At 40.0% G+C, this 576,716-nt stretch overlaps 3 protein-coding genes across 11 annotated transcripts; 2 read left to right on the top strand and 1 right to left on the bottom strand.

The window, feature by feature from the left end:
• The first annotated feature begins 30,154 nt into the window (after positions 1–30,154).
• On the top strand, positions 30,155–32,852 carry OTUD1 (OTU deubiquitinase 1). Its single transcript, XM_054273878.1, has one exon. The coding sequence runs from the start codon at positions 30,353–30,355 to the stop codon at positions 31,655–31,657; it is 1,305 nt and encodes a 434-aa protein (XP_054129853.1). The 5' UTR covers positions 30,155–30,352; the 3' UTR covers positions 31,658–32,852.
• A 75,195-nt stretch (positions 32,853–108,047) lies between these two features.
• KIAA1217 (KIAA1217 ortholog) lies at positions 108,048–459,141 on the top strand. Of its 6 annotated transcripts, XM_054273559.1 has the most exons (21): positions 230,249–230,613; positions 289,066–289,352; positions 364,796–364,991; positions 380,993–381,191; positions 385,932–386,025; positions 409,208–410,031; positions 417,992–418,096; positions 418,519–418,568; positions 426,287–426,447; positions 432,802–432,977; positions 439,364–439,494; positions 439,728–439,875; positions 441,479–441,974; positions 442,780–442,960; positions 447,309–447,463; positions 448,066–448,212; positions 451,419–451,538; positions 454,402–454,479; positions 454,587–456,257; positions 456,712–456,834; positions 457,532–459,141. In XM_054273559.1, the coding sequence occupies exons 1-21, from the start codon at positions 230,394–230,396 to the stop codon at positions 458,024–458,026; spliced, it is 6,057 nt and encodes a 2,018-aa protein (XP_054129534.1). In that variant the 5' UTR covers positions 230,249–230,393; the 3' UTR covers positions 458,027–459,141. The 6 variants fall into 6 exon arrangements, with proteins under 6 accessions (XP_054129532.1, XP_054129534.1, XP_054129529.1 ...); XM_054273557.1 differs by lacking the exons at positions 230,249–230,613; positions 454,402–454,479; positions 454,587–456,257 and adding exons at positions 108,048–108,107; positions 128,970–129,067; XM_054273554.1 differs by lacking the exons at positions 454,402–454,479; positions 454,587–456,257.
• Positions 459,142–463,766: 4,625 nt separating this feature from the next.
• On the bottom strand, positions 463,767–573,844 carry ARHGAP21 (Rho GTPase activating protein 21). Of its 4 annotated transcripts, XM_054273262.1 has the most exons (26): positions 573,557–573,844; positions 573,145–573,464; positions 528,544–528,726; positions 524,641–524,665; positions 513,541–513,633; positions 510,359–510,437; positions 504,859–504,913; positions 496,904–496,933; positions 493,395–495,348; positions 478,655–478,813; positions 478,398–478,500; positions 478,272–478,308; positions 477,656–477,781; positions 476,594–476,878; positions 475,427–475,491; positions 475,197–475,345; positions 473,533–473,672; positions 473,290–473,445; positions 473,104–473,182; positions 472,584–472,657; positions 472,409–472,498; positions 470,326–470,451; positions 470,093–470,134; positions 469,660–469,765; positions 467,878–467,909; positions 463,767–466,340 (listed from the first exon to the last, which is right to left on the bottom strand). In XM_054273262.1, the coding sequence occupies exons 2-26, from the start codon at positions 573,229–573,231 to the stop codon at positions 464,607–464,609; spliced, it is 6,009 nt and encodes a 2,002-aa protein (XP_054129237.1). In that variant the 5' UTR covers positions 573,232–573,464; positions 573,557–573,844; the 3' UTR covers positions 463,767–464,606. The 4 variants fall into 4 exon arrangements, with proteins under 4 accessions (XP_054129237.1, XP_054129236.1, XP_054129238.1 ...); XM_054273261.1 differs by having other exon boundaries at positions 573,145–573,844; XM_054273263.1 differs by lacking the exons at positions 573,145–573,464; positions 573,557–573,844 and adding an exon at positions 544,082–544,149.
• Positions 573,845–576,716: the final 2,872 nt, after the last annotated feature.

The raw sequence follows: 576,716 nt of genomic DNA, 5'->3' as shown, positions 1-576,716 counted from the left end.
AGGCTGTTTAAGAAAGTATAGTTGTTAAGAAAGTAGACTGGTTTTTTTCATGTAAGGAAAGAATTGAATTACTTACATAATACTCAGACATACTAATAAAATGCAAACACAGGCTTAAGAGAAACTTGTGGAAAAAGAAAAACTAGAGTAAGACAAATTAAATCGAGGTATAACACAGGCAGAGCACTTTGCAATATTAAGTAATAAAATCTGTATTTTCCTTATGAGTTAAAGTTAATGGCATTCTTTTTGGGCCACATCCAGGACACTTTGCACTTTTCTCTTCTCATCTCTCTTCTCCCTCTGCTGCTAAAAGAAACCACCGAGAAATATGAACAAAGCTATGTCCAGAAACCTTTGCAAAAAGTCTAATCTTAACCAGCATTATGGTTTATTTGAAAATTATATTGAGTAACAGAGGATTCATCTGTGAATAAGTGTATTCAAGAGGGGTAGGACTTTTTTTCAGATATAAAGCTGATTGTATTAGCAGTTTGATCTATGCCAGTGGAAAACTGTTTTTCAGCTCACCATCTGGGGACATCATAATAACTAGAGGGAAAATATGCATTCTTTTTTTTTGAAAATGCTGCTGAATATGAGCTGGGACTGTCAACAACATTAGAAAGTGACAGCAGCTCCTGGCTTGTACTGAGCTGTAACAAAGCCAGATATTTCCGTGCAGTGCTCAGCACTGCCCATGGATTTGTACTACTCAGATGATGGGAAACTAACAATATTGTCTATAGGCAATTAAATGAAACAGAATATTGATAGAATCATTAAAGACAACGAAAGGGGAACATATAATCAATTGATATTTTTCCCCATAGGATTTTTCCAGGATTTTACTATTGATTGAATATTAAGTACTTTGTTCCTGATTCTGTTTTGTAATTGTTAATTTTAAAATGTTAGTCTAACACTGTTGCATTTTCCAGGATTTAAGCGATTAGGAAATGTAGTTTTCTATCACCAACATTTTTTGTTTATTGATATAAAGTAAAAATATTCAGAATCATATAGTAATACAGAAAATGTTACATTAATGTAATAATCTTGATGAAATTGCTTTAAGAACTTTTTAAAACAGAGAAGATCTTTTGAGAGCACAAATGTTTTATTCCAATCACACATTCTAGGATTTATATTTTCAGATTCAGTCTTATTGACATATTAATTTTTATGTTCTAACTTCATCCTTCACAAGCACGGTGTCCACTGAGAGTGTTTTTATTCCTGTGCTTGTCCATCTTTCATTTACACATTTGTATGCACTCAGAGTACCAACAAGAAGCCTCAGAGAGCAAAGCTTGTAAGTTCTCACTGTCTCTTCTCCTTCTTGCTGTTTTCCAGGGGAGCAGTTCAATAATATTTATCCACTGTTCAATAATATTTATCCACTCTGAAAATTACTGCTCAAACTTGATTTGGCTGCATTACTGCTGTATTTCTTTTGTGCTTGATACTGACCTGTTTGATAATATGCAATGAAAAGATAAGGTCCCAAACATTTAATGCTAAATAAGATCAGGGGTTGCAATCAGCCAAGGTATCTTCGTCACCTTTCACTATCAGTTGTGAACACTCTCCCTGTTTTGGGGACCTCAGAGGCAGACTCCAAAATATGCCCTAGATGTTTGACAACCATGTGACTGATTTTAGAATTAGGAGGAGAGAAAAGAGTGAGAGCAAAGCTCACTCAGCTGCCTTTGCAAAGGCTGGACCCCTGTGCACTCAGACTATTACTACAGCTGAGCAGAGAGAGGTTTGCCCAATTCACCCAAGAACAACCCCTTGGAAGAAGAATTTCTAGATAAAATTTTGAACTAACTCTGGATTAATAATAAACTGGAAGTGGAGGTGCCTAATAATAAATATGTGTTTTAAAAAACATTTTTATCCTGAGAACTTTTCTCCTCAATTAATAAAAGCTTCCTAATATCTAGATTACATCAAACCTGACTGCTTAAGCTTTGATGTTAAAGATCCCACTGGGATTTCTAGAATTATCCCACCTCAATTTGTGATCTCAAATTATTTTTCTAGGTACCTCAGAGATGATGCAGAAATGTGTCTGAGCTGTTTTCATGTCACATATCACTTCAGAAACAGATGATGAAGGTAAATCAACTCTCAGTTGCAGCACCTTACACTTTCAAATGCTTTTGGTAAATATACCAGTCAGACTGTAATTTTTAGAGCTGACTAGGATTCTATGCTGGCAGAGATTTATCCCAAAAGATTTTCCCTGAAAAAGCAAAGTCTATACTCTGGCCTGACTTTAAACAAACTAGTTTTAAAATATTTTATTTATCATTTCCTATTTAATGCAGTCCTGCTTTCACCTTCAAAGAAATTTTCTTAAAATGTGATGAGAATTATAAACTATTTTCATTGCGAAGGTGCATACTAGAATTCATTTAATATGCAACTTACTTTGTAGGATTTTTTAACCTTCACAACCTGTTTTGAAACATCTACTCTACAGCATTATACTTTGTTTTTTTCCCCTTAATTTAACAAAAAATGCGGTCCTACAGTACTTACCCAGACTCACTGAAACTGAAAACTGAGTAAGTACTGTAGGATTGGTCCTCTATTAAAAAAGCCCAAGACACATGGTGCTGAGATTAACAAAACAAAGTAAAGCAGCTATGACTTGGCACAAAGTTTGACAAGCTGCAGAAAAGCAAATGTTTAAATAACTGAAGTGGTACTGTTTTTCTATTCACAACCTTTTCTCTTCTGAACAGTATCATATTCTTTTCCAGCACATTTAGATTGCAAGTCAAGCTGTGTTTTATTTTTTATTATAATAAACCCAGTCAGTTTACTGTAACAAAGACGTACTAGCAGTGATCAGTGTGAAAGCCAGTACGAAATCAGGCTGGGGAGAAAAAAAAAGTCAAATGGCAAAATAAAGGACCAGCCGTCTGGAAAGTTCCTGGATCATGTAAAAAGAAAATAAAAGGCAGTGTTCTTATGAGACTAATGCAGAATACAAAAATATTTTAAGACAAAACTCTGTATCATTGCCTACAACATTTGCAAACAGCAGCAGCAAATCCTTTCAAATAATTTTGCATTTATTAAATATTTTTCAAATCCTCCTATATTAAAATAGTAGAGTTTAAAAAAAATTTCTAGTCATAATGTTTACCTCTGTTCTTTTCAAAATATGGTAAGAATAAAATAAAACTGTATAGTATTTTTGCTGTCTTTTTTTACATGTAAAATAGCTTTCCTACTTTTAAAATAAATTTATTGAATCTATGAGAAATCACAAGACTTCGGCATTTTTTTTAGACTTGCAATAATAAATGATGGTTACAAACAAAAATTTATACATCAGTATCTTACTAGATTTTTAGCTGATGGTCTTTCATTTCCAAGTTCTGACTTGAATTTCAATCAACTAAAACACATACATGTGAGATCTAGTTTTTGGATTTCATACTACAAACAGGCATAAATTTCTACAAACCCTTTCAAAGGCCAGTCTCCCTGAAAAAGAGACTACAGGCTCTTAGCTTCTCCCTGGGATTAACAAACAAACATTTGTGTGATAACTGCTAGCACATAGATGTCTTCACTTAGAGCTACATACTTTATTGGAGTTTAATAATGCCACAGGAGTCACACAGATAAAGCAGAGTGTGATGTTACAGGAGGTAGGAAAATGATGAAATCATAAGAAACAGAGACTTCAGTGGCCTAAACCCTCAGAAAAGGGGTTACTTGTGGAAACCTGTTCCAGCCAGACAGCAGTGGCAGTTTGGAGCTGCAGGAGCAATTCTGCTGTAGTGCTGTACGTGGTACAAAGATCAGCAGATGTCTGTATCATCTGCAGCAAGTTCTAACATGCCCCTGTGAGACAAACATTGTCAGGCAAATTACACATCTCTTCTCACCCAGGACAAAGGATTGTGCCTAAAGAGCAATTTACCCAAAATTCTTTATGAATTCTTTAGAAGTTCCAGAATCAAGCTCCTTTAAACAGTTACACTGCATGGCAAAGCTCCCTCGGTTCTGCTGGGCTGGAGCTGTCTGTCAAAGCGACTGTCACTGGGGACTCACAAGTTAAACATCTATATTGCCCAGTGTCACCAGGAGCAGTTTGCTACTTACTGAATTTGCATTTTGAACATCTTTAAAACCAGACAATGTTGAGTACAACACTGACATTCATTTTCTTTCATAAAAACGGAGAAATGCTCCCCTTCAGCACAATAACCCAGAAGCTAGAATGCCCAGCCACAAATCAGGGCAGCCGACATTGTATGCTGCTGTGAGTTTTATGGGGCTTGATTACAATATCCCAAGTCATGGAAAAGTAGCCTAAGTACCCCTCCATGATGAGAATAAGCCACCAGTTCTGTTCAAGCTGTGCCATTAGACACAAAGAATATGAAATTCATGAGATTAGATAGAGAATACCATGCATGAGCTCGATGACATACCAAAGCTGTGACTGCATGAGAAAGGGACAACCCTGGGTTTTGGTTCCGTAGATTATTTATGCATTTTATGTTAAACTATGAATTACAAGAAAACAATATATAAAATATGCTCCCTTCCCCCACACTGCACTCAAACCAAGGAAAAATACTCAGCAAAAACACAAAGAAAGAAAAACCAGATCTACAGAAAAGTGTCTTCCTTTATGCCAAGTATCCTAACATGCATCCTAGGGAGATTATGGCCCTTCTGTGCTTGCTCTCCCTGTATTATCCCACTTTGAAGAGGAACATGGTGTAAACTGGAGTTAGTTCATTGGCATATGGAGCTGCAGCTTCAAAGGTCTTCAAGTCCAATGATCAGCCCTGGACAAATGCTCCAGTCCTTGTGAGAAACTCAGTCCTTTCCATCTCTTATGATGCTCTTATGATGAGAGAGATAATGCTCTCAGACAGTGCACAGCTTGGCTGCCTGGGCACAGGAGGAAGGCCAAGACTCCAAGTCCCACCTGTAAGAAATCAATCAGTAATTTCTAGCTAGTCCAAGTGTTTCCAACACATTTCGTTGCCACTTATGAGCAGCCGTGTCTGCTTTGAATCTCATTTTTAAGTGTTATCTTTCCTCATACTGTGAATACTGTATCAACTTTGTGATTTCCCTTTCTGGAATAAAATGTCCAGCTGCTGGGTACTGCAGCAGCGTGTGCCTTCTCGCGCAGCTCCTCTTTTTTAAAATCAAAACTTTTTCACCAAAGAAGAATTTATGCACATTCTGGCTATCTGGAGGATATCATTCAAAGGATATGTAGTTAATCTTTAACAATTGTAGTTTTCTTTTGAGACTTGAAACATAACTAGATTCATGATCAGAATTATGAGGACTGCCCCAAAGATTTCTCCCAGCACATCACCTACCCTGACAGACTGTGCCTTGACTCTGAAGGGCCTCCTGTGCAGGCAGCTGTGCTGGAGCCCATAGGGAGGAAGGTGTGTGGTCTGAATTCACACAGATATGTGCTTGCAGATCACAGGAGCGACCCAGAGAAAAGAGTACCTGTGATGCTGCTCAAAACCACAGACTGAGGTGGCATCTGTGGGAAGATACTAAATATTAGACAATGCCCTCCAGTGTATGGAGATTAAGAGATGGGAAAGAAAACAGACAGTAAGTTTCAGGAAAAATTTCCTGTGAGTGAAAGGGTGAAAAAATGTACTTTGAAAATACTCTTTGAACTTTAGAAATGAAGTAAGAAGGAACATTTGGTTTAGGAACAGATGAGTGGTCTTTTCTTTTGAGCATGAGTCTTCAAACCTAAGCAGGATTCCTGAGCACTGCCACAGAAAGAAGATAAAAGCTTACAGAAGACACATTCCTCCTTTGACAGACTAGTGCATTAGATCAACCAATTACTATTCCAGTTTTGATTTTGTATTTCATGTACAAAATCCTAATGAATTTACCCTTTCAATGCTCCTGTAAAGATAAAGAGGTATCACTATTTTAGGAGTGGGAAATGTGGTCACAGGGATATTTATCCAAGGTAGAATAAAAGGCAACAAAAGGGATGATTTCAGAAATCCAGTGCCTCAGCCACCACAACAATATATCTATACTTGAAAAATATGAATTTGCATGAGAACTTAGTAATAGTGGAATTCAAATATAGAAGTACCACTATTTCCCTTACGTTTCATCACGGAGAAGTGAATTATCTACAAAACATTTTGGAAATGTATCACAGAAGAAATGTTTGTTATAGGAAGAAGTCCTAATTTCTGGTGTCTATTTCCTAATTTTCAGAATGAGAACTATACACTGTACAAAAGAGTCCTTTGAGAGCTATCATAAGAAAGGAAGTCCACTGGGTAGATATCTAGATGTTATACCAGAAAAACGCTTGAGTGCTGTCAACCTTTTACTGAGATGAATTGTTGATTAATAAATATTGGCATTGTAAGTTTTCTTTAAAAGTTGGCTTTTACGCCTTGTTCAGATAGTGTTTTGCTCAGATAGCATATAAATAATAATTCAGATAGACTAACAGCTCTGTTCAGGAATAGTGGAATATTTAACAACTCATAGGTTACAAAAACTATAAATATTCTTTTTTGAAGTTTCTAGCTATTCACCAATACAAATCTTCTTTTCTTGCCTTCAAAACCTTGCTGATTATGTTAGTTTTGAAATTAAAGTGTTCAATCCTTTTACTGTAGCTTATTGAGGTTTAGAATATTCAGGTTTTTAAAGTAATTTTTTTTCAAGGAATACCAACTTATTATCACTCTGCAATGAGTACCATGACCCAAAATGTAACATAAGTCAAGTTAAAGTCAGCTTTCTAACACCATTTGGACTATACACTGCCCACACTCCTGGGCTGTTACTGTTCTGCCAAGAGTGTCCCTTGCAGAAGTTAAAATTACTTTGAACTCTTTGAAGCACTTGCTCATCTCTTTCATTTTTAATTGCATTGTTTGAACTTGCTCATCTGAAAACAAGAGGGGAAAGAGGAAGCCCCTGGAATCACGTGCCTACATTAATGCATTCAAAATGTTTGCTTCAGGTCAGTGTCCAGAGCCACAGAGTGCGCTGGGATGGGGGTCCTGGCAGAGCTGTGACCTTCCCTGCTGCCCTTGACACTCACAGCTCCTCCCTGCTGCTCTGCTGCCTGGGCATGGAGATATGGAGAAGTTCAAGTGTGACTGCGCGGCCACAGCTTTCCATTAATTCTGGTTCTGGACACCCTTGCTGCTCCTCACACCCAGTACAAAGTGTTTTAGCAGGTGGTTCTTTGTGTCTCATATAAAACTACCACAAGGTAAGAGTCCCCATGGGATCTGATGATAAAGAGGAATGAGGAGTGCTGCCTGTATCAAATCAACCTCACTACTATTGAAGGTGATGCTGAGTCCAACCTGGGGAAACGACAAAACTGAACAGCCAAATTTGATTCTGTTGCCAGGGGTTCTAGTCCTCCATTAAATGTTTCACTCTGGCAATATATGAGAAGTATCCTGCATGTAAGGACTGTACATTGCATCTGGAAAAACTCCTTCTTTTGAAACTATAATAAAGCACAGGTATCAAAAGTAATGCTAGCTTATTTGAGAGAAGCTGATTCTGTTATAAACATTACCAGGAACACAAAACTAACTATATCAAGAAATGTATATTTTTCAGAAGTTCAAAAACTACTCTAGAGACAGAATAGATTTTAATATTTTAAAGATAAAATAGTAGACCATAATTTAAAAACATAACTATCTACATTTGGCACTTTTCTGTATCAGTAACTTTACACTATATATCTGTCACAAAATAAGCAGTCTAGTCACACTGCTAGGCAATATTAGAAGTCTCAAAAGCCACAGCAAATATTCCTTTGTCATAATCTAAAAATATGTAAATATATGCATTAGAATTAGAATAAGTATGTATGAATTTTGCTATGAATACATACAAAATTACTAATTGATACCAAAAAAAGGCAACAGTCTAGAAACAAGTCCTGAAGGGCAAACAATTCCAACTTTAATAACACTTCTTATATTCTTTTAAAGTAATCATCTTGATCTGATACCAGTTTAAAATTTTACCGAATAACTGTTTTTCTTTTTCAGCATGTTCAGAGTATTTTCAAGATGAGAAGTCTCATTGTGCAATTTAAAAGACTCATTATCTTTTTCAAGCTTTTTTTTTTTTTTTTTTTTTGCATGGCCATTGTCTTCAAAGGCAACCTGAAAGATTGTGCTGCCTTGAATTTATAAGGAAGGAATCAGGGATTTAAATATGCTGCACTGGTGTAATATTATACATCACAGTATCATATAATTTCTGAATTCTATTACAGAGTCATAATATGAATAGAAAAAAAAGTCGAGACTCTAAATAGGTCCCCGCTAGAAGAAAGGCTGCAGTACATTATATACAAAGCCCATAACACATGGGGACATTTTATTGACAGGAATAATGCATATCATACTGTTTGTGTGCCCTCATCATTCAGGTCAATTTATTATGGAGGCTGTGTCCAGGAAGGCAGCTGGGGCCCATCCACCCACACGTCCCCCCGTGCGCGCGGAGCGCTGTCCGTAACCAGGCAGGCGGGAGGGACCGCGGACAGGCAGCACCAGGGGGTTGCAAAGTGCACGGCTAAGGAGGGGGGCTTGTTGCCTTTGTGTCATTCCTCAGTGACAGTGCTGCCAGTGTCATGAGGAGCACATCACATGTCAAGGCGGTGAAGTTTTCAGGCTGGGAGCCGCATGGAGTCCATCAGGCCTTCTGATATCAACACAGTTGGTTTTCCACTTGGTGTCGGAGCCACCCAGAGGCAATTCATATTCTGAACATTAACATGGCTTTGCATGCCTGTCACACATAGACCGTGCAGGGGTTTAATGCTATTGAAGACTACGGTTTAAATCTCTATGCAAACAGTGATTACCTTGTAAGAAGGTTCCAGGATAACATGCAACAAAAGACTTTAAAGTTATAGTTTTAGTAAAGCAAACTCATTTACATTTTTATTATGCGTGGCCTTTGTTTAAATCTTGCCACGTCCATTATGGAAAAGACTTCTTATGCAACTGAAGCTTATTGGGACAGCTACTCTTTTTTTCTTGTTGGTTTCAAAGCTATTGAAAACATTTGAATATATTGTCTTATGGCTGTCTAGATTTTACTGCCACATATTTCTTTTAAAATTATAGAAAAGCTTTCAGAGCTGGCACAGATCTTTATAGTAATACCAGAATATTAACTAACTCCTGAAACCATTTAAAATATTAACACAAAAGAGGAGACTCAGACAACAGTTCCTTTGCTTACTAAGGAAAATTCATGATATTATTTGAATTGCTTGGTAAAAATATGAACTTTAAAAAGAATTACTCCAAGTAAAAATCTTAAAGAACTTTAAAAATTAAATTTTAAGTTTTTGAAATGGCACATAAACTTAAACTATAGTGTAATGATGGATAAAATATAGTTTATAACTATTTGTTTTTCTTTGAAAAATACATTTTTGGTCTCCAATTGACCAGAAGAAACTACCAGTGTACATAAAGTTTTGAGCGCAGTTTTCATTGATTTTGTAGGAAATTGTGTAAATAAAATGTCAAGTGCTTTACAAATTAATTCATATCAGTTTGTGGTTTCCCTTCCTGTACTGAAGAAACAGTAGCAGCTTACTTAAAGTCCAAGCGTGAGTAAGAAGAATGTTATTTTTTAATAACGTGGTATTTTAAATAAATTCCAGTGAAATACTTTATCATATGTCATTTTAAACAGGGTTTCTGCAGTATCAGATTTAAAATTATTCCTCTGAGATAACTGTGAGAGTGCATGCTTTCACTGGAAACTTTTACCAGATCCTGCAGACAGCCGAACACCCTGCAGGGAAAGCAGCAGCGTTAAGGAAACAGCACATGCGACATTTAGGTAATTAGCTGACACTACTCTGGCAGTGGCCAGCTCTAAACCACCGCAAAACATCCTCAGAATTTCAAAAGACCATTTAAAGTAACTGTTATAACTGTTTAGGTAACTGTTATAGCTCCTAAAAGGGTTAAGTATTCGGCTCTGGCTGTGTTTGAGCATCAACAGCAGATGCTCGAAGAAGAGCCTGTACATAAAATACACAACAAATTAATTAAATTCACTTAAATGAGTGCTGTGGGTGGCTGTGAGCCGGCCCTGAGCGGATCCGGGTCCCGTTCCAGGGACAGGACACGGGAGGGTCACAAAGCGCCCCCGGCCCGCGCCCCCCGCACCGCCTGAGCTGCAGCGCCACCGCCCGGCAAGGACCGGAACTGCAGCTCATTAACTATTCCGGCTCCCGCTGCAATGAGGACACTCATTAGCAAAATGAACAAAGGGACAATTTTCTGTAGCTACAGTCATCTGTTACACTTTGAGTGGCAGGTTTTGTAGCAATGTTCTCCCTACCATCTGCCCACAGCGGTAGCGTTTGGCTTGCCTTAAACTGGGGAACTTTTAAGTTGTAAAAAAAAAGGGCTAGAGGTTGGACGGGTTACACAGCACGGTTTACACTGGAGACTTCAAGATTTCTCACCTTTTCTGATGTATTGCCTTCATTCCAACACTTTTATAACTTCTAGGAAAAAAAAAACCAAAAAACCAAAAAATTAAAAGCAGCACATTTAAGCCTCAATAATTCTACTCTATATACTGTAAACTTACAATAGCTTTTCTGATAGCACAAGACAGGTATGCACACATAGTTTTGGAGCACAATGAGCTTCAACTGGATTCATTCACCTATACTCATAGTATTTTAGCCAAACAGGTAAAGGTGAAACAACATAGCTATTCCCTATGCAATTGAGAAATCTGCACTTCTGTTTTGGTGCACTGCAGTATTTAACGTACACTCAAAATAATAATTCGGCCTTTAGAGTAACTGCTATGACTTTTGCACTCTTACTGCATAGAAATATGATGTGAATTACTGGTGTTATCCTATGACATGAAAGAAGAACATATTTGAGAATATTCCAGTTAAAATTATAAAGTGAAGTTGTTACTTTTATAGACACATTGGTAATTTTCCTTGAAAACAAATCCATTCTCAAGAATCTGTCACCCGAATAATCACGTACCTCTGTTTCAAACTCGACTTTAGGTATTTACAGGCCATGCTGTGTGCTCACCAGAGGGTGCCATTGCCCAGGCTGTCATTAAAAACACTCATTTACAAACACACCCAGTTCTGAGTGGCAAGGGTAATGATAATTTCAATATTTATTTATTTTTATTATCCATAACATCTTGCATTCCCATATTTATAATATTAAATCTTTCACAGTTGGTAACTGTCTATTTCAAAGAAATGTGATTTAACACAGGAACCCGCAGTATGGGCACTGGGTGGATACAAGCCTTTACCTTGCAATCATCCGCCCTGTTATTAAACACATATCTTCGGTTAATGGATTCATTTTATTAGGGCTTCCAAGGTCTTGAAGGAGATCAAGATGTCATCATTCCTTTGACAACATGCTCTAATCAGCAACCATTCCCATAATGGTGTCATCTTGTAGCCGCTGTATTCTATTTTGTCATTTATGGAGGCCTTTTAAATGAAACAAAATGTAGACACTGCCCAGGGAGGGACTAACAAGTGGCTACTGGCCCAGATAGCTCCATTTACCTTCTAAGGTCATGCCAAAGCTGGAAATAGTAAAGACAGCGTAGCTTTGAAGGGAAAATAGCCTTTTCATTGCAAATTCTTTGACAGAAGAAAACAGTGAACTTTTCTTGTTCCTGTTTTGTATGAGAATGCAGAATTCTCAGAGAAGCTGGTGATCACAACTTTTGCTATATGGATTAGACAAAGATTGCATTAGATAAAGATCCTGAAGTAATTCCTGCAGTGCAGGCTATGGCCAGCCAATTTGACACAAAATGTTTATTGTAATCAGCTGTTTCTGTCCACTCAGAAGCTTGTCTGGGATGAAAACCAATAGTTAAGTTTTGTAAACTGTTGCTAGAATGTTGCTCCTTGTGACTTGGACAGAGATTAAGCATTCTCTTAACAGAGAGATTCCAAACACTATGCAAATATCCCCAAATCTTCTCTTTGGCAAGGTATTCAGATTCTGTAATCAATTAATATCAAACTTTATGATAAACAGATTTAAGCTGAGTTTTTCAATTTAGGGCATTTTCTCTGGCTCTTAAAAATATTTTGACTTTTTCTTTTCACTTCCCTATCTGTGCAGGCTAGAACTAGTACTAGTACTCAAAAGACTCCACAGATCTAGTACCACTTTACACTTATCTGGAGCCTGTTCCAGTACCCAACCAACCTCTGAGTGAAGAACCTTTCTCCAATATCCAACCAAAGCCTTCCCTGGCACAGCTGCAGGCCATTCCCTGTCACTCACTGGTCACCAGAGAGAAGAAATCAGTCCCTGCCACTCTGTTTTCCCTCACAAGGAAACTGCAGATTTCCCCTCAGCATCCTCCTCTCCAGGCTGAGCAGACCAAGTGACCTCAGTTGCTCCTCACACAGCTCCCCTCCAGTCCCGGCACCATTCTCACAGCCCTCCTTTGGGCACTCTCCCATAGCTTTATATCTTTATTATATTGTGACACCCAAAACTGCATACAGGACTCGAGGTGAGGCCACACCAGCACAGAATAGAGCAGGACAATCTCCTCCCTGGCCAGCTAGTTGTGCTGTGCTTGTCCCAAGGATTTTCACTATTTTGTGAAAAATAATTGTTTCTACTATTTTTACTTAAGAGTAAAGTAATGCAATAGCATTCACTTCCCTTGCTTCCAATAAATTGGTTATTTTGTCCTTAATGGTGCCATTTATAGCTCTTTCACTGATACATTGTCCATTTTATGGACAAGTCTTTAGCAATAGCTGTTCTGATCTTCACTTATGTGGCCTTTCTAGCCACATAACACTTATTTTCTTAGAAATATCAGCTTTTTTGTTCATGTTATTGTTTTCAGCTTTTAACTGTTGGTCAGTTTTTCTCACCAATACATATCAAGCTTTGGAAGTATTGCATGTATGTGCACCAAAACCCACTTGCATAAACAAATGCATTAATGTATTTCTGGCATAACTTATGAGCTTCTCATTAACCTTGGCCTCCCCTTGAGCCTTGTGTGCCTTTCTGGGCCCCACCATTTCAGAAGGATGTGAAGGTCCTTGAACATGTCCAGAGGACCTGATGAGAGGGCTGGGAGGGATGTCCTGTGAGGAGCAGTGAAGACTTTGGGCCTGTCTAGTTTGGAGAGAAGGAGTATGGGGGGTGACCCCATTGGTCTCTAGAGCTTCCCAGGGAGGGAAAGGGGACAGGCAGGTGCTGATCTCTTCTCCCTGGTGTCCAGTGATGGTGGGGATGGTTCAAGGTTGTGCCAGGGAGGTTTAGACTGGACATCAGGAAGCATTTCTTTAGTCAGAGTGCAGTCACAAACTTCAAGAGGTTTCCTGGACAGCAATGCCCCCAGCCTGTGTCTTCACAGTGAGTTCATAGTCATGAAGTGGTAATACAAGTGCCCTTGGGTAAGAGGCTGAGACCAAAAATTGTATCAAAATCCCTGATGATCCACTAAATAATTCAGCATTACAGCACTAAAATCTACAACTAACTGACTTTGTACTGCTAAAAGCTGTGAGGCAGTTTAAGTATTGCTGCCAAACTATTTTGAACCCTAACACCAATGAAAGCTTTAAAATCTGAATTCCAGTGAAGCTACAAACGTCTCTACAGGCTTTCTGATCCAGCTGGGTGTTCTAAAAGTACTCCCACCAACTCAGAACTTTTAAAAGATAGCGAGGAGATGATTTTGTAGTTCTAGAATTTCACATACCCACTGCCTTAGGTGGCTGCCAGCACAGTTAGATGGCATTTTTAGATCTCAGTACTACACATCTCATTGATACATAGAGAGCAGGGAAGAAAAAGCAATAGAGTGCCAGCTTAGCTGGCACTCTGGGAACTCTTTAGAGCCTGAGACTGCTTTTATCAGCCTAAAGCATATGTGGAGTTTTGAAAAAGTGTTCCAGATTTGTCACATTTCAGTGAACTCCAGACAAGGACAGTCAATTTGGGTAGAAGGACAAGTTTATGTTGCAGAAGGGATACAAAGCAGATGTATGGGCAAATGAGACTGAATCATGTCTCCTATTTGAAGACTAGAGACTGAATAAGCAGGAGAGCTCCTTACCACTGTAACTAGCTATTTATGTCTGCATTTGCATGGGAGGTAAGATTCATAATTGAAAAGAGCTTCTCATATCTATTAATGGGTGTACCCAAGTAGCTGTTATACTTCACGAACTTCTACTGCAGGTGTTAAGAAAACTCAAATGGGGGATTTTGTATTACATTTTTATATTTCAAATGAAGTTACACCTTCATTGTATATTTTAAATGCTGATTTAAATGATTAACAACCCAATTCTGAAAAAAAAAAAAGATTTTAAAATTCCCAGAAGCAGTGATTCATTACCTAATTGTAAAAAGGAACACAGACTATCCTTCAAATAGACTCTATAGTCTGCAGTTCTCTTTTAAATTATCTCTGCATTTGAAGCAATTGCAAGAAGATTCCTCAACACTCAAAAAAATCCCCTATTTTAAACTTGGTTTTGGAGCAGAATTTCTTTCTTCAACTAATGGTGCTACCATCAGACCACTATCCAGGAACGAAGAACAAAAGTAAAATGAACATCTTTGCTCTCTGTGAAGTTTTAAAAAAACTTGCAGTTTCTTTCTTGACACAATCTTCCATTTCTTTCTAAAAAGCTAAACCCTTGATTTTGCTTTATAATCACTTACTTTAAGCTATGCAACATTCTTGAACTGCATATCACCTTCTGTCACTTGGTCAGTGCTTTCTGCATTCTGATTTCCTCTCACATCTCTTTAAAATTCCTCAGCCTCACAGCTCCTTGTATCTTTTTTGTGAACTTTTCTCCTTTGCTTCCCATTTCTCTATCCCATTCTGTGAAACATCCACATGATTAATGCTGGTTTAAACCCATTCAGAAGTGCACCTGTTCTCCTGTCCCTGCACATGTCTAGGAGATCATTCATGCTGTAAGAACACATTCTTTTCTCCTTCCAGGATTCTCTACAATTTTTTTTATACACTGTATTACACAGAAGATGCTGTTAATATACCGGACACATTTCCCACTATATATCTCCACTTGACTGTGCTATGTATAAACAGGAGGATAATTTTGCTAAATATTTTACCCACCACCTTCCCCAACTACCCAAATAAGTGAAGTAACTTAATAGTCCTTTTTATTTTTTTTTTAATAGTGACTTTGTTTTGCCAAGAAGTACAACCATGTATGCTCTGTTTGCATGTAGGGGAAGAAAGATGAAATTTAGATTCCATACTTCCTAATGTGGATTCTTTTTGCTGTTTCAATTACATGCTGAAATTGGTTACCATGAAGATTTGTGGCACAGGCCCTAAATGGCACCAGGAAGCCACCTGGAGTGCCCATGATTGGCCATCACCACCTACTTGGGAGCCTAAGAGCTCAACTACCAAACTCATCAAAACATTTCTTTTTTTAAAATTGAACCAGTCTCCATTTTATGTGATTACAATGTTTCTGCCTCCTAACAGACAATGAAGCAGGTTCCCTTAACTTGCTGTGAATTCAAGTATGCTCATCCTGTCATGGTTTTCCTGTCCTGAGTAACATGGCACTAACTGCATATTTGGGTCTAATCCTACACTGCTTGAATATTTTGTGGTCAATCTCCATGAGTCAAGAAATTGAAAACTGCACTTTTTGCATTCTTTCACTGGTATCTACATTCCTCATTCGTGTTGTATTAATTCTGATGTTACTTACCTAAAACTATATTCAAGAATGCTAAACTGCCTAAGAAAAAACCGTATTTGTAAAAAAAAAACCAAACTACTTTGTGTGTTGATTTATTTCTATTAAATATAGTTTAAATGCCTAGTCCTCACAAAAAATTCAAATACCTTCTCCAGGTTTTGAAGTGCAAAGCTATACTCTGTAACCACTTCATGACACATTAATACTCAGAGCAGCAGTCTATATCACACACATGATGAAAACCTCCCTCAAAGTTGGCCCTGAGAACAGCCAAGAAAGCTGCTGTTGTTGCTTTGTTGAATTTGGACCTCATTCTGTAATTCAATTTGTAATACATTACTGATAATTTTGATGTACAGTAAAAGAACAATTACAAAATTGGACCAAACTACTTTTACTTGTTCTTCTTTTTTAAGAAAATTAAATCAGAGCTCTTCTAAACAATAAGCTCATATTCCTCTTCTGTATTTTTTCTGCAATATTAAAATATTTTTTATTAATGTTCAAATAAGAAACTTGAATCTGAGGATTTATGTATATTTCTCTCTAGCAGTGAGGGCTCATTGATTGCAACATGATTGTCAAGGAGTGTTAATGGTGGCATGGGCTATGATTGGCTGCCCAATACTCACTGACTGTCTTTTATCAAATAAATAAGTGGGAAAAGAACTGTAAATAAATGATACACATAGGGAGTGGGCTACTTTTCTTGCCTATTAAAATACTGTTATAACGTATTTTACCAGAAGCATCACAAGACAATTTAAGAATATTTTTCTAGATATGGTTGTTAATATGCCGAGCACATAGTAATTCATGCTCTGTTCAATTGTAGATTTGCAAAAGGCACTTTATTCAGTAAATTTTGAATCTGTATTAGTACTCTTCTTTACTTCCTTATTTCCAGTACTTCCATGGATTAGTTTTTGTAAAGTAAAATATTGTTTTAATCAGCACAAAAGGGATATATGAATGAAACTCAGTATCTAATGAAGACTAACGTGTAAGTGAAAAAGAATTTTTTCTTTACCCATTTTTGTTAAAAGTCAATGTCTGTCAGTGGGTTATTTGTGTATTTACAAAGGTTTGGAGCCAGCTCTTCAAAATTTTCTTCATATTGTGCTTGACTGATGCTTTTGCAGATGAACAAATTTGGCTAGAGGGAGCAAATGAGCTAAAAATCAAAATCTTAGAATTTTTTATTTTCATACAGAAAGCAAGCTGGTCAAAAGAAAAGTATGGCTATTCCATTACTCTGTTCAATATGCCTGTGACTAGATTGAATCACCTAAACACATTTCTATGCCCTACTGTTCACTTGGGCAGAGCTCACAGCTTTGTACCTACACTTTGGACATCTCAGGCTGCCAGCAGGAATGTCATCTGCACAGCAAAGACCTAAATTGAAGTGTCTGCCTAAGAACTCGGAGAGTAAGTTTCTGCCACAGGCAAGGCAAATGAAACTCGACTCAGTTGCTCATGAACACATGGTTTAGTGTCAGAAATGAGGTATGAAACACCTCTCACACAGGGCTGAAGGAAACCTGTCCCTTTCTGCAACCAGAGCGGGGGCCAGCTCGAATATCTTCAGACATCTCCACCAAACAGAAGATGGATCTGTATTACTGTTAGGGAAGATCCTCCCATGAGATACCTAAATGTATGTTTTCTTCATCTGTGAGATGATTCTCAACCCAAAACAACAAATTTGACTGTTAAATAAAGTATCAGGGACCCTTCTGTAAAGAAAATACGAAATATTGCACTACAATGTTGTTTGATAAAAATTGAAAAGTAATTACATGAAGAAAACTGTAACTTGCTTTTGCAGAATAAATGATAAAAATGAGCCCAAATTAACATATATTGCCAAGTCAGTTGTATCAATGACATCTTTTTAATGCTTGTGGTAAGCATTGCTCTATTGTATCACTCTGGGGGATGACAAAAATTTAAAACCAATGCTAACATTAACACTAAGAAAACTGTAACTCATGAAATGGAAGATCTGAATATACAAAATGGAACACATATCTCTTTAGTCTCATGCAAGGAAAGCATGAGACCTGACCCTCAATATAAATACAAATACAAATATATACTGGTGTACAAAGTGTTCTCTGTTAAACTAAAGACTCCCCCTCCAAACCTTCAGTACTGCATATTTAGAAGATACTTGGACTCACTATTTGACAGGCAGAGAATGTTTATGCAGGAAGAATATTTCAGCTTCCTCAAAAAATAACTAACTTAGGAACACTCAAGTATCTGCCAGATGGTAACTAGTCAGAATCTGCAAATGAGACCCACACATATGTATTAATACAGACATCAAAATGTAAGCTCAGTAAGTGGCCAAAGCTTGTTTAAAAATCCTAATTCAACACCCTGCAAAGCGTTTTTTGATGAAAAGAATTGAAATATCACCATTTTATCAAAAAACATATGAAGGGTTAAAGGAAATAGATTCTGCTTGCCCCTGGCTCAGATGAGCAAAATGCACTGGAGTCTTTCAGGGATTAGAGGTAGAATGAGACACTGCTTCTAAAAATAAGCATTTAATTTTAGTTTGTATCTCTGTATACCATTGAGAACTAAAAAGAAAAGCTTATTCTTTCTAGGAATTTTGAGTGCAAAATTATTTTATAGCCCTAGACAACTTCCTATGAAATTTCTTACACAGCAAAGGGACAGCTAGAAACCCCTCGTTTCGGAGGCACACATCTCCCTCTGCAGGTCTGCAGAGGCACCGTCATCCTGCACAAACTCCGAAGGCACTCAGGCTGAGCAGACGGCACTGTGCCTCCTTCAGCACTGCAACCTCCCTACCAAGTCTAAGCTTTGCATTTCAGAGACACACTGCTTAGGATATACACATAACTGCACAAGGCAAGGATAGATTGTATTATTTGGATCTTCTTTCCAATCTGCTTTTGTATGTGATTTGCCAAAGCACTGCACTGTTTCATTTATTCTCCTTACATGTTTGAGATCAGCGAAGTCAAACTTGTAGCTCACACTGGGCAAGTGTCAATGGAACTGCCAGGCCTGTGTTTATTTCCATGCTTTTAGCCACTACTCCAAACTTTCAGAATTTTTACTCATCTTTTTTGTACCTAAAGTCTTGTTAGTTCCTGTGTAATTTGCTCTGATTCAGATGGCCAAGCAATCCAGTCTCTAATAAAGGTACTAACACTTGCATATTAACCTATTTTGAAAACACAAATCTATGTGATTTAGCTGAAATAGGTATATTAAACAGAAAAGAAGCCAAAACAGATGACTTAAGGGTTACAGAGATGACAGTGACAGAAGTATTTTTCATAGTATAAGAAAAACTCTGTTATGATACTTTCCTAATTTATCTTGACAAAGTTTGCATAGCAATAGGTAGCTCCTTTATTCTGGTATTTCTTTGATTTCTTTGTTTATGTAGCATGATCAGTGCTGTACTATCCTATTTTTAAGTCACCTGAATGCAAGGGATACAAAACCTAAAAGATTCAAAAAAACCATTTGCAATATTAGAGTAATTGCATTATTAATCGATCTTCTGTTAGTAATGGAAATTCAGAGGCAGTGCCTGTATTTCTCTTATAACTTCATTTTAATTACTTTTGTAGGATAGACAGGGGTATTGGGTTTGCATGGCCAGGTTTTGGTAGCAGGGGGCTACAGGGGAGCTGCTGTGGGGAATTGCCAGAGGCTGCTTCCTTGTCCCATGGAGCCAATTCCAGCTGGCTTCAGGACATACCCAATGCTGGCCAGGGCTGAGCCCATTAGAAATGGTGGCAGCACCTCTCTTACCTGGGAAGAGAAAGAAAAAAAGAGGTTTATTGTGCAAATGTGATTGTGCTCGGAGAAGAGTGAGAATATGTGAGAGAAACATCTCTGCAGACACCAAGGGCAGTGAAGATGGAGGGGGATGAGGTGCTCCAGCCTGAGTGGAGATCCCCTGCAGCCCGTGGAGGCACACAGGGGTACAGAGATCCCTCAGCAGCCCATGGAGGCACACAGGGATGCAGAGATTCCCTGCAGCCCGTGGAGGCACACAGGGATACAGAGATCCCTCAGCCGCCCATGGAGGCACACAGGGATGCAGAGATCCACCTGCAGCCCATGGAGGCACACAGGGATGCAGAGATTCCCTGCAGCCCGTGGAGGCACACAGGGATGCAGAGATCCCTCAGCAGCCCATGGAGGCACACAGGGATGCAGAGATTCCTTGCAGCCCGTGGAGGCACACAGGGATGCAGAGATCCACCTGCAGCCTATGGAGGAGCCCCTGCCGGAGCAGGCGGATGCCTGAGAGAAGGCTGTGACCAGAGCCAGGAAAAGAGGGCCGGGTCCCGTGACCGGTCTCAGCCGTGTCACGGGAGAGCCGCCCCGGCCCCAGGGCTGTAGATCCGGGCGGGCCAGCCCCGGAGCGCGGCCGAGCCCTCACCGGCAGCCGGAAGTGACGCGGGCCCGCTGCGGGCGGCGCTGCGCTCGGGCCCGGCCCCGCCGCTTCCCGGTGCCGCCGCCCTGCCCCGGTCCGCGGGCTCCGCGCTGCGCCGGGGCCCGGCTGCCATGGGCGGCCGCGGGCAGAGCCTGCCCGGGCTGGTGCAGCCCGCAAAGCGTCCCCGAGCGGAGAAAACGGGCCCGCCCAAGGCCCCCGTCTCCCGAGAGCAGAACGCGCTTGTCCTGTTTGCTACCCCTGTGCTCCGCAAACGCCCTCACTCCCTTCTAGATGATGTTCTCATTTGCTCCGTGTTAATCTCATGTCGTAGCTTCTTCCCCCACTTCATCCAGCCTACACCTTGTTGTAGCATCTGTCCAACTGGACACTTCCTATTGAAGGTAAAAGTGCTGTTAAGCTGTAAATATCAGTGGTTAGATCCTCTCTGGAGTGTCTGAGGAGAGGTCATGCACTCAGGTCACCGAGGTCAGGAGACATTTCCCCGCATGATGACACGTTTGAGTCAATGCTGCACATACACTGGCACCAGTGCAATCCCACTACACACCGACCGTCCTGAACTTCTCACCTCTGGTCACAAACACACTGGGAGAGAGGGGTGGATGAAGTTTAGATGGACTTTTAAAGCTGCATAAGAATAAGAAGAAAATGTCAGGAAGAAATACAGAGTAGTAGCTTAGGTCTGAAGGAAGAAGAAGGAAAAAAATTTGGGCAGTTTATGGCTGCAGGCTGGAGGAGGGTGGTTTGAACAAGAATGAGCCATTATGAATGGACAGTTTTCTTTCTTTGCAATAAATTAACCTAGACTTCGAAATTCTAATTTTTGTGTAGTTAGGAGAAAATAGTATCAAGGCCTAGAGCTAGGCACAATTTTCTCATAATTCTCCCTTGATAGAAGTCAGTCAGACAGTATGGAATAGCTGAAAAAAGATAAAGGTATAAATGTGAGTTTGAGTACACTGCTTGATCTATAGTGCTCTTTGACCTCAGTAGCTATTAGCATCTGCATTAAAAATTCCTTAAACTTTTTTGAACTCAGATTGCTCCTGGAGAGATGTCAAATATTTAATATCAAATATCAACATAGCACAACTCTATAAATATAGAAGCAAATAATTACTTATAGATAATATAAGGAGTTTTAAACAGGATGATTTCTTCTAATGGAGTTGAATTTTGCTAGTTCAATGCCTCTTCAATGTGACACATAATCTTTATGGCTCATAACTCACCATGATTAGATGAATAAAAACCATTTCAGGTTCTGTGAGTCCACAGAAATGCCAGGGAATCATTTGCCTTTTAGAAAAAAAAAGTGCCTTTATTTTCAAGAATGAAAATAATGTAACTAATTGTACCTTTTCTGCAAGCTCTGGGCATGATCTCATTTCAAGTACAGAAGAAAGATGGAAAGTGATACAAACTGCCAACATACAATTAAATGCTAGATTTTTTTCAGCTCGAGCTGAAAAAGGGATAAACAAGTGATGTCTATTGTAATAGTAAAAAAGAGAAATTTAAGAAGTTACATATAGTGCAAGAGATAAATCATGAGTACATTGACAGATGTTACTGAAATGAATGTAAAAGGGAGATGTCATCATTAAATCAGACGTGCTGAGTAATGGATTAAATTGATACTTGTAACTCAACTATTCTTCTCAGAGGTTTTCTTTGGTTAGAAAAATAAAGGTAATTGTGTGAATGGCAGAACTCATTACTTGGCTTCAAAAGACCATTTGTAAAGCCTGTGTTTTAGGTCACATTTCAACACTAACAATATAGGGAAGAGTGCATTTTGGTTTGGGAAAAAATCTTCTTAGCTATTTGAAACAGATCACAAATGTATTGGGAAAAAACTGCCAAAGATTACCTCAAAGTTTTTATGACATATAGGAATCAGATCACAGATTAGGCAATGGATTTATTTATCCCATATATTGCTTGATACATATGAAAGGAGCAAGTTTTATCCATTAGAAGTTCTGATCAGAAGATTCACATGTATTTATGAACTGAAAAACTCAACACTTTGTTTATGACATATTATGACTAACACTGTTAGTTCTTTTCTTATTTTTGATTACTGTTGATCTAACTATTCTAACTGATGTTTTTATGTTAAGTAACTCGATGCTGCACACCCTAATTACCTACTGCACTCATAATAATCTTGTTTATTTAGAAACTCCTTGCTCTCTAGCCTGGGCAAGGACAGCTATTGATTCTCTTAGATAGTAATCAAAAGCTGTTTGTTTATAATCTTCATTCTCCAAATTCCCTGAAAGGAATTTCATGATAATTTTAACCCAGTTAGAAGCTGTCGAAAATGGATTTGGAATGGTACTGATGCCAAATCTAAAATAATAGTATTTATAGCCTCATAAAATACTGCTTTTAACCTTGAAAAATGAGTTTACTTGTAGTCTTCGAAAATGAGATCCTACTTGCCTCTGGTTTGTGTCCCATCTCTCCAGAAGTGTTCCTGTTTCACTGGCTGGGAATTCTGCTGTCTGTGCAGGGAACACTGTGGCACCACAAAAAACCCAGCAAAGAAAAAAAGCAAACCAGGAAACAGACATAATAGAACAAAGCAGTGGAATAAGATTTGATTGCACATTAAGATCAAAGTCCTTACCAAGCTAAAGGCCTCTGTTATAATTAAACTACAACGGTCCTCACATTCATAGCCCACCCTGGTTTCACCATGCTGCTCAAGTAGTTTGTTACCAGCATCCTTTCACAAAACTATTGGCACTTATGTCATATCTGAAAGCCAAGGCTGTGAGTCAGGACTAAATTTCTGCCTTGCCAGTTTGTATCCATTTCTTTTTGGCCAACATTACCTTTAACCAAAGGAGCTCTTCTTGCTCCCTGGTATTTAATCTGTGATTTATTTTTAGGGATCCCCTCTCAACCTTAGGAAATGCAAGCCAAGAACAGTTGTCTCCTCTTGTTAGACAGCCACCACTGCCCTGATCATTCCAATTCCCCCTTGCTCTCCTTCCAGCCAACATCCTTAAGCAACAGTGAACAGAAGTGTATACAGTATTCCAGATTAAGTTTCACCAGTCCTTTCTTAAAGAAATATTTATGTTGCATATGTACTCACTTGCTGTGAGTTCCAGGATCCTATTTGTCCTTTTGAAAGTTACATCACATCAGAAGGCACAGTGATTCTGCCTCTGAATAGCATTTGTGGGTCTTCTGTCCTGCTGGTTTCCCACAGCTGAGATTATGCTAATAATGGGAATACCGACCTGCCACGGGTGGATGCCCTTTCATTTTGCACTGTTCAATTTCAGATAGTCACATAAGCAATTCTGTCTCCAGTCTTCAGATGTTTCCCATATGACATTTTAAAAATCTTTAAATGCTGCTCAGCTCTCGGTCTTTAAGTCAGTAGCACAGCTAGTGCTGGTGTAATTACTGAAAATACTAAAGTCAGTCTCAAGATGGATATTTGAAGTACTCCACTAGCAAAGAGTAACAGTTTCTTTAAATCATTCTTTCAGTGTAACAGTTCCTTTAAATCATTTTTAGTTGTCTCTCCCCATCCTCATCTTTTATTTTTTGTTTTAATCCCTGTCTTAATTGGATTGGTAATGACTCATACCATGCAGTATCAGAAATTTAATTTAGATACTGCAAGATTAGATATACTAAATTTCTTATAGTGACTTTATATCAAATTCAGATAGACATGCACAAAACCCTCTATGTCCAGGTCTGATATGGCAAACTGACTGTATTTGGGGTTCTATCTCTGAATTACTAATTGATTAATGCTTAATGTTCATAAAATTGTGCTTACCTATTAATCACAACTTGAAGAATGTTTATTTTCATGTATGGATAATGTCCCTTTAATAACTAGTGCTTCTTTGCAACAATGTTAATGCTTCCATTACACTAGAATAAATACTGAAACTCTTAAATGGCTAAAATCCTATTTTAAAATTTCTGTAGATATTCACTGGAAGTCCCAGGAACACTAATTTATATTTCAGGCTAAATGAAGATTCCATTCTGATTGGAATTACCAGTATAAACCTACTAACTGGAGAGTATCTGTCCCTGGTTTCTTCCAGTGAAAAATAGTTCAGATTCAGGCTCATTGTTATAAATGATTTTAAAAAATCATCTCTTTTTACATTAGAACTTTTAAAATTCAGATCAGGAAAAAAAATTCCATATTGTACACTTAGGTATGGTAAAGTATGTTAAGGAAAGGTTTGGTTGTTTAGGCACACTAGGACGTCAGTCAGGATGAATTGATGTCATCCCTCCTCTCCAATGGCTCTACCTGGGTTATTTTTTCATGTTAAGACAGTGGAGTTAAATAGCTGTGATCCAAGCTTGCCACAACAGTTAGCTCTGTGCTACATAAATGGAAACAGAGCAGGTTTTTAATTGTGATGATGAGGTAAGCTCTCTCCCTACATTTCATCAGGGATTTGACATGACTTGCCGAGCTGGTTATGTAGCATTTAACCACAGCCCTTTCCCACAGGAAGGACTTGGCAGGGCAGCAGCAAAGCTGGTAAATGTAATTACCTCTATTCTGTGACTCTCAAAGCATGAATGATGAAATCTTTTCTGTGACACTCACTTCTAGCTGCAAAATGATGATTCCTCCTTTTGCTGCTTATTGATGGCAGAAAGGCAGGGAAAGGTGGCACTGCAAGGTTGTGGGGGATAGAGGGGATGTCACTTCCCATGGCATCAGTCTGCTTCCTAACAGTGAGGCCACACGTGGGAGTGCTGGCTGCTTGCTACCTCACAGGAGCATTTTTTCACTTCAAGAGTAGGCAGCATTGCACCTTCTTTTCTACCACAGTTATTTTATGCTTCCAGTTTTTATCAAGATTAAGCTATTAATAATGTTTCCTGTAATTGTGAGTGGTGATTTCCTGCTTCTGGTATTTCTGTATTGCCTATTTCCCCTACCTCCTTCACAGTCTGTCCTTGTCAGAACTGTGTTCTGTTCTTAGTCTTAGCCAAAGGATCTACTTTCCTCAACCCCAAATTGCCATTAACCAACCTGAAAGGGAGAGAAGGTGACTGATTTCCTGTAACTGACAAAAAAGTAGACATTGTGAACACTTTTATATCTCATCAGGTTTATAAAAATAGAGAAGATAACCTTTCTAAACATCATACACATTATAAAATTTGTCTATGTAACATTATTAACATTATTACCACATTATTAACGGTTTTTTTTCCAGAGGAGACAGCATTGTTGATTCCCACCCCTCCTTTTTTTTCCTGGTATCACCTTAAGGCCCTGTGCACAATGATCACTGCAAGTGCCATCCACACTTCTGAGCAGAAATGTGAGGCTTGATCTGCGTCATCGCTCACATTTAGAGACTCACTTATCAACTGGGATCCCAGCTGAGGCCTTGAGACATGAGCAAATGTCTATATTTATCACCAACAGCCCTTTTTCCACAAACTCCTGCCACATGATGTCATAGCACTGCTTGCATCTCCAATGCCTGGTGCACCCATACCATGAATAAAATTTTAATATATGCAGAAGCTGAACAACAAATTGTGAGGCAAAGCTCTCTGAGACACAACTCTTGTTTTATGCAACATTTTCACACCTCATTGGAAGTGTGGATACAGTTTTCCTCCTTTTATGTTAACATTTAGGGTGAAATGCACTAGGTACTTTAGTTAATACTAACACTTAGGCCATCACAAAGCAGGTGGCACCAGGAGTAGAAAAAAGACACTGGGAACAGGAAGGGGCAGAATTTGTTGTTTTGGCAGTTCTGTTGCCTTGTGACAGCTTTATGACCATACCCCAAATAAGTTACCCGTAACTGGTAATTTTATGAAAGAAATGATTGATATGATATGATGATATGATAATCTGCAGGCAACAGAGGATGAAATTGATATTTTGTCAGTATGTTCCTTCTAGTTGAAGTCTATACTCATTTCTTCCTTGTATTGGAAGTTTCTTGATATATTTTTCTATTTTCTTATATATTACAGATTTTTTTCCTTGGTATACCACTTCAGATTATTAGTATAAATTCAACATTTCATCTTCAAGTTATATACAAAAAGTTATTAATTAATTAAACATTTCAGTCAGAAATATCTTTATCTGAAGGGCTGTCATGTCAGCAGAAAAAAAACAAAACAAAAAAGAAGCAATGGAAATGCTTATTTAGTGCATTTCACTACATCATTTTAGCCAACTTCTTTCTTCACTAGCAAATGTTCCTGGTGATGTAATGAATTTGTTTCTTCTATGTCAATCATGTATCTACTACACATTAAAGTTAAAATTAGTTCTACTCTCATGCATTTCATTTTACGTCAGTGAATACCACTTGTTCCACAGCTGTTTTTGTGATTGTGGTTTGCCTTCTAAACAATCTAAGGTATTCCTGGAATGTGCAGGGTAACCAGTGATAACAGTAATGTCAAGAGAAACTTTAACCATGGGAGATGTTTATGCTTTATTACTGCAGAGCTTGTTTTGAGATCTATTCTGTAAGAGCAAAGGACTGGACATTACCCTGTAATGAGTGAATCAGAAGCTCAGGAATATTACTCTGTGGAAAACAGTGAAGGGCATATCCATAGTGTGCTCTCCTCACTTTCCAAACACCCCTAGTGCTTGTGAGGCCACGACCTGTAGGCAAAAGTGGACAGAAGTTGGAAATACAGGAGTATTCTGGAAGCAGTCCATACATGGGTTGTGTTTTAGCTGGGTCATAATAAAGCAAAATTTAGTTTTTCCTTGGAATTAACAGCAGTTATATATGTAGCTGAAAGAAATTTTAAAGGCCAATATTCTGGTAGTAAAAGGCACTAAAGGCAGCAGAACCATGTGCCCCTGGCTTTTATAGACTATTGCATTAAAGGCTTTCAAATTTTTCTTTGAAATTTCTATTTCACCAGAATTGTACTCATAGCACTTGATAATTCCAGGTCCTGCATGTGGTGGTGGTGGATGTCCCTCCATGGAAGCATTCAAGGCCAGGTTGGATGGAGTTTTAACAGCCTGGTCTAGCAGAAGGTGACCAGGAGCGAGATGATCTTTGAGATTCCTTCCAATCCAGGCCATTCTATGATTACTCCCTGGTGTAGACCATGGTTTAGGATGTTATTGTTAAAACCTGTCAGATATCTGTATTTCTATGTAAGAAAATGACCTTTAGGAAGTGCTGATTCCTGGTAACTCCTAGTTTGAGAGTTGAAGGCCAACTATGAGATGCTTGTGTGGCAGAGGCTCAATGGGATTTTTGTCACTGGTCATCCAAAAGACTGGATTCCCCTCAGGCCAAGTACGTGTGACTAACTCTGGCTGCTCACTTATGAAAAATGTTGTTGCATTACATTGTCAGGACTTAATAACAACACAGGTAAAACACCAAGGTGAGCTTCTCTTTCCATTTACTTCACACAGGACATAATAAAGACATCAAAAGTAGTATACTATTAACATCAAGACAGTGGTTACAATGTTTGTTTTTTCTCTCAGTTTCCTAGCAACAGATCTTGATTGTATTTTAATGTTATTAGTAAGCTTATTATGTGCATTTTAACTGAACATTTAGGAAAGACATTATATCTGCTTATAAGCAAAAAGTGAAAAATAGAACAATCTATCTGCTACCATTATAAAAACCTGCTGGCATATTTAGCATGTGTTTCAGGATATTCCTTGGATTTCTGTTCAGATAAACAAGTTTTCTTATCCAGAATATGCTACATTAGAGCATCAGAATACAAGGGTAATTTGGGCATACAAAAAAATCTATTTCTCTCCTCAAATGAAGCACCACAAACTTCAAGTCATACCTCATGGTAACCAACAATCAGAATTAAACAGCTGCCCATCCATTAATGTACCACTGTTCCAAATAACCTATGGTTTTGGAGAGGCAGAACAGTCATTAGCAGGAGTTTCTATAATATCCTAGAAGAAAGAAATTTGCAGTACTGAGCATTCAAAATACAGCCCTTGCTCCTGCCAGAAGTGCTCTTATTCTGCTGCATCCATTTACTGTTCTCTAAGAGAAAGAGCTGCCTCTCCCTCCCCTCTCTCTGTTACCAGACTATTGAAGACTTTAGACCACCATCCTGTACTCAACTCTGACATTTACTACCAGACAGAACATTCACTAAACCAAACTACAGATAGCTTTTCTGGGAAACAAAAAAAAGTAGCAAAAGCATTAAATGATGAGCGTTAAGTAATATACATTATATATTTTTATAAATGACTAAACACACAATGAAGAACAACTGGTATATTTTTAACCCACTTGGAAGGGGCAATTTCCAGTAGTTTTACATTAATTCTCCTATCATTATATATATAAACATATACATGTTAACTTGGAAATAGACATTGTCAAGTTCTGACTAAGAAATAAAACTAGATGGGAATCTTTCCTTTGCTCCAAGCCTCCATTTCAAGGAGGAAAGATTTCAATTTATTGTGATTTGGTCAATATATTTTCCTCTCTAAGTAATGATTAGTCCAGAAATAAAGACTCACTGACTGGGCTCACAAACTATATTTAAAACAAAGTTCTGAACATTCTGAAATACAAGAGTCACTCTGTAATTTCAGAGCAGTTGTAATATCTTATCCCACTCTAACAGACTGCCAGAAATGCTCCTGGATAAGGCCCATCACCATTTGTTCTAAAGATATCAACTTTCTGGCTGGCTCTGTCAGGTAACTGAGGACATTTGGACTTTGATTCATATCTCATATACTTCTTACATGTCATCTTTGAAGGCAAAATTTTTGGATATGTATTTAGTCTGTAAATCTTTATTAAAAGGCTCCCAATATTGCATGCAATAAAGTGCTGTGTTTTATCCAGAATAAAAAAGATGTATGTGAAAACTTTTCCTGTAAATATCCACTTACTTTGTATGAAGGAATTGAGCATTTTTTCTCCAACATGCAATTTAGCTGAGTGAGTTCTAATATGTTTTCCATGTAAAGAGAATGAAATTCCATATTGTGTTACTGGTAGCCCTGAAATTAACTGCAGAGACTGAAGATAGGAAGCATATCCCTAAACATTGATACAAAACACAACCAAGACTCCAAAGAAAATTATCTTGGACATTGCAGTATATTGCAGCTGATCCTCTTATTCTTTTTAATTAATGTAAATGGAATGAGGAAAAGAAACTTTTCAGAATATCCAAATAAAGGGTTTTCTGTTTGTTTTTCTGTTTGCTTTTAAAGTTCTACAATCTGTTTGGATTACTAACACTTTCCTGAAGATACTTGAGGCTGTGGGATGGAATCCAGAACTGTTTTTAAGTATCACTTTGAACTTCCATATGTCAATACCTTTTTTCCCATTTTGTTAGCACTGACTGTATTAGCATTTGATCATAGTGCAACCTGGTGTTTCTTGGTCAGCGTGCCTGTCAGAACACAATCAAAACAAAGAGTGTACAGATCTCATCATCCTTGGAAAAAGGCTTTATGACTTTGCTTATACCGCAGCTAAGGCTAGAAGACATGGCTTAAAGTGCTACCGGCACTAATAAACCAGTTATCAATGATCTGGATGAGACCCGTATTTCACCTGCGTGTCTCCTGTTAATATGTGCTGGTTTATCTCACACACCTGTGTATGCATGCACTGCATTTCCCGGAGTGGGATTGCAGGTGGACAAACAGCGTCTCTCGCCTGGGACTGTCCAAACCGAGTGTATATAATGAATACTATCCGTGCCCGAGCTGCAGCGGGGGACCGTGACCGTGGCACCGAGCGCACGCAGGCCGGGCAGGGGCGGCGCTCGCTGACGTCCCGGGCAGCCCCGCCCCCCTCCCGCGCTCCCGCAGCTTCCAGAAGGGCCGGAGCCGCGGGGGGGCCGGCCCGGTGGCGCAGTCGGAATTGCTGCGGCCGCGGGGCCCGGCCGGGGCGGGGCGGGCGGTGATGCCCTTGTTTATTTTTACCCGGGCGGTTCATCCTCCTCGGCAGCCCCAGCGCGGCCCCCTCTGCCGCTCCCCGCCCCAGCTCCGACGGCGGCGCCGCCTATAAAGCGCCGCCCGCGGGGAGCCGAGGATGCAGCTCTACAGCTCCGTGATCACCCACTACCCGGCGGCCGCCACCGCAGCAGCCGCCGCGGCCTCGCCGAGCTCCGCCGCCGTCTTCAAGGTCTCCTTGTCGCCGGGACCCTCCGCCGCGGAGGCACCGAGCGCCGCCGAGTCCGCGGGCCCGAACGCGGCCGCCGAGAGCTCCGGCAAGGACAGCTTCGTTCCCGCGGGGGGCAGCAGCAGCAGCAGCGCCGCCGCCATGCCCGCCTTCTCGTCCTGCCTGGAGGTGATGCCGAGCGGCCCCGCGGCGGGCCCGGCCGGGCGGCCGGCGGGCGGCCCGCAGTTCAGCTCCTGCGCGCAGGTCACCGTCAGCCGCCGGCGGCCGCTGGAGCGCATCGTGCCCATCCGCATCGTGCAGCGCGCCGAGGCCGCCGGAGAGCTGGTGCCGGGCTCGCCGCGCAGCCGCGCCTGGCTGGAGGGCATCCTGGAGAGCGTGCGGCAGGCCGGGGGCGACGGCGAGGCCGCCGCCGAGGAGCCCAGCAACCGCAGCCTGCGGCTCAGCGAGCACTGCCAGGCGCTGCAGGCGGCGGCCGCCGGAGCCCAGCCCGGGCTGGTCCCCGGCTGCGGCCCCGCCGAGCGGAGCGGGGGCCCCGCGCAGCCCGGCGGCCCCGCCGCGCGCGGCGAGGAGGAGGAGGCGGCGGCGGGGCCCGACGTGCGGCGGGGGCCCGGCGGCAGAGCGGAGCGCAGCGAGAAGCTGGCGCTGTACCTCGCCGAGGTGGAGAAGCAGGACAAGTACCTGCGGCAGAAGGGCCGGTTCCGCTTCCACATCATCCCCGACGGGAACTGCCTGTACCGCGCCGTCTGCAAGGCGGTGTACGGGGACCAGCGGCTGCACGGCGAGCTCCGCGAGCAGACCGTGCACTACATCGCCGACCACCTGGACCACTTCAACCCCATCATCGAGGGCGACGTGGGAGAGTTCCTCATCGGCGCCGCCCAGGACGGGGCCTGGGCCGGCTACCCGGAGCTGCTGGCCATGGGACAGATGCTGAACGTGAACATCCACCTGACCACGGGCGGCCGGCCCGAGAGCCCCACCGTTTCCACCATGGTTCACTACCTGGGGCCCGAGGACCCGACACGGCCCAGTATCTGGCTGAGCTGGCTTAGCAATGGGCACTACGATGCTGTGCTGGACCGCGTGTGCCCCAACCCAGAGTACGAGGCGTGGTGCAGACAGACTCAGGTACAGCGCAGGCGGGATGAGGAGCTGGCCAAGTCCATGGCGGTGTCCTTGTCCAAGATGTACATAGAGCAGAATGCCTGCTCATGAGAGCGCCCGGGCCGGGAGCTTGGCTGCAGGGACTGACAGAGAGGTGTGCTGGCTGTGATGGTGATGCCTTAATCCTTAATGAAGCAGCAGCACCCCCGACGGAGAAAGACTGTAGGTTGCGGGGGATAAATACAGACGTAGTTGTAATATTCTGTTGTAAAAACTTAGCCTCGGGTTCTTTGCAAGCAGATTTTCTCTGTGTATGTTTGTGTCTCCCCTCCTCACTGTCTGTTTTCTATAAGAATGTATTTTTTGCACACTATTTTTAAACTGTTACCTCCATCTTCTACATCTTACATTAGTATCTGGCTTTCAGCTGTACAGCCAAAAACGTTTGTAAACAGTTTTTGTAAATAAGGCTTATGATGTAACAGCTATTTTTTGCTGTGTTTTTTACCCATAAACCTTATATTTTTACCAAATGAAGATGATGTCAAACTGACCCCCCTAGTTGATGAAAATATTGTGGGTATTTTCTTGCAAAATTAAAATAATGGCTTTTGTAAAAGTGTGGCAAAGTGAGAACAGACTGCTTTTAGGAACAGTTGCTTTCTCTGCCTGGAGCACAGAACAGGTCCTTTGAGCCAGTTGGAATGCAGCTACACGTGAACAGAGCAGGGAGCAATTGACTCTTCTGTTTTTAATTACTGTTTTGAGTAAACTGGCCTCCTGTTGCCTGGTTGGCTCACTCTCCGCTCCGTTTATATTATTTATCTATAATAACAGAACATTAACTTGCAATAGAATGTTGTGACTAGATAATAGTCTCCTGCTTTGGCAGTAATTGCCTTGGCTGCACCTCAGTGTTTGTGTTCTTGTTTCTGGGGTTATGGTGTCTTTCGTATAAGCCCTGCTTCTTTTTTGGCACTGGTGTTTCACCAACAAGTCATTATCTGATCACAACATTTTATTCATGTGACTTTATTTTCTAATCAAGAAGTCAGGAATGGTTTATGGTTTAAAAGAAAAAAATAGTTAAATTGAGGTTTGTATGGTTTGCTGGGTCAAACATTTAAATGTCTCCAATCTGGATTCTGTCTCTTCTACTTTCTGATTAACTTGTTAGATATATTTATTAAGTAATGCAGTTTGTACTTTTTTATTTTGTAATATATTGTGATTTTGGAATTTATACTGTATTTGTATAATAGGAATATTCACAGCTAAAATGGAATGAATAAAGAATATAATTTTACTTGTGCTCTTCTTTTCTACCCTGTGCATTCCTGTGTGTGGGGAAGAATTGTGGGTGGGTTTACAGGACCTTTTATTTAGCCTCCCTGCCTTAGTCTCCCCTATTAAGAGGTGGGAAGAAGGGGCATGGTACTTTATAGATGTGAACCACTGATAATTCTGGTGTCTGTCAATATGTAAAAGAAAGAAATGCAAGCATTTAAAGACAATTGAATATCTGTAATTGTTTTCTTACTGCAAGAGATCTTGGTATATCTATTTGCTAGTGAGAAACAATTTTCTCTATTAACATGCCTTAGAGGAGCAGTTCTCAAGCATAGTTAATGAGGGGGTGACACCAGGGTTGGTGGAGAGCCAGCTCTCTGCTGGACTGTGCACACTTGGATTTGGACATTGCTATTTGGGAACCTGCATCCTGCAATTAACCCCAAACTTGCTTGAGATTTGTCCTGCCAGTAGTGATGCCTTGGCACCTTCTTGTCACTCAAATATAAGTAATGCCATAGGGAGATGCAGCTTTCTACTCCCCTCACAAGATGGAAATGCCTTGCAAGTTGTTAAAATGTGTTTACAAACCAGTCCCTCATCTCAAAATAGTAAAGGGCTTCATCCTCAACAGAAGGGTTCTGGGTTAAAGTTACAATTAAAAAGTAACTAAACAGCTAAAATGCATCAGTCTTAGTTGAGCTCATGTGATGGAGCTGCTGATTTGTTACTGGTTTATGAGGTACAAAGAGTAGATTTAAATATTATGTTGTTTTTAAAATATTGGCAAATAGAATATTTTTCCTGTTCTCTTTACACCCATTTGTCCTTTTTCTTTAGAGTGCAAACAGTGGTGGAAAACCCCCCGGGTTTCTAGTCTACTACTGCTTAACCCACGAATCTTTGGAAAGCTGAGTTTTGAGGTGAGAGCACAGCAAAGATGCAGTCATGGATGTGTTCATAAGGAGCAGAGGTAGTTTATGGGGAAAATGGCTACTCACATGACTCTAAAAGTGAAGGTATTAATGCAGCATCACTAAGTATCAGTGATGTGTTGACTGATCAAAAACATTTTATTGAGGCTGCTTAGGCTTTGGTTTGGATGTGATTAATTAATTCAAAGTTGTGACTATCCTAAACTTTAAAAAGTCCCAAACACATTTATTTTAAGTCTTCTGAAATTACTATTTTTGGCTGTATCATGAATTGTGATCACAAATTTTGTTTGTGTTTTGCAACACAAACCTTAGAAATGCTCAGTAAGCTAAGCATTAAAGGATTGATACAGCATAGTGTTCACTCTGTGTGATAAAAATGATACTAAAATATCACAAATAAACAAAGCAGTGCTAAAAAACAACCCTGGGATGGGTTCCCACAGAGTTCCTCAGCAATTTATCTTCTGCATGAGTCACAGGGGCATGCAGATAACTTTAGGGAATTTGGAAAAACTAGGTTACTTGTTGAACTAGTTTGCAAAGACATGGAGGGTGTATTGCTGAAGCGTGTAACAAGGCACTTGTTTTTGCAGCTTGCATTATGTTCTCTGTCTAAAAGGAAACTACAAAAATGGCATTTCAGATGTTTTGGACATATGTAAAGTGGTGGTGTTGTTTTTTAATAGCTGTAGTGTTTAAAGTTCAGCTGAGACACTAGGTTCAGATGTGAGCTAGTGGTGTCTTGTTTGAACAGGAGTAGAGGCAGTTTTGTGGACAAATTTTATGGAAGCAGTGATCCTGATGTGGACAGAGCTTTACAAAACTGCTTGTAACACTATTCTTGCCCCCAGCAAAAGCAGAGGTAGATGCAAGTTTTCCTTTACTGTCCTGTCTTCAACAATTCCAGTAACAAGGGAAGGACAGACATTGTCCTGGATCATAATTTCAGTGCCCAATTATTTTAACCTTGGCTAATCACTTACATAATACAATTAATTCTTAGACCTGTCTGGGGACTTTGGTCAACAGACTTTTTATTATTGACAATAAGTCAGAAAAAGAGCTTAATTTTCAGTATGCCACTTGTACAGTTCTATAAATCAGTAGAAAATGCTTTAATTCTAAACCAAGCTACTGTGAACTTCAGTTGGTGGGAGCATAAGCTTTGTGATGCAACCTTTGCTTGAATTTTATAACACAGTTGTGAATTAGTTGACATGTTGGATGCTGCATTTCAGGAGTTCCTTTGGTTGCCAAGACCATGACATTCTGTCACTAAATATGCAAGGGATTTGTTAAAATTGTCATGTGTGTTGAACGGATTTTGTTACATGAAGCAAGGTTTGCAAGAACTGCATTGGTTTGCAATGAAGGAATCTAAAAATAAGGGTGATGGGCAGGTAGGAAAGGGAAATTTATGTAAGCATCACTGTTTTCCATTTCAGCCAAGGGCTTGCTCTTCAGAAAGTTAAGTGGATGACACTTTGTGCTTAGTAACTTTCTTAGGAAATAGAAGTTGTCTAATGCCAACTACTGTGGTTTATCTGTCCTGTTGTATGGCAGATACATTACATGTGTGCAAGATAAATCTTTTACATTAACTCAACTTGTAAATAAAGGTGTGTTTCAGTACTTCTTATATAGGTACAAAATCACCTGAATACAAATATTTCTACTGTCTGCTTTTGCTTTTATGATGTCAGGATTAGTTGGTAGGATTTTTGAGGATAAAATTTCAATTTTGTTTTAGTGATTTATCAGTGTGCTCATGCATAGCTTCTGAATCCAAGCAGAAAATGATAAGTATCTCACAACAGAGACAAGTACCTGGCAATAACTGTTTTTTGCTTATGATTTGCTTATACTCTTTTATATTTATTCAACAGTTTATTGATAGGCAGTGATAAGCGTTCGAAGGATGTTGGTGCAAAATTATGTGAAATGAAAAAAATTCCGGAGCCTCATTGTTAAAAAGATTGTCCCATTCCAGAATTGCATGGCTGTGTGAAAATACACAGCATACAGTGAGATAGTAATGGTTTAAAAAGAATCAGCTCTGCCAAATGCAATTGTATAGTCATCAGAACTTTTAAAAGAAGCAAAAAATTTAAACTTTGAATTTTTACTGACATACAGGCTAATTTGTAACAAGTACATGTGTATTTCTGTTGAAAAAGAAAAGTGGCTTTCATATTTCCTGTTCAGTTTTAATTTATAATCTTTTTTATAACAAGTTTATACTATTAATGGATAAAAAGATTCAGCAATGTTGTTCTTCAGCCATTTTTTTCTGGAGTTAGTATTTAAAATCTGTTCACACAAGGAAACCCATACACAGTATTCAGACTGCAAATCAATGGAAATAAACCACCGTCACGTTCCAGGGTTCTGTGGCATGAGTGGTTATTACTCCATCTTCTCATAAATTTGTCCTAATTACTGAGTAAGATCAAGCTGCTCTGGAGAAAAGGTGAGTGGGCAATTGTAACAGCATGAGGCATGTACACAGGGTTGAACTAATCTTTCTTGTGTGATCTTAAAAAATGGCATTTCCTTAATTTTTAGTGTGCGTTTTTAAAACATTAGGCTTTTAATCCTTATTTTATTTCATAGAAGTTTTACTGGAAGTTGTAGGAAACAAACTATTGAATTCTTACAAGGCATTGTTGTTTAATAGTGTTTGAACCTTCAGCACCGGAGCACAGTTGAGCTGAGCACAGAGTGGCATCTGCAGGGAAGAAGGCAATTGTAGGAGGAAGTTGGAGTTGGATCTGGCTGTGGAGGAGCCCAGGCTGCCTTCTACCCTTTCATGTGCCCTCTCCACCCACATCCCCAGCAGGCAGATCCTGCTGTGCCCTTGGTCTGGTGGCAGCTTCAGGATCATTGCTGCTGCTCCTTGGGGTCTCGTTATGGAGCTCCTGCACTGCTCAGCTTTTGGGGCTGCAGATGGAGGAAGGGATGCAACACTCACTAAAAAATGAGAGGGATTTCACAGGCAAAGACATGGTGCTTTTCTTGCCTGAGAACTTCTATTACTGAATATCAAAGACTTAAAGCATGGTTGACCATCAAAATAGTTTGCAAAGGTCAATGTAATTTTTAAAATCACATAAAGTATGTTAACAGACTTTTGAGAGTCAAATGCTGAAGTATGCTGAAATACCTAATTTTTTAAAGTAATCCATAATTACATTAGCAAAACCATATTATTTTCACAGGTACAAGGATCCAGCATTTTTCCTGCACAAAACTTCTATTTTTGCTGTCTGTAAAAAATTGTTTTTCAGCTGTTTAACTAAACAGCATATCTGGGCAAGAAAATAATGATTTAGATCTCTGGTTGTGATTTGGAATTTGGCAAAGTCTGTCAATTTAACCCAGTATCACTAAGTGCAATATTTCTTCCCATTGCTGATGCTGTACGCAAGTTTAGAAGTCTGCTTTTAGAAATAACATGGTCATTGGAACTCCAGCTGAGCTTCTTTTGATATTTTTTAGGGAGAGCCCATGGTCAAAATGTACTCCCTTTGTAAATAAACAAAACTAGTATGTTTTATATCTAAATTGCCTGTCTTCCATATGACTTAAAGATTGAGATATGACCAAGCAATTAAGCAGTTAACTAACGTGTTTATATGATTTGTTTGCTTTCCTGATAAACTTCAGCTCCACTGGACTAGATTACTCACAGGGTCTGATCTTGCCTTTTGTGGTTTAAGGATAAACCATGAGCAGTGATAAATTTATTGTCTCAGTAATTACTAACACAATTCCTATTACTTCTGCAAACTCTATCTGCAATTTTAAAATTTCTTTTCATGGCTGTTTTTGTTGATTATCAATCATAATGCCTATTCAGGATTAACCTTAGAAAGTGGTTATGCTGCAACCCAAAACCTAATTAAATAGGACATTTGAGTGAGTTTAGGAGTTGACAGCTGTTTTGCTGTTTATATATAATGAAGGGAAAGGTGGTGCCCAAAATGAAGTGGTTCTGAAAGGACTTGTTTTGCTGTGAAAGATGGTTATGTCAGCTTATAGATCAGCATTGTGACTGTTGATGTAAAACCATTAATGCACTTGAATTTATTATTTCTTAATTAAGTAATAATGTTATCTCACAACAAGTTGCATTTTTGCAATGCTCAGGATCTCTTTGCTACACGAGAGACTAATACTGCTAGATTAGAAAGAAAAGAATGCTTTGCTTTTATAAGTAATTGCTTTTTTTCCCCCCATTTATCTCCCACCATTCTAATATCCAGTGAAAGGCTTTGGCTTTAAGTAAGGAATGTTTGTGCATGTGGCCTTTGTTCTCCCTGAACTAGTAAGTTGAACACATGTAGAATAAGTTTTTTACTTCAGATTAATACTGATAAAAGTGGTGAATAAACAGTTAGCAAAAAAACTTTCTGTTATATACTGTATTTGGCTCAGCAAAGCTGCAGTCCCCCTGGGACTTGGATGAGAAGCAGCATTATAGCAGCACAACCTTTACAGGTATCTGAAAACTTAATCTCCATTTAGTTATTTTGCTCTTAGTTTTTAAATTTTTTTGCATGCACGTTATCATACTTATCAGGAAGTAAATATTTATGGATGTTTTGCCAATTAGGTGGCTGTCCTTTTGGTTATACTCATGGTAATTCATGTGAACCATTCACATGAATGGGATTCCTGGTAGATTTCCATTTTCAGTTAATATTTTACAGCAGTGGCTCTCAAGAGGCTATGCAACACCTGAAATTGCTAGAAATTATACCAAACAATTAAAAATTCAGTTATTTGATGGCATTTATGTAATCAGATTCTTCTCCTTCTCTAGCTCTGTCCAGAGACAAACATTACAAAATGGATAAATATGACAACACTGGGATCTGTTAGGTAAATTAAAGAAGCATCTGCAGAGAAATAATAACTGTTTGCAATAACACATTCATCAAATATGCAAAGGGGGCTGTAGGGATACAGTATGCTGTATCATATGCTCTTCAAAACTCCTTATTGTCATGCTGAGATTGTGACAATTTCAAACAAACAAAACCTAAAAATGTCCCCAGACAAAAATGGCAAACAAAATCCCCCAAAAATGTAAACTTTTACAACCAAAAAGCCAAGGGAAGCTGCTCTGGGTAGGCTGTGCTTGTGAGGAACCACTGTCAGGTTATATAACATGAACCTTGGCCGTGGCCTCAGCTGTACCATCTACAGGAAATCATTCTGCCAACTGGGACTCTACCCTGGCAGCCCAAGTAGGTAATTGCTGATGCTCTACTTCAGCCAAGGGATTGAGTTAATCTCTGCTAAGACTTTTGGTGCTTCCTCAAGCCTCTGAGCTTTATCTCAGGGCTCTCTGGATTAAGCTCTTGCCAGCCAGCAGCAGTATCATTTCTCTTTGGGTCACTTGATATTGGTAGAAGAGGCAGACAAGAGGCAGGTACTGTCTCTGTGTAGAGAATCCTGTGCTCCATCATATCCCATTGGTGTCTTACATCACTCCTGTCTAGTGTGGAGTGTAAGGAAAAATAAATTGTACACCACTGGGACATGGAATCAGTTCTATCTCTGTTCTCTCAGAAGTTCTCACAAAAAAAAAAAAAAACAAAAAAAACAAAACCAAAAACAAACCCAAATCTGTGCCAAGTCATTCAAACTTACTTTTAAAATTTATTTACTTTTTCATATTTCCTTTTCCTACCTTGAGATTACATATGAACAGAGATCTTGTTTCTTGGAAGTCAAGTCCAAAACGTATTGTAGAAATTTTCATTTGATAAAACATGATTTATGTGTTGTTTACAGTTCTACAACCTTTGTGGTGTAATTCAAGCACAGAGCTGTGAAAAGTATGTTTGTAAATGAGCATTAATTTCCCCTTTTTTAGGCTCTTAAAGTAAGTGCTTATAGCTGGGTTCACTTTGATAAATAGTCTGGGAATTCTGAATGGGAAATATGTGAATAGGATGTTATAAAAATATGACATTTCATATTCTTATGCACTTTATTGTAAATTTCCAGATTTAATTTCTTCAGGGGAAATACAATTGAGTATGGAGCTTATTTGAGCTCTTTGCTGCTGTGCTGCTGGGCAAGTTCATTCCAGCAAAACCCTGAACTCTGTCACCTTCCTGAAAGATCAGCCCTTGCCTCTAGTTATTGCAGATAAAGAATTACATACAGAGTCTGTTTACTCAGATTCTTAAAAGAAAATCTTTGAAAGGGAGAATGTAATAGCTACAGCTGCATGGAAAGTCAATCATCACCTGTACCATGTCTGAAATGCCATTTTTGATTTTTCTTCCTTCTATGCTGCCCAGTGAGATGAAGAGAGAAAATTACAGTGCTAGTCCTTTGGGGAATGTTTGCTGTGCAGAGCACAGTGCTGTGCAGAGATGCCATCGAGCTCAGCAGGAGCAGCAGCACCACGGAATGGTGCTTGTTAGGGAAAGAGCAGGTCTCTGAAGGAGGTGAGTAGGTTCCTTAGTCTCAGGGTTGTTTTACTCTCTCCCCAGTGCATGCACAGGGTCCTGGGCACTCTGACAAGTGTCAACACTTGGGAGCATAGGTGAGTTTTTAAGGATTTAACTCTATGGACTTGGTTTGAAGGTATTACTTGGTGCATAGCTGCCATGCAACAGTCTTGCAATATCAAGCTGCAATAATTGTATGAGGAATATGTAGCCCTGGGAGAGAGTTAAAAATACTATGTTGCATATAAAACTTCCATATATAACCAAATTGCTTTTTAATAGGAAGCCATGGTGACTGCAAGCAGGAAAATGTTATAGCAGTTGTAAATAACATAAACCACTTCTCAGCATTCTGGTGGAGATGAGAGGGAATTACATAACAGCTGCTTTCCAGCCCCAAGCTAATATGACTTGCCTGCTTTGCCAGCTTTTGGGACTCAAAGATCTGTATTGTCACCTCCCACCTACACTACAACTGCAGAGTGCAGAAGAGTGGTTTGAAATAATGGATGTTCCACACTCATATTTCTGTGAAACATGCAAACTTGGTTCTGTTAGGGCATTGAGGTTTTTTGGGTGTTCCCCCCACCCCTCCCCGAAGGTTTAGGAGGAATGTAACTGTTCTAAAAATCATGTGTAAACTTGAAAGGTCAAAATGCAGCCCCAGTGCACATGCAAAAATTGTTTTCTTGCTCTGGCTAATTCAAAAATGTGTCTTTCACTCCCCATTGTCCCAGGCAGGGCTGTCACTGTCCCACCAGTTTGTATTTCCACCTCCCCCTCCTGCATTACCTCTAACTTTGCTCTTACTGTCTGTGCTGCTTTTGGCTGGGATGGAGTTAATTTTCTTCAGAGTGACTCATATGGGGCTGTGTTTTAGGTTTGCACTGAAAACAATGTTAATAATACAGAGATATTTGTTATTGGAGAGCAGTGCTCGCACAGCATCAAGGCCTTTTGTACTCCTTGTGCTGCCATGCCAGGGACGGGGCTGGGGGTGCTTGGGAAGCTGGGAGGAGATCCAGCTGGGATGGGTGACCCCAAGTGACCAGAGATACTATAGAATCCCATACTACAGGACATCACAGTCAGTAAATGAAGTGGGGGGAGGAAGGGTGAAGGGATGGACATTTGGAGTGACGGTGTTTGCTTTCCCAAGTCACCATTACATGTGACAGGGCCCTGCTCTCCTGGAGATGGCTGAACTCCTGCCGGCCCATGGGAAGCAGTGAATTAATTCCCTGTTTTGCTTTGCTTGTATGTAGGGCTTCTGCTTTTCCTATAAAACTGTCTTTATATCAACCCACGAGTTTTCTCACTTCTACTCTTCCGATTCTCTCCCACATCCTGCTGGCGGGGGAGTGAGCGAATGGCTGCGTGGTCCTCAGCTGCTGCTGGTGCTAAACCACAACACCCTCTCAGCCCTTTCTCCCAGTCCTTCTGCCAACCTATCCCTGGTGTCTGATCCCAGTGCCTCTTCCCTCTCCCTTGCAGCATCCATCACTCCCAGGGCCTTTCACAGCATGTGTCCTGGTAATGCTGGATCTAAAGCCTGAGTCACAGAGTGACAGCTGTTTTTCAAGGGGACATAGCAACACTTCTTATTAACAGCAAGCCTTGTTTTTATTGGTGATATCCTAATAGGAACTAGATTCCTTATTAATCATGGGATCTAGCAGTCATTTGGAACAAAGTTGTCTTCCTCTTGTTCTCATGAGCAGGTTAAACAATTTATGAGTTTGAATGCAACCACAAACCTTCATAGCACTACAAATCTCAGTGCTGTTGGCAGAAAGGCTGTAGTGGAAGGCAGGGAGTAGGCAGAGCAGAGGAGCTGCTGGGGCAGGGATGGTTCTGCACAGGCCTGGCCAAGCTCAGCTCTGTTCTGATTTGGGGCCAAGGAAACTTAGGCAGCAGCAGAAAGGTCTGATGACTTTTTTATTATTTCCATTCCTGCTTTTTCTAAATTACTTCAGTTCATTGCATAGTCACTGGTAACTGCCAAAAGCTGTAACAAAGGTGATTTTAGCATCATGTTCTGCTTGGCTAGCATTGCCAGAGACATCAGAGCTGTAGACACTGCTGACAAATCAGCCCACCAGATATCCTGATGGTACAGAGCCTGCAGCTTGATCTGAAGGGAGGTGAGTGACACCTGCGTAAACTGAGCAGTTGGTGAGCTTACTTGTGTCTTAGTTATTGCTCCCTGGAAACATGAGGTCTGACAGGATATGTATGATGCCTCTCCACCCCTTGGAAATGTGGCATTTTGTGAGGTGCATATTATTTTATGGTTTTGAAAACTGTGTTACACTGAAAATTCTTCTTCATTTGAATAATTCTGTAGTTTACATGGCACCCTATAAAATTTTCAACCTGACTGGGAACTGTAACTTATGATTTCTGCAGTATCACAGCTTTATCCACAGCTTGATCAGTGGCTCATGGCTGTGACAGGCAATGCTCTTACTCAGTTAATGCCTTTTAGAGAAGCAAGGAACAACTTTCTCACAGAATTAGCTTGACATGAGGTGAGAACCTCATCAAGTGCAACAAGGCCACATGCAAGGTCCTGCAGCTGGGTTGGAGCAATCCCAAGCACAAACACAGATGGGGCAAAGCAGCCCTGGGAAGGACTTGGGGGTGCTGGTGGGTGAGAGGCTGGGCATGAGCCAGCCATGGGCACTCCCAGCCCAGAGAGCCAAACCCGCACTGGGCTGCATCAAGAGCACTGTGGGAAGCAGGTGGAGGTGGAGGGAGGTGATTCTGCCCCTCTACTGTGCTCTCATGAGACCCCATCTCAGGTACTGCCTCCAGCTCTGGGCTCCCCAGCATGAGAAGGATGTGGGCCTCCAGGAATGAATCTGGAAAAGGGTGACAAAGGCCATCAGAGAGCTGGAATAGCTCCCATATGGGGGCAGGCTGAGAGCTCTTCAGCTACAGGCTGAGCTGGGCTCTTCAGCCTAGAGAAGTCTCCAGGGAGATTATATAGCTGTATCCCAGTACCTAAAGGAGACCCACAAGAAAGATGAGGAACTTTTTACAAGGGCATGTAGTGACAGGGCAAGGGGCAATGGCTTGAAACTGAGAGTAGGTTTAGGTGAAATATCAGGAATGGATTCTTATGAGTGTGCTGAGACACTGGTGCAGGTTGCCCAGAGAAGCTGTGGATGCCCCATCCCTGGAAGGCCAGGTTGGATGGGTCTTTGAGAAACCTGGTCTAGTGGAAGGTGTCCTGGCCCTTGGGGATAGGGATGGGAGGCTTGGAACCAGGTGATCTTTAAGGTTCCTTCCAACCCAAATCATTTTATGAGTCTATGATTTTATGATTCTATGAGTTACAACTAACAGGCTTTATAAACAGCAGAAAGTACAATAGAGTTCTGTGAGTCATGGTAGATATAATACATGCACTTTATTTTCCCTTATTTTTCTGTGCTTGTAAAATGCTAACTCATGATAGATGCAAATGAAACATTTGGCATTTCTAGTTTTTTGTTCTGTTATGTTCCTTTTGCTGTTTTTCTTTAGGCTGTAACCCTTTTCTGTCAAACTTGCTTTGCATTTGTTTTTGAATAGATATTTATGCATTTGTCTATTTCTATACTAAAATATAGCATTCATTTTCAACAGCTGAGTAACAGAGAAATACAGCATTTTCTCATAGATCTTTGCAGATTAAAGACAAAACATACAGAATAGATCCAGTTACTAACTTGATCCTGAAAACACTTTATAAAGGCCAAAAGAAGTATATTATATTCAAATTTGTAACAAATAAAATGCCTTAATGAACATAATACCATAACAATGTCTTGCATTTGAACAGAACAGTGTCTTTAACTCAATTTACATTAACACTAATTCATATAATTATCATTAAACCCACATTTGTTTCAGTGAAGTTCTCAACTTTCAAAGAGACAGAGACTTGCCATACAGTTCTGGTAGGGCCAGTAATGCTGTTTGTACTTTGGCAAAGGCAGAAAAATGTGCCAGCTCTTTGATTAATAGTAATTTGCCAAATAAGTTCCCTCCTCTCAGGCTATTTCATATCACTAATTTGTTTTACTTGGCTGTATGAAGTATTCCATCTCACAAACATTATTAGAGATAGAAACATGTTCACAAACCTTTTTGTCCCTAAATTTATGTGTTGTTTATTGTAGCATCTCTTTTAATGCCTCTGAAAAACACAAGATTAAACCCCCTCAGTATGTTAGGTTCCACTGACAGATGAGATTGAGTCTTTTATATGTCATGTAACTGGGTAAACAATTTTGCAGGAAAACAGCAGTACCATGATATGTTGTTCTCTCAAGCAGTAGGTGCATAATCTTCAACACAAATACCTTTAAAAATAGAAAGGGAAAAGTGAGTTGCACTGTGTACCTTTGACTTTTAGTTCTACCAGTACTGATATATATTGAAATGTGTGCTGCTGTGCTATTTCAACCCTGGGGAAAAAATTGGTCCCCTGTAAATAAGTGTCATGCACAGGGCTGCATATCATTGCAATAACAATTCCTGCTTACTTCTCCAGTGATCAGAACTCCTGTTCCTTACTGTGCTGAACCTGTAAATAAATGAATCAGACACCTCAATAATGGCAATGAGAATAATAGTTATGTTGTTTGTGATGTGTCTTGTGTTTCATTGCTCTTTGGAGCTCCTCACAGGTTGTTTAGTCAAGCAGAACTGCAGCTCAATCCTATCGGCCAGAGTGAGCTAAGTGTGCTTTTGTTAACTTTGTTACCTTCCATTTTCCTTGTTAATATGCCACGAAAGTCCACAATCTTGAAAACAGACACCATGTTCATTTGTTACACATGTAACTACAAACAGATGCTTTTGACAGAGGAATTCAGTACCTTCTTAAAGTGGATTAAGAGATTACCTTATAGTTTGAGGGGAGCATTATTAAAGGATTAGAAACCTCTCTTACCAACTAAAAGCATGAGCAGTCTAAGGTGTTACATTGCTTGATTTGCAAAGATATAGGTATGTGGGTTTGGACTTTCCAGCCTAATGAGTAGATGTGGTTTTGGCTCATGTGGAAAGCATTATTGGTGCCAGAATTCCTAAACACACCCAGAACATGTACTATAAACACCCTGGGAGCACCTACTTCTGCTGCTAGAGAGGGGGAGAATTAAGGTTTAGATTTACAACACACTGAAAAAACCACTGATGTGGTGAGCTACTTTTAAGTACAGTGTTAAATTCAACAAAAATTGGAATTTATATGGAAAACATTTTTGGAGTTCTTTTCAATTTTACATGAATAAAAAGAGGGAACAGTCTTTTACTCAGCAGTGTGCTTTTAATGCCATATGTATGGTATGGCTCTTAAAGGCCATGGGCTTGCTGAAAGCTCTATGTAAGTGTGCTTCTTGTAATGTTCATGCTGTAAAAATGACATTTTAATGTAAAACTTCTAACATTTTTAAACTTCTCATTCATATAGTTAAGACCAAGCAACTCCATTCCTCTTGTGATGGATAAATGTATTTGGATAATGCCAGTCAATGTGGCAGTGCCTGCAAAATAGTTACTGCAGCAGCAGTCACTTCAAAGAAACCTAAAAGGTTTGCAGCAAACAGTTGAGCCCTTGGACCCAAGTGAATGGGATCCAAGCTGAACTTTTTCAATATTCAGTTCTACAATGTAAAAAATTTTTTTCCCAGTAACAGTACCCTTTTGAAATTATTGTATTTTTCAGAATATGAATTCAATACCAAGCTATACTCCTAGCAATTGCATCTTCTTGGCAGCTTGGAACCTGTTCAGAAAGTAATTTAAGTTTTATAGCCTATAAAACTATATCAGAAAAAAATCCATTCCAGGATTTTTTCCATTTCTTCCAAGAACTGCCCTTTCAGCTTCAAAGAACCCTGCATCACTTAGCTTGCCATTAGGAAGAAAAGAAATATTTGCAGGGAAGGGATCCAATTGAACCTCAGCAGCAGAGAGAACAGCACACAGCTGTGCCAGTGAGGATCCTGTGCTCACATTCTGCCGGGGAACACAGGAGTAGCTTTATTGATTCAGAGCAGTCAGCAGCACCCAGTCTTCTCTTTCCTGTAGTAATTGTAAGTAGAAACCTGGGTGGAGCACTGAGGACAGGCCAAGCATATGAGATATTTCCCCTGAAATTTTCCCCACATGTGATTTCTCACAGCTAAGGGGATTGTCTATAGGGTTGGTCTGCTTTGTAACCCTTTCTATTCCAAGGTGTCCCAAGCAATGGGCAGTCTCCCATGGATTCCTTTGCATCTACAGCTTCCTTTGGCTGTGCAGGGCACCCTTCCATGTCTTGCATCTCACCCCACTCACCACAGTCCTCAGGGAAACTGCAGAGATTAGGCAGAATCACTCCTGCACTCAGGCAGGAATTCCTGGCTGCCTGCTACCATCATTCCCACCATCAGCTACTGCCCTCTCAGACCTCTCAGTCCTGAGCAAAAAAATCTGTTAAAAGATGAAGCTGAACCTTCAGAAGAATTGCAGCTGTCAGTGTAAATAGAGAAAAAGGCTTTCCATCAAGTTCCACAGGCAGTAATGACCTGGAGCTCCTGTTTCCCTGTAGGGGATAAACATCTCACCTTCTGGCCTCATTAGCACTGTCCTGGAGACTCCAGTTACCTTTTCTCTCAGATGATTAGCATACCAGCCTAAAATCACAGGGATTTCTTCAACTTGTATTTTAGCTTTGAATGTCACTGTCCTGTTTGAAGAAAGGGTTGACTATCTGCAAGCTTTTTTTCCCCTCTGAAACAGTTGGTCTATAAAAAATCTTCCCACAAACTCCCCCTTGCTTGTGCCATTGAAAGTTCATGATGGTTCTGGTTACTGCTAAGAAAATGGCTGTTGAAGGAATGGTATTTTTTAATTACTGCTTGCTGTGTTCAATTTTCAGTGTGTATTTAGTGTCAGTAACAGACTTAAGCTCTCCTAGCACTGAATTTGAGGATAGCGGAAGTCAGGGCTGTGGATAACTGGGTAAGTAGGCCAATAAGTAATTATGATAAGAAGGTTAAGATAATTAGTAGCAGCAATAAATGGCCAAAGTTATCCTGCTTGAGTTCTCTGTTCTATATTTTGTCAGTGATCATTTTCTTAGGACAAATTACGAGAAGCAGCAATCCTTTGTTGAATACTGTTGCAGTCATAGAAGTTAAAATTAAGTTATAGCAATGGGGAGGGATCACTGGTTTTTGATGTAAAGGGGATGAAGTAACTGCTGTTAGTAAAGTGAATTATTATACAGTGAGTGGTACTGAATGAGCACGGAAAGGCCAGAACTGAAATTAATCAAATGGAAATAGATGAAAAGCTTAACCAGCAATACATTCAAGGTGAAACATCCTGCAGCTGGCTCAACTAAAAAGGGATTTTAAGGAAAAGACGTGGTTAGCAGTTTAGTGCATATGTGATTTATATTTGCACACAGACTGTGCTCAGCACTGGAGAAATTCCAGGTGAAACGTAGTTTTTTGGCTTTCTTTCAATGTCTCTTCTGCTATTTTTAGGATTTGTATCTCTTGTGCTTGGGCTTTTCACTCCATCTCCCCCAAGTACTGAAGTCTGGGTGACTTTGTGTCCAGGCCAGCCTCTGCAGAATAGACTGACTGGTTCCAAGGAGGATGCAAGTCAGGTTGTCCATAGGCTAATAATGCTCCTGAATCTTTCCTGTACTTTATCTCAAAGTGGAAGATGTTCTTCTGTAAGTGTCACTTTTTCCTGGGGGAGGATGTAAATGCAAGAACCACAGACCCGTGGGTTACCCGTAAGTGTACTGACAATTACAAAAAAGGGTGCAGCTTTGCCATGAAGGAAACCTTCAAAGAACACATCACAGCTGTATATTCTGCTTTCTTGCTACTGCTGGTTATTTTCTTTTTCTGACCATATTATGCTAGAAATTAATGTTAGAAGTGTCAGTAACAAAGGCTGTATCCTTGTCCCTAGGATTCTTTCCTGAAGAACTTACACGTTGAATATTAGTCTAAGAGTTGATGTAATGCCAGCTTTTTGTGCTCACCTATATTCATCATGTATCACCTTCTCTTCATGCTGCCCTAATTGGATTCTGAGGGGGTCCTTTGATTTTAAATTATTGAGCTATGGAATGCTCCATGTCTACATCTGATCTTGCTCACAGCCTCTGAGGTTTCCTAGAACCATAAAAGGTATTGGTCTTCAACCTGAAAACCAAAACTGCTTATGGTGGTTTGATTTAATGGGAAGGTTCTTCTTTTTTTTTTCTCCTTTTCAGAAACCAGAAATTGTGGGGTTCATCTAGTTTTCAAAGGGATAATATTTGCAACTAACAAAAAAATTCATTCAAACCACTGGTCTTCCTTTTATTTTGCAAGTGTATCTTTCTCTTTGAGAAGATAAATACAAACTCTGCAGGGTTGATCAGACCTACAGGGTAGATGTGTGCCTAAACACAACCTCAAATAAATTGGTGGTTTACATGCCTATACATACTATGTATAGTAGTAACATACCAGAGCCCTGACAAAGATTGTTTTCAGCACTCTATAAACATATAAACAAGTCCATTCTGCCTGTCAGAAAGCTGCAAAAATGCAAAATAAGTTGTTGCAGATGAACAAAGTAAGCTAGACAATTTTCCATGTTCTGAGGAGATCAGAATAATGATGTGAGCAGTTTAGTCAAAGTACCAGCTTGCTGCTTGGGGGTACCCTTTAGAGTTAATATTGTGGCATCCAACCTTTTGAAAACAAAACATTTAAGTAATGCACACACACACACATGCAGAGTCAGTTCATGATCATAGGTCAAAATATGCTTGTGACAGTAATTACACGTTCAGAAATAACATTGTGTTTCTTTAACTTAGGAGAGCCATGAGACAAATGAAATACAAACTTTATATGATATTTCTTTTTGGCAGAGCTGACATTTTTTCTAAAATTTCATCTTAAAAATTCTTCATGTCTGCTACTTTTTCATGAATTGAAATGTATCCTGCATGACTAGTAAGGCATGTTTCACCTGAATTTTTCACACTCTATGGAGTATAAAGGATTCAGCAATGAAAAGTATTTTACTTAGCTAACCATTGCCTCTGAAGTTATGCAAGAGGCTGGTATGTTTCCAACGAGGCTTGTAAGTTTGCAAAATGAACTCCAAATGTGCATCAAGTTAGGGTGGGCTTGGGGCTTCCATCTCCTTTGTGCTGCCCTTGCTTCAAAAGTTGGGGTTGGGGCCTTTTGCTTCTCTGCTGACACTTCTCTTATGCTTCCATTTAGAACTTTTTGAAGAAAAAAGTGTTTTAAAGGAAGTTTTTTCTTCCTTTAAAAGAAAAACAGTGAGGAAGTTATAGGTGTTAAGTGCTATCACTCCTTTATGTGAAAAATAAGCAGCATGGTGATCATTCTAAAAAGACTAGATGAGGGTTTGAACCAGCTAGGAAGGTAAGGTATAAACCTAAGTTCTGGTGGTGTTGCTTGGCCAGACTCTGCTTCTTACTAGGTGGCTCTGCATATCACTGTGGAAATCAAGTGTTACTGTGGTATTCTTGTTTACTCTTTGGATGACTCCTCTTCCAGAGACTTGTAATCTCCAAATAGTGCAGACCTTCACTCTAAGAGAAGAGAAGCACACAGGGCAAAGCAGTGTGTGATTTTCTCCCATCACACAGTGAGGAAATCCAAACTCATTTAGATTGTCATACTTTTCTCTTGCAAAAGGAATTTCTTAAATCTTCAGCTCTCTGAATGTCATTTCTGAATGTAGAAATGACATCTATCAGCTCTAGTTCTTCCCTAACATAATACCAGCTTTATATTTTCCAAGCAGGGAGTTGCAAACAGTACAAGTGCCTGAAACTGCTGCAGAAATGCAACCACAGTGGCTCTGGGCAGGGCAGGAGGAAGGAGAAATGGATTCTCCAGCTGCAGTGCCCAGTGCAGTCATGCAAATCCTACTGAACAACAACCTGGGTGACCATGGACAGTGGAACGTGTTTAGGAGGAGTAGCTAGGCATGGCATGCCCACATCTGGCTTGCACAGCAGGCAGACAGTCAATACAAGCACTGTAGCTGAGGTGAGGGAAAGGAAAGAAAGAAGAGCAGCAGCAAAGGCAGGAAAATGATACAGCCTCTCCTGTCCTTTTGGTGCTCTGTGGTTGATGTTCCCCCTGGGAAACCCTTGACTGACTGAAGCCATATGTTGGACTGAGCAGATCAGCCACATCCAGCAGCTGGTCACTGTGCAATGGGGGTGCAATAGTAATTGATTTATCCATTAAACTTGCTTCTTTTCAAGCTTTTTTCTTGATGTTGCTAGAAGGCAATGAATCGTATTTACCATTAAAAAGAGTTGGACATAAACTAACCATACAAAAAGAATAAATTAATAATTTTCTTTATTGCATTTACATGTGAAGGTAGGCTAATCCTGATGGGATAAGTGAGTTGGTGGCATGTCTGTTCAATTTAGAGGACTCTGAATTGAAGCCTGCACATATTTGCAGACTGAATAAGGATGAAATACTAATCTTGTAATAAAGCCTCTTATTCTAACGTGCACACAAGAGTTGTAGTAAAGGTCTGATTACAGAAAAGAACAATATTAAGGTAATGTGTGATTTAAAATAAAGAAGCAGCTTGTTATGTTTACTGGATTTTGAACAGGAAACAGAAAATACCCAAAGCATATTGTATTTCACTATTAATTTGACAGAGAATAGTTTCAGGTTGTTCCCTTCAATGTGGTCAGTGTATTTCAACATTTTGCCATCACCAACTACCAAAGTTATGATCTGAAGTTTCAAGTTGATAAGTATATGAGGAAATTGGAAAAGTGAATCATAAAAGATCATATATTTGTAAAATATTTGAATAATCAATTATATTGTGAGGGGAAATAATATGTCTGACAGCTTAATGTGATTTTTGGTAACTAAATTACATTTTCAAAGTTTGCATAAAGTCTGTGAGAGCTCTGCAATTGGCCTCTGCTCAAAAGGTTGCTTAACTCATTATCATCACCATTTTTTGAGTAACAGCAGTAAAAGCATTTGTCTGCTACATACAAAGTGGTGGAGAAAATTGTTGCTACCAAGTGTATATGGAAATGAGATTAGTTTTTTTTTTACATGGTTATGGGTATAAACAAAAATCTTGAACCATAAATGTCAGCATTAACCTTTAGCTAGAAGGTCTCTCTCAGCCTGGAGGCAATGCTGGATAAAACAGAAATAAAATTGAAATGGAATAGACATTCTTTATAATGTCATTTGAATGCAATAGCATTATAATTTAAGACACTATCAAAACAACACAAATAAATTCATATTAATATTAAAGATCTCTCTAAATTAGCTGTTTAAACAAAAGGCCACAGAAGTGTTCCATAATGAATTTGTATTAGGAAAATGAATGTCAGTCTCAGATTCAGCTACTTGCTTCCCCCTTTAAACAAAAACATCAAGAACAAGAAAGCATCAGGAACAAGAATCAAAATATATCAGTAAATAGCCAGCTCAAATTGAGGAAAATATAAGAGGAACCTTTTACCTTTTTTCCCCACAAAGAAACAATTCTATCTGCCAAGAAAGTAATTTTTAAAATTTTCACCCTTATCAGCTGTTCATCACTGCATTATCCTAATTTTAAAGAACCCTGCTTCTAGAATTATTCCAATACCACAGAAACTTTATTTATGGACACTCTTAAGCAGAATAAATCATTAAGCACTGTATATAGAATTCACAGGACAAAAACCCCAACTATTTGAGTTAATTTTTTAATGGAACATTCAAGGTCTACTAAAGTTATGAGCTTTTAGAGTAATGTAAAGAAGCTGCTGCACATTGTGACTCCTGCTTCCATTTGTAATACTTAATGGTCTTAGGTCTTACTACCATTAGGCTAAATTGAAGAAATTATTGGAAATGTTGTTAATTGGGAGAAAAAGGGGAAATGCCAATCATCAGTCATTAATAATTTTACTTTTCATATCTGCCTTTACAAAAGCATAGGCAGTGTACTGGGCATTAAGTATGCCCTAATTAGAACAGAGAGGTAAAGCCATAGCTTCACGTTGAAAGAGAGTTGTTTTACCTGGTCTCTGGTGAACTTAGAGTAACAGGGCATTAAGACAATTTGTTTCAGAAAGACCCTTCTAAAGCTAATATTCTTAAGGCTTCCAGATGATCAGCTGATCAATTCTGCTCCCCACTGGGTGGTACTTATTTGCCAGCTGGGATTAAACTTGCAAAACATTTAGAGAAAACCTGCTTAAACAAAATAAGTTAATATTAAAAGCAAAAATAATACAAGGTTTAAAAAACTAAACCACTTGTCCCCCTTACAAATAAAATAAAAAAAAAACAGGTGCTGAAATATTTTTCCTCAATTGCTGAAGTACCTGAGGCTTCCCAAGCTAATATAGTGGCTTCAGCTCATTGCAGATGGTAGAAAACATGAAGGTTTTAACACAGATTCAGGACTGTGGGGTTTTGCAAAGCAATCCTTGATACTTCAAGGACTGCTGTGTGTAGTGTGGTATGCACACCAAAATCTTATCAGGACCTGATTAGAGGGACAAAAATTCCATTCCCAGTCCTGTGCTTTCATGCCTATCTTTTAATGCCTCTCCCAGCAGTGGAGCTCTGCTTTGCCAATTAATGTGCAGAGAATGCTGTAGAAAGCAGAGCAAAGTTTTTGGTAGGAATGTTGAGAAATAAATCTCTTCTTATTCTTAATGATCATTTGTTCTTTAGAGTGCCTTGATTTGGCAGCCTGCCTACTCATTAGCATTCCCCAAGAATGCAGTGGGATGGTGTAGAGTGAGTTGGGATGGGGTGGGATGAGATGTGATGGGGTGAGTGGATTTTTTCATCCAGGAGTACTGGATGCTCTTTGCCTGCTTTTCTGATGGCTGCTGCTTTCTGCTGCCTTGCAATGTGAGAGGGCAGCCTGTGATGTCTAGTGATATTTTGTCATATTACTTGTCAGACCACTCATTTATTTTGCCTTGTTTCATATTTCAGTAATTATTCAATACTAGAAAACTTGTGCTATAATCTCTGCCTGAGTACTTAGGCAGTAGTTTGAATACTGTTCCACCCTGGGAGATGGATCCACAAATGACAAATGTTAAAATACATGTTTTTATTTGTGGCCACTTCCCTGAGAAATGTTCAGTTTGCATTTCTTTCTCAAGGAGTACTGAGCCTGAGAAATCAATTTAATGTTGTTTTTAATAGAAAGGTCAGTGATGGCTGGCTGTATTTCAGAAATTCCTATGAGAAAGGACTCAGCTTGTCTCTTGACAGAGCTGCAGATGAGCAATGATCCCAGCACAACTGAGGTCAATCCAGCTGCCCAGGGGATCAAGATGGCTCAGATTGTAACAAGGATTTCTGAAAACTGAGCTGTGGCTTTCTAAAAACCAGTCAGCCAGGCCTGCTGTCTGTGGAGAAAAGGAAAAACCTTTATTCAGATTCTGAGATTCAGCACATTCTCTAATGATCATTATTCTTCAGCTACTCCTGAGCACCAGCCTCTGCAGTGGCCCTTCATCCCCACCTCTGTCTCTGCAAACTCTGCTTCACTCCAGGTCTGCGCCACCCCTTGGCCACCAGCAAACTGAGTGCTCTCCTCTTTGGGATGGTTACAATTCACTCTGAGCTTGTTCTGATGCTGTCAATAAATTTTCTCTTCCAAACAAACCCCCTCATCTCAATCCATATTTTCAACTTTTAGGGACTTTGTTTCACTGCAATATGGAAATCTCTATGAAGTCATCTTTGGTACTGAAGCTCATGGCACCAGCCATAAAGACTGCTGCAGCCATCCTTGCTGACACTGACCCCTTCTCACCACTGAAATCAGAATCTCACTTGAGAGATATTTCCTTCTGAGGAGTATTTTTATTCCACTTTTTGATTGCCTCCACTTAAGAGAAGCCTTTTCTCATAATTTCCTGGTTTTTCATTTGGGGAACAGGCATCATATTGCCTCACCCCAGAAGGCACGTAACAGATAGGTGGGAATCTCCTTCTGGGAGAAAGTCTTTGATTTTCTGTGTTCAAATTAACCCTACCAACCTCCTACCTTCCCTGCTGTTGCAATATCCTGTTTTGGATTCTAGACAATAAAGGAACAACATTAGTTTCAAATGTTTTATTCCCAGAAAGGTTTAGATGAACACTAGGGCGTGCAAGGTGATGACCTTTCATGTGGTCCTGACAGAAACTGCTAGTTAAAGATGCCAAACTTCTGTGAAGAGAGAAGAAACCCAGTGGGTGTTTAGAGAAAAATCTTTCCAGGGGAAAATTGGTTCTTGGTGAGTAAGCAAGTGTTAATAAGCCCATCTTTTTTGTCGATTACTTTCTTTCCTCCCTTTCCATTTCCCCACCTCTAAAGAGATTTTCTTTCTCTGATTCAGTGGTCATGGAATGCTGTAGGGCAATGGAAGATAAATACATTGTGCATTGAAAAGTAAGTAATATTGTATGCCAGCCAAGGAGATGTTCTGTGGCATCAGTTTGTCCTATTTCATTTGACCCAGGGACTCTTCAGTCAATCAAGCAGTGCATTATCATTTCAAGCTCGAAGAGAGATGCACTATTAATCTAAGTGAGCTGCAGTCAGACCTGACAGGCAGGGGACAAGTCCCTAATCAATCTTTTAATCACCCACCTGGGGTGGTTTGAATGAAGTCAATTAAGGGATTGTTCATCAGCAGAAAAATCTGTACTCAGCTAGTTGAAGAAACATGCAAGATCTCCTTTGTGAAGGCATCTTTAGAATAAAACTTGTGAGTATCTTTCTCTTCCCTCATTCATTTAGTGGGGAGTAAGCTGGATGAGAAAGAAAAGATGTATGTAGGAGAAATGTACAAAATTTCAATATAATATGATCATAGACATGTATTTGGAATAAATGTCCTTATTCTCCAGAAGTGCTGCAAGTATTCCAGAAAATTAAATGAATGAAACATAAATACTGAATAAATATTTTCATAAACCAGCTCTATAAAATATCATGGTCGAATGACTGGATGAGGTGTTAAAGGACTGCTTTTCCTACTGTAGATAGAAGGAGAGACGTGTATTGTAGAGACATTTATAAATCCCTTTTCTTCTGTTGACATTTCTGATACAATTTGTCACTAATAGTTTGTATTCAAAACTCCTGCCACACCTAGTGAGGCAAGGGATGGCCACAGAAAGCAAAACTTGGTTGTAATTTCTGAGCAGAGATATTTTACTTTAATTCATTGGAGTATGCCTGTAAATTTTGAGCACAAGGTGGTTCTTTTCCACTGAAACCTGAACTGAGTGATTTGCTTACTGAGACAATATTTACAGATCTTTGAAAATATTACCTGTTGTGCAATTTTATTTTGTTCTGGAAAAAGTAGAGCCAAAGTGTTGTAATCTGCAGCATTTTTAAGTCCTGTAAATCCCATAGATTTGGTATTCAAAAGCAGCTTCATCTTAAAACCACCTGACAATCTACCTGTAGCATGATCATGAAAATGTGACTAAAAACTAAAAGTATGTTTTCAGAGCATCTCTAATGGAGTTTATTTTAGTGGGGGAATAAAGTTACTGAAGGAATTTTCAGGATAAACATTAAGTAATCTGTTGTGATAGCTAGACTTCTTGGCCTTGTTTCAAGAACTTTGTTGGGCTATTTTTTTTCATCCTTGTTAGGAATGCAGTTTAAACTTTTGCATGTACATTAGGAAATATCAAACCTTCAATGCTGTGATAAGTTTATTAGCTTCCCTAATAGTAATTTTAGTGCTGTATTAGGAATTTAAGCACTAAAGGTTGAGCTGACAAATAAATTTTATTTTCCTCTCTACTTGGATCTTAAACTGAACAAAATCACCAGCTCCTGGTTATATTATCTGCCATTCCTATCTCTGTAGAAGGCTGAGATAAATTTCAAAAGAAACAAACAAAGCCTAATTGAGAGGGACCTGAGGGATGTGCAGGATTGCAGTGGAATTTTCTGTAATCCTCTTTGGCACGCTTTTGGTGCTGCCTCATGTGAGCAGCTGAAACCACTTCCCTTTTGAATAGCAGGTGTCATTGCAAGCTGGAGCCCAGATTCATGGGGCTTCTTGGGAACCTGCCCATACACCTGAAAATCTGCTGTGTCACAGTTGATGGGAATCACACACCTGGTTGTCATGAGCCACCTTTACACATCTGTGAAATAAGAAATAAACCTCTCCCGTGAAGTTGGACCTACATGCCTGCTCTTGAGGTGGCTGTTCTGGTTGCAATGTTAATTTTGAAACAGGAGTTGAAGTTTGCTCGTTGCTGCACATGGTCACTGGGACATTGGCTGCTATTTCAGATTTTATTTTCCGAAAAAATGCAGGAACCAGCACATAGGATTTGACTCTGCTTCTGATGAAACCAGAGGAGAAGACAGAGACCACCATGAAGGACAGCTCACAGAAAAATGACAATCAATAACTCACTACAAAGCCCATGGGAACCATTAGTTACATGGAGGAAAGGTCAATTAAGGCTTACAAAGGAAAAGTGACTTTTCAGTTCTTCTGGCTTATCCATTTAGACAAATCACATTGTAGTTACACCAATGTGGTAAGAAAATCAGGAGAGTGGGCCACGCATGCAGGATTTATTGACCTGGAGGAGCCCCAAAACCAGTGTCTCCTTACTCAGGACCACTTCCATCAGCTCCCTGTGTGTTCTTGAGCTGCTGGGGTGACTCTGCTCTCCCTGCAGGGACAGGTACCTCATGCCTGGACCAGGTTTGGGCTCCTTTTCCTGTGTGCTGGGTGGGTAATATTCCAGGCTGTGCTTTAGCAGTGAGATGTGGATAGAGCAGCCCCAACCCACCTTTGATCCTGTGCTCAGGTTAGGTCACAAGCAGAGTAGCTGAGAGTGTCTTGCAGAACCTGGGCCCACCTATGCGCCCTGGTGTGTCCCAGCACTGCACTGAATGAAGCTGCAAATGTGCACTGTGCCTCTGCAGGGCCTGGAATTCTGCAGGAGGTGATTGGAGCCTGTGGGCCAAAGGGGACTGGAGCTACAATTTGTCCTCTTCCCACAGGAGTCACCTGGGCCATGGGAGTTCAGCTACAGCCTCAGTCCTGTGCTCCTTCAGGAGATAAAAATTGCCCCTTATCTTTCACAGGCATCGTTCTTCAAGTCAGGACCCCAAGAGGCAAACCTTCATAACAGTTCACATTCTGCTGTAGGATGTTGCTACCTCTGTTTGTACAACAGCTCAGGGTGGTCATTGCCTTCATGCATGTTAGGAAGTGAGTCATGGGAGTCAAAGGCAGGCCTCAATAAACCTTTTTTCTCTTTCAGTCCACAGCAGGCTTTTGTATCCTGAGGAGACGAGAGCAGCAGTTTGGGTTGTGTGTAGTAGACACAACTTTCAGTAGTATGGAAAACAAATTTACTCTTTAGGAAGAGATTAAATTTTCTTCTTAATTACAAGTCTTTCCTTTATATAACAATTTTAAAATTAGAATTCCTTAAGAATTAATACTATGGTGTGCAAATATCCAAAATCAAGTGGGAAGTAGGCAGACAATGAAGGCACAAAAGACAAGATGAAAAAAGTTGCAATTTTTAAGGGAAAAATGTGCCGTATTCTGCTCCTCAAAGCCCTACCTCATGTTAGTCCACTGACTTCACTGGGATCCTCTGGGAAGAGTCCATGCTGCTGGGGTTATTCCCATAAGAAGACAGTGTTTCAAATTAGTGTAGCTTTTCTGTCCTTAAGCAACAAAAATCTGAGACAAAATGTGCAGCTGCCTTAGGATTTTAGCAAAGTAGGATGGGAATAAATCAACAAGATAGTACTTAGGAAACCAGGAGGTTAAATAAACCAGGAAAATGTGTGTTGGCAGCGTGGAGACTGCTTCAGAACACCACTTTAGAAGCATGGAGTTAATGTATACCACCTACTAGGGAAGAGTGTTTAAAAGACTGAAAGGAAAACAAAATGTTGTCATAATCAAACATCAAGGAGGTGGAAATTGCTAAATTAAATCAAAGGCATTTTTTCAAAGGTGGAAGTCTTATATAAACAAGGAAAATGGAAAAGATCATAAACCATGGCAAATTGAGTGTCCCACTGCACTAAAGTAGGCCAGAGGTTTAGAGGGGGAGTTAGTATCAAGGTGTGAAAGCTGCTATAAAATCTGCTTTAAAAACATCAAAGGAGTAAGTTTCCCAGAAAGTCAACTGATGAAGGGTAGAACAGGCCCCCTATGAAGACAGGACCTTGCAGCAGATCTAAATTATGTGTTTCTACTAGTGCTGGCTACAGGAGAGGTCAGTGAGGCTCCCACTGGAGTCATGTTTTGCAGGAGATGAGTATGAGAAACTGATTGGCATAAACCAGCAAACTGAATCTAACCTCTGCCCAGGACCAGAACAAATTCATGCAGGAGCTTTAGGTAACTGCAATTGTCCTGTTTGAGATACAGTTTAAAGCACTTAAAGACAAAATAATGGAAGGCTGCAAATGGGACACGGGTCTTCAAAAAAGGGTTGAGGAATAATCTGAAAGACTACACATTAAGAAGTCTGACATCCATACCAAGAAATGTTAATAGAATTGAAAAGACAGTGGGAGATGCAAGAAGCAATTTTCTCACTCATAAGAAAGCTCTTTCCATGGATCCTTGTCTTCATCAATGGCCCAAGATGAAAACCCAAGAATCTGATGCCAAAGATGTTGCTAAGGACAGAGTCACAAGGACAATCAGAGTGAAGTGCTCCTCACTCTTTCAGAGATGCTTTGCAGCTGGCCTGGGCCAGCTTTGCTGCTGTCACCTGATGCTGCTGGTTGGAAATGTCATGGGTGTGGTTTTGATGTGTGTTGATGAGGGTTCTGTGCCTCATCTCTGTCCCCCCAGTTTGCACCCCATGGCACCCAAGAGAAAGGAGGGTCACAGCCTGTGGGAGGGCACATTGCAAAGGGCAGAGACACTGCACAGTGGGGAGGAGGGTAGGGAGCAGGCTTTTGGAGGAGGGCTCTGAGCCTGCTTCATGTTCAGGTGTTCCACGGCTGTACATTGGAAAAAAATAGGAGATTATTGGTGGGTAATCACCTGGTTTGGACTTATGACTGTGCCATTTAAGACATAAAGGATATGGTAAGAAAATCTGAAAAATGAAATGAATGACAGCAATGCAGGCATTAAAACAGTATTTTCTTGGAGTTGTCTGACCTGAAGTTGTCTGAGAAGATTTGCAGAGATGACTGGTTAATGAAATGGCACCTGAAATTCAATGTCAGTAATTATGATATAATGCATACAAGAAAAAAAAAAAATCCATCCCTGTAAGTACAAACATTGTCAGTAAGGAATTAATCCCTAGTACCACTCAGAAAGGAGACATAAGAGTTAATTGGATAGTTTTCTAGAGGCATCAGTTCAATGGTTGTTCAGAGTCAAAGGCAGATTGAATCAGACAAGCTTTTAGGAAAGGAACTCACAACAAACCAGAGCATGTGATTATGCTCTGGTGCAAAACGGTGAAGATTTGGCACTGGAGTGCTGTGGATGAGGCCCAGAACTGACAGCCCTGGTCTGTCAAACCTGTGTAAGACTAAAGCCAAACCAGGAGGAGGGTGCCTGGCTGCCTGTAGGGAGCAACTTGCAGGTTTGGTTTTAAATTTATACCTTTGGTCTTTTGTATCAAACCCTGCATGCGTTGCTGATTTCTGAAATAGTTAAAATTTGTTCAGTGAATATGTCTGGCTCTATCTTAGGAGAAATACTGTTGCAAAGTCCTGTGGCCAGTTTAACCGCAGGTGCTGTTACAGGTGGGAATACAGAGACAGTCTCCATTCTCAATGGACAGCTCAGCTACATCCTCAAACCACAGTCAAGCCTTTGACCTGCAATTGCTGCTGAGACCAAAGAAAGTGGCTTTTTGGTGGAACTTTCTCTCCTCTGCGTGGTCTTCTGATCTCATGATAGAATGAAACTTTTTTTGATGTTTCTCTTGCCTTGGGGAGGGAAAGGAGGAGGACAAAGCAATCTGCCCAATGTATATGCACTTCCTCCTCCCATCAGGGTCACAGTCCTGAGCTGGTTGACCTGTGTCAAGAGGAATGAGCTGAGCTTCCAAATCCCGGTTAGCAATGACATTCAAGCTCTTCTCCCACAGACTTCCTGCAGAAAAAAATGTTTGTTCAGTTTATTCTGCTACACAGTGCGTATGTTTTTCTATATTTTTTAAAATATAACTATAACAGACTTTGCAGGGAATGTTTCTTTGGTTGCTACTGCACAGAAGACAGACCAATTACAGTAAGTCTGTACTGTATACCCCAAATAACATAAAATTTCAGGGTTTTTTTTATTTAGACATTATCTTATTATATTATGTTATTATTTTATATTATGAGAATATTAGATTACTTTCCTTTATATAGAGGGCTATGAGTGTGTTTAGTTTTGGCATTAGAATCAGTGGTAACCTCTTTTAAAAGTATGATGAATCAAGAAATATTAAATTGCTGATAGTCCAAATGGATGAACTGTGTGAGTGTAATGTAAAGTTCTTATATTAAGGTAAATCTGTATGGTATCTGATAATGTGCTGTTTTACCATTAGTGCTCTGTTGTCTGGTTCTGTGATTGGCATAGAAATAGAATACTAAGTTATGCTCTGCTAGACAAACATGTACTTTAAAAAAATGAAAAGCAAAAGCTCTGTTACAAGTAAAGACACAGTGTGGTTTTTCCTACCAATACTGAGGCAGGCAGTTTCATCAGTTAGTTTGCCCTTTATCAGTGCTTTAAAATTGTTGCTCATATTACATTGCAGTGGGTTCGAATTTTGCAAGCAAGGGAGTTTTGTTGAGCCCTTCACTTTTCAAAAAGTGCCCTTGAGCTGAGCATTCAGCTAATCTCTCTTGAAACTCAGTTTTGATTACATTTTGAGAGATTAGGAACTGTTTGTGGTGTCTTTGGGAACGACAACACCAGGCTGGAGCAGGGTGTAAGTGTTCTACTCTTGAGTGTGCTGCTGTCTCTCCTTGCTGAGAGAGCTGGGGGCTCTGAGCTTTGAACATGTGTAAAAGTGGAAGGGATGCAGACCTCTGCTGTCCCACCTAAGTGAGCAGATCTGCTTGCAGGACTAAGGACTGCACAGCCTGTTTTAGCAACCTTGCACAAACAAGGTTCAGTGATGAGACACTTCTATCCACTAGATCTTTATCAATATCACCTTGCTGCTAAATTATAAGCAAGAATGTGTTTATTCTTCATAAAAATGTTAATAAATTCCTCTTGCATTCATTTAAGCACCAGCTAAATAGCTTTATGTTCTACAGTGACACTTAACATACCAAGGTAATAGTTTTACTGCAGTGTTTCTACACTCTAAGCAATTGGGTTTGCTTCTTACTTGCTCAGCATTTTGCTGGACTGAATGAGCAGGATGTCACTGAAACACTTAGGCACCTTTTGAGTTTTAAACGACTTTAGGTGAAGGAGTTTAAACTCATTTTTGTATCCTTTGGTATCTGCTTGTTCTTGTTTTTTGCCTTGAAGCACCAACATTTGTTGCAGACATTCATACTTTATTTACAGATCTCAACAGGCTTTGCCTTGTCAAATATTTTGAATTCCATAATGAGGTGTGTAATGTCTCTTACATAAGCTCTCATTTGTACTCTCCTGGGATGCCTTGCTTAAATGGTTTTGCCTGTGTTTACTCTACCTATTTTACTTTTTGCTGAGAAATTAAGGAAATAGCTTTCAGCTTATGTTCTCCCACCATGTCGTTATTCCCCTCCTTGAAAAAAAAATCAATGAAAATTAAATAAAACTCAAGCAATCACCCTGCTTCAGATCATCAGTTTTGTTTAGAACTAATGTCAGTTGCAAGAAGCAAGTGGGCTGAGTTGAAGGTGGATGAATGTCTCCAGCAGGAAGTGGGTGCGCTCATTTTTCCTGGATGAGAACTTCTTTGATACTGTGATGGACTGGATATACAATCTGAGCTACTTCTATTTATGGACTGGCTCTCCAATTCATGTTTTATGAGTTTCTTCCCAGGCAAAGCTGTTCTGTTTGGTTAATTGGAATCCTGTCAGGAGAACAATCAAGATGATATTAATCTGAAGCTCAAATGCCATGTCAGTTATCAGGCAGGGGTTTTGTACTGTGGAGTTCAGAATGTACTTGGCAGAATAAATGCAAATAAACCTTTTATCAATGAGAAGCCTTAAAGCAGTAGAGACATTTCAGTCCCTTTTCTAAATATGGTCTTAAAATAGTTTACACCAGATGCCATCTATGAATGACACTTTGTTATTCTCATGTTTTAGATAAAAATAATATAACAGAACTTCACTTTCATGGCAAATATGTGGATATTTTGATCACATATTTTGGAGACAGAAACAAACAATAATCTGTTCTACTTTTTTTTTATGGTACAGAGAAGCAAAGTAAGAGAAAGGTCACTCCTCTGGAAGCTGATGATAGTTAGATGAACTTTTTAGGAGCCCCTGAATATGGAACACTGGTAGTAATACAGTGTGGGAAAGTCTTTTTTCATTGGCAGGCAAAAAAATCGTAGCTTTTTCATGTAATCATTGGTAGAATCCATGTAATTCCTTTAAGTCCTTACAACATTTTGGCATAACATTTCCTTATAACACAATGCGATAAAATATAACATTGTGCTTGGGAAGCTGTGATGGGGACTGTCCAGGGATTGTGGACACCCATTTGGGGCCACGTCCCCTGGTGCATTGACTCTTGCTGCTGGGAGGAAACAACTGAGCCTTGGCAGCTCTTCTGGCAATATGTGCTGCATTTGGGTGAGGTGCTTCTATTTCTAGGTTCATTTTCTAAATTATTTAAATTAAAATAAGTACTTCAGTGTTTCAGTCCATTAGAATAAGTCTGCTTTGATGCAGTTACATTAAGGTCTGAACTAGCAGTGCCAGAAATCATTTTCAACCACTTCTGCTGGGGAGTGTAGGCATAAAATGCTAGTAAATAGAAACCACAGTGTGTCACATTGACTTACACATGAACACAGCTATGTTTGCTTCAAGGCAGGAGACAAGTAAGGCATACATTTATTAGCTAGAAGAAACCCACGTGCATGAGGCTTGAAGTCACAGTCTCACTGGCCATGTGTGTACTGCTTTTTCAGATTGCTCCAGGGGACAGGCCCAGGAGAGCATCCCAAGCTGGAGTTCACAGCTACACTTTGTGTCTTTACCACACTTCCCACATGCCCCAGATGTGTCCACACAAAGCAGCACTGAGTGTCCTTGGGATCTCCTATCCTACAGTGCTTTAGGCATTGTCAGCAAGAGAGGTGCTGACAGTGTGACCTACCATCTATCTCTGCCCAGCTGGTCCCTCTTGCCTGTCAATGACTGCTAGTAACAAAGACAGGTAAAGAGCCTTTTTTAATTCCCTGGATGGATTCCAGCTGGCCCCATTGCTTCCCCAGAGCTTGCCTGGAGTTGGAAGCAAGCAAAGCCCTGCTGGCTGAGCCTCCAGGGGGTTCCCTTGTGCCAGGACAGGCAGCAGCCCGTGCCTTGCCTTGCTCTGCTCATCTCAGGCTCACTCTCTCCCTGGACCTTAGGTGCAGCAGTGGTCCCCAGCATCCCCACTGGGCAGCACAGATCTCTTGGGAGATGGGGAAGGTGAGACCCTTCCCCTGTGCATGCTGCAATTGGATTTTTGCAGCTTCCTCCTGGAACTGAGTCATGAGCTAGGATGTGTGTTGCCAAGTGACAAACACTTTGGGCAGGACTTAGCCTGGGACACTAAAATTAGTCATCCAGTGTATTTGTAGATGAGATTTCTAAGTTTCCGCTATTGATGGTGAAGATTCAGTCTGCAAATCTCAAGGGAGGGACATTCAGCAGAGGTGGGGGGGTCTGCAGGCTGAGTCTGCCCACAGTGAGGTGGACACTGAGAAGTTCCCTTTAGTTGCTCTGTTGCTAACAGCAGTAAGTGGTAACTGAGATGCCTGAGGCTCCCTTAGGCATCAAGATGGGGCTTGCAGATGTGACACAGGACCTACAGGAGACATTTGGTCCTCTGGAGCAGCAGCTGGAGGCCAGCCAAAAAACTCCAGGGCATCCTAATACCATCAGACACCAATGCATTGCAGCTGAATCCCAGCTGATCTCTACTGACTACAGTAGGGGCTGAGATGCCCAGTTCACAAATAAATGTTTGTGATTAGGTGCTTTAATTTAGATGCCTCAGTCTCTGACTGAATCCAACCTTTGTTTCTGGAAAGAACCAGGAACCATTTTTGCACTCTGAATAAACTTCCACAATACACACACACACACACACACACACACACACACACACACATACACACACAGACAGAGGTATGTACACACACAACATGAAACAAAGACAGTTCTTGCAGCCGACAACCAAACCAGCATCCCCCTTATTTCTCTCTTGTCTGCCCTAGGAATGCCCAAGGCATGGGGGCTGCAGCCCTTCCCAGCTTCCTTGGAAAGCTCCTGCCACCTCCTTTCTTCACAGGTGAGTCAACAGCAGCTCCTTTCCCCCCTTGCCCTTGGTGCTTGGCTGGGGTAGTCTGACAGTCTGGCCTCAGCCCCTCCTGCCAGCACAGGATGGTGCTGCAAACATTTTTGTTGGGAGACAAATGAGAGAACATTTGTGCTGCCTGTGAGAGCCCAGGGTGTTAAAGAGGTGACTCCTTTCATCACAACAGGGAAGACAGAGGTTCTGGAAATGGTCAGCACTGGGAACAAAACCTTCCAGTGAGGCTCTGCCATGAAGTGGGAACTTCTGCTTTCCTTTTGTTGTGGCCTCTTGAAGGCCATGTGGTCACTGTCAGCCATGGCCTTTGGTGCAGACTGAACAGGCAACATCACCTGCAAGACTCTGAGCACAGCACAAGTGCTGACATGAGCATTTCTACTCAATGAACTCCAAAAAACTCTGCTTTCTGAGAAGCTAACCACAGACCTCTTTGTCAGTGTGTGGTGTGGAGAAGAGTGTGCCACCAGCTTTATATCCTAGAAACAACACATTACTTCTTGAAGTAATAGCTATTGACTAGATATTCCCAGATAAAAATGAGCTCCAATTACAGAAACTATTAATAATGTATTTCCCATTCCTTGTAGATTCTATTGATGCATTTGTTAACAAAAACAGTTGCTATAGTTGCACTGAATGGTCTGGGTATAAAATTTATTAATTCTGAGGATAAGCATGTTCAGCAAAAAGTTGCACGTGACCTTCCAGTATGTTTGCCATAATTTTTTGATAACTCAATTACTTGATCCTCTGACAGGATCACCTGTGTTTGTTGTTGCTTGTATTAATTCCTGTTATCACTGTAGATGTTCATATCCATGGGTCCATATCTTACATACAGCATACACTGAACCTAACACATTATTTTGGGTAAAACCCCACCTTCTTAGCAATACACTGGTTCCATGTACCCTCTCCCCTCTCCTACTTACCCATTACTTTCTCAGCAAACACCTGATTGCTTTGTCACTCCAGAAAATGTTTGAACACAAGAGACTCATTTACCACTGCTCAGAAATGTTCAGGTATTGCCTCCTGGATCTGAAGAGTGTTATCTTCTAGTAATATGAGCTACTGTCAAAGAGAAACACACAGAAATTCTTTAATTTGAGCCTTTACTAACAGAAATAATAGAATTTCAGAAAATTAAACAGTCTAGGTAAAATTAAGACTATAAGCAAAAAAGGACTGAAGGTGGCACTGTAGGAACAGACATTTCCCTTTTTAGAAAAGAAAGATGGTAAATGCCTTTCTCTTTGAAACAAGAAGATGAGCAAAACAAGAAGAAGAAAAAGGAGAAAAGAAAAATAAAAAAAGCAAAAGAAAAAACCAGAAACAGTTGTAAGCCATGAACCTTATTTTCCCACATATTTTCTCACATTTTGCTATTCCTCATCCTTCCTCACAGTAAGAGAGCTTTGAAGAGAGCACCAGGGCATTCCTTGTCCTTTCCAGCAGAGCAGACACACATCTGGCCACAGTGGGCAGACTGTCCCCACCATGGGCAGGGCAGTCAGCTGGATGTGGGAAAGTTTGATGCCAGGCTGAGGAGTCATGAACTACAGCACTTTTCTTTCCAGATGGGTCTGGTCTGTGACAGGATATTTACTGTCCACAGATCTACCCCTAATGCTCACTAGAAGGGCACTGAGGGAGACACATCTAAACCAACCAGTCATTGCACAAAGTACTGAGGGTTATTACTCAGCCCTGCAACTCTTAATTCCAGTCAAGCCTTCAGACTATCTTTGCCTAAACTAATCCTCAATCCTTTACTTTGCCCCTTTGCTCTCACTCTGCTGTAGGTGGCCCTGCTGGCCTTCAGGCAGGAAGACTTTCCAAAAGCAGCTCCTTCATCCTATGAGAAGTCATGATTATGTTGCAGAGAAGTTTTTGGATTCAGAAACTATGGCCTAGAGCTCCAGAGGTATCCAGCACCTGCTTTAGGGACACACAGCAAGTACAATACCCTGAATGACTGCACAGCCTGTATACCACTTAACTGCAGAGCAAAGGCTTAATTTTACAAATATTACAGGCCACATGCACACATTTCAGAAGGAAACTTGTGGGTTACAGCCAGCATCTGCATCTACCAGAGTGCTGTTTCAGTCTATTCAAAAGCTTTTTAAGACAGGGATCTGCCTTCGCACTCAGCCACAAGAACCAGACTCATGTTAGGAAGCAGCAATGTGACCTGGTCTGGGAACCAGCTCCTCCAGTGAGAGCACAGGGGTGGATTCAGACATTATTTGGATTTGGTGCAGTTGTGTCTATTTCTACTTTGTTTTGGACCTTGCCTGAAGGTTCAGCCTTTTCTGGTCACAACTTTGCTCCTATAATCCAGCAAATTAGCATGGGATTTATTGTTTTGTTTTATTTTAATGAGAAGGACAAATAATTTGTCATTGTAGGCCTAAGTCAGCATGGAGGCTTTGACAACCAGGAAAGGGACTTTGAAGTGGGCTCTGCATCAGGAACAGGGTGCTGAGCAATGCCCCGGTGTGTGGTGCACCAAAATGAGACAGATCTTCTGTCAACAGCAGCTCCAGCATTGGTGAGACAGTGGACAACCAAAAATTACAGCAAGTCTGAGTGTGTGCACCCATGCACACTGCACAATGGAAGTCTGAGAAAACAATAGCACACAAAACAAGACCAGCATACATCATTCCTCATCAGGATACTACTGAGGAGAGTTTTTAGATGTGTATGCTGGAAGGCAGAAAACACAGTCATTTTGTGGAGGATATATGGTTTTCCTGCATGCTGCTTTGGTGTGCAGCCCAGGACCTCCCATGCCTGCCTCTGTGGATTTGGGGACAGCCAGTGACATCCCCAGCAGGGACAGCTGGAGAGGTTTCACAAACATGAGAGCTATGAAAGGCATGTAAGAGCCAGTAAAAACAAGTATCTAGGGGAACTTGTTATTTCTTGCAGCAAGTTGCTACATCTTGTAGCTTATCACCTGTTGTAACAGGCTTGCACAAGGCCCATGCTTGCCTCCTATGACATTGCTACAAGGTTTGTACCATGGAAGTTAAGCTCTGTTGCATTTTGCCAGTGCTAAATTTCACTCTTAAGGAAAAATGGCAAGGAAACACTTTGGGAGGGTAAATAAAGCAATGTGCATAGCTCAGCATCCCCAAAGGTACAGCCATTCCTACCTCTGCTGTGGAGCAGAGTGTGGTGTTCAGACCCATCTGGGGTGTCTTTGGGCAGGGCCTTTGTTCCAGGACCCAGAGTATGTGAATGTGCTGTGCCTCTGAGCCTGGGGGTGAAGTTGGTGTGCACTGTGAGGACAACTCAGTCCTGCTGGAAAGGGGGATGCTGTCCCCATAGGGAAATTTGCAAAGCACTTGTGAAGATTTTGAAGGTGTATCTGATTTGGCAGACTGATACCTCTGTCTGTTGTAAAGAGGGGTGTTCTTCTGTGTGCTTCCTTCATATTGGCATTGCTGGCCCCTGAATGTCTTTCTCTGTAGGACGGAAGAAACAAGATCCTTTGATTATTTTAGTAGGACAGAGGGAGTTTTTATCATTCCATGGCCACAGGTGTGCTGGAGTGTGCTCCAGGGAGCTTCCCTTGCCCAAGGAAACATCCATTTGAGGTCTGATGCAGGTTTTAAGGCCCTCAGCCTCATCTTGGCTTCTGATGCAGCAGTGCCCTAGGTGTGAATGTGCCTGGTCAAACAGGGAAGATGAACAAAACAAGCACATGCCGTATTTTTCTAGAGATGCCAAGGAAGATTGTGTCTGGTATCAGCCTGGATATTGTCTCCTTAGAGAGCTCTTTCTTTCAGTAGTTCTCAGTTACAGCCTTGATAATCACATGTGGGTACCAAAATCTTCCTTGGTGAGCCACTATACGAAAGCATGTTTATTGTCCAAGAATATTTTACCTGCCCAGATTACAGCTTCTGTGAGTGTTTTATCTGCATGGGAAATGTGAGGATGGTTGTGAGGAGGTACTTGTTGTGGCTCATACCCTGTCTTGCCTCATGTAAGAAATGGGAGATTTGCATGCAACACTGACTGTGTTTGAGTTATGAGAAAATAGAAATCCTTTCTATGTCCCGCTCTCACTCTGTCTGACACCCTCCCATTTAACAAGTCCCATTATCTTCAATAGGAGGCAATTCATATGTCAGTGGTAGGATAATGGCTGGCTGTAAGGTAGTAGATAACATAATCTGCCTCTTGAAGTTCTACAGAAACTGTCCTTTCTATTTATTTTACTTGACCTGGAAAGAGCAAAGTGCTGTTAGCCAGCAGGTTTGATTGATTGCAGATATATATCTATACCCAGGAGTCTTGCCTATCAGTAAGTTACTTTCAAGTAAGGATGGGTTTGATTTGCAAGCTCTGACCTTAATCTAAACCAATGTGTAATGGAAAGCTAAACCCCAAGTCATAAGCTGCTGTTATAAATAAAGGCAATCACTATGAAACAAAACAAGTTACTTCTTCAGATAATTTGTTAAAATAAATTAAAATACAGTAATGCAATAATGCTGTTCTTTAGATGCATTTAAACAACCTCTATCACTCTCTGTCACTTGGTAACTTCATTCAATAGAAATTGATTTTAAGAAGGAGAAAAATGCGAATTATTCTTGTGGAAGTTGCTCTCCCACACGTTCACAAGCAACATCTGTCTTTAAGAGCTATAACATGTCTGAGGCTATGACAGCTCTGCTCTCTCAAGTGAGTATTTATCACTAACCTGGGGAACTTGATGATTTATAGAAATTTTTGAAGCATGACAATTATGAGATAGCTTGTAGTGGTCTTTCAGTCGTGTGTGTTCATTCTGGTGGTGGATTGAGCAGTGAGTGGTGTATTTTTTGCTTTCATTTTGAGCCACCTAGTGGTAATATGAAAAGATAAGATTTCTGCACTGAAGAGCTGTGAACTTTTCTCAGCAACCATATTTAATTTAATGGGACTTAGTAAAGTGAATTGCAACCTCAATATTTTGTCCCTTTTGTTAAAGAATTTTTTGTTAGCAATACAGTAAAACTTTCAATGCTGTCTAATAACAAGGAGTTAAAATGCTCCCTCAGATTTTTCCTGATAATGGGGTGCTCCAGGACTCTGCTGAAGTTGTTTCATGCCACTTTTAACTCTGGGAGCCTTTCTGGGGACTTTTATACTCACCAGGTGTCCAAGTGGTGTTTGGCAGATGTTGCAGAAGGGTGCATTTAGTGCCTCCCTCATCTCAGCCTCCCTCATCTGTGGCCTCTTTTGCACTGGAGACACAAGCCTGGGCAGACAGTCAGGCAACCTTGGGCCATAACCCTTTCTGGCCCTTAGGCAGAGCTGGTTTGAGAGGATTCCCCAAAATATTCTTTGATTGGAGTCAGCTTCTTTTCATAAGAATGGAAACCCCTGGTTCTGAGCCTGAGCTTTGCCTTGTGTTTTCAGCACTTGCTGCTAGCTTTCATTCTCCAGAGCACTTCTATCCAGTGTATCCTATGATTAAAATCTGAAATTAAAAATAGTGTTTTCCAAAATTGAGCAATTGCCCAAATATTAACCACATAGCTGAACTAGAATTAGCAGGGAGCATTATATATTCACATATCCATGGCAGAGCTGCATTTTCTAGGCCTGTTGTCTGAATGATAATCAATCACATGTCCTTTAGCACTCAAAGAACCAAAGTTAATTACAGACCTCCTCAGTGGTCTATGAGATACACTCAGCACCTCAGATATACTGTAGCTAATTTTAGGGTTTCCTAAATGGGAACTGTAGATCAAAGTATCTTTCATTTTGTCTGTGTGCTCATATAATGGTCTCAAGAGCATCCAGATCACTAAATCCTTATTGCTAATCTTTCAGGTTAGAAACCACAGTCACCTTTCTGTTCTGTGCTAAATTCTTGAAGACTTTCTAGTCTTTGGCTGTTCTCTGATGTTATGTTGCCTACCTTTTCCCTTATTTTCATATATCACTTGGTTCCCTGAATGTATATTTCAGATGCTCCTACTATGTAACATTCCAGAAAAACCTTTAAATTCCACATCCTATATTTTCAGCTGTATTACTGAAATATGCTTTCAGAGCAATTTTTAAAAATAAATTAAATAGTTCATCCTCTGTTTTTAATATACAATCTAGAAAAGCAGGGATTTTCTTCAGAGAGAAGAAAAAAAATTAAATATTATTTCTTTAGGGCTTCCTAAAGGTTAAGGCATTCAAATAATGTCTCAAGCATTAGCAAAGAGAATAAGCTTTGCCTTCCCCACAGGAAAGTTAGACTTCCTCACCCATTTAGCATTTTTAATTTCTGTGTGATACCTCAAGATTCTGTATGGCATGTTTCTATTTAATTTCCCCTAAACTGGGTACTGGAAGCACCAGGCCTATTAAACTGATAGTTACAGGCAGAGTGTGGAGACAGGTGCTCATTAATTCTTGTTCATTTTGAAGAACATGTAGGAAGGACTAGAAGAATTCCTTGTAAAGTAAGAGAGGAAGGAAATGTCAGCTGGGGCAGGGAAACCGCAGGACCAGGCCAGATGGGAAGAGAAATTCAGCCAGATGTTTGTTATCATGTTGAATGCAGTGAATCCAGACAGTAGGTCAAGGATGAGCCTGGACAAGGAGAGGGATTTTCTCTCTTCTGCTGAAGGGCTGTGTCCAGAAAAAGATGTGTCATTTCCAGATTGCTGCCTGTGTGGTCCGAAAAGAAGCTCGGCGCTTACAGTGCTGCAGTTTTCGGGGTCAGAGCGAGACAGCTGGGCTCCAGCTGCCGGCCCCGCCAGCGGGGAGCGGCCGAGGCAGCGCTGGGGACCGGGACCGCGGCTGGCCCTGCCCGGCGGGGTGCGCCCATCGGAGCTCCGGGAGAGGAGCAGGGCCCAGGCTGCTGCGGTGTGCGCTCCTCGGACACTGCTGAGGGGAGCCAGCCCCAGGCTGCCGCGGTGTGCTCCCCTCGGACACTGCTGGGATCCCGGGAGAGGAGCCGGGCCCAGGCTGCGGCGATGTGCGCTCCTCGGACACTGCTGGGATCCCGGGAGAGGAGCCGGGCCCAGGCTGCCGCGATGTGCCCTCCTCGGACACTGCTGGGAGCTTCGGGAGAGGAGCCGGGCGCAGGCTGCCGCAGTGTGCTCCCCTCGGAGCATCGGAGAGGAGCCGGGCAGAGGCCGCGGTGTGCTCCCCTCGGACACTGCTGAGGGAGCCGGGCCCAGGCTGCCGCGGCCCAGCCGAGCCGCGCTATGTCGGGGCTGTGCCGCTGTAGCCCACTCCTGTTTTTGGACTCCTCTGGGTCAACCCCGGCCTCTACCGCTCCTGGTTTTGCAGGGAGCATGAAGGAGAGCTGGGCATGAGAACTGGCACCCTCACTGCTCCCCTGGAGGAGTTGTGGAGACCACACCCTGTTCCAGTCCATGTGGAAATACTGACTGTGAAATAGCAAAGCCCGAATTGCTGGCAGTTTCCTAAATTCCCAGAGAGGGATTTAGGAATGTTGTTCAGACAAAAATCGAAAGGATACAGAGGCTGTCTGAATGAGCGAGGACAAGTTTCATTGATTTTCAGTGCTTGTAAGACAAGGCAGTAGTTCTTTAAAACTGGACTTTATCTCCTGCCAGGGTTGGTTTGCTCCCAGGAGATGGGAATTCCTCAATAAGCCACAGGGGCAAGCAGTGGGATGGAAACACAATGCCTCCCTAGAAAGGAGGTTCTGGAGTTTGCAGCCATCACAGGTCTCAAGGCAGAGCAGTGTTAGTGGGGCTTCCATCTGGCGCAGCTTTGGGGTAAATTCTGCCCTTCTCTGACCAGAGAAGATGGGGGCGTCTGCGTAGAGATGTGTGCAATGAACTTGGGCAGGCAGTCACCATTGCAGGGCAAAATAGGTTGGGAGGCTAGATCATCTCTCCCCTGGCCTCATCACACACCAGAAATGTCCATACAGGTACCCTGTGCAAGAACATTGAAACCTCCTAATTTCTTTCAAGATGTTTCCCCAGGGAAGGACTGGCAGTGGTACCAAATGACTGGAGCTTTACAGCTCTTCTCCAGCTGCCTCCTCCCTGCTGTCCAGGTGTCCCTGGCTGCCCTGCACTGGCGGCAGCAGCGTGGTCTGGTCAGGCTGGCACGGGTGCCAGGAGAGCCCTGGCATGGCAGGGGCATGAGGAGATCCATGAGGACCCACAGTGTCACTGCCAGCAGCTCCTGGAAAACCTTCCAGGCTGTCTTCCCTGCATCTCCATGGACACAGGCAGAGCTGTGCCCACAATTTTGGTGGCACCTCACTTCAGGGCATTTTTTTGGCTCCCATTAAGCGGCTGAGAGGCATAAAAAATGAGGTTAGAAAGGAGCAGTAGCTGGAATATCAGAACAGAAAGTGCTGATAGGGTCTGCCTGCTCAAGAAAACAGTGTGCTAACAGAAACAGCATAGCAAAGGATGGACTGTTTGAGATAAAGCCATTAAATTGACATATCTGTTGGTCCACAGAGATCTGTCTGCCTGTTCTTTAGCTGTGCTATTCCACCACAAACCTGTCTTGTGGCAGAGTTGTTTTTGCTCTGCCAGTCTGATGCAGGGAACACTTTTTGGACTTGTGTTGGGAACTGCAGGGCTCTATGCTTGCCTTTGTCATCTTTGCATTTTCAGCAGTCCTTCAGACTCATGTGCATGTGCAGGGCACAGAAAGGTAATTTCCACCTTGAGGTCTGATGAAGTTTGTCGTGCAGCATGCAAGTATGCTCAAAACTTTTAGATGCAACATAACTGCTGGACTGTAGCCACCAAGTATTTGGTCATAGAGAGGGTTGCAAAACCCCTTCAGATGTGTCTAGACAAGGAATAAAATTTAAAATTATTCCCACCGAAGACTTCTACAGACTCACAGGTATATTTGTATTTATCAGTCCAAAAATAACTTTGGATGACAGTACATTGCTCAGAGCTCATGTTCAATCAGTTATACACAATGTTGCCTGCAGAGCAATTATTTTCCTGAGAATAGTAATGCATAATACAAGGCACCATTCTTATTTTTAGGTGTATAATTTTGCTTTGCCCATTTTCAGAATGTGTGCTGCCTGGTACCACCTGCTTTATATATTGATCCACCTCTCTCACTCTGCATTACTGCCGTGTTCCCATTCTTTACTACTCACCGATTTCTCTTAGCTTCAGGATAAACTTTACATTTTCTTCCCAGTCACTGATGATAGTGTATAGCAGTTCCTTGACAAGAGGGAAGGAGCTGTCATGCCAATCTGTCAGGTCCCTGTTTAGTAACTGCAGCAGCCAAAAACTCACGTTGCTGCAGAGAGGCTGCCTGGCCTTCCCTGCACTGTTACAGCAGCAATACCCACTGTAACCCTTTTCTTCTCACCCACTTTAATTTCCCTGCAAAACATGGATAATGATGTCTTCAATTCCCAGACATGTTCTCAGTGAAGTGATTAAGCTTAAAAAAAAAGGAATTGCAATTCTTTAAAGAGGGATTGATTTCCTGAAAAAGATTCCACACTTTTCTGAACTGCATCTGAAGAACAAAGAGAAAGAAACAAAATAATGTGCCTCTAGTTAAGAAAGAGCTTTCAGACTTTATTTTGTTGGGAAATGTTTTAATGTTGCTAGTCATGGTTAGACAACAGGGACATGACCTGAACATCCTAGAAAAATACCAGCTGCTCTGCAAGAAAAAAATTACAAACATATGGTGAAACCAGTATCACTGAAGCCTTTAAGCTGACAAATTTCACATAAGTTAATTCCGGTGGTAATGTAGTTTCTTCCGGGAACATTTATTTATTTGCTCACTGGTTTTCTAAGTGAGTTACATACAGGCTTTTTCACTAAGGTTCACTTTCTCTGGGGAATGCCATTCAATTTAATGTTGCTCTGAGTGGTCTCCAAATGTACTGCTCCAACTGTTTTCTGAACAGCACAATTGTGTCTCTCTTCAACCCACCCTCCCTCTGCTATTCCCTGTCTCACTTTTCAGACTACACCACAATCTTACTTACTTTTAGAAAGAACTTCCTCCACCCTTCCACATTTTTGTTTGTTTGACTGTTTTCTTCTCTGAGATGTATTTATTTCCCTTGAATCAGCCTTCTACTTCATTCTCCAGGCAGATATCTTGAGCTGGCTTTGACCTTGTCTGCCTTGCAGTGACCTCTGCCTGATGGGCTGTGAGTTGCTCTACCCAGATCTGTGCCGGCTGTTGCTGTCTTGAAATCTTTAAGCATGTCCAAATCACCACATGACTTGACTATTGCAATTTTTGTTTCTGGTTCTCCTAATCTTTGCTGTCTTAGCTCTGATATTTCTGGAATGCTGCAGCCAGGCTCTTCTTGGTCCTTGATCAATGCTACTTCAGGATTTTCCATCACTGTTGGTGTATTGATTTGCCCAATATATAAAATTAGATAAATTTTTGAGACTTTCTTATTTTCTACTGTAGATTTCTGTCTGTATCTGTTGATGCAACCTGTACAAAATGAGTCACCAATTAATTACTGCTTACTTACTGAACTAAAAGCTGGATTTATGCTGCCCCATTAGAGGTGAATCTGTTCCCTCCAGGTCTGGGGAACTTCATATTGCTCTGTTTCTGGTGATCTGTCCTAGCTGAAGTTACTTTTATCCAACCTGCTCCACGAGCACAGGCAATTCCCTTGTTCTGGGAACAAAGCCTGCCTCACAAACCAATCTCCTACTGTCCCTGCTTGTACAGTTCACATGGTCACCTGATGAGAAATTGCTTTTTAAGTTTGATACGTAGTTCTCTGTGTATCTGCCCAGCATAGGGTACATTTGCCTTCCTCTGTACAGCGATATGTTGACTATGTTGACTACCTTTTGATTTTCTGAAGTCAGTCATTGAGATACTGAGTCCATCTAAAACTCTGATTTATTTTTTTTTTTGCTTATCTCCTTTTAAAATTTCACTTTCAGTATAAAAGGATATTTTATATTCCTTTACCTACAAATACATTATTAAGTTACATAAAATGAGACAGAAATTGGAGGACTATGTGTAAGAAAGATCACAGAGATCTGAGTGTGTATACATAAATAATATGCCGGTATAAGAGAAAGAGCAGAAGTATTAGAAGATAAGTTTCTTCACTGCAGTTTTTTATAAGGGGTAGTACAAAACTGGGGCATGGGGAGAAAACACAAGACATGTATGAGATGAATGGGAGGCTGGGCAGGTGGGGCAAAGATGTGAGAAACAGTGGTCCAGAGAAGGCTGGATGGTGACTGTAAATCTCTTTGGGCCTGCCCAACCCTGTGCAGGGGTACAGGTGATGGTGAAGAGAGGGGGCAGCCAGCCCACCCCTGAGCTGGGGGTGATGCTGGCACTGGGCTGTTACAGCCTCTGGGGCTTTCAAATGAAAACAAGAAGTTCATCCAGCATCTACCATAAGCCTCCCTTAATCTCAAACTATTTCTTTCAGCATATGGAATGCATTAAAAGAGTATAAAACCATTCTCAGTGGAGGTTTTACTGGGTATTATACAAAAATTGAATTGTTGTAATAGCAACTGCAGTTGACTACCACCTCTAAAGATGTGGCATAAATCTGAGTTTTAGTGCCCCATGTAGTAAACACTTAGAGGGTAACATTGCACAGTCTGCACAAACAATGTTATGGAGCAGAGCCTCTCTCCTAAAACAAACACATTGCCACCAATCTACATCAGAAAATAGAAAGGCCACACCAATTTAGCAAAAATATGTATTAAACAAAGCAGACCATTATTACACATATAAATTTAAGCTGTTGTGAGATGTTGTCTCAGCTACAACAGCATCATAAAATGATCCTAATAGCCTATACAGGCATTTAGTTTGATTTAAAAATACACAACCCTTTGACATATATGAGAGTGGTATACTGGTACTGTAATTACCTTAATCTGGCAATTGCCATAAATAATTCTCCTTTTCAAGGACTTGAAGATGCTCTGAGCAGTTCCTTACCTTGTTCTTCCTACAGCATTATCCCAGTTGTTCAAGGCAATTATTTAGAATTTAAATGTGCCCAGTGAATCTGTTATGCAAATGAATTTATTGTATATAAATTATAAACTGCATCTAGAAAGAGGAGAAGACCACAATCAGCATATGATTGTGGATTTATCTTATGTAGCACAAAATATATATTTTTTTATTTTTACAAATTTTATGTCATTTCCCCCCCTAAAAAAAAGTACAAGGTATCCTGATTCTTATTGTATTCAGTCATATGCTTGTGATTTCTGCTAGAAAAATAGGAACAAAATCAGCTTATTTGAATAGACAAAAGATATATAAAGGAAAATATTTTTCTTAAAATCTGACAAATGAAAAGACAAAATATCACTGAATGGTAGAAAAAATGTTGACACACCTGATTTTTTTTTTAACTCCAACAACAACTAAAAATTTCATTAATGGAATAATGAGATAAAATAGATAAAAATGCCACAGGGTATACCTGCTTTAATCGAATGAAGAATCTTGCTGTTCCATATCTGCATCATTAGAAACACTACATGTGTATATATGTGGTGATTCTGCAGGCTATGAAAACAGTGACTCCTCTGTCATTTATAATCCATAAACTGTAAAAACCAAGTCTTTCTCATTTCACAGGTGAGAAGTAATATTCAGTAGGGCAGTATTTCAATAGCTGAACTTGTGACCCATTGAAAAAACGTGAAGGAACATTACGAGGGATGAGTTCATGAGGAGGTGCCTGAATGAATGAATGAATGAATGAATTAATTAATTAATTAATTAATTAATTAAGAGCTCCCACGAACTAAGAAATCTTCCAAGTATCAGCCTGAGTCATCGGTAGGAGGATCCAAGCTACAAAGATAAAAGTGAACATCACAATTCTTTGCAATTGTGACAATGATTTGAGCAAATATTAGAAATAATAGAAGGCCTTAAAAGAAATAATCCTTGCTACTGTAAGAGTGGCACCATTCTGGAGCTGTATGATACAGCACTACAAACTAGGTTCTTGCATTCTAATGCCTGTAAGAACTTTCTGTGGATGCTCAATCTTAGCCAGCTTCTAGGAGCTTAATTAAAGCTAGGCAAATCTGTGAAAAATTAGCCTGTGGAAATTTTTTCTCTTCTAAAGCACAATATACATTAAAAACACTTGATAAAAACAAAATCCCCACCGAGCATGAGGAGCAATGAGTTGGAAGCTGATTGCAGGGTTCTATAAAAGCTGTGTCTGAACCTGTCAGCTGAGTGTGCCCAGGATGGTACCTGGACTCAGAGGGCAGCTGACCCACCTCTAAAATTCCCTCAGGCCCTGGGTGTCACATCTCCTGGGAAGGAACCCAGGCTGTGCTAACTCTCCATATGTGTCTAGGAGTGGTTTGGCAGAGCAGGAAGTGGCACAGGCCTGCCCTGTCTTGGAGGCAGCTCTGACAGCTCCAGTGCCTGGGGATGCTCCTTTGAACTGTTTAATTTGCTAGTATTGGCACAACGAGAGAGGCAGTCCTAAAATAATGGCTGAGTATGTGTGTGAGAGAGAACTGTGCCACAGTCAAAGGGTTACATTTGTATGTTCTCTCTAAGTATGTGTGTTTAAATCCTGCAATCATTCCCTTGAACCACAGTCCCCAGAATCCGGTCCTGTGGATGGGGAGAGTGAATCTCTGGAGAGCAATTAACTGGGCAAGTACTTGTGGTGAACAAAAAGCAAGTGTCAGCAGGATTAGTATCCAGATTAATGCCTCTGCTCCTGCCCTCAGCCTGCCTGGCCCTGCTCCTGTGTGCCTGCCTCAGTTTACCTTGCTGCTGCTGCTCCCACCTTCCCCACAGCCCCAGGGCTTCTCTAAGCAGGGATTGCATCTCCCACCTCCCAAGCTCTATCTCTCTGCTTGGCTCCTGCTCTCTTGAGCTTCCAGTTACTCCTTTTTCACCAGCTGGTCACATCCTATTTTAGCTGCAGACTGCTTTTCCCTCTGGCTCAGGCCCATTCCCTTTGGGCAGCTGGTATCTTTTTCTCCTCCAGCATCAGGCCTCAGCTTTCCCAGGAAACTGGTTCCTCTCTCTCTCCTTCCTGGGGCCTTTGAGTGATCTCCACTTCAGCACCAAGCCCAGAACACCCATGAAAGACAAATCTGCCTTGGCTGGGTGTCCTGGAGGCTGTGAGTCATGCTTAGGGGACAGTGCCCTCCCAGTCGTTGGAGCAGTTTGAGCAAGATCAGAGAGAAGTGAATTCTTGGAAACTGTGCTGTGAGAATAGAAGTCTCCACCCAACAAGAATAAACTGTATTCTTCTTCCCAGAAATTAAAAAAAAACAACAAACCCATGAAGAACTGGTGAGATTTATCACAGGGCAGAAAAAATGCAGCTCAGAAGCAGGAACCAGCCATTGTGTCAAAACATGGCAGCACCAGATTTGTCTCTTCTGCCATCAGGAATTTTAATGCTGGTAAAACAACAGATTTCTCCAGGTCTTGCATCCTGAAATGATAGACACATTTAGGCAGCAGCACTCAAACCAGACAGTCTCAGTAACAAATAATGCTTGAAGCAAAAACCCAGCATAGAAATATCTTAACTGTATAGACACACACTGGAAGAAACAAAAAATAGAATATCTTGAACTGCCAACCCCATTTTTCTTACCAAACCATGCTCACCATGTGGTAATATGGATTACCAGAGCCAGCCCAGTTTGACACCACATGGCTCAGCACTACATTTGAAATGTTTATGCAAATGATGGGTACTCACATGATGAAGTTATCTTGGCTTTTTTTAAGCTGGTTCTCCCATATCAATACTGTCACATAGCCTAAAGCAGTTGAAATGATTGACTAGCAAAATGTGCTAATAACCTTGATTATCTTCATTTATTTGCATATAATTCTTTGCTAATTTCTCTGCAGTAATTAGGACTGTGGCACATTGCTGACATAACTTTTTAAAACAAGAATGTGTTAAGTAATATTCAAACCTGTTTTGTGATTTCCAACTGATGTTTTTAATAAAGACAAATCACCTTCAGGAAAGATATTTCTGAAGTATAAATGTATTTCTAGATTTTAGGCAATCATTAGAGGGAGATTTTGCTATCAATGTAGATGTTCAAATTCCAGAAGACATTTCTCTTGAGGCTACAGCTGAGTCAAGATAGATCACTGTTGCCAGTCAGGTAGGAGTTGTTGCCTGGGAAATATGGAAATGACCCAATGTTCTGCACTCAAAGCCCCAAACTAGTTGGAAGAAAATACTGACAGAAAAAAATGCAATCCTGTAGTATCCCAAAAATTGTATTTCAGTTTGCTATTCCACCTGTGGCATTTAAATAAATCTACTGGGGTTCATAAATTAGTTATTAATTATGTATATTGCATTTTGGTCAGCAATTCTTCCTACCAAATCTTTGATCATTTTGGGGGCTACTTATGAGCATGCTACCTATGAAAGTATTTAAATACTTTTTTTCTTTCTATCACCACTTTAAATTGCATCTATAGTGTGCATTACTGAGTGCTAGGCACTGAAATATTTTATAGAGATAGCCTGGATGTTAGAGGATGTTCTTATCTCTTATTAACATCAGGTTAGCGTACAATTCACAGCCTGGTTTTGTGCTTGTGTCCCTGGAAGACAATAGAATAAAAGTCAAGGACAAAAATCTGTGTCCTGAAAATCATGACTGGACAAATGTAAACTTTCCTGAGTGCTTTGCCAGCCACATGACAATTTTAAATAGAAGAAAGTGAACAGGTGAAGAAAGCCATCAAAGTCAGCATTAAGGCTGCTGCCTAAACAGTTTAGCTGTCTCTGCTCCATTTCTTCCACAGCCATTGCTGACTGTGACTACAGATAAGTTGAACAAGGATGGAGGTCACCAAAACAAGAAATGCCTTAATCATTAAGGGCTCAATACATTTCACAAATGCACCTTCTTCTGTATCTGCTGCCAAACAGCTGTGGATCTGTGATACCTTGTAAAAATAAATTAAGAAGCCTGAAAGGCTCTGTTCATAATCTAAATGTGGAACTGAGGATGCAGAATGAGGATGAAACGACTAATTACTCTCTCCAGGCTCATACTTGCAATATAATCAAATCTGTCTACTGGGGCGATCAGCACTTAATCAATTGAAGTGTGATATAACCTTGTACTTTGTGCTAACGTGAAGCTAGAACTAAAAAAAGCCCTGTCATTGTTACAAGCATATTTTCAAGGCAGAGAATTAGCAGGCTTTGCTCTCCAAAATAAGCCTTTCAACATTTAATTCCCTGTAGCAGGCTGCACACATTTATTGAGGTCTGTGCAGAGCTAACAGCTGGGCCTGCTGGTGCCAGCAAGCCCTTCCTCTTCTGCCCTGAGAATGGTTTGCTATAGAATACTTCATTACAGCACACTTCTCTATGGGTAAAATAGAGCTAAGTGCTCTCCTTGTTTTAATGCAAGATGACTTATTAAGTGAAGAGGTGAAACATTTTCCACATTGTCATATCGTATAGCCTGTAGAAAATGTTAATCATGGAAAAGTTTAGTGTTTTTTTGTTTTGTTTCCTTTTTTGTTTGTTTCTTTTTTTAAAAAAAGAATATTTCTATTTTTGTTTTTGATTTTGTTTTGTTTTTGCTTTACTTTGTTTTATTATTTTTCCCCTTTTTTAACTGAGACTATTCTTATAGCTGAAAACCTCTGTACAATATCAGCAGCCACTCAAATGCTGTGTTTGGACAGTTAGGAAAATTTTGTGGATATGTATTTAAATCTCAGGGGAGCTTCTCTGCCTGTCACATCAGTAGCTGGCAGCTCAAGAGGCAGGTTTTCCACAAAGATTCACTTGTCCTTTAATTGTGGGGAAGTGAAATAACATCTGTCTGGTTTTTTTTTAAGACTTCTACTTCTGAATTAAACAGGGAAATACAAGGACATAAAGAGAAATATCTCAGCTTTCTGAATCTGTAACACTTTGGTTAGGTGATAGAGTGAAGAGTCTGTGTCAGCTCTGGTTTATTCAGATATGCTTTTACTGTCCTCACAACTGATTTTCCTAGTCAATGTCCATTTCTGGGCAGGGAGAGCAACACTGTGGAAAGGGATCTGGACATCCTGGTCCATGGCAAGCTGAACCTGAGCCAGCAGTGCCCTGGCAGCCAGGAGGGCCAACCCTGTCCTGGGGGGCATCAGGGACAGCTTGGCCAGCAGGGCAAGGGAGGGATTGTCCTGCTCTGCTCTGCACTGAGGTGGCCTCACCTTGAGTGCTGGGGGCAGTTCTGGGTGCCACAATATAAGAAATACATTAAATCATTAAAGAGGGTCCAAAGGAGGACCATGAGCATAGTGAAGGATCTGGAGGGGAAGGTGTATATATGGGGAGAGGCTGAAGTCAATTTGTTTTTTCAGCCTGGAGAAGAGGAGACTGAGGGGAGACCTCATTGTGGTCTTCAACATCCTCACAAGGAGAAGAGGAGGGTCAGACGCTGATCTCTTCACTCTCATGACCAGTGACAGGACCCAAGGGAGTGGCCTGAAGCTGGGTCAGGGAAGGTTTAGGTTGGATATCAGAAAAAAATCTTTCGCCCAGAGGGTGGTTGAGCCCTGGAACAGCTCCCCAGGAAGTTGGTCACAGCACCAAGCTTGACAGAGTTCAAAAAAGGTTTGGACATGCTCAGGCACATGGTGTGATTCTTGGATTGTCCTGCACAAGGCCAGGAGTTGGACTTGATGATCCTGATGGGTCCCTTCCAGATCAGCATATTCTATGATTCTGTGATTCTGTGATTCTATGTTCCTATGTTCCTTTCCAATCAACATTTGAGATAGTTGAAACACTGACTAAAAACATTTTGGTTTTTCTGTTGTTTTATTTTTAAAAACAGTTAAACTCCCACACATTGATTGGAAATGCTAAAACAAAGAAAAATATTGTTCATAACAATGCTCTGTTTTGAAATTTCTAAAAGAAAGCTTAAGGATCATGCTCTCCCTAAAGAGGATGATAACATGGCTGCTTTGCTCAAAGACTGAGAGAGAGATCAGTCTGGGACTCCAGGAGTTTTCCAGTGTCTGAAAGGCCTCCTGGCCTGATGCTCACCAGTCCCCATTGCTCTAGACAACTGTGGTGTCAACAGCTTGTCTCCCTCTCCCGGGTACCTGACCTTTCTCCATTTTGTCTCCAGACACCATCCTCCCTGGACACAACTCTTGTCTCAACAAGCTCTGGAGAATAACTGACTTGGATGTTATTTGCATTTTATCACTCTTGATGAAAACAGACATTTGTGTTGATTGTGTGACATTACATCTTTGGTTGTACACCCTGGGTTCTGGAGAGAGGAGGGAGGAGCTGGTCTGGCTGTGCCATGGTGGAGGAATGGCTGCTCTGGCAGGAGGGGTAGCTGGGTTTGATCTGGCTGTGCCATGTAGAAGGCAAACACACTGGATGAGTTCTCATCTGCTGCCCAGGGTGGGTGATCACTGGCAGCTGTGCAAAGCCAGAGCACAAACCCCTGTTCTTGCTCTGCTCTGCAGGAGTGTGCATTACTGCATCTAATGCAAGTGTGAGCATTTGGCCTAATCACTGTTTCTGCTGAAAACAAAATCTGTCAAGTGCTAAAGACAAAACACTGTGCTGAAAAACCTTCACATTTTCCGCTCCTGTTTATTATGAAGTCTGCCTTATAAAGAAAGGAATCAGAATAAATTAGGTTGGAAAAGACCTTTGAGATCATCAAGTCCAACCTGTGCCCTAACATTACCTTGTCAGCTAAACCATGGCACTGAGTGCCTCATTAAGTCTTTTTTTAAACACCTCCAGGGCTGGTGACTCAGCCATCTCCCTGGCAGCCCATTCCAATGCTGAACCACTCCTTTTGTGAAGAATTTTTTTGTAACATCTAGTCTAAACTTCCTGGTGCAGCTTGAGGCTGTGTCCTCTTGTCCTGTCACTGGTCGCCTGGGAGAAGAGGCTGACCCCCTCCAGGCTACAGCCACCTTTCAGGTAGCTGTAGAGAGTGATAAGGAAGGCCAGCTTTATGCCACTACAGAAATGATCATGCTACATTTCTCCCTTCTAAGTTCAACACAGCCTGTGCTCTCAAAAAAAAAAAAAATTTAAAAAAAAAATCCTACCAGTAGGCAAATATGAACACAAAGACATGATAACTTTGCTCATGCCTGTTTTGTCCTATCACCCTCTGTCAATATCCAATAACAACCCTTGTAATTAAAAAAAAAAAGCAAAACAAACCCCAAAACAAAACAATATCCTGTGTACTTCCTTCTATGGAACAGGAGGACATTAGGGGAGGTCAGCTGTATCCTTGGTTTTTTTTATTTTTGTCAGCAAAATAAGAACATCAGAATTATGAAAATGTCCAGACTCAATCAAGTGTTCATTAGCATTCTGGAGAGTCTCTTCAATTAAAGAAAACTCTTATTTTGTCTGCATCACTAGGGAAATGCAGACTAAAATTGGAATGTAAATGTAGTTGTATTTTAGAATGATTTAATGTGACAATCTTTCTATTTGCAAATGGCCCAGCAAAGGGTCACAGTTTAACATCAATTCATAGAATAAAACGCAAGTTCAAAAACATGTCAGAACAATTTGCAGGATGTTTTTCAATTATCTGGCAAAGAACACATGGAGATTTCTTGTGTTATTTCATTTTTCTTTGAGATTTTGTATGCTGCCAATTCTGAGCCATGAGTTTGCATTCTTAAATTCCAATTTGGGAAGTTTACTAAGATACAGGCAAGAAGCTCTAGCAAAGTTTCCTTCTACTTCCAAACCACTTCAGTGTCTCTTCCCACTGATGGGATAAATGGGCTGAGCATTTTCAGCTGCATCTGAGGTAAAAGCAATGAAAATCAAGCCCTTAAAGCTCTGATTTTCAGAGTGCTTAACACTAACTGTAGCTGGAGGTAATCGGAGTTGCTGGGGGACTGTAACCCTGAAAACTTGAAACACTGCTCTCTTTGTGAGGAGGATGGTCCTTGGATTGTCAAACTTTCCTGGAGATGTGAGGTAAGACAGCTTTGCACATGCTGCCTAAAGTAGATCTATGTTTTAAATTCTGTCTGCAATCTGGTTGATCACAGTTTAATGGGCTTTTCCTCTCCCCTATGCAATAATGGTTAAGAAAGAACTCTAGATATTCTGTAAGTAGGTACAGCAAATACCCAGTGAATAGGCACAGAGGTTCTGGCCAGCCTGTGGAGTTTCCCATTGATGGTTGAGTGGTGGAGAAGTGCCCTCTGCCCTGGAGGGGGAGCAGCCTGGTTGCTGTTCCCTCCTTGCTGGGGCAGTGTGTGCACACACCAGCGTGTGTCAGACCCTTGTGTGCTCTGGGGTCCCGATGCTGTGGCACTGAACACTTCCCAGGCTGTCCCCACCTTGCCACTGGCACAAAGAGTAGGGCCTGCTCCATCACACACTGTGCAGCAAAGCGAAGCCAGGTACATTTTGTAGCTCTTAATTTCTTTTGTGGGGAAGACATCAGGAGGTGGTATTCCCATGTGTGTGTCAGTCATGCTTGTCACTGTGAAAATGCTACAAGATCCCTCACCTGTTCTCAGGCTCTCCACCTCTGCCATTGATGTCATTTACAATCCCCTTGGCTGCTCCTCCCAGCTGGGACTCCAGAAAGGAACCAGGACTTGCTGGCATCAATGCCATGAAATAGTGCCAGCCAGTATTACTGAGTTCAGCAGGAGCAGAGCAAGGCTTGAGCTCTGAGCTCTGTAACTGGCAGTCTGTGGTTGCTACAAAGTGAAAACCCAAAACTTAAACTACCCTCTTGATATCTGATGTACTTAAAATTGAGGAGTATTGTAGAATCACAGAATTGTTAAGGTTGGAAAATACTCTTAGGATCATCAGGTGAGTCCCACTGTTAACCCAGCACCACTACCATATCCACCACTGAACTATGTCTTCAATGAAAGAGATGAACTCCATCTGCACCAAAATCAGTATGCCAGGGTCAACATAAATGGCCAGCAATCGTGAAGACTTGAAGGCATGCTACATTTACACCTCCTGTTGAAGCAGTTCTCCTGTGTCAAGTTGTTCACTTATTTCTTTCACAAGGGATCTTTCAGCTTTCAAGTGTGGAACAATAAAGAGCCACTAAAAAATACCATCACTGGTCCAGTGGGGTTCTATGCTCACTGTCTGTCAGTGTGGCCCATACCAAATAGGTTTACTGTACTAGACTAAAAATAAAAGTATTTTGCTAACTGTGAATCTTAAAAGCTGGAGTGTATTGACTGAGCATGAGAAAGTCTAAACCTGTACAGCCAAATATTAGTTTTATCCATTATCTTCTCTCTGATAGCAGCCATCTGTAGATGCATTGAGAGGAGTACAAACCAGGGAAACCATAAACCCTTCCCCAGCATAATATCTCATCTTCTGATGAACCAGGGCTCTGAGCTACACATTTTGTCTCCATATTTAATAGACCTGGATTGAGTTTTTTACTTATCCTGTTTGACTCATCACTTTTTGAAGCCTGGGAAACTCTGGTGAAAACCTTTGGAAAGACTTTTTGCAGCTGTGTGCTTTATTTATTTTCTTTGTCTTGAATTTGCCATCTTTTGTCTTTCTCTGATACTTTCTGATCCTTGCACTAGAAAAGACAATGAACACAAGATCCTTGTTTATGTTTGCTATACACTGCGATTTCATAGACTTTTTTACAGTCTTGTTCAGTCACCTCTTTTCAGACTGCAAATGCTTGATCTATTTAGTCGCTTTAGATGCAGAAACCACTTGGTACCTTTGTCATCCTAATCCTCCACTTCTGAACCCTTCTCAGACCTGCTGCACCCTGTGGGGATGGGTGGACCAGAACTGCCCACAGAATTCAGGGTGTGGTAGCCCCATACCATGCAGCATGGGATGATGTTCTCTCTCTCTCCTTTCTCTATTCCTTTCTTAATAATTTCTCACATTCAATTTGCTTTTTTTTTTTTTTTAATTACTCATGAGCATTGAGGTCTGACACTTTCATAGACTGTCTATGATATTTCCAAGATCTTATTCCTGAATGCTAATTTAAAGACTGCCACTGTGTATATAAAGTTAGGATTGTTTTTCTTGTACATGCTACTTTACATTTATCTATTTTGAATTTCATCTGCCACTTAATCATCCAGTCATCCAGTCAGTTTCCTGCTGTTCTCTCTCTTTTTTTTTCCCCCACAAGCTAAATTCTTATCAACAGAAAACATAGCCATCTGACTGTTCACCTCCTTTTCCAGGTAATTTAGAAGTGTTGAACAGGGCAGACTTATCACATACCCCAGTAAGACTCTACTGATACTTGCTCTGCATGGAGAAAATTGGCTGTTTATTCCTATTTCTCCTTTTCTAAACCTTAACTCTTTACCTGTACCTCAAAGGGGCTCCTTTCATATATTGTGGTAGGAAGAAATTTTGGTGAAGGACGTTTTCAAATACTTTTCAGTAATTCCAGAGACTGAATCACAATCAGTATGTGCAGAACAGGGTGGGAATTGCTTGTTCACTATCTCTTCTAGTACCTAAAGTAGAGGACATTGAAGGACACTTATGGAAGGCATATTTAGAAAATAAAGTAAAATGATTCTTCGTGCAATTTGTAGTTGGCTTTCAAAATTTGTTGCCACACAATGTGAATAGTATTTGTTATTTGTGGATTCAAGGGACAGACTGGTCTGGTTCACAATCCATTGTGAAATCCATTGAAGGTCACTAAATGTATAGAAACAAAGGCTGCCTAAAGGACTCATGGAAGTAAGAATGGTTGGAAACCCTGGGAGTATTCATCAGGAACATCCTGTACATCTGTCCTGGTTGTTTTCTCTTTCCCAGGCATTCACTTCAGGAGACAGAATTCTTAGCAAACCCAGCCTGGCCATTCCTCTGCCTTTTTGTGGCCATGTTCTTAACTGGGTCTGTTATTGGATGCCTTCAGAGAATTCTGGCTGGTTTGCAAGACATGACTCCCCTCTTTGAAAGCCCCTTCCCTGGAGGGAGCTGGGCTACTGTGCTTTCCCAATATCCTCTTGTTTAAGTCCTGCCCATGCCTCTGATAAACTGCCAAACTGGGAGGTGCTACAGCTCTACAGATGCACCTTGCAACTCATGAAAATTCGTCATTGCTTTTGCCATCCTCCATTCCTGCTGTGCAATGACAGCTCTAATGCCTTGCAGCTTTCTTTAGTAGGTCAGCCTTTAAATCATCTGGATGGACCTGATGATTTTTTACCTTAATTTTGACAATTTCTTCTATAGATTCTTCAAATGAACTCACTCTGAAGTAGTTCCTTTGACATATCCTCTCTGATGCATGAAGAAAGGTTCCAGCCCAGATATTTCCCCAAACTCCTTCAAGGCTGTAAAAAATAATTTAATTTTCCTCCTCTGCTTTATCTTCTCTGAAAGTTCCTTTTGTACTTTGATCAATTAATGGGCCTACAAACTCTATAGCTTCCTGCTCCTGATGTGTTTGAAGAAATGATTAATTATGAGGTTTTTACGCCCTCTGAAAACTGTTCTTCAAACTCTTTTACTGGCCTGAAATGAGGAACAAGAGAACTTTGCTGAAGGCATTCATTTTGATCTTTTTTACTTTTTTTTTCTTTTTTTTTGTATTTGTACTTCAGTAAAGAAAGGAAAATTCTTATTGATTTTTATAATCCTGAAAATATATGGGTTTTCAACTGAACACACTTCTACACCAAATTTCTTAATCTTTTGGTCCTACATACATATCTATAAAAAGTTATACAGCATATTCTGATTTTTTTTCTGTAAAATCATTTTTACATTTCCTCTGACACATTTTTGTATGCTAAACAACTAGACACCTTTTTCTTTATGAGTGTGCCAAGTTGCTTCTGTGAAATGCACAGAAGTAATATTTTAGTCTTCTCTTTTTTTAGCTAGATGAAACTGCTTGGATGCCTTTCCTCTCACCTGCTAATATCTGACTTGTAGCTCGCTTTATTGCTTATGCCAGTTGGCTGCCCCATTGTTCTTCCACAGATCCCTTTGCACCCCCATGTTGGCTTCTGGCTGATTTTTGCTGTTTAACTTCATGTACTTCTGGTTTTGCACTTGCCCAGACCCCAGTCTGGGGATTTGACTATTCCTTGACTAACAATAGTCAAGTCCTTTGTTTGTTTAAGCATTTCCATGTTGGTAACCTGACTTCTCTGCTCAGCTCCTGGTATAGAGGCTGCTGTGAATTAAAATGATCTTCTGGATCTTGTTCTGTGCTAGGGGTGTGTTGAGGTGGGGTGTGCTTCTATTCTGCGTGCTGGTGGCAACAATCCTCTCTTGTGTAGTTTCATCTTTGTATTTGTTGAGAGAAAGCTTCTATGTTCCTCTCTGTCTTACCTGAAATGTTCATATTCCCAGAAATCTTCCCTGTTCATGCCTTTATTTCTGCTCCTTTCTGGTTATTCACAATGTAAGTAAATTCCCAGAGTTTCTCATTTGCTTTTGGATATTCACAATCATTCAAATTTTGCTGAACTTTGTCTTGTTGAACGTTATCTATTCTGTTACTCCTGGCTTTGGAGGTTTATCTGTGCGTGCACAGAAACCGGGAGGAGGGTTAAGTCAGTGGCAAAATTTGGCTCTTCATGCTTCAGAGGAGGAACTTCACAGTGTCCCTGCCCCAGGTCTGCCTCATGGACCTGTTCATGGGCAGCCTGAAAAGCTGAGGCAATAGCAAACAAAATTGTAACTTTTTAGTCCTGTTGTACTCCTTTTTTTACTCATAATTTTTCCTGATTGACAGCATCTGCCTTCTCACTAGAAGATTATTACTCTTAGCTGGTTCCCAACTCTATCTTTTGAGGTCACTGTATTCCATGAAATTCTCTTTCTTAAATTAATATTATTAGAGATGCTGTGCGCACTTAGACTGTTTAATGACAATAATTTTTGTTAAGTATAAGATTTTCCTTCTCTGAAACCTGCTTCTTCTTAGCTACTTGCCTGTGTCTGTTTAAATTTGTGATAATATCACTCATTAACATTTTCTGACACTGACACTAATAATACTCTATTTTCAATCTTTCAGATTGCCATTCTTTTGGCAGTTTGACAGTAAAATAATCTTTGACATTAGCAGAAGCAAGGCATCTGCCCTGTTGGGCACTTCTAAAATTTTCTTTAGTTTTAGTTGCCTAAATGTATCTAAGGCTTTGGCCCCAGCTTTCTAGAATTAGTCAATTCCATCTCCTCCTACCTTGTTTTATTTACCTCATTAGGAGAAAAAAATAGATTTCTTTTCTTAAGAAAAGGCAAATAATTTAGTACAATTTAATACTTAGCCTTCTAGGAAATTAAACCATTGTGTATTTGCAACTAAAAAACCCCAAACCCTAAGTTTATTGGAGTATAAGTTGGATCTGAGTGTCAGAATGAGATTTGTAACTCCTTCATAACCACTGGCCAATGGGATTCTGCTGAACTTCGAGGTTCTTGAGTCAAAATGTTTCTAAAAATAAATTTGGAGAAGTTTAGAAGTCTGCTTTGAAAAGTGTGACAACACAACAGACTGAAGAAGGACTAAATATACTAACTTTACCCTTTCCTTTCTACTGTCCTTAGATGTGCCAAGCAGTGCTGGGCAGACCTGTGCTTCTATGCAATTGCAGGGGGAGATTCTGCTTGAAGAACATTGCAGATGTGGTTCTGTGTGGTCTGATAATCTCAGTTGATGGCCTCCTGAGGGTGAGCATGTTTGCTCCTTTTCTTTCATGGCTCTGGCTATAGAGGTGTATTTTTGCTTTGCTCAATTGGTAAAACTAGCAATGCTTTTGCCTAGAAGTAAAAAAAACCCACAACAAACAAAATTTCTGCTTGAAGGAGCTAGCTTTAGTACTTATTCACTGAGTGTTAGTTCAAAACCAAACCAAACTGCCATAAAACACAATCACCACCTCTGGGAGACAGACAAGAGTTTTAAGGTTGGTTGCTTATCTGAGGCATAAGATGCACCACTGATCTCTGTCTTTCCAAGAGACACAGCCTACTTTCACCCTGCCTGGTTTCCCAGCCCCTCTTTTAGTGCCCCTTTCCCCTTTGGAATACTTGGCTGGCTCCTGGAGCACCAGCTGTCAGAGTGGCTAGGTCTCAGCTCAGACACCTCCTCCCTCTGAGCCCGGCTCACCATAATGTTTTCTGACAGGGGAAAGCTGGTAGTGGCTCCCTCTACGCTTACCCACACTGCTCTGCTCAGCTGCACAGAGCATCCTGGGCACTCATTCTCAGATGATAAAAGTTAGCTAATTCCTACAGCAGGATCATTCTTGCACTGTGGATGAGCTTTCTTTTGTTGCTTTGTTCTTCACGGTGTGTGAGGTGGCCCTGGAAGGACTGGGGTCCCATTAATCTTGTATCTGTGCAAATCTTTAATGAGATGCTGTTCCCTGCTACACAGCTTGCAATCCACAAATGTCTTGTGACATATGATGAAACCCAATCTACAGAACAGAAGCAAAGGGATTTAATTGAATGTCATATCCACAGAAGCCAAAGGGCAAAATCCTGGCCTCATGGAGGTCATTGGCCAAGCTCCCATTGGCCTTAGCAGTGCCAGGCTTTCAGCAAGAGCCTTTGCAGCACAAGTATTTGTATTCTGATCATGTTGACCTATTTCAGGTCGAAATTCCCTTTAGCAGTGCTCACTAAGCCATAGGGCTTGCTGGTAAACCTTAACGTGTTTAGCCAATGCAAGCTGACAAGGGCATGACATCATTAGCCAAGTTTCACATCCCACTGACCTTACCATCATGGCTTAATCCGCTGGGGTCTGTCATCCCTAATGGTTTGGTTTGACAGTGCTTTACTGCACTTGTGTATTCACCTACTAGATTCTGCTAAGAAAACATGGATTTACAGAAGCTGCTGTATGTCTCTGATGGCATGTGAATTACAGCAAAGTTTAACAATAGTTATGTTGTTTGTTGGACTAGCATATTGACAGCTCTGTCTTGTTTTCTGATATCTGAGTAATGAATTTCTCAAGTCTGATATTATGTGAATTGTGTCACACAGAAATTACCACATTTTGAGAAAACTTGATATATCTACTGAGAAGGTGATTTAGTATGATTTCACATCTATCATGTTTGTCTTTCAAAATTTCACACCATTTTACAGGCACCATTACCCTGATTTATTTTAGAGAGCGAGAACCAAAGTTGCACACTGACAGGTCTGACCAGAAACCATTATTTCACTGATTAGGTCTCTCTGTGCTGGCAGATGGAAGAGTGAGTGTCACGTCTCCAGTCGAGAGCTGAAGTATTGCAGGACTGCTCTGCAGAGCAAGCACACAAGCAGCTCACCTTCTACTAGGAAAAACAGAAGCCAGTACTATAAATTCCAGAGCATCATGTGTACTCTCCTCCACATTCCACAGAAAAAATCAAAATAACAAAACAAACCAACCCCTCCTCCCCAACACCCCAAACAACTAGGAAAGAGAAGAATCAATGCCACCTAAGATAAATTATTTGGGCAGTTGGGGGAAAAGAGGGAGCATATGGACCTGTACCTCAGGCACTCCTATATGAAACATCTTTCCACATTCCAAGTAATCTCTAGTCCTGCCTAACAAGCTGCGTTCTGGGCAGGAGAGTGGGAATTTTATTGCATAAGAGATGAACTAAGTTTACAGCTATTTTTCTGAGCTCCTTACATTATTTTCACTAACAATTTTTCTGTGTGGGGGAGTTGTTACAGAAGAAATGCAGAGGGTGAATTCAAAGTGTAATGAGCAGTCTATACTCATTCCCAGTGTGGGTTAAGCTGAGCACACAGGCACAATTTCACTATGGATTAAGAATGTCCTCCTGAAGAGTTAGTACGCAATAACTATTCCAGGCTATTTCCCCAGGTAGACAAGCCTAAACATCTGATAAATAGGCCTATTCCTTTTCCTCTTAACCAATTAAGTACTTATTTTAGAAGGATAAAATGAATTATCACATAACTATTTCACTGCAATATGTCTTACTTATAGCATTAATGTCACAAAAAGTGAACTACTGTCCACAGATTGGAAAAAAAAGGTATTAGTGTTTTGCATGTACAAGCAGAGAGATAGCTCTTGACCTTATTTTATTTTGGGTAAAGATGATGATGTATTGTTGTTTTTGCAACGCTTCACATTTATTTCACAAAATAAATCACATAATGGAATGTCATAATAGCCCCAGTAGCGTGACAGGAAAAAAGAATTGGTAGAGCTACACTTCAGTGCACAGTGAAATAGCTAACAATTTGTTAAATATCCCATGAGTGGATTAAATAGGCATATGATCAGTTATGTGGCTGCCAAGCCACAGCAGGAACCAATTAGAATTCACCAAAAATAATTTAGATGAAAACTGATGAATCTATCAAAACCTAATTAAATTTATGGAAAAAAGCAAACACCTTGTTGACAGATTATATAACCAACAAGTTTCTCTGTAAAGAGTCTACAAAGGATGGCCACTGAAAGTAGAGCTGCATTATTTGATCTTGTTTAAAGAGTGTTGAAATTTTTAGCATGTAATATTCTTCCTGTTTAATTTTCAGGTAAGTAAGTCACATAAAAGTGAGTCGGCTTTAAATGAAGAAGCACAAAGTTATTCAGCAAATTGTAACTGTTGTTATTATTTCATGGCTTGTGTTATGTGAAACATGTAAGAGTCTATGGAGGGGGAGAGATTTGAATGGAGAAGAAAGATGCTGTAGACAGAGATCTCTTTCAAAGATCTGATTTTATATAATGAATAGAAAATATGCTGATAAATACAACAGTTAGAGCTCAAGCTCTTTAATACTGAGATATTTTCTATGGTGTAATGTTGGGGTAGAGGATTGTTTTTATTGAAATGCTGGGTATTAGGCCACCAAATGGTGAAGCAAGTCTGTGTGAGAATGAGCCCTGAGATACCAGCAATGAAACCCAGAAGGCAGAAAGGCAAGACACCTCTAAATCAGAGCTTTCAGCTGCTGTAAATAGATAAGCTGCCTTTAGAACCAAAAAGACAGGGACTTGCATGGTTATTCTCATTGAAATCCTGCAAAGAATCAGCCAGAAACAGGGCTGCTGATCATCTTACTCCAGCAATGTCAGGATAGATATTTCTAAAACGTACCTTACACTCCAGTTGTTTCTCAGATATCTGCACTGTTCATTCTCCCATGAAACTGTTGTACATTGTGACCTATAACCTGAGCTTTCTTTTCACAGAAATTCAGTTTTCCCAGTGCACCAATGCTTTTGTGCTGTATGTGTTTTGTATGACTAATCAACACAACAAAGACATAGCTGAGTATTACTCAAGACAGAAATTTCCCCCCATGCTATTCAGAAATGAAGCTTTCAGCTGCCAACAGAAGAAAGGTGACACGTGTTTCTCCTCTGTGCCTGGGCTTTCTTGGTGGCCACATGGGAAAGTGCTGGGACAATGTCTGATTCATCTCCCTTGAAACTGGGAAGTTAGCAGTGGCTTTCCTTTTCCCCAAATTGAAGACAAGTGAGAGATCCAATCCTTAAACACAGGTAATAACATTCTTCCAACTTGAAGAGTCTGAATATTTACAGACTGGTGTCTATGAAAATCAAAATGCAGAAGAGTATATGTTCTGTCATCACTGCTTGAATGTTAATGTTAGCCAGACTCTTGTGTTACATAAAGATGTCTGAATTACCCTGTATAAAATATTCTTACACTCTAAGGAGACAACTTAAAGTGAACATGTCTTAATGCATGGGTCCATAACAAGAAGATGTACTTGCTTTCTCTGGGAAAAAGAGCAGTCACACACGCCTCATTTTCTGATTTTTCTCGCTTCTGGAATTAAAGCTATCCTTTGAAATGAGGCAAAAATATAATTGGACTCATTTAAATTCTCGAATTAACTTTAATTAAACTAAAGATAACCTAAAATGGAGGAAAATGGGGAAATAAAGGGGAAAAAAGAGAAAACATGAGAAGGAGGATGACTTATTCAATCAACTGTTCTACTCCTGCTAAGAGATGCCTTCCTGATAGTTTGGGACTTTTTGGGGGGGTTGGGTGTTTTTGCTTTTGGAAGCTTTTGGGGGTGGAATTGATTTTTTGGGGGAGGTGGGAGATGTTGATGCATTTTGAGGGAGGAAGAGGGACAAAAGGCAGGAGAAGAATCTCACAGGGCCCTGAAAAGGGGCAAAAAGATGCTGTGTTTTACTTGTTCTTGGTGGTTTCTGTGGTACTCTGTGGGGAGGAGGAGTTTTTTTTGCATGTCTACCCCAGGCAGCACAACGTGTGTCAGCACAGGGGGTGCAGAAATGATGTGCAGGGTTATACAAATAGATGACCCACTATGCAACTTCACACCGCGCCTAAATAGCCATGAGTGAGCTTCCTGTGGAAAACACCCAAAGTACAAGCTGTGGATGTGTAACATTTTCTCAGTACTTAACAAGGCATCACCTTGAGCTAAAGAGGATTGCTGCCCTTTTCCTCCTTGTGCAGACCAGTCCCAAGCCATAATTCCCTTACACTGCTGCAATGAGCACTTCAAGGAACAGGAAAAACAAGCTTTTGCTCAGGACATGACAAAATCCAGGAGCACAATCTTTCTTTAGCAATTTCCCACTGGTGGGTTTTTGGTGTTTTTTTTTTTTTGTTTTTTTAAATGATTGTTGGATTATCAAGTCTAACAGAAGCTTAAGAGATCCTCTAAAAATGGGGCTATTTGGTCCCAACCCTGAAACTCCAAACTCCTCTTGAGCAATCATAGTGTCTGCTCTGCTCTGCTCAGATGTAAAGGACAGCCTACTTCTCTGTAAGAAGGAATTAGATAAAGATTTGTTGTGATTATTTTAAGCCCCAAACTAATGTGCTACATCTTGTAGTCCTTAATGTATTTTAAATTATTGAATATATGAGACAGAAATTCCAGACATTTGCATTATCACAACTGGATTTTAACATATTTTTTTTCACATAGAGGTCATGTGACAGGTTGGACACGAGGAGGAATGTCTTCACAGAAATGCTGATTAAATGTTGGAATGGCTGACCAGGGCAGTGGCAGAGCCAATGTTCCTGGAGGTGTTCAAGGAAAGAGTGGACATGGCATGGTCCAGTTGACATGGTGGTGTTTGGCCAGAGGTTGGACCTGATGATTTCAAAGGTCTTTTCCGACCTGTGGATTGATTTTGTGATTCTGTAAATGTGTAGTTCTATGACACTACTAGAAATATGCCCTTTCCATATCCAAGGGTTAAATTCCATGCTTTGCTGCTGAAGAATGCACCTCAGGAGGAATGGAAAAAACTCCTTTAGGCTCCTTTAAAACACATATCACCTTTTCTGGCCGGGGAGGCAGGTGAATAAGGGCTAAGCAGCAACTGAAATACGTGCGTGTCTTGTGGTGGATTTCATATAAGATGGTGCCAATGTGTCTCACATCTATCTCTCACCAAAATTTTTGATAGTTCTTGAAGACCTTTTAAATCTACCTCTCCTATTGTTTGTAAGCAGAATGAGTCTCAAAACAAGACCACTGGACACTAATAATGTGCAACAGTTTCTTATTAAAAGAAGCTTTGTTATCTCTTTGGAGAAACAGCTTGGTGTACGCACTAGCCTTAATGTAGAAAATTTCACAATGTCTGCTTGATAGAGGCACTACATGATAAGGTATGGGAATGTATTACAGAGCATCTTTGAAAGAGATGGAAAGTTCATTTTTTAAAATCACTGGATATATTCCTGATAGGGAGCTTGATTTATACCAAATAACATCAATAAAACTATAGTCATTGACTTCTTTAGAAGGATGCTCAAACTAATTATTTGCCACTGGTTTTACATCTACAGTTAATTTTGAATTAATTTTCAGAGGTACTAAGTGCACTCCCCTAACCCATTGATTTCAAGTAATGTTTTGGGTGCTGGGCACTTCAAAAAATGAGGCTGCCTTATCTACAAATTCAGTCAAATTGTTAATCCACATTGGAATTAATGGACTAAGCTAACAGGATCTGCAAATAAATTGGAAGCAGTGAGTAAGTGTGTCTCCTGATGGTTCTGGAGAGCAGCCTTATCTAACCAGCCCGATCCATTTTTTCACCTGCTCTGACAACAGGCTGCCAGGCGTGGGCTGCTCTGCACGGCAGCAGCCTTCTGCCGGGACACTTTATGTCACACAAAAATATATTCAGTGCTTAAAATGAGCCTATTATTAATAAACACCAACACATCTCAGGGGTGCTATTCATCTTAGCACTATCCTCGTAAAATCTTTTTTATTGTTTGTGTGACACATTCTCGAGATATTAGCATTTTTATGTGGCTGGAAAGAGAAGAAAATTTCTGAATTTCACTCTGTGAACTCAAATCCAAAAGTAGCCAGTGCAGAAACTGTATGAAATTGGATAATCTGTTTACAGAAAGAGCTGGATGGGTAACGGAGTTGGCAAAGACATTCAGCTTTTACATAATTGGCTCAGATGCTTTCCAAGTCAGAAGGGTTAGTGAGGCTTTACTGCCTGAGAGTTGCTTTGCAAAACCTGTGAAATAAACTGCACATTCATCATGAAAGGGACATTGCCCATCATAGGAAAAATACCAACATGCATAACATTGCCTGGTATATTGGGAAAATTTGGAGGATTTAAACCAGAGGCAGCCAAACAACAAATGAGGTTTCAGGTACTTACAGGATCCTGGAAGATCTGGAGTCAAATAATGACTGGCCTCCCTACCCTAACTGAACAACCAACATTCAGACACCTGGATAAACAGCAATAATTACCTCTTTTGTTGATGTATTAGGAAAAAAAAATTATATTTCAGCATTTTTAATTAACTTTGGGTTGGAATAAATAATCTTTATTTTTAATGAGACATTCTCAACTTCCACTTTTAGCATCTCCAAATATTGCTGAATATTTTCTTAAAATGAATTTTGTCTAAATAATTTCTTAAAAGCTTTAAATTCCATATTTCAAAATATACATGAACCTATTCTACAACAAATGGAGAAACTAGATGTATGGTTAACAAAGAAGGCTGAAAAGACATGAAGTTTAGAGAAAGGCCTTATTTTTTTTCCTGTTTGTTTTAGTATATGAAGCCATAGAAGAGAAAAAAGCTAAACCTATGCTATATTAACAGATGTTAAATAAACTGCAAAATAAGGATAGAGAACCAGTGAATAAAAGGAACAAGAAATCCACAATATACAGCTTGTCTATTTGAGTTAAAATGAAAGCAAATAATTCACATGTGTATACATTTCCCAAAATATTCCGTGAGTGTCAAGAATTTAGTTTCTGTGCTTTTCTGTTCGTGATTTTCAGACCTAAGTGCAGTAAAGATGTACAAATTTTTGAGTTCTTACTGTTATTTTGCTCCTATTAAACAGAGAAAGGAAGTAAAACCCTTTGAATATTGAATGTTCAGTTACAGGTCTTCCTGCAGGCCATTTGGAGTCCTTGCAGCTGTGAGGGAATTGCATGGCAGACCCAGGTAAGCCTGGCTGAAATAGAACGTTCAACAGGGAAGGCTCAGGTATTGGGAACTCTCCCTGTTTGAGTGCTTGTAAAATAAAGGATCATTTTCCTCTTGCTTGTGCTGTTTCTGTCCTATGCAGGCTGGATTTCACTCAGCTCCCTGTCCCTCAGCATAAGGAACAACCTCCCTGGACCCAGTGCCCCCAGGATGGCCAGGCCTTTGGTTTCTACCAGAATCTGTGGTGACAGTAATGAAAAACTGAGGCTGTTCTCTCACCTGCAGCAATTTGGTACTGAGGCTTTGACACCAGTGTTATCTATTAGGCACAGATCATTTTGATAGCAGTTATCACATGGACATAACCATTGCCTCCCTCCCTCCCACTGGCCTCACACCTTTAACAAAAGCTGTCTGGATGTATAAAGGTTTGTGCTGAGAAAATCCTGCTCAGTCATGATGTGAGTAATGACTTCCAGACCTGAGTGTGGGGACACTCCATGCTTGGAGCAAGGGTTTGCCTTACTGGCATTTCTCTTCAGAATGTGAAGCAGATCTTTGATGGATAGATCTGTCATAGAATGCAATTAAATTTATTAGGCTCCAAAATTCAGAAGAAATCTAATTCTTCTACAGTTTTTATTAGTTCCACAGGAATGTTTGACAGAATTTGCAATGTGTGGTGTAGCAATGAATGTCAGTCTGTGGTTGGAGAGAATTTTGAAGAGCAGACTGCTACCTCAGACAAGGTGAGTTTGCTATCAAAGCAGTGGGGCAGTGCAGTGAATGTTACCCTTTGTGAACACTCCCTAAGCCAGCAGAACATCACCAAGCAGACAAATAGTTATGTCTCTCTCCTTTGTATTAGCTGTGTAGTGCCCCTCAGAAGGCCCTGCAGCAAAGAATGATTGATGCACATAACAGTGAATTTCATCCTGCTCCTCGAGGACAGGAGCACTTGCTGTGCCTTTCCCTTCATTTTCTGTGGTTCATCATGCTCTTTGCTTCATGCTTTCCAAGTCCTTGAGCATAATCAAAATAGTACAGGCTGGCTGTAACCTCAAAGTAAGGCAGATAATTTAGAAAATGTTTTCACATAGTCTTTCTTCTCTGATTTGACCTCAGATTATTTTGGTTTCTTTTTGGCATCTAATAGTAAAGACTAATGCAGCTAAACTCAGCCCCTACAAAAGATATATGAAAAGCAACATCACATTTTCAGACTGAGAAGGATGCTTGTCTGGATGATATAATTTTAAAAAAGTCTCATTTGCCTGCAATAAAATATTAATTCAATACTTTCCATTTGCTGTTGTTTCCTTCTGTGCAGCATTCTTTCATACAATTCTGGTATGTTCTAAAAATGCTCCCAACCTAAAAGGAAAATCCTGCCTCTAAAAACTTCTTGCTAATGGAATATTAAAATTACAAGTCAGTTTTCTTAAAACCACTCAGTAACAGCACTTTCCTGTTTACCAAAAAACTACTCTTTTCAAATGGCTTTATCTTCCTCTCAGATCTCTCAGCCTACTGGCCTGGGGGGATAAAAAAGAATAAATAAATAAATAAATAGAATTATGTGGTGTGGCCAAAATCAGAATCTGCATGGGATGCCTCTGGGAAGACTGAACAACATTTCAATAGTACCAGCACTCAGTACCTCATTGTGATTTTCAGCTGAGACCACTGGTGCTTAAAGGATACCTATCTAGGTCACAGTAGTATTTTTTTTTATCCATAGCAACTTTTGTATGCCCAAACAAATAGAATGAGGCTTAAAAGGCAGAAAGAAAAGAGCAGCTTCTGTGTCATCAGAGTTTGCCTTGAGAAACTCAGTCATCTGTATGGTTCCACAAGAGCATGACATGGACACAGCATATCCGCAAAACCATGTGTGTGTGAAGGCAGCCTATCCAAAGGACAAAAGCTTTTCCAGCCTTGGAAAAAGAATTTGGTTTGACAGTTGATATGGGAGCCATTTCAAGGTAGCTGGGCACAGGAAACTGCTGGAATTTCTGGTAGTGGGGAAAGGTTTCTTCCCATTCCCTTTGCCACACAGTGATGTTGTGCCTTTCAGCTGAAAAAAAGTTTCATCTGAGTCCTGACAAAATTGTTATCATGTAGTGAGTTTTAGAATTATAGAAAATACAGCTTTTGTTGCAAGTTTATAGGTGAATTGGTGGCTGCCTTCTGATTTCAAATGGTGTGTTGGTGTGCAGGGATGGTAACCAGACACACCTGAGCAATTCTTTGGGCATCACTGAATCCAGCATTTACTGATTTCTGTGGATCAAAAACTCTAGGAACCAGTATAAACTGCAGACCAATATAATACAGCCTAGATATTAAAGTGTAAACTATGTAATGTTTCTCCTTTAGCTCCAGGCACAGATGCAATTTGAGAAACATTTTCTGCTGAAGAACCTTCAACATCTTACTACTTGTTATGGAGGTTTATTTTAGCTTCGAATCATGTCATCACTGTCACCATTCAAAAGACAGCATGTCATCTTGGCTTAGTGTATGAATTATGTAGAAACACAGTTTTAGTACATTATTTCCTATAGTAATCACATATGCAGTCTTGACATACTTTGTGTTCTCATTAGCCTTTTGGAAATAACAATCCCTATAAAGCAAAACAGGTATTGTCAGTACTTATAAACTATTCTGAGATGTTGATCAGTAGTTACTCATTGAATATGTAAAATGAATCTTGTACCATTAGCCACTTTTACAGGAGCTTCTTTTTTGGGAGCTGGAGCTCCAAGTGTTGATATAATGATTTCCTGTTTTCATAATGGTGCTCCACCTCCAAACATTCTCTGCTCAGACCACTATCTCAGTTACTCAAAATATAAAACAGAATACTCCATAAATCTAGAAATAAATGTATAAGCACATCATTTTATGCCTGATGTATTTGCCACAGGCTTCCATAAGTCAAAAAAGACACCATTAGTTTTACCATTTTATCACAAGTGCTTCTCTTTTGATGGGAACTGCTAAATCATGAGGTAAGAGTAATGGAATTGGATGAGAGCTAAGGCCCACCTGACTCAGTACACTTTCTCTAATGGTCACCAGTGGCAGATCACTATGGGAAAGTCAGTATGAGCAAAAATAAGTATAAGCAACACATTTAAGTCAGTTTAGGGACTTCTATGCAAAAACTACATACACATCACTATATTCAACAGCTCTCCTTGTATGTTGGTTGTAAAAAACATAAATGATTTTGAAAACATTTGTATTTCAGGCTGAGTCAGATATTGTCTTACTTAGACCTATTTCTTTACTTTAAACTTGAAGTTGGGTAATTTCAATTGGTGGATTATACATCTTGAATTATGAGGGAGAACAAATAATGATTTCTTATATTTCATCTCTATATCATCCATGATTTTAATTCCTTGGTTGCATCCTCCCATCCTTATGTCTTTTCAAAACTGGGAACTTCAGGTTGTCTCAGTTTCTCCTTGCAAGAAGACTGTTTTATCCCCAGTCAGAAGTTTTTCTAACAGAGACATCATTATCTGTGGGATCTCTGTAGGGGCATTATTACAAATTATTAGGCTCTAATAGACTTCAGATTATGCTGAGAACTATCTACAGATTTTTTTCAGCACCTCTAAAAGCAAACCATTACAAATACACTAGTTGAAAGGTATTTTAACTGCCTAGCAAAAGCCACACATAGTTAAAACCCCATAATGTCTAAAAGGTATGGTTTTCCAGGAGGAAATCTGACATTGTAAATATAGATTCATGTTGGTGTTTCAGGAGCTTTTCTTAGTCCTTATTGTACAGGTGAAGAGAGTGTGAGCTTCCTTTAGTTGCATTGCTTTCCATAATTTGGTTTTATATTGAGAGTTTAGCTGCCCACCCTTCCTTGACAACAAGCATGTAAATGACAGACATGTAAACCAAACCAAATGACAGACATGTAAACCAAAAGTGTGCACACACACAATCCTTTCACTCTGGCATCTTTCTTACACTGCAGAGCAGCTCCTGGTCAATTCCTGCTGCAGAACCATGACTGGCAATGCTTCAGCAGCATCTAGACATCTTTATGCCAACAGCTGCTAGTGAAGGCAAGGATACAGCATTTGTCCTCATCCTCTGACTTTCCCCAGCAAGACTGACAACTTGGAGACTTCAATATCCTACCAGAAAAAAAATGGTTTATTTTCCAACATATTCCTCTTATCACTCTTCTCTCATCTACAAATGAACTTCTACTGAAGCGAGGAGGGGAACACCTGACTTAGCTGGGAAAAGAACTGAGAATATTTGCATTGCCTTCCTGACAACAATAATGTCATTGTTCATTTCCATTTTCTTGAAATGTTGTAACTTTCAGCATTTTAATGTAATTTTGGTGGACATAGTCTAGCAGAGAATTCAAACCTCAGATTTCATTTATCTGTCAACTTTTATTTTCTAATATTTTCTTCAATATATTTTATTCAAAACTAGATTATTTGAAGGTCGTGTAGAATCAGAAACCTGGTGCTCTTTAGCAATGCATAGAAAATATGCAATTAAATTATACTGCAAAGTGAGTGAAACTGAATTGCTGGGAGGGGCAGAAAATTGCCCATTTCTACTTCAGTGCCAAAGTGAGGAGTCAATCTTTTAACTAAAACAAGGGGGTGAAGAAAGGCAAAAATAAGTTTCAGTTCTTTGAGAGATCTGAGAAGTCCACTTGGCCTTGAAATAAAATATTTAGTTGGGGGCTTTTTCTAATAGAAGCAGAGGAAAATGCAAGTTTGGAATTAGGTCCAGAAGGAGAACCAGGAGTGTGGCAAACACCCACATCAGAGATACTGATGGTAATGGTGCCAGAGCTGCAGATGCTCCCCTGACCCCCCAGCCAGGGCTCTCCCTGTGTCCCTGCAGTTACATGTAGGACAAATCTGGCCACCTGCCACAGACCTGACCTTGTGCTTCCCAGAGGTTCCTGGGAAATGCCAGCATTCCTAACTCAGGGAAAAGCCACCATGGGAAAAGCTGGAGAGGACATAGCTGGATCCTGCCTGTCTCGTCCTGGGTGTGGACACTGAAGCAGTTGTTTTTCATAGGAATTTAATTATTTTTGATAACTCTCTCTTGCTTTAGAACATTGTTGAAATTGGCTGAGTGCTCTGCTACATACTGTTGCAAAACCCTGTGATGATCTTTGATAAACATAAATGTTTTTTGTGTATTTTCCTAATTTTTCTAAAATCCTCTTTCTCCCCTGTTGGTTGAAGTTCAAAGGAGTATTGTGTGGTCCAAAACAGGGGAGAACGTTGCCATGATGAGATTGTGTCTTGCAGTATTATTAGTATTATTTTTTTTTTCAAATGCAGAAAGTTCTGAAGGACATTTTTTTTTTCTGCAGAGCTCCCTGCTTGCAGAGCTGAATTAAACCTATGAAAATAATAATAAAGATAATTCCATAAGAAAGCAATGAAAACAAGTGCATGCTCTAGCCACAAAAATGTAAAAGGCTAAATGATTTCCCCATTGAGGTGGTTGCCAGGTTGTGCTGCAAAGGGGATGAATTTGGCTCAGAAGCCAAGCTGCAAGTTCAGAGCCTCCCCAGAGGTTTGGTTGTGTTGCAGTGTCTCTGCTGCTGTGAGCAGCGACTTCTGGGAACTGCGCCTTCCCTCTGCGACTCTGCAGCAGTGCAATCCTATATTTAATCAATCCAGCTTCTAGAAATACCTCATTGCCCCGTGTGAAAGTCACTGCACAGACCCAGAGACCTAGAGAATGTATTTAGCCCCCATTCAGAAAAGTTAGACATTCTTTTGTAGAAAAACAGATGGTGGAATGCAAGTGAAAGAAAGAATGAAAATACTGTGTCAGACTTTTCTGCCCTTTCAATAAAGGTGATAAAACTTTGGGGAAGTTTGGGTTGGTTTGTTCAGTGGCGCTTTTTTCTTTTTTTTTTTTTAGGGAGTGGTATTGGTGCTGTTTGTTTCATTTTGTTTTGTTTTAATACTCCTCATCCCTGCTTGACTCTTGGAAAACAGAAGGGATTATTTAGGCAGGTAGTACTTAGGCTAATAAGTTTTAGGTGTAACAGTAACTTAAAGCAACCTCATGATTGTCTCAGGAAAACAATAGAGCAATAAAATCAGTGAATGCAGAAGTGTTATGGATATCACATCTACAAAAATTTCCTTCATTTCTCACAGTGCAATCAACAATTAGAATTTTTTGTAAAGGGTTGGGGAAGCACAACACACCTGCACAAGAACTCTATGGTGAATACCAAAGTAAATCTTCATCCTATAATAGAGTGTTTCCATCTGACTCAATGCTTTGCTTACTGCATTCCATCATGAATGGCTGCATTTGGGTATCTTCCTGTTTGTGCATTTCAGGAGCTGTATGGAACAGCTAACAGATACCAAACAACTAACTTTACATAAGGACAATATTGAAATTGGATTCCTCTTGAAAAATCCCACTGAATGGAGAAGATGGTACTTTTTAGCATCTCTAAGGCCTTTATTCTGTCTGCAGGAAAAACTTGTTTACTTCAACAGGAATACACAAAAAAATAAGTACCTGTCTGCAGATGAAAATGCAGTATTTTAATGTAAGATTTTAATTGAAAAGAATTTTAAACAATTAATTCATAAGAAAAGACTAGCATATGCTTTCTTAAGGTCATCTTAAGTTTATTATTAATGGGTTTGAATCAACCCAGACAAGGATTTCTTCAGTGCAATCTCCATTGGTATAAATTATTTTCTGCAATAATTAATACACATTTAAAAGGCTTTGGGCTCTAACCTGCTTGTTAGGCCAACAGACAGGGATCTTGGTCCTGTCCTGAATCTGAAGAACATCACTAGGATTTTCCCACAGGAGGAAGTAATTTTCCACATACAAGTCACTGTGGGATGTTCAGTCATGCCACTTGGCAAGGCTCAGGGAGCATCCTGTGAGAGTCCTGCAGGAGCCCTTCACTGCTGGTGTTGGTGAGAGCAGAAATCTGCAGCAGGACCTCCTTGTGCAGCTCATGACAGTGTTTAGATGGGTGCTTGCAAGGCAGCATCTTCCTTCCAGTCCCTCACAGCTTCCTTCTAATGTTTCTGGAAAGAAATTATACAGATTTGGTCTCAGCTGGACTGAAATGCTTCCTTGGAAATGCTGAGGTAGATAATTTCAGACGTTCTGGAATGAAATAATCTAAAGCATTGCTAAATGCAAAGGCATTTTTTTTCTCTTTTGAGTTTATTATAATGATACTGTTACTATTATGATTTCATACATTTCAGAAGTTTCCTTTACTGTTACCCAGTTAGGATTAATCACCATCTCTACTGAATGAATTTATGGCCCAAGAGGCATTATAGGTAATGATAATAAACAAGTCCTTAGCATTACTTTAAGTGAAAAACTGAAACCTGGAGGAATGTATTTAATATTATGATAAAACACGAAGCCACCACTATTGTATTTTACATAAGGGCATATAGGGCATAAAGGTACTTACTTTTATTTCTGGTGTGTAAAATCAAACATCATTCAAAATTATTCTGTTCATAAGAATCTTCAGTGGAGTGGCAATAATTTGCACTAACTTTTGGAAAATCCAATCTGAATTCATGAATTTTGCAATTCAGCAAGAAATGGGTATATTTAGCAAGAAAGAGGAGAACTCAACTGAAATAGCCTGGTTTTAGGACACCAGCATGAAATTGTATTGAATACCTTTTGCTGCTAGTGCTTTGAGCTGGTGAGAAGAAGAAAACCTCAATAAATTAATACACCATAACACCAGTCTTACTGAAAACACAGTTTGTACATTTGATTTTCAGGACTGTGCTCAGTCCATCATTGCATCATTTAAAGCAAGGCTTGGCATCACTGGAACTGTTGTATGGGCTGCTGGACCTCCTGCATGGTCTTGGGCAAGTTATTTCATCTTCCTGTGCTTCTGTTTCCCCTGCCATCACTGGATTGTCTTGTCTGCTTAGTCTGAACTGGAAGTCTCCAAGACAGCCATTCTCTCTCCCTGTTTGGTCAGTGAAAAGCCCATGTGAGTCCCAGATCACCTGCAGCCTTTGTGTGTTGCTGTATTACAAATACCGCCTCTTACCACAGGCATAGATGCAGTGTATCACACTTGGCAAAACCAAAGTTATGGTAATAAGACCTCTCTAAAGCATCTCATACTTTAAAATCACAGAGAGATGGAGAAACCACCTTATTTATATGAGCAAGCATGAAGTTTCGAAGGATATACACTACTGAAGTTTTGTTGCTGCTCTATCTCTTGTTTAAGTGGATTATTCAACTTCATAGCTGCTGGTTTTTGCCCTGCACACTGTGCAGGCAAAGCTTCATGCCTTTTGATAGAAAGGCCAAGTTCAGGCTGTCTACCTTCCAGACAGAAGTGTCAGCTAGTTGGGAACAGGAGGTGCAGAAAAGCAGAAACCAAAATTGCATTATGAGCAGATTCCATTTTAAACATACCTGCAAATATAAAAGCAGCGTCCTCCATCAGAATAAATTAAGCAAGATTGTGACTTTATAATCAGAGTTTGTAAATGCTGCCTGTCTTGATATTTCTTGCTCTTGCCACTTGAAATTCTCAGACAAACAAAATTTACAAGCATGGTAGTTGTTGCAGCTGGTATTGCAAGATTGTAATACCCATATGGCTCCATGAAGCATCAAGAATCATTTTTGTGGGGGGCAAGGGGGGAGGGGGGAAATCACCACAGGAAAAAAGATATTAATGGAGTATTTTTCCTTCATATAAATTTATTTCTGTCTTGAGACCCTGTTTATTTTGTTTGATATTTTTTAAACATGCATGAAATTGTTGAAAGTTTCCATAATTTGTCATCCTCATTTTCCATTGGATTACACAGATAACTGCATAGATTCTTGTTTCTGGGCTCCTCATGCATTTAACTTCTAGCTTAAGATATTTTTCACAGCCCAGTTCGAGTGTGAAAGCCCAGTTGGTCCGAACAGAACTGCTGATACGATGTTCCCATTGAAGACTGTCGCCCCCCTGTTCTGATGGAAACCTCTCAAGCCAGCACTCTCCTTAGAAGGGACGGAGGAAGGTTTCAGGGGCTGGGGCACGGCTGGCGCCCCTCTGGCCTTTCTCTCCCCCTGGCTGTGGCAGGAGAGCCCTTCCCGGTACGGGGCCAGCCCGTGAGCGAGTTCCGACCGTGCCCGTGTGGGGCAGCTTTGGGAGGTTCGAAGCACAGGAGCGGCACGACTAAAGCGCTCCGCTTAGCTCGATGCGGCTATTAGGATGCCTAATAAATATTTATAGCCCCTCACCGAGGAGGTGATTGGCAGCACGGGGGCAATCCCTACCCTACAGCTGCAGGCAGCAGCCGCCTCGGGGGAAGCATCCCGGGTCGGGGCTCGCCTGTGGCAGGGTCGCGTTGCTCCCGCACCCGCGGAGGGGCGTGGGACGGCCCTCGGAGCTCCACGGTTCGTGCCTTCCCCCTCAGGGGCTGCGGGCACGGGCAGGGCAGGGCTCGCCTCGGCCCGCGGAGGGACGCGCGGCCCAGCCCGGCCCGGCCCGGCCCGGCGCGGCTCCCCCCGCGGTGCGGGAGGCGCTGCCGCAGTGACTGCGGTCCCGCGGAAAGCTGCGGAGCCGCCCGCCCCGCCGCAGCCGGGCTGCCTGCAGGTGAAGTGAAAGTCGTCGGGGAGAGAGAGGAGGAGGCGGCGGAGGAGGAGGAGAAGGAGGGAGCGCGCAGCCCGTCCTGCGCTGCGGCCGGCGGAGGCTCCCCACGGCCCCCGGCGCTCCGCGGCCGCGGCATCATCCCGGCTCGGCCGGAGTGAGTGGAGCCCAAGTTGGCTCTCCCGGGGGAGGGGGTGACCTTGGGGGACCGCGCTGCGGGCAGGTGGCGCTGAGCGGGCGGGGGTCGGTGCTGCCCCCGCCGCCGCCTCCTGCCGGTGCCGTCAGCAGCTCGGGGCGGCGGGGGGCGGGCGGCGAGCGCTGCCCGGCGCGGGGGAGGCACCGGCGGCCGCCGGGAGCAGCCGGCTCGGGAGCGCCGCATCCTCCGGCCGGTCCGGCTGTCCCTGTGCCTGCGAGCCCTCCGCTTGTGAGTAAACTTAGGGAGGTGTCAAACTTAGAAGTTACTTATTGGTAAGCATGGAGTAGCACAGAAACTGCTTTTCCCCGAAAAGCGTGAGGGGGGTGTGGGGTGTGCGTGGTGTGTGTGTATTGCATGTTTGGCTGGCAGAAGCTTTCCACAACAAAATGACTGTGCTGCTTGGAGGAAAAGAGCCCCAACCTAAATACTTTAGGAATGTGCAGTTTGAGTCGGAAGCTTTTCCTTTGAGACCTGAGGACGAAAGCGGAGCTCCCTGAGCACTCCAAGTGTGGGGTCCGCGCCCCTAGACCTGCTGCTCTACTCGCAGGGACCGTGTGAGGGTCTGGAAGATGTCTACCGTGGGGTGCATTGAATGTCTTTCCCCATGTGTGTGCCCTGAGGTATGATCTGTTCTCAGCCGAGAGTCAACTTTTTCTGCTGTTTCTGGAGTTCAAGCAAAACTATTGTTAGCTTTAGGAATAGCAGGATTTGGCTTGTTCGTGTTTGGCAAAGTTCAGCCCCTGCATGCAGTGCTGGGCAGTATGGTGATGTCAGCTTTTCAGAATATTTAAATGTCATGTTTAGTGCTGCATATCTGTGCTGCTGTTTAAAATCAGTAATTCTTAATGTGCTTTCATTTCCTGTTCTTTCTCCACCCTAATACCTTCAAAATGCTTGTTTGGAGTTCTGCAGATGAGCATTGCATACTGCCCATGGAAATCAGCAGCTGCTCGTTTGCACATCTCTGGTAGCTCAGGAAGGCTGCCTGGACAGTAGCTTCTGCTTACTGGGAAGGCACAGTTAGACTATTAGGCAAAGTATTGCATAATATCAAGCATTAAGATGTAATCTTGTAGACTTCTGGTAAACTGACTTTCTGGATGTTAGAGATGGTCATCAAACCCATATTATTCATTTTTTCCTTCTGACCTTGTGAACTGTGTGAAGTGCAGTGAGTATGCATAGAAATCTGTATCCTCTGTCTAAGAATGACATTTTCATACAGGGACCAAGCTAGATATCTGACTAACTATACCAACTATTTTCTCTTAACTCTGTGTTCACCAAGCCAAACCTAATCTCAAATTCACTTGGTAGCACCCAAACTAATGCATGCAGAATTTCTGTGCACACAGCTGATCATGCTGTATGTGCAGTGGTCAGGGTGCAGCACTGATAGTGCACAACTCTTTCTGCAGCCAGAACCTCCTCTGGTTTCACACTGTGTATACCTGGAGCTCTGACTGATGTGCATAGGCCCAAAGACTTTATATAATGCCATAGTTCAGTCTTAGATTTTAGAAAACCTTTATTTTCAGATCATTGCACAATAAGAGGAGGAAGTTTAGTATTGAGCATTTTTAATGCTCCTGTGTCTGGAACTATATATGTTTCCTCTATGGCAGAAAAATTATTCTAAAGCTATTTTGACAATTTATTGTAATTGAAATTAGCTATGTTTTCTAAAGCATTCAATGTGCAACAAAAAAATTGCCATTAAATAAAACTCCTGTATTTGGATACTTCCCCCCCACCAAAAGCATTAAAGCATTGCCTTTGTATTCTATTCATCATTGGTTTTGTCAGGATTTTTTGTTTATTTGCTTTTATTTTGTGACTTTTTTTCCTTAATAGATGTTCTGATTAGCTAATTTGCTGTCTATCTACTTTCAGTGCTTGACATAGCAATCTCCTGTTTATTGCTTTATTGCTCTGTGATCAGTTGCTGTACTGGTACTCCATGTGTGTAGGTTTTGGTTCAGGCTATAGAAAGAGCTGGGAAAAGTTAGCTTGCCTTTTTTTCCCTTTGCTTTGCCTAAGGAAGCCAGTGCTCTGGTAGGGCAGTTCAGTTTCTTGAGTGACTAAATTGATTTCTCCTCATTGAAGGTTAAAGCTTGGCAGCTCTTTAGTGTGAAGCCTTGTGTAATAGGGGCTGTCTGGACAGTGGTTTTGTTGGGGTAAAGATGACGTCTAGGCTGCTGTTGGTAACAGTTTGGATTTTGTAAGGTTGCCCTTAATTGAACAGCTCTCTTGTGTTTGACATTTGCTGTGACCTCCTGCTGTAAGCAAAAAGAGACAGTTAATGATTTTGAAGCTTGTCTTTCACTTAGAGTTGAAAATGAGGATGTTTAGTTCTAGTTCCTGTTCTAACTCTCAGCCATGGTTGATTTTTCACTTTTTTTTTTTTTTTTAATGTTCTATTGCATCCCTATCTCACTTGAAGCTTTGCAGTCTACTGGAAGTCAAGTTAGAAGCAATGAAGAAAGCAATGAGGAGAAGGTAGCCTGAGGGTGGTAAATATGGGATGAAGAAAAGGAGTCTGCTCTGGAGCAGTAAGCAGAGGGTGCAAAGCAAGCTGAGGGGGAGGAAAACTAAAGAAATAACTGGGAAAGTGGGATGGAACTAATGTTAGCTGGCAGGGAAGGAGAAAAAATATGGACTATCTTTTCTATTTGACCCATCACTTTTATCAAACTGCAATGAGTTTAAATCTAATGGAGAACAACATGATTTTTCCTTACCATTCCCTATGCCAATTTGTATTTGACACTGTTGTGGTGGGCAGAACCTCAAGCCCTTAGAGAGGAATTTTATTGCAGACCAGTTTTGCTGGCTTGTGGTAACCAATGAAATAATTTGTGCACCACCTCAGTCCTGGGCTCTTCTGCTGAAGCAGTGCATGTGTCTGGTTTGCCATGGTGTCTGTGTGTGTCTGCACCTCGGCAATGGCACCGAAATTGGCAACTGGAGCATTCAAAGGGTGGTTGGTGGCAACTGCTTTGTCTCATAAATAGCCCAGCTGGAATGTAAATTGCTGACCTGGGGGTGAAGGCCTTTCCAGTCCATTGCAATTACTTGAGCTTTTGGGCCTCTTCCAAAGCAGTGCGTTCCAGCTAGGCATCAGTGATTCTTTAATTCTGCAAAAAATAAATTGCTTTTCCTCAAATGTGTTATTCTGTGGTGCAAAGGGACATTCTGCTGTGATACCAAACACCTCAATCCCTCTGACTGGAGAAGGTGTGGTCCTTGGTCTTGATTCACTGAAGACTTGCACATAGTGCTTGACACTCTATTTATCTGTAAGCTCTTCTAGATTTGTAGGCATAGATTTGGATTCACTAAAGGTGCCTCAGAACTTGTATACAGAGTTTATATAGATGCCAGACTGTTTCTCTTCTTTTTTTCTCCCTCAGCACTGTTGAATAATAGTGTTTCTTCCATTTTTTATCCAATATAAGCTGGAATTGGCTATATTCCTGAATGCTTCAGAATTCATTAAGTAATGGAATGGTAGTTTTCCAAGCCAGCATGAAATGAAATAACTCTAAACATGCATACACAAAAAGAAAATGCTGAGGTATTTGTTGCTAACATTAAAGTGCACTGTTAAGCCTTGGGATAACAACATCGTCTGTCCCAGGGTAGTGGGTAATGCCAGGGGAAGAGCTGTTTTTTTTGTTGAGGATAGAATGAATTGGGACAGTGCAGTGGGTATTCCAAAATCATCCCTTGATAATAAATATTGGTGGTGGTTTGGGGTTTTTGCTTTGATTTGTTTTGTTTTGCTTTTGGGCTTTTCCCCCTATTTTTGTTTTTTATAAATTAAGGTGATATGAAAATGATTGGGAAACATACCCTTCGTATTTCCCCACTGAAAATCTCTCAGGAAACCCCGAGAGGCTGGAGTATCTCCAAATTGCTTGATACAGTGTTTGGATTTTTGCAATTTAATGGCAAGTCTGTAAAATCTTGTGGACTATGTGTTTCTTTAAAACAGGGTAGCTTTAGGTTCTTTTCCTGTATCTCTTCCTTTCTCCTGCAGCATTTTGCAACTTTTTACTTTAGGTCCCAAATTGCCTAAAATATAAGCTGTGTGCGTGAGAGAGTTTTTTGTTTGTCTGTTTTTGTTTTGTTTTGTTTTGTTCTTTCCCATGCCATATAAACTAAAATCAGTTTTTAGATCTTATGAGACACATATTACTTTTCTACATCCCTTCTTTGGGCACAGTGAGATGTGAAACGGTACCTTTGTGGAATTTGGTAGGAGTTTGGTTGAAAGGCAGAGGATAGCTAAGGTTGACAGGGATCTCTGGAGATCATCTTGTCCAACCTCCCTGTCCAAGCAGGCCCACCTAGAGCTGCTTGTCCAGGTGACTTTTGAGTATCTCCAGGGATGCAGATTCCAGAGCCTCTCTTGATACCCTGTGCTCAGACAGTCTTACTAAAAAAAATGTGGATTCCTTTGTGATGGAATTTTAGAGGAGTGTTTAACATCTTTGTGATTGGTGATGAGTATTTGATGAAAGATGCAATTTAAACCAAGTTAAACCTACCACAACCAAAAACTTCAGGGGCTTGCTTATTGCTGAGATGCTTTATACAGCTTTATGCTGCTCAAACTCACAAAAGCTGGCATTTTATTCTTCAGCTGGCCTACCTGGTGCTTTACTTTCATTCATGTTTTCTATAATCTCTATCCCAAAAGAGTATGAGCACAAGAAACCTTGAAATCCTAATTACCTTTACAAGGATGGAGAAGGAAGCCCTGCTTGCACTACTGACTAAAGGAGCCCTTAACTCTGGAAGAATACAACTTAATCATGTCAGAGTTAGGAGTTCTGGACCACAAACATCCCCACATCGTCCTCCTCCTCTCCTGGTGCAGCTGATGCTGGTGGGTGCTGCACTTCTTCTGACCCTGAGTCTGGATATGCAGTTCAAACAGACCTTTTCCTAGCTGGAGTCCCAGTCTCAGAGAAGATTTTCTGGGAAACAAAATACATATTTATAAATTAATTTACAGTTTATGGTGTTCACTGTGTGGCTAATGTTACTACCCCATTCTGTACTTTCCTTAGCATACATTGAAACTACATTGCATAAATTGAGGTTTGTTGTATTATTCAGGTATAATGGTCAGCAGAGTATGCAAGACTACTATAGTTAAGCATTTAATAATTTTTCATTTTAGAAATTAATTGTGTACAGCTTTTTGACCTAGGAAGGATTTTATCAGTGAAACATAGCAATACTTTTCTTTCATCATAATGAACTCACTATATTCTGTTTAAACCACTTTTTTTTCTTGTCATATTGCATGAAATAGGGTAATAGAAGGCTCTCTAGAAGCATGCCAGCATTGTGTTTTTGGCTATTAGAAAGCCAATGGAGAAAAGCAAGAAGGTTCTCTTGGGATCATGTAAAAGAGAACATGGACTGCAAAATACTTAGGACTGAATATGGCTTTAGTAATGACAAGTCCTGCCTTGAAAACAGCATTCTGTCTGGCAAAAGTCTAAATTCTGTGATTAGGAAATTTATTCTATCATTTATTGCTATGACTTTGTATGGAGATTATTTGGAAAGGTTTGCTGGAAGAAGTTTCTTGAAGTTATTTGTCTTCATGTTGAAATCCATAAGGATGGATTATACGTATTTGTTACTCAGTCATGGAGTATGTAATTAGTACTTTGGCTGAACATTAGTGAGCAAATGCTTTCCATTGTAACATTTGTTTGAATAAACCACTTTTTAGTATGGATAATCCTCTTTAACATAATTGAAACATGGAGCTAATACTTAAACATTTTCAGTTTGAAGACCGATGGGATAGTTGTTGTATGCTACTGTAAAATCACCACAGGAATATTGAAGGAGTCACGTTCTATAAGCATGACTACAAGATTTCTGTATTTCATCCAGTCCCATTTCTATCATTCTTGTATGTGCTGGTATAATAATTATAAAGACTTTAATTGCCTAAGAGCTTGCCAGCTTGCATTTGCCAACTATGCTGAAATCCTGGCCAAAATCTTCAAAATCATGCAGTAAGCTGCTGTTGGCTCAGACCAGTGGATATAAATAGATGATATGGTGCTGAATTACAATTCTTTATTGAAATTCAGCTAGTGTCTAATAAATAGCCATAAAAAGGCAACATTGTTTCCCTAATTAGGGCTTTTAAAAGAACACAGTATTTTTAATTTATTTATTTAATAAAGTTAATGTTTATCACAAAATTATAAGATCTAGTTCATAGTTTAGTGAATCTTTCCAAACAAAAATATTTTTCTGGTTTTGAAAAGAGTTGTGGACTACTGTCTGGTTGGTTTCCAGTAGAAATAGTTCATTATTTTATTTTGGGGTGAGGTAAAATTTGGATGAAGACAGTGCATTTTATACATAAATTGCTTTTCAAACATCATGCTTCAGAAATTATGTTAAAGAACTGCAGTATCTAGTTAATAGTATTTTCAAAATTATTTGTGCTGCCTCTTTCCAATAATAAGGAAAATTTGTGCCAGATTGGAACTTTGAAAATGGGAAGATAAAAATGCTTATTCGTGGAATCAGTTTTAACTGATCTGTATGTGACTCCCTAATAGTACCTTCCAGGGGCTAGAATAACATCAAAGTCCAGTGGCATGACACGTTGTGGCATGTATGGAAAGAACTCATGGGAAAATCAGGCTGGAAGGGACCTCATAAAGTCTCTAGAGTGGCCTCCAGCAGACAGCAGGGGCAGCTGTGGTGTCAGAACAGGCTGCCCAGGGCTTGATCCAGTCATGTCTGTGCAGGCTAAAACCATTTTCAAATCTCCCAGGACAGCCTGTGCTGCTGCTTGACCCTCCTCACAGTGAAAATGCCCTTAGGGATTACAGGTTCTCTGGCCTCTAGGCTTGATGTGTGCACCTGTGTTAGATCTTGACTCTGTTCTTTGTGCTGCCTACCAGGTGGTTTTGTGGTTTGAGTTTTAGAAGAGGTGATCAGTTCCCTGGTTTACGTGGTTCACCTCGGTGCTGTTTTGCACAGAGTGGTTGGGTGCCTTGGAATCCAAAGTAAAATGCACTTCTTGGGGCAGGAGGTGCAGAGAGTGAGGGAATGCTGTGTGTGTTATATTTGATATCCTGTCTCCATGGAGCTTAGGCACATGAGGCAATGCCAAGTATTGAGTGTGCAACAAGTCCAAAGTCTGGCATTTGCAAAGCAAATGTGGGGCCAAGACCAGGATCTAGCTCCCAAAGCTTTGTCTGTGTTGTGCAGCTAGAAAAGTTGTTTAATTGACTCATCTCTGCTCCTCTGAAACATAAGGCCTGGTTATGAATATCAGCTTTTTGACTGATAGACAAGGTTAGTTTGAAGCACTTTCAGCAGTGTTTCCAGATACCTTGTACATTGCTGCCTTCAGACTAGCAGTTCTTCCATAGCAGGTTCTTCTAAGATGTACTAGGCAATTCTGTTAGTGGTAATTTGAGGAATTCAAATTATTTCAGCCCCTAGTTAGCACTTTCAGCATCACTTGGCAGGAAAATGAGAAAAACATTCAGCAAATCCTCAGCCTAAGTAAGTTTAAACCCACTTCTGTACCCTAGCATTGTAACTTGCTGAGGTCTGTTTATGTGTCTCCTATTAAAACTCTGCAGCTGGATGAACACCCCAACATCCTTGCAGGCAAGAAAGCATAAAGCTATTTCCTTTCTTTTCAAGTGATGTCAATGCTGAGAAAGCTGGACCTATGAGTGCAGTGCCACTGAGCTAGAGTTCAGTGTCTGCAGATGCAGTTTCTCAGGCTTTATCTGTGTTACAGTGAAATGTGTAGCTGCTGGTGTATTCACTAAAGGTATTAATGATGGATACATCATCTGTCAGCATGCTAATAAGCATCATTAACTATCCTCAAAGCAGCTAAATGATACAGCTGTTGAAAAGGCAGGAGTTGCACTCTAGCCTCTTGTCTGAGCTCCTCTTTAGGCCCTAATGGATAGAGCTCATTGAGGGAAAACCTGAGGGCAAAAGCTTGGGGGTGGGTGAGTCTGTGAGTGATTCTTCCTTTTGATGTTTGCTTTAATGTTAACAGAGCACCAGCATGCACTGCAATTGTTTGACTAGAGTTATTGTTTGGATGTCTAATGACCCATGACCATTTATTAGTTTCTGATGTTATTACTGTAATTGCACTAACATCTAAAAGTTTCCAATTGATGCAGTGAGGCTGCTCTGCCTTCCTTGGCTACTCATAGGCGCAGATTTACTGGTAGGTTAACCTTTTCATTTTTTACTGTTTTCAAGGTGTTGTCTTGTTTATGTCAAATGTTACAAATTTCCTTGTAAACCAAGTGTCTCCATGGGTAGCTATTAACATCCTACTACTTTACGTCTATTATTTCATAATGCTGGTCTTGTAACCAGTTCTTTTATGGGGTTCTCTTTACGGCCTCTGGCACAGAGCTCGGTCTCTGGATTTCTGGATTGCTCAATAAAGACCAGACGTCTGAATGGTTTATATCATTCACCAAAAAAATAGCCCATTCGTAGCATCCAGCTCGGCAATTAATGGCTATATATATATTTTTTTTTTCTTTTTACCTGTTAAGGAGAAAATCCCCCTTGCGTTTGCGGGAACACTGATAAGAGAAACTAGGCACTCTGAGGTTAAATGGAAGATCTGTGGCTGAGCAGGGATGGGAGGGCGGGCGCTGCCGCAGCGCTCCGAGGCCGCAGGAGGGAGCGCGGTGGCTTCGCGGCTCTGTGCGCGCCCCCGCGGCTCTGTGCGCGCCCCCGCGGCTCTGTCCGCGCTCCCGCGGCTCTGCGCGCCCCCGCGGCTGTGTGCGCGCCCCCGCGGCTGTGTCCGCGCCCCCGCGGCTCTGTCCGCGCTCCCGCGGCTGTGTGCGCGCCCCCGCGGCTGTGTGCGCGCCCCCGCGGCTCTGCGCGCCCCCGCGGCTCTGCGCGCCCCCGCGGCACCGGGCGGAGCGCGCTGGGCACATCCTGTGTCCTGTCCTTGGCCGGACAGCTGCGGCTCAGCCCTGCTGCTGCCAGGCGCTGCACCATCAATGCTGTTTCATGCGGAGTTTTAAAGGTTACGTGGGGCAAGAACAAGAGTCTCTTTCTTCTGCAGGCTGCCGGGTTCGAGAGTTGCTGGCAACTTTTAACGAGTGATAAAGTTGTACTTTTTCCTACTCGTTTTGTTTTTATGGCTGACATTTAAAAAAAAAATTCTGAGCAAATATCTCCGAAGAGCACCAAATAAGCTGAAAATTATTAAGATTCAAAGATATGAAGTACAGTGATGTAAATATTCAAACCACAATTTTGTTTGTTCTTTCTTTGGGGGATTATGCTAGTCAGTGAAAATCTGTCTCAAGTTCTGTTGCCCACCCCCTCAAAGAGAACATCACTTTGCCATGCAGCACTGCTGGACACAGTTGCTATAACAATGGCATTTCTTTATTTGTGATTCTGTACTAAGCTGAATTTTAAGGATAATAGGTTTTCTCCCCATTTTCATTCTGTCACTACAAGGATTTAATTTCTCAAATGCTCAAAGAAACCCAAACACAGTATGACCAAGCTATAGCTATTTATCAACTCCTTTAAAACATAACTATTGTTTTAAAATCAAAATTTACCAGAAACACAAAGCAAATCCAGCGCTCCAGCCGGTCATGCTAGTTCCTTAGGTGCAGTGCACCCTCTGAATTCAGACACACAGAAGTCCTTCTGACCCTCAGTTTACTGATGTTCAGAACAATGTTTCTCAGCCTTTTAAGATTTGCAGAATTTTTTTCCTGAGAGGGTTATTTTTTCCATGTCTTACACTTGTTCTACAAGAAGAAATGCAATGGTAGTGATGAAAAATATAGGCACTTTTTCCTTTTGAGGCTATACAATGGTATTTGACATACAGAATTCAAGCACAGAGGTATTCAGACAAAAGGTCACTATATTGCAGCCACCTCACAGATTCAGTATTTTATCATAGACCTTTATGTAAAGGCTGTGTTTGTGAGATTTGACATATCTAGTAACTTCTAGCATGATGTATAGCCACTTGAGCCCAAGCCCCATCTTCACACCTTTGTCCCCTTACTTTAGATAGACAGAGACATTACACATACTGCCCTTTTTGAAATAAACCAACCCACATGTATAAACAAATTAGTAATGTAGGACAAAAAAATCACTGAGGCATAAACCTAAAACCTTGTGGCTAGTTATTCTGTGGTTGAATATCACATGAAACATTCAAATACAGCAAAGTTAGCCATTCATTGTAACCAGACAGCTGAATTACTGTAACAGTTCAGCAAATGTCAGGTACTAAATCTGAACTGATTAAATGTGTAATTTGTTTTGTTGATGCATTGATTTTGAAGAATTTCAAACTACTATGTGTGTACTAATAAAGGGTATTTTTGTATTGCAGCAAGCATGAGTAGAACTTTCTATTCACCATCCTGGCCCCCCAGCTTTGTTTTACACAGCTGAATAACTGTAAAACTGAGACTTTCTGTCATGTGGAAGCAACAAGATAAATGTTTGTAGCCTCCTAAATAGCTTTTTTGTCCTAAAGATGTCATATAATCAAACCACAATTTTCCTGCATGGTTAAATATTAAATGACAGCAATTTGCTTGTTGAGAATTGTTGATACTTCTTTTGTGGTTTGGTGATTTACTTATTTATTGATATATTCTCCAAAAGAACTTTTTGGTTTCTATAAGGATAACTTAGAGTTATCCTTATAACAAGAAGGATAAGCAAAACGGTGACTGATGGAACTGATGCTTTACAGGTGGCTTTAGTTTTGAACTTTGGAACTAATGCTAGCAGTTCTCAGGAACAGAATCAACACTCTGCTTCTTTCTGTAATAACACTTGCCTGCTTCCTGTAGCTCATAGGAGATGCCGTGCTGGACAAGCAGTGCTGAGTGAGGGATGTACTGCACACATCTGCCTCTTGCAGCTCTTCCAGTGGAAGGATCAGGAAGTTTTGATAGTAGCACCACAGAATGATTGGAATTCTGGAGGCTACAGACTTCAGTAGCTTCTGTGAGCTCTGAGCATTTTCCTCTCTTGTGCATAGGGTAACAGGACCTACCAATGTGACCATTAACTGATAGGGTCAGGCAAGTTGTTTTGTGAAGTGGGAGAGGAAGGTGAAAGTGACACATCTGTAGCTAATTGTCAGAAATTGGAGGGTGTCACAATAGAAGTACTCTTCTGAACTTGACAATTTCTTTTCCCATAGTTTGATACTATCAGAGAAAAGGGCTAATAAATAGTCAAGTTTGAAATGTTGCAGCCTGCCTTGATTTTTACACAAAGTGGCAGTTCCAGAGCAGTTACACCCCTGACTTCTCCTGTTGTCTTCCTCCAATTCTATTGGTGTTTTAGCTCTGTAGTACAGAAAAGAATCTTTCATTCATATTTTGTCCTCAGCTTAGGTTCCTCCTTGTCTCCTGAGATTTATATGTGAGCATATTTGCAGAACTTGCTTAATAGTTTTATAGCCCATTTTTACAAACAACCTGCACCTTTATTTCCTTGAGGAATTCCTTTCAGTTGCAGTGTTTATCACACAGGTTTGCCTGTGGCTGAGTATGCACATCCTTAGTTGCACCCATCTTTATCTGCACTGTAAGAGAGGCTTGCTGTGCGCTGGCAGTGCTGCTTTTAGAAAGAACAAAGGGCTGTAGATGCAGAGCCTGAGATGGAATTGTATCACCTTCTGCTTGATGAAAGCTTACTTTGAACAAATGCTGTCCATAAGATATGCTTCTGCTATATCATTCAGGTTCTTACTATAAAGGGGTGTGTTTTATAATCTTCTTTTTCACTTTCTTCTTTTTATTTTTTTCCCCTCAGTTTCCATCATGAGTATGTTCAAAGTAGTTGTTGGTGGTGCTGAATGTGACAGAAAGCTAAGCAGGAAGTCTGGGACTCATATGCCATGCTTTGAGCTCCCTTCTGAGTGTTTGTACAGTTTTACCTCCTGATCTGAGATCTTGTGATAGCAGAGAGAGAAGCTGGAGTGATACAGGAGTCTTGAGCTCCATTGCTTTCATGCAACACATCAGGTTTCACGTACTTGATCACTCAGTTCATTAGCAGTGGTGTTGCAGTTGTCAGGCTTTCAGCATAGATTTATTTTAACTGTGTCATGAAGTAGTGTTTAACAAACAGTACTTCATGTTTCTTTTCAAAAATTATGTTTATTATCAACCATAGTAGTTGAATTATAAGTAGAAACCAAAATGTTTGTATGAAGCATAAATATTTCTTACCTTTGGGGATGATAGGATCAAACGAAAATACCTTTGAATAACAGTGCTTTAATAAAATGTGTAAAGATGAAATGTGAAGATGGTTTGTGGGCTCAAGATGCTAAACATCCTGCTAGGAACTACTAGGACACATCAAATCTTACAAACACAGCCTCTACATCCATGTTCATAATAAAATTCTGAACCTGTCAGATGGCTGCAGTGTAGGGGCAGTCTGTCTGAATACCTTTATGCTTTAATTCTTCATGTCAAAAATTGCAGTGTAGCCTCAAAAGGAAAAAGCGCCTGTATTCACACATTGCTGCTGTTGCCTTTCTTGTTCTACAGCAAGTACAGGAGATGACAAGAACAAACAGAGGGTCAGGTGGACTTGTGTGCATCTGAATTTGAGTGGTGCACTGTGCTGACAGAACCAGCATGACTGGCTGGAGCACCTCATCACCCCTCTATTTCTGAGCTTTGACTTTGAAACCATAGCAAAGTTTTAAAACAGTTGATAAATAGCTGTTATTGATATACCTTGGTCATACTGTGTTTGGGTTTCTTTGAGCATTTGAGAAATGAAATCCTTGTAGTGACAGAATGCAAAGATGGGGAGAAAACCAAGAACACTTAGAATCCAGTTTAGTGTAGAATTGTGAATAAGGAAGTGCCATTGTTATAACAACTGTATCCAACAATGTTGCATAGCAAAATGAAGCTGTTTGAATTTCTTAATTGAATTTTCATACATAGTGTATTTGGATTCTTTCCACACAAAAGCTTAGTTCATTTTCCTGCATGCTGTAAGATTAAAACATGGCAACATCAGGGATTTTTTTACACTTTTAATTTTTAAGATGTTGTGCACAGATTGATTTCCACACCACTACCACTTTCTATTTTTGTGTTGTTTATGAGACAAATATGCATCTTTAAATTCTATTCCTTATATGTGTTAAAACCTTTCAAGTCCCTTGCTGAAGTGTTTAACTCTTTAGCAGAGTGGTACCCTATTATATTCACATATGTGCAGTTCTCCCATTGCTTAGTTGCTCTGCCTTGTCCACTGTGGTATTTTAGTAGTCTTTTCTGAGTTCCTGGGTTTTTGTCTGGAGTTTACAACTGCACAGGATGGACTTTTCAATAAGTCATTCCTGGTGTGTTTCTTGAAGTGACAATTACTAAGTAATGCTTTCTCTTTCTGAGATGTGTTGATCTGGATGCAAACAAGACACAGGTTTTTTATTGTCTGTCTACATTTATAAAAATACTCTTTAGCTGTAAATGGGGATGACTGAAGCACAGCCAGGAAAACTTTATTTGATATTTGGATGATTGCCATAAATAGAATTCAGCTAACACATGCCTTTGTCTGCCGTGGAAATTCAACTTTAAAAGGAATAATTTCTCAACACTACCCTGCTGTGCAGAATCCTGAATATTAACAGCTTTTCTGAAGGTTAGTGGAACACTAACTGGTTTTTGTTCAGCTATGAGTTGCTCTTTAATAGTAGAAGTTTTGGTACTAAGAGTTGTGTTTTAAAAAATGCAAGAAACAAATTTGACTTCTCATTTTTATTTTCAAGTACAACAAATAATGATATGACAGTTTGGATAAAATATTAATGCCTTTGGTGATTAATAATATATCACTGGTCATCTTTCTTTAAAATAGAAGCAGCTGTCTTTCAGAAAATTCTTCTATCTTAACTCACACACTGTAGTGTGCATTTCAGAGTTGCAGTAGCTGCATTTGCAGGTAAGATTTGGATCTTACATTGTCCAATGCTGCATCAACAGCGTGCTCAGATCCTCTGCTGATCCTTCAGTGAAGCTATGCCAACATGAACTTTTTAACCATGACTTTTTCTAGTGCAGGTAGAAACAAGGCATCTGCCTTTCCCTATGTGCTCAGGAATTGTTTTGATTTAAAGCTTGCTTCTTTAGTCTGAAGCCAGAGGAAACTGGAAGGAAGATTTTCTGTTTGGCTGTGTAAGGCATTTCTGTACGTGCTGCAGCTCCTTTGAAAAGCTGCCGCTGCTGCTGTGGCATCAATGCAGCTCTGCTGCTGGAAAAAACAGGAGCAATGGTGGGAGACTTGCTCCCAGTCTTCTACTGCTTTACCATCCACAGGTACTCTGAATTCAGTGTGGCAGACAGAGGGAGGGTATAGCACTCTGTATTTTGTTTCCACTGTCCTGTCTTTAGTCGTGCTACTCAAACGAAAACACATGATGAATGTTAGGAAGAATACCAAGAATACCAATGCTGACATACTTTCATGTGAGACCTATTTGAAAATTAGTGGTCCAGATAGAGCTGGGAAACTTACTCTGAATAAGTTAATGTCAATAGGAGGAGAAGGAAGAATATTTGTGTATTTGTCAATTAATCACATTATTTTGAGATGTATACTTGAAGACATTAAATAAAAATGTTGTTTTAGTAAGTCTTTCTGAGCAGACAGAACACAGGGTAAGACAAATTCAACTGTGCCCTGCTGATGGCTGGCTGAGGAGTCTAGGCATTCTTCCTATGACTCAGTTCCTGGGGATAGTCAACTTTCTACAAAGTTTTAGGACTCTTACATAGTGTATGGTGCTCTTTAACTCACTTTCACCAAGTGTAGGTTTTTCTTGCTCTTTGGCTTTTGCCATGCAGTTATGGTTAGATTTCTATGGTTAAATGTGACTTGACAGAGTTAGGTTTATGGTTGGACTCAATGACTGCAAAGGTATTTTCCAACCAAAATGATTCTATCTTGAAGAATTTTAAGAAATAACAGAGAATGAAACCATATGAATTAATAATAGCTCTATGACTTATCTGATTGCTGCAAATAATTCTTTTCTTGGCTACATTACTGATTTCAAAGTACCATAGCTAAATGCAGATGTTCCTGTTCACTGTAGCTAATGTACCACTTGTGTGTGTATATGACTTGCTCATCTGTCTGGGGTGCATCTGAAATTATGTCCAAGGTGCAGAGGTGTGTGAGAAACACCATTTGGATGCTTTCATATATCCAAAATGGAAGCTGTTCAGCTCTAGATTGAAATGAATTCCATTAGGAGGAATCCATTTCAAGCAGAAAGTATGTTAAGAGCTGCTTCTGCTTACAAAAGCGCACATCATCGCTGAAGAGGCTTGGAAGGATTTCAGATCTGCTTGTGCTTTTGCATTAAGTGAATGATTTCTGGTCTTCCTATTCCTCTGCCCTTGCTCCATTGCTACTGTTTTGGTTTTTTTTGGTTTTTTTTGCATTTTCCCATCGTACTGCCTGTTTGTCCCAGGTAGAGTCCTTGAGCCACTGCCTTCCTGCATGGGTGGCTTCAGGTGTGCTCTGTGTTCTGTTCTGTGTCTGCAGCACCAGCTCTGCTTGGTCCACGGCTGGGAGGTGGAAGCAGGCTCTTCCCTATTTACGCTGAGCTATGCGGTTCAATTAGCTGCATTTTATATAGCTCACTGAGATATAACTTTCCTTTCAACAGAGCCCCCTTCCCGTGGGGCAGCTCTCTGACCTGCCTCTTGTGTGTGTGGTGACAGATTTTTGGGTCAATTGCACCCTGTTTGAATTCTTGTGCTTCAAGGAAGGGGAAGCAAAGAGAGCAAAACACACTTTTACAAATTTTTGAGTTTTTTTAGCGTAGTTTGGTGGTGGAGAAGAATCTTCTGCAGGTCCCAGATATTATCTGGGCAACAGGCCCAAATGAAAAACCTGTTCTGGTGCCAGGAACAGCATGGCTGAGAGGTGTGGAGGCTTGGTGAGCACCCTGGCCCTGCACCCCTGGGGCAGGACCTGCCAGCCTCTGCCTGGCCACCAGGGTCAAACTTGTACCTTCCAGGGTTCTCTTTGGAGGATGGTGTGTTCCCTCCTTGGAGACTTCATCTGAGTCTGAAGATGCATGTGAACTAGTGGGGCAAGGGAGTGAAAAGCAAAATGTGAGTCTTGAAAGACTGGGATAGCTCAGTTTTCTGAGATGCATAAAGAAGTTTTCACACTCCTAATTTAGTTTTAATTGTTAATCTCTTTATTTGTCATTAAATTAATCTTCAGCTAGTCTATTTTTTATTATTAATTTCCTTTCTTTTTATATCTATTTCCTATGGATTAACAGTATTATTCATTCAAAGGGTATCTATCAAACATAATTAACGAATAATTTGATGGCCCAGAACCCTTTTTAAAAATTATTACTTTTAGGAAATAGTGTCTCCCTATAACCTAGTAACTGCTTAACCTAAGAAAGAATTGAACAACCCATCTCTTCTGGGTTTGGTCTACATTAACTCCCTCATGTTGCTTGCTATAGCTCTCATCTGCTGCCTGCAACACCTTCCCATCCCACAGTCAGCTGTTTCTTTCTTGTTGTGAGCAGGAGAAATCTTGGTGAGGCCATTTGGGGAGCAAAAGTCAGTTTGTGGAAGGCTGCTTAAGCTGCTGCCACTGGAGAGTGAAGGTTACTGTGTCAGTCCCATGCTGGAGAGTGAATAGGTGATGCAGCTCTTGTCCTGCATAACTTCTCTGCTTGAAAGTTGAAACTGAGTCCATGTTTATATATTTGAAAGTCTCATATTTAAAAATAAGAGTCATTATCTGTAGTGGCACACTAAATAAACTGCATTTTTCCCTCTTCAGAAACACTTTTCCTCCGGAGAATTCAGCAGCAGCAGTATAAGGCAGTTGCTCTTTGCAGAATATGTGATTTCTTTCCTGGCCCTGAACTTTTATCTTGCTGAAACAAATATTTTACCATTAAGAACACTTGGTCACATCTGGTACATCTTAAAAAGGGTTGCTTTTCCAAGAATAGCATGCAAACATGAAATCAGAATCATAAGCAGATGTTTGCTAATATGGCCATAGATAACCTTTCAGTTTCATGTTTAATTTTTATAAATAACCATCTGTAAAGAATGCAGATTAATAGAGAACAGAGATAATTTCTGTCAGTGTTACTATGTTAACTTTACTGTGTTGCTGATGTTGTACTCATTACTATAAAATAGCATTATTTATTGTATAAAATTGTCAGCTGCTGGTTACACAAGAAGAGACATTTTTGTCATTGCTCTTTTACAACCTGGAAATGTTTGCTTTTCTTCAAAGAACATAGGATGATTATCTGTGTCAAAAAGACTTCTAATTTTGGCTTAATTCTTTCATTCATTGATAAAATACTTGAATGCTCTGGAATAGAGGGAATTTCTTGCTGTTTTTTTGCCTTTGCATTTTTAGTTAGCTTGGCATGACTCTTGCAGTTGGGCTGGTAAAAATGAGGTATTTGCTCCCTTGACTGCTGGCCTCAAAGAAGCATATTTTAGCTTATTGAAAAAAAAATCTGTTTCATAAGGCAGACCAGTAGCCTTTTGTTTTCCTCCTATAATATTCTCCTTATAACTTACTTGAATTAGTTTTGGACAGTTCAGTGTACAGATGCAGCTGACAATACTCCTCCTTCACTGGAAAGCCTGCCTGTCACTGCTGCAGCAGGAGACAAAGGCCTGAGCTGTGCTGCCACTGCCTCTGCCCTTCCAGAAGGGTCCTTGTCACACTGGGACCTTAACTGGTGGCAAAATGTATTCAGATGCCATCACAGGGAAGGCATGACATGGGACAATGTCAGAAGTGTCCCTTAGCTGTAAGGGCTGTGGTCTCTGGATGCCCCAAGCATGAGGCAGCTGCCATCTGCTTTCTGCTGAGGTACCCAGCGCATCACATCCTTAGGGAAGCTCGTGGTGTTTTGGGAGCTCAGGATGGCAGCGACTACTCTTGAATCCAAAAACTGATTGGTCACAGAGGCAGGTTTGGAGAGGAGGGCAAGCTACCAGATCTGCTCACTCAGAGGATGAGCCTTGTAAGGGAGAGGGGTGAAGTTCATTGGTGTGGTGCTGCCCGGGCTGTGCCACTCACAGGACCCTGCAAACCCCCTCCCCTGCTCCAGAGACCTGTGCAGGACCAGTCAGCAGCTGGGCACGTGGAGTAGGGTGAGAAGGGTTAATTGCCAAAACAGGTTAATGTGAGTAAGCAATCAACCTGTAGAAGGTGTGTGTTTGGGGCTTTTTTGAGTGTGTTAATTTATTTTTTTTTTATTTTTAAGCTTAGAAGCTGAAAAACATCTCACTTGATGATAATATTGACATTCCTCAGAAACAGAGATGTACACGAGTACAGCAAGTACATCTCAGCATCCAAATTTGTAGATGACGTAAAAGAACTGTTTGGGAAAGATAGCACAGCACTGAGAATTCATTAGAGCATTGCTTGCATTGCAGTTGAAATACCTTCAAAGAGAAACTAACAATTGAAATAAGTTCTGAAGCAGAAGAACCTTGCAGGCATTAGGGAAGGGGTGGGTAGCAGCTTATGTGTTAGCAAAATATCTCCAGCTAGAATATTATTTTACATCCCTGTTGTGTAGTTTTCTCCCTTGGTAATTTACAAATGGAAAATAAAATTTGGAATTATAGCTGATTAGATATTGTGAGTTCTCAACAAAGCATGTGTGTTCTGTATGCAATTTTTACAGAGTTGCTGGGTACAACTTGGTAGATGAATTTGAGTTATCTTTTGTGTTCAAGCAATTCAGTCTCTTTTTTTTTTATGAAGAATGAACTATGTTCTGCTACAGCACTCCTTAGAGAAAAGATATTTTATGTTATTTTTTAACCAGTAATTATTTTTTAATTTTATAGTGAAAATTAAACTAATTTAATCAAGTATAGCCTGTACAAAAGATTTTGATTTTGCCAGTTGTGATTGTGTAGACTTCATTTTGGTTTAAATAAGCAGTGTTGCCATTCTCAGTTCTGAAGACTTAAACCCAGCTATTCTTTCTGTCTTCTTTTCCTTCTCCTGGCTCACTTATTTGCATGTGGTCAAGTACTTTGGCCCTTTCAATCCTAGATGTGAATCTGTGGTTCTTGCTAACAGATTGCCTGGGCTTGTTCTGAAGAATGATGTGGAGGCTATACTGGAGCATTTTGCCAGTGCCATGCTCTTTTGATGGGAAACTGGGGCAAGGAGAGGCAGAGGCACTGGGATTCTGCCTTTTGCTTTCTCTTGGGGTAGTGGGAAGCTCACTAATGTGGCCAACCTTTGGTAGGTGTGACCAGTGATTCCCTACTGTCAAGCAGCGTTCTTAAAACTACTTCTGTTTTGAAATTTTGAGATCATAGGCTGTATTTATCAGCCTACAAGGCTTTGTAAATATGCAGTGTTGTCTTTAAGTTTGGGAAATATCTATTAAACCACTTAGATGCGAGTTAAAGGGAAAATTGTATAGTTATATCTCTGCCTTTCAGTAGATCCACGTTGTTTGGTGTATTTTTAATAATGGTCATTAGTTCAAGACATTGTCACCTTGAACCTAAATCACATTAATGGCACTGATAATCTTTAAACTTGCAGTGTTCCTGAATGATGAAAATAATGTTGTTCTTCTTTATTTTCTTGCTTCTAGATATAATGTTTTATTTAAAATTACTAGAAATAACAAATGGATGAAGCTTGGAAACGGGTACCAGTGAAATAAAGCTGAAATAAAATTTTAGAAATGCTGAGAGCTCAGAATATCTTTGGGCATATGTCAACTCTGCCTTGTGATGAAAGGGGAGCTGATGCTTTAAGAAGTTGGATCATTTGTTTGCTAACTCGTGGCAGAGCAGTAGAGACAAGACTCAGGTGTGAAAAGTATTTCACTGATTATGTGAATGGTTGTGGTTAGATCTGTTGCTAATACAGTATCTAAATATTGCCAATGAAGTGTATAAGCTAATCAGGTCTAAAGGGTTGAACCATAAGCAGGTGCAACTATAAATGCACAGGTTTGCAGTCTTTGGCCTGCAGAAGGCACAATTACGAGGCTACAAAGCACCTCTGTGGCTACTTTTGGGTTTTATTTCTGCACATGACCAGATCTTAGTACTGGTACTCACCTGTCCAATGTGTGTGTTCCCTGTCTTCAGCCTGGATGTACCTGCAGGTGTCTCTGCCTGGGGAAAGGGTGAAGGTGTGACCCACCTGGAAGCTGCCTGCAACTTTAGGGGACCAGCTGGCCCAGACTCCAGCATTTTATATTTATGCAGGCTGATCTGTACCAAAATCAGTCACAGTCATCACAGCTTCCCTGTCTCTGGAATGCATTCATTATATGGACATACAGACAGTTCCTCCTGCAATTCCCACCTGGGATTCTAATCTTAGGGAAAATCACATTTCCAATCAGAGGCAGTGGCAAGGGAGTGGGTGCCTGTGTGTGGGGAATAGGACTCAAAGACCTGACTGTCTTTCCTTGCTGTCACCCAGATGCTGCAGGGCATTTCTGCTGCGTTAAAAATGTTTGATTTTGCAATATTTTTCTGAAGCGAATAGCTATTTAATTGCTCATGCTTCCAGTTTTAACTGCATTTTAACAAACAAAGTTTTGGTTAGTCAGCCTCAACGAAGCATTGTTTGCAGGGTTTTCAGCTGTGGCTGTCTGTGGGAGGCTGCCAGTGCTGGTTTCCAGAGGGACTTCAGCACACCCACTCTTGACTCACTGCTTTCCTGTTTTAGGTTTCCTGAAGCTCCTGTGCTGTGATGCCCCGGAATGCCTCATGGCAGAGCCGCCCGGCCGTCCCGCTGGAGCGTGGCGCTGCCCTGTAGAGAGCTGGGTAAGTGAAACCTCATCCTCGGCATGGAAAATGCTGCCTGACCCCATGGCCCGTCCTCACAAACCTGCTCAACGTCTTTCTGCGGGTCTCATCAGCCCCCTCTTGTGTGTCACACCATGCTCTCCTGGCTTCTTGTGCGTTGGAGGGCAGTTTGTTGGGAAGTGGTGGATGCATGGGTTTCTTATTTCTGACATGCTTTGGTCAGTTTCCTCTGAAGAGTTGATTATGTGTTAGATGGGTGGATGGGGAGGATATAAGGGCAGAACTAACAGGAGCTGGAAATGCTCACTAAGTTGTGAATTATACCTTCATTGTCTTTATATACATACATATATATATACAGAAGATAAGCATTGGGATGAGGAAGGTGAGTTAGAGGAGGTGCATCTGAAATACCTTCTTGTTCCTCTCTTTAAAAAAATTCATTTCTGGAAAACTTTTTTTTTCTGCCATGAACACTGCTGATTTCCTTCATGTGCTATGAGCCCCATCACATCTTCCATGTACTGCTGAAATTTGTTAGATGTGACTACTTGTTATGGAATAATTACTTTCTATGTGTTACTCCAGTTGTATCATTTCCCTCTTGCAAAAGTAAGGCGTGGTGGGTGGCTGGGACCCCCTGTTTGACCCTCTAAGGGAGGCATTTGGCTGGTTTTTGTGCCTGAATTGGACTTGGGCCTTTCTTTATGATTTTATCAGTGATCACTATGTTGCTGGGGAGTCTTGGTGAGACAGAGAAAAACTCTGCTTACAATAGTTATATTTGGGAATAAATCTAAATATTTTCATGTGGTTGTCAGCTGTTAGGCAGAACTGTGGACTTCTGGACCTAGATCCTTCTAATAGCCTTGGCAACAAGTCCCATGGGTCTAAAGGAATGGCTCTAGGAATTGATCCAGCTGTCCAAGAGGAAGGGCAATTAAAGTAATCATTGACATCTGATCAAGTACTCATTGACATTTGCTTTAACTACATATATGGAAGGAAGGAGAATGATGAAGAAATGTACCTGAAATGAAGAAATATTCTCTCGATTTTTCTACAACAAAGAACTGTCCTGGGCAGTCTGAAGCCTGAATATGCCAAGCAGAGCTAAGAAGAAATGATCCTGTTTTATATTGATAATGCAGTCTGATGCTGGGACAGTTCCTCAGACCCTTGGTTTAGGAAACTTGTAGATTACTGATGGACTGTTGCCTTTTGGATTTCATTTAGGTTCTGACAAAAATGCATTTTGATTCTCTGAATTCCCCAAGGCCAAATACTTACGTTTTTGATCTACTACTGTAGTTGTTTAGCAAGTGCTAGCTCACTAATCCAGTGGTGGACACTCATCATTAGTGTCTGAATCAACAGGTAGGGATGCTGCTGATTTTGAAAAATAGTCTGATTCCCAGGAAATGATCTTTCAAAGCTATGTTGTTAACTGATTATTTCCTGTCTTGTCCCATCATCTTGTTTGGGAGAAGATGATTGCAAAGAAGAGTCTTTTCTGTCTAGAGGCCCACAAATTCAGAGGAAGTCTGAGCCTGTTGTCCTGCTTTCCCTGGGGTGGAAACTACATGGCTGAGAGATCTGTCTGCATGGTCAGGGCTAATAAATTATTTTGTTAAACTGGTCCACTTTGTGATCTTGAAAGCGCTGTCTGTGGGCTGTTCTGGTGTCTGAGGGCTGGGGCACTGGAGCAATGTCTCTGGGAGGGTTTGCAGCAGTGGTGAGTGATGGCTGTTGCTGAGAAGAAATGTGAATTGTTGTGTCATCTATGCTGATGTGAAGCTGTGTGTGAAGTCATTGTCAGTAGAGCAGCATCAGTACATTGGCAATGAACATTTGAACACAGAAGCAAGTTCCCTTTGCTTCTGTGAGGAAGTTTTATTTGCTCAACTTCCACCAGTTAATGATCAGCTGGTGTATGTTATTGCTGCAGAGCTGACATTGGTGTGGGTCTGTTGTGATGTACACGGCCTCCTGCCCAAATCAGGATGAGATCTAATATTTTGTGTCAGTAGTTTGAACCTCAGACCAAACACTGAGTTCTGCATTTTCTCCTGAAGGTCTTTTGTCCCTCTCTTATCCATCACCATTTTCAGGAAACATCCCAACCTGCACTGCCAGCGCTCCTCTGCAGAGTGTTTATTGTTGGAAAGGTTTACATTCTCCCTCAAAGCTCCGTCCTGGTTTTGTGTCAACTTTCTCTCTGGATTTTCTGTTTGGTTGGTGTTCTGCTGCTAACCTTCCACCTAACTCTGAGGCTGAAGTATTCCTACAGCTTTTTAGTTCTCACTAGGGTCTAGGGGCATGCTATGAAGCTCCTGATGTTTTTCTGATTGCTGGCCACAGCCCAGGAGAAGTCAGTAGCATTACTTATCCCCTGCTGAACACTGGGAGTCTCCCATCCAGTTTCTGCCATGAACTGAGGCATTGCTGAGGTATCAAGAGATTATTTGGCCTTTGAGTGTTGAGGGAGGCAGAAAGGATTTATCAAATTTTTTCTTGAAAATATCTGGTGATGTGCAAGGAGCAGAATGCAGGGCTGTCAGTGCCATCCAGGTTAAGGAGAACATGTTGTGGAGCAGTGTGATGCACAAGCAAATGCTGTAAAGTGCAGCAGGTGTCAATCAGTAACATCTTGAACATCTTGTACTGGGTTGTTTTAAAACTACCTTGGGGATATCCCAGCATTTGGGAAAGAAAAATCAGTGCTGGAATTTTGATGATGAGACATAACATGAAGAAAATGTTACAGCAGTCAGGTTTGTCAGTGATGTTCAAGTGCTCTGTACCATTTTTATTGCCATCTTAATTTTAAATTAACTGCTTCTGTAATATATAGTCCTGACTACTTTGGATCCAAAATGACTTCGGGGACAAATATCTTCAGTACAGAGATGCCTTCTTGTATATTCTTTTTCTGTTAAAATAACCAAGACTTAAAAAAATGCATGGAGTATGGTCATAGCTCCAGAGTGGATGTGGATGTTGAGCAGTCATCATGGCAGTGCTGGAAAATATTTGTGTAAGTAAAATGTACTATCTTGGGTTTAGGGTGGGTTTTTTAAAAAGACTAAAAAAACCACCAAATCTGGGAGTTCTGGAAGGCTTGGAAGCAACTAGACTGTTCTCGTTGTGATGAGTAATCATGGAATTTACTCTCAGAGAAGAACATGGTTAGTAGGGACTTTGTCTTGAAAATTGTTTTTAACATGATGAAAAATGCCTCATCTGTCTGTTTCTTTTCCATGTCTATACTATTTATGTCTTTCATTTCTTTTATTAGTAAATGAGAGGGGGAAAATGGGAATAACTTCAGGAAATACATGAAGGCACAGTAAACAGTACTATGGGAACAGTAAATAAAGCATCTGCTCTTGATTTTTCTGTGAAATCAAGAAGTAACTGGAGCAAAACACTTGTTGGATATTTTTTCACTTCTATATCTGCTGTCACGCTTCCCCTGCTTCTTAGAGTTTCTCTTTTTCTCGAAACAGTCGCTTCATTGAAACCAAGACTGAAGCCTACAAAGAAGCCATAGTGAACGAATAATAAAGGACAGAGATTCCAAATGTTGTTGATCTGGGCTGGATTTTTCTGCAGCGTTTGTGCCTGGTTTGGGATCCGGCCGTGACCCTTCCCGGCAGCGCAAGTTTGCGCGGCGAGGCCGAGGCCTGCAGCTCTGTGGGCCCCACTAATTTGCTGTGGAGAAATTAATGTAAACATGACATGTAGCTCACCATTTTCACAGGTGGAAGGGGTCTGTGGCATAACCTAGGGAGGTGAACTGGAGGGTTGTTTAGCATTTTGCTGGATTATTTGTTCTTTGGCTCCTCTCTGGCCCTGTCGCACACAGATTAAGCCTCCTGTCACAGTGGAATAGCCAACATGGGGCTCTGCCTGAAGCTCTCCCTAGTCCAGGAATGCATCCTGTTTGGGCTATGTGCATGCCTGGCAGGGGCTGGTGGTTAATCCCATCATGGTGTTGATTTGGAACCAGGGCACAGACCCGATACAGCTGTGGTCAGCAATGGGGTGCCCAAATCCCTTGTGACTGACGCACGTCCTGACATTTCCCTTCTCCTGAGGAATGTACCAGGGAGCTGGTGGCTAGTGGATTTATGGCTTGTAGATCAAGGCTTGCCAGACTTGCCAGCATGGCATTAGTGAGTACTCTTTTACTACATTTTAGTGGTATCCTGGAGGTTTGTTTGCTGTTCCAAGCATATCACTGCAAAATGGTATTAAATGGGAAATAAAAATGGAGACCTTTTTTAAAACATGAAAGATTTTAAGCAAAACCCATATATTTGTCTATCAACTTTTAATGTTTTTATTCCTTTAATATTAAGGGCTAGAAGTCTATTGTTTTGGGTTTTTTTGGGAGAACTTTTAAAATATAAGTCTCTTATGCAAACATCACACTTGAAGAACTAAGACTTGAAAGAGCCAGATGATATTGTGAAACTCTGGAGGGAAAAATATGATGCTTTATCTAACTGTAGATAGCTCCTTAAAGTACTCCCTCTGCTTTCACATCCCTTTATTCTGGGACATGAAAGAGAAACCTGAGCCAATACAAGATTACAGAACTAGGTTACAAACCTGAAGCTAGGCCATTTGTAGTTAAAACATCAGAGTTTTATTTTATATGCTTATTTTGGTTTAAAATTGTATGCATTTGGAAAACTGTCTCTTCCCATGAGAGTTCTTTCTTTCAAGTAATTAATGCAAGACAGTAAGCAGCAGAGACAATGAATTGTAAAATTTCATTGCTGGTTTACAACAAGAATTTGAACCTCATCCATCTGTCATCAAAAAAAAAAAAAGCCTTTCAAAAAGCAGATGGTCTTGTAACTAAAACAGATCTGAATTCTGGCAGACAGGGTGAGAAATATGCCTTGTGAGAACAGGGGAAAAACTGCACTGGGAACAGTTCATCTTAGTGGAATGCTCCAGCCATGAATACCTTTGCTAATTCTGCCTTGCACAATAGTGGGCAAAATCAGTAACTTCCCTTCCAGCACAGCTTTTATGCTCTTTTTCTGAAAGGTGTCATTTCCTAATAGGTGTTTTATAAGCAACTTAAGTGCACTTTCTGCATGTTAATAACAAGGGTTTCTGCATAGAAAGGATTTAATTCTAAGTGGAAATCATGGATTAGCATAGCAAGTACCTCCTTCAAAATAAAACTCTACTTACAGTGCTATGTTTATGTGAAAGCATTTGGTCTTATGGATGCTCTCTAGCAAGGTTCTTGAATTAACAACCCAATTAATAAATAATGCCCACTCTCCATCATTTAATGGTACTTTGAATGACAACAAAAAAAGTCATCCTCAAACTTGCTAAATGCTTGTGTCTGCCTATTACTCTGCTTTACCTAGGTGAAGTTGTAGCTGTATAACTTCATTCAGGATTCATTCTCTGGGAATCCCTGAGTTATTTAATCAGCTTCATCAGATTCACTGGCTGCAATGGATAAGTAAACTCAGTGTTGCTTGCATGTGTGCCACAAAACCACTGATAATTGAAATTCCTAGAGGCTGTCTGTGCCTTTTGCATGATTTGGAGTTCAGTAGCCCAGCAGACTATTAAAATAATTTTTGTACTGACTGTCCAATCGAAATCATATTAAGCCTGCTTTCAGGCTCCAGAAATGCTCTCTGGAGTTATTGCAGCCTCTTCATTGACAGCTATTGTTTTTTTCAATAGTACATAATAGGAAATTTTCTCAGTTGAAAAATACAGTAGTAGTTCAACACATCCACATCTATTGTAGAAAAATCATTAACTATTTTAGGCCTAGTCTTTGGTCCATCCTATGTTTAAAAACAGGTTGGAAATTGGAAGTCAAGATTTTGATAACTGCTCAATTGCTATCTCTTTATGTCCCAAAAAGCATGAAGATGATCATGAACAGCAAAGTCAGTAGCATCATGTGAAGTATTTGGGTAGGAGCCTCCTTAATGCAGTGCAGTGCTGGTTTGTGCTGCTGACTGAAGCAGAAAGCTGGGGAAGCTCTGTGTAATCCCTTGGGATGAGTTTTATGCCAGAGAGGCAGCACTTGCCATGGAAATAGGAGAAAAGCCAAACAAAAAAATATTTTGCATGATTGATTAATATATTGTTTGGTTGAAGGGAGCCCTCCTCCTTCTCCACATCTCTTGTGGCAGTGCTTCCTTTCAGTGTTGTTCTGTCTCTTGCATGCATGCAGCATGAGTTTAAAAAAATGGGCACAGCAAATTCCTTCCAAACTATCCCAAGGAAAACAGTACAACTGCTCAAACTGATAACTTTCTCTTCTGGCTATTTAACCAATTATCTGTATCAGAAGATGTGAAAAACCTTGAAATAGTGCTGTGTACATAGGAAGGCTTCTTCCAGAGCCATCAATTTATTATATCCAGGGACCTGAGAACACTCATAGCTCCTGCAATCTTCATCCTCATACATATCCCACATGATACTTATGGGAACCTGAAAGTATGTGAGCTTTTAGTCTCATTAAAATATATTAATAAAACATGTGAATATTGGTGTATGGGCTTTTATTGCAATGTTGATACAGTTATGTGGCCATTGTATCAATGTGCTTTAAAAATTATTCCTTATAATGCATGTCATTACATTTCAGTGACCCACCTACTGAAATTTCCTTACCTTGGTAAGTAAAATGTTAGAAGGAAGAAATCAAATTTCAAATCTATTTTTTTGCCTCACAGCAGAATTTGAGCTGTGCTGTCTCACCTTGGGAAAGTTTGTGGAGCTGTGGCTAGAGGGATTCCCTTGATGCTGTACTGAAGGTACATCCTTTGGCATCAGTAACAGTTTTGTGGAACTGTTGAGTTTTGTTTGTTGTGACCACTCACCTGGAACGAGAGACCCCCCCCCCCCCCCCGTCACACCCCTTGTTCAGCAGGGTGTGTATATTGTGATGCAGAGCCCCAAAGAAAGGTAAGGGGAAAGGGGAGTTCCTGTCCTGGAGCACTTGGTACTCCAGAGCATACTCCACAAGGATCAGGATACATGCTTAGGATCCCCTCATGGTGGAAGAAATTGTATCCATGGACCAGAAACCTGATCCAGTGGAAGATGTCCCTCCTCATGGAAGGGGATTTGGAGTGAAATGACCTTTAAGGTCCCTCCCAATCCAAGCCATTCTATGATGCTCTGCACAGCTCAAGTTTGATAGCTAAAAGAACAAGACAATGCCCCATTTCTCTCCAGCTCCTGTTAGCTACAGTCTTGTACAGGAGTGAAATGTCACAGGATTATGCAGCCATCTGGAGCACAGTCACCTTCTCTGGCTGGAGTGAGGTCCAGCTCTCCACTCTCTTCTGCCTCTATTGGGACTGGATACACAGACCTGAATTTCAGTGGCTTCATTTTCCAGCTGAAACCCACACCAGTTCCTGCTGCAGCGTCTCCTACAGTGATACACCTTGTTTTGTTCCAAAGGGAAAGTTTAAACTTGGAGTTTTCTTTTTGTTTTGGTGAAATGCAAACTTGAAGGGTTCCCAAGCTTGTGTGCACTGCTTTCTATGTGACACAGCTACTAAATAAAATCAATAAAAATTGAAGAGATCTAGGTGTAGTGTTGAGGTACAGTGTGGCGTGAGTATGTTAACATATACTCGTGTGTTAATGTATACTGTTTTCTTTTTTGTCTGTTTTATTATTTCATATTTGCTTTTGTTCAAGTATTTAGCCCTATTTAAAATTAATCTTGCTTCTCTTTGGGATGCTTGAATATGTTGATCTTCGTGGTCTTTTTTATTGCAATTTCTTGGTTCTTTCTGAGTAAGCAGAAATGTTGCAGCTGTCCAGGTTAGTCATCACTGCTGCAGCACTGGCCTCAGATGTGTTGGGTTTTTGAGGACAAGATAATCAGTAAAGCTTGATTTCTGCCAGAATAGAACAGCTTCCTCTCTCTCCTTTGACTTCTCTGCTAACAAATCTCAGCAAACTGCTGTTGGCAGCGGGAGGGGACTGCAGGGTGTGAGGGCAGCCGAGCCCATGTGCTGCTGTGGGATGCAGCCGAGCCCCAGAGAGGACGTGTAGAGCTGGCACAGCTCCACCTTCCAGATGTGCACCTGATCCTTTGGTCACATCTCTGGTAGGCTGTGGCAGTGCTGATGCTGAGACGTGAAGCTACAGAATCCAGAGCATGTGGATGCTGTGATTTGAAAGTTTACCTCTAGTTTTCTGTCAATCCAGTGCAAACCTTGCTGTAAGATGTTTATTTTCCATACAGCTCTGGGAGTGCCTTCAGATTGCATTTCAATGTTGAATTTTTTTGTGGTCAGTCAGAATGTGCTGCATTTGTCAGAACTATCTTATTCAGGTCTGCTAATGGACTCAAGAGGAAAATTGATTTTGCAATTCTATGCATGTCTCAGAATCTTCTTTGTCAGACTAAATTATCAGTGTTTGAACCCAGCTCCCTGGCTGTTGTCATTCACACTTCTCAAGAGTGCATTTGTCAGGCTGTTGATGCAGTAATTTCTTGAAAATATCAGTGGAAAAATTTAGTTTTGAAATAGGACTAGTAAAGAAGGGAGAAGTAGAAATTCATAGGCATTTTTGCTGTCATAAGTTTCTGTGAATTTTTTTAAGGAAAATGAGTTCTAGGTCACATTTAGATGTGTGATTTTTTTTTCTTTTCTTAAAAGGAGAAAATTGAAACCTGTTGAAAATCTGTTAAGGCATCATGTGTGAGGACCACAGCCCCTGAAGGACCTCATCTCTCATTTAATTTCTCCATAAGATGTTGTATTGTAGATTTATATCTATATATTCCATTTTCTTGAGATCTTATTATGCATTATTTATATGTACACATTTATATTTAAGATATTTCTGTGTTAAGGCATCTCTGATGCATCCAAGAGCAATTTTAAGCTACTAAGTAAACAATATGGGGACTATTTTTCAGAATGTGGTGCTGCTTAGAAATTTTATACCTTTAGTATGTTGTGTACCTTTGCAATAAGTATTCAGTATAAGTTAAATTGTGGATTGAGAAACAAGATCCTGCATTAGCAAGCTAAAATTCTGCAAGCTCATTCTTTCCTTTCATGGAAAAGGCATTTGAAAAAGGAGAAAAATCCCCATGGTTATCTTACAGCAAAGGATTAAAACTATCCCACACTGGTCTGGGAAACAGTGTGGCCATGAGGGAAGAGGGTGATAAATTCAGCTGACTTTAATTTGCCAGAAGTCATCCTGTCTTCTCCTTTAATATGAGCTGTTGGAGAGCTGTGATTAAGTGCTCTTCCTCCTGATAAGGGCTTGCTGAGAAGTGGCTGACAGGTAGAACCAGCAGCCAGCTCTGGCATGTTTTAGGAGGTGTTTGCAGACGCCCGGCATCTCCTGTCAGCGCTGCTGATAAGCGCTAAGGCAAACACCACCCAGAACGCTTCTGGGCCAGATGAACTGTGCTGTGACAATGTGCTAATTGTCACAAATTGGCTGCTCTTGGTTGGGAATGACAGGGTGAGAGTGTATGGTGGGTTTTTTATAGTCTAGTTGTTGCATACTTAGCTTGTACCGGTTTTATTCTGAGAACAAGCATTTAGAATTATTTTGTGCATTGGCAGCAAGTGGAATTTTTGTTAACCTCAGAAATACTGTTGATTAACTATTGCATAAAGCAGTTTTATTTAAAACTAATTTTAAAGTGCAAGAAAAGTTCTGGAATACAATATGAACAACTCTTTTATTGTTAAAGTGTTTTAAAAACAATTTAGGAAATATTTATTTTTCCTTTCCAGGACCTTGTAAAGTCAGAAATTCCTTCTATCGAAAAAGGACCTATCCTCCAAAAGCTGACAATAGATTTTCCCTTACATCACCTCAGAGATGGGTCAAATATAGTCTTTCTTCTCAAAAGGCAGAGCCTGTAGTTTTTTCATTTGCTACCCTCCCCCATGACACTAAAATGCTGTTAAAACAGGTCAAGCCCATGAGATGGAGGTGTAAGGAGTCATATACAGAAACGGCCAGGAGAGGGAATGCGTGTGTGCTCCGTGTGAAAGCACTTGGGAGAACGAAGCCCCTCTGTTTCAGGGGGGAGCTGGGGCACTGTTCAGCTGTATTTGGAATGCAGGGAGCTGCTGGGCCTTTCCTGGTGTGGAGGTTCCCCTGTGGCACCTGCTGCAGGGCAGGGACACTGTGTGGCACCACCCAGCAGCTGCCACCAGCAGTGATCGTGCTGACCTTTCAGACTTTGACAAAACTCAGCTTTACGCTGCAGGGCAGACATAGCTGGTGTTTCTGAATATCCTTTCTTTTCATTATCAGGGGCCACAAGGCATTTCTAACACGGTTCAGAGAAGTGGGAATGGAAAAAGGAGGTTTGCTTACTGCTCCAGTTACAGCAAATAAGCATCCTGGCACAATAAGGGCTGCCAAGCTAAAGTCACATAAGAAATGCAGGTTCATGCTACTAGCTGCTTGTCCTTTCCCAGGCAATTTACGGTTTAGATCCTAGGGGCCTCCTGGGTACGTTCATTTCTCTTAGAAATACAAAGCTGTTACCTTTCTTCCTTTGTCCAGCTGCAATTCAGAAAGAAGAATGAGGGAGGGACACAGGCACAGGAGCTGAATACAAACGTGAGGGCAAGAAAGTTTCATGGTACTACTCTTTGCTCTAATATAGCAAATAATAAAGTGCTCAGCAGTCATAACGCTACATGTTTGCTGTGCTGGGGAAATTGGCAAACACTGAGAGGAGGAACGGTATTAAGAGAAGACAATGCTTTGGCATGTTTGGTTTCTGTCCAGGAGCCCCAGAAAATGAGGAGAGTAAATAAACAGAAGTGAGAAGATCCTGTGTAGTCAAATTGTGCAAAATTGCTTTGTCAATTGAAAGAAGGTGAATGGAAACAGCAGGATGTTTAGAAGGATTTGAACAGCACCTAAGGCAGGAAACAAAGAAAAATACTTAGCAATTGAAAGGGTGTTGGGGTCTTTTTGTTGGTTTCCTTTTGCTGCAGTTGGGATTTTTTTTTCTAATTTTTTTAGTCTATTATATTCCCAATGATAGAATCCTGTATTGCTCTTTCATCTAGCAAAAGTGATGGTTACAGTAATGGTCACTGTAATACTGTGTGAAGCATGAGAGAAATGCGAGAACAGTCTGAAGGAAAAAACAAGTTTATTCTGATTAAGAAAAGCAGTGGATGGATTGCCATTCAAACTTCATGATGCAAAACTGCATGCACTCCTTATTTACTCTTTTTTTTCTCTTTCTTTCTCTTCCCCTCCCCCCTTTTTTTCTTTCTCTTTTTTCACTTTTTTTAAATGAGAGTATTAAATGTCAGTAAATAATTGTTATATAATTCTTGAAGAATCACACTCTTTAGAGTTGTTTAACTTTATAGATTTAATCTGGCTTAAATCACAATGAATGTGGTGAGTCCATGAAAGTACTTGTAGAGATATCCGTGATTTTACTATGTATGTAGTTAAGTTTTTCCTAATACATACTTTCTTTTGCAGTTTTCCACTAGGTTTCAACATAAATAGCACACAAATATTAGAGATGCACTCTCTTAGAATAAACCTTTTTATTGGCATTTTAATCTGCTTAGTTTTGAATTCACAATTTGTGGCCTTTTCTTGCAAGCACTGCTAAGCCTGCTAATTCGTGGCACTCCTTTCAGGAGCAGTGAGTTGCCCTGTGGGCTGTGATCTGGGCCTCTGCACATCTTCTGGTGGGCCACAGAGAAACCAGAACTGCCTGTGCTTCCACAAGTGTGCTTACACCCTCCTGGCTCTGTGCTTGGTGTCTGTGAGTGCCATGTGCAGCGGGATTCAGGGGCCTAAGCCAGGATTTAGTGCAACTGATATATTGTTGACCAAATATATTTGGGTTGGGTTTCTGTCTGGGTTTTCTTGCTGTTCTCTGAAGCTACAGAAGTTCTCAGCAGCAGAGATGCTCTGTGGGATACTCAAAGCTTGGAGGTTGTACAGAGCACTCTGCTTTTTGTGAAGATGAGACATTTCTTACCCATGTGGTCATAAGGTTGGGACTTTAGGAGAAATGTTCCCTTCTCCAGGTCAGGTATGCTGGTACTCAGCCATGTCTGGGACTGGTCACAGGTTGTCAGTTCTCCATCCTGTTACACCATCAGTGCTGTCTGTGTAACACAGGCCTTCCACCTGTGGGACAAACATTCCCTGGCATGTCTTGAGAGCCATTGGGCTTGAAGTGAGATTGAGGGAGAAATGTAATATTTCATGCAATGCAGGAGTTCAGGCTAGGTGGTTAAATAGTCCTTCCTGGCCTTCACCTCCCTGAAACAGCAGATCTGTTTTGCTGAGTGCTTGACTGATTTAGTGCTGTGTCCTGCAGAAGGGTATGGCCCACTTTGGAAGCATTTTCTAGGCTAACTAGCAAGATGGAGTAACTCCCAATTGCACAAATCATTAGAGACCTTCAGTGGTACTCACAGATTACTAAAGAAGGTGGAATAAAATGGGCCTTGTCCTTTCATTGTAGCTGCTGAAATGTTGCCAGGGGATTCCTGAAATAAATGTGACTCCCCACATCTTTCTCTTATCTACTTTTAACTTGAAGATTCATGCTGTCAGAGCTCTACATCAGTTTCCATTTTTGGTGAGATTATTTGCTGCTTTTACTGTATACTTACATATTTTAAATGATTTCGGAGGGTTACAAGTTTTACTTCGATCAAATGTCAGAAGTTATTAGTGGCTACGTGCTGCTATTTTACTATAAAACTATCACATACAGGAATTAATGACCTTTATGTCTGAAACATCACAATAATTTGCTAAATTTGGCATTAGTAATGAAGTGCAGGCTCATTACAATGCCCTTCAAAGTACAGTACAGAGTCACTTGCTTCAAAACAAAACCTGTATGAAGTGAGGCTGAGTGTGAGGAGGATCCTTCTCTACTCATAATGTACTAGGTGATGTTGTATTCTGCGTTGTGTCTGGTAGGAGCTCCAAACTCCTGTTCTAATAATTTCCACGTAAAAACCACCACTGTTTCCTCAGTTGGTACAAAAATTCAGGTTTGGATTCCATTGCCTACTGTCAAACAGAACTTAAATTTGGTAGTTAACCATGGTTTAAAACACTATTTCTCCCAATGTGGTTTCAAAAAGACACAATTTTGCAATGCCAGTGGCATATTTTACTGGTTTTCTTTGAAAAGGTTATATTCATGTCTTATTTTTAAAAAAGCAAAGCATTCTGATTGGTGCTGTCTGTGCAACAAAAGTTACCTCAAGCTATACAAAAATTCCTATTTCCACATTAAAGTAAAAAATCCAAAGAAGTGCAGATCACCAGAAAGAAGAACTGAATTTTCTAGGCTCCCTTTATTTTGTCTGCTGAAGTTTAATAACTGCTTCAGGCAAACCCAGATTTTTGTGGAACTGAAGACTCAGTCTCAGTCTGCAGGAATTTTGGAGTTTTTTGACCTCCAAGTGTTCTGCATGTTGCAGTGTTTGAAGGAAGACAGCAACAAACTTTGCAGGCCTTCTATTTCCCTCTTTTGGCTTTGTTCTTTCCCTCCTCCCTGTTCTTGACCTCCTCTGCTGGTCCCAGAGGCAATAGAAAGAACCTGAATCTTTCTGCTCTTCTGCTTAAAGAAACTTGACCGTAAGCTTGAGCCATGAACCGTCCCAAGGGACCTTTGGAGGGAGAGGTGGTGAAGGGGTTTCACAAAGCCCTTTGTGAAGGGGTCACAAAGCCACACAGGTGTGTAGTGTCACCTTCAGCTGGGCATTGGCTACTGGCTGTGATGGGGATTTGAAATGCTTTGGCTGAGTCCTGGAAGCTATTGAGATTGTACCCAGTTGTTTGTGTTGCTATTTGCAGTTTCATCTCCAACTCTTATGATTGTGGAAGATGCAGCATTAGTTCCACAAGTGCAAATAATTCTTTGCCTTTGTAATTACTGAAAAATGTGAATATGTGATGATGAAATAAAAACCCCTCTGAGCTTCCTTTGCTAAACCCCACCTTTTTCTTGTGTCATATTTTTTCCAGTGCTTAGGCTGGGGAGCACTGTTTACAATCAGAGAACAGCATAAACATGCTGGTTTTAGGTGTTGATTTTGTACATTGGGAACCTGACTCCCTTAATTTTAAGTGAATAATGAGCTTTATATGATGAAACTGCTTAATGATGAACCGATTTTTCTCACTGGTGGGAAACCATTTTTGTTATTCTCATTGTGGTTGTGACTCTAGCAGAACTGTCAGAAAACAGTTGAGGTGTGCAGGAAAATGCCATTTTGTACTAGATTCATAACTCTGCTTTCAAACGGTCTAGTCCAGATTCTATGCCATAATTTAAATAGAAAATAAAACATGTATCAAGTGTATTATTATGCAAAGGATAGAAAAATCTCCTATGCCATATGTCAGTTTTGTAGTCTTGCACCCTGCACCTGCTGATTCTGAAAGGAAATAATTTCAGGTCTGGTCATAATTTTGTTCACATTCTCAAAACTTATTTGTAGTTTTAACTTGAACTGGGATGATTTTCCCCCCAAAGACAGTTTCACTTACAAGCTTTCTGATGTGGCAAAGTAATTAGCACTCACTAGTAAATCCAGAGAGAGAAACTAGGTGAACCAATTTGCTGAAAATTGCTTTGGAAATTACTGTAAATACAATGTGAATGTTGTGCAATTCCTCAGAACTTTCAATGATCCTGATTATTGATTAATTTTGATAAATTGAATCTACTACACTAAAATGGTTTAATTTTTGATTTTTTTAATGCATACTTTATGTAAAACTGTATCAGTCTCGTCATTACTTCTTGCTGACTACTCTCTTCTCAACTGAGGCACTGTGAAACCAAGATACCCAAAAGTAAGGCTGCATGACATGGTGAAAAGGACTCTGCTGCTGATGTGCCTACCCAAGTGAAATGGCAAAGCATTTACCAGTCTTTTCCTTTTTCTACTGTTTTCTTAAATGCATTGGTGTGGGCAAACATAACACATCCTCTTGTCTTTGCTGGAGAATGGTCAAACTCTGGCTAGCTGCATTTTATGCTGATGTGCAGTGACAGGAGTTCACTATTAGATCTGTCAGTCTCCTTTCCCAGAGCTGATCTTGACCTGATTTCTCTGTGCAATCAATTCATATAAAACCAGATGCCAACAATCTGTATTAACTGTGAATTAAATTCTTATCAAAATGAATTGCCCCAGTTTGGGGTGAAACAAGCAGCCTATGTCACTTGCTTCAAAAAGTATACCATCTGTCTGATAGAGCTGATTACCCAGAAGTGGCACTAAAATTGTCTGCCTGTCTACAGAGGAGCAAATAATTTGCCTTGGGAAGAAAAAAAAACCCTCTTGCTGTTATGCTGAAAGAAAGTTATGCTTCTGAAAGTTATGCTGATTGATGTGGTGATTTATTGTCCAGAGTGCCTGAAGATGAGTGGTGTGTGTGGGATTGTTGGTGGAGTGGGATTCCTTCTCCTGTGGGTATGAGAAGGGCTGCATTATGAACCTTGTGTGTGCACTCTACTCTTACTCCTCTTGATTCCAGCAGCACTAACTTTTATAACCATAAAACACAATTATCCCTAAGACATGCCTGGTACTCTTGTGGGAGTAATTCTGAAGCAAAATGACTATAATATATCTGAATGAAGAGCGAAGGTGGTTTCTATTAAAATTGCAGGGTGGGTCATGTTCAAGAAGAGTCAAATATTAAATGAGGGGTGAAAATACATTAGAGTAGTGCCTGGATTCTGTAAGTAAGTTGTTGAGGACCATAACCTGGTTTCTTCAATGAGTATTAATCCTAATCATATATGATGTGGTGGTGAGTAATAGCAGTTAAGCTAAGGATCAGGAGTCCAATTTTCATCATATTTCTAGGAAATATAAGACGTAGTGTTGCATAGCAACAGTTGGAGGTATAGCAATATTTATGCAATATAGCACTTGAAAATGTTTAGTGCTTTGGGAAGCATTAGGTAGGTGGCTGATGAGTAGGCAGTGAGGAAATGATATTATTCTCTCACAGGGAACTGGTTTAAATGCAGTCTTGGTTTTACTGGCTGAAGAACATTAACATCCAAATAACTAGCTAGATGTTTGCAAAATGAGTTATTGGTCTCAGTCCAGTTTTCAGAGCACCCATATTCACATTTCAAAAACTATTTCTGTAACTGGCAGTGCTGCTGGTGTGCTCTGAAAACAAATCAGCCATGGAGGCAGCCGCAGATCTCTCTGCTACAGAGCACTCCTGCCTGGCTGCAGAGGGCTTCCTGCTCTGGTCCTACTACCAAACTGAGGTGTTTCTACTCTTTGCAGCTTGCAACTTTTCTATACAGCTGTGTATGAACTTGAGAGCACATTATTTAAATTTTGTCAAATCTTGATATTTTTATTGTACTGTGTGTTAACTGTAGGTGTTTTGAATAAAAGATGGTGCCTAGGATATTTGCTATCTTTTGAGATCCTCCTAAAACATTTTACACTTAAGTTTTTCAGAATGAGATGAGTTCCCATTGAAGGTAAGAGTTTCCCAGAAATGTGCAATCTCTGTCAAACCATCTGTTTTCAGAAGGTCTGTGTTCTTCTTACCTGGTACACCTGGAAATAGGAGGTCTGAAAAAAACCAGGAAACCATCCAAAGATGCAGAGGAGCAAAGGTGCTGGAATGACATGACAAGAATTTGGAGTGCCCTAAATGCAGTTTGGTACATTAGCTGTTTATTGCTCAAAATTTAACAACTTTTTTTTTGGAAGAGGTTGTCAAATGCTCAGTAGAACATGAGCTTGTTGTAGCCAGGCTGAGGGGTGTCATGGAGTGACAATGAGCAAAAGGCACAAAAATTGGAAGCCAACAGCATAAGACAGTTGTAGAAGTTCTTTCTATGTTTTTGCAAGCATCTAGTTTTACCTTTTTTACTAATATTTAATATGCTTTAAAGGAAGTATGTGTAGTAGATCATCTCCAGGGTAAATCCAATAGAACTGGGAGGTGTGGAAGGGCTCAAATATGTCCTTTTCCACATGAAGATTTCACTCAATGACAGTGATGACTCTTCATTTTCTTAACTCCCTAAAGTAAGTTTGGTAATGAGCATCATAAGAACATTTCTAACAAGAGAGAGCTTCAGATTTAAGATCTACTAATCTTTAAATAGTCATCTAAGAAAGTATTCTATCATTGACTCCACTTATTGCTTCAATTTAGGAGACCTTAAGACATACATAAATTAAATGAAGGGCAGATTCACAGGACATCTTAAACTAATTTGTTCCATAAAAATACATATTTGATTCTTTAAGTAATTTTAAAATGTTGTAGCCATTTCTGGATAAAAAGATTTGTGACTATTCTGCTTATGTTGCTTTTACTAAAGGTAAGAAATCATGCCTATGTCATTTCACTGTTATGATTGTAGCAGGGATGAGGAAAGGTGTTTATTAGTGAGTTCACTCTTTTTAGCAAAGTAAATAAAGGACAACAAACCCTACTGAACTCCTGTCACGAGGCTAATTCTTGTGTAATTTGGAGTTTTGAAGGTCCTTGGTAGAAAACTATTCACCTTTTTTGAGATTACCTTTATTATCTGAACACAATGCAGCATGTCTAGAGGTCTGCTCACATGAGAAGGTGAAGAGGAACATTACATACTCAAATCTGGGAAAGTCACAGCAAATTTTAAATTATATTACTGATTGTGAACTTGGTAATATTTTATGGTTCTTGGAACTTAAACTGCTTACCATGTCATCATAAAAAGGTCTTTTTTTCCCCCAGACCTTATCTCTTCTTTTTCCTTTTGACACTAAAACTTCTTTTGAGGACTTCCTGTGGTTTAAAATATACCTTCATCTGTCTATTCACTTGGGTCAAGGCAGTTTTCAGCTGTAATTTTTGATTAAGAGAGGAATTTTATAAAATGATAGAAATTATCTCCCATCCAAAGCACGTGTGCTTTTTCCTGTGGGTGAATTCTGTGTTGAATCTAAGGGGTTATGGAATTTCTATTACCTTAGTGACACTTGTATCTACAAGAAAATGGTTAATTGTGATTTGCTTTTAAATCTCAGGGTCTCATTCAGTTTACCTCTATATCAGAACCAGTCACATGAAAACTGGAAATGGAAGGGAATACACCTTATGTGCACAGTTAGGGCCAGCATCAGCCTGTGAAGGCTGGAAGGAGTGCATCTTATTTACAGGTCCCTGTTTTTATTTAAATATATTAAGCTCTTTGGCTTTAGTGAGAATTCTGCATGCCCCATATATTCAGAAAGCTAGTCATGTTAACATAGTTCTTAAATACAGTATTGACTTAAGTGCTTCCTTTAGGCATCTTTGGGCCTGACTTCTAAGTAAACTAGATCCAAAAGGAAATGGAATATTCTGTGTTCAAATATCATACCTATAAGCAGATAAGTTAGTGCACCAATTTTTTTGCTTCATTTTTACCTTGCCTGAAGAAATCTGCTTGTGCTTCTTGATGTTTGCAATAAAAATTGGTAGAAACATATGCAAAAACTTGAAAAACCATAAAACATTTTGTTTCTCGGTTGCTATTGTACTTCAAATGTGTTTTTATAAAGTGTCCTAACTTTGAATTAGTTTCTGTATGAAGCTCATCTAAGGTGACATTATTAGGTTTAATGTGGGTTTTCACCTTTTTCAATCAATTTTATAGCAGTACTTTTGTTTGCTCATTGTGTAACAGGTCTGCTCTCGTCCCTTTCTATGCATGAAGTTAACTTGCCTTTTATATAAAACTCAAATTTTTACAGACATAAATTTAATGCAGGTTTTGTAATTTGTGAGGAGAATCTGGTTGTGCCTCAATGTATCTGTAGGTATCCTTCCTAAAGGGGACCAGTATTTAAATGTATAACCCTAGGACTTCTGTATGTTTATAGAGAGAAAGGAAGATGGTATTTTCAATTGAATAAGCTATTTCTAAAAAATATACAAGAAATCCCCCCTCCCCACCCCCTCCTGTTAGAGCACTAAGCTTCTTTGTGACATTTAGCATAGATTTAATGTTTCTCTCTTTTTTAGTTGTTTGAGACATTCTGAAATAGCCCAGGTAAAAAGCGATGATAGCTATACCTTTTTCATTTTGCTTGAATTTTCATAATAGTCTATCACAGTAAAGGAAAAAGTCCATTATTTTTTTGCTTTGAAGTATGTGCTCATGTTGTTTTTGAAAGATTCTACATTAAATGTACATATATTAGATGAAAAATACACTTAACTTTTTTGGTTATGTAGACTGCACATATACTTGAAATGCTATTTTCAGAATGTTCATAAGATAGAATATGATGGCTTTGATGTCAAACCTAATAACCCAATAGGAATTTGTATGTAATTTTGTTGATCTTTAGCTCATTATACAGATTATTTTTCATTAAGGTCTTGTTGTTAATGAAAGATTTAAAGACCTTTCTAAGCTATGTCCAGTATTTTAGGGCCTAGCACTGCAAAAACAGATGGGAGCTTTGGTTTCCTTTATTTCCATTGTGAACTAAGGAATGTGTGGAACAGAGGGAAGCATTTTTAATTTTATGCATATGACGGTTTCTGTACAATACACACTGATGAAGGCATTTTGACATATTCTGAAATATTCCTGACATCTATTGATACTTCTTATTAGATATTTTCTTGAACTATTGAAATGGCTGAAGTTCAGAGTAGACAAAACTTTGAATAAGAGAGATTTAGGACCCAAAATATATGCTCAGAAGTATTCAGTTTTGTTTCTCTGCATGGGTCTACCTGTCGTCTTGAGGAATTATGTGGCACCAGTTCAGTGGCTGCAGCTGTGGTGTTTGTGTGTCTGTACATACGAACATTAGGCTGCTGCTGTGAAGGTTTAGCTGGGGTGGTGCCTCTAAGAACATCTTCCTCAAAAGGAGCTGGACCTTTTCAGCACTGTATGCTGTGTTTGGTCTTGCCCTTCTCCAAGGGACCACAGAAAGGGAGAAGATAAGAAGAGAAACCTCATTTTGCAGTCTACAGGACCCTACAGTTTGTACTGCCAGTTCCCCGGAGGTGCAAAAGCACATCAGGTAATGCATGATGCTACAGCATAGTCATCCGGACCTGCATTGCCCTCTGACAGCTGGGCTGTGCTCTTTCTCCAGTCCTGAGAGATCAGAGATGGCATTTTGGATCTGCATGACAGCAGAACTTTCCTGTGAGCCAAATCTGTTCCCAAAGTCTTGCTCAGATCTGTTCCCATCAAAGGTTGGTCCTCCCTGCTGTCTGGGCTCCTGTGTCCAGTTCTGCTTTCAGGACAGGTTTTCACATATGTAAATGGGTGCTTGTTTTTGATATTTTGGAGTCCTTGAGCAGTATAAGGAGCTTACAGAAACGTGCAAGGTCTTTGAGGGCCTTTCAAGGTCCTGATCTCTTGTGAAATTTAAAGGAAAGTCTTTCCCATGTCAACGGATGGGCATCACACAGAACGCTGTAATACACTGTTGGTGTATTACTACTAGGGCTTGGCATTCTGTGGGACATGGCAGAAAATTTACAACACAGACTAAAAGCTGAATAATCCTCAGCATAAAATCCTGAGGCAAGTGGTAGGCAGGGTGTCAAACTGCCTGAATAATGAAAGGAAGTGAGTAGGTGCCTGTTTCCAAACACCAGGGCTGTATAAACAGCAACATGTGGGAGTGTCAGTCAGTGAGAGCATGGAGGGCTGCAAGTAGAAAAAATACCAGACATAGAGAAATAGAGATGTATTAAAAATATGTAGAGGAAGAGGTTCCTGCTCCTGGGGATGTGCTGGGACTGGTTGGCACCAGCAGGAGTAGAAAAATGGTGGTAAGGGTGTGGATGGGCCATTGCTAACCCAGGTGTGAGGCAATGCTTTGCTCTGAAAATACTGACACTTACAGGGTGCACACCTGATCTTGTGGTGTTTGTGTTTCTTCTGATCCTGTCCTTCAGCATGATGTTCTTCATCCATTGGCTCTGGGTTGTGCTTCTATGGCTCCTTGCTATAAGTGTCCTTCTGGCTGTGGTTGGTTGCAAAGCAATGGTTCAGTGGGATCACCTGGCTGGCAAGCCCTGCTAAACTTGCTCTTTTTCTCCTTTGCTGTTCCCTACTTGGCACAGTCCTTGCTCTCTCCTCAGCTGTGACTACACAGATTTTCTGCCTAGCCATACTGGTTTTCTAACCAGAAAAGAGCATGGAGAGAAAAAATGAGAAAAAAAAATTGTTGGTAAAATTGTATCAGAGTTTTAAAGTGAATTACTATTACTACCTGAGAGCAAGGCTGTTGCTTGAGCATAGGCAGGACTCACCCCACCCACTGCAGAAGCAGGGCAGTAGCAGCTGATGTCATGCAGAGGCCAATGGCTTTGTCATCTGACCTTTGCCAGCAGCTGCTAACTTCAAATGAGCATTGTTATTACCAGATGTTATGAATAATTAACTGTATATTAACAACTTCTTGTGGGATTCGTAGGAGCATCTGTTCCATTTAAGAGCACTGCAAGTGTAGGAGGAAGTACAGGACTGGGAGAGGGAGAAGTGTGATCCAGGAAACTGCTCACTGGCTCCTTAGATTGATCAAAAACTTCTATCATTGCATACCTCTGGAGTGCATGGTGACACTTCCTTCTTTTGTACTCCGTTTTGTACTTTGGTGGACTAAGCTAATCATGTCATACAATCTGAGAAAATTAGAAACTTTTAGTACCCTCTTCAGATGCTTTAAAAAAGTCAATGAAAGCTCATGAAGATGCATTTTGTGAAAGCACAGGTAGGCCAAGCATGAGCTGCTATAGGGTGGAGAACCCAAAAGATTTTATTTTCCAGGTGTGAAAAGAACATCTTGAGTTTCGAAAGACACTGACCAGCTGTAATGTATAAACTTTAGTTTTATGTTTTGATATGCCTGCAATGTTTGGTTCTGTTCACAGGTAGGCTGAAAAGACTTTCTGGAGAAAAAATAACTTGTATTCTCTAAAGGAGAGATGCTTGAACAGTTTGGAGGGAAGGACAGTCCTGTGGATAACTTTTTAATTTCTGTTTTTCTTTTATGGTGAGAGATCCATGGTGGAAGTGGAGCTCAGGGCTGTGTTTGGAAGTGCTGACAGTGATGGACACAGGATGCAGAGTACCAGGGCAGTCTCTGCTGGTGGCTCTGGAGCAGCTGCTCATATTGGCTGTGCTGGGGGATGGAGCTGGTTGTGTGCACACACAGCAGTGTCCTAAAGCACAGGACTGTGACTTAAATTGGATAGCATTTCCATGGAGAAAGGCAAAGGATGAACCATCTCAAATGAGATTTGGCACTACTTAATGTCTTTTAGATGTGGCAGCACAATACTGCATAATTTGCAGATGAAAGGCCAGCTACTCTCTTCAGTCTCAAACTGGGTTTCTGCAGATGCTGGCTGTCCCTGTGATCACAGAACAAATTGCTTAATTTACTAACTCAGAGATGTCTGCCTGGTGCTGGAGTTTTGTCTTTTCCTGTCTCTTTAATCCTTTGTGTTTAAGGCTGTGAATAAGAGCGTAGCACATCCTACAGCTGCAGGGCCAAGGCACCACTGATAATTGTTTCCACCACCTGGCATACAAAACAACTGCTTTCCTTCAGGATGTTGTTTGCCTGTGACTTGAAAATCATCAAAACTCTCATTTAGAGAACTGATGGTCTTTCAGTTCATCCTAATAACACATGCTATCTTTTTTAATGGCTTGTATTACATCCCCTGAGCACTTTTTGATGTTTTCCAGATTTTTTGAGTATTATTTCTTGTTCCCTTTAGAACTGTGTGTATGCTTTTGGCTTTAGCACTTGATCTTTCTCTGACATTCAGTAATTTTTACTGTGGTAGTAGTTTTACTGAGTGAGTCCTAAGTACTCACATTGTGTTTCCTTTTTTCAGTCAAACTGGATCATTTACTGCTGCAAATATGTGTGTGCTTCTTTTTTTTTTTAGGTGAATGCATTATGTTAATGAAATTTGCTTTCCTCAGTAGCTCATCAAGTAGTAACTCAAGGTCAAGTTTTGTCTTACTTGAAACTGCTTTTTTAATAACTGTAGCTCTTGTTTAATAATTCTACGAAGAGTCATTGAAAACTTTGCTAAATATTTGTATTTGCACTACTGAAAAGACTTTTAACCTACTGTTCAACTTCAGTTTCTTTCAGTGAATGGGGAAACATAGTGACACTGATTATGTCATTTTAAGGCCTCTTTCAAGGCCCTAAAATAATTTTGTTTTGTTACTCTAGGGAGGAATTTAATAAATTTAAAATTACTCAAAACATTTTTGTGAGGTTTTTTGTTCCCTTTACCTTTGTAAGATTTCTGGGGAACTTGATAATGTTGTCACAAACCCACTGTCACAGTGTTTTTCAGTAAAAAGAATGGATTTTATGTGCTGGATTGACCCTGGCTGGACACCAGGTACCCACCAAAGCTGCTCTATCACTTTCCTCCTCAGCTAGGAAGGGGAGAGAAAATATAACGAAAGATCATGAGTTGAGATAACAACAGAGAAAGGGTCATGGGTAAAACAGACCCAACTTAGGAAAATTAGTTTGATTTTATTTGATAGGTAGTAAATTAGAACAGGGTAATGAGAAATAAAAACTAAATCTTGAAATACCTTCCCCCCATCCTTCCCTTCTTCCTGGGTTCAACTTCACTCTACCTCCTCCCCCCAGCAGCACAGGGACATAGGGGATGGTGACTGTGGTCAGCTCATCACATATTGTCTCTACCCTTCCCTCCTCCTCAGGGAGAACATTCCTGCCCCTGTGGGGTCCCTCCCATGGGAGACAGTCCCCCACAGACTTCTCCAATGTGAGGCTTTCCCAGGAGCACATCGCTTCTCACTCTGCTCCCTTCCATGGGTGCAGTCCTTCAGGAACAGGCTGCTCCAGCATGGGTCCCTCACAAGACAACAAGTCCTGTCAGAAATCCTGCTCTAGCATGGACTTCTCTTTCTACAGACTCTGCCAGGACCCTGCCCTAGTGTGGGCTTCCCATGAAGTGACAGCCTCCATTGGGGATCCCCCTGCTCCAGGGTGGGTTCCTCCACAGGCTGGGGGGGATCTCTGCTCCCCCTCCACGGGCTGCAGGGACACAGCTCCTCACCATGGCCTCACCACGGGGCAGGGCAATCTCTCCTCTGGCTCCTGCCTCACCTCCTGCCCCTCCTTCTGCACCGGCCTTGTGTCTGCAGAGCTGTTGCTCTTGCATATTCTCACTCCTCTCGGGGCTGCTGTTATTCCAAGCAGATTCTGTAAATGTGATTCCCCGGGGTGCCAGCACCATCACTGATGGGCTCAGCTTGGCCAGTGGCAGGCCCATCCTCCAGCCAGCTGGAATGGGCTCTGTCAGACATGGAGAAAGCTTCTGGTAGCTTTTCACAGAAGGCACCCCTGTAACCCCTCTGCTACCACAACCTGGCCATGCAATCCCAATCCATTAAAAAGAAAAGACAACAAACAAACAAAATCTGTTCCAGCTTAATTAATAAGAGAGAACAACTGATTTTTTTGTCCTAGGATAAAAATTGGTTGGTTTGTTCTTTTTTCTATTTTAACTGACACTTGTCATTGTCTGGCCTGTACTGTTGGCTCCAGTTTAAGCAGTTACATCACCAGGAAGCAGTAGGACATTGGTACAGGTGGATGGTAATTTTTGAAGGAGTGCAAGTTGGAAACCACTCAGCTGTTACCAACCCAAGACTGTTGCTCATAGATCTTCAGAGATACAAGTGCTAGGAATGTGCACATGAGTTTGGAATTTAAAAATAAATATTCTATGTCAAGAGAAGTGATTTTCTTTTAGCCCAATGTAAAAGGCAAAGCTTGATTATAGGGAATTACTGGTTTTGGTGCTTGAATGTGTTTACTAATTGAATTAAGATTTTATTTTTGTGATACTCTTTGCTCAATTTCCTTGCAGAGATCCATTGCAAGAAGTAGGAGGGAAAAGCAATGTGGACTAGGTTTTATTTCTGCATATAATATCCTGCATTTACTGAAGAAAATCCAGTAGAGAAGCCACTCTATTTTTATGAGTATATTTTATTAACTTGTTATTTTTTTCCCCAGATTTATTCACATACTCATTCTCGTAAATCAAGAACACTGTAAAATATCTGGGAAGGTAACTTGTTGCCCATTAAGGAGGATTGCATTTTTTCTATTCCGTTTTCCTGTGCATTGTATGCTTTTCTGTGTACACTCAAAGCACCTTTGTTCCAGGTGGCATATTCCATCCCACTTGACAGAAAAACAACTTCTTCCAAGCACAGGTTGTGACCCTGTGCTTGCTTCCCTCCACACTTGGATCTTCTCCAAGAAAAGGTATTTTAGAATTTTCTCTCTGTGCCTTTGTTGGTGGATGTTGATGGGGCAGAGGGAGAAACAGGCTTCTTGTACTATGGAAAATTCTTTTAAAAAGTCCTCCAAGATGCATAGATTAGTAAAGAATCAGCTGTTAGTACTCCTTTATCAATTAGGAAAGCAATAAGCAAGCTAAGTGACATCCTGCCATGGTGTAATTCAGTCTGACTCCTTACAAAATTTACTGATGCACTTATTAGCAGTTGAGATTTAGGTCTCAGTATGTGTTGGTGAGGCAGCATAAAGCTCTTAACAACAGTTAATTACTTACAATGTTTTCTGGAACCTTGCAAGATCTATGTAGTGCTGTGTAATTTAGTTGTCATAATTGTGTTAAATTTCTTGACATTATCTGTCATAAGACTTTCCAGCAAACAGAGAGATAAGTAGTATTTTTCTTCTGAACTTTTGAACCTTTGCTAAGACAAGATGTGTGAAAAATACTAAAAAAGTAGAGACAAATTTATGAGTTGGTAGGCGCCAGCAGTCTAATATCAGAGCCTGATAGGAAAACACTCCACAATTAAGAGCACTAAATTCAAAGTTTGAATTCTAGCCAAGTGTCTGAAGGCACTCTGGGAAGGAAAAGTGTAAATGTTGCTACTTTTTTTTTTCTTTTTACAACAAACATAGCTTGGAACATGAATAGTTAATAAATATGCAAGAGACAACACAACATAGTTGGTGAGATACCTGGGTAATGGGTCAGAAAGACTGCTGGGAACTTGAGAATATTGTTGAGGTAATTTCTTTAGCTGTTGATTTGTGCTAGGAAGGATGAGTTTGATTTTATCTTTAATAAAGGCTGGAATAGTATATCCTGGATAGCCTTAGTCTGGTGAGGAGGGAGAGGGTGGGAAGAGCCACTTACAGCATGGTCTGGTGAGAAAGAGGAGACCTCTTGTGGGATTGTAACTCTTTAACCATCTCTACAGAGAATTAACTTCTCCTCTCCTTCTCTGATGCTTTAAACTCCATTTGTATTTACTCCTGTATCATGTCCCAGAGCATGAATGTGAGTGCCTGACCACCAGAGGTGCCACTTCTCTCGCTTGGCTCTGTGTGGTCTGGATGCATCCTGGGGATTGAATGATTTCTACATTGCTGAGAGTAAGTTGAGGAGGCCTTCACTTGTAGGCAGTAGCAAAACTTCCAGGATGACTTGCTGGTATTACAGAAAACCTTGAAATAGTGGACTTTTCATTTCACTTCATTCAGGCTGGTCCCTGCTGGGAGCCCACTCCTGGCTCCAGGACTGGTGGTGTGGAGGGTTGGGGCTTCCCTTAGTGTGGAGCTGCTGTTGAGCTGAGCTGTTCTCCAGTGTTATGGTGAGTAAAACTCGCGATCAGAGAAACTCTAACTACCATGTATTTTTTAGATGTGAATGTTTTAATGTTTAACAGAATCTCTCTCTTGGTGCTGTGGAAGGTCATCTATAGGAGCTCAGAGATGTCATTTTTTTCGAGGTAATGGGAAAAGCTTGAAATGTCAGGCAGTTGAAAAGTTGTCAGCTGAAATACTTTTTGGAGGTGAAGGAGAAATTCAGTTGTAGAAACCATCTCAGGGGAGTCTATCTGTCTTGCATGGATTTTGTGATAGTTATGTGCAGTCTTATAGTAGAAGCAGTTTCTTATTTTCCTGCTCTCTCCGACATCCCTTGCCTCATGCATGGCTTTTTTCAGTCTGTTGCTGTTCTCTCTCCTGCCACATTTTCTTGCTTGTTATTATTGCAGCACTTTAAGTAACACGTCAGAGGTGATGGAAACACAATGATAGGGCCAGCAAACAGGAGGCTGTGGGGAGGCAGGCAGTGCACATCAGGCTTCATTTAGACAAGTCTCAGAATAAAGTTTTAGGCCAAAGCTCTTGTAATTTGTGCTCCTTCTAGTGCAATTAAGTGGAAACTATTATTTTCTGAAAGAACTGGAGAAAATTGATACTGTCAAGCAACTTGAAGTTCTTTATTCTCATATGTAATTTTCCTTCTTTCTCATAAAATATCAATAAATAATTAAAACAAAGAACAATTTTTTCTTTCAGTTGAATATCAGGGTAGGGTTAATTCTCCACTGAAATACAGTAATGGTCACTGAAAACAACTGTCTGCATGAAAGCAGGCACTAAAGCAGATATATTCTCTCAGAAGAACTCCATCCTGGGATTTCTTGGAGAACTTCAGCCATTCCCATTTGTCTGCTCAGAAACCTGATTTTCTGCAGTCTGAAAGTGAAGCAGTCAGCTTCAAGTGCTGGGAAAGTGAGCTTGAACTCTGAGGGAGCACCTCTGGAGCTCTCGGTGGCCTCTATTGCCACTCTTGGTGGTGCGTGATGTTGGGCAAGTGTCTTCACTTAACTGCTGTGCTGGAAAACCTGCAGTGTCCTAGCTGAGTGCAAAGTGCAGAGGCTGGAATTCTTGTTTCAGGAATGTAACAGGCAGCAGGTACTCTGGTGTTTGAATACCCACGGATTTTGCCTGATTTACCAAGAATTCCAGAATTTGAGCCTTGAGGTAACAGGGTATGTATTGCACATTTAGGAAATGCCTGAATGTCCAGTCAAAATCTTCTTTTTCATGATGGGCAGAAAGCAGAAAGTCACCACTTTTCTTAAATCATCCAGAACTGGAGAATTCAACCAGACCTTCCTATCACTGAGATAATAAAATGATAGTTACCATTTATCATGTGGCCTTGTGAGAGGTTCAGCCAAATCCTTTGGCAGCTTCCCCAGCCTTGTTGAGATGTGGGTTTGGGGAAGTAATGAGGCCATTAAAACAGCTGGCTCCAGTAAATAGGCTTGGATTGAGTTCTCACAAATTAAAATGCATGGAAAGATATGTACAAACATGCATGTAAGGTTTTGGGTTTGGAAAGGACAGACTGAATTAATCTGATTCCTTTAGTTTATCTAAGTCCAATGGGTTGTGCTGCTCAAATAAAAAAGTGACTTGAATGTAGAAGTCTATTTTTTTCCCCTCTTCAGAATCATACAAATCTGGAATGTGTATCTGAAGCCAAGGGAGACATTTTGGAGAAAAGGACATTGCATTTGAGTGACGTTTATAAATAGAAATGGAAAAGAACATCTCTTTAACAAAAAATACTGGGAAGTAGCTTTGTACTGAGGGTGTCAAGGGCAAAAAATACAAGTGCCTGTAATATGGAACTCAGAAAATAAATTAAAAGGAGCTAAATATGGTTCTGAGGAGAAACAGGGTACTGGTCTTGATTAGTTAGTTGCTCTTTCTGCAGTGGCTATAATTGTCTTGGTGCTGTGGCACCCCCAAGGCTTGTCCAGTGTCAGCAAAGCAAATCACAATATGAAATACAGCTTTCTGTTATGTCATTTTGAACTCATTTTCAGGCTTGAAACTGGGCCTCCTGTAGGCTCCACCTGGGCTGGCAAGCAGGATGAGGGCATTGGTGTGAGCTCCAGCAGCTGGTTGGAGCTCAGTGTGGCCTGGAACAACCAGCCCTGATTCCACAGCTGGGCACCTGTTCCCAGTCACCAGGGCTCAGCCTCTCTGGGGCATAAATGGGCCAGAGCAGGGGGTGCAAGGCTTCACCAGCCCCAGGGACTGCAGGTGGAGCCCTGGGAAGGGGCTGTGTTAGAACTGCTGCCTTGGCCCTCAGGCTGGGTCATGCTGATGTGATGCTCCAGACTAACGCTGAACAAGTCTGCTGCTGGCTCCTCTCTGTGTCAGCTGTGGTCCTGTGGATAGGATTTTCTCCTGATTTATGCAAGAATTAATTAAGTCAATGATTTTATGTGTCTGTATCATCTCATAACATATTGTCTGCTGGTATAGGAAGAAGGAAATAATTAGGTTTTAGCATAATATTTTGCAGTAATTAAGTCCTTTATAGAGTAACATGTATAGATTTTTAAAAACCTCTTATTTTAATTCCTGTGTCAGAAGTTCTGTGGTCTGCTCCCTGCATACCAGTCTCTTATGCTTCTTCTCTCCATGTTGCACAAGGCTGTATTACATCTTTTTGGGCTGTCCTATATATTAAGTAATTACTGTAATAATCTCTTTTCTTGTTCTCAGTCCTTTAACTCTTCTCTGAAAATCTATTCTCCCATGCTCTCTAATGATGCTGATGTTGCACTTCAGTGTTCTGGGTTGGAGGTTGTCCTCTGCTTTCACTCCAGCCATGGTATCAGGGACTCGCCCTTGAAAATGCAATTTCCACTACATGGGACGTTTAAAAGCTAAAAGGTGGTAGGCTACCCAGCAAGGTCATCTTACCTCTCATTTTTTTAACATGTGATTTTCTAAAGATAGAAATGTATCTACTGTTTTTCATAGACAAATCATTGTGCATTTTTAGGGATAATTGTGATTAGTGAAGCTATAGAAAAGATGGAGTTGATCCTGAAAACCTTTTGTAGATAGTGTAGTAGGAATTTGGCTGTAATTGATGTCCCTGTAAAGGACAGTAGGAGGCAGGGACGCAGAAACCCTTGAGAAGGTTCTACATTGACTTTGTTAGAAGCAAAGATAGGCTAAACTTGATATATGCTGCAGAGCACCACACAGGAGGGTAAAAATAGTTGTTGCTGTTCCTGAATTTCCCTGTTAGCACAGCAGTGGCAGCTGTAGCCCACTTGTTGGTGGCTTTTTAGGATGCTCTTCTCATGGCCAGCACATGACAGATGCATGCCACATCCTGGCAGTAGGACAGAGCTGTTTTGGGGTGACTGCATTACATCAGCCCCTCCTGAGGCAGGTATGGATTATGTCTGCAGTCATGCAAATCCAGTTTATTATGAAATGGCTTTCTTGCCCCTCCCTCCCCCTTTCTTCCCCCTCCTTGGAACATTCCTTGTAATAATTTATGAGGATACTGAACAGACTTTTCCCACGGGGTTTTTGTTGAAGTGGGATAAGCAAGTAGCACTTATTTTTTTCTCAGCTACCTGTTTTGTGATGGTTAGCTCTAAAAGTGTATAAAATCACAAGCTCCAGACAGTTTTTGACAAGAAATCCTGATAAAGTACATCTGCTGCCAGATAGTCTGGCTCCATAAGTATCTCTGTCTTGTCATGGATTTTTAAAAATAAAGCTGAATTACCTCTTCATTTGAGTCTGTAACTGGCCTGCGTGGCAATGAGTTATAAAATAACAACCAAAGACCCTCAAATGTAGCACCCAAGCAATTAAAAAATATAAATTTATGATATTCCCAAGGAACAGCTTGTAGCTTTGGGGAAGCTGCAAGGGGAAAAAAGTAACTGTCTGAGGAAGAAAGAAACAGAGCTCATAAAACACTCAAGAGTAAGAGAGTTGGGAAGTAAGAAAGGGAAGACACAAAGAGCTCCACCCAAAAAGAAAAAAATGATGGCTTTCCATGTCACTTCTTTTCCTTGTGGCACTTTGACTTTATTCTGTTATTCTGATTATTAGTCAGAGAGGAATGAATCAATTTCTGCTTTATATCAGGTGTGCTTGCTTACAATTGTTTCAAGAGTGTATAGAGTCAACATGCAATTCAGCACTGAAAATTGCCTAAAAATATCAGTAGGATTTGATGGGGTTTTTGTCTTTATAGTTTCTATTTTATTATGTGCCAAGGTTAAAGATATGTGAGGATTATGATTTTTCTCTTTTTAATTATTATTATTTATTCTGAGCTCTGCAAATTCATTCAAGAGTCAAGTATATTTATTTTCACTCAATAATGCAACTTTTCTGAAGAAATTATATCTTAATTAACAATTGTATTGTACCTGAGCCTTATGGAGTCCTTGGTGATAGCTGTGTAGATCATCTGAGACTAATTCTTTCAAAAGAATGAGTGTTGAAATGTGCATAGCAGCTCTGATAATTAATTTCCATCCCTCTTTCTCCAGATCCCATTGTCAGAGCTCTGGGGAGAGGGATGGAGCTCTGTGTGTGCCATGACACAGCCAAGGGCGAGAGAACTTGTTGCATCAGGTCCCTGGTAGAAGATTCCTAAGTAAGAAAGTCACACCTTCAAAGCAAAATAGCACTTCAGATATGGGCTGAAATGGGACTGGCTAAATGTCAGGATTTTCTACATTCTCTTGGACTCCTTAGTGTTTTCTCTTCATAAGGGAAAAAAAAAAAGATTTCTCCTCTCAAAAGGAATGACTTTGTGTTTTGTTTTTTTCCTACTCCAAGTAATAATGGCATGCTTAATTTTTAAGGCAATTCACTGGATAATAGGATTTCAGGGTTACTACTTTTATCCTCCTGGAAAACCAGTGTGCACACATCCTAAGCAAAATTAATGCTTTTTGAGGTATGTGTTTTGCTTTTCCTATAAGCTAATTCTCTCTCTTGAAAGGCAAGGGAATTAAAATTGAAACTAGGGGAAATACTATTTACGGAATGTGTATTTACTAATAACACAGAGTTACATGTCCTACATATCCCACACCATCTAGTGGAAACTTTTTGCATAAGCAGTGTGAGGTCAAGGGACCTGAAATGATTGAGAATTTTCAGAGTGAGAAAGAATTTGAACCTTTTCCCTCAGCCACCACAGAAAAAGTGCCACATGGAATAACGATGAATTTTTACCCCATCTCCTTGAAAAACACATAGGATAGCTAGTTACTCCACAAGATGGAGCCTACTCAGGAATATTTGCCCATTTGCCCTTATCATTAAACAGATCCTTATTGAAGCCCTTGTGGACAGATGTAAACTGAAAAAATAGGGGTTGGGAGAGGAGCCAGGCAAAAGGCATTCAAAAACCTCTGAGTTTTGGGTGAGGACTGGCCATGCTGTATCTTCTGATATCACATGATAATTCTTACATAATACTCAAACACTTTTTACAGACATATTTTGGCTTTGCTGGGTACACCCAACTGGTGGGGCTGCCTTGGCTAGGAAGAGACAGCTCGTGAGAAAGCTTTTTGGGTGGGCTCTGATTCAAGCACAGAGCCTCTGGTCACCTCTGGCAGTGGTGACCCTGCACACCTGACTGCAGGTGGCCACTTCTCTCTTAAATGGCCACTTTGTCATCTCGGATGCAAAGCTGTACCAACAGTGGGACTTGGCTGCCATTGCAAAGGTAGTAATGGTTGCTGATGGCTGAGTTTGTGTGGTGAAAAAGGGAGAAACAGGGAAGCTTGGACTGAGTTTAAGACTGGATCTTTTAATCTAGGAATTACTTTCTGATTTTTCAAAACTTTCTTTGTTGTGCATTGAAATATGGATTATGGTTTATCATTTAACATCAACTGAGCTTTTTAACCTAAGAAGTTCCCATTACTGGTATTGTTCTTAATTAGTAATGCCTTTGGTTCTTCCTGACTTGTGGCTTACACTGGTAGCATTTCATGTCATAAGTCATGGCTTTGGCACAGAGTGTTTGCAGCTCAGGCTGTGAGTTAAGTGTGTGTAGATGGATTTTGACATCCTCTTCTCTGGGTGCATGGGCTGCTCAGGATGGAGTCAGCAGCTCAGGTAGTCTCTTCTGATGTTAGGGGTGGTCATATTGGTCTCCACATACTTGCCTACCATGTGTGTGAAGCTCAGAGAAAGATGAACGTCCCTTTATATATCTCTTATATTCTTGCCTTTTCCCCAGTCTGAAATAGAAGGTCTGTTTTCTTCTATGGCCAGAATGTAGGTGACCCAGGCAGAGAAAACCAAGAAAAGAAAGCCATTAATGCAACAGTAAGGCAGTTAACTGTTTCCAAACCATGAAATCTAATTTATTGAGGAGGGTTTTATACCAACTTTGTGTTTAACAGACTTGGTTTTAATAATTTTGGAGCTGAAAATGTGTCTGATGGGAAGGGATGCTGACTTTGTGGTCTGCATGTTAGAGCCTGCCAGCAAATATCTGAAGGTGCAACTTTCTGGTATTGAGGGAGAAGACACTGGCTTGCAGAAAAGGCAATCACAGGAAAGTAATTGCTAAAATGGAGATCTGTCTGAAATGGAGGTGGCTGCAAGAAGTGTGCTTTACAGGACATACCCCTTTACTTTCTGGTCTTTCCAAGTACTGCACACTGCTGGTTAAGAAATAGTAGTCTGGACTTAAAGAATGGTTTGGGTTAGAAGAGACCTTCAGGATTACCCAGTTCCAGCTCCCCTGGCATGGGCTAGGACACCTTCCAGTACATCAGGTTGCTCCAAACTCCATCCAACCTGGCTGGAGAAAGTGAACATTTCTAGGGACAGGTCCACAACATCTCTGGGCAACTTGTTCAGTGCCTCACCACCCTCACACTTCCTAATATCTAATCTAATCCTACCCTCTTTCAGTTTAAAGCCATTTCCCTTTTTCTTATCTTATTCTTATTGTCCTATTTAGAAGCCCTTGTCCAGCTTTTTTGCAGATCTCCCTTTTGGTACTGGCAGGTTGCTCTAAGGTCTTCCTGAAGCCTTCTCTTTTCCAGGCAGGACAACCTCACCTCTCACAGCCTGTCCTCTGGAGATGAGCTTCAGCCCTCTGATCATCTTCATGTGCTTCCTCTGGACTCACTGCAGCTCCTCAAAATCCTTTTTATTCTGAGGCTCCTGTTAGTCTCACAAGAGCAGAGTAGGAGTGGTAAGGATGCCACACACTCAGACATTACAGCAATTTGTACCCATCCTCAAATCTGGATTTTGTTTTGAAGAAGAGTGCTTTCTGCTCTAAACAGCTTGAGCTAAGAATGGAAGGAGAAATACAAAAAAACCCAACAAACTAAAGCAATAGTTGCAACTTGGTCATTCTCCAAATAACAATTGTTGTCTCTTCCTGTAGCCGTTGCAGAATTCATTTGTAGAAAACAATCCCAGCTGTAACACAGAGTCTGTGTTTAGACAATAGCCTGAAGACAAAAAAAAGAATTTTAGTTTAGAAAGAAATATCATACAGACTGGCTGCAGCTGAAAATCCACATGACACTACAATGAAAACATCTTTTTCTTTTTTCTCCTAACTAAAGGTAAAGGGTTTTGAGTCCAGGAGAAAGTAACTCCCTAAGTATAGGTTTCAAATATGTTAGCCTTTTTTTTTCTTCAAATACAAATTGTATTTCCAAGAAAATTTTCTGTTTTGCCTTATAAATTTCTGGAGAAAAACTAGTGTTGGGAAAGATGTGCTAACCACGGGTTTCAAATGCAGCAGCTCGGTGGAATTGAAACTGCCTGTACTTTGATTTCTGTACCTGAACATGTACTCTGATATGAAATTGTCACTCACTGAAGAGGGAAGAATTTAGTGGGTGAGAACATGGGGAAGAGGGGTTTTTTTTTATGTCCTTCCTTTCAGAAACATAGCTTACTTCCTGAGGGTTATTAGTTTCATACCTTACAAAAGAAGAATTGTTTTCATCTCCTGTTCTAAGCATGGCTTATTTTTTTCCTCTGACAATGTGGACCAGAGACCTACAATTTAATATTTTTAGTGGTGAGCTAAGCTGTGTTCTACTGTGTGCTACCTATTTCTTCTAACACAAAATAGAGGTGAAGGTCTGTTTCTTTTTTGAAGAAGTTTATAGTGTCACTATTTGGAACTTTTTTCCTGACTTGCATCAAAATCTCAGCAACCTTTTTCTCAGGAGATTTTACTTGGCTTGTTCCTGTCCCTCTCAAATCAACACCACATGAACCCAAATATAAATATTTTTACATTTACAACCATTTTATAGAATTAATGAAAAATTCTTCACCTCACACAGCCACCTGCTGTTCCCCACTGAGGATTAAATTCATCTCTGCTTTGTATGCTGAAGTGTCTCAGGGTCTATCATGAGCATCTGCAGGATGGAAGGAGTCTGTCAAAGCACAGAGCAATTTGGTCTCAGAATGCTCAGAGCTTTCCCCCTCCAATGTGTTCTGGGAATGGATTTGCCAAAGCAGAGTCCCCCAGACCACAGGCAGCCAGCTGGGCTTTGCTCTGGGCTTTCAGTTGGGTGTCAGAAGGTTCTTGATTAAAAGTCACATTCTTCAGCATTTACAAGTCTTTTCTGAATACATATAATAAACTCCAACTTAGTTTTTATTGGGCACCTCTTGCTATAGATTTAAAATTTCTTAATTTCTAAAATGGCCCTGAATTGGAAACTGTGTGGGTGCTTTCACGTGGTGATCTGAATTCCTAGCAGAGGTCTGGCTGCTGCAGCCTGTGATTCTGTTGGCTGCTGCTGAACTCTGAAACATCCCAGTGTGGGTGTCCCAGGCTGCTGCTGAGCTAGGGTACTTTGAAAACTTCAATTTGGCCATCTCCAAACTGGCAAAGCCTTGTGAAACCTGCATGTTTTAAAAGTCCTGAGTAATGACACTGGCAGAAAAGTACCTTTCCTCAATGTCTGCCTTTTTTTCATAATAAATTGCATTTTAAAAGTCAGTGTTTAACATTGAAAGTGGGAGGAGTTTGAAAAAGACATTAGAAGCATGAAGTCCTTCTGAAGGTGAGTGTCTGGATGCCCCTGTTAGTTGCCACATTTTAGACTGATTTTCAAATTCAGTGTATGTTACCTTGGAATGTATCATGCCTTTCTGCCACTTCAGGGAATGCACAAATAGTGAATCTGTATATTCTGATTTATAGGGAATGAATGCCTTGCATTTGTTACACAACCTTGACGTCTTGCTCATTCACCTATGGACAGAAAAGCAATTGACTTCTCATTTCCTGTGTTTCACATTCTGTTATGGAGCAGAAAGAAGCTTGTGATGAACTGTTACAGCATCTTTTTTAATGCACATATAAAATCATTATGCTGAAAGTTTAGCCCAGTAAATGTTTCAAGGATGGTTAGGTACAAGTTGTGTCAGCATCAGTCAGTAGTTCTGTGTCATACAGAAATATTTTTGACCTCAGCAATCGGCATAGGAAACTTTTTCATTATTTTAGTCTCCTGGGTGTAACTTTTTACCAGGTTCTGGAGCTCATGAGTGTGCAGGAGCACTAACAAGCGGAAATTAACGTGACTTTTCTGGAGAGAGCTCTCTGTATGTGCAGGTATGGCTGTTCCTCAGCTTGCTCAGAACAGATCACCTGATGGATAATTCCAGCTTTGCAAAACAAATTTGTGGGAGGTCAGGATGGGTGAGAGCGATTTACTCAAAGCAGGAACTGAAGGTGATTTATGCGATCTGTTCTCTCCACATGGCAGCTTGGGTTGTATCTGGCAACACCACTTTCTGTAATAAATGTGGGCTGTACTTGTATTCTTTTTTAGGATACTTTCTCCTAGTTTTGTCTTCGCTTGCTTTCTCTGCAGGAGAAATTAAATATTTTTTTGTGAAAGCTCTTCTGTTGTGCCTTCCTCTCACCCTGCCTTTGACACCTCTAACACATCTGCCTTGTATATTTCTGAGCAAATATAGATTTAATTTACATTGCGGCTCTAGTTGTGTTCATGTACCTCTTTTTGGTGCCCAAAGGCCCAAGTGTGCCGCCTCCTTGTCATGAATTGAACCTCTCAGCTGCAGGACATCCTGTATTGATCTCAGTGAGAAAGATACATTTTATATGAGTTGTCCGTTGAATATTTTAAATAATTAATGTACAGGAAGAGTACTGAGAAGGGTATGGTTAGGGCAGGCATGGAGAAACAGGGATCCTCTCTCCCTAGATTTGGGAAGGAAAATAGTCTTGAGTTTCCTGCAGAGCCCTTTTTCTTCTTTCCATTCATTTAGTAGTTCAAGATAAAATGGAAATAAATTAATATAGTTCATAATGTTCTAGATCATTGTTAGCACTAGAGAATATGTACAAGATAGACATTTAAATCCTTCTATCAACAGGAAAGAAATTGATTGAGCTTCTGCTGTGAATCCAATAAATAACTGGGGAGAAAAATACCACAGTTCACTAAACACAGTAATTAGGTCATAGAATCCTCTTGAACTGCATTTAACCATCTATTACCTTGTAAATCAAATTTAACGTTAAAAAGCTTAAGAATAGGAAATGTTTGAATCTTTTTCCAAAATCCCATTCAAATGGGTAAGACAACCTATTGTAGGTAAAAAATTAGTTTGGACAAATTTAATTTCATCTGTAAACTTATGAGAAGAAGTAATACTATTCTGGCAGTATTAAGGCAAAAATTTGGGGATTTCTGTCTCATGGTAATATTTTGCTCTCCTTAAAATATTTTGGAAGCATTAGTGTTTAGTTTCTATACTTGTGATCTCTTAATTTTATTATACAGCTACATATTTAATTAATTTTCATCTTAAATCAACTATGTGTTTTAATGAAGAAATTATTCTGCTACAAAAATAAAATTAATTTAATAATTTAATTTTCAGTGTCAGACTGTTAACTCTTAAATGATATTAGCTGTGGCTGGTTTTATCATGTAGTCAAGGGAAGTTCCATGACTTAAGAAAACTAAAATGTCTAAATATGAAGTGTAGAAATATCTGATGTGTCTTACCAGCTTATTAACTATTTGCCAATAATAAGTATTAATTATCATTTATTATTAACCAGGCTATTAATTAATTGAGTATTAATCAACTAATCTTCTATTAATTATTATACAGTATCACTAAATTTATAGGAATAGTGGTCTTTTCTCCACATTTTTTCTCTGTCTTATTAACTGAGATGTGCTAGAAGTAGTCTTATGTGGGGGAGAAAAATGTGGCTGTCTAAGGCTAGAATCCATATTAAATTTTCCATTTTTAATTCTCATGTTTTTATTATTTATGTTTCTTCAAACCAGAACAGAGAATTTAAAAGTGATTCTGTATTGTACCTGGAGATCTATTTGTTAATTCTCACTTAGTGATTTATTTTATTGGTCTCAGTAGGTATGAAAATGTGGTGAAGAATAAGTTTTACCTTTGAAAATCAAATATGGCCAAGGAATTTTATTTATTAGCACTGTATAAGTCTGGAATTTATAGATTGAAATTACTGATGTTCCTTCTGGCCAGGTGATATCTGGGATGTCAGTTTGGTTTGTGACTGACTGGAGTCTTGCTTATTCTTCTGGACATGTTACAGAGTTATAGAAGCATATTGTTCATCAAAGTTAGCAGATAAACACAGGAGACAGATTTCTCCCATGGGAGGCTGTTGGATGTTTGTTGCAGAGCTTGGAAAAGAATAGATATTATGGGTTATGCAGGATTTCTGTGTTTCTGTGGACTTCACAGCAGCACTGACATCCTGCAGTGTGAGTCTTCTGCTCAGCTCCAACTCTGAGCAGTTTCTCCAGGACATCACCAACCTCTGCTTGCTGGGAAGGGGCTCTCCATGCCAGCCACCCAGAGCTGTGCCTGGAAGCTCCACACTGTGCCAGGACCCGCTCACAAAAATCAGTGCTAAGCCTTGTCTGAGCAGCTGTTCCTGTGTGAGCCACAGCAAGTGCCTCACATCAGGCTCCTCATGATGCAAAATGCCCTTGAGTCTATTTCTTCTGCTACCTAGATTGATCACTGTTGGGATGGTCATCCAATGACATATTCAGGCTTCATATCAATAAGAGAAAGTTGAAACATTTGATGGTTATGCCTTAAAATCTTAAGGACCTGAAAGTATTATCTCTGATGAGAGTGGGTGCTGCCTAATCCCATCAGTGTAACCAAAAAACAGACAGGAACACCTGTAAGTGCAGATGTCTTTCTAAGAAGCATTTCTATTTCTGCCAGAATTCTAACCCCAAATTATTTCTTGATTGTAATTTTCAACATTTTGACAGACTTTAGTGTTAAATGGCCAGACTCTCTCCCAGGTACCAAAAGTCTGGCCAAAAGTTGTGGCTCACCCTCTTATTTTGAAATAACTCCACAAATTCAGTCAAAAGCATAAGCAGGAGTCACTCTTTATTTTTCTAGTGCTCTTGTACGATGTATCCCCAAGACTGAAGACACAATCCCCGTTTCTATCAGTTTGTAAAGAAGACAGAAATGAAGGCAAAGTTACTCTGCTGAGCTGTTTGTACTGCAAAAACCATTGCAGTTCCCTTTCATGCCCAGATGTTCAGAGTAGTTCTGCCGTGCATTTTCAAGGAGGGGGAGGAAAAAAAATTGTACAGCTTTTTTTGTGGCTGCAGATTTCTTCCTTTTACTGGAACAGTGACACATGTAATGGCTGTCATTTTGAATAAGATGGTGGTGAATAGAAGTAAAAGAAATTGAAAAAATGACTCCTGTAAACTTGAAGTATTTGTATAATTAATGGAACAAAAATTACTTAAGGGCATTTCGTATCATGTGGAGCCTGATGTGAGGCACTTGCTCTTTTTATTTTTCCATTTCTGAAAGGTTTTACAATACTCTTGTAAAATTTAGTGGAGGTAATGTTTTAGAAAGATTAAATGTACAATAAGGGAGAAGAACCTTCCTAACAGTAATTTTGGAAGTGCTCAGGGAAAAATATGTTCTATGAAAGGTGGTGTTATGAAATTAATTATAGAAATTTTAAGAAGATACAAGAGGCAATAAAAATTGCTGGTTTTCTACAAATGAAGGTGGGCAATAACTTTGTTAGTTGTAGAGAATACATGGAGGTGGAAAGATAATGCCAAATGAAAAAGAATCAAAGCACTTTCCCCTATTGATATTAAGCACCCCAATAACTAGAAAAACTCTTTAAGAAGCCCGAAGGACCGCTGTAGATAACATTTTAAACCTTGTTTAGCCCTATCCCTGAAGACTTGTCGAGATAATGACACAGTTTAGGAAAATGCCTCAGGCCATGCTCGGAAATTACAGGAGTTCAGTTGTAAACTAAAGCGCTAAAAACGATTCCAACATGTCAAGAGGGAGAACCTTTAGGCACCCACAGCTTTGTTAAGTGTTTGTAGTGTAGGTTAGGGAAGAGAAGTGATGCTTCAACCAGCGGCAGGGAGGTGAAAGAGGAGATGCTAATTGGTTAGGACTCGAATTGAATAATTATATATATATATATATATATATACACACACACAGTTTTTTTGTCTGTAAGAAATAGGCACAGCAGTCTCAGAGTTATTGTGAAGTTTTCAACATACCAGAACAGCCGTGTGAGTCTGTGATTTCTTTTAAGATAAATTAAGATATTTTTTCTTTTCTTACAAAATTATTCCTGCCAAAATTGTCAGACAATGGCACTGTTTACAATATATTTTTGTGCAGAAGAAAACTCTTTACTTTTCCTTCTTTGAAACAGAAACATGGAGCAGGTGTACACAAAAGGTCCATTTTTATGTGCTTGTCAACCATCACAGCTTTTGCTGCTCTGAAAAAACAGAGTTGTTGTGTTTATGATTGACAGAAGTCACATACAAATAGATTAAAGAAATTTCAATACATATTACATATAAGAATATTTTCTAACAGGGATATAACTATGAATTAAAATCCAATTCAAAAGGGGCTGTGTGCATTTTTTGCTCTTCTATTTTCATGGCCAAGTACTAAAAAAGGTGTGGGGAAGTACCACTCTAAGCTGTTTTGGAAGGTAGAGAAGTTGTATTTAAAGGATGGAAGTGAACTTGAGAAACATTTAGAAAAGCACCTAAAAGTAAACATTAACCTGCTTCCTGCATCTGAGTATAGCTGCTTGTTTTGAGTTTCTAATAACTTTTGTTGATGAGATAGATTTATCTATGTTTGTATATATTTAATTTTTCTGTGTAACTATTATTTGGGTAAAATTTGCACAACATCCAGTTTACTTCGTAAAAGAACTAAACACAAAAAAACCCCCAAAAAACCAAAAAAAGGAAAACTACATTAATTCCAGTGATCCCTGAAGTCAAACTTTTGAATATTCAAGTAAATTTTGTGTTATGAGGAGCTGTCACTACTTCACAGCTATGGATGCCAAAGCAATTATGTTTGCAAACCTTGAGATGAGTCTGTTTTTTTTGCCCTCTCACTTGGGATCAGGGAAGCAATTTGGCTGAATATTTAGGTAATTAATGTTGAAATTAGCTCCAACTTCTGAATTTTAAGGAGTTTCGAAAACTACAATCACATATAAATGAACTTTCTGGCACTTCTCAAAGAATACCATTTTCTGAATCAGGCATTAGCTTTAAAATGTGGCTGGAGGTAGGAGCAGGGCTCTAGCAACCCTGGCCCTCCAGAGCTGGGGGCTTTTGTGAGGCAGAAGTGATGGAAGTCCTGCCCAAAATGCCTTGCTGGAAGCACTAAGGACCTTGCAGCTCAGGGACAAAAGGAGCAGGGGGGCTGGGGAGGATGATTTGGGAGATGAAATTTTTCTGACCTATGTTTATGCTGCTCCTTAGTCTGCCCTCCCTTTGGAAAGAAGCTGCTCTCTCCCAGGTGGCTTCTCCAATGCTGTCTTGAGCTGTTTGAGTTAAAGTTTTGTACAAACATCCCATCTCCTTTATCCTCCAGACTATGTGAGGAGTCTGTCTCCTTTATTATTGAAGTGAAGGGGAGAATGACCATCCTGGTAATGCATCGAACTCCAACTTTATTGATCAATCAATCACCTTAAATAACAAAGTTAACGAACTTCATGCGTATTCTGTAATCCAATGTCATGATAGGCTAACAGAGAAATTTCTAACCACTCCCTTTGTTTTAGAATACCTACAATTGTTTATTAAAAACAGAAACCAAAACAGAAACCAGAAACTAAAACAGAAACCAGTGTTCCCAAAACTTTTACATCTGTTCTCAGGATGGCAGGCCTTCCCAGAGACGGTGTTCTGCTTGTTATGGGAAGACAATCTGAGAACTCCATTGTTTATAGAATGATGCCTGAGAGAGTCTAATTGTTTATACAAATCAGAAGGCTGAGAACTGTTAGAAACTGCTTTTACTTTTCCCCTATACTTTTCTCTCAATTGTATGTCTCATGGCCTTTTCTTTAAGTCATTCTCTGACACTTTATCCTCCAGAAAGGGGGATCACAGGGTGAGCTCTATTTCACTAGACCAGAGGAGTGGCAAGGCCTGACTGTGGGAAGGGATTTGTGTTCAGTTGTGCCAAATTGCTTCTAGTGTTTTCAAGAAGGCATGTGAAAATTTGCAATTGTTTTTGTCTCCCAAAATCTAGAAGGAAACTTCACAACGTGACAGAAGGCATACACCTAAGGTTGAGGCTTTATTATTGTTGAATTTCAAAGCCCACCAGAGAGGCAGGGTGTCTAAGGAAGGGTTAAATTATCTGTGTAGGAAGAATTTTAGGCAAAGAAACAATATGTGAATTTCTACTTGTTCTAGCCTTACCAATAGTGATGTGAATGGTGATGTGTGAGGTTTTCTTGGCCAATTCTCTGGCTATAAATTGCATTCTCAATCTTTTCAGTACGATGGTGAATTGGTGTCCAGGAAGAATCAAAGAATAAGTACTGTGACATTAAAAATACATTTTATTTGATAATTAGCTTCCAGTCAGTGGCAGTAAGGAGCTATTGCATCACTACAGGAGATAAAGATCTCACCTGAGTCACAGAAAATTCTGTATTGAAAGAAACCCACAACAATCATCAACTCCAGCTCTGAAGTGAATGGTCCATCCAGAAAATAAACACATGACCTTGGTGTTACTAGCACCCTGCTCTGACCAGCTGAGCTAATCTCAGGGAGAGTTACTACTCTCTAAATATTAGATTCTATGTTGTTTAAAAGATGCTCCCATTCCATAAGAGCTTTTAAGCTGGAAACACTCGAAGGCTCCTCTCAACACCTGCTCACCTAACATGGGCCTTATGAATGGTTCTGTGGCAGGAGAAACCTCTGCTAAGCCAGCTGAGGAGTTTGCTGTCACTACAGGCTGCCTCAGGTGCTGTGTAGCAGGCAGGCTGTGCGTGGGTTAATAGGGATTGGTGGAGAACAGCTTAATTCAAGTATCCTCTCTGATTTCCACTGAAACAGGAGGGCTGTAAGTGGGAGTGATTTGCACATACAGGAGTTGGGAAGAGTAGAAGGAAGGACATTTACTGAGTTTGGATGAATCCTCATACTCATCTTCCTTCTCTTTGAGTATCCCATGACACAATTACCATCAAGTGAGGCAAGCAGGTTAAGATAGTGACACAGAGAAATGTATAAGTCTGCCTTGAGTGTCCCAGGAGCAGCTGTGGGGCAGGTGAGACTCCTACAGCAATGCCTGTGCTGCTGGCAGGCAAAGCCTTGAGCTGTCTTTGGACATCCTCTGGTGTGCCCTGAACCACCAGAAGTCTGGGAATGTTTGCTCCAAAACAGAAAGGGGGAGTAGTCTTGAGTAAAGCATAATCTTTGTACATGGGTTTAAGTTGCCTTATAACATCCTGTAAATAAGAATTCCCATTTCCTTGTGCTGGCTTTTGAGATTGTAACTTGTATTTTAATGTAGTTCTCCTAAAGGCTTGGTAGGCTGGTAAGTAGTTTTATGTTTAAGGAATTAAATGTTGTTTGGTTGCACAGTTTACTATGAAATAAATGCTTTGTGGTGTGTGGCTATTTTGTAGTTTAAATATAGATGTTATTAAAATTAATTTTAAGTCTCTATTTCTAGTAGTAATTTGTCTTTTTTATCATTTAGACAGGTCTGAGTGACCATAACATTTTCCCAGCAAAGAATAATCATAATGCTTTTAAATCTATGCGGTCCCTGAGACAAGTGTGGGGGTTTTGTATTGTTTTGATATTTATTTCTTTTAATAGAACTAAGCCAGTGCAGCACCAGCCTTATTTGCTAATGACACTTTCAGTTCCAGAGCTCATGAAATATGGCTATGAGTTGTTTGCAGATATATGAAGATCCCTTCACACTGATGAGCAAGGGAGGAATTAATACCATCATATTTGTTGTCATCAATGACACCAAGAAAGATCTTAATCTGATTTCTTGGACTCAAACAATCCTTGCAGCAACCAGTGCCCATTCTGATCCTCTCTCATTGCTGGTTCCCAAGGTACCTCAAAGAGATGGTGATCCTCATATGGGAAACAGAGAAGGTATTTCTGTTTCTCTGCTCAACCTTGCAAATCTCTTAGCAGGAATCAGTGAAACATTACAGCACAGAGAAACTATTAACAATTTTGGGGGGATAGAGGTTTATGCAGTTCAGGCTTATATTGTTTTAACATACCATGCAACACTGGTGAAAGTGAGAAAAATGATCATTTATTTATTGTTCTGCTTTTCTCATTATCCCAGTACTAAAGTAAGCCACAGGCTCTTGTGGCCAGTATGTTATTCCTCAGTGCTAGAACTGTCCCAGACAAGCTTTTTATATGGATTTGAAATGATCTTCTAAGATGCCAGGTGAGCTGTTCTGTTTAGTTGATTTTTTCCCCTTTTAATCTCATTAGAAGCATTTGGTTTGAAAGTGAGACACACAAAACTTAAATAAACCAGGCACTGATATTACTCTTGGACTTTACAGAATTAGAGGCTGATATTTTTGAGCTAGGAAAAAATGGAATAAATTTCAAACAAATTTTTATTACAGGTTTTAAAAGAAGTACTTAAAAATATATTAAAAAATTGGTCCAGTTTCAGAGAAAGGTATTATTATACAGCAAATCTGAATAAATTTTTTATATATTAATATTAAAGTATAGAAAAAGCAGTCAGTATTAGTGAAGTAGACATATGTCAATATTGGCAAAATGGACATAGCACTGCATGTAAACTGGGATTTATTTATTCATTATCCAATTATATTATACCTTTCTAGTGTGTTATGGAAGCACTTTGACTTAGATTTTTTTTTTTTTCATATTCAAGAGAGTGAAAATTTGACTTTTGTAGTTAAATAGGCTCTGGTGATTAAGGGTTTGATTCCAGTTTTTTTCCAGGTCCATTTTGCATAACCTTGGCAAAGTCATTTCATCATAATGTGATTTTCAGTTCCTCATTGAATTCTTAAGGATAGTGTTGTAAAACCTGTAGCTGATACATTATTCTGTTCAGGTGTAGGTTTTTCCTCTAGACACCTGTATCTAAATATGAATTAAGTATGTAAGGGAAAATGAAAGTCCATTTTGGCAAACAGTACTTGCTGAAGAACAGCAGTCTGTATGTGTCTCAATTTTGTAAGGTGATACATAAAGTTAATAGTAACCTGACTACATTTATGAGAAATTCTGTGGAGAGCTTTTGTCTTCCTTTGTTTGATTAGAATAATTTTTATTCATCTTTATAACTGATTATAAAAATTGTAGAATTTTCCAGTTTTGCATGCAAAATGTAGTCTACAGTGATTTTTTATGTTTTAGTTTATTCCAAAATACTTGAGATTGACCAGATTATGAGCTTACAAATACATAATTAATTTCCATCAAGAAATGAGCAGAATTTTTTTTAATATTTGGCTTTACGCAGTGACTGGGCAAGCATTCCTCTGAAATCTAAGAGACTGTGATTGATGTGAAACAACAAAGAGTAAAATATTGAATACTGTTGCATCAAGAGGCATTAATACTTTATGTAAATTACTTCCTATTTTCCAAAGGCTTAATTTGCTTCCTCTCTAGAAAGAAGGAAGGCACATCTATCTAGAAAGAAGAGATGTGCAGTGCTGGCAGGAGTAAATGGTGGATGATGCTTGCAGGACCTTGCTCTGCCTGGAACTCTATAGATGATGGATTTTGCCAGTTCTGGATTTCAGGATGCTTCTGTTGCATGCTGCATGGTTTACTGGTAAGCACAGTGGTTCTGGGTTAAAAACTGAACTCTATGATCTTAGAGATCTTTTCCAACCTTAGTTATTCTATGAATCTACAATTTTATGAGGAAGGAACACAATAAGAATTCAAACACCGGGGAGGGAGGGCTGTTGGGCCCGTCTGGTGGTGCCAGCATGGTTGGCATAGTTTTTGTAGTATTTGAATGTTGTTACTCTCCCTATGCACAGCAGCACACTTGGAAATAAATCACTGATTTGTGAGGAGTCTGTGATTTGTCTCTGGGCACAGCAAAAATCTCCATCACCCACCAGAGCCCCACTCTGCAAAGTGCAGTACAGAGGTCTCTGCAGTTGTCATTCCTGGGGCTGGTGGTTTCTACTTCTCTGTATTTCCCATTCATTTTATGTGGAAAAGGAGCAAGGATGAGGATTTCTGTCAGTGCAGCTGTGGCACAAGAGGTCATGATGACATCCTGACCTGGTCGATGGAAAGAGTTCTGAGGAGATGGGTTTCCACATCTTGTTGAAAGCAGTAAGTCAGGAACTCAGTTTACCTCCTTAGTTTCTGGACCTTAGTTAGTGATCCAAGAGAGAATATTATTGAGCTAAAGAGTTCTCTTCATAATTATCTCACAGTAATTAAAACCCATAAATTAACTGAATGTGGTTATAAACAATTCATGAAGATCAAGAGAGGATTTTTTTTGTAAGGAGTTGCATGTGTGTATTCCATGTAAAGAATTTTTTCCTTTCTCCATCTAAACTGTCTTTTCATTTTTCTGCTATTAATTTAAGCTTAAATTTTATTTTTTGAGTGGCTCGAACTTGTATAATTCTAATGATCTTTTCCAGGAAAACTATTGTAGAACAGCCATGCATTAACAGTGCATATTTACAGCCTACAGGAGGCTGAGTGACCAGAGAGGATGGTTTTCTTAGTTTTATATTGATGATGTTTTATTCACATCTGTCTAACAAAGACTCATGTGGTGTGTATATATCTTCTGAACATATGTATTGCTGAAAATTGCATGTAAGCATGTTGCCACAGCAGAAGTGCACGACAAGCCTTTTATTTCCTGGCATACCCTTCAAGGCACAAACCAGTTTGGTGGAGGGCTGGGCTGCAGTCACTGGAAGTTGCTCCATCCCAGTGAGGCAAGAAGGAGCGTCTCTGTTTCCTCCCCTGATGTGCCTGTGCCTGCTCCATCCTGTTGCTGTTCTCTCCCTCCCTGGAATTCAAGCTGATAAGACCTGTGGAGTTCTCCTTGGGTTTCCCCTGGCCTATCTGTGAGGGCAACATTTGAAAAGTTGTGGTAAGTTTGTGGCTTGTTTGAGCATATTTATGGTTAAGGTTGTTTTTATTTTCTGAATGCTGGTAGTGATCGGTGGCAATCTGGGACAATTAGGTACTGTTCTTGATAGACATGGGCAAAGGTGCTGGACTGAAGATCTTTATGCTTTAAATTGTTGAGAGGGAGCAAAACTACCCAGAACTCTTCTTGTTTCCTGTAAGGCTCTTGGTAATAGCAGTGTGCAAGGTGCAGAATTCGTATTGCCAGGGTAAGGTGCAGCTTTGTACTAGCTCCCACCAGTCTGAGAATAGAAGATTTCTGCCAGTTTATTTAAAATACAGGAGGAGCTGTGTGGAGAAATCAATTTGGCTGTCCTTTTAAAATCAGAGGAGATGGAGAGATTTATCTGCAGCAGATGAGCTGTTGCTGTATCATACAAGCCCCTGAATAATAATAATGTCTTTGTGGAGAGAAGAAACTGCAGTATTTTGTCATCGGTTTGCCCAGCTGGTGAAGAGGGCTTCAAACCAAGATTGCCAAGGGAGGGGAACCACAATCTATCCTACTCCTACCAGTTTGATGCCAGTGCCAGCAGGAGATGCCCAGAGCCTGGAGAGGGATCACAGAGATTCTTAGGAGAGCACCTGAAAAGCAGGATAAAGGAATTGCTCCACTGCATCAGTAACTTGGCTTCATCAGGGGCCCATGCTAAATATCTGTGCAAACACATGTAGCATGGGGAACAAACAGGAGGAATAAACAGGAGATGTGTGAAGGCTGCAGGGCTGTGTTCTGGTTGTCATCAGTGGTCAAATGGTTCCCATGACTGGAGTGTTGTAATGGAAGGACTTGGGGCTCTTTGGGAAGGACAGGCAGAGATGAGGAATGAGTGTTGTTCCCTATGATAGTGACCAGCTGGAATGTGTGGAGCTCTGCCTGGGATGGATGAGGAGCTCTGGGTCACCATTAAAGAGAGGGAAGGGACAGGTGACATTACAGGGGGGGTCTGCTACAGGCCACTTGACCAGGAGCACTGAGTGGATGAGGGTCCCTATGGACAGACAGGAGCATCCTCACATTCACAAGCTCTAGTCCTTCTGGGAGACTTCAACCTCCCCAAAGGCTGTTGGAGGGACAACACAGCAAGACATAAGCAATCCAGGAGGTTCCTGGAAGGTGGTGTTGATAACTTTCTTCAAGTGATAGAGGAGCCAACAAGGAAAGATGCTATGTGTCACCTTGATCTCACCAACAAGGAGGGGCTGAGTTTCATGCAGAAGATGAAACTCAAAGGCAAACTGGACTGCAGTGGCCATAAAATGATGGAATGCAAGATCCTTGGGGCAGCAGGGAGGAGGCACAGAAAGCCCACTGCTCTGGACTTTAGGAAAGCAGGCTTTGGCCTCCTCAGGGTTCTGCTTGGTAAAATACTGTAGGATAAAGCCTTGGAGGGAAAAGGCACCCACAAAAGCTGATTAATATTCCAGGATCACTTCCTCCAAGCTCAGGAGCAATACATCCCAATAAAAAGAAAGTTATGCAAAGATGCCAGGGGGCCTGCATGGATGAACAAGATGCTCCTGGACAAACTCAAACACAAAAAAAAAGAAGCCTACTTCTAGATAGTGGGAGCAAGGACAAGTAGCATGGGAAGAATACAGAGAGGTTGTCTGACCAGCCAGGCATTTGGTTAGAAAAGCTATAGCCCTGATACAATTAAAGCTAATCAGGGATATAATGTGACATCAAGGGCAACAAGAAAAACTTGTGTATATATAGTGGTGAAAGAAAGATAAGGGGAAGAGTAGGCCCTCTCTAGAAAGAAATGGGAGACCTTGTTACCTGGGATTTGGAGAAGGCTGAGGTACTTAATGACATTTCTGCCTCAGTATTCACTGACAGGTACTCCAGCCACACTGCCTAAATTGCAGGAGGGAAAAATGGGAACAAGGAGGAACCACCTGCTCTAGAAGCAGGTCAGGCCAGAGACCATCTAAGGAACTTGAAGGTGCACGAGTCCATGAGATCTGGTGAAATGTATCTGAGAGAAATGTTCTGAGAGAACTGGCAGATGAAGTGCCTAAGCCATTTTCCATCGTATTTGAGAAGTCCAGTTAAGTTCCCATGGACTGGAAAGGGGAAAAGGGAAAAACAATGCCTGTTTTAAGAAGGAATGTAAGGAAGACCCAGGGAGCTACAATCCTGTCAGTTTCACCTCAGTGTCTGGCAAAATCATGGAGCAGATCCTCCTGGAAACTATGCTGAGGCACATAGGAAGTTGGAAAGTGATTTCTGACATCCAACATGGCTTCATTAAGGGCAAATAACTCCTGACATAAATTTGGTGGCCTTCTAAGATGAGGTAAAGGTGTTGGTGGATGAGGAAGGAGTGACTGGCACCACCTGCCTGAGCTTGTGCAAAGCATTTGACGCTGTCCCATAGGTTTCCTGGCTCAGGGTTTTGAGTGGCAGAAGTTGAGTTGCTGCTCAGCCTGTCCCACTGGTTTGGGATGGACTCTGCACTGCTCCTGGTGGGTGGTGAACATTTTTCAGTATGTGGCTGTTACTTTTGGCAGGACTTCTGTCTGCAGTGGTTCCGAGTTTGGCTTATTGTACTCTAAAAAACCCCACATTTGAAATCCTTGAACAGAAAAACAATAATAGGAGTTAGATGGAAAGAACCACCAGACTTCCCTCTGCAAATGTATAATCATAATATTTCCAGATGGCTTCGGTGATTTCCCCCCATCTGTAAGCAGCAAGCTGGGAATGCAAAAGGTAGGCAGCAAAAGGTAGGCAGCACGCTTTGTGTCTGCTCTAACTGGGCAGATGTTGGTAGGAGACAGAGAAGGTTCTGAGAGAGCTGTCTGACAAACAGCCTGGCACAGTCCTTGGCATTGCCACAGGAGGAGAAAGCAATGGTGAGGGTCTTTTTCATCCTGTTCTTTTTCTCCTGGAAAATGCTGTTTGGTAAAACTCAAATTTCCATGGTGGAAAAATAATATTTTGGTGGTGCTTTGGATCTTTTTTTGTGGTGGGGGGAGCAGTGAGGAGGGAAAGAGAAGCAGTGTACTGTTTCATTAAAAACACCAATTGCGAGGTGGTATGAGGTGGCATGAGGTTTCTAGATTTGTGCTGCCATTTTTATATTGTGTCTACACCCCTTGAAGCTAAAATCACCTGAAATAAAAAATTTGGTTTTATCATATACAATAGCTTAATTTACCTGAAATCCCAGTTAGTTGTTTGGGGTTTTTTTTTTTCCTCAGAAAACCCCACTTCCGTTAATCCTGATTTGGAATGTTGATGATTTAAAATATAAATGAATGAAAAGAAAAAAAAAGTGGAATTTTCTGCTGAAATGAATCTCAGTTCTAGAAAATGTTTCTTCATCCCTGTATTGTTCAAGTTTTGAAATAATTAAGTTTGTGCTTGCTTTGTATCTCTAGTATTATCAGGCTAAGTGCAGACTACAATGTCATAACTTTATATTCTAATTAGATAGTAATTATCCTTTTGTGTTTGTTCTAATCCCTAGGATGGGCATTGCAAAATGTCATATATAAGCCACACCCTCCTTGAATTTTTTCTTGTGAACACGTGCCAATTGATTAAACTCATTGATTTAAATGTTCTTGGTCCCTGCTGAAGACCTTAGAATTGTGCATTGCCCCTGTATTAACTCCACCATCAGCTATTGAAAGGATTTATACTCAGAAGGCCTGTTTTGTACGTACTGCCCCTGCCCCAAGGCCTGGAGCCACAGAATTATTTGGTGACCTTTAATGAGTGCAGATTAGTAGTGCTGAGAAAGGTGCACTCTGTTTGTGACAGCAGCCTGTGGTGGGTTGATCTGAGACCAGGTGCCACCAAATCTGTTCTGTCACTCTCCTCAGCTGGGCGGAGGAGAGAAAATAAAATGAGACATCATGACTTGAGATAAGGACAGGGAGAGATCACTCACTGATTACTGTCACGGGCAAAACAGCCCCAATCTGGAGAAATTAATTGATGTCATTATCAATCAAAAGATCAGAGTAGGACAAAAAGTAAGTAAGAACAAGAAAATGAAATCTTAAAAAACCTCTTCCCCCACCCTTCCCTCCCTCCCAGGCCTAACTTTATTCCCAATTCTCTGCCATCCATCTCCTAGCAGTGCAGGGAGATGTGGAGTGGGGATTGTGGTCAGTTCATCACGTGCTGATTCTGCTGCTGCTTCCTCCTCAGGAGGAGGAGTCCTTGGCCTGCTCCAGCATGTAGTCCCTGCCCCTGGAGCCAGTCCTCCCCAGACTTCTCCAATGTGAGTCCTTCCCAAGGGCTACAGTTCTTTATTAACTGCTCCAGTGTGGATCTCACATGGGGTCTTTTCCATGGGGTGCAGTCCTTCAGGAACAGCCTGCTCTAGCATGGCTCTCCCACAGGTCCTGCCAGGAGCCTGCTCCAACCTGGGCTTTCTGCATGACCACCGCCTCCTTCAGGCACTCACCTGCTCCAGTCCTCCATGGGCTGCAGGGACCCAGCTGCCTCACCATGGTCCTCCCCATGGAGCTGCAGGGAATTCTCTGCTCTGGCATCTGGAGCACCTCCTGCCCCTCCTTCCTCACTGACCTTGGTGTCTGCAGCGTTCTTGTTCTCATTCTCCTTCTCTAGCTGAAAATTACTTCTGCCCAATAACTTTTTCTTTTCCTTCTTAAATATCTCATCCCAAAGGCTCTACCACCATAACTGACGGGCTCAGCCTTGGGCAGTGGTGGGTCCATCCTGGAGCCAGCTGGCATTGGCTCTGTCAAGCCATAGCAGAAGCTTCTGGCAGCTTCTCACAAAAGCCACACCTGTAGCCCCCTCCACCCAAACCTTGCCCTGGAAAACAAAAAACACAGGCTCAGACAGCAGTCAGTTTAGATAACTTAACTATTTTTCAATTAATTGCCTTGTATGTAGAATTTTATGGGGTTGGGGTTTACTGCCTTAGACCCTGGTGCAAGAGTGAGCCTTATGTCCAAATACTGCCATGTCAGGTGTGGGGTACTGATTGTGGATGGGAGCTTGCTGAAATAGGTTTGCTGTCTGGAGTGAAGAAAAATTGGTCCTTGGATCCTTAAATGTCCCTTTTATCCTGCTGCCTGTCATTTTCTTCTGAAGAACACTGTGAAGTCCATAGCCAAGAAGTACAGCTCAGATGCAGAATTACAAAGGACTGGAAAAGAGCTGTAGAAATATCAATGGTTGGTATTACAAAAAAGGCCAGACTTTTTTTTTTTTCCTTTCCTTTTTTATTGGATCTGATAATTGCAAATTCTGCTTGGAACAGAACTTCCCGCTGAAGAGTGGAATTTGTCCAGTGTGGAATTAAGCAATTAATGCATTGTTGCCTTGATAACAGCACTTTAAAAACGGAAGGACTTTGCCAGTGCAGCACATGGGAATTCTAAAACTTAGATGACTAAGGTCAAAACCTGTGTATGCCAAGCACTTGACAGTATCATCACTGGAAACTGAGGGTCTGCAACATCTTGGGGAAAGAGATCTGAAATTAGCCACCTGTCTTCAGGGTCAATGTAGCACTCTCTAGAGTTTTCTTTTTTAAAACCAGAGTTCGTAGAGTCATGCTGGTAGTTCAGTAATCTGAGGTAAAATGATTTCATGTTTTCATGTCAATGTGCAAGTATAAATAAGTAGTGATAGTCTTGCCAAATAAAACTGGGACAAAACCTATCAGACCACTAGGGAAGTGTAGGTTCACTGATGGATGGGCTGGAGTTACAGTCAGAAATTGAACTGCTGTCCATTTCAGAATTTTTTGCCAAAGAAGATTTTTCTGAGTTGGGCTCTCTAAAAACTGGTCATGAGCTGTATTTGCACGTAGATAAATCTGGATAAACAAGTTATTTGCAGCATATCCTTGGTGCATTTGAAATGCTGTCTCTGGAAAATTACTGGGCATATCTAGTCTTCCAGCTGTTGTTGGCTTGTGCAACCAACATTTTTTTTTCGTTTTTAGCTTTTCCCTCTTCTCAACCAATTTTCATTCTCTATTGATATTCTTCTCCTTCATGCCTACCTTTCTTCTCCATCACTGCTTCTTCCACTCTTATTTCTTCTCTATTCTTCCCTTTCCATTAGCTCCACAGTACTACCCAAACCAACCAAAAGCTGATGTTGGTGTTGGGTTCATTTCAGGTCAATGACAAACTGGTGTCCTTGCGGTTGCCTCTCTCTGTTGAAACCTTGGCAGCAGTGACAAACCCACGCTGGGTCTGGGCTGTCTGGAATGCTGTGCCTCTGAGCCCCATCTGCAGCCTGGTGCAGTGATGGGCTGCAGAGCAGGGGCTGCCTGGGCTGATGAAGCACCCTAATCCTGTGTGGGCTCCAGTCCACTGGGTTTGCTGTCATTCCCCCAGTATTTGGCATAAGATTTTCGTGCTTTTACTGTTTTATCTAACTGTGTTAAAACACTCATAGATAACATATTAGTGAATGTTAATAGATTTTTTTCTCCTCTGAATGTTTCCCATTTTAAGTTGATTCACAAGTAGCTGAGGAGTGACTTAGCATATCCTTAGTTAGTGCAATGCACAGTGCTGGTGTTCTTGACTTCCACTTGACTTGCTGAATCCCACCTTCAGTCTGACCTGTGTGTATATTTTGACTTTGTGTTTATCTGACTGTTAGTCTGTCATGACACTGCCACTTCTGAGCAGTAATTTGCTGAGCTTGAATAACCCCAGTTTTGAACTTTCTGACCAGTATTATTAAATGGGGACACAACTGGTCAAGGAGAAAAAAAAAATCCCTGTTCTTGATGAACTGTGTAATGCTATTGAATAGGCTAAAATTAGCCCTGTCATTCTTCTTCTTGCTTTTAAGCATATCAGGATAATTATAAAGGGAAAAGCTAGCCAAGCTATGATTCAAATAAGCTTAGGTTTGAAGGCATTTTTTTCAATGATTTGCCTTTCCCTCTAAGTAAAACAATGATTATAAAGATTAAGTTCGCAGTTGCTTTTTCTTGCAGGAAGCATCTGAGGTGAAAAATGAACCAGTGGTAAATTAAAGGCAGATATTCAAGCAGGATAAAATAATAATCAAAAAGTGGACCAGACAGCAAATGCAGCTGATGCTCGGGAGGGTTGGGTCGAGTCCCATTTCTGATGTTTTGGTTAGTTAAAAGCTGTGATTATGTTCCACATGAACTGCAACTTTGTATATGCATTTTGCATTTATTAACCATGTTACCAAGATGATACAGACAGAGACGAAACTGTTATGGAGTATTTGGAATGGAACAAGCATGCTAATGAGCCTATGCAAAAATGCATCTATTAGCCAGATGGTGAGTTACACAGGCATTAGTTTCTATTTACCATCTGTTTAATCCTCAGAAAGAGGCAGGAAAGGAGCTAGAAATGGTGTAGAGGAACAGCAAACAGTAACAGTGTAGAAACCTTCACAATATGTCCTGAATGTCACTTTTCTTAAATAGTTCAGTGAAATACCCCTTTATTGTGTCTAGCAGTAGATACCAAATTACTGCAAATTCTCTAAGTTTCTCCAAGGCTTCATTCTCCACTGCATCCTCCTTTCCCAATGTTCCCCCTAAAAAGAAGACAAGTAGTTCCTCACCATGAGCAAAAAACTTCAAAAAACTTGGTTCAAAGCAAGTTACAATTGAAAAAAATGTTTTAAACTGTTTCCAGTGTGTATCACTGGGGGAAAAAAGGTTCAGAATGCAGAGAGAAGACCTTAAGATCAACTAATTCAATGACCTCCTCAACAAAAAAGTGTCTTTAAAGGCAGTTCACAGTATTAAATGTCTCAATTTATGGAGTGACAAAGTCAGGAAAAATAATTGCCAGAAGTGTTGTTGAGAAAGGTCTCTATTTAAACTGGAAAACTGAATTGATTAATAACTCAGTTAATGATTTAATTCAGTGTAAGATTCAAAGGCACTTGGAACTTACTTTTCCTTGTTCACTAGAGGGTAGCAGAGAGAATAGTGAGAGCATTTCAGCACAGCCTGTGCTCAGTAGCAATGAGTTCACTTGCAAACTTCTGTATTAGGGCACTAATCTGGTGCCCTTCAGGCTTCTTGCTAGAGCAGAAAGGGGACATTTGATGCTATACGTGTAAACCTTAGTGTAAAACTTAAAAGCATTCTTAATGTGATTTGAGAAAATTAAAAATAATTCTTGGTTTTAGCACTGTTAATAACTGTTTGGGTTTTTTTTTTTTCAGATAGTAAACATAAGCATTTTCAAGATACACATTTTTAAGGAAGCATGTTTTTAGGAGCACTATATTGTGCATAGGGGACACTATCATATTTATGTAGGCAGATAATTTTAAAATAATACCATGACCATAGAAGGTAACTTCCCTTCTAGGCTGTGTTTGTGGACATTCCACTGAAATAAATGCCTGTGGTCCAAAACTTCCTTCTGCCACCACATTAAGTACCTGACAAAATGAGTCATTTTACTGTATACCAATAATGGAGACCTTGTGGCATGTCAGCTTCTAATGCATCAAAATTCAACAAATTTCAGTATGAGTTACCTGTGCCCCTTCTGTGCTGCAGATGTCCAAAGGAGTATCAAGAGAAGAGCTTCAAAAGCTGTGTTGAAGAGCAGCCTTCCACTCTTATGGTACTAACAGACAAGCCAAAAATGTTGCTCTAAAAGCAACACCCCCCACCATCAATATTTATTGCTGTCTGCTCTCTGGCATTTAAGATTTTAAAGCTATGCAGTTTTATGAGGTGTTGTGAAAGGTAATATTACCTGACCGAGGCTGATGTTGTTACTATATTAAAAATCACCCCTTTTCCCCCCAAATAATTCACATTGTAGGTTGCCTTTATTTGCCTGTCATGTAGAAAATTGAAAAAAAAAAAAAACTTTCTTAAAAATGTTTGCCCATCGCTGTTTCATATAGTCACTTGGGCACAAGGTAATAAACAGGGACCTTTCATTAAGCAGTGGGACTATTTGCAACAACATAGTGAGACTATTTGAAATAGTACTCATTTCCCAAATAGCACTTCAGGTCCAAAGAAAACACCCTTTTGTAATCTCTCTGCATTGTTCTTGTAAAAGAAAAGTATGGACTGAAAAATTCGTATTGCTGTCCTCCCCTTCCTGTCCCCATAGACATGCAAAGATGTGCCCACAGCCCCTCACAACCTTTGAAGCTTTTGTGTTGCCTTTGTGCCAGCCCTGCATTGCAAATAGAGAGGTGGGGGGACCTCTCTGCTGTTGCCCAACTGCATGCTCCACCCATCAAGGGATTCCTGTAGGGCAAATAAATATTTAGGAAACCTTTGGATGACTCATCCCATTGCATTAAAACCTTTCTCAATTTCTACCTCGCTTCTGGTCTGAATTCCTCAAAGAGACTGAAATCCACAGAGGGGATTCATAAATGTGCTCTTTATTAAACATGGCAAACAAAAAGAAGACATGTTGATGTAGAGAACCATCCTTCTTGTTTTGCTGATTCAGATGTTTCATGATTAAACATTATAAACCAAAACTGAAATATAAACTCACTTTGTATGCTATATAAGAAATTTAATATGGGCCTTTTCATCAAACTGAATTGCCACATCAGTCTTCAAAGACTTTGGGGGCTTTGGAAGCTTTGTGTTGCAGCATAGCATACAGATGTCCTGCCTAGGGTTGAAGCTTTATTGTGTTTCACTTGTGTGATGGATCATGTCTGCGCTCTGTTCTTTTATCTCTGTTACAGAAAACCTTTTGGACTTGGATTCATACTTGGGAGTGTAAATGATGCAATTGGTTTTGATGTGCTCCAGTGAGAGGGAGCCGTAGGACAAGAAAAAGCCAGTTAATAGCTCATCTTCCCTGAAATCTAGATTAGAATTAGCTGCAAAACAAGTTATATTTCCCATTTTCAATTAGTTTCTTAGTCTTTTTAATGAATCCTATAAAGACAAGTTTAAAGAATAAATTTCTACAAAATTATGACATTCATTTTTTAAGATGCAATACTGGATATTTACTGTAAAGCTGCTCAGGAAACTGAGATTTGCATGGCAGTTCTGAGACTGCCACTCCACTGCAGTAGTAATTAATGCAGGCTTAAGCAACTTCTTGCTACCACTGGTCCTGTTAGTGTCTATGTAATGTGTGTTTGTAACAATCACCTGTACACCAAAACAACATGAGAACCAGTCTCTCCCAGTCTACGACTTGGATATCTCAACCTCTTTGATCTTTGGGGCTGTAGGATTTGGGGTATCTGTGTGAAGTACTGCCTCCTGCCTCTGTTTTTGTGTTCTTTTTTTTAAATTTTATTTTCTGTCCCGTCAGCCTGGGAGGTTTTTTTGCACAGAATTTGCTAAAACATAAGCACCAAGCTTCTGTGTTTTGAGTCCTGTCATCGGAGTTCCTTAACCCTTCAATTAGGCTGAAGCATTCTCCATTCCTTTGTCTTCTCAAGAAGTTTTTCCTCACAGAAATATGTTTTTATTGTTTAGGGACAACTCTTCAGCAGAAAAGGCTGAGGAATACTTTGCCAGTGTCTTTCATGGCAGGGTTGTGTCATTCACCTGGATGGTGTTGGTACCCCTGGACACTTCAAACTGCACTTCCCCAATGCTTTGGGGTCTTGCTCTCCCTGGTGTTATCTGTCTGGTGAGTCTGGCAGGCTATACCCAGATATTCCCAGTTAATGCTGTCCCAGGATGAGGGACAAAAGGGTCTCACCTTCATAATCAAAGGACAGCTCATGGAGATACATGGACTAGCCTACTACATACAATAAATAGAATTTATGCAATATCAAAGTACTTAACAGCGATGAATGTAATGATTTTTCATTATCCCAGTTTATTTATCTCATCTGTTTTTCCATTCTGTTATCTTCTTTTTGTTGTCCAATGTGCAAATGCTTTTTTGAAGGTAAGTTTGTCTATTTATGGTTATAAAATCCCAATCATTTTGCTGATACTATCAAATATTAAGTAATAGTAGTGTGAATCAATGCACAACGAACACACAAACCAATACTTTAGAATTTTATGGATTTTCTTACACTGTGTTTATGAGCTCCCAGAGTGTTTATGTGCATTCAGGCCATTTCAGTTCCTGTGCTTGATGTAATTAAACCAGACTGTTGAATTTTTTTAACTAACCAACCTTGCTGGCCTCTCATTAATAAACAACTTGTTAAATTGACAAATTTCTGCAAGCATGTACTTATTATTCAAGAAACTAGTGAAAATAATAATTTGGAAGGCAAAAAGCCATCTACAAACTTATGCTTTATGTAAGGATAGCCTAGACTATGGAAAAGTTTCAGTAAAGACTGAAATGTTTTGAAAGTAGGACAATAATGCAAAATCATGCAGGGATATAAATGGCAAGTGTGCATATATGCCCAGTATTTCCATGAACCACTCAAGGAATTTTTGTTCCGTGTCAAACTTGTCATCACTGTTATTTCCACCTTCCAGTTCTTGATGCTGCAAATGTGTGTTAACCAGCTATGGTTTGCTTGGTCTTCAGAAATATCTTTCCCTTCCCTCCTGTGTTGGTGATGCAAACATGACACCTCTCCCAATACTGATGACATTTGCTAAATATTTTGGTGCCTGCTGCTGTGATTATCCTCTGTACACAGCCATGCACTTCAGAGACGAGGATGGTAGGGGTACAGACAGAGTTAATCCTGTCACAAGGATGTCTGTCCTCTGCTGCTGACAGTGCCAGTGTGAGGCATTAGCTCATAATGGTGTCCTCCTCTCCCTCAGTCTTTTTGTTCCTTTTTTAAATTGCCTTCTATAAGCTTTCTCCATGGCAAGGCACAATTGGTTACATTGGTTAGTAAGGAAGAGGAAAAGTGAATTGTAGTTGAACAAACCTCTTTATCTTTCTTAGCCTTATCCACTGAAAACTAAAGGAAGGGGTTTTTTTTAGGTGATTTACTATATTTATGCTGCATGGGTATTATCTTGTGTAAATTAGTTTAATACACAGAGGTGTGTATGTGGCCATGTGTGTACAGTCTCATGCCTCAAGTGTGTGTCCCTGTTTGAGCTTGCTGCAAGTCCCCTTTATTTCCATAACTTGTTACAGTGCAGCTGAGTAATAGCATTAAAAATTGTTCAAAGCCCTGCACTTTAAAACAGTCCTATTGCATTGCTTTAGGTAAATGTAGATATCCCCTCAATGTAGGCATGTTAGGGAAACCAGGGCAGTGCACTCTGTGGGTGTGTGCTGCCATGCAGCATCTAGAAACTGAGTTGGGATACTTCGTTCATGTCAATAGTGTAACTGGTTGTTTAAATTCTTGATCTTTGAACATTTTAATAATAAAAATGGCATATATTGTGATCTATGAGTGTCTTTATCATTTGCTAGTAAGAACTTTTTGTGTCTACTCCACTTCTGGTTTTTGTTAAGAAGAAATGTGGGTTTTAAATCTCCTAAGCAGGTGATTTCATATAGTCTATATAAATGAGAGTTATGGAAGCACAGTGTGTTTAGCAAGGGAAGGCCCATGCTGACCTTGCCTCCCTGAGGACAAGGAGCATTCTGGATGCCATTCCATAATCTTTCATTTTTATTGGATATTTGGAATATCTTCATTGAGGAGTTACTGGCCTTTCTTACAGATTTTAAGTGTATGACCTATGAGGTATGGAGGCAGCATGGATTGTCCGCAGGGTGCCTGGAGGTTTTAGTAATTCAAAGTGTTTAATATACCTTAGCTGCCAGGAATGTCCAGGGAACGGAGTGCAGGGGAAGTCACTCTTACCACAAGTGCTTTCTATACAGCACTGGAAGATCTTACTCAATGGAGATGAGACAATATTTTGACCATTTCAGTTTTTTAATCTCCCTTGCACTTTTGCATGGGGGAAGTTTATTTGGCACATTGTAAGCACTGATTTTCTCAGAAAGAAAAACAAGACAGCATCAAATGAAGCTGCACAACAGACTCCAATCCCTGGGGTTAGAAAGGAAAGTCCTCTTTATATCTATAGGGAAGGGGGGTATTTGGGTGCAGCCTCGCTGGCTTTGTCCGTGTTGGGCATGCAGAACTGAGGGATTAGCAGATGCAGTTTAAGTGGCCTCACGCTGGAAGTGCCACAATAGTTGGCTGGTGCATAACTTGTGTCTGTTGACCTGGTGGCTGCTGTCTCTGAGCTAATGCCCAGACAGAGGAGTCAGCAGTCACTTTCACTGTGTCTGCGTTGTAAGAACAGTCAGGGGAATAAAGCAAATGCCCAGTGGAGATTAAATCTATACACACTCGGTCTTCATTTGCAATGGTGGTGATAGAAACAGAACGGGGAACAACAAGGTTTTGCAGTTACTCATCCTCTTTTGCTGAGGAAAAAGATGAAATGCAGTCTCAGGAAATTTGCATCTCACTGGCTGGTCTCTCATTCTCATACGAATCTGGTCGATTAATAGGTGATGTGGGCAGGGACAGCTTGCTGGTGCACCTTCTGCCTGCCAAAGCCTGACATGTGAGTACACAATATGCAGAACTTCCACATCAGCTCTGAATTTCAGCAGTAATTTGTTTTCAGTATCTCAAGGTAGAGCTCAATATCTTAATGATTTTATTTTTTCCTGATTGTTTCTGAATTGGTCCTCATTTATCATAATGATTTGTCTAATCTCCAGTAAGTTTTTGAGTAGCTGTGTAGGTTAAAGAAGCCCTCAAGAGAAGTAAGGCAGTTAACTTCATTGAAACTTTGTGGAGTTTGAACACATGAGTTATTTATGCTCTTTTGAAAGTCTAATTGGTAGGACTACTTGTTATTTTTCTGCTTTCAAAAGCACAAAGTAGCACTGGTAAGTTTTATGTATTTTTGCATGTGTGTGTACAAGATCCATATTGCCTGCACCTCTTGGGGCCGGTTTGTGCTGCTGCTCTGACTGCTGCAACAAAGAAACTGCTTAATAATGTTAATTCAGCGTTTGGATCGGATTTTTTTTGTTTGTTTGTTTCCAAACAAGAATGAGCTCCTTCCTGTGCTTCCTTGCAGTCCTCTTGTAGCATCACAGGCTCCTTTGTTCTCCTCTGCTCTCACCAGGGAGCTACCCCAGTTTCAGCAGCAAGGCAGATGCTTGCCAAGCCACCTCCTCTTGAGCTGAGCTCCAGAACTACAGCCCAGCTTTGAGTGGGAGATTAGGGAGCTGCTGTATGACAGCAGGCAAAGGCAGAGCAAGCAGCAGAGGCAGAAGTGAACTTTTTAAGGCTGTGTTTAAAAAAATGCTATTTGAATAGGACAACAGATAGGATACATCCAGAGAAAAAACAAATTTTTAATATAATTATTTACACTGATTTTGGCTTCAGCAGATCTTCATCTTTCAGAGGTTATCTGGTGACAATATTGTTGACTTTTATGAGTAAGTGTTATGAGGCTAGGGAAAAAGCAGTAGTGATATCTTAAACATGCATTATTTTTCAGCTTTTTTTGTTTTAACAGTGGATCCTCTCCTCTCACATCAGCTTTCCTGCTGCCTTTTCAGAGCTTCAGAGGCACCTGTAGTCACTGCTGTCAGCAGCAGCAGCCAAGAGAGCAGTGACTCCTGCCTGCTAAGGGATGCAGCAGGGCTTTGATCACAGTCTGAGGGCAGAAGGAAAACATTGAGGAAAAGTGTCCAAATAACCACTTAAAGAGGATGCTAGCAGTAAAAGGGAGATGGGTAGAGGGACTGGAAGAGTGTCTCTTCAGAAAAAGAGTGAAACTCAGCCAAATCTGAGTCCTGCTTAACCTGGCTTCAATGAAATTCTCACCTGCAGGTTTTCCTTCTGCTTACAAGGATGAGATTAGAAAGCAATCACTGGGTCAATGTTCATGTAGGGTTTTTTAGAGGGAGAAATAGAAAGGGATCCAACCTATGCTGTTTTTCTTTCCATGGGGTTTTCTTTGTTCAGAAATATAAGGGAACAATAAAATACTGTAGACATTCAGTGTCATTCTGCTCTGTGCCTTCAGTAAAACCCTTGGATAATTGAGCAAGTCTAATCCATTCTTTTTCAGGCTTTATATGTTTTCACATTTTTGTTCTTAGGAGCTAGCCTTTCTTATTGAAAAAAAAAACAAAATTATTTACATGCACTTTTGTATCTAATGGAAAAGGTTAAAACTTGCATGTAAATAAAGTGATACTGTTTTACTTTTTTCCCTATAATTTGTGTTAGACTTATGGGAGGCAAATATTTGTATCTGACACATAAAAAGTACAAGAAGCAGTCAGAAAAATTCAGGTGATGATGGACAGCAATTATTTCACCTCTTGAAGAGAAAACCCTCGATTAGTTGACATCTCAGAATAAAACTTTGAAGAAGTCACAGGATTTAAAGTTAAAGCAAAGTGCTTTGCACTTCTCTGGAAGTGTTTGACCAGATTTAGTAATCTCATGTGATGACTTCTTGGATGGCTTGTGGCTATCTCTGTCTGTGTAACTATATCCGGGGTTATATTATTTATATATTTTTTAAAATATAATTAATATCACTGCAACAGAATTCAGTAAAAATTCCTGCTGCAATTGTTAAAATTATGTTTACATAGTATGTAGAGAGACATAATCTAAAAAGATTAATGCTCTTTCTCTAATTACTCTTGAAGTATTCTCAGATTTCAGGAAATACTTAATGACTGGATTGGTATCTGGTTCATGTTATTAATGATTTAATCAGAATACAGATATCAGCCATTCATGTTTACATGTTTCTGATTTGGGATAGTGAAAAATGTCCCTTAAAAAAGGAAAGGGGGGGGGGGGTGATGAGAGCAGCAGTGTCAGTTCAATTGTGAGCATCAGCTGTAGCAGCTTCTTCTGGTCTCTGCCAACAGGGCCCCTCCACATCAGCTGCTGCTGTCTCACCTCCAGGAAAAGGAAAAATGGATTAAATGGATGAGAAAGGATGGCATGAGCTTTCATTCTTAGCATAAATCCAATGTAAAAATGCTCCCTAGCACTGGCATAGCCTTTTCAGTTGCACTTCTGCAGTATTCTGAATGGGTCACCAATTGTCTGTACTTTGGCATGGTTAAAGGCTGCAGTTTGAGATCTCGGTCATTCTTTCACTGGTAGTAATAACATTTCTGATAGTAAAGGCAGTAAATTTTATCAGGTAAACCTGATTTAGCAAGTGTTTAGGAACATAAATTTTAGTCTCTTCCAACACTTTTGTTTAAAGCTAAAGGACCACTTTTAAAAAACTCACTGAATCAGGATTTTGGATGTTTTACTTTCCAACTTTCCAACTGTTTAGTAATCATATACCAGATTTCATCTATTTCTATGACTCACGAGGACATGAAAGTCTTCTGCTTTTTTCTGAGAGGAGGACAATACTCTGAAAATATATTAGACAATGCAAATATAATTTTAAAAAAAATCCATTTTATTGTGTTTTATCTGGTGCTAACCTGCCAGCAGGCTAAGCATGTAGCAAAAATTAAGTCATATGAAGTGTTCACTTATGTGAAATAAATGCATGTATAAGTTAAAAACATTTTTAAAATTGTGTGTCAGGGTATAAGTGCTTGAAACCTCTTCAAATTTGAATTCTCAAGACCTCTCTGAATTAAGTTCTCATCATGAATCCCTGGGTATGGTAAGTATCTTATTATTAATGATTTTTAGGGATTTTTGGCACATTTGTTACCCTGTGATAAAGCTCCTTGGTGCGTGGCATCTCAGGACAGTGGAGTCACAACTGATTCCTTGGAAGATGCTCCAGCATTATCTGTATTGATAACAGGATTCACTCTGCTGTCAAAAGACAGGAGAATTTTTTATACTTATGAGTTTGAATTGTAATAAAAGAAATGCATTTGAGAACACTGGAAGGTGAGTGCCAGTTACTGAATAAAATTACACCTTGCATCTGCGTGTTCAAACATCCTACACATTTCAATTTTCTGAGTGAAATTGCCTGGGCCAGACTCTGAGTCTGACAGGTGACATAGAGGGAGCTGAGCCCTTCTTTTGAGCGTATTTTGAGGACTGGTCATTTAGATTTCTCTGTCTTTTAGCATAGAGCTGTGGCTCACTGGAGTGCATAAATGGTATTTTGCATTGTTCTGTCAGTGTACCTTAATTACTGTAATTTTGTGCCTGCATTCTCCAGTACTGGGGATCTTATTTGTTGTGTTTTAACCATGCATTTGTTATTAAGGTACAAATATTTTTATTTATTAAACTTCAAATTTGAAAATCATTTGTGAATAAATGTAAGTAGACATAAAAGATTGCAGTATAAAATTAATGTATCAGAAGCAAAATATATTAACATTCTGCAGTGGGCTTATGCCTCATCAATGCAATCCCTGGGGCTCAGTGAACCTGCAGTGACTTTTCACTTGCATTAGGTGTAAAAGATCTACCAGCAAAGTAAAGAAGATGAAGCCAGAACTCATTCTGTATCAATATTTTTTAGTAAAAGCCTGGTTTTAGTTGTAATTTGGATAAAACTTATCTTTCCTTTTCCATGGTTTGCTTTGAATAGACTGCAGATAGCATACCTCAATTTATGCCACTGCATGGGGAAAATTCTTCCTGGATTTTTTTTTTTTTTTTTGTACTTCAGCCATCATTCACATTTCCAATTCATGCAAATTTAACAGGACTATTCATTTACAGATTTGTGGGTTGAGGAGTTTTTAAGATATTTTATAAAACAAATATTAGGAAAAATTGAAAGCAAGGCCATTATCTTCTTGGGTACTTACACACCTAAGCAAGTGAAAAAATGTGAAAATTGAGAATTTTGGGAAGTTTCTTGTCTTTCTTGCTCATTTAGGTAGTGGTTTTTTTTCTCTTTTGATTTTTTAAGAATAATATCTATTCTATATCTATCTATTGACATTAACTCATATTCAGCACAACAACTGAACTGCAAGTATGAAGGCAAGGACTGTTATTTTGATAGGAGTGCCTTGCCTCATTAGTCCTGTTACAGGTTAGGTCTACTAGTAAAACTGGGGTTTTTTTGGTGGGGTGATAGAGATATGGAAATTTAAACAATTTTACTTACCCCTTTTCACTGCATTGGTAATTATATATCTCAGTCTCAGTAGAAATTGAAAAACCTCTGTTTAATGAACTAATTGTATGCTTTTGCCCTGAAAACTCAGTCCAAAATCTGCAATGAAAAGAAAAAAAAACCCCAGTGTTTTATGTTTATGGGATTCCTAATTAATATTCTTAGAGACCTAGAAAGGAATGCAAGCAGTCAGTTTCTGTGGCTAAAGTAGCTCAGAGACTCTCAGCTTTATTCCATGTTTAATAATAAATATAAAAAAAAATTATTCCCCCTCAAGAGCATTATGCTATATCTCACATTAATTTTGAGTGAGCAGGAATAAGTAACACTAACATCAGTTCCAGATGTTAAAATAACTGAAGCCTAAGGTCTGGGTGATGCAGCTGTTGTCACTTGGCTCTCCTGGGGCTGCATGGGCGCCCTTTGGGATGGCTTCTAGCCTTTGGTTTAGGTGTCTCATCGAGGCACTGCCCACTGAAATTTTAGGTGACTTTCCCAGGAGGGTGATCCTGTCCCATCCAGCCCAGCATAACCACTTGCATTGCCTGGGCAGCTTTGGAGACATGGAATGGAAAATCCTGCCTTAGGTGTTTGCCTGGGAATGTCAGTTGTGTGAGGAGCACAAATACCTCAGAGGAGAGACCCAGGCATGGGTGCCAGCCTGCCCATCCTGTGTGAGCATCTCAGCTGAGGGAGACAGAAGGTGCAAGCAGTGTCCACTCTTTGAGTTGCAGTCACCCTGCAGCCAAGAATTCAACAGTCATGGAACAAATAAACATGGAGCCAGGCTTGAAGGTAGGGATTGAAGGGTTCATCTGCCTATTCCCTGTTTCCAGGACAGCTCTTGCTTTTAAAAAAATGCTTATCCAGTAGTTGAAAGTGTGAAAGGCGTTCATGTGCTTCCACCATTTCTGCCACTACTGCAGTGTTGGCCACATCTTGGTTTTCAGTGTTTTTAACAGATCTAAGCTGTTTGCAGGAGCCTACATGTCTTGGAGCACAGCTCCAAGATCAGCAGATGCCTGACTACTATAAGCATAAATGTGGGTAATTTCGGTTAACACACAGGGAACTTTGCCTGGAAACATTAAGTAAAGAGTCACCTATTGGGTTTTAGTACCTAGGAGATTAGGTAGTTCTGAATAATGAATGAATTAAGCTGTTGTACAGCTTGAGTAGGTTTTAAATTTCACCTTCATATTTTATTTTTTGGCCTTTCTTTCTGCTGTGTCTGAGGTCTCAGGAGAGCTCTTGGCATGTGATGACTTTGTGACTGTCCCTGTTTCATCAGCAAATTATTGGTCATCACTCACACCTTATTGAAAGCTGAAATAACAGAGTGCTTCAACTGGTTCTATCTAGAGATCTTTTAAATAGGATCACAGAATCAAATATCATCTGAGATCATTGAGTCCAACTTAGCACTGAACAGCACCATGTCAGCTTGACCATGGCATTAAGTGTCACCTGCAGTCTTTCCTTAAACTCCAGACTTCCATTTGTTAAGTCACTGGCTTAATCTACTAAATCCCATGTGGTGGTGCCAGCAAATCTCCCCTTCCAGGCTGCTGTCCCCTTCCCATTGCTAAAGGAGTTAACTTGCCTCTGTTTTTAATATCTTAGTTAAGGAAAATAAAAATCGTAACTATCCAGTAGCGTTACTGCCACTTTGAAACTCACTTGATATGTGCAGTAAAACCCAAATGAATCGATGGATTTCCTCACACTGGCCTTCCAGGTAAAATTTATGGTGTAAACACAATTGGATTTTAGAGAAAACCAGGGTTGTCCTATGCAAGCTTATGTGTGAGAATCCAGAGTCTGCAGTGATGTAAAAGTTGTGACTTCTTAGGTGTTATCCTATTCTCCTTTGGATATTGTTGGACTATGGATCAGACATGTTTGTCAGAAGAATCTTTCAAGGATGATGTAAGTAGGATAAATTACTGGTAGAAGAGGGTACAAATGAATTGTGTTTAACAAATATTGTAGTATTTCAAAATATTTTAAAAAAATAAACCAGAGTCTAAAAAATTCTGCTCCACAAACTGTATACCAGAGTTTAATAAACAAGACTATTAAGTTAGTATTCTGAATTTCTCTCTTGATGCTTTCAAAGATAGCATCTATTGAGTCAATCTTTGGACAGACTCTTGTGGTACTAAAGATTGCTCATTAAGAGTAAACCTCCTGCCTCTGCATTTCAGAAAGTCAAAGAATTAAGTTATTTGTTTTAGGACAGGGGTATTTTTACTGTCACAGGCCAGGAGCTCCTAGCTTTGTTGACAGGCTACAAAAGAGGCACCAGCAGTATCAGAGCATCCTAATTGTGGATGGAGATATGGTTCCTGTCCCAGCAGGGCAGGAATAGCATGGGATCACCCTGCTTTGCTGATGCAGACTTTTTTTTGTGTACCCTAAATTATATCCACCATTATTTATTCTTCAGATCTATTAGATTATTTAAATTCAAATTATGAAGGGAATTTCTCAGCAAATAATGTCCTCCAGTTCAGAACTATATTGAAAATAATAAAATGCCTATGTAAAAACAACATTAGAAAAAATACCAGCTGTATGGGAATAGAGAATCAGTTGAATTCATTTCCCCAAACACAGTATACTTTGTGGATATTTCTTCCAAGTACAACCAACTTGAAAGGAAGAGAAACTTCATTCATAGGGATGTAGGTCAGTAAGCAGTACAAACTTCTTTTTTTTTCCTCCTCAAAGGCCCCATATTTGACAGTCTATATATAATAAATAAGTAATGATTGCATGTGGACAAAACAAGCTAAACAAGTTATGAAAATTGGAAGAAAATCATCTAGATAGTGTAGATCCAGTTGGTGCTTCTGATCCACTTTGAGGTGGCCTCCAGAACCTCTGCAGCAAAAAAATTAGCTACTGGTCAGCACACCTACAGCATCTTCCCTCCCCTCCCAGGCCTGCAAAAAGCCATCTCCTGTGGCCCAGCTGCCTTTGGCCTTGGCTCAGGGCAGGAGCATTTCCACCCAAAGCTGGCTGCTGAGGAGAGAGCCAGGGACAGCACCTACCAGGGCTGGGAGATAGGGCTGGCCTGCTCATCTCTGATTTCCCCCTTGTGCCTCTGCCTCTGGGAAGGAACAGCTTTAACTTAATGAGCATAATGAGGCATGTCAAAGTGTTTGAAGATGGCAGTGGTGTGACCCAAGAAATGGGAGAAGATGTGCTGCTGCACATTTCTTGATGAGGGGTTTTCATAGTGAGGGAGTGAGGAGGGCGAGGAAGATGAAGGCTGCAATAATGTGGAGCAAGGTGTGAATGCAGTGTGCATGAAAAAAGGACTGTTAGGTTGTGTTAGTATCATAATACAGCTGGCTAAACTATTTAGTGCTTCTTAGAAAGTGTTTCTTTGCCACGTTGTGCTTTTTTGTGTTATCTATGATAGGTAACTCCACCCCATTAAATCTAATTCAAGTGAGCTCTTCCAAAGAGTCTCTGTTTGCTGTTTATGAAAAATGTTACACCCAAAAGGGCAATGTTTCCAAAAGGACATATTTTTCCTTATATAAAAATACTCTTCTCTTGTCCTGTCTGCCTGTCGTTGCATTCAAATCCAATGATTTATAGCAATGAATGATATTACTACTCTGTGAAGTGTGCTTTGAGAAAGGTACCACATAAAGGGACATATATATATATATATATATATATATTTGTATACACACATGCACACATACTGTACTGTAAACTTGAAGTTACTCCAGAGTAACTTCTGTACTTAATTCTGTACTCAATCTAGCTGGACAAAAGCTACTATTAATGGTTCTGTGTAGCATGCTGGGCCTTTCCTGACAGGATATGAATGTGATGAACACATCTAGATGTACACATCTAGAACTGCTCTGCTTCCTCATAGCAGGTCATGGCAATATCTGGGAGCTGGTGGACAGCAAACAAATGAGAAAATGTATTAAACTCTCATAGATCTGTAGAGTGACAACTAGGTCCCTTCTACCCCATCTCTTGCACAATTGCCTGTTTCTTCTGATGAATCATGACAATGTAAAAGGCAGGTTTTTAGACTAGAAGGATGTTAATGTGAGAGCTTTGGTGATAAAATTCTAAATTATTTTTACCCAGTAGTCTCCCAATTGCTTGTATGTCATGGCTGGGTTGTTCCCCGCTCTTTCATTCTTTTTTTTTTTACCCTGAAAATTATGTATAAATATAGTATAGGTGGCCTTTGAGTCCTAGTAAAATATCTGTATTTTCTTGAATATCTGTACATAGGCCTTGCTCTGGTAAGTCCTGGTTGTTCTTGATGGGCTGCAGCTGCAATGTCCTTCATTGGGCTGCAGCTGTGGCTAGTGAAGGTAGCTGGGATAAAAGGGGGTGGGCTTTGCTAGTCAGGAGCAGCCTTGAAGGAGTCCTGGCTAAGAAGGAACAACATGCAGAAGAAGGAGGAGTCTGTGCTGTGAAGTTCTGCAGCCATAAGAAAGCACTGAGGAGGTATGGGACTTTAGAAATATGATAGCAACAGTATGGTACTCTAGAAATATAATAACAACATATAAACATAGAAAATCCTCACTTGTGTTATGGCCCTAGTCTGCATTTGTGTGTATAGTAGTGGATCTGTTCTACTCAAGGTGAGAGATGGAAGTTTCTAAATCAGAATACGATGATGAAGAAAAAGAGATTTTATTTATTTATATTTCAGTAAAGCTTCTGAAAAACCCCTAGGTATGTTTGTAAATGCAAGTTAGTGATGCCCAGGTGTTATTTTTTGCAATGTCTAATATAGAAGGAAACGTCTATTAGAAATTCACTTTTTTATCATGTGGCACTGTAACTGTAGATTACAATCTATGATCATAAGTATGATACAACCCTTTAAAATTTATGACATTAATTATAACAACTCTAGTCTCTGCCCATCTGAAATGTTTGGTGCAAGCTGTGGATCAGACTAAAGAAATGAAAGAAATTAGTGAGTTCTTCTTTCAAGCACTGAATGTATGTGAAACAATTGCTGTGTTCCCTTGCATGCCAGGCAAGGCCTTACAAGTTCTTGTAGACCATAAGTAAATGGATATGTGGCTGAGATGGTGCCTTGGGGCTAAATCCTCATGAAATAATAAATCTGAATAAGTAACAAAGCAGCCTGTCAAATACAGGGCACATTGTTAGATGTTGATGCTTGAAGGCTGGGAGGGATGGGTTGCCTGAGGAATGATAAAAATTATGATGTTTACAAGAAGACATATTAAGTTGTGTAAAATGACTACATGTTTCAAAGCAGGAAATTGTACTAATGGAACTTTAAGGTTATGTTGTTAAAAATCATAAAAATTCAAGGAATATTGAAGTTAAGTGTCCCATGGCAAAATTGCTTCAGGTTCCCTGTGTGCCTGTTTTGTGGTCCTGTGTTGCATTCAGCAGTGCAAACACCAGCCTAACCTGCCCTGCAGCAGGCAATGTGCAAGAGGCAAAGCAGAGGTGTAAAATTACCCAAGAGCTCAGCAGAGATAATGCTGCTTTAACAACTTTCTTTTATGTTTTTTGGCATAGAAATAAAACCATAAATGTTCTGCAACTACACTAGCTGGCTTTAAATTGTCTAATATCCTATCATGCCTGTTTTAAAGCAAAAGACAGCAATTGCTTCTTTCAGGAGGAAGAAAATATTTTTTTCTGATTAACAAGGGGTTGTCTCTGGACAGTGCTGAACCATTGCTGTTCCACAGCTACTGGTGGTGCTGTTCTGCCCATTCCATTTGAGGGGTTCCACTCCAGATCCATCTGATGATCAGGTCAATCCCTTGGCATGTGCACTGTAACTATGGGTACCTCCTCATTTTAGGGTTCTAAACTTGTATCATTTTGCAACTGCCTTCCTTTTTGTGATGAGAGAGGCTCAAGTAGAACTTGTGTCTGCCTCTGGCTTTGCTTTCCAGGCTGGGAAGAGCAGTGCAGGCTGAGCACTGGGCTTCCCTTGCAGCTCACCAGCCTTGTGGCATGGCAGTGTTCGACTTCTATCGCTGAAGATTTCATGTAGCAGAAGCCAGGCTTTAACTGAGTCATATATTCAAGCTCTTCCAAACTGGAGGAGAATCTGTTCTGGTCTTTGAAGTGTCTGGAAAAGTCACTCTGCGACCATATCTTATCTTCAATCTCCCTCTGTCTGTTTTGCACACCTACCAGCTGCTGTGCCTTCATTTATTTCGTGCCCCAAAGCCACCATTTCTCCCTCTGAAATGTTTCTGTCCATTTGTTATTTATTTGGAAATAATTTGACCATTTAAATCGGGTATTTCAAGTCCTGTAAGGTCCTCTATAAGACTTTATTTGTGTTTCTGCATTTTGGATGATGGAGTAAAGAGCCTCTGGGAAATCTGTGCTCCATGGATAAAGTGCAGATTGTAGGTGATAGGTGAGTAATTTTCTCTGTACTTTCCATGTCAACAAACACTTCCAGCTTCCGTGAAGCTTCCCTCAAAATTCTTTGTATTGCCAAAACATCTGTCTTTCTTGAGCTGTAGAAACTCTATTTGAACTATGTATTAAAAAACAGAACCAGTTTGGTTCTAATTCTTGGAACAGGTGTTGGTGGTTGTTTGCTATGCTGAGAGGTGGAGGTATTTTTGCTTCTATCTGAACTTTTTTAGAAGTAGTCTTTAAATGTTTTGTTATCTACTCAGGTGTTCTACCTCTGACATAAATCATGAGTGTCTGTAATGTGGGTGTTCAGGGGGGATGTGGGTGGTGGATTGCTTTTGGCAAGAAGAGGAATGAGGGTCACGTGCCAGGAAGATGTCTGCTGAGATAAAACATGGGGTGGGTAGGTCTGTTAAAATCTGTCTGCATCTCTGATTAAAGAATAGTTGTTTTGGAACAGACAGCTCTAAGTAAACACTCTTGGATGATGAGAGAGACAATCGTGCACAGAGCCCTTTTTTCTCCCTGCAAGGTTACTTTGATTCTGGGCAATGACCCCAACTAGCAACCCAGGCAAGGATGACCAGCATGGGGGCAAGTGGATGGCAGCAAAAGATAATTGGATAGCTTCTTTCTTGGGACAAATGTGTTGTGTCTTTATTTAGTTTTGATGATTACTTTTACCTGCATGGTGCAAAATTGTAGATACACTAATTCAGGTACCTGGGTAAAATTGAAGGTTTAATTTTCATGTAGTGGAGCAAAAAGAAGGCAATGTTTAATTTCTCTAGAGACTTAATTTTTAGAAAATTACAATATTATGTGATGAGAAGCAAATTTTTCTACACTATGCTAATTTTCTGAATATGTGCACAGGTCTATAGCATGCCATGGAATTAAGTACTAATTTAATCAGTCATTCTTTGTGGCCTGTGGCTAAGATGTAGTTTAATATGACAAACTTCAAACTTCTATTTCATCCAAGGCATCTTCAACTAAAATGGAGCATTCAGTGAATGTGAAGAAAAGAAATATGGGTGCTTGTCTTCATTTCATTGTTTAATAGATTACTCTGGAATGTTGTTTGATAGATGACTTTTCCCTGGGTTCTGTTTGGAAAGAGACAAAGTGCTGTGGTTGATGATGAAAAGTTCTGCAGACATTCATACCTGTTTGTTACATGTATTTATTCAGGTTTTTATGCCTGATTGCTTAGGAGCTAAGTCTTGTCTCACATGAAAAGATATATTAAGACTTAAGACAGTTCTGGCCTTTAATATCAAAACTTCTCCTCTTATACTAAGATTTATTTAGTGCCATTTCTTTTTTCTTTGTATTGTGAATGTGGGTTCTGCTTGACCATGTACATAACAGTCTAATGAGCAGTAGAAGGGTAAGATTTGGAGCTTGCTTTGATTCCTTATCCTTTGACACAATGCACGGTTGGATTTTTTTTGCACTAAGTCCAAACACAGTGTTTTGCCAGAATTAGTGAGGATTATTCACCTATTGCCTGTGATTGCTGAGGAGAAACAATTCTGTGGAGTTTTTCTCCCTGTTACTAAGTATTGCACAGTTGTGGTTCCAGCCGAAAGTGGAGTTTGTACCTGAGGAACTGAGAGTGATGAGAGCTCCCTGGTCTACTCAAAGGCTGCAGTTTCCCTCCAGTTTGTGGTCCTGCTGACACTGGGGTGGTAGGAAAGCAGTAGCTTTTCAATGAATAGCACATTCCTCTTCATCCAATGAACTCACTGACTGCTCTCTCTCACTTGATGCTCTTGGGAGAAGCATGAAGTAACTCTGGTTATATAGCAGGACGTGATAGTCTCTTGTTATGCTTGATTTCACAGAGCTCTGGAGCATGCTGCTGTTTAGTGCCACACAATGACCAGAGGTGCTCTGAAGGTCTGGCAAGATGTAGCTAGTAGTTGTGGGGTTGTCTTTCCTAAGAAGAAAGTACTGCTCGGCCTTGAAGGAATTCCTGCATTCAGAGTTAGCCCTTATGAGGTGACAAGCTGCAGGGAACTCATTAATGAACTTGATGAGATGAAAAGTGAGTGCAAGGTTTCTGGAAGCCCTGTCTCCGAGCAGCTGTCTTCCTAGCTAACATTTGGAACAAACACAACATGGAGGTGTCATCAGTATTGGCCACCCACCCCCCTTCCCTCCCCTGAAAGTCCAGAAAGATGAATAATCACAACAGGAGTCACCCCAGATTGGTGTCCAGATGTTCTGGGTGCAAATGGCAGATGCAGCTGTTGAAGTGCAGGGAAGCCTACAGGGGGGAAGCCAGAAATTAGAACAGCTGATGATATGATCATCTGCCACTTCTGTCTAGGTTTTGCTATCTAATAGTGGAATGCAGAGGAGGGTGGTTTATCTTTAATGTCACTTCATGAACGCAGTGATTAAAGTGCTTACACTGAAAGTGAGATTTTGTTAAAATATTTTCTTTTCCAGAGAGAATTTCAACCCTACTCTAAATTAAGTGCTTTAGGAATTCAGTGATTAAGGTGCTTAGAAACCAGTGGAAGAGTCTTTCTATGCCATTCTCTGTTGCCAGGACTGCTTCTATATTTTAAATTTAAGTAATTATCAGAGTACAAGTCCATTCCTTTATCTCATGTCAGGTTCTCACTCCAGCCTATATAATCCAGACCAGACACAACGTGAGAAGTTTTTCAAATAAGCTAGAAATGCTCATGTACACTATCCATCCAGACATTAATGCTATTCGTATTCCTATTGTATTGGTGGCTCTGACACATGTGAGTATTTCTCACAGCTGTGCTGCTCCATTTCATTTTGTCTGAGAAATAATGAAGGTGAGCATGAGAGTGATGCTGTCCTTAGTGGGCAGGTTTGGAACCCCTGGAAATGATGAGTTGTCCTTGGGGCCAGTTTGATTGCTCGCAGGCACAGGGCCCCCAGCCTGGGCAGCGCTCCCAGGATTTATCTCTAAAAGCCGGATGAGCTCGGTTAGGAGAAGCACTGAGTTTTGAGGGACCTTGCAGACGAGTATAAAAGGATTTTGATATTTTATGTGCCTAGGTTAGCAGATGGCAGATGCAGTGCAGTATGTACTAATGTAGAATAAATAATGAATCTTAGAGAAAGGAATAAGAGGAAACATCTGCTGAATTGAAGCAGGATGTATCATATTGACCGAGAGAAGAAGAGCAAGTTACCATGGAGAAATTCTCAAAATGGGCAATGCAAAGAGCAAAAAACGCTGTTACCATAAATTTTTTTAATCTATTTTTTTGTTAGAACATGATGTGATTTTTTAGGAGTGTGTGATTGCTGTACAGGAATATATATTTGTTTGTTGGTTTAAAGAACTTCTCCCCACTTGAACACTGAGTTGTAGGGCACTTAGAGGCATAGCATGTCCCATTGCCCACCAAGGGTGCATTTCTCTGAGGAATGTGCCAGTAATTCAACAGAGTGAAGCAATGCTTCCCATCTGCATTAATGTACCAAAAGTGTGGTGGTGCGGAGTCTTAAGAAATACAAAGCTTCATTTTTGGGGGCAGGATCTAGTTGCTCATTCTGTTGAATTCTGGTAGCTGAACCTAGAGATGAGCCAATTTGTGGCAATGCTGCCTCAAAGTAACTGGTGAAGGATTTACTATAAGCAGCCAAATTGTTTGAGCTTTTGGTTTCGTGAAAATTCCTTTCTAGGGAAAAAATCTTCTGGTTCATTCCAGCATTGTTGTTGTGTGTGTTAGTGAATTAAATTATTTCTTGGTCTTTCCATTTATGGAATGTGAAATAATTGATATTTATTAACAGGTTTCATCTGTCTTGTTCCTAGTACTGAATTTAAATATTGGTGCTGTAACTGGCCCTTTGTAAGACAGGTAAAAAAGGGTCAATTCCCATATTGAAAATCATATGGACTAATAGCAGAAATACTGGTAAAACCTTTTTTATTTTTGAGTTTTAATTTGACTTGGCTTTGTTTTATGAATGTTAAATCAAAGAACTTTTATATAATGATAGTCAGCACTAAGTGTGCACATCAGCCAGAAGAAGATCCATATAAAATCATAAACCTTACACAACTTTATGTTGCTATACAAATTACAGTAGTCATGTAATATTTTTTAAATGTTATTCTTTCTTTCTACTTTAATATTTGTCAGAAAAATACATTTATCCCTTGTATCCAGATACTATGACTATTCATATTTTCAGAATAAATGATCCTGCAATCAGTGAGACTGTGATATACTTATTGTGGATGTTATAAAAATAGGCTGACCAAGATTCTGAGATTCCTATCTTGGTTTTCCCATAACCAAAAAGAAAAAAATGAACAATGTGACCTTTACTTTAGAATGCCACTAATTATTGCACTTCAAATACTTGATTGCTGCTGGACAAGTACCAGAGGATGGAAGGGAGATTTCCTGACTATTAGCTGCAATGTCTTGCAGTGCAAGAGAGCAGCAACCCTGGAAGGGTCTGCACAGATTTCACATTGTGATACACTGCCTTGATGACAAGATCAAGTGCCTACAAAACTGAGTGGTTAAGATGACCTCAATAAGTCAAATGAAAATGTGAAGTAGTCTGGAGAACTAAAGGTGCCAAATTCTTCTTAAGACAGAGCTGCTGTCAGCAGCAGCCTTTAAAAGTGCTTGGTTTAGTGGTTCTTTTCTGTCTGGGACTTAAAATAAAATCAGAAGTTTTTTTTCAAAGAAATAAAAAAATATCTCAACACCATTACAATAGTGAGAGAAATTTGTATCTCTCTAGTTTGTTACCCTGGACAGGACAATGAGCATACATAGTTGTTTTGTGTATTTGTTCTTATCCCTTTTTATCTGTTTTTCCTACTGTCAGGCTTGTTTCTGCCTGGTTCGCTTCTGCTGAGACAGAAGGTGGACGTTGCAATATCCATCTCTCTTCTTTCTTGAAAGCTTAATGTGAATTAATTTCTTCATTTGGTCTCCTAATGAAAGAAGTAACTCTAGCTGCAAAGCTATTCACTCTTATCTCAGTAATTTTATGGGTCACTTGCAATTGTTGTGTCTAATTCAACACATTTCAAAAATAGGAACATGGTATAAAAAAAGAAAAAGAGGAATATGATTTTAAAAAATAAAAAAAATTTAAAACAAATGAAAATTACTGGAAAACTTGCTGAATTGGCATGTCACGTTTGCTTGTCTGTAAAGTGTCACTTACATAAAGACCAGCAAGCAAGGAAATGAATGTCTGGGATGTAATTCATAATAAACATAGATAAGCATTTGATTTAACATTCCAGGAAAGCAGGCATTTTATGATGTTGGGATGAGAAAAAATTACTAGAATTGAAGGAACATAGTGATTGGACAAAGCCAAACTACATGGATAGGAATATTGAGAGTTTAAAATGGTAAGTTTCTATGTATTATGAATATTATCATGATTAATAAATATTCTGACAGAAATACTAGAAGACAGTAAAGATTCTGCCGAGAGTTATGAAGTTTTCCTTGGAGAAGAGGATTTAAAACTCTTTGCAGTATCTTAAAAGGGGTCACTGTAAGCCCAAAAAATTAGTTTCTACCAAATGTTATTCTATTTTGAACTGTTAATATTTGTGAATTATTGGCAGCTGTGATCTAACAATTTTGCCATCTTTTCTTATTTACATTTCCTGTCTGATGTAAAATCTCAGTGGTTATTGCATGTCATTTGGCCTGCTTCAGTGCTTTATATTTTTCCATATTTATCCAAGTCAATGAGAAAAATATTGAAACTGGCTTTACAGAATATTCCTGTAAAACAAAAATATTTGCTAATTGAATGTAGAGAAGAGTGACCAAGACAAGACGGTTGTGTAAAAATATCCCTCCTGATGTGCAAAACATGCACACTACATTTTTTAAACATGATTTTACTTGGTAAATTCTGTTTGAGATGTGGCTGTAAATAAGTTAGTCAGACACCAAGTTGCCTTTGACAAGATCTGTGTGTACGTGTACAAAGTGTACTTTATAGATGTATGTGTGCATGGCAGCAAATGAGATAAATAGCACAAGAGATATACATGTGTGTTTATATGGCTTTGGCAACTTAGGTTGCAAGGTTTAGGCCACTGGTCTCATTTTCCAGATCTTAGAAATGCTTCAAAGAGCTGCTAATTATAAACCAAGACAAACCTCTGCTTGCTTTGATGGGTATTTGAGAAATGTCTGTGTCTCCTTTTCCAGTGGAGAGCCCTGTGAGTCCAAGTGCCTGAGCTGACACAGCAGCTTGGCAGCAGAGCCAGGAACGGGGCTGGGGGCTGCCCAAGGCACTCCCAGGCTGGGCATGGGCTGCCAGCACAGCCCAACCCAGCCCTGCCCAGGCAGCAGCAGCACTGGCAGCCAGGATTATTCCTTTTGGCAGCAGCTGTTTGTTCCCAGTCACTCTCTTTTTCCACGGATCCTCCCTTGCCCCATCATCTGTAGAAAATTCAAAAATTTCATTTATGCAATGGGAGGGAGGCCATGGCTGCCTCAATGAGTTGTGCTGTCCCTGCAACTGTAAAAAAAAACCAACCCAGGCTGAATTAAATAAATTATATCAAAGTATTTCCATATAGGCATTTTTATCATCTTCATTTAGAGACTCCAAACCAATTGTTAAAATGCAGATAGTCTAATAGAATCTGCATAAGGAGCTGGAGAGTTGCTATCAAAACACATCCCTCAGTCATAAGGTACCTGCCTTATTTTATTGATACTTTGCTTGAGTCTACTGGATTAATGTTTGTTTTAAGTTAGAAAAGCTAAATATTTGTGAAATATTTCACCTATGAGTGAAAAAGGTGTAGGATTTTTTTATTCTCCTAGTGCTTTCATTTCCAGATGAACTTAAGTAAGCTTAAACTAGTAGGTTTTATCTTATACTGTGAAGCTCTGCGTCTCACAAGATCAGATTGCTACTACACAAATTTTTACTGATTTTGCTCCCAGGAATTTGAAAAGGGGAGAAAATTGGAGAAACATTAGGTAGAACCAGGAAGAATATTTTTTAGTGGCTGAAAAACATTATACACAAGTGATTTTATTATTTTTATGTGCAACATGACATCTTGCCTATTCAACCATTGAAAGACATATTAAAAGCCAACCTTCAGCAATCAGAGCAAGATAAAAGCCACTCTGGTCTTGGCTGGAAGTTCACTACCATGTGAAAACACACATCTTTACTAACCCCACAGCAGGTCCTGAAGCTGGTTTCAGGTTCAGGAGATGAAATGCCTGGGTAAAACTTGCTCTAGGAGCTTAGAAGATTGTTGTAGGAAAGCTTTAAAGCCTGCTCTGCCTGCCAGCACAATCACTCACATGTCAAATAGTTAATTAATGTTCTTCTTTATTGCATTCTGTGCCCATATATAGAAACAAGCCATACCACAGCCCAGGGATTTTAATGATGTTACAATCGAAGTGTCCTTGACTGTTTTATTCAGGGGTCCCTTCTAGGAGCTTGCCAGGGCTGGTAGAGTCTCCTGCTGCTTCAGTGCCAGGCCACAAGAGCTCTTTGGGAATGGAGAAACAGCTGGCTTGGGAATTTCCCTTCTTCCTTTGCTTGTTCGCTACCTTTGTTTTCCTAGCACTGAGCATAAACCAAACCCTCCTGCCTGAGTCTGCCTTGTGGTGGAGCCTGGTGTGTGATTAACCTGGGAGCCAGGCCTGTGCAGACATGTGCTAAGTGACTGCCCCACCTTCCAGAGCTCATGATCAAAGAATATTCAATGCCTATTTAGGATATTGGTGTCTTCAGTCTGGTGCCTGAAATGTCTCAATATTAAGCAAAATTGAATGACAGAGTATTAAACGTGTTGCTAGCAGTCTATGTGCTATTGTGTATGGTGATACCTACACAGGCAAGTGTATGCAACCTGTACTTTAACAGATTTTAATGGTGCTGCAGTAAAGGAAGTCCATCATTTAAAAGATGCTTAAGATATATTTGGAGAGGATAAACTGTGGTTTACTGTGTTGTGAGTCAAATGAAATATGGTCCTCAAATTAGCCAGGCCATGTTTGGAGGGGTTTTTTCCACATGGATAATCAAAATGTTGGATTCTCATTGCAATAAAAAGCTAATAGTCCAGCACATTAGATCTTCTGTGTTTTGATTTTGCCTTCTCTGCAGAGCAGCAGCCCATGCATCTGTAGGCACCCAGCTCAGCAGGGCCAGCTCCTGTCCCCTCCTGCTTAGGCCACAGAGGTGAATCCCTGTAGTTGTGTCTTCCTGTTAAAGCACTCAGTAGGTAATTTTATCCTTGCAAATCCACTGTTTTGCTATAATTTACTCAGAAAGGTGACAGGAGTGTTTACTTTCTTGTTAGAGATGTAGTAATTTACATTCACTCCAAGATATTGAATTGTTTTGAAAGGCCAAATATTTACTCTGATAACTACTTCTTTCACTCTATTAGTTTTGGAGGTGTTTGAAAGCATCTTCATTTCTGACTGCAGAGGATGGTGGATCATGGTTATTTCCCTGTGTTACCTATTTAATTTCAGAATCCCCAGTGGGTTTCTGTCCTGCAGGATTTTAGGATATTTATTCCTTCAGTTGCCCTCTAAAATTCCTCTTTGACATTGCTGGAAAGGCTTTGGGTTCATTTCCATCGGGATTTGAGGTAACACACATTCAGTGTTCTTTTCAGTGCTGCTGATAGAAACATTCACCTGGTCAAGGTTAGAAACGTATTTTTAGAGAGACAGGCTTGACCTAAAGGCAAAATATAGAAATCAGTGGAGCTCAAAATTGACTTTGCTGCTTTTGTGAGTTGTCTGCATGTGCCCCAGTCCCTGTGTTACACTGGTCTGCAGCGGGCCAGAGCATCAGGTCTGGCTGGTGGGCTCATCACTTGCGGGGACAGGACGGAGTCACTGGGGAGCAGCGCCCAGGACAGCATGAAAGGCAAACCTGCAGGAGAGCACAGAGCCCACACCTTGCATCTGTGAGTTGGCTTCTTGTCTGTCTGATAACTTAGGCTAGGAAGGGCTGACATTTGGAGGAATGTGGACTGCCTTCAGACTGTAGGGGTGCCCAGTTTGCCTGCTGGCACCTCCCCAGCTCCAGCAGCTCCCCCTTTGGCTTCTGTTCCCAGGGAGAGGTGGCAGGACAGACTGACGTGAGCCCTGAACTGCCCAGTGCTGATGTAAGCTTTCAGCAGCACAGCACTCTCTGGCCTGAAGGAGATTACGTTTCTGGCAGAAACGGGATATTTAAGATTAATTCAGAACTCAAATGATTATTAGTAGTGTTGCAGGGAGATAGTGTTTGTGGGGAAAAGCAGTACTTTGAAAAGTATCACTGTGCTAAATGGAGGAGGAATCACTGGCTTTACTGAGCAGCTCCTAGACTTCAGGCTTTTTTTTCTTTTTTTTTTTTTCAGATTGGTTGTGACCATCCTAAGTAGGTCAGTGTATATTTCAAAGATTTCACAAAATGGTAGAGCTCTTAAAGCCTGATTAGGAGAGGTTATTAAATGCTTGCTTTCAGTATTTGCTCCTTTGTTCAATGCATCAGGTTTTAGTTCATGTCTCTTGTATCTTAATATTGCTTTGTTGATTGAGAAACAGACTGCAAATTATTTTTGCTAATTTTTTTTAAAGTCTAAAGGGCTTGGAATTTTTTTTTGCTTTTTTTTTTTCCAATGCAATGGCTTTTACTACTTTGCAACATTATATGTAGAGTGAAGCTTTCTGTTGTTTCTCATTTCTGTTTCATAATACTTTAATACTTTTTAAAATGTCCATTAAGTATAAAGGTTTTACTTTACTTAGTCCCTATATTGGACTGCTGAGACTCATATAATCTTTTCCTTTCCCATCCATGAGTTCTGTTTTCCTTTTAGGGCATAGTTTTTATTTAGAAGAATGCCTTTCATGTCATGATAGCCTTCTTTGCTCTCTTCCTCATACTGCCTTTTGGAGAAGGAGAACTAGGGAGACCTATTAGACTGCTTCTGGGTTTGGGGTTGGTTTTATTTTTATTTAATTGCTGTGCTTTTAATCATGCATTTCTTATATCTTCATGAAGTGACCTGGCACAAGCACATATTTAGTGTTTTATCACTCAGGCTTTCTTTTAGCTAATTTCAGTAATTTCAGTATGTAATTCCTCTCTTTTAACAAGTAAAATGGGGATGGGGACTATGCATGGAGCCAGGCATTTTCTGCAGTATTGTGCTGAACAGCAGCTACTGCAGGTGGAGAGGGAGACCTGGGCTTGTCAAGGGAAGAGGGAATGCATTGCTCAAAGGGGAGGGGGATCAAAGGGAGAAACAAGAGGCAGTAGAAAATTCCAGGTTCAGGTTACTTTGAAAAATACAGGATAATTTAGTCCTTGTGGGAAAGCACAGAGAGACACCAAAGAGAATGAGAAGAGAAGTTGATAAAGACACTATATCCATTAGAAAGTGGATGGACACTATATAGGAGCAATAGAAATAATATTCAGCCATCCTTAACACCAAAGTGCTCATAAGACTTTGATGCAAAGAGTAGGGCTCCCCCATAGAGGTAGTTTCTAATCTAAGCTTTACATAACGTGTCTGCATACAACCTAATTCATATTTGTCATGAATGGAGGTGCAAAAACAATTTAGTAGTAGAACCCTTAGTAAAGAGTTACTTATGCTTGAATTTGCATCCCTGAGTGAAATGCTGTTGGTCTGACTCTAGAGCTGAAGGAATTCAGAGTCCTCTGATGGTCTGAAAGTCTGTATAAGAAAAAAATGAGTAACTTATATACTTTCATAATATTTATACAGCTGTAAGAGTTTTACTTTACTTAAAAATTTCAGCAACTGCATGTTATCCAGAAATATTTCCATCAGCCTTTTGAACAAGGAACTTAAGATCATGTGAATCTTAGCCCAAAGCCCATGCACATAACACATGTTGCATTGTGAGTTGATAGATCTGAACACCTGTTCCTTATTATTACCTTTATTTTTTCTTTCTGAAGAATATTTTCTTTGCTGCCTTAAAACTGATATGATAAGCAGATCAATTGCATCAATCTGTATTCCTGAAAGGTAGGACAGACATATATTGTAGCTGCAGATGTTATGAAAGTTTGACAAAAAATCTCATAACTTCTGTAGTGTTCAAGGTCATAGAAAAAAAAAATTCTCACATACAGCAGGAACTTGGTTTTAACCTGTGAGTCATAAAGTAGAAGCTGTAAAACAAGTCTGTGAAATATAGTAGAGGAATATTAGTTGTTTTCAACTGACAATTCATTTTGTAGGTACTGAAGTAGACACAACTCTGTATCACCAGTCATTCCTTCTGAGAGAGAAAGTGTATGGTCAGCATAGTCTAATGTGTTTTTATGTGGAAAGGTTTTTATTCCATTAGTAGAATAACTTGTTGAAATAATAAAATATGTACTCTTCACCTCTTATTTTCATTTCCTGATGTATGATAGCTTGAACTGCTGTTGAGTAAAATTTGCAGCAAATGTTCTTCCTTGTTCTCATTTGATATAGTTCACACTCCATTAACATCCTGATAGGGAGAAGGAAACGTCCTTCTCTACTGCCTAACTTTTTATTTTCTTGTACCTCTGAGATGACTTTGGGATACCATACTGCAACTGCAGAACATCACACAGATTTTAGATAATGTCAGTGCAGTGGGATGAATTCTGGAGCGGTACTCAGGCTCAAAATAAATTAATTAGTCAATTCTGAATTGTTTTGTTTATTTTTTTTCATAGACTTCAGCTGAATTTATCCTATTCTCCACAAATCTACTGAAGGAGTCACACTGTGAATGCCACTCACATTCTGGCATATACTTTGATTAAGCATATCTGCAGCCTCTTATTTAAAGAAGATTATTTCACATTGGAAAAAAAAAATCATTTGTTCATGACATTGAAATTGAAGGGTGTTTTTTGTAAAAACAGTTTACTTTTTTCTGTTTTAGGTTGATTAATGCAGTTAAACATTATTTTTCAGATGAAGCATTCTTTACCATGTGTCTGTAGTCATTCCTTCATCACAGATTATATAGAAGTTGTGCTTGTATTTGAAAAATTCTCTTATACAGGTAGGACAAAACTAGACCCTGTAAGTCATCTGATGGAGGGGAGATATTGAATACAAGATTAGTTTGAATACAAATAATTGTTAAGGAGGTAAAGATCTAAAGACAGATACCAAAGGACCTGTCTGGGTGGAAAAGATAAGGTGCCATGGATCTCCTTAATGAGTGTTTCAGCTGAAATTCAGTATTCAAGTGCCTAAAATTGGCATCAAGAAATGCTGAATGCTTTTCGTTCTTTTAACCAAAATGAAAATAGAACTTTTGCCATCTGACAGGGTTGTGTTTATCAATCTGAATACATGGCCTGTCAGAAACAAATAAGTATTTGCAGATTCCTTTGAGGTCACTGGGAGTTGAGGGATAAGCAACCTTTTAAATCTACCCTGAGTGTCTGTGACAGAGTCCATGGGCCTTGGGGCAGGTGGCACAAGGAAAGGGTTAATTAAACAAACCTCTACAGAGGGGCAGAAGCTTTTTGTTATCTGAGGATCTGCAGGGGTGTGGGGCTGGATCTGTGAGTGTCTGTGACTCTCTCCAGTCTCTGTCAACTGAAACAGAGGAAAGGGATTAAAATGAGGCTACAAGAAGCCTGGCTATTAATGGGAAAACTGAGATCAAGCAAACTTAGGGACAGTGGTGTCCACATTTGGAAGATCTTATTTAACTTTGTCCTTCTGTTGGCATCGCTCTGTTACAATAAGAAAGGGGCTTGGTATCTGCAGAAAGGTGTTCCACAGCATCACACTGGCCACCAGATTGTACTTTACAGCTTTGATTCCTTTGTGATTTGTGTACTCTAAGAGCATCTGCATGTGCTCAGAGGAGCTGATGCTGTTATGACATACTACCCTTGTCCTGTTTTTTTAACTGACTTTGTCACAAAGGCTGCAGACCAGAACCAAGTTTTCTCCTTATCCCCAGTTTAATTCCAAAGCAAACTGTAAAAAGTGTTTTTTATCTGCAGAACAAACCACAGATTAAAGCAAACCCCTTGGTGATGTACCTGTGCTATTACAATGTTTGAGTGTGGGTAATGTAAGCAGGTTTTGCCCCATGGTGTGACTTCTGTAGTACCTCAGCAATAAACGGTATTGGTTTGAGTTGCTGGCTTCCAAGAAGATTGAGAGGGAAAAATAAGGAGGCTGAAAGTTATATTTTACTTTGTTAATAAATGTTTTCATTTCAATTTTTCTTAAAACAATGCTTTCTAGAATTTGTATTTTGGATTCCTAATGTCATTTTACAACAAGCAACTCTTAATTTGATTTGTGAGTCCTTAAAATCAGATACCAGTATTTTTGGTAGACAAAACATGGGGTATTTTTTGCCTGTGATTTAAGCTGGATTTGAAGTTGATATATTTAAAGACTGACCTGAGTCAACCCTAGTGGGAATAAATCAGAAGGTTCTGAAGTGAACTCTGTGTCAGATGGTGCTCAACATCTCCTAACTGTGTAAATCAGAAGCCTTAGAAGTCTCAGCTCATGCTAGCAGCCATGTGAAGGGTTTCTGAGACTGTCTCAGTACCTCATGGGGCACTGTAGCCCTTGACTAACTGTTTTCTTGGCACTTTTCTAATCTGCCCAGCATGAAGCACTTGTAGGGAGGAGAATTCCTGCACATGCCTTCTTGATTGTGTTTTGGTGCCTCTTCAGTTGATTCAGAAAACCAAAATTTTGCAAACTTATGGTGTCTTGACTTGTACCAGTTTTTCATCCTAATGTCTTAGAAAACAGCCAAACACACTGCAGAAGAATGGCAGCCCCTCACTGAGGTGATAGAAAGCAGATTTGTCACTGCACACAGCGTGCCTGAGCGTGGTGCAGGCCTGTCCCAAGCTGGGAGCCATGAACACACAACTCTAGGGGTGACCACTCCCAACTTACTCTGTAAGACCCTTGAAAGGCTGTGGAGATTGGGAGAATGCCTTTATTTGACTTCAGGGTTGTGACTGAGCCATTAGACAAGAATTTGGTTTCATCTTGGACTACAGGTAAGCTGCAATTTTTTTTAATATACAGCCATTGTGTGAAACTTCTGAAGAAGATAATGGGTCATCCAGACACCTTTAACTGATTTAGGGCTTCTTTGTCATTATCTTAGATTTCTGTGCACTTCATAGGATTTCATAAGAAATAGCAGGTGATGTCCTGATTTTTTAAAAGAAACCTTGTGAAAGATCAGGAGATGTGGCAGACCACCAATTTGAGCTGATTGCACCAAGTAAAACCTCAGTACTTGTTATGGCAAATTTCAGTCCATGCATACAATAATACACTTGCTTTTGTATCTCTGGAAATTTTACTTTTTCATATGTACCCATGAAGGAAAATAAGTTATTTGTGCTCTTTGACAACCTCCTGTAGTTTTAACACTTGGAGATAACTTACAGTTCATGTGATCTTCATGATTTGAAACGTTTCATATTACTTCTGCTTCCTTGCTCTCCTTTGTGTTTTGCTTGTGTCTGCTGTAGGAAAAATTCTTCAAATTTTATCTGGTATGATCTTTTAGGAAGCTTTGGTCTCTTAGTAAACAAAAAGCAGTGAATTCAATTTGGATGAAAGTTCTTTTTACTCTAATTTTTGTATAATGCATGCCTGCATTCAGAAATATGACAAGTATGATATTGTCTAGAAATTATAGGTATCAAGCAAGCAGCTTCAACGTGAGCAGAACTCAAAACTGAGTTTTGAGTCCCTGTTAATGAAATAATTCTGGGAAGGTATTCGTCTCCATGAGAGCCTTTACCTCTTCTATCCTTCAGAGCACCTCAAAAAGTTTGCTGTTCTTGCTGTACCAGCTCCAGTAACTTTTACTTGCTGGCAAATCCTTGCCTGGAAGTTGACAAGCCCTTCCTTGCTGCTGTCTGACTGTATTTTCAGGAGTGACACTGTGTCGTGACTCACCCGTTCTGCACCAGACCCCTACGTGAGCAGAGTCCTCAGTTTTCATCAGAGCACTGGAATCAAAACAGGACCAGTTTGGCTCACACTGAACATCTCCTGTTTCCCCAACCTTCCCATGTGGTATTTATTGTGCAAAAGGGTCTAAATGGACATCTATGTAAGATGTTGCTGAGCAGCCACGTGGATCATGTCAAGCCACCAGGAAAACGACAATTTTTCATAAGATTAATAATGCTGAAAAAGGAAGTGTGTGCTTTGTGATTGAAGGCAGCTGTTTGGTGTGGGAACACAATCCTGGGCACAGCTCACAGGGGCTGGGCCTTGCTCTGCTGTGTCAGCATGGCCTCTGTGCCAGCTCGCTGTGGAACAGCAGCAATGTTCTTGCCCAGCTGAGGTGCTAAGCTTGCAGTGTTTCTATTATCAGTGTTATCCTCATGACCTGGTGAAAGAGGAGAGGGTGCACGTGGAGTAACAAGAAGTGGGTATCCCACAGGCACATAGGTGTTGTGCAGCATTCTGCACAGAATGCCACAAACTAGATCCAAATTCTGTTTCACTGTATTTTTCTGCAAGTGTGCATGTTTCACAGGAATAAATGAGTGACAGTGTTCAGAATAATATTTTTCTGTTAGCTTTTTTAAATATCTTACATATAGTCTTGCATGATTTTCTATTCACTGCAGAATTTAACAGTCTGGAAGAAAACTGGTGTCTTTATAGAATAGAGTGGACTATTTTCAGTTTGGAGGGACCTACAATGATCATTCATTTTCAACTGCCTGACCAATTCAGGGCTCACCAAAAGATAAAACATTGTCCAAATGCCTCCTAAACACTGACAGGCTTGGGCCATCTAGTGTTTTCTGATTTTGCTTTGAAGGTCAGGTGTGAGGTCCGGGTCTGACTTGGAGGAAGGAGAAAAGTAGATCTTGCTTTTAAGCAGTCAGCAATTGCCCTGTGAAGTATGGGTAATATAAAACTTGACACTTACAAAGGCAGCAACATACTTACATATTGATTTGTTGTTCAAACGTTGCCCTCTGAGTGAGAGGACTATAATGCTCCTCCTTCTTGTCCTAATCAACCTTGGATCTTCCGTGCAGTTTTTAAGTCACATCTGGTTGCTGTGGCTGACTCCAAGGTAGGAAATTTGAAAATGTATGCTATGGTTGCAGTTTAATTTGAGAAAAAAGTAAATTGTTTCCATTTGTTCTTGATTATTTTCTGTTTCTTCATTTGTTTGTTCCTCTTGTTTGTTGGTTTGATTTTTGCTTAAAGTTTTAAATTTTTAACTTTATTATCATTTTCACTAATGTCAGATATATACCTATATATGTATGTGTGCTTTGAAACCTTCTTATACTGCACAGTTCAGCGCAACATTTGTAAAACTTGCACAGTCTAACCACTGAACACACAGGGGTTCAAAGCACTTGTGCTTCCATGCTGCTGGCAAAATAAGTAAAGCCCTTGAATAAATTCTATAGAGAACTACTCTTTTAAGAGACATTCTCTTGTGGTACTATGAAAAAAATATTCCACATAGTACAGAAGCTGTAGCTAAGTTAACATGTTTGAGTTCCATTTTAACCTTTTCAAAGATCTACACGTTTTTTAGAGTTCTGGGTGGGAGCTATTTCCTTCTCAATAAAATTTTCTGTCTCATATACGAAACAAGTGCATAAAAAAAGAAAGTTGGAACAGTCCAAATCACACCCTCAGCTTAAACTGCCCCATCTACTGAAAAGCTAAAGTCACAAACACACAAAACTTTGTCAGCTGGTATCTAAAGCCAAGATAAGCTGTGTAGTAGGAGACTAATAGTAAAGGTCTCATTTTAAAATCTTCTTGAAAATACCCTAAAATGCAATGGAAAATCTGATTTTTAAAAAAATAGAAATGCTGTAATCTAAAACTAGTTTAAATACAGTTTTTTTAAATGTAGTTCAGAAGATTTTGAAGTTCTTTTTTTAAACTGTGATTCACTAAATTAGACTATGCATAAGACTCTCATCTAACACCATTTTATCAGGCACTGGACCAAAGAAGGAAAGCAGCAATCTCAAATGAATGTACACCAAAATAGACACTAAATGGACACTGAATAATTTGTTCTCTTAATGAGAGGATTTATGCTTTTCCTTAGTGCATAACATTTATTTCCTCTTTGTCTGTTTACATGTATAAATTTACATTCTGGCCTTGAGATACCTCTGAAAACCCTGTGTAAAGAGCTTTTTCTGGGCAATTCTCAGTTGCTCATCCTCTCTATACATCTCTCCTACAGCTTTCATGCTGATTATTGTATTTGCTCCATTAAATGCTTATTTCTTGGGTCATCTTTACTTGAAATGAAAAAAATCGTAATCATAACTTTTTTATTTGGTCATTTGTCTCTATCAATCATGGAGTCAAAAGTCCAAATGTAAAAGTGGTTTGTCTGTATGCAGGGACAGCAGCGTCCTGGATCCCATGGACAGGGACACAGCCAAGAGGTTGAGAGGAGCAATCACTGCCCCTGCTCGGCACTCATTGAACCTCGCCTGGACATTGCCCAGCCCGGTGCCTCCAGCACAGGCACTCACCACAAACCAGAGGGCTCTGAGGGCTCTGGGGCTGCAGCAGCTCCCTGGGTAAAGCTGCAGGAGCAGGGCAGGCTCACACAGGGTCAGAGGCACCTTGGGGCACCCTGCAGCCCTTCAGGTCACAGGGAGGAGACAACGCTGCTTGTGTGTGCTGAGGGGCTGGAGACAACAGGCCGAAATGGGAATGAGGGAGATTCACAGTGGGTATCACAAAAATCTTTTCCATGCAAGGAGGGTGAAGCAGTGGCACAAGTTGCCCTGGGAGCTTGTGCAGGCTTCATCCGTGGAGGCTTTCAAAGCCTGAGCACCGTGGTATGACCTGGCATCTGCCCAGGGTCAGCAGGAGGTTTTCCCAGGGGAAGGATTTCCCACAACTTCCATCTTGGTGCTTTGCTCTTTGGTGGGGATTCAAGTTAAATTATTCTTCTCTGTGCCTTTAGCATCCCAGTTCCTTGTGAGGTTTCCTGCACCACTACTGCCCTGGTCCCAAAGCCTTTTGCTGCTGCTATGGTGAGATGCAGATTGCACTTTTGCAGTGCAGGCATTCCTGAATAATCTCCACATATCTTTCACAATTCACTGTCCCTTTCTTTGAGTCCAAGTTACATCTTATCTTGAAGTTGCTTCAAAGCTTTAAAGTGTACATAGAGTGAATTTAAATGCAAAGACATGGGACATTTTCTTATCTTTTCCTGATATGTTGCTGTGATATAGCAATGACATAACTGGCTAAACACAAGTAACTTCCACAAAATGAAGAACATCTCTGGCATCTAGTATGGTCTGCCAACACTGGTATCATCAAAGATTTCTATTACTTTTTACTGAGCTTGAAGTTAATGAAAATTTAATGAGTTGTAATTAAGGACTGAAGGAATTGAAGATGCTTTATCAAAGTTTCCAAATTCTGCTTGGTGAATAACAGTAATTGACAAATGCAAACATATTGATTTATCCTTTATCCTAATTGCTATTCTGTAAAGGGAATGGGCATTTCTGCCCCAAATTAATCCGACTTTTTTTGAGGGTTTAATTAACTGTTCTTTAAGTTCTTCATTCATCTAAAATTAACCTTCTGTGATAATTATGCACCTTTAAAGAATTCCTTTTATGTAACATAATCTATAGAGGTACACACTGGCTTGGCAAGGTACTATTAGCTTGCAAAAGGGAAGATTTATGGCTGGAAAACACCAGCTGCACCTGTTGTTTTTGCTGAACAAATCACCCTGAAGTACACCATCACTCCAGCCTGCCACTACATCATTTGTATTGCTAGGAAAGTGGGTTTTTTCTGCATCACTAGTAGATATTTCTCAGAAATTAGTAAAACCACACAGTTACCCAAACTGGTAAGTTTATGATTTTATTTTATTAGAGTCTTATGAATCATTGGTAAAATAACACACTTTGATTAGTGAATAATATTAGCTATAAAGAAAAGTGGCTCAGATAAGATCTCGGGATGTGGTGGTTTTAACCTCTCACAGAGTAAATCTGAGATCTGTGCTTTGCATATGGCATGTCTCCATTAGCGCCCTGTTGAAATGTGACTTTGTGTTCTTCATAGTAACCAAAATAAAAAGATTAGCCAATTATAAACTTTCTGGAAATAATGGATGGTAATCACAGCTGTGGTCAAAGAGGCTCCAGGGGATCACATCTGTGTGTCACCTGAGCATAGATTTAAGTGAATTCTGTGCTGAATCCTCTGGCCCCAAGGCTCGTTCAGGGCTTGCCCTCCAGAGTGAAAGGAGGGATGAAGGGGTCCCTTCCCTAATGCTCTGACAGGCATTTGGAAAGGGGAGCCGAAGCTGCTCCACAAAGAAAATCATCAGGGCAGCTCCTGGCAATTATGAGAGCAGGTAGATGGACACATCTCTTGTGTTCCACAGCCCATTTCTGTAACAACTTATCGTCATATATTCTCACCTACTTGAAAATATGCCTAATGTAGTACAACTGTGATAGCTGGCAGGATATTCTCCCTTTTTTAATCCTCTTTTCTTTCCTCTTCTCTCACCCAAATTGCCTCTTGGTCTCCACAGGTTCCCTCACCCTCACATGTCCCTCATTTATTTATGAACAAATAAAAGTAGATGATATTAGGCTGCAAACTGCAAGGCTTCCTGTTTTGTAGTATATTTAGGAGCAACATCAAGTGAGGAGTTTTGTAGTATATTTAGGAGTTACATCAAGTAAAACTCGATGCTCTATCAAATAAATGGAGATAACCACCAAAGAAGCAACTCTACCTGCAGGGTCTGGTGGCTGAGCTAGAGGTGGAACCAAGGCTGATGTAGACTATAACAGCTGCTATAAAATAAGTCACAGCTCACCTAAAAATTATAGGATTAAATCCTCAATCTGGACCAGACTCTTGTTATATGCTCAGGTTCCACCAAATTAAAATTACTTGTGAAATTACTTTTGAGTGCAGAACTCTAAGTACATAACTTTAATAACTCGAATGAGATTGTTGTATATTAAGGGATATGTGACTGTGATCTTATTAGCTGCAAAATAGACTGAAATAGAGGTAGTCCCTGTTAGTGGAAGAAGATGGGTAATTTGTTTGTGCTGTACAAAACTGTGGAGAGCTTGGAAGGAAAAGTTTAGGCTGAAAATGTCCAAAACATTGCTAATCAAAGAAATATTTTTCCCTTTTTTTTCTGTTTTCATATAATAGTGCTCTTCAAAAGTATTATGGTGTGTGTCATACTTGGCGTGTGACTGATAATGGGATTATTTTATTCAGTGGAAGAAGTTGATTTATGTGAAATATACATTAAGGTCTCATTTTTAGACCTGAATAGTGTTACTTGCTTAAAGCTATATTTATGATCACTGCCTCCATTTTCACCATGTTTCATGGCTGTTGGCATTGCAGATTTTTATATTTAAAGGAGAAGGCAGTAGTTTTCTTTAGTTTTATACATTATCTGGGAGTTATTTGAATTCCCAATTGCAAAACTTCACTTTGTCATGGGAGTAAATGATTTACAAACTTGTTATTTAAGTCCAGCAAAGATTTAAAAGACACATTTAATTCAAATGTTAAATATGGAAGTTGCTCACATCCTGGTTTTCCCCTTCAAGAAGTTTTTATTGAGGTAAGAAACCTGATTTTTTTGATCCAAGTTATTCCAGTCTTTCCCTCTACAGACCCTTTCACTGAAAGGCATTTTAAGGACTATTAAAATGAGAGACATCATGAAGGCTTGCTCTCAGAATTTGTAACATTAATTTTTAATAGCTTCTGAATTATTCTGTTTATTTTATAGTTCATATAAGAACATTGTAGATGTGGTGATTGCATTTCAGTGGGAGGAATTCAGGTCAGACTGGCTGAAATCTCCCTGATAGCAGACTGATGCCCATTAAAAGCACTGAAGGTCTTAGCAGAGGGGAATTACTGTTCTTCTTCTCCTTCTTTTCACCTATTTTATTTCTGTCTCTCTTTGCATGTGTTTTTAAGTACCCGCCTGTCTGTCCTTTATGTAGCAATCCTTATAACATCAATCTTATTTTAACGCTTTGGGATCAAACAGAAACATATTGAAGTCAGAGTTTTACTTAATTTGATTAATGCATTAGTACAAATGAAACAACTTTGAACTAAGACTCTATGTTTTTTACATCTTTTAGTCATTACAGCAAACCAATATAGCATCAAGAACAGTCAGATCAGAGGACACTTCTTGGTAGAACATAGTGAATAATGTGGTCCTTCGGAAAGAGAATATACATTCAAAACATAATTTTACCAGTTTCCTTTATGGGTCTAGGCAGAACTGCTGGTCATGCAGAGTCCTCTTTATTTTAACTTGGGCTAACCTACTTTAAAATGGCCATTGACTTTTTTTAAAGGTTTTGTATTTATATATTGTACTTGACATGGTCATCAGTTTAGTTTTCCATTCAAAAAATAACATACTTCATAGGCCCTTATTTTTATTGATAGGGTTATTAGTTTTTCTCAAGATTTTTTCTTGGTTGGAAAGACTAATATTTCTGATTTCTTTGCTTCATTGTCATCTGCTATTGTCAGCTGTTTGATCACTGTATTAGATTTTCCCTTTGTGTTCATGATGAACAATGTCTGATGATGGAGGTTGGAGGATCCATCAGGTTAACCTGGATAGCACCCCAAATATCTGCCAGCAATAAAGGAAGCAACAGTTGCTGCATTCCTAAAGAAATTGCAGCAAAGTGTGCTGCAATCTCCTCACTCTTAAGTGCTAGTAATTGGGACCAGTTGTTGTCATTTATGTAAATAAGGTAATAAATCATCAAATGTGGTCCAGGAAAGCAGGACATCAAGTAATCTGCACAAAATCTCCAGATTTCAAAACATTTAGTCTCTGCAAGTATGAGCAGATTGTAACCAATAAATATCTTTCCAGATGGCTTGAGCAGGTGAGGGTGCAATGGCCATGCTTTTCAGATGGGCAGTGGTAAACTCAGACTACCTGAACTATTACCTATAGCTACAGAAAGGCAATAAATGGAGTTCCAGATTTTTTATTGTTGTTTAACAAAAATGTTCATCTCTCCAGAGCTGCTCAGACAGCAAGGGATCAAGCAGCTGACTGTTTATAGACAGCTCAAACCCATGCAGCCAGCATTATAGGGCACTTGTTATCTCACTGTAAGGGCAGTGTAAGTGACAGAAAGGATCAAATTCAGCACCAATCACTTGAAATTTTGACACAGGAAAGAACCTTGTGCATCATATATGTAAGTAAAATTGTGCAAAAATTAAAGCTTGCAGTACCCTGATGATGCACATTTTAAACAGGACTTAGAAGAAAAAGTATTTTTTCTTTTTCTGTGATGGCCAAAACCACACAAAAATCACAGACAGCTGATCGGATTAGCTTCTTGAAATATTCATTTATGGATGTCTGAAAAATATTGTGCCTCACAAGTAGAAAAATACATTTTATATTCTGTGGTTCACTAAATCATCACTTCCAGGTACGCTCCTGAGAAAAGGACACTGGATTGGCAGAACACTCTGTATGTGTCTGCAGTTTAGATGGTGCTGACTAATTATTTTGCTTTTAAAAAAGTCCCCAAATAAATGTTATTGTAATACCTGACTATAAAGGGTTCTATATCTGCTTACTTCCCTTCAGCTTTCCATAGACCTGTGGAGATTTTTCTTTACATCCAAGGTCTGTGGTGGAAAAAGACTCTGGTGGTCCAGCCAAGAGTGCCAGAGCTACAGGCGCCCTGCAGAGATATTCCTTCTCACCACCATCTTCAAAGGACCACCACTGTCTTCCCATTGTTCTCTTTCCTTTGTAGTTTGCTCCTCCTTATGAGAGCAACCACCACAGCACCCATGCCCAGGTGCTATTGATGGAGCCTTGCTGGATGAGGAACAGTTTAAATACTTCATGTGGGATATGAGTGAATTGCCCTCGTGCCTGAAGATTGTCCTCCCTTCATTCATTTCGTGCTTACTTTTCTTACCTGTTTTTCCCCCTTGTGTGGATGATGCAGAACTTCATGATGAAAGTGGAGTATTGAAACAATGAAAAGACTTATCTGTGCCTTAACCATATGCACAGGATTCTGTCAGTCAAGGATTGTGTTTCTGTCTCCTGGCACATCCAATCTGCTCTTGCTTCCTACCTGTTTCCTCTTCTCTTCATTCCAAGATTTCATTCAAGCCATCATGAGAGGTTGATTTTCCATAAGGCATAGTTTATCTTTTGTAAAGCTTTAAGCTCTCTGTGTTGTATTTTTGATGTGTTAGAGCTCTTCTAAAGGTTATTCTTTTATGAAGAGGTGGTCATTTGAAAACAATGATTCAAAAAGCTAGAGAAGGCTGCAGTTATGCTAAAACAAATTAGCATCTAACATTTGAAACTAACATTTTCTTCAGAGTAAAATGTCAGTGTAGTGTTACAAATTGTTTCTCTCCCACCCCTACTTATAGTGGCAATAAAAACTAAGCCAGTCATAGTTTCTCTTACATAATTTCAAAAGAGACTTTGAAAGTTGGATACTTTTCACTTTTATCAAGAAACTACTAATGCCAGAAATTTGGCAAAAGATAATTTTGTGCACAGTTTTAAATGCTTTAAGAATCTCATGTGAAATAACTGCAGATGTGGAAAGCAGTATTCACATGTTACTTAACAATGAAGGAATAATAGTGATGATCCGCTGTGATTCATAGCTAATGGGTATTCCTTTAAGAACTTATTGAGCCTAAGTTCTTATTTGATTTGATTAAAAGATCAGAACGAGTGAAAAAGCTTTGAACCAAGACTGTAGAGATTTTTGCACTTTTAGTTATTACAGCCAAGCAGTATAGCACCAAGAACAGCCAAATCACAGAACACTTTGCTGGGGTTTAGCATTAATTTAAATATGGCATAAATATTTGAATTTTGTGTTCTTTTATGAGTGGCTGATATATAGAAAACAGTGACATGCTGCAAAAAAAAAAGTATTTATTATGAGTTGCATGGGCAGTTGTTCACCGTTGATTGTTCTGTCTGGAATTAGTGATTAACTCATCTCATCAGGATGAAGCACCCCAGCCTGCCATCAGAGCTGGCATCAATTGGAAATCTTAGCAACAATCTTGGCAAACGTTTCAAATATGAAAGGCTGTGTTTTCACAAACTTGCCCCGTTGCTTTGTTCTTCAGATGGTGTGTGTACCCTTTGACAAATGCAGTTACCTTGTCTGAGTGTGCTTGGGCTCGTGTAACCCTTCCGGCAGGGTTGTCAAAAGGCATCCTGAGGACAACACCAGGTGAGGGACAGTGGTGGTGTATCTGTTCTGCTTTAGGAAAACCATAACCTTGATATAGTTCAGTCTTTAAAAACACTTCAATAGTAGGCCACAGACCTGTGTACTCAGGCAAAACAGGACTTTGAAGATCTTGGAACCAATGCAAAATATAAGATGCAGAAGTGATAAAATAATAAATTGTCCTTGCTGATGGTATTTCTGGGTTTGTGGCAGAATAAGGTAGTTCAATTCTACAGCTGTAAGTGCTTTTATCTTTGAGAAAGTTTTTGCTATGGTTTAATTTTCTAAATTTTGAATAGAAGGAAATATAGTAGACCTGAAGGGGTTTTTTTCTGAGTTAGGTTTTTTTTTTCTTTTTAAGACTTGGAACTGAGATTAAATTTTTATGGCTGAGTAGTAAATCTCTGGAACAGAATTTCCTGATATAAATGACAACTCTGCTTTAATTATAGAATCTTCTAGGCAGCTATTATATTAGAGCAGTCCTTAACAGACTTTCCTTTTTAAGACCATATTCAAGAGTAACAGGACTTGCCATAAATACTGCTTGCTTTCTGTTGGAGGTGTTCACTTGTGTTTGAGTGAATGACTAGGTTCCTTTTGCATGGTTTATTTTCCCAGAAAGAATGTCCTTAGATCTATTGGAAATGTTTTAAAATGTGTCTCAATATATTGAATGTGGAGCATCTTCTGTAGTATGCAACTATTTCAGAAATCACATGGAGAAATAAAGCACTGGTACATAGTTCTAAGAAAGCTTTAACATCTGCAAAATTAACTTGTCACTAATTTTGCATGCTTCAGTTACTGGAAAATGTAGCTCTCTGAAGCACCAAGCTTTTTTTTTATTATTACATTACATACCTATCAGTGACTTGCATCTGAAATTGTTTTCATCACTGATCTTGTTCTTTTGGTGCCTATACATTTATTTCTCATTTCATGCTGAAAATGTTATGCCATCTGGTTACTTGCGTAATTTTGTAAAGAGAAGACTTCATTAATTTGCAGTTTTAACTTCTGCACCTGCAACTTCCATTTACTGGTGTAGCAGTTGTTGCCTGTCAATAGTTTAGAAAGAGTCTGCTGAAGCTGAAATATTTCTGCATACATGTCTTTCTGTCTTTAGATACTTGCAGGCCAAAATCTGGGGGAGGATTTGGTAGGCTGAGAAAACACTACATCCTGAACTGTACAGCATCAACTCCCAATTTTCCTGGTTCACATGCAAGGGATCCTCTCCTCTCCCCAGCTCTTTATGTGCAAATGTAAACTAGAATTCCATGGTTGCCCTAAAAAGGAAATTTCAAGCTTTGCAAATGCTTTGTTTGGATTAATAACATCTATAGTCACGTTTCTTTTATCCCAGAGGGCACAAACTTTTCTGAAGTTAATAGCAGTATCATAACCTATCTAATGTGCTATGGTAAAAATGCCTTCTGTTTGCTAACTCTTAACAAATTCTTGTTGTCATATTTCAGCAGCAATTTATTTTCTAGGCTGGAAAGGGGAGAGGTTAGTTTTAAAACTAAAAGGACAATGTTTTAAACAGTGTATGGTTTTCTAAAAATATTACTTGTTTACTTATATGTGTGATTATTCAAAAGCAAAGACTGCACTGTTGGTCCCTTAATATTATTTTCTGCTGTGTGAGGCTGCGGCAGAGTTCATTCATTGGCCCAAAGCACTAGAAAACTTCCTACAGCACTTTCTGAAAACCTGACAAACTGAACTGCTTTTGCTGAATGGTAAGTTACATCAATATGATGTCTCTATCTAGCTGGAGTTGGTTATCTGAAATCGAAGGGAAAAGGGCTGGGTTTATTTTGAACTTGTTGTTTGGGGTTTTTTTTTTTTTTTTGGTCTGTTTATTTTCAGTTTTGTGGGTTTGTTTTGGGTTTTTTTAGTTCAAAAGAGTAGCTTGGGGTTTCAAAAAGCCTGAGAGCTGATGAAAGACTTGCTCCCTGGGGAATGTCAATGAGAGCCTGTGGTGCAGAGGAGGGACTGGCAGGAAGGGACCTGCCCAGAGCTGGGAGGAGCCCAGGCCCCCAGGGCAGGGGGGACCTGTGCAGGTGAGGGGGGAGCTGCAGCAGCCCTGGCTCCATCCCCGTGCTGTTCCAGCCCGGGGTGCCCTGATTTACTGTGTCTGCATCCAGCCTGAACACAGCCTGCTGAGCAACCTCAGCTGATGTTCTGGGATGGTTTATTTCAGGGTTTGGGGGGATTTTGGGGTGGAGTTTTTTGGTGTTTTGGCTTTTGGGGGGATTTTTTAAAAGGGTTTGATGCTAATAGCTGGAATCACCAGCTTCACATCTCAGAGCCTTTGAAGCAAACAAACAAAGAGGACATTTTTAGGGGAACACTGTGCCATAGACTGCAGGAAGCTAAAAGGGATGAATGACCAGAAAGGAAGCAAATAGTCCCAGATGTGGCAGTCAGGCATGGGATAGTTTAGATGCTGGGGCTTTGGAGAAAGGTTGTACATCTACTGTTGGACAGATTAAAAGATATTTAAGCTTCCAGATTATAAATAGCTTCTGAGAAGTTTGATAATACAGAATGACAAAACTCTGTGGGGTGGGAGGGCACTTCTGGCGATGGCCTGCTCCAACCCCAGCTCAGGCAGGTCAGGGCTGTGCCTGGTTGGGTGCTGCTTGTCTCCAAAGATGGAGACTTCATGCCCTCCCTGTTCAACTTGTGCCAGTGTCTGACAACCTTCACTCTATAAGAAGCCTTAAATTCTTTTTTCCCCCATGTTTCAATTTGTGATCGTTGTCTGTTGTCCTGCTGCTGGGCCCCACTGAGAACAGCCCAGCTCCCTCCCCTTTTATGCCCACATCAGATGCTGATGCACATGGATAAGATGCCTCCTCCAGGCTGAGCAGGCACAGCTCTCCCAGCCTCTCCTCCCATGACACAGTGCCATCAGACACTGTTACTGAAAATGGTTATCTTGGACTGGAGTATTCCAGGAATTTCCCGTGTTTGAGGAATGTGTTTGACTCGCCCCATTTCTGTAGGGCTATGTCTCTGCTGTGAGAAAAAGATTTCTTGTCAAAACCAGGATGTCACTGCTCTCTTTCAGTGCAGAAGTGTCACCTTAGCATCCAACTGGACAACTTAGGGCCTTTCCTAGCAAAAGCTGATGGATGGAGCTCCCTTTCCTCATCCTTCTTGCTATGTCACTAGAGAGAGCCTTGGGAAAATCTTGAATTCATGATTTGCTTAGAAATTATTTTAAGTTACAGGAAACATGACCATCTAATTAGATTCCCCTTCACAGATGAGGTCATTCTTTCTATGAGCAACCTGTGATAAGGATGCTTAGTTTGGGTGAATGTGTAATGTACAGCAATCTCAGTTGGATTTTGCTTTAGCAGTAGTGATTTAAAAACTGAAATACTGTTTTTGTTGTCACTCAGGACTGGATTTTATTTCACAGTTGTTCTGTGTTTTGCAGAATTAAAATAGGTCTTTGTAGTGTCAGAGGCATTATTGTCATGGCTTTAAAAAGCTTCTTAAGCAAACAGCATTTGTGTCTGCTTGCACAGTGAGAAGTCATAATGGAAGATATTAAAAATTACAACTGGTCAAACAGTCGAAGATGGCAATGACAGTACTTCTTAGGCTCAGTACAACTGAGCTGTCACATACATACTGGGTTTCACTCTTTCTCTTCCTTCTTCATTCATTCTTTACCCCAGTTACATGATTAATTCTCCATTCATCATTGTATCTCACCCCTGTTTCTGTTCTTCATTGTCTTCTGCATGAGCACTGCTAATGAGCCCAGTTACTCTCATGCCCCTCAGGTCTCTCCTTGTGAGTAGAAATCTTCCCTCTCAGAGTTCCTTCTGTGTTAATAATATAATATGCAGAATAATATCATGGCAAGGCTTTCTGTATTGCACCTAATCTGGCCAATTCTTGATAGGGCAACAAAGCAATAGACGCCATGCTTTACATAGGAGCATAAACAAGTACCTATTTAATGTAGGACTCTTGGAAACAATATAGAAATAACTTGCAAAAATATTTTACTGCATTGCACAATTGCTGTCTCAGAAAATGAGGAATGGCTGTAATAATTAAGGCATATTTTGTTCACTTTTTGCTTATTAAGCATTTATCCTAAATATCTATTAGTAGGTTTAGCTTGTGTAATATTGATTTTCTTGTTTGTTCTAGTTTTAAAATAAAATGGACCCTCATATTCTATTAGAGATGCAGCATACTGGTTGCCTGGGATATTGAGAAATACATTTTAAAATACAGCATGAAGATTTTACTGTAACTGTAGCTGTGATGTTTTCTTTTGTTTGCACTGTCTTGTTTTTCTTTAGAAGTTGTTTCCAAAATTATGGCAAATGGAATTTTCTTTTCATGTGACCAAATGCTCTTTGTCTTGGCAGCATTCACAAGCACAGAGCTGGCAGAGAAAGTTAGGCAGGATTTGCCTGGGCATTTTCAAAGATGAGCACCCAGGAACTGAAATTTGAAATAATGTAGCCTGAGGTCAGGAATTTTTTCTTTAGAGAGTCAGTAAAGAACATGATTATCTGTAGTGTGTAAGAAGCCAGGGGTTTTCTAGATACATATGTACCATTGAAATAGGAAAGTATAATGGGCAATATTCTGTGCAGTGCTGTTTCTTAAACAATGCCAGTTAATAATAAGGGATTTGGGCCATTTTTCAAAGAGAGATGATATTTGCTGTCAATCCTTCCTTTCTTTTGGTGAGTTAGATAAAACAGTGCTGGGAGAATATGCATCATTTAATCCAATTTGAGCTTGCACCGTGCTTAACTCTAAGACAAATGTGTTCTTGACATCAGGCATGTACCATGCAGCACTGAAGCAGTGTGGTTTTGGCACACTGCGAGGAAATCTGAAACAAGACAGCGTTTGTTTGAGAGAGAGGGCTGGGAGAGGAGCGCGGGAGGGTCCCACAGGCAGAGGTAACCCCGAGCTGGGTGGTTCTCCACGCTGTACCTGCGTAGGTGGAGCGTTCCCCTGGTGCCAGGGCGCTCCTCAGGGCTCACCAGGAGCTCCACACAGCCCCTGCGAGAGCTCCTGCTCCCCACGGCGTGGCTGGGGCTCAGCACCGGGACAGAGCCGTCTGCTTTACCCCAGCACACATTTGCATTCCACAGGTCTGGGGAACTGCGTGACCACCCAACGCTGGGCGTTTAAAACTGATCAGGCTGGCAGCACAGCACTCCGCATCCAGCAGCGCTGCACACACAAACTCCCCAGCCTGTGCTGGAAAGTGAGCTGCAAAGGATTTTTTTAGGAATTGCTTTTGGAGCAGGTACATCCCTGCACAGGCAGGATGTCCAAACCCTCTCGCTTGGCTCGACCTGTGTCGGCTAACACAGCTCCTAAATCGCCTTTGTCTAGGAAAGAAGATTTTAACAGCCGGTCACGAAAAATTAGGCTAGGGGAAAAGATTTTGAGAGCTGGCAGCGAAGGAAACCTGGTTAAACAGCATCAGCAGGAGCAGGTGGAAATCACAGAAAGGCTTGTGCCACGGAGGGCTCCTTTCCTGAAAGGTAACTGGTAATTTCATGCTGCAAAAAAATAAGCAAATGTATTTGCAATCACTGTGCTTTTAATAAACCCCAAGCATCAGTTATTGCATAATATGGGGTATATGTGTGTGTGTATGTGTGTGTGTGTTGTTTCTAAACAACAGATTCTTGTACATAAAGCATTTGTTTTGGAAATAAAAGGGCTCAAAACATTTTTGTTGTTCAGTTTTGGCTGGGTGCTGTGTACAAGCTAAAAATGTTGAGCTGTCAAAATGGTAAATCAAAATCTTTTACAGTCTAAATGTGCTACTGTATTGTAAAGCTTTATTTGAAATATTGGTTTGAAGTGGAAGAAGTGTGAGAAAGATTAAATAGGGGAAAATAAAGAGAAAATAGACATCAGTGCAGGCACAGAATCTTTAAACCCTGCAAGTAAAACTCTTCTTTGTGGGTCCTAAAAAGGCAGCTGAAACTATTTCTTGTATAAAAACTAAACAGATCAAGTGTATTTGGAAAGGCTTAAATGCTTTCAGAATGCAAACAAATGTGGAGGATAATATAAGATTACAATCTACTTTCACTGAGCTGTTGAGCAATGGGCTGCAGGAGCCCTGCCTCTTTTTAACTGAGTTTTTGTAACAGTACTCCTTAGAACTGCATTTAAAAGTAGACATTTAATCTACATGGTGTAAAATGAGGTAAATTGCCATTCAATCAGGAAATAAAAGTAGTACTATTCTAATTGTACTCTTCATAGAGTTTATATTTAAATATGAACAAGAAGTAGAATCCCTTCAGTACAGAATAAAAATTGCTGTCCCTCCATCCCAAATCCATAGGAAAAAGAAGTGTAGATTATAGACCTTTGTAACTTGAAACTGTACTTTCATTTCACACACATGGCATCCAAGGTCACAGTTTTTATTCCCACCTGAATAAGGTTTAAAAGAATTTTTCTTTCCTGCAGTATGACTTTTATTGTTTCACAAAGAATGGAAAAGTGATGACACCTAGTCTTACTCAGGGAGACAGATGATATGTTTGTTTCTACAAAGGAAACTGTGTTTGAAGCACTTTATTAATGGCAGAAGAGAGCAAATAGAAAAGCTGGAGGTGGGAGGGCTTAAATTACTGATCTCACTCACAGAACCTCTTGATTATTTAGCACTGTGATGTGGAAACTCATTTCTGCATCTTTTGCAATGTATTGGCAAAAAGGAAAACCTTTATTCCAAATAACAATAGATGTACAATTCTTTATGCCTTGGTAACCAATGTTTATTGATTTTATAGTAAATTATGTTTCCCAGTCAAGTTTCCAAAATTTGAAAACTTTTGTAGAAAATCCTGTAACAGTATGTTTTTCACCAGGTTAAAGTTTTTTAAACAGCAGTTTATTCCCTTTGTATTTTCTCATTTATTTGGTGCATTGAGAAAAGGAAATCATGTGGGATTTACAGAACAAAAAGTGTATCCTTTTAATGGGATGTGATTTTTATGGCAATCGCTGTTACTTTATCACTTTACTCACTTTATCACCTCACTTTATCAAAATGTTGTTGGGCTATGCTTTACAACTTCAAGCAAGGGTTTCAATCACTGCTTAGAATTTTAGGTGAAATTTCTGTAAAGGGAAATTTAGTGTATATCAGTAGTGCTACAGCATGGCATGTGCTTTTAGTATTTATAGCTTACAGTTACTGTCTTCTTGAGCATGAATTAAACCCTTTTAAGTACTGGCTTTCTGCATTGGGATGGTTGTTTTAATTTAGGCAAGATGTTACTGTGAGTTGTTTTTGTAAGAGATGCTGAAGAACAAATATTGATACTTCTGAAGGGAGCATACTGTAAGGGAGATGGAAATGCACAGTGTAGGTTTTTTTCTCTGGAAATGGGACCATCTGGATGACTCCCAGTAAACTCCAAACACTGGCCAAAGTGATTTGAAAGGTGTTTTGTGAGAAGCAGGGACAGACCTGGGTGGTGGAGGGACAGTAGATGTGGCAGAAGCCAAAAAAACATAGAAGCCACAAGGCAGGGCTCTGGGGCAAGGCTGAGTAACACAAGTGAGCATTAACAGCAGCCAAGGGTGTTTATGTGGTCTTGAAGTGGTAAAGAGGAAAAGTGCAAGAGGTGGCAGAGGGCAGGTATAGGCTGAATGAGATGGCTAAAGTAGGAAATGGCTTTTAGGTGGATCAAAGGGGCTGGCATGGAGAAATGGGAGCAGGAGGCTCTGTTATGTGGGGAGTGGGGTCCTAAACAACCTGACATGGAAGAGGAGTTTGACCAAATCTCATTCCTTCTTGTGTCATGTCAGTGAAACCCCATGGTTGTGTGTATGTGCACACAGGAGATCAAGCTGGCTTGTCTGGATTTGTTTCTACTGTGGAATTTTACATGGGCAACACAACACTGTTTCTGGTTTCCTTTATAGTTTTCAATTAATACCAAAGAGATAACACAAATGAGTGGTGCTAACAGCAATCCAGCCAAGTTCAGTGCATAACAGATAGGAAATACAAAATTGTGGCTATAATTTCAAGGACTGTAAAGCATGATGACTCATTTTAATTACATTATATGTTGGGAGGGGTTTCTACAGAATTCTTGCCCTGCATGGTGCAAGAGGAGTTGTACCTGAGAGGTTGGGTTCTATTGGCAGGGGGGCAGCTTGAGGCAGAGACAAAAGTAATCCTTGTAGGTGAAGCCATGAAAGGTCAGAGTGGATCTCTCTGCCACTGAGGGCTGTGTGGCAGACACAGACATGCTGCTTCAACTTTCACAAGGGAAGGCTGGCTGTATGGATTTGTGGTTTGGTTTAGTTGCTGGATGTGCAAATCTGAGACCATGGGTTCTGATTTGCAGAGCTGAAACCACATAACAGTAACTGAAGTCAGTGTCAGCTGCAGTTTTATTGTGTGAAATACTGTCTAATGCAAAGGACTCAAGAAGGTCGTTTTGTACTTACCTGTTACTCTTCATATGAATTTAATGGACAACTTGGACCATAATTTCTCTGGGTGCCAGGTTCATCTTGCTAAAAGAGAAAGGAAGTATTATTTTATAATGAGGAATACTTTGACCCAGGCTACAAAATTTGTTGCTTAGTCTTCAGACCAAGAGTGGGAAACAGGGTTGCAGAGACAGTCTGAGTCTGGCATTTCCCACCTGGTGCGGGACTTTGTTTGCAGACTGAACATCATTTAAGGATCTGCTGGTTTAAATAAAAGTGGAGATAGGAAAACCTTTCTCTTTTAATTTTCACTTTCATGACTGAATCAATTAAAATAGGATTTCTTCACCTCTGGGATGTGTTACTGATTGGAGAACTTTATGAATTTCTGTTACCCATACTTTCCTCCAAGAAAAGCAGAGAATATACTAATGTTTGTCTTTTCAATTTCCTTCCTCTGTGCCCTTTTATTGAGTTTTGATATTTGCCTTATTACTTGGCTTCACATTGCTTCACTTTGCTTTATTTTTCACTCTCTTTTTCTCCATTGCAGTTTCCTCCCTGGTTTTTCCTCTGCCCTTTACTTTGCAGTTCATGGTGATTGGAATGCAAGGCCAATACTTTTAGACTAAACTTTTGGTTATCTCATATTCAGCTGGATACAAAACTAGACAAAACCTGTTTGTTCCATCCCTAGTTATTAGAAGGGGGCTAAAGGACTTTGGGGATATAGTGGGATTCATAACTATGGTCTCTTCATGTGAAGCAAGTAATAATAGCACCATAGAAAGTGGAATTAATTACATTTTCCCTATTTTGTTTTTATGAAAAACTCCAGTGACCATATAACCCATATGTGTATTACTAATTATCTCCAAGAACATTATGGTTTTTAAATAGATACAGAATAATGGCCAAAGTTTAGGAAATATTCTGTCTGACATTTGAGTAATATCTATGGAATGTTTAAGGCCAAGAACTTTATTTGTCAGGAACTTCTATTCCACAGCATTTCCTGACAGGGATGTACCTACAAACACAGAACACATGTAAGACTAGGGGTTGGCTATCCAAGGAGGTTCATTATTAAAAGAATAGCAAAGCAAAGAATGTTAGTATTTAGCCTACAGTATTTTTGTTTCCTCTGCAACTGTTTTAGATTCACAAGGGCAGAGAAGAAGGATCTTGTATATACAGTACTTGTGTAATCAAATGTTCATTATCTCACAAAATTAATGCTAGATTTCTTCTTTACTACCAATACTTTTTGTTTTTCAAATTGAAATGCAGGTTTTTTACTGCAATCTAAAAAAGAAAAATCAGAAATCTTACTGTCTTTTAGAGTAGTCTGAAAAACTGTAGGGAAACTAGGGTTGGTATCGGATATGCAACATAATACGGTTAATGGTTCAAAATTTTGAGCTTGAGTTGTAGCTTCAGATAATGTATAGGGACTATATATTATTTCATTTTAGTATATTAGTATTAGAAATAGAGAAATAACATGGGCCATTAGATTACATAATAAATCTAGATTAAAAAAATAAAGCTGGAAAAGAGCATTATTAAGATAACTCCTGGAATTTATAGTTGCAATGTAGAAACAGAGGCCAGGCATGAAACAGTAGACATTCTTTCAATTGCGTATATGAACATTTATTTCTATATCTGCTGAAGGATGACTTCACCTGGAGGATGAATAGGGCAGCTGAACATGCCTCCTTCCAGCTAAGATTATGCAGTATATAAAGTGGAGTTATGGTTATTGAAAACTGAATGTCTGGACATTTGTTTAGGTAAAGAATAATTGGCCTACCTCTGTTCTTATTTGCTGTGAGATCATGACTCAGACCCAAGCATAAAGTATACTTGAGCTATTTTTTTAAGCACGATTTCCTCCAAAAATTGGTCATGTCAAAAATACCTGGCAGGCTTTCTTTCATTGGTAACCTTTTTACCCATTATCTGAATTTGTGCAATTATGATGGAGAGGTAAGGGTCTCCAAAAAACTGCATTTCTGTGATAAACTGTATACACTGAGCTGTGAGGGATATGCTGTTCTCTACCTGTCAAATAGTACATGTCTATATTTTTCTATAATGCTGTGGAAAATTGCTGGCTGGGTGGAGAGGGAAGACCTGATTGATATTGTGTTCAGGGAAGAGCTGCAGTGTGTGCTCAGCTCTCCCTGCAGATCAGAGAGTTCACGTGTGGGTGACACCTCACGAGAGCCATACCCAAGGGACAAGCTTGGGTTGGAGCTCACAGCTCCCATAACTCATTAGAAGAGAAAATTCAGATTATGGATGAGACTGCATGAATTCTGATGGTAACGTTTTGAAATAGAAGGTATACTGCAGCCTAAGGATAATTCAGTTTACCAAGTCAGTAGTCAATCCCAAATAAAAAATAATAAAAGAAAAAGCTGCTTTGGAAACCAAGTTAGAGTAGTTGCCTTGCTTAGAGAACTGTTTTTCAATTGCAGAAAGTATATCCACTTTAAAAGTTCTGCCTCTGGGACCTGGCAGGAAAAGGAGGAGAGCTCTATGCATCCCCTTGGGAAGCTCAAGATATTCTGATTATTTTGCTGTAAGGGCATGAGGGATGAGCAAAAACTTCACCAATTTTTTCCACAACTCTTAGAAAGTTTAAACCATATAGATGAGGGAATTTTGGAGAGGTTACAGTTTTGGGAAAAACGAAGTAATAGTTTTAATAATTTTTGAACATTCATTTTTCCTCAAATTATGTCTTTCTGAAATCTGTCAGAGGTTTTCAAGTTTAGATCAAATTAAGGAAATTAATGGATGGCACAGACTGTAGGTATTCAAATGTTCCTTACTGGATTCCTGATCTGTAAAGCAACATATCAATATCACTTTCACATCTTTAGGCTGTAGGTATATATTTTATACAGAGTGTATAATTTTTCATGTATATACAAAATCTGTAACAGTCGAAGAATGTCACCTAAGTGACATGACTTAATTGGAACCATAGTATTTCAGTATTATAGATTTCAGTGGGTGTCAGTCAAACAGTACCATGCAAATCTGAACTAATTTAGCAAACTTTGAATGAGAAGGCTCAGAAATATTAGTCCTACTGTCAAAATCCCCTCAAGCCTGACTGTTTCTGTGAAACAGGTTTTTTCTATCCAGAGTTGACCCTATTAATAGAGGACGTATCATTTTTGAGTGTACCCTTTTATCAAAACAAGAGCTAGTATTTTGAATCGAAAGCATAACTTTCAGACTTATTCATTTATTTAATGTTGTGGATATTCTAGTAGGTTAAAAAGTTACTTGTGAGTCCTGAGTTAGTTTATTTGTGTGATGTCAAGACAAGAGTTTTTCTACAGTTGAGAGGGTTTTGACTGAAAATGGAAAGAACATCACTGAAATACAGTGAAAAGAAATAGCAATGCTCATTTATTTAACATGTACTAGATAAGCTATGTTTTCTTTTGGTGGATGGACTGAAGTGTCCTTCTAGGCTGAAATTCAGCTCCCATCTCTATCTGTTGTTATTCTTGTCTGCTAATTAAGTGATGAATCAAACTTCCTTTAATTGTCAGGTTAGCTCACATCGTCCTCTGAAATGGGATTTTCAAAGCTGGACATGGCGCTCCATCACTGAGTGCAGTGGAAGGATTATGTTACAACTATTGTGGATAGATGTTTATAAATCCTAGTGCAAGTAGAGTTTTTTTGCACAATGGCATTGTAATGTTTTAAGCTTCTGATTAACTCCTAAATCTATTTTTGCTGTTGATCATCTTTCAACTTTAGGCATTGAGGGTTTCCCCCTGACCCAGAAACACAATCATTCCAGCTGATCTTAATTCCTGAATCCTTTCTAGTATTATAAGTGAAGACACAACATCAGCTCTTTTCAAATCTTCTGGTATTTCATCCATCCTGAGTGAATTCAGGTAAATATTAAGAACGCAGAAATATTCATCTGTTAGTTCTTTTAGTGCCCTAGGATGAGATCTGTAAGATCCCAGCACACTGTCTGGTTTCATTCCTTTCCTTTTTAGATTTTCTTGCTGGTATTAATTATGGAAGACACATGGTCACAGCTGACCCTCTTCTTGAAGTCTGATATAAGAAAGGCATTCAAAATTCTGCTTTCCCCACACCATTTGTTAAAAACTGTCTTTTCCCATTGAATAATGGATCCATCTTTTCTTTGCCCTTCCTCTGGCAATAAGTAGTCACCCAGGCCTGCTGTTCATTTTAAGGAGAGGAAAAACATTCAGGGCCCAGTCATGAACCAGTTAAAAAAAAAAAAAGCAAAGCTGCAGACACATGAAAAATCAAAACATCTGGAATGCACAGCTAGCTGGCTGAACACATCCAGGGTATTAGGATCCAGACATTTAAGAGCAGGCAAAGCTGTACTATTACTGGGAAATAAGTTTTATGATGGCCATCTCTTGCTGACATAGGTTGGGGTTGTGTCCTGCCCTAGATAAAATTTATCTTGAGCCTCATACTTTGAGTTTGTGAACATGCTAAGGCCCTTGCTGCAGCTTCAGCATATGAGTAACTTCCCTTGCAGTGAAAACTTTGGAGACCTCTCCTCAGCCTTATGTCTTCCAAGACACAGATTCATCTGCAGCATCTAGGTGTGGCATAGACAGACTTCATTAATTGTTTGAAATTCAACTCTCTAAGCACCTCTTGTTAGAGAACATGGGAAATGAGGTTTAGGCACAGAAGGTGTAATGCAGCCCTGCTGTGTGAGGTGCAGGCACCGCCTGGCTAATGTGCAAGCTTCACAGACAGCTGTGCTGCCTGGCTGCATCTTGGCTATCACCTGGAAGGTGCATCATCTCCTTTTGAGGCTGCAGATGTACCTTTTGCCAGTGATGTTCTGCCTGTCTGGAGATGGTTCCTCTCTCCCCATACCTGTATGGCTGCCAGAGCCAGGAGATTACAACCCCTTTCTCTCTCATGTACCAATTTCATTAGGGCAGAGGATAAATACTAAGCATATCACTAATGAGGGTGATCAAATAGCACCTGGAAGCATTAAAATTAATCAAGCAGTTTGAGACCAACATCTAGCTTCCCTTAAACACATTTTATGCTGACCTGTAAGTTATTATTTTGTGGCAGAGATTTCTCAATAAAGCCTTGAGTACATGATAAATGACCAAATTCACATGCTGGACATTCCAGGCAATGTTAAAATCATGCACTCGGTTCATGCACTAGCCATGCAAACTCACATGTTACACTTGGCTGTTTTCCAGCCTGCACATCTCACTGTGCAGTTTGCTTTTCCTACTGATCCTGTACCCTTTGTCATTATCTGAGGCTCACCCACTGCCTTTCTGTGATTCCTATTGTTATACAGTGTATGCACTTACAGGTTTCAGTTTATCTTTGTGCTGAATTACCTCTCATATTACCATAAGGGAAGTATCACTTCCCAAGAATGCTGTCTTGATGTCTTGGAACTAACTGAGGTCTTCCTTTGCAGGGCTCTGTAGCTCACAGCCCTGTGTTCTGCAATGGTTTGCATGCTCCATGGCTGGGCAAGAGCCTTGGTGTGGGGCAAAGCTGCAGCTTTTAGGCAAATCAGACTACTAACATGGAAAGCTGTCTCTACACAACCTCAGAAATCCTTCCAGATCAAGCAAACAGTTAAAATTGTTCTGCCTTTAATGATGGTTTAAATAGGTTCTGGCACCAGAGCACCCTTTGGAATGTTTGTGCCCATGCACATGGATACCTCTACACGAGTCCTCTGCCTTTGGTTGGGCTTTGTTTTTAATAACATCAAATTGATGTGCATCACTGCATATAAAGTAAATCGAGGAGCAAACAATACTTGTTCCAAGTAATCTAATTCTGCAGTTTTAAAGGAGTTAAGAGGCTGATCAACCATACAGTATTTCTCCATGAAAGATACTTTTGTTCAGATGCCACTATGTCCTAATATTAAAATAAAAGCATAGTAAAGAGGAGCTTAACTTATGTCATATTTTGTTTGTTTTTCACATTCTTACAAACTAGTCTTTGCTGGAAAGTTATGATGGAGTTGTGGAGACTCATTGTAAGTAACCCACTGCAGTGCTTGTCTTCACAACTGCTGAAATTAAGGAATGGTGATCCACAGCATCAGGGCAGCTGCTGCTTGTTAGCTGGGTCGTTTGGAGCAGACAAAACAATTCCTTCCTGCTTGACTGGAGAGTTATTTTAATGGAGTGTAAATTAAAGATTTCAGTGGTGTTCCTAGTTGCATGAAATCCCCTTGGGTGCCTTGCTGACATGACCTCTTCTAACATTAATGCTGATTTTGTTGCTTATCTGGGGGTGTTCGGAGTTGCTGCCTCATCCTGGATGCCATGGAGCTACTCCCTGAAATCATCTAGGAGCTTCATTTAGCAATAGCCTCCTGTTTCAAGGACTGAATACCAGTGGCAATAGCCTTGATCTCTCCTTTTACTCGTGTGCTAAATCTAAACTATGCATCCAGAGATAAAAATGGTGGCCTGTAGTCATCTTCTGTATTTAGTAATTCCTGTTCAGCCTTGAATGAAAACTGTAATTTTTCAAGTCAAAAATGGACTGCCTTTTAATTTCTTTTTTAGTCAGCTAATCACTGAAAATTCAGAAAATCATATTTTGTCAAAAGAAGGAAATTTCCACCAGTGCAAAGCCAAAAGCTTTAGGAGAAAAATGTGTGATGCTCCAGGCTGCTTCCCTAGTGCATGGTAAAGAACATTGCTGCATGGTAGAGAACATTGCTCCATCACAGCTGACCCCTAAAGATACACAGATGTGAACGACAGTACCAGTTTAATAATGATTTCTGTATTTTCCTCTCAATAGTAACACAGGAGTAAAATTTTTTTTTACAAGTTACAGCTAAAAGCACTGATTTTTCTTTAGTCTCTGCTCTGTCCATAAACACAGGCCTTATTCCAGATGAGATGATAGAGATTTTTCCAAGCCCTCTGTGAAAATATTGGTAGAAAATAGCAGGTGCAGCCTTAATTTTCACTCTTCATCACAGCATGTTTAAGCTCACAGTCCTAACACCCAACACAGTTGGTTTTTATCTTGCTCAAAAAGTTCTGTAATGCTTATCAGTACATTGACATTCCTGACAGCTGGAGCTCTTCTGTGCTGCTCAATTGCATGCAACAGCTCATATCTTTATATCCCATAGAACATATATCTATTTATTTCATATAATAATTCTGATAAAATGTCATCTCTCAAGCAGAAGTGTTGTCATGTTACATGTTGGGAAGCCAAATCCAATAGTTACTGACCATTTTAAAATGATGCTGATAGGATGTGTGGCTGATGAGCCCAGGCTCTCAGGAGTTTGTCAGACACTGTTCTGGAGAGATATGAGAGGAAGTTTACCCAAGTGTCCTTATCTCTCCAGGAGGCACATTGTATTCTGTAGCAGTAAGGAAATGCAGCCAGCTGATGGTACTAGATATTCTTGCATCATTGAAAAAGCTAACACGTGAGATGAAAATCCCGTAGATTGTGACAGAACTATTTCTAAAGAGAGTTTCTTAACCTTCTAAAAAGATTGTAAGCAAATTTGTTTATTATTTTCATCCGTAAGTTTGCTTAGAGGACATTAAGAGCAGGTACAGGTCCACTTACAGTTTGAATCCTTTTCTATGCATATGTTTGCTGTAGCTGCCATGAAGATGTGATGAAGTGGCCGCTGCCTGACCTGTGGGCAATGTCAGTAGGGAATTGCAATCTGCTCATTGCCAGGACTGAGCATCCCTGATGAGAAGATTTGCTTAAAAAAATACGTGTTTTGGTCAGTGGAATTACAGACACAGCCTGTGCCTATGGATGGAACAGCCAGGATTGCCTTACCTCAGCATGCCATGGGTGCCTTTTGGGGCAAGGGTTGCTTGGTGGATTAAAAGTGCTGTAAAAGAAGGGGATGAGGTGTGTGTTAGGAGCTTCTTTGGAAGCTGAATTCTCAACAAAATTGGTGGCAAAATCCGTGTTTTCTTTTCACCATGATGATACATGGTTGAAATACTTGAAGCCCTTGTAAAGGATTATGAATTTTTTAAATGAAAGGTGATATACATGCAGACAACATTACTGATATTTTCAAAGGAAAAACTGAATGAGCATCTGATAGCACTTGTGTTGAAGATGATAAAAATACTGTGTAAGATCTCTTTTAAATTACCACAAAATTACTTGTACAGAAATTGATATAAATACCTTTTTAGTCTTCAGTGATTTTCAAAAGAATACATTCAGTAACTTCAAAACAAGTTCCAAGTACTTCAGCTTTAATTTTGTGATTAGATGTTTCCAAGGATTGAAAGAAGTACATGTGAGCTGTGAGCTTTTCTGTTTTATTTTCTTAGTTCACTGAAACAGAACTTATATAGACTAGAGGTAAAGAAAGCAAGCACCCTTACTACTTATTATGTTTTGTCATCTTTGCACAGACAAGCCTTGTAAAATCAGCAGCATTTTTAAGACCCTTGATAGCTATACAAGATATTTATACACTTTTTCAGAAGGGAAGTGCTGTGAAACTGTCAGAAACTGAATTTCCAACAGAGAAAAAAACCCCAAAGAACTAAAGAAAATAGTAGGTTTGGATGATGCAATCAGTATGAAATGCACCCTATCTGCATTGGTACTAAACATTGTCATAAATATTTTTAATTATCACATGATTTTGCTAAACCAAAGTGATGTGTATTCAGCAGTTCTATTGAGTAGCCATAGTCCATATTCATAGATATGTGGATTTCAGTTTTTTGATATGTCTTGATATGTGAAACAGCCAGCTGTAAGGAGGGGAAGAAGAGTGACTTTCACTAGTAGATTTAACTGGTCACTCATCTATTCACTCAGTGTACAGGCTACAGAGTGCTTAGGCTTTGTTTGATAGCAAACAAGATTTATGGTTTCTCCTAGCCTTAAGAAAATTCTTGCACAGTAGGAGTAATGCAATTCCTTATTTATCTGTCTGGTTTTGCTCTCACCTTCATCTGTCTGTAGGAGCTGGGGAGCCCTTCATCTGTCAGCAGCAGGCAGCCTGAGCGCTCTGTTGCTGTGTGTAATCAGCCCTGCTGCAGCCCTCTGGACAGGTTGGGAGCTGGAGAGCACATTTCCTCAGCCAGGTACCCTCTGGGGGCTGCACACTCCCGTTTCACCAGCCAAGGGGTGCCAGGATGTGTCTCTGTCTGTGTCCCCTGGGCAGCAGGGAGGGAGCTCTGTCTGCAGCCTGTCCAAATTGCCACTGTCCCCCGAGCACCTGATGAGCTGCAAGGCTGAGCTGTGGGGAGGGCACTGATGCTGTATTGGATGTGCCTGCTGAGCAGGTGTCTGTGTAAGGATAGTAAATAACATTGACCAGCAACATATCAGCATGCTCAAAGTGTCACAATAATATAACAACACTCTACCTTGCTGGGTATTTACTGTCTCTAACATCAGGCTTAAAATTGGTAGCTAGGTTAATCTAATAGTATGCTTGTATTTTATGAAATACTTTGTCTTAATATAGTAATGTAAACATTACCTTTAAAAGGTTCTGGTATTTCTTCCACTTTCTTTCCAATATATTTGACTCCAAAGAAATCCTTTTTAACTGTTTCTGCAATTTATAAAGAAATGTGTCCACTTATTAAATCCAGACGTGCCATTTGTTAAAGGAATTGCATCCTGTGAGACATCCTGGAGAATGTTCCTTTCATCTTTTAAAAACTGCTTCAGTTAAATAAAATGGGTATTCAGTCTCCCTGAGTTCACTTTAGTGAATGCTGTAATGCTGACTTCAAAATAAATGGATATCTGGAAGGAGCATGTTCCTTCCTGCTAAGCTGAAGTTCTGGTATTTTTAGTATAGTACAAGATGCCTTATAAATGTTGTATCTGGACAATTGAGCATAATGCATCTAAAGACAACTCTTCTGGTTTCATGAAAGTCTTCTCATTATAAATTATTGGGGAAACAAGAGATAGGAGAAAGCTTTGGGATCATACTGCTAATTCCATCTGGTGAAGTCTAGCCTGCATTGAAGGGGCAGTTTGAGATCTGGGTTACTTTATAACAGTACTGATAGATGACTGTAATTGGACTCAGAGACATTGAAATGAGAGAGAAGTAAAGAGGCTAAGAATTTTTGGCTGGGCTGTGAATCTGTCTGATGTTATTGTTAATGAATTAAAATAGTATGTACTGTATATTAATGGACCATTGTTTTAAAATTATTCAGTGTTGTTCTCTCCTGTTGTCAGCATTTTAGGTGCATTAAATTACTAAAGAAAATTTTAAAAATGCTGTGAGCACAGGCATCTAAGTGAGCTCCTGCATGCCAGATGAGTGTCTAAAAATTAAATCACATGTTGAGTTTAGATTGTGATCATTATTGATTACCTACAGAGACCAGATGGGGACACAAAAAGGGATCTGGAGAGTAAAATATTTGGTGGTTGTAAGGGCATGAGATACCTGAACCTGAAAAGAAATGGGAGAGGAATGGGAAAAGTTCTTACAAATGCTATTTTGAGTGAAGAATGACTCCTGTTGGAGTGGATCAACAAGGACCATAAAAAGATGGAGAATGACACAGGTGAGAGCTGAGATGATCTCCGACAGATGTGTTCAGTAGATCATCCCTAGAGAAGACTTGAAAGCAGGAAAGTTTCAGGCAGCTTCATCATTATATGTCAGAAACAAAATAAGGTCATTGTGAGTGGCGGACAGTATGCAGCTCCCTCATTTTATGGGATTGATGAGAATAGTTTTAAATTTATGAAGAGGGACACGGGAGAAAGAGCAAGAGAGACCCATGTGATGCCTGTACAAGCCTTGAAGGCACAGAGAAATTAAAATTGGACAAATGAGACTACAAAAGTGGATAAAGGAATGATATTATGAGGTGATAGCCAGCAAGGAAAAGCTAGTTCCATTGTTAGAAAAATCTTGACATGAAGATTTAGTTATGGAAAAAAATCCCATCTCATCTGGCTGAGAGTTGGGTGAGGTCAGCGTGAATTGTGGAATTGTTGTTGCATCAGTGTAAGGATCCAGGCAGGTGCAGAGAAGCTATCTATGCTAAAGGGAAATGAGGCGTTACCCCAAAAATGGCAATGTGTCCAGGAAGCCTTGTGTTGGCAATAGAATCAGTTGGGTGTCTGCACGCATTAAAGGCATAGAGCTTTGAGAGAAGGAAGATGGGATGAGAATAGAACCTCCATAAATAAAGAAAAAAAAAGGAAGACAAAGTAAGATAAAAGCTTTAGTGAGGTAGTGTCACAGCAATCCAAAGGTGGATGGGAATAAAGACAGGGAGAGAATGACTCAGAAACCGACATAGGTCTGTGAGGTTTCCAGTGAGCAAATATTTGAGAGGTTGCAGGCAGCAGTTCATTTATCTGGAATAAAAAGTGCAGGGACTACTATATAAGGCAGGCATGAATGTCATCCTTAGCCCAAGGTTCAAAAAAAACTGCTTGAAATAATAAAAAATATATAATTGAGATACATTGTAAAACAGTTCCCTGTGTTTGATTGTATAAATAATGATCCTAAAAATAGTATTAAGCATAAGCAAGGAGTCTGAAGGTAATGGAAAGAGGATTGGCCTATACAAAGAACTGTACCACAAAATTCAGAAAACATGAGAATGAATTGTAAATGTCTAAGAAACTACTTAACAAAAATGTAAGTATTTTTCTAAAAATAAAAATTGCAAAAAGTAGAGAAGAATGGAAATGCTGTCAGTGGAAAAAAACCTAGAATTTTGACATGAATGGTGATTTAGATGGATGAGGTTTAGATGTAATAGGTAGCACTCCTCATATTTTAATGATTCTATAGAACCTGAAACAAATGCAGGGCATCTGATAGCAATGATTATGCAGAGATGGAAATTCTTACCTCCAGGGGGAAGCAAAACTTAAATTATGTAATTGTTTCAATCAGAAGAGACCATATCATCCACATCCAAGAACTTGCATAATATTCCAATTCCAAAAGCATGTACTTTTAATAAATATATCACATCAGTTGGTATTACCTGGGGAAATAAATGAAAAATAGTACTTAAATTGGAAAAAAAATTACTCCATTAGGGAGCATTACTGTAATCTCGATAGTATGTAAAATCTTCTAGGAAAAAAGGGAAAGATTTTAAGGAAAGAATAAGCAAATGACACAAAACATGGTAAGTAAGTTAAGATACAACGTAGGATCTCCACAAGGAGGTCATGCCTGACTAAGCTGATGCCTTTAGTAGTAAAAAATAGCTAAGTTAATTCTCTAACCAAAAGAAGTAATGACATATCCACATGGGCTTCAGTAAAATACTGTACTTGTCATCTGCTGAGTAGAGATTTGTTCACATAGGAATTACAAATGAGTTGTAGGAGGGGAAAGAGAATGAGAAAATTAACTAGAAGGAAAATTGGAGCTGGAGGATGGGTTGGAGGTCACCAAAGGATTTCCCAAGGACTGACTATGGGATCAGTCTTAGGAAATGTTTCCTTTACTGATTGTAGCACGAAAGTAACAATACTGGGAAAAAAAGTATTGGCACAAGTTATCAGAAGGATTGTGCTGAAGACTGGAGTTTCTTCTTCATTTAGAAATGGGATGAGCATATGAGTTGGAGAATATGACAGACTGCTGTCAGAAATGAAGGGCTGTGGATGAGAGGGCTTGTATCAGGGAGAGGCTGGACAGGCATGGGGGTGCTAGTCACTCACATGGGAGTGCAATTATCAAAGATAATTGAGGCATCAAAATGAGACTTGTGTGGAAAGCAGACAGATTTGATTCTAGCATGGATCACCTGGCAGTATAAGGAAATATGTTTCCCATGCAAGGAAGCCTTAGTGCTGCTTGGTATGTGTAAAGTATAACAAACAAAAAATCTGTGCCAGTGAGATCATATATATGTAACAAAAGTAAATTTAAACTGTTTCAGGAGCCTAGGCAGGTTTCTAAAATGCCTTGGGGAGGGGAGAGACTATTTTATGAGGGGAGAATAATATCCTTGATTTGTCTGACTCTGTAAAAAGGAAAATTGTGAGGAAATACAGTTGCTGTCTCACACAGAGGAGGATTTGTATATAAAAGATAGTTCTAGCACAAAAAGAAATAATTGCACACTGATCTTGAGAATCTGTGGGCTGGAAATTTAGGCAGCTTTCAAATATAAAGCACAGTGGGAAAAGGCACCTGACTAATTTTTAGAAGAAAAATGTGTTGCTTAATGAAAAATAGTATATCATGTAGTGCTGCCTACAGGAAGGGATTTGTAATAAAATTGATTTCTCTTTCCTAATGAAAGGAGACACTGGAAAGATGGGGAGGGAAGACTTTAAAATAATACTGGTAAAGGTAACATTGTGATATACTTGCAAATTACGAAACTCGTGGTTTTGATTCAGAAGGATGGAAAGCCCCATATAATACAGATGTCCCCAAAAACTACATACCACAATAGATTTTTAAACAGAATTTTGCTTTTCTGGGGAGACTTAGACTAATTTGGCCCCTTTTTAAGTTTTGGAGAGTTTTGTTAAATGAAAACCTACCTACATTTCTAAGCATTTTAAACAATTTTTTTCTGCTTTCTTTTAGTAAAAGTGATTTTCACACTGTATATCTGAAAAAAAAAAAAAAAAAAGAAAACCATACTGCATCTGGAATTTTGCTGAGTTTTTCACGTAAAGCCTTGATATATGCCAAATGTGACTATATTTTGCTATATATTTATAACAACAATTATTTTTGATGTTACCTTTCTGCAGTAAAACACAATTTCTTGCAACTTATGGGAAGCATAAACTTTATTACTCTCATATTTAGCAGAGAGAAGAAAATCTCACAGCATATGAGTAGTTAGTGCCTTGTATTAATATTTCTATGATTAGTATGAGAAGTTGAGCTGATTATTTTTATAGCCTGATTAAAAAAGTAGAATTGTATAAATGGGCTTAGTGCAGTGCTGTGTAATGTAATCCTCCTCATGGCAGCAAAGAAGGAGGAAAGGTTTCTGCTGGAAATGGCATTTGGTGTAGCTCAGTAATGCAGTCTTTCCTATAACAGCACAGAAAGATATTGGCAGCCTCAGGCTATGTTTCCTATAATGTCACTTTAGTTATTCCGCTTTTTTAGGGCTTCCTTTTTCAGCTTGAAGGAATTATTTCCCATTGAGATGGAAAAGATCCGTATCTGAAATAGCGTAAATTGTTTGTTGATTTTGTGAAACGTGTAAGTCATAGTGTGAGCAAAACCAAATCTCTGACTTTGATGGCATACTGTGAACTTTCTCCCTCCACCAAAATGTTTGTCCTTGGAGGTGACACACGGTGGGAGATTTCTGAGGGCAAAGATAACAATACAGTGATGTGTTCCCGGAACTAGAGCATTGGGTTAAGTGTTTTGCTTGTTGGTTATTCTTTCCAATTCGTTTCAAGTAAATGATGATCATTTACACAGACTTGGAGAGCCTGGTGAATAAATGAATCCCAGGAAAATATTAGGCGATTGCCCACAGTCTTGTTTAGAAGAGACAGTGTTTTCAGAGGCAGCAGGATTCCTGCAGGAGGGTGGCATTTGTGACAGCTGCCACAGGGCAGGAGCCAGCCATGAGCTCTGCTGGGCTGCTGTTATCCTGCCATTTCCCCTGAAAATGGGTAGTCCTGCTGCACATGTAGTGCCTTTTGGAATTTTGGCTCCGTCAATGCAATTGCATTGCTTCCAGCTCAGTTATGGTGGAGGAGCTAAGATGGGAATCTGGTGTAGGGTCCTGGTGTACGGGGGATGTCCCCGTGCCGGCCAGCTTGGCCCTGCTGCCCATGAGCAGTGGCATCCCTGCTGAGCTGGGCACTGCCAGGCAGGGGAGGAGTGACCTGTGCAAGGCAAGGGATCTGTCTGAGCCCTGCAGAGATGCAGAACTGGATCTGGCCTTGTCCTGGATTTGCACTATTCTCAGGCTGGATTTGCACTGTTCTTGCTTTCAGCAAGGTCACCGTGGGTGGGAGCATGTGGAGGGATTTCTCTGCCAGGCAATGATGAGTCACCAGTGGGACTCACCACAGGTGGGAGACTGCTTATTTCGGGAATTACAAACGATCCGCTGGTTAAGGAATGTAGGTGGAATAGGGATGGGCCCATTATGAAGTTAGCCTAGTTGCAAGTTTGTGATTTTTCAATATATCTTCTCCCTCAATATTTTTGTTTTGAATGTTCAGAACAACTCTGCATTTCATAACTAAATATACTGGTGCGTTTTGTGTTATTTCCTGCTTAGACATAACTAGGGCGTGTGGAGTATCTCGGAGATCTAAGATAGCTATCATCTGAGATTTCTATCCTCAATCTGCAACCATGCTGCGCAACAAAATTTGAATATTCATTTTGAACTTTTGGGGTTTACTTATTCAAACTATTTGAAATTCGCCAATCATTATCAAAGCTAAAATCATCTTCTCTTTGCTTCAGTTACTGACAGAGATTGCAAATTTTTACTTGGGAGAGTAGTCAGTGTGGGGAGATGGACCACATAGCTCCAACTTTGAAAGTGGGACAGTCCAAGTTTAATGTTCTATTTTCTGTTTTAAAAGCCCCCTAAACCAATGGAGAAAGGACATCTAAAAACTTATATTTCCTTTTTGAAATTTATAAATAGAGGCAATTCTCCCTTAGCAAGCTGTAATAGCCACATTTGCTCTTTGCTTGTTTATTTAAGCAATGATGAAGTTACATAACTTTTTGTTAGGTAATACATTCATCAACATTAGCAAAGTCAGTTCTTGTCTTTCATATCTGGATATACAGTTTTCCCACTTTGCCGCCTTCTTTTATATGAATGACATAGTTTTAGCCCCTGACCAACTGAGTTTCAAGAGCAGAATGTGGTGTCAATGGAGTGCCCAGCTCACCATCCCCCATGAAAATAGGTTTCTAGAATGCAATTTGTGGTTGCATGTGTGACACAGACTGCCAAAGTTTGTCTTGTAGTCAAGATTTAAAATGTTATTTCTATTCATTATGGTTTTCTTTCCTTTAGCTTTATTTTGTCTTACTCTCTTACCTTTCCTTTGCCCTCCCTCAGCTTTCTCACCTCCTATTCTCTCCATTGTAACAAGCTTTTATTTCCTTTTGCTGCCTCACTGTGTCTGGGTTTAGTTTATGTTGTTTCTCCTGTTCTCTCTGTGTATTTTTCTTTCTTCTAATTTTGTGATGGACCACTGTCTATGTTTGGATGAAGTGAGAGTGAATAAACATGGTCCTGAGGACGAAAATTTAATGCTTCAATGGCCAAGTCCATGGCTGTAGCAATAACACAGTCAGCTTAAGTGCTGAGGGCCAGAAGACCACATCTTCCTTAAAATAAGGGGTGGGAAAGTTAGCCCATTTTTTCCCTGCCATTGCATAATATAAAGTTGGTTGCCCTTCAAAGTTATCTGGGTGGGTGAATGATTTTTTTCATGCCCCTGCACTGGGCAATCAAGAAGCAGAGGAGTCCATGTGTGACACAGGAGGCTGATGGTAGGGAAGAAACCTTTGACAAATTTAGAAGGGAAGGGATTTATCTGACTCCTCAAGTGGAAAATTACTGATTCTTGCACTCACAGGATGCTTCTATGAGATAGTGTGAAATGAGTACCTTCAGGACTCAGAGCCTCTTTGCAAGGGCTTCCATTGCACTGCACCATGAAATCAAAGGCAGGCAAGGAGAGGTTTTTCACCCTGGTTTGCCTGCAGATGGCCACATCAATATGACAGACCATGTTACTTTGCTGAAAGAATCATTCCTGACTGGGCTGTGTGCATTTTCCTTTTGTATGGAAGAGGAATGCTCTTGCCAGAGCAGGCAGTGCCCCCTCTGTCTGCAAAGCGGAACATGTTGTCTACAGAAGCAGAAACATACTTGTGATGAGAGGGGAAAAAATATTAATCCTTTCAAGAATTAATTTTCCAGACTATGCTTTTGCAAGGTACTGAGTGTGTAAACCGAAGCTGCTTATCTTTGATAAGGATAGAGGGGAAGGGCAGATGTCTGTGGACAGGAAAGAAGAGAAACAGCTAAGCACAGACTCTAGGTGCACCACAGGTAACTTTATGTGTTTCTATAAACTGAAATGTGATTGGAAAAATGACTAGTTTCTGAATGTGGAAAATGAGAAGGTAGAAAGTGGTCCTTTGGCATTGAGGATGAGCATTGCTGGGACTGGGGATGGCCTGGCAGGGCAGCCAGCACATCCCTCGACTGCTGGGTGTGCATCCCTCCTCCCTGCTCTGGGTGCCTGCAAAGGGACACCCTGAGCCAGCCAGTTCCTCACCCCTGGAATCTGTGCCTCAGCAGGGAGCCTGGAGCAGGAAACCCTTTAGCACACACAAATTCAGAGCTCTTTTCCTTCAGATACCCTCACACTGCTGTGACACACGAGTGAAGTGGTGATAAATGTCACTGGGAGTACAAGGGATCTGTTCAAAGGCGCAGGGGGACTCTGCTGCCTTAAATTTTTATCCATTGGAAAAATATGTATTTTTAATAAAAGTTCTGGGGTTTTTTTTAAGATAGAATGGAGTATGATGAGAAATGTAGAAGAATGGAAAAAGCTCAAGAGATTTCACTAATCCCCTAAAGAAAAAATTCTCACCGCGTGCTTTGGATTTGTTTGTTGACTAGAAAATCTGGATTATTTTAACAAAAAAATTAGGAGTGAGTATTTTCTTACTCTGTAAATAAAATGTGAAATACTTTCCCTGTACAGAGAAAAAATATTTTATTGATTCAGAGTTTACTTTTGTTTTAGTATTGAAACTTATTTTCATCTTTCTCATCATGAAAATGGATAAATTACTTCAATCTGTCTATATACAAGTATTTTGGGTGTTTTTTAGTAACTTTTATGATATGGGCTGTAAGCAGGTATCTGAACCAAAATCCTGTCATTCTGTTCCACTCATTCATAAGTAATTTAATTCCATGATTTTTTTAAAGCAGGTGATTAGAGTAATAGGCACATACTGGTAGTTTTTCAATTATTTTCAGTTACACTAAAATATAATTCCATTTAAAAAGAGAGTATGCCTAATGTGTCAGTGAATGAGAGTATAACTCTCTTAAGATAATGGTGTATTACATGCAGCTGAATCCATCAAATACAAAGGCAACTTGAAAAATTAGAGTAATAAAAGAGTAGATACTTTGCTTTAGTGAGAGACTGTGAGCTGCCCTGGTGAACATTAAGAAAAAATTACCTTCCTAAAACTATTTAACTTTAGGATGGTGTCTTAGCAGGAATCAGACTGATCTAGAAAAAGAGATTATGAGGAAAGGATTTTTTAAAAAATATACTTTCTTATTAATTTATTTAGTATGACTGTAAACCCATAAATATATAGTTTGAGGTAAACTGCCTGTGACATTGATATAAAAAAAAAGTCTCACACCTTTTTATCGTTTTAGATTTTCTTGGTGTTCCAGCTCCTGGAATCCTAAATGCAAATTTAAACCTCTGATTCCAGGAAAAGAAAAAAGACTCTCAGCATTAGAGATACAAAATGAAAATGGTGCAGATATTACCTGCCTGTGTCTTAAATGCTCAAAATCCAAAAAGCAAATGAAGAATCTAAAATTTATTTTGGATTTTAGTGGGGATAGGGATGCAGGACTCTGCTAAACCTAAGGACATCTCAGCTCTTTAGGTTCAAAATACCATAGAGCTTCTACTCTGTCTCCTTCTCACATCTTCCAAGCAGGATATAGATTTTTAATAAAAGCTCTGTGACAACTGAAAAAAAAAATAGGTGTTCTGAGCAGCTTTAATCCTGTTCTTCGAATTCATAAAAAGAAGCCAGGTATTTGTAATTTCATTTCTCATGTAGTATTTCTACCTTCACTAAGTACACCATTGAGCAGCTTCACACCAGATCTAAATGTGAGGAAAACCACAGCCTTTCAAAGAGCAAGTCTCAGTTGTGGCTGGGAGGCTCTGGGAAAGGAGAAGGAGCCTTTCTGTTAACTTACTATTCCTTCAGAGCTTGTCTCTGAGTCACCCCGGGTTTGCTCCCACCTTTCCTCTGATACCAGGGAGGAAGACCAGGGACCCCAGATCCCTTCTCAAGTCATCATGAGATTCTCCTGGGTCCCTGCCAGGTGTAGAGGTGGGAGGGCCTGCAGTGCAGTGGGGCTGTGCTCTGCTGTGGTTGATGAAATTTCAGCCTGACCCCAAGGAATTCCGAGCCCAGCAGGGCCCATTCCTTCAGTGGGGCAGCACAGTGCCACCACTCCTGACAGTGGGGATTTGCAAACTGGGAGGGGAGGGGTGGTGGTTTGCCCAAGTGGGCATTTCCTTCATACAATATGAACAATTATTTAGTTCAAGTGCTCCCAAATTTAGACACAATTACTTGTAGTTAAAAAGAAAGAATACTGAGTTAAGATTTCTGTAAGGAGCAGCTTTAAGAGTGAAGTTTGGCTTCTTCTATGCTTGGTGGGACCAATGACCATAACCAACAGTTTTTGCTGATGCTCAGGTAAGAAAGAACAAGGTCATTTCTTGCCTCTTTCCCCCTGGCCACCTCCTGGCACTGTGCTGGTCAGATGGGGCAAGAGCTGTCCCTGTCCCTTGCCAGGACCCAGGCCACCAGGACAAAGTGGGAGCTGCAGAGGTGCTGGGAGTGTGGTCACTACCTTGGCTTTTGGCCCCGTCTGGTGACTTGCCATCCCCAAGGATAAAGGATGTAAGAATGTGCTGGTAAGAAAAAGGGCAGGAAAAAAGAAATATTCCCAGTGTGCTGGAGGAGGAATAAACTCTAATGTGATCATCCCTGTCACAGATGGAATATTTTACAAAGTATTCTGTCTATAATAGAAGAAATATGCTAAACATCTCTATTATGCTGCATTTGAAATGTAGAAATAAAAACAGAAGTTGAAAGGCAGAGCTATTGCCTCTTCTGGGTATATAGCATGCTGTCAGTGGAAGATGTTAACCCTAAAACCTCCTGGGAGCAGCCCGTTCCCTGTGGGGGAAATGCTGGAATAGCCATAAAGGGTTAATAAAATGTGGCAAATTGAAGTTTTTACCACTATAGCTGACCATTATTTTTTAAATTCTGTAATAAATAATTGAGCATGGAATGGTAACACAAACTGTTGCAAAAATCAATCTGCATGTTCAATCCCACTTTTGTTTTGATTGAGACGGAGTCAGTGATTAACTGCATGATCAGAGCACAGACGCTGAGTCCCATTCTTTCCTTAATTGAGAATTGCTGTTACAGATACTTGACAGTGGTTCATAGTGGCAATAATCCCTTTTGAAAATGGTTGTTATTCTAGTCATAAGTAGCTTGCCAGGGCACTAACTCCAGCTTCACCTCTGATAGGAAAAGAATCTGGTTGGTAGCTGATGATGTTTAGTGATTTCCTGCTAGATAATTGCCAAACTAGCAAAGTAAAAAAACCTCAACTTTTAAAATATTTTACCTTTGGTTAGAAAGAAAGTGTGGGCTGTGAAAAATACTGTAACTCCCATTGTTCAGAATGAAAATTCGTTGCTTAGTGAGAGTGCTGACTTAAAAATTTTTGCATGTCTTTTGTTGATCTTGCAGGCTGATGCACACGACCTGCTAATGCAGTGCTTGGCTGTCCATACAGAGCCATTCATCCATGTTATATGTGAATGAAGCTTCCTGGTTTGTACATGTGCTGTGTCACATTCCTCTGGTTTTCTAACAAAGCTTTTAATTGGTATGCTGTGACTAATGAGCATGAAGTCCCAGAGGAAATGGAGCAGAATTTTCCATTATCCACCAAGAAGCTTCAAGCACACAGATTATCAGGGCTTGAACTCCAGGATAAACCAGGGTCAAAGGCTCTCAGTATAATGAAACCTCATAGCTTAATATTTTTCTTCCATAATATTAAATTAATAGTTTTTCAGCAAAACTGTATTGTCTGTCTGATGGCACTGTGCAAACTGTAACTGGCATTTCACTTGGACATCACATCAAATCCCTGACCCTTCCCTGTTAATGCTCCCATAGCTCTTGAATACTGATGTCCTGCCTTTGTTCTGCTTTGGGTAATGATGTGCTGCATACTTTTGTGGGATAAATCTCTCTTCAGTTTCAAGCAGACATCTTCCTCTTCATTCTTCCTCTGGACAATTATTGTACACGTTGCTGACACAGGATTGCTGCCATACATTGCACCAGAAGTGGCTGCACATTGTGGGGGGGTTTAGAGCTCTCAGTCCAACTTGTTCGGGACCTCTTTGCTTACAAGACTAGATGAGATTGGATGTAGTGAGGCCAGCATACCTATAGGCTACCTCTGCCAAGTAGAGCAAAGTAATTTTCTTCTGTGCCTTATGTTCAGCACACCCACTAAATGTCCCCAACAGGTGCAGTATCAAAGAAAATTTAAATTAACCTAAAAGCATAAAAGGATATGCAGATTCTTACTGGAATTGGTAGGGAAAATTGTGGTTAGCTTTGTAATAAAGTACATGGAATAATATTTTTACCAATTCACTCTTTAATAATTAACCCAATATACAATTAATCATTTCCTCCTTTCTAATAGAGTCTCAGTGTGAGTTATGTTTTGCAGTGAAACCTCTAACCCAGAGAAAGAAAAGAAGAGATTTTTTTTTAAGGTTTGTTTCAGCAGGGTCACTTCCCTGAGCTGTCATGGTTCAGTGTGTGGCTGTGCAGAGGCTTGTGGGGACAGGGACTGGAAGTGAGCAGCTGAGGGAAGAAGGGATGTCTTCTTGCAGCTACATTACCACCTCATAACAAGTTAATGAAGCTATGGCTTAGGTCTTGGAAGCCTGGAATTAAAATCAAATAAATCTAATTTCTTTTACATGTTGAAACTCCTCCATTGCAGAAAAACCTCATGGTAGTGGTGGAAGCTGAGTGGGGCAGGTTTGTCCTTCTTGTGCAGGTGGCTCCTTGCATTCCCAGCAGCTGAGGCTGCAACAAAGCCACCTTTCATTTGCTCCTCTCTTACACATTTGGTTTGCTTAGTTTCCTAACTAGTGGGCTCTTGTAGACCCTCTCTGTTGTCATTCTGTGAGGGAGTTCCCAGAGGTGCTGTCACCTCTTGTGCTTAGTGCTCGAGTGCCCAGTGTCTCTGGGGGGTGTGTGTGGGTGTGTGTACAGCAAGGAGAACAACAGGAGTTCTGTGGTTCTGTGCATCTTTTTGAGAAACAATAAGAAAATTGATGCTCCAGAGGTACCTTGAACAGTTGTTTCACATGACAGAATTGGCTTTTGTTTGCATATTAAAAAAATTCTCTATTAGCACTGTATTATAGAATATTAAGGTTATATTATTAGATTCAAAGGTTACCAGCTGCAAATACTAAGAGCAATAAGTGCATTGTGTATTCAGATTGTGATATATTGTCTTTTTATCCTGTGAGGAAGGGGTTCATGCTTCCTGTGCAATCAGGAGTTCTGCGTGCACTATTAACAGCGGATAGCTGTAAATAATTGCCTGTCCTTTTTTTACTGTCACTGATACCAAGGGGACAAACTAACAGTGGCACCAAAACATGGTACCTTTCACTGCTTTTAAGCTCACAGAGAAGGGAAAGGGGAGTGGAGTTTAAAGGTTCTGGTTACATTCTAGATGCAGGTAAGAGAGCACAGCTGATGTACTCCAGGGTGGCATGGAGTGCATCCATTTACTCATCCAGATTGCTGTACCTAAAGTACAAAACACCAAGGGAGTTGAGGTGAAGGTCAGTACTGCCTTTCATCTTCATTTGACAAATCCTGTAAAACCCAGAGTGTGGATGTCTGCTAACCACAGTGACACTGCAGGTTGTATTTGGTGACCCGGCAGTACTGCACAATGTGCTAGAGCTCCATCTGTGGAACATTGTCGCAGACATCTTTTCATGAAAAATCCTTTCTTTAGGGTTTTTCCTCTTGAGAAGTTGAGAGGCTTCAAGAACAAAACGTAAACAATAGTTATCTGCTGCTGTGGAATGCAACAGGTAGATCTGTGATTAGTCTCATGTAGTTGTTTGTAATTAATGGCCAATCACTGCCTAGCTAGCTTAGACACAGAGCTCCAGCTACAAACCTTTGTTATTCATTCTTTTCTATTCTTAGCTAGCCTTCTGATGAAACCTTTTCTTCTATTCTTTTAGTATAGTTTTAATGTAATATATATCATAAAGTAATAGATCAAGCCTTCTGAAACATGGAGTCAACATTCTCATCTCTTCCCCAATCCAAGAACCCCTGTGAACACCATCACAGGACATCCCCTGGCTTTCCTGAGAGCAGAGTGCCTCACAGCCCCTGGGCTAACAGGGAGAGAGGGTGCCAGGGGCTGCTGGAGCTCCCTGGCCCACAAGCCTGGACTTAGTGCTGCCCTGACCTTCTGGCAGCTTGCTTTTGTTTGGGAGCCCACAAGTGGAAGGAGAGTTCCTCTGTCCAGTTCAACTCCCTGGTTGTCCCAAAGGGCAGTGGTGGTGTTGAATCACACTCACAGATTTGCTGGTTTCCAACTCAAAAATCACCTTCATTTTCATACTTACTGTACACATTGGAAAGCTGTTTGGTCCATCATTGCTTTCCCTAGCCAGAATTGCAGCATTTCTGCTGTGCAAAGAACAAACACCTTTACCGCTTGAAACACCTCCTTTACTGAAAGGGTGGAAATGTAATAGCCAGCCTGTCTCTCTGTGTAGGAAAATGTTTGGGAAAGTCCTCCCACAATCCCACTCTGGTTTTTTGACCCTTTGTGCTGCCATGACAATCTAGAGAAGCCACATGTTTTTATTTTCATGCTGGTGAGAGGAAAGTGAATATAAGTGTGCTTTGGGACCTATGCCTTGGTGTCTCATATGAAAAGTATCATCCAGCAGAACCTTCAACCTTGTGCCTTTAAAAAGCAAACATGTTTTCCTACCAACTTCAACAGGTACCCAAAGGCACTAAAACTGTAAAGAATTGTCAGGCAACAGGAAGAACGTCAAGAATTGCTCTTCCCAGACCCCACTGCTGTATTTCCCAGAATAATTACACTTTTTGACAAATGGAATTTTGGCAGTTGTATAGAAATGATCTCTTTTTAGTCAATAGTTCAACTGTTCAGAGAAGTGTGTATGGATTGATACTACTTCTTAAATAAAATAAATGCTAATATATACTAATATCTAATAATTTCACATTTGTGGTTTTGGTTTTATTCTTTTCATTAAAAGCCTTAAAATGTTCTTCTGAATTTTATACTTACATTTTAGGGGACAATAAAGCTATAACCTTTAAGATCATTACTGCTTTATAAAATGAAGGTAAAGCTGTTTGCTTTTTTAGTGCTTTGGGAGATATTCATATTCTAGTGAAATATATCACACTAGTTAATCTGAATCTCCAGTAAGCAAATGTAAAAGTCAAACTTTTTAAAAGAGCAAGAAATACTTGAATTTGTAACATCTCTGTGAAATAAGATGCAATGTCCTACTTTTTAGTGCTTGGTTTGTAGAAAAGATCAGAAGTACAGCCCTTATTGACTTAGTCCTGTGCTGAGTGTAAATTCACACAAAGAAGAGCAATTTAACATGTGACTGACCTTTTTCAGAGCAAGATGAAGAAATGTGCTGTTAAGGTTACCGGAGTGTGGCAGGATGTTTAATCAGCTTCTTTGCTTTAAAGAACAGTAGGAAGGAGATGATGTATTAAAGATGATAGCTTCTTGTCGATTTTAACTCCTAATGCCAGGATCTGAGTACAATAGCAGATTAAATCTCTGTAGGGGAACTTCCTACTGGACTTTCTATTTTTAGGTGTTTGTGGCTGCTTCTTCCTTTGCTTCTCATTAGTTGGCTTTTGCTCCCTTGAAGAGGTGAGTTGCTTTCTCTGAGATCTACTTCCAAACTCTGACAATGTATTTCTGTTAAGAGCAATTATTTTTCCTCAGTTTTGTAGGGAAGGCAAAAGAAGACAGCATAAATGAAGGCATGCACTTTCCTGTTGCATTTCAGTGCATGAAGTAAATTCGTGGCTTCAAGCACTAAATGTTTGCAACACTCTTAGCATGTGTGTAACAGCACAGCAAACTTTCATGTAACAATAACAAATCAACCCAGATTTGCTTGTGCAGCTGGGTAAGTAGGATAGTCTGGTCTTCTGTGGATTCAGTTTGTCCCTCATGTTTGAAAACTCCCCAGAGCTGAGAGTGTCTCCTCTGAGTCATGCACATATCCATCCAAATCAGATGGCTTCACCTGGCTGTCTTTTCTCTCTGACCAACATGGATTGATTCCAGAATAGCCCTTTATTTTAGGAACAGCACCTTTTTCCTCTCCTGCCCCCATGCCCTCTCTTGAGAGATTAATTTACAATAGGAATCCTGATCTAATCTATCCCAGAGATAGCACAGCTGAGGTTATTACATTACTTTAGTTACAGTGAGACCTTCTTCCTCTTCTCCACTGTTCATCCTCAGAATGTAGCAGTTCTGTGCATCAAAATCCACCACCCTCTGCCCTTACTATGATCTTTTCAGAGGTTCACCTATCTTGCATTTCACTGTCTTTCAAAGATCCATCTTTGTGTTCATTCTGCTCTTGGGGTTAGACTAGATGATCTTTAAAGGTCCCTTCCAAACCAAACTATTCTGTGATTCTATAATTTCTATTCTAATTCAGGCAATGCACATATATTCTTTGGAAGTTTCAGTAACCACTTCTTCATTTATAATTTGCATTTTTGGGTCATATGTTTACTACTAATTTTCAGCTTTTGTCAGTCAATGACCCTTAATTTTAAAAAGGTATCTTAGCACAGTAAAACTATTATAATGTTACAGAAATATTCTTCTATTAGTCTTGTATATTTAGATGAATGCTTTTCTTTTTTCACCATAATGAATTTTCATTTTATTATTTTTTAATGAAGCAGTGTGGTGGGTCAACCCTGGCTGAATGGCAGGAGCTCACCAAAACTGCTCTATCACTTCCCTCCTCAGCGGGGCAGGGGAGAGAAAATGTAATGAAATGCTTGTGGGTTGAGACAAGGACCAGGAGATATCACTCACCAAGTACCATCCTGGACAGAACAGACTCTGCTTGGGGAAATGTCTAATTTATTGCCAATCAAATCAGAGTAGGATAATGAGAAGTTAACTCTTAAAACACAACCCTTCCTTCTTCCCAGGCTTATCTTTATTCCTGATTCTCTATCTGCCACTGCCAGCAGCACAGGGACATTGGGAATGGGTGTAACAGTCTGTTCATCACCCATTGTTCCTGCTACTGCTTCATCCTCAGGGGGAGGATCCTCACACTCTTCCTCTGCTCCAGCGTGGGCTCCCTCCCAGCAGAGACAGTCCCCCACCAAGCTGACACGAATCCTTCCCACAGGCTGCAGTTCTTCACCTCTGCTCCAGCGTGGGTCCCCCACAGCAAACCTGCTCCAGAGCTGGCTCCTCTCTCCATGGGTGTCCAGGTCCTGCCAGGATCCTGCTCCAGCCCAGGCTTCTCAGGGGGTACAGATGCTTCAGGCACCCACCCGCTCCAGCATGGAGTTCTCCATGAGCTGCAGGTGGATCTCTGCTCTCACTGACCTCTCTGGGCTGCAGGGACACAACCTGCCTCCCCACCTCCTTCACCATGGGCTGCAGGGGAATCTCTGCTCTGGCTCTTGGAGCACCTCCTTGCTCTTCTTCTTTACTGATGTCTTCAGAGTTGATTGTCTCACATATTCTCACTCCTCTCTTCTCTGGCCACAATTGCCTCTGTGCAATATCCTCCTTCCCCTTCTTAAATACATTATTCAAGAGGCACAACCACCGTGGCTGATGGGCTCAGCCTTGGCCAGGAGCAGGTCCATCCTGGAGCCAGCTGAAATTGGCTCTATCAGACACAGGGAAAGCTTCTGGCAGCTTCCCATGGAAGACACCCCTGTAGCCCCCTGTTCTCCCACTACCAAAACTTTCCCTAGCAAACCCAATACAAGCAGTTTCCCAGCCTTCTGTCTCTCTGATGTTTTGTTTTTCTTTGTTTGTTTGGCTTTTGCTTGCTTTTGAACCCATTGGTGGAGCTCTCTTTATTCTGTTTTAGTGGGCTCTTAAATTGCAAGTTATTTACTTGGTTAGTTTGACAAAAGTACTCCAAGTTCTGTGTAACTTTTTTATACCAATTTAATAATTGTTGTAATTTGTCTTTGTGGGAATGCAGCCAGGTTAGAATAAGAATTTAAGTTAAATTACTCTTAAAAGCTTGTAATCTCAGAAACCTCTTTTTAAGGCCACAGGAGTGACTGTTTTTTACTGACATTGAGCAGCCTCTGTTCAGCTGAATCTCAAGTGATGCCCATGTCTTCAGCATCAGACCTACTCCCTGCCTCTTGGGTGCCAAACCCTCCAGCACAGGTAGTGAGATAGTGATAGCTGCCAGCACCCACTCAGGATTTGCTTTAAATGTCATAAATCCAAGAGAACTGCCTGAGCACTATCTGAGCACTACCTGGGTTCTTGTCCTGTGGTCTCAATCTACTCTTGAGCTGGAGGTGCTCCAGGTACTGCTCTGTCACCACAGAACTAGCATAAGTTCACATGTATTTGTCACCTTGGACTGTGCTGCTTTGTTTTGCTGTGTTGCCCTTGATGCTGTTATCAGGCTGATAGAGACGGGAAAACCTCAGCTGTGAGAGCAGAGGACAGAGCTCCAAGAAGCAAGGAGGCGTGAGGAGAAGTGGCAGGATTGCTGTGTGTTGGATATGGGAAAGCCTCTGCCCTCCTCTAAGTTCTGGGCATCTTTTGACTCCCCCTTGGATCTGGCTCAGAGTGTCTGGAGGATGGAATCAAATCTGTATACAATTTTTGCTCTCTGTCATAAGGATTGTCAAAACCAGAACTACAAGAATTAGTTTATTAGTTTTAAGAATTTTGTAGCTGAGATAAAAGCATTATCTGCATCATTGCAACAAATGTCCCCAGTGATACTGACACGTTACCACTGCAGAGGACACTTATGAAATGTGTGACAGTGGGTTATTTAAGGGACTGCTCTGAGGAGTGCAAAGATAAACCTTCAAAAGATACTTCTGTAGCAGCAAAACAGGCATGCACAGCAATAGCAAGTTGTCACAGGTTACACCCCGACTTCCTGGAAGGAAATTAAGGCAAAACAGGGACACATCAAGTTTTGGGAAGAGCTGGAATGAAAGTTCTGAGTCTTTATTTAAGCTGTGGTGTGTGATCCTGGCAGCAGCTGCTTCTCCCCACCTACGCCTTGGCTGCGTGCAGGGTGACTCTGACAGGGGAGGCTACAGTCAGAGTGGGTTTTCATTTAAAAAAGAGAAAAGTACTAACAGAAAAGTATTACCTTCTGTAACTCCATAGTCAGAGATAACATGATGAGTAAAATAAGGATATTGTTTAAAACATTATAAAAAGTTCATTCACTGCTAAATAGCAATTTTATGCAAAATAGCTGCAGCTTTTTATTGAGTCCTGCTACTATCCTCCTTCCATTTCTCTTCCAAAAAGAGGCAAAGTTCATGTGTGTAAGAAGGGTAGCTGCAATTTATTCCCTTTATTCCCCAAAATGCTTTTCGGGTACTGTAAAATGAGATTTCAGTTTTGCAGAGCCCTGCAACAAGGCCATACGTAGTTTGGGACCCTGCTTTGGGAATCATTGTCTTGGACTTAAAATGTGAAATCAAGACACCATCTGTTTGCATTTAGTCTGCTATTTAAATGAACATGATTTTGGTATGGCAACGTAATTACTCTGAGATGGCACTCCTTGTTCTCATATGAAACAAAAATCATCAACTGAATAAATCTGTAACAAATTTTATTGACATTTTGGGAGGTGCAAGTATTGCTGGGGTCAATTAAAAGTATTGTCACATGGTTTCCCAGGACAGAATTTCAGTATATCAGCACATTTTCATACCTGCTGCCTCTGTGGTAGGAGCATTCACTGCTAATCAGATGGCAGGTAGCCATGAGCTACCAAGCACCTCTGCCTGCATTTATCCCAGGAGCACTTTTATTTCCTTGCTTCCTAATGGAGGATTCCTTTGGCAGAAAACTTGTGGAAATATTTTTCCTGTATTTCTTCAGACTTTTCCCAGTAGAGAGTATGCTTCAATTTCAGCTCTTTTCCTCTGTCACGTTGACCCCAACGCCTTTCTTTCTGGATTTCCTGCATGCTTTGTTTTTCCAAGTTTCTGTTTTCAGTTTGTGATGATTCTTTTGCACTGATGGAGCATCTGCCCATAATTTGTGATTTTCTATTGTGAAAAGCCATTTTGTTTCAGTGAGGTGATGATTTCTAGTTCAGTCTGTTATTTTCAAAGATGACTGACTTCTAGTCATGAAACTTCAGCCCCTAAATGAGCAGCCTGGGCTCCTGATACAGCAAATAAAATCTTCACAGAGGAGTCCAGAGCACTCTCAGCTTCCTGATCATTGATCAGATTGTCTAAAATTGATCAGGTATGGGGGAAGGTATGTCCTTAGGAAGGACTTTCTTTGTCTCTTGCTTCTTCTGGAAGGTGATGATCCTGTTGTGCTGTTACAGTTCTTCCACCTCACATATTAGTATTAAAAGGCTAGATCATGGTTTCTCTGTTTTCCAAGTCTGCAGCAAGGTCAGAAAAAGATATGAGTGAGGGATTGCTAAGTCTAGGAGTGGCATGCTGTATTGAAGAAGCCTGTGATTACCAATCCAATGCTACATAAAAATCTTGTGAATGGTTTTTGTCAACACAGTTTCCATAGAAGAGTCCTGGGAAGGTTGTGAAGGCTGAAGTGCTCACAGAACAGCTGAGTTTTCAAGATTTTATATCAGATCCCAGGGTGAAGGCATGGAGTAGACATGGACAATTCTGGCCTTCCACCTTTCTTAAGATGCTGAGGCTGTAGCATCAATTTCTCTTCCAAAATGCCTTAATGATAGAGATACTGATACTCCCTCTGAGAGGGAGTTCTGCAAGCTGCTGTGCAAAGTCCTTTTCTTTGGCCTATAAGAGAGGAGGGGAGGTGTTCCAGGCTGAAGAAGTGAAGAAGAGACAGAGAACACTATATTTAAGAAAACCCAGCAAACCCAAACACACCCTGAAACCAAAGGACCCTCTATTTTCTCAGTTGCTGAATTCAGCTGATGCTCACATTTCGTCATTGCTGTACCAAGGCTGATCTCAGAGTCTAGCATATGCTTTAGCTATTGATTTGGCTTCCACTTAATTGAGATCTTGAAATGAGATTGTTCCATGCTGTGCAGTGCACATTTATACTGCCACTTGCTACATATTTTGCCTTTTCCTTGCCTATTAATGACAATAAAGTTGTCAGGAGTCTGTTGCCACCTGAACCTTTTTGTCATTGTCTGTCTTCTGACTGTTGACCCTGCCATATGGAGTGAATTCCCAAATCTTGCAAGGCTATGTGGGGCTGATGTAGAAATTTTCATTTAACATTCATGGCAAAGGCAATCTGTCCTCTGTTGGGATCCATAAACTATCACTGGTTTGTTTACAAGACTGCCTTACAAAAATACACACAGAGAGTGAGTGAAAACTTGTTTCCTTACTACAAGTGATCTTAACAAAGAGCTTTCCGGACTTGAAAGGCAAGACAAGCGAGCATTATGCTGTGATTTAGGTTTCTGCAGTAGGAAGTCTTTAAAAAAACAGCTTATAGAGATCTTCTTTCTGAAATGTCTTTGTTGACGTTTAATAAAGTGATTGTCAAAATTTTGGGGTGGGGGTTGTTTGGTTGGGTTTTTTTTAGTTGTGAGGTTGTTCCTGCCGGTAGATTGAGAGTTGCTTCCTTTTGCTGTTGAAGGCTGGGGTTGGAAAGGAAGACTTACTGCAATCTATTTCAAGAATAGTCTGAGGAGGAGGAAATTCCCTTCTTGTTCCTAATAACTGGTGCAGAACGCTCTGCTGGAGGAGGAGAATAGTTCAGTAAGTTAAAACATTTAAATGAAATTTTGATTTCATACATCTTGTTATTATCTAGAAATTTAATTTTATTTTAAAGAGTATTTTCTTTGTTAAGGGGGAGGGACTGTGGGTATTGCGTAGTAGCTTTGAACTCAGTAGATACTAATTTGCTGATACAGCAAGGGTGAAATGTTCAAATGTTCAGTAAGAGAAGAAAACAAAAGCAGATCCGCTACTGCTTGTATTGCAAAGCACCAGTCTAAGCTGCTGGAGTACCTCTGAGAGACACCAGCAGTGCATTTCATTATCCAGGGTCTTGGATTAAGAGACAGAGGTAATTATGCCCATCCACAAATCTGTAATGTTGTTATCTTTTCAGCCATTTTCGGTATCTTTGGAGTACCTCCACCAATAATTTAGAACAAAGGGTTCTGTTTAAATATCAATAGCAGAGCAATCCAAACCTCCTCCAAGGCAGAGTTAGATACCCTAGGAGAGCAGAGTAGAATGAGATTGTTTGTCTAGGTGCATTTCTGCTCTAATCAGAAGTAGTGTGGTGTTCAAGGCGTGCCTAACTCTGTGCTTCATGCAGGAGTGTGTGCTGTCCCTGTGGGAGCAGGGCCGTGGGGACCTGGCTGTGGAGGCACAGTGGGAGCCCCTGTGCTCCTCCATTTCAGGAGGGTGCTCCTGACGCCGTGAGCTGTGCTCAAGCACAGTGGGACCCCCCAAAGCCCCCTTGCCCTCTGCTCTTTCCCCACAGGGAAGACTCAGCGAGGCAGCCTGGGTGCAGTAAAACAAAGCCCAGGACCTGTCTGTGCCTCCCTGCTGCTCCTCAGCTGTCAGAAGGGAATTTGTCCTTATCCCAGTGGCTGGGATTCCACTGCTGTTTATGGGCTCATTTTAGGAGCCATTATACAAAAGCCAAAGAGCTCTGCACCCCAGAAGTCTCACACTGCAGAAAATTCACTTTTTTTTTTCCTTTTGCCACTCATAGGAACTGAGATTTGGTAAGCAAATTCTTGAATTTTTATGCAGCAAAACTCAAAATAATTAATTTTTCTAAAATGACAATAAGCTGGAGATTGTAGAAACATCTTCTGCCAGGTAATTTATCAAGTGTTCTCTGCAACCCCTTTCAAGCCAAGAATGTTGCTGCAGGTGTGAGTTTGCTCACGAAGCTGCTTGTATACCCAGGTGAGCCACCCTCACACACTGTCCCCACCATGTACGTGTGAGCCTTTCAGAGGAGACACATTCCAGCACTGAGTGTCTCATCCCATCCCATGATCTCTTTTGGCACTTGGCCAGGTGGGACTTTTATCTTCTGCAGACAGGATAACCTGCTTTGAATTCTTAAAGATCTCTGTCAGATACGTGTGCCGGTATGTGAAACTCTTAATGTTCATTTCAGTCATGCATCTGTTTCAGAAGATTATTGCTACATTTAAGTGAAAGACAAGTATTTAACTGAGAGAGAATTTCTGCAATGCATTTTAAAGTATCATTTATTAAATTATGAGTAATTGCCTAAAACTCACAGCAGAATTCATTGGACCATTGTATCACACGCTGTGCAGGAAATTCTTGTGTGTCTTGATAGAGTTTATAATTTAATTGATGATGAGCAATTTAGAGAGGGAGAGATATGCTGTGAAACAGAGTTGTAGCATTATGTGACTGTGAATGCAGGTGTATATATGGGATAGTTCAAAGTTTAATAATTAATAACTTAAGAATATCTGTCTTTTAGTCTATATAAATTTATAAAATTTTGAATAGTATCAAATAACTAAAGGTTATGGCATTCTCTTATTTAATTTTTCTTAAATCACCTTATTTTCCTGTAAATTTGTGCCTTGCATTTCTTGCAAGTAAAAGCCCAGATTTAAACTTTTAAACCAAATGTTAGAAAAATTTCAGGGATTCATGTGCTCAACTTTCATTTTTATTCTGCTGTTGAAAATACAGAAAAAAATTGTTAATTTGCTGAAAAACATGTTGGGTGCTTTTACTGTGTTTGAGATATTCAGAAATTTTAGAACTCTCTCTTCCTTTAAATAGAGCTGAATGCATTGTCATGTCCAGTGCTGAGAAGTGGCATTGTAAGGCAATTCTTTTTGTACTTGTAAACAAGCTCCCATATGCAAGTACTTTGAAAGTGTTTTTAAAATTGTGCTACATCTGTGTCAGATGGTAAAAGCATGAAAAAACAGCCAAAAAATAAGCCCTCCTAATGGCTTCAAACTGCAGAATATGTATACATATTCAAAACTGCCTATCTTTAATTTAAATAACAAACATGAAATATAAATGCCTTCCTAAGCTTTCTCCATGAGCTTTACTGTGTTTTAGACCTTCTCTGCCAAACTCCCTTGTTCTTGCTCAGTTTTCTTGTCTGGGCAGAGACAGTTTTCCCTTCCATCCATGCTCTGAGCAGAGCTGCTTTGATGTCACCTCATCTGCAGGGTGGCACAGGAAAGCACTGGAGCCTCTGGCTGCAGAACCTGGGGCACCCAGGGCCCCACACCTGGGTCCTTGGTCAGTGGCCCTGGCCAGCTGTGGCACAGCTGGGTCCTTGGTCAGTGGCCCTGGCCAGCTGTGGCACAGCTGGGGCCGTGGAGCAGCCCTGGCACTGCAGAGAGACCCTGGGCAGCCAGAGCCTCCTGACTGTGGGGCAAAATGGACTCAGAGCTGTGGAAGCAGCTGAGCTGGGGGAGCTGCTGCTGTGTCTGTGAGCAGGGTGTGCCAAAGGCCTTTGGAGAGCAGCCTGCTCCCATCTCCAGCGGGAGCTGAGCAGCACAAACCACGGCCTGGCACCCAGACTGAGTGGTGACAGGTTTGTGCAAGGTATGTGACATTGTGATGGGACTGGCACTGAATTTGTGTCAGGGTGGCAGAAGCTGTTCTGGCTCAGCAGCTGAGTATTGGTAAATTAAGCCAGTGACAATCAGACCAGCAGAGGCACACTGATTTAAAACTTAAATTTAAGTGAATAACATCCTAACATCCGTAATAAACCTAATAAGCAAATTTTAACATTTTTTACCTAATAATATTTAGAAGTTATATATTCTGTGTAAGGAAATTTTGGCATCATTTTAGGAGACAGCAAGGCTTCTTATGTATTTAAAATAGAGGTTAAAACACATTAATGAAGTTATGCATATGTGGGAACCACCTTGTGCAGATATTATGAAGTTATACTAAATTTTGCCTTGACAGTTTTGCTTTGCCCTAAAACCTTAATGTAGTGGATTTGAAGTCAAAGTCAACAGAATTTTTAAGTCATAATTTTGCAGCAAGTTGTGATTTTTATAGATTTGTGAGATTCAGAATGGCTAAGTGGAAATTTATTCATTACTGAAAACTATGTAAAAATGAGATTTTGTTTGGATTAAAATTTATTATCTTCTTATTTTGTCCTTACTGACTTATTCAAAGTATAGGAATAAAAATTACTAGGTTATTTAACAGTAGTTAAATCTTGACAATAGTTTTGTAGGAAACTGACCGTGTAAATGCAAAATCGAAATAGTGTGTTTTCCCAAAGCAGTACCATATGTTAGCTGATTAACAAATTGTAGGGTTATTAGAAGATCTTGGCTGCTGGTAAGGAGGAGCATCTGTTTTCTACATCTTTTATCTAATATGTGTAAAGACTTTGCCAAGTCAAGTTTAAGTGCTGGGGGGTTTTTTGTGTGTGTGTTTTGTTGTTGTTGTTTTGTTTTGTTTTTTTGCTTTTTGTTTGGTTTGGAGTGGAGTTTTGTTTGGGTGGAGTTTTTTGGGGTTTTGGGGGTTTTTTTTGGTTTTTTTTTTTTTTGTGTTGGTTTTGTTGTTTTTGGTGGGTTTTTTTGGTTTTTTTTGTTTGTTTTTTTTGTTTTGTTTTTTTTGTGGGGATATATCAGCTATGTATCCCTTGTGTATTTTTCTTTCCATAGGCAACACTAATGTCCTGTTGGGATTTAAATCTAACACCGTTCCTGTGAAGAACATTCAGTAAAATTAAGAAGTAGTGCTCATTATCCCATGTGCAGGTATTTTTTAAGATCAGTTCAAAATTCTGCCAGCACCACAGCTTGTATTTAGTCTAAAACTTTAAATTTTGTTTTGTTTTTATCTTCAACCAGACATCAACTTCAATAACCAATAAGCAGTTATAAAAGTTTCATTTTCTTTCAGAATGTAGGAGTTTACACTGAAGGCATTGCAGTGTGTGCAAAGTGCTAAATATGTGTGCCTGCATCATTGTGTGGCTGCTAAAACAAGTGCCATGGGTTTTACAGAGTCACCTCTGCTTATGACCTATTCTGAGGTCTTACACAGAGTTTTAAGTGGTTAATCAATCTTATGACACTGGCTTGGAGCAGAATCTCTGGTGGTCCAGCCAGTTTTGAGGCTGTAGGGAGGGGCAGCAGCCTGAGGCTCCACCCTGAAAATGAGATATTAGAAAAAGACTGAAGATTTCAAGTTCTTTCAGGACTCTCAAGGAGGACTTCTGTTCTTCTGTGTTCAAAATCAGTTTGTGGTTTCCAAAGCAGCATCTAAGAATAGCTTTAACTTTTCTTATCCACGCCTGATTAAAAGTTTCTGGACTTTCATATGGGGATCTTGCCATCCACAGGGAGCCTGTAGGACATGCTTCTGCATGTTCTTCCTTTGGGACTCATTGTGTTTCATTGAGGATGAGAGACAAATGGAAGTTTTAAAAAGAACTTTAAAAAAAAAAAAAAAAGTGGTTTGCATGTGGTTAGTGTCTCTATTGTCAAAGTCTGATTTCTCTGTTCATCTGATTTCCCCATACTTTCATTAGAGGGCTGTAATTTGAAGCAGTGAAGGAAGTTTTGAAACAGACAATGGGTGGAGATCAACCTATTTTCTCTAAGCTCTGGGACTTTCCATGGAATGAAACTGTTTAGTTTTGCAAAAATTGCCTGTATTTGATTGGCAGGACATTGAGCACAGTCGGGTCATGGCCCAGAGTGAAAGGCCAGGACAAGTCTTGAGATGAAGTATCAAGAGGGGAAGAGAATTCCCCCTCCTGCTGCTGGGCTGTGTGTTTTAGGGGACAGCAGTTTAATGCCTGCAGGAGGTGGGTGTTTGCTCTCCCTGTCAGTGGTGCTGTGCTGGTGCTGAACAGCCTCAGCTGCTGTAACCTCCCGGCAGCTCCCAGCCTCTCTCCAGCCCAGCTATCCACTCTATCCAGCTACCAACACCTTCAAAAACAGCCTTCTCACTATGCCTTGGTCTATAAATAGCTTTTCTTCCTGTGTTTCTCGGGAAGTAAAGTATGTTGTCAGCAAAACACGCCGGAGATGATGAGCAGGAGGTGAGAGAAGCAGCAGCTGAGCAGGCATTTGCAGGGTGCTCAGGTGTGTCAGTGGGACAGAGGTGTTACCCCTGTGTGCTGCCATGTGCTGCACAGCCCTGGCATCCCCAGGCAGCTCAGCAGAGCTCGGTGGGAGCTGCAGTGTCTGTATGGATTGGGGATTGGGGTCAGAGGGTGAAGGAGGCGCTGCTTGCAGCCTTCTGGCACAGCCACAGCGGCCACTCATGGAGTGTTACTGACACAAGTTTTAAGAGCAGGCTGCATGCTTGGGTTTTCAAAGTCTGGACAGGGATCATGCAGCAACTCCATCTGGTATGAGATTGCAAACAGAAATGTAGTGTAAGGGAAAGACAGACAGCCTTGTAAAACAGCATTTCATGGCAGCGAGAGTCTCCTCAGAATATGGTCTGGGTTGGATTGTTTTGTTTCAAGAGAGAAGTGTTTAAGAAACTGATTGTCTAGTCTGCTGGCAGCAAAACTGTGTGACAAAAAGTGTTGGGCAAAAATAGAAATAGCAAAGTCTTCATACAGAGAATCTGGAACATGAGCCTAAAATTTAGAATTAAATGTGTGCTTGGCTCTTGAGGAAAACAGTCTACATGGGAATCACTCACTGTCTAAAACATTGTGGAAATGTTGGAAAGAGTATTAGGAGATATTTCCATGTATAGAGAGTACATGTTTTTCCAAATAAAAAATTAATTTTATTTTATTCTCAGAAGTATTTAAGGAAGTGTCATGCCATCCAAAAAGTCATATGTGCAGATGTTTTCAAGTGTTCACCACTACCTCCACTGGAGAGCTGCCCACTGAACAATAAATGCTCTGCTGTGCTGCATGCAAGAGTCAGCTCCTGTAATACTGGCCCCTGTATGTGCTGGGCATTTACTCTAATGTGTGTGCTGCTGTACAGTCAGGGAGAGGTGTCTCAGGAGACTAATTCACCCCATCTTCAAATAGGGGTCTAGATTCAGTGCAATGAATTACCTTCAGTAGTTCCTCCTTCTCCTCTGTGGTTACTAACTGGATACTAGGTGGATATTTTCTTGGATTTTTGATGGCTGAGGCTAAGTGAGGTGTGGCAGGTTGGCTCCCCTTCAAAAGAAGGAAGGAATGGGATTCTTTGGTGATATCTAAGGAGAAGTCCTGTCAGCTAGAAAAGAGCACTCTTATTTTCTGTCATGTGCAGTGCCAATAGTGCAGATGGGTGTGAAGCATCTCCAGAACAAGCAGTGCATCTGCCAGCCTGCAGCCACCTTTGCAGGGCCATGTGCAGAGCCCTGGTCTCCAGCAGAGGACAGATTTGGCTGCTCTACACAAACCACAGTGTCCAAAGGTTGCTTATCCAAGGTGTTACAAACTGTGTGTATACCACACCTGTGAAGATTTTGTGATTTTTATTACTTCGGATTTTCTGGGTGAGGAGTTACCGAGACACATCACTGTATATAATATGTACATCACTTGAGAAACAGTATTTAATCATGCAAATAGAATGTTTACAAAGGGTCTGCTGCAACAATCCCTGGAGCTCCCTGTTACAGCACTAGCTCCAAGTGCTCCTCACCACTCTGATGTGTTTCTGCAGTTAACACACAAGTACATAATCCAGGTATGAAACTGCCATTGCTTTCCTGTGTGTTCAATAATTCTGTAAGGGTTGCTTTCTAAAGTACTTGAAAATCTAATGAGATTTTGGATAGGTCTCTTTCAAGTCAGCCAGTTATAACATTCCTTGAAAAATTGCTAGTAAAAGGTTTCTTACTGTGCATCACTGCTTAATAAAAGGTGTATTATTCTTTGCCCTTGAAAAACGTCTCCTGACTTAAAATAAAAAAATCTCCTGTTTCCTTGGACTGAGAAAGCATAGAGGTGGTTACACATCTCAAATAGGAAATAGTTAAAGCAAATCTCCAAGGAACTACAGGAACAAAAAGCATATGATAACTTCATAGCAAGGTTGTGTGCAGCAATGTGAGCAGATATTCAGATTTCATGCTTCTAAACAAGCCAATTACGAATGACATACCAGATGCTAGTGCTGCCTTGTGGAGTGTTGTGTGCTGATCTGCACAGCCTTCCCTGTGTCCCATATCCCAGAGAAATGGGGAAGGGCACGGGAGGCTTGGTGCCACGCTGGGCTTCAGTCTAAGTCAGGGCACCCCCAGTCCTGCAGAGAGGCTTCATGGTAGAAGGGAATTGATGCAGGAGAAAAGATGATCTCAGCCCCCCAGTGCTGTACAGATCCCTTGTTCAAAAAGTTTAACAGAGTTCTGACACTTGATAGTGTGCAGAGCCTTGGATGCTGATGCCCTGTAAGATTTACCCTGCATTGTCTGCCACCTCTGTGGAATAGCTGAGGTACTGCAAATTCATTCTGTGGCTTCCACTGCTCTAACTTTCCTGTGTAGACAGTTTTCTACAACAGATGAGACATGACTTAATGTTTTGTATGCCATTCATTTTCTCCCATAGCCTCTCTTCGGAGAAGATTTCCATGTGATTCTCACCACAGAGCAGAGTGCTTGGATTAGGTCTGTGGTTGCTGGTTTTCTGTTGTAATGTACTTCTATTTCTTTATGTTTAGCACATATTATGAAGTGTTGCTGTCAGCATTAGGGCTTCTTGTACCTTGTCAAGTGTAAGAGCAGTTGTACCAGGCCCAACAACCTGTCTTGACTGGTGATTGTTACCTAAAGAAGGATGTGGGATCAAGGAAAGTATGTAATCATACTCCTGGAATATCCTCCCAGCTCCCAGAAATATGCAATTAAAAGATTACTTGAGGGAAACCAAGGATTATGTCCTTTTTCTTAACAGTGCTCAATGGATTTTTTCCCCCATTAACTTGTTTTTTATTTTTTAAACTATTCTTAACTTGGTAACTGCAATGTCCTGTAGCAGGAAGTTCCCCAGCTTACCAGCACTTCCACAATGCTCTGTGAAATTAATATTCACATCTATGTAGTTTTGAATCATTAGCTTACTTCTTTTATCTGATGACCCTACAGTCTGTATTGAGAGAGACAATGACCAGTCTTTTTCCATTCAACTTCTGTCACTCATGTTTATAGACCTCAAGCAGATGTTTGAGTCATCTGTTTTTATAATGGAGAGTCCTACATAATTCAGATGTTCCTTGTACAGAAACTCTTCTGTAACTTTGATCATCCATGCTGCCTTTTTCTTAACATTTCCATTCTATCTTTTTTGACCTGGAGTAAATTAAAATTGCATGCAATATTCAAGATGCTGGTGGACTGTGGATTTCTACTATACCATAATAGTACTATCTGCCTTATTTGCTATTCGTTTCCTAGCATCTTCTAGCAACTATGCAAGGTATTTTAATCACTAATGAGCACTGAGCTGAAATTTAAAAAAAATTTTTATAACCTCAAGCTCTCTTTTTGAGCAATAATAGTTTGTTCAATGTCAATGTGCATCATTTTACATTTGTCTTCATGGGATTTCATCTGTCAATTTACTACCCATTCAGTGAATCTTGTGAGGTCTCTTCCTTGTAACCAGCCCTTGAAGTCTTCCCCAAATATCAGAATGTGCTCAGTAAGCTCTGCCATCTCACTCAAACCCTCTTTTTCAGCTCACTAATATAGAGAGCTGCCTGAACCAGTCCACTCTATGTGATTGATAATCTACATCTCCAGGGAAATTTGGCTTTTGTACCTACAAAAAGGGTTTGGGGTTGTTCCTATCTTTATTCAGATTTTTATCAGGGGGAAGATCTCTCTTTGTTTCTTCACCAGGGATGTTGCTACATGCCCTCTGGAAATCTGAGGGAGCCATGTCTGCTGGCTGTCACAGGTCTGTTCTCCCACTGAGTTGGGAAATGGCAGCACTTCTTGCTTGTGCCTTCCTTGACCCTTATGATCCTGTTTTTCAGGTTCTCTCTGCAATATTAAATTGCTAATTTCACAGTGCTGCATTTGGGGGTTGCTACTTGCCTAACATGTCCACATGGAACCTGTCAAGAGCCCTATTGGAGAGTGACATACGCTGCTTTCTGAAGTTGGGGAAGTGTTAATGGTTCTTATTTTAGCTCCATCAGCAAAAGAAAATTACAAGCGATAGTGCCTCTGTGGCTAAATTTGTGGTTTATTGAAACTGTAGCAGAGCCCGCAAGATGAGGAGAGAAAATAATGTCTGATTTTAAATTTCAGCTGTTGGCTGCAGCTGCAGCTTTCAGAAAGCTTTTCAGCCTGGTTCCTGTCCCATTTTCTCCTAGCTTCCTTTCACTGCAAAGGGAGGCTGAATTGCAACATTGAACACTCCATGACTTCGGTGTTTCAGTACGCAAACAACTTTAACTGGCATGGCTTACAGCATAGGTATTATCACAAGTACACTGTTTAAGAAGGGAATGGGAAACAAAAAATTTAAATCATTTTTTGAAGTCTGAATGTGTAGCAATCCAAGAGATGCTTTTAAATAAATAGGATAACTGTTTGAATTTCCTGCAAGGTGCTGGAGTTTTTATGTTAATGTTTAATTGGGATGTTTTCTCCCTCAATGAAATAACACCATCAGAATTCACAGTTACTTAAATATTGAACAAAGCCACTATATTCTTGCAACTGGTGACAACTACTGCGAAATGGAGAGGAATTAGTCTTTAACCTGATAAAAAATCTCAGTGGCATGGCAGTCCCATGCTGATGAAGACAGCTGAGGAACTGGAAACATGTTACCTTTCCACAAGCAAGGCTTTATTCCTTTCTTGGAAACGCTCCCAAGATTTACATGGCACTATGAAGAAAAGGTATTTAGTGATGATTTGCAAAATATTGCCACAGTCTTAATGTCTGTGGGTAAAATTGAGTACAGTGTGAGACCATGCTGAAAAAGGACCTCATGCTGCCCAAGAGGCCTGGGGTAGCCCCGTCCTGGAAAGGAATATTTCTCAGACTCTGAAGTCAGAAGACCACCCAGTCTTTTCCTTGCTGGGTGGGGAAAACAAACAAATTACCTTCTTTGATGGTTGGAAAAAGAAAGTGATTGATAATTACTGCCTGCAGCATTTTACCCCTAACTGTGGCATTCAGCCTGTGTTTTCTGGCTGAGTTTAGGCACTTTGGAAGACAGGGCAGAAGAGCAGACTAAAAGCACTACATGAATACTACTCATGGGCTGCAAGCTCATCCTTCACTTACTCCTTCACCCTCTTCCAAGGGCACTCCTGCGTTACTCTCTGTTATGAGAGAGGACTTACAGGAGCTTGTAAGACTGAAATGGAGGCATGTAAGTAATATTGTATCATGTCTCAAAGAGATCTTGGTGCTTCTTTCCTTCTAGCACTTTGCCCAGAATATCCTCCAGCTGGTGAAGGGATTTAAATATCATTCCAGCTGCAGTCTTGAACTATTATCTTTTAATGGCAGTTCTAGAGCAAAAAAGCAAAAGGGGGGTGAGGAAAAAAGGGAATTTATTACTGGACTTTGTTATATTAATTATAAAAGATTAAAGACTAGTATGAAAATCATAAATAAGATTGAACAAATTATAGAGTTACATTTTGCAAATGAGTCTTGGAAATCAGAGTATTGTAGTATTTACATATGCAGTAAAAGCTGCATATTGTCTATGTTGCCAATTAATATTTAACAGCCTTTTCTTCTGGACTGAGGAAAAGCTGTCATTGTCACTTCTTACTGCCTGTTCCCTACCCTGCACTGTGCTGCAGGTAAAGGGATGTGCTGTTAGGAGACATATTTGTATATCTCAGTGCAGACTTCAGTTTGTAAAAGGACATACCTAATAAAATGTCACTTTGTGTTGTCAGTGGAATGCTCACCTGTGAGTCATCCTGTGGTTTGAAACGTTTTTGTAAGAAATACAGAACAGTTGTAATTAAATCTAGGCTTATGTATTTATTCATGAGAGAGACAGAGACTCTATCACTGAAAAAGGTTTAACCTGGTGTGACACCTTCCTATGCTGACGTTGCTTATTCTTGTCCTCACCCCAGGCAGTTCTGTATGCTTCTTGTGGCCTGATGAGACAGAGTTTTGTTACTTTTCCTCCCTTTTTATCCTTTTGCACAGGAGCAGCAGACTTCCCCTTGTAGGAGGAATAAGATATGACATGAGTCACAACACAGTATCTCACTTGGTGTTTGGACATTTTACCCTTGCAGAACCTGAAACATTTTTTCCCTTTTTGGGAGGAGGTTGCTGCAGCCACGGGCTCCCGTCCTGGCTGGGCAGAGTGCCCCAGCCTCAGGCCCCCTGTCTCTGGGGGCTCTGTGTTCTTGTGCAGCATCCAGCTGCACCAGTGCTTTCAGAGGTAAATTTAGGTCACGTACCCTTTTCTTACTGTTAGCATATTAAGTTCAGAAGAATGGGCTCTGACAATCCCACTAGCTGTACTGCAAGGAGATGATGAAGATACTAGAAAGAAAAGTGAAAAAAGGCAAAGACTTGTTTTCCAAAAAGTAAACTGAGACAAAAAGATAATGCAAGTTTTATGGAGCTCAGCTGATGTGAGTGAGTGAGGAGGAGGCTGTGAGATGGCTTTCCTACGTAACACACCTCATGCAGCACTGGTGAGTCTGGCTGACAAAGGGGAATAAAACTGATCCTTGGAAACTGCAGCTAAGGCAACTTTGCCATGAAGAAATAGGGTGCAAGTTCTTAGCACTGAGGGTAATTAAACATGAGTTAGTTAACTGTTACACAGTGTGTGAAATGAGAACAGGTATATTTGCAAAGCCATTGAGCCATTTGAGGAGCAAAAAAGCCTGTATTTAGTGGGTGGTTGCTGCAGGGTGGATTGTGGCAGTCCTGCTGCTGCTGGACGTGGTATGCCCGAGTCAGCAACTCCATCAGCCATGTCCTGCCTGCTGAAACACCCTCAAATAACAGCAGTGGCAGCTCTGTATTAAAGGCAGTGATTGTCATCAGCTGTTGTGCTTGCGCCTTGCAGCAGATAACGTGCAGTGCTCAGGAGGATTTGTTCCCTTCCATGTACATCAGGACAGGTATGTTTTGAGGTGTTTTTCCTTTCAGGTTTTTCTGTCATGCATAAAAGATGGACTGTGCTGGATTCAGTGACTGGATGTGTGCATCACATCTTTGGTTAGGATGGTTTGGAGGTTTTTTAAGGTGGGTGTCTCATGTGGGGGATTAAAGGCAGAGGAGAGAACTTTGCTCTGGGTTAAGCTCCCTCAGACAGGAGTTTGATGTCCTTCACTTTCTTATGCTGATCATCTGGGTGGATCTCATTGCATGTGCGGTGGGGTTTTAAACAAATGCTAGTGCAGATGCAGCATTGGTGTCCAGAGATCAGTAATGTCTTCTTCATCTCATTTAAGCTTTTGGCTTTTGTGTAAGGATCCTACATCAAATTTAATGGCTTGTGATAGATGGGAAATCAGACAAGATAATCAAATGGTCCCTGTTGCCCAAAAGCTATGAAATCCTAAATACTGAAGAGTGAATTAGTAAGTGTGCATCCCAGCAGAACAGACTGGGTAGGCCTGAAAAAGAACAGCAGTGCCACTGCTGTCACCTCCAACTGCTTTCTTACTAATCAGCAGTCTTAATAACAGCATGAGCATGGTCTGGGGAGGTCAGAGAGGCACTTTGAAGGAGGGAGATGTGCACACTGTGGGAGAGGTCGCTGATACATTTACAAGTTGAAAGGTCTACATTAGACATCTGCTCTTACATCTGCCCTCAGAGGCTGGTGCCCTCCAAAGGGTAGAAATAAAAGCTTTACATACCACAACTTGTGACCATCCCTGCTGGGTTAGAAACCAGATCTGCATAGAAACAAAGCTGTAAGAATTTATTCTACTTGTCTTTATCGCTTTTCAGATATTCAGATTTTCATTTGTTGTATAATATTGCCATTGTTGTGATGACAGGGAGAAAAAATTATTTTAAATGTCCAACTCATTCAGTCACAATGGTCCTGAGCTCTCACTTGATTTTAGTCTGATTCTGAGAAAAAAATCTAGTTCTTCCCAGTGACATTGTTGAGAAAAGTCAAATATATGATTGGATACAGTCCAGAGACAAATATATGATTGGGTACAGTCCAGAGATTAATAAAATGAATGCTATTCCCAAAAGTGTTACTTTTTGAAAAAGACCATCATCATGAATTATGTGAATCCTGTGGGTTGGCAACACTGGTGCCATTGTGTTATATTTCTAATCATTATTTACGAATTTTTATTGAATTTTTTTGGTGGTAGATTATTTATCAGAAATGCTGATTGATAAGTAGGTGATTATGGTAGTCAGCATAACTTGAACTATTACTTTATTTCTGAACCCAGTCTCCATTGAAGTATACTTTGTATTTCCTGTTTATTCAAGCAATCACCTGACAATCTTATAAACTGAATGTATATTTGGTAAAAGCTGAAATAAAGGATCTCTCATATTATTTCAAAGTACAAATGTACTTTATGTAGAGCAGCTCCTGGTACTTTTGATCACTAAAGCATGTTGCCTCATAAATTTTCAACCAGATCCTGCAAATGTCCATGAAAGTGTTTCAAGCAGAAGTCTGTTCTTCTGGAGCTGCTAAAAAGTTGGATCAATTTGAATCCAAACTCAACCAGAGCTCTCTTTGAGTCAACTGAACTTATGAAAATCAAAATGCTTTACACTGGGGAGAAATAGAAATTGATTTTAGAGCAAATGTACTTTAAAGCAACCTTTCCCCCCCCTTTCGTCCACCTCCTTCAGAAACAATCCCCTTCACTGTTCTTTCCACCCACATATTGCTTTTTATTCCATTAAACTGTAGTGATTAAAATTTCTGCAATGTAAGACATATTTTGCTTTCACAGAGTAATTTGTTTGGTACCTTACAAAAACATGATCATATTTTCTGTTTCAGGGTTTGCAGGCTGATCTCTTTCTTCACCTTCCTGTGTGAATAGGTGGTGTGTGGAGGAAGGGCTGTCCAGGGAGGCGGGTGGCAGAGGAGCTGGGGCATGTCAGGGTCCCCAGCCCCGAGCTGGCTGTGCTGCTGGCAGGGCAATCATATTAATATTAGTTTGGTGTGCTGGGATGGCAGCAGGAGGGTACAAAAGCTGAAAAAAGGAGTTCCATTGCATGAGGCAAAAACATGGATCCTGTAATTATGCTCATTTAGCTCTGTTCAGTCTTCCCTTGGGCGACGGAAAGGGAATCATGCTAAAGTGTATCTACTGTTAGCTTTGTTGGGCTTGTTCCAAATTAGAGAGGGAGACAAAGTTACTGATGAAAGAACAGAATCCCCTCTCCTTTGTTGTTGTTTGTGTCCTCACTAGAATGTTAGCACTTCTTTGTGATGACTACAGTTCTTTTTCTCAGTTTGATTTAGGGCATGCAAAAGTGTTTACTTTCAGGCCTTTTAATTTATTTAAAATACTGGAGGGAGAGGAAGGAAACAAAAAGTAAACTTAGAAAACAGAAAATATAACCTATTTAACATGATCTAAGTCCAGGTGTGAGAGTTGTGAACTTGAACAAAATGTTTTTTGGAGTGCACAAAAATTGATGTTACTTGGAGATGAGCACCTGACAGCTTGGCAAAACCAAGTGACAGGTGATTATAGCCACTTCCCAGAGCTGTATTTGAAACAGAATTGAAGGATGAATATATCTTCTGCCTGAATATTTAATGTTCCACTTCTTAGTCACTCTTTTGTATAATTGTTTTAGTGATTAGGCCAGATTCTTGGCACCATTGTTAAGCCTCAACATTTCTGAAGAGCTGAAACCTGCAGGTCTGACCATGAAATTCTGTTGTGGAGATGAGCAGAAAAACTCATACTCAATTTACTTTTTGCTTCAGCTGAGTGTTACCATTTCACTCCTTGGGCTAATTTTTCCTCAAAGTATGAGACTTCTTAACTGAACTGGAATGTACAGTGTATCAATACTGAAACTCTCCACAGATTTTTAACAGGGAAGGTAATTTCATGCTAAGTAATCCCAGAAGTTGTTTTAGATTGTCATTATACTTTTTAAAATCAAGTTCAGATGTTTTCTTTTAATTTAAGCACTGGATATTTTAACCACTGTGCTTGCATTAAAAATAGGACCCACTTCATTGAGATCTATTAGCAAGTGGATGAGACTAAATGATCATAAAGCCCCCCTCCATATCTTAATAATCTAGAATTCTTTAGGTAGTACAATACCTAATCAATAAACAATTAATTTAAAAATTAAGCCTCTTTGCCTCCAGATGTATTTACATGGATTCATATTGATAGATCACATAATTTTTTTTTTCATTTTTTTCATTTTGTACAAGCTAGTGGCTGTTATTGTATCTTTTTTGATAATATGCTATCTGGACACAGTCCTCTTCTTTCAGAATTGAGTCTGTTTTGATTTTAAGCATTGAGAGATCACCACCCAGCCTGGCAGTGAAGATGCTGAGGATGAATGAGAACGGAGATGTGTTCAAACAAGCTGCAGCCCTGAAGCTGCTCTCTGTGGTCCAAGGAGGAAATCAGAACTTCATCACAGTCAGTGCTCTTTCTCTGGATGAAGTTCCTTTCTCCCTTTCAAATCTGACTGGTTGGTAGTGAATAGCCACCCATGACTCCCCAGAGTACAGAGGGGAGGTTTGCTGACATGCTGGAGCATCCTTGTGGTGCTCCCCTCCTGCAGGGCAGTCCCAAGCCATCTCTGGCCATATAAAGGCTTGGAAAGGTGCTGCAGTGTGACCCACTTGAGTGCTCATAATTCCCCTCTGCCTCACCACTCCAGGTCTAGTATTTTTTTCTGTACAACAGGTCAAAAAGTGCCAGGCTGGTTCCTGTGGAGAGCATTCATGACATTTTTCACAGTGGCAACAGGATTTCACATGGACCTTGAGACAAGTCTTTAATTATGGAATACTTCTTATGATTTAACTATTAATAATTACCTTCCCAGATTTTTAGCTCTGAATAATTGCTAGAGCCATGGAGTCATTGTTTTATAATATAAACTTGACTAATTGAGTGCAGCCAGAATTTGTTAATTGTTCCTCTTACGCACATGCTAAATCCAGAAGTGTTGAAGTTGCTCTGGGACATTAATTTTAAACACAATTAAAACATCATAACCTGTTGGCAATTATTCTCTGTGCATTGTTTTGATATTGATGGACCCAGATCTGAGCACAGTAATTAAAAGGAACCACTGTTATTGTTGATCCCACAGATAAACAAACGCTGATTGCGTGCTGTGAACTGGTTAATCAAGTTTATTTAACTTGTTTGTAGTGATTCATCCCAGTGACTGTACTGGGTGCTCTTTATTTGAGCCTAATAATATAATGGTTCTGGCTGTCTCCAGCTGCTAAAGGAGTTTCACTAATTCTCTAAACAGACTCCGGTAACCTTGTAAGGAATGGCATTGTTAGATACACAAATTAAATCCAGCTTGAGGCCAAGGAATTTTCCCCTAAAATGAGACATGCTTTGAGACCTTGTTGTCCCAACTGCTCCCTGTCCTGAGCAGTAGCAGTAGATTATGTTTCCTGAGTGATGATTATGGGTTACGGGCAGGCTCTTTGGTTTGGTTTGATTCTGATGATACCAAAGTGTGCCATCTTTAGTCTCTGCCAATGCTCTTTAATCCTGTTTGAGAAACTATTTTCTGCAGCAGCAGAAGTTCTCCAAGGCTGACACCTAGTTTTCAAGTCACAGGTCCACAACCAAAAAACCAACCTCTCTTAGACCATCTCTACCTTTGGGTGTCTGGTTTGCTCAGGCCCCCTAGCAGCACTATCAATACCATTTACTGTCAGTCTCAGCAGTGGGAGCATCTTGCTGTGGCCATGAGAGCAGCAGTTCCAGACCAGTTTGGCACTGTCCCAAGAGGCACCTGGCTGCTCATTGGGACTGGGAAAGTCAAGAGATCAACTCTGTCTTGTGCTCTTGGCTTTGGAAACTAAAGGTGCTGGCTAAAAGTAGAGTTAAATTTTAATGATTGTTATTGTTGTCATTGCTGTTGTTGTTGCTGTTGATGCTGTCATCATTATTTCAGTCTTAGACTAATTTTCTAGGTATTCTTCCCCACAGTAGATGGAGGGAAAGCCTTTTAAGGAGCTAGAGTGCACTGATTCTGTTTTTATTAAGGTTCTTGGTACAAACACTACTGACCTCCACAGTTAACCCTGGTTTTGTACAAGGCTGAAGAAGTTCCTTCCTTTAAGGCATTTAATGCTAGTATGTTTTGTACTTCCTTTTGTGTTATTTTAGGATAAGGGCTTTTTACATGCCCTTAGTTTCTGAACTCTCAGTTTCTGGGCCCTGTGTACAGATAATGTCTTGGTACAGCTTTCATGGTGCTGCTCCAGGCAACCACACTGGCTTTCTTTTTCCATCAGAGGTTTCTGAGTTACTTTACATTTCTTGAAGTTGGTGGTGTTCAGTGTCCACTATTCCTGCAAGAAACCTCTCATGCTTCCAGCTGGCTGTGAATGTAAATTGCAAGAGGCTTATTGAGATTGTCCAGACTTTGGAAAATCTTGGTGTTAAAGGTACATTCCTTCATATCACAAAAGAAACATCAGATAAGTGGGATGGCTGGCCATCCCTTCTCCTCCCAAAATAGTCCACAATCAGAATGAGCAGGAGGAACCCACGGCCAGTAAAAACACTATTCTAAATAAAATCACACTGTTTTCTTTATAATTGCAGGGCAACTATAGGAGTATTCTGCTGGGAGCACTGTACTGCAGACCTTAAATAGCAGTGCTAATGTTTAAATTGTATTTTCATCTTTTCTGTTTTCCATGTCAGATTTCTGGGACTTTTGCCAGGTTCTAAGACCATATAGAATTAGTTGTTAAAAAGGAAAATAAATATTTCTGAAGTGCTAGAGAATATTTATGTCTGATCTAATGAACAATAGTTTTGTTCATTTATCAATTGTTCATTGTAATTTACTCAAAGCCTTTTTTTTTTTTTTACTGGAAGTGAGAGCATAGGAGCATGAGGAGAGTGATCCTCCTGGAGCTTCTGTACTGAATTTATATATACACAAAACATTTCTGTGTTCAATAATCAAAGTAGACAGGATGACATTTCTGCCAGATCGAGATGTAGATGGAAATGCAGGGGAATTTTCCTAGCCTGTCTGGACTGGGTATTTGAGAGGTCATTGCAAACAATTTGGCTGATGTTATATTGAAGTCAGAGTTGAGGAAAACTTGGAAGACCATATTATACTAGGTCTGTTCAAAAAGACATGCAAGATACTGCTACCTGGTGTTAGAGTATGAATTTAAGTGAGAAATTGCCAATTGCTATTAATATCTCAGTTTTTGTTCTTAATCTAATTCAGAAGTTGTCTGTGGATAAACTTTCTGATCTTGATGCTGTAACTCAACACTAAGTTTGTTCCACCATCTCTGACTCAGTGTTATGATTCGGATAGACTAAATCAGTCTGATATTCTCTGCTAAATCAGCACATGTGGCATCTGCTGGAATCTGTGGGATTTGATCTCATCCTTCTGAGACACACTATTTTTTTGCCTTGCAGCCTGGTAGATCTATTGATTTTCATGCAGGCTGCTGGCCTCTGATCTGCCAAAAGAGAATTAGTTACATGTTTCTATATGTTTTGCTACCGAGGCTTCGAAATCCCTCTTAACCCAAGTCCCTGCTTACATATTGCTACCATTCATTTTTATTGGCTTCGCTAAAGTTGAATTCCTGTATCTTGATTTTTTTCCCCAATTTATTCTCTGAGCGGCTTGAAAGAATCCAACTGAAAACAAAACCTCAAAGAGTTTATATAATGAATTACTTTTAAACTAGACGCTAAAAAAGACAGAGGAGCATTTATCAGGAATGTTTGTGGGCTTGGTGGTTATGAGCTTAAAAAAAAAAAAATACCGTGTGGAAAGGCTTTTGTCCCATGACAGAGATTTAAAGGGCTGCGGGTTCGGATTCCAGCGGAGGCTCAGGCCTGTAATCGCGCTGGAAATGTCGCCGTTCACAGGGCGGCGCGGCTGCGGCGGGGCGCGGGCCGGCTAGGGGCGGCGGCGGGGCCGTCACCTGCTGGGGCCGGGCCGGGCCGGGCGCCCCCGGGGCCGCCGGGGCTGGGGCTGCGCGGGGGCTCCGGCGCTTCCTTCCTGCTCCCGGCCCGGGCTCGCCGTGCGGGCGCTGCGGCTCCGAGCGGAGAGGGGAGCGTGTGCGCTAGGCAGGGACAATGGAGGAAAATGAAAGCCAGAAACTTGAGCTGTGCCTGGCTTGCCCAGCAGACAGCAGGCAGACGAGGGGTAAGTAAGCGGCGGTGTAAGTAAGGCAAAGATGGAGTTACGTTTAAGCATGTCCCTCGTTGCTGCTTTATATAACTGGAGGCAAAATGCATGGAAAAAAAAATCTTTTTTTTTTCTTGTACTAATGGCTCTGCTGTGCACATTCCCTAACACTGAAACTTTTGAGTTTAACTTTCTCTTTGGAGAGATTTCTGTGTGCCCCGCGGAGCCGGGAGCACGCTGCATGGCTGTCAGGGATGCGGGATCCTGCCGGTGCGGAGGCTGAGGTGCGGAAAGCGTGTGCCCTTCCCTTTAAATGCTCTGCCAGCCTCAGCTATGGCAGAGAAATAGCACTTCCTTCCTAAAAGTGGGTTTGAGCTCATCTTTACCTCGGGGTGTCTGTTGAAAGAGGGAGATCCACGGCAGATTGTGACAGGGTTAGTTTACTTTGAGTGAAACCGCTGGGGTTTGTTTTGGAGCGAAGCCAGGACTGTCTAAGCGGGGTTTCCACGGCGGCTCCGTCGCTGTGCATTCACACATTCACTACTGCGCTATCTATTTCCTAAAAAGTGAACGAAAACTATTTCCTGGAGAATTCTACATGGGCCATTCCATGTTAAACATAACATTCAGATAGCCTGACAAACACCTAATCTGATCTGTATCTATTATAGTGTTTGTGGGACACCTGTGAACATTCCCATTTCCTGCATGTTGTATTCCTCAAAGACACTTCAGGAAAAGTTGTGTTACCGTGCTTCTGTAAAACAAATAGTTCATGTGGTTTAAAAAAAATCACACTAGTTTATGAGCATGGAATGCCAACAAATAGTGTATTAGCAATTTAGGAAGAAAATAAATGCTCTTCCTTTTTTATTTTTTTTTAATTGGGTATTCATTAATTGATTGATGCTCTTTTGAATTATTTTTAAGTAAAATTACCGAGCATTGCAAGTAACCTTTGTCTGTGTATGTTTATGTTTAGTGGGACGGAAATCTTCACTTCAAGAATGTGTCTGACTAGGGAAAAAAACTGCCTTCAGTAACACATTTCTTCTGTAGGGCTTGTATGAAACTGCCTCAGATACATGTGGAGCTAGGAAAACAGAGGGCTGGCCAGACTGATTCTATGGTTCCCAAAAATGTTGAGTGCTGAAAGCTCATAACCAAATGCAGTAGTTTTGGCCCCTATTCAAAATTTGCATTGGAGAGAGCTAATTGTAAAGACAGTGAAGTAAATTAGAACAATTCCAAATAATATCACATTTACTGCTAACATAAATGTAACAGAGGTTGGTTTGACTCATGCTGTTAAATCCATATTCTTTTTTAATATGTTAGTGCTGAATGGGGTTTGCTTCAAGGCTCAGTTTCACAGTATCAGTATGAGTCAGGTCTACACTTGTTCCTTTCTGAAATTATTCTGAAAATGTTCTTTTCTTATGTCACCTGGCTTGCAAAACAGGACTATTAAAATCTTCATAGCATTTAAAGTAATGAAGCAAAGTGACTTTCCTGACCTTTGTAGACTTCATGGAGGGTGTGACTTAAAAGAATTACATACCAGGACATAATCAAAGAACTTTTTTATTTTTCTATTCTTTTTCTCCTAGCTCACAGCCATTAATCTGTCATGATAATCTTGCTGCTAATCCTAGACATACTCCCTCTACACTGCAGATCTGGGTCTTTACTGGAGTAATGGGTGATGTTGGTGATGTTAAGAAATCTTGAAACTTGTTTTCAGATCAGAGAAGCAAATCAAATGTAAGGGTTACTCATGCCTTTGGATAACCAAATTCCTCCCTGTCAATCAGCAAGTCTTGCTTTTAGTTGCCCTCTAGATTTGCTGCTTTATTGAACAGAAAGACCTTTAACTTTTAGCTTCTGAAAATGAGGGAGGGAGAGAGGGAGACAAGCTTATCTCACACCTCTGTGTTTTCTACTGCCTTCTCTTTGCTCCTTTCCTTAGGAGGGTACGTGCATAATTTATCTTTTTCCTACTCTTAGCACTCGTCTGGGAACCATCACATGATGTTTCACACATTTCACAGTTGTCTGTGGAGATTGATTTGCTAGACCTATTATCTTCACTTGGAAGATATGGAAGGTTTACCCACTATGTTATTGAGCACTCCAAAATCCAGAAAATCTCTCTGTTTTTCCTCCCTATAGCACTGTGGCAAACATAGCATCTGTACAACTTATGTGTCTCGAGATCCACAGGGGAGTTTCAACAGCCCAGTGCTCAGCCCTAGGCAAGTGACAATGAAGTCACTTATCCCTGTCCAGAAAGTGGTCCAAAACTGTTTTTTTTCAGCAGTTAGTAGAGAAAAGACCCATACTGAAACACAATAGATTTTAGTTTGCAAAGAAAGTAATTTGCTGTAATGATGCAGGATCAGGATCTTGTTGGATGCCCAAGTCAGCTTTCTGGCAAGATGAGGAATTAGTTTGCATAGTTTACATTCCTTTCTTTTCACTGGTATTTATGCAGTGTTTTCTGAATATATGAAGGAAAAATAAGAGAATTTGTTGATCTTTCTAATACTGTATAAGGAAAGTATGTTATTTTTGATTCCTTTTCAAGGTTTCACCTAATAACAAACAGTGGTAAAACACTTTGCTTGATATGTCTCTTTATGTGCCAAATAATTAGCTCTTTCTTAAACTACTGAAATGACAGAAGTGCAAAGTAGGGAAAGACTTTGCATGAGAGAGATTTAGGACCCAAAATACACACTTATGAGTTCTGGGTTGTGCTTGTCAGCACAGGTTTACCTACCTGACTTCTTGAGGAAGTGCCTGCCGTCACTTCAGTCATTGAAATTGCTGCTGTGACCGTACTTTGAGGGCTTATACCAAATTGCTGCACTCAGTCACCTGAGCTCATGCTGACTCCCTCCAGATCCAAGAAAATCCCTTATTTTATGTCTGTGCCTTTTTTCCAGCAGCCTGAGGGATATAAACTCTAGGCTCTTGGCACAACAAATTAAAGGTGGTAAATTCCATCCAGCCCCAACCCACCTAGTTTCCCTCCCATGTAAAATCCATTGGAATGACTGTGCAGCTTTCAGAAGCTGTTTTCACTGAGTATATCTGGAGTAGCCACACTGGCTTCTTGCAAGCAAAACTTTTCTGTTTGCCATTTTTCTCAGGCAAGCTCAGTGTACCTGCTGGCTCATGACTTTTCAACAAGCAGAGAGGACGGATGTTTCTTAATTGCATTGTGCTTGAAAAAGTTGAGTGTATGCGTGTTTGTACATGAAATTGAGGCTGCTGCTCTGGAGGTTTAACCAGGATTGTGCTGCTAAGAAGGTCTTAGAAGGTGATGTGAAGACCACAGATGACATTTTGAATCTGTGTAAGAGTAAGACTTCCCTGTGAACCAAACCTGCTCACAAAGTTGTGTCCAGATCTCTTCTCATCAAACCATGGTGTCACCTGCAGTCTGGGCCCCTGTGCCTGCATCTGCTTTCAGGATAGGTTTCCATGAATGCAGACAAGAGGGCATTGTGGAACATTTTGGAGCCCTTAGACAGTATAGGGAGTTTACTGAAATGTGCAAAGTCTTTGAGGACCATCCAGTGCCAAGTTCTGTTATGGAGCCCAAGGAAATGGATTCCCTATGTGCATTGGTGGGACATCCAGCAGTGGCTCCACCATTGGAGGATTTGCTTTATTACTGGGGCTTGAGGTTCCATGGCACATGGCAGGCTATTGACAGTGCACACCAGAAAGTTGAGAAATCATCAGCATAAAGTCCTGAGGCAAGTGGTGTGCCTACCACACAGTGTCAGAATGAGTGACTGAACCATTAAAAAAAGCGAGTAGGTGCCTGTTTCCAAGCAGTGGTGCTGTGTAATGGCAGCTGCACGTGGGCAAAAGGGGTTCTGAGGCAACAAGTGTCAGACAGAGAGAAATAAAGATTTATTCAAAACAGGTAGAAGGAGCTCCCTGCTCCTGGGGAGGTGCTGGCAAGGGTTAACAGTCAGGGACGTCTGAGTTTGAGTCTGTCTGGTAAAGATGAGGAAGGCCACATCAGACTTGGAGAGGCCTTTTCAGTACTTCAGGTTTTTATTAGTTTTTGGGGTTTTTTTTCCTTTGCTGACAAAGGAGTGAGGGATTTTTTCAAAGGTATTAGGTAACAAGGCTCCAGTCTACAATTTTTTGAGCAGCAGAGGGTTCATGTTACAGAGTTACCTGAAGATAAGCCAGCACTTACATACCCACAGTGTCTGCCTATCTCTTTACAACTGTTGTCGTGGTCTTTGGTTTTAAAGTAGATTTTAAAGTAGTAAAATTTATCTGATTTTCTTTCCTTTTTTAGATCCCACAGAACTTGCTTTTATTCTTTTTCTTAAGAAATGGTTTATGGAAAAATGAAGTAGAATTTTCCAGCCTGCTGTCCTGAGACATATAAAATCTGAGGGAGATCCATGAAATTTAAAACCAGACCACAGTCAAAAATCAGGAAAAAGAGACTCCCAAACCCTCTTACTATTTCCTAGGTGTTTCAGAACATGCTGAAAACACACTGAAAAAAAAGATTAAGGATTACAAATCTGCTCTGTCAAAGGAATTTTATCAGTTTGTATCCTTAAGTATACTAGTTATGGGGACATTAGGTGTACCGGACCCTATTGAAGAAATCTGTTTCTTCTTGTAGAAAGCATCCTGTAGATCTTAAAGGTCAGGGAATAAGGGCCTTGTCAGATCTTCTTTTCAAGTCACGTAGGTAAAGTTGATATAAAAGGAACATCCACTTTAATGATACTCACTTTTCTGTGAGGCAATGCTGCAATTGTGTGATAAAAGTAGATAAGTATGTGCACAGCTTATATAAGGGATTGTTTCTGGGCCACTTACTATGATATGTATATGCCTAATGATGCAGAACATGCCATTGCACACTGCCAGACTTTTAAAAGTACCTAGCTTTCATATCAGTCTTTTTTCCCCCATTTTCCTACTAATGTGAATGTTGGTGTTTTTATAATGCAAACTATGTTTGGTTTTGATTTTTGTTTCTTTGCAGACCAGGCAAAACCCAGTTTGCATGTGACATCACTGGACGATGCAGAATGTCTCCGATCTAAAGAGCTGCTTTCCACCCCGAGCAGTCACACATCTCCCAGCGCAAAGCCCACCCGCAACATCCCTCGGAGACACACTGTAGGTGGCCCTCGCAGTTCCAAAGAAATACTGGGAATGCAAACCTCAGAAATGGACAGGAAGAGAGAGGCTTTTCTTGAGCATCTGAAACAGAAATATCCCCACCATGCCACAGCAATAATGGGACACCAGGAGAGACTAAGAGATCAGGTAAGGAAGTCAAATTTCTATCATGTGTGGTTAATGGTCCTTGTAACTCCTACAAAACTCAGTGTTGCCTCATTACAAAAGGTGAGAATGTAACAAAGCATGAAACAAATTTTTAGATGTGGCCTGTGATTCAGATGTTGCCTTGAAATTCAAAGAAACAAAATAAATCTGTTCAGTCTTACCTTGGAATTGTTTGTTGAAATTGACATTTCTGAAGAGCTTTTCCTTTTTTTATAGCATACACAGTGAAGGAGTGAAGGTGAGAGTCTTGATCTTAGTATATGAGTCTCAATCTACTTTTCACAGCTGAAGGGAAAATCTGGAACAGCTGCTGACTTCTGTTACACTTTGAGTATTGGCACCACTGCCTGGGAGAAAAGAAAATACCTGCAGAGTGTGTCTGTATGCTTTAGCTGGCTGTGTTACCCTTTCATTTGGTTTCTTTTCTATTTTTGAGTTTTGTAATGCAAACAGAACAGACTTACCCATAACTGTCTGCCTCCTCCAGGGAGCTTTGACACCCACATTCGTCTGTCAGCAGCATACCTGAGGGTGGTGTGCCTCTGCCTGCAGCTGCTTCCCAGCAGCCAGCAGTCCATGCAGGGTCAGAGGGGAGCTGACACGCTGATGTATTTCTCAGAGCAGGTGGAGGCTGCCGCACGCCGACCTTCTGCATTCAGGGACTGCCGTGCAAGGATCTCTGCCTAACTCTGGGCTCTGGTTTTGGGTGCAGTAACGGAGCTTAATCTGTTCCCACAATCTATCATCTATTCCATAATTAATTTTTTTTTCAGTCAAGCATCAGAATTTGGAGTTTGGTCTAAAAAATCTTGTGCTCATTATTCTCAGTTGAGCCAATGATTGACAGCAAGCCTTTTTGTAGAGCTCATTTCCCTTAGTGGTTTACAGGTGTTTCAGTGCTAACAGCAAATTAAGTGTAAATAAGGAATAAAAATGAGTTGGAAAAATATTGTACTCTGTTATGGAAGCTCTTAGTGAATTCCAAGCTTCTTTGAAGCTTTGCATACTTGTGAGACTTTGAAGATCAGACTGTTAGAGGTTTAGAAAGATTGTAATTTGTTAACTCACCCCTAGAACTTCTCTTTTACAGGGTCTCTAGAGATCCCAGGTGCTATCACTGTTAGAAACCATCTGTATCCAGCTAAAATTGCTGCAAGACTTCAGCTCTAATGAGGATGATCTATTCCTCATTTTTAAACAGTTTTACTCCTTTCTTTTTAAAGTCTTGACTTTTTTTTTCCCCACTTATCTCTTCCATGAACTTTAGTGACTGTGTGGAATGTGCTGGGTGGTGGATAAAGATAGCATACAAATTAAATAAAGGGGGTGGGAGGGGGGCGAAATCCAGAGATTAGATCTTTTGGAGTCATGTAAATATTTAGTTCCAGTGTTGCAGACACTGCAAACCTAGTTTGAACAGCCTACAGCATTACACCCTACACATTTTGTAATTTGAGCCTTTTCTGAAGGCAGTAAATTACAGAAGGAATGCAGTAACTGCTCTTGATATTTGTTTAAAATGTGTCTTCCTTGCTAATTTATTGAGGGCAAAATTCATTCTCCTGCTTCTACTTTTTGGTGATTAGACATATGTATTATATGTTGTGTGTAATGAGTTTTTTAACAATTTTAATTTTTAAAACAAAATAACTTTAAAACTACTATTTCAGCATCAAAATGTATTTCTTGGAAGTAGGAAATACTGAAGACTCCAGCCATTCAGCCTTACTTAAAAAAGTATTAACCGAACTAAAACCACATGAAAACATGCAGAAATAAATAATAGAAGTTGATTGTAAGAAAGTTGCTTAGTTGGCATGTGATGTATCAACTGTCTGGCTCATCAATGCAGTAAGACTGTGATGATCATAGCATTACAGTTCAAAGGGGGATTTTCTTACCAATTGTGTCTCTGTGTGCACGCCCACATATCAGTATTTGGTGTTTGTGTGTGTTTATATGTAACTGTATATGGATACACATAGGTATGTGTTTATAAATATATATATGTACACACAGCTGTGTGTGTGCATGTATGTGTATGTATAATGTGTGATTTCTTAGCCACTCCATGAATAAGACTGTGGTATAATTTTGCCTTGAAGGATGCATATGTATGTTTGCCATCCATGCTTCCTTTTTTCTACCTTTATATATATGAGTGTGTAGCAATGGTATAGAAGACAGATTACATGCACATGTAGTAGGTATGCATATGCAACATATACATGTATCACAAAAAAATTTGTAAGGTGTATGGGAAGACATGATTTAAAATGTCATATTTTAAATTAAAATGTCAGAACTTATTTTCCAGGTTCCTTTTTTCCCTTCTTACTTCTTCTGCTGCTCCAGTATCTGGAAAGAGGCAACATTGTCCATGGTGGGAATTTCCACGCTACTACCACACACACCACTAGTGTTGCATTAACTACTACCCTTGATAGGTAGGACACCTATCAAGGGTAGTAGTTAATGCAACACTGTTTTCTAATCTCGCTGTCAAATGGTGCAGCTGAAACATAAAATACCCCAGTATTTACAGTCAGGTAGCCCTTGGTGTGTATACATATACATATACATATACATATACATATAATTTCTCCTCCAGGTTGCTTTAAACCCTGTCACCTCCACAACGAGTAGAAAATCTAGATTAGTAATTGTCTGGTTTCTTCTTTGTGGACATTGTTCTCTTGTCCATTTTAGCCATCATTATCTGAGTATGGCAAACTGACTCCTTGTTTGCAGGAAATAAACATCAGGGCAAAAATATTATATATGCTGTCACATCCTACTGTATCACTTCCACCAGCAAGGGCAGCTGAATGTTGTCTGCATCTTCCACTATGTGCTAATAGTTTCCTCCAGGCTTCATTTATTCAGATAAATACCTCCCTGGATGTGCCTCCTGAGGACCCAATTCTGCTCCTGATAATCTGCCACAAATCAGAAGTACAATCATGGCCAGGTAAAATGCCAGCAGGGATTACTGATGGTTAGCTAATGTATGACCTGAAACCTCCCAGCTGTGCACACAGACCATCTCTCCTCTGAAGGTTTGTTGCCGTGTTTGTGATAGCCTGTTCTGGAAAGGAAAGCTCACAGAGGCAGGGGCCATCTTTATTTGCACAAGGGGCTTGGGATATTGCAGCCAGGCAAATAGCCTGCAGCTAAGCTGGTCTGTGATAAACTGGAGCATGACTTGGCAGCAGCCTGAGGGGGTGCAGACACGCCTTGTGTGCCCCAACACAGGAGAATGCAGCACCCCATAGCCACATCTCTGTGACCCACAGCCCAGCAGCTCACCCTCACATTGCAGCTTTTCCCCCTTCTAAGATGAATCCACAGCTGGGCACCAGAGCTCCCTCCACCTGGAAGCCTGTAAAGCTGAGGAACAATTTTTAATTTTTTTTTAGGTAATGCAACTTTCTGCAGGAGCTTTAAATACATTACCTCTGCCAAGGCTGTCTCACCTGTGGTAATGAAAGGAAGGTGCTAATGTAATCCCCAGGGAAGTTGAAAAAAAAAAAAAAAACCAGAAAGAAACAGTCTGGGATGTCTTCAGTTTCAGACAGTGTGAATCATCTGCTGTGGAGCTCATGGACGGACATGGTCACCTGCTTAGGTGATGTTGACTCTGGTCAGCAGAGAAGGAAAGTGGGAACAAGTCTAAAAGCTAGGTCTGTAGCTGCAGACATGAAAAGGAGTTAGCAATTAAGAGGTTAAAATGCTAACCTGGCAATGGGAGGGGGTAATCCCTCCTGTGAACCTGTTTTACAAGTCACCTCTAAAAAAACCTTTCTGAGGGGCAGAGAACAAAAATGAATGCGTAGAAGTTTTTCTAAGCAGGAGCTTGTGAGCCTGGGGTAAGAAAGTGAGCTGGAAGAAGTTTGCCACAGTTTTTTCAGCTTTTGTTTGACTAGGAAAAAGGCTGGGAGGTGTGGAAGGGTCAGGAGCAGCTCTAGTGCTTCAGGCAGTGCTCCGTGAAGAAGAAATTTTCTTAGCAAACGAAATCAGATTTCCATCAATTAAAAACAAAACTCAAATCCTTCCGGTGCCTTTGCAGGGGTGATTGCCTAGAAAATGGTGGTTTAGCGTTTTTTTGTTGTGTTCATTTAGATCTGAACATGACAGGTAACTCTGGCATCTGGGCAGGTGTGGCTAAGGTTACCATGGAGATCCATGATGTCATGCTTGATAGAGCATGTCAAGACAGCTAATCTAACATGTAGATGTTCAAAAAGTCCCATAGGCCAGGACTAAGCTTTATGCAAATAACAAAGTTACTCTGCAAAGGGGCGAAAGAAAACACGGCTGAGATATGGCGTGCGTTCTACCTGGCAGCTTGAAGGGATTATTACAGATTTCATCATAAATTAAAACTTTTGGAACTAAAAGAAGAGGATTTCAAACCGTCTCTGGCCTCACCTGTGGGATCTCACATTTCGGTAAATAAGCCTCTTTCTGTTTCTGCCCTCGCTGTGAAAAAATGCTTTTGAAATCCTGGAGTTTGCTTCACCATGTTCCTGCTGGCAGCAGGGCTGAGTCAATAAAGCAAGTTTTCTGGCAGGGTATGTTCCCTTTTCTCTTTCAAAAATGAGTTCTTTATTGAATGAACCAAGAATTCGGAATTATTTGAAAGGCATTGTAATGTATCATGTTGATTATATGAATCATGCTGCAAAAATTTCCTAGGTAGTGTTTTGGAGGAGAAACTAAGAATGGAGACACTGTATTTATTTGTAGATTACTGCCAGATGTCTCTCCTTTAACTGTTAAAATAGAACCCTAAAATTATAACAGCATTTATTCCAGGATTTGATATCTGTTAAAATACTGAAGCTTTTTGTTTTTTACATGAATCACGGTATCAGTTGGTTAAACTGACTTTGAGTGTATGTTTTGATATCATAGGTAACATTTGAGCACTTCTTAATAGATTTTTATTCTTGGATATAAGTACGTTAGTAGAGGATAAACTTACTTGGAGGTAAAAATCGAGCAACAGAATGGCTATTGGGACTTTGGGATCTGAGGTATAAACAAAAGGGGATACTTTCAGTCCCTCAGGAGGGACAGTAAGCACCTTGTGTTCTTAGTTGCAAGTACTTTCATGTTCACATCAGCGAGGGCAGATCAAGCAAACAGCAGTAGGTAAGGGATGGCTGGCGCGGTGGGACGTGGTAACAGGAAGCAGCGTTGGGGCTGCAGAGTCCCCCCAGTTCAGGTGTCTCAGTGTGGAATGGGAATGGGGATGGGAATGGTCTGAGTGGGAAAGGGTGGGAACAATGCCCGAGCTTAAAAATGTGAAAAGAGAAAAATAGTAATGTTCTGCCTAAGGCTACTGAGAGATGTAAACTGGAGAGGAACTTTGCGTCCATGCAGATCCTCAGTAGGATTTAGGGAGTGAGGGGGTTGCAGAATATGGTAAGCACATTGTTTCATTCCAGGTGAAAAAACAGGGGATAAAGGTTTTCTGATATCCTGCATTGCTTGATTAGGCAAGGTTAAATCAACAATTTTTGGAATGTGTCGTGACTTTTAAAGTGAAAGAATTGAAAGCACTACAAGTGAAGAAATCACTTCAAAAACTGGATTTTTTTAGTCATAGCTCTTTTGCTTTTACACCCAGTTATATCCTGAGTTATTAATGAGAATTTTTTAGAATTCCTTTCAATTTAACTTTTCTGCCAGAGTCTAAGTGTTAGTTATTTAGTGCTTGCTTATGTACAAATAACAATGTGCAAAATGAACTAGTATATTTTGTGTTCATTACACTGTTGCTGGTTGATGCCATGGAATCTGGTAGGGAGAAACTGATTTAGTGTTATTACTGCATGAACACTTCTTTGCTCTGTGTGAGTTAAAAACAGAGTTAAAAATTATATTCAGTTTCAAAATGTGAAGAATGTGACTTTATCTGGATATGCTGCAAATTTTTCTAGTTGGGAACATCCATTTTATTGAATTACCACTTGGTTCACATTCTGCTGTACTTAACGTGTCACCAAAAAATGCCTGTTTGTACGTGAGAAGTCAGGGTCACGCAGCCAGAACGTGCTGCTGTGTCGGCATGGGTTGTAGGTTTTTGTGTGGAGGAAAAGTAAAGTTTCAGAAGTTGTTTGAGGAGGTTTCTGCGAGTTCCTGCCTCCTCTCCACCAATGGGCACTGCTCCCCTGCCCGAGCAGGCAGTTCCCCATTGTCCCTGGGCAGTCTGTGTGACCCAGCAGAACATGCTGAGGAAGGGGGACCCTCCCCAGTGTCCACACGTGTCCCCTGTCTCACCTACAGCTGGTGCAACAATTTATTGCTTTCAGGGCCGCCCTAAGTTAAGGGCAACTGCTTGTATTTTACACTGCTACAAGCACCTAAGAAAAGCAATGAAAACGAACATATGCGACATGATTACGAGGTTAAATCTCTGCTGGATTCCAAGCCCTTAGCTTTTGTTTATGGAAGGACATGAGATGACATGTCCATTTATATTGAGTTGAAACATGCTCTTTAGCCCCCAGATAATGCTGTGATTGCAAGATATTTATAAATAGCTTGATAGATAAATGAACAAAGAGCTGGTTCATTAGCAAAGTAAAGTGGATTTACTTTGTATTCACTCAAAGTGAAAATGCTGAGGAAGAAGAATATTTCTAATAGAATGTCTCAGTGGAAAGTCTTTCAATTTTGCCCTCTAGTTTATAAAAGTAAGGCAACCTATTAAGGTACATATTAAACTACTAGCCCTAAGGTGTCTCTGGGAGTAAATGAAGTTTAACTAGATTGTTAATACTTGCTTTGATAAATATAAGTTTCTTCATTTATATCTATCAGTTAAAAGTAATTTGAAAAGCTGGGGTTTTCTTTGAAAAATCAAGCAAAACAAAGCTGCAAAAAAACTAATAAAGCAATTCCTTTTCTTTTTCCTTCCCTCCCCCATGCAAACCACACAGCAGTGCAGTTACTTTGCCCCAACAGGATTAGTAACTTTTTTTCTGTGGCAACGCCTCTGCATTTCAAATAGTGTGTATTGTTTGTAACTCAGAAGTCCCAGGTAGTTGTTTGTACTTACCTTTGTTCATGTGAATTTTGTACATATATTTTTCTAATCTTATTTTATGACAAGCAAAAGTATTTTTAGAATATTTTGTATTCAGTTGACTGTGTAAATGCCTGCAGTGATCTTGTTCCAGTGCCTGTTGTTAAATCCAGTAAGGAATCTAGGACTTTGGTATCCCTTAAAGCATATTTCAGGCAGCTGCCTTCAAAAATGTTGCCCATGGAAACCTCTCCCATTTATTGTAGACACCTGAGATTCCTTAGGTTTCAGAAACTTAAGCTTTTCTGGGCCAAAATGTCCCAAGGCATTTATAGGTGTGTTTTTGCACATACTTGGTTTAGCCCTTGTTCTTCCTGGGTTGCCTCTGTCAATGACTGCCAAAATCTGCACCAAAGCAGCCAGCAGGGCCCTGCTTGGGGATGGGTTCAGGGCAGCACTGCTTCCTGCAGCTGCTCCTCTGTCTGCACAAAGGGTGCTTTGCCCCTGCTTCCTCTTCCACCTCTGCTTTTAAACCAAAGCACCTCCAGTTGCTTCCTGCCCAGCTCAGGGATGAGTAGCATGGGAGGCGTCCTCAGGACAGCATTCCAGATGGGGCTTGTCTGTGATCCCTAAATCCCAAAATTAATTTCAAGCCCCTTATTTACTTAAGAGAGCACAATAAGTTCGTGACAGAAGTGATAATGAAGACCTGCAAGCTCTGGTCTGCAGGTACTTTTGGCCACACTGGTTTTGAGCAGGTATTCTCACTTGCCACAGCTCTGGAGGTGTGCTACAGAACGTGTGAGGAGCACTTGTCTGGCAGATGATCACAGCCAGGCAGAGGTGTTGGGTGAGGGCAACAGGTTGGTTGGTGTTAGTGCTGAGGTGACAGTGTAATTCCCTGGGTGACCTGTGATTAGCCTCAGAACTGGTGAATTTGCTGTGTCCAAAAACCTTTTCCCTGCAAATTGTTATGAATATGCTTGGGTTGTTCTTGTTACAGCTGAATAGTCCTGTTAGCTTCTCACTAGGAAGCACTTTTGTGCTATTTGCACATTGTCAGTTGGGATGGGAGCACATATTGATGTCAGTCATTAGCAAAGTAAATGTACCTCTGGACTACTGCTACTGCTTTACAGCATTTTTCAGTTGTTTTTCTAACAAAGGCAGATTGCACTGAAGTCACCTGATTAACTGGTTTGGTTTAACCATAATCTGGAATTTAAATGTATTTAATTAATTTATTTATTTTATTTATTTATTTATTTATTTTATTTATTATTAAATGTATTTAATTAATGTATTTAATTTAATTAATAAACTGGAATTTAAATGTATTTTCTCGGCTCAAATAGGAGAACTAGAGTAAATAAGACAAGTCAATCACTTATATACATATATTCCAATTTCCCTTCTCTTCAAATGAGTTGAGTACACCAGGAAAAACAGTGCTGTTGTTAAAATTGCATCCAACACCTGTGACTCTGACACCTCCCCCTGAGATGTGTGTTTTTAGTATTCACCCAGTCATGATAATTGTGCCAGTTCGGAATCTGTGGTATCAAGTTTTGCATCTTGACATAGCAAGTCAGTGCTGGGACTTCTGGTTGGTCAAGAATCTTTTGAAGGGGTGGTCTTGTGGTCTTGTGGATTTTTTGCCCTAGTTAGTACCTTTTGTGCTGCTGCATTTTGTGTGGCCCCTTGTGGAGGGGATTGTAGTGATTCCAGTTATTCACTAGGAGACTGCTGCCTAAGCAGAGGAAGAGAGGGACTATTCTCTTAGTTTATTTTTGGATTACATAATCCAAAAGACCAGTAATATGTTTTTCACTTTGAGTTCTGCCTCTTAAGGACAATTTCTTAACACCTGTCAGGTGGTGGATGTGGGATAATCAGCCATCATGTATGTTCTGATCTTTAGGAGTTACAGATTGTTTTGTCCCACATCTTGAGATTTATCTTCCAAAATTATCTTCTTGCTAGTTGTAAGACTGGATCTTCCTGATACCTACATGAATGTCCAGTTCTGTTTTGTACTGCAGAATTCTTGACTATGTTAATGTCTCATGACTAAAAGTTCCAGGGCTCAATTAAGTTTTAAGACTCTTTCAGCTTCTAAGGGGTTTCTCACACATTTCTTACACATACCTTTAAATAAGCTGTCTTCATTGCAATTATTTCATTCAAAAGAGCAAAACTAGTTTTACTTCAATTTCAGTTGAAGCTAAATATTTCTTCCATCTGAAGGGAGATATCTGTCCGTCAAGAAAGGAGGAAGGCAGCAAGTGGTAGATGTAAAGAGTGGAAACACATTGTTAAAAGGGTTTAGTTTTTTTTGGGTTTTTTTATTTGAAAGAAGTTGATTCTGATTTTAAATCCTACATGATATGTTTATTTCAGACACTCTTCCTCCCAGAGACTTTTCCAATTTGCACCTATATTGTGGGTATGTGGGTGTCTAAAGTCTGGAAACAGACCTGCTGTCAATGTTTATGTATGAGCTTTGGGCTTTCTTCCACTGTGCTTTGAAAGCATAATTTTAACTGCATTTATTAATTTGTAGACCTATTTTTAGTAACACAAAATACTGTACATCAGACTGTTGTAATTAGTAGCAAACTACTCACAGAAGGAACAAATATTTGACTTTGATTAGAATAAGTAAAAAGAAATGTGACTTATTTCCCATTGGCTGAACAAATAAACTATTGCACGACATTGGCTGGTTGATTTAAATGCGAGAAAATCTTGTGTGGAAGGAAGAATTATTTTTTAGGATAATGTAAAAAATTAACTTAAAAGTACACATGTAACATAAATGCTTCCATTTAAAAAGTGTACCCAAAAATTAGAACATTTATAAAATTTCTTGTTGATCTAAACAAACTATTTTCTTTTTTCTTTTTTTGACAGAGAAGTGATAATTTGAATAAATTCTTGTTCTACTTTTGTTTCTATCTGTTATGTATTTCCCTAAAAGTCTGTAAAGAAAAACCCACTCCAAAACCTCACAGATATTGTGTGCCAATTTCACCCTTTCTTTATGGATATCACATGATCTTTATTTTTTTAAAAAAGCTATTTCATATTAAAATTGTTTAATAGCTTTGCACTAAACAGAAAACATTGTGTCACCGTCTGTTACCCAGGGATGTGGGAGAACCTCTGTGCTCTTAGAATGGGATCACCACAGTAATGCAATTGCCATGATTTGTCAGTTACTACTGCAATATTTTTTGATTTTTTAGAGGATCTCAATTGTTCCAGTTTGTTTTCAGCTGGTAATCCAAGCTGCCTCTTTTTGGCTAATACCAAGTCCTGCACTGGAAATACAGGCAGGATGGTGCCTTCTGCCAGCCTCTTGCACGCTCCTGCGTGGGTGAGTGGGCAGAGGAGGGTTTCTGTTCTACACACACCAGGGACTCTGCTTTACCAGAGGCAATTACTGTGGTGTCTGTCACCAGGGAATTTAAATGAAAATGTGGTAGAAACAGCATCAAACCTTTCTGGAAGTCAGTGGAGAACCTCTCCCTTCAGAACATCGCAGAAGGGTGGGATGGGGTGGAGCAGGGAGGCGCAGATCACAAAAATGTTTTTCTTGGCCCTTGTGGTGCTGGTATTGATGCAAATAAAATGTTCCTGCTGACCAGGGTACAGTTGGCTCAAACCAGCGGACTGCCTGACCAACGTGCTCTTCCTCTGATATCAGATGCAAGCATTTCATTCCTGGCTCATGTGTACTTCCCCTCTATTTTATTTTTACCAAGCGTTTTCCACACCGGACGTTGCAGCACCTGCTGCCGCCGTGGCACGCTGGGCCTGCGGCTCCCTCACGGCCACAGCTGCCGGGCCCTGCTGCCCGGGCTCCAGGCCACGGAGCCTAATCCCGGCCTCAGCAACTGCCTGCATCCACCCCAGCCTGGAACCCACGGCATGGCGAGTCAGGTTGCTTCCTGAGGCCGCTGAATGGCTTTCAGTAATGCAGCACCGCTGCAGAGGCCGCGTGTAATACTTGGTTGTTGCTGTAAATATTCAAGATGCTCATGCTGAAATATTCAAGACATTTCACCACAGCATTAACTATTTGTTACTTTGATTGCTCTTTCATGTCTTACTGTACACATGTTAGCCTCTTCCTTCATCGCTAAGTTGTGACCTCCTTGGCCTTGGGTATTAATCCTGTCTCAAAAGGGAGTTTGCAGCCCATGTATTTGCTCAATCCCCACCCGTGTGCGAACACGCAGCCATGAGAAACCAGTATTTTCTAGATGTGACTCATTCATCCACCCGGATGTGTAATGAAGCTGCACATCAGACGAGGCTCTGCCGCATGTGCACACCTATGGAAAAGCTGCACCAGGAGGAAGAGGGACCTGTGCTGCTCCTGCTCCTGCCTCTGCCCTTCCATGCTGGTGGCAGTCTGCTACTGAGGAGATGGCTTTTGGGGAGGAGGTAACTCCTTGTGCTCCTGTGGCACAATCAAGAAGAAAAAGGAACTTCTCAGCTCTTTGCTGTTCCTCTGGTGATTCTCCTGCACGCCAGGTACAGCTGTGATTAAGAGCCATGACTTTCTTCTGTGGGGCTTGTGTAAGAGAGAGTGGAAGCTTTTGCATAGGCTTTTATATTCAAAACATTGATGCCTGTCAGAAGGAATGTCCTTAAGTGTTCATTATTATTATCCTACTGTCCATACATATTTCTAGGTTGATTTTGAGAGGTGCAAAAAACGTGACTTTGCTGCAGTAGTTATCAGATGTTTTCAAGAGGGAAACTGACGGCCTACCAAAGAAAGGGTTCTCTTGAACCATGTTAAAATGCAATTTGATTTTATCTCATGGTTTCAAAATTTGTCATATACTGTTCAAAAACCAAGATGCTTTCTTCCCTAATTATAGAGAATGTTTGTATGCAGGGTTTAATCTTGTTACTGGAAGTCTTCCAGGACTCTGGACTTTGTGGGCCTCTTCTGAATTGAAGGCTTAGGAAACAGTAGACTTGTACTCTGAAGATACTTGAATAGTGAAGATGAGTGAGCTACTTTTTTTCTCATGTCTTCTCTTGCTTCTGCTGTAATATTTTGGGTTTGACATATCTTTTTTTCCTTCTGCTGTGACAGGAGGTATTGGTTTGTTTTAAAGAAACCGTGAACTCACAAGTTCCGTCTTGTTTCTGCATGACTTAAAAACCTGTCTAAGATTCATTATTTTGCCAAAAATAGTTCCACTTACAATATGTTAGACAGATTTCTTTGTTGCTGTGGTATATAGGCAAAGCCAGCTTGGAATTTAGGGAAACTTTCCACAGTTTGTAAAAGGAGAACTAAGGAAATGAAGGAGAAAAAAAAAAGACTCACAAGTATTCAAACAGGTACTTGTGAGATGCTTCGTATGTAGGGTTGGGGGGTTTTTAATATACTTTTGTGGATTTCTCACAATACCTAATAGTGATGTACTGTCAGAGAAAGGGCTGAGGTTTTTTGTGATGTATCACAGCAATGTGATTTTAGGTGTAGCAACTGGCGCGGGTAATTCTGAACTGATACCAAAGAGATTTTTGTTTAAGGTGATCAGTCTCTGTGATGACTGTAAGAAGATGCATAAACTTCTAGATTAGATTGAGTTGCTGTGTAGCCTTTTAAACACACCAGACTAAAACTAATGTGAGGTAAAATCTACAGATGTATTGAGTCGCCTGGCAAAACAAGGGCAGTTTAGATAACCATTCAGTGCCTTATTGTGGTAAGATAAACATGGAATTCTAGGTATTTTCCACAATAAAAGAACTTATGTGGTCTTTTGATCTGTGCTTTCTGCTGCCTCTTGTCAAACTTCCCTGGATACTGCCAAGATGTCTGTGTTTTTGTCATTGTCCTTCTCTCTCTCTCTCTCTCTCTCTCTCTCTCTCCCTCTCTCTCTCTCTCCCTCCCTCCCCCTCTTTTTTACTTTTTTTTTTAATTTTAGGAACAGTATTAGATTTTGAGAGCAGAATAGCTTTTCTAATTCCTAACTTCCTTTGCAAAAGCAGTCAGACAAAAGTTATCAAGCCTTTCAAGTGAGGTTTGTCTAGCCACTACTGCTTTGTTTTTCAGCTTATCTTCCCTGTGGTTTGAAAACTTTCTTATATGTCTGGGTTCTGTGATCCTTCAGAAGTCTTTTAAAATGCAGTCATAATTTCAAAATGTTCATTCTGCCTTCAGATACTTCCAGTGGAGACGAGGGCGATGATCTGGTTTTACTTACCTCAGTGTATGGCAGGGAGCTATGTTTGGAAACCTAATCTTACATACTGTTTGACTGCTCATTTAACCAGAACAGCCAGCCTGATTTCATATTGCTGTCTCTGCCAACCCACAAAATCACCTGCATTTGTTCACCCAAATTCAGCAAAGAATCTGAGTCAGGCAGGGTTCTGTTGCAACAGCCAGATTTAAGTAATTTTATCTGAAATCCAGGAGGGAGGAATAGTTGAAAAAGTTGAATAAGAGTTGTAAGGGGAAGAAAAGCCTGGATGAGCCAAAGAGAATGTTTTGCTTTGAGTCCATTCTAGGTGTGTTGGGTGTTGCACTAAAGAGCAAAATCATTAAAATTCTTTTGAAAACTAATGACTGGCACCAGTGCAAGGTTAACAGCATATTGTGGTATCATGCTCAGTAAAAACACATAGTTTATCTTTTCCATGACTAGACTGCCTTGTTTCACACATAAAGGGAGAATTTCCAGTTTCCTTGTTCATAACAGACAGGTAAGCAGTCAGAACTGTAGCTCTGCTATTTGATCCCTTGAAAGCTCAGGCACCAAGAAGTGTTGCAAAGAACAAATGTGCCCAGACTCAGCCCATGCCATCTCTCTTATCTCTCCTGTCACTTTGTTCTCATCTAAGGGAAGAGGGATCAACCAGTTGTTTCTCATTTAGGCCCCTGCCTCAGACAACATTAGGCATGATGCTCAAATATCCCCCGTGGAAATGAAGTTGGTCGGCAGCGATGTAGCAAGGCACCGTTTTTCCCCACTGCCTTTCCTGAAAGCTCCATGTAAATACACAGGCAGTTGGTTTTTAATAACCAAGCTCTTCCTGTTGGAAGTTTTCAGTAAGTAGGAATATACAAACATCAAACTGACTTTGCTGTCCCAGGTGGGTGTTTGAGTTGACTGCTGTTCATTGAAGATGATTTCAAAAGCATCTGATTAAAATGTTAATACAAGTGCTGGTTTTCAACAGTATTTTTTGGACTGATAATATGATTGCAATTTGCTTCTGTAAGTCCAAAGTGTACTGATCAAAAGGAAAATGATGCTGAGATCTGGAGACATTGTGGGAGTTGTACTTCTTTTCTTCAGCCTAATCCAAAATGACACAACCAAAACAAGTTAATATTTCATCATATTGGAAAATTTCTTAAATAAATAGAGCACTATGAGCTCTGTTTGACTTGAAGGAGAACAGCTACTATACTTCCACTTAAAAGAGAGGGAGGTATTCCTTCTTATCAGCAGAGCTATTTCTTTCCTGACAGTTTGTGCTGGTCAGAAAGGATAAGGGATAAGATCACAGGCCACATAACAAGGCCTTTTGCCCCCTTTTCCATGCTTGGTAGGCTGAGTGTCAACAGGACAAAATCTTTATTTATTTCCCTGACACACTGCCTTGCTACTTCACATGAAAGCAGTGCAGTCTTAATCTAAGGGGGTTTCTACAGTCTGAGTTAATCCAACCATTAAGAAGCACATTGTTTAAAGATTTGCAGATACTATTTCACAGGCCAAAAAGCTTCTGAGAGTTTGTTCAGCCACAGTATTAGCTCAACACAATTAGAGTAAACCATGATGTAGTCGCTTTGCTTGCTTTTTTTTTTTCTTTTGCAGGGTATTTTTTTTGTCTTCCCTCTTACATTACAGGTTCCCATAAATCATTTGTAGAGTACAGTGACCTTTACAGAAATACTACTGGTAGTAAGTGCTCAGGGATCATTGTCTTGATAACTGGAAAGAGAAGATTATTGTAGCAGGAAATTACCTGAATGATGAAAGATTAAAAAAAATAAATTCAAATTCTTCCCAGCCTCAATCCTGGTAGAGTAGCCAGAGGTGTATTAGTCTCCAGTAGGGCTGGACTGCCAGAACAAGTCATCTACCATGGTTTTAGGCCTGATAAAGTTTCTACACCTCCTCCTTGAAATCTTAAATCAAGAGTTTGATTTACCTGTAGACACAGGCAGGGGAAGGTTCATACTCTGAATTTTTCCATGCAGAAATTGCAAGGAAAATGAAATTTGGCTTGAGAATTGCTGGCCCTTGGGACTAGCACAGGGGGAAGCAGGTGACATTTAACATTTGAAGAAATCTATGGATTTCTTCCAAGTTTGGTAATAAAGTGCTTACACCTGGTTTTCCAGCTGGAGTTTGGTACTCAAACTTATTTTATATTTTTTTAAATTTGTGGTGAAACGGGTTCTTGTGGGAGGAGGTAAATATAGCTAGAAGTTAAGACTTTTCATACAGAAGAATGTTAAATGTCATCTCTTGAAACAGTTCTTGGGAATATATTGACAGGCAGCTTCAACAGAATTTTTTCTTTTTAATGGAATCTGGACTTTGGTGAAGAAATTAATTCTGCTTAAGCTGCCAGCAATTGCAATACAATCTTTTGCCATAGGAGTATGACATATTGTCCTGGTAGGTACACAGTGCCTTGTTACAAAAGCAGAGTGTATCCCTGCCAGAGAGCATGTTTTCATATGGCATTATCTTTTGTTTCGTCAGTATTGCATCAATAAAATAGACAAAGAAGTTTGGCAAGCAATTCTGTAAAGATGTGAAGTGTGACATGTGAGAGAATGGTGCTTTTACAAAGAAAATGACAAATAAAACAGGCAAGGAAAGATTTTAGTCAGATGTGCAAACATATCCTTTGGGTTGAGAGATAAAGCCAGAGGTAATGAACTCTCAGACTCAAGTAACCACCTTAGGAAATGTGCACAGTGTTTGTGCACTGACAAATGTGTGCTATGCTCACAGTTCCTGCTGAGTCTGCTGTGGTGGTGCAGAGACCTGCAGCAGCCTGCAAAGTCACTTTTCAGGGCTAAAGAGCAGAGCCAATTAATGGTCACGAGCATGGTGTAAATACATGATGTAAGTGTTTAATACACTGCAATACTACATGGGCAAAACTTTTCACAGGTTAAGACTTCCAGAGAAGATACTGAGTTGGTATTGAAAGAACCAGCACTGGCATTATAAACCCACAGGATCAGATGACTTTGTAAAGTTTTGTCTCAGCTTTTGCAATGGAGAATGGAGTAGCTGCATTTGAGCAAATGTGTGATTGTGTGTCATGGTAATGCCTAAGCTGAAAAGGACCTCTGGGTGGCATCTAAATGGCTGTGGAAAGCAGAGATTTAGATTAGATTATCCACACCCATCAAGCTGAGTCTTGAATATTGCCAGTGGAGGAGTTTCCATCACTTCTCCAGATGGAATTTCCAGGAACAAGGTAAACTGTACCCTGGAATACAGTAAGTCTTGAAGGGGTGTAAGGAGCTTTTGATCTTTTGTTTTCACAAGAGTTCCTAGTGTGACGCTATCATAAAAGGAGAAGGAGCTATTTTCCAGGAAGACAGTGATTAGGACCCAAATCAGCCTTACCTCTGGGTGTGCATTGTGACAGGAATGCCTGCTGTAGAAGGGATGTTGAACCATGAGAGCATTGCAGAAGGACTTCTAAAGGATTTGAGATCCATGAAATTGTTTCTCTCTGAGAACAGTGATTTTTTTTTTCCATTGATCCACTCAAAATAGAGATTCTCCTTGACTGAGAAATGTAATTCTCTGGAAGCAGGAGAAGATATACTGAGTTTATATTGGCTTTTTAGAACAGCAATAAAAATCATAACAGAAACTAAAGGTTATAGCTGGAGAGCTGGGCAGATTCAAATCAGGAGTAATGCACAGTATTTTTCATATAGAAATGATTCATTATTCTGGCAAATTATTGAGGGAAGCAAAAGGTTCTTCATATCTCTAAATCTTTGAACTATGACAGGTTGCTTTTCTAGCATGCTTTAGTCAAACAAAAGTTGCTGATGAGTAGAGGTGATTGGCAGAGGCTTATTGGCTGCTCCTTGGCCCTGGTTATGCAACTGAGACTCTTGGCTATTCATGCAGTTTTAATGTTTCAAGCGCTGTTCATATGAAACTGAGTTTGACCCAGCTGCTTTTTAATACAGGACTGCAATAAAAATGAGCTGGTTTAGAAAAAAAAATTGCTTTAATATTTAAAATTTTAGGTTACTTGAAAATTTAAGATAAAAATAAGAGTAGTAAGCAAAATGCTACAAGAAAAAATCATAAAGTTAAGGTAGAGTTAGGATAAACAGTATTTGTCATTTACAATTAGAATATTAATATATATATTATTATCCTAGCCAGAATACCAATATACAGCTATCATAAATAGAGGTTGGACCAGATGACCACTGTGGCCCCTTCAACCTGACCCATTCTGTGATCTTCATTCCACTGCATGGATAGTTTGGGGTTTGACCTAATGGTTCCGGAAACCATCTGAACTGTATTTACCTTAAAATATATGTACACAAGAATATATAATTTCTTCATTGAAACCAGCAGCAAAAATGAAAGTTTTTGTAATTTACAATTTCCAATCAAGTGAGGGATAAATTGGTAGTCCTGTCAGTTGTAAAGTAGCTAATCTAGCTCTGCTTGCTTTCTTTAGTGCCTGTTTCCTTCTTTCTTGTTAGATCTTGCTTCTGTTTTGAGAAAACCAAATTTGTAATAAAAATTGATAATAGCCTAAATTTAAGAAAAAAGCTGCCTCTATCCTGTGTCTATCTATATAAACACAAAGTTTATACTTTGTGTAGTCTAGACAGCCTGCATTTGTAAATATCCTGCTATTGCATTAGGCTGTAGCAAGCTTGACAGTAATAAAGAGAAGAATTTTTCCCCTTGCTGCAGTGGTGGGCCTTCCAGGTTTGTGTGCGTGACCCCCAGAGTTTTGCAATATCACTGTCAGCTGCATTGTCTGAGCAAAAAAAGCAGAAAAAATCATCTCTGCGGTCTTTTAGTGGTGTTTAAATACAGAGGAAAGGAATTAGTAAAAAAGAAATGCAGTTGCCAAGAATTCAGAACATTTTCCTGGGGTTTTTTTCCCTGAAATTTTAGTCTGAATGAAGCAAATAAATTCTTAATTTTCTCACAGTCTCAGCAGTTAACTTTTCAAACTTTATATTTGTTTATTTTTGCATTAAAAAAAAAGCTCTTTGTTTTAGCAGTATTTCCTAATTTTGGAAGTAGAATTTCTGAAATGCTGTGGAGAAATTTTGTGTCAGCCAAAAGGAGGAATACTGAAATGCTTTGAATGTTCATCTTTTAATGAGAATTACCTACTTGAAGGTAGAGACTGAAAATTTCTATCAGTTTCAGATGAAAAGTGTGCCATATTTATGCAGATGAGTCAAGAACTAAGTCCATGAGCATGGCAGTTCATTCTTTAACATTATTCATTACTCTGTTAAACTGAGTCTCTTAAGCTCTGCTTCCAAAACATTGTTTCTTAAGCCCCTATAAAAAGAAGCATCTTTGAACTGAAATTTTCAAAAGGATAAAAGTTATATTTTGTTTCTCAAATAATTGTGATCTAAAACATTTCTTTATACCAAGAGTATGTTAAACTACCTTTAATATTAATTTGAACCTGTAGTTTCTCTCTTTTAAAAGAAGTGGATGTTTTGGTATATAAAATAGAAGCCTAGTCTACATGTCACTTTCAGCTCTCCATCTGTCATGGTATAAATAATTTAGAGGAAAACAAAGCATCCAGAGTATGTGCTAATGATTCAAGTGTACAGTTGCTTTTATTAGAGTTCTTGGTGGGGCTGAGTATTATTTCACACAGGCTTTTCAAGCTTTGCTGACAACTACAACACACCTGTAGGGTGTGGATGATGGACTCAGCCAATTAATTACTGATGAGGACAACACCAGAATGCACCCTGACGTGTGTTACACAGTACTGGGTTTCTGTCTGTGCTTTCCTGAGCTTGGGTCATGTTCTCTACAAAGTCTCCAGGCTGTGTACAGAGGTTTGTGGCTGATGGAAAATGTGCTTCCAGTATTTCTTGATGCTTGACCTGGGTTGTCATCATTTCTGCCTGTAGCTCTCAGGCTGTGGATTGCTAGTGCCATATAAGCACTGGCAACAGCACTACGCTATGGAAGAACTTTCAAATTCCATGTTAAGGGACTCAGTTTGTAAAGCTCCTGGAAAGCATGCTGGGGTACAGAAGTGGTTTTCCTCCATCCCCTTGACTCTACTGCTGTGACAAACCCAACACATTGTTCATTAACCATCCTCTCTGCAAATACTTGCCCTGCCTTGTCCCACCCCTTGGTGAAGCCTCAGTTTTGTCATCTCTGGAGGCTTCTGACCATTTCTGCATGGTCTGAAGGGATCAGCATTGTCTGTGGTGCACCCTTTCTTTCCAGGGCTTGTGCTTGGCTTGCATGGCTCCCTCCTGCCAGACAGCACTGAAGTGAGGCCAGCAACCAAATATTTCTCTGAAATGTGTGCAGGTTGTACATTTGAATTAGTGCAATCTCATATTTCTATATAAATTATACCTTTAAGGTATTTCCTTCATAAAATACCAAAAGATTCCTTCCTCCTCTCACTGTAGGGAGGCTGAGGAGCCTGTGGAGGGGAGGGATGGCTGTGAAATGAATGAGTCTGGGCAAATGTCGGGGACAGCGTGTGGCCCTGTGCCATCAGCCAAGTGTGTCAGGGTAGCAGTGACCTTCAGTGTCCCTCAGTCATCTTGTGCCAGTGGCCAGGGTCAGTGGAATCACCACATGACCTTTCCCATGGGAAAGCTTTCTCCCACAGCATTTTTGTGGAAGTTTCTTGTATTCAGGCTTGGAGAGGAGGGGAGTTTGGCCCTGTGTGTGCAGATTGGTGATAGCTGCCGGTTAAGCATTTTGCACAGCATAAAGCTGAGGACAAGAGTTCATACCACTTTAAAAGTCCCTGTAATTCTTTTAAATACTGGAAATACTACTTGAAGGAGTGTCTCTGTGCTGTTGTGTCGCAAGAGTGAAACAATAGCACATTTGACTTCAGACCTTGAAAAATATTTTCCTCTTTCTAATAAGATTGATACAACTTTCCCACCAGTTGCATTGAAAGTTGGCAAGATGCTGAGGAGCAGTTAGAGTTTTACTATTTAAGTTAACTTGTGCAATCATGTTTGTATCTAGATGGAGAGACATGATTTACTCAACTGTGCATAAGGAAATTTCAGCTGTGGGAAACAAGTCTTTAGAAGGTGTTTACTTTTAATTCTTTGCTGAAAGTTAAAGAAACTCATACTCCTGATTTAAATGAACATAAAAATTTCACTCAATATCTTAAAAAAAATACAAATACATGTTCCACCACTGGTATAGAATTTGAAAGAGATTGGTATGTGATGCTGGTTTAAAATGAAGGCAAGCATTTTAGAAAAACAAACCCAAGTGTTAAATCCACTTTCTGCCTTGGTTTGCAGTCATGAATATCCAAAATGTAAGGCTTTAAGTTGTGTGAATCACAGAGAATTTGACATTGGCACACAAGGATTTTTAAAGCATTTTTATGTCCCTTAAAAGTGGTGGCAAGCTTTATATTCAGTTTTAATATGTAGAGAGAGTAGTATCTATTACAGGAACTATTTTAAGTTTTGTGAAGTTAACTAGAACTCATCCAGCTGGTGAGCCAGGGCATGAAGGCTTTCTCTGAAAAATAAAAGGAGAAATAGAACAAAAATCTTATCCAGATAGAACTGATCCAAAGGTGGCTCTTCAGACCTGTAAGTACAACAGGGATACATGTAGATAGGAAAAAGGATAGCCATCTGCTAGCTTCAAACACTTCTTGGCTCCAGGAAGGACAAGCTTTAGTCTTAGCTCTTCATCTAAGATCAGTGGGTAGCTGAAAGTGTGTGCAAGTGTTTGTGCAATGAGAGTTAAGGGGCAGTGGCCAAGGAGCCTTCCCAGCATTCCAGAGCATTGCAGGTGGGATTTCGACTCATTCCTCTGACCATGCAGGTGATCCATAAGCTCTCATGAGGCAGCAAGAATTTCTCCAGTGAAAGGAAGTTCCCAGTATATCCAATTCTACCCAATTTCCTTGTGTCAGTACTGTAGGATGAGGCAGAAGGGTCATGGCCAGTGCTGTCACTGTCTGGTGGTCTGTGGCTGCTGGCAGCTTCTGGGGACAGCAGGGGCTTGGCAAGGCCATGGACTATTCACAGATGTACCAGACAGGTCAAGAGTTTATTACAGGAGCACAGAGGAAATTACCTCCTCACCTGGCTCCCTAAATTCAGCTAGATTTGGGATACATGTAAAATTAGTCAGGATCATTTTAATAATGTCTGAAAAGCTCAGATACTGCTTCACTAAGGCAGAGTAGTTAAATTTGATAGGCAACCAAATAGCATGGGATGAGAACAGTGTAAAAACCTTAGAATTACAGGTCTGAAAATATCCTTCAGGATTTCTACTGAAACAGAGAAAAAAAAAAGAACAGGGTGATTTTGCTTTTTTATTAAAAAACAGCAAACAAAACAGATGGAAGACATCTCGGATTTGTATCTCCCTAATGTGAAGCACCAAAGGGTATTTTTTCTGTTTTTCATTTTGAACATGGGGGTGGAGATAGATTAATGGATTTTTGTTTAGCCTCCAATTCTTAAATGTCTTGCTCTTCAAAACAGTGTTTTTCTCCTCCTTTATACCAGATGTTGCACTCTGGAGAGTAATTTCTTACTGTTTTCCAAGTTCATTGAACTGCCTTGTATTTTAATGATGTTAGTTAGGAAATGTACCAGTTGGTAACCAATGATGTACCTAAGGCTTTTTATAGACTTCAATATGGGATCCATCACAACTGAAATGGCTTAGGAAGATGAAACTTGATCCTTTTGGACAGCTGTGTACTTACACTGAGAAGAGACACTTGAATGAGGAAGGATGACACTGATTTTTTACATGATGAGATGTTTGGGAGTTTGCAGTTATTTAAACAATTCTTCAGGATTTACAGGATTAGCATGATTCCCCCAGGTAGCAGGGCAGCTCATAGTAAGTTCAGATCACTGATGACATGCATAAGCTCTGTATATTAAAGTAATTGAGATAATATTTGTGAGCATATTTTTTTGCTTTTGTAGGGGTGGCTTAGTGAAATATGAACAATTTCCTGGTGGATTTCTTTTGTTTTCTCTTTGTGGACAGGGTGTAGCACTAAGCATTTCTCTGAAGTTCTCAGTTCCATTGCCAAGTATTATTTCCAGCAAACTAATTGTGGGAGTTCATTTACTATTGCTCACTCCATTACACTTTTTCCTTTGTTTTGCAGCATGTTTCTCTGCCTGCTTCTTTTGCTTTCTTTTATGCACCCGTTAAGCCCTGAACAAGCTGCTTGAATAAGTTTGCTCCTTAAGATTTTCTGTCTTTAGATCCCTCTTGCCGACTGACACATTCCTCTGTGAGATCTGTGCCTACCATGGCATCTTAGTGGACTAACAGGGTGCAGCTGCATGGCCGCTTAGCACAAGCAATCTCACTAATTAATAGAGGCTCCCCTTAGGGAGTGGAATCTCAGTTCTGTGCTCACCTTGAAGGAACTGTCTAAAATGGATCAGATGACATGTGTCTTCAAAATGCCCACTGATTTTTAAAGGTGATAAGCTTACACTTAAAACACACCCTGTGGGAATCTACAGTGTAGGTGCCCTGGGTTGGTGTTAGGGGAGATCAGTGTTTGAATAGTTTTGTCTTCTAAAAAATTATAATCAGTGCATTGCCATCTTTTACTTCTTAAAGTTTGAGCTCTGTGAGGAAGGAGCCATCTAATTTCTTGTTTAAACAGTGGATACTGTCAGGATGTTAGCTAATTAGAGAAATTAAAATTTTTAGAGCTTAGGGTCAAGGCTGAAAAAACCACATGTTATGAGGCAACACAAAGCATGCAAAACTCAGTTCAAAATTCAGAATTCTTATTGCAGATCCTGCCCTGTTTAATGAGAAATACTGAGATACCTAAGAATCTTTAGATAATTTTTTTAACAGCTTCCTCAATCAGCTTACAAATAGAAAGCATAAAGCTGTCTGTGGTGCACTTCCTTTACATAGTAACACCATTGTGTGAGTAGTGCAAAAACCAGTAGAAAGAAGAAGAAAAATATGGTTAGTGTAGTTCAAATATGAGGATATATAAAATATCACATACGGCATAGAATCAAATGTTAGCTGGGAAGGATGCCAGAAAGATGTTTTTGGTTCAGAAGTGCTTTTACTTAGTCTTATTTTTTTCTTTTTAATTTAAGTACTGTTTTTTTTTCCTACAGCCTTTCCTTCAAAGGCTTCTCATGTAGATGTTTATTAGTAAACAGCTGCTTGCAATGAAAGACCATTACTTTAAAGCCATTGTGGTTTCTAATGCTGATTGGGGGCTGGTTGTGCTTCTGTTTGTCCTAATATAAACCAGATAAGAATATGCAAGTATTCTAAAACTTACATAAAGACCAGATAAGAACCATGATTATTCATAGAACTTTTGGCCCTTAGAAATCCTTGAAGTAAAAGAAATCATAGAAGTGTACCTAAAGTGCATCCTCATGTGAAAGCTTTTATTATATATAATAACTATCTACACATTATCTACCTATATATTATGTGTGTGTGTGTAAAAATAATGGTTATTAAAAACATGTTTAATGACCTCTGCTGTGAGGTAGGTGCTTGAGAACACTGTGAAGTAAAATGCTTGATACATAGGTACAACAGTATCAAAATTGCTGTTGTTGTCAGTTGGTGTCTTATTTTGAAAGATGGGATTTATGGGACATTTGAATCTCTGCAGTTGAATTCCTTAAAAAATCATTATATAAAAATGCAGTTCAAATCTCTAAGGTACACATTCATTAAGTAGCAGTTACATAGTAACCACTCTCCTGTCAAAAATCTGAGGCTAGGTACTTGTTCTTGAGTACCTATATAAGTTGGTCTTTACAAATGGGATGATTTTGTCCAGTTCAGAGTTGAAAGAGGCTTGACATCTGGTAGCTTAACATTTTCTACAATCTTGATGCTTGCTAAACAGTAAAAAGATGCTAAGCTACAGCAGTACTTACGTTGGTGATTTGAGAGTATTTTCATAGTTTTGATTAATCAGGAAAATATTATCTCTAGGATGTGGGAAATATACCTTAACACAATTATGTCACTATAGCTTCACTTGATTTGCTTTATGAAGGCACAAGGGGACAGTGGCTCTAATAATCCAAAAGACTGAGCTTCTGTAAACACCATAATTAGACTATTAGTCTGTAGATTGTTTTGGAAGTGTTTTGGTATTTTGAAGTGAAAGAAAAGATTGGGTTTTTTTCCTTATGCTCAACAGAAGTTGAGTAGTCATCCAGGTGTCTCCAACGACAAAATGGTGTAACAGGACAGGGAGACAAAGTTTGTAGGAAAGCAGTGATCTAAGTTAGGGAGTAGCTCCAGGTACAAATCAGTGCAGTAAGAAGCTAGATGACTGAATGAGATGTGATGGAGGGAAGAAAGAACAGGAGGTTACAGAAGTACAGATTTCTAGAGACTGAGAGAGAGTTCTTGAGCAGCATCACTGTTTGCATCACTGTTCTTAAACCAACTTCCTGGGTACCTACTTCAAGCTGGTGGTGTAAATGGGCTACTGGAGTAGCTGGACCCTTGATCTAGTCCTTCTTATTCCTGAAATAATCTTTAGGCCCCTGGGTGACAAGGATGAAGTACCACATAACATCAGGAAAAGAACCAGGTTTGGGGAAGAAAAAAGTGACAACTTTGCTATTTGAGTCCCTTGCCATAAGCACTGAGCCCAGAAAGTCTCCAGCTCTCCAAACCTCTTCAGGCTGCCTTTCTCCATTTGCTCCCCAATATCCTGCTTAAAATAGATTTCCTTATTTCTAGAAAATTGTTTTCTTGTCAGTAATTTCTCCTTCACCAGGCTATTGCTTGAATTGTCTTGAGGGTGCTTATACCTTGTCCTTCCCTGACTTGGATATGTAGTTTTCCAAGCTTTTTCAGTAGCTGGTTTGTAGTACAAATAAATGTCTGTTTCTATGCAGCCTCCTTGCTTTGTCCCAGGTATGGAAGTCTGAGGATTGGGAGACAGGAGTGTAGCATTGAAAATTCTCCATCCACATCCATCCTTGTGTCATACCTAGTTAAACTCGTCACCTACTTAGTGATATGCAGCTTATATCATCTTACATATGACCTTTGAACTTGTCCTGCTAAATTGGGCTTGAACTTGTGAAACTTCAATGTCAGAAAGCTAGAGCAGATCAGAACAGCACAAGAACATAAGTGACAGCTCACCATACTATTAAATTTGAGCTTTACTGCCTTTAAAGAAACAATTGACTGAGAATTTGTACTTTGTCTTGGAAAAGTTGTGCATGTGATAAATGAAGTCATTAAACAGAACATGTAGGGAAAATTTTCCTTTGTATCCTGTATCCTATTTATCTTCTTGCTCATGTTGTACCTTTGGTCCATACTTTGGCTTTTTGTTTGGTTGGTTAATTTGGATTGGTTTGGGTTTTTTTCAGAAGAAAATATAACTCTAAATCCACTGCAGTAATGAGTAACCCAATCATTGTAAACCATTTTTCCTTAGTTGAAAGAGAAGGTGTCTTGATACTGATTTATAAAGGGGACTGTATTTATTATAAATTCAATTTCGAGTAAGTTAACATTACTGAAAAGGATATTTTTAATGCTAGTAGAATTTGATGGTCTGACTTCTATTTCTCCCTAAAGAATGCATACGTGTGCAATAGAAAACATTTTGCAATATGTTTAACTAAGTATTCTTGACTGTTCAATAAGATTGCTATCCAAGGTACATGTACATTTGGATAGTTATTTATGGGGGTAAAGATCTTTATTCTAGGACATGCTATTAGTGTCTCTCTGCTGGTTTTCAGCACTTTGTCAATGTGTGTTGTTTCGATTACAAAACATCATCAGAACCCAAATGAACTGTGTAAAGAGTTGTGACCTATGATATCTTTCTTTCTATAGACTTACTCAAAACTAAATCTTCCTTTGATAATGGTTGATAAGGATAGCATGAGGACTTTAAATCCTTAGAATTTATTTTAGCAGAAAGAATAAATTTGTGTTTCATAGCCTGCTTACTCATGAATAACTTTGACTGAGGTATATTTGTAAGCCCTGAGAACAAGGCAGAGGAATGTGTCTGAGCTGCTTTTGAGGTTTTGTGGCCAAGTGCCTTTCTGCTTCCCTTTCCTGGAGGTTTTGTGGCCAGTGGGGAGTAATTAGGGGTATTGGCTTATAGTGATTAAGGACATTGTGTCAAGCCTTTAAAAAGATGAAAATATGTAAAATTAACAATATTCTTGTATATAGCTTAGTAGCTTAATTTGGTTATAGTTTTTTTAATTTTAAGGTAATTACATCCAGAAGTGGACAGTTTTCACCTATGTTTAAGATATTTGCAAAGTTGATTCTCAGTGTGACTCTCACATGGTTTCTTCTAATTCCAACTTGAAAACAGACTTCAGCATTTTTTTTGCCACCATGAGACTGATTAATTAATACTTTCTAATCCAGAGCTTTTTTCCTGAAATTGCCTCAGAAGAAATGTCAACCAAAGAAGACTTTGGCAAGATTTAAAGATGAGTGCAGTAAGATGTGGGGGAGAAAGAAAAGAACTCATAGGTTTACAAAAATAAAAATAATCTGTTGCAATTCCAGGTCTTGGAACTCTTGTTGAAGCTGTTGTGAATGTTGCCATTTGAGTGCACTGTTCATGCCTGCCTAAATCATCTTAGTTCCATCACTGTTTGATCACCAACACTAAAGCTCCAATCTCAGTCCTGGGACTGAGCATCCTCCTGGCTAGCTTTTATTGGATTAACAGAAGGAAGACTTACCCCAGTGAGGCAGAGATATTGCCCATTTCTAGAAGAACAGAATGAAGGAAGCACATTCCTGTACCTTTTACAAGGCATTCTGGGGTCTTGTGGACCTGAAGCTTGCTGCTCCTCAGACAGCAGTGGCTGCAGCCTCAGCCTGTGTGGCCTGGCTGCCTGGCCATCCCACCAACACACCCCTCCCACAACACAAAGTACAAAGCTTTAGCATAGAAGGAGGGCTAAGTGAGATAAAGTCTTGCAGATTCAGGGGCATGGAGTGAGGAGTGTTTTGGCTCAGAGAGCAGGAATGGAAAGACATCCAGGTTTAAAACTGCTTTCTTCATCCTGTTTGAGAAGAAAGGTGTTCTGCTGTTTGTGTCTCAGTTGTCCTGAGGAGTTCCTTTGGGAGAAGGAGAGGACAGGGACCGGTGGCCTTGCTTGATTTCTGGCCCTTCAGTAGGAGTAAGGCTCCAACAGTCCCTCAGGCACATTGCTGGTGGAGCAGGTCTCTGGGGAACAAGTCTTGGGGGAACAAAAGCATTAGAAAGAAATGTAGTAAATTATACATTCAATTGTACAGAGATGGGGTTACAAACATTTTTTTACCTGATTTTTAACGTACTTTATGAATAGAAAATCTTTGTAACAGAGAAAATAGGTAGAGGTTGCAGCTTAGACTGGAATGCTTCACTGCACAAAGGGGAATTCCTCCTTTGTGTAGTAGGAAATGCCATACATGCACATTCCTCATGAGGTATAACTGTTGTACACAGCAAATTTAAACCCAGACTTTTTCAGGAAAAACATGAACCTTCATATGGAAACTGGGGTTAAAACAAATTCAATTTAATCATTTTCCTGGCTGCACTCTGGGTCATTGGCTAGATCCTCAGGCATTCTCTTTGTCCTTGTGCCTCTGAGCATTTGCAAGGTGAAATTGTACCAAGTCCTGTGGCTTTGCTAGCTTTTCAGTTTGCAGGGGGTAAGTACAGAGTCAGATGATTTGCAGTCAGGTTATTTGATCAAAAAAGAGAGGCTTGGACATACTTCTGCATATTGTTGTAATCTGGAGTGAAGCAAGTAAACCTCTGTTACCTGCTACTGTTGGAAACAGAAAGGCAATAACTGCAGGGTGGAAATAAAAAGGCAGGTCAGAAACTGAGTTATGCATCTGTATTGTCTTGCTGGCTGTCTTTGGTGTGGTGCTGAGCTGTTATGGAACTGTGCCCTGCATTTCCTCATGTCACATTTGATTTGCAGACCTGTGTGCTAGAATGGCAGGTCACTGCCTCTTGCTATGGGAACACCCTCATTCCCTCTTCTCTGCAGCTGCTGAGGACCTTTCTAGAGCATGCCTTTGTCTGAGAAAGGATGCTGACACTGAAGTGAGGATATGTGGAGCAGAAGCATAAATGGGAATGATTTAATACAGAGGGCAGGCAAGCGCTGTGACTCAGCCCTGTGACAGGGAACTCTGCCTTTCCCTTTCTTCAAGAAATTTAGTCTGGTGGAAGTGCCTGTACATGACACTTCTGAACTTGCTGGTCCTGTTCCCCTCTTTGTCTGCATATCTTGATCTGGAATAGATATTCTTTGATATTGCTCTTTTTAAGAGAAAAATCAGTGTCTCTTCTACATTGGTAAAGAAGGACAGTATTGCTGAGTGAGAATCAGGCATCTTCTCACTGTCGTAGGAAGGCTCCAGTGCTAATGCAGACCTGAGGGAAGATGCTTTCACTTGCCACAATGGTGCCTGGCAGGATTTGGAACTTGATCTCTCTCTCTCACACATACAGATGTTCAAGATATGCTCTCCTTACCTTGATGTTTAGATTTTAAGGTCTACTCTTCTTCTGCAGCCATGTTTGAGATAGTTGATCTGTGTAGGAGTTGAGTGCACTGTGTCCCCAAGATAGTGACAGGAAGTTTGGGAGGATGCTAGGCAGAGAAAACAAAGTCATTTCCCCCTCTTTTGGAGTTCTTGTTCACTAAGAGATGACAGGAGTGTCTCAAATTTGTTCTACTCATCAGAGACTGCGTGGAAAGGAAGAGGGATACCAGTACACTGACAGCATTAGAGAGAAGTAGAAGGCTCTTATTCATGGTGTTCTTAAGAAATTAAAGTGCAATATAAATTTTAACACCTTAGCTTAAGTCTAATAAATAAACCTCTATTAAGAGAATAAAACAGGCCACACTTACCAATGATCTTGGGAGCAGGTAGAATGAACGAAGGGATTCTGCCTTCAAGCCAGGCAAGTCCTCAAACATACTAGCCTCTGATGGCCAATGCGAAGCTTGCCCACTGAGACTTAGATTATTCCACACTAGTTAAAAATACATCTCACCCGTGTCTCCTGGGGCTATTTCATTCAGATATCACAAGAATGTACTCCTAAACCACATTTTAGAAGCTGAATCCCAAGTGGCCTGTAATCCACTCTTAAAAACTGCAGAGTCAAAGCCCAGGCAGTTGTGGAGTTCCTGAGGGAGCAGAGCAGCAGTGAAGGCAGGACCTGGGGCTGCTCCACAGCCCAGGGCAGCACTGCAGTGTCACAGAGTGGCTCCATGGCACCACCAGCTCAAGGGGCATGGAGAGTCCTTTCCATCTTCTTATGCTTTCTCTGTCTCATAGCAGGGACCACACTATGTGGGAGGGAAACCCAGAGTAAACCTTGGTATTCTGACCAGGGCCAGTGCCGTGGCAAGGAAGAGGCCGTCTGGTCAGCCTTGCCATGGCCCTTTCAAATCTTACAAAAAGGCTTGTAATTACATTTGGCTTTGATTTAAATAACACATGAAAAGCAAAATCTACGATCATGCATTTAAATACAGCAACTATTCTGCTTTTCTGGTTTAGTGAGGATTGTGTGAATCAAAAATACCTTACTCATCTGCAAAAAGGCCTAGTCCCAGCAAATCTTGACTTTAATTACAGGAAATAATCATAAACTACTTTATATGCAATTAAAGACACTTTCTTTTGAAGATATTTTTGTAATTTGTATTTTTTCCTAAAACCAATTATCTAAAATATTATACTTTTTCATGCCTGCAGTGCAACTTTGTCTTGCATATAAATTGATTTTTTTAAAATTAAACTTTCTTTATGTGTAATTGAAACTTGAGACTATTTTACCTTTATCTAGCTAATTGATTAATAGGTCAGATAACACCTTCTAGTTGGCAGTAGCAGTGAACAGCTTTGTGCTACAGTTTGCTTGTTTAAATAATTGTATTAATTTAGAATGGAAATTGACACAATTACAATGGTATTTTTGAAAATGTCGATTTTATGGCAGGTTTTTTATGTTAATGTCTAATCAGCCTGTAATTAAATGCTGAAACTGTTTGAAACAGAAAATACTTTTCACACTGAAATTTAATGTACCGCTGGTCCAGAGCTCATTAATTTTATGGGAAGCCCAATGTCAGATTTGGACTATGGTCATAATTTTATCCATCTATTGAAACAGAATGACAGTGTTCAAATTCAGACCTAACAGTGATGTGGCTCAGCTCTTTCACAAACAGCTGCAAACAATCAGTGGAGAATTTCATGGCAGTGGTAGACTTGAAGGCTGGGGAAAATGTGTCCTGAAGGATATGTGTCCCTGTAGTAATTGCAACCCATGGCATGGGAAGAAGAGAAAGGTATGAGATATTTTGTCTTCTTGTGCTCAAAGTGACAGTTCAGGGAAGATCCTTAACCTGTAGTGAGTATCTATGGGTCAGGAACAGAAATGTGATAATCCAGCAAAATCAGTTTTGCTGGTTTGCTCCCATGGCCTATCCACGTGAGCTGTCCTGGTGCCATCCTCCTTGGTAAATACATGACTGGTTGATTGAGAGGATAGGGCTGGGTGACAGGAGAACCATCAGTGCTCTAGAGGCTGCCAAGTCAACCTTCTGCCTCAAAACCTCAAAATCCTGTGAATTGACTCTCACAGGACCATGTTGCCCTACCAGCTGGTGACACCTCCCAAGTGATGATGTTGACAAACAGACTGGCCATCTTGGCAGGGCAGGAGTTCACACAGCTCCAGAAGTATTGCACATTTCTTCCATCAATCCTGATCTGAAATGTGTTCTGGGGAATTTGCAGAATTAAGCTGTCAAAATGATGCAATTAATTATAGGCTGGATTTGGCATAAAAGCTCAGATACAGTGTTTTCCCTCACCATTTGTACTTGCTGTTGAAATGCTTCTGCCCATGTGTCTGTGCAGATAATGCTGATAGGGGAAATCACTAATGAAACATAGTTTTACAGGTGGGTTTATGTGAATTTTCCATCAGCTTCGTGTGTCTGTATCATAACATTATATTCTTTTCTCAGCTGTGAGCTTTTTTAACTTCTGCTGAGAAGCATGAGACACTGACTTTCCTTTGCCTTTATCACTTGCCTCTGTCACCCCTGCACACAGGTCAGGGTAACACTCCAGGGTCTGTGGGGTGCTGTGCAGTCCTCACTTGGGGCCCAGAGGTGAAGATCCCCACGGTGAGGAGTGGAGCTCCTGCAGAGCTCTCCAGATTTTCTTTTCTTAAAAGCTATGAAAATGCATTGCTGAAGGAGAAAGGCCCAGGTTTCACTGAACCATGTAAGTTCCATCTTGAAGACGAAGATATCCACGGCCACTGGATTCCTCTTTCTCAACCTTAGGCCAGCCATTTATCCTATAAGTAGGTAATTTCCATTAACTTTTACAGCAGAAAGCATAATTTAGTGTACAGTTACATGTTATATCTGTATTGATCTAACAATCCTTTTTTTTCTCTTTTCCCACACACTAATTAAAGACTCGCAGAAACAACAAAATTATTTCAGTGCTGGGGAATAAGACAAATTGTTTCACTTTATGCATAGGAAGGAAGATGGGGCAGAAGGATTGAGGATTTGGTCCCCCCTTCCAGCTATGCTGAGCTGTTAGATCAGCTGAGCCATAAATAAGGTATCTTCAGCCTTAGATTAGTTCAGGATGTAATCCTTCATTTTTCCCCTTCCCAAGGAATCACTGCTGAAGCTCTTTCACTAGCAAAAATATTTATTCGGACACGAGATAACCATTTGTTTCACTTGTTCCTCCAGAGACACATGAGTAGATCCCATTTAAGTAAATGAGCGTTCTGGAGACCTAATTAGAGACAGAGTAAAGTCTATGGTCCTGTGCCAAAATGCTGTATCATGAACTGAAATTCATGGAAACCTTATACAGAGTCACCATTTATTTTCTATATTTAAATCAGACTTTAAGCATTAAATGAAAGCCAATACACCCAATGAAATCTTGTAATCCAGACTGTAATAATAAATCTCATGCTGGTATCCTCGTACAGAAGAGGGTGAAATTGTAAGTGCATTGACATTAATGTCATAGCATGTCTTGACTTCAGTAGATCCAGGATTTTTTGTAACGTTTCTAAGAATCTTAATTTACTAGCAAAGTAAGTAATTTAGGATTTCCTGTTTCCCCCCCCAGTCACTGATGTTGTGATCAGCTCCTGGGACAATACTAGCATGTACTGAGCTAGATTTCTCTGTCAGCATCAGCCACCCCCTTTTTTCATCTGTCCCCCCAAGGCCATTTCTCAGTTTTCACTGCCCTGCAGTTCACAGGCTCAGCAGCTGCACTGGTGTGTTTGGCTTTTAGACTCATTTCCTAGGAGGAGAAAGCTCACATGACTGAGAATTTATCTTTTTGTCTGCAAAATGATCTTGGATGATTTTATTTAAGATTGGAAGGGGAAGAGCTCTCCTAAAGGTCACTGGGCAGAGGAGGTAATCCCAATTTACACTGCCCCAAAATGCTTGGGAAGGGAGCAGAGGCAGCAGCTGCCTGCCTGTGGCACAGACACTGCTGCAGCCCCAGCTGGGGCTGTCCTTGCTCTGCAGGGCGGTGCAGGGAGTGCAGGTGGGTCTCACTCTGTCGCGGTGGGGTAGGGGACAAAGGACATAAAGGAAAGGCAAAACAAGTTCCAGGGCTGTGTCCACTGCAGAACTTCTTTTTTTTTTCTCCCCAGACAGTTTGGTTTCATGTGACTTGAACACCTTCCACTGAATGGTGGCAACACAGTGGTCTTTGTCAAAGTAGCTGATTATGTTTATTTAAGAGGCATCTAGTGGTAGAAAATCAGTAACAAAAATCGATTTGCAGCTTTTTCTGCCCTTTATGAAAGGCATGTGAGTTTAACTAGCACTAGTTGGAAGCAAGTGAAGAGAAGATAGTTTAGAAGTTAAATATTTCTTAGTGTACAATGATAAAAACTTATTTCTTGAAGCAAATTAATTTATATTATTACATATTACATTACCATACATGAATGGGAATTAATTTTATATCTTTAAGATATAATACAATACAGAAACCTGCAAAAATACTTTTGTGCTCAATTATGGTCTTTAAATTTATGTGGAATATCTAGTGTTGTGTTGATTTAGCTGTAGCTTAAAGCTGGGGCTTATGAGCTGGGAAAAGGTAAGGTCTGTTTGTTCTGTCTGTACCTTTTATTCTGTGTGTACCCATATTTTCACTGCCTTCAAAAGTATTTGTGGATGTGCAAGAGGCACAAGATTGGCTACTAATGTGCTGGCTACTCCCTTTTATTGTTTGAAGAGTTTACCAATTCCTTTATACAGACTTTTTTATTTCTTGGTCTTAACCTAAAGATTTCATTTTGCAGGCTTCTGTACATGAATTTGTCTTTAAAGGCACCAGTGTTATAGTACTACAAATGTTAGGCAGGTCTCTTGCAGTTATGTGTGAGTTTCTGCAAAGTTAAGGAGAGACAGAGAGGCATCGAACTGCCATCTGAATAAAAAATACCTTCATTTTCAGTAGATGTGAGAAATGAAATGTTCCTTAGAAGGTTGCAGACAGATTTCATGAGCTGGGAACTGATCTATGAGCACTTCTTGTCTGTTAGATTTGAGCATAAGTATGTTCATTCTTGTATGTCACGGTACAAGGGCAGTGCAGTGGCAAGCAGACACCAGCCTGACCAGCAGGTTAAAGGAATGAGGAGAAAATTCATAGTTGTTCTGTTTTCTTGTAAACTATGCTTATGTAGTGTGTCTGAAATTAGGGTAGGAAAGAAGGAGGCAATGGGAGTATTCAGAAATTTCATTACAGTGATATATTACTGATGAAAAGAAGAATTCAGCTATAAAGTTTACTCCCTTATTATTTATTTTCTTCTCTATAAGGAGTCTTTTATTTCTGTTTGGTGGGTAGGATTCATCCATAGCTTAGTTTGCTTACACCATCCCACCCCTCCACTCTGTCAGGAGAAGGTACCAATGTACTTGCTCCCAAGAGAAGGGTTTGCTGCCTGCAAGCAGCAGTTGAGAGTAATTTAGTGCTTATATGGTGACTTCTTCAGAGAATAGCTCCTGCCTCTAAGGTCTTCCTTCCTATTCGTTATTTAATACCTATTTTATTTTGGGAACAAAAAAAAAAAAACCACCAACATAAAAATCAACCTAAGGAGAAATGGGCACTGTTCACATCAACTGTTTCTGCCCTGCAGATATGAGGGGAATAGTTTCCTTTCCACAGGAAGAGTTGCCAGGAGCCTTTTAGCCAATTACCACAGGAGTTTGTGGACCAGAGCAATAGAGGGATTACTTTGCCTTCCGTAGTGAACATTAACCACTGCTGTGCTACACAAATGAGCCTTTTATATTTTATCTACTTTGAGATTTTAAGGAAATGAGAAGTCTTGAAATGACAAAACCCTGGTAATAATGAGGTGAGTTATCACCACATGGTTATTATCAAGAGAATTTTCTTTTTATAACTAGGGTGTGTTAAAGAAGAGGCATGCTCCTTGTTTGCCTTGGAAGTAAAATCATTCAAGTTTACTCTTGTCAGGTTTCTGAGAAGAATAAAACATTGTTACTGTTTGTGAAAGAGAAATGCCCTGGTGGGGCCTGGCCCACAAATTGGCTTCCTGGAAGCCAGACACAATGGTGGCTCGTGTCTTGTCTGAGGTTTGTCTGGTTCCACCTTCATCCCGTGTCAGGTTCAGCTGCTGGTGCTGACAGTCAGTTCTGTGTTCACAACCTCTAGTAAAATTACCCTATTTGCAATTAATTGAACACTGTAAAAAAAAAGTTGGACTTGTGTGTTTTGTGACCAGCATAGACATTACCTGTAAGGTAAGAATTCTTTTAGCAGTGAACCACAGCACTTCTGTAGAAGCTGGTAGACCAGGAAGTGTAGCATCCACTACACCCCTGAGGTAAGGTTGTTTTAAAGTGTCCCTCTGTTTGTGTCCTGAGGTCCTTCATGCTGTATTGGGAGTAGACTGACCATAAGGGGAAGCTCATGTAAATGCAGCTAACTGAAAATATACCATATACTTAAATTTTATATTGTAACTTTAAATTAGTAAATCGCTGTTCACTGTGACTTCTGCATTAATCTTGTTTTCATGTAAAACCCTGTAATCACATTTTCTGCATCAGTCAGTCAGTTTTCACTGAAAACAGCCAGATGCACAAGGACCTTTGCAGTAGTGCTGTTCTTGGAGTCACTAGCACAAGCACAAAACCATGTTTGAAGACTCTTGCTACTTCTTTCTTGAGCTTCAAGCATGAAACTGCATTTCTGTCCAGTGCAACTGTGGGGCAAACCAGAAGGGCTTGGGTTACAGTGTTGTGTACTCCCTAAGTGTAGAGTTACATTACTACTTTGTGCTGTCATCATATTGCAGAAATAATCAGTGTATAAATGAACATATGAGCTTTCCAGAATTGCATGTGGTGAGTTTTAGTTTAAACATGGTCAACAGCATGGATAAGGTGGCAAAACCTATTTAAATATCTATGTGGATTTGTCCCTGTCAGCTTTTAATGTAGGTGCTCTCAGATGATTGTGAGTGCCATGTATAAAGCTTTTGTGTAGTACAGAACTTGTATGAGCATGTCAGTGTCCCCAGCAGCCTTTGCAACAAGCAAGAAGAACCTAACTGTATGTAAGAAAGCATCTCTGATAAGGGATTGTTTGAAAAGTTTTTTCAGAGAAAGAAAGGCAATTTCATAAGAAGCTTGTGCCACTTCAAAGCCTAGAAAAGGCTTTAAACACATTTGGATTCTAAAGCTAATTGGAAAGATGATTTTAGTAATTGTATGAGTGTCAAGAACAAAGGCACTTAAAAATTTACAAAAAAGGAGTGCAAGTAACTTTATAAAGCTACCAAAGCTTGATAAAAGTAGCTGGTACCAGATACTGCATGGCTAGATATTCTACCATAATAGATCTGCAAGAACTACAGAAGTAGAAACTCTGAAATTCTTCCAGACGTGTGAAGTAATGCCTTTCATTATTATGTGGGCAGGGCTGTTTTTCTTGGCCATAATTTAGGAAGACTTTTGTGAGTTATCATCAACGAATTAGAACTTGAATAAAAAATCTTGGATATAATCATCATAATCTGTTCCTGTTGGGGAGGAACAGAATGGGAAAAAAAAGCTTATTGTAAAATATTTTAATCGTGTTTGATGAAAAAAATAAAGCTAACTCATTTGCTTAGAATAGCTTATCATTTAGGTGGGCTTTTTTTGTTGAGTGGTTCATAATCATAGAGTTTGCTTTAGGAGTTCCTAACTCAATCACACTGCAAAAGTGAGCTCTGTGTATGGCACTACTTAGGATCTTGTGTCTGCTTTGAGTTCCATACTGAAATGGAGTAATTGAACATGTCAGACTGTCCCATACAACAAAAATGAGTAAAGTAAACTTGATTGCACTGTGTTCTCCATACTACACACCTGCCTTAAGAAATTACTCTTAATGTCTTTCCACAAAATTGTAACTGTGCGACATATGCTTGTATGTATATATGCATGTATGTATAGAACCTTATGCCCATTCATAAATTATTTTTACATATGTCACTAGGTATCAGAACTTGCCTTCCTCTTGCCCTGTGATTGTGAGTGTTCTTTGAAGGTGTGTATGTGAGAATGTCAAGTAGTATCACCCTGTTGAAACTGCAGTCAGTCATACTAGGTGGTGTCTTCTGCCTCGTCTGGGTAAACATTGAGAAGAAGGTAGATTTGTCTGGGTAAATATTGAGAAGAAGGGGATAAAAGAAATTAAAATTTGTGTGCAAGAGGAATGTGAGTAGTGTGTATTCTTGGATGCAATATATACAATATCAGACATAATAGGCATTACTTCTGTTTCCTTTGTTTTTTCTTCTTTTTTTAAAGAAGGAAAAAAGGATCATTTAAGTGAAAACCATTACATGAACTAGAGGCTTTTAATTTCTCTTATGAACTATATATCCCTCTACTCAAACACATTCAAATTCCTCAGTTTTCCAATAGCTTGCAGTTTCTTACCGATATCCCCCACTTGTGTCCCTTTTTTCCTAGTTGCACCTAAACAGAAAATTTATATTCTGATTTGGTGTGTTTTCAATAATGAGAAAAAAGGTTAATATATTTGTTTAGGGGAATGGAGTGGCTTATTGAAACTTCTTGTAAGTGACAACAATATAACTATTGTTAGAAAGACATCCAGTGAATTTGTCTTCAGATGAGCTTCTTAATGCATGAAAATTTTGTGGGGCCTATGGTGTAGGGTCATTCTATAATTACCTTATTTTAGTGGGTTTTGTTCCACTGTGTTTCAGGTTCAGAAGCATTTACTTTGTTCTGCTGTGAATGATAGTGCTTCATTTTGACATTTGCTCTGACAATTATGGGAGAGGTGCTGAAAGGCCCTAGGCTACATCATCGTTTTCAAATTCCCACTTGCTTCTCACCATTTTTATTAGGATCTCTCAAAGTCACTCACGCACCCTCTTTCAGAGCATTGCTTTAACTCTGGTCTGTCAGGTTGCCTGTACAGCACTCACGAGTGACTGGGCAGCTGGTATGCTAATTGCTACCTTGCTGAACCAACCATAATGGCATGGCTTTTTTTCTTTTTGCAGCCTTTTTGTGCATTAACGTTTTTACTTTGACCACACATTTTAATTATTGTGGCTTTGGAGTGGATTTTGCTGCCTGCTTCAAGCTTTTCAATGCCTGTGTACTCCACTCTGCACTATGAGACCTAATCCACAGCTGGGCACCATCTCTAACAATGCAGTACAAATACATTATATTATATTTCAACATTTTTTGTTTGATTTCAGCCTCATTCAGAATGGATTTTATTGTTATTTCTCGGTTCCTATTTGACATACTAATTTTACAGTAATTTTCTGGCTATTTAAAGCAGATTAGGGGGAAACACTTTCAGTGTTTTGCAAATCATCCACTGCACAACATAAGAAGCGAATCCCTGTATGTATGGATTGGGGGTTGATGTTTAGCATGCCTGTACACACAGTACATGCTAATGTACTTAACAGGTAAGATGTGTGACTTACAACAGATCTTTAGCTTTGCATATCACGGGATTAAAGACATGGAGTCTGCTTGTTTGCATTCTCACGTTGAAGTGGTAGCTGTCATTGCTGTGTGTTTTTTAAAAAGAGAGAAGAATGTTTTTGCTACAGTGTACGCCTCACAAAGCAGGAAAAGTAAGACATCATTTGAAGTGGCTATTGTGCAGGAGGTTTCTGGAATGTTTGGCATTGCATGTTAAACTTTGGCATTTTGTCATTAAAACTGGAACAGAGCACAGCTTCTCAAATATGCAGGCAGGCCTCTTGAGCTCCTGTAAAAATAAGCTGGCAAACAAACCCCTCTAATAAAATGCTGATGCTGGAAAAGATGTATGGTCATCATTTCGTTATGCTACTTTTCTCAGCATGTCTCATCTATTTCCGAAAGTAAAAGAGAGAGAGATGATTACCAGAAAAGCAAAAGTCATGGTGAGGTGAAATCCTGGCCTTGCTGAGCCAGAGAACAGCTCTGTCACTGGGCCAACCTGTGAGCCATGAAATGTCTGTGCCCTGGCCAGGTCACTGGTTTCAATGGCCATTAACCTGCCTTTTGGTCAAAGCAGTTGTTTCTTCCCTCCTACTGCTCTTACGGTGTTCATTGTTTAGCAGTGTAAATGGGGCTTATGATTGTTCGTTTTGGCTTTAATGACTCTGTAGCCATTTAAAATACCCCCCTGGAGCCTCCCAAGGGTTGAGTGCACTATGGAGGCAAGAGGAGGCTTCTGGCTTTGGGAGCATTTGGGTTTGGGGCTACTCTTGATAACCTGGGCAGTGAAGGTGGTGACCGTGCTGTGGTACTGCAGTTAGGCTTCTTCTGCTCATTGGTACTGTTATTTTCCTAGCAGTTTTTCTCAGGATGGGAATTTGTAGTTGACTTATAAATTTTTAACTCATATATTTTTTAAATTCATTTTTTCATTTACATTTTTTCATGTGTATGTACTTGCAACATTCCTTTAATTATCCTGTGCTCTTTCCTTTGAAAGGAAATACATGTGTTTAATATGTACTGTGTGGAGTGCTAGTGCAGGATAGCTGAAGGAAGAAACAGGAGTAATATCAGCCTACAAAAGTATAGTGTAGAATATTTATTTAATTCCTAAATTACAGTTAAATATTTCAGACTCTTCAAAGCCTATGTATCATCTTCTAATAATGACAGTAAAACTTTCCTGAATGCAAATAAAAAGTGAAGATAAATAAACTTCTTTCAAAACAAACATTTTGGCAATGCTGAAAACGGTGACTCTAATGATGTTACAGAAATTGCAGTATCTTTCCTGTCATACCACCCTAGCACATGGGAGGCTTAAAAAAGAAAAATACTGACATGACAATCAAAATAATTTAGTAGAGAGGGAGTCCTTGAGGAGACCATGCGTGTCAGAGCAGAGCTACTTCCCAAATACTCTTGAGTGTGGTAGTGATCAAGCAGGTTCAGAAGAAAGCAGGTGTTTATGAGACTATGTATTCTGTTTTCTGTTTCCAGATGAAACACTTTGGTACTGCCCTCCCAGTCCTTGGCCATCTCTGCCGGGCACCTGCTGCTGCCTTGGGAGGAGCCCATGGGAGCCTGGCAGACTAAGGGTGTTGAATGAAGGCAGAACATGAAAAATAGTCTTCTTTCCTCATTCAGAGAGTAATATTTGTTAAATTTCACAGCTTTAAATAAGAAGGAAACAGAACTTCTGTTCATCTGTAGTGTTAATCAATCAGTCTTATCTTTTTCTTTGTGCTGCTTAATTACTGGGGAAATATTTAACTATAAGCAGCTTACATGTTTCTGAAACAACTCTCTGATCATAAATTGTTTTGCCTCTTCAGTTTTGGAAAATCTAAAAGGAAACGTGCACTATCAGGAAAATACTATTATTTGGTCTCTAACCAGTAATGTGTTTTAATAGAATGGAGATGAACAGCATCAGTTAATTCCAACTTCTTTTTTTCCTAATTCAGTAGCTGTTGTGCTCCAGGGGATTAAACAGCACAGTTTGTCTGTGGTATCTGCTGCTCATATAAGCAACTCCAGGAACTTTTTTTAAACTTGTGTCTTTTATAAGATCCTTGAGCCTGGCTATCTATAGCTCACCAGAGAACAGCATGTCCTGTGTGCTGCACTCTGCTCCTCACGTCTTGGAATTGTTCTGGTGTGCATAAGCCACTCATCTGGGTGAGATGAAACACAGACATTTCTAAGGTTTTGACTCCCTTTATTCTCTCTGTAGGAGCTCAGCAGGCAGGATGTACAGTGATTTGGAAATTTCTGTGTCGAGTTCCTAGAACAGCTGAGTCAGCTCCAAGGTTTCTCATGGCTGTGTTTTCAGTTTCATAGATGGTGCTAGGACTGTGGACTGCCAGTGATGATAAAAACAAATATATATTTGTGGCAATTAGACATTGATGTATCTGGAGCTAAGCTGTACTCTTGTCAGCATTACAAGAGCTGGGTTGCTTGGAGATTTAATGTTCTCATTGTGGCTGTTGTAGGGCAAAACTGAAAGCTCATAAAACTGAAGGCAGGTCATATCAACAGACCAATTAAAGGCAGTGTGTATCATGGATACAAATGTTTGTGGGCTATACTGCTTACACAGTAATCATTATTTTTGACCTTTCAGCATGAACTCTCTTGATTCCTCATTACTTTTTCATGCAGGATAGTCTTTTAGAGAAAATGCTGTGAGACATTACTTCATTCAGTCCCTGACTTAAGTCGGATTTCTGCAGTCCTGATTAAAACCAACTTGGTTTTACGGGAGTGATGTAGGGGACAGAACAAGAAAACTTTTCTTTTATGTGGTTTTCACTGTGTAGGTCATCTGAAAAGATGAAAATGTTTTTCCCAAAAAAGAATACTTCTTCCCATAGGTTTCATTACTAAATTGGAACTTGAGTGGATGATTATTGTGTGCAGTTGAGCGGCAATTGCTGTAATTGTGTATTTGCAGGTGGCACTGTCTTCTCTGCCAGGAGATAGAAGGTCTGAGAAATTTATTTGTTAATGGCACAGCCACTGGAACAGCAGCAAGGTTGCTGCTCAGTGTGCAACCACAGCACTGTTAAAACACAGATAACTTTAAACAACTACATTCAAAACAAACTTCTGTCTCATCAATGCCTGACTGGTTTCTAATAAAACCAAGCTTTAGCTCTTCTTTTGATCTATTTGCATTGAAGCTTGTTTGCAGGTGCAAAGGAAATACCTGCTTTGCTTCACTTTGACATTTCCATTAAGATTACTCTCAGTATAATCTTGCGTCACAAAACCGGATTCAAACCTGTTCAGGGCCTTATCTTGTGGCAGAAAGCTGCTGAGCCCAACTGGTGAGGAGGATTCTTAGTTGTTTTGAATTGAAGGGAAAATGCATAGACTCAGGGCATTTTTTAAATGCTTTTTTGATGTGTCACTAGTTCTCACTGAAACTAAATTTGGCAGAAAGCTGGTGCTCTGATACCAGCTGAGAAGGTTGATATGGTTGATATGATACCTGTAAATCATAATCACAGCAAAACCCAAATACTGGCCAACTGACAGCTGACCCAGCATCCTTCTTTACGGTGTTTTTTTCTCTCTATACTGAGTGGAATATGCCATTTATATACCTTTGTTAGATACCTTTAAACAACATTAAACAATCTTCTTGAAAAACACAGATAATGTATAGACTTTCATCCATTTCTTGCTCAACACCTTAGTTAAACTGTTGGAAACCCCTATATCCTGTACCTTTTTCATTATGACCTTCCTTTTTTTAATACCATGATAACTAGAACTAGTAATAAGTTACAAAATAAAATATGAGCAAATATTGCTCTTAAAGTTCACTTTAGCGGCATGAAAGTTAATCTTGTGCTTCTAATTTTTGTCCTGCTGAAGTCCCAACTCTTTCCATCAACTAAAATTGAGGTTTCACCTCCAGAAATATACCTTAATATTAGAAAATGCACATCTCTACACTTTAAGACCAAACTGATTGCTATAATAACTTTTTTTCCCTGTCTCACATACTTTTTCTTCTGAATTGGAGTGTACTCTTTTATCAGAAATTTCTCATAAGTACCCATATTATCACTTTTTCATATTCTTTTGAACAAAGCCTGAAGGGAGAACTTCTCTGGCATCATCCATAATTCAGAATTTTATAGCTCTTTCCTGAATGTGCTGAATTTTTTCAACATTACTTTTGAAATACTCACACTCCAGAACTAAGCTTGCGTTATTTTATGGTCCTGTCAGTGTCACATAGAGGAGTAATGCTGCTTCCCTGCTCTTACTTTGAATTCCCTTCACATATTGTATTCACTGGTTGCAGCATAGCATTGGGAGTTCATGGTCTGCTGTTGCTTCATGTTTTTTAAAACATTTTTGAACCATAGCCTTAAAGATTGTAATTTGTTGGTGGCGGAACTGGCAAAGGTCTCACAAATTTCCTTTATTATGCAAGGTGGAAAAATTTGGTTTACTCCTAAGCAAAACTCTTTAACTGATGGCAAGGCATATCAATATTCATATAATAAATACTGTAATTTATTATATCCTTAAGGTTTTTGACAGTTGTCACATCCAATAAAGAATTGCAGTTTTACAATATCCCTGTAGATTGGGAAGTAAGTTTTATTTTGAAGCGTGGAAACAGAGGCACAAATTTGTCACTGGCCAGAGGGTTGCTATATTTGTACTGAACCCACGTACTGAGTCCACAACCTTCACTCATTCATCCTTCCTGAGCTGCTTAGGAGAACAAGTGTCTAATAGTTGATGTCACCCCATGGTGATGTTATTCTGAAAGTGCTTCCTTACATGTGGACATCACACCTGCTTTTAGGACAGTCCTGTGCAGGTTAGTGGTCTCTTACCAGTGCATGAAATGCACCGTGGAGCATGAATGCAGTTGCTCAGCAAGTCTGCATTCCTTGGCACAGGGAGCAGGATAATTCTGCTGGTGTCCAGACCTATTGTTTTCATAGTGCTGCACTTCCTCACTAATGGCTTATGAGGCAAATATTTAAGTGCTTATCATTACATATTCTCCTTTCATCTCATTATTTATAGAGCAACTGTTAGGACTGTGAAACTGTATTTTTTTTTCCTTTTTAAAAAAATAAGATCAAGCAGCAGAAGCTGAAGACTTTCAAGTGTGCACTTAGGAGATTGTTCACAGTGACTGTTTTGTCTCCTGTGGTTCACTCCTGGCACTCCCTCAGCCTAGCAGCCCTCAATCAGCAGAGCCTGCTGTGCTCCAGCGCCTGAGCTCCTGAAACACCTCTGCATCCTCACTGGAATGAATTTGAGAGTTGTCAGACCCTGGTAGATAAATGATCTTCCACCCTTAGAAATCCTGTCAAATCTACTAAAGTATCTTTTATGGTGGAGAACAGACACTTAAGTGCTTCAAAGGACTTGCTCAATCTTGCATCTTTTTTTCTCTGCTGTTAAAGACGTGGGGTTCAGGTCAAGTTCAGCATGGGACCTTTTGCGTCATGGAAACTTTTGTACTGGAAGGAAAAGCTCACCTAGTAGTTAAACTAAAATAACTATTTTAGGAACTTTGGATACTTTTGTTGGGCCAGATACTGTGCATCTCCTGGGGAGCAGGTTGTCCTCTTTGCAGTATGTGTGTTTTACTCCTTTTTGTACCTGCAGAGGGTTTTTGCTTCAGTGTACTTCATGCTTTTACCTTACCCTGATCACCAGTATTGCTGTAGAAAAGGACTTTGGGATGTTCATTTTTCTGCTGTTACTCTGATCTCTGGGCTCTTGGAGCCCCTCTCAGACTGGAAGTCCTTGTTCATCTGGAAGAGGATTGCTGTTGTCTCGCCTTGCCTGTCCCCTGACGACAGCCAGATGTGCCTTGCAGCCTGGATTGGTCTTCTGTGCCTGCACAGTCTGGAAGTAAAGGCAAGAGCTGTTCAGGCAGCTGGAGCTGGAAAGGTGCTGGTGCCAATCCAGGAGAAGCTGAAGGGATCCTAGTCTGAGATGTTTTCCCCTGAGCTGCAGTTTCAGCCCTTCTGCTTTCCCTTTTTCTGCTTCTACAGCACAAGGCAGAAGGAAGGGCTGCCCTGCTGCCTGGGCACAGCTTGCTGCTTCCCAAGGGCAGAGCCATGGACTTTTTGTGGATCAGGGAAGTGGGGGAGAATCCAACACAGCCTTCCAAGCCTAGCTGTCTGCCCTGTGCTGCCCATGCCAGCCTGCCACTGCATGGCAAGCCTTTCCAATTCATGAACCCCAGGCTGAATTGTCCAACATTCCATTTGCTAAGAGAACGTAAGAGGTTTTTTTTGTTACTACTTTGTGGCTGGTTTGGTTTGGTTTTTTTTTTTTTCCAGAGCACAAATCAATCTCTAGAGGTCTAGAAAATGGGATCCTGCTTGAAATTACTGTCCTGACCAAGCCCACTTCCTTGCCCAGTGATCAGGCCCTTGGCTCAGCAGGTCTGGTGTTAGATGCAGCCCCTGGAGAAGCCAGGTCAGGATCCTGTCCTCTGCTACCCAGAGAGCCAGGGATCCACCACTGCTAGAAACCATCAAAGAAGATAGTCCCTAGCTTTGGTTAGGGAGTGTTTGTTTACTCTGCCTTCCTGCCATATATCCATGATCATAAGGTTCTTAAATTTTTTCGTTTTTAAGTGCAATTATCAGAGATATTCTAAGTCTTCTTCTCTTTAGCCAATGCCCAAGTACTCGCAGAAGGAAATGCCACTTGCTGTGTGGCCCCTTCATCCTTGCAGTCCCTGCCACACTGCAGGGTCATTACCCAGTGTTTGTTTTAAATGTCTGAAGTCCACAGCTATGCTGGTATGTTAACCTACCACTTCTGTGTAGTCTGGAAACGTTAAAACCATAAATTATTGTAAACAAAGTGCCTTTGGGGGAGATTATATATTGTGGTTATTTAAGTAGTTCTAGAGATTTCTGCCTTAGTTTAGTGCTCATAGAATGTATACACGATCAGAGAAATATTCCACAGTTCACTGAAGAACAAAGGTATATTTAACAGAAGATGTATTTCTACTGAATATATGCTTTTTAAATTAGGATTTTAGCTTAAAAAAATAATTTCAGCTTGCTTCATCTGCTTTCCATATGTAACTGTTTCAGATAAAATACATAGCTAAAGGTTTGATTGAATCAGTGCCATTGTATATATACAGAATTTCTGTATATGTACATTTCTCATTCTGATCGCTTCCAAAAGATAGCTAAGTGACCATTAGAATAATTTAACAAGAAAAGATTTTTGTTTTATGAGATGTAAGTTCTCCTGCATAAAATATAGCATGCTGGAACTAATTTTCATTGCATCGTTATGGTTAATGGTTAAAAATTTTCAGTCTGTGCAAAACCATTTCCATACCACTGACCCATGTGTTTTAAAGAAATCTTGTCCTCAATAATACGTGATATTTGGTCGTTGAGGAGGAGCTCCCACGGTCCAGTGTATACTCAGTGCACCCTTGAAATTTAGCCCTTGGTTTTGAAAGGTTCAATATTTCAATGTCTGGCCATCTTTAACCATCAATGAATATTTACCATAAGAGATAAAGTCCCAACTAAACTTCTATAGTTCCCAACCACATCCTGGAAGAACAAAGTGAGTTAAGGCTGAAGCCTAAAATTTCTAGGCAGAACTAATAAAGTTTCACTTTGTTGAGGTTTTAGATGTTGCTTTGTTCTCATATGCTGTAGTGAAAAAAACGTTTCTTTTAAAAAAATATTTTACAGACACTTAATCTTGGTTGTGTCTAATGCCTTTCAATATTTTTAAAAGAAATTCCAAGTGGATGAGTTATTTATGTGTTTAGCTTTTATTTTCCATTATGTCTTTTAATAGATTCCAGATCTCATCTATATTGTAATGGCTTCTGTGTTACGGAGCAACAAAATTTAATGGGTTAAATATCCATTTTTCTTGCCTCTCTGACATGAAAGTGCCACAGACCTATACAATAAATTGCTAACACATTTGTGAGTTTGGAAGCCCATGCTGTCACCCTCACAGTCTGCACACAGGCTTCAGCAGATGTGAGGAGGTCCCGGTGCACTTCTGCACACCTGGAAGCACCATGTCATTCCCAGCACTCAGGTGAACATGCTTGGAAGGCATCATGACTAAAGGCTGCAAATGGAGAAGTGTTTGGGCTTGAATTCTTTATAAATTGCTTCCCACAACCAACATGTTGAAGCACATGTAGAGCATAATTTTATAGACTTGTCTGAGACCTTGGGGTATGCAGATGGAATACGTAACATGATGTCAAAAAAAGGAGATAACTCCCAACTGCTGTTTACTTTCCTCCTCACCATCCTGTCTTCCCCATGCATTTACTTCTTCCCTTTTTTGTTTCTCTTCTGGATAGATTTACTCGAATTTCTGAGAAAAGCAGGTCTTTAGGGGCCAGAACAGCACAGGGAGTGGGGCTGAGCTTTTAGCATCATGGAATTGCCACCATGAATCCCTGATTCTTTTTTCCTGATTTTTGAGACTGTAAGCTCCAGGAATTGAAATATAGCATTCTGCACTCAAGAATTATGCCATAGAAAATGTGAGTGATCCTATAATTAAATACTTGTGCACAGATAGCAGTCCTGGGTGAATAAATTTGGTGCCAGTGTCTCCAGAAGTGGTTGAAAACTGTAAATCATGAAGCAAATAGATAATCACAGCTATGATGAACTGTAGCTGCATCTGCTGATTATTTTCTCCTCAGCCTCTTGTGTACAATTAAGAATTCAGATTTAACAGCTGGGAATGATTTTCAAATGTTGATCTGAAGAAGAAAGTTCTATTCAGAAACTTTGAGCAGTTCTTTTATCTTCCCCATTCATTATTTTTTCTGAAACAGGTTAAAAAAGATAGCACTTGACCTGCTCTGCATTGAGATAGAAAAGAGATCATTACAAACTCAGATATGGATTTATGCTTAATGATCCACCTTCTAGTGTGACTGAGTTCAACAGCAGACAGACTGAAAATCTGTCAACAGGCTAAACTTTCTTTGGTCAAGAAACTTCATCTGTTAATATTTTATTTTCCTAGTTCAGCAAAGACACATCTTTCAAAGGTTTCTTGTTGATGGCAAAGAAACTAAGGTAGAAAGCTCACAGTGAGTGCCTGTCAAATTAGAGATGATACACAAGGGAAAGCTATTAAAAACGGGATATTTACTAATGTAATCATACATCATTATGTACACTGGTTAGCATGGAGTTCTATGTGTAAATATACCAATACACTGAATGCACAGCTCTGTGTAGACAATATCTACACATAAAATTCCTACAGAAGGAGCTCACGCCTGTCACTGTGCCCCACATGAATCTGAGTTCAAAGCATTTGGCATTTAGGCTGTCAAAAGCAGCTGTTCAGGCTTTGGGGCACAGTGTTTATATGTTTGTATTCTTCAATTTTTGTTTTGTATTCTGCCAGTAAAAGCTCTGTTTTTAATGATCCAGCAAGCAGGTACAGCAGTTTCATCTGAGTATGTATGCACATTGATTTACACACTTCTTTATGACAACAGATATTCAGAGATCTTTCCCTAGTCTAGTAAAGTGAACTGTGCATTTTTGCTGATGTGGTAGAGGATCGTTGTGATTAATCTGGTTAGTTAATTAGTTCCTCTAGGAATGGATAAAAGAAGAATTGCATTTTTGGTAGAAGTACATCCTGACAGGGGATATTAGGGCAAGTTTATTTATTCTCATTTGACATCAACAGTTTGGTTTACATTTTACCTTCAAATATTTTCTCCTCTGTTATCTGTTTTCATTTGTGCATTTCCATTTGCTTTGCAGTGAAACAACATATTTTCATTTTTCATCACAGTTTTTCAAGTCTTAACCTTATTGTTTGTAGATCACCTCCAGGAAACGTCTGAAGTCTGATCACCCTACACAGATGTGTCACATTTTGTATTTTTGAAAGATTACCTGCATTATTAGCCAAAAGGCCATTATTCTTTAGAGCAAATATTCTACTGCTTGTTTTCCTCTTTATTTTTTCTTTGCTTACTTGTGTCAGGGCTTTTTAGTTTTGTTTTATTTCACTACAGCAGTATGCCCATACCTAAGCTTTTCTCTTTTTTTGTTCTTTTCGTTTTGTTCCATTTAAAGGTACAGAATTATGTTCCTTTCTCTAACTTGGTTTTGTTCTCCTGATATCTGGTCTGAGGAGTTTACTTATATTGATTGCTGCTAAGGTTGAAAAGTTTTTTTCCTACAGCCTTTGTAATATGAGGGCTTTTAAATGATAGAGACATAACAAACCCCAAAATTTTTACATCATTTTACGAGCTGAATATTGAGTTTAAATGTTGGTTTACACTATTTCAATATTAATTGAAACAAACAGTCTTCCAGAAAATTTGCTTAAAATGGAGGAGCTGGGATCCAACTTCACTTAGTTTTTTAGGCTGGTCACACTCATTTTCAGTGTATCCAGTGGTTTTGGAAAGTTTTGCTCATGATAGACTGTGGTGTTTTCTGGGGCTTCAGCTGGGTAAAACAGTAATATCAGCTGGTGAGATAAGTTAGCAGATGGTACATGATAGAAAAATAGTGAACAATTTTCTTAGTACAAAATTATCTGCACCCACCTCTTAAAGCAATAAAGCAGTTTCCAGTGCCAAGACACAGGAGCAGGAGCAAAGAACCTGGGCCATGTGAGATCCTCAGGACCTGGGCATGTGAACCATGGACTTGAGAAAAACTTAAGAGCTGTTGCTGCATATTCATCCAGTCCTCGCTTCTCCAGATGACTCAGAGTGGGAGGGCCTTCATGGCCTTGGAGTTTGTAGGAGCAGGGAACTCCTGAATAGTGCTAGGAAGCTGACACTGCTTACCAAGCTGAAATTGAAAGAATTACTCCTAAATTTTTTTTCCAGTTCTGCTTTCCCCAGTGTTGAATTGTAAAGACCCAGAGAAGCCTTCTAGTTAATAGCCTAAGATTATTCATCAGAATAAGCAGGATTTCCCAACTTTAGTCAAGTTCCAAACAGGTCAAAATCAAGACAAGATGCACACTCTTTGGAGTACATGTTTTTCCATGAGAAAAACTATCCACTTGAATAGATATTGGTTAGGGTTTTTTCTTTTGTTTCAGTTTGTTAATTTAGTTGTTTCTGTTGCTGCTTTGTTTTGTTTTCTTTTTTTGTCGTTGTTGGTTTTTTTGTGGGGAGGTTGGTGGGGGTTTTTTTTGTTTGTTTGTCTTTAGCTTTATTCTAACAGGAATTAATTTGGATTAGCCCCATTGCCTATGTTCAGAGTAGTGGCTTGCTCTTAACTGACTCTTGGTGTGTGTGTGTTTTAATTTTCAACAGGAATGTGAGCATTTCTAATTTTCACCTTCTTAAAAATTCAGAAAATTTATAATAACAGGTTGTGGGATAGCAACTTTTCTGTTTCTCTATCACATTTGGAGATTAAATCTTTCCAATAATAGGGTAGCAGACTGGAGAAACAGTCCTATGAACAAAGAACTGTTGAAACCCTTTGAATTAAAATAGCAGTGCTACTCTACACCTTAATCAATGGAAAAGGTTGTTTGGGCCATAGGGGTTTTATATTTCTTTTTTGTTTACAGATTTACAAAGAGAATTTTCAAAATTTGTCTTCAGGTCATCCTTCAGAGCACACTTGCAATGTAATTACAAGATACATATTGGGCAAGAGGGAACATGGAAATAAAGATAGCAGTGATGAGGGTTTTCAAACAATGTATTTTATACTGCAAGAAGGAGGTGATTACTAAAAGGTTAGCCCACATTATTATTCATGAGTTTTCTGAGCTGTTAAACAAATTGTTGTGCAAATGTTCATAACCTCATAATTTTCTCCCTCTCAAAAGGTGTTCAGATCTCCACATGTGCAATAGATCAAGTGTACTTCCAAAAATAGGGATGTTGTTTGTGCTTGCAGTTCCAGATGATCTTGTTACAACAATGGAGCTTCTGCAAAGAGTTGTCTCTGGGCTGTGTGTGGATCCTTTCTCACTTCAGTTCCTCTTACAGCTGGGAGCTGCTACTGCTCTGCAGAAAAACCCTCTCCTTTTTGGGCACTGGGCTTTGCTTTCAAAAAGCAAATGCAATTAAGTCACCCTGATTAGATCATTAGAGCCTTCAGTGAAATCTGCTCAGTAACATGTCTGAACTTTTGCTGTGGTTCCAAATGAATAATTTTTTGGTATTTGAGTTTGCTTTGAAATGTGGAGTGCTCTTTGCCTGAAGGGGTATCTGGTATTGTATAAACATGGAAGGTTTCAGACCATTAGAGGGACACAGTGCAGAATAATTCAGCCTTGCTGAAGATCTGAACTATTTCAGCAGTATTATTAGCACTGTGCTCTGTGTCTCCTTCATCTTGTTGAAAATTTTACAAATTAGGGGCTTCCTCACAAACACTTCTGGAAGAGCTCACCAGTAAAACTAGCTGAGCTCTCTCCCTCCTGTGTAACTTCTGTATGTGACCCTGTGCATTCAGCACCAGGCATAAAGTTTTTAAGGGCATCTCCCTCCCCAGACACTTTGCTCCCACGGTTCAGGATGTGCCTTCAGAGTGGTACCAGAGTGTGGCAAAGTGTGGAACGCTGGATATTGTATATTCTCCTCCTCACAGCTGGCATGAGGGCATTCTTTACCAGCAAAGGTGAATCTGTAGGGAGAGCAACAATTTGCTTTGAAAATCAGGGTCACTCTCAGAGGCCGTGTGACACTGAGCTCCTTTCTGTGGCAGCCTCACTCCCTGTCACAGTGGTCTGTGGGAATGCACAAGTCACCAGATGTGTGTGACCTGTTCACTTTGCATGGCTTCACAGTATTGGAGGGGTAAGACATGGCCTTAAGAATCACCAGTTGAAGAAAATAGAAGGAAGAATATGAAGGTAACAGTGAGTGATGAAAATACAGATCTAAAACTGGGAAGACAAAATATATAGAAGAAATCCCCTGAACATCTAACACCACCTGCTCTGCCTCCACCTTCTTAAAAGTAGTTGGAGGTTTCTTGTGAGCACTCTGGCTCTGTTTTTGTTTGTTTGTTTTCAATGCTAGAAATTCACTGAGCTTTACTGCAGGATTAATCGCTGTTCAGCTTGACTTAGGCTAGCAAAATTTGACTGCTTGACTAGTGGGAGACCTCTTTGTCAGACACAAAACAACCACTGAAAATTCTAAGCAAAGCCTGGGGATAGAAGGGATTATTTTTTTATTCTCCATGGCATCAGACTAATAATTAATAGTTAAGACCATTTTGAGGACTCTGTTCTAGAAGTCAGACTGTTAAAGCTATTCACTTTCAGAGTTCCAAGCTTTTGTTTGCAGTTTATAGAAATACAACATTAGTACTTTACAGTTCACATCAGCTCTGTGCCAATGAATTTGACTATATGAATAGCTGACTTCTTCCTTCCAGCAAAATGTTCTTCACAGTAAGCATTTTTATGTGCTCCTCTGCACCACTCCAGTTAACATGAGAAAATCAAGAAAAGGAATGATAGCTTTAAACATAATTGGAAAACCTTTTATACTTTCATACCGAAATGTGCTTCTTTTGCCAGTTAGTTTACTAAAATACATTTTTCTTAAAGTTCAGTGCCTTAGGAAAGCTGTAGTACTTGCTAGGGATGTAATATTTACTAACCAGAAAACAGTAATTGGAAAAGAGATGAAGCGTGGTCTGTTGCTTTAGAAATTATTCTTTGAATTGGCCAATTTTAAACTGTAAGGAAGTCTAGAAGGATTCTATCCCATTTCTGCCTCCTAGATTTTTTTCCCAATCACTGATAGAAGATTTCTTGTGAAGATTCTATTTTTCCAACAGATGAAGGAAATATAAATTGTCTCTGGGATTTTCCTTAGTTCTAATGAGTCAAGCCTACTCTAGAAAGAATATGCACAGAATGGAGAGATGCAGTTTGGACATGTGCTTTGCTGTTAATACAGGATGTTGTGAAACAGCAGATTCAGGCATTAGGAATGCAGCACTCTGAGGTGGCAGGCTGTGACTCTACTTGCAGCAATTTGCAAAGCATCTTTTGCAAGTCTTTATCAGTTTACTTTTACTGCTATTTCACTTCCCATGATAAAGAAGTGGAAGAACCCCTTCTGGCAAAGAAACTTTTGCAAATGACAGTGGCCAAAGGAAGAGTTTCCCTTCCTGATCCCACTATTCCATATGCACCAGGAAGATTTTTCAGTTTGCATAGTTATCGGCTTTCCCTTCTTTGTGGTCTCAGCAGTTTTGACTGTGGAAGAGATGTACTTTATCTTACCCCAAAAGATCAGATACTTAGAAGAATTTTTCAAGTGCTTTAATATCTTGTGATACACTTCTAAAATACTGCTTTATTATTGCTTTTAGACAAAAAGGCAAACACTAAAAGCACTTGGAAAAGATCATATTTGTAAGATATATGTGAAGGCTGGGTAAGGTCACTCAGTTGTTCCTGGCTATGTCCCATTGATGGCTTGTGGCAGTCTAGAAAAAGAGAGACCTGGCTCTTCACATGTGACTGACTTTTCTTCTCCTTGCATGCACGCTCAGCCTATCCCATAGATTGCCACAGAGATTTTTCACCTATAAGCCATCCCAACGTTGGGTGCAGCAGCACATGCAAGGGTAGCTGAGGTGCCATCACAGGGGCCAGGACTGGAAGGGCTCCTGTAGTGTGGGCCAGAGGTCCTTGTTTTGCTTGGTGATCTGCCCAGCACCAATATGAATCAGGTAGCTTGAGAAGAAGCAAGAGTTGCTGCTTGGGGATTTGCCAGACATTTGAGCAGAGGCAGCTCTACAGGACACACCAGGCAAATGAGGGTCGTGTGGCTGGAGCTCCCACTGCTCATTGCTCCTTCAGACTGCCCAGTGTGGGGCAATTTAGGAGAGGTCTGTAGCCAGCTTATCTGAGTCATAACATGGCTTTTATGGCCTCTGCTTCAAGGGGCCAAGGATGTTCAAAGTGGCTGATAGCTCCTCGTCTTTATCATCCCTGCAGCCAAAACCAGGCATTTCCCCCCTATTAATGTGAGGTCCAGAGTCCGACAGCCCGTCTGAAAGTCCTTGTGAAGGTTAACATTTGGTAGGGTTTTTTGTTTGTTTGCTTGCTTACTTGGAGTATATATTTGACAAAGTAAGAGGAGTTTGCAAACTGTTTTGCATGTTTCTTGGGCCATGTTATCACATCTGTCTCAGTCCTTGCACAATAAATGGTGCAGCTGGAGTTGCAGACTTCAATAAGCTGGTATCTGTTGTAGATCCTCAGAAGAAAGGTCTCAAAGGGTGAGTACTGTTTTGTTCCCTCTTCCCCTCTCCCCATTTCAAATGCTATCTAATAAGGATTCTTTCTAGACCATATGTTATCATTATTTGTCTAGTATTTACCAAGCCATAAAAAGAGGGCTGCACAGTTTCACAATAGTTTCTGTTTAGATTCCTTTAGGTATTTCATGCAAACAAGACAGGCAGGTTCTGTTAACTAGATTGAATTAGAATTGTCTACAGAATGCTTTTGAAAACATGTGTGAGGTTTTTTGTACTCTTAGGCCACACAAACATATTTTTTTAAATTTTCATTTGCTTTTCAAAAAGAAAATATAAGAATATCTAGTTAATTTAGAAACATACTGTTCTGGATGATATCCATCTATGGTTTTTTTTTTCTTCATATTTTTCTACTGTCTGCCTTTCTCTGATTCCTCTTGGGAGAGCAATTTCTGTTTTCCTTCAGCACAGAAACTATCTTTGTAAAGGTCAGCATGAGCAATACTGTTGGGGAGCTCTATGCACTATGAGTAGTCAAACCTTTACTAAAGAAGGGTCTGTCTTTTCAATGGAAGAATGCATTTTTTATAGATTTTAGGCCATTAATTTATAAATCATGTAATCTGATGCTGACTTATCTCTATGTTCTGAAAGTAGACACATGCATTTACATTTCAGACCTTTGAGTTCTGAAATTCAGCAAAATGCTGTCCTAACAATTATCGCCATTTAGTACCTAAAATTCCTCTTTGAGAAATCTCTTAAAAGCTTTCAGATTTCCAGACAGGGAGCTTAAAATGAAATTTATAAGAAAAAGTAATAGATATTGGGAAAGAATCTAAACCATTACTTATAACATCAACAAACAGTCCCTCAGTTCACATTCTGACAGGGTCTGTGGAATCATCAATTTCTTGAATTACACCAGTGAATCAGAGGAGACATCTAGGTTTTGCTGCTACTGGGTTCTTTTGTTATGCCCTACTTTCTTCTGTTGGAGCTCTGGCAGAAAGATATATGACATAAAATTGCCTACTAATAGCTCTGAAATAATAAAATTATTATTTCTTTTTAGAATTCAGTGCTCCTTCAGAAAAATGAAATATCATCTTATTTCTTTCAGCATTGTTGTACAACTTGCACCCTTGCCTCACTGGACACTGTTGAAATTACTGGCTATTTATTCAGTTCCTGAGATAAACAGAACTGAAAGCTCAGTCAATGCATGTCAGGGCAGATGTGATCATCCACTAGATTTTTTTCCACTTGGCTTTCTTACACCACCTAACCTTCAGTGAACTCCCTGCAACATCTGCTTTCACAGAATTCTCCTTAATCCACCTTCATTGTCAGACTGGGCTTTCTGTTTGACTTTTAGAAATACAGAAATAATGATATTTCTGGTAATTTCAATAACTACAGAAAAATGATTGAGGATGGGAACTCTTTTAAGAGGGTTAAAGGGATGATAGAGTAACACTGTCAGTTTGAATGAAAGTCTTGACTATGTTCATGTCTTCACAAGAACTTAGTATTTCTTTTTGAGTTCATCAGATCAGAGTACCTCTTCAATTTTGAATTACTTTAGCCCAGAACCTTCAGGTTAAAAAAAAAAAAAGTTTCTCAGTCTCTCTTCTGCAGCAACCAAATATAAACTCCTATAGTATGGAATATTTGTCATACAGGTATTATCTCCCACATAAACCATCTTTCTGAGTGGATGAGAATAAGATCTATGTTTTCTAGCTGGTCAACCTGGATATTATTTCTGGGAGCAGCAATGCCTGTCATCACTTTATGTTGTGAACAGCATGCTGAATAGGATGGTACTGCTGAATATATCTCAGGGTCATGATTTTTCTCAATCAGAATTGATACCAGTGCAAGCCAGAAGATAATCTCTTGGGGACACTGAAGGGAAAATAGGCACCTCTGCAGTGCACATTTAGATGCTGTGAGCTCCCGTCACAGAGTTTTCCTTGCTAACAGCTGTGTCAGAGAATAGAAGGCCTTGATGATTGTAAGTAGATAATATACATTTCACTGCTGTTTGAAGAAACAAGTTATATTTCCATCTAAAAAACAGGCAAGTGAAGAATGAGGAGCAGAGACCAAAAAAAAAGTAAGTCTTGCTCCATGGCCAAAATAGGAATTATTTTCTAGTTTCCAAGATAATACCAAGACATGCAGTAAACACCAGACAGAAGCAAAGCTATATCCATAGAGTGTATGAACATACTTATTTTCACAGGCTAGGCACCTTCACCCATGTTCAGACACATCTTAGAAGACCACTGCCAGTATGTTTTGCTTTTTAAGTCCTACAGGGTCACCTGTTGGAAAGCAAATTAATCTCAGATTCCTTCACAAACAATATATTCGAGCCCATTCTTTCTTAACTTTGAATCTTTTTAATCTGTTTTTGAGGCCTAAAGACACTTGAAGACAATAACCTGTAGAGATGCCTGTAGTAAACACATCCCAGGAGCTTCTGTGGAATAAGGATTCCTTTTGTGTGCATACCTATAGCTCACATGTTCCTAGCAGTATCAGTAACCAGGCAAGTGGATAATCTCAAGTACAAACCTACATTATGTTCTATCTACAGTATTTATTGGCTGTTGGAGGCTGTGCCATGTAATTAGAAGAAACAGACAGTTTTTTCAAATATTTGTGTATACCTTTTTCTTTGAACAGATAACATTTTCTTTTGCTGAATTTAGGAGAGGGAAGGCACTGAGTAATGTGAGGTCGTTGAATAGTCACAAAAGAGCAGAAGAAGCTCATCTGGTTTTGTCTAATAAAGTTTACTTCATTTCAAAGTTTTAAGATTCAAATTGGTAAATTTTCAGCAGTTCTTAGGATGCTGTGTTCTGAAATGTATGTATGTGCTAAAAGAAAACTAAATCATGGAAGAGAAAATTAAAATGTACATAGTCCTGTCACTGCACCTCTCTCTGATATGCAGAAAAGATATCTGTTGGCTCATACTAATCATGGAGTGGTGTGGGTTGGAAGGGACCTTAAAGATCACCTGGTTCCTCCCCCTGCTGTGGGTAGGCACACTTTCCACTGAGCAGGAAAGCTCTGAGCAGGTGCTCAGAGCTTCATAGAACCTGTCCTTGAAGACATTCAGGGATATTAGGCTTGTTTTCTCCGTGTTTTTGATACTTTGTTGTTTAAGAGTGATGCTAGCCCTGTAGCCAGAAAGGTTTTTGGGAACAAAGGTATTCTGTGTAAAGATCCCAACTTGTGAAATGTTTCTCCTTTGTAAAGAGAAATGACATTTCTCTTTACAGCACATGAGAATACAGAATTGCACATTCTGTTCTGCATGAATGTGTTAGATCCCCTCCCCCAGGCTGTCCTCAGGAAAAAAGCCTAAACTCTACTGCAGATTATTATCCACTGGTGAGCGGCCTGGCCCCTTACAAGTTGGAAACCATTTTATATTCTGTAGATTCTTTTCAGTTTTAAAGCCGTGTGTTGGCTTGTGAACAATGATGACATCAACTCTTGAAATCCAACTCTAGCTTTGTTCCCTGTTCTGTAAGGTTTATAAAGCCAGTAGCATTTGGTTTTGTTCCCAAATAGGATATATTTAAACTGACATATCTGATTAATGGGCTGATGTTATGGTTTGTTTATTGTTGAGTTTACATGGTATGCCTTAAGTGTGAGAAGACAATTTTAAGAGGAAAGTTTTGAAGTACATAATAAAACGTATTGCAATGAGAACTTCTGAACAATATATAGTATTTGACTATCTATATATAAATCTGAAAATTAAATTAATATGTAAATATTCTTATCAATGAAAACTTACAGTGTTGCTTTGTAATAGTGATGTTACAATAATTTTCCACAGCCTAAAGTTGGCTGCAGATAATTAGCCCCTAGCATCATAGTAGTGAAATCTGATTGAATAAAAACAGGAATCACTTGGGACCTTGCAGAATCTCACTGTCTGCTGTTTGTGTATAACATTATATGTACTTGATATTTATCTGTCTCACTTATGTGAGATAACTGATATTATGAGATAGTAAGACTGACTTAGTCTCCTGGATTCCACTCTAATTACTCTGTAACTATTCAATTGTAAACTGGTGTGTGCTGCACAAAGGCATTTCTGAGCTCATAGTTCACTCCTAATTGTGTAAATGACAAGTATGTGTTTAGGAAAAAGTGGAAGATAATAAATTCAGTTAATCATAAAACAGGTAGGCTTTTTCTGTTTGATGTTGTAGTTCAAAGTTTTAGGTGTTCTAAGGGAAAATGTAGGAGACTGTGCTTAGCAAAACCTTCCTACTGTGCTAAGACAGTGATCCTTACAAGAGGTTAAGAGCAAACTTAATGTGGTGTATAAACGTAATACTTTTCTGTAGCAGTTTTCCCTGCAGTGTGCTGGAAACTGTTCATAAGTTAATTACTGCAGAAGCCATGTAAGGTAAAAAGGTACTGTGAGTTTTGTTGTACATGGTGGGCCAAGGACAGGAAAAGTGGTTTTATGACTGGAATGGGAACCAAAGCTTGTTAACTCTCAGACCATAGAAAGCTAGGATTGGATCAATGTTATTCACCCATTTCTCTGTGGTCAAGGGAATTCTAATTAAATTTTCTAAGAATGCTTTAGTATGTTGAGAAATACTTGGTAAGACTTGCCCAAATATGAGGTTGCCACTGCAGTTCTCCATTGATTTTTCTTTCCCAGGTTACACTCAATGAGTGCTCTCTAAATTGTTTCTGCTCTAGAACTTAATTCCTTAAAAGAAATTAAGAGCTTTGAGGCGTATAAATGAAGTAGGTTTTGGTTTTTTCATAAAAGCTGAATAGAAGAACTGGCAGGCATCCTGACAGGCAGGTACTCTACTTCATAAACCCCTTTCTAAGGTTGTCCAGGGCAGTAGGTAGAATGGTGGTTCTTGGCTGAGACCATCATTTGGAGTTTTGGGCTTTAAGATTTAGCAAACCTGTCCATTAAAGTTGTTTTGTCTTCTGGAGGTACACAGTAAAATGGTGGAATAAAATGTGTGTAGACATTTTTGTTTATACTGTCTTCTAAGTTAATACCTTTTTTTTTTTCCTGTTGGGGTGAGGGAGCAACTCCTGTAACCTTATAATTTTGAATGGGAAGTAATTAAAATTTTTACCACTTTGAGTAGTTTTTATAAGGTTTAAATGGATAAGCAGATCACAGCCTAAAAAATTAGGTACGTTATGTACCTAAAAAATTAGGCACATAACATTAAGTCCAAAAGCAAGAACTTATTAAAGAAACATTACAGTTAAGTCTGAGCAATGAAAGACGACAAGTCCATGCATTTTTTTGCATTTCAGAGGATGTTGTTCTCAGTAGACCATCAGTTGTTCTTGCATACACCATACTGTGCTTTTCAGCAATGGTTGTTGTATGAATAACCAGGTCAGCCAGTTGTTTAAATAAAGTTGGGAGAAAAATACCACAGAAAAATGAGAGAGAGAAACAGCTATGTTCCTTAAACATCACATTTTCTCTATTATTCTTACTTTTCAAAATACTTGAGACAGCTCATGAAAATCTTTTCCTTCTTAGGTCATCATTGTTTCTTTATTCCTTTATAAAGATTTATAATATTTTTTTGTTGTTTATCTTCAGCAATACATTGTGATTCCAAGAAGAGATGATAATGATAGGAGGAAGGGAGTAAATAATAGGAGAGATACACTGTTGGAAATAATACTGCAAAAATACTGCATTTGTCTAATTTTCCCAATTTCCAACAGTGCGGAAAATATGGAAAAATTGTAAACAATTTTCTTGACACTCAGTTAAGTTTAGTCTCTGAATCCATATTTAGATTGTTGGCTATCTCAGATATTACATGTCAGTGCTTGAAAACTCTCAATTGAACCACTAATCAAAAACTGGTCTGTTTCATGCACATCTTACCAGAATTAGGTAACCAGGAGGCACAGGGAGGTACCTCCTTGTAAACTCATAAGCCTCATTGGGAAGCCAAGTTTGAGATCTTCAGCCAATGTTTTTTCAGTTTTCCAGGTCTGCACAATGGAGGCTTTTTGCATACAGAATTTTGAATCACAAAGGACTGATAAAAATTCAGGTTCATGGATTCAAATCAGGTTCAGATCAGCTCAGAGAAATTAGGACCAGTTATCATATTTTCATCAGTCTGCACCAACCAGTCTGGGTTTGTTTGTGGCACTGCAGAGGGCTACTTAAATTCTGTAGTGGGGGACAGACAAATCATAAATACAGGAATAATATCTTTTATATATTGTCTTGGTTGCTTTTATGTGAAATGTGGAAAGAGTAGTGTCTGATAAGTCCCCACCCCTGTAAGTGCCAGCGCCCAAGAGCAACCAAACAATGTATTCATACCTAACTTCATTAATGAAAAGAGTCTGATGGATTTCTTCTATGATTATTCCTAATTATATGTTTAATTATATACTTAAAGCATAAAGCCAAGACTGAAATATACAATACCCTGCAGGTTCTTGCTTAAAAACCACCAGATTTAAAAGTCATCTAAGGTGAACAAGAAGTTACATTTTCCTTTGCTATTCTAGGGGAACTGGAGTACAGATACAATACTGTATTTATGTTGAGGCAGTGCAAAAATAAGGTGTTTCAACACAGCAACTCTGCATGGGTGGAGAGACAAGAAATGGAGAAGGCTATGTGACCCTGAAAAAATTTTGAACCCCCAGAATACCAGATTATTTTTTTACTTTAAAGGTGTAAACGTTTTATATCTCTGAAAAAGAGATCTGAATTCCCTTGAGGTTTTTTTTTTTTTCTTGTTCTGGCTGTTTGCTTTTAAAATCTACTATATATATTATATGAAATTATATAAAATAATAGGTTTAATCCCCACTAAAATGAAACACAAGGTTTTAGCTATTTTTTTACAAGAACTGTGAGGAAGATGAAATCAGCGATGAAGAGAAGACCCTTATTTTTTGTTGTTGTTGTTTGGAAATCAAAATCAAAATAGTTTGCCTGGTTAACATGTCATTTTCAGCTGTAATGTTCAATGAGTTTGAGCTAAAGAGTGTGTGCAGCTTGAGGGATATGTAGATGTAGAGTGTCCTGGAAAATGTAAATCTTGAAACATAAGAAGTCATAATGTTTTGTGCAGACCTCTTCCTTTGCTATCTATCTGAGTACATTCCTGGTTTGAATTTCAGGGTTTTTGTTTCCATGCCTCCTGTAGCACCATTTGTCATTGGCCATCACCACCTGTGTCGCCCCTCACCCCTGCAGTTGTTTGAGTGCTGTCGTGTAGATGCCTGCACTTGATCCTGTACATTGATTGTGTTTTCATGTGATTCAAGACTTCACCCTTTCCCATCTTTGGCAGATGCTTGTGTGCTTAACATTTCTGTTGGAAGAACCTCTTGGGCCTGATCCCAGCTGAGTTACTATCCTCACTTTTTCCCATCCCAGCATTGTCGAGAAACACCATTTTCTTGCATCCTCCCCACAAAACCATTGTGCACAGGAAATAGGCAGTTGATCCTCATTTCCTTCCTTCAGTTTCAAACTGTTTTAGAGGACTTATGAGTCAGCATCTCATTTAGTTGTATATCATCATCTACATACTCATCTCAAGCCCTTTGTGTTCTCATTATCATTTCCCTGCAGCTTCAGCTGATTGCATGTCTCTGCAGGATTTCACCCAGAGACTGTAAACCTAAGGAACATGAATTGTCATCCTAATGTCCTGGGGTTCTGGCTTAGCCCCCCTTTGCTTCATTCTGTACTCCTGCATTTCTCTGATTTTAGCTGCTTTTTTTTCTCAACAACAGTGTCATCTTCCTGGGTGACCCATGATAAATGCAATGTGTTTAATGTATTCTGCTTTTGTAAGGACTTCCCTTTTGAAATCCATTAGAAGTATAAATCAAGGGCATATTACACAGACCAAAAAAAAAGGGAAAACTTAAAACGCTCCTCTTTTGCAGTACTGCCAGTGAAAAGGCATTTCAGCTTGTGTGTCACTGCCAGCCAGAACAGCAGTGCTGCATTCCTGCGGAGGGAGCACATTGTGCTCCTAACACCCTTCTGTGACATTATTTCAGACTGACTCAGGGGGACAGATGTCTCCTACTAAATCATCAACACAAATGTCTCAAGCATCTGTGTTTTCCTCTGGAGACTTAGAATTTCAGTGCTCAACAGGTCTGATCCCGCTTTAAATGGTGAATACGTTCCTTTGATCTGCTTAGCAAGCAGATCCCACAAGGCAGACTTACAGTTCATTCACCCTTGTTTTGAGGGCTCTGGGATAATGACTAATACAGTCAGCCTCAGGGTATTAATCCTTGTCCTCCCTAAGCTGCTGCATATTCCTTTGGGCACCACCTTACAAGTGGTATTCACCAGACTTTCCTTATGTCTTCGTTTGATGACATTCAGCACATTCCTGGAAAATTTTGCTTTCCTCCTATGACTCTTAGCCTTCTACATCCTTTTTTAGGGCCACCACTTGCTCCATTCAGGTTTAAAGTTCAAAAGCAACATGTTTTGCAGCTGTTTCCTTTGTCTCTGGTACTCTTCTCATTACAATGATGTCTGGCTCCCAAAATTTTCTCAAATGGAACAGCCCTTCCTGCTCATACCAGTAGTGACACTCTGCAAGTGTTTCTTAGTTGTGTGTTGTGTTCCAGCCCCAGCTTCTACTCTTCTTGGCCTCTAATATTTTCCACCTTTTTCCAGGGGAAACTACGTATGTTCTTTTGTTGATTTTTTTATGTATTACTTTTCTGTGTGCATCTGCCTGTATTAATCTGTTTCTTTGAATGCCAGTCCAATATGTGCAAACATTGGTGCCTCTTGTAGTCTGACTATTTGCTTTCACAACTCATAAAAAAATAACACTAGTTTCAACAGGAGTCTCTGTGCTCTGAGGGTATTCGGTTAACCAAAACTGGAAATCCTGGTCTTTTTTCCATCTCATTGGGATATCACAGGCCCACCTTTCATAGGTTTTCCTTGCGCTGTTTGAGCCGGTCAAGTAATGTCCTCAAGCCAGCTAAGGATCTGCACTCATAGATGAAAATGAAATCACAGGCTTTGTACAACTCTGTTTAGGAGAAGGCATGGGATCCTATCTGCTGGCCAGCAGAGGTTGCTCAGAGCACGTTAGTTGAGTGTTCTGCACTCTACAGTTCCTTATTTCTTAGTAAGTCAAGTCCAGGGTTTTTTAATCTTTGGGATTTGCTCCAACATCCTCTCTCCTCATGCTGGATATTTGTTTTGATGTCTCATCTTTCTGGAACAATGACTGAGTTGGTGAGGGAAGCAGAAGACAGGGTATTGTCCCAGAAACCTGTCCCTGGAGTCGAGAGATCGCAGCCCTTGCTGCATTTGGAAGTTGGAAAGCTTTCCTTGGATTCATTTCCCACCATTGTGGACTATATATAACCATATGCTTGCTGATAGATGGAAAAAAATCATACTCCTCTACAATCTAGAAGTAAAGGAAAAAAGAGATCATTATTGGTTTCCATCTTTAAATACCCCTGAGGTTAGTGGAGTGCTGATGAAGGCATCAGTGTGGTGTTGAGTTTGGACAGAAATGCAGACAGCTAAGAAATATTTTGGAAAGATCCAAAGGAAGCCATGCTTCAGGTTTGGATTCAGACCCAAATGTCTTCAAATTTCATTCATAATAAGGTCTTTATGTGGGCTGCAGTAATGGTCTTAATTATATTTCTCCCACACTGGCATGTCTGGATCTTCTGTAGGAGATCTGAAGTTTGCTACACAACACCGTGGATGCCTTGTTAGTCTCCTGCAGCTGCCTTATGCAGGAGTAGAAGAAGCCTCCTGTGCACTCCTTTGTGGTTCTGGATTTGTGTGTGGTTCTTTTTTTTCTGCAAGGCTGTGTTTATTCAGAGAACACTAGCTCCTGATCCAGCAGCAGATCCATATGATTACAAATCAATTCCTGCAGGGAGAGACTTCTGGATCTAAGGTGGACTCATTTTATGCATTTTAACTGCATATCTTCATTTTTCTACTTTCTTTAAAATAAATACTGTATTGTGATGAGGGGAGGGAAAGAGTTAGGGATTTCTCTGGATTGAGGGTGAGAAGCATTGCAGATTTCTTTAAGCATCCTCATTTCCTTACCCACCCTTAAGTCAGAATTCATTTTTCACTCCCTTAGGGACTAGGAAAGTCCAGATACAAGTGACACAATTGTAATCCTCCACGAGGTGACAAGGTTTGAGGAAACAGAAGTAGCTCAAGTTGATCCTATGCAATGGCATTAGGAAGGGTGACTGCTGCACACTTTTAAAGCTGCCATTGGGCAGAGTAATGTCCCTTCTGACGTGTGGCCTTGATGTGTAATGATGGCTGAATTTAAAGCAAACATGCAGGATGATTTTTTTCCCTTGGAAGTCTTGTGTGTTTGGCATTGAGAAGGGACTTGGTCTTATACAATCCCTTTCCTTTTTTTTTCTTTTAAAAGAGAATTGTTTAATAAAAGCAAAGGAGCATTTCTCAGGTTTGCAAATGTGAGGTGGCAACATTATAAAAACATTAAAAACCCCAATACAGTTTCAGTATTGCCGAGACATTAGCAACAGACTGTTTTGTCTTTGTGGTTTGGAACTGGAATGTTTCCAGTTGTTGCCGGAAGGCTACATTTAATTTGTACTGTGTTTGCATAAATAGCTTATTTGTAAAAATCACATTTTACTTGAACAATTCTAAATTATGCAGTTATCATAGGGAGAAAAATTATCTATTGTTCTCTTTACAATAAAATGGTACTGCCCTTCCAAAGTATCAAACGGACAAAAGCATGAAAAATCATAGCATACTTATAAGTTGCTTATCTCATCCCCAGAATCAGCTCTCACATGCTCATATCCTCTGGGTTTGTAAAATTCAAAAGATTTTTTGAATTACACTCTTAATTGTGATGTTGGCATTATAATTACTTGTTAAATAAGATTCTTTAACAATGACGTCCTTGTTGTCAAAGCAGTTGCATTTCTTTGCCTGGTATGAATAGCTGCATGTTCTGAACTGGGAAGCAGCAGTTGTGGGAGCCTGACTCTGATGAATGAGAAATTGATTGCTTAGAGAAGGTTTTTTAGAGCACTCTACAAAAATCTCTTTTACCGACAGGCAAATGAAGATTAAGGAAAATAGAGGACATCCACCTCTGTGAACTCAAACAGCAGCAGGCAATTTCCCCTCCAATTAGCATCTCGTTCATGTGTTGGAGGAAAAAATGGTTGGGTTTTTTTGGCCCTTAAACCCCTTTTAGCAAATTCTCACATTCTGTAGGGTTCAAGATCAGAGGTAGAATAGTAAAGAGAGATGTGATTGGCAAAGGCTATTCATACCATAGTTTCTCTTATTCTTTTTTCATTTGTGGTTACACATGAGTTACACAGTATTTCTAAATTCTGCTTGAAGGATTCCATGTCCCTGTTGTAAGTGTGAAATGAACACAAAAGTGTAATGACTGCTGCTAATTCCAGCCAAGAGCTGTATCATTTCTCAGGAAGAAATGTTTTCTTATTTGTCAGTTATGATTTTTATATATGGTTTATATATATATATATATATATATGAATCGCTATGGCTCAGCTTTCAGCCATTAACTCTTATATTAGAACATTCTTTGTTTCTTTGACATACAACCACATGTAGCACATCTGAACTGAGTTCCAGCAAGAGTTCTGAGAATATTGCATATTAAGTATTGATAGAGCATGTTGTTCTCTGCCACATGTGCATTTCCTTCATGGTTTTTCAGTGCTTCTCTTCTCTTCTCTTCTCTTCTCTTCTCTTCTCTTCTCTTCTCTGTATACTTTAGTATGTACACATTATTTTTTTTGAATTTCTATTGTTCTCCTTTTTCTTTTCCTGTTAACAATTATCTCTCCCCCTCCCCTTCTTTTCTCTCTTTGATCCACAGGTTTTGCAGTGCATGTTGGTCTCCCTTCATTCAGAACTTGACATTCAAAGGTACATGATGAAAATTGAATCCTCTCAGAGAGTTAGTACTGTACTTTCTTTTTTCTGCACTCTGCTGTGAATTGAGTTTGTTACCCTTTAATTGTGTGTGTCTTGCTTCACAACTAAAATTCTCAAATAAATACGAATCTGCATGCTTTGTCTCTCTGTATTTCATAGCAATGAAGTATTATGCATATAGATTAATTGCATATGGGAGTGTGATGCATGTGCGTCCTCTGATGATTTTTTAAAATCTGACTTTTCCTTTAATGGCATGATAGACATGAAACTCTTGTATTAGATGCTCTGAAATCCACCAAAATTCAATGGGAGATCCTTGATAAGTAAGTGATTCCTAAACACTGTCCCAATTCCAGCTTTATATTTCTTTTATATACATACATGGAACTGGCTTAGGTGGTACAAGTCTTGCTGCAAAATTAAGGGCAGCTCTGTGGGCAGAGCAGTAAATATTTTGTACTGAACATGCAAAAAAATCTTACTCCTACAACTCTCAGAATTATCTTATATGCACAGTGTATCTCTGAAGTCACCTGTATCTCACTTTTCATCCTGTTGAGCTTCTCTTCCATTTCTAGATGTCTTGTAACACCATCCAGAATGGACGCCTACAACAGGTGCCTTTTTTCCCCCAGGGAGGCAGTGGATGTGTACAGGCCTTGTAGGTACACACCTAAAGGTGTCTCTGCGTGGTTTCGATCGAAGCCAAGAGCACAATCGTGAAAGCCCCAGGATAACCGGGGGGAGCCAGCAGGGAGGACCCGGAGCAGGCAGAGCTCATTTGCACCTGATTTGTGTTTCCCCTGTCAGGATTTAAGGAGGCCAATAAACATGGGACCACAGGGAAGGGTGGGAGAGGTTGAGGTGTGGAGAGTAGGAAGGCTTCTCCTCCCTCGCCAAGGTGGCCTCGAGGGAGGGAAAAAGAAGCAGAAGAGCAAGGTGACGAGTTGGGAGAGAGGAGCAGCAGAAGCTTCTACAGCCTCTCTCCTGCGGCAGCCCCCTAACTCTCCCAGGTGACAGAGCAACAAGCTCTAGTAAGTGCTTCAACACGTTTCCTTCCACGAGTAGACGCTAAAAATAAGTGCATGGTGTGGGAGTGCTGCCGCCGGCCGCAGCGCTGCCCGTCCGGGCCACGGCTGCTCTGGGGCCGGCAGTGCTGCCCGTCCCGGGCCATCTCTGCCATGGGGCCGGCGGCGCTGCCCGTCCGGGCCACGGCTGCTCTGGGGCCGGCGGCGCTGCCCGTCCCGGGCCATCTCTGCCATGGGGCCGGCGGCGCTGCCCGTCCCGGGCCACGGCTGCTCTGGGGCCGGCGGCGCTGCCCGTCCCGGGCCATCTCTGCCATGGGGCCGGCGGTGCTGCCCGTCCGGGCCATCGCTGCCATGGGGCCGGCGGCGCACCCTGCCTGCTGCCCTCGCCCCCGCCCGCCTGGAATGGGCTCTCCTGTCGATGGGCCTTTCTTTGGGGATTTTTGAAATAGCCTGTTAATGCATAGCGCCTTCTCAGCTTGTAGAAACACAGAAAAACAGGTTTTTCCAGGATCGCTGCACTGTGTGCCTTTGCTTTGGGAAACAGCACAGAAACAGACCCTCCTCCTGTTTTCCTCAGGGACATGTGGGAGGAACAGGGATGGGTAAATAATCGTGAATCAGAACTCACTATCCCCTAGGTACATTTAGGCATCTGGTGTATATTCTTTCCCCCCCACCCCCCACCTTAGTTTTTGCATGTGGTTTTAAGTATGTAAAGATCTTTCCCCTTTAATCAGCATAATGACAGTTTTTGTTTAAACCATCCCTTTTAATCTTCACAGTTCTCATGGCGATTTTGGGGGTTGTGTAGGTAGGAGTTACCTCACCCACTGCTGATGAAACGCAGCCATCTCCTGGATGGAACAAAGGGTCGTGCTGGGTTGTGAATACTTCACAGTAGAGTTTTTCAGGAGGGAAAAGAAAAATAGCTTCCAACTGAAACTGCCATAAGGTCTTAATTAAGACAAATGCTGATGTCCAGGCTGGAATTTATGGATAACTTATTTAAACAAAGCAATAATAAACTGAAGCTGTGATGCAATAATATGACAGGGACTGTGAAAGGCGAAATTTTGGTCTGAGTAAAATTGATGGACTCATAGAAGCCTTGGCAGGGAAAAATAGTGAGGTGACCCATGGCTTTTTAAATTTTACTCTCATGTGTGAATAGATTCTTCACATGACAAAGGATTAGAATAAAGTAGTGAGATAAATGATTTTATTTTAAAGGTTTCTTTCATTAAGTATGACTTTTGCTTTTTATTAGTAAGTGACTAACAGTTTCTCTGTTGTTTTACTTCACTTTCTACCCTCAAATCTCAGGTGTTTGTTTCTGTCCAAATCCAAGGTTTTCTTTTTCTACATACTGCAAAATATTTTTACACTTTAATGTGGATGGCTTGGGGTATTCTGATATTACACCTATTCCAAAGAGATGTCACAGCATGTTGCATATTTCAGTCTGGACTTGTCTGGACCAATTAAGCTGCTCTTAGACAGGCTGTTGAGTTCCTTAGGGCAGCATTTTCAAATGCAAGTTCCTGCAATTAAACATCTGAATAAGAGGTCTGGCAGCATAAGGGCTGAGCACCTACAGGTTTTATTGCTCCTAATGAATATCTTTACTATAGACACACAGCTTTCCTGAAAAACAGGTTTCAATTTATCTAGGTGCTTACAGGTAAAAAAAAAAATGGAAAATGTTGGTTTATGTTAGTAATTTATAATAGTTTTGTGAGAAACTTTGTTTTGCTGACTCTGGGGATCAACCAGCTGAAGAGCAAGCCATGGTCTTGCCTAGGGGGAGCAGCCTGTGGATGTCCTGCTCGGTGATTCACAGCACTCAGGATTAAAAGAAAGGAGTTTTGGCAGCTTGCCACAGCAGGGAGCATGCAGCTGGCCAACAACAGGAGCTAGCAAGGCTCGTGGGGAAACGTGCAGATTTTTAGGATGATTTGGATATCATTACAACCTAAAAATATGGCAGATAAACTCTGTCCCATCATTAGACATGGTTTTTTTTCCCTCTAGGTGGAAGAAACTGGTATCAGCATAAGTGAATACAAAGTAGTAGATAAATATCCTGTCATAAACAGAGAGGAGTTTTACGTTCAGATAAATTCACTGAATTGAGTAAAACGTCCACTCGTTGGAGCATCCAGACCCTGTCACAGGATGGGTGGTGCGTGGCTTTGACTGAGCATTACCAGTGCTGGTGGATGAGGTATCTTCCCCTCCTTCCCATTCACCACGGGAGGGAGGAGGAATGCTTTCTTTTACCTTACTTGGAGAAGTTCTTCTGGGTCTTTTTCCTCCCTTTCTCAGAGCATGCCAAGATCTGCTCTGGGGCAGCACCTCACGTTCGCAGCTCACCGAATTCACTGCTTGGCTCAATGGCCGCACGGCAGGTGGCCAGGGGAGGGCTCTGTGCCTTGTGCCCTGCTGGCATCGGGCTCTGTGCCTTGTGCCCTGCTGGCGTCGCTCCTGTGTGAGCATGGCGAGCTCGGGCTGCCCTCGGCACCCCCGGGGCAGGAGCAGCCCGGCAGGGAAGGGGCGGCTTGGGCAGCATCCGGCAGAGAACACGCCTCCAATCCAAGGAGGCTCCAGGCAAGTGGGGTACCTTGCTTCAGTGCTAGGGTGGTGGGCAGCCATGGCTCAGGCATTTCTCCTTATCAAAGAGGAAATAATTCTCACCATTCTTACTGTAGAAATCCATATTGCCACCAAACTGAGATGCTTGTGAGAAAGAACTGGCTTTGTAACTCGTTGTTGTTGATTCAACAGAAAATAGTGAAAAGTTTGGGTTTGAAATAGAGAAGAAATAGAGAAATGAATGCTAGAGACGTGTTAGTCCATGAGCAGGCATCAGGGAGGAGCATAACTAGCACCTACAGGATCTGTATGCAGGCAAGTGGGCAGCTCCCTCCCACTCTCTTCAGCTCTGGAGAACACGGATGCGGGCATGTGCCTGCTCCTGGCATGGTACCATTTCCCGCTGAGGGTATCCCAAAGAAAGGTGCCACAGATTTTTACATCTTGTAATGGTGAAAAAAGCACCAGAAGCACAGAAGTGAGTTTGTTACAAGAGATGGTTTGATGTTGCATTCAGCTGCTGAGTCATCTCCCCGCCTCCAGTGAGACAGAGTATCCAAATACTTCAGTTGCACAGAGGTAATATGAACTTTAGTTTATACAGCCATGTATAAGCATTGAACTTTTCTGATAAAGTGCTGTGGAAAAATATGGAAAATGCTTAAAAAAGAGATAATATGGGTCATATTTGCTCTCTCTTCAAAAATAATGTGTCACTAATAGCATGTCCAGGCAAGTAAAACCCTGTTGGTGTGTTAATATGAAAACCCAAAGACTCTGTATCTGTGGAAAAAGCAGATCTGTCCTTCAGACAACAATAATGTGACATAAATGTGATGAAGTACTGTTGCAGTAGTAAGAATTCACATGCTGTGGTAATACTTCAGGGTTAATAAACTCATCATACATGAAACCCAGCCTGTTTATATGCCTATGTGCAGTCTGTCACATATCCTTTGGCACATGTCACAGGACAAGCAGCTTACTTGAAGGTCAAGAAGAGTAGGCTTCCATTTTTCTACTGATTTTTCCTCTCTATTTGAAATGTCAAGAAGACTCTTCAATGTGGGGGAAGGGGAGCTGCCTATTCTATGTTTGTTAGAGTACGTGATTGGAAAAATGCATTTTACTACTTCTGTTTTATTTTTTGGTGCCTTTGTTTATGATTTGTGTGTTGCCAGGAGTGCTAGCAACTGTCAAGATACGTAAAATTAATCTCCTGAATAGATAAGCTTTTATCAAGATAAGGGCTAAGGAAGTTCCTGGAGACAAGAAATAAAAAGTGGGAATTGATTGAGAGATGAAATTAAAACTTTCTTTGGGTTGTGCAATTTTATTTTTTTTTCTGAGTTAGGTTTTGTCTATGGAAATGTGTGAAGCAAATTTGCAGGAGAAAGGAAAAGAGGGAAAAAATTTTCTGTTATATAGATTAGTATAAAAAAATAACTGGAAGTGAGCATAGAAGAACACTATGAATAACAGAAACATAAAACCAGCTAGAACAAAAGTATGAGAGGATTAGTGTGGACAAATGTGAGCAGAGGACCAGAGGCATGCAGAGAACTTGATGAAAATCTCTGCTACTCTATGACTGCCCATTACATTGGCATCTGTGCAGTATCTCACTTTTCATTCTTTCAGGCTTTATTCCTAATTATTTGCAATTTTACTGCATTTAAAGAGCCTTGCACTTTTTTCTTTATTTTTTCTGAGTCAGTGAAAGGACTAAAGCAGATGTATTGGAAGTGCATTCTTTTGCCAAGCTGTAGCAGACAGATGTCTGTCATGAGGCATGATCAGCTACAGTTTTAATTCTTTGTTAAATTCCAGGAGCAGTTGAAAGATCTTCTGTAATTGCTAGCTCCATGTGCTATACTCAAATATGTACCCTGAAAAGGTTACAAGGGTCTATATCCTTGTAAATAAAATAGTGTATCCTAAGTAAAAGAGTCATCAAGAAGCACTAATTAATTGTAAGTTTACACTGTAATTACAAGTATGTTTACACCAGAATGGTCCATCCCTATTTTGGCATATCTTTTCTGATGATCTTGTGACCCAGAACTAGCACAGAGAGTATCTTTTATCAGAGAAGTCCTTAAGGAGGGTCAGCTCGACTCAGCTGGGTGAAAGATGAACCTTATTGCACAAACATTCAGGGGAGTGCCTCCTAACATTCAGCTTGGGGGGAAAGACCATGGCTGGCTGAGGAAATGTGACCTAACTGGTCTTGGCAGAGGGGGAGAGAGACCTGCTGCCTCTTCTGAGCCTCCTTCTGTTTTCTGGCATTTATCCCCGAGGTGGCTTGGAATGTGCCAGCATTTCCTTGAGTTTGTCTGCCTCTGTGGAGTCTCTATACATTTTAGTTTTGATAATGCTATTCCTTAGTGGGTATATCTTGAGTTTTCTTCTCTGTTAGGTATTTCAGGATTTTTTGCTACAGCACCGTTCTGACTCACATAGCAGCAGTCTAGACTATGACTCTAGTTGGGACTCTGTTGAGTCCTGAAACATTGACTGTTGGGGTCAGCATTTATTTTGTGAAAGCTTGTGCTGTGTGCTCGTTCCTGAAAAGTCCTTAAAATGACACTTGCTGGGGTATTTTAAGCAATTTAATATTAGTGAACATTCAGTGGGAAAAACATATATGGCATTATTATTAAGTATTTATTTGACATTTGTCTTATTTTTCTTATTTGATATTAGAATCATCATCCTGAATAATTATTACAAGGTTGGAGCATGCTGAAGGTTTCTGCACTTTCTTCAAAAATCTTTACAAATGCTTGTAGCTATAGCTCTGTAAATGTTGCTGGCTCCTTCCCCACCACATGAGTTGGTTTTTCTAAGTCATACCTAGGAATCCACTTGATTATTAAGTAGCATAAGTTGCCAATAACAAAAATGCTTTCCTATCAAATCTGCACTCATATCTCTTTTGAATACCCACTGTTGTTACTGAGCTTGAGAATTTTTTTAGAATCTGTTTAAAATTCAGAATCCTGGAATGCAATGTTTACAGAAGTTTAGCATGACAAATAACTTGAAGCCTTTCATAAACTTCATGTGTGTATTTGGTGGATCTCATTTATAGCTTGCATTGGCTTTATGTTGGTGTCACTCCACTTACTAGAGTGGAACTCCTATGGATTTGAGCTGGTGGATTAAGAGGAGGACTGGGATTTGTATCTGAGCAGAATCCATTATGTGTCTCTGGATTGCCTCAGAAAGCTGCAGCATAGGTGGTGAGAAACAAGGGCTGCTCAACACCAATCTTTTTGAGTGTAGTGGGTTGATCCTGGCTGAACACCAGCTGCCCACCAAGCCACTCCATCCCCCCTCCTCTGCTGGGATGCAGGGGAGAAAATAAGATGGAAAAATGTCATGGCTTCAGATAAATGCAGTTGAATAAAGAAAAAGCAAAGGTCACCTGCGGGAGCTAAAGTAAACAAAGTATTCTGTATTCCCCATCAGCAGATGATGTCCAGGCTCTTCCTGGGAATTGAGGTTTCAGGCTCCAGTACATGTAGCAGTTGTTCCATAGGACAAATGTGGTAACAAATGGTCCCTTTCCTCCTCCTTTTTCTTAGCTTTTATTGCTGAACAGTCATCAAGTGGTATGAAATATTCCTTTGGTCATTTTGGGTCAGCCTTTCTGACTACATCCTCTGCCAAGATCTTGCCCACCCACTGCCTCCTGGGTGAGTGAGGGAATGTTGGAGGGAGCCTTTATGCTGTGCATGCCCTGCTCAACAGTAGCAGAAATAATGGTGTGTTATCAGCACCTTCTAGCCACCAATACAAAGTACAGCACTATGAGGGCTGCTATGGAGAAAATTATCTCAGCTAGACCCAACAGATTTAGCTACAGTAATGACACCATGTCATATGTGGGGATCTGGGATGCTGTGTCTTAGGTCCTACAGCATTTCCCCAGGGACAACCAAAGAAACACAGCAGTGCTAGGTAGGCTCCATCTGTGCATTCACAGGACACACTGGGCAACTGCTCAGCTAAATCTGTGCCTCTTGATTTTGGTAATAAAGTGTCCCCTTACTCCTCAAATATACATCTGTTCATATTATCAATGAACAATACACATGCAACTGCATGTCTCAAATGACTTTTGGGGATTATTTTATTATAAATTGAAGAGAAAAAATAAGCAAAAGCAAAGCAAAGTAAACTTGATCCATATTTCCATTTTATCAGTATATATTTTCTTTAAGAAACAAAAGCAATCTCCTTCCCAACAAACTCTGAAATGAAGGATCTTTTGTAGATTGATTTTGTTGCCTTTATTTTTTTTTTAATCTTGTTTCTTTTAGTCATGGTTTTCTAGAAAGGGTGAATTATATGCCTTCTAGCTCCCTATGAATGGATTTATACAGATAAGTTTTTAATCACTACAAGGAGCTACAGAGCTGTAATGTCTTGGCTTGGTAATACTTCCGTAATATGCCTGTGTAAACAAAATACTTCAGCAGTGATGGTTCACAAGCCATTTTGGAAAGTTTAATGAAGAAGTACTGTCTTATCAGATTCTTTTCTGTGTTTGCAGGTCACTTGTCACCTCTGTAACTTTCCTGGCACAAGTCCTTGTATTTACAACCTGCAGACTAATGCTGACCATGTCAGAGGCACTTCAAAGCATACTTTAGAAAAAATGTTGTTAGCTTTAAGTCCTGCATAATATTCAATGCTCTTGAACAATTTCACTGTAGGACATTGGATAGTACCTACTATTTTAATATTAGAATTTAGAAAGTGAGTAGTTCTGGAGGATTTACTTTCTTGTGAGGTGTATCTAATAATTGTAATTTGTGAGCAACTGCACAACTTGGCAAGAACAGACCTCTACAGCCAGCTAATGAAAATGTAATAAAAGTTGAAGCTCTTCATACATTTAAAGTCACATATGGAATAGTATGTGATGCTGAAATGACTTTTGCTCATTTCACTTGAAAAACCACTGAAAGAAACAGAAGTCAGCAAGATTAGTTAGCTTAGCTTTCCAGAAAGAAGCATAATCTTGTTTGGATCTTGACAGCAGCTTCAAACCTAGAGTTGAAGTTGATTTTGGTACAGGCAATTTTTAACATAATAGCATCTGACCTTAAATGATAGGGGAGGTAAAAACATATAATTTTAATGCTATCTTGTGCCTGGTGCTGATTATAGATGTCTATAAAGTTCATATTTACATACTGGATTTGGAACCTAGTAAGCTTGCTTTGCTTTGAATTTCTACTTTGTATGTTCCCATTTGTTGTGATATGGTTTGATTGAGAGACACCAGGAAATTATTCTTCCAGAGTAATAGTACATGTGGTTGTGAGTGAGAGAGTTTCACTACACATTATTGACTATGCTTCTTAAAGCAACCCCTTTTTGTGGAAACGGCTTTAATGTCATTTGTAGTTTGTAAAAAATGTTCAGGACATTTTATTTCCTATTGAATGTTTTTACTAGGCAGATCCTACTGTGAAGACTTGGTTGAAGTGCATAAATGAAACCATCTCTCTCCCCTGCTGGAAGAGTTGGGTTTTTTCCCAGCAGCTGTGTTTATCAATTACTAATATGATTTTGCAGTAAGAGTCATAATTAATTTGGTCGGTTAATGAAGACAGTTCTGATTTATGCTGGTGCAACAACAACAAAAAGTAATTGTTTATGATTTCAACTAGAAATGTTGGATCGCTATTTTGGCTATGCTGCATGACCTGGACCTTGCATAGATGGCACAGCAGAAGATACTGAAATTGATAGCTTCACTACTCCATTACAGTACTGCTTTTCAGAGGATTTTTCTTAGCAGATTTGATAAAATTAGAGTGTGTGTGTGTGTGGACAAGGAGAATGGCATTACTGTATGTCTCCTCAGCACAAGTCTTATCCTCATGGCCTTGTTAGCAACAAAATTTGCAATGTGGCTATACAACCGTAAAAACTGCAGCGGAATATCCAAGGACACTTTTCCTAAATAATATGTACAAGTGACCTCCAGCATACCAGAATTTGAAGAATTGGACTCCTTCCTTCTTCTCTTTGATTTTTTTTCCTCCCACACTCTGGTTTCAGTAGACTAATAAGGAAATACTCTGTTTTGCAGACAAGAAGCCCGAAGCCGTCCCAGAGCCCACAGTCCAATTTGGGTGACCACACAGAGCACCTCTCTGAAGCATCTGCTGATTCCTTAGAGGTCATGTCTGAAGGTGATTCTCCAACCCCCTTTGCTAGGGGCAGCCGCACGCGTGCAAGTCTTCCCGTTGTGCGGTCAGCAAACCAGACAAAGGAAAGATCAATGGGTAAGAGCCTGCTCCAGTCCTTCTCCATTCTGTGTTTAGTCTCTGTTTTCCATTTGTGAATTTAAAACAATCTTTAAATAGGTTGGGGTTGAAAAAGTAAAGACTTTGGTAGCACATTATTTTTTATGTCCGGTTGTTCTTTGGAAATTAACTCAGTAGGGGATACTGAGTAACTTGGGGGAATGGTGAAATTATTTTCATAAGATCTGAAAGTGTGATGGGAGCATGGCAGAAATGCAAGGAGAGAGAGATGAAATGCTGAGTAATGGTTAAAATCCACTGCTGCAAACACTTCCTGCCAAGCCTGCACAGTATTTGGCGATGAACTTAATGCAAGATTGTACCCTCATTTTCACTTTGTCATCTCTTCAAAGCCAGACTTAGTTGAAAGAAACCTAGAGATACTATTGCCTTAGTAATCCATCTTACTGAAAAGGTTTGTATTTGTGTGGCAGTAGCTTTCCAGGCCAAGGATTTCAATGGATATGCTGATGGAGATCCCTTTACTTTGGGGCAGTGCCCTTCCGTCTGCACAGTGACACGAGAGATGTGTCAGCACAGGTGGACAGCTCTGCTTCCTGCATTCTTCCCATAACTCAGGGTTGAATTTAGCCCAGCTGTGAACCAGAGCTCCTTTTATGATGGTGAATTTTGTCTCAGAGATTCAGCTCAGCTGATGCATAGTAGGAGTAAAGGCTGTTCTTTTGAGGGAAGACACCAGAGGGCAGTTAAAGCGTTGTGGGAAGGCACGTAACTCATCTGTGGATTGCTGAGGAAGGCAGGTTTTGCTCATAGGTAATAAACTGAAATGCTGCTTTCCTGTAGGCTCATCTTCCAATATACAGAGTGACATAAATCGAAGGCTGGACTGTAAATCATGACATGCTTGTAAGCTTGTCACGGTGGTTTACTTGTCCCTCAATAATCTAAGACAGTTTCTGTCAAGAGTATTATGATATCTGACAAACACAACAGATGTGAAGAAAACAGGGCTGGAAGGGGTCCCTTACTCTCCCAGAGCTGAAAAGTGAAGAGCAGTGGGGCTGGAAACAAGAAGCTGATCCTTGTCCATGTCAGCTCACAAATGGCTGCTCTCCCACAGCCTGCTGGGCCACCAGTATGTTGGGCTTTTGGAGAAATTTGCAGTACTTCAACCTGCATAAGACTTTTGCTTTTGAGATGTTTTTAAGAGCACATGTATGTTTACTATACATGCAGTATTATTTTTACTATATTATACTGCCTATAAGTCACTGCTCGCTAAGGCATCCTGAGTATGGCTTAGTTCACCCCAGGACTTTCTGTAAAATTTATATTTGCTTCAATGTAATGTTAAGTGGTTGAGCCTTTGGAACTCACAGTCCAGCCCCACTGTGCAGGCTGAGGACCCCAGAGCTGGAGGCAGCACTGCAGGTGGTGCCTCAAGAGAGCAGGAGGACAGAATCCCCTCCCTTTACCAGCTGCCCAGGCTGCTTTTGATGCAGCCCAGTGCAGGTTTGGCTCTCTGGGCTGGGAGGGCACATGGCTGGGTCATGTCCAGCCTCCACCCATCAGCAAGCCTCTCTGGGCGGGGCTGCTCTTGCTCTTTCCATCCCCCAACTTGTGTTGATACCAGGGGTTGACTCAGGACACCTTGCATTGGTCTTGTTAAGCTATATCAGATTCCCCTGTGCCCACTTCTTGAGCTTGTCCAGGTCCCTCTGGATGGCATCCTGCTCCTTTGGCCTGTCAACAGCGCCACACAGCTGGGTGCCATCTGCAAATTTGCTGAGGGTGAACTTAATCACTTCATCTATGTAACTTTTTAAAATATTAAATTACACTGGTCCCAGTACAGACTCCAAGGGACAACAATTGTCCCTGCTGTCCATTGGGGCTCTGAGCCATTGACCACTACCCTCTGGATGCAACCATCCAACCACTTAATTGTCAGTCTACCAGTCCACTCATCAAATCCATCTAATTTAGAGAGAAGGATGTTGTGGGGACAATGTCAAGGGCTTTACAGAAGTCCATATAAAGGGCATCTGAAGCCCTTCCCTTGTCCACTGCTGTGGAAGCCTGCTGCAGAAGGCCACTGGCTTGGTCAGACAGAACTTGCCTGTGCTGGCTGTCCTGAATCACTCCCTGTCCTCTATGTGTCTATGTGTGATCCTTCCCCCAAGTGTTCTCAGCCTCAAGGTATTTTAAGCTTAGGGATTTCCTGGTTATGGTTTCTACCTGTGTAATAACCACCAAGGGATGTCTCCTCCAGGTATTTGTTCAGTCCATCTTTGATTCCCATGTAAATTTTCCACATCCTCCACAGTGTATCTGTGACTTAGGCAGCAAGTTCCTGTTGGTTCACTGCCCAACCACTGCTTTCCTGTTGCTTTGTTTTATATTTATTTATCAGCTCTAGGTTATGCCCCTTAGTCCTTGTGTTGGAAGTGACAGCAAACATCAGATTGCTATCTGCCTCCCTCAGGCCATGTCTGATTGCTTTGGCCTGTCATTTCTCTCAGGCCATTTCTTCTCCAGCTGAGAAGTGCTGCTGTAACCACTTGTTGCTGATCCAGAAGCCATCCTGGACACTTGACTAGCATTGCTGCCCTGAAATTTTACAGTCTAATAGTGTCTTTGCTAAGATGGGAGGACCATAAGTTCACTGTTAAGAAGTTCATTCTTAAACCCTTTTGTTAACATCTCTTGCGTGTACTGAAATGTGTTGTCCATGCCCTAATGGAGGACAGCCACATGAAGATACACTATTTAATGGTCAGAATTTCAGACCCTGCAAAACCCCCTGTCTTTCATGTGCCAGAAACAAGGTCCCAGCCTATCCCATCATGAACAGGCCAAATGTAGGAGAAAGAAAAAAGTAAACAAACAACAGGGAGGCAATGTAATATGAAGCATTTCAGTTGATAGTTTTTAGGAGGGGTCACAGATATGTGTGTGGCTTAAGGGATCATCATACTAGACAAATAGAAGGTAATACATTGTCATCACCCCACAATCTGCCTTTTTCAAGCAATTCCAGGAACAAATTAGTAACAAATAGTTTGTTTTAAAAGATAAAAAGTATTCCAAAATAGTTCATTATTCATTATTAATAGTTCAACAATAATATTATTATTGTTACTATTATGTGCATTTCTTTTATAATAATGTTCTTTTTGATCTCTTCTGCCACTGTGTTCTAACAACACCATCAGCAACGTTCTGGAATTCCACTTTTGAGATGCTTTGCATGCTGTGGTCCTTTTTATTTCCAACTGTAAAAGGGGAATGTTTATTTTTAAAAAACAGAAAACTGTTTATAACTTCAGTTTTAAAAGTGTCATGAACGTACTTCAAGTCATGATTTGAAATAATCTGTGTATCATCACCTCTCTTTCTATATCTATTAATTTAATATAATTTAAATAAAAATTATGTTTTGATTCTAAGTGTACATAATTTCAGCAAGGAGAATAATCAACTTTTGGAAACTTCTATTTTACATTGTATATCTCAATGCACTTTAAAAAAACTGATGTTTTCTTTTTGAAGTTCTAATTATTCTGTGGGTTCCTATTTTACTAGCTATATATGAGTCAGTTTGTTTTCAAATTGTGGTCTGAATTAACATGGAGCCTGAGAAGGAACAACACAAATGCATTTTGGCTACCTCACTATCATGGGTTTGTCAGTTAGGCTAATCTAACAGGACATGGTACTCAAGTGGAGTTGACCTAGAAAACAGTATTCCTATTGTGGGCCCATTTAAAATTTCAGTCACAGCTTTTGAAATTAAGGTCTTTCTTGGCTAAGAAAAGTAGAAATCAACACTTGCTTCACCATTGTGCAGCCTGGAGACAAAGCAAGATATTAAAATAAATGAATTCACTGTGCAAGAGAAAATTAAATGTATTTTAAAATACCTATTTGAAAGCTGGGAGCTTTTCCAGTGCGATAACTGTGGGAAAAAAATTATCTAGCAAAACTGTCAGTGAGAATCATCTGAAACCTGGAAAGTGCTCAAAAGCTTTCAGCAAACTTCACTTGCAATTTGCCTGGAGGAAGCAGAACCTGACAGGCATCCAGCGAGGGTATGGCATCACCGCCTGTGCCCGCGCTGCTGCTCGCTGCTGTCCCTGCTCCGGTACCTCCTTGGGGAAATGAAGGCTGACAAATATCTTCACTTGTGGTCTCTCATGTGGGACATCTGTCCAAACAATAGGCAGCATCCATAAGGGCAGGCACTGGCAGGCTGTGTGGGGATGGAGTGCCCGGGGCAGGCGATGTGATGGGTCTGAGCCTGGAAGGGCAGGTGGGGTCACCACCCCTTCCCTCTGCAGCCACTGCTCTTGGTGCTCCTGCAGGGCTGGGTGAAGGAAGGACGTGCCATAAATGCACAACAAAGAGTTGGGTCTGAGTAGTGACTGAGGAGGATGAAGCTTTATGGCTCATCTTTTTTTGGGTGCCCCAGCCAGGGTGCCCAGCCACTCTAGTCCAGATGGATGAGGAGCAAAGGAGGACTGAGCTCCCTACTGGCAAACCTGTGCCTAATGTTAGGCGGTGTGAAAAGGCCTCTTCAGAAATGTCTGAGCCTGCCAACATTTGCATTTTATTTGCATTTGGAGGGATTACATAAAGGAGTAAAATTATACAAATGCTTAAGGATTGGCATGGGGAGGGTCTTAAGCAATCATGGAGTATTCTGATTATTATTTATTAGCCCCCAAACCCAAGTTTTGGCAGGCACAGATTTTCATGTCTGATTAATTAGTTTGCTGCCACCTTATATGGAAATGCCATTACTGGCTATAATCATAATGCCTCAGTCTTTTATAGCATTTCTTGCAGATGTTTCTCAGACTGTTAAAAAAGAAAGTGCCACAGTGTCTTTTTCACTCATAGCAAAACCTTTACAGAGAGACAGATCATTGCTTTTCAGCTGACAGTGGAAATAACTCTCTATTCATGTGTATGCAAAATACTGTAAGATACACAGAGAAAAATATAAATGCTAAAGGTAGACTGGTATATTATATTGGAGGTAATTAATTGGTACTTACTATTTATGAGCTAGAAATTAAAATAGACCTGTAAAATCAAACAGAAGATGTGTGAATGGCCATAGACTTCATATGAGAAACCTGTGATTTGCTAGTAGTGGCACTGCCCTCTGATTCCTTAGGGCGTGATTTAAGCCTAATGAAGTCAGCAAGAACTTCAGTTTAGTTCATGGGAGAGGAACTCCCTGGGAAGTGCATTTCAAGTTAAGGCTGAGTATAACTGTAATGTATTCAGACATCTTAAAGAATTTTCTCTATCTTGCCTTTTATAGTGTATGCAAAGCAGCCAACATGCAAAAAGGTCATGTAAATATTTGCTGTTGTGGTCAGATGGCTTAACAGAGACTGACAGGTCTATAGGAAAAACAGCCTAAAACAACTAATTCCAATTAATGAATTGAAACAGGGACCCTAGGAAATTATAATACTCTAAGGTTTTCCTTCCAACTTTCCAAGACTTTGTTTTCTTTCCCTTTTCTTCAAATTATGGTAACTAAAATTTTGGACTTGGAAAGAAAAAAACACACACCTCTTATCTGAAATGTTTTGTAGCAAAAGAGTAAAAGAATATAATGAATGATATTGACATATCAGAGTTTTTTCTGTTTAATTTATTATCTTTACAAGATATATGAAAGGCAGGTATAGGAAAGAATGAAATATGTGACGCCCCAGCACTTGTACCCACAATTACTGTTTACTTAAGAGTTTCTTTCTCCTATAATAAAATGTGTGGGGAGAACTTGAAAAAAAATGCTTCCAAGGAGCAAGATACTATTTAGTACATACTGTCTCAACAGAGGCACATTCTGTCTGCCACCAAAAAGCTGATATGCAGGATATTTTAGGCGCTGTGTCACACTGGAGCTGAATTTTGTTGCAGCACGTTGTATCAGCATGGATCTAATGGGTTCATTGCAGTGATACTGGAGTAGAAGATAATAAGTATAGTGTATAAAACAAACACATTAGTTATGTAAGTCTGTGTCTGTCACTGCTACATCTGTTAAATGACTTTTGAATGCAACTTTATTATTCATTTGCACTGCAGTTATACTGAAGGGCCTTGAGCAAAGCCAGTGCCTCACTGTGTTGGGTAATATCTAGTGACAAAATACTCCAATTTCAGAACCTTGCAAAATGAATAAATCAGAATGAAAAGTGATGAAGATAGTAGGAAAGGTAGAGAGTGTACAACCTGGATGAACTGAATAAAGCTATGCCAGGGTGCTAGTGGCTTTTGTCTTTATCCCAAATTATGCCCTCATAAAAGATGTAGTGTCCTTATTGAGCTCTACCATCACTTCATGTTCGGATTTAGCAGCAGCAATTTGAGCCTTTAGCATTTGGTGTCTGCTGGAAGACAGATTTAGCAGCTGGAGTATCTTGTACAGGCCTCCTTCCTTCAGAGGAAAGGTAGGAGGCCAGATAGAACTGTCCCATGAGGTGTATCTAGGACAGGAGCTATCACTTGGATCTGATCTAATTTTTGTGTTAGGCAAAATTTGTAAGTCTACCTCTAATATAATAAGTCACACAAACACCAGAGCCTTCCATTTGACATGGGTATGCAAAGGAAAAAAGTGTATTGCAATTCCACGCATCTTAAAAAGTGTAAGACTTCAGCCAAGGAGAGAAGCATAGCCTGTCCCTCAGCACATTGTATGTAGGATTTGCTGCCAGGGCTAACAGCAACTCCCTGAATGAGGACAGCTCTTGGATTTAATCATTGGTCCCAGTACTGTTTATACATTTAGGTAGTGATTCTAACAGATAATTACTGTGCTGGGCCTAAGTTCAAGTTTCTGTTCCCAGAGGGAAATAATGTCATCTCTGTGGTATCATATAGGACTGTCTCTTGTATTAGTTCTTGTTCTCTGTCTCTTTTCTGCATTTCTGGCTACAGGGTACCAAATTCAAGCAGGATAAGAGGATAATCACTGCATCAGAAGCTTGTTGATAGCCTGCTGCTTAGGGTGCTCTCTTGGTACAATAGGGGCAATGGTCTGAGCAGCTCTGAAGATGGGAGCACTTCTGGATATTTTTTAACTACTCGTCTGTTTCATAGGAGAGAGGTGCTTGTACCATTGCTTTGCCCAATTACCTTCTGTGATGAATAGACCATCTATGGGTATGAGGGTGGATGTTGTTTATCATATGGCTATGGATGTTGTTTGAGGGTGGATGTTGTTTATCATAAAGGAGGCTATGAGAGATATGCCTTTCATATCTCTCATAGCCTCCTTGTAGCCACATGGGGGAGGTAGGGTGGCCTTCAGGGTGTGTAACTGGCAGCTGAGTTTTAGCTGTGCTTCTCAGGGCTGGACTCTCTCCAGTGATTTTTGACATCAGAAACCTTGGTTTTGGGATGGAATGAACCAGCAGTGGGGTCAAGTCTGACACCAAGGAGAGCAGTTGATGTGCCCAATGATGGCCACTTCACAGGGACCCAATGAGCCAGAGAAATGGACTAGCAGGAGCTTCATGAAACTCCAGAGAGGCAAATGCAGCCTTTCACCAGGGACAGAGCAGCCCTGCAAGGACAGATTGGCTTGGTAGCAGCTTTGCAGAAAGGACTTAGGGTATGACAACAAGGTGACTGACTGTGTGTTGGCAGCATGTCCTTGCAGTGAGGGAACACTGCATAGCTGTCTATGGGAAAAATGTAGCCAGCAGGTCAAGGGAAGGGATTATTCCCCTCTTCTCACCATTTGTGAGGTTGCATTGTGTCCGGTTTTGGTTCCCCAATACATGAAAGATAATGACAAATTGGAGTGAGTCTAGGGAATGGCCTCTTGGCATTCTTCTTAATCATGCAAACTAAGGGCTTGGTTCCAAGATCTTGTCTGAAGTAGCTTGTGAGGACTTCATTTAAAGTCAAGCTGTTTGTTAGAGCCCACAGAGGTGAATTTTTGGTGTGGTGCCCTAACCAACTGTGCTCTTCAATGCTGATGGCTGAACCCCTCAATTTGCTACTGACAGTAGTGAACTTTTTAGAAATGAAATAACTTCAGAAATATTGAAGATATTTTCTTGCTGTAAATACAGACCATTTGGTAAATGGAGCAAAATTGCAAAGGCATGCATGGCCTGCATTACTTTAATGCTTCATGGCTATGGATTATTAAAATGGTCACATTCTGCCCTTAAACACATCAATTGTACCTCGTTTAGTACTAAAAAACATGGTTTGTAAAAATAGTTTTTACTTAAATAATGAATTTGATACAGCTGATTTATACACAAAGGAAATACAGTTGGGTAGGATCTCCTTTTTTTTGTGCATTTATTGAAGAAGAAGAACAAGAAATTTAATTGATATTTTCTTGTCTTTTTTGCTTTTGCCCATTTAGAAGTTAGTAACAAAAGCGCCCCTCTGTAAAGTACTTGACTACAGTGACCTTAAATGCTTCACATATCTGCACAGATTTGGCAGGCACATCCTTGGAAACTGTACTGGCCAGCTTGGCACCTTTGGCTGGGAGCTTCTTCAGAGATCAGGGGCTCAGCTTCTGGTGGACTAAAGCAGAGCCTGCATGGGCATGTCCTGTGCCTGTGTGTGTGGAGTTCTCTGATTTTATTGTGCAAAACTGGTGCATGTGAGTGCAGTAAATGCAGCATGGCAGAGCCTCTGGGGGCCCTCTGAAAAATAACTCTGATATATGAAACTTCTTGTTCATCTCACTGAATTGTTCACTTGTAATTTTTAAAATATTTTTTCATCCAGTATTATAGGACTTTTGTGTTCTTCCAAGTTTGCTGGCATTGTTTTGTCAGTTTGGGGTATGAAAAAGTCACATTGTTGGTCAGTTGGGCTATTCTGTGCAACAGAATACAATTATTGTCCAAAAGTGATCCTGCCAGAACATTGATTTTCACTTGCGGAACTTGGTTAAAATGAAATGTTCTCTCAGAATCTCTAGATGATAGAAGTAACTTTTCACAGTAGATGAACTTGCTGAAATAGGTATGTAGACAAAGTTGCCTTCTGACAAGAAGTTTTTCACAGGTTTTATCAGGAATCAGATGGGGAAAATACTAGGTTTTATTTAGGTAAAAAAAGTTGTCCTTATTTTTTTTAGTTTTTACGTATTCTTCTTAGCCAGCTGAATGCATTTGTTTGTAGAAAAGTGATAGTATTTTAGTGGCAGTTAAAAACCTTTAATATTCATAACATTTTGGTAGGAAATTTATGTGACTACTGAGTTTTCCATCTGTCTTTTTCATTAAGTAGCAAATTATTGCAAGTCACTGTAAGTAGCAGAGAAGAATGAAATAGCAGTAAAATGTAATACTGGACTAAATGAAACAGTTCCTGTTTTTATTGAAACTGTTATCAAACAACTTAATACTTTGAACAAATCTCTTCAGACTATTGTGCAAAAAAAGAAATTAAATAAGTAATTGTTTTTATTCATTAAAATACCTACTTTTTTATTCTCTTAGTACTTTAAGACAGCTAATTATATTTATAGAACATTTTCTGAATGTGGAGGACAGATTTGCCGGAGGGACTACTAACAGAAGTTATTATGAGAGCTTCAGGCAAGAAATTCCACAAGGATCATGGCAATGACCTCAGACTAGTTGAAACTGTGGTGAAATAGGAGACTTAAGTCTTGAGGGTATGGAAAGTAAGAACTTAATATTGAGGAATTTCTTCCATGCTGCAAGAGTTGTTGCTGTTATAAACTTGTGTCTGCATAACTTTGGCAGAATTTGGTGATGTGTGTTTGCTCTGTTTATTAGATAGCTGGGGGGAAAGGAGGGATGGGGAGCAGAGAACAGCAATATGGGCCTCTGCCATCCTTGCAATCTTATATTTGACAATTTTTTCAAAAGCAAAGAAAAAATGGAAGTATCTTGAAATCTTAGTTATAAGAAATTAAAATTTTAAAATGTGCTTTTGAGGAAAGACCTAGCCCCAACAAAAACAGTTATCATTGAGACTTTAAAGATTATCCTTAGCTTTTAAAACTCATGCAAGTCTCAAGTAATGACATGACATAAATATAAGTAAGAAACAAGGATGCTTTTTCTCACTTTTGCTTTTTACCATTGCTGCTGACTTCAGCATGAGGGACAGAGACTGACTCAATGGGTGGCAGATCAAGCTAAAGCAGCATGAAAAAACAAAGATTACCCATCTTATTAGAAAGATATGGTTAACTGATGGTTAGGGGTAAAGAGTGAAACTAATCTAATGGTATTTTCCCCATTTTAGTTGTACCATTGTATATACCGTTGTGTTTCAAGAAGGTGTAGAGCTCCCAATACATCCAGGTTTTGATTGCTGCAGTCTATCCAGCTTTACTATTACTAGAAATTTTCAGATTTGACACATAATTTCCAGAGGATGCATACAATAGCTGTGTTGGAAGAGAGTAGGAGTGTCTTGTTCATGCCAGTGGTTTTTGGTTCTGTGGGAAGGTTTCAATGTTCCAACACCCAAGTATCCTTTACCAGCCAAATACAGATTTTCTCTTCAGTTAATACTTCTCTTCAGCTGGACTTAGGTATTGCCAAATGCCAGTAAGATATTTCAGTGCAGAAATTTGTAAGAGATCTTGCCTACAGAGAGGGAGTCCTGTAGCTTCACAGAAAAGAAACTCATGAACTCAAATATAAGCTTTAACTGTATTTTATTTCATAAAACTAAGGAGTTAAATAACTTTCTGCCTCAGTTTTTTTCTTTTTTGTTTGAAGAGAATTATGTGAGAAATTATATTTCTCCATTTAAAATCCATTGTTTGAGAGAACTAACAGATACTTGTAAAGGTCACAGAAGAGGACACAATCTTGTTAGTTTACTTACTCTTGTTTTATCAGGTATTTAACTTTTGTCTCTTAAATAATGCAGTTCTAAAGATAATTTTTGTTCTTTAAACAAAAGCTAATTGTGTTTAAAGTTCTCCTAAGTATGTAAGCTGCCCTACATGGAGATCATTGCTAGCAATATAACCATGATAACGCGGGGCTTAGGGTTAGGTCAGCACCGTGTATGTGATGGAGGTGCTGAGAGATATGAGCTGGGTGGTTTCCTGACACCTGCATGACATTAGCTCCTGCCATAAGGAGTAAACCTTTACAGTTGTGACTCAGGAGTTATGGTCTTATCAGTATGGGTGCTGTACCAGTTCTGCTGGGGTTATGCAGCTCCGTGCTCTAAAGCCAGCCTGGACCCCGTGTGTTCAGGTGAGATTGACCATCACTCTGTGAGGTATGTCCTCAGCTCCCAGGTGGGTTTTGCAGCTCAGCAGCACTGTGTGAGCTGAAGGCTTTTCTGTGAATGTGGTGTGTGTGCCCGAGCTCAGAGCTGTGCTGGTTGAAGGCACAGGGAGGCTGCTTGAGCATCCCAATCCAGCACAGATGGGCTCAGCCACCCAAGTCAGGGTAACTCTGCATCTCTCATTGCACTGTCTTGTGTTTCATGCAGATCATCCCTGAGAGAAATGATGAAATATTTTGCACATCCTGCCACTGACCAGTGATAAAGAGGCAGCAGAAAATACTGTGTTTTGAAAGAGCTCTGTATGTAGGGAAGGAAAGGGCAGTCATGTGGTGTGTTCACAGGATCATCATCAGATCTGGGTTTGGTGCTTGTAAGCCTTTCTTTGAACATGTTCTTTTGCCTCTTGGGTGTTTAATTTCCCCTCTCTAAAGCATACCTCTTTGTTGACAGGAATGTGAGAAGCAATTTGTTACAAGGCTGATATTACTGAGGCCTACATGTAAATGTTTTCTGCTGTGGCCTGTGTTTAAGTTTGTGGTCTGTTGCTTGTAGGGCAAAGAACGATCAAAAATTCCAGAAGTTCTTCTGCAGCTAAGTTATACTACGTGACAGAGGGGATGGCTGAACATTCTAGTTTGTGTTGTAGCTGTAGGACAATGCAGGGCTGGCAGTACCTCAGAGTTCTTGGAAGTGGGAGCCACAGCATTGTCTGACCTGCACTTTCTAAACTGTTGCGTGGTGTTGTTACCTTGTTCACAGCCATCTTCATACATGTTGTCCTGGAGCAGCAGGGAATTTCATAGTCCTCTTTGATTTGTGATGTATAAAAATGGGCACAATCTTCGTGTTTCAGGTAAATCCATTGTAACAGAAGCATAAGTAAGTGCAAGAGGGACTTGAGGGAACATGGAGACAGGAACATCCCTTGTGTTTAATTATCTTTCCAGCAGCTTTGCTGATGTATGTTCTGTGCCCTAACAAAACCCATGTCTAAGTTATATTCTATTTCTTCTTGCTTTAATCTCCATGGGAGTAATTTTTTAGCTGAAGGTAAAACACACCTCAGAGCTCCAGCAGCTTACATGAAGTGGAACCTGTGGGTATTGTTGGTGTTCAGAATTTCACCTGGGCAATGTGTGGAAGAAAAATATTGTGAATGATTTTAACTAATGGATTTTGAGTCTCTTTATTTTGTCATGCTCAAAAAGGATTTTTAGAAGTGAGCAGTTAGTTCTGTCAAATAGGAAATGCCCTAAAGCATTGCTGTATCATGATGTGGATCAGACAACTCAAGAGGAAAGGCAGTAGGGTTTTTTAAGGGCATGTGATTTAAAGGAGGATAAAGAAAAAAAGAATTTATTATGCCTTTGAAAACATCTTTTCCTCTTTCAAGTGAGACTGGGGCCAAAACATTTCTCCAAGTTGTATGTTTAAGCTGTCTGTTTTAAGGCATAATATGCATATTTGGTTAGAAAATTCAGGACTCAAGGACAACTGTGATTTTGCTTTGGGTAACTATTTTGTGGGAGCATTGAAGCACAGGCAGAATCAAGACTTGTGTGTAAGGAAGATTTTTCAACTCTGCCACTTACTCTGTGTTAATGGTTTCAGTAGCTCAATATTGAGTGTGGTTTTAACGGTCTGAAATGCAAAGGTAACATTTCTAAATTTTGCACTAACTTTTAAATTGGGCAGAAAAGCGAGTCACATCCAACTGCAAAGCTGGTATGCAAAGCCTGTCTTTTAGCCAAAAAAAGTTGGGTTTTTTTTTGCCACTAAATCAAATAAAATTTAAATGCCAAAACATAGAAGGTTCTTTATGTTCTTCATAAGGAAGAACTTTTTCAGAACTGAAAGCTATCATCAAAAGTAAGTATGTCTTTGCATATCTTGGAAAAGTGAAATAAATGCAATCATTAACTTGTTTAATTTTTTTACAAATGTTGTTTCTGAATCCTAAAGAATGTTTAGCTGCATAGAATATTTGAGCACTAAAAAGACAATTTTACCTAGAAACATAAAGACATAAATGATGAACATAAAGAAGTAAATGATGTCTCCAATTATAATTAAAAAAGAGAAAAATAGGTTTAATAGCTCATTAAATATTGGCATTATAAATAAAAGTCATAGGAAAACTCCTCTCAGTCTTTGAAAGAAAACTAGTTTAATTTCAGTCTGAAAAAGTTTTTCCACACAAAGGAAAATGGAAATTTGTAGTAGGATTTATATGGGGTTTGATTGCAGTCTAATGAAGAAAGAGGTATCAGCTCTTGATAATAATACAAAGATTAGGTTAACAGCTCTATTTTATACAAGTAGCCTAATATTAAATAACAGTTAGGTAATACTTAGTCTGTTTAGTATTCAGGAAAGTTAACATCTTCCTTCCCTAAGTGCAAGCACAATTACCCACTGATTTTAGGAACATCTGATTGTTTCTGCCCTCCTTCAGAGCAATTACAGAAAACAGAGACAAAAATATTAAAGACTAAGGGGAAACAGGGCTCATCTTATCTTGGAAGGCCTTCTTTTCTTTTCATTATTTGCCTTTGTATTCTAGGACATCAGCTTTTCCCAATGCTTTTGCTCAGTGTTTGTACCTCAGCACCATAAAGTGCCCATCCTGTTGCTGACTTTCAAGTGTGACTCATTGACTTGAGTCAAATCTAAATTTTGTGATTTGCTGAGATTTGCTGATGGCTGATGGCAACTGCGCTGAGGGCCTTGTGTCCCCAACCTTCCTGATTATATTGGTCATGGGAGAACAATTTTACAGTGCATCTACACTGCAACTGCTGTAGTGAATTCAGGTTGTATAAAATGCTCTGCCAGGCTTTAGCCCACCTGTGTAAATTATTGTTTGATGTGAAGGCCTGGCAGCACAGAATCCTCCCAAGACTGGACAGAATCCAGGAGAGGGTCACGAGGATTATTAACTTGGTTGGAGCCTCTTTGCTCTGACAGGTTGGGAGAGCTGGGACTGTTTGGCCTGGAGAAGAGAAGGCTCAAGGACAATAATGTCATCAGTGTGCAAAAGAACCTGAAGGGAGGGGCAAAGAAGAGCCAGGCTCTCTTCATTCATGCCCACTGAGAAGGGCAAAGACAATAATCACCAAATGAAACATGAGATTCCCCCTAATGTCAGGAAACCCTTCTTCACTGTGAGATTGACCAAGCACTGACACAAGTTTCCCAGAAAAGCTGCAGAGTCTCTGTCCTAGAAGATACACAAAAACTGTCTGGACATTGTCCTGCACAAGTGGCCAGATCTGTCCCTGTTTGAGTGGGATGGGGGTGGACCAGATGACCTCCAGAGGTTCCTTTCAACCTCAGCCATTCTGTGATTCTGTGATCTCCAATCTTTTTATACCACTGTGGAAGCTATATCTGCTCCATCTCGTACAGACAGCAAGACAGTAAAGGTGTTTCCCCCTGGGACAATGCAGTGTTGTACAGAGACACCTGGGACGGCTCAGAAACAGCACAGTGCACTCAACTGAGTTTACCAGTCCCCATCTCCTTGTATCCAAAGTAGTTCAGCTGAACACTTCTGAATCCAATCCCTAGTGCTGTACATCCCAGGAAATTGCTTAGTTGCAGTGCTGTGGCAGCTTGTTCCTGCTGTGCAGGTCGTAATAAACCTTCCCACGCTGGAGATGCTCATGAGAAGATCTTTTGGTTTTCTTCAGGAGCTAGACCCAGCATGGTTAGAACTCATCAACACCATCAAGTGCAGACTGATTTCTTCTGTTAATTGGGATGGCTCTTTCCGAGTGCTTTAGTTCGTGGAGGGCTTTGGAGGTCATGATGACATTGGACTGGGCTGTAGCAATGCTCACGAGCCACACTCATGCAGTACTGGCCAGTGCTGGTTGCACAGGAGTCAGCATAGGCCTGGCAGGGCCAACAAAGCCATCATGGAAGAGATACTTCATACCCCTTCCCTCAGTCCCCTGGTTTGTATTATTCATGGTTCTTTCCATTATTGAGTGTATCACAGCCTCCCATTCCCTGAAAATAGCTGTATCAGAAGCGTGTTCTGTCTTGAGTGAGTAAGAATGTCCATATTTTGCAATTCTGCATTTGAGATTACTTATGTTTCTCCCTGAGCACTAAGCGTGATTATTAATGGTGCTGTGAAACTGAAAGGTTCCAAAATTGCTCTTGTTTTTTTGTGGGGTACCTCAGTTTTACTCCTGGAAGGAGTTTTCACCTGAGGCTTTATGCTATATAATGCCAGCAAATTGAACTGTGAATATAAAATTCCTTGAGCTAAAATGAAAATTTTGGTTTTATTGGTAAGTGTGAGGTTATGTATAAGGAAAGATGGATGCTATAAAAGGATAAATTTCTTCCTCAGCTAGTTTTTTTAAAAGTACCTTGTGATTTACCAACAACTTCCACTACAGAACCAACTTGGTGTGTTTGAGATTTTCCATTAGGATTTCTGAGGTAAACTTCTGATTTATCAAACTGAAGTAAAATAAGAGGCATCTCAGTACTGGGACTAGCACATTCATCAGGGCCAAACCATATCATTGTTCTGTACTCTATTCCAATAGTCTGTTGAGAAGGAGAATGACAAATGTGCTTTATTTTTTAAAGAGAGTGAGCTGTTTTTTCTCTTTTCATTATGGGCTTGGTCTGTGTTCTACATAGACTTTGAAACCAGATCATTACTGTGCATTTAAGAATATGTAACTTCCTATTGCTTTTGCTTGCAGGTGTATTGTATCTTCAGTATGGAGATGAAACAAAGCAGTTGAGGATGCCAAATGAGATCACAAGCACAGACACAATTCGTGCCCTTTTTGTAAGTGCCTTCCCCCAGCAGCTGACCATGAAAATGCTGGAATCACCCAGTGTTGCCATTTACATCAAGGATGAGAGCAGAAACATATACTATGAATTGTGTGATGTGAGGTAAGACATGACATTATAGCTGCTGGTTTCATGGGGTTGGGGGTTTTTTTGTGTGTTTTTTGTTTTGTTGTGCACTTATAGAATAGAAAGGAATGGGGTTGATAAGTATCTGACAGAGAGTAGCCTGACACATAAAGGCATGTTCAGTGGTATCTGAGTAATCCAGGAGGTCTGGTCTGACAATACCTCTAGCTGTAGGTGCAATATCCATTGCACAAGCCACTGATAAATGGCGTGCCTTGTTGAAATATCTGTATAATATACAAAGGTTCATATATTTAATACGTTTATTGAATTTTACCAGAAACACAATAATTTAAAATACAGAATACAGAATAAACATTTACAGAAAAGCTGGGTTGTTTCTTTACTGGGAGTGCAAAGCCTGATCTCATGAACCTGAAGTTACAAATATGAATGTCACTGATGTCCTCACAATGGTGCCAGTTGGGCTGTCTGACACAGCCAAAGCTCTGTGGCACTGGGGAGCACTGCTGCACCTTCTTCCTGTTATATGTCAGGATGCAGCAACTGATGCAGTCACTTCACTAATTCTGAGCTTGGTTAATAAATGATTCACCTTTCTATCTTTTATTTTGTGGGAGTGCAGCTGCTTAATGAACTCGGTTTCTTCAGCAGAAGTTCCAGGGTCTCAGGGTCCCTAGAAAGTCCCAAATCATGCATAAATAAAGCTCTCAGGTATGCCACAGGCATGCTGCACTTTATAAATAAACTGTGATAAAAATGGATAGAGATTTGTCCATTTTTGCATAAGAAGATGGAGGAGAAAGCAGAAAAGCTGTTTGCTCTCCACTAGTCTGCCACTAATGCAGGAAGATTTTGTGGTGCAAGAGAAGTGTACTGTCCACTGCTGCCTTGTTTCTTCTGGAGATCCTATGGCTAAGGTGTTCCTCTTTATCATGCTGTAGTTAAAAGAGCAAGTTGGAGCTTTTCTAGCTCTTCCCAATCCAGTTTCCCCATTCCTGTTCTTAATCTTTGAAGAGCACCACACTCCATTTTCTCACCTCTGTCTTGCTTTCCTCAGGCTGTCTGTCCAGTGTCATTAGGCAGCCTCTTGGATTTCAGTTTCTTTTAATCTTATTTGCTTTGCAGACTGCCACACCCATGTTTGGCCACTGTAATGCCTATGTGAAGACCCATCTGATTTTTTTCATCAAACATCATCATCTTTCAACATGTACCCAAGTTTCTTATACATCAAACAGTTTATTCACAAGATCAGATCAACTGATTGACTCATGATAGGGGTTACTACATCTCTGTTGTCAAGTGCATTATTGCCAACCATCATCTAGCCCTTCTTTCTCCCTTTATCCCTCCATCTTCCCTTGAGTTTCAGACTAACAGTTTATGACTTCATGCCCCTGAGAATGCAGTTGTTGATTATCCTAATGCCACTCCACCTTTTTTCCCTTGCTCCCATTGCAGGCGTCGCCCTGCCAGCCTCAGGCCTGGCTCAGCCCCAACATCTGCTTCCTCTGTTCCTATGCCTGCATTGTCAGGCATTTCTAGAGGAAATCCCACTGACTTCCTTCATAACAAAATTCCCTCCTTCAGTTCTGCCAGCCTTCTCACTTAGGAAATCTCAGCAATTCCAGGTTAATGGAGTCCATAACATGCATTTTCACCACCTTTAAATAATTTCCACAACCATTTCTCCATTTCTGTTCCTTACTCTTCAAAACATCTTGTCAGCGTCTCCCCTCAGAGAACAGATGAAATAAAGCATCCTTTTTCTCTCCTTTTTTTGCCATGTCTTCCTTCAATCCTCTGCTTTCTTTCCTTTAAACAAAGGGATTTCAGTCAGGTCTTTAAGCTCTCCATCTCCCTCAGAGGCTCCTCCGTGTTCTTCTGTGCCTTGCATTAGGCCATCAAACTCCTTCCCCTTTTTCTTCTTCCTTTTTTCTTCTTCCTTTTTTCTTCTTCCTTTTCTTCTTCCTTTTCTTCTTCCTTTTCTTCTTCCTTTTCTTCTTCCTTTTCTTCTTCCTTTTCTTCTTTTTTTCTTCTTCCTTTTCTTCTTCCTTTTCTTCTTTTTTTCTTCTTCTTTTTTTTCTTCTTCTTTTTCTTTTTTTCTTCTCCTGCTTTCTCCTGCTTTCTCCTGCTTTCTCCTTCTTCACCTTCTTCTCCTGCTTCTTCCTTTTCTTCTTCCTTTTATCTTTTTCCTTCTCTCTTCCTTTTATTTTTTTTTTTTTTTGTCACTGGGGACAAAGCTCTGTCTTTCTGCTTTAGTCCAGTCTTTTTCTTAAAGTGGTTCAGGGCTCTGCATCTAGTGTGGACTTCAGATTTGTGCTCCAAATCATCCCTATTTTACAGCCTTCATTTCCTATCACACAGAGAAAAAACACTCATGTAATTCTTTAACTTTTTAATAGCAACTGCTGTAATTGACTTTTCTTGGCAGTTGGCACAGGTAATAGGTAATCTTGCTGTAATCTTGCTTGCTCTTACCCATTCAAATGAAGCAACAAAGATGATTCTCCTTGTTTGACAAGCAGACTGTTCTGCATGCATTCATTTTTCACTTGTCCTCTGACTGTATCTTCTCCATCTCATTAAACCACTTGTCCTCATTATGAAGACTCCTCCAAGCCCACTTCAATGCTACTTTTCATTTCTTGTTGAGTACCAAGTGCCATCTGCTTCCACTTGGTGAATAATGCCAGTTTGAATTTTATATCTTTAATTTTCAAGCAAGTGCCTTCCCTCTCTCTCAGGCAGCCCTCTAACGTGCTTGGAAGGTGTTGTCCACAGACAAACCATCTGCAAAACCACTGCATTGGTCTCCTTCCCACTCTCTCTGTTGCACTGCCTACTCAGAGCATGCCCGTGGTTCCAGCATTTGTTTGTTGCTCCTTTGGCTGGAGAGCCTATGATCTTCTGTATTCTTTTTGTTCCCTTATCTTCCTGCAACTATTCCATTGTCTTTTGTGACTCCTATTCACCTTGTAAGTTGGTGAAAAGTTGTCTTCCTGGTGTGTTTACACAGCACACACAGATCAGTGAGGTCCTTGAACATGCCAAGGGCATCTGGGAGCTGCAGTAATGCAAATTATAGTAATAATAAATGTGCAGTAATACATACCTGTTATCAGTAATGTTTATCTTAGAATAGCAACATGAGGTGAAATGCATTCATATCAGAGATCAAATGCCTAGTATTTTGGTGCTTTGCCTTGCAGCAATGTTTTACTTTAAAGTGTCATGTTTCTACAAGAACTATTTATGGAAAATGCCTTTTAAAAAACTCCAGTTGTTTGAGGTACCATCTCATAGCCATCAGACAGAAAAGACAGCAGATAAAATGTATTTAAATGAATAATATACCATTTCTTGAATGGAAGGTGAGAGAGCTTGCTTTGTATCGAGAAGAACACAGTCCCAAGTCCGAGGCAGGCAATGGTAACGGAGCCTCCCAGTGCAGGTCTCAGAGCCAAAGGGTCACATTTGCAAGATGGAAAACAGTTTATGTTACCGTAAATAATTGAAGAACTTGAACTTCCCGCAAGGTAGCTATTTTCCTATGCAGTCTACAAGTAAACACTCATAAATACTAAACTTTTCATCAGCCCTCAAGTTCTTAAACACAAGACACTGATCTGTCTCTCAAGCTGCGGGGCTTCTTTAATAACTACTTGACATCTACAGCAGCAGCAACACAAGTTCTGACTAGCTACCCATTCAAAGCAATCACTGATTGTAATATGACATTGTAAGAAAGAAATTAGACCTGCCCAACAATCCTTGCCTTCATTTTTAAATTATAATCCAAGTGATTAAGATCAGTTCACTAGACTTGTAGCTGCACCTGGAGGAAAGGAATTCAGTCACATGTGTAAGTAAATTCTCTAGAGATCACTACAGGGAAATGAAAGGAATCGCAGCTTTGCAAGGATGTAAGTGAGCGTAGATTGGAGGCTTTACTACTGATTAAATGTGAACCAGAAATCAGCAGAGCTCAGGGCAAGTGTCAAAGCCATAAAATTATTGGAAGGTAGGTCTTGAAACAAAATGAAACACTGTCATCTCTTTCCTAAATGAAGTAGTTAAAAAATTAATTAATCAAAGACAAAGTGTAGAGACCAAATAAAACAAAAGTATTCTTGTAGGGCTTTTCATCGAAATTATTTCTGTGTAAGCTTTCATCAGTTTTTTTGCTAATTTGTTTCTGCATTACTTTTTCCCTTTAAAAACTTTCTTTATTATAGATAAAGTTTAGAGGAAGAATTTATCTACAACTGAATTTTCAGCTTTTGTGGATTTTTTTAGCTTTGTGAACAAGCTGAAAATTAAAATTTCCTCATTACAGTTAGAAAGACTGCTTTTCTTTTGATATTCTTGCTTCTTAGAATAGCAAAAATTTATGTGGGCTGAGTGCACAATAAGACATGTAAATATTAACTAAATCCTTTTTGAGTGCTGTGTAAATGTTGAAGTTCTATTGTCTTCAAAGTGTTTTCACTCTATGGCAGGATCTTGAAAGAAACTTAACACTATCTAATTTTTATGGGTGTGGAGTTCTAGTGAAAGAGTGATACTTCCCATGGGAAAGAGAATCAAAGCAGGCTTTTGTTTGTTTGTGTGTGTCTTAGTTATGGCATTTACACTTTTCTTATAGATCGACTGCAGACCTACTATGTTTGTCTGTTACCTGAAACTTTCAGGCAACAAAGTAAATAAAATTGCTTTCATCTGTTGTCATTGCTGATTCTTTAATTCCAGGAATATTCAAGACCGATCTTTCCTTAAAGTTTACAACAAAGACCCTGCACATGCATTTAATCACACTTCCAGAGCTGTAAATGGAGATATAAGGGTAAGTACTAATGCTGCATTTATACTCTTTTTTCCTCCAGCTTTTCTGCTAAATGTTTAAACTCTGAAATGTAATATGTACATAGCAATTCAGCAAATCTGGGCTATACGTATGGCACATATACAGAAAAGGGAATAAATAATGCTTCTTGTAATGTGTTTTAACTGCTTTTCTTCTTCCAATTATTTGCCCTGGGCATCAGCTGGTTTTTTGATCTTGTTTAAATGCAGAAAAGTTTGTGAAGCAAAAGATAGCCTTTAATTATGTATTTTGTGACAAAAACAGTACTCAGAGTTTTATAGCTTCCTACTCTGTTTGCAAACCCTTTACAGTGAAGTATGGCATAGTGTTAGTGCACTCCAGCAAAGTTTCAGCAGGGATTGGCTTCCAGTGGCTGAGCAACTACAACTCACTTCAAATCTACTGAAACTCTTTGTAAATTATAGTTTTGGATAGGAAATTCTGATAAATACTCATTGTGGTATAAATAGTTTTGTCTTTTCCGAAATTTTTTACCTGCACTGAAGAATTATGAGTATATTTGTATTTTCTGATGAATGTTTTGTATTAGGAAACTACAGAGAATGCACTTGGAACATTTGATTTCTCTCTCTCTCTCTCTCTGTGTCAGTCTTTTGCTGCACTGTTACCTCTTCCCTTGGTGCCAAGAGGCAGGAGATTCAGCTGTGGGACACCTCTTGCACCGTGTTACCTGCAGCTGCTGTTGCAGTACAGGGGGGTGGTGGTGAGATTACACAACCTCATCTCCTCCCCACCCATCCTAGGTCTGTCCCGGAAACAGTGCAACCAAATTAACTCCATGGGGCCAGAAGACAATGCCAGTAGTGTCCTACCTGCTTTGTGGCTTTTATGTGTGTTCCAAAGCTGATTCAACTATGCAGAAAATTTCCTGTGAAGTGATTTCTGCAACTATGCATTTGCTACTTGGTTTTATTATTAACTCTGAGCATGTCTCCCTGCTTTATTACTAATATTTTGTGTAAGTACTTCTTGTGTTTCAACAGTTTAAGGCCACAATATTTTAGAAAGATTGAAATAATTTATTTACAGGCACTATTCTCAACCACCTCTCACTTATGCACTTCAATTATAAAATGGTCATTTGGATAGGTCAGAAATCTAATTACTTGATTTTTCGCACAGCTGCACACACAACATGAGAAAGGAAATAGATGTTCTTCAAAGGGAAGATGTGATAGTTTTTTGTGTATTCTGTAACATCCTGGAATTCTTTAGTTCTAGTTACATTCCTGTGGCAGTAACTGGATGTATCTGATACATCTCATTCATATTCAAAGGCATGACGTACTGTCACTGTGCATTATGACATTAATGCTTGTAACTGTGGCTTTATAAAGTTATCTTATACTGTTCTTGTTCCAGGTACAGTGGATGCTGAAGGTATATATTGTGGCATTATTTGTGTGTTCTAGGCCTATTTGAAGGTACTACTGTAGTTAACTACATATATTTGAAAGTAAAAATTACTTCTTTGGCCCTCTTCCAGGCATTTGCTGCCTGGCAGAGTTGTTTTGAACACAGGTGCTGCCTCTGTGCAAAAACTGCAATTATTTGAATTGCTTATTTTAAAATCCTATGTCGTACAACAGATATGCACACTCAACATGTCATGATTATATCTGAGTTAGCACCTTTTGGCCATAACTAAAATATAATGGTGACATAGTGACAGCCTTTGCAGAGGTGGTGTTTTCATGGCAGAATATTGTGTTTTACTTTATAGAAATGCAAAGATGCCATTTTGAAATTCTGTGCATCCAGCAAAAGAGCTATTTTCTCATTTGTCTTTTGCTTTGCATTGACAGATTTCTTGTCTTTCTGGTCTGAGAGGTGAAGTCAGAGCCAGGATGTTCATAGGGGCTTTGTGGAGAAACATGCAAAAAGTCTTTCCTTTGATCTGTGTGAACTTCTGCACTTCAAAGTTATGAGCATGGAAACAAGTGATTTCTTGAGCTCAGAAATACTGAAACCTGTTTTTCTAAGGATATGTGTCTTTTGGTTGGGCTCTTCCTTATGCAGCAATACTCAGGTCCTAAACTGAGACTCTTCCCAAAGTAATGACACTCTCCAGTGTTCATCCTCTGGAGTCTGAAAAGCTGGAGCCCACACTGCAACTGTTTCTCTCTTTGGCAGAAGTACAGTGGGATCTTCTGTCAAATCACTAATCTGGCAAAATTTATAGGGGCATAGTAGTCTTTCTACTCATTGGTTAAATCTGGTAGAAATTTGCCTGGGGATTCACATGTTATTAGTTCAGCAGGAAGAAAACACCAATAGCCAGATGGATTATTTATCCCTCCTTCCTTAGCAAACTAGAGTAAAGGAGGGGGAAACGTGAGGGTTCTAAGTGAAAAACATGTACATTTTATGTACTGCTATTGTAGAGTACCCATAAGATTGTAGAAAAACCTTTGCTTCTTATCTCTCCTTTTATGTTTGCATATCTTTGCATTAGGCAAATTAATATTCATCAATTTAATATGATGGATGAGTGTAAATCCACTGCAGTGGGAAGGAGGGAGTGTGTGCTTGGTATCATGTTTAACTGTTTCAAAATACCTACAGAAAAGCAGCTGACTGTCAGACCATTGAAAAACAGTATTTAGAATATAATGCATTAGTCATTGTAAGTATATTTTTCCATGGTGATACTCAGAGTGTGGTTGTCTTCTGTCATCTGTGAGTTAAAGCCTTATTTTCCTGGTGACTGGGAAAGTTTTGCCTGTACAGATTTTTCTACTGTTTTTTTTCTACTGTTTCTTCTTGTCCCTTTGGAATGTTTACCCCTGGGTTTGATGACATTCAGGCTTCTATTCATGTGCTTTATAATAATTTCCATGTAACTGGCCCAAAATAATCTAAGAAAATAGTGTTAGCTGCCAGCTTGAACACCTGTTTTAACTACCAAACAGATGTTAGACCTGTATAAGAATTTGCAGTAACACTTGAAGTATTAAGTATTACCCATATGGACAAGAAGACTTAAAATGTCCAAGGAGAATGTGGGATGTGTAACTTTCAGATCTTCTATTGAGCCATTCAGCTTTCATGTCCATTAATTCTAATTTTCCTGCTCTTTGTTCATGCTTTTTTTTTCTGAGCGAGTTGTGTTTGAGAAAAGGGAATTGGCTGGGGGTCCAAGCAACCTCTAAAAGAGAGTTTTTCTGAAATCCTTCTGAGTGCCTCACTTGCTTACTGGTATTGGCCCTTTCCCTCTCAAAGAGCATGGCCTGTTTGACAGGTCTGCCATGTTGAATGCTGCTTAGCAAGAAGTAGCCACATAGTGCTGTCTCACTGACTATTTGTACTTGTGCTTTTTCTTTTTTATTTTTCCTTTCCCAAAATGTAATCTGTAAATCTGCAACAGCTGGGGTTTTTTTTGAAAAATATATCTTCACATTGCTACCTTTCATTCATTTATTGTTTCACCTGAGCTTGTATAACTTATCAGCACTTTCTAGCTGTCTGTGCAACAGTACTTTCTTCTGACAAAATACTGTCTTATGAACAAATGTTTAGATGGTCTATTTTTCCCCTCTGGCATTGTTCAGAATTCCAGTGTAAATGCCTGTACACAGCCATGCTGCTCTGTGTCCTTGGAATTGCCATTTGTGATTTGTGTGGGGTGGAAGGGAAGGGCCCAGGCTGGCACTCACTCAGCCATGGTGCACAGACTGAATGCCAGGACGTGGATGCCAGGAACTGGCTGTGGGGTGTTATATGGTGCTGAGTGAATGGACATAGCTCCTTCCATGCTGGGCTGTTGAGATGAAGACATTCCCCCACTGAATGTGCATAGCATATTTTCTGTCCTCATTTTCTACACCCTCCTTTTCTGGAGTGGCTAAAGGCTAAAGAAACTTAAGTTACAATCTCCTCTCTGTTACAGAAACTAGTCAGTGTTTCTGGTGGCACAGCTGGATTCTAATAATGTTGGCTTATGCAGTGGTTGGTTTTGGGCTTCACCTACCAGCCAATTTTGAGAACTGGGAGGGAGTTTTTACTTCATAAAAACTTGTGGCTATTTTGCTTGGCAGTTTTCTTCTTCCCATCCACCTGCCCTAAAGTCTGTGAGGTGCACTTCATTTTGAAGTGTCCTAGACCTACCATGGTTTTACTTAATTGTCTGACTTGCAGAAGATCTCTGCTGGGTGAGGTCAGAATATCTAAAGAATGCTTGTTGTGGTTGTTGTTGTCTTGAGGTATGCTTTGAGGTGTTTTGGAATTTATTTTTTTTGAGACTTTTTCTCCAAGAAAGAACAATTAGTGCAAGTTGAGTCAGAGCTGAGCTGGGGCAGTGCAGAGAACCTGGAAATTCCACATTTTGTGGGAGTTAGAGTGGCAAAATGTTAATAATGTTCCTGACAGCAATGGGGGTTTTTGCTGCCAGGGGGAGAGGAGAGGAGTTAAAATGAGTTGTATAGGAAAACAAGACAGACATTTGTTAAGTTTCTGTAAACTTGTGCTAAGTAGCTTTTATTATTGAAATTGCACACCTCCAACTTTTCATTTTTCCTCTTGAAAGTGACTGGTTAGCAGGCTGCCAACATCTTAACTCTCTAGAGCTAGATGCAATGTGTGAACTTAAAATTACCCAATAAGTACTAGAAACCCTTAAACAACTGTCCAAAAATGTGAGGCTTCCAAGGAGGCTAAAATTCAGTGCTGCTTTGCAGAAAAGATAGCGAAATAATAAAAGCAGAATAATCCTTCTGTGTTCTTAAGGTACCTGTAAACATACATCCAGCATCTTTAAGTTCTTTTCATTGGGTAGCTTATGACCTTAACATCAATAAACATAAAAGATGCAAACACTGCCACCGTTATGTCTTTACATTGCATACTACACCTAAAAAAAATAAGAGCTCTTTGCATTATATAGAAGTATTTAGAACAAAAGTATTTATTGGAAAATAATTCAAACAATAAATTGAGTGACTGTATTTTAGTGCTAAGATGCCTATAGGACAGCATTTATATAAGTTGCCTTGTTTTTACCTTTCTGATCCTATTACTTTAAAACTTTGTTTCCTTTTGGGAAAAAAGAAAAAAAAAAACAAAATGAAAAGGCAATTGCTAATACCTCTATTATCTGATAGAGACCTTCCAAATGATACAAATCTCATCTCTCCTGCTGTTTTGCTGTCTGCTTTTTCTAGTGCTCTTTTTGTCACTGAGAGGTTATGACAACATAAGCCATATTGTATTTATAAACATCACGTGTTTCCTCGATATGACTCGCTGTGTCTGCCAAACAGAACACATGGAAGAAACATTTCTCATTAGCTCAGCATTGGTTTTGGTTATGCTGATTTCCGGGACAGGAAAAATGCCTTCCTTACTCAGATTTAACTTTCATACAGTGGAAAGAAAGCCTCTGAGTGTCCATGAAATCTCTTGAGCAGAGACGCTGCAGCTCTTTCAGGCCACATACTTGGTCTGACGAAAAGAGAAAAAGCAGTTTATTTTAAAGAGCAGATGTAATGGCATGTATTGCTGAAACTAATTCTGAATTAAAATACCTGCCAAAGCCATCTAGAAACAGAACTCACCAAGACATGTAAGGTAAGATGATGCTTATAAATAATGAAGGATATATAATTCCTTTTTTCTTGTTTTTAGTTTTCTTTTTATTTTCCAAACTAAAACATATATTCAGATTAACTGGGAATTTCAGTCAGAACAATGAAAATTGTTTGTTCGTCCTTCAGCTGTGTGAGAAAATAAATATTTAATTGCTCTTTAAACCATCAACCTCTACTCTTAGATTTTATGTCTGTTTTCAAACTTACATAGACATGAACAGTTATTTTCCTACTTACTGTTACAAATCTTGCTGAGATCTGAACAAAATTTATAAAAGAAGTCTCTGATGTTCTGGATTTTCTTTTTACTGATACAGATTTTACTACTTTTGCTTTGAGTGGGCTTTCAGTAGTTACCAATTATTTATGCAACTACAGACCTGCAGATACCGAGGAGTACCTGCATCAAATCAGTCTGTGATGAAAGACTGTAAATGTACCTGTTCTCTTTCATTCATGTGTCCTTTGATACACAATACCTACTCCTGTGCAATGATTAAATTAGGGAGAAAAAGGATAGAATCATAAGGAAAAAGCTGTTATTTTTATTTTAGCTACACATAAAACAGTATATTAATCTCAAATGTTTTCTAGCCCAAAGCTGTTTTGTTTAAAGATACAGATCCTCTGTAACAGTTGGATGGATACTCCACTGTGGCTTTTTTAATATGATGGCTTTATGCTTTGGTGTATTTTATTTATTTCACAAACATTAGGAATAGTATTATATGTATGTATAGGAATATAAGTATGCAGAAGGAATATAACCTTGTAGATACTATTACTATACCAACATTTTAAACGATACTTTTTTAGAGTTTCTTTGATTTTCAAATAATGAGGATGGATTTTAAGTTTATGTGAAACTGCTGTTGAAAGAAAGTGTCATGTTCTTGATATGAAAGGGCTCAAGGAGCATGAGCTTGCCACTCCCATGCAATAATCTCCCAGTCAGTCTGAGGAGTGTCATGTGGTAGATATCACAAACCAGTTACCTGGAAACTTCCAGAGAGTGGAATTTTTAGGGGGAGGGTTCTTTATTTCCCACTAGCAGGCCTGTATTCAAGCTGGTCTGCCTTTCATGTTGAGGTTTGCTGAGAGCTTACCCTGCAGCTGATATAGTTACCCACAGACAACATATTATCTCTTTTGGGTGAAGGTCTTCCCATCCCTTCATTAAAACTAGAAATTTATCTCTCATACATCTGAGGTACTCAGGCAAAGATTTTGCTGCCTTCAGTGAGAGCTTGCCCTGAATAAAAACATAAGGATTGGATTTGAGTCCATTTTTTATTGTCTACTAGTTTCTGGTTTTATTCTTACTCCACCTCTTTTTACATAATGTTTCCTTGTGCCAATTCTTTAGAAATTTTGTTGGTTTTTTTCCCCCCTGCTTTCCTTGCTTTTAATAGAACAGTTTGCACTAATTTGACTGCTTACTTGAAATTCCTAAATACTTGACAGACTCAGATGTTGCAGGAGCTCCCTGAACACATTGATAGATGATAAAAATGCTTGTGGCTGTGACCTCCCTTCTTTACCTCTTTTGTAAACCAGGTAGCTTATCTGAATTGCAGGAGCCACACAAGTCAAAGTCCAGTCAAGCTTTATAACTTCCAGGTAGGTTTCCAAATGAGCTGTTACTTGACCAGGGGTTAAAAATAACTTCTTGAAGGTGAGCATTTTGCTACCACAATTCCCAGAACCAAGTGAAGTTAGCAAGAATATTTCTTCTTCAAAAAAGCCATTCTTCTTGTCATGCAGAACCTTAGCTTTTCAGTAAGTTTTCCACAAATCCAAAATGTGTTAGCTCATGATCATGCCCCAGATTCTCTGCTTTCCACTAAGTCTTTACATCAGTATATTATTAGTCATTAGCCTTATGAGTACTAAAGAGAATTAATTCTGTCCCTATCTTCCTTTTAACAAAGAGGAGTGAACCATTACCTGGTGTTTAAGAAAACACCGTTATACATCTGAGGATCTTGATTCTTCTCCGTGCTGGATTGTACTTTTTTTCTATTAAGAGCTCTGGAAAACTAATCAGTCTTCTGAAAATATGAGCAGTAAAAATATCTTTCCTTGGATACAGGTTAAGATCTGGGGTTAAAAAAAGCCTCAGCTGGCAAAAGCAAGACAGTTGCAAATATCAGCACGCAATAGGACTCCGTGAGAAATGATGTGATGCTGAAATTATTTTTTGTCTGAATATATGTCTTTCTTACATCATTGCAAATTTGAATTCCATGTGACTAAGTGAGAAGACTGAATGGGTGTGTTGGGTAAAGGTATCACTTAATATTTGCTATAGATAGCTTGACCTTTGGGTAAACTAGATTGTTTACTTCAGCCGTGCTGACCAATTTGGATATTTTTGGGATAGAAGGAAGTAAAAGGAAAAGAAAATGTAGGATTCAAACAGTGTAGGAAGAAGTTTGTGATCTAAGACTCTTAGTTGATGCACTGATAGCACTTCTGTCTTTTCAAAAGACATAAAGCTGCAAATGCTGTTCAACCTTAAGGCTATGAGCTGTGGTGTGGCTTGGACACTTGCATTGCAAAATGCAATTGAATGTCAGATTTTTCATTACCATTTCTCTTGCCAGTAGTGCTGACTCTGAAACTCAGCACAGCAACTTATTTTTTCTGATTTTCCATGTCACTGTATTGGAAGAAACAGGTGTAAACATGCCGCCCATGTCTTTTGACTATCAGTACTGTTTTATAATATTTCTATATTTTTTACATTTTTTTACATTTCATATATCTGTAATAGTAATTCTATTTTGGTTCCGTTGTTTGGTGATGTAAGATGAGACCAAGGGTTACACTTTCTTTAAGTTCATTTAACTATATCAAATTGTTCAGTTTTAGTTGTTTTCAATGCAATGAGAAGAGATACAAATATGGAACAAAAATAAGGCTGAGTTAATACACGGAGTCAGAAAGCCATGCATTTATTTTGATTTATGAGTGCAGCTACTAAAAGTATTTTTCTTTTAAATAGCAGAAATCTGATATACAGCATATTTAAACCAAATAAAAATGCTGATCTGTACCAGAACTGTACATCTTTGAAACTATTCCTTTTTTGGAAAAAAAAGAGATGACCCCATCAGTTCTGTGGTGCCCTAAGGAAATGCTGAAATAGGGATTGGTCTGAAGGGTTTGGCTCCCTTCATTGGTGGTGGTTGTCTATGTTATGTACATGGTGTCCTTCGTCTCTTCAAAGAGAATGGGGAGGGAGGAGGAAATGCTTTCTGCATTTTCATGAATTACATGACTCTGTTTGTTCTCAAAAAATTCTGCCATAAAAAGCATCAGTGGTAAATCAGAAGAAAGGAGCAGTTGGTTTGAAAGAAAAGGCAACAATTGGTTTGAATGCAGCACTAGTTATGAGGGTTGTCATAATGTTAACTTTAGAAAAATAGATCAGTAACAGCTTTTATACATTCAATCCAAACAATCTGAATAGCTTATGGGATGGGTGGGCCATGCTATACTGATGAGATAAATGTGGATATTGGCAAACCAATGATGTAATTATGTAAATCCAACCTTTTTAGGATTGAAATGTGTTATGTTTTAGTGTGTTTATATTTTTGTCATTTGTGATAACACCCTGAAAAATCTTGGCTGAAATGCCAAGAGGTTTCTTAGTGCATTCACCATTCTGTCTGCATAGCACATAAGGAAGCGTAGGAAAATAAAGCATGAGAAATTTATTAACTTCTCTCTGCTTAATTGGATAATCTAAACATTTTTTTTAACTCTCACATTTCATTTGTTCATAGGAAATTAAATACATAAATAGGCAGAAATGAGTGCCTGTTAAGTGATCTGGGTGTTTGTCTTGCCAATCAGCAGTAAAGCAGTGCAGACTGGTAGAAGGGAGATAGCTCAAAAGATGAAATGCTGCTGGGGAAATAAACTTTCACACAGAGGCACTGTGATTTCAGACAGGCCAATGCAAAATGTGCTGCCTCTCATCCATCTTTTTGCTCACTTTGCCTAAAGTGTGGCTAGACTGGAGGCTCTCATGGGATGGCTCTGGGTCAAGCTCCAAGTGGCCTTCTGCTCCATTCTCTTCCAAGCAGATTTCAGCCAGTGTGTTGTCAAGGTTTTCTCATTGACACTTAATCTGTGACAGCAGCTTCAGTACAGGTACAACCAGGCTAGTCCAAAGAGAGCTCAAGGAATGGGCTCTGTATTTAAGATGTGGCATGTTGTAAGCTCACATTTTATGGGAAGAAGAGTGATACTGCTTTCCTCTTATTTTTTTGTTTGTTCTCGTTTTACACCTGAAAAAAAGGTGACCTCAGTTTAGGAATGGGAAGGGCCATTGAACATTAGGATTGCCAAAGAGCTCTTGATGTGCAGGTGTTCTTGAGGTCATAAGTCTGTGTGATCAGGGGATTAATAACACGATGGAATTGATAACACAATGGATTGATAAGGAAAATGTTTTCTGAGAAGTAAGGGCTGCATGCACGTGTGAATGTACACACACATGACATGTCCCATCACTTGTCAGAGCTTGGTGCTGGTTCAGTCAAAGCAGAGCTTCTGTTGTGCCCCACTAACAAGCCGACATGCACAGAGGGCAGCAGCCAGCTCAGCGCTCTCTCTCAGCACGCAGGCCCACTGCTTGGGGCATCTCAGAGCTACTGCATTCAGGCCTCACTTGTAAAGAATTGTTATTTCTTGCACTGTCTGAGGGAGATGAAGCTGTTCGGAGCCTTAACTACATCTTCAGTGGTAATGGCTGAAGCAAATGTTGGGTTTCAAAAGCCATTTATAGCTTTAAAGTGCATCTCAAATATTTTTGTTTTGAATATGAGAGTGAATTGCAAAGGCCAGTGATGGTCTCACCTTCTTTGCCCATGTCCTCAAGCATTAGTGGGTCACTCCAGCTGGCATTTACCTGAAGTGCTCTGCTCACTTCTTTCCTAAAAACCACCCTTATGGTCTGACCCCATCTGCCAAAAAACCCATGAAGCCTCAGAATATAAAACAAAATGAAATAAGTTTATGTTGGATGTTCTTTCTTGTCCCTCTTCTCTCTCCTTTCTTGCTCTTTCCCTCTCCCTGCCATGCCTAGTATGCTAGGCTACAGCATTGTCATAACAAGAACTAATGCAAAATCTTCTAGCATTGAAGAAAATTTGCATTAATTCATGTTTTTCTACTTATTCTGTTTTTCTCTTTCATTTAATTTTTTGTTGACTTTTTCGTCATATGCGAATCTCTTTAACTCCTCTTTTTCTCATCAATTCCTCTCTTCCCATCTTAATTGTCTTTGTTTCCTTTTTTATTTATTATCCCTTTCTTATTTCCCTATTAATTTTTCAGCACTCCATCTCCAATATTACTCTCTTTCATATTTCACAAACTCCTTTTTACTCTTCTTTGCACTGCCTCATTCCCTTTTTGTTTTGTCTTTTTTCCTTTCTTTTGTATTTCTACACTGAGAATTCCCTATTACCTTTCCACATAATACTTCTTTACCTCTCTTCCCTGTTTCAGGGAATCACAGAGGCATTTAGGTTGGAAAAGATCTTTAAAGTCATTAGTCCAAGTCATGAGTTATGTGTTAGTAAAATATCTGCAACATATGACCTGCTTATTTTTATTAGTATTTCTGCATTACCTATGAACTAAGAAGGGAACATTTCATGCCACAGACTCAGTTCTCTGCATTTAAAAAGTTAGAAAGTTTGGGTATAAATAAGTGTACTAATAGTAGGACAGAGGAAGAGGAAAATGAATGTCCTTCCATATTGCTCTGCTGAGAAATAAATAATGTTTATTGCTGGCTTCAGGAGAGAGATGCTTAATTTTTAATTCAATAAAACAGGAACCACAGGTCAAGTTGGATTCTCCAAGGCAGATCACAGCAATGTCCCTTGCATGGACCAGCAAGCAGCAGATGGAATGAAGCCATCAGTGTCCTTGGGATTATAGGATCTCAGCTTTCTTATAAAGAAAGGGGGGGGAAAAAGGAAAAAAGTAGGATGAAAAACAGAACAGAAAGTGAGCTAAATGAAAAGACATATGGGCAGGCTCACTATAAAGAATTTTTAAAACAATCTAATCCTTATAAGATCAGTGTAAAAATTGCCGCCCACTGCAGCCAGTGGTGAGAGGTTGGGAATGCAAAAGGGCAGCTTGTCCCACCCAGCTCCAGGGGAATGAGCTGGCTCTGGAGGATGTCTGGCTGACTTTCTTTTAATGAAACATTAGGTGAGACAAATCCTCAATCCAGAGCAATTAATATTGCTTCTTGACTTTTTGAGAGGTGCTTAATGCATATGTCTGCAATACATGCTGTGATACTTTCCTATAGCTAGGAAAATGTCCTTGCCTAAATCAGGACAGAAACAAGGGGGAAGCATGAGGTTTGAATTACAGGGTAGAGAGACAGACTGCAGACCTGACGTAATAGTTCAGTTTTGCAGAACCTTCTTCATGCAACTCCAGTGAGAGTTGGCTATATTTGCTCTAGTAAACTTAAAAAAAAATTTTGAGAGGCTTATAGAGTTTCCAGCAGATGACTTCCCACTTTTGTTTGCCTTTAACTTTTTTAATCCCTAAAAATCAAAAATTTCAGATTATAGTGATTATACTGATCTGCCATCACCAAAGGATAGGCCAAAAATTACTGCTTTTATGCAAAGCATATATGTATGTGTGTATACATAATGTTAATATACAGGTTACAAGACAACACTGTTCTCTTGGGAGCTCAGATGCTATCTGTGGGCTGGTTCAAAGGCTTTGTGCATAGGCTGGTGCACACTGCAAACTCCAGCTGTTCTAGTGAGAGTGCTGCTTTGCCAGCAGTGAAGCTGCTGTCCCCTTTATAGTGGTGTATTCTAGCCAGTAGTAATGTGCTCTGGGACGTGAGAGGGCTTTTTGTTTGTTTGTTTGCATGGGTGTTGTAAGAACTAGGGAGTTTGAAATAAGCGTAAGATAATTTTATGTTTTGTGTTTACTCCAAGGCATATCTGTTTCACTGGATGCCTTTGGAACCAGTAAACAGAGGGAGTCCAAACAATATGCGTGTTTAGGAGAAGATAATGTGGTTTGCACATAATCTCAAATCCAGTATGTGTATGGCAGCCAGAACTGTTCTGTTCCCTCCCTGTTTGTTTAGCTTGGCCTCTCAAATTCAAAGAGCTTCTGTAGGATTTTCAGTCTTCAAGGAAACAGCGCACACATCCTTGTAGGTATAAACATGGGCAGTAGGCTGGAGAGCTGATGTGAAAAAGTTAAAGCCAATTTGAAAGAGTTTTTCAGGGTCAGGGAGAGCAGAATGGGGTGCAGTGGCAGCAGCACAGCCTGGCTGGATGCCTGTGTGTGTCACCTGGGTGGCTTTGTGAAGGACAGAACTCTGGGGCTGTGTTCTGCTCCCTCATTTTTGCCACGGGGAAGCAACTGAGACTGGGATCAGGATGAGGTGAGAACATTTTTTTCTTCTCTGCTGAGTGTTTGGAGGCAAAGCTAAGCATCACTCTCCTTTTGTAGAAGAAATTGACCTTGTCATGGTGCCACCCTAAGCAGAGAGAAGATGCTGAGGGCAGTTCCCCAGCTGCCTTCATGAGTCTTGTGTATCAGAGCCAGCAGAGCTGGGAGATCCTGCAGACAACTCATCAGATTGGTCTTTGTCATCTCAAACTGTTTGTTTCTTGGATCAAAATTAGAAGCCAGCCAACTTCTAGGGTGATAGAACTGGTGAGGTGGTGTCACCCCATTGACTCCATCACACACTTTGTTCTGGAGTGCTGAGAACAAAACCAGGTCTTGAGTTAGTGACCAGCAATCACCAGAAAGTGCTTACCTGTTTTCTGTCAAGGAAACAGTTGTTTGCAGCACCATGAGGCATTAACTACTTAATTATTTCCATCCATTAAAGTAATATTAAAGGAATAGGAACCAAAAGAGCTGTTATCAGGAGCAGAAAAAACTTTGATCAACAATCAAGCAATAAGTTATGTCTATGCCACATGTGTATACCCCACAGGAGACTTCAGAATATTTTCTGGCTTTATAATTGTGTGTTCTACTGATGTTTGGCCTCTAGCATTTTTTTTTTGCTTCAAGATGAGGGAAACAAGCAAAAAATAAATTGATGTGATGAGCAAATTGATGGAAATGTTCACCAGACCAACATCGTTAATGATTTAGAAGAAAGGAGAGTGACTGGCATTACAGGTCTGTGGTGACTTGAGCCTATCATTAATATAGACATTAACATTGGTTTTAAAGTCTGAAATTAACCTGGACTTCCAGGCTTGGTCTCAGTGAAGCACAGGGTGTTGTGTCTCTTAGGGGCATGCCATTGGCTTACACAGGGGCTTGAACTGAAAAGAAGTTCTTTTTCTGTACAGTACTTTATAAACAAATATACGGCAAGTAATTGTACATGGAATAATACATGGCAAACTAGATAATGCTCGAGGGCTCTGATAAAGTAATTGAAATGGAAAGTGATGCTTGAATTGTTTGTATGCATTGTTAGAACCTACAAATTAAATAACAGCCTTGGTAATGATATAGCTGCAATACTTACGATGTTGTGCCTGATATATTATAAAATTAAAAGCAGATTAATTCATCTAATAAAAAGCTTCTTGTATACCTCAGACATACATGAATATCATGTCATGTGTATGGAGAGCTGGTTATATCCCTGTCTGATGTTCTGGGCTATACTTTATCTTGCTAGAGTCCAATTACTGAAAATGTGCAGCCTATCAGCCTGCAATTCATTGCTGGGAAACTTAGCAAAGTACAGTCATCTTTTTTATCCTGCATGTTAGCATAATAATTTCTCACTTCGGGTTTGTTAGCCTGTAAGGAAGAACATGGATAGAATAATATTTTCTGCAACTGCTGAGAAGCACATGTGGCAATAGAGTATTTTAGGATAATTTGCTTGGTTTTTTTTTACTCTTGATGTTTCTGAGTCTGGTTGGTCTGCCAACCTAAGCATCTTTCTAACTAGGTCAAGTATATACATCCATTCATTAAAAGGGGATGCTTGACTGGTTAGTTAAACCTGCCAAATATAAACCAGATGCCTGAATGGTAAATACTGCTTTACCCCTACACTGCAAGAAACAATCCTTGACTGATTAAATCTGAAATAAAAATAAATAGGTTTAACATTGTTTCTGTGCCATAGTAATATTTTATTATAGTGCAAGTGCAAATATTTAATAAAAATAATATTTGAAAATATTTTACATGGAAACTGAAAAGTAGGCATTTAAGACAAAATGATTTTTTTTACATTTCTGAAAAACCTGTGTATATTACACTGCATATAAATTTTGTAAAGTTCTAGTCAAGATCAATAATGGCACACAAATTTATGGCATGCATTACAAATCAGAATTCACAGCAGCTGTCTAGAAAACTGGAGGACTTCTCTGATGCTGGGCTGGGGGTAGTAAGGGATAGAACACCTGGATTTTTAGTTTTGGCTACCAGTTCTGCTCTGATCTTTCTCCTGTTACTCAAATGCTTAGTGTCAAATTGCCATTTCATAGCAGGAATGAATGATGCCTCTTTCACTAGTGGCAAAGACTGAGAGCAGTACTGTGAAACAGAAATGCTGCTCTTGTAATGTCCCATTAGGGCTGATTCTGTACAGCAGTATTAGCTATGCTTAAATTGTATTTTTATTCCTTTGAATGCCATTTATGATGATAAAGACAATTTTTTACTTGCACAATAGCAAAATCAGACAAAAATCCAAACCAAGAGCAAAAGAACCAACTCCCCAAAGCAGAAGATAACTGCAGGACTGGGAACGGTTTGTATAATGAGATTTGCCCTTATGATATGTAAGTGTCATCTCTTTTAGGCTGCAAATGCTGTCTTTTTAAGGAGACAATTTCCATGTTCTATAGTATTTTTGTGTGAGGGGATAGAAGGGAGCGAAGCATCCTTTCTGTTCAAATTTTTGAAAATGTATTTACCTTTTCTATTACTTCCTCTTAAAAAAAAAAAAAACCAAACAAAAAAAAAAAAAAAAACCAAAAAAATCCCCCACTAAACAAATCAAACCAAACATAATGGCTTCTGTGGTTTGCTGCAGAGGTAACAATGGGATTGATTTATGGGGACCCCAAAGTTCAGGTTATCCAGGTGGCTCAGGTGCCTGGTTAATGAGTAGACAGCTCCTGCACGGGAGGAGCTTGTGCTTCCTTCTACAGTGGCACTACCAATCTGAGGAGGTGAAAAGCTTCTCAGGTTGATTTTGCTGATTTTTTTTTTCTAGAATTCTGTTACTGGGTTTGCTAAATAGTTGGAGGTTTCACCTGTTGGGGAATGAATATGTATAGGTCTCATAGTGTTGCCTTTGAAGTGCACTGTGTTACTGAAACAGAGGTTACTCACTATTTTATTTATGGCTTTCCCCTCTGTGAGTCTCCTTTGTGGTTCGCTCCAGTATGTTAGTTTCTTTCTATGCATCTTATAGGCACACATTAAAAAATGATTGAGCGGCTGAATCACAGTGTTGCACAGTTTGTGACTGGGTGCCATGTCAAGGAGGTTATTTAGTGACTAATTTTGAAGGGGAGGAGAAATTGCAGGCTTGTCACGTGGAAAAGTACTTCAGTCTATTCAAACAGCATTACTTAGATGACCGGATAAAGCAAGATGGCCTGGTGTGTGTAGAGGGAAAAAGGAACATTTTCCCTGCTTCAAAACCTTTTTGCAGAAGACATGGATATACAAAATATTTTACTATAAACCAAGGATTGATATTCAAGACTGAAAACAAAAAGTGCTTTATTAGAAGAAGTGGAACCAAATGTTCATCTCACTGCTGTAGCCATTCAGGAGATTTCCTTAAGAAACAGTAAGTGACTTTAATTACTTCAAAGCAAAGATCTTATCAAAGATTGTTTTATTGGTCTGTAGGCAACAATGTTGTCTAAGAGTGTAGTAAGAGTGGTAATATTTTAAATTGTCAAAACAAATACTCAGGGTAGGATCTGGATAGCTGAAGAAGTTATGTCCAAAAGAGTAGACTGTGTAGGATTTGGTCTGCAAACTCTGCTCTCTGCTTGTTTGCATGACCCATCTTCAGCATGCACAGGTGAAGCACTCAAACATTATTTTTGATGTTACCATTACATTTGTTTTGTGGTTAGCTTAGAATTTTATGGTTCTGTTTTACGTTCAGTAAAAAGTGAACTAGGTATTCTTTGTTTTCCCCATGGGAGCTTTAGGATATGGTATGAATTAAGCTTATACGTAGTCAGGGATATAAAAGGACATACTGAGACATGTAAAATACCTTGAGGTAAAACATTTGGATCACTGTAGGGACTGGATTCATACACAAGTTTATATTAAACATATATGTATAAAATAAGGGAAAATAATGTTAAGAATGTGTTTGATGCTCGATGATATGGCAAGGGAAATGATGGTGTGTCCGAGCTTCAAGTCAATGTATTGGTAGCCACAGTATGGTATCCTAGAAATTCTGCTTTTGAGTATCAAATAGTGCTTTTGTCATAACCTCTGTGCACACCTGCACAACTGGGAGAAAGATAGAGGGACTGGATGTCACAGTGATATTGGGAAGTATGGTGACAACACCTAATTATGTTTCAGTCAGAATGCCTCCTTTCCTCTAAAATATCCTCTAAATTCCACCTTCTAAGACAGTGAGCATTACTTTCTGCTTCTCCTATTTTGTTCATGTCAACTTCTAGCTAGGTGAACCTGGCCAAAATAAAAAGTAATCTGTGAACATAGAAACTAGAGGACTGGATGATTTCACCACCACTAACCATCACAGGCTCATCCTAAGAAACATCTTCTATTGACTGGTTGTATTGCTGTTCATCAAAGGAAAAAAAAAAACCCATAGAATTAAGAGCATAAAATGAAGAAGAAAGACCCAGTTATTCTCTTGACATATCCACCATAGTAGTAATCAGACCGTAGAAAGTCCCTGTTTCATAGATGTTCTGAGTTTTTATCTCAAGTCTCCTTTCACCATAATGCAGAGGTTTTTACAGCTGGGCATGTACCAAACTATACAAAAGGACTGAAAGAACTGAAACCTATATGCATGCTAATACTGGGAAGATAATTATAAATGTTGAGATTTCTTGGGGAGCTCTGCAACTCCTTTTCTGGGAAACTAGCCAGGAAAAAATAATAGAAATATATGAGACATGTTAAGAACAGCTAGCTGGGTCTTACACTTCCCCATTCATTGGAAGTTTGAGCGTTTGAAATCAGTTTTATTTTACCAGTATGTGGTTCCCATAATAAAAAACAATTGTGAACCCTGGCAGCTCCTAGAACCTTGTACTGTGGGGCCAGATTCAACTGAGGCCAGGTTCCAACATAGGCAAGGTCAGTGGTTTCATGGTCTGAAATCATTTTACTGGGCATCAGAGGGCCCATTCTTAGCCAAAATTGCCAAGTAAACTTCTGTTCTGGAAGCACTGCCAGGGAGTGATGGCCATTGAAGCCCCAGCACGTCTCACTGCGTGGTAACCCCAAATACCCACCCTGCAGAAGAGAACATGGAAGAGTTGGGGTCCCTACCCCAGATCAGACTATGACCAAGTTGACCCAGATCTATGAATCTGGAAAGCTCTAGAGCACCTCAGGGATGTCTGGTAAGAAATAACATCACCGTTGACTGAAGTCTGGTGGGTGGTTTTTTTTCAACTTTCGTCATTACTGATACTTTTCTGAAATGTTTCAGCTCTCTTGGATTAGAGATGTCTGCTGAAAGTACATATCGTTGAAAAGCTTCTGATCAGAAACAGCTAAAAATTATGCTAATGTGTTTGAAGTTTTCAAATATGATATTGGTTAGTGAAGGACCCACAACTGCAACCAGCATGATTTTTTTTTCTGTAATTACCCAATAGAATGGGGAAGTTTATAGGTGCTAGAAGGCATTCTATGAGAAAGGAAGAAGAGACAAGTGTGACAGCCTCTCAGTGATGTCTGATTTGTCTTCAGACAGATAGTTTTGGTACAGATACTTAAAATTCTTATTTAACTATTTACCAATTCTGCAGTTTTCAAATGTATTTTTTCTTATTGTAAATTATCTTATTTTAGAAAAATTAAGAATATTTTCAAATATTAAAAAATTTGAAAAATTTTTTTTTTCAAAAGTGGATTTGTGCTTTCAGCTCTCCAAGTCCAACTGGAATGAAAGATCAGTCATGACAGGATTGTAATCATATAGTGCAACTAATTGTGAAGCTGAGGAGTTTGGACAACTAGTACAGTGAAGTTGTCAGTTTATTTTTATGAAGAGAGAACAAACTGATGGATTCTATTGTTGTTGGATTGAGGGTTCTTTCATTAAGTCTTTCCTCAAGTGGAAAAGTAAAGGATTGCCTTACTTTTAGAGGCCTTTTTTTCTGTTGAGCAATTTTCATAAAAGATCTCTCTACAGTTTAGTTTATCAGTATTGTATCAGTACTTAGTAGTAGCTTTTTCATCATAGACTGCAAGGTCTCAATAAAATTCTTTGCAGGTGTCTTGTGTTTACTGTTGGGTGAGCCAGCTTGCAGAGCATAGGAGCACTTTCCTTGGGGAAGTACAGGGTGTCAAAAGGAGAGTAAGGAAAATGATAGCTTCACATGGCTGAGAGGTGATTAATGGAGGCTGTTGGGAACTCCCCAGTGTCTCCAAGAGGGTGATAACCTTCACCTTGGGAACATGTTCAGTGTAGGTATTTCGGCAGGCTGAAAATCTTGGGGCAAAGCCAGTTGCTGTGTTCTCTGGTGATGTAGAGGAGGCCTAGGAGAGCAGAGGGAAGGGCTGCCAGGTCAGAAACTTGGCCTACTTTTCCCTTTGCCCGAGTTTCACGTTGAGATCGTAGCAGATAAAGGCTTGAGTCAGGCTGTGTCTGGTATCCAGCTGCACAGCGAGTGGGAGCATTGGTGCTGTGCCGGTGACTCAGTGGCAGCTCGGTGATGGGTGCCGGCTGGCACTGCCCTGCTGGGTGGCACTGCCCTGGTGGCACTGCCCTGGTGCATGCAGGCACAGCTCTGAGAGCCCTGGCTGCAGAGACACTGGCTCTGCTTGTCCTCTGTGCAGCCACCAAGAGCAAGGCTCCTTCTGCCTACCTGGGTGGATGGATTGCTGGTTTGCTGACTTTGTGCATATAGACATTTTCAAGATAGCAAGTTGCTCAGGGTGCCAACAGGCTTTGAAATAAAGAACATAACTGGTTTTATAGAACATTGACTCTTTAGCATATAGAGACTCAGTTTAAAAAAAAAATCAGCAAAATCTGTATCTTTTAGACTTAAGTCTTGTTCGACTGACCAAAAACCTCCACAGCAGGTGTTTAAACATGATATGTTCTTTTTTACTGCAGAAAGGGAAAGATTCTCAGTGATGTGATTTTCCCTCAAATGTTTTATACAGAAATGGTTGCTAGTTGTTTACCATATTTTAACCTAAGGATTGGTTAGGCAAGTTTCCATTTCAAGGATGTAAGGTCTATAGGCAGTAGGAACAAGGAAGAGCTATGTGCTAAAGGAATCTCCACCCTCAGGTAAACATATGACATGGCTGCAGTTGAAAAGTATATGATCCTGTGCTTGCACTAAAAAATATTCCTTTTGCCCTCAAAGCAGTTGTGTGGGACAGCACCCAGCATTTATAGGCTCAGATAAACCCAATATCCTCTTTCTCTGTCCCTGAGTCATGCAAAGTCCAGGAACATGTGGCTCAAGACAGCCTATGTAGAAGAGTATGGGGTTTCATTGAGCAACATGGGGTTTTTTTTGGTGGAGGAGAGAAGATGAAAAACAGCACAGAAAGTGGGCTATATATAAGAGAGTGGTGAAAAGAAAAATATAAAAGATGGTCTTTTCTTGCTTCTCATCTGTACGTCTTAGGTGTGCCTAGACTACCACACCAAAGAGTTACAGATGAGAAGCAAGAAAAGACCATCCTTCCCATTTTTAAACTTACTATTAGCAAAGAGTCTGGAGGAGAGAGAAAAGTGGAAAGAGAAGACATACCAACCATGTGGCAGAAGACACTGTAGTCCACCGGGTAAAGCTGCCTGGCTCCTGCTAACCAGCTCCGGTCCCTGCCCAGCCCACATGCCCAGTGAATCTTTCCTGAGCACCCTGGACTCTCTGGCTCCAGCAGTCTCCCCATTGGTACACTCTACCCAGGGCCTGAGTCCTGGCTTAAAATAGCAGGTGAACTTCTCAGAAAGGGGTTGGGTGCCCAGGTGTTTGTGCCCTGCCCAGCCCAAGGGAGTCTTGATTGAGGCTCTGTACTCCAAGCACTACTTTAAAGCAAAAGTGAATAATGTTACATACAACAGGACTCAGACACAAGATTTTGAGCAATAGCTCAGTCCCATATTCAAATTATTTTCCATCTTAAAGTACTCCATCTAAATGGTGTTATGGTGGAAAATGGGAATTTTTCTTTGACAGATTGCTTTGACTTATGAGTAATGAATGAACATATACAGGAATATGAAGTCCAGAAGTTAGGGGAAATTAAACCCGCTGCTTTCAAATCTTCCCATGGAAATTTTCTCCTCTCCATAACAAAATTCCGTAACATTGGAATTTTCCTCTCACTGCAACCCAGCATATCCTAGTGGCTGTGTTTTCTTTCACAGATACTATTCCATTTGTTGTAGCTTTATGTGAAGCAACTAAACAGGATATTGTGTAGCTTGTACAGTAGAAATGTAGGAGAATTTTCTTTATCTGGGTTCTTCTCTTGGTGTAAAATATCTGTATCTGCCTGTCCCTGAAGACATGATCCCAAAACTGCTCAAGTCAGTAGGAGTCATTTTGTTCTGCTGGCCCAGGGCCAGAGTCAGTAGGCACAATATAGTTTAGTATGTTGCAGTGGTTCTTCATGCCAATAGAAAACTGTGTGGAATTCCCTCTTATAAAGTCATTAATACTGTTTAGTTATATTTTAATTATATCTTATTTAAAATTCCAGACTAGACTTATTCTCTGTGTAAATGAAAAAATTATACCACGTTCCTGTTTGACTTAATAATTTTTGTCTGGCTCACTTGTGACCTATCTCAGTACACACCTTTGTTCTGTTACACTTATTTATTATTGCTGTGGCCACAATCAGGTTATCTCCTTTCTTCTTGCTAATATGTGATACTCCAGACTGTTGATCTCTGGCCCTGGGGAACGTCATTTCTAATTCCTGAGTGCAGAACCTGCTGTGATAAGAACAGCTATTGTTTATGTACTGACACTGCAATTCCCTTACCAGTGGAAAAACCCGTGATGGGGCAGGAATAATCTCTTGCTTCATCTACCATGGATCACTGTGTCTACAATTAATCCAGTCACATTATCAAAGCCAGGAGTGAGAGGGGAGAAAAATTGTGTAGATTTCAGATCAGCAATATCCACATTATTTTGTGCTCTGTAACTTTAGGAATGTGGAGTCAGGCTTGGTGATACACAGTTTTCTACAATCCCTTGGAGGTGCTGGAGAGGGAAGATTAAATTGTCAGCATGAATTTTAGAAATTATAATTTTTTTCTTATGCAGTTAGTCCTCAGCTGACTTTTTCATATCCCTCTTCATCCACCTTACCCCAAGGGCACCAGAGCAGGCACATGATGCTTTCTAGAGGGAGAATTTCCCCTGTCTGTCGTTGACAGCGTTCAGCCATCCAGATAGGTCATGGCTGGGCACAGTGAGGTTCTACACTCTTAAAAGCACACGTGTCCATTGCAGATTTTTGCCAAGCCTCTCTTAACAAAACACTAATACGTTTGTTTTGGAAGTTTCCCTTTTCTTTTCCTTGCTTGCTCATTCCTTGCTGCTGCTGCTTGCAAAACTATGATAAAATGTTCAATGACTTTCTGAGCATGTGCTCCACAAACCCTCTGAATCAGTCTTATCTTTGCAATGGCACATGTTACATATGATCAGACTGTTTTCATATAAGTTGACTGTGTTGTAGTCAATGTGTGTTTTTCTACTGTGCTTTGTGTGTCCTCTATGTAATAAAGACCACATCAAGTCGTTAGCAGAAGCTTAAATCCTGCACTGAAGAAAATGGCTAATTAGTTGTAAAATTTCTTTTTCTTGTCTAAGAACTTCAGGTATGTTTGTGATGCCAGAGCATTAGCATTTTTATCCTGCTTTGGAATCAATGAATTCTAGTCTGTGTGTCTGATCAATAAACTGTGTAAGTCTGTCACTGGCTACATGTATGTGGAACACCTGGCATCACAACCCCTGATTTCAGCTTCAGTAGCTGTGAATATCAGATTAGGGTGAGATTATATTTGCATAAGTAAAAGCATTTTTAAACCTCTCATATTCCTTTAACATACAGCCCATTTTATTGCTATTTATAGTTGTTGTTTTTGTTAGGCACTGAGGTCCCAAAGTGTTTTATTTATGCAGATGTAAAATTATTTTGTCTCGAGGGTTTGTTTTTATTTCCTAATTTTCTGTAGACAACCCACATCATATTTTGCTCATTCAGTGATTTTGTATCTGAGGTGTTTTTCCTTCTCTTTCCAGATGCAGAGGGAAATTGCTTATACAGGACGAGATGGCCCAAGTGGTTCCCGCCCTGGATCTGCCACACACCCTCTGCACGCGATGCCCAGCTCTCCCCCCTCCACCCCGGTGCCCCACTCCATGCCTCCCTCTCCATCCAGGATTCCCTATGGTGGGGGCCGGCCCATGGGCGTGCCAGGCAATGCCACCATCCCCAGGGACCGGCTGTCCAGCGTGCCAGCCTCGCGCTCCATATCGCCCAGCCCGAGCGCCATTCTGGAGAGACGGGACGTGAAGCCAGATGAGGACATGAGTAACAAAAACCTTACCCTGATGAGAAATGAAGGCTTGTACGGTGACCCCTACTTGTTTCACGAGGGGAGGATGAGTGTGGCTGCACCGCACCCCGGACACCCACTCGATGTCCCCGATCACATTGTCACCTACCATCGCAGTGCCATGAGGTCATCGAGCACTTACTGCAACCCCTCCATGCAGCCCGAAATGCTGGAGCAGTCCTTGTACAGACAAAAGTCACGGAAGTACCCGGAGAGCCATTTGCCCACTCTCGGCTCTAAAACACCTCCAGCCTCACCCCACAGGGTGGCTGACATGAGAATGATCGATATTCATCCTCACCATGGCCCTCACATTCCCGCCCACACCATCCAGCCTGACAGGTCTTCCCCCAGCCGCCAGTCCTTCAAAAAGGAGCCGGGAGCGCCCGTGTTTGTGGATGCGAAAGCGCGGAGTGCTGTGGGCATGGCCGAGGCAATGCCCTCCCCCGTGGACAAGCAGGCTTTTGGCTATGGCTCACCCACCATGCCCAAGGACAAGGAGACAAGGTAAGGCAGAGCTGGGGCGTAATTTATGCAAATGAGAAACGTTCCTAATCTGCACATCCTTTGTCGTTTAAGACTCAGGGGACAATGTAATGTGTAGCAGGCTGCTGCACCCGGCTGCAGTGTTTATTAGCTGTCTGTCAAGGTACTTAGTAATTTAGGGGAGATGTGACACCATCCATTATTAATTTGAAAGTATTGTCAACCCATGATGAATCCCTAGTTATTTCCATTTGTGTAAATTTCAGTCATTGGAAAAAATATAATAAAATAAAATGATTAACTGGGATTTTTCTTTGCAGACAGCCAGATCATGTTACAAGAACAAATGATGTTCTGTTCCTGCTAATAAGGGAATATATTTCATCCCTGTTAAGAATGACACTCTGATATTACAATTTTGGTTCTTTATGGAGTGAAGTTTTTCTCATCTAGTGTTAGGAAATGGGAAGAATTTATCATTACTGTCTTATCTCCTGTAAGATATGAATTTGCATAAAAATAGGACAGTTGTTTACAATAATCTTCCTTGAGGGGGAACTGCTGAGAAAAGCAAGTCTGTCCCAGGGAAGAAATCAAAACATGAATACCATTCCCAATAATTTTTCCAGCATCACAAGTAGTTGGTGACCTGACTGTTGTTAACTTCAGTGTGATGGCAATGATGACAATGATTTCTCCTGTTTTTTTAAGGACCAAATTTATACAAGGGTCTGTGAAGGCTTCTCCTGCCTTAGACCTTGCCCTGGGAGAGAAAAATCGTTGCACTGCCAGGTGGTTGCTATGTGTTTATATGAGCTGCGTTAATCTCTAGCGTATTGTTTGTGCTGTTAACTTTTATAGAGCTCTTTAGGGAAGTGAAGATGAATAGCTGGAAAATGCTGAGCTCACAGAGGCCAAAGGTAACTGCTGATTGCCTTAACCACTGGGAAGATACAGAGCTTCATAGAGACCCTAGGCTTTCCCTCTATCTAAGCAGCTTGCTCAATAATTAGTTGCTGCTTACCATGCTTGGCCAGAAAAAAAAGTGGGTCATGAGATCCACTGGTGGGGAAAAAATGGAAGAATATAAAGAAAAACAGCCACCCACAAAAATTACAGGCTCATAGCTTGGTAGTTATGACATAAGAGTACGAGATAGGGCATATTACGATGTAAAGTCAGTGAAAATGGATTTTTATGTATCTGTTTCCGAGAGAAAGTTGCAGGTATCTGAAATTTCATTTCAAGCCGTCATTATTACATTTAGGAAATTATTTTAAGGAAATTTGCCAATTTTAGTCCATTTACAGATTGAAAATTCTACAAAGTTCATTATAGGAATTGAAAATAAGGAAGGACACCAAAAACTTTTATGTTTGTACAATTTTCTGTCTTCTGGGCATCTCAGCTGTTCACTCAGCTGCGCAGATATGCACAAGAGTGTTTGTTTGTGAATGGATAAAGAGAAACTCCACAGATAGTTCTGCAGCTCCTTAAAAGGGAGTTTTGCACCAGGTGTTTTAATCCTGGTCCCAGAATATATTAACAATGAAGAAAACAAGATTTGCATAATTGCAGTTCCAAATGAATACATGATCTTAAAATTCAGCATGGTGTGTATTAGTCACATGACACTGAAAGAATAATTTTGAAAGCTGTCTTTATGGGTTGTGGCTTTTTTTAACCTTGAGGAAGTGTGACTTTCTAAAAGTAATTGTAAATATCAAAAGGAATTCATGCAAATTGCATGCAATATTAAGAATTGGGTTTGAGTTCTACAAACAGAAAATGCTCTAAGCTTTAATTTAGCTTTATAATAATCTCGTGAACTTTGAAAGCAAACACTGTTTAAACCATACTAAACTAAACAAGGAGTTATCCATGTTGAGGTGCTCTTTTCCTGCTTCATTTGGGATTGAGTTGTTACAAGGTTGTTATGGATACCTGAAGGGTGATGTACCTAATGGCAGAATCGTATCCCCTACCTTGTTGTGTAGGACTTAGAGTTTACACCCGTAAACAGTATGGGCTTGCTTCTGTGAGAAAGAGTATTTTTGGGATTGTAGAGATAGGTCTGAATTCATTCTCTTCCAGGCATGATAAAATAAATAAGGTGTAGGCTGCTCTGTTGTATATGTTACCCACATGCTGATGCCAAGTGCCTGAGAGCCAGGCCGCAGCAAGCACAGGGCAGTGTGTTCAGTCAGCCTGCCTGCAGAGGTGTCAGCTCTGGGCAGACAGAGGAGCTCTTGGCCTTGGAGCTGCTGAGGAGAGAGGTCTTTTTCATCTCTGCACTGTGGCACATGAGACTCCCCATCCTGACTCATTCAGGAGCAGGTTGAGGACCCTGCAGGCACCAAACCCACCATCTCAGCACTGTTGTTGCTTTAATCCCTAGTGGAGTGTGCTGAGAGCAAAGAAAACATCTCTTGTGTCATGACTTTATGGAAATTTCCTCGAAGCAGCACTGTCATAACCTCAGGACAATGCAAGTTTAAGCATAAATCAGGGGAAAGATTGAAAGGGATAGTGACAATGTCAGAAGTAAAAGTGAATCTCTCTTCCCATCTCAATTCTTCAATTTTGCAGTCCAAGGCTGAACTGGGATATCTCTGTACTTTATCAGAAAATGTTGGGTACTTAAAACAGATATCCTGGTTTTGTTGAAGGAAATTGTTCCATTACCTTTGGAACATTAACTGCAGCAAATTTGGATCTACAAGAGATGAAAACTGGGATTTCTGAGCTCTTCTGTTGGAGTTTCCCATTTTAATTTGACACCACGGAAGCCAGTTTCATCAAGCCAGTTATTTAAAGCAGAGTTGAGAAGGATTTAATTACTTCATGTAGTGCTTTCTTGTAACTCTTTTACCTTGGTTATTTCCAAGATAACTACTTCTGTAGTGGTATAAAGGATTGACTAAATTCTCACAGTTAATTAATTTACCAGAAGAGTCCCATATAAAGCTCTTTTACAACAGTGAGAAGAAACAAATTCATGGAGATTTAAAGAAATAAAAGATGTTAGTATTCATGTGCAGAAAAATATTAGAAGTTATAACAGGTTGCAGCAGTTCACCTTCAAAGTGTCATCATCTCTTAAATCTGTGGTCTACTGGAAGAATGAGTAAATTCTTGTGTGCATGAGTTGTTTAAACAGAGACTTGCTGTCTTATTTTTGGATGGCTCATTTATGTAGCTTGTGGGACATTTCTGGAGGTTACTACAGGCAAAGCAGATGTTTAAATGTTGATAAATTGGAAAAGAAGCTGTTTATCCAAAAGTGCATTAAATTAAATGCTGTTTAATCTAAGATCTTTGCATTTACAACACAATTCTAGATTATTTGATAGTGCGAAATATATATATAATAAATGCTTCTACTCTGAAACAGCAAAATAACTCTATGGAATACTTCTCCTCCAAAAGCATTTTCAGGGTGTACTTTGGTTCTCTTCTGCCTGAACACAACTTTTGTCCTCTTCTTTTTATGCCATACTATGGAGAAAAGATGACAGTTGGATTGAGCAAAAAATGTGATCACATTATGGGCTCATGGCTTGCAGTTCAAGACTAAAGTGTAATGGCCACATGTAGATTATTAGCCCCCCCCCCCCCCCCCTTTGTTGTTTGATATGCTGAAGTCCAGATGGACTCTCTATGCATTAGGAAAAATGACCCTACTTTGTAAAGTCATGAACAGTGAGAGTTAACAGAGTGTTTTATAAGGGGAGGCTTTACAAATACACTGTCTCAGACACTTTTCACAGGGCCAGAACTGCATATTCCTCTGTGAAAGGTGTTGAATAGCCAGGCAGAAAAAATGAAGTCAAATGACCAATACAGGATGGAGGAAAGGTAAACTGTACTTTGTCTTCCTTGTGTTAGAGGAACTGTTTGTAGGAAGATGAGAGGCAGGCTCTGGGATGAGAGTTGTCAAATAATGTAATAGCTGGTGTGCTTCAGAACTTCCTTTCCCCTTTAGTTTCAAGATGTAGAAGGTTTGAGTTTAATCTTCTCCTTAGAGGAATGACATATTCACCTGTGTGAATCCTTCTGTAGGAAGAAAGCAGAACACAGAAAAATTCTGCTGATCTTTGGTTCCCACCCTTTCAAGAAACCCTCTCATCTGTTTTGGGGGAATTTGCAGTAAAGTCTTAAGACACCTTCACTTGAATCTGGGAAAGTCATTGGGAAAAACAGCCTACTCCTGTTCCTTTCTTTTCCCAGTGAGGTAAAAAAAAATGTAATGAAACGTTTCTATCATAGAGTAATATAGAAAGAAATGTGTATTTCTCTGTCTATGACCCCCTTTTCGTTGCTTCACTTGGAGCTTAACTATTAAATAGGAAGTCACAGAAAATTTTTTCTCCAGGAAGGTGTGCCAGGTAGTTCATGGTGCAGATTTGGTGTTTGAGTACATCTTTTGTGGGTGATGTGCTGTACTGCCTGGGGTTGGACAGGAACGTGAATGAACAGTTACACAGACCAATTTTATTCTGCGTGTGTACAAAGTATCTTCTCAGTGATATGAATATTAAAGATGTCCCCAGGAAAGGGCAGTAACATGCAAGTGGCATGTCACACTTAAATAAGCATTGCTGTGACAAGTGGATACCAATTCAGCAACATGCTGTACCCCTTCTTGGAATTACTTCCAGTTCACTGCAATAGAAGGAGTAACTTGAAAGATCAGTGAAGCTGTAAGGAAGAAATCTGATATCTGGTGTATCATGTTCCCCAGAGACGCAAGGGCTTGCTTTGGTTCTGCTGAATTTGGGGAGTTAGATGCTAAGGCAGGGCCCTAGTTCCTGGATATCCCTAGAGCCAGAGCTGTGGGTCAGGCTGCTGGGGAGAAGAGGGCTGGCAAGTGGCCTGTCCCTGCCTTCCTGGCCAGGGTCTGTGAGAAGCCAAAGCCAAGTCTGACAGAGTTCTGCTGGGCGTTGCTTCTGACCTTGTCCTCTCCTTTCCTCCCCCAGTGTGCTGCCACCTCTGACTCTCCCAGCATTCACAGGAAAACAATGTGAAACAATGCCTTTCTGTGCTCAGGCTGATAAAACAGCCATTTCTTTCCCAACTGCTGTAAAAGGGACCCTCCCTGCTCTTCCTGGGTGGTGGAGAGATGCAGCTTTATCTGGGAAATTAATCTGGGAGCAGAGACGGGTTGGCTCTTCTTGGCCTACCACCCTTCTGGTGGCAGCAAGCAGAGGCACCGCTCTGTTCCCTGTCTGCCCTCTGTGCTACTGCTCCCCATCCCAGCCTGCCCTGTGTCACTGGAGCCTGTCCCACGCCTGGGGACCCTGCCTGCCCCATCCATGGGACTCTGACCTGCCCTGTGCAGGCAGAGCTGCTGGGACAGGCTGGTCCCATCTCCCCTCTCCACAGCAGTGAGCACAGTGAGGGGTAGAAAACACAGTGCTGAGAACCAAAAATCACTATTTTTGTCATGGCAATGCTGGAATCCCTGGTAGACCCTGGCCTTGCACAGCCTGAGGAAAGCATTGTAGAGTCTGCTCCAGCCCTTCACAAGGAAGTTGGAGGCAAAGGGGTTCACTGCAGATCCTGTCTGTGCTCCTGTGGGGCTCTTTGTGGTGACAGAACTGGGCCACCAGCCCTCCAGCCACATCAGCCCAGGTTACAGCCCCACCACCAGGCCATCTGCATCCATCCCTGCCCATGCTGGAACAAGCTGCCTCCCTCCACCTTCAGTCTGACCGCCTCCAAAGATCAGGTTGTTTTATTTAATGCCTAAAAGGCACCTTTCAGACACCTGTTTTTGAAATGTTTGATGCTAATGGCCATAACAAGTCTGGGTGTTACAGTGGAATTATTACAGGAAAAATATGCCTGGTTTCTAACAGAGTAACTCCAGAGCACATGTAGATTCTTCACATTCTTAATGCTTTTACCATATGAAAAATAATGTGTTCTGTGCCATTGATTCCAGTATTTCATTCATTTTTCATAATCTCCTATCTTGGAACATCCCTCTCCCTCTTAACAACATACTTTCCTAGATTTCATGGCAAAGGACAAGATCAGCTTTGTGTTGCCATAATATCTTTTGAAGCAGAAAATTGTTTCCAGATTATCTAATGTGGGATGAAAAAAAACCATCATATTTATGGATTGGTAAAACAGAGAGACTTCCAGTTGAGCTTAGTTCCAGGAAGGTTTTGTGATGATTATCTGGGGGGAAAAAAAAGTTTTCATTATTAAGTGTCAAAAATGCTGCATGAAAGTTTGTTAGAGTATATTTATCCCTGGGTTTTAGTACTTGTTTTTGTTCCAAAGGTTACTGTAGCCTGCACCAGTTTCTTATTTTAAAACTTGTAATAGTGGAAATTCCGTAATGTATTTCTTGGTTTGAAGTGAATTAAGTCAGATTCACTAGTCTTCTCATCACCCTTCAAAATACCTTTCAACATCAAGACAGAAAAGTGAGATGCGTGCACTGCATTAAATTGCAGTAAGAACACGTCTGCTGGCTGGGGACTCACTGAGCACTCTCTTCTTCCCTGCTTGTGTCTGTTAGCATCTCATTGCTTGTTTTGTTGCCCTGTTTTCTCAGCCTCTGGGTGTCTCTGATACCTGGCTATGGTATCTGTGTGCTATCCCAGGAAACCTCATTCATTCCCTGATTGTGAATGAAATAATTAGCCTGGACAATCCGTCTGGCTGCAAGCAGGGCTGGTTATTTGCTTTTTATCATGGCAGCTTGCTTTTGCCTGTTATTGGTACCTACATTTGAGTTTGTATGACTCTTATTGATTGATGCTATTGCTTTGGCCACCAAACTGCAACTGCAGCTGGGGTGGCCAGAGTTTGGCTGCTCCCATGTGTGCAGAATGCTGCTGTGGTGCTGGATAGGCCATGCAGCATGCTGAGTCTGTGTCTGAGTTTGTGTCTCCCATCTTCTCTCATCAGTCCCTGCTGCTGGTCTTAACCTTAATCTTGCTTTTTGAGAAGTTTTCTTCCCAGTCATCTTCCAAAGACACAGCCTGCTGTTAGAATGTCCTTCTGCAAGTCTCCCCACACACGTAACTGCTGTGGTAGAGGGATGCCTTTTCAGAAGGTGCCATACTGATGTGTGTCTGTGGTGTGGTGTGTCTTTGACATACTGGCATGTACAAGTAGGCACCTGTGTGAGCAAAAAGCTGGTTTGGAGCCAACTGAGGAAGTCCCCTGGTACCTAACTAATATATGGATTTATGCAGACAGATAAACATGCAAATGTTAGCGTTCACATCCAAACAAAGTTATTGTTCTTGTTTAGTGACCTTGGGTTTCTATGGAAAACACTGGTTATACTTATTATAACTCTACATCTCTTTTCTTCTGTTTTTTGGGAATTTCTCAGGATATGTGCACGAAAGAAAATCTGTTTTATTGTAACATTGCTGTACAGTCTGCATTTTGTGCCTCTCTGTCACATTTCTGTCCTTTTCAAAGCAGACAGTTGTGATGTCAGGTGGAAAGGATTTGGGCTGGAAAGTCGTCTGCTTGGGCAGATTAAATGCTTCCCAGACAAAAATTCTGAGTCTGGGGAAAGTAAAAATAGTAACAAGAAGAAGTGTAAAGTCTTTAATCCTGAAACCTTAAGTACAGACAAAATGATTGCCCCAATGTAGGTAAAAGAGAAAATGCATGTAATGCTGAAAAATACTTTTTCACTAGTACCAAGTGGCATTAACAAATTGTTTTAGGTGCCTGTCTTGTGAGGTCGTTAGAAGTTTATTACTTGGTTGTTTGTTCTGTTATTTTTAACTAGGCAGATTTTTTTAAATTGTCTGTTACGATGCAAAAGCTGTCCAAACTGAGATGTGGTAAGCTGCTGCAATAAGGTATATGCAAACTGTACCCAAGGGCCTTTGCACAAACTCTGTAGTGTCTTTCCAATCCTGTGGTAATCATTCACCTAAAAAAACAAGTCTGAAAGCAAATATATCTGGCTTTAACAAACGGTTCTCTTGTCTTACAGAGAGAGGATACAAGCCATGGAGAAACAGATTGCCAGTTTAACTGGTCTTGTTCAGTCTGCGCTTTTAAAAGGGCCAAATACAAGTAATAGCAAAGATTCTTCTAGGTAAAAACAGAATTCATCTGTAATGATTTTAGTAATCAATCAACAAAAATATATTTGATTGTAATAGTAAAAAAAATCCTGAATGCTCAATCATTTTTAAGTTTCTTTATCATCTCCATGAGAATGCTAGGCAGAGAGGGAGAATATGCCAAATGATAGATGGATATGAACTGCATTACTCTTCTTTGTGATAAAAAGAATTAATGTAGCTACATCTCTGTGCTTTTTACTGCTTATACTCCATTCATTGCTTAACTTCTACTAAAAGGTGATTAAAAAAATTACTGATGACTGACAAATTATTGGTGATTTAAATTAATAAATATATATGTTTTAAGGCCATTAAATTTGTTGAATATAAACTTCACTACAGTTTTAATAGTTAGTAAACTAAAATTACAATTTTTCTTGTTATTATTTAGTGAGAAGATGATGAAAATTGTGTCCAGCAAGAGCAGCACTGACACTGCAGGTAAGATAATTCACTTTTAATTTACAACTTATTCAGGTATATTAATAGTTCTAACATTACAAACATCCCAGCTTATGGAAATGTCAAATTTACTTAAATTTCCATGTCTATACTGTCAGAACAGAAGTTTAAGTGCAGGATATGGGAGTCGATCACATCTTTAAGAGAGGAATTTCTGACAGGTTGAGATGGTATTTGGAATGAATTTCCCACCTGTGCTGAATGGTTTAAATGAGATGCAGAGCCTCTGCATCTGGTGAATTTTCCAGTGACTCATCCTGTCTATAGGATGTATGTATATCTGCCATTAACCCTAGATGTGTCCAGATTCCTGTAGAAGACTAAATATTTAATTCCTTTTCTTGTCACCTGAACTTTTTCTAAGGTCCATCTGTCACTAGGATACTACTGATGTAATGACACCAAGAAACTTAGCAGTCAGCAAGACAGCGCTTTCCCTAATTAAGCCACATTGATCTGTTCCTAATTATAAGTGCGCATCTAAACCTTTCTGAGCAAGCACCAATTATGAAGCCAGTAAGAGCCGGTCTTGTTTTAGCATCTCTCCTGGAGAGCTGTTAAGTGTGTAAAAGATTGAGTTAAAACTGTTGACAAAGAAGATTTCCATGTGCTTGAAGCCCTTTGTGTAGGGGCTGCTGCTGGAGAAGTCCGCAGGGTATTGGTGTGCTTATATGCCTCCTCTTCACCTTTGTCATGCACTGAATGCAAATCCAGGCAGTTCCCTGCTTCCTGGTGGTGCTTCTCCCACAGGGAGGTCTGTGCCCGACAGGTAGTAAACCACACACATTTATTAGCAAACCTATTATGCTCCTAACTAGCCTTTCTGTTGGAGCTGTTAGCTCACGTTCAGGATTCCTGTTTGTCTGGAATTGCTCTGTGTCCTCCTAATTGACAGAAACCAAACTAGACCTGGAAACTATCAACCACATGGAAGAGAGAAAGAGCTAAAGTCCTGGTACTGAAGCTTTGCTCCCAAGCCACTCTCTGGTGCTGTTCCAACTCTTCCTTTCCTGGATGGGGAGAGGATTACTTAAAGCTTTGAAGAAATAAGTTGTAATTTTTCAGTTTCAGACAGTATAGGGAAAAGTCTGTCATTATTCAAAGCAGCTGCAAAATGGTCTTCAGATTTTTCCCTATTGCAGTGTCATTACAGAGTGAGAATTTATGGCATTTCCCACTTGCACAGGCCTCACCTCATATAAAGCACTTATGAAACTCTCACAACCAGCACATACAGTGCCTTGTTCTCCTTTTTGTGGTGCATTGCAAACAGCAGCCTCTCTGCTTTCCCTGTGGTGGTACCAGTTCAGACTTGGTGAGGGGCGCTCAGTCAGAGGACCTGATCCAAGTGAGTGCTGCTTTGAGTGGGATCTTGGGCCTTCAGAGGTCCCTTTAAACCTGAATTATGTAGTGGTGTGTGTGTGCATGTGTAAATGTGCGCTCACTCAAATGAGAAATGGAACAATATTCATTGGGAAAGCAGCCTTACATAAAGCAAAAACAGAGATTCCCCAGGAAGTCATGCCCAGCCCACCAGAATAGCGTGGTTCATCTGACCAGCAGCCATTTCCTGGCACTGTTGTTCCCAAATACTCCTCACTCACTACCTTATCATATGACTGACATGTCCCTGAAATGGCAATATTACATCTAACAGCTGCATGTGCAGCTGTGGTGGGTGAGATGGAGGGTGGGAACTTAATTTACTGTCAAAGGCCAGATCATCATTTGTCACTTACTGACAGAGACATTGGCTTTGTCACATGGCTGTGTGCCTATCCAGCAGGTGAGTAAGGATTCCAGTATTCAGCTTGTGCTATAGATGCTTTTCTCATCACCTGGGAGAAAGGGAAAGGACAGTGGGAGCGGCCATGCAGCCAGCACTCTGCAAGGATCCCTATCAGTACTATAAAGTATGGTTGTAAATCCAGCACCTGCATCTCTATATCCTGTCCTTCCAACATGACTCAGCCACAAAATTAAATTGCAGCAGGTAGGGAACAAGGTGTGTTGACCTCAGTGTACTACAGTATTGTAGCCCACAGCAGCTATTAGTGGAGACTGCTGTGTAAAAGAATCGTCTTGTATAATGGAATATTTTCCTGCTTTTGTGCCTGGAATTGCTCAGGACATGGTCCAATGAGTCAATGCAGTTTAACTTACTTGAAAACTAGGCAATCTGGTAGAATAGAATGTTTCTCCTTTTTGTAAATATGCTTGGGTTCAAAGAGAAGCTAGATACACTTCTGCTGACCCCTGTTTTGTTCTTCAATTCACCCCAATCTTTATTACGTATAGACATTTAGGCAGTGACTCTCTCACTTTACAATTCCACTTGACAACTGTGCACTGAGATACCAGTTCTAGCAATTTCAAAGACTATTTGAAAGACAAAGTGGTATAAAATGTTGATTGAACAGTTCTTTCTAGAGTTCTGATAAGCAAAAATGTGAATTGCTTCCCATTCTAAAAAATAAAACATCTGTGCAAGATAATATTGTCTTGTCAATGTTGAACCAACATTGTATTTTATAGTATGTGCTCCAATGGTAGGAGACTTTTGTGCAAAAAATAGACTACATCCCTTGGGATGGGAAAGAAACCAAAAATTCTAAACCCTTGATAACTCTATATGGCTAGATTGTGGATACTTTGTTTGATATGTCATATGAAGCAAATTGTATTTAATTTGCTTTTGCTGTGCTGGTCTGTAGAAGCCATTGACTTCTTTAACCCCAAATATTAAGGACTCTGAAGAAACCCAGCTTTTTCACTGAGGAAGGTGAGTCTGGAATAACAATGCTTGTCTGCATTTCTTATCTTTTATTGCTTTAGGCTCAGTTCTTTCATGGGGGATGGGTTCAAAGAGCAGTAACCCTCCACAGACTGCCTATGTCTCTTCTGCTAATGTTAGGAGAAATTCCATGACTGAATCCTTATAGAGGTCTTCAGTTTCTGAAACACCATCATGGCACCAAGGAACTCGTGATTTAGAAACAACACGTGATTCTAAAACCAAACCATACTAGTAAGAGTCACCATGAGATTACTAACAAATACCCTGAGAAATACTTGCATATTCTCTTTTCTGTCATGTTTCTGTTCATCACCTGGAGACTGATAGACTAAATCCTGGATTCATTTATTCAATTGGGATCAGTTGTTTCATGGATTACCAAAAAAACTCAATAGCTTTTTGCTAGTTGCTGCCTTGTTAGAAGAGGAAGGAAGACATTTCAGTATTATTTGAGAAGGGGATCAGGGAGTACAATTTTCTGCACTAACACCACCAATACAAAGCAAGAGGAAGATGGCAGCAGGGAGTAGTATTACAAACATAGGGCTAAGATTTGATTCCCCATTCTTTGTGAACTGTCTTGTCATCTGTGTATATCTGTGTGCCCTTCTCACATGCATGACTCTTGCTGTGATGACCTCTGAATTAAATCATTGTCCATATCTGCTTGCTTATCTCGAAGATAGATCATGCTAGTCTTAGAACTCCATCAGCATTTGCAGGCAAAATAGGATGCTGAATTCATTTTGGATCAATGAGATGAAGTTGCACACTAATGTATAGATAGAATATTTTGTTATTTTGAGGCTGATTTAGTGCCATCTAGTAACTGTCACATCTCCCCAAATAATGCTTGAAAATATTGTGTCCTTTAATTAGATTAGTTATTTGTGAAAAAAAATATTGTTGTGTGTCTTCTGATGGTCTTTTGTGCCAACCTGCTTCAAAATAGAATCTTAGCATTTTATTTAAAAGAAAAAAAAGTGGGAAACGGAAGGAGAGCAGTGTCTTTACAACCATAGCAAAGGTCAAGTGTCAGTGAGTAGAACTCATGTTCCTTATCCCCTGAGCACACAGCAAACCTTTCCTCTTTCTGCACTTCAGTTTTCTTTGTACTGTAAAATGGCAGCTGAGTTCATTAGCCTTTGTAAAAAGTTAACTTTTTTTTATTTGTCCAAAGTATTAGGAAATTATGGTGTGAGGTTGGATTTCCCTTAACTAGCTCAAGAGGGGGTTTATTTAAAAACCCAAGAGCCAGTGCTGTTTCTTTCCCTTTAATCCATTTGGCCTCACATCTAATCACAAAGCTACAGCCTGGGACTATTCCAACAGTGAGCTACAATCCCTAGATGAAGCAGCCCCTCATTCAGCTGCCCTTTTATTCTTTCTTGGTGAAAATATGAATGTGTGAGAAATCAGCTGCTGATGGTTATGGTCACTCAGTGTCCTGTGTCTCACACCCGCTGCAGTCAGCAGTCCCCCTGCCCCGTTTCCCAGGCTCTGAGCACTCTCTGCATCAGGGACACTGTGGCAGCCAAGAGCACCTCATGCTGAAAAGAGGTGGCTGAGGCAGCAGTGAGGAGGAGAGCTGCTTTGTAGGGAGTTGGAGACATTTATTGCTTAAAGAAGCAGATCACAGTCCATCTACACTAAAAGGAAAGCAGGCACCCCTTCCTGAGAAAATATGTGAATTGACTGGGGTCCAGCATGGGGGAGGGACTGGTGGGGTCTGATTCATGCCTTGGCTGCCTCATCACAGGGTCAGGGGCTGAGGTTTTGGAGCTTTTGCCTGAGGCAAAGAACAGCACAAAGGTAGGTGTGCTTTCAAAAATAGTCCAGATTTGTGGCTAGGGATCAGAACTCTTGGAGGCTTATCCACATTTTTCAGACTCTCTGGTGGTTTCTGTCTGTAAGGTTTATGAACTAAATACCATTCTCTTAAACAAAAAAGGCAAAAAGTAGTGCATGTGGGAGGGAAATAGATGCTTGACTGTAGGAGAAACTGCAGTGTACATGTAGACAGATAAGTAGGAGCATACATTAGACAAGCATGGAGTGGGTACATAATGGCAGTGAACAAGGACTGTTTATTTCTTGAGTGTAGCTTTCTGTTAAGGAGCTCTTTGAAAGTCAAGAGACCATTGAATCATACTGGAGTATAGCAAAAATGTGCAACAGCTTGCTCAGCAGTGTAATGATGAGTACTGTTGTTGAAGCACCAAGCAGATCTAGCTGGAGCAGGTTCAGGGATGGTATAGCATTACAACAGCCTGCACCAAGCTAGAAGAGCTTTTTGTCTGAGCATGTCTCCAGAAGCTCCATAGCATGGCACACTGTATGTAGCATGGATCTAGCCTGTGCTTTTATTGAGCAGAATTGCAAATAAAGGTAAAGTAACAAACATGATTCCTAAAAACCTTTTTTTAAATAAAAATAGGCTGGTGTGATGTCCATCCTTTAAGAGTGCTTCCCCTAGATGAATTTTGCAAAGGTTGTATTTGAGATATCCACACCTGTTGGAAAAGGAGTAACTGTGTTATTATGCTGAGCTGTACTCAGGCAGATTTGGAGGAATAGTTCAAAAGATTATGAGGGATGAGAGCATGGGGAGACAACTTCCCACTCTGGGACTTGTACTCATTCCAGTCAGAAGATGTGTCATGCTGTTTAGTGCCCTGAAAATTTGCCTTCAGCAGGCAAAGCTCACAACACTGTTTTTTGTTTGATTTCATTAAACTTGATAGAATGTGTGGTTGTGGGAACAGATGATGATCAAAATCCTTGTGTAAGTCCATTGATGAGCTATTTTCTGTTTCTTCAGATCCTTTTTTTCATCATAGAGAAGGATGAAATTGAAGTAGGGAATGACCTAATCATGGAATAGAATAATGGAATTATTTAGGTTGGAAAAGACCTTCTAGATCATCCAGTCGAGCCATTAACCTAACACTGCCAAGTCCACCACCAGGCCAGGTCCCTAAGCACCACATCTACACATCTTTTAAATACCTTCAGGGATGGTGACTCAACCACGTCCGTGTGCAGCCTCTTCCAATGCTTGATGACCCTTTTGGTGAAGAAATTTTTCCTAATATTAAATCTCCCTGGCTGTAACTTTAGGCCATTAATTTTTGTTCTATTTTTTGTTATCTGGGAGAAGTGACCAACTCCCACCTCCTTCCAACTCCCTTTCAGGCAGTTGTAGAGAGCAATAAGGACCTTGAGACTCCTTTTTTCCAGACTGAAAACCCCCAGCTCCCTCAGCTGTTACTCATTAGACTTGTGCTTGTGCTTCAGACCCTTCACCAGTTTTGTTGCCCTTCTCTGGACATGGTCCGCCTCTCAATGTCTTTCTTGTAGTCAGGGCCAGTTAATGCTGTAGTTCAGGGAGCAGCAGCCTTCTGTGCCATTTGGGATCAAGGAATAAAGTGGATTTGGCAGTGTGATAGGAAGAGTTTGCAGGACTACAAAGTACTGGACTTAAAAAATGAAGTTTATTGTACTGATGGTCTGTCATTTTGTCTGCTGGGGGAGTGGGGAGGGGGGAGGGACGCATTAGGAAAAAAATTTGAAGAATATGGGTGTGTAAGTGCAAATTGTGAGAAGGAGCTGATATTTCGAGTACCTGATGAGCTGGAATTTGCTTGTTCTGTCTAAAGAGAGCTTCTTCCCAGGTACTTGAGATTGAAAAGAACAAGCTTGGCATTGTTCCTGTGCAGAAGAACAGCATTCTTTAGCAAAGAAAGTTTTGTGAGGACAACAGTAATTATTTTCAGAGTGTGGCTCGGCTCATTTCCTTGTGTTATGCTGTATTCCTTTCTGACAGACTAAGAGGGAGTGGGTGGATGCAACATGGCTGGAGAGCCTCTGGCACACCATCATTTAATTCCTCTGGTTTTATAGGGTTGCTGCTGGAGGTGCCTGTTAGAAATAATGCAGTTGTCCTTTCAGCAGTGAAGCAAGATTTTCTATAGAAATCTTTCCGCCATATTTGGCAGCTTGACTGTATCCATCTCCTGTGATGATTAATCAACAAATACGTCATTCAGGAGTCCTGTGAATGAATTTGCATCAACTTGGTCTCAGACATCTTCTGGGAGGACAGTCCTGAAGTTACTTCCAGAACCAATTTGATTCATTGCTGTTTTGTGTCATCTGCAGTTAAAACTTGTCCCCTCTCCACTGCATGTGGTAGAAAGCAGTCCTGGAGTAATGCAGTGCTCTGGTAGAACTGAGGTTCCAGCACAGATACACTACTCTGATGCTGTGCAGGCTTCCCTCAAAATATATTGTATAGGAATGTGCTTTTTGTTCATGGAGTGACAAAACTTTTTTTTTTGTTGTTTTTTAAAAATGAAAAAAACTTAGAAGTTTTTTTTTAATTAGGTAAAAAGACACTTTATAGGATTTGAGGGACTTTATTTTAAACTTAAGGATAGCTAATTGGACAAGAGTGAAGAAGTATTGCTTAAGCAATTTACTCAAAAAAAGAAGAGAACAAAAAAACTAATTGCTCTTGTAAAGTGTTTTACTAGGACCAAGAACATTTAGCACTTGGCTTGGGTTTTTTTGTAAAGAGTTCTATTATTTTGCTTTTTATTATTTTTTTTTTGTTTTTAACATTACTACAAAAGCTATTTTACTAATTTTATGCTTTTTAAAGTAGCTGAGCTATTTTTGGTGTAATATAAATGTCTAAGAGCTTATGAGACTTGGCTTAAAAAAACTATATATCAATTGGGTGAGGAGGTGGCAGTCCCTGTTGGTACTGAGCGTTGGCATCCATCATTTGCTTTTCTCGTCCACCTGTGTGAAATACCTGTGGATTCAGTGGGCAGAGGAGGGATCACGTTTGCACCTTCTCTGCTGTGAACTCAACCTGTGCTGCTACTCATTGCAGGTGCTGCCACCATCTCTGGGGGGAAGAATGCCCTGGGAGCTGTGGAGTCAGCTGTCACCCACCACCCCTCTGGAGCCCCAGCAATGCAGCTCAGCCTGCACGGGATGAAACGCAGCGTGTCGGATCTGCGCCTGCAGCTGCACCAGATGAAGCAGCTACAGGTATGGTTATCTGGACAATGCTGGGAAAAAAGATGGCTTGGCAGCAAATGCCTTTTTGCTCCTTCCCTCTCTCTCATTTTCTCTCTTTACCTTTTGTACAGTCTCAGTAGCAGAGTTCTAGCAAAGGGCAGACCCAAGTACTACAGACACAAAAGCTTGCATAGTCCTCGAGGTGTGAGAATTAGCTCAGTTAAACTACTGTTGCTGAGATATTGAGAAAAAAATTAATTTCTAGCTTTGTTGGATGACTCTATAGATTAAAGCACTATTTATATTACAGTAATTTCAAGTCTGTGATTACAGTTTGGATCCTGCTATGCTATGTGCTGTATAAACATGTCAGAAGAACCATGTTCCTGCTCCATACTGTTTACAGTTGAGACAGATCTTAAGTCCCTGAATAAACAACTTTGATGTCAGGAAACCCAAATGTAGCTGAGGATCAGTAGATATGCATTAAGCCAGAGTTTGAGTCCTGTATTTACAGAATCCAGAAAAACAGCCAACTTGAACAGTAAGAAAAAAATGGTATTTCAAATGTTGCTGCAAAGGTTTGTTGTGTCCTACTTACACTCAGGTTTCAAGAATACCTTCCCAATACATGTCAACACCTCAAAACCTGCAAGAAAGAATACAACCAATAAAGAGTTAACAAAAATAGTATGTTGGCACATACAGTCATGCTGCAAATATAAATATATGCTGTTCATCTCAGACACTGTAAAAATAAGCATATGCAGCTGTACAGGTCTTCAGCCTTTTACTTAATTGGAAACTGAAGAGCACTGTGTATTGTCTCAGAAGATGGAAAAGAAGGCAGAGCACTTTCTTGTAAGACAAAGTGGACAGTGGGGGAAGCTTCAATACTCTGCCAGTCCTCCTTACCCAGAAAGTGACATCACATGTTAGCTATTGTAGGGCTGCAGCTGCTGGTTTTATAACCAGGGTGATGGTACCATGTCAATCACATTTGACTTGCTGATAAATTTTAGAACAAAATAATGATAATGCAAAGCAGAGTTCAGAGCACGTTTTACCTTCACCTCCTTATCTAAAGAAAATTGAATTATGAACCAGTCATCAAGCAAAGAAGCAGAAGGGTGAGGTAAACATCAGTGTAGGAAAATGTGTCCAACTGAAGGTCCTGTGACAATGTCCTGTGCTCTGTTTGCTGGGAGTGCAGAGATGGCAGATGATATTTGGAGCAAAGAGTTGTATCAGGTGACCTCTGCCTGTGGTACAGCTCCCTTGTATTTAAACTTTCAGTTTAGGATGAGTATGCTCCAATAGCAAATGTCCCTTTCCAAAGCTGTTCTCAGCAGTGCTGCCTACGTGCCAGCCATCGTGCTCCTCATCTCGTTTGAAGACACTGGCATGTGATCTCTGCCCTGGCACATTACGTGTAAGTGCATATTTTTCCACATTTGTGCTGCAAACCACTGCAGCCCCTCTGTCCTCCTCCACACCATGTGCCAAATGCAGCTCTTGGCAAATGCCTTGGGTCTGGTCCCTAGCTGTGCTCAGCACATGGCCCCAGAATTGGCTGGAGGCTGCAGGGCTGCTTGGAGGCAGGGAGCTCCTCCTTCCCACAGGGCTGCCCACCAAGGAGCTGGCATTTCCCTGGCTGAGCTTTGTGTCCATGGCCCTGCCCGGGGCAGAAGCCTTGCTTGTGATCATATATAACATAGTGCCACGCAGGAGTGAAGGAATTTCTACCATCTGCACAAATCAATGCTGCCAAGGAGGTCTTGAGAAGGGAAAAAGGACATATCCCGAGTGTGCTCATTAACTCTGGATGGCTTCCCTTAATTCAGAAATTATAGCAAACTTGGTGCATTGAGCTAGTGGGAAGTTGAGAAATTTTGATCATCAGTTGGAAGAACCTGTAGCTCAAGGGAAACTTTGGTATGTTACACATAAATTCCATTGATGAGAGTTTGTCATGGCGTTCCTGAGCTATTTTGGAAAAAAGCTCACAGTTTGTAGGGCAGCAAGTGAAACAGGCAGTGTTTTAAACTGAAGAGTGTTGCAATATCACATTTTAAATTATATACTTTGTGCTACATTTTTTCAAAAATAATTGTAAGTAGAAGGAAAAAAGTATTTTTTCTGGTTTCCCAGATTGTTTTCATTTCATGTTTGACAGTGCTTCCTATTTTTCAATTTCACTGTTTCTCCTGGTCTGGCAGTCAGTTTGTTCCTGTTTGTGTGAATTTTTTATACAGTGACAGACTAGAAGAAACACTTCAGAAAAATACAGGCACAAAATTTGGCAGGATAACTAAGAAACAGGAACAGGACATAAAACTGTGTTTAATAATGTCTATTGTTTAATTTTCAATTGATGTTACCACTTTTAGTTCATACTAATTTTCTTAATAGAATCAGAGAAATGCATGATAGAAAAGACCCAATAATTTGTGTATCCTTTGTTTGTGCTGGCAAAATCTTCTTTTTAAACCATATCCAGCAGCAATGGATTCAGATGTATTGATTCACACACCAGATAAGCATATATTGTGAGATTCCACCAAAAAGTTTAGATGTGGTTGGATTTTCAACAGAAATCCTTGGCACACATACATTTACCCCATGGCCGTTGCTAGAGGCTCTGTACACTTCTTGCTACTACACTTGCATGTTCTAAATGCTCTGATTTTCAGAGACATTCAGGACAGACTCATTTCATGGTGCTCTGGAGTTTTCCTCAATGCCAGAGATGGGCTGTAACCCAGCCTTTGTCCTGAATGGATTTGTCACTGGTATGAATTGAGCCCATGATGACTTAGTGGGGTTGTTCATTCTGTGCTCCCAGGTATTGAGAGCTCTTAGTACCAGGTTTGAACCAAGCCTTGGATATATGTGCATGGTTTATATCGTTATCTTATATGTGCACTGGATTTTTTGTCTACTCCTTTCCTTTAACTGAACTCACTTTAAGGGAACACAGTTAGATATGATTAATGTTCCCCATTAGGAACGTGTGTGCATGCATGCTTTTCCTTCACTCAGTGCACTGTTTGCAGGGAAGTGAGTGCTGCAGAAAGGACAGAAAATGTAATAACACTGTCATAAATGGTATACTCAGTTTCACAAGTGTAACTTTGAATTAGAAATTAATATATATTTGACCTGCATTATAGAACTGGAGCTGCTAGCTTTAATCAATGTATGGTGACAAACTTCAGGAGCTAGATACTTAGATTCTGCAAGGTGCTGAGCTGCAGGCAGCCAGCTCCTGTTTGTGGCTGTGCCCTGGAGTTCATGGGGAGGTGGGAGATACCACTGGGCAGGTCATGCTTGTCTCCTAATGAGGAGCAGGGTTGTGAACTAATACTTGATTTTCTAGTTACCTGTCTCATAGATAATAGATAATAATTGGTTCAAAGTGAACTGAACTGGTTATCAGATTATGCTTGGAGTGGGTACCAGAGGCAGAGCTGGGGTAGTTATGTGAGAACAGTAACAAATAATGGCTGAAGCACAAGATGAAGAAGAGGGCCGAGGAAGGTATCTGGAGAAATTGGTGAGGCTGAAAGTGAGAACCAAGGGTAAAGAATGTGTGAGAGATGTGAGAATTCAAAAAAAGCATGCTAAATTCTGTATGAATGCTGCTTGCAGTTATAAGGTGAGGTAACTCAAATTAACAAGAAATTACCATTTGCTGGTGACAGGAAAGCCTGCATTGGTTTTCCTTACTTTTAGTACATGCCTTTAGAACTTCAGTACTGCTTCAAGAAAGACTCTTCAAGAATGAATGTTTAAGATTGTTTATTTGGCTTGTTTTCAAGCAAGCTTATAGTACAAAGGTTCTGTTTTGTGGAACCAGAATAACTGTGGCAGATCCATAAAACATCTTTTCGTTGAGATGGTGGAGCGGAGGTGCTCAGAGGGGCGGATGGGTTGTGCACTTATCCAGGGAGTCTCACATGTGTTTCTGCTGGCAGAAGAAAGGAAAGAATGAAGTTCAGTTCCAGAGCACAGAGGTAAATGTGATGGCCAGAGACTGCCTCCTCCTTCTTGCTCCTGCTCTCCCTGCCTCATGTGTCCTTTGGCTGCTGACTGACACAATTGCTCCCCTCACACAGTTCTTTGTTTTGTCTCTCTGAACCCATATGTACTTCTCCCTTCTCATCTTTTGACCCTGTTCCCCAGGCATGAACAAACTCAAGTTTTCTATAACTAGCCAATTATTGCATGAATTTTCATAGAAATAGTAAAAACATTTCTTTGATACCAAGATTGAGTCATGTTCCAAAATTAAAGAGCTCACTCCAAACTCTGAGGTTTGGGAGTCCTCAACATACAAGATTTTTTGAAATCTTATTGTGTTACATTTTTATTCCCTGTCCTCATTATCAGAAATAGATGAACTTTTATGACTGAAACTTCCTGGTATTGTTCAAGCACTTAATAAATGGAGGTGACAAACACCTTAGCTGTACACATCACCACAATAAATATAGCTCCTCTACATACCCCCATAATAGGAAAAACCATGTGCCTGCCATCTCACAACCTCACACACTCACACATGCTCAGTTTTGCTGTTAGTGGAAGTCCCTTTTACCAGCTGAGGAACATCAAGGACTTAAATTCTGGACACCTGAGACTTAAGTCTAACTTTATTACTGACCTTCTCACTGACCTCAGATCAGATGTTTTACAGATCCTAACTCACTTCCATGTATCAAATTTCCCCACTTTTTAAAGAGCTGGGAATAAATTGTATGACTGAAGTGTTACATGCTCATTCACCCATTTATTCATTCATTTAGGTTTTTCTACTTGAAAATATGACACAATGAAAGAGGTGTGTATCTCAGATAGTTGTGCTAGCCTTGCAGTAAGAGGTTTTAATTTATCAAATCCAAACATTAATCCAATCATGGGGAAAATACACATACAAAATACATACTGTCTTCAAAATAATCTAGATGTTGTTTATATAGTTCTGGGCTGTTTAAATGTTTTTCAGCTTCATTTTTTCAGTAATTGCTGACACGTCTCTTCAGCTGAATTTTGAGGTAACTCCTCCTGCTTGTAACAGCTCAGATTTCACACACACACACCCCTGCAGTGAGGTGTTACCCTCCCTCTCATCACTGTTGTGTAGCTGGAGAAGAGAGTAAGAGAGGCACAGGGACTGAAGAGTCAGGAGTGCGGAACTGAGTTTGTTTCTCTCATGCCCATATTTTTTGGAAAGAATTGTCTCAGCAAAGGCACTTTTTTTTTTATTCTCATGAATTTTCTGAAATAGATTTTAAAGAAGGCTTACTACATTATACTGTGTTATAGGTATCCTATTTTTGTGATTCTTCCTGTTAGGTCATGGGTTTATTTTGTGTGTTAAATGTGATTTGGCTGTTAAGCCTGGATGTTTAGAAGGCAGCTGACAGTTCAAGTGCTAGTTTTAAAATGGGAATTTTGTCCCCAGTTAAAACATGGGTGTTTTTTAAAAATCTTACCGTATGAAATGACTCCTGGGCTAACAGAGTTGTGTTCATGTTGCCTGTATCCTAAAGCTGTGACTAGGTGGAGTCCTGCTTATCACTTTGAATCTTGTGATTTGCGTAACAGACTTAAACAGGTTTGGTTTGTGAGCATGGCTCATAGCTGCTCCAGGGCAACCCACAGAAGAGTGCAGCCTAGTTTGCCTTCTTGCCTCTGTTTTGCTCTGTGAGCTTACTATCAGCAAGACAATGAATGCTTGTGTTATTTAACATCAGGCTAAGACAAGAAAGAAGGTGCGACTTGAGGTTCTCAGAAAATCGCCATATTATAAAGGGGGGTTTTTCTGGTGGGTAAAGGAGGTTTTATGTATTGCAGATGAGCTGTATGCCTGTACCAAATTACACCACATGTTACAGTCCTTCCTCTGCCACTTGAGAGACTGAAAACCTCCATTCTGAAAACAGCAGTGCATTCCAGCCATGACATTAATGTGTGGGATTATCCACTAGGCACGTATGGGCTGTGGGATGCATGAGCTTGTGAGATAGATGGAAAGTGGAAGTCAAGCATCCAGCATTCTCATGAGGTGCAATTAATTCTTGATTCATATTGAGCCAAGCAGAATAAAGGGGCCACAATCCTTGCAGAAGTTATGCATTGAAGGTGATATACTGATCCCAACATCTCCGACATCTTTTGTTAATCAGTTTGGAACTGGAAGTTATATATATACATGGAGTAATGTTTATAGGTACAGCGAAAGAAGGAAAGGAGAAGGTAAAAACACTCACTCACTGTAGGATGGTGTTTATCCCAACTTTCTGAGCTCTGCAGTGTATTCTGTTGCCAGGAATGTCAGTCAAGCAGGAAAAATTGAAGTTGATTTCTTTTGTGCAACAGCTGCAGAACCAGGAGATGCTGAGGGCAATGGTGAAGAAAGCAGAGCTAGAAATCAATGGCAAAGTGATCGAAACAGTGAAGAGGCTTGAAGATCCTGTGCAGCGACAGCGCAACCTGGTGGAACAAGAGAGGCAGAAATACCTCAGCGAGGAGGAAAAGATTGTAAAGAAGCTATGGTGGGTTGAGAGACCTCTTCAAATTTATTGCTTGTGCCTGTCTTTTTCTTCCATAGAGTAGAAACTTTTACCACTGTTTTCAGGTAAATTGCATTTGTATATGGTGTTTTAGCTATGTGTCCTTGCTGTGTATCACATTGGCTGTGTGTGTGTTGTTCAGCTCACTGGTCCTGACTGGGAGTCCTTCTCTGCACAGCCCACTGGGTAAATCCCAGCAGCACCAAGAGTTTCAACCTCTTCAGAAGTCCCCTGTAAAGGGAGGGATGGCTGTAAGGACTGTGCCCACCCCTGTGTTCTGAAAGCCTCCCTCTATCCTAGTTCTCCCCTTCAGCCTTATGTATTATGCTTTAGGGAAGGAGGGAGAAATTTCCTGAAGAGCAAAGGGATTCAAAGGAAGATAATGAGTTTTGTTTTAAGTACAAAAATTGCATTTCAATACTAAGTGCTTTGGCTACTGCAGGGGAGAGGTGGGGGAAGCTCAAAAAGAGGAGTGAAGTTTTTAATTACAGTCCTCAATGCCAGTCCTTGTCTAAAATGAATTCACTGAGGTTTCCATCTGCTTAACTGTGTACCTTATTTTGCTGTTATGTAAAGGCCCTTTGGAAGATTCTGTGGTTTTTTCCCCAGAACTTTGGCCCACCAAGACTGGTGGGATCAAGTAATTTGGTTTAGTTCAGGGTCAGCAGGTGACAAGATAAAGCTGAAATTAATAAACAGTTTAACTAATTCTAAAACTCACATTTGTAAGATGTTATATAACTAATTATTTCTCATTGCTGCATTTATCTCAAACCTGAAGAATTGCTTCATAATAAGGAAGAAATTTATAGTCAGCTTGTCAGGAAATTATGACTGAAGTGCCATAGAGTACAGATCCTGACAGCTGAAGAGAGTAAACCCTTCCTGTTGATCAGTAAGTTGTCAGATTAATACTTCTTGTAATAAAAAGGTGCATTTGTAAAGAGAAGGTTGGGTGTTATTAAGGGAGAGTCCTGTGAAGAAGGCTTGAATGTGCAATAGTGGTCCATGCTGGTGTAATTAAACCTCTCAGCTGGTTTGTAGCCTTAAGTAATGACCTCACTTCACTCCTGTGTACCTCGTTGCCAAGTCCCTGGATTGTCTGATCTCTATGGAAAGAGTAATTTGTGTGATGGCTGTTTGTGGCATTGCCTCATAAAATGGATACAGAGTGAGGTCAAGTGCCAGTGTCATTCTCTGTTACAGCTGTTCATTAAGGACAGGACTTGGATTGCAATGGTTCTGTTTTACCAGGTTTTGGAGGTTTTCCTGTTCCCAGAGTTTCTGCTACTTCTGTGCTACTTCATTTGTTAAAGTTACAGGGAAATTTCTTAAATCATTCAAATGTTATTTCACCTCTTTTAGAGATGCTAGAAACAAACATTTACTTTTAATCAGTTGTGTCCAATGAGGTTTCTTTGTCATGTATTTGCTCATTTGTAGGGTCAGACCTGAAAGAAAAGCACATCTGACAACAATAATTTCAACAGCTGATGGCTGTTCATAGTAAGAGCATACAGCACAAAATTACACATCAAATGTCACTGACATTACTGAGAAAAAGGTCAATATTCTGTATAGACATTTACAACTAAACTGATCCCACTGCAGATATACAAACAAATGCAAAGCAACAGGGCATAAAAATTGTCATTTTAGGATTTCAACTGTCACCCTCTTGATCTTTCCTAAATCATAAGACTAAATCAGTAGACTGTCTTCATGTAAGACACTGGAGCCTAAGGATTACTGCAATACTCAAAAAAGTGTATTTACTACTCTTAGGTGGTAAATCTTAGCTTAAAAAGTCCTTCCTTCTGCAACTGCTTGAGCAGGGAGGTTGGACCCGGTGACCCACTGTGGTGCCTTCCAACCTTACCCATTCTGTGATTCTGTGAAATAAGGAAATAAACATATTGGCAGTTTCATGGGGCAAACAACAGAAGTGTTGGTTTCAAAGCAAGCATTCTGTTGAGCAGAAAGCTTGCTCAACAGATTCATAATGGTGCCTACAGAAGTGTGCCCATGTGTGTCACAACTGTAGCAGGATTACAGTTCAGAAGGTATCTAATGAAACCTGTTAAACACAGTGTTATGTACACTTGTGACAGTAAAATACACTGAATTAAATGTGTATTTAATTTTTTTAATTAGGTTTATTTATTACCTAATTTATTTAATTAGGTTTTTTTCAATCTAGTCTTTTGACTCAGTATTAGAGGTGTTATATATAGCACTTGTAGATACTAGATTTAAGATTTATCAGATCAAGGACAAATGATGATGTTATGATACACTGAGTAATGAAGTATATATGTCATAACAAGCATGTTAGATGTGTGGCCACTCAATATTGTACATTTTAACCACTTTAATAAAGGGAGTTATAAGCACAGTATTTAAATTGTAGCCACATCCAATCTGTTCAATTGGATACAATCCATAGTAGCTTACAATTTATACTTTGTTAGGAAAAGTATCAGATTTTTTAAAATAATAATAATAACTATGGTCCATGAAAGCAAAACTTCACTTGGCAATCTGGGAGAACTACTAGTAGCAGATATTTGGGAAAGTGTATCAGAAGAATCTCTTTTGTTTGTTTTTGAATTGTTCATCTCTCTTAAATAATGGACAGCAGAATATTCACCCTTGCCATGCTAGTCATTATGTTATAGACACTCCCTTTCCACTCCCTTTTCCCCCACTCATGCCTTTTCCAGCCCGGGAAGTCTCAGTCTGCTTAGTTAACCTTCTTCTAGAAGCCTTTCTCTACATTTCATCATCCTCTTGTCTTTCTCTTTGCCCTTTCTAGCTCTGGTGCGCAGCTGTGGATGGGGATGGGAGACAGGAGTGCCCTGCAGCAGCTTTGTCTGATGGAGGCACACCATGACCTCGTGCATGGTGTGATCTCCCTGTCCTCATGTGCCACAGGAGCTTTGCATTAAATATCCAACATCTCACCCACAGTGGATGATCATTCAGTTCTAAGGTCATCACTGTATATCAAACCTTAGAGTTGTGGGAGGGTATTGGTTTTAGATGGGGTTGATTTTAGTTTTATTTCTCCTCTTCTCATGAGCACACTTTACAGGTATTAGGAGTTAATTTAATCTTTAGTGTTTTCTGGTCAGTTAGTACCACATGGCCCATCTGCAGTCCTGTGCAGCCACCTTTCATGTGCATTTCCCTGAATAATATAGCAGCCTTTTGAGATTTTTTTTTTTTGTTATATTATTCATCCTTTTTTTTTCTAAATTATTTATAGTATGTTGAAAAGCACCAACCCTAGCAGTGATCCCTGTGGAACTCACCAGCAAAGTACATTCATTGAGTTAGCTGTTCATTGATCCTTTATCTTTACTTCAGTGTTTTATCCAAGAATTTCTTCTTGTCCCATGGAAACTATGCATTCTTGAAAGCTTTTCCTCAAACACCTCGCTGAAAGCGTTTTGCAGTATACTTTGTCCCCAAACTTCTGTTGTTTGTGGATTTGTGAGACTTACCTTCATTTTACACAAGCCATGTTAATTCCTACCTAACAGAGCAAATTTATCCATTGTTCATTGATTCTTTATTGTTTATTCTGTAGTTTGATACCTGTCCATCACACGTGTCTAAGTGCCAGTGTCACCAGAATACAGTTCCCAGAATATCTCCATACCATTAAAAAAATTTTATTTGTATAATTTGTTACACTTTCCACTAATCTGGTTCCAAAGCAATTTTATTCAAGAAGTTAGATGCTTATTGTTAATAGTTCAGCTGTTTCAACCTCAAGTTGCTATAGAACTCCTGGGCAAATGCAATCTGGTCTGGGTGATTTGTTACCACTCATTTTGTCAGATGTTTTGTAGCCTGTTCTACTGATATTGCAGTCTGAGGCAGATCCTCTGAGGGTTCTTTTTGCCTGAAGAAAGATCTCAGCACAAGAGTTGCCTCAGTGTAGAATATAGATGCATAAAAATTGTTTATCTTATATCAGCCTTCTGAAATTGCATCAATGTGCATGTCTGGCTAGTTTGCTCAGGCCAATCTGTAAAGCATTGTTCCCTCCAGTGAGAGAAGAGAAATTCTAGAGATCATCAAATCTGTTTCAGTCTTTGGGTCCTAAGGGATGAAGTTTATTTTCCCTTGCAGTTAGTAAAATGAAGCAGTGCAATGTGGTCCTGGGTAATTTTAGGATCACTTGTCTTGTTTGACAGTATATGGAATCAAGGGGATTTTTGATGACTCTTCCATTTCTGCTCAAAGAACAAAGGGGAAAGTGGGCCACTGTCAGCTACCTCAAAGTCCTTCAAACATTGTAATATTGTTCTTTGTTTTCCTTTCTCTTCTTTCCACACATGAACAATTTTAAGCATCTTTCTTTATCTGTTTTATTGCCTGGTAGATGTAAATATTTGAGAAGCTGCTTTTCCAGTGCTGATCTACAAAAGGGAGGAGGGATACCCCATGATTCCCAAAGCAGCACTGCCCAGCCTCAGCGCCAATACCAGGGCACAGGGGCTAGGGAGGATGCATGACTGCAGGGCACTGTCCTGCAGGGCAGGAGCTCTTGCCTTAGTGACAGTGACAGCAGGCCACATTCTTCCTCCAGTTCTGCTAGAGTGTGTCTGTGCCCTTTATTGCAAAGACAGAGACAGCAGGTACCTGCATTTTAGCAGCGTCTGCCACTGAAAAAACACCCTTAGAAGTGTTCCCTTGCTGCCATCGTGTGGCCCAGTGGATTGTTTCCTGCAAGCCTGCTTGTGCTGGGAGGAACTGGGACTCCCACAGCTTTCTGAAGGCAGAGGCATTGGGAAAAGTGGTCTGAAAGTGGGAACGGGATCATTTACCTCCACTTGTTTGTGATCTGTTCAGACACAGCTTATGATTCTCTATTCAAAGTAATTTTTTAGTTTCTAAAGTTCTTAGTTTTGGATTGAAATGAACTCTGCTGTGCATGCTTAATGTTCAGATGCTGCTCCTGCTTCTGTTCCTCTGAGTATGAGAAATTCTGTTTGTTGTGTTGCCATGGACTGTTCTGTGGGACTGTGCTTCTGATTTAAACTGACCTACATGTACAGTAATGCTGTGAGGAATTTTCTTTATTTTTATCCCATTACTGGCCACCTACTTTTCTTCCCCACTGAGATGGGTCTGGGAAATGCCTGGCTTTGCATGGCAGTGGAAGGGAAATATGTGGAAATGCAAGACTTGTAGATGGTGCGGAGAGCAAGCTTCTCCCACCCCTTTCCTGGCAATCCTCTTGTACCTTGATTCTCTTACAGCAATTGCAAAACTAATCCCTGATGCATGCAAGAAATGATGCCCAAGATTAGGTTCAAATAAGTGGCTGATTTGTCAGTTCAGAGTTTCCATTGCAATTTTTTCTATCTGCAATTAAAATGCTTCCTAGAATATTCCTGTGAGTAAATTTGGTATCTTAATAGAAGTTAATTTCTCCTAGATACTCAAGAGATGATCTTTTTAAGGTGTTTACATGGGTATTTGTGTAGTTGCCCATAAAGCATCTCAGGGTTGGGGGTTTTTGACAAAATTTTATATAGCTGTGGAAAACTCCACCCAAAGCAATGTTGGCTCAAGTTCAAATGGGAAGAAGTGGCTCCTTCCCAAGCGAAAACAGAGTTTATGTGTCTCAAGTATTGCAAAATTTTATGTGAAGTATAAGTAGACTGGAAAAAATATTGGGAAAGGTGAGAAGGAAGCACCAGGTGGAGCTGGAGTGAGCACAGAATGGCAGTGATTGGAAAAAACATCCAAAGTGATTCACTTTTAAATCCAAGTGCTGAGCAAGAGCTGCACACAATGCACACTTGCTGTTTCAGTCTGGCTGTTCATAGGAACAGCATCCTGTGTCCTGTCTAGCAGTACCTGGCAGATATACAAGGTTGTATCAAGAGGCTTTTGTTGCCAGGTTTTGGGTTGTTTCTTAACTATTGGGCATTCCTCTGTGTGTCATCAACAAAGAGAAAACACAAGGTACAAACCAGTACTGGATGTAGTGGCACAGTGTCAGTCCCCTTGGAGCACTTGTGTCCCCTGAGGGCTACTGGCTGTTCCTGTGTTTCACCAACCCACCTGCCCTTTGTAGCACAGCTGCCCTGAGGTCAAGATCTCTGCACATTGCAGCCTGTCATAGAAATCAATGACTTGGGGTAGCTGCAAGCCTGTTCCTGTGCTATGAGTGTCCAGCATTCTCACCTCCCTTCATGGTGTCCTGTCATTTGTTTAGCCTGTGGTGTCAGATCTAAAGGGGACACAGTTGAAGTTTCTGGTTTAGTTTACTCCATTAGTTTACATATATTTGCTTGCAATATGAAAGTCCTGCCTAAATTGTCTGTCCATGTTATTTCTTCTGCCAGTGAGCTGGAGACATTTGTTGAAGACCTGAAGAAGGACTCTGCTGCTTCCAGCAAAGCAGTTACACTGAAAGATGTTGAAGATGGAGCCTTTCTTTTGCGTCAAGTGGGAGAAGCTGTTGCTACCCTGAAAGGTATGTACTTTTCCTTTTTACTTGTGTTTCTTTTCCTTTAACCACACAGAACAGTTTTGCCTTTGATCTGGAGGCATTAACTTTCAAAAAGATTTAAAGCTGGGATTAGGGAGCATGCTGCATGGCCCCTGGAGAGAGATAGACATTCAAGTAATTGACATTCACCCAATCGTCTTTTACTGCCCAGGGCTCTCATAATTTCCTCCTCAGCCTCACAATTGTTTTCCTTGCAGGAGAGTTCCCCACATTGCAGAACAAAATGCGAGCGATCCTGCGGGTTGAGGTGGAAGCTGTGAGGTTCCTGAAGGAGGAGCCCCACAAGCTGGACAGCCTGCTGAAACGAGTGCGCAGCATGACCGATGTCCTCACCGTGCTCAGGAGGTGACTCCTTTTCTTTTCTTCAGGCTTAAAGAATTTCCTCAAGCAGGGCTGGAACAGCTTTTGGGTTTGTGGTCTCCCCCTCACCCTTGGTGAATGTGAGAAATTCAGCTTGCTTGCAGTATTTATAAATTAATCCTAGAGCCCTCTCAAGGGAAAACAAATTAGCCTTTGCTGTGCTCCGTGCGGTGAGTCCAACAGCCTCAGTCACTGAAATCTCACAATTGAGACTAGATGCCTCTCAAGTCAACACTTCCAGATCTGGGAAGTGCCTGGATGAGAGAACTTACAGTGGCAACAGTCTCATACCTGAGCTAATTAACTTCAGGTGTTTACAGCAATTAAAGCTAACAGAAACATTTTCTGACACTGAAAGGTTCATTCCCTAAAATGTAACAGTAAGAAATAAAATAGGAAAATAGTGTAAGTGGGTAAAGTTATTCCAAAATTTCTGAAAGAATAGGCTTCAAATTCTTTTTCTCTTCTTTGCAAGGAAGATGCATTAGAGAAAGCAGAAATAGTAGGTAAAGATTAATGTCCACTAAGTGCCAGTGTTTAGCCATGTTTGTCAGAATATCTGAACAGCAAATAATTGCTGATTTAACTCAGTGGGCATTGGGTTTGATTCCTGCTCAAAACTGCAAGTGGTGGTGGTCTCAGTTTTAGTTCAATTACAGGAAAATGTAAATTATGAGCCTGTTGTCACTACCATTATTCTAAGGAATGTAGTGTTGCCAGTGTTTCTATATATCCTGGAGCATATGTAAAATGGATGTGGCAATACTGGCAGATGGATAAAATGGTTTATGTAACAGGTTTTCTAAGAGCCATCTCTTATTTTTCCATGCAGACAAATGTCTATATCCTTTCATATTAGTTTCTTTTCTTAAAAATTATTACATTTATTTCCTGTCTTGCAAAGAAAAATAGAACAATAAGCTATGCATACCAAAGTTTTACCAATTTTTTTGCAGCAAAATTGCATATTAAGCCTCATAAAGTCTGTTTCAATAACGGGAAAACTCATGGCATTTGATGGCTTGCAACTCTCAGAAGCTCAGACATTTCACAGCTAACTGCCAGAAATAGTTGCTTCTTTATGTCCTCAGCTCATCCTACCCCACACTCTTGACAGGAAGGACCTTTATGTGATGCAGAACCTTCATTTGAAGCTCTGTTTTGACAATGTGCCAGACTGCTGCCTCTCATTATATGTAGCTTCACTTTTCTGTGCTTCTAGTGCAGGAACATCTTATTTAGCTAGATACATTGTATACAGTTCAATAACTGATTTTCATTCTCACTCTAAAATCAACCCGCTGTAACTCCTGGTTTGGTGGGAAACTGCCAGTACATCACTGAAGGTTTGTAAGCACCTTAGAAGGCAAAACCATCTGAGTTAGAGTAGCCTCTTTGAAATTCTGAGCTCCTGATTCTGAAAGAAAGCTATAAAATCATACAGCTGAGGGCATTGGGGAAATAAAAAGCCACTATTTTGATTGTTTTGACTTTGGTGCTTTTTCTTTGCGTGAGTTGATTGTTGCATATTGCTCCTGACTGGCCTGTGTGCTGACCTTGTGCTGTTGTGTTCCATTTGGCTGGGCAGACACGTTACAGAAGGACTGCTGAGGGGTGTGGATCCATCCCAAGCCGTGCAATACTCTGCCATGGAAAAGCCCACTGCAGCTGACACTCTGAAAAACCAAGAGGAGCACAAGCCCACGCAGGGACACGCACAGCAAGCCCTCCCAGCAGTCCCATCCGAGTCCCAGGTGTCGTCAGTCAAGTCAGAAGTCATCCCCTTCTCATCCATGACCGTCCACCACGTGCAGAGCTCTCCTGTTGTCATGCACCAGTCCCAGCACTCGGCAGCCCTGGTGCCCCACGCCCAGGGCTCTCCCTCTGCAGGCTCTCACAGTGAAGCTGTGCCCACATCTGGCCACCCCTCAGCCAGCCCAGCCCCGCCAGAGCCCACGGCAGGAGCCCAGCCCACAGCAGCCACACCAGCAGCACAGGTCTCTGTCAATGGCAGCACCATGCAAAGCCTTTTCATTGAGGAAATTCACAGTGCAAGTAGCAGAAATCGAGCTGTATCAATTGAGGTACGGTGTATTCCACTCAACCAGCTGTCCTCTCTCTGGGTCTGAGCTCCCAGTCTCACTCTTGAGGCTGCAGGTGGGACTTTTCAAATGCATTCTGGGGATTTATGTACTTAACCCCTAATTGCTCTGTACTTCTGAAGATACCCTCTGTTTTTGTCCCTGCTCATTGCAAAAGGGTTGGACTAGGTGTCCTGTAAAGGTCCCTTACTACCCAAATTATTATATGATTTTAAATGCAACAGAAAAATTACATGTAACCAAAATTAGGTAACTGTTTTTTTAAAATTATCTTTATTGAAAAAAATCAGAATTCTTTTTTATCAATTTTAGAATACCTTATTTTTGATCAATAGCATATAATTCTCTGGCAACACTTGCATACGTGGATTTCATTCACTCTTTAAATCTCCATATCCCTTGCTAGGGAGAAGTAAAAGTGAAAGAGTGTAAAGCTCCAGTGGTTTCCAGTGAGAAAACCCAGAGATGAACTGCTGTGGCCTATTACAGACAGGCACTTTAATCACCAGTGTGATGTAGTGAGGCAGAGACCCAGATTTAAATTTGGCCTTTGTTCCTTTAGTGAGCGGTGCCCACTGTCAGTCTGCCATGTGTTTGTGTCAATTCTAGCACAGTACAAGTCAGAACTGTGTGCAATTACTGTTCATGTATTTCTTTTAGTTGCTGACTAGAATTGAAAGAATCTATCCATACTGACCTGTAGTGTTTACACATGGAATTTATTTTTAAGTAAGTGATCACAATGGAAATCAGGAAAATAAATAGATGCTTTACTGATTTTGTCTAGAAAGCTGAAAAGAAGTGGGAAGAGAAAAGACAAAACCTTGATCACTATAATGGAAAGGAATTTGAAAAGCTCTTGGAAGAGGCCCAGGCCAATATAATGAAGTCCATCCCTAACCTGGAGATGCCTCCCCAGCCAGCAGCCCTGCCTAAAGGAGATGCAGAAGAAAAGCTAGAAGTGTCAGGTAAGGTTTGCTGGAGTAAATGGGGCTAAAGAATTGCATATCTGGAAAGGAGAGGTTATTTTTCCTACCTTCTAGAATGTTTTCAGTGCTGTAATCTTGAGGAAGGACAAAACAATCTCTGAATACACAAAAATGTGCTTTAAAAAGCAAGAATAACTTGCTGTGTATGGATAGAACAGTGGTAAAAACTGGCAATTGCAAGGAAGAAGATCCAGGTTAGGCATTAGGAAAATATCATAAAGATAAGGCAAGTGAAGCACTGAAGCTGCATGAGGCAATGAGGAGGATGGAAGGTCCCCATTACTGGACAGAATGATTTAGGCTAGCACTGAACTACAATTACATAGGTAGAGCTACTTAGAGGTAGCAAGATGGTGAGCTGTCCTTCCAGTCCTATTTCTTTCACCATTTAACATACAAATCCATGTCTGAATTTATTCAAAATCCAAGGAGCAAAAAAGATGCCTCAGCCAAACCTTGGATTTATCCCATTAGCCAAACACACATCAGCTGTAAAATTGTTACCCAGCTGCATATGCAAGTCCATCCAGCTCAGTCTCTGACAGGCAATTGCTGACGCTGTGTGTGGGGAGCACAGAACCCAGCTGCCTTCTGCAGTCTGCTAGGAGTATTCCAGCACCCCATGGGATTTCAAAGGGAATGTCCAAATCTCCTCCTCTTTGTATCCATTTTGGAACTTTATCCAGCAATTCCTCTACACTTGTACAATTTGCATCCTCTTGCTGTGGCAGCAAGCTCCCATCTTGTGAAGGAGCTTTCGTTCATCTCTTTTTAACTGGTATCACACCAGCTTCACTGAGTTCCCCATAGCACTAATATCCTTCAATTTGGCAAACAACAGCTCTTCATTTCCTTCATAAAATCATGGAAGCAGTGGATAAACCTTTATCATGTCCTGGAGCTCTCCTGGAGTGGGAGTGGGCAGCTCTCCTGCCCCACAGACTTCAAACTGTGAACTTCCAGCCTTTCTGGTCCCTCCATCCAGGCCAGCTGCTCCCTCCCCTAGAGGCTGCCTGCTGCACTCAAGGTGTTGGCATACCAACGTGGTAAAAAGCTGAAAAAACAATGCCCTAGGGGTTGTGCAGACAAATTCATATAGAATTTGGAAGGAGTGTTTTCAGATCCAGCATTTTGTTCTGGGTGTACCTTTGACACTGCCAAGTTTTGTCTTCTTGGATGTTTTGCAACATACATGTTTAAAATAAATTCTGTTGAACCTCATAAAATAATTTTAGAATTCTGGCACCCTTCAGTGAGATTACTGGCTATCAACACTATTAGCTTGTATAATGTGTGGCATAAATAGAAGAAGTCAGTGAAAATAAGTACCATATGGGTGCAGTGAGCTGTGACATCTTAAAAAGTGCAGAGCACAGTAACTGAGAAGTTTTTAAGTTGCATAGTTAACTAATCCACTTCTAGAGTAACAATTTTGCACAGTGTGCAGCCAGCAGATTTGAGAACAAGTTTTATGAGATTGAGACATTTGCCTTCTGTTGTGCATAATGAGTCCTGCAATAGTAACATAAATACAGGAACAGCAAAACTTTCCCTTAATATCTGATTAAATATCTTACATACCACTCAGCTCTTCTATGACAGGATGAAAAATTCAGTTCCAATCTGCTGTAGACTTGAAAACTGAGCAGCATAAGAAAAGACAGACCACCTATGTACCAATACAATACGTAAAAAAATTTGGCCATAAATGAGCAGAGCTCATTGGCTCAACTGCAGAACCCAGAAAGATCATGTTGCCAGATTGTGTTGTCTCATCCATTCTCCACACAGAACCTCTCCCAGTGAAGAAACTCTTTTTGTCTCTGCAAAGCACAAAGTAAAATCACACGCTTTACACGGTTTTCCACATGACTCTGTAAACATTTCTTTAATGTCTTGACTAAGACATTGTATCAAGACTGTTCCATGAAAAATGTTATTTTTTCCTAGCATGTACATTAGAAATTGGTCTCCTTCATCTCTCTTTGTGCCTTCATATGTGAGAATGCCCTGATTTTTGCAAGTGGTGAGTGATCAGTAACTTCCATTAAAGAGAGTTTATCTGACTGCAGAGTCTGCCTCAAGGCAGGCATTATTACTTTGAAACCTTTTGGATTTGTTTTGGTACAAGTAGAAGTCTGTATGGTGAGAGCAGTTAGTTCCCATCTCTCTGTGCCTGTTGAAAAATTCTGCAGTTTAGTGAAACACCTGGTGACAAACAAGTCCCATTTTGTTCACAGAAGTGCTGAGCCCTTTGGCACCAAAGAAGGTTCCATAATGTGAAGGTTTTGTTCATGGGCAGTCTCAGGCTTAGTGAGTTAAATTTGTTCATTTACTCCTTTCTCTTTAAATTTGCCAGAGGGAAAAAAAACCAGAATAATATCTTCCCTACATTTTTTTCCTCTTTTTTTTCCCCTTCCCATTTATATTGGGGGAATAGAATTGCTTAGTAAATAGAATAGAAATCCATCTTTGAAGTTTTATGTGCAGCCTAGTGTCACTGCACTGACATGAGCAAACGCCATCACAGCCTCTCCTTAGTGACTCCAGCTGAGGGATGTGAGAGGTATTAGCCTTCAATAACCAGTGCACCTGCCACACTCAGTGGCAGTATTTCTTGCCTGTGTTTTTATCTCCCATTTTGAGGATGGAGATGGATGAGTGTCTCAGAGATGTGAATGAGATGGTAGGAATCATGTTTTCTTTGTGCCTTCTGTGTCTCTCATCCAACCTTGCTCTTATTAAGTGTGAGGAAAAACTTGGAATTCTTGCAATCAGGGTCACTGCCAGTTTGAGGGTAATGGGTTGTGCCCATTTAAAGGAGTAGGGATTTGCAAAAGCCCTACATCATAGTCTGCTAAAGACCATCTTAGAGAATTACTCTGATTTTACAGCAGAAGTACATCCTTTGTAATTAAAAACTGAGTGGTGTGTGTTGACCAAAGAAGTGGTCTAATGTAAAGTGCATCTGGAAATTCACTCCTCTTGCAATCTGGCAAGTGAGTGCCAGATAACCAGGGAGGGAGATAATACAACTGAGCATTTCTTTAAGCTTAAGCAGTTTCAAAGAACATTTGAGCTAAGAAGGAAACAAAGGTGAGACTGGGTCAGACAAGGGCTCCATCCAGTCCCTAGGGCTAGCTGGAGTGTTGGAGAAGCCTGACAGAGGCCTAGGAGTGGGCAGTTATGCAATAATTTCCCCAGAGGGAACACTTAGCCCTAAACAGCTGGGTAATCCCAAAAGCAGGATGTTTTGTCTTTCTGGATTATATTTATTCCAGCTGTTTATATAAGGCTGAGTAGCTGCAGAAAGGTCATTCTTTTGCTCTTGGAAACAAACACTGTAAACAGCAGCGTGAAAACAGAGACTGTTGCCATATTTATGATGCTTAGTCTGTTAGCAGAAACACACAGGGACAGGTCATGAGCTGGGTCATGCTGCTTCTGGAAATCATGCTGTCCAGGGACAGCTGGTGGGGCAGCATCCTCAGGGGCAATGCCAGTTTGAAACTGCTCTTCTCTAGGAAGACTCTCCTCAGAAAGCAAGGGCTGGCTCTTCTTGGCCTTTGCATTTGGTATTTGAATCTTCTTGGCTTAGAAAAACATGTGTAGGGCTCTTATATGGTAATTCAAAGGCAAAACTCTGCATTCCTGGAGTTATAGCAAGTTAAATGAAAACAAATGCTCCCTAAGAAGAGGAGCAAGTGCACTTGCCTCTGGTGATCCCCTGCCCTGCTCAGAGATGAGAGGACTCAGTGAAATGCAAGGGTGGCATCTCCAGAGTACTGCTTACATTTTCGCTCAGTCTTTGTGTGAACTTAGCTAGGCTGTGTCCAACTATGAGATGGACAGAACTCCTCAGCTCCTTGCACCTTGCCTGCAGCACCTCCCAGGCAGAGCAGAAAGGTGTGCTGGTTGCTTCAGAATTGCTGAGAGCAATGAGAAGCCTGCAGGTCTCATTGTCTCCATGTCAGTGGCCTTGCTCTCAAAGGAGGCTGGGGGGCCCTGTCAGTAAGAGGCACCCAGAGCCTGTGCCTGCTCCTGCACACTGTGCTCTGCTCTCCCACTTGTACAGCAATGGCTACACCCACATACAGTGGCATGGAGGACAGGAGTTTTGCTGAAAAATTCTGGGGGAAGTGATCTGGTTTCTCTGTGCAAGGACAGCACTCAAGTTACATTGAATACCAAGTGTGATTCTGTTCATGCATTCAGCAACAGAACCTTTTTTCAGACATTTTTTTCCTTTCCAGTTGAGGCAGGTATGCAAATACTGTTTTCCTCACCTTGCCCTATGCTTACTTTGTGCTGCTCTGTTTACCTGCAGAAGAAGCTGCTGATGGAGAGCAGGATAATGAGAAGCTGAGCAAGTCTCCACCTCCTCCACCTCCACGGCGCAGTTACCTGCCAGGGTCAGGACTGACCACAACCAGATCAGGAGATGTCATCTACACAGCCAGGAAAGAGGCTGCTGCCCTCAAGGTTTGCTGATTCATACTCTAGGCAGCCAGACTCCTGAGGAGAGGTGGGGAAAGAGACAAGACACAGGCTTGGGCTATAAACCACAAAATAAGTTGAGGCAGAGCTGTGTCCTGGAGAGCTACTGAAACTGCTCACCAGGATGCACTTCTGTTAGGCCAAATGAGCAAGTAAGATTTGATCAGTTCTGTTTACAGGAGTCTTGCTGCTCTTATCTCCTAGCAATGCAGCAGGCAAGTCACAGGCTGCTTTCATTTAGAGTGGTAAGAAGATTAAAAATAAAAAAACAAAGCATGCCCTAAACAGATGGGGAAGATCGAGTCAGATTTGAGAGTGTTTTTACAGAAATGTTGCAAATTAGTTTCTTTGGGCTTGTTTTCCCCATCTGTTCTGGGGAAGGAAGTGGTGGGAAGTCCAATTTAGGAAGCTTTTTAATCTGTGAAAATATAATCACATCAGCAATATTGGTTGCTTTTGAACTGATGAAGTAGCAGGAGGAGGGGCCTTGCAAGAGAGGATTTGCAGTAGTGCTGAATTTTGGTGTTTACTTTGCATCAGGAGGGCTCAGCTGTGTTATCTGTCTGTGCTTTCTCATCCCCTTGTAGGAGTGCAGTGAGGATGCTGGGCAAACAGCACAATCCAAAGCCCCTAAAGAGGACCAGGCACTGTCTCGGAGCACAGGGCATGCTGTAGCACCAGCTGCGAAAGATGAAGAGGAAGAGGAAGGGGATAAAATAATGGCAGAATTACAGGTATGCATTCCTTTTGGGTTGGAACAGGACACCTATGCCCAATATCACTTCTAGGGCCTCAGTGCAATTTCCAGCTCAGAACATGAAGGAAAGTAGGTCTGCTAGCCTCACCTGGTACCACTTTGTTGCACTGAGTGGTCACTTTTTGGAAGTACTACCTAATTTTGTCCAAGAGGTCTGGAGCTGAGACAGTGGTCAAGAATGCAGTAGCTGCCACTGGAGAAGCCTGCACATGCAAATGGGACAAGTAAAACATTGGTGTGCATTTCTGTGATTGTCCCTGGCCTAGTGTTGTTCACTAGTACCAGACTGGCCAGGTGCTGAGAGCAGTCATGTGTGCTGTCCTTGGTGGGAACAGAGAATAACTGGGTCTGCTCCTGGTGGGCTGTGCTGTGCTCCAGAGTTTCCCAGTGTTTGAACACTGAGACATTGCCCATTCCCTGGGGTGTAGGTGGTACATCACTCTGCCAGTGGCATGGAAGGGTGCTCTCCTGCTGGTCCTTCACTTGGCATTGTGTAGGACAGTTCACTTCAGTGATGAAAATGCTGCAGTAAATGCCAACTATTCCTGCTACCATCAGCTTCAGCCTTCCAGGGGCACCCTCTGCCCTCTGCCATGCCCACATGAGGAGGGAGATGTGGACCAGCCTACCTGGCTATAACTTCTGGTAGTTTAGAGCACTGTCACAACATGAGATGATCCCTGCTGTCCACCTGCCAGCAGGAGGGTTGGTGCTGCCCAGGGGCATTCAGAGCACAGGAGATGTGGGCACTGGGCTGTAGCTGTTAGGTCTGAGGGGTGCACCCTGCTCCTTCCCTCAGCTCCCTCCCACCAGTGCTGTTTGCAGGAGTGAGAGCAGCAGTTCACCCCTGTCCCCCCCATGTGCTGGTGACCAGTGAGGCAGCAGGGCTGGGGACACAGAGGCTGTCACAGCATCTCTGTCTCCAGGAGCAACCTCTGCCTTGCAAGTGGGGGCAGTGAAGTGGAGGTTAAGGAATGGAAAGGGGGCTGAGGGAAGCTGAGGAGGAGAAATAGGCATGGGAATGGCATTCCACAGGGAATGGGTGTTTAAATGCTAGCTTTGGGAGCTAGCAATACTCATTTCAAACCAATACCAAATACCAGCTATATTTTAGAAGCTAACAGAATACCATGTTTTAGAAGGGGCAAATTGCCTGATCTGAGAGCTACAGGCTCATTAGTTTGATGTCAGTCATAGGCAGAAAGATGGAAAATGAGATATGGATTTCAATCATTGAAAAACTAAAGGACAGACATGAACAGCTATGCCAGTGAGCACAATGTAATGGAACAAAGGCAACAACACTCTTTGATCAAGTAACAGGTTTGCCTGCTTCAACTGAGTTGTATACCTGTAAACATTTTGGTAAGGCATTTGATCAAACATTATACAAGATTCTTATAAAAATCTGGCACCTCAGAGTATACCAAAAAAACCCTATTGCAGCATAATTGAGACCTGTCTGCTTTTCTGACCTTGATGCAGGTGTTTATAGAAAGGCCTCATAGGGAGCAGCAACAGGCCCAGTATCTCTCTGTATTTTCATCAAAAGCCTGGAAATACATTTAAAATCCTTACTGTATAAAATCATCTTAGTTCAGAACAGTGAAGTATGATAGCAGAGACATGATAGCAATCATTTAATAGTCATAATGCTTTACTGAATAAAAAGTCACATGAAGAGCAACAACATATTGGACAGGCCACAACTGCATGCCTTGGAAAGAAACAGGAGTTGCAGTAACAAGTTGACAGGAGCTCCCAGGTCAGTGATGTTGCCACAAAATTGTATCTGCTTCAGGAGTAGATGTGAAAATGTGGCGTGTTTTTATGTCTGTGTGCAAGATGAGTGAGATCCACACTGTGCTGCTGCATCCATGACTAAGTATCCATGTGGCTCCCATCTGAAAAGCCTGTTAAGAATATGAAGGTTCAGAAGAAACTTGAGTGCCGTGTGAAGATTGTTAATGTAGCCAGAAAAAGCATCATAATAATCAGTGGCTGTAGCACAAGCTATTTGGAGACTATTACAAATATTTCAGAGCAAAGGTGCTAATAAAAATGCCAAAGGGAAATAGCTTTTTTGACACTTAAATTCTGAAGGACTTTGAGGATGCTTTACTCAAACCCACATCATTGGTCTCACAAATGGGTAAGTTGGGGAAAAGTCCATATCCTCTATTGTGAGGAGCAAGACTATTTTTTCTAGTAGTTTCATGTCATCTTAGGTACTCTGGTCTATTAACACATACAAACAGGATGTAATGAAAAATCCAGAAGGAAGTCTACATCCTGATTTTTTGCACTGGATTTTTTCTGTTATCCTTTTCTAATTTTGCATAAACATGCAATACATATGAAGAATACAATATTTAAAGAACAGGCCTGATTCTAGGCTGGGATCAGGGCTATTAGTTGCATGAGTTGCCAGGAATCAAATTTCCCTACTGTATGGTGCAACAATGGAATCTTACTGCATGTCACGGTGTGCCTGACTCCTGTGGGCACTCCCTGCTCTTTGCTGTGCCCTGCCTGCACTGCATAGTGATAGTGGCAGTGATAGTTTTGCTCTTCCAGATCTGGGAGCCAGCTGGATAGAGAAACTCAAAGGAAGTGAAAGGAGGAGAGCAGAATGAAGGCTGAAAAGTCTGGGCCATGGCCTGGAGGATGTGGGGTGGGAGGCCAGTGCCCACAAACCCACAGGCTGGGACAGTCAATTTATGGCTCATTATCAAAGACTGTGACAAAGGCACATCTCCATGTTTAAAGTTTTAATTACAGTTTGTGTGGGAGAAGGGGAGTTATGTAACTCTTGCATTATCAGCCATGAGGAAATAGGTGCTGCCACAAGCCCCAAGTTTGTCATGGGCTTCCTACTTGAGTTTGGATAGTCTGTAGCACCTCTGTGGGTCTCCATTGTCTGCAAATTCAGAAATCAAGCTTGTCCTCCTTACAGGGAGCACTGAGGTCAGCATGGTGTTAGAGTCTTAAGAGGCTGGAAGGGATGCCCTGGTTCTCTGGGTCTGATAGTCTGAAATCTCTATTATTATCTCATGAGCTCATAGAAAACATTGTTGAGCTGTGACTGTTAAAAACAAGTGCTCTCTTTGTAGTTGGTCATCTCCAGATATTTCTCTGTTAAAGTTCTTGGTCTCCTGATAACCTGTAGTATTTATTTCCTAGGCTTTCCAGAAGTGCTCTTTTATGGATGTAAACTCAAACAATCATGCTGAGCAGTCCAGAAATGATACACATGTTAAAGACATAAGGCCTGGGACTTTAATGCATCACAAGGAAAAGAAGGTAACAAGTGGCAATTGTAGACATGCCACCCGGTCTTGGCATAACCTTCTTTCCTTCAAAACTAATCTTACATCCTGTGTCCTGTTCTCTTTAACCCCCACCCACCACTGCCCAGCAGTTTCCTTCCTTCTATCTCTGTATGGCTCAGAAATGCTCATACAGAGCTCTGTATTAAACTATATTTTGTGTCTCATCAGTAAGAGTACAATGGTTGCATGAAGCTTTATAATTCTGTGACATCAAAAGTGGATCTGTCAGTTTCTGTCAGAGATGCTCGTGCTACTTAGAATATCCTTCCCCAGCTATTCTGGTGATGGATGGTGAAGCATCTCTCCTAAGATTGAGGGGAGTTAATGGTTCCTCTCAGTCTCTAGAGTCAGTTTGAGAATGTGTGCTTTATTTTGTTTCATTTGTTGGTTCCATAAGTAGTTGTTAGATATTCAGAAATCCCATTCAGTTTATTGGATGACAGAGTCAAAGTGGATGGGAGGAATTTGCCCTTATGCTGAAGGGCAATGCCCAAAATTCAGTCATGGGACTGAGAAGAGGTTCTGTGTGTCTGGGGCTCTGGGCAGGTCAAGGTTAAATCTCACAGCTGTGCCTGGACTGGAGTTGCCAACTGAGTTGATTTGACTTAGCATGCAGCCAATGTGCAGGACAAGAAAAGGACAGAAGTACTTCTGCCCTTGCAGACCTTTTTTATGTATAATAATAATGAGTTGCATCACTGCTGGGTTAGGGGGTTGTGCAGGCAGGACAACTTGTCAGCCAAATGCCAGTTTGCAATGAAGGTGGGTATGGTGGGGGAGGAACAGAGCTCTTCAGCACAGCATTTCAACCTTCTTGTGCATTTTGTGTGTGTGTGCAAATGCTGCCAGGTCAGGGCATTGCACTCAAGGACTTGTGTTGGAGCTGCCCAAACAGCAGTTCTGGTCTAAAGCTGCAAACAGCTGCCTGGGTGAGGGTACAGGTCCCTTGGTATGAAGGAAAAAGGACAAACTGTTCTGTGTCTATGACAGTGTTACAGAGGAAAAAAAAAGTGTGAATGCATCCTCATTACTGCTGTTGTCAGAATGAGAAGATCACATTGTTACATGAAATCCTGGGTCATCACTCAGGACACTGCATATCCTGTAGCACAAACATTTCTTTGAAAGGTGCTGCCAAGTATTTGCCATAAACTGATATTTATTTGAATAACACAGAGTCCAGGAAATTAAGGTTAATGAGATCTGGTTTTGTAATCTGATGTGACAGAGTGTTTATTGGCTTTAAATATGGAACATTATGGTCACGATAAAATCATTGAGGAAATGAGTTTTGTTGTGGTTTTATTTTTTAGTAGAAAAGCGAAAGTTCCTAAAATAAGACACCTTGTACAAGGACACTGTGAGGTGTTTCACTGGTGCTTGGAACTAGAAGTGGAACGTGCTAAAAAAAGATATACAGTCACCATATCCAGAGGCAGCAAGTGCCTTTAAGTGGCTTGGCCTAATTCTGGGGGGTCTGACGTGTTTGGGACGGGGAGGTGCTTAGCACTGAGCAGGTCAGGGCCTGAGGGCCTGGAGTTTGGTTCCCAAAGTGCCTCTCAGCACAATGTGCAGACTGTCAGCCTCCCACCGAGTCCTTGCTGCTGTGCTGGTTTGTGTGAGAGCTCTTCCTCACCTAGAAACATGAGGAAGCAGCTGTTCATCCTTGTACTGCTGAGCAAGCCTTTGTGGAAGTGTGACTCTGGTGTATGAGTGACATTTTTGATTCTGTGTTTTGATTGTGAGTAAAGTATTTCTGTAAAATCCTCCAACAGCTCATCAGAAAACGTCACACAAGGTGTAGAAACCAGACCCGGTGAAGCTCTGTATGCATGGGGCGTGCATGCACAGCCAGCCTGGGCATTTCTGCACTGTCACTCATCCATCTCAGTTGGGAGAGCAATGCTCCTGACTGTTCTGCATGTCTTGATGCTCACATGAGTATAATCTGTCCTTCTGCTGGGTTAGGAGTCAACTCCTAGTCTCAAGCAAGCAGTGTCAGCATTGTTTTTGGTTCACTGCCTTCAGGCACTTGAGGCCAAATTGCTTTCCTTCTTGGTGAGCTGTCTTTTGACTGTAGATTTCTCTCTTAGTCACTGTCCTGGTGTCTCCTCAGGTCAGTTTTTCATCCTGATGATTTGTGTTTGTCCTTAGTTGTCACTAGCACTTAAACTAAACCCCAGAGAAAAGCCTGGTGTTAGGAAACAGCCTTTCCAGGGGTCCTCACTTGCAAATAAAGAAAAAAGTCCCCCTGAAGTTTCATTGCTGGGAATAAACATACTTCTTTTGAGCCAGTGGATGACCTCTCTGTTTAGTGTTTGGCATTTCTGCTGTTAGTGAATGTAGCTCAGTGTTTCATTCTGCACTTCCACAGGCACCACAGGGTGTCACTGGTAATTCTGATGGAACACTTCTAATGCAGCAAGGATTTAGAAGTGCTCAGACTGTAATGATACTAATTGTGATGGAGCAGCACTGCTCAGGTGTGACCAACATTAGGAGGAGCAAAATGTAACTTGAAAATCAGCTTTTACTGGTATAAAACTTCCTTTCAAGGCAAGGCAGACTCGCTGTCAGCCCTTTCATATCAGCCTCCTTTTGATATGTCCCAGCAGAATATGATCAGATGCTGTGAGACTTTCTGCTTCAATCTTACAAAACCATGGTGGGGCTGGGGGGGTTAGCAGGAAGGTGAACAGGTCATGAAGCACTGTGTTGGAAATAAGGTAATTAATGTGCTTATGCATCTTCTGGAGGCCTTGTTAAAACAAGGTAGCATCCCATCCTGACCTAATGCATAGCACAAGCAGTAACATCATGCACTGTTCTGCCAGAATTTGGAATTTTGCCCTGAAGAAAGACAGGAATCAGATGACAGCTTGAGCCATGTCTCTGCAGCAGTAAATGGAGTGGTGAGTTCACGAGGTCTGCGCTTCCCCCGAGATTAATCTGGGGGAAAATAAAAGTCCTGTAAAGATAAAAGCCCTGAATAACTAAGTAATCCAACTTTCCCCCTTAGGTGTATGGGGCTACAACAGGATCTCCCACAGATAGTGACCATCCTAAAGAGAAGAGGGAAGGGAGAACTGAAGAAGAATTGGGTTCTGATTCATCCAGTACAGCTGACAGTAAAAGTGGCTTTGCAATGAATGACAGTCCTACACTTAGCAAGGGTTTGTTTGTAGACAGTACAGACTATTCTAACAAACACCTTCAGAATATGAGCACAAACCTGTCTGGTGTCAGTTTGCCAGAGGAGGACAAACGAAGAGGGGCTCAAGATGTCTTAGGATCACATTTTCCAGCCGCTGAGACTGGAAAACAGAAGCCAAACTACAGACTGTCAAGAGATGCTCCCCAGGGTGAAGCCTTGCAGAGCACAGGCAAGCCCGCGCCCATCAGCAGCGTTGCCCCTCTCCTGAGGCACATGCTGGAGGCTGCGGGGCCTCAGCCTTCCTTGCAGGAGCAAGAAGTTTCTGCAGGCAGCTACAGTCAGGTCGTGCTGAGACCCAGAGTGTCCAGAGCAAACAGTGTGAGCAGCACTGAAGAGACAGACTCTCCAGCCAGCTCTCCAAGTGAAGACACCCCACCCACAGAAAACATTGCCTTCATGATTACTAAAACAGCTGTCCAGGTGCTCTCCAGCGGGGAGGTTCACGACATAGTGAGCCGGAAAGGAGGAGATGTGCAAACAGTCAACATCGATGCCAGGAAGGATGTGGCATCGGAGAAGGGCATCCCTGAGAACACAGACAGTGAAGAGCCAGTGGTGTGTCTGGACAAAAAGCCTGTCATCATCATTTTCGATGAACCCATGGATATTAGGTCAGCCTACAAACGGCTTTCTACAATTTTTGAGGAATGTGATGAGGAATTGGAAAAAATGATGACAGATGAAAAGATAGAAGAAGAAGAGGAGGAGGAAGAAAATGAAGCACATGAAGTCTCTGAGAGGCAGAAGGAAGAGTCACCAGTAGCTAATGACAGAAAAGCAACCACAGAGCATTCTGCAGCTCATGGTCTCCAGGGACCATACCTATTTAACCTTCAGCCTGACTCTGCAGAAACCAGACCTCCGGCAGAGGAGGAAAGCACAAAGACAAATTTTAATAAATACCGTCAGATCTATGGGCTAAACACAGATGCAAACTCAGACTCTGCTGATCAGTTGGGAAACAGGCAGGATTCTAAGAAAAAATTTAAATTTAAATTCCCTAAAAAGCAGCTGGCCGCTCTGACACAGGCAATACGGACAGGAACCAAGACTGGGAAGAAGACATTGCAGGTTGTGGTCTACGAAGAAGAGGAGGAAGATGGGACACTGAAGCAGCACAAAGAAGCAAAGAGATTTGAAATTTCTAGGTCTCAGTCTGAGGAGAGTGATAAAAGTCCTTCTGGGAAGCAAGAGGGCCCCTCTGGAGCTGCAGTGTCCCTGTCCAGGACTGATGAAATTCGACAGAGTACATACAGAACGCTAGACAGCCTTGAGCAGACTATAAAGCAGCTGGAAAACACCATCAGTGAAATGAGTCCAAAACCTGTCCCTGAAAACACATACACCTCTGAGGGAAGCACTGTCCCCTTCTCTGCCCAGATAGTACCAGAGACCCCATCCCGAGAGCATGTAGTGCTGGATGAGAGCCTTGCTGGTGCAGAGCCCCCTGCATCACTCCCAGCCACTTCACGTAAGGTACCTTAGTCCGAGAAATCAAACCTCCAGCTGCTTTCTAAAATCTGCAATAATCACCATTAAACAAGACGGTCTTGTGATTTGTTTGCTTCCTTTCAGGTGGCTTGTTTGGGCTCCCCACGAGGTGTCTAACAGCTAATAGACCATTGGTTTTTGGGGTTTTTTAAAATCTTTGCTGCTGATTGGTGATGGGCAAATGCAGGGGAGCTGGGTCGAATAATCCGCTGTGTGAAATGACAAGTGTCACTGACATGAAATCCAGGCTGATCAGTAGCTGAGCAGTTTTCTCCATGTGATTCTGGAAATTAACACCCGCAGTGTGAAGCTCCTGAACTTTCCCTGCATGTAGTACTGTGGCTTTTTCAGCGCATGGTGTGCAGGCCTCCATTCAGGCACCCTGGCACTGACCACATCTTCTTGTCTCCCCTCCCTGCCCCTCCACTCGTTTCCACAGGGCTCCAGTGCTGCCTCCCAGACCAGCCGGATGCCAGTCCCCATGGCTTCAAAAACTAGACAAGCAAGCATGGAGAAATCAGGCAAACAGCACAAGCTGCAGGATCCACGCCAATACAGACAGGTAGTTTTACCCTAAACCCGGTGTTTGGATGGACATTTCATGTTGTTTGTTTATTTAAAAACTCCAGTAACTGACTGTGATTATACCAAATATCGGATGCCTGAGGTCAAACTGGACATCCTGGATCCTGGGGGCATGACAGTACTGATCTTTTCACCATGCTTGTGCATGCATGTCTGCAATAAAACACCTGCTGCTTTTTTTTTGTTTGGTTGGGTTTTGGGTTGTCTGTTTATTGGGTTTGGCTTTTTATTTTTTCCTTAATTTATTATTTTTATTTTTTTTTTAAACTGTAGTGTTCAGCTGTAATTTTAAGATGTCAACTACCTGTTTACTTTCCATTTGGTTCATGTGGTGGTTCTGTAGGAGAACTGGGAATGTCTTTGCAGGAAGCCCTGGACACTAACCCGTTGGTGTAGGTGGCGGTGGGCGCATTAACCCGCGCGGCATGGCCGACGTAGTGCCTGCTCTGTAACACGTAGGTCGCGCCTTCTCACAAAGCTCTCCTGCCTCTTCCTCTATGCACTCTCCCTTGGGCACTTTGGGTTTTCCACCAGGTCCAGTCCATGGCTGCAGGACTTAGCTCAGGCCTCGAACTGTTAGTTCTGATTCTCTGCAGGGCTGTTTTCCCAGGTCCTGTTGGTTTATCGTGTTACTGGCTTTCTGACAAACTGTCTCCTGACGTCTTTATTTGCAGGCTAATGGAAGTGCTAAGAAAGCTGGTGGGGACTATAAGGCTACTTCTCCTACCCTACCTGCTTCTAAGATCCCAGCCTTTTCTCCCACTTCTGGGAAAAGCAGCTCAGCACCTGCTTCTAGCGGTGACAGCTCTAACCCTCTTAATCCCCCTACTAAAACCTCCATTCCTTCCTCCTCCCTTCTCGCTCCTCAGACAGGTCGCATAACTTACTCTACCTCCCTCATCCCCTCTGTCTCTAACGGCTCCTCCAAGTTTCAGAGCCCCACTTACCCAGGGAAAGGTCACCACCTCTCGTTCTCGCTGCAGACTCAGAACGGCCGACCACCCCCTCCTTCCTCCTCTACCTCCCCGCCCTCCTCTGTCCCCCCCCCTTCCCTGAGCCAAGGTATGAAGAGCATCAGGACAATCCACACCCCTAGTTTCAACAGCTACAAGGCACAGAACGGGAATGCCAGCAAGTCCGCCCCATCCACGGTCAAGGAGCCATCCTAGAGCTAAGCACAGCACAGCTGCCAGGTCACCGAGGCTTTTTGTTCACAGAATCCGCAGCCAATATTTTAACCAGGGAATGTAACCATTTTGTTGTATTGCTGGAGGCTTAATACTAATCACGTGCTAAATACTGAATTACTACACTAGACTAGAGTGAAGCTTTTTGGAAAACAGTTGCTGTTGTAATGATAAAAGAGCATTTTCTTTCTATAGGAAGCAGCAACTCTTAAAAAAAGTGTGAAGGTGTGTGAGTGAACTTGACTGCGTGTGCACAGTGGTGTACTGAGCATGGGGAATTGTATGGTTAAAAATTTACTAAGTTGTTTTGTATAAAGCTATTTTTCATTATGAGGTCTAGAAGTGAACAGAGATATACTAAAGTGTGATTATATTCAACTGTAAAACTGAAACTAAAATATTTTTCTTTTATTTTGGTGTTATTTAGCTTTGTTACAGATTTCTATTTTTGTCAACAAATGTCATGGTTCCTTTCGAGATCTTTTTGCCAAAACATTTTGATACTATTGTAATGTACATTTGAAAGTAGTATGCTGGACAGTAAACCTCTGCACAAGAAACAGAACAAGACTGGTCTTATGTGTGTATGAGGCAACTCAACTTATTGCACTGCCATTCAGATTATATTTAAGAATTTGACAGACAAGGAAAAAAATAAATTGTTTTACACATATAGATAGTTGCTGATTACTTTTTTTCTTAGCTCAATCCACCCTTTTTCCTTCATTTTTATTTTACTGAGACCTGGTAGCCCATTAATGTATTGCATTGTGGATTTTAAAATGTACACTTCAGTACTGTTCTGTATACTGGCAAACTTTTGTACATATCTATAAATATCTATAAATAAATAAATAAATACTGTATGTGGCTGGGCACATAGAGTAGTTTTACCACACCAAAGTTAATTTTTATGCATGCTTAAAAATATATATGGGATAGGGTTGAAAAAGATGGATATCAGTTAAATAGGAGAAGAGCAAGAAACTTGCATAGCTAATGGTTTTGTAAATAAATTTATTTGTATAACACCAAAATGTAATATACAGAACTATGATAAGCAAAGATCTTTACAAAAATAAAGGGCTGCATGCTTATATATTTGTATTTTGTCACTAGTAACTTTTGGGATGGGCTCAATTGGCTGTTCAGCTGTTTGCCTGAGGGTGTTAAGCCATTAGGAGAAAACCTGACTTGATTTTCCCTAGATTAAAGCCATACACGGTTATTCATTTCAAAATGGGGTCTTTCAAATTGCTGTCAATAAAAGCTTATTGCTGAAACTCTAAGTTAGAAAAGCAGCAAGCAAAGGAAAAGCTTTGAGTGACTGAATGAGGTATCAGCCCTTCCACCTTGAGGTATTCCTTGTTTTATTTCCCCTTGTGAAAGGAGAAGTTTCCTAGAAGCATCATTCCAAGGCTGTGCCCTCGGAGGGTGAGAATGACCCTGAGCCTTCCTCAGGAGCAGAGCACAGTCTGCCTCCAGCAGGGGCAGGTGCTGCCATCCCCTGCTCTGGCCCGGCACCAAAGGCGCTGCCCAGCACAGAGCTGAGCCCAGCTCAGCAAAGCAAAGCCTGAGGCAGGGTCAGAGCACCCACACGGCCCCTCTGCAGTGGAGCCAGTTCCCTTCCAGCCAGGGCAGAGCAGTGGGGCTGGTGGCTCCAGGGCCTGCTCTGCTCTCTGCTTGCTCACAGATGGAGGATGGCATTCCCTGGCTCCAAAGGGAGCCTGCCTGTCCCAGTGCTGCAGCCTGTTACCAGCTCCCTGTGCCACAGCACACACACAGAGCACAGCTCTGGGTACCCTGCTCCCCCCTCACACAGCCAAAGTGTAACCTCAGGCTGAATGATGGATGTAGCAGGATTTGCTCCTGTTTGTCTGGCACCTCCCAAGGATTGGACACTTATAAACAACAGTGACTTACCAACAACTGCTTGTCTGTAGTGACACAGGAGGTGTTTCCATCAGCCATGGCTCTGGCAGGCAGGGTCCCTGTGGCTCTGGCACTGCTCCCACAGCTGCTTCTCAGAGCCTCTGCAGGTGAAGGGCTACAGCAGCACATTCTCTGTATCTGGCTGAATTCAGATATGGACAATGGTTGTGTAATTAACCAATGACCCTGCACAGTCACTGGTGTGCAGGGGCAGCAAGGCTATGCTGTGCTCACTGCTTGTGCTGGTGATGTGAAGTTGCCATCAGGCAGTGAACTCCACACCCACCCGAGGCCTCAGCTACACTGTGATCTGCAGTTTTGGTGCACCTGCTCAGTGCTGGGGTGCAGCACCCCCAGGAAACCACAACAGGCTCAGCCAGCTCATAACCCACTGCACAGGCAGCACTGCTGGTGTCACAAGTCAGGCAATGCTTATTCCTTCTCCATCCTGCTTGTCCAGCAATGGAGTTATCAAACAGGCAGGGAAGAGGTGTACACAGGCTGCTGCTCAGCAAAACCATCAAGTTTGTAAATAAATTCCTTGGACACAGAAGAAATCAGAATTGGACACTAGTGAAGAACACAGCTTTCCCACTGCAGACTGGTTATGAAGAGCAGTTTTGCTGGAGGTGGCTGCCACTGAAGTTTGGGTCAGGCCATGGGACAGGTGCCACTGCAAACTGCTCTGAAACCCAGCAGTGAGGCAGCTGCTCACTGAAGGAGCTCAGTCAGAGCCAGCCAAGGGCTTCATAGCAGAGTGAGCATCATCTCTGTGTCAGCCAGTTCCTCCTACAGGGAGGGACTGTAGCAAAACCACACAAGGTGACACAGCACAGAGCCCCTGCTCTGGGCAGGACACAGGTGGGAAGGCAGAGCCAAAGGGGGTGCATAGAGCAGGCAAAGGGAGCGATGTGCAGGACAGATCAAGTGTGCAGGGCCAAAATCCATCTGATCCCCACTGAAAGGCAGCCCTTCCTGCAGGCTTACAAACTCATGGATTCAATAGCAGATGTTTTTTTTTAAAGTCTCCTGACTGGGAGCCACAGCTACCTGCACCACTTCAGGGTGTATTGCAGCCCAGCTTTAAAACATTCCCCCTTCAGGCAACAACCACACCCCTTTCCAAAGGCTAGCCCAATTGATTGGTCAATTACTATCTAAATGTGAATGGTGTTATGACCTGGCTTTGGGAACAAAACCAGAGTTTTTGTAGTAAATGAGGCCACATTTCAAACTCTTTTGTCCTGCCTGAACAAAGTGGAGAGGCTCTCAGAGACTGCACAGGAACTCGAGGCCCTTAATGTGCAGCTCAGCAAAGAACTTTCCTTCAGCTCTGCAGCAGCACTAAAGAAGGCATGAAACTGTCTGGACTGTGGCCATGTCTTAATTCCACATCAACAGTGCTGGGAGTGATGCTAATGGGGATCCTAACAAGCCCTTTAAAAATCTTAAAAAGCAGCCACACAGCACCTTCCAGCTACCACACTCCAGAAAGGCAGCTCAGACTAAACCACTGATCACCACCGAAGCAGGAATTGCTGTTAGGAACCATTTACGAAATCCAAACACTGCCATTGCTACCAACACATTTTATTATTTCTCCATCCGATCTCAGCTTATCCTGTCCCTAACAACTTGCAGCTTCACAACTGCAAACAGTCCTCAGACCAGAAGTACTTCCCAAGCCTGTCTGAACCCTTCTAATGAAATACAGAAACAAAAAAGTGGACACAAAACAGCAATGTTTAGAAACTGTTTAAACATAAAAAAACCATCCCTTTTTGCTCCATGACCAAACACTGGCTCAGCTTGCCCAGGGAAGTTGTGGAGCTTTCATCTCTGGAAATATTCCAAACCCAGCCACAGCCCCAGCCCAGAGCAATCTGCCCTGGCCACACGTGGCTGAGCTGGGAGGCTCAGTGATGCCTGCCCTCCTCACCTGCTCCCCATCCCACTGAATCCTGCTTCCAGAGAAACTGACAGCACCCACCTCAGGACAGTCTATTGTAGGCATGTACCTCCCTTCTTGAGCCAACCAGACTTGTCACCCTTCTCTTCCACAGGAAGGGGAAAAACAAAAAACAAATCCCCAACACAGTAAATAAAAAGCACTACAGATAAGGACCTGAGGTAGCTGCTGTTAAGATCAGGGCATAGCAATGACTCCTAAAAATGTCTTTTTTCTCAGCTGCCACACTGGCTGAAATGAAGGGTGACCCAAATCTTGGCAGTCTTCAAGAAGCAGAAAGAACAGTATTTTCTTCAGGCGCAGCTCAGTAACCTCCTCTCCCTGATGCCCCTGGGAGATGCTCCCTGCCTCTCTCCCCCCAGGTCATGGGTTTCCCCTACGTGTTTCATGCTAACAGTGCAGCAGCAGAGAATACCATGGAGGTTGATCCGGTTAAATAAATTGGTACCTGCAGCACTGTCAGCCAATACAAGTCATGTTTTGCGCGTTTGTTTTTTAAGTTCCTAATTTTTCAGATGATCTTGTGTTCATTTAATACAATTACAGTTCTGTGTTCTCAAAGACAAAAGTTGACAGCCATGTGTCTGGGTTCAGGAGTAAAATTATCAGTTATCTATAAACACAACAAAATGAGAATTAACCCATCAAAATGGCTGTCAAAGCAGAGGAAGGTGCAGACCCCCAGGCTCCCCTGTGCACCTCCCTAAGTTCACTCCTTCACTGAGAGATCTCTGTGACTTCCTGTGGATGCTCAGCACACACTGACGAGATTCTGAGACTGATGATGGGACAAAATACAGCTCCAGTAAAAGACAATGGGTACTCACTGATGAACAGCATTGGAGGCGTCACAGCACTGTGTGTTGAAAGCCCAGTAAGATGTTCAGGTAGACTTTACTGCTACAACTGAAACCAAAACCATCCTCAGTTCCTCTGCCCTTCCCAGAACACACCTGTTCCTCCTGACACAGCACACCCCAACACTGCTAATGCATCCACATCCTGTCTGCTCTTGGATAAATGGCATTTTAGTTTGCATGGGGACCACAAGATCGTGGGTCATTTCTATGACCTGCTATTAGATGCACCCAATTATGTGGTGAGAACTTTCACAGAGGTCAGCTGTTGTATCTGGGACTTTTCTTCACAGCCAATTTCTGTGATTTCTCAGAAGGATCAAAACTGCAGCAGATCAAAGCTCAGGACTGTAACAGTCACTCGGGAAAGAAATGGGGTCTGCCTAAAAGCACATCAGCCAGCACATCCCAGTACCACAATTCCTTCTCCCTGCAGCAACTGGACACACTGATAGAGGCTGAATCCTCTGTCAAGCAAGAAACAGTGTAAGACACAGGGACACCCAAAGTGATGAACAGCTGCTTTGTTTTCAAGTAGGTGTGGAAGAACATTCAATGAAAAAATATAACTGATAGAGTTCATACCCAGATGAGTTTTTAGGGCAGAAAAACATTTTTTTAGTTAAAATTATGAAAAGTCCAAGACCCAAACTACTGTATTGTTCTGACTGGCAGATAGATACTGATGTTCATTCTGAGTTTACAAAACCTGCACATTAAATATAAACCCACTTGCTACATACCTTAGAATCAAATTATGTACAAAGATGAAAATATTTAACCAACTGCATGTCTCTCACCTGCTGACCTGCACAGTGTGGCCCCACAAACAAAAGATTAATGAGAGGTGTCCTTCATCCAGGAGGAACTGCAGGTTTGGTGATCCCAAGTGCCGTTGCTGACTGCAACTTAAACGAGACATTTCAGAACCGTTCATCAGAAAGAATTCAAATCACACAAAGAGTCACCAAAACAATTTTATTTCCAGTGTTTAAGTGGGTATGCACACAGGCATGATACAGGTTTGGATTCATTAGGTCTTCATGCAGAATTATATTCTCAATAAAAGAAACCAGTTCCATCCAGTATCCACTATCTACACGCCTATGTTACAACATTTATATCAAATCTGGTATCTGAAGAAAAGATACACATGTAATATGTACAGTTAAGTTACTTATTTTACAGAAAGATTAGAAATTCAAGTCACATAAAACTCAAAATCTGTATTAAAATTGGAAATATAAAACTCCAATATTTACTGGAATGCCTAAGGAATGGAAGCTCTGTAGCCACCTGTGTTAACATTTGTAAAATGTAATGAAACTCATTAACAGTAAAATGCATTTATTTGTTTGCAATAAGTTTCTCTAATTTAGCAATATGGCACCCTAACAAACCAAATGAATTTATAATGAGGCACTTGTTAGTGACTAAACCAAAAGAACAATTTTCCTGCATACTAATGCCAGGCCAACTCTCAGTCAGAAAACCATGTATACACTACACAGCATGTTGCATCAGATGCTTCGTTCAACATTTGTATGCAGCCATCAAATATACTTTTTCTTAAAATATATATATACTTTAACTTTAGTGTTCTTCTGGCTGTGGTAATGCACTGTGAAGACGTTCCACAGAGCACATCGATGAAACCAGCCCAAATGAAGGCTGCAGAACAACAACAGTACAGGAAAAAAATATTTATATATGTACACACACACACGCACACACACACACGCAGAGTTACTGGGAAGTGTAAGGGTAAGTTAATGAATTGCTGCAGTGGACATATCTCCCCATTTCAAAGATACTGGTAAAATCGAGATCTAACCACTTGGGTCCCAGACAGTTTATGAGGATGGGCATCAACTGCTGGGCTGAAGTTGTTTTTGTTCATGCTCTGATAATTTTCACCATTTACCTGGTCTGGTGGCTGAAATGGTCCCGAAGGTGGTGTTCTATTAATTAAAGTCAAGCTGCTGGAAGAGCTGCCTTCATCTGCCTGCATCTCTGCAGATGAGGGCAGCTCTACCTTTGATACCTCTGCTAAGTTAGTGTTCTCAAGTCTGGGCTTTCCAGTTTCACCCGTATTAAGGTCAGTTGTGCTAGTGCGTAAACGTTCTCGTGCAAGCCAGTCCGAGATGGAGAGGTCCTGGGCTGGACATTTTGGCTTCAACCGAGTCACAGCTGAAAGCTCAGATTCTTTCTCTCTGCTTTGACTTGGTTCTTGAGCTTTCCAAGCATTCAGGACACTTATTTCAGCAAAATCCCTCTGCCCTCCAAGTGTGTGCCTTCGCCTGATATTCTTTCTCTTTGCAGTCTCTGCAGAGTTAGCTTTTTGATTCCCAACTCCAAACATATCATCAGCAGATGATTTGAGTCGCAGCTTTAACCTGTCTGTAATCTTAAGTCTCCACGTAGGTTCTTGTTTGTCAGCCTCACTTTTGGCTGATGTAGCTAAACTGCTTGTAGATCTTCCTTTTTTCATGATGTCAAACATTTTGGTCACAGTAGGCAAGTCCTTCTCACTCTTGGCGTCCCCTGACCCCTCACTGTCCGTTTTGTGCCGCGCAGACTTTCTCCTGGAGAGCGTATCGCATTCAATGAGTTTGTGTGAGCTGAACAGTCTGCGGCTCTCTAACTTTGGCGTGGAACTTCCCTCAGTACAACTTACTTCACTTTCCTCAGAGTTCCTCCGACTGGTCTTCACCGCTTCTGGGCCTTTCCCTTTGGACAGCCTTTCGGCAGCAGCGCTGGTGGCAAAGACAGGGAAGTCGCTTTCACTGTCCGTCTCCATGGGACGCCCTTCGCTGATCAATTCGCTTCTTTCATCATCTGCATCTTCTCCCTTGCTTTCTGTCACTGACTGCACCTCAGGGCTCAGCATACTGGCATCTAAACCAGTCAGATACATCGTAGATGAAGTAGTTGAGTAATCTGAGGTGATGGAGCTGACATCAGCTGCTAAGAACTCATTGTGTTTAATTTCAGGGCTGGCTACTTTTTTGCATGAGTATCTGTGCTGGGAAGCCTGGGAGGAAGTGCTTAGCATAGTGCCAGAGTCAGACACTGTCTCCTCAACCTGGGAAGAAGATTGTGACATAGGCATTTTTGGGCTATTCTTCTGCACGGTTTGCAGACAGTTGATATTTGATGATTTTGTACATTTTTCATTGTAAGGCAGTGAAGGTTCCTCTGTCAGGATATTTTCTTTCTTTAATGACTTCTTTTCATCCTTTACAACATTCACATCTTTTTTACTGCTGTTCTCTTTTTCCTTCAGGACAAACATCCTTTGTTTTCTCCCTATCTCTCTCTCTCTTTCATATTCCCCTTTAGCTGTGTTCTCTTTTGCTGTGTCACCACGAGATTGTTCTGCAAGCTCCTTCTTGAAAAACACATTATCCAACTCATCCTCTGAGCTACTTGGTTGTGGTTTCTCTTTAGTTTTTTTCCGCTTGCGACTAGCTGCTGCAAAAATGGAGGACACAAGCAGTTCCTTGCTATACTGATCTTTTCCAGAACCCCAAGAACCCTGTTAAAAAAAGGGAGAGGGCATAATTAAAGTCAAAAAGCCTGAAACAATTTAAAAACACATCCTAAGCTTCACAGTAGGAAGTGCATCTTCAATCAGGAAACATTTACATGCTCCTTCTGTAGTTGAAATGACATTGCCCAATAAGTCAATTTCCTTCCTGAGCATTCCACTTTTTATCTGAGTCCCTTCCACTTAGCCAAGACTGGTTTGTGTATACTATTTAGTTTTTGAGTGATTAATAAAGCAGACTCCATTACAGTAAGAAAACCTTCTCAAGACTGGCTTGAAAATGCCTCACAGTTCCCTCACAATCCCTCCTCCTTTCAAGGTCCTACCCATTCAAAAAAGGCTATTTGCTCCATTTTTCAGTTCATCTTTCAGAATGAGTTTGTAAATGGTGGTACCAATTAATTACTGCCAATAAAATGAATGTTACTCATAACTAGTTCAAGTGTAGAAAATTAAAAAATAAACTTCCTTATTTTAGAGGAACTTACTTTTAAAATGGCACAGAAACAATATAAGTACAAGCCAAACTATTCTATTTTATGAATTAAAAACTATTTTCAATACTCTAACATTACCACCTGGCCCCTTCAAAGCTATGCACCTCTCCTACTCAGAGCCTCACTGCTACAGGCAGTGTGACGTGGTGTCCTGGAAATTGGGCTGTTTTAAGGAAACAGCTGAGCCACCAAACATCCTCACAGAGCAGCTGTGTTGGCATCTCCACATGATGCCAGAAGGATGCTCTGAGTCCTGTTCCCAGCTCCAAGGGGGCCACAGCTGGAATGCAGGCCAGCACAGAGCTGTGCCACGGCCTCACTGAGGTCAGCTGGGTGCTGCCTGTCAGCCTATGCTACACACACCCAGTGTTTGAACAACAGCCCAGGAGACAAAGGCTTGTCCACATGAGGGACAAACCACATGTGTCACATGAGGGCTTTGTCACTGAATGGGGACTGAACCAACAGCCACGTTCCAGCCTTGTTGCCCTCCTTTGTGAGGAGTTCCTCCCCAGCACAGCAACACTTCTGAGGGAGATTCTGCAGAGCAACCTTTAACCACAGCCTTTGCCTTGCTCCTAGAGGAGGAGCTGTTACCTCCTGAAGAACAGGCTGAATTCCAGGTATACTTTTCTCAGTGAAACAGAGAAACATAAATTCTCTCTGTGAGTTAGTACTATGCCAACAACAGGGAGCATGCTATACACATTTAGTACATTTTTTTATATACATTTACCACTACTAAATAAGATGCAAAAAGGGGGTAAGGTAAGTGCTCACAATTGTGAGAGCTTGGAGCAAAGCTGTTGCTGTGTGCAGCTGACTGCTTTGGTAGATGCAGCTAACTGCACACAAGTCCTTTTCCATTGTAACATTTCAAAAATAGGTTATGAGAAAACAGTACTACCACTTACTCAAGAAATTCTGCATAAGCTCCATAGTACACCTGCATTATCAGTTATTTAATAAAGGAAGCATCTAACAGATTTCAGAAGCTTGTAACTATATGATATCAAAGAATTATTTACCTTAGATTTTGCTGAGTCACTAGTAGCTGAATCTGTGGAGAAATTAAAAAAAATTCTGCTCAGTTCTGTACAACTTTTTAATTGTTGCTACAGACAATGCTGGACTTATGAAAAAGACAAGCACAGAACAAGATGTGAAGCAAATTAAAATCAGAACAGAGTGAATAGTCAGAGCTCACAAAGATGCAAGCTGCACCACAGAAAGCCACCGCCATGAAAGGATGCTGTGAATTGTAGGCAGAACCAGCTCAATGATAGGAATGGCAAAGGAGCCCTGTTCTTCAAAATAAAAAACAGAAATACTAATGTTTATTCGATGCTTTAAGTATACAGCCCCTGCAAAACCGCAGCTGAGAGACCTTTTCAGGATGGCACTGTGTACTCTCCTGAGATTCAGGATACACAAAGCAAAATTGGGGGTCTTTGTACAGTTGGCTTCCTAGCTACAAACCAATGTTCTTGTAGTCATACTCTTTTTGTGAAGTTTTAAAGGAATTAAGTTGTATTTTCTGTGTAAATCCCCAATTATACATCTCTCTCCACCTCTTACTACATACAGGTAAAATTTTATTTTTAAATTGTCTAGATGTCAGCAGCTACCAGTTTTGTACTTTCCCACAAGAAGCGCTTTTATGAAATGAAAAATGGACACCATAGTTTCACTGTCTCGCAAAACCCAAGATTATACAATTATAAAGGGGGTAGGAAGGGGCTAGCACAATGACTAAAAAACATGAACTTGGGACTTTCTCCCTGGGAAGAAAGAGCTGAGCCCCCTGCCACACCCCTTTTTGACACATGGCTAATGCTTTATGACTAGAAAGACTGGTAGACCATACCATGCTATTTCTCCTCAGGGTCTGCTTCAGAGATAACAAGAAACAGCAGAAAAACTTTTAAAAAGTAGCATTGATCTGTTTAAAAGACTCTTAAAAGAAAATTTACAGCACAGATCAACTTGGGTTTTTTTCCATTTACAAGAAACGGGGGTTTCTGCAGACAAGGCAGCTACAGTGTGGGCAACAGTCCTCCTTCTTCCTACAGTTCCAGTTGTCCATCAGTGACATCACAGAATCCACTAATGACATCACCGTGTGATAGACTCCTCCCACTTCGCCTGTTACAACATCAGGACAAAGTGACTGTTTCAGTAAGTGCTGAACAACCCTTTGAAAACTGAAACAAAAGCTACAGACGAGGGATAACATTCGTGGGATACAACATGCTGGGTTAGTGCAATAGAGTGAGGAGAGGAAGGGAAAAAGTCACCAAAAAAGAGCCTTTAATGCTTATCCTTAGCCACAAAAGAGGATGGCATTTATAAACAGAAGGAAACCAGCTTTAGTATAAACATACTGCAACATACTAAAGTGTCCATCACTTGACAAGAAAATATAACTCAAATTTTTGCATTCCTAACGTTGGCAAGGAGCAATATTAGAACACCACTGAAGATCAGTCTTTCTGCCATCACAACAAACCACTTTATAGCAGCGTATCTGCTTGACCTCACGATGATGATTGCATGGATACTGTGAATAAATAAAATACTATGTGCAAGCCTCATCTTGTCATGATTAAATTCCTGTTAGACAAAAAAAGTCTTCCAAATTGTATCATGCATGATTATCAACAATTCAAGTCTTTAAGAAATGTTACATGATCTTTTGGAAAAAAGGAAAACATTTTATTAGTAAAAGAAAATAGGAAGAGAGAGTTACACTGAGTTAACAGAGTAGGTTATTCTAGCCTATGGATTAACACTGTCCAGGCAAGAGTTACCTGATACGTCTCCAGGAGATACTCCCGTTCTTCCAATGTTGGTGAGTAAATGATCTATGTTTGGCACTGGCTGAGATTCTACAGTGTTTTCCTCCTGAACTGCTGTCTACAGTTAATAAACAAAGATCTCTTCATCATCGTTTCACAAATAGTTCATTACGATTCAACAGCATTTAGAAAACTGCATTATTCACCTGAAGAACACGAGGAAAGCGTGTCCTATTTTCCTTTATGCTTTTAAAACAAATGCATGGCTTGCTTTTTAAAAAAAGAACAGAATTCATTACTACAAGGACTGAAAAGCTATAAAGGTGCTTCTGAAGAGCAAACCATACAGTGACATAGTAAAAAATACACAGGCATTCTAGAGGCAGCAGAAGCAGATTCTAAACTAAGGCAGTTGGAATACAAGTATTTATGCCATAATACTTACAAGAGGTTCTTCAGCATCATCTTCTGTGAAAAACCAGTCATGCTAAAAGTTAAAATAAAGAAGGTGAAAACCCCACAGAAATTCAAAACCCAAATGTGGCACAATCAAACATAGATTTTACTGAAAGTGAGAGTTTGATGGATAAATACCAGACCCAAACTGGCCCAACGAGAGAAAAGCTGGCAGATCTGTGCATGATCTTATTTTTTCAATAATGAAATGCATCCACTTACTTTTTGGATGAGTGTTTCTACAATTTTATATTGGTCTGGCATGTGGGTAACCATGTGTGTCATGTTATCATCAGATGTCCTCACAAGTGTTGGACCAAATACTATTGCCAGGTTTCTTGGTTCCATCTAAGAAATGAAATATTTCCACATCATACATTTATAATGAGAAAATACAGTAATATAGGCTAAGTATATTAATACAACACTATTAAAATATATGAGAACCATTTAAAATAAGGACATGAAAGAGTTTTTTAAAAATACATGACTCAGGTAGGATATTACACTGCAACAAAACTCTCCTATATGCAGCTGCAATAAATATACCCAACGCTTCTGCAATTCAGAATTCCAGCCTTCCTTAACCTACTGCAAGCAAATGGCTCCACAAGCACAGAAAACTCAAGAACCCAGACATATTCTTTACACTTTCAGGAGGATCTTTTCTTCTTTCCTTGAAGAAACACTGCTGCTTGGAAACACTGATGTTTTCAGAATTTTTTGTTTTGTAAAAAGGCAATGATAGTTCCCTGTTTTTCTCCTGAAAACATTTATATGACACACACACGAAATTAAGCTGGTAGTCAAATACTGTATTATATCTGCTGACAAAGACTCCATTCAATTTGCACCAACTTCAGAGGAGGTGGCAGAACAAACATCATGGACCTAAGACATCTATTTGTGAGACAGGCTCAGCATTGTGTGATCAGGTCACTACTTGAGAAGTGAATTAAGTATATAACTACTGTTATATCTGCGACAAATAATTTCAAGAAACAGCAGCAGAACTTACCTTCTATTTTTGCTTACTTCTTTTAAGTTAAGAGTTTACTGTTCTGGTATAGAATAGACCAGTAATATACAGGAGGCAAAGAATTTGTGCTTACCAGAAGTAAGCTGCAAACATGACACACGCCCCTAATGCTCTCTTGAACTGTGTCTTTTGACGAGTCACACAATTGTAACAACACCTCATTGATCTAGCCTTATATATTCAACAATATTAACAATTTAACAACATTTATACAGCCCATCAAAACCATAAAATGACGGAGAAGCTTCCTTTAGGCACTGCACTTAAAAATGACATTTACTATAATTTCCTTATAATACTGTCTGTTATTTCACTAAAGTTTATAATCTGTTGAATTTTTTTTTAAATGAACACAAAAATACTTTTCTTTCATATTTAACTGGAAGGTATTATTTGCAGGACCTACCACATTCAACTGATATTTTAAATTATTTAGGATGATTTAAATTATTTGGCCACAGGCTTTTCTATATACCATCAATTATATCAAATTTTTTCCTGTACCCTGCACATTGGTAGCCAATCCATCATGTTATATCTGCCCTGAGGTAAACATCCCTAAGCACAACCATATTATAAACAGCTTTGCACTCAGCTACCCCTCCCTGAGAGCTGAAAAAGGGGACACTATTATTAGCATTTACTGATGGACTACAGCATGCACAGGAGCACTTAACACAAACCACCTAAATTACAAAAAGTTATACTTAGTGGTGGAAAAAGATCCAGTAGTGATGAACTACCACCATTTATATTATGAATTTTCCTTCTTAAAACCAGCCAAACAGCATCTATAGGTTAATCATTTAAGTAACTATAGCAAGTCCTAGTCTCAAAAATCTCCCAAGCATCCAGAAGCCAGGCTTCAGAGAAAGCTGATGTGACAACATCTGTCAGAAGGTTTGTTCACCTGTGCCCTGCCCAGACACCGTCTAAATAGGGTCTAGATTGGATTACACAAAGTTCACAGACTTGGGATACATTTAGGATGCAAGGAGTTAAAAAGACTGAATACCAGTCTGAATAAACTTAATTCACACTAAACGTGCATATTCTGCAGGAGTACTTAACCTATTACAAAAATTTTCTCCACACAGCAACACTCCCTAATTTAATCTACAACAATAAATTATCACCTTAATTAGAAATGATCCTGCACAAAAATAATACTTGTGTATTATATTATATTATATATTATCATATATAATAGATAATAATAATACTAATGAGACAAACCAAAATATGTTATATGTTTCTTTCTAATACCTTGTTTTTTTCTGAGTTCTCTGCTACTGTCTTCAGGTGTGCAGAAAGAAACTTGAGAGTCTCATAATGGTGTTCAGGTAAATCATGAATCTGAAACAAACAATCACTATTCAGAACACTGAACATTTAATGCTAATTTGGTAGTGCACCTACAACACAACTGATATTAGTTTACCAGTCTCTTCAGTGTTTTCAGACGCTCAACAGGATCTTCTTTTCTATTGGCATCTATAAAATCTGCATATTTGTCTGTTAAAAAAGCAGAAATTATTATATGAGTTTTTAGATCTATAGATGTATGCATATAAACCTCCATCTGCCAGCCTCACTCACCCCTTGAACACTAATAACATACATAAAAGAACGACCACTGGAAGTAATAAATTAGCCCATTATATTGTATGTTTTGTATGACAGTAGGGGAAGAAAAAAACAGCTTTCACTGAATACTGCAATAGTAGAAATGAAAATTTTACTCTTTTAGTTGCATATTCATAATCCCTTCACATCACAGAAATTATATTTACACCTCTCATTCCTAAGATGATCACCATGACTCCCTACTCTTTAGGAAAGACAACATTTAATGCAGAGTGGGGATGATTTCCCTAAATTTTCTCTCAAATCATCTGAATGTTGTAAGACAACTGTTCAACTGCAATTCCTAAGACAAAACTGTAGAGAAAACAACCCACCATTGGTGAAGAGGGGCTCTGGGAGCTTTCGGAAGAAGGATTTCAGCAAACTGCTGATCACGTTCAGGTCACGCCATTTCTACGTGTTTAAAAGAAAAGGTCAGACATGCTTTATACTCCTATGATCACAACACAACCAAAAGTTTTGGGGATTTTAATATGAAACAAGTGTGATTGAAGACTTACATCATCATGAACATCAATGTCAGTCATTCCTTTGTTGAGCTCTTCTTGCATACTTGAGATGGCAGCATTATTTCCAGGCACTCTGTAAATACCTGTGTACTCAAGACCTCTTTCTTCAACCAGTTTGCAGCATATATCAACAATCAGTGGAATATACTGAAAAAGAAGAAGAGTTCTATAGATAAGTAAGTGATTTAAAAGGCATTTTACATTTCCAATGAAAGAAAAATTCTGCTTCCATACTTTGTTGGTATGAGCTGGAGGACAGTCATCAAGTCTAACACCAAATGTTCCAACAGCAGAAGGCTTCTTTTCAAATGTTTTCCTCATAATGCTTGGAATGCCCCTCCATGTCCCTTTGTCTTTTGGTGGGCTTGTCTCATCTTTTTGTTGTTAGGGCAGTGGAAAAAAAAGAAAATAAAGAAGAAAAATAAGAACATTTATGCCACAAAACTGACTGTAAATACAGGTAGCAGATTTGCAAAGAGCAAGTGATACCTGCTGTGTTTTCAGCTTGTAACAGCCTGGCTTTATGCAACAACTCATTAAACATTAATCTGTCTTAAACACAACTTCTGTTACTCTTCTGTGGTTCAAAAGATAAATCTGAACATACTCACTCCCTGGACTTAGAAAAGCAAGGAGCTGGATGCTACTGTGGCATTTTATCATTCTAAGACTAAAAGCAGATAAACTACTAAATTTAAACTTGATATTTATATAAACTACTAAAATTTTTAAAAATTGAAATCTACATTTATTATCACAACACTATGTCTCCATGGAATCACACTGCTGCATGAAATACACATCAGACTCTAGAGCCATGCTCACACTTGTGCAGACTTACTCATTCCTTCAGAAATTATCAGATTTTAGTCACTCCTAAGTAATTACAAACATTACTCACTTCAAATATTCTCTATCCAAAAATCAGATTAAAAGTTCAGTTGCTCTGTTTCGTCTCCTATAGAATTCTTGTAACAAACTGCAATTCCCATTTATCTTGCACTGCAAGTCATCTAACACAATAAGTACTTCTTTCTTATTTCTGGAGATATTCTTTCAGTAGATTTGAGGTTTACCCAACATGTGCCATTTAGTTACATGTGTAGCTTTGCAGAAACAAAGAGACCTTTTTTGGCAACAAAAACCAGAATTCACTGACAGCTTAAATTCAAGACTGAATCACTCCAAAGTGGTTGATCAAAAGTGGTTGCTTATCCAGTTGCCTGAATTTGTACACAATGTTTTTTAAACAACAATCTGATGTGAAGTACTATATGTCTACACACTATGTGGGGGGAAAAAAAAAAGTAAAAAAAAAGAAAAAGAGAATAAAAAAGAATAGATAGTGACATTTTTTGATGGAGCTCAGATCAGATACTGATTCAAGTCTACAGTGCCAGCTCATCATACTTTTTTAGAACTCAGGAGGCATTAATTTTGTTCTGGAAAAAATAATACAAGTTCACTCCTGTGTTTTAAAAATTAAGACAAAAAAAATCTTTTCTATACTTTGGAAGCACTTTAGTGGAAAAATTTACCTTATCAGTTCTGAGTCAGCAGGAGACAGAAGTATGAATTACACACATAATTATTTCCAAAGATTGGCAAAATTTTGCTCTCAAGAAGCTTAACACCTGTGTTTACTACTGTTAGCCTGACATAGAGCTGAAGGAAAAAAATCCATAAAAACTTTTTGAGAGGGAACTAAAATAAAAGTTTCAGGATCTGAGATTAAGTAGTTCCTAGAAATGAGCAATGAAAGCTGCAGCTTAAAACCCCTGGGCTAATACTTGGTTTGCATCTGTATATTAATGAATTCAAAAATATCTGAGAAGGGCACCTAGATGGCCTTGCACTGGGGCAGAAGGGAACTAAAGAAATACACAAAACATACAGACCTTTAGTGAGAAGCTTCCTTTCTGTCTCATCCTTAGGAGAATGTGGACTCTGAGTCCTCTGTTCTCCTTTAGTTCCAAGTAGAGTCTGTCTGATACTCAGACTCTGGCGAGGTGTTTTGGGAGATGGTTCTGTTTTGCTGCTTGAAGAACTGAGCAAGAGAGAGTACTTCAGTTGAAAGAAACTAAATGAAAACTCTACAAAGACCACTGGCACCATATAAGTCACTCACCTCATCATTGTACTGTATTCTTTAATCCTTCGACTAATTAGATCTCTACTAGTAACACCAGTATCCTAGAAAATAAATTGAGAAATACTTTATAATCTAATAAAATAGAAAAAAAATTTCTTTCAGAATATGATTAACTCTTCTGGTAACCAAATAAGTATAGAATTCAACAATTCAGACCACTTTAAAAAAACCCAAACCCTCAACAAAACCAAACATCCTAAGAGGCAGTTCCTGAGAACAGTAAAGAAAAAACACTGAAAAACCACAAGGAAAATGAAAGTGAGTAATTACAAATCAAGTATTGGTATTTACAGGGGGTTTTTTAAAGCAGTTTGATGTAATTAATACTTCTTAAACTGAAAGTAAGTTTAAACAGAAAAAAATGCAAGTAAACGCATATTACTACCCAAAATAATCTAATCCTGTGCACACGTAGTACTTAGAGAACTAATTGCTACTACAAATACAGCTGAAAAAGACATGAATTCAAATCTGCTTTTTTCTCCATCTGTGAAATATTCTGGATAATTATTTTGAATCTGAGTAGATGTGTATGGCCACAGACATAAAAATATTCCTCTGTTGCTCATCACTGCAATGAAAACACAATGGACAATATTGGGACAGGTATTGATACCTTATGTACAACAGCAGCTATTTGCCTTTGGCAATAAGCACTGACTTAATTAACAGAAACATCAGCTTTTAATCAGAGAAACAGGCTTCTTCAAAGTTTCATTCTTTAACTACTGACAAACTCTTCAAAGTGTACTACTGCAGACACACTGCAATGCAAGTCTGAAGAGGGACCACACTGGTCCTAAACCTGCAATTATCTTTTAGAAAAGCTTAGGTATTTTTGGCAGATCAGTTTACTATAAAGTGTATCTTTAGTTAAATCAGCAACAGCATTAACTAATTTATTTCAAACATCTGTTTTCTGATTATGATTACATTGATTTTTTACAACTCTATTAATTTACTCAGTACCCTTCCTTTCTTCTTATTTTCTTTTATGTTTCATTTATGTTCCTGTTCACATTTTGGTCAACTGGTTAACTGAAAGTTAATTCTTTTGTTCAAGTATTAATTACAAGAAAACACAACACATTTTGAATTAAAATGCAAAAACTACAGCTTCTGCTTTAAATATTATATAATCACCTCATCATTTAAGTTGCTGTTGTCTTGTATTGCTTTAATCCACGCTAACATATTATCTCTGTCCTCAGCCTGAAACAGATACTCGCGGTCTGATGTGGTGAGTCTGAACACATTCTTCCTCTTGGTTTCACAGTACGAGATGTCTATCAAGCAGGCATTGATGCTTATAGGTTGTTCTTCCTCAGAGAGGGTCACTTGTTCCTTTTTATCCTTGTACAAATAAAGGGAATGACCTCGAAGAACAACATACAGTTGCTTCCATGGCCGAATGCTCCCACCAACTCGCTGAAAAACAGCAACCAAGGTGTCAGACTGCTTACTTGTTACAGTGCCCCTTCCTGGATTGCAAAACTACCTCCAGAAGTTTTACAAAGCAAAGCTATCCACCTGGCTGGCAGAAAGACTACACAAAGTGGGATTCACTCTTGCTCTCCATGAGAGGAGTGAATTGTTCCATAACCTGCCCTCCCAGACCACCCACTGAGTGTGAGTTCAGATGTCACAGCAGGTAAGAAACAGAATGAGACCATTTTTGGTCTCATATTTAGGGAACTCTTGCCCATGCCTTTTAAAATGCCTCCAAGTCAGAATGGCATTTTCGCACCATGACAATTCCACACACCCAATTTTCCCTAAGCATCAGTCTATATTGGTGCAGCCGGTTAATTTGAACTCAACTCCACAACATTCACAAAAATTACAACTTTTTTCATTATCAGGAAAGAGGGGAAAAGTGCAACTACACCTGCCAAGGGACTGCTTCCTATTATTTATTTAGTCATTAGAAATTAGTTTACTTCAACAGATGCTTTGAAATGTAAAATTAAAATTAAAATTTTGAAATAAAAATTAAAAATAAAAAGTTTGGAAAGCAGTCTGTAGACAAAGCTGAGGAATTTACTGAAGTCAATTTCTAACAGATCTAAAATTTTAATGTTCTTATTGATGATATTATACCCTCCAAAAAAATAAGAAAACCTAAACCGGAAGGCATGAAGTTTATCTTAGTTTGTCACCAGCCTGGCATTTGTCCTAGGTTAAAACCCCAAACATGACAGGTACCTTTCCTTTGTCTGTAAAAAGCTGTCGAAAATGGAGCCATCCTTCTTTGGAGGCATCACCAAACACCTCTGAAGAAGAATCTTTGCGGGAACCAGAGTCTTCTGAAGATTTCTGGCTGTCTGGGACCTAGAGCAAACATCACAGAAAGAATTCCACAGTGTAATTCTATAGGCATTTGCCTACAGTTCCTATGTTCAAGATGTTTCTCACTTTAAAAATGTCCCCAGGAATACAGTCCCAGGAAAACAATTTCTGAAGTTTATACACAACAACAGTGTGTAAACTTGCACATGCCTTACACATGCCAAGAATACTTTGAGAAACTTCACGAATCTTAGACTCTCATTAGTGAGTTTTCACAAAAGGCCACCCTGTTTAATGTGCTTTGTTTACAGAGAATGAGGAAAATGAAAATCAAGGACCATGTGATGGGTCCAGGGAAAAGAGACCATGTTTACTTTTATGATGCATACATCAGCAACTTGGTCAGTAGCAATTCCAATAAACTTCCTGTCTGTTTAGCACATCACTTCATAAAACAGACCTGTATAATTCAAACCATTTATCACAGCAGTATGGGTAATGTTTAGGAGTTGCTATATATATATTTACCTACCTTAATCCCCTTTAAACTAGATACATGCTTAATGGATCTGTGGGAAGAAAAACAAATGTTAAAATGAGATTTTAAACACTTAAAAAACCAGATGTCCAAATTAAGTTAATTTTTCCATGAACTCACGATTTTCCCTCTTCTCTGTAGTCATCCAGTCCTTCATCATATGACTTTGATCTCTCTGTTTTTGTGGCAGGCTGGCTATCCAGGACACTAGGCCGGATGGATTCTACAAAGAAATAGAAATTTTTGAGTATGCAGGAACTTGAATTACATTTTTGTGATTTATTTCAAGCAATGAAGTGTCTACAATTTTCACTCCTGATTTCCAGAGTGTGAAAGGAAAAAAGTTGCAAGAGAAAAAGAATGAAATCAACGCTCACCATGATCATGTGAAAGTTGTCGCCGAATTAAAGGGATTGGAGATGTAGGACTGGGAGGAACAGCTGTTATAGCTGGTGCTTGAGAAGCAGATGCAGAAATAACAGCAGAAGCAGGAATGTGTGCAATATCATGGTCAATACTAGGACTAGTCGGTTCATCTACAAAGGTAATATGCCATATATTAACATATTTAATGCATTAATCAAATGCTCAAATCAAATAGCTGTCTGAACTTCTCATTAGTGGGATATCAGATATCTTAAACCTGAAGTCATTCTAACAAACAAAAGGGTCCAATTAATTCACACTGTCAAATGTACTCTTTTTTTCATTAAGAGAAGCTTGTCTAATTTCATAGGGATGATAATTGTACATTAGAGATAAAGGCAAAAAAATCAATTTTGCTGTGTGCAAAAGAAACAGGAATTATTTGGTAATCTCTCAATATTATTTGCAAGTAGAGAATTTTTGTTTGCATGCATAAGCAAAACCTACACTCATTACATCAGTAAGTTTGAGCTCAAGAGACAGATATCTACAATAAAACAGGGGCAGACTATCAAAAGCCATTTGATTTAGAGTGTTCAAATAAAACAGTCAAGTTACAAGCAAACAAAAAAAGCATTTTAAACAGCTGTCTAGCATTCAAAGAACCAATCCCCCCATCCTCAGTACATTCAAATAAAGAAGCAAGTACTCAGAGCTTTAAAAGATGGGACTATTACATACCAATCAGTTCTTCCACTAATTGTTCATAGAAACGACTGCAGGCCATACATGCCCAGCACCTCTCAGTCTCAACAGCCACAAGGGTCATCATGAAAGATTCCAAAAAGCTTTAAATATTCTGGTATGTAACATATTCCTTACAAGATGGAAGAAGCCAAAAGATGCATTTTCCATCATTTTGAGAAAAGAGCCATAACATCTTCTAGAGCACATTGCTAGCACTAAAAAAATCATTCTACTTCACCCTCTGGTAGAGAAAGGGATGGAAAAGAAAAAGAATCACGAGCAGGGGCTGAACTGTACTGCTGTAATGAATATGAATGTACTCTAGGTGCTAAGAATTGTAATATGCAGAGCTACTGAAAAGCCTATTGAAACCAATGAACACTCACAGACAGAGGTTTATTCTTCGCTTTGTGCGAACACAACTGCGTGTGCTGCATTGTGCTGTTCCAACAGTCACTAACAGTTCTGTTAAGGCAGCACTTGTACCATCAAAATTTGGCAATGTACAGAACAAGGCAATAAACAAAGTACAGGACAGTTTAGCAGTAACATGTCTCCAAATTGTCTGGTGTGAAAAATATAGTAACTTTCAAAGTTAAAAAAGCATATCCCAAAAAACCCAGCTGCAAACTAGAAACTTTAATAAAAAGGAAAAGCAACAGAATTCACACTGAACCCTGATGCTGCAATTAAAGAGTCTCCATGTTTTACTTGCATCCAAAGTGATAAATTAGAAGCATTTACAGATGACTTCACGACAGCAACTAGGACACAGGAAAAAGCTCAGCTGTACTTCAATTTCAAACCTACAACAGCTCAATTTCCTATTTTTTTTAATGTGCTGAGCTTCCCTGAAACTAAGGTTGACTAAGGAATATAATCACTCAGTCACTGTACAATTGATTGAGTTACACCACGCAGACTGAAAGTGCTCAGGTTAAAGTTATTTATGTTAACAGACATATCTCAAATGTCATAGTCTCTACTCCCAAAAGTTATAAAGACACTGGCACTTGAAATAGATCTGTGCGAGCTGCGAACACAAACATGTCTGGCAACACTACAGCATTTCCCACAACACTTAAATCCAAGAAATCAGATGAGGAAGAACAATTTGTAAGTCCCTGAAAGCAACAACAATTATTCAAATCATTATTACTTCACAGTGGATCTAATTCGCAGATAAAATTAAAGTTGTTTTAGAAATATGCAAACTTTAGAGGAACTGCAAATGACATTGGTATAGGAGAGGCATAACTATTCAGTCCCTGAAGAGGCTGAAGGTCAGCCAGCAAGCTTTTATGTAATATAAAGTGATGATGGTGTAAATCATGACATACACCATAGGAGTTTCTGCCTATTAATTAAATGTACTAGTAAATGCCACTGCTGCTGTCCAGTAAGAAACAAAATCCAAACAACCACACATATTCCTTGTATTCTGATCTTTCTTTCAAGTGCTTGCAATATTTGTTAACCTTTTCAGTTTCCTTGACTGACATATTTGCACCCCAAAACTCCTCACACAGCATGTGAATGGATGTGTTCAGCTCACCCATCAATGAAATGACTGTGTCCAAAATGCAGTGAAGTGCACAGAACAAACAAGCCAGAAGAGAAACCACACAAAATAATTCTCTTTCAGTTTGCTACCTCAAATTACTGGCATCTCTTTAAATATTTGCAACAAAAAGGTCAAAGACTCCACAGAAAAGATTATTCTTGGAGGTACTGAAAAACACCTGGAGGACAATGCAGTCATTGGTCAGAGCCAGCACAGGTTCCTGAAGCAAAGTCCTGCTTGTCAAATCTGATTTCCTTCTACAACAGGGTTACCCACTGATCTAGGAAAGGCAGCAGATTTAAGCATTTTGGACTTGAGCAAAGCTTTTGATACTGTCTCTCACAGTGTCCTTCTGGTGAAAGCATCCAGCTCACAGCTGGACAGCCCTGTTACACAATGGGTGACCAACTGGATCATGGGCACAAAGGGTTACAGTGAAGGGGGTGACCAGACTGGTGACCTGCCACTGATCGGGTTCCTCGGGACTCCATCCTCAGCCCAGTTCTCCTCCACATCTTCAGGACACAGGACTCAAAGTAATACCATGCAAGTTTGCTAACAATATTAAATTGTCAACTCCTGTCAAGGGCAGAGAGGCCACTGACAAGTTAGAAAGCTGAGCTACCATATAAAGTTCAACAAAGGCAAGTGCCAGATTATTCACCTGGAATGGGGCAGCCCTGGTGGTGTGTAGAGAGTGGAGAGCAGTGCCATGGAAGGGGATCTGGACATCCTGGTCCATGGCAAGCTGAACCTGAGCCAGCAGTGCCCTGGCAGCCCGGAGGGCCAACCCTGTCCTGGGGGGCATCAGGGACAGCATGGCCAGCAGGGCAAGGGAGGGATTGTCCTGCTCTGTTCTGCACTGGGGCAGCCTAACCTGGAGCGCTGGGGGCAGTTCTGGGTGCCACAATGTAAGAAAGAGATTAAACTGTTGGAAAGCATGCAAAGGAGGGCCACAAGGATGGTAAAGGGTCTGGAGGGGAGCTGTCTGAGGTCCCTTGGTCTGTCCAGCCTGGACAAGGGGAGGCTAAGGGGAGACCTCATTGTGGCCTTCAACATCCTCACAAGGAAAAGAGGGGCAGACACTGATCTCTTCTTTACTCTTGTGACCAGTGACAGGACTCAAGGAAACAGCACAAAGCTGAGTCAGGAGAGGTTTAGGTGGGATATCTGGAAAAGGTTCTTCACCCAGAGGGTTGCTGGGCACTGGAACAGCTCCCCAGGGAAGTGGTCACAGCACAAAGCCTGATTTGGAAGAGTTTGGGCAATGCTCTTGGGATCATGGTGCGATTCTTGGGGTGTCTTGCACAAGGCCAGGAGTTAGATTCTGTTATTCCAGGACTACTTTATGTTATACTTTTCAAATACAATCTGTTCTGCATTTTTATCTATGAAGTGACACAAGAGACTGGCCATCAGAACCAGCTCAGTGACAGAGCATCTCTGGCCAAGGGGGGGATGTCACTTGCGTTTGCATGAGAGTGCAAGTGGTCAACAGTTGCAGCTAATGATCTTCAGGAAGAGCCCTAAAACACAAAAACATTTATGGGGCTAAGACACTGAACTTGTAACATAACACAGCTCCAACAACTGACTGATCCTCTAGCTAAAGCACAGAGACATTTGTGTATCACAGTAGGCTTGTATTGCCATGCAGCTGGAGGCTGGGGACCTACAAAGATAGAGAGCATCTGCACACAATGTAGGTGAGGTAAAAAAATCTGCTACAGACAAGTTTTATACAAAATAGGTTCAGAGGCAGAACTAGATTTCAAAACTGAGAATTTCATGGGCAAGAAAGCATGAGTAACAGGACATACTATCCCCACTATGTGAATGAATAGCTAAGTATTAAACAATATATCAGCTATTCAAAGAAAATGGACACAAAACCACTGAAAAAAAGCACAGAATCTGTATTATAACCTATTAAGCTGCTACAATACAATTTTATCATTTTTAGTATAGCATTTCATGTGTTTGTTTATCCCATCTCCTGAACAGTCCCTTAAACATTAAAGTTTGAAAGAAACAACCTGAACACAAAAGGGGGCACATTTTGAGAGCCTCAAATGTAAGTTAAATGAATCACAGAATTATTCAGGTGGAAGCAAGCCTTGGAGGGGCTCTTAGGCTCACATTCTCCACAAGGCAGTGATAAAGCTGAATTCAGACCATATTGGTGAACGCTCTTACCCAACAAGTGTCAAATAGAGGGGAAGATCTCCCTCAATATTCTGGTTGTGTTCTTTCTTATTGATAAAGACCAGGAGAGTCTAAGGCTAGTGTTGCCAACTTAATAAGCATCTCCTATCTCCTCTCAAGGTCATGAACATGAAACAAGATGGTCCTGAAGAACATCACTTGTAACCAGCCTTCAGGCTGAACATGAACACTTAAACACTACCTTCAGATGCATTTCAGTGGGTTGCATGGACAGGTATGGGTTGAGCTGCCTTAAGAGCACCCTTTTTATCCAAGCTGGTAGTGGTTGTGGGGTTTGCTTTTGTTTGTTGTCGAGCTTTGGCTGCTTGGTGGTTTCTTTTTTTTGTGGTAGTGGGAAAGCAAGGGAGAGAGGTGTTTAAGGAAGCTGTTTAGTCAACTGAATCATACACACATGGGAAACAAATTCACAGAGAGACTTTAATACAGCCACCAGCAGGGATGCTTTAATAGGGATTATTCACAGAGAAAGGCGATTCCTCCTCCAATCCGTAAAGATTCAGTTTGCCAAAGCTTTTCTTCACCAGTAATAAAAAATTACTGGGAAAAATCCTAGCTTATAAAGGCTAAAATCATTCTTCACATGTATTCCCCTTCAGGCATGGCAGTCTTGCAAGCAATATTTCAACACCTCAGAAGGCCTTAAGAACAAACAGTGTTATTTAGTAAATGTTTTGCAGACCACGTTACTATTTGAAACACTAATTGGGCATCTCAGTTTAAACAAACGTGAATATGTGGCCACAAAGCTTAATTCAACAAGTATGTATTTTATCATAGACTATTCACCTGATTTAAAGATTCAGATCATAAAAACGTAACAGCTGTGTAGTAACACATGCTTAAAAGCAGCTTTATATGTCCCATGAAGAGTGTTGAGACAGCATGCACTACCAGAAACAAAAAAAGTTATCCAACATTTAATTTCCCAAAATGCATGCATTGAAGGAGATAAATGTATTTTAATATTACTGGCCTTCTGACAACTATACCAAATTCTTGGATTAGGTATTTGTTTATAGATGCTCCTGTAGTATTTAATGCAATTTTGGTTACTCATATCTTGTGTAAATGTATCAGTGATCGATTGTAAAAAGCCCAGCCTTCCACAGAAAGCCAGAGGTAGCTCATGCTGCTGTCTGCAAAACAAAGAGTCATTAAAAACATTATTTTCATTCAAGTGAGCCACAGATGTCAAGGTTCCTTATAGACTGAGATGGCATCTACCTGACAGCCATTACAGTAAGTATTTTCATAATTGCCTTTTTAGTTCTTCAGTAGTTCACTTGAACAACAGTCTACGGCTCTGGGATGCAATTTAAGAATGAATCTTACATGTCAAATTAATTTGCTTATGTAACAAAAAAAGGAACAAACTATCAAGTACTCATTAGTAGAATTAAATAAACCCTAATCTTCTCTTTATGGAAGGACTGACAGGATGTGCCGGTGACCCTGCAGCAGGACTGACCTTAGAGGCACTGCCTTACTGAATTTCAGTCCTTTGTCTCGAACTGTTCTGCAGTCCACATCCTTGGCCTGTCCAAGTACCCCACAGTACATGATACCACAACAGGCTCTGCATTTTCATAATGCACCAACAATACTTTACTGTGAAGTATTCTTCCTAAATGCAGTAGATATAAGCTTTAAAATCTTGTCCTATGTCTAACACACCTTCTGTGCCTCTCAGGTTAGATTTGCTCCAGCTTGCTACAGGCAGCACTTCTTTTAAAGTACACACGTGTGCACTGATGTCCCTTCCTTAAACTCAGCAGCAGGCAGGACAAAAGCATAGAGAAAAGCCTGCTGAGGCACAAGTGGAGCAAGGGACAGCACAGCAGGGGGACAGAGACTGCAGGGAAGTGGCACCAGTGAGAAGAATGAGGAAAGGAAGGACAGAGCATGGACAAAATAACACAGATTAGGAAAAAGATCCTCATCCACACAGAGGCAAGAAAATAAAAAAAAAAAGGTCTGTCACCAAGAAACCCCAGAAGAAGCTGCCAATAAGGTGAACACAGACACACTAATGTATGGCATTTTTCTTAAAAGTCTGTCAGGAAGACAATAAATAAAAATACCATGTATACAACCTCAGCAGTAGTGAGAAGGCCAGAAACAATCAACAAACAAAAACGAATTGTTGAATCAAAAGTAAACTACATTGAATTAACTCTGCTATCATACAAGATAGCACAAAGGACTAATAAATTCCCCACAGCAGTGACTTCTTGTTTTAAATTCTGCAGTAGAAACTGCTGCATCTTATAATTCAGTCTGCAAGGCTAAAAGCTCCCTTATGTATTGACTTCCAAGGCTTTAATAACTGATTTGGAAAAAAGATAACTCTATTGCCTGGATTCCTCATGACCTGTTACTTCATTTTTTCAAAAAAGAATCTTGAAAAATATTTTTTTTGCTAGTTTTTAAGTACTTCCAGCACTAATTGTCTTTACAAAGAACTTCATATATCTGCTTTATGTAATTATCCTCATGTGGCCAAAAGAATAGAATGGAAACATGTCTGCATGCTGAGCACATTCATGGCTCTAAGCCCCAGAAACACATGACTGGAACAAGCTTCCTGAATCATCAAATCCAGTCCTCTGCTAATGCACTCATGTAAATAATATGTTTGTTACACTGACTGTGCTTCACACAAACAGAAAAGGCTTCCCAAGGTTATTCTTCATGTCAGACTATGGTGAAAACCGTCATCTATGGAGGTCTATTGTTTATTTCAGTGTCAAACAAAAGTTTAACTATCTTTCTACACAAAGCAATTCTAAAGGTTCCTGCTTGCCATATTACCCCATCACACCAAAAAGTACAATTCTCAGTATATTTTTTGTTGCCAAGAAACCCCACAGCATTCCCTTACTACCTGCAATTTTGAAGTTACAATGATACACTGAGGATCATGAATGATTTGAAAATATTACTCACTATCAAGGAAATCTGATGCTTCTACTCAATTAAAACTCTTCTAGATGTTAGGAATTATTGCTCCCAATTTTAAGTTTTAATTAAAAAAATATTTTTGAGTTACAGAAGCATTTAAATGGTATTTAAAAAGCTAATTTGTAATGTTGTGTTTTGGCCGCTATACTTCAGAATACCACGATGATTTAAAAACTGTTCTTTGGATAAGAAACACTGAAATGTTCAGCCTAGAGCAACAGTGATTTGGCAGGCCACACTGTAAAACCCTGGAAAAAAAATACAAGACTGATGCTTATCTTAGAAACACTGATGACATGTTAAAAGCTGTTCCAATGCTATCACGATAATAATGGAAGAAACAGCCCTCAAAAATGAACATTTGTCAGCCCTAATCTCTACTGCAATTGCACTTCTATTTTCATAGTTTGGAATAGCCAGGCAGTAACTTGTAGAAAACAAAATTATCACAATAGTTGAAGATTTTCATTTTCATCTTGACTGCCAGCAGTTTTGCCTTAAAACACAGCATATCAGCCATCAGTATTCAGCCACCATTTGCCCTGAAGAAATCCACACATTTTGAGCTGATGAACCACAATCTCTGCTGGAGAAGTCCAAGGTTTTTAGTTTCTCTCTCCTCATAAGGAGAAAATAGAATGAGTACATTCTTTCAAATGCTTCCTTTCTGCTCACGAGAATGTTTCTGCTTGCTTCCCCAAACTGTCTATTTCTACCATCATAACCTTTTTTCATAGCATGTTGTGCAACCATAAAAATTTATTTTCTTATTTCAATTGCATTCAATGTATTCACATTGTCATCTTCCAAACCTCAGCAGCCTGCAGAGAGAGGCATTAAGATTAGGAGGGAGGACAGGGAAAGTATGGCACATAATCCACTAAGACAAGACAGTAAAGTCTTTACACTCTCCAAAAAGTACTTGGAGTTGAGTACATTACCTAGGATTTAAAGGTAAAGCTATCCACCCCTACTTCCAGCACTAAAGAAGATAAATGCAGTCACATGTATAATAAAGTTGCCTGAAAAGCTAAATTAATTGTAGGTGGTTTAGAATGTTTCAACTCCTAATTTCTTAGTTAACATACTTTAAAAAAATATGCAGTAACAACAAGAACAACATAAAAGAAAAACAAAAACAGGGTTAAGCAGAACTCATTGGAAGCCAGGTAAATTTACCGTATCTGCTAATCACCAAGTACCCAAGTACTTTTATTTATGACGTTTGTAAAAAAAAAACAGGTCATGAAATACAAAAAAAAACACAACAAAAAAACCCCCAACCAAACAAAAAACACCATCAAACCCCACAAAAACAAAAAAAAAACCCCCCCACCCCCCCCAAAAAAATCACAAAAACCAAAATCTCCCCCAAACCTTTTGGCTTTGAAAATGAGCATGAAGATCACCTTTAAAGCACTGTGAACAGCAGAGTGTGTCTGATTACCAGCACCGAAATTGCTGTGGTGGTTTGCCTGCACTAAGGGCAGAAGAAACAGAGGGATTTATTATAAGGGTGGCGAGGCACTGCAACAGGTTCCCCAGAGAAGCTGTGGCTATCCCATTCCTGGAAGTGTCCAAGGCCAGTTTGAAGGAGGCTCTGAGCAACCCAGTGGAAGGCGTTTCCACTGATGGCAGGGGGCTGGAACCAGATGGTCCTTGGGGACCCCTTCAACCCACACTGTGAATTTAGTCAACAGGAGACATATTTTAGAAAAACATAGACAAACACTAAGGGAATAAATACCACGTAGTTTCAACTGTGAAATCCCTGGCAAATCTGTATTTAAATCAATACAGGGGATTGGATAAGAAAATTTTACTGTAAAACAGAAGAGAATAGAGAAATTTACGGTACACTTAAAATCACATTTGGCTCAGAGATATTTTAAAGTGCAAAGAGTGGGAGAATAGAAAGTACCAAGATTAAGTATCACATACCCTTGTCCTGTTCTTATACCTTTCCTAACATGTGCGTTTCAGTCAGGGAGAGAACACTCATCTAATTTTTACAATATTTTCATGCTATCAAAGTCTGGTCAGATATTTTTATCTGTTAATTTTCCCTCAGTAATTCACAAATTAATAGTGGAATGAAGTCACCTAAAATTTTTCTGGGGTAAGCATGTGCTAAATATTTTCAAAATGGGATCGCACCTTTAAGGAAGAATCTTTGTACTTATTTAATGCTACTGTATAAGGAAAAACTCTATAATAGGATGGCTATGAACTTGATTTTATTTTAAAATAATTTTGAACTTCAAGATGACATTTAGGCTAAGGTTTTTAAACATATCTGTTTAAAACTAATTTTCATGTGACAGGCCTCTGCAAAGCTGGAAAGAACATCCACCCAGTAGTAATGGCCAAAGCAAGCTGGCCTGACAGCTGCCCATGCTGCAATCAGGTTAAGTACTGAAGCAGCACCCCCATTTCTCTCGTGTGAGTAGTTCATTCAACTCAATATGGGGGTTGGATTAACCTCTTTTTTATTTCTTTCTACGCTACACTAAGTATTGTAAGAAGCAAAAAATATTTTCAACCTTGCTGCATATCTCAGACATGCATACTAGACATTTATGTCTATGAAATGTATTAAAATAACTATATTCTGAATCAACATTTTCTCAACAGTTACAAAACTCATAAAATGGTTTGGGTTGGAAGAGACCTAAGCCCCTTGCTGTGGGCAGGGACACCTTCCACTAGACCAGGCTGCTCAGAGACCCATCCAACCAGATCTTATGTACTTCCAGGAATAGGGCATCCACAGCTTCTCTGGGATGTTTCAGTGTTTCACCACCCTCACAGTAAAGAATTTCCTCCTAACATTTTATCAATTTAAATAATCCATTGCCCCTTGTCCTTTCACTACACATTCTTGCAAAAAGTTTCTCTCCGTCTTTCTTGCAGGCTCCCTTCAGGAGGAAGGCCACAATTACAGCACCCCAAAGCCTTCTCTTCTCCTGGCTGAACAATCCCAATTCTCTCAGCCTTTCCTCATAGGAAAGGTGCTTCATCTAATAAACTTGGCCCTCCTCTGGACTTGCTCCAACAGGTCCACACCTTCCCTGCTGGGGACTCCAGAGGTGGATGCAGCACTGCAGGTGGGGTCTCACCAAAGCAGAGCAGAGGGCAGAATCCCCTCCCTTTACCAGCAGAGCAGAGGGACAGAATCCCCTCCCTTTACCAGCAGAGCAGAGGGCAGAATCCCCTCCCTTGACCAGCAGAGCAGAGGGCAGAATCCCCTCCCTTGACCAGCAAAGCAGAGAGCTGAATCCCCTCCCTTTACCAGCTGCCCAGGCTGCTTTTGATGCAGCCCAGTGCAGGTTTGGCTCTCTGGGCTGGGAGTGCCCATGGCTGGGTCATGTCCAGCCTCTCACCCACCAGCACCCCCAAGCCCCTCTGGGCAGGGCTGCTCTCATTCTGCCCATTCCCCAGCCTGTGCTGGTATCAGGGCTTGCCCTGACTCAGGGCACCTTGCATTGATCTTGTTAAACCACATCAGATTCCCATGTGCCTACTCCTCGAGCTGTCCAGGTCCCTCTGGATGACAGCCCATCATTCAGGTGTGGCAAGAGCACGTCTCAAGTTTGGTGACATCCACAATCTGCCAAGGTGCACTCAACAGCACTATCTGTGTCACCAATGAAGATATTTAATAATCCTGGTCCCAGTAAGGGTCCATGAGAGACACCACTTGTCATCCACTTCTATCAGGATGTTTAGTAGCATTCTACTTTCCATTCCAGTGAAGATTAACTCATCCAAAAATTACCAAGTAGGCCAGAAAATTGTCATTTGCTGTCCTCTAGCACAGAAATCATGCAAAAATTGCAAGTCCAAAAAATGCACATTAAACACCACGATTGCTAATATAATCACTGATAGAGAAAAGGATATTTTTTATTAGTCTAGAGAACAGGTGAGACCTTTTCTGGGTAAAAACAGTAGACTGCCACAAGACTAATTTGTATAGTTTGAAACAATAGAGAGCATTTTAAAAACATAGCTTTTCTCTGGACCTGAAATAGAAAGAGCAGCTTTCTGAGAACCACAACATCCTGCATTTAGTAGCACATGGAAAGTAGTAAAGTGTGCAATACCACTGTATGTTTATCTGTAAAGCTGGCAGCTTCATCACACCCCAAGAACAGGTGCTTACCTGAAGAGTTTGAATACACAACATTTTATCTAATATTTTCAAATAAATTGGTTTCTCCAATACAAGATATTACAGCTACCTACTAGGTTTGGTCTAAACAGATCTCTCATTTCTAATTAAATGAGAGATTAAAATTTAAATCTCCCTGCTTCTGAACTACCTTTGTGAAAATACTAGTGTCAAAAGGCAGCTATTCAGTAACCCACCATGATCCCTGCAAGAATCTGCTGTAAGGAAGCTCAACAGAAACTCTGCTTTGATTTCTGTTTGTGGTGCAGGGCACTGAACTACTTACCCAGAGCTAAAATCACCCTGATGTTGTGCTGTTCTCTGAAGTGCGCCAGTCACAAAACACTGCTACAAAAGCAAATTGTTCCTGGCTGAATTTCTACCAAAATACAGTCCTGGCCATATCTACTACTTTTAATAAGCAGAAAGTGGTGATAAAAATAGACACACCACAAATATTTTAAATACCACACATATTTTAAAAGGTAGCAATCTGTGACCTTGGAAGATATTTGTTACCCTCCCCCAAATTTACATTTCTACACTACTCCAAGTATTTACTGTACAAGTAAGTACAGTATTAAATTAGTGTATTAAATTAGTTCTACCCAATAAAACCTAAGAATGCAAAACACCCTACTCCATGGATATAAGCATAAGGGAAATAAAGCCATTTGCCATACTCCAAGGTATGTCTTTATTCAAATTAAGATCCTTCTCGATAATCAGAGAAGGAAAAAAGAACTCAAAACCCAAAAGAAAACCCTAAACCAAAACTCCCAGTGATTTTCTATCTGAAGAGTTAAAAAGCCTTTAACTGAATTTCAAAGCAGATCTAGGGCTTTATCTGCCTGATTAAGTACAGCTTTTAACAAGTGAAGCTGTAATTAGGCATAATGATAGCAAAACAAGCAAAGTTAGAATAATGCATATAAACTCTAACATAATAAGTGGTCCACTTCCATAACATCTCATGCTCTTTCTATTCACAGAGAATATTCATTATTTCCTCCTCAAGGAAATATTCATTATTTCCTATCCATTATTTCCTCATCAAGGTGCTGGAGCTCGGGAAAAAACTTTCCACAGCCCCTGTACTGGCACAGGAATTTCTTGCTAGGAAGACAGCCACAAGGACCATGCTGACTCAGACAGTGCCCAAGCTCCAGAAGCATCAGGTTTCAGTATTTCTGGAACATTCAGGAGGTTTCATTCCAAGAGGCTTATAAGAATTCAATCCCATGTGGTGTTATGCCAAGAGGCTGCAATGGAGAGTTACCATTTTGTTCCTTCTGAACTGCTCAGCTGCTACCAAATACAGTTCAACTGACATGTTTAAGGCTTTGAACTTTCAACACATTTCTCCAAAATATGGAAACAAGTCACATAAATGAAAGTTCATGGGAAATCTTTGACAAAACCAAGAAAGGAGATGGTGAACAAAAAGGTTGGGTTTGATGTTACCAATCTTGATCTGAGTTTAACATGACATTTCATCTGTACGGTATTAAAATGCCTCCAGCAAACACAGAATGTTTGTCAGGAGCCCAACACTGATTTTAGGCAGAGTATTGAAAAATCCTGCACAAAGATCAGTTACATGCCTCACAAACTTTGCTAATCCTTAAAGATTGGCTGGGTCTGAAGAAGAATCTAAAATTACACTGATGCATCCAGTAGTAACAAGAATGAAAAAGATCTATACAACTCCCATTCAAAATCAAAAACCCAACAAAAGCAGTACCTGCTTGCTAAGAAAGTACTTTTTAATGTCTTACCAGTATCTTGTCAAAAGAACAGAATTATTGTATCTTTTGTATGATTTCCATTTTCTGACGAACACAAAGCTTCTTCACTGTTTTTGGGTTACTCACTTTCAACTAGTAGCAGATATTATACATAATGCTAGGGGAAAAAAATCACTGCTTCAGATCCCCAACAGAAGACAATTATGCTAAGACACTGTATCTGTAATTCCCTTAACATCATGTGTTAAAAAAAAAAAAAAATCATTAAAAAGAGTTGTTTTTCACACTGCTGAGACTGAGAATCAAAATTCTGTATTCAGTACTTTCTAAATACTTCCTACACTAAATTCACAAGCACAGAGAGTCAGGTATAAATCCACTCCTGTGGAAAATGATGCACAGACATCCAGACTACAAAGGATTAAATCAGCCACAACAAAAGAAAATCCAACCCAACAACAACAGCAGGACGAAGACAACAGAGGCATTGACTTCTTGGATAGAACAGAAATGCTCTGCCACTGTAACTCTCTTCAGCAGAAGACACTAATTCATCATCGCATATCCAACATCCAATATAAATTTATTTTTTTCTATTATATCCAATCCTTCCTTTGATTCTTTTCTTCTTCACTGCCCTTCCCAGAAACTCCCTATAATTCCAACCCTGTTTGTGTCACAGCACACAGGAAATCCATTTTGCCTTCTCAGATTCTGCTTCCACAAACCCTTTCATTCATATCCACATTAGCATCTTTACTTGCAAATCCACTTCTTTTTATTGCTACCCCTTCACCTGAAACAGCTTTCATCTATTCCCCATCTGTCTCAGAAGGCTTTCACCATACCTATTCAGCTGAAAAACACCTTTGTTCCCCACAAATCACTCTTACATGGATTTGCATCCATATTCTCTCTGTACTGGATTCCAAGTATGTTTTTTTACTAGAGAAGTACAAGTATTTGAAAGGTGCTGCAAATGCCAGTTGTCCATATATGTAACATCACAAACATTATGTGGAGTGACAACCAGATGGAGTTATGTAACACAGATTTACCCAGAGGGTAAAGAAAACTCTAGAAAAATACTAGATCACTGTGGGCTTTTTTACATTCATTCTCCAGGACCCCCAAACAAAACAGAATATTATTTTTCTCCATTGAAAAATATTTTTCCTTTTATCAACCCGAAGTTATTTTAGATGAGAAAAATCTTCTATGCCTCTCGACCTCAGGGTTTACAGGAATAGCAGTCAGCTACCTGGCATTTTGTTTTTCATCACCTTTAGGAGAGAAAAGCATTTGATGTACACTGAAATAATTTAACTCACCAATAAATGGAATTGAAGCCAAAGAGTCACCAGGTGGGCTGGAACTCGATGCTTTCCTTTCTTCAATTCTTTTTATGTGGACTTCTCTCCGAGCATCGTTAGGTAACCAACAGGTATTGTCTGAGGCTGCCTCTTGGTCATTTACAGCAAGAATGTAGGACTGATGCCTCAAAGGCTGGGGAGTTTGGTGGCCAGAAGGAGATTTGTCCCTCATGACCACTGTGTCTTTGTCATTTCCCTGAACATCCATTTGCAGACTTTCAGACTCACGAACATCTTCCCTTTCAATACCATGAATCTTTTGTCTGATGGAACCATCTACGTTGTCCGAGGTAGTTAAACACTCACTTGTTGGCTGAACAAGTTTGGCAGAAGCTGGAGCCAGAGAGGAGGGCTGGATGGTTTTACCAGTTTCTGTTTTGTGATCTGGGGCACCTTCAGCTCGGGTCCTTGACTGTTGGTTTAACAGACTGCTTTGATGCAAGTGATTTACTGTTCTTTGGTCTTTGCTGGCAATAGCATCCAGGCCCTGGTTAAGGGGAATCGATGGTTTTGCTGCATAGGGAGTGGAGTTCTTCAGAGAGCTACTTTTAGAACTTCTGGCTGGTGTGAGACACAACCTCTCTTGTGAAACACCTGCAGATTTTGAAACTCCCCCAGGAGTTTGCAAATCACGAGAAGGCTGTAAAATTTTAAGATCTGGTGAAACTTTCTGAAAGTGAGAACCAGGCAGAGAAGCTCTACTACCTGCTCTCCTGTTGTCTGAAATGTAAGTATTTGGAGCAATAGGAAAATTTTGACCTCGAAGGGACATATGAAATGCATGTTGTCTAGACCTGTCATAAATACCTCGCCGATCATCTTGTTCAGTAAAGCCTGTCCATTTGTAAGTCTTTCTCCTATCTCCATTTGCATCTGCAATCATATTCTCAGAATGAAAATTTTCTAGCACTTCACCCTGTTTGCTGAGATAATCCCAGGACCGAGCCCTGTGATTTCTAGCATTGGCTGAAGGCGAAGTCAAAGTATCTTGTGAAGCACTTCGTGGCCATTCTTTCACCAGCATGGGCTCTTCAAGCCTTTCCTGGGACACGCTTCTCTGCCGGATCTGGACAGACTGCGGAACCCTGTCGTGCGAGGTGCTCCTGCGCCGTACCTGAGAAGCAGTGCGACTTGGCACCACCTGATTATACTCAGTTGTGTTCTGAGAAGCTGCCCTTAAGCTATCCAACCTTTCCTGTATTGTCCTGGAGCCATACATGTGCATGCGCCTGTTATCAATGTACTCCTTGTAAGTCTTGTAGGTCTTCCAGTCTATGTGCTGGTGGGAGGTTGGAGAACTGTAGTGATTAGTAGAGACTGAGGGCGATTCTGTGGCTTGAGTAGAAGGTCTAGTGTTTGGGATGCCTTCTGGACATACTACATAATTTGAAGCTTTACTTACTGTTACAGTTGTATCAACTGGTCTCGTTATTGGAGTCTGAGGAAGTACAATGGCAGTGGACACTAAAGATGGTGGTGATGTGGTGGTCCATGTTTTTAGACCAGTTTGATCTTTTACGCCATATCTTACTTCCTCTGTCCTGTGTGATGGACCAGCATGGTTATTTCTGCAAGACGTCAAATCTACAGCCTTCTCAGAAGGCACAATAACAGTCCTTACAGTTTCATTGCAAACACACACGGCTGTATTTGATTTTGCAATGTCTGTTGGTGATGGAGGCACTTGTATTTCCATTCTGTAGGCCCTCTCTGGCTGTGTCAATGCCCGGACTGGTCTAGTGACTTGCTGCTTCCCCAGTGAGAAGTCAGAAGGGAGCTTGTCTCCAACTTGTGCCTTAACAGAGGCTGCGGATGTCAGGCGTGGATAACATATTGGTGGTGGTTCAGGTATGTTGTGGGCATTGCCACTGTAGGCCTCGTTGCCTTTCAGGTAGGCATCTTGGGAATACGCCTGTGGAGAGAAGATTAAGTGAGTATTCAGTAGTGAGGGAGATGGAAAAGTTCACCATTTAGTATTTGCACGATCAAGCTTCAAGGGAGGGGAGCACAGGTTCAAAATTCACACTCTCTAATTTCAGACAAAATGTTAGTTCAAAAGATAAAACCAGCATTCCAGCCCCTTAGTGAGCAGAAACAGAACAAGAAAAATCATGGCATACATTCCTTTCCTCAACAATTAAAAAACTGAACTGAAGACGAATTCTAGGAAACACTGCGAGCAGGGCACTGAGTCAGGTTTCTCAAAATCCATGAGCACACAACACAGTATTTTCCTCCCCATTAATTCTGCTTTATAACATGATACTTCACACATTTTTCTCGTTTAAGCCTCCCATTGCTGAAAACTGGAATTTCACAGCACTCAATAGGTTAAAATGCTGCATAATAAATTCAACTAGCACTAGAAAATTCTCTATACACTTAGGGCATAAAACAACTCTCTGTTCACTTATTGCAGTACATATGAAAAGTACAGACAAATAAATATACATACACACACAAAATATAAATAAATAATTTTTATATAAATAAAATAAATATGCATACATAATAAGATGTCTTCTACATAAAAGCTACTCTTCCTAAACATCTAATGAATAAATTGAAGCAGTAGCATATTGTTGTGAGACAACACCCTGTAAGTCATCTTATATTTTACAGGATACAGCAAGTACATGGTACATAAATTTTACTGTAAAAAATATTAATGATATTTAGCATTTTTACTTTGAGGTAAAAACAGTATGAAAATTCATATTCACCACAGCCCATGCACTATTGAAACCCAAAATGAAATCTCTAATTTCCTTAGTGCACTTTGCATCTTCATGCATAACAACCTGACTCCTAAGAAAAAGATGGTTATATTATATTTAGTACGTTTCTGCAGCATTTCTGAAAGCAGCATTTGTCATTGTGAAATTAACAGAACATTCAAAATAATATATCAATGAGAAGCATACAGCATACTTAAACAATATTCTATTACTGAAAAACTTCAGCATGACTTTGTTCAGTTTGAGCATAATGAAATAAAGAGCCAATGCAGAGCCTGCCAATGTAACAGAAGATTAAAATAATTTCTCAGGGCTTTTATACACTTAGGAGTGCTATCATATCACAGCATTTCCTGTTCAAATCATAACATGCTCAATTCCAGTATATCAATGTGCTCTGCCTTAAGAGCAGACAGTTATAAAAGCCCAAGTGCAGCCATAAAATTAACACAGAGCAAAGTAGAGAGGAGGGCGAGGCATTTCCAATATTGCTGCAATGTTACACCGAGCATTAGTGAAGTGCAAAATATTAAAGCATACTGAGAGAAAACAGACCAAATAACACAGGCACAAACCACAAATAAAGAGATCAGCATTATGAAGAAAATTCAGCTCTGACTATCTAGCTCATTATCAAAACTTGCTGTTTCACATTCTTGCTTCTCACAATCATTAAGAAAAACATGCCTTACAAAACCATCAGAGAAATGGCTACTGTACATTTCTTACCAGTGCTGTGACATCCTTTGTAAACTGCAGCTGGCAGAAAACAGGAAAACACAGTAAAAACTGCTTACAGATGTAAAGACAGAATTATCTTGTTATATTGATGTTGACTACAGCAAGCTAAAAATACAGCTAACACTGATTTCACTGGAAGGTACCAACAGACATAAAGGGCAGTAGAGCATAAAAAATAACTTCACCATCCTTGTGAGCATGTCCATCTCAGGCTTTAATCTGCTCCTTACGTTTATCCTGCACCTTTACAGAAAGCAAAACACGTTTGTGCCATTTTGCCTTGTGCATCCCTACAGCTGCCTGCAGAGAGCTCTGGCTCCGTGTGATGAGATTTCCCTTCCACTACAGCAACATCACTGTCTCTCATTTCCCTGGGCTGCTACCATCCATCCCTGCTTCCTGGTGACGAAACAACGGCTTCATTATGCACTTGAAACAGCACGCCCCTTCCTCACGTATATCCGAACATGACCACCAACCGTCAGCTGACTGCAGCTGCCTTCAGCCTCTACATCTGAAATCAGAGGAATGATGCTGCAGAAATACTCTCCTCATGTGATCTGTAATTTTTTCCCTCCACTTATAGTAAAAATCAGGACAGGCTTCCACTGACACATTTAATGGGGGGAAGGAATGTATGAAGATAAATATTTCTAAACCTTTAAATAAATGGCTATTTAAGATCTTGATGAAGAATTAAATTGAAAAAAATTGAGCAGATGCTGAAGACTCAAAAAACAGACTGAGTGAGATTCTTCTGGCATGCAAGACAAACAAAAATCATCATACACTGCCCCCTAATCAGAAAATAATTATCAATTTATACAGCTGATAAAACAGCCAATATCCCACCTTCTCTGGGATGTGCACACATTACACCAACAGAAAATAACCCATTTATATTTTTGTAAAACATTCCCCTGACAAACAACGCTTCATTGACTTTGACAGCAGAAAGGCTAAATTCCAAAGCTGGTGTGATCTGATTGTAGCCAAAGACTACAAGTGAGTATAAAAATAAGTTCTCAGCTCTTGACAAAATTTATCACAGGTATTAAAATATCCCCTTCAGAAGACAGCATTCCCACAGGGTCCAAAACGAGATCAGCTAGGTTTTCTCTTCCCCCCACAAATTATATTTCCATGACTGCAGGTATATTCAGACAGATAGACTGCCAGTTCTCTGTAAGACAGTTACTGGAAAGTGCACTTCTCCTCTCAATCTCATTCCACCCACTACCCAATAAAGCACTGAAACAAAGCAGAGAATACTTCCAAGAAAGAGATTGTGATACTTCCACAAAGAGTATTTGATATCTTTGTTTCATAACTCTGATTAAGGGCCTACAGAAAATAATGCAAATTACAAAGAAACTGATGGATGTATTATGCAAATGTCACACTGAAGGATGTATTATCAGCCTTTTTATTAATGAAATATTTTAACTGCTTTAAGCACAAAGTGATGAGATTTTTAGAAGAGGTTTAGAGACTAAGAAACTTTAAATACACCAATGTATTTATTAGTTCATACATTGTTTTGATATTTAACATATTTTGCAACCACACAAAACACAGCTTAAGTATTAGTCTCTCTCTCTTTAGTTTCTCTAACAAAAAATCATATGAAAAAAGCTACCTTAATCTCTAAGTGATTGCTACAGGACACATTAATAAAAATATCATTAGGGTATGGCTGAATTTTAAGTGTTTACAGTCTTATAGCAAAAACCAAATCAGCCAAACAAAAAAAGCTCACAATTTAGAGAACAAAAATTTTTTTTTAATATCCAGATTAGTGATGCTCCTGATTCAGACAGCAGCCTTCCATTTTCAGAACTGGATACTCAGCAGTTATTCAGAAGTCTCAACATGGTCCCAAAACTAGTCTACTAGATGTTTTATGAGCTCTTTTTCACCTTCTCAAAACAATGACAGTTTCAAAAGACTAACATACAAATGCAGCAATTTAGAGTGACATTAACTGCTCTGATGGATAACAGCTCTGCAACAATTACTAGAAAAAAATTACTGCTCTTACAGTAAGAACTCAGCATGTTTCTAGTTACTGGGTACCATTTCTTCCCACCTTGCAATTTGGTTTTGTTTGCCCAAAGTTTGCAAATTCCTATGGTAAAGGATTAATTCCTTACTGTGCATTTGTAGAACCGTTAGGGGTTTAACTCCTAAGGTAAAACATTCATGATAGGCAAAATACATTTTAAGCAAATAAACAATTTTACAAGGTATTTATTAACCACTTAAAATTCAGCTGAATTTTACCCCCCTGATTTTATGCTGTTAGATGCTAGAACAGTAACAGCCAAATGCATGGGGATTCCTGTGGGAAAGAATCACGGGGAAATCCTGTACTTTCAAGAGCTCAAACCGACCATATCCAACACCCATCAGCCCAAATCCATGAAAACATGCAGCCCTATGTTTCACTGAGGATGGGTGTGCTTCACTCCACTACAGGGTGAATAACAACACCAATTTCAACAGAACAATTCACAAATAGGTGATAAGCATTTTGATGAATCAGAAGCTAACACTCCCAACTCCTCGCAAGACTGGGCTTGAGGCATTCTTCTTTACTTCTACAACCAGTTTGGCTTCAGACTTTATTTCTTCACTAGTAAATTGTTCTCTTCCCCAGTCTTAACCTAATCTCACTGTCATCATGAGTGTGGAAACTGCACACCAGAATAGGTTCACCTCTGTCTTGAAACATTTTCTAGTTACAGTTTGTTCTGGCAAGAATGTTAGTAATACAGTTTAAGTGCTTTCATTTTACTCTGAGGCACCCAAACACTGCAGTCAGATAATGTTATTTGAAAAAAATCCCAAAAAATGCATACCCTTTCTTCCTAAAGGCAGTGCATTTTTAGTATACAAAATTTAATACCTTGGGCCAAATAAGTTTTATTTCCAAATACAAGCTGTGTAAGAGATTTTCATGTGAAGTCTAAATTGTGGCTAGGAGTGCTGATGCAAATGGTATTTTCTAGCATGCATTGTTTGACAACAAAATTTAAGTCTCTTCTTCTAGGTCACTGTGTCTTCACACCACACCCTGCCTTCCACTGTACTTGCTGCCACAGCTTTAATATTAACCTCTGTGCACATCAGTAACTCAGCACAAAACCTGGAACCAAAAAGTGCTCCAAGTCTCGGGACTAAATACAGCTACTTAGAAAAACATCTCTATCTTCATTAAAAGATAAAGCAAATGAAAGTATTTCACAGTTTGCCACGCTGCTCCACTGGGTCTGATGCAACTGGATGGCCACAGGAAGAAAAACAAAATTAAACTGGCAGTCTATAACACTGAAGCCAACTGTGGGCAGATCTGTAGTCAGAGACACGAGGTTACTGGGGCATGTAAAACTCTAGGATACATTTCCTCATTGAAGTTATTTTTCTTTTTGCTGTTATTTTTCTTTTTCTTTTGTTGTTAGAGGAGGTTCTCCCCCCCTCCCCCCCCTTTTTTTTTGTTTTAATTATAGGTGCACAGCTGGCAATTTCAGGGTGCTACAAGGCCTTGAAAGCCACCAAATGCCACAAAAATTCTAAGTTCAGAAATGATAATGCAGCACTCTCTTCTCTGCTGTACACATCTTCCAATATACTGGAAATTTCCATATTACCTGACTAGAAAGAAGGAAAAATAAAAAAGAAAATATGTGCTTCAGTTGACTTTTACTCATTTTCCTGGTCATTCCCATCTAGGATTTTTGGTTCCCCTACTATCTATGACAAAAGAAACATTTTTTAAAATGTGGTAAACTTTCAGTTACTGTTCTGCAGCTTCACTGGTCTGTAATTCTGAGGAAAGATTAAGATTTAACTAAGTTTATCAAAAACACAGTAGCAAACAGCCACCTTTTATTTCCACCTTTACCATTACTCATAGAATGTTCAATAACATCTTTCTGTAAATGAAACTGCAAAGTTCTTTCTGGAAGGCTAAGGAACATTTCAACAGATTTGGACACTAATTAAATGTAATGGTGACAACACTTAAGACCAGAAGTAACCTCTTACCTTTAGGGACCATTCCTGAAAGGAAATGTTTTTTTAGAAATGAAACTAATGGAGATAGGCTAAAAGTTAGGGAAGATGAACTTTTGAGTGAGTGCAGTGAGAAAAGTGCTAGAAAATGAATGGTGAATCAAAAGGGTACCTTACATATAGTATGTATGTTTTATACACAACATAGTTATATACATCTACAAAATAATATCTACATATATTTACCTGTAATATGCATCATATATAATGATTAATATGCTACATACATTACAAATAACTTTACAAATAAACAGCTCCAATGCAGATCATATTAAAGATACCATTTTTCAAAGAGTGCTATTTTCAAGTGCCTGGTACTTAGAAAATCAGTGACTTGAAGGCTATATTCTTTTTTGCATGCGCAAGGAACAGTTAGTCAGTATCTTCCAAGATGAAACATTCCCAGAAAAAATGTTGCAAAAATCCTGCATACAGAGGACATGCTAGACACAACAAAGCCTACTGACAGTACTCATAATAATGCTCACCTGTAAATAGGCTTAGAAAACTCAATTTACTCTATGGAGCACCTTTACATTCAGTATTTTCCACATAGCACAAAAAGCTTTTGAACAACTGGAAAGTTGTCAAAATTTAAACAGTATTTTAGCATTAAACTTGTTATCCAAAGGCTACAAAACAGCAACAATTTCATTGAATACACTTGAGAAATAGGAACTATTTGTAGTTGACCTAAATGCGTCTTCCCATTTGCACAAAGTCAGCAGTACTAAAACCTACAAGATGCCAAAATTCTGTCAAAAAAAGTTAAGAATGCTACAGAAATTGCATATAGATGCATCAAATCCGAACCACCAAGAATAGCATGACATAAAAATAATCCTCTTCCTAGTTTAAAAATGGCCATATACCTAAAAATATTTCAAAATAATGTCTTTTGATAAATTTAAGTAAATTTATCATAAAGTTGAGGAGAACCATGAAAAAAACCAACACATATACAGCTGTCAAGAGTTCAAGATTTTGTTATGGATACAAATGCTTTAAAAATCCTTTTCCCCATCCACAAAGTGACATTTTTGACATCACATGAGTGAACAAACACGAGCGGCATTGGTTTCACTTATGGTAGGATTTCACATGTAATTCCCTTCCAAGTAAGCACTGTTCACATGCCACAGAGAGCAATGGCCTGGGGATTGGGCCACTTCATTGTTACTACTGATGACTGGATTTGAAGCCCCTGTTTTCTGGAAGCTCAATATTCCAAGAGGTTCACAGACATATATGGATATTTCTGAAGACTAAACTCAAGGTTTATAAATAGCAAACTAAGGATAGAAACAAGCAACTGTATTTCCAGCCCTCAGTCATGAGTACATGGAGTAGACTGCCAAGTACTATAAAATGTAGCACAATCAGCATCATTCCTGAATATAATGAAACTATTCCATTCTCTTTGCACTAGATATACCACTTGTTAGCTCATACTACAATATCCAGTAATGCTTGGAGTTTTGCATTTTTATAGCATACTGGTATTTAACATCAATTTACAATGAGGAACACTATTTGAAGACATTTACAGTGACATTTGTCACAGAAAACAACTAAGTTATTTAACATTTCATAATAGCTTACATAACACAACTTCAGGTGTTTCTCCTCTATTATAATTCGGAGGAATTGTACAGATTCTTCATTTTACTGAAGTTACTGAGAATGTACTGTCTCAAGAGATTGCAAATTATTTTAGAAGTGCCAAAACCTTCCCTCCTGTGTGGTAGGTTAAAACAGATACAATTACAGGCCACAACCGACAGACTGTTGTAAGATGCAATTCATGTTTATAATCTTTTTCTTCACAAGTTGCAGCTCAGCCATCAAAGACTGACACTTGGAAACACATATAGTGAAGTGTTCAGCGACAGGACTGAATGAACAAACTGCTGCTATCAGAGGTCATTTCCTATAGGCCCAAGTACACCCAGTGCTCAGCCTTACGGATACAGGAAACACCTCGGCCTCCATGGCTTTCCTCTGGAAAATACTATGTGCAACTGTAAGCTCTCAAAAGGCAGTTCACTTTATCCCAAACAAATGTACCTTAGCAAACAGTAGCACAAAACCCTTCTGTAACATGACCCAACCCAACAGTGAACAACTGAAGCAACTCACACAAGCTACAGGGTCAATGCAAAGCATTTTTTGCAAAGTGATGACTTTACCTGTCAAACCTAATCCTCCTTCTATCTTCAAGGGAGCAACCTCACATACAAAACTCATAACTCTTATCACATCTGAAAACTCAGAAGGACCTTTTGTATAATGACACCAAGATTTTTCATATATCCTATCTTTTCCTAGGACCTCCACAGTCAGATATTTTGCTCTTTTCTTTACCCCTCAATCTTCTCAAGGACAATGACCTTATTCTCTTTTTGTTAATATCCCTTCCTAACCCATAATGGCAAGAATCATCCTTTTCTGCCCTCTGCCCCCATCTCACCTGTTGATATAACAAGTTATATACAACCCATTATTTTACATGTCTACATCACCTGAAGTTTGCACTTTGTGTTTTGCCAGCAGAGAGATGAGGTGTCTAAGACCTTTCCATCCAGACAAACAGAAATGTTTAACTTTAAAACTACAACTCCTGCCTTGTCCAGATTCTTACACTATCATGGCTATAAGACTGCATTAGATGCATAGGGCATTCAGATAATTTAAATGTCAGTACTATTCCTGCATTTATACATATTCACAGCTCCAATTTAAAAAAAGGAAAAAGAAACCAGAAAACCAACCATGAAAAAACACCCCAACAGCTTTTCTCTCTCACTTATTCATGCAATCAAAACTCACACCCTGCCCCCAACGTGTTCTGTTGGATTACTGAAATATGTCTTCATCAAATGTTCTCAAAATATCACTATTCTATTCTATTCTAAAATATCACTATATTCTATTCTAATAATCTTGGCTTGTTGTCCTAGCTGGAGAGTTTCTGTACTAGATTCTGCCTTCACTTTAATGACAAAGTCTTTTTGTTTTTTCCTTTACCTTTTAATTTGGTCTGTAATAATGGAAAACAGCTACTGAAACCCATAATTTGTCCTTAACACAGTCATCTTACTACTACTGTATGGATTAGAAAATAGACTTTTCCAAATACCAACAAGAAAATCTACCCTTCTTGTCATCTTCTCCTCTCCTCTGCTTCCAGTTAAAAATAAACTAGCACATACCAATATACTAGGTGAGGTTTTTTTTTGATTCTTCACAATATGCCCTTACATATCATGTATTATTCAAGACTCTTCTGGACTTAGAGACACTAAATGGGAGATGAATCATCTTACTACACATGCAGGACCTCAATTAAAATCAAGAACAAATAAGAACTAGTGCAACAAAACATTTACAGCAGTCACAATTTTAAATTTTGGTAATAACCTTTGGCCCATTAATCATAATTTTAATTTTGTATTAACACATTAATTTTGTATTAACTGGTGAGTCCACTCACCAATTACTGAGTTATTAATAAAGGCTTCATATGCTAGCTTTTTAATTCAAATCCTTTAGAACTAGACAACCTAGTTAAAGAAGCAATTTGATTCATACATTCTAACATAATGAAATTAATCCAAATTAAAGTAAAAATATGAACAAGATGTATTTTTTAACATGCTAGAAATATCATGTGAAGACAGTACTCCCTATATTTAGATTCCCCTGAATTTCAGGCATGGCAATGAGGTAGGAAAATATCTAAGAAGCTACAAAGAGATAAATATTAACTCTAATTATTTGCTGATAGCACACTTCAAAGACTTTGTAACCAACAACAGAACATTTTTGTTAGGTAATATACTCTCTAAACAGAAGCTTCATAAACATACCAATTGAAGGATGTCCTCATCTTTTGGCATAACACTAAGTTCCAATACACTGTCACTGAAAGAAACAGAAAAAAATGTCACATATAAACTTTCTGAGATTTTCAATTCTTATTACAAAGATAATCCATTTACTTCCATAGAGGAAAATTCTTCAAAAACTCCAACACTCAGCTATTATGACAAACACATGACACAATAATAGCAAACACTGACTTCCTTGAGAATCTTAGGAAGAGTAGAAGAGAAATCTGACTGAGCCAGTTTATTGAGCCAACACTTTGGGTAGTTTTATTTCCTTTTTTTTCCCTTAGGTCCTAAAGGGCACTACTTGTTTGGAGCTTTTTGGACAAAACAATGTGACAAATCTGTGAATAAAAGCTAAAACTTTCCTCTTTCTTCAATTTAAAACTAAAGTTTCTTAGCACTTTTTTAAAATTGCTGTGGTGACATTATAACCACCACTTCATCTGCAAAGAGGAGCAATACCAAGGCCAGTACTGACCTACACCTTTCCACTCCAATCACCTCCTAGAAGGATCAACCTAAACAGTCATTCACATGACATCTGAAAGATGGATGAAAAACACTTCTTATTTGTGAGTGCTGCATTTGTCATCTGAGCTGCTGAAACCACAAGCAGCAGCAGTGGCATAAAGATCCAGGAATCTGAATAGTTCTATCAGTGTGACTCAAACACAAGGAAAACCAGGACACTGAATGTACAATGTACCAGCTACCCACTTGAATATTTTAAACAGTGAAATCCACAGTTGGTATGTACCAGAAATAAGGTATTTTCACAAGCAAGAGAAAAGCATATGCTTGCAACATTGGATACAGAACAGGTGAATTTATTATCTCATCTGAGATAATGGAATAATCTGTTCACATTCATTAAATGTGAAATAGAACAGGTACAGAGAAGGACTACAAAAGACTAATGTACAGCCTATTATAACGAGGTCAAAAAAAACCAAAATGAAGTTACTGTGACCATTACTTAGAAATCTCACATGTAAGAATTAAAAAAAGGATTTAAAAAAAAATCTGACCAGTATCAGCCTAAGTATCAATGCAAGCTAAGTGGCTATCTCAGAAATCAGCCCATCTGTACTGGTTAGGACACTACATTAGGTGAGGAAAGACAAAACCAGCACAAAGACTGGCCCAGCTGCAGGGCACAGCAATCAGCCTGTGAAAGCACTGACAAGGGACCTCAGTTTATCTGTGCAGAAAAGAAAGCCATCTTCTCAAAATGTAATGTGTGATTTATTATGCTTTCTCATATGAAAAATGTTTCTATTTTGTGGTTCCTTTTCCATTTTCTAGCAACCACAGATGTAAGGCTGAATTCCAAAAGCAGAGTACGGGTATTTGGTTTCACAATCTTTTTAAACTACTATTCATTTTGGAAAAAAGTGTTCTCCAAGCAGCATAAAATTTCCTTTAGTCTAAAAGCTGAAGATCAGCAGTGATTTAAGTTGGGTTTTTTTTTTTTAAGTCCCCACATATCTAGGTAAAAGTAAGTCTTCAAAAGCCTTGTGAAAATTATTTTAAAATACTGAAATATAAGAAACAAAGGAGTATTGACTTTATGTGCACTTACAATAGCATTTCCCATACCGACTGAATGCATAAACAGCTTGAGGCATTTTTAACAAAGTGTTCAGATTTCAGTTCTACACATGGATGTAAATATCACATCAGGCAACTGTTTACTTGCAGGATTAAGACCTTGGATGTCAAAAATATGATAGCATTGCTCCTTTTGAAGTACTTTTTATATTAAAAAATATAACTTTACACAGAACAAACCATACTCACTGAAATATTTTGCATGTTTCTCCTCCTCTCCCTTTTTAAGAAAGTGATTAGATCCATTTACACAATAAGCATCTTCTTAGAAGACATTCAGAGGACTAAAGGGTTCCATTCAGAAACATTGTTTTCCATCTAACTCTAATAACTACTTAACTATTCTATTCCTGTTTGCCTGAAGAGACAATTGCCTTTTGGAGACAATTTGGATGTGCTTACTTCATATCTTGAGACATGCTCTCAGGACATTTTTTATTTCTCATATCAGAAACAAAAAGCATTAAAGAAGACTTCTGGTTTATTGTACAATATTCTGTAAATGCAAATTATGAACTAGAAAGTGCTAGTAAGAACCACCACACACAAAGTGATAGTCTACACTGGAGCACCAGACACAGTACTCAGAACTCTCAAAGGTATTTATCACTCCAATTACTTTGATTACACGTTCTGAGAGTTAAATTCAAATGTCTTGATTCCAAGTCATCAAACTAAAGCAGTAATCATAAAGTCTATCTTCTGATGCATTATTTTGTATTAATGAAATAGATTCAGTAGCTAAATTCTCTACATTTCTGAGTAATACAAACACTTTCAAGAACAGTTTGAAAGGAGAAACAAGCAGAATAGACAATCATTCAAATTCCCCAGTTTAAGAAAAAAAGGGGGAGGAAAGAGAAGCTGCAAATCAGAATGTTTCTCCTTTTATTTGGAATAATAAATAATTTACAGAGTTTATGTTAGCAATCCATATATCTCCAAGTTGATTATATATGTAAACAGATAAGAATAAATTCTTAATGGACCCAACCAGCAACTGTTGGCAAAAAGTAGGAAATACAGAGTTAAAAGTGTAGTCATGATTAATCTTACAGGACTGTAGTTAATTCTAGCAACTCTTCTGAGGTGTGCCTTTTATCTCCCAGAGGAAATAACTACTGTAACTTTAGATTTTTTTGCTATCTCCAAGCAGAGGAAAATAGAAAACATTCTAGACACAGCTTGAAACTTTTCTGGGAACAGTAATGTTCAGCACGTCTGAATTATAGCCCATCCTTAAGTCCCATTGGAAGATACGGGTATCATTTCACTCAAAGCAGCTAAGTTCTGATGTCTGCAGCATTATATAATGAAGATAAGCAGCTAAAATTGAACAACTTCTTAGAAAAATAATAAGCAGCTATAAAAATGAAGCCACAGAAGTAATCTAAAAAGATCTGCCAGCCTGCACTGAGTTTTACTGCAAACAGCTGAACAGTGAGCAATGGGGAAGCCCTCTCTTTAGAGAGAAGAGGATAAAATGTGTTGTAACCTCAAAAACTGCTCTGATGATGAGTAAAATGACAAAATAAGCATTTACAGTTATCAATATGTTTCGATGAGTAATTAAAAACAATAAAAGTACAGTAATTGAAATATCTAGAAAACCAACATACAACACATTAAGATTATGAAGAAAACATCTTTATTCATAAAAAAATATTTCAGCAGACAACTCTGCCTTTCAAAAAGCCTTTCAGCAAGTTGCTTTCACAAGGCCAACTAAAGCAGCCAAGGTGTGCTGGATGAAAGATCAGCAAAGACACAAAAACACAACAGAAACTGTTATCACTGGGTGTTTTTGATGTGAAGACATTCAAGAGTGAATTTGTGCAAGGCCAACCTATGAAGAATTACTAAATCAATGAAGATAAACCCTGTGGTTCAGCAACTTCCTGAATCAAGGATTTATAGAAAGAGGGCTGGTATTATCTGACCACTCAATCACTCTGTGGTTTCAGTGTTTTCACAGACTTCAAAGAAATCTTTACTGGGTATTATCACAGAGGATAATGGCATAACAGACCACCAGTCTGGCCCAGGTGGCAATGCTAATGCAAGAGCAGCATGTACCATAATGCAATTTTATTTGCCATGAAATGGCAGCATAGTAAGTAAAAGAACTTATGTTCAGACCAAACTACTCTGAGCTCAAAAATACTGTTTTCAAGCAAAGAATGAGAGACAGCTGATTCTTCTGGCACATGAGAAGTACTGTCTGTAAGCTACAAGATACACCTGATGTGGAGTCTGAGCTCTCACTACAGATCAGAATTAATATTTATCTGTTTATCCTAAGAGGTTCAGCTGTAGACTTCCTGATGGTTGAATATGCTGCATAAAATGCTCAAGGATACACATGACCTTTTGTTACAATCTTCTGTGATGTACACATCTGGCTTTAGAAAACAAACTGTTCTCTCCTAACACAATAGCATCCCTTCATCCTCCCTGCCCTGATGGAAATCAGGGGGATAGATGCAGCAGTGTGCTACATCCTTTCTGGCTGCACTAGAAAATCACTGACAAGGCCTTGTTCAGGGGTCCCCAGTTCACCCACAGGGGGCAGGGGTTCAGTCCTATTGAACAGTTCACTACCTACACTCTCTGAAAATACACTCAATTCACAGGCATACCTAGAGTTAAGAATCACTGACCACACAAGGCACTCAAAGATGGGACTGGTCTCTTTCGTGGATCAAGAGAGTTGATTGACTGATCTGTGCTGTTGGGCATACAATGTATCTTGGATATACACTATTGTACAATAGTGCTGCTTGTAAAAATACAAAATAAAGAAACAGTGCATGGCTATGTTATGTCCAGTGAAGGAAATAAAAAAGCCCATGTGTCCAACTCTTGTACAGACAGCATTAATGGCACGAAACATGTTTCTGTCTACCTTGTCCATCACATCTCTGAATAAAGTTTTGTTGTTTATAAAAAATCCAAAATAACAACAAACATCCAAAACAAAACCACAGACACAAACAATGAGGTGGACATATTTTGAAAAAAATCTTGGATAAAGACATCACTGAAATAGGAAGATCAGAATCTGCTTTTTCCTTCTCCAAACAGTAAGCATATCTAAGTTCTAACACGTGACGAGCCAGTAAAATTATGACCCATGAGATGTACTTAGAAAGCATTCTTTCATGCTGATCATAATACATGTCTTTGCCACATAACTCAGTATTATACTGAAAACTTGTTGCTATAGAACAGAAATTGACACCAAGAAAACTCTAAAAAAGAAGCAGACATGAGACATGAAAGAGTATCTAGACTCATGCACAGACATAATTTCAAAAGTGCTTGTAAGTTAAAGGAGCAGTAAATATTAGTATTTTCTCAACTCTGAGCAAGGTTCATAATTTGCTGCAAAACAGAGGAAAGCAAAAACCTACTGCAGCTATTGTGCAGGTGTGCACTAGCATAAATTTTTCCTTCACCAGATATGTTGACTTCTAGTTCTTAGATCTCATAAGCAAGGTGGATTTTATAATCTTTTTTTCCAATTGACACTGTATATATACCTAATCTGTCTATTTTCAGTTCAAACTTCCTCTATAACACTTGGTGTTATTTGCCAACAAGGGACAAGTACCAACAATAAAAAGACTGTGGTACAATTCAGCACATCTATTCTCAAGCTCTTCTCAGCAATCAGCAAATATATGAAAAAAAGAAATAATAAAACTGAGTGTGTATTAATGAAGATTTAGTAATATGATGACTTTTCAAAACTGTAAGCGGTCATTTCATGCTCAGTACATAAGAAGTATAATGATAATACAATACTTAATTGATAATCATAATACTATTATATACCAATATAATGATAATACTATTATCTTACCTGTTCTGTATTAAAGCAATGACTTGAGAATATGTCTTCCCAATAACACTTTCTCCATTGACTTTTATAATTCTGTCACCTGTAGAGGGAAAAATTATAACTGAAATTAGTTTGTCTAGATGTTTTCAAAACAGTTTTTATTTTGTATTTCTATACCTCACAAAATCAAGAATACCCATATGTTAAATTCAAGGTTAGCCTGCCTCAAAAACCAAAAAATATTTCTCCAAATATTTTGTTACAGCTTCCTAATTTACAGTTTAATACACTCTCATAAATTAATTGTGAAATATATTGTGTAGAGCTATTTTTAGCCTGTGGTGAAAAATCTATCCTGTTCTTTTGACCAAAAGGTATCTAAGACATCTCTGATCAGAAGAGCAGAAAGGTATCTTGAATTTCCTAATGAGGAGAAAATGGTCTGAAGGATTACAGACATGGAGCTTGAAATAGTTACTGGAGGAGGAAAAGCTGAAAGAAAGGACCTGTGCAAAGTGAGGCAAAGGGAATGGCTTTTTCAACATTGCCTTAGAAACTAAAAGCCCTTTTTGTTTTTCTGGCACGATCAAATCAAAGCAAGGAAAAAGTTGTTCACCCTGACTACCCGCCCTGTCTTGGGGACAATAATGATTTAAATACTTGTGCTCTGTAGAGGTTGCCCATACAAACCCCATGGATTAACAAACTACACAGATCTGACTTTTTAATTTTGTCTGCACACAAAGTAAAACATCATGCCAATAAACTGGTATGATATTTTCAACTTTATAAAAGTTTACCTATTCCCTTTCATCCACCAGTTACCTTCTTGCCTGAAAGAACTCCGAGTTCTCTCTCCTGCTTCCTAACCAATGAAAGAAAGCTCGGTGGCAGCAAGCTCTGAATCCTGGCTAGGTCACACTGCAGAACTTCCCCAGAACACACCAGATCCTTCTCTGGGACTTCAACTGGCTCTTTTCCAGGTTGTTTAAGAACAGCCTGCTATGTGGGCTACATTGCCACAGATCTTCACTCAGTATTCCCACTAAAAACTATAATTAGGAGTATTATTAGAGTAGGTCATATAATTTTATCTATACTTGTGCAGCTTTCATTTTTTCACAGAAGCAGACTAGATTACACACAGCAGTGACACGAGTCTACTTGAAATAGGCATCCCATGGATCTGCCAAAAGATCTGATGGGGACACACGGCAGAACTGGTTACATAAATGACATGAGCACAGACAACTCTGCAAGTGCAACTTTGTTCTGTTTCAGATCCATAGGAAGGGAAGACAGTGCAAAACTGTAGTGCAAAAAAGGACACAGAAACATGAAGGCTTTTTCTAACAGCTCTCCATCAGTCTGGTAGCCTGCTACATATTCTGATCGAAGTAGAAATTAATCAGAATGCCCCTTCCACACACACTTTAGTTCTTTGTATTCCTACATAAAGATAAATGACAGCATGAAGATCAAGACATGGGAAATACAGATCTCTTTTGGCTGTTCATATTTCAATATTTCTAGTATTTATGAACTCCAAGATATGTTATTTTTAATTAAATGCCTTAGAGGTTAAATATGGGAGAGGTATTACCTTTCTAACTCTAATAAAGATGATTTTACAGGAGTATTCAAAAATACTTCTGAATTTTATATTCTGTCTTATATTTAAGATATCTTTTGCTATTCCTCAAATTTGCCAGAATATTTCAAGTTTTCTGGTGAGAAGCAGACAAATAAGCTCCTGAAATGGAGCTCATTTATCACCAGTGATGAAACATATGTTGAACTTTCAGTATTACAAAGGACCCCGCAGGAGTGAAACAAGAATTGACAAACAATTTCCTAAACTCATATTGAATATTCAAGTGTTTTCATTTGTGTGACCATGAAATAGAGCAAAATTACATTAGAAAAAAAACCAAACAAAACCAGTTAATAACAATAACAGTTGATTCTACAAAATAAGAAATGTATACAGTGTCTGCATGAGAGGTTAAGCAATCTACCTGGCTGATTATTCCCTAAATGTTTTATAATACCAAGACAGAGATATAGTAATATATTTCACCCTAAAATTCATAAACAAGAAATATTGGCATGACCTAATTAGATGTAACTGCTATAAGCAGTGTGTTTAAGAAGATTCTACTTATTAAAAATGTCTTCTCTCATTTATTTTCTGCTCTTTATTCTGGGCTCCTAAAAATCTCTTCTATAACTAAAAAAAAACCAAAAAAACCTCTCTACAGATTTCATCTCTCTCAATTTGGCAGACACTGAACAGAGCAGAAATTAACATGGTTCCTCTGTACAAATTCAACATATGCTGCGTTTTATCAAGCCAAAACATCTTTATATAATAGCAATCAAATTCTGCCAAAGTAGCCCTTCTCTAAATAACTATTTAAGGAGGAGTCAAAAAAAACCCTAAAACCCTTATGGTGTACAAGTGGGATCTAGAACTGTTTTTAAACTGATCAACCTAGGAACTTTGTATTTCTTTAGGAAGAACATACAAAACTTATTCTATTCCAGTCAATTTGAGGTATATAACTTCTAAAAATATATCAACATCCCATTATTGACACAAGCACAAGCCTTTCACAGAATAGAAGTTTTGCCACGTTTTTAAGAAACTTGTGTTCATAGTGGCATCCATCTATATATGTAACTTTATCACCTGGAAGATTTTCTATTCTAATACTGCTTGGTTTTTTTCTTTCAGCACTTAAGGTATGACACAGTTCACAAAAAAACCTCCATGTTTTCTGCTCTCCAGTTTGATTAAATGAGCAATTGAAAAGAATTTTGTAAGAGTAGACAGAGTTGGACTGTTCCTATTTGATTTAAAGGAGGTAGAGTAGAAAACTTATTTCATGTATGAAGACCTGCATGTTTTCAGGTTACCAATTTGTCCCAAACCAAAGAAATATGAGCTTACAGATATTATTTTCCTTTTTTCCCCTCTTCTTCATGTATTTTGTTACTCTCTTTAAAACAGCAAATCAAGAAAACTAGGACTTTAATACCTCAATAAGCAAAACAAGGTTCCAAGGTGAAAAACACTGGAGGACAACTTAAAAGCTTCTAAAGGAAAGAACAAGGTATAAATGGAAGATAGAACTATGTAGTAGCAAATTTAAATCATATGTATTTTACATCATGTACATGAATATGCTATTGAACAGTACCTGTGCACAGTCCAGCTTCAAAAGCAGGTCCACCCTCTTTAACTTGTTTAACAAATATGGTATCCATTGGCTCCAGTCTATTTCTTTGTTTTCCTGAGAAAGAAAGAATATCTCTTAATAGCATTTCATTGTACTGCATTACAATGTCTTCATTTTAAAATACTTTGGGAAGCAATCCTGCTGCATTCACAGAGACATACAAAGAAATAGTAATGTAATGGAAAGTGAAAAATAAAATTTTAAAATCTTCCCTTAGATGGAAAAAACATTGATTTACAGTTCTCATGGACCACAAAAGTGATTTTCCAACAGTGTTTTTCAGAAACTCCAAGACGAAGTCTAAAGTTTACTTGAAGATTTACTAAGGTTCAAAAAGAAATTTATAATTCAAATTATACGCACAACATATGTCTGCACATGCTATATATCTGTATATACACAACCTGAAGTTAATCTACAGTAGTTAAAAACCACGTACAGCTGTATTTTCTTGCTTTCTCAATACACACAAGTTCTATACTTCCAGAAACACAGGCACCTTTTGGTTTTACATGCCTGTCATCAAAGCTAAGTCATTCTTTGCTAAGTAGCCACAGCTTCTGAAAATCAAGATAGGAGGGTGGGGGTATGTACAGTAAAATAAACAAGAAATTCCATGGTTATACAGCAGGCTGAAATACAATGTAGCTGTCCTACATTTGCACACAGCTGGAGTAAGCCATTTTACAGCATCTAGAGCTTCACCAGTGAAGTTAAAAACCAAACCAAACCCCCCAAACCCCCAAATATTCACAAAGAAAACCACCCATAAATAATGAATAATAAATAAATGAATGCATCCATTATGGCCCTGCATGGTCCAGCGCTCACAGAAGCAGTGGCAGAACCTGAAAGGCTCCAGCCAGATCCACAGTCTCACAGTGCCAGAGCTGGCTTTGCCAGCCTTGGCCCATCCCAGCTCCTGGCTCCAGTTTCCATTCCTGTTGCACACTCCCAGCTAAGGAAACGCCACCTTTGGAGGCTGTGTGAGGAGCCAGCCCAAGGAACTGACACAGCACAAAAATAAGCTGGGTCTGTGCTCCAGTTTAGCAGGAAACCCTGGCTTGGTGGAGAGAGAGAGGCTTAAACTGCAGAAAAAGAAGGAACAGCATGAAAGAAATAAGGTATTGCTTAAAATTGGCATTGCTGATAAAAGTAACTCCTTAAAACTGGCATTATTAGGTTCTAATCATTTCTGAAATGACTGGCCTTTGACTAAGGCACAAGTCTTAGGCTTGGGTTTTGAAACTACTTTCCCCACAGTTTTAAATGTTCCACTTAAAACATTTAATAAATCACAGTAGTATTTATTGAATACTAATAAGGTGCCCCCTTAACCTCTTTTTTTTAGTTCAGTTTCCATGTGGGCAAAGTTCATTGGAAAAACTTAAATAAACTGCAAAAAACCAGACCACCCTGTGACTCTGATTCAATTTTTCAGATCCTGGTTTTAGCCTAATGCCTTTATTGTGCAGATCCTCAGTGTCCTGCCATTTTACCATAAAACAGTTCAACAAAATGGCTCTAAATGGCCTTCTCAAAATAGTTCCAGATTGGGAGCAAATAATCAAAAAGTTTATTTGATAGAATCAGATAAATACTATATATAAAGCAACTGAATTACAAATCAAGAAACTCCAGCTGGCAGCTCAGCCCCCAAATACTTAAAATTTGATTAGCAGGATACAGCTACAAAACATACAAAATGCTCTTTGTGAGCCAAAGTTAATATCTGTCATTTTTAATCTGCAGATTTAAATAGACACTGAACATGTGATGGGTCTTGTCCTTTAAAAAGCCAGTAACATTTCAGCAAGTTTAGAGAAGCTCCAAGATTAATCTACCCAGATGCCATGAACAAAAGGTTGCGTCAACCGCTTGCAAGAATGAAGTTAAAATATGACTTTTTATAGGACCACCAAACATCCTTCCCAGTGCTGCCACTTTATCTTTTACTGAAGACACATAAATTTCCTAAAGTGGCAAGAAAAATAAAAATAATACAGCTTCCATGGCACATTTAATTCATCACACCTCAGTTTCCTTTATAAAATACTCTTCAAAAAATGTTAGTGACCTATTGCTAGTTTGCTTAACACTCAAGTGCTGCTTTATGCCTTGTCCATACCTGAACAAGCAAACCAAGAGGTCAGGCAGATAAAGCTACTCCCATTCAGTATGCAACACAGAACTTCTTTAATACACTTCTCACTTCTGAGCAAGAGGGGAAACTTGCCACAATTTATGGAGAACAGAGACTGCAGCCTTCCCTGACTTCTGACCTGCCTGTCAGCTACACCAGGCACATTATGGGCACTCACTTCACATTTCTACAGCTATTTTATCAATCAATTCAGAAAGCTAATTGCATATTAAACTTGGCTCTTTGTCCTACTTGCAGAAGGAGGCTATATTAAGCAGTCATTCTTACTTCCTAAAAAAGGTCAACCACTACACTAAAAATCAATTTAAGGGGAAAAAATTAGGATAAAAAGTTCAAAATGTTGATTACATTTGCACATTCATTTCACAATTCAGCACTATCCAAATACAAGTAGAAACAAGAAGAAATCTTAGAACTCTCAAGCTCTGCTAGATAAATATGTGTTCTTCACTTCTCCTTGATCTTCTACACATTTGGATACAAACCAAATCTTTTTTTAATCAGTAACATAGAAATGAACTTCCTTGAATACATAACCTCAATGTACATTTATACGTGGAGTTTGAAACTCAAGCAAAGCTAAGCAATATTTTTTGACAGAAGCTAACAGTACTTTTTCAGACCAGCTGAGGGAAATAAATCTTGAAAATGTGCACTCAATCATCATAGAAATAAATCTCAAGTAAAATGGATTATCTAATAACTCACCTCATGTCTCAAAATTTAACATTCACTACACTCTGATTAAATTATGCCTAAATCTCCCTGTGGTCCTGTCTGCACCCAATTATCAGGCAAAAGCAAAATGCTGCCTAGAAATGAGAGCCTAAACTGCCCACCTCCTGAACACCACAACCTAGAAGAGAATATCACAGCCAAGTGTTTTACACTAAGTTCTCCACGTCTGCACTATGTACTGTCAGGAATCATGATTTTTGTTTCTAATATTTAAAAGACCAATATTTTTTTCGAGCATGCCAGCGATTCCTGACAAGGTGATAGAACAAAGAACAGTAAAAGCACCTCAGGCCTCTAGTTTGTAAGACATATAAGCCTTATTTGTGCTTTTCCAGTGCTCATTACTGCATATGATTCTGCCTCCTTCCTTCTTCTCCATACTTTTGTAAACAAAACAAAATACTTTGTAATTGAGCATTACCTTGCAGGCTACCAGCAAATACAACAAATTCTCCCAAATCTTCAATGGCAAATGAAAAATAAGACATCATGCACATACAAAGAACAAAGTGTGAGCTGCCAGTAACACATTCACATATGCAAGGAAACAGCACAGATGAAAAGCACAACTTCATTCCCTCTTAAATGTAGCTATAAAGAAATACATATTCCTACATTAGGGCAATAAAAAGAAAAAAGCAAATAAAGCTGGTAAGTACACAACTCAGCTGATCTGAAACTGAAAAAGCCCATCAGGTTGTCCTTTCCTGTATCACTTTTGTAAGCACATGAAAATTTCCAGCATGACTAAATGGTCATCAGTCAGTATAAATTCAAAGGCAAGTTTTTGTCCAGTCAGTAGTGTAGTTTTGCTAACAGTACAACTAAAATACTGCTTGCAGTGCAATGACTCCCTTCAATGATGTTATCCAAATGAAAATATTACTTTAGAGTAAGCAAACTGCTGTCTGAACTTTTAATCAGAGATTCAGCATCCTCAGAAATAAGGAAAGAAAATAAATCCCCAAGTACTGAGAAGGCTCAAGACAAAAATTCATTTGCTTAAAAAAGGATAGTAAGGAATCAGGTGAGTCTTAGTAATAAGGTCCTTAGCCTAGACAACCAAAGTTAAGAAAAAGTAGCCTGAAGAACCATTAACATCTGTAAATCAAATGCAAGACAAATATAGAAAACCCATTTATTAAAACAAGGTTTTTCTGAGCCAATATGCTTTTTAATAATTCTATGCAAATCTTCTAATAAATCAGAGACTACATGCCACCTACAATAACCACAGAGATCACAGTAAAATCTAGAAACTAAAATTAGTGCCTTGTTTTAACTTTTGTTCAAATAAAAGTTTTGTGCAAAACAAAGACTTTATTCATAGCACATATCATGGAATCATTCATGATCTAACTTTTATACTGCCTGTATCTATGAGCTGAGACTTCAAGTCAATAATGCCTTCACAGCCTGACAGGAGAAAACAAGTCTCCCATGGCAAAGTTACAAGGAAGCTTTCCTGACAAATGCTTAAGAGGCCACAAGAGGCAGAGGGGAATATGTTGCACTAGCAACCATCACATTTATAAAATCATGGAATTCAAACATGCTCTCCCTGATAAAAGAAAATATTTTAAAAAACTACTTTTAAACAGTACAGTAGCATTAAGACTAGGTAACATTTAAAACTGACTTACATTTGGGGGGTGATATCCTGCAAAGCTTCTCCTAACTCCCCCAAATTTGACATAGAAATTAATTTTATCTAGGTGCCAATTCTAGTTTAATCCCCTAAAAATCTAGTTTGAAATACAGCTGCTACAAGGAACATAACTAGTATTGTGTCAAATGCAGTAACCATGACTTAGTTCTTAAATTACTCCCTGCAGACCAGACAATATTACCGTATGCTCTATGATTCACCTGGAAAACAAAATGACATGGCAGAAGTTATGCTATCTACCAACACACTACAACATAGCAACAAGCACCTCGTTTCTCTGAAGTCATTAACCTTCTGATATAAAACACAGATTAAAACATCTGAGTCATAAAGACTATGAAAAGTACAACCTTTACATTCTGAAGAGGAAAGGGAAAAAGAAAAAACAATCTCATGCCAAAGTGCTATTGCTGACAGAGCTCTTCCTTTAGACCTGCAGAACACAAACCAGCAAGTGCTGAAACACAGTATAGCACATACTTTCTTACAAAATCTCTCCAACTAGCCACTGCTTAAAAACATGCCACTACTCCTCTTCCTCAAGGGGAGAAAAAAAATTTCTTCTGCTCAGGACAGCTGAACTGTGCTCAGAAATCCTCATAACACAGGGAATCAATAAAGTCTACAGAGGTTTGTAAAATAACTTACTGTAGAACACTTACTCCCAGCCCTATGCTCAGCAGATAGCAAAAGGATGACTTACACTTTTACATTTAAGAAATCAGCCTCATGAAACACCTCAGATTAATCAATTAAGACAGGCTCCTATGCACATCTCTCTCTGACTCAAGCAGGAGGAACATTCCTCTTGAGCATGAATACCTACAAGTATGCTTTTGGGTATCCAAGGCATGTGAGCTCCACTGGTGCAACAATGCTGAGTGACACTGATTCCTGGGATGCCTTTCAGGCAAAGGGAGGGGAACAGATACAGCATGGCAAATGCTTCAAATTGATTACTCAATCAAAAACCTGTTAATCATTTCCCAAACTACTCAAAAAAGGTTGCTGAAACTACAGCAGAACTTACATTTATTAACTGAGATTGTATTTAATTAAATATAAATCACAAACCTGTCAGGATTACATCTAACTGAGGGGGGCCAACTACAGCTCATTCTGCATATTATAATCTGCAAAGTGAATTTCATACATAGTAAGCATTTCTCCGCTAGCAATCCACTCTGGAAAAGGAGCCCAAAGGTCTCAACCCAGTCCCAGCAGAGCTCATTTCACCCACTGTCAAGCTCAAAGCAACTCAACCGAAAAACACCAGCTGAAATACAGTGCCAGGGATGAGCCCCTGAAAGAATGTGATAAGTAAATTAGTGCTGTTGAGTCATTTAGCAGAAAAACACTTGGCATTCAACTCTCTAACACAGGAAAAATACATACTTATTTCTCAAAGCACCTCTGGCATTTTGATTAGGCAACTCCAAAATGGTATTTCTTCTTTCGCTTACTTTTCTGTAAACCATTTGACTAATACAACCTCAACCCTATCTACGTGCCAAGGTAGGGGGAGAAGATGAGAAAATAATTTGGCAATGTTATGGAAAATATGTAACACAGGTTCAGCTTAGTTACAAACTCTCCAAAACTGTTTTCTCATTGCATTATTTGCCATTACTATGACTTCATTCAATTCTCTCAAATGAAACCTTTTTATGTTTAAAATTTAATCTATGATTAGTCTAGAGGATTTACTATAGTCATTAGATAAGCATAGGGCAATACAATTTTTATCTAGAGTGGTCAATCTATGGACTCTCCCTTAAATCCTTGGGAATTACACTTCATGTTTTTATTCAAAGTCAAAGATGATTTGAACTCAACAGAAACCACTGAGAAACATTATACATGTGACAAGCTGGAAAATGAGTCCATTAGACATTCTGGATGTACTGTAAGGGAATAAGGAATCATCAGGCTCTGGTCTCAGTGGAAAACTGTCAGTCCTCTTTTAGCATTCTCAACAGGTGTTAAAAATTTAACTTGGATCAAAAATCCACAAAAAAGGCAATTTACTGTCCCACTATCCTGAAGCATTACTCTTAAACACCTCTTGTCTTTTACTCCTAGTTCTGCTACCATATGCCTTGGACCCTCACACCCCAGCCATCTATGACCTCTCCACATATTTGCCTTCACATTCATCCTCTTCTTACCTACCTTGCTCCCATCATCACAGGCACAATATGTTTATTTCATAACAGACTGAGCCGATAGACCAGGATGTTAAAAAACATGGGATTAAATTAAATCCTGGGAGAACACAAACTACATTACAGAAATCAACAATCTGTTAAAAGAAATGAAATATTAAAAACTCCAGGCCTTATGTAAGCAGCAGTAATGCAGGGAAAAAACCTTTTCCTGTGTTTTTTCCACCCTTCTCTCAAAGGCTTTACCCTGCCAGAGCAGACTTGCACAGAGCTGAAGAAGGACAGGTAATAAATTGCAACTATTTAGCATAGACAACTGAAGGGTAGAAACTTTCATACATATTTAGGCACATTAAAAAAAAAAAGCCTGGTGATAAAATCTAATGTTCTAGACTTCTCAGTGAAAACATGTCTAAGGTCTCGTTAACAAGCACACACTGGGACTCTACAGAAAAATACACTGAATAATGTACCTAAGGTTGACTTTAATTTTTATGGAAAAAGGAGGTCCTAGTTGGTACAGGTACTTCTACACAGAAATGTAGATAAAAGTACAAAAAGCAAGATCATACTATTAAGAAAAAAAGATACTGGATTATAATGATATTGGATCTCCAGGTACTATGTTAGACACAAAATAGCTTTGTTCTATTGAAAGATAAAATGTCTTTCAATCTGTTTCTTTATGCTTATCCTTGTTCACTTTAATCACAATCACCAAGCCAAAACTTTTAAAAGGAAAACACATTTTAGGACAATTTACAAGAAACTACTTTCATATGTACAAAACCTGTGTTTTGGCATTTACAATTGAAGTAATGTTTGAAGAACAAGAAGATATGGAATCATATTAAATGCACAATCAAATCAAATGGCATGAGCTTTTCCTCCAGCTCCACTCATTAGGTCTTGATATACCTAATGAGGTGCAAGTTTTTAATAAGAATGCTGTTTTTAATAGGCACAGGTATTTTTCAGTCTGTCTCCAAATAATCCTAAAATGCTCTCCTGGAAGAGTTCTACCTGTGAGATACCACTTAAATAAATAACTGAGTATAAAAACAGAGCAACTCCAGAAAATAGCAAGAATGGCAAACTCAATGCAAGACACTCTCAAAACACACAAAATAAATACTCCAAGTTATTTCTGGGAGTAACAACTCCAAGAAATAGGTAATACAGGCTGGTCAGTATAACAGAGATTCTCTGGAAAGCAGTAAATGCTGATAAAAGTTTCCAATCAGTGACCAATTAATCCACAGAGGAAAATCTGTATCTTCTGATAAAATGCACCCAGTTAGAGAAGCCTTTCAACTACTTGGCATAAGATCAACAACTTGGAGCAGTGAAAGTACGAAAAGAACTAATAGCCTTAAAAAAATAACAAAATATTTGGGGCAAATCTGTTTTGATGCCCTTCCAGAAGATAACAGGGTGCTAGCTAAAGTCTCCCTCAAGAAGCAGCATGTGCATATTTGAAGCCTCCATGGCTTGTCTGAAGAAAGCCTTGGCTACTTCTTCCATGGGAGGGCAGCAGCAGACACCCACCAAGACACTGCCCACAAATCCTGGCCACAGGCTCTAAACCAGCTCCTCATCATCCCAAGCCAGAGCTCCATGCATCCCCGCTGTCCTCACAACTGGACCACAAAGGCAACTCAAGCCCTGTGGTCTCCCAGCCTGTTCTTCCCAAAGCGTCTCTGCTCAGCCCCTGCAGCACCCTGGCCCTCCCCTGCGGGAGATCCCACCACCCTCTGGGGGGTGTGCAGGGGCTCCAGCCAGCTCCTGAAAAAGGCACGAGAGCTCCCTGCTGTTGTCCTGTAGGCTCTCTCTTGTTCATGTGCACAGCTGAGGTGCTCCCTTTCTGTCCCTGCTGTTGACCATGAGGATGCTGTGACCAGGAGACACCTAACTCCTTTGCCTAACAACCCAATCTTGCCTTTAGGCCATCATCTCCCTCTGGTGTCACTCCTATTTAAGAGCTCTCCTGGACAAATTGCCATTACTTTCCATAATAAATGCTTTGAAACTTTACTGCTTACCAAAAGGAAGATAAATGCAAGCCAGGAGCTTGATCTAACTATATACTAAAATTCTATACCAGACCCTAAAAAATACAAAAAATATTTCTTTCACTGTTAGAATACATCAATCAGGGTACATGCTTTTATCTTCTGCCCTCTAGACTTAATTAGGTGCTTTGATCCTTTGGAAAAATATTCAAGTGGTCTCAATGAAAGGCAATAGCAATAGAGATGCTTTAATCCACACTCACCTAATCAAATCTATAAATGCTGAATTTGGTATGAAACCCTCCTTTTTAACAGGTAAGCTTAATCTATGACAAGGGCAAAGCATAAAGGGCGGGTAATTATAAATTTTCACTGAAAACTGACACAAAAATAGACACTTCTGTACTGGCACACACTGCTTCACAAAAACAAAATGTTTGGATCCCCTTAGCTTAGTCTTTCAGAGAGAAAGATCAAGCGAATTAAGAGAATTATCACGTACAAACTTGAAAAGAGACGTGTTTCTCAATAGGGTGTTTCCGGCTAATTTCGGCAGGGTTTCACAGAGCCCGTTTCCCAATCTGGCTGCAATACAGGGACCGGCCACCAGGTGGCTCCAGCGCCCGGCCCCGGGCGCGCCGTTCCCAGCGGAGCGGTTCGGGGCCGAGCTGGGCCGCGGAGCGCTCCGGCAATCCCGGGATGCCCGGCACGGAGCTCCTGCCCCTCCTGCTGCTGCTGCTGCTGCTGCACAAACATCGCTGCTGCCAACACGTGAAATGACACCTGCAGTTTTGCTCACTCTCTCCGCACAAGCTGCCTGCTCCCCTTATTTGGGAACAGGCAACCTGCAGCAATGTAAATAGTTTCATCCACCCTATAACCCCCAAAGATCATGTCAAATGCTGGAGAAAAGTGTCTAACACACTTCGTCCCATTTTGCTGTTTTTAAAGGTTTAATACACAAAACTGGCAGGTTAATTTTTATTGACATCTACATCCTCTGCCACACAGTTGTTTCTTCTCTTTTCAGGGGGACAAGTCCAATCTTCTCTCCTTCATGAGAATGCTGTTAACTTTCAGGGCATTTGTGCCCTCTGATCTGTATTTCAAGGCATACAACATACCATGGTGCTATAAATAAGCCATAGTTGAGCTATGATTCATGGGATTAGAAGTTACATAAAAATTTCCAGAAAGTAATCTTGTTTCCACCTTGACAGGTCTCATGGTGAACCAAGGATTTGTTCACTGCTGTTTCTCTACTGAAAAATACCTCTCAGATAACATTTTAGATAAACAGACCTACATTACGTCTTTAGCTGCCTGAGCTCTCCCTGCAAGAACAAGAACATCACAGAACTTTTTTCTCTAGGCCACAGGTGGTGTCTTCCATACTGGTTTGGCACAAAAGATCAATTCCCTTCCTTTCCTAAAGGAACCTGCCTTTTCCTAAGTCAAAACAGATAAAGGATGCTTCAAGTTTAGGGAGTGATAAGAAGTAGGAAGAGATTAACTTTTCACTGCTTAACACACAGGTGATGACAGCTGAGTTAAACTAGGAGGATGAAATGTATGAATCCATCTGCTTCCAAGAGAAAAGTAAGAAAGTTCAAATAAATTAATATTTCCCAGAATGCTTTTAATATATCACAACTACACAAAGTAAATGGAAACAGAAATTCACATATATTCCTTGTCTTCCAACTAAAGGAGGTACTTAAAGGCACACTGGAAGCAGGTCCCATGCTTTGCTGGAAATGAGAAGCCACCAACAGAGCAGCAGTCAGCCCATGCTGTCCCCCAGCCAGCTGCACTACTGTGGCAGGCAGAGCACCAGGGGAACCCAATGCACATAATCCCACTGCCCCTGCACCTCACCGTCATGACAGACTGGGGAAACAGAAAGTGAGAAGGGGTTTCCAAGCTGGAAACCATCTTCCTTAAATCAACATGTTTTTCACTCTTTTAAAGGAAAAGTAAGATATCAGCAAAAAGGAAGCATGGATGAGAAAACAGCTAAATATCAAAGAGAAACTTTAATTAACTGGGATGGAGATTTAGCATAAATTTATAAAAAATAAGTTTATGAGTGAATTAAGAAAGAAAGCAGATAAAGGCAATGTGAGAAGGAGAAAGCTATGAAAATGGAGGGGAGCTGACTGGTATAACCTAGAATTAAGTGACTGATCAATGAGCTTGATGCTCACACTGAAGTGATTTTAAATTTCAAGCTCTTAGGTAACAATTCAAGTCCATTACACAGTTGAAGCATTCAATATACTGGATCTATAAGACAGTAAAAACAAGACATACCTTGTCTATTCCCATTCTCTTCATCCTAAAGAGGAAGAAAGAGTGCATATTAAAAATTCAATAAATTGAAAAGATGCATAGGCAGCTCTAAGATACAAAGGCTTGAAGTGAACTTGTACAGGTTAAGTCTGTATTTTGGTACCTCCTACATTCTCTACAACACTCTAACTTAGAGAATTAAGGCTCTTATTTTGAGAATGTAGAGTAATAGCTATTTTAAAGACAACTAATCACAACCCTATGAAACATTCCCACAGAAACAACATGAACAGTATTATTTGAAAACAAATGTAGTAAACCCCATGAAATACTTCCATGAAGCCTCAGACTGCACTCTGTGTTGTTGCAAGCATATTTCACCCTGAAAGCCAGGCAGGAAAGGTTACACTTCAATCACCTCACCATTCAAGCTGCATATGCAAGAGATAGAAAATATTTTGTAAGCAATGTCTGAATATGGTTCCTGAAATTTGAACCAAGTTTGTTTTGTCTTCAGTACTACTACTGCTACTAGAGGAAAACATGTACCCCAAACACAACCTTGAAGAGTCTCCTTCTGCTCACTGATCCCAAAAATCACACAACTGGAAAGTACTGGAGGAAAATGGCATGCTTAAACTAAAAAAAAAAAAAAAAATAAAAATATTACTTATGTTACCTTCTTGTCAACATTTTGGTATGAAGATCACCACGGTTAACCTTGTTTAAAGTTCTACCACTTAAGAAGTAAAATTACCTAACAAGGAAAACACCTGCTTGCTTTCTAAACTTCATAGAGTAATAAATACTTAATCAAATACAATTTCTGAGACTAATAGGCAGTATTTCAAAATATTTCTAACTACTCAGCTAATTAGAACAGCTTTGTCCTGAAGGAAAGAAGGAGCAATTTTAGAAATAATTTTCACCTGGATAATTCCTCTTACTTTTAGATGGACTAACTCAAATTTTCTAGTTATTTTGTATTTAAAGCAAAATCAGTTCTTTGCTTCCAAGAAAATTCACCTCAGTGGCTTTCCAAGCAGCAGCATCCTCCAGCATACCTTCCAATTCCCATGGAATATGCAGCTGTGGTGTGATCTTTACCACACCCTGCAGGCTAAGAATATTATGCTCTATGTTCTTGAGATGCTACTGTTGCCCCTTGTGAAGAATCTTGTCCTCCTCTTCCCACAGGATTCCACCTGACTCATTAACAGCTTTTTCAAACATGCAAAACACAAGCAACAGGAGCAGAACTTTGAATGGAGACACTTTCATGAGTATTTCTGAATGGGAACCTACAGTAGGTATTAAAAAAATCAAAAACATATATATATTCTCAAGAATGTAGAAACATTGTTCAAAAGCACTTTTAGATATTTTTCTTTCTTTTCACTATCTCTACTAGTTTATGTTGATTTGTAGTAAAATTTAAGAGATCATAGGGCAAGTTTACCTTGGGGGGAAGGGCAGGGAGGAATTAACAAACACTAAAATAAAGAAGGTAAAATGCTTTTTACCCTCAGGTAAACAATAGAGACTTCTGCACTCATCTAGAGGGAAAGCACCAGCATCCCACTGACACTTGTGATAACAAAGGGGCTGTGGCTCTGGGAAACAGGTCCAGAATTGAGAGACTCCAGCTGTTATGTAAAGGGCACCTTCAACATCCAGCTGTCATCTCTGTCTTATATCAGCAGTGGCTGCAGCCTCAGGTGTGAAGGAGGGACAAGGCTACTACAGAAAACCAAATAATATTCATTGTTATTATTCTCCCTTTGAGCAGTGCAAAATGAAACAACTGTGACTTCTGAGGCATTTACAATTTTGATCAATGCGGAAAGAGAGAGGACTGATACTTGAGCTTACAATCAATGACAGAGACTGTAATTAGCTGGTGACCTTATCTGATCAAAGATCCTACTGAACAGCTGAGAAATCAGATTTGCCTCATATTAGGATCAGGATGACAACAGGTGAATTTCATTCTTTTGTTCCATAACTCAGGTACATACATTTCTACAACAGCTACCATATGAATACTCGTAAATAGTAACATCTGTACTTTTTTTTGCTTCACCTCATGGACATTAAAAGGAAGAGAAGAGAATATAACCATTCAGGTTAATATAACCATTCAGGAAAAGGACTCTGTCCAAATGATCCTTACCATCTTTATATGTAACTGAATCCATGAATAAAGGTGTTACAGTATCCAATCATTTCATTATTCCCTTTTCAAAATCAGACAGAAATAGGAATGAATGAACCAGATTCAAACGTGTCAGAGAAGAAATAGAGAAAAAATTAAGAAGGCATGAAGATCTCTCTTGCAGAAAAAGAGGGAGTTAAGAGCTTCAAGACAAGGTGCTGGGCTCACTAATAACTGCTTGAGTCTCTCAAACCACCAGATATGAACTAGAAAGGACGGACTGATATTTAATTTTTATAATGTCCTTCCCTTGTGCCTGTCTCCTTTTGCATGTGAAAAACATATTGACTCCCTCAGAGACATCTAGTGATGGCTTTTTTCCAGAACATATCCAGTCAATTCTTAGTTAAGGAGGCTAATCCTGCTTATGCTGTTTATTTTCACCCTCAGCACAAATAGGGGCTCTTGTTGAGAGATGCTAACAAGTGCATGTCATTTGCTCTGCTCAAGGCTAAGGCTTCCCCACCCTCCTTCCTCTGTTTCACACTGAATTCAACCAGAGGCTACTATTACCTGTGCTCAATGACAGAAATGCTGGAATCACCTGATACTGCTAACAGTTTCACTTCCATGTAACTTCAGTCACTCCTTGTCAAGGAAAAAACTTTGGGCATTTAAGTGAAGGCTGAATAGCCGAGGTAAACTGGAAAAATGCACCAACTTTCTTCTGCAAAGCTTTTTCTACTTCAAAAGAAATCTTAAAGCCACCAAGGGCAGGCAAAGACAGAAAACTGAAAGACACCTGCAGAGACACATGAGTCAATTCACCACATGCTCTTTCCAGAAAGTGTCATCACCTGTTCCCCAGCTCGGTAAGGATTTGTTCTTCTGCCTGACTGGAAAAGCAAAAGCAAAACTGAGCGGTAGCATGGTTCATGAAAACTACTACACTTGATGCCTTTAAAATGAGCAAATGTTATCTGAACTCACTAAGAAACAGCCTCTCTCAATTTTCAAATTCCTCTCATTATTAAATGGACTTTTTCTCAACACCTCATATTACAGCAATTTTCAAAAGCTCCAGTCACAAAAAAGAACATGTACATGCTTTGAGCAAGGAAGACCAATTAGCTACTTAACATTCAGATATTCTTGTTTTAAATTTAAAAAAATGTAAAATACTTTAAGAAAGTTGTCTTTTAATGTAGGCCAGCATATACCTTGTTTATATTCATCTCAACTGCAGATCCTCTTTTCAGCAGAAAGAATGTAACACTGAAACACAATCTGTCTTTCTAATGTACAACTGAGTTTAGGATACTCAGAAACCAAGGTAAACATTCTTCTTTATCTCTTAATGTGATGATGTGACAAATTTCAACTGGGGAGGGGAACAACAACAGCAAAAAAACCCAAACATCCTTCTTCAGAACTACCTGTTCTGAAGTGAACATAACTTAGAACAGACTAAGTAATGACACTGGCTTTGGGCAAAAAGAATCTACAGAGAAATACTTACCTATTCTGCAATGACCACTGTTCCTATCCATGATACAATTATTTTTGACTAACAAACTCAGTCAATTCCATTTTATTGGAACAGATCAGCAAGAACTATTAAACAGTGTCATGAACCCACCCACCTTACAAGGGATCTCTCATCTGTGTAAGACAGATCTATAAACACATTTACTTTCAAGTAACTGGGATTTATGACCCTAAAAGGTACAAGGCTTTATATAAAGGGCTTCATTATTAATTCCACTTACTTTAAAAGAAAACTGAACTGCAGATTCTGGAGGGTAAACTATGAAGTGTCTTAAGGTGAAGCCGAAACCCTGAGATGTCCTCCTTAGCACGACAGTTTTAGGACCAGGCCAAGAGAAAGTTTCTTCCTCCTCCGATGGTGATACAGCTTCACTCTGCTCTTTTCCATCTTTATTTTTTGATGCCTAAAAGAGAAAAAGATAGAGGAGTTTTAATATAGAGCACTGAAAAATAAAAAGAACACAAGAATAAGAATTCCCTGACATGCCTGTACACTTGAAAATAGAATTTCTACCCCCATAACCAAAACAACCTGAAGATCAGTAGTATTTTCAAATGTGTATGCTAAAGCAGCACCCTTTACACCATTGCATCTCCAGTCATACTGCACATAGAATAACACTTGAATTTTAAATTAGGTTAGATATTTAAAAAATCAGCATTCAACAATGAAAGACTTGAAGGAACCTTAAGAGATGCACACAGCTTGCATGTTTTGTTTGCCTTCTTTTTAGAGATAAACATGTGACTTCCGGGACCCCATTTCTGGCTGTACATATCTCACATACACAAGTACAAAACAAATTTTTCCTTCCCACACAATTCAGGGATGATTTTCTTGACTACTACCTCCTCACTTAAGACAAGTAAAACAGAACATGCAAATGGTTAGATTTCTCCAGTAAGACATTTTTCTCTAGTCATATCTATTACTTCACCTTTGCTTTTTCCACCCTCAGCTGTTGTCTCCGAACATTTCAGTATGCGAATTCTAAACACAAAAGCAAAAAAATCCCCTTTCCTTTTACAGTCCTACTGCAATCCTTCCTATCAAATAAGCAATCTTGGGTGGGTTTTTTTCTTATGGGTAATTTTATATACCTATGACTCAAGCAACATATTAAAATATCTACTTTCTCAGCCTTATATAAAATCTTCCATTTCAACTTTCCAAGTGAGTGCCACACCAGCACTCAAAGGCAGGAGACACAAAGAAAGCATGCAAAATTCTATGACCCTCCTCTAAAGATTCTAGTTCAACGATGCGTGAAACAAATTTAGATACCAGAGCCTATAGCCTATTCAAAGGGTATTCAAACAGAAATAATAGTCTTCTTGTCCTCCAGTAGCTCTGCTGCTGTGGCTCAGCAACTGGCTGAGCAGTGCCAGAATTTACCGCTCAGTTTCTCCCTGTCCTACTCCAAAATAATCTCTTTTGCTTCAGTCTTAGAGCTGGAATCTCAAACTGCAGTGCTAGTTGGCAAGGTGGACTCAGCCAGCTCCAACCAACATCTACACAGAGCATTTCCACTCTAACCACAAGGAGACCAACACATTACTACAAGGAAAATATTGCAGCTCCTTAGTGAGAGTTAATCCACTAGAACAACACTTTGCATTCAGGTATGTAAAACACAACACATTTGTCCACAGATGCTACAGTCTGTCCTCAGAAACCCACATCTTGCTTTTGTCCAACAGGGAGAACCAGCAAACACTAGCAGTAAGTGCTCCAAAAACCAGCCTCCCTACCTCCAACAATCCTGTTTTCAGCAAGAGAAAAACACACAAGTGGACACTACAGCCAAGCCAAGAAATGGAGCTGCTTCAGGAACAAGAAAATATGGAGAAACCAGAGCAGCCTAACAGCCTGCTCTCCCAAACAGTCTGGAAGAATTAATGGCAGATTCTGGCAAGAACAGTTATAAATATCAAGACTCCATCTCAGCCTAGTCTGTCCTCATTTATCATCTTCATTCATGTTTTAAAGTGCTAGTGTGAAACCAAGAAGACTCTGCAATTAGATGACTAATGAACGAAAAATTAGTGAGCACTGCAGAACTGCCAAGATGAGAGGCTTGAGCTTAAAGTTCAAACAATGCAAAGATTAGTAAAATTTACATAATCCTTTAGCCTAAGGATGGAGTTTGTTATTGAGGAGTTCCTAACCACTCTGTTCAGCTTCTGAACACAAGAGCATTTTATCAGTTCTGCACATATAAATGTTGCTTTTCAGGCTTTCAATCTCAGAACACATGCAGAAACTGGAGCCAGGAAGAACATCTTGATCCCAGTAAACTGGCAAAAGAAATAGCTCCTAGTAAGAAAAATATCACTGGCCTCTAAAAAATGACAGTGATTTCCTCCATCAAGTGACTCAAAGCAACCCCTCTATTTAATATTCCCTTGCAATCTTTTGTTTCTTCTCTCAGATTTTTATACACAAGACATGATGCAAAGTTTCAAATGATCTAACAACCACAGATACTGAAAAAATGTCCATTAGCAAATACCCATAGTTACAAATAGGTAACTAGCAAGCTTAAATGTAGCACTGAAAAAATCTAAGTCTTCAACATACTTCCATCTTTTTTCTAACAAAACCCTCCTTAATTAGCCAAAAGTAGTTTTAGTATGTGTAACAAGCAAAGACTATAATTTACATACAGAAGTCCTGCAACCTCAGTTCAAAACAGACCCATACAGATAACTTCACTGACTTTTAGAAACAGGAGTTTCAGCATTTCAGTGTAAAAAGAGAACCCCTAATTTCCTTTTAATTTCATTTAAATGTTTAGCATTCACAAATTACTGAACTAGAGGTTACTCATAAACCCAAAGTCAATTATTTCTTGAAAGAGCACACTAAAAGGGAAAGGTGAACTTCATGCCAGCCTTGGACCCCCTGCAAGCTCTGCCAACAGGGTAACAGAAAAAGCCAGCAGTATCAGGAATAAATGTGAGATATGTTCAGTAATAGCAACTTTCAGCCACCACTTCAAACAAGCAAGAATCTGATTTATAAAGAGAATCAACATCTGTTCAGTAACCCTCTGACACTTCCAACCACAGCACACATATCAGAATATCCCTTGCCAGAAAAAGCTTTAAAAAGGAACAAGAGAAGTTCTCAAAAACATAAACAAAACAAGGATGCAAGACAGCAAGCAAGAAACAGATTATGTTTAGCACAGACAAGTACACACTACTGAAGGCAAAGTCCCTACAGTTTTCCTTGCAAATAAAATATTAAGTTACAAATACATAAGTATCTCATATCCATAAGAGAATCTGTCTTTTGGGTAGAGTCATTTGCATTACAAGAAATGAGAAATGAACGTTTCATTTTCATTTAAGATCTAAAAAACCAAAGATCATTGTGCCATAGTCCTTACTGAAGACCTGTATATTTATTTCTCTATAGATTCAGTCCTCAAAATCTAAGTCAGAATGCATACAATCGAGTTCAAGGACTGAAGAATCCCAGGCTACTAAAAATTATTCAAGCATCATTTCCCTGGGGAATTTTTTGTACAAGGTTTCTGCACAAAGTATCTCAAAGCATCATTTCCTGTTCTATGCAATTGCAAGGACATACAACAGATGCTTAAATGCACTGTAAAATGAAAACCTTGTTTTTAATATTGCAATTAACCCTTCTTTCTGAGCAATGAAAACATCCATGAAAAATCAGATGGCATTACAAAAAACTACATGAATCACTGGCAGCTTAACATGCACTAACAGAATTATCAGTAAAAAATCAGTAAGTAGCATTATGTTTGTAAATAATATTATTTCAAATAAAAAGTAAGTCTCAAAGCAATAGTTTCCCATTATATCAGTCTAAAAAAACAACTAAAAAAGCTAGCACATCCAGCCTGCATGCCCTCTAAAGCCCCTCTGATTTTTAATCTTCTCATCAATTTACAGACCTCAATGTGCAGTACTGTACAAGTGAAAAATCTTTACGTGACAGTTGCAGGCAACTGCAATCAAAGCTATAAATAGTCATCTTGTCTAAACAGATAAACAGGTATGGTCTCAGTTCTGAACACTGAAAAGGTGAAAAATTGTGAACACAAGAAATAATTGATACATTGTACCATCTATTCTGGAAAAATCATTCAAGCCCTTTTAAAGTTGGTATGAGCAATCAATTTCTATCTTTATTTTGTGTTCAGTACCCAAATTCAAAATTATCCCTAAAGAAATGGGGCATGGGACTGGCATCCAGATTTGCTACCTTTTTAGACTGTTTTGGTTTGTGTTTTTTACCATACAGAATGCTTCACAAATCAATTATGTAAATAAAAGTCTCATTGTAGATGTAAGGGTTTCCCACATTACATTTTTCAGAGCCTACACCTGTATTTAAAAAACAAACAAAAAAATCCCCAACTCTCAAACCAACCAAACAACATCCCCCACCACCAGACCATCCATGGGACTTATCTATCAGTAGCCTCAATCACAACATGGAGACAGCCTGTGCTAAGCAGCACCTGCTTCAGCTGCACTTAACAAATGTTCAACTTTTAGCTTGTCTACCAAGAAAAGTGATACCTGATACAGCTGTTCAGCTAGACTGATATATGCTGAATAGAAAATGAGCTGATGTTACCCATTTTACTGATTCAACCGCCATTGTATATATGATGTTTAGGGCTTTTCAGTAGCTACTGACATAAGCCAGAGGAAAAAACCATAGTTATTAATCCCTAAAATCTTCCTGAGACACAGACAGGATATTCCAAATGCTCTAATATAGCTGGACTGACTTGAAAGCAGGGATATTTCTTGTATAGGGTCATCTGCTTTCCCCGTTTTTGTACTCAGTCACTATCACTTAGCTAACTGCCCTGTTAAATATCTGCTATTGCAGAGAAAAAGGCTTTTCTAGCACAGTCTTGCCTTATTTAATGTGACAACAAAATGGATTCTTTAAAAAGCTAACAAAGAAGAAATAAAAAGGTCTTTTTCTGGCTAAGCCTAGAGAATATGTAGGAAAAAACTTGACTACGAGGCAGCCATATAAAAGATTATACAACCTTTTCTGAGATACATTGTCTTCATCTTTGCAGCACAGGAAGGCATATAGAGCATACAAAGACTGTATTTTACCTTAGTAAAATAGCAGGATCACTCCCACAAGGTGTAAATTGAGTCTTTCTTTCAGTTCTCAAGCTAATAAACCAAAATTTGAAGGGAAATGGGTCACCATGATCACGTACTGAAACAGTCTAAAGATGTAGTGAGCTAATTTCTAATGTATCTTTAAATCAAACTAGAATGCACAAACAACATCTTACACAAAAGTTATTCCATTACTGACACAAAGTTGACATTAAGTAAATCCATCTTCCAGGTATTCAGAACACAGCCCTCTTCTCAAAACAAATCAGTTCCATCATTTTTAGCCTCAGGAAATACAATCATCTCTTACTCACTGCAAAGAGACCAGCAGGAAAACTGGAACACAGAAAACCCCAAATCCAAATCATTTGTCTAAACTTCTGACTGAATCTAATGTTTACCAAAAATTGTAATCTTGCCCTGAATAGGTGGGATGACAGAGACAGAAATGCAGGCAGGAAGTATAACCTGTCAGTACATATACCGACAGTGTCCTTCCCTCAAAGGAGTGTTTCATCATTTTATGCCCTTGAAAGATGGCTACAGAGTATAATCAACATTGTTCTCCAAAACCACATGGATGGTGAGAAATCAGTCTGCCAAATGGGTGAGATATGAGGAAATCTATAAAAATCCTCAATGTAAGATTGTTGATGGTAATTGACACCATCAAAAAAAACCATCTAGAATCCACAGAAAGCAAGAGAGGCAAAAAAAAACCAACCAAAAAACCAAAACAAAACCTGAGAAAAACACCAATTGAATATTTAACAGCTGTACATGCTAGACTTGTTAAAAAACTCTCAGCCAAATTCCAAAGATGAATGCACCAGTGCATGCATAATACCAAAGTCGTCCCTTCTTTATTAACATCAAAATTAGTGTACACAGTTAATTAACAGATTTCCCAAATGTTTCAGTATTTTTAGTGTCAAACTGGAGCATTCATTTTTGCATGCTACTCCAAAAAAGAAAAATGTTAAATTTATGTATAGATTTAACCTGATGACAGATAATAAAGAATAAGTAACTGTTCCTACCAACATGCTCTACCTACTTCAATCCAAAAGTACATCCTTTTTCTTGTCTACCTTTTAGAAACACAAACATTACTTGGGCATCGCTGAATGTAATCAACACCTATCAAAGTGAATTTGCCAAGCAGAAATAAGTCACTGTAATTTAAAAGTAAATTTCCCTCAATCCAATAATGAACTGAACTCAACATACAACTAAAATGCAATACAGATTCACAGCACAATACATTCAACGTAACAGTATCGACCACACATTTATGTGACTGCTGACATTTATTATGTGCTGATACACAGAACTGAAATTAGTTCACTCCACTGACAAAGTCTTTATCTACAGAGTGACACTGCAGGAGCATTCCCCAAACAGAAAAATCAGGTGGTTTGAGACAGATGTGCTGAAGCACAGAGGAGTTTCCTATCCCAAACATCTCTAAGTGGGCCACATTTCACATCTAATGGGCCACATCTCCCTGTGGTCCATTCCTCTTTGCAGAATGGGCCACAGGGAAATGGATCCCACTCAACAGATCTCTGACTGGTAGCAAGACCCTCAGTGCATGAGACAGAAGGTTTTTGTCTCCATCCTGGCCACTTCAGTGCTACATATTTAAGGAAGCTGCAGGAAGGATTTGGTTGCTCAGGGCTGGTAATTGCTGAGCCTGTTTTCAGAAGTTACCAAGAGGAAGCTGCCTCATCATGAAGCACCTGAAACTGGAGCTGCAGATGTAAACAAACCCTCAAAGCTCTAAAAGATCAAACAGCTACAGAACCACACTCACTGCAAGACAAGATGTGGAGATAAACACAGCCTTAGTCCATACACATAAAACCATCAGTAGATAGCATTAACAGAGACAGAAAAAGCTGGTCTAGTCAGGGCCCTCACTCTGGGGTCACTGCTGTCTGGTTTTGGAACTGGGGACACAGCTCTTCTTCCATGCTACAGTTCTTTGTGAAGTTGAGGGGAGGAAGGGAAAGAAAAAAGTTAGAGTTTCCAGAGGAAGACTTCAACTCCCAAACTCAGGGGAAGTACCAGCACTCAGAATCACTGGGGTTCCCATGTATCTCTTACTGGGCAAGGGTAATGCATGCATGAAGAGCAGGATATTTGCTGAGATACCCCAACACTAACATTTCTCATGTACTGCAGCTGAGTGGGATGCACTAACTGGAAAGGGCAATAGAGGCAAACAAACTGAAGAATTCAACTGCCACTAGAACAAGATGCAAATCCTTTATGACTACAAGTGGAGACTTTCACTACAATTTATGATTCAATATCAAACAAGAGGAAAACAGGAACAGATTATTAGTGATCACAATAAGACAAAGGGGAAGACAGGCAATGCCATTCCTCCTGTTTGCTGCTCACCTAGGTTGGTGAGGTGGGACTCAAGAAGCCACCAATAACAGCAAGGTGGTCTCCATGAGCTGCTCTCCCTCTCTTAGCCCCTTCATGGGTCTTGCAAAGACTCACAGTGAGACAATTCAGAGCAAGGGAAGGCAATAAAGATGTGAGCATCCCTCGATGGAGTGACCACGGTCCAGGTGTGTCCTTCACAGGAGCTCATCTCTCATCACTTTAACACACCATTATGGCACTAAGCCTGGGTGTTTTTTGGTGGACTAACCAAACTGAATTCAGACACATGTTAGGACATCACCCTGGGAGCAAACCTATCTTTCTTTCAGGACTGGGAACCTCACCCAGATGGAATAGAAGCTGGTATAGTTCAATAACAAATGCAGCAGCTGCTTGCCAGCAGCAGAGGTTAGTGAGGACACCAAACTTTGCAGTGCATCTCAGGACTGAAAACTTTAACTCAATAAAATACATAAATCATATCCTTAGACCAAGACCAGGTAAGGAGAAAGGCAGCTAAGATGGCAATACATAACTACTCTCAGTGCATGAAGTAAGTGGGAAATCTGCGACCTTTCAAAAGCCAAGCATCTGTGCCAGCATGGCAGATGGCTGGGAGGCACAGGGAAGGAAACAAAATTCTGTCAAGCACCATACAGGCTACAGAGCTGGCTTGGGCTTGGAAGCAGGACAGAGGGATACATGTTTCTGCGTACTTTCTGCCTACTTCTGTAGTACTAGCATTGTAGCAAACACAGTCATTCAAAGGAGAAACAGCATTTTCAAGATAAAGGATTTCAGTTCTCATAAAGGTCAAGGCATACACAGAAAACAAACAGTAAAAACCTCCATGTGTGCATGTTATTACTACACAGCTCAAACTTGCCCACTGCACTCTACTGCTCATGAAAGGCGGCTCTGTAAAGCAGTTGGTGCTCATGTCAGTCTCACCACAAAACCCAAAAAGCAAAGCTGAAGGCTTTCTACAACAAGGATGATCTCCAAAATGCCCCCTTCATGTGTCTGTTCAACTGAAAATTTTTCAGTTTACCTGGCTCTGCATTAAAAGCAGTAATACCCCAAGTGGTTCTGCAAACTGCACCTAGCTAGACATACTTGCTTGAATGAAAGCAGCTTTCAGCTTCCCAGGCCAGGTGAGTTCAGAAAGAGTTGTTCTACTTTGAAATAAGGAAAATTCCAACTTACTAAGTGCTGCCTAGACTTAATGTAACTTTTTTCTTTTTCTAGACAGCACAATCTCTGTTTTTTCTTTCAGACAGTAGTTCTGACAGCTGGATCTTTTTAACAATGCTTTAAACTCTAGATAGTACCAAGTATAGCATATTTCAATTCATTAATCTACCATATGTCTAATTTAGTTTTATATACATATATACACACAAAATTAAGTATACTGTGTTGTGTGTGTACATATACTTGCTTCTACACATCCAAAAAGTGTACTAATTGACTGAGATTCTTTACAAAGCCAATTAAGTGCACTTCAGATAATAATTTATACTGCCACAGAGTAACAGCCCATTTCAAACAACAGCAACAGCACTAAGATACAGAGTAAGAAATATATAATGAAACACTTCACACACTATTTTCACGATGTGTTTTTTTTGTATCTTGAATTTTGTTATTCATAACAACACACGTGGAGTTCATAATATTAAATTTAGTCAGAAAAACATTAACAACAAAGAGAAATTGAGAGCTTCCTTGTTTTCTTATAGACCCATTAACAAAAAGCCTCCCCTCTTAACAGCTACATCCTTAAACTGGAAAGAAAGGAAACATCTGCAGGGCTGGTAGCTAGCATAACAGCAAAATATCATGTGATCTTAATTTAGCTAAATTGAAAATTTTCCTTCTCTGCTTGTTCTGTCATTGCTTGTTAGGAATAGGAAATTCTCTGTCCTCACCTTACAGTGCAATGTGGAAATATCAGAGACAGCAGACAAAGAAAGCATGCTTCTGCTCCTCAGCATTGAAGAAATGTCTGAGATTATTCCATGCAAGATACAAGAGCAGTCTAACAGAAGTGGTAAGAGCACCTTGCACAGTCACCAGCTGTCAAGGGCTGGCTTATACTGGCTCTTTCAACCTATACGAACTTTTTCAGATCCAAGACTATGAGCTGCCTCATGACCCACTCTGCTTCCTACAAATGGGGAGAGGACAAGAAGAAACTCCACCTCTGTCCCCAGCTAAGTACACTACTGCAAAAATAGGAATGAGTGACAATGAAGTTTGTAGTCTTTTTGCTTTCAAGAATAACCTGGTCTTCACCAAACACACAAGATACCAGATAGCTTCCACTACAGTATAAGCACAAATGTATTTACACGTGAAACAGCTTTGCAGAAGCCTTCAAGAAAACCAAAACCACTGCACAATATAAAATCACCAAAATCACCTGCACAGACCCCACTTCAATAAACTGATGCTCCACACTTGAAACTACTACCAGCCCTGAAACTACCTCCAGATTTCCTTCCCTTCATAGTGTTTTTCTCCACTGCAGCCAGAAACTATGACTTGAATCAAAAAATTATTAACTCTACAAGGGACACAGTTAAAATTTACCAAACCACCCAAGAGAACAACCAGTTTTCCACAGCTTCTTTGTCCCTATGGCAAATCTCTATGTTGACTAGGCTACTCCAGGATGCAGCTACAATACTGAGTAAGAGCTTTACTGCTTTTGAGCTGAGCAGTGGTCAGTGCATCCTTATCCCTGCTCTCTATTGAATGTAAGCATGAGGCTGACCTTCTCTTACTGAAACTACCGAACTTTGCAACATAAACAGAATATGCTCATTTCTGTTCTAATACTGAGAAAATGAGGTCATGTAGAGACTGGACACATCACTTCCTCTGCATAAGTGCATCACTGTACCTGCTGGTAATTCAAGCTGCTAAAGCTTAAGCTCATTCAGTACTGCACCTCTACTGCACGGCAGCTCTACCTGGGATTTTATTTCAGGTATACCAGAAAAGCCTCTTGACCTGCCCAAAGTCAAACAGAAGCCTTCGGAAGACCAGGGATTTGAACCTTCAATGTCAAACCTAAACAGTAACCTAAAAAACATGGTTATTGCATGCGAGTTGTTATTCCAGAATTTGACTCCATTTGTAGAAGATTTACCAAGACATATGGGGGAAGTTTTAAGAACAACTGTGTGGATCAAGGCTAAATAACACCATAGAAATTTTAACACAGAGAACATGGCTCAAAACACAAAAAGGACCAGTGTGTCAAGATTCTTTACCACCCCACATATACAGCTTCCCTCCTCAAAAAAAAACTCTAAACAGATCTACATACAGCATGAGATATTCAGTGTTAAAGCTCTCTGATACAGTGACTTCATTAATAAACTCCTACTAACTCACCACTTAAAAACAATCCTGGTCCTGTGTTTCAAGACATTTAATTTCAACATTCTATATAATGTGCACATCAACACACTTTTATGTTTCAAAGTCCTAAACTTGGAAGTGAAAAGGCTTGTCCATTGTAAAGCAAAATAAAATAAAATTAGCATACACAGATGTAAAGTCACATACAAAGTCACATCCAAACACCCAAATTAAATTATGACCGACCTCTAAATTTGTAATCTATTGTGCATATATAACAGAGGGGAAAAAAGCAGCCTTTTCAGTGAATAACTTCTTTTACAAAGATACAATGCACAGGAAAATGCTTAAAAAATGAGTGTGAAATAATTAACTTGAAAAAATATATTAAATCTTTATGCATAGAGATGACACTAAGAGGATAAAGAGGAGAAAGTTGTCCACAGGATTTTCAGTTTAACTGCAAATCCAAAAGCTTCTCTGACTTATGCCATGATCATATGTGCCCTGCATACATTTCCTCACTGTCTGCATTGCACATGTCAGTAAGAATGGTTGATATAGGGAACTAAATCTACATTTGTTTCTCTGTCTGGAGGCTGCAGTGGGGAGAGAGAAGAAATCTGTTTTAACACAAATCTATTTGCTTATTTAAGAACTACTTGTCTTTGCGTGCCTATTATTGTGGCTTGAATTGCTCACTGCTGCCAAGTTATTTCCCTGTATTTCTGGACATTACAAAATGTTTCTCCAGCAATGTGAATTTCCACAATGAGTTAAGTCACCAGCTGTTTCATGCAATGATTTTACACTTTTTGCTTAAACTGAAAACAGCACACCCTGCACTGCTACCAAGACAGATTTTTATCATATTGCCTCCCTCCCTCTCTGAGGCAGATGAATAGAAGAGCACAATAAGATAATAAATATCACATTTCAAAACCATCATCAGTTGCAAATATTTCAGAAGAAATGCAGACACCTTTGTTATTTCATCCTCCAAAATGACACATGTGGAAGAAGGAAAAGCACTTTTAATGTCACTGGAGATTCTCCAGAGGAAGGGAAATAGCTGCAGTGCAGCAGCTGCTGCAGTACTGCTGCGTTCTGGGGCCCGAACGGAGGTGATGCGAGAGCCCAGCTTGCACTGTAACATCACATTCTCACACACTGCCTGCAATAATGAACTCCAGCTAAAAGAACAGAAATCAGACACCTTGGCTGCTAGGTCAGCACATAACAACAAACCTTCATGTACATCAAAATAGTCTTTGATGAGAAGGTTTCTCCAAGACCAACAACTGCAAAGATGAGGCCCACACTGTGCAGTGAAATTTGACCAACTGCAAGTTTGCAGAATTTGCAAAATACTTAACCCTGGCTGGAAAACCCAAGATTTAAGTGTTTACATGGCTGAAAGAATATTATCATTATTTTTATAGGCTAGGGTGCAGTAATAAGATTAAAAAAAGAAAAACTGATGCAGTTCATCAAAGAACCAATGAGAACAGAACATGAGAAGACCAGATCTGCTCTCCTCGAACTAGAAGTCTCCTCAGAGCACAGTGCTGACCTATGCTCTGTACTGGTAAGAAGACAACCTAAACTCAATTTGTGGTCTACTGTTCCCTATCTAACACATGAAAGAAAGGCATCTCTGATAAAAGGAAGGAAAAAATCCAAAACCACTTGATCACCTATATTACATTACCTACCAGTACTTCTTCCAAACATCTGAAGCGGTGGAATTTATTGTTTTAGGCATACTTGTTCTACTGCATCTCATCATGGCCACAAGGTGAACTGACATACCAGCCATCTCCAGAGCATGCTCATGTGCTGGAGGCTCATAAAGGAATCCTTACAAGGACAGAGGGAGCAGCTCCTATTACATCTTACTGAGGATGAGCCTAGTCCATACGTTACTGAGGAAAAATATTACCTAGCTCTTCCATACATTCATTGAGGATCTCCTCTTGGACCACAGCTAGCATACTAAGTTATCATTCCAAGACTACAACTCCATAAACATCAGACTATCATATAAAAAATAATTGCTTTAACTTTTTAAGGCACTCTCACCCTCTCTCTATTTTTTCTTCTTTGAGAAAAAACACTAAAAACTAAGACCAGACTATATTAAAAATAGGATTAATCATCTATGATACTGTGGGGTCAATCTGGATAAGTCCAAACATAAATTTCCACCAAGGTAAATTTCCTGTACCAAGGTCCCCCATAAGATACAAACTTTTTGCCTACTACTTGGTTTCACTAATCCTACATTTGCAGTCATGCTGGAGCTCTGAATTGCCAGTAAGACTGTCACACTTGAATCTACCCCATGTCCCACAAGACAACCGTCACAGACAACATACTGTCTTGCAGGAAGCAAGACACTTTGGCACTTTTTAATTACTCATTTTAAGAAATATTTTTAACACAGGTAGTGCAGTTCTCCCATGAACAAAAAGTAAAGGATGAAAAACTGCAAGCAATCAAGTTTATTGTGAGTGAAGGCTTCTGAGTTGTTCTTTAAGGATCACCATGTGATAGTCATCAATTCCATCCAATGTTTGGACTAAAAACTGTAATTCACTGATGCCAACAGAACTTCACTAAATAATTTTATTTTAATTTAGAATAATTTTATTTTAAGGGTTTTTGTTTTTGTATGAAACATCGCATATCCTTTGAAAATATTTTGATACACACAACAGTTTGCTGTATCAGAGTGCAAAGGGCAACTGTGCCCAGCCATAGTAACTTTAATTTCACACGATGAAAATACTTTTTCTAAAATTTAAACCACCATGATAGAAGAAAATATCCCTGCTATTTCATACTTGCTCACTTCCTGTTTTAAAAAATAAGCTTTGGGAAGTATATGCTCCAGAGCCAAGGGAGTGGGTGGCGAACAATAAAAACAAAAGAAATCCTGAGAATGACTGCAACCTAATTTGAGATATTATTAGTGACACAAACTTTAGGGGTGACCCATCTGCTTTCTCACCAGCAGCCTGCTTGGGCACTGTGAGGTGGGAAAGGTGGAGAGCAGCACTGCTGTGAGGAGCAGCATGCACCTCTCCCCAGGCCGGGCAGCTTCCACTTCTGCCACGGCATTTCAGTGCAGCAGGAACAGAGTAGCTGCACTGGAGTATCCATCCCATAAACAAACTTCAGCTTCATTTCAAAGAAAAGTATCAGCAACAGCTCATTAAATTGTATAGTTCACAGAGACTGGACTTCAGTTAAAGTAAACAAAACAACACCAAACCCACATAACAACTGCATAATCTAGCAAGATCAAACAGTTCTGCACCATTACTACCTCAACCATGCAATTAATTCAGGGTATACTGATCTAAAGCTTGTTTCTTCTTCTTTCCATATTGGGAAGAAATAGTTTTTAGACTAAGTGAACCCTGTTCGGCATTGAGGTGAGGGGGCTCTGGTGGTTTTGTTTGTTTGTTTGGATTTGGTTGAAGGGGTTTGGTTTTTTTTGAATGAGGAAGTGCTTGGGGTTTGGTTTTGGGGTGGGGGGTAGTGTTTAGGGTTTTTTTAAAACCTTCCATTTCAATATGCTCAAAAAGGAATTCTCTTTTCCATTCCCTCTAGTTATATCAAATGCATTCTAAAACTTTGCAGGACTGCCCACATCCTAAGCCTTTTCTTATTTCTTCTTGATTCCTCTGAAGCATGGGAAGCAATTGTCATACTGCATTTGACTGGACAGGTGAATTCTTATACATATGTAAGTAAATAGATCAAATAGTTGGGCATCTGTAAAAATTAAAAGTTTAGGAGAATGATACTTTTTACCTGTCACATTAACTAGAGCACTGGAAAAACCCAGGCACCATCAATCAGGCTAACAAAAGAACTAAACCAATACCTACAAAAAACAAAACCAAACCCCACCACAATCACCTTGCAGTGTATTTTCCTGATTGAGAAGCTGCAGTATAGATGTGACATACAGGGGTTGTAGGCATTTTTAAACAGCAGATTATTTCAAAGGACCTCTATGCAGAGTAGAAAAAAATTCTGAATCACCCATCTCTAGTAACTGTACTAAAACTGCAACTTTATAAGGATTGCTTACCTTCCCCCTTGCACCAAATAAAAAATAAATTTTCTTCAGTGACTGGATAAATGTTATATAAGAAATACAGGTAATATCTAGAGTAACTTTAAAGCAGTATTACAACTGCATACACTATTTAAAAGGCTTTAATAATTGGATTTTTAAAACATTTTCATTGAGAATCCAGGCAATTTTGTTTGTTTGGCTTTTTTCCCCTCCGGTTCAACAGCAAAGTAGTGAATAAGAAGTATATCAGTCCACATTAAAAACTGAATAGCATCCTGTGATTTTTTTAATCCTGTATATTAAAAGAAAAAAAGGGTAACAACCTCCCCCTCACACTTATTTTAATCCTGTTCATGATCAAGTACTTAGAAATAGCCAAGATGCTCAGTCTTTTCAAAGCAAGAAAACAAATCAGTTTTATATATATTAACAACTTAGTTTGTCTTGGCATACCTCCCCCTTCCTGTACATGATATTTACCTTTTTGTGCAATTCATTAAACAAAATCTCTCAATGCACAAGACTCTAACGAGAACAAAGTAAAGTATTCAAAGTGTTAAAAAAAGCAATTATATAGTCAAACCATGTTTTGTATGCTTACTAACTCTAGAAAACTCCTTAGTAAATAGCAGCATTTCTAACAGTTCATCCTCAGTAAGACTGGGGGTGGGGAGAAGAGATCAGCCGGAGCCTTTTTGTTCTCCCTTTATACTAAATTACATAATCACCTTGTATGCAAGGATTAGCAAAAGACAAACCTGGTCACTCCATGCACAGTACAGGTTACATATGAAACTCCAGTTGTGATTGATCACGCAGTCCAAAATCCTGAACTGGGCCATTGCTATGGTGCTCGGTGCTGCTGTGCTCTGACTCAGCTTTTGTCCGGGTGATCCTCGAGGATATGAGAGCTATGCAGCAACGGCATTCAGGAACAAGGACTTTCCTTCCTGTTCAGTCTCCCTTCCCACCCCAACTATGTGTCAAGTCAACAAGATAAATTGACACAATTGCGTAACATTCTTCAAAACAATACTTCCGAAGCTGACAAATTATGCATTCTTGGGAATATATGGGAAATAGGAATATCCTAAGAAACCACACTAAAGCAAACAAGGGCACTCTCAAACTGCACTTATTATTTTCCCTACTCCCTTCATTTCTGCTCCTGCTGAAATCACTTTAAATATAAACAATTTAGTGTCATAATCACATCATATGAATCTTAAAACCTCCTTAGGCATGGTTGTGATGATGGCTCCCCACACTGTACGTGAGATTCAAAAGCTTAGGATGTCTCTTTTAAAACAACACAATACAAGGAACTTTTCAAAGTTAGGAGAACATGAGAGTGTTCATAAAAATTATACCGGTTTATCTACTTTGTATTCCTTAACAGCAGACTTCTCTTTAAACCTGTAAAAGTACTGTTAGTGTTGCACAGATATGCTGGCAGTCCTCTGTAATGAAGGATGACCATCCTATAGATCAGGGCTGCAACACCAGAGGGATCCTGAGAAACTGAAGAAATATTGGAAAGGTTTCTTCCTTCCTTCATGTATTCCCTTTTTGCAATCTGCAAACAACAATCCTTTTTTAGCATGAACCTCACTTACTGTATCTTGACTGCTTACCTAATATTCCCATTCTAAAGTGAGATTCAGAAATACAGGAAATACACATTTTATCTGGTGACTACAAAAACTATTAGATTAGTCACAGAACCAACGTAGAATAACCTGCAGTTTAAATGATATAATTATCTAACAACATCCATGAGATGCAAGAGACAGAAAACTCTTGGGAAAAGATGGAGGAAAGGCAACAGGAACAAGTGGCCAATTCACCCCTTGGTTCAGTAATGGCCAAATGACTGAAAAGGACTTCAAATGGCAAAGAAAACGTGTGCTGTAAAAGCAGCCTGGAAACAAAACAAACTCGTACATGAGAGTTAAACAAATGGTGTGGCCAAAGAGCAGCTCTAACTTTGAGACAGTTATACAAATAAGGCCTCATTTGTTTTAACCAAACCAAATTAAAAAAATCTTGTTCCAATTTCTCATCCAAAGGACCCTGGAAATTAATACCAGAGTCCAAGCCAACCTCTTCCCTTCTTGCCAATGTGAATAGTCTGAAAAGTTCCAAGACCCTGTTGTCTACAAAAAAAATAAATCTATTCTGGTTCATTTTAAGAGAGATAGGGCAGGAGATCCTCTATTATCTTTACAACTCCTAATTGTGCAAATGGGAGAACAACAACACAGCCCAAAATGAATGTGTTCTCAGGTGAAAAAAAACAGAACAATAACATCTCCAGTTAGATGGTCTGTAGGGAAGCAGGCAGGGCTGACATGATATGTGGCTAGAAGAAATGTCCTGCTTAGCAACTATTACTAGGTGGAACAGATACACTTCCTCACAAGAGACACCATTAACTATCCAAGCTTGAGAAATCTTGGAGAGGATGTCTGGGAAGGTTTTACAGAGCAGGGGGTTACTGCAGAGATGCCAGAGCAGACTGAGGCAGTGAAGTCCCCAGGACAGCAATGCTGGAATGAGGAAGGACCTGGCACCCTGCAGGACTGGCAGCAGGGATGCTGGCAGAGCGTGTGGGGCCGCCTGCACATGGCTGGAAATGCAGCCAGCTGCACATTTGCTGGACTGTGGAAAAATGCTGTCACCACCTAAATAAGGCAGGGGGAAGAGGGAAAGTAGATCTGGAAAATTAAGAGAAGACTGCTGTTCCATACTAAAATCAACATCAACCAAGATCTTCCTAAAAAGTATTTTAGTACAATTTTGCAGTGATTGGTTTTACTATCAATTATCTACTTTTGGATTCATCAAATATCAATCCATATTTATTTCTTATGAAGCACTCAACTTCCTAATAAGCATTCAACATATTCTATTAGGAATCTCCTACTGTACAGTATGTTATTATTTTTAAAACAGCAGTTACAACTCAGAATCAAATTTGTGTAACTTCTCCATAAAGTCAGCAGCCATTATTTACCCTTTACCTTCCACTCATTTTCAAATCTGTTTTAAGGAAATCCTAAATCTATATTTATCTCCTACAATCTGGACAGTGCTTAAACACCATTGCAGTTTATGCAAAAGTGTCTAAATACAGCAGATAAGCCCATAAATAGCAATACAGAGCAGTAGGAGATCACTTTCAGAAACAGTCAGTTCCTGCCAAAGGTTAATATCGAAATGCCTGTGAATTCCAGTGGGCACAAGAACAGCCTGAGGACAAGTTGTGTCAAGCTTGAGTCTTTACTAAGGTGTCTCAGGTAAAAGGAGTTCACAAACTGCAGCAAGAGCAGCACCTTCAACAGTAAACTGCAGTTATTGCTTAAAATGGACTGTCTGAATGTTTTTCTCCAAGTCAGTCTTTACACTGTAAATTTGAACCTGCTGTTACTGAAAACTGTTCCTGATCATCATCAGCCAGATTGACAATGCCCTCATTTACAAGAGATAAATCTCCTTCCTGGCATGATGTTAAATCAAATTCCACTAATTCAGCACTCCCCCGTTATAACCTTATTTTCTTTACTGTTAACATGCTTTTTTAGAGACCATTTTTACTTCTCCTGAGCATAGTTACTATGTATGAAGCTTCCTTAAAAAAGGCATCAAATCAGGAGGCGTTCTTCCCTTTTCCCCTTCAACATTCATTTTACTAGTGCATTTCTTGAAAAAGTTTAATGCAGAAGTAAAACTGAAGTAATTTTTGTTGTAAGCATTAAAGTTTTTTAAAGTTTTGCTCAAAATAAAAAAGCAATGCTTACACACTGAATTTTCAGTTTGGAGGTCCACAGAGCACTTAAAGATGCACCCACAGCATAACTAGAGAATGAGAGATGACAAAATCAACATTAGCAGGCACCAAAGGACTCACTTCCAGAGACAATTTGAGTCCAGCACTCAACTGCCCAGAGAGCTCCTTATCACACACTGAGCTTTGAGTGAAGAAAAATCCAGGTTTAAGTTCTACCACTGGTCAGCTTTTCGTCTCTTTAAACAATGAAGGGACCACTTAGAATTGAGAGAACACAATGAAGTTGAACCTCAATTATGCAATTTATTAAATTTTAAAAGTCAAGAGCCCATCCAATGTCCTCTCACATCTATTGTGAAATCCAGCATTCGCTCCTGCTCTTAAAAACCAAGTTTAAGATCTCAATATTTTGAGATAACTAAACTAAAAACAGCTCAGAAACAACTTCCTAAACTCTTTTACAACTCTCCATCTTTGTATGCATATTCTAGAAGGTTAAAAAGGAACAGTAGAAAAGAGGCACAATTTCCCTAAAATTGTGCCCTTCAAGTATCTAGACTTTTCTCTAAAAACTGCGGTGAGCGTTCTGAAACAGAAACAGCTCATACTGACAGAAAGGAAGGGCTTCCATTTCCCTAAAACTCCAGATACTTTTTCTACATGAGTAAATATGCAAACCACACACAAGGGTCAGCAGATGGGCAGCACACAATGAAGTGTGCACCAGAAAGATGCTGTTCAGAACTTGCAACAATTCTTTGAAAGGGTAAATCCTTTACTAACAAAGTGCAGACTAACAATTATGATGGTGAAGCTCTGGTGGAAAAGTGGGGGGTTTTTAGCAAATGAAATTGAGAAGTGCACAATAACAAAAAGGAAAAATGTGTCTGAAGAAAAGGTGTTTTCATTGCTCAGGTCGCAAAGACTGACAAGGAAAAAAGTTCCTACAAACCAAGTCAACAGCAGGAAGAAGCTGAAATATGATTCCATTCTGAGTTCTTTCCTATCATTGAAATTGTTAAAAAATCTATGAACATTAAAAAAAAAAAAAGGAAGAAAAAGGAAATACAAAAATCATCTCTCTCCATAGTGGAAAAAAAATATCTTGAGTGTTTCCTTCCCTCTGTAATGACTCCTTTTTAAGATGCAACACAGTTCATAGAGTTAGAAACACAAGAGAACCTTGGAGGGGGGGGAAATGCAGGGTACAAAGGGTAGCACAGCACCATTTCAGGCTGTTTAATGCATGCATACCAGTCTGCTACAATTCTACTGGTATTTCAGTCCAAAGCCTGAGAAACTAAGGGAGTACACAAGACATATCACTTTCCTTCAGAAACTAAGGGCAAAAGAAAATAACTGAGATAAGCACCACTGTCATTCTTCTTCTGTACAAATGCAACTTGTATTTTATCAATGTATAAACTCATCTAATGAATTCAACAATGTATTTTATAAAGCATTTTGTAAACACAAACAAATTCACAATATTTACATCATATAAAGAGAGTTGTTCTAGTAAGTGTTTTAAAAACTCATGCAGTGAGGTACTCATCAATTTGGCTGCCTAATTCTCCAAAAATTCTCCTGCACTCATTCTCAAGACAACTTAACCATCATGTTTGCTTCTAAGAAGGACATGCAATAGCAGGATGGATCTGTCAAGTCAGTTTGAGTCACAACATAGAAAAGTCCTTTTCTCTTGAGCAATCAGTTCAGTTCAGCAGTTAGCTCAAGTAGTGCCCACTTCCTTGGATTTTAGCCATTGGCATTTTCAGTAGCCTAGTCCTGTGTTTCCTTTCTTTAACCAACTTCTAGCATTTCCTTTTCTTTATCTGACATATTCAGTCACAGACCCTCTGTTTCAGCGAACAATCAACATGCAAACAAAACCTGACTTTTTACTAGCTTTAGCTATAGGAAAGTATCATTTTCATGTTATCCCATAAAAATGAATATACTCAAATATACTTTGATTCCTCAAGCTGCACTCTAGTAAAGCAGCTGGCAATCTTTAGAAACTGGAAACAAACTTCTAACACTGCTCTATTTAAGAAATGCACAGCCAAGTTTAGTGAGGACTGAGTGAGAAATAAAAGCCATATGTACTCTCATGCAAAGTATACTTCTGTCACACCATTAAGCACTTGGTAACATTTACAGTGTTAACAAGACCAAGCCCCTGAGAATATGTAAGTTTACTGAAGCTATCACCACTGCTACCTACAAGCTCAATGTCTCACAAGAGCAGATCACTTGTTTTCCACCTGCAAGTTCCTGAGTGGCAAATGTACTGCTCCTGTGGAAATTCCTGTTTGTCTAATCCAGCGTCCACACAACTATACCAGTATTGTTTCAGTGTCCACTTGCTCTCACTATCTTTAGTTTTTATGCCAGCAGAAGATTAAAACAGGAAAATCTAGCAAAAAATTTACAAAAGTCTGTTTGTCACATGCATTTTAGATCATATTAGTAGTATTCACCTGGTTATTTTACATCATCTCCAGTCTAAGACAAAATGCAATGTGACTTAATTTGAAATGTCTCTATATGGCAATTTTTCATGTCCAAGCAAAACATAGAAAGAAAATACTGCAATGCTTATTCCTACCATAATGCACCACCCACCACCACTTATTTGTCCCCATGAAAACAATAAGATAAATTACTAGTTGTTTCTAGGTTACAGCTGAATCTCTAACTCTAGAAGACTGTACATATCAGCAATGAACTAGCCATGATCAAGTTAAAAAGTAGGCAGGTCTACCTTTTTTTTTTTTTTTTACCCCCAGGAATGATGGTAAAAGCATATAAATTGAATCATATCAAATGTAATGGCTTTGGTATCAACAACACACATTCTCTTTTACAGAAGGCTTTTCACTTATAGTATTAGTGATCCTATCTGAACACACATGGATTCACAACTGGCTTGAGCACCACCACAGGAAGAATTCTAGCAGGGACTTCCTGCTGTCTTTCCATTCTTCACTACACTGCAGCGCCAGGCAATCAGCTCAGCCATTTTCTGATCCCAGCACAAAGCCAGACCTAAGTTACTCGCCAGCTTAAGACAGGGCTTCAGAATCCTAAAATTTCCACTGTAATAAAAGAGAATCCCTACATACATTAATCCCTACAGAAAGACACAGGAAAATACAGTGTTACCTCTAGTGATTACAGAGCAAATCCTTTCCATTTATTGGGACATTTATTTAGATAGCAAATCCATCATAATAAATTTAAGTCTTCTCAATAATCTAGGGATCTCTAAATACAAGGATAAAAGTAATCACCAATTGTGACCACACTTGAAGCACCTTCACTTGCAGCCCAATGCCTTCTTATTGAGACCAAGGGATGCTCAGAAGGCTGAAATGTTTGTGCACAGAGAACTGCCTTCCTGAAAGACAATCCCAGAAAGCAACACCCTTGTCACTCCAGACACAGTGCCTGCCCGATCACAACACACACATATTCCAGCTTTCTCTGCATTCAGACTGTAAGAAGAGAACCAGAATTAAAAATATTACTGTTGTTAAACACAAGAACTATTGAAATATTACAACATTTTAAGTAAAGTCTTCCTATTTCTGTTAGAATAGTATGTTCTCAGTACTTGACTACATGGTCTACTTCAAAGCACAACTCTGATACACAGAGAATAACAGCAGAATTGTCCTTCAACACCAAGTACAGATTTTGAAGTTAACATCGCCTCACCTAACTGGCAATCAGAACAGTTGAGCTCTTCCTGAAGCCAGCTAAAATGAGAAAAATAAAATCTTCATTAAAATAAAATTACGAGAGCACGTGTGAAGCCACATGAGTTTATCAGCTAGCAAAATAATCACATTTGCTTCCTTTCCCTTTTTCCCTCAGCTGGAAGGCAGTCCACCGGTGAAATAAGAAAGGGGGTGCACTGAGCTCTCAGTCAGAAAGGTAAGCTCCAGCTGCAGAAAGCAGAAGTCTAATCTCAACTACAACATAAAATTTCCAAATATTTCTTTCACTTAACTAGTTTACAGACTGAACTGAAAACCAAAAAAACAAACCCAGAAAATCAATTTGGGCATGCTGGAAAACATATAACATAGTATTATTGATGTTATTTTTCACAGAAAAATATTTTGCTATTCTTAACATACAGGGTTGGGAGGTTTTTTCCATTAATAAAAATATGTTTTTATTAAATGATAACTTACCCTTACAGATTGGATATCTCTATAGTGTTAAACTTTACCATCTGCACTATCAGAGTCAAAACACTTCAAACTCAGCACTAGTTCTTCAAGGTGCTAGACTTCGGAATGACAATTTTAGAATTGCTCTCCCAAAATTCAAGTAATGATCAGACATCGTACATATGTTCTAAAAACCCTAGAAAAAAATTTCTAAGTGGACATTACACTCCTCAATACCTCCCTGCAGGTCTCCCACAGAGCAAGGAACCCTAAGCTCCTAGAGCAAACCTTTTTAAGGCTGCTGCACCCAGCTGGCGAGACCCATGGTGCTGAACACCCTTCTTGGCCACTTCACCTCCACACCAAGAGAGATCTCCAAGTACCCTCCACAGGAGTCTTTCCAAAAGCCTTTCTCCTTTTCCCACCAGTGGTCTCACATGTAAAGCTTGAGTAGAACTCCCACTCTGTTAGTGTTACACAAACGCTACACAGAAGGTGCCATGTAGAAACATTATTTACACTGAGTTACTCAGTGCAGTCTGAAGTCCTCTGCCAGCACATTTTTTCCTGCAGATGCATGGGCAGGGGACATAGACTCTAAACTACTGGATTAATAATGAGCAACATTCTTCACACCTGCACCCCTACTTTCCTTTTGTAAAGTATAAATACACCAGCTAACATATGCTACAAATAAAGCTACTCTGCGCTAGGTTTTCAAATCTGTCAGGCAGCTTGTTGTATTGATTACAGACAACATAATGCAGTACAGAGTCCTGTTATGCTCAAGATACAGAACCCAGCACAGAAACAAGCATCACCACTTGTCACTCCCAAGAGAAGAAGAGTTAGATAAAAACAGCCTGTTAACTAATACAGCTTGGTGACTTATGCTTAGCTTTCTCTTCTGACTGTCCCCAAATTTTGAACCTGCACAGTGCAGAGGCTTGTCTAGAACTTGATGAAGCTTTCATTCACTTGAATTAAGATGAGGTACATCAAACAAATAAAATCAAACACCCCTGTTCCCTGCACTAAAAAAAATGTCAGTTTAGACCCCATAACCATGCTTCCATATGCTAAACACCAGTCTTTTTTAAAAAAAAATCTTAAAGATTGATCTCTATAATATCTAGTAATCTCTCTAGGCAATTTACATAACTGGAAGAGATTCAAAAATTCAGATTCTCCTTCAGTTTTTCCATAATTTTTTCTATTAGGAACAAGCCCAGTTTTGCAGGAACAGTGTTATCAGATCAGTCATGTGACACAATCTGAAATTAACTTTCATGACTTCCATGCCTTTTTTGTTTTATAAAATATGTGGACTTGATCAAAGCTCTTCCCCACCATTGCGCAAATGTCCATCTCCTCTCAAAAGTCTTCATTCATCCAAAGGTAGATTTACTTGGAAGAAAATACCCTTTAAAAGAAGTTAGCAAATTTTCCAGTGAGCTTTGGAATTCTAAGAAGGCTCAAGGTTTATTTTAGAAACCAATCAAACATATCAAGTTGCTACATTGAGTAGTAGAACTGACTTTGGTCTCATACATCTTGTAACTCCCCCTCATCTTCTTTGGCCCTGCCAAATACCCTCTAAGGGTAAGAATGGTTTTTTGAAGTCCCACATGTGCTGACTGGCCACAACAGCTCCCTCACCTCACCTGCAGCGCAAGGCATTAACAGGGCTTCGCTTCCCAATACCTACTGAGTGACTCTGAATTTGCAGGCACTTCATTATGTCTGAGACCATCTTCCTCTCTTGAAATTTGACCCAAATTGGCCAGGGACCTTCAAGAGCAACTGCAGAACAACCAACAGATGGGCAGACTGATGCCATGAACAAAAGAAATCAGATTCAAGAACTTTTACTTCTTTGCTCCATTACACCACTTTGTTCTGACACTATCTTTTGCCTGAAGAAAACAAGCCTTACATTTGCACCTGTAGTGCCTTCTGCTACTTCAAAATGCAATTATCCTACAGAAATGCAGATATTGTGATCTTTTCATCAAAAGTAAAAGAAGAAACTTGCAGGATCCTAAGCTAGCACTTTTAATACATTTGGATCTTATAATGCTTATATACATTATTTAGGAAAAATATAACTGAAAATTAAGGAATCAGAAATATTCTTTGCGAAAATTCATGAGTACAGGTGGAACAATGAACTTCTTTTTTCTGATCAACATACATTTTCCAATAGATTAAATTGTACTTTCCTAATTTTTTGTATGTAAAGATAATTATTTCTAGGGAGCAAGAATTCAAATTCAGAAAACACAGGCAGAGCAAAGGTAGTGCTGCACTTCTCTTAACACGGTATAGCTCCAGGTCTAAGCATCTAGCTAGGAAATTCAAAACAGTGAAGTACAGACCAGGCAGATGCTAATAGCAGCATTATGTGGAAGAAAGGAGTACATCTGAAATCCCAAGGTTTTTTACAGTTCAGACAACATAATGTATTTTCAGATGCAATGTGAAAAATTACTATGTAAAATTACTGCAATGTACTGTAAATGATACAATGTGCAGAGATGCCATGTGTCTGAATTCTTCTGTATGTAACAGGCAAATTAGCTGTGGCACAAAAGAGACTTGACACAATACTTAATAATTCTTTCATACAATGGAATTTAAAACCTTTTTATTTCTTAACCATGGGATAAAAGGAACTTTCATGACAAAAACACACGGTATGCAAAGCACTATTGTAGCACTGGCAAAGACCTGCTTTTCTTCAACTAGAAGCACTGCCCCATTACATTTACAGAGGAAGTCAATAGCTTCACCCTCTGGCCTCAACATTTCAATTACACTGTGAACCCAGGGTAATTTTTACTGCTTACCACTAAAGGGAAATACACTGATTGCAAAAAACCACAGAACTCAACACATGTAGCTCTGTGGGGATGGTATCTAAGTAGATCTTAGTAATGATGTGTCGCTTAGAATTACGGTCTTAAACCTCACTATGCTGGTGGCACAATTCATCATTCCAAAACTCTCAGAAAAGTCACATATCCTCTGAAAGGTTAAGACAAGGAGAATGTTTGCTTCCCTAAATGCAGGAAGCATCTTAAAAAACAGAAGTTTGTTCATATTGGCACATTATCATTCATCAGCACAAAAAGTCCAATACTAAGTTCCACTTTCCAAATGACCTCTCAAGCATACATGACATTTCTAGAAGTGATGGGCTTGGCCAGCCTAACAGTGTACTGCTTTTGTCCCTTCAGTGAACCACTTCAGCCAGAGACTACTAAGAATGCCCCAGAAGTGCAGCCTGGCCTCAGAGGGGATTGGAGAAAAACTGCCTACCTATGAACGAGAAGGAACTGGTTTCTGAGAAATACCATCTTTACTCAATTCACAACAGAAAACCAATAAATAAAAACCCTCACCTGGAGCTAATTCTAGAAGGAAGGACTTATTCTGATTTAGTCAGTAGGGGGTGGAGATGCATTCCCCTAATTTCTAAACCAATAAAATAACTTTGTTTTCCTTTCAGCTTTCTATAGAGGAGAAAGCTGTGCAAAAACTTTTTTTTTTTTTTGAAGCTTGAAAATATTTTGGGGTGTTTGCTGTTAATGAAAGGGTATAAGCAGAGCCACATCAAAACTCTGGCCAATAGAGTTCCGTCCCACCAAGTCGAGAGCTACTCCCAAGCCTAACTCCAACCCTGCACATAACAAATAGTCACATAACTAATGTCATTTAGAGATCAGTAATAACATCCATTGATCTCACTAATAAATAAAGGTTAAGCGAGGTGGCTGTGGTATGATGGTCTAAATCCTAAATCCACCATTTCCTTCAGATTTATCACTCATAGAGATCCATCTTTTCTACTCCTTATTCCCAAGATCTTGACAGACAGAATTAATTACACTGAGAAGTTAAAGCACAATGAAAGAGTTTCCAAGAACCGAGTTTAAAACACAATCTCTGGAATTCCCCAACGTAAGGATAATGAAAGAAAGAAAACTCTAGAAAACAAATTCATATCTTCATTTTTCCTGAGCGCTGAACCCAAAAAAGTTGCTAATACAGGAAACACATAGAGAAAACAGTCCTAAGAAAGTCAACCTGATTCCCATTTTCTTCACTGAAATTTCATCCTGCAAAGTTGGACAATTAAGAGGAACTGTAAATTTGACCTAATCATCACCCTAGTAAAAAGTCATGCTGGATGATGAAAAACCACATCCTCTGCAGTCATTCCACTGAAGTTCTTGAGACAGGCTTAAAACCAAGATCTATCATTTATTTGGTTTTTTCTTATGCCTAAAACACCTTTATCTCTAAAACAGACTAGTCCAAAATAACAAAATTTCACTGAGCTTTATTTTATACTGAAAATATAACCTTCATGAGGCATTTTACAGGTGATACTTGGAAGGAAAAAAAGCCCCACAGCAGTATTCTGTATTGAATCAAATTCCGATTTTTTTAAGACTTCTACAGGTATGGACAGGTGTTCTTTTCATCACATAACTACATTAAGAAACATCTCATTTTTATTAGAAAGGACATGCCAGTAGAACTTTTTACCATGTAGCAATGTTTTTCTTCTAAGAAAAAGTGACAAACACATAGCCCTAATTGTGGACACTGGACACTATTGATTAAAAGGCTGCTGTGGTCTTCACACAGTGAGGTCCCAGAAGTCTCCAAAAAGGAAGGTTCCAGGACCTCTCACAAGCTGTTCCAATGTTTAACCACCCTAAACAGTAATTTTTTTCTCCTTGTGTTCACCTGGAGCTTCCCTTACTATATCCATTTTCTCATCCCTTCCCTGTCAAGAGGCTGAAGGCCCCATCCACCACCCCCCTCAGCCTTCCCTGCTTCAGGCTGGGCAAAGCTGGGCTCAGTGGCCTCCTGTCCAGGCAGGCACTCCAGGCCCTCTCTCCAGTTTGTCATGTCCCACAGAGAGGGCCAAACACTGGGCATGGTCTTCTGGGAGGAACACAACAGCAAACAGATTGGGAATGACACCAACACAATGTCCAGAGATTACAGAGTACAAATGCTTAAAACGTTGTGAACAGCATGGCCAAACAGATATGCTACACAAGCACAGCAATAACAATTACACCAGCAGCATTACTTATACTGATATTCATTTTTTATCCCCTCATTGAAATGTTGGATCAATGACCTCCCGAGCTGCAAAATCAGCATGTAATTCCCTGGCCTTTTTTAAGTCTTCTACTCATTAAAGTCTTGCCACACACTAAATGGAAAGAAACCCCAGCAACGGAGGAAGAAACAGTTCAGTAGGAAAAGGAGAGGATGAGAGAGGGCACAAAGTGGTCCTTATTTTTAAGATGCATGGCAGGTGTGATTGACAACATACAAAGGCACACAAAGACTTAACTGAACATGAATAATCTGTCACACATTAAAAACTTACCTCTGTACTGAATACTAAGCACAAAGTACATCAATGAGCAACAGATTCCCTGTCTAAAAAAGCTGGATAGAATAAAGGGTCAAGGACTTTTTTTTATTACTTTTTTAACCGAAAAGTTCAGCACTACAGGGCAGAAGTAATTAAAAAGGCAAAAAATTCCCACTTTAAGGACTCCCAGTACATCTGGAATAAATGTACTAGCACTTAAAGAAACTTTTAACAACTAAAGACTGATACAAGCAACCTGAGACAGAAATTCAGGTGCACAAAATCAGGATACAGTACATAAACCCACCCAAGCCAGTGTACTCCAACAGACTGAAAAACTGTTCAGCCACCAACACATTTTCTGTATGAAAAAGAACACACCACACAAAATGTCATCAACAAGTTTGAGACAGTCTGTGAGAGCTACATTCAAAGTCTGAAATTATTGTGCCAATGAAACTTAATGAAATTACCATTTCAAGAAAAACATACCTTTTCAACAAGCAAGTCCTAAATCAATCATATCATATCAGGTATCAAACTTCTGTCAGTACTCAGGGGAGTACTAATATTACAGCCAAAAAAATCCTAGGAAACAAGTCATAGAAAGCTACAACAGTCAAAAAGAAATTTAAGCAAAAACAACACAGTTGAATGTGTGGAATAGAGGGGAAAAGCAACATACTAGTAGAAACCAAGAAACAAGCAGGAGGTTTATCAGTGGAAAACTACAGGTTGACTATTTATTATATAACAAACAAAGTCACATGAATTAAATTCAGAGTTGCTTGTATTTCTGCAGAAAGTCTGCCTTGTGTCACCACAACCTTCTTTCAGCCAGCTGCACGTCTTGACCCTTAACAAAAATTTCACTTAACATCATATTAAGCTCACAGTATATCTTAGGAATGTATTTTACCAGTCTTGTCCCAAGAGTGAGTACACACACAGTGACCCATCAATCATGAACTACTACACATGTGCCAAGCTCCTCATTACATAAGTGACAGTAATCAGCCTGTGCAAAAATATTTTACTCTCTTCTGGAGGCTTCTGCTTTCATTTTTTACTATGTCTGTAGAAAGACAATATATTTCCTAACCTTGTCTTTCAAGTGAGAAATTATTTTTTAAAAAAATCACCATTCAGCAACTTCAGGCCAAATGGCAGAAGTCCCATGACCTGGGTGTGTTTGCACAAAATATCATGTGTCAAACAACAACAGGACACCTGCACCCCACTAAGATGCAGGAAGACAAAGACACCACAACTTACCAAAATACTTTCAACCAGATTTCAAAAATGACATCAATAATACTAAACTGACATCAACAATAACTAAAAATTACTTAACTGCAGGAATTCAAGCTCTTGTTTCAGTTTTATTTAACAGTCCCTTTTCCAGACGTCTTCACTGCTTTTCTTATCAAATTTATATCCTGGCTTTCAAATTATATCATATGATGAAATAGATTAATCATTTAATGAACTTCCTCTTCTCTGCATTTAAATTCCCTGTACAAGTTCCTGGCCAGCAGCCAGTAAAGGTTTTACCTTGTACAAGACCAAGTCAGAAGAATTATGTTATTCACAAAAACATATGCAATAAAATACATATTATTTTTAATAATTTTATTAACATCAGAGCAGAACACAAGCAATCCAGCAGGTTTCCAGAATGTGCTAATAGTTCCTTTCTGACACCAGTGACTGTTACTCCAAAAAGGAACAGGCAATCTACTAAACCTCGTATTTACAGAAAAGGAAGAATTCTTGGGAGCGTGAAGTGCAGGGGCCACCTCAGCTACAGTGACTGAACAACGAGGCTCAGGATCCTGGGAGCAGAGAGCAAAGCCACTTTACAGAACAGAACTGCTCACTGATCAGCCTGGAAGAATTTCAAAGGAGGCTGTCCTGGAGAAGAGTCTGGGAGAGCTGGTTCATTTTCATGGATCTCCTCCTACAAGCTCAAGAATGGTCCTTAGCAGCATGCAAAGAATCAAGCAAAGGTGGCAGGAGGCCTGCATGGACAAGCAAGAAGATTCTGGCTGAGCTCAGATGAAAAAGGGAGTGTACAAGGATCACAAGCATAATCCAGGGGATCCAGAAGAAATAAAGACACTGTCTGAGCATGCAGTGATAGGTGTTAGGAAAGCCAAAGCCCCCGGGAAAGCCAAAACCCACTTGGATTTTCATCTGGTACGGGACATGAAAGGCAACAAGAAAAGCTTCCAAACATACAAAGGACAAGAAGGTAGATTTATCAAGAATAAAACATGCTTAATCAGACTGATGGCCATTTTTAAAGAGTTGGCTGGCTGGTAGATGAGAGTAGCAGGTATTTTTTTACCTTGACATTAGGAGAGTTTTTGACACTGTCTCTTATGGACAAACTTATGAAGTATGGGCCAGATAAAAAAGAACAGTGAACTGAACTGGAAATTGAAGGGGTTATGAACAAAAGGAAGAGGTCCAGAGGGAGGCCAAGTATGAAATTAGAAAATGTACAGAAACAAACTGAAATAGAGGAAAATCCATAAAAATATCACTACCACCACCCTAAATTTTACTATAAGCACGATCCAACACTAAAACATGTTGCCATAAAACCTGCTGAGTCTCCATACTTGTGGTCAAAGCCAGCCTAGACACCATCCCGGACAGCCTGCTCCAGTTCACTGAACTCAGTGATCCTCAGAAGAGCCTTCCAACCTCAATGATTCATTGATACTGGTTTTAAATCTGTGCTGTATCTTCAGTAGTGAGAAAGCATTTTACAGCAGCTACACAAATCAGAGCTGCAGCCAAATCAGGTTCAGACTGTTTTTGGTGAAGTGCTGCATTCTAGCTCAAATCCCTAACATCCCCTACCTGTTCATGTCCAATAGAGTCTGCAATACCCCCTGCTAACATGCACATAGGACTTTCAACAGAAGTACAAAAGTGTATCCACTGCTCCTCTGGCTTCAGCAACCACTTTCACAATTATAACATAAAATCACAGGTGTATCTGGAAGGAAGGAGGAAACAGAAGAACAAATTCACCTCAATATTGCTCTCAGAGGGCCAGAAACTCTCAAGTCATAGATCTAACACTGAAGAGAGAATGCTGCAGGTATAGAAGTGGTTTCCAGGCTCCAGGCAAAATCCTGTGGTAGCTACAGAAAAGAAAATCACACCAGGAAGACAAAATTCTCTTAAAACAGGCAAAGTCTGTTAATGCTGAAAGGAGACACTAGTATAATTATACTTAAGTCCATGACTTGCTACAGAAAGATGCTCATGAATTTCTTTTGGTTTTGCTTTTGAGGTTTTTTTTTTTAGATTAAATTTACATTTTTTAAATTCACAACTTGTACTACTTTTACAACAAAGAGTCTTATCTGCCTGGTTTTGGAGACATACCTACAACACTTTCAAGTGGCCCACATTTAAAAACGCAGGCTTCATTCTTCACAGATTTCCTTTAAACAGACAAGCTTTCTCACCCTCTAAATTTGAGCAAGAATAAAGGAGTTGTATAAAAAGACAAACATTTTGTTCCTGAAACAAATGTATCTACTTCCACTGAGTTTAGCTTCAATATACAGTTATTTTACTTTCTTCAAATTTTCACATTGTGACTTCATATATAACAGCATGTCAGGTTTTCTATAGCATGTATGGTCTTGCATTATCCAAAGACCTGGTATTTGTAGGCTTTTTACTCTAACAAGTGAAGAAATGTTAGTTGCTTGGGATATTTTTACTTAGACCTGACACTGATCTCTCCAAAAGAAGGTTTGAAGAAAGTATACAATTCATTTATTTATATTCTAGGACATAATACAAAAGGCAGTCAGCATTAAAGAACAGTTATAGGCACAAGTGATTTTGAAAAGAATTAAAAGTTTTTTTTCCAAAGGCTTGTTTATCAGAACCACTGATCCAAAGCCTGCTGAAATCCAGAACCATCTCCAGCTGAAAAGACTTATAGAGGCTATTTATGAAGTATGAATAAATGTAATTTTCCCCCTTTTTTATATTTTAAATTAGACCAAATACCTTTTTTCACCAATTATTAAAAAAACTTTTATTAACATAAACAACACAAGATGTCTTCTGACATTTTTTTTTGTCATTTCTGAAATCATCTAACCTAAATCTGCACTTGAGAATAAAAAATAGTCTGGACTTCAACCATTTAAAACAATAAATACAATGGAACTTCTCAGAACTCATTGCAACACAAAGTACAAAGCAGTATAATGGAAATGTAAAGCCTCTACTGCCACTTTGTAACAGCCATTTGTAAATAAGGTAACAGAGAAAAATAGGCTTGTGAAATAACATGCACAGAGGCCAGAACACTCTTATTAAGCAGTAAGAATAAATTGGAAGATCCTTCTCTAGTGAGTCATTCCAAGATACAACTAGTTGTATTTCTTTCCCAAATGAGAAGTGTCTTTGCAATAAAGAAATCAAGTTCCACAAGAAACAGCTTCACTATGGGACAAAGAATACAAAGAAGGACAATCACTGTTCCTCATGCCTTGAAAAGGTTAGCAACATTCAGGTCAGGACATATTCTTGTAACCCAGCTTTTCCACTTAGAAAAGTAGGGAAGACTAGAGGCACTTTCCAAGGAATGAAAGCTCACGGTATCTTGGGTCCTAAGCAGGAAAGAGAAATTTGCCAGACCAGATTATCCAAGTGGGAGAAGTCACCACAGTATTAACTGAATTTAAGGTCAAGTCAGTCCTACAAATCCTGGTTTTAATCTCACACAATGCCTTCCCCTTAACTCATTTGGTATAATTAATAGTTTGAATTTTTAAAAAATCCAATAATTAAAAAAAAAGAAAAAACCCAAACAAACCACCACCCACACAGCAACACACCACCAAAAACATACCAAATACCTACAAACAAAAAAAAAAAAACCCCACACTCAAACATCATCATTCACTTTTTTTGCACTATCCAAAATAAGATGATTGTGGTGTTTGTGCTTCACCTCCCTTACAGAAGACACAGAACCTAACACAAAAGAAATCTGGTTTCCAAACTTCAGATTCCCATTGTGAACTGCAAAGCAGCTTACAGACAACCATTACATCACTTACTCACATTGTATCATCCAAACTTTAAGCCATTGAATGACAGCCATGACATGTATAAAGGTTAACATGCTGAGGGAGTTGCAAGGGGAGAATCTTTTTCCCAAATAAACTCACACTGGGATAGTGTGAGAAACAGGCATCACTGAATTCTTAACTGAATACAAGATTTTTTCCTAAGTTTATCCAAGTCTAGGATTTAAATGAAACAAGGAAAAAATGATTCTCCACAGACAAACTTACCAGTGAGGACTGTTTACCCTGAACACGCCTTGCTGAGTAACTGTCTAATATTACCACTGTCGCTACTCACTTGCATTAAAGAATTTAGTTTCTCAGTCATGAATCACTGATTACAAGACCAGAAACCATCTTAGCCACAGATGCCTTTTAACACTTTAGATCTAGCTTTAAAAATAGTTTTTGGGGGTGGAGGTTATTTGTCTACTTACCCACAAAAGACAAAAACCCCAACTCAACAAAACTATTTTTGTGGCCATCTCATTTCCCAGTTGTTTAGGTAGAAGTTTACCTTTTTTTATCTTGCCTTCTGGATAACTGGCTTTCAGGACTCGTGAAGGGGAGAAGTTTCATTTTGCCAGAGGGAGCTGCTCCCTCCAGTCCTTTCCCTATCCCTACATCACCCAGTCCCATTCCTTTGGAGCTGTGCAGCTTGCTGTGTAGCCTCTGAAAGTGCTATTTCCTTCCCTTAAGCTGTAGAAATAGAGTGAAAGAGAAGTAACTATTCCAGAACAAGCAGAAGTCCCAGCAGCATCATTCACCACAAAAGGAGAAAGAAGTTTTCCACAGGATCTAAGTGGTTTACTGAGTTTGCTGCTGCAAATAAGACTTGTAATCAAAAATTAAGTCCTGCAATGTAATGCAGTCCACTAAAAAGGTGGCACAGAAAACTATTCCACAGGCAAAAAAAGCACTTGTTTGACTGCAAACAAGTAGAAAAGAAATAGAAGTATGACAGCATATGTAACTTTTGTGTACAATCCTCAATCACCTTGAGCTCTCCTTCATCTGGTAGGGGGGATGGAGAAGAGATGGACTGAACACAAAAGAAGGCAATGGTGCATTTCACTTAGCTTATTAAAAATGGAGAACATTAGACCCATATGATGCAACAACTTTAACAAAACCAAGTAAAACCAAAGACATAAGTTTGGTATCTTCAAGAAGCAAAAATAGGCTCAGTTCTGAATATCTGAAAAACTCCATTTCCTGTTGCTGATCACCAACAGCTGCCTTGTTTCATCAGGCTTGGTACAGAACCTCCTGAAAGCAGAAGGAACCCTGATGAGCTATTATGGAATCAGCACTGTAACATGTAAGAACACCTGTAGATCAGATCGAAAACTCAACTAGCCCAGCTCTAACACTGACCAAATGGTGATAGCTGTGAATAATTAGGAAAGAACACAAAAACAAGCATCACTAGACTATCCTCCCAGCTCTAATTATTCACAAATCCATAATTCATTCCACTACAAGGGTACTGAGTAACTCTAAAAGCATTGCTCTTTCAAAAATATATCCAGACTACAAAGGTGCTTTTAGCTTTCATAGTATTAAGGAGCAGAGTAACAATTTTAATTAACTTTTATGCAAAGACCATCTCCTTTTGCTTGATCTCACCCCCCTCTGCTCATCTGACACTGCCAACTTCTTGGTGCAGATAGGAAAGAGCTGATCCACAGAAATTCAAGATGAAAACAGAGAAAGCTGCAACATATCAGCATCACCTGTCCCTAGTGTCCTCTTTCTCAAACTGCCAAGTCCTAGCTTCTGGTTTTGGTTTTGATACAGAAATAACTCCATATATTCAATTATCATAGATAGCCTTTCTCCACAACTTTTCTAGCTCTACTATAGTTTCTGAGATGGGGAAAAATGGAGAGAGATGGGACCCAGACACATCAGCTCCAAGTGTATTATGGATTTACATACTGAGGCATAACAGAGAACACGTCCAGAATTATTAGAAAATGGATGACAATTCACTCTTTTGAACAACACCAAGCATTAAGGTGCTGTCTAATCCTTGGAGTTACCTACCAGAACTTTTAAGATTTCACCCATGAGCTCCTGGTTAATCATTACTTCTCAGTATTTTATATGTGACATAATACTTTGGCACTTAACGCACATTTTATACCAACTAGTGCTGAAGAAAGTCCTTGAGCATTTCTGCACAGACAATTCATCTTCAATAATCTGAATAACAATCAGCAGGCAAAAGTGCTCTACAAAGAAAGATAACAAAAGAAGCACTTTTACCTCTCCATTGCCATTAAATTCATGAAAACAGCAGACAGTTACCAGACCTGTTTAGATACACAGCTGAATCATAGCCTCAGTCACAGTGCAAATGGAGAGAAAATTACTCAAAATCATCTACAGTTTTGAACTCGCAAAAAAAACACCTAAAGGGCATAGGCTACAAAATGCCACTTGTATTGGCCAGCTTTCATTATACAACATGACATTTCATAACACCTTCATACAGAAAAAGCCCTTTGTTGCACAGACTCAGCTACAAGGGCCATTTTGGTTCTGTATGCAGTATTTATAAAAAGTGAGTGCTACTTCTCATGTTTTAAAAAAATGAAAATGCCATCAAAAGAGATGCAAGAAATGAAGTTGTAAAATCACCTCCATGACGTCAGGATCAGAATACCAGCTTGCCAGACTATTTACTGATACTGAATTACTCAGCATCTGATTCAGATACACAGATTGCAATGCATACTCAAGGTCATTCATGTTCACTTGTTTCACTCTTCCAAATTCCATATTATTGGTAATTTGGCAAGATGGGAAACTTTAATACCCTCAGAGCAGCACACAAGCCATTCTTTTTTTTTCCTTAAGAAAAGAAAGATAATATTCAAATCCCACCTCACAAGCAGCTCCAAAGCAACTTCTCCAACACATTTTAAAATATAACTAAAGCATACAGAAAATGTGAGACTGTATGTAGACAGATCCATACCAAAACAGTGTAAGAACAGAGAATGGAGCAGAAGGCCTGAAAAATTGCCATGAAAATTGATTACTTCAGGCAAAGTTTACTTACTCACCTTTTACCATGATGACTGAGGATAATAAAATTTTAAAATGCATGCAAGAAGGAACAAGTCAGATTTTACAGCCATTGATGAGTAAGAAATGTTTGCAGCTCTACACGGGAATGCTTTTCACTGGAGTCACAGGCTCCCTATTAAAGTTGCATCAAAATTAGAAGAAAAACACAACAACAAAGCATGAAATGCAATGGGGCAGCTTGTTCCAAGAAAACTGCAGCATTTCTTTTGGAGATAACTCTAAACAGATTTTTATCTTACAAAAAACAAGTCAGAACCCACAGGTAAGAAGAGTCACCTGCAGCACATACTAGAACTGCTGCTTCTTTTGCTGAGCAAAAAAAGACAACAGCTAAATGTTTCAGTTCTCAATTCTTGCATCAAAAGGAAATTTTGATGGCTTTGTATACTCCTAAAAATGCTGACTGACTTCTAGCTCTGTTAAACATTATGGAACTGAGGACATATCCATTTAGGCATGTCTAAACCACCATAGACTTTAATGAGAGATTTGTATTTAAGTATCTGTCAAGCTGCTTAGGAAAGCAACCCCTTCCACATTCTATTACATCTGGACAGACCTGAACAGGTTATAATGTTGTATTTTTCTCAAAAGTAACTGGAGCTGTGTTATGGTTTTGAAATCCATATGACTTTAGCTCCATAAACTAGTTTTTGAACACCACCTCTCCCGGTGCAGTTTCCCAATATAAAACTGCAACTTAAGGTGTAGATTGAGCTCTGTTTCAGTTTCCAAAATTGAGTAGTTCACCTGATGCTGTGAACGTATCACTGAGCAGACTGTATCTATCCACCACAAGCCAAGCAATCTGTAAGGGATTCTTGAGAGTTCAAAGATTCTCTTTTAGCTCACCCCATGGACAGAACAAGTTGTATCCAAGACCCTATTCACCTCAAAGTTTTAAACCACATCAGCATTTGAATCTTAGTCTTTTCTGCCCTTGTACTTAGGCTAAGAGAATTTCACAGATATATTCAACACTAACATTTCAGGAAAGTTAAGATTTGATTTTTTAAACCTTTTTTATTACAGGATTGTTCACTCTCTTATGCCTTGAACTTCGCAACACAAAAAGCCCCAAATATTAAGATGAAGAACTTAACTAGAAGAGAACAAAACACAGTCCTTTAAAGGGTGAGTGGTTTGCACTGAATTTTAATGAGAAATAGTATTTCATCAAAGTGTAAAGAGATATGCATACATACGTACAAGTAGGAGGGCACACTGCCATTTACATTAAGTAAAATGAAATAAAAAAAACCCTCCCAAAAATAACCACAAACCCCACAAAGCAGCCAGCTAAAAAAACCAAAAACCCACAGCAAACAAACAAAAGCCCAAATCTCCACACAACTTCAGGTTTCTCTTTTCAACCTATTCATACCAACTGCAACTGTTGCTCAGAAGCATTTAAAATTTCTCTCCTCATTACAGTTTATATGGTTTTCTATTGATTTCTTGTCCCTGGCCCTTCAAATAGACAAATACAAACCTCAACATTTAAAATATGAAGATTATGTTATCTAGACAACTTTGTGATGCCAGCGCAGGATTATTCCCTGCAGCATATTTGCTAGTGCTTAATGCAGTCCATACTGTGTGTCCTAACACATTATGCAAATGAGAGACACATGAAAGAAAATGTCTATCTCAGAGTGCCCCCCTGCACCAGCAGACAATCTGTAATTAGCCATGTCCTCTAAGGAGGCACCTCATTCACTCTCACCAAAGCAGCAGCTGCTGGCAAATGGAAATTAAGAATTTTAGAACAAAAATAAGCCCACTACCTACACTCCCAAAGGTGTATACTCAGAGTTGCAAGCTAGAGCCAAAATCCAAACAGCTGTTTGTGTTTTTCCAGAATGCCCACACAGAACCTCTCAGGCCCAGCATCAAATATTTACTGAAGTGATTTGTATCAGGCCCTCTCAAATAGGCTGGAGAGAGCTGCAACAGATCCCAAGGCCTCATTAAAACACTTATCTACAAGTTCTCAGTGCAAAAATCTAGAACAGAAACTATAAAGCAGCAACACTTTTTGCTGAACACAATTCCCTGGCACACAGAACAACAGGGTACACCAATCCAGAAAAATGCAGTAGTTCCAGCCCCCCAGCACAGAAATGCAGAGAACAAAGCATACAGTTGTGCCTAATCTTTGCCATCCTGTTCCCAAACACTAAACTCTAGTATCACCTCCCCAGAAGAGTTCTCTTCAAATCCAACAGCAGTCATCAAACAATAAATTCAGAAGATTGTTTCCCTGTTACCAAAGTAAACAATAAAACAGGGAGAAGCCAGAGTTCCCATCTAACTAATGTAAATGAAAAATGCATTTCACCATGGTTAAAGAAAAAAAACAGAATCCATACCAAAGAAAAACAAACATTCAACAAAAAGAAAAAACACACCACAGACGAAGCCTTCCCATTAAATAACCTTTATGTACCCAGGAACTGTACACATAAAACAGTTTAATCCCACCTTGCAGCTCCAAGATTATGCACTTCCAGGTTTGCAAGATGCGTCAGGCCTCTGATATGAACACAATCAAAGCCTGTTTGATGTCACTGCTCCTACCCATTATACTTCTACTGTGTGTGCCTACTACTGGGTGATGGGCAAAAAACACCATGGAGTGTCTTTGCAAAAAAATAAAAATTACAAGAACATAAGAAGGATTTGACAGCAGAAATGCACAGCATTTACAATAATCTACATTTCATATTATAAACAAAGGCAAAGTGTTACAAGATTTCTGTAGAAAGAAATCAATCTGACCAGATAGCATAACTCACATCCACTGTCTGCATACTATGCTTAGCATAACATATTTTTAGTATATATGCATTATCTATTGTGGCAAGCAGGCAAACACTTCCTCTGTAGCAAGGCCCTAAGTAAGGTTTTGACGAGATCATAGGCTCTGACAGCTTCCACAATCATGGAATTGTATCTAACAGCCCACCAGACTGACTTCTGGAGTACTGTCAATCCAGATTGTTTCAATCTAGTTTAGAAGCCTCAACATTTACACCAGGGCTAACTCATGCTTTTTTAAAAACAATGATTCCTGTAAACCACAATCAATAAATCCTGTTGTCATTTAACACCACTGCATAATTTTTTATATCTGCTTCCTATTCTATGCAATTCAGGACAGAAACAACTGCAAGGAAGAATAGCATCCAACCTCTGAATGCTACAAAGCCTCAATTTTTTCTTCCATTTGTTATCAGAGATAAAAAACAAAACAGCAGCTACAAAGCACCAGCAGATATTCCTAACAGCTTAGCCTAACACTGTTGCTTGGACTTCCTTGGAAAGATAATTTTTTTCTCTTAGTAAGGCTAACAGGTTGTACATGTTTATATTATCATTATCATTTACACAGCCACATATGCATGTAGTCAGAGAATTAAAGAAAAATATAACAGCTTTTACTCTTTTTAGAGTCCATACTGTTCAGTTATGATTTGATTATCCACATCCAGTAAGATGTTTTCAAAGGTACAAGAGGGAAAAGATCACAAATGCATACAAGTGTGTGAGTACAAGTGTGTGAGATGAAATAGCTCCTCTTCCCCAGCTGTTCTGTCAACTGTTTTTGCATCTAAGTAAATACAAATTACATTAAATAATATCTCTGAAGTAGCAAGCATTATTTTTGCATCTTATTAAAAATCGTTACAAATAGCTTGTACAGATAAAGTCAACTTAGTGCTCTGATGTTTGTCCAACCTGTTAAAGAAAAAAGTTCAGTTGTATAATGCATATACTGCATGCAGTAAGAGCAGGTATTTCATGTGAACACAGTTCAAGATACTTTCAGTCCACTGCATTTCTCTTGCCAAAGTATTTTTTTTTCAGACAACTATACTAAAGTGGTACAACCAACAAAGTTGTGTAACTGGAAAGCAAGAAGTCACTTCAGAAAAACACATTAAACACAGCTACACTAGAAGGCAGATACCTTCATTTTCTTGAAGGAACTACTCCCTGCTCCATATTGTCACTTATCAAAGACCTCACATTTCTTCATGGAAGAGGTCCATGTTTTGTCAAATTATCCTAGGCTTATGATGACATAAATCAGAGCAGAAGTCAGCATTATGCTTGCACAATTAAACAGGATTTGACTCAAGCTTTTTGAACAGTTGCAACCAAAACTCCATGTAAGGTTACTATTTATAATTAATTTATTAATGGAAGCTTTGTGCAGAATTCTCTATCACCCTAAGTAATGTACAGTTTTAACAATCAGTATTGTGTACTATTAGACATATAAAATTTTATAAATGGATTTTTCTAATTCTGATCTTAAACACTGTGATTAAACTTTCCGGCCTCTGAGTATTAGGCATAGAAAAAGCATCAATACCCAACAACAGAGAGTTCCAGAACAGTTCACATGTTTACAGGCACAATTACAGAAAGACTGGCATTCTGCTCTGATAGTAGAGAGACGGAACACCTGGGAAATTTCACACATGAAATTCACCAAAGTCATCCCAACTGGGTTGTTAAAATAGTAAACGATCTATTCATTATTGTTAGCGAGAAGCCAAATGATTTTCTATTTTTAGTGCCATCATTGCCCTTCTCTGGTTCCTGACCCAGCACATGCTTGTCTTCAGTTTATGCAGTTGCACTCTCTCTGATAAGGTGTAGGAGTAAGAATATTGTGGGTTTTCTTCTTCTCTGAAATCGAACAGTTGTGATTACAAAGCAAGTACTGATCAGCTACTCTTTTTTTTTTACAGAAGTCTTTGGAAATATATTCCTAAATTTCAACAAATACAGAAGCTCTTAGGAATCACTAAAGACCATTCACTATTCCTAACATTTCATCTGCTAAGCGAAACAAAAACACGTAACCAAAATATCAGTCTTAATAAAATTATTTGATAAAGTATCTTTATAATTGATTTTATTATTCATAAACTGCGGACATAGTATTGTTAAGAATTAAAATTTGGCTTTTAAGGCCACACATTGTGCTTAATATTTTCTTAAATCTTCATTTAATATTCAGGATATATTTTTAATATAGATTAACAGTAAACTATACCACAAAGAGACACAGCACTTCTTTAAACACAAAACAGTAGGAACAGAAAAGCAAAAAAATTAAAAAAAAAAAAAACACTTTCTGCTTTGCCTTTCTAGGCAAAGGACGGGAAATTAAATTTACACTAATGAAGACACCACTTCCAGCCTCGAATCTGGACAGACCTGTACGTGGGATGTTGTGACGGAAGCAGTACTGCCTGTACCTCAGCAGGGCTGAAACTCTCCAGCAAAATACCGCTACAACCTGACAGAACAGAGATAGCCAACGCTTATTAATCTAAAAACCAAAAGAACACGCTCTCACTTATCTGCCCTTAGGAACATAAGCCCAGCAATTCCTCCATTTGTAAATGTGTGTCAGATTTCAAACAGAATGGCAAACAGCCCTGAGAGTCCCTGGCCCTCTCTGCCAGCTCCCCCAGGAGCCCAGAATACGTGACCTGTCCTTTGAACAGGCGCTCCGTGTTCAGACGGAGCCTGCAAGCCTCAATGTGCGATCTTTGTTGGCAACGATCCTTTCACTGAAGGGGCTCGGTACTGAAAGGCCACCAGGAACAGTGTCAAAGGGAAAACAAACGTAAAAAAAATTTAAGTGAAAATAAAAATAGAAAACATAGCAAGGTGTGACCAAACGGAACTTAATATCAGAGTAGGCAGGCATCCAAAACAAAACACAATTATCAACAAACATACGTGGTATCCAGAGGAGTCAAACTGCATGTCCTCTATTCTCCTACCTGTGTACACAGACCCACAGAAGCACCACTTCTCAAACATTCCCTTTCTTAGTATGAGCAATGATCCTGAAGATAGAGCACAAGTTTTTCAGTTCTTACTCAAACCTTGATGACTACAGTTGTGCATTTCCATAAACTTAAACTGATTTAAAGTCCTAATTTCTGTTGCAACTCCCTTGACTGTGATGAACAACAGCTATGCCTGGAGTCTTCTTCATGACAGCCTGCTGTGTGTATATCTGGACCTAAGCATTAAATGTAGATTACTTAATTACTGCATTATAATGCAAACACCATATGGGATCCATTGTCCCAAAACCATAAATCATTTCCCAAAATTGCTAATACCTTGCACATCAGTATTAGAGTACTAGAAATCCCTACAACTGCAGCATTTTTTTTGAAACCTGAAGTCCCTTTTTATAGTAAATGTTTTTCATGAAAGGTGTTTTCTGATCTTTTAAACAGAAAAGCCATTCTTACTGTTCAACACAAACATGACAGACTTCAATTGAAGGGATTTGTTCACATATACCACGTGAAGCACTGTACAGTAACTATTATATCAAACAAATAGAGCAGATGTCAAGCCACAAATTCTCACTCTGGGCATTTTACACAAATCTATGAAAGCAAAGTTGTAAGAAAATAAACTGAACTTTAAAACACGCAGTAATATTACACGAAGGCACTGCAGAACGCACTGCAACCTTGATCAGACATTCACCAGGGCTGTCTAAGTTCAAGCGAAGATTACATCAGGCCTGCTGTGATTAAGGCAATCACAGGTCCCAGCACATGTTTTCTACCAGTTACATTTTAACTCCAACATGTAAGTACCTGGCAAAACAACAGGCAGAGCAGTCCATTTTGCAATTCCACGCCTATTAGTAGTCCCCAATTAGACAGCTTTAACACGATGAGCTCCAATACTGCCACAGGCCTTGTTAAGGCTTACCGCCACAGGGAGAGGTACATTATGACAAGGGCCAGTGCCAAAGACCAGAAGTTTCAATGTCACAGAATTAAAAAGCAGATATTAATTTTTACCCTTAGACATGCAGTTTGCTCCTTCTTCCCACACCACCTGAACAGTACTGAAGAACAGGTTCTCCAAACATGACACTGGTTTTGAGCTGTATTTTATCACAAAGTCTTAACATCTTCTGTGCTCTTTCTTAAGATTGATTTTATCCTTACCTAACCCACCTGGCTTTAAGAGACTGTAGGAACCTCTTAATTGAGGTGATAGCAGAAAGGAAAATCCTACAATACCATATGTGACACTTCCAAACCACGGCAAAAGGGTGAATTCAAGATAGCAGTAAGCTAAAACTCAGTGTCCTAAGGAAAAAAAAATCACATAAAATAAAAAACCATAACCAAACCAGAAATCACCCACACTTTTAAAGTTCTGTATGCCTAAAAATCACTCAACTGTATTTCAACTTCAGCAAACAAAAGGGGGAATATCTACATAAAGGGCATATATTTCACAGCCCTCTGTGGATTTAAATCAGCACTTTCTTCAGCACAACATACATACTCCAATTTTGAGAGATACAAAATCGAGCTTGCCGTTGTAAGTGAAGTTTAAGGCAAATCCGAAAACAAATCTACTGAAGCTGTTATTTTGTTGAATCTAGAGTTAATAGTTGTTTCAGAGACATGACCATTAATAGGGAGCACAGAAGGATCAGACACGGTACTGTGTTAAAAACTTTGTCTTGCAAGTCAAAACACGCAATGGTGCCACCACAGGGCATGCTATTAAGTTTCTGAACTAAACACACAGAGGATCGTTCCAGCAACAAATGCTGCGGATAGAAATATCCTTAATATAAGCGGCTGCGGACAGACAGGAAAGTGGCAGGCACTGGCTACAAGCAGACAGAGGCCAGACCCTTATTTCTACTGAAAATCAGCACGATAGAAATGTGACAGGCACGAAGCCGTACTCCGGAGCGCCCAGCGTAGCGCTCCTCCAGGACGGGCAGGTTGGGCGCGGGAGCGACACGCCACGCTCTGCCCGCGGGGCCGGGGGGGCGAGAGGCCCAAGGGGCGGCCCCGGGGAAAGCTTCGTCCCGAGGGCGAGGGCGGCGGCGGCTCCGCCGGGCGCGAAGCGGAGCCGCCGCCCGGCCCGTGAGGCGGCGAAGGCGCCGCCGCCTCCTGGCCCGGGAGCGGTGCCCCGAGTACACGGCGAGCGCTCGGCCGGGCGGCTGCCTCCCCTCCGCTGCTGGGGAACCGCTCCACTCCCAGCGTCCAACTCCCAGCAACTCCGGGGCGGGCGGGCAGGAAGAGTGGGAGGGAGGGAGAGCGGGAGGGAGCGGCCATTAAGCCCGCTCCAGCCAAGCCGTTCCCCGCGGCGGGAGGCGGCCGTCCGGCCCGGCCCGCGCCCCGCCCGCCTCTGCCGTTCCTACCTGGCCGCCGGCACCGCCGCCGCCACCCGGGGGGGGCTCGTTGTCTCCATCTCCGTCGGGTGGCCCCGCTGCCCACCGGGTCGCCATTATTTCATTCCTGGTTACAAAGGAGGCGCAAATCCTCTGGAGCCCACATCGGGGAAGGGAAGGGACGGGAGGAGGGAATAAACGCCAGAGCCACTCGCGCACAGCAGGCGAGGCTCGGCCAGCCCAGCCCCGCCGCCGGGGGACGGGTCGGCCCCGTTCACGCGGTTGCCATAGGGAAGAGCACCGGAACGACCCTGGGCTTCAGCTACGCTCCCCGGCTGCTGCCTTCATGGCTGGAGGAGGAGAGAGAGCAGATGTGTCAGTCCTCGGCGCGGGGACGCCGCCGCCTCCGCCGCCCGTCCCTTGTTAGGCTAATTGCACCCACTCCGTCATCTTCCTCTTCCTCCGGCTCCTCCTATCCAGAGCCCCAGCCGCGGGGAGGAGAGGGCAAGCGGGGAGAGGCGGGAGGTGTCCGATCCTTCCTACTTCACTACACGCCGCCGGAGGGAGGGAGGACGGAGCTGCGCTGTCCGGCAGCCCCGGCCGGTGGGGGCGGTAGGGCCGCTCCCCGCCTCGGCCCAGCCGAACTTTGATCAACTGGTGGACAAGGAGGACGGGACCGGGGGCCGAGGAGCCGCTCGCTCTCCGGGCCAGGCGGAAGCCGCCGCCAGCTCACGATTCCCGCCCCGACTGTATCCAGCGGCGTGTTGGGGCGGGGGGCGGCAGCAGAAAGCGCACAAGCCCCGGTGAAGAAGTGGCAACAAAAGACCCCTCAGACAGCAGCGAGGCCGTGCCGAGCTTTTGTCTCTTACGCGGGTCTACCCCGCTCGCAGGCCGCTCCCTCCCCCCGTCTACGTAGCCGGAGCCGTTCGCGATCAGACCACCGCGCCCCACGCCCCGCCCGCGCCCCTCCCTCGGGCCTCCCCCCGCACAGACGTTGCTTCGCTTCGACAGCGGCAGCCGGCGGCCGCTGCGGCCCCGCCGGCGGCAATTAGGGTGTCTCGGCGCTGGGGCCATCGCGCCGCGCCAGCTGCGCCCCCCCGGGCTCCTCCCAGGGCTGCCCCCGCTACCTCGGCTACCTGGGCACTGGCCCGGGTTCGGCGCGGGGGAGCGGCGGGGCATTCCAGCTAGCGCCCTCCCGAAGGCACAGGGCTCTGCGCGGCTGTGCCGCCTCGCCTGTGCCGCTCACCGCGATCGCTTCCCCGGGCCCTCGCACGGCCCCCCGTCTGCCCCGACCCACTACAGCCCATCTGCGGGCGGGCCCCGGGGCAGTCCCAGTGCCGCAGGCGCCCCCTTCCTCACAGGAACAGGGGTGACCATCTCCCCCAGCCCGCCGGCCCGGCAGCGCGACCCCGCGAAGGGCGGTGGCGCCGCCTTCACGGCCCTGCAGCCGGCCCCTCTTCCTCGGCGGCCCGCGGGACTCCGGCCCCTGCCCCCGCCCCGCCGTTCCCGGCGCTGGCGGCTCCCGCTGCCTCTGCTGATGGGGGAGCATGTCCCCTTCCCCTGCCTCCCGACTGGCGGTTTCTCTTCCCTCCAAAAATCCACCCACCTTCTCAGACGGCACGGCGAGGGCAGGAACTGGCTCCCGGCTGCCGTCCAGGGCACCCGCCCTGCGGCTGGGGAGCGCAGAGCCCCGCCGGCCCCCGCCCGCCAGCGCGGCCTGGGGCGGCGGCGTCTGCTGCCGCTTCCCTGGGCGTTTTCGGGGGTTGATCACACGGCAACGATCTCAGGCTTTTCGCCCTAACGCAGTATTTGGTGCTTGTGCCGCCAGCTCCACCTGCACCTGGCTTCGGGAGGACCGAGACCGACACCGCCTCTCGGCTGGCTTTGGACGGTCTCGGCCGAAGCCGCCCCTGAGCCAGGGGCGGGGGGGGCGAGCTTGGTTTTGTTGTAGCCACGAAGGCGGTAAACGCAGACTTTTTCTGTACTTAATCGTCATCGGTGTATGAGATTTGAAGTTTCTTTTCGGTTTTTAGGATGGTGTTTTCCAGCCTGAATGTTGGACAAGTAAGGTCTCTGTGGCAGGAAACAAAGAGAAACAAAGCATTTGCAAGAATTGGTAAAGAATTGAGTGAAACGAAGGGTTGTGTCTAGTTTGTGTTCTGAAAACAATGGTAATATTTTGGGTTGTGGCTTTTTAACTCTGCTACCCTTGCCCATGAGATTACTATCTCTGAAAAGAGGTGTCTGTCCTGGTTATCCATCAGCAACTTGCATTGTCAGCAGGGATGAATACTGGTATCCAGAGAACTGAAGACAGGAAGCTTATTTCCAGTAGCTGGAGGAAAAGTCTCAAGGCCCATATGCTAATTATTGTCAACCAAGGTCACATCTGCTGAGTTTAAAAGGGTGTTACAACTCACAGCTTGTCGCACTGATTCAGGTGCTTGCCCACCACACTGCATGTTGCTGTGGATCTCATAAGGCATATATACATATATAGTTTAAAATGTGTGGTAGTTTCTGAATTTGGGTTGCTCTTAAATTTCTGATGTTAAAGACTACGTTGTGGCTGAACCTGACCTGGACCAGGGATTACATATGCATATTTTGAATAAGCATACTGCTCTGCATCTGGCAATCTACAGGAAGGTTCTCCCAGCTCACCGTCCTACAACCTTAAAAGATTTATTTGCTATCCAGACCCAGAGAAAACTGTTACAATATTGTTTGCACAATGGTTGTCAAGAAGTTGAAAAGACCAGAATTAAAGTCACTTGAGTTTTTTGAAGAGTGGAGAAGGGGAACAGTTGGGACACTTCTGTTGAGATTCTGTTATCAGAGCCAAGAAGTGTAGCTATATGCTTGGCTGTGTATTGTTCTTTGCACTGGAGTCATCATGACAATCTGCAAAACACTATCAAGAATCCATGATATATAGAAAATCAGTTCATGTACTCATAATGATTTTTTTAATAGGTGACATAGTACTGCCTCCAAATCTAAATTAGCATCATAACTAATACCCATACAGAATGTTGTCAGATTTACAAAATGTCTTGGAGAGGTTGAACTACAAGTGGACTGCGAGTATAGTGTCTAACAAGTCTCCAGATCAGCATAGCTGCATCAACACAGAGACAAAATTTCCAGTCTTATTTTTTTTACATTGCTAATCAATTTCTCTAGCTTTAGCTTTCAAACTTTAACAGGGAGATGAAAACATAACAGAGAAAAATTTGATCCTAGAATCACTTATTACTTCAGTGCTAGGTTGAGGGACTAGATCTCATTATTGGCTGAGGTGTTTATGTTTGTGTAATTATCAAAAGTTCAGGCTGCACAAACCTTTGTTAGAATATGCACCTAATTTTCTTCCTCTTATTACAGTGTTGTATGTTTTTTTAGCAGTAGATGTTTTTATTCAAGACACTGGACTGTTTTTAGGACTCTCCTGTATAAGACTATCTCGCTGTTTGTTTTTTGTTCTATGGTGTCATAAGTTGTCAAGCTTGAAGAAGGACACACAAACTTTCACAAATGTGCTCAGTATCTTGGATTCATAATGTGCAAGCAAACCTTTGAGTCCCCTAATCATCCTTGAA

The sequence above is a fragment of the Melozone crissalis genome, unplaced genomic scaffold, assembly GCF_028551555.1.
Source record: "Melozone crissalis strain CALT ecotype California unplaced genomic scaffold, PUWL_Pcris_2 ptg000016l_1, whole genome shotgun sequence".
In the NCBI taxonomy this organism is placed as follows: domain Eukaryota; kingdom Metazoa; phylum Chordata; class Aves; order Passeriformes; family Passerellidae; genus Melozone; species Melozone crissalis.
Note: the sequence above shows the minus strand (reverse complement) of the source record. Positions and strands in the feature narration are given on the sequence as shown.

Bases quoted from the DNA above. Each gene is read 5' to 3' on its own strand.
- OTUD1 (XM_054273878.1), top strand. From the start codon at position 30,353: ATGCAGCTCTACAGCTCCGTGATCACCCACTACCCGGCGGCCGCCACC.
- KIAA1217 (XM_054273559.1), top strand. From the start codon at position 230,394: ATGTCCAAACCCTCTCGCTTGGCTCGACCTGTGTCGGCTAACACAGCT. The intron at 448,213-451,418 runs GTATGCATTCCT...TTTATTTCCTAG, and splicing joins AAATAATGGCAGAATTACAG to GCTTTCCAGAAGTGCTCTTT. The intron at 454,480-454,586 runs GTGAGTTCACGA...TTTCCCCCTTAG, and splicing joins CTGCAGCAGTAAATGGAGTG to GTGTATGGGGCTACAACAGG.
- ARHGAP21 (XM_054273261.1), bottom strand. From the start codon at position 573,231: ATGGCGACCCGGTGGGCAGCGGGGCCACCCGACGGAGATGGAGACAAC. The intron at 513,634-524,640 runs GTATGTCTTGTT...TTTCTTTCTCAG, and splicing joins AGAGAATGGGAATAGACAAG to GAAAACAAAGAAATAGACTG. The intron at 466,341-467,877 runs GTAAATAATTCT...TTTTTTTAACAG, and splicing joins GTGACTCAGCAAAATCTAAG to GGTTCTTGGGGTTCTGGAAA.